At 43.1% G+C, this 576,716-nt stretch overlaps 3 protein-coding genes across 29 annotated transcripts in view; 1 reads left to right on the top strand and 2 right to left on the bottom strand.

Moving 5' to 3' along the window:
* Nucleotides 1-143,693, bottom strand: part of ARID2 (AT-rich interaction domain 2) — a 453,518-nt gene extending 309,825 nt beyond the window's left edge. For 2 of the 5 annotated variants that reach the window (XM_070755575.1, XM_070755576.1), the window contains exons 1-3: nucleotides 143,144-143,692; nucleotides 142,870-142,963; nucleotides 141,739-141,836 (exon numbers count right to left, since the gene is read on the bottom strand). In XM_070755575.1, coding sequence (XP_070611676.1) covers nucleotides 141,739-141,836; nucleotides 142,870-142,963; nucleotides 143,144-143,235 — 284 coding nt within the window. In that variant the 5' untranslated portion in view covers nucleotides 143,236-143,692. Of the gene's footprint in view, nucleotides 1-141,738; nucleotides 141,837-141,980; nucleotides 142,051-142,707; nucleotides 142,749-142,869; nucleotides 142,964-143,143 lie in introns of those variants that run through there. The other 3 variants (XM_070755580.1, XM_070755577.1, XM_070755581.1) reach the window with 3 other exon arrangements.
* A 153,213-nt stretch (nucleotides 143,694-296,906) lies between these two features.
* Nucleotides 296,907-450,240, bottom strand: PPHLN1 (periphilin 1). Of its 20 annotated transcripts, none has more exons than XM_070755553.1 (13): nucleotides 449,943-450,186; nucleotides 448,676-448,734; nucleotides 446,737-446,784; nucleotides 378,953-379,035; nucleotides 375,029-375,202; nucleotides 374,400-374,461; nucleotides 371,741-371,943; nucleotides 367,573-367,649; nucleotides 367,063-367,182; nucleotides 355,889-356,029; nucleotides 336,206-336,247; nucleotides 316,315-316,502; nucleotides 296,907-297,337 (listed from the first exon to the last, which is right to left on the bottom strand). In XM_070755553.1, coding segments are annotated over exons 3-13 (1,170 nt in total). In that variant the 5' UTR covers nucleotides 446,738-446,784; nucleotides 448,676-448,734; nucleotides 449,943-450,186; the 3' UTR covers nucleotides 296,907-297,258. The 20 variants fall into 20 exon arrangements, with proteins under 20 accessions (XP_070611654.1, XP_070611648.1, XP_070611649.1 ...); XM_070755547.1 differs by lacking the exon at nucleotides 296,907-297,337 and adding an exon at nucleotides 309,243-310,333 and having other exon boundaries at nucleotides 449,426-450,186; XM_070755548.1 differs by lacking the exon at nucleotides 296,907-297,337 and adding an exon at nucleotides 309,243-310,333 and having other exon boundaries at nucleotides 448,571-448,734.
* Nucleotides 450,118-574,363, top strand: ZCRB1 (zinc finger CCHC-type and RNA binding motif containing 1). Of its 4 annotated transcripts, XM_070755569.1 has the most exons (9): nucleotides 450,126-450,522; nucleotides 462,711-462,801; nucleotides 462,954-462,982; nucleotides 466,438-466,549; nucleotides 466,622-466,729; nucleotides 466,984-467,096; nucleotides 467,206-467,278; nucleotides 532,674-532,814; nucleotides 574,108-574,125. In XM_070755569.1, the coding sequence occupies exons 1-8, from the start codon at nucleotides 450,374-450,376 to the stop codon at nucleotides 532,800-532,802; spliced, it is 804 nt and encodes a 267-aa protein (XP_070611670.1). In that variant the 5' UTR covers nucleotides 450,126-450,373; the 3' UTR covers nucleotides 532,803-532,814; nucleotides 574,108-574,125. The 4 variants fall into 4 exon arrangements, with proteins under 4 accessions (XP_070611672.1, XP_070611671.1, XP_070611670.1 ...); XM_070755570.1 differs by lacking the exon at nucleotides 532,674-532,814 and having other exon boundaries at nucleotides 450,121-450,522; nucleotides 574,108-574,363; XM_070755568.1 differs by lacking the exon at nucleotides 574,108-574,125 and having other exon boundaries at nucleotides 450,127-450,522; nucleotides 532,674-534,155.
* The last annotated feature ends 2,353 nt before the right edge of the window (nucleotides 574,364-576,716 follow it).

The raw sequence follows: 576,716 nt of genomic DNA, 5'->3' as shown, positions 1-576,716 counted from the left end.
CAGCCATTGTGTATAATTTTTATAAAGATCTATATGCAAAAGATAATATTAACGAGGATGAAGTTTTTAATTACTTAGAACTTTCAAAATTATCACAAATAACAGAAGATCAACAGACTACTATGGATGGACCAATAACAATGGAAGAACTCCTAACAACAATTAAGAAACAGAAAAATAATAAGGCCACGGGCCCAGATGCTATACCGGCAGAATGGTATAAAATAGAAAATGAAGTAATAAGAAATAATATGTTAGAAACTTTTAATGAATGCAGACTCGAGGGTAAAATTCCTAAATCCTGGTCAGAATGAGCGTTGACTCACCTGATACGCTCTTTCTCTTGGTAGAGGAGTCGACAGTCAGGATGGGTTGTACTCGCTCGTTAGAGGCGTGTCCGAGTCATAGAAGTATAAAAAGGCTGGAACCGCTCACAGACCCAGTTTTGATGACGTAACTGAAAACAATGACTCGGAGTGGCAGCACAACTCAGACTCCTAGATTCAACTAATTCAAGAAAAAAAAACCTGAACTATATACAGGAAACTTCTTCAGCTCTACATTGAAGAAGGGAAAAAACAAGGAGAGAAGAAAAAGGTAGATAAGGGGAGGGAACTGACTGTCGACTCCTCTACCAAGAGAAAAAGCGTATCAGGTGAGTCAACGCTCATTCTCCTTGGAGGGAGGAGTCGACAGTCAGGATGGGACATGTCAAAGTTATTGTCCCGAGGGATGGGCAACTTCCACTACTTGTTGTAGGACCCTCCGCCCAAAGGCCGCCTGTGCTGAGGCAAATTTATCGATCTTATAGTGGCGGATAAAAGGAGTGAGAGAGGTCCAGGTAGCCGCCTTGCATAAGTCCTCCAGGGGGCATTGAGTGGCCCAGGCCGCCGAGGAAGCCGCACTCCTAGTGGAGTGCGCGGTTATACCTAGAGGCCTCTGGACGCCCTCCACGTCATAGGCTTTGGCAATGGCCCCATGGATCCATCGACCAATGGTGGACGAAGAAGCTTTGAGGCCGATCTTTTGAGGGGAGAAAAAAATAAACAGGGCCTCAGATTGCCTGATGGGCCGTGTTCTTTTCAAGTAAACACGAAGAGCTCTCCTCACGTCAAGCGTGTGCCATCTGCGTTCCGAAGGGTGAGAAGGTCGGGAGCAGAAGGTTGGTAGAATAATGTCCTGACTCCGGTGGAAAATCGAATTGATTTTGGGGAGAAAGGACGGGTCAAGGCGGAGGACTACTTTGTCTTGGTGAAAAAGGCATAGGTCCTCTCTGACAGATAATGCTGCTAACTCGGATATCCGTCTGGCCGTTGTGATGGCAATTAGGAAAGATACCTTGAAGGAGAGATATCGTAGAGAAGCCTCTTGTAGAGGCTCATAAGGAGGCTCTGTTAACGAATACAACACCTTTGGGAGGTCCCAAGTGGGGAAACGGTGGACCACAGGGGGGTGCGAGTTGGAAACGCCCCTGAGGAATCTGGACACCAAAGGAACATGAGCAAGGGATATCCAGGTGTCACAAGCGATGATGGAGGAAAGAGCTGCAGTTTACCGCTTAATGGTATTCGGAGAGAGACCCTTATCTAGGCTGTGTTTTAGAAATTTAAGGACCTTTGAGAGGGGAATGCGAATTGGAGACAATCCTTGGGACTCACACCAGGAGCAAAAGGTTTTCCAGGTTGAGGAGTAAATACGCTCCGTGGAAGGTTTGCGAGCCTTATGAATATAATCAATGACATCGTTGTCAAAATCCTGACTCCTCAGAACGCTCCGCTCAAAAGCCAGGCGGTCAAGCGGCACCTGCCTGGGTCCGGGTGTAGGAGGGACCCCTGGGAGAGCAGTTGAGGATTCACTGGTATTTGCCATGGCTCCACCACCGACAACATTTTTAAGTCCGCAAACCAGGGTTGCCTGGGCCATAAGGGAGCTATCAATATTACCTCCGCTTGCTCCTCCAATATCTTGTGGATGACTTGGGGAAGGATAGGTAATGGAGGAAAGGCGTACAGTAGTCCCCTGGGCCAGGGACAGTGGAGGGCATTGTAGTTCTCCGCCCCCTGGGACGGGAAGCGGGAGAAGAAGCGGGGAAGTTGGGTGTTGAGAGGGGAAACAAACAGATCTATTAATGGTTTGCCGAACCTCATTGAGATTTGCTGAAAAACTCTCGGATCTAATTTCCACTCCGTTTGCTTTACTGTTGCCCGGCTGAGGGCATCCGCCTGTATGTTGTCTGTCCCCGATATGTGTTCTGATCGGAGAGAGGACAAGTGTCTCTCTGTCCAGAGGCCGATCTTCTTGGCCTCTAGCATCAGAGTCCTGGACCTGGTGCCCCCTTGACGGTTGATATGCGCCTTGGTGGCCATATTGTCGGTCCTGATGAGGACGTCCTGTCCGGCAATCAGGTGGCTGAAGCTCTTGAGGGCCAGGAAAACTGTGTGTAACTCCAGCCAGTTGATGGGGCAGGAAGACTGGCTTGTGTCCCAAAGGCCCTGAGCCTGCTGCTGGCCGCAATGAGCTCCCCATCCCGACAGACTGGCGTCCGTGGTGATGGTTACGGTGGGGGAGGATCGGAACAGGGTACCGTCCTCGATGGCTCCGGACCTCCACCACGTTAGGGATCTTTGGACCTGTGGAGGAAGATGGGTTCGTCTTGCCAAGTGGGCCTGTCCAAGCTTTTGGAAGGGAAGTAAAAACCACTGGAGATCTCGAGAGTGAAGTCTAGCCCAGGGAACAATGGAAAAACAGGAAACCATCTTCCCTAACAAGGAAGAAAGGGAGGAGAGGGTGGGGAAAGGGTCGCCCTGGATTAGGGACGCCAACCCCCTAATGCTACTTATCCGTTCAGGGGAGAGACTTACTAGACCCACTGAGGAGTTGATAACTGTACCCAAATGAAGGATGGAGGTAGCAGGGGTGAGATGGCTTTTCTCAATATTAATAGAAAAACCGTGAGCTGTAAGGACCTCGACAGTGGTCTTCAAGTGGTCCTGAGCTAGGCTAAAGGACTTCGCTAATACCAGGACATCATCCAAATAGAATTGAAGACGAATGGGTATAGATCTAAGATGGGCAGCTAAAACTGATAAAATCTTGGTGAAAACCCGGGGGGCTGAGGATAGACCAAAAGGAAGGGCCCGGTACTGAAAATGCCTTCCGGCATAGGAGAAACGAAGGAACCTACGGTGTTCCTTAGCTATGAGGATATGTAAGTAGGCTTCAGTTAGGTCCAGAGATGCCATGAAGTCTCCCCTTCTGATGCAGGCTAAGATAGTTTTAAGAGAGTGCATCTTAAACTTGTGATATTTTATATACAGGTTAAGGCGTTTCAAATCCAGAATAGGTCTCCAGCCCCCCGAGGATTTGGGGACAAGGAAGAGAATAGAATAAAAACCTTGGCCCTGAAATTCAGGGGGGACGGGCTGAATGGCCCGAATGTCTAACAGGTGCTGTATGGCCTGGTCCATTAGAGCCCTCTTAGAGGGATCTTTGGGAATAGAACAGGCAATGAAGAAAGAGGGGGGAGGGGAAAGAAACTCCAAATGTAAACCCCTTGCCACTGTATTGAGAACCCAGGAATCTGAGGAAATAGCAGACCAATGGGAGGCAAACTTAGCAAGGCGGCCACCGATGGGAACTGAAAAGGGATCGGGGTGGGGGATATCACCACCTACCTCTTCGGCCCTGACGGCTTCCTGCAGATCCGCGAAAGGGCCGTTTGGTTCCTCTGCCTCTAGAGTTCTTGTCCTGGAAATTGTGAGGTTTGTAGCTCTGTTGAGCTGAGCTTCTGTAGTAGGAGAAAGATTGACCAGTCTGACGAAAAGATCGACGATAGTAAGGAGATGGACGTTGAGAAGATCTCTTCTGGCTTGAGGGTAGGATCTTCTTTTTGTCCTTAGAATCGATGAGGAAGGGCTCCAGGACATCACCAAAAAGGTTCTTACCCTTGTATTCTGCTGTAGCAAAACGCCACTTGTGTTTAATATCCACTTGCCACTTCTTCAGCCAGGTCATCCTCCTGGCCGCTATTGAGGAGGCCATGGTTTTGGCTGCAAACCGCGATGTATAAAGAGTAGTGTCCGCAAGTAGTTGACAGGTGGCAAACATCTTGTTCAGGCTTTGTTGGGCTGAAATGTCAGAAGCCGGAATCTGTTCCTGCAACTATCTGATATAGATGAGCATGGACCTGGCGAAAAAGGAAGAGGTTGTACCTCCTTTGATTGCCCAAGCAGCGGATTGATGACTCTTCTGCAGGAGCTGATCAATTTTACGGTCTTCTCCCTTTAGAAGATCCTCCTCCTTTCCCGGCAGGTTCTCTGAAGAATGCAGGACAAGAACTGAGAAGTCTATAGCGGGGGGCTCTAGGAAAGAGGCGAGCTCCGGAGCTACATTAAAAAATCTCTTCTCTAGATTAGAAGGAGCTGGACCTGCCGCCGGATTTAGGCATTGCTTAGTAATAGTCTCTACGAAGAGTGGCGGGGCCGGTATTATGTCTTGCTCCTCCGAGTAAGGATTCCACAGGGTCTCCACTTGGGAAGCGGAAGGTTGGGCTTGAGTGGGCGGAGCTGTGAGCCCCGCAGTTGAACGAGCCTTCAACAAAATGGTAGAAAATAACTCTGCTGGGAATAAGGCTGCTGATATAGGCAATGCTGGAGAAGCTTCTTCGTCCTCAGACAGGCCGGCATGACCCCCCTCTGGAGGATCCTTGTCGTAAGAATCCGAGTCCTCAGTCGAGGAATCAGACCAAGAATCTTGGTTAGGTCTGAGGATAGAGGCAGCAAGGGAAAGAGGGGCCACTGGTGGCGCAGGTACTGGTCTAGAAGGAATGGTAGTGGGTAAAGAGCTAAGCTTAAATTCAATGCTGCGTTGAACTGCTGAATCAATCCACCTCTGGATGGCTGATGTATCAAAGGTTGTTGAAGAGGAAGGGTGGGCTTCTGGAGGAGGCATCGCCTGAGGTATCTGTTGAGGAACCTCTGAGGAAGGGCCAGGTTGAACTGGAGGTACAATGAGAATCGAAGGAGAAAAAGGAACAGGGGGTCTAGAAGTGTCTGGATTTAAATTTTGATTTGGCAAACCAGCTGGGCCCCAAACGCTGGCAGCCAAAGTTCCAGCGGACCCAGAAGGGGTAATAGTAGCTGGAGCCTGATTAGGAATTCTGGGAGTAGGGGAAAGAGCCCTAGCTGCTTTCTCATGGAGGCGTTGTAGAGTAAGATCCCTACGCCTCTCTGCTTTCGAAGGTTGAGGGGTAGGGTCCCTGTTCTCTGGAATAGGGGAAATGAGATCAGAATCCACTTGTGGAGGCCTGACAGATTTTTTGGTTCTTTTCCCTCCTGCTTTAGCTAGGTCTGACATGGCAAGACAGCTAGAAAAAGGGAGAAGAGAATAAAAGGTAGAGGAAAAGTTAGTAAGACAAAGTCCCCTTGCAGGGGTCTGTGAGGGAACAAATAAAACAAAGGTGAATAAATAAAAATTGTTGAAAATGTCCCTTGCAAGGAAGATCTAAATGTATAGAAAATAACCTAGCCCCTATTTGCTCCTCCTTTACAGCCTGGTCTGAGTTAACTTCTCCAGAATATGGGAAGGTACTGAGACCGTTATAGAATTAAGCCAGCAGATGGCGCCAAAAGAGCTGGAGTTGCTTGGGACTGTTTGACTTCGAGCCCGCCGATAATTAAGGGGGGGGGAGAGAAAGGAAAAATCTCTCTAAGAGGGCTCACTTATCCAAAAAAACAAACAAAACCCCCGAACAAGGGATCAACAGGGGCTTGAAAAAAACTTCCCTGAGTTACTAGGAGAAGCAATTAACGCCTCGTAGCTGAGGCGTGGGAATTAAGTAAACAGACAATTTCTGCTGCGTCACAAGCTATCGGCCTTTTTTTTTTTTTTTACTCTCTCCCAAGCTTCCTGGAAAATCTGACACGGAGTCAGAAACCAGCTCTCTGGTAGGGAATCAAGGTAAAATGAATCACCACTAAAGCTGTAGCCAGCCCCAGGGGAAAGTGGTCACTCTGAGGTCTCGCACGTTCTGACTAGGGAGGAAACGTTGGCAAAGGGGACCAGACTGTAACCAGTCAGAATCCCTCACCAGGCTTATGGCTTGCCTGCGAGTGGCTCCAAGGCAGCCCTAACGGCAGAAGGAGACAAAAAAAAAGGAGCCAGGGGTGTGTGGAAGGCCTGGGGCCCTACCACCCAGCAGATAGAGCTGTACCAAGAGGTCACCGCACCCTACTGCTTCCTCAGGACCAATTTTAAACTGAATAAATTGGAATTACTAACCTAATAAGATCATTTACAAGGAGTCACAGACAAAATAGGTTGTGCTGCCACGTGTCTCTGTTAGAAGCGAGTCAGAAAAAACTGGGTCTGTGGGCGGTTCCAGCCTTTTTATACTTCTATGACTCGGACACGCCTCTAATGAGCGAGTACAACCCATCCTGACTGTCGACTCCTCCCTCCAAGGAGAATCATTAATAACTTTAATCCATAAGCCGGGTACAGAACCAGAAAAAATTAAAAATTACAGGCCTATATCATTATTAAATGTAGATTATAAGATATTTACTGCTATTTATGCAGATAGACTTAAAAGAGTCATAAATGGGATAATACATCAAGATCAAAATAGCTTTTTACCAGGTAGACAAATTAAAAATAACCTTAGAATAGTTATAAATACGTTAGAATACTATGAACAACATCCAGGTAAGCCATTATCTTTAATGTTCTTAGATGCCCAAAAGGCCTTTGACAACGTCAATTGGTTATTTATAAAAATGCAATTAAATAAAATGAAATTTGGCTCAAAATTTGTCAATTTAATAGACACTATCTATTCAAAACAAACAACGAAGATAATACTGAATAATAACCAACTACCAATACTTGAGATAAATAAGGGAGTTCGCCAAGGTTGTCCTATATCACCATTGTTATTTATTATGGCTTTGGAGACTTTATTAATCAAGATAAGAACAGATCCCAAAATAAAAGGTCTAACTGTAGGAGATGAAACTTATAAAACTCAAGCCTTTGCAGATGACTTAACGTTTATAATTGAGGAACCGATAACAACTGTCCCAATACTAATGCAGACAATAGAACAATATGGAAAGGTAGCAGGTTTAAAGATAAATAAAAGCAAAACACAATTTTTAACTAAAAATATGAGTAAAATACAAGAAACTAAATTAGAATGTATTTCCGGAATAAAGATTGTTAAAAAAGTAAAATATTTAGGAATATGTTTAACAGCTAAAACAATAACTTTAAAAAATGATAACTATATAAAATTACTAACAGAAATTTAAAAAGACTTAGAAATTTTGAATAATCTGAAAATATCTTTTTTGGGAAGAGTGGCAACAATTAAGATGAATATTCTACCTAAAATTTTATTTCTTTTTCAGGTAATCCCAATAAATCCAGGGGGTATTTTTTTCAAAAATTTAACAAATATAGTTTAAAAAAATTTATGGCAAGGGAAAAAAGCAAGGATAAAAATAAATTGTCTAGAAGATATTAAAGAAAGAGGAGGATTTGGTCTTCCAAATTGGAAATTATATTATCAGGCGGCTGCCTTAACATGGATTAAAGATTGGATAACTTTAGAAAACAAAACAATATTAAATTTAGAAGGGTACGATCTCATGCTTGGATGGCATGCCTTTATATGGTATGACAAGGAGAAAAATCACTCATATTTTAAAAGACATACATTAAGGAAATATTTATTAGACGTTTGGAAAGATATAAGGAAAAATCACTTTTTAAATATTCCAGAATAGCTTGCCCCCTTAGAAGCAATAATACACCCAAAGTCTATAAAAGATTTAAAATAAATTATAAGATATCAAGATTTATTAAATGACCAAATGAAATTAAAATCTAGGATTAAATTACAAGAGGAAGGGATAATAATAGATTGGTGGCACTATGCTCAGATTCGATCCAGATACCAGAAGGATAAAACACTCTATATTTTTAATAAAAGTAAAAATTTGTTAAGCAATTTAATTACTCTTAACCAAACAAAGACAATAGGGAAAATATATAAATTTCTCATCGCACACAAAAATATAGAATTGACCCTAAAAGACAATATGATAAGATGGTGCAGAAACATCGACAAGGAAATAGATATCGATACATGGGAGAAAGTTTGGATTAATAATTGGAAAATGACCAAATCAGTATCATTAAAAGAAAATCAAATTAAAATGTTCTATAGGTGGCACCTTCCTCCAAATAGGATAGCAAAAATGTTTCCTAAAACCTCTCCATTGTGTTGGAAATGTGAGAAAGAAATAGGAACCTACTACCATCAATGGTGGACTTGTGGTAAAGCTAAAATATATTGGAAGATGATAGAGAAAATAATAAAAGCAATAGTAAAGCAGGACATAGAAAATACCCCAGAATTCTATTTATTAGGAATTACCAATCAGACTTATAAGAAAGAAATTTTATATTTAATTATACACATATTAACTGCGGCTAGAATTACATATGCGCAAAATTGGAAGGGGGAGGGAATCCCCAAAGAAGAAGAAGTTATAGTAAAATTATTAGATTGCGCGGAAATGGATATGATGACAAGATGTTTAAATGATCAAGAAGATACTAAGTTTTATGAAGCATGGAACAATGTTTATAAATGGATAGATAAGAAAAAATAAGATATATAATCTATTTTTAGTTAACTTGTTGTACTTGTTTTTACTTGGGTAATAATAATACTAATATTAGTTTAAATTTATTGTTTAATGACTAAGGTAGAATTAGTTTATATATAAGAATTAGTTTATATACAAGTAATATAGTAAGAATTTTGGTTTTATATATATATTAGTAACAATGTGAAAAACCTTAACTCAAATTTAGTAAATTTTTTAACATTCAATATATATCTAACTATGTATTCTTTTTCTGTATTTGAACTTATACTTTCAAGATAAGCGGGGAAAATGTATCCCCATTTTGTGTTCAATGTTTGTGTGTCTGTCTATTTTAAGAAAATTAATAAAAATATTTTTTAAAAAAAATAACGAAGAGGAACAAGTCAAGCCTACAAATAAATCAGAGGATATAAAATATCCACCCAGAATCAAACACAAACACCTAAACTGCCTGTAAAAAAAAGCATAAAGCCTGGGGAACAAGCAGGACGAACTGGAATTATTAATATTCAAGGATGACTAAATCTAACTGGAATAACAGAAACCTGGTGGAATGAAACACACAACTGGAACACACAGATAAAGTGCTACAATCTCTTCAAGAAAAACAGGTCAAACAAGAAAGGAGGTGGACTTGCACTATACATAAAAGACCACTACACTGCCACAGAGCTACATCCAACCAAAGAAGATAACCACCTAAAAAGCATGTGGGTCAACGTAAAAGAAAAGAAGTGCAACACTACAATAGAAGTATATTACAGACCACCAAACCAAACTGATGCAATGGACAACCTCTTCACAAGCCAACTAACAAAAATATGCAATAAGCACAGCACAACAATAATGGGTGCTGTGGTTAGCTCTGACCCAGCTCCTGCCCCAAGGACTGTGGATGTGGGGAAGACATACACATGCTGCAGGCCTGTTTTGCCCCCAGTGGAATCTGCTGAAGAAGGCTCCTCTGACCAAGAAGACATGAGTGACAGGGAGGAGAGTGTGGCAGACAGCTCAGAAGGAGATCAATTATCTAGCTCCTCCTTGGATTCAGAACAAGAGTTAATGATACAGTCACGCATGCGGAGAGCGATGCATAGGCAACAACAACTGAGAGATTATTATCAAAGAAAATGAGACCACCTGTGGTTGGGTGGGGCTGTGGTAATTAGTGAGGTAGCTATAAATAGCAGCCTGTCAGTTTGGCCATTGTGGAGGATTATCTGATCATTGCGTTTCGTGACTGCTTTACTGACTTTGACCTTTTGTGTGCTGATTTTTCCACGCTTTGAAACTAAACCAGAGCAAAGGGTGTTTCATTTTATGAAAGAAGGAGGACTGTGAATTGCCTCACAGCTGCAAGCTAAGTATCACAGAACTGATAAGGGACTTGTACAAATTACTAGTTTGTTTGGAGACGAGTACTCTTTGCTATACCAAAAGAGGGCTTAGGTTAAGTGACTTTTCATTATAAAGAACATTGTTTTGAATTTTCAAACGTGTGTGTGTCTGAAATTTTTACCTGTGAATTTTTGGGAGGAGTCTATCAGAGAGCCCGACAGAACACTATAATCCTCCAGCTTAGACACACACTGTTCCAGAGGGAAGTGTTTGGGATTGTTTGCTTCTCTTTTTTCTGGCATTTATCTGATCCTGGCTGCTGGTATGGCAGACATCCAAGCAGTCTTCGAAGCTTTGCAGTTGGAGATACAAGGGCTGAGGCAGACAGTGCAACAATTACTGAATCAGGTGGAGTTATTATCTCAGCAGCCTGTCATTCCACCGGTGCAGCCAGCAGCTCCTGCCCCACAGCCCCTGCCAAGGAGGAAATGCTTTGTGGCTCTGCCTGAAAAATTCTGGGGTGACAGACGCATGTTTGCAGCTTTCCTCAGTCAGGTACAGTTGTTTATAAATGCACAACTGCCCCATTTTCCAAGAGATGCAGAGAAGGTGGCATTCCTCTGCAGTTTGTTGGCCGGCCCTGCTGCTTCCTGGGTGTCTCCATTGCTGGACAGAGATGATCCGATACTGCAGGATTACATCGCCTTTTGCACCCAGTTGCGCCGGCAGTTTTCGGATCCGGTGCGGGAGCAGACGGCCACGAGGGCACTGAAACAGCTGAAACAAGGATCGCACCCCCCGAGTGGAGTATTTAAGTGACTTTCGTAGCCTCAGTGCACAGATGCAGTGGAATGAGGCCGCCTTGATGGAAGTGTTTCAGGATGGCTTGTCAGAGACTATGCTTGATGAGCTGGTGCACGAGGCCCTGCCGGGCACCCTGGAGGAGCTGGAGCAGCATTGTTTGGCCATTGAGGCTCGGCTGCTGGCTTGAGAGGCGCACCGGGCTGGGCGGTCCTCGCCCCGTGTTTCAGACGTCACGCCAGTGCCTGCCCCACGGCGGGGGGTGTCTGCTATGCCCGTGCCGACCCCGGTTCCTGTACCCCGTCGCTTCCTGCCTGCCCTGCCTCCTCATCTAGTGGATCGTGCCCCTGTCGGAGAGCCCATGGAGGGGAACTTTGTGCGACCCCGTTTGTCCATGGAGGAGAGAGCGCAGAGACGTGCGACAGGCCGGTGCTTCTATTGTGGGGGGGGCAGCACATTTCGCGCATGCCTGTCCCAACAGACGAAGGAGCACGGTTGCTGCCACGGTGTCGACTCCTCCCAGTCCTCCTGTTGCCACGCAGACTCTTGCAGGACAGCTCCCAGAGTCCTCAACCCATGTTCCCACCATGGCTCCGGATCCCTTGATGGCTGCCCCCATGCCCCTGGTTTCCCCACCGGAAGTGCAGTCGGGAAACGAGGGCGGCCCGGCTTGGTGGCAACGCTAGGTCGGGCTGGCATTTCATCTGTTAAAGATTCTTTGGCTAACGACCCCGGAACATACCGTCACCTCATGATTAATGTCAAGCTCCTGGTGGATCGGCGTACTCAATCTATTTCTGCTCTTACCCTCGTGGATTCGGAGGCCACCAAGAATTTCCTGGATGAGGAGTTTGCACAGAGACATTCGTTGCCCTTGTGTCCTGTGGACCCTTCGTTGACTGTAGAAACCATTGATGGGCGGGTGTTGTTGTCTGGGCCCATCCGTTTTCAGACCTTGCCGGTGCAGATCAGCATCGGGACTCATGTGGAGGCATTACAATTTTATGTCATGCGGAGCCTCCATTTCCCTCATCTTGGGGTTGTCATGGTTACGGGCTCATGATCCTCAGGTGGTGTGGTCGCAAAACATCGTCATGTTTCCCAGTTTACAATGTGTAGACCACCATCGTCACATGTGTGCCGCGCAAGGGCCCGTTATCCCCGCAGCAGTGTTACCAAAGGGCCTCGCTGAGTTTGCAGATGTCTTTAATGAAAAAGAGGCAGACCGCATGCCGCCGCATCGCCTTTATGATTTTGCCATCGATCTGTTCCCTGATGCCAAGTTGCCGGCTGGTTGTTTGTACTCTATGTCAGAACCTGTACTTCTCCAGACCCGTCCCGAAGGGGGTACCTTGTTTCCGTGTGCCTACCACTCCAGAAAACTCCCGCCGTTAGAAAGGAACTACACGATCTGGGAAAAGCAACTTTTGGCAGTCAAGTCGGCATTCAAGATGTGGCGACATCATCTCGAGGGCGCCCGGCATCAGGTAGAGGTCAGGACCGACCATAAAAACCTGGAGTACCTGCAAACGGCCCGAAAGTTGAACCAACGACAGATACGTTAGTCATTCTTTTTCGCAAGGTTCAACTTTCCGATCCGGTACCCAGCTTCCAGAATCCCAGAGCGGATGCTTTGTCTAGGAAACCCGAGTTTCTGCATCCGAAAGAGCCGGCCCCATTAGAGACAATCTTGCCAGAAAGCAGCACTGGCTGCTACCCAGGACCCCGTTGACTTGCGGAGGCATACCCGTGAGATGCAGTGGGGGGATGGGTTTGTGACACAGCGAGTGAGGGAGATGGTGCCCAATTCTCCCTGGACATTTGCTGAGGGACTGCTCCGGTACTGGGGGCAGTTGTACGTCCCAGTAGGGCCGCTTCGCGGATTGATTCTGTCCCAATGCCATGACAATCCTGCGGCGGGTCATTTTGGCTTGTTTAAAACCTTGGACTTAGTGACTTGAACATTTTGGTGGCCGCAAATCCAAGATGACGTTCACTTGTATGTTGCCACATGTAAATGGTGTCGTGCAGCCAAGTCAGCCACAGGGGCCCCACCAGGATTAGTACAGCCATTGCCAATGCCCACGAGGCCATGGGGAGTTGTGTCCATGGACTTTATCATACACTTGCCCCCAGTCATCGCGGTTCACCACAGTCATGGTGGTGATGGACATGTTGACAAAAACGGTCCATTTCATCCCCTGTCATAAGGTACCCACATCCCATGACACCGCTAAATTGTTTTTGCAACATGTCTTCCGGATCCATGGACTTCCAGATCGAGTTGTGTCGGACCGAGGAACTCAGTTCACGGCACGGTTCTGGAAAGAGCTTATGTTTGCTTTGCAGGTTCAAGTGTGTCTTGCTTCGACCCAGCACCCTCAGACTGATGGGGGAACAGGAAAAAAAATTGGCATTCTGGAACAATACCTGTGGTGCTTTGTGTCCGACCGGCAGGCTGATTGGTCACGTTTCCTCCCGGTAGCGGAGTTCGCATTCAATAACTCCCGGCCTACGTCCATAAGACTCACTCCCTTTTATGCTAACTATGGCTTCCATCCCCGGTTTTTCACATTAACCCTGTTAGATTCCCCAGTCCCCGCAGCAGAGGACTTCTTATCAGAACTGCATGCGGTTCATGAGATGGTGAAGCGGTATTTAATTAAGGCCAAAGCGGATTACAAACGGGTGGCGGACCGGTCTCAGCGAGACGTCCCCCTGTTGGCTGTTGGTGACCAGGTGTGGTTATCCACCAAACACATCGCTTCGTAATTACCTCGACATAAACTGGATCCACGCTTCATGGGCCCTTTCCCGATTGAGAAGGTCATCAATCCGGTGGCCTATTGGCTTACATTGCCTGCCAACCTGCGGGTTCACCCCATTTTCCACCGTTCCCTTTTGGTACCCGTTTCTCCTGAGTGCCCTCTTCGTCCCAGTGTCCCTTTGTTGCCTGCCCCCTGCGTTCGGGATCATTTGCTTGAGGTCATGGTCCATGCCATCCGGGATTCCCGTTGGGTGGATGATTGTTTTCAATATCTTGTGCAATGGGTGGAGGGTGAGCCTGACGATTGTTCGTGGGTGGAGGCTGTCCTGGTTGATGGTCCTATCCTTATCCGAGCATTTCATGCCCAATTTCCCCAGAAACCTCGTCCCTTGCGCTGGAGCCAGGGGAGGGGCCTTTCAGGAGGGGATGGTGTGGTGGCTGTGGTGAACCCAGCTCCTGATGGTGTGGTGGCTGTGGTGAACCCAGCTCCTGCCCCAAGGACTGTGGATGTGGGGGAGACATCCACATGCTGCAGGCCTGTTTTGCCCCCGGTGGAATCTGCTGATGAAGGCTCCTCTGACCAAGAAGACATGAGTGACAGGGAGGAGGAGAGTGTGGCAGACGGCTGAGAAGATCAATTATCTAGCTCCTCCTTGGATTCAGAACAAGAGTTAATGATACAGCCACGCTTGCGGAGAGCGAGGTATAGGCAACAACAACTGAGAGATTATTGTCAAAGAAAATGAGACCACCTGTGGTTGGGTGGGGCTGTGGTAATTAGTGAGGCTGCTATAAATAGCAGCCTCTGGGTTTGGCCATTGTGGAGGATTATCTGATCGTTGTGTTTCATGACTGCTTTACTGACTTTGACCTTTTGTGTGATTTTCCCCCGCTTTGAAACTAAAGCAGAGAATAGAATAGAATAGAATAGAATAGAATTTTTATTGGCCAAGTGTGATTGGACACACAAGGAATTTGTCTTGGTGCATATGCTCTCAGCGTACATAAAATAAAATATACATTTGTCAAGAATCATGTGGTACAACACTTAATGATTGTCATAGGGGTCAAATAAGCAATGAAGAAGCAATATTAATAAAAATCTTAGGATATAAGCAACAAGTTACAGTCATACAGTCAACATGGGAGGAAATGTGTGATAGGAATGATGAGAAAAACTAGTAGAATAGAAGTGGAGATGTAGTAGAAAGTCTGACAGTGTTGAGGGAATTATTTGTTTAGTAGAGTGATGGCGTTCAGAAAAAAACTGTTCTTGTGTCTAGTTGTCTTGGTGTGCAGTGCTCTGTAGCGACGTTTTGAGGGTAGGAGTTGAAACAATTTGTGTCCAGGATGTGAGGGGTCAGTAAATATTTTCCCCACCCTCGTGCAATATACAGGTCCTCAATGGAAGGCAGGTTGGCAGCAATTGTTTTTTCTGCAGTTCTGATTATCCTCTGTAGTCTGTGTCGGTCCTGTTGGGTTGCGGCACCAAACCAGACAGTTGTAGAGGTGCAGATGACAGACTCACTGATTCCTCTGTAGAACTGTATCAGCAGCTCCTTGGGCAGTTTGAGCTTCCTGAGCTGGCGCACAAAGAACATTCTTTGTTGTGCTTTTTTGATGATGTTTTTGATGTTAGGTGACCATTTTAGGTCTTGAGATATGATAGAACCTAGAAATTTGAAGGTCTCTACTGTTGATACTGTGTTGTCTAGTATTGTGAGAGGTGGAAGGGAAGAAGGGTTTCTCTTAAAGTCTACCACCATTTCGACGGTTTTGAGTGTGTTCAGTTCTAGATTGTTCTGGTCACACCACAAGGATAGTTGTTCAACTTCCCGTCTGTATGCGAATTCATCATTGTCTCGAATGAGTCCAATCACTGTTGTATCATCTGCAAACTTCAGTAGTTTAACAGATGGATCATTTGAGATGCAGTCATTAGTGTATAGAGTGGTGAGAGTATAGAGTGGTGAGAGCCTTGGGGGGCACCTGTGCTAATTGTACATGTATCTGATGTGATTTTTCCTAGCTTCACCTGCTGCTTCCTGTCTGTTAGGAAGCTTGTGATCCACTTACAAGTGTGTTCAGGTACCGCTAGCTGATTTAGTTTGGTTAAGAGAATGTCCGGTACGATGGTATTGAATGCTGAACTGAAGTTCACAAAGAGGACCCTAGCGTAGGTCATTGGAGATTCAAGATGTTGAAGGATGTAGTGTAGAGCCATATTAACAGCATCATCTGTTGATCTATTTGCTCGGTATGCAAATTGCAGGTGGTCTAACAGTGGATCCGTGATGGTTTTCAAGTTAAACATCACTAGCCTTTCAAAGGTTTTCATAACTACAGATGTTAGAGCAACTGGTCTGTAGTCATTCAGTTCCTTGATGGAGGGCTTCTTCGGCACTGGGATGATAGTTGAGCATTGGAAGCAGGAGGGAACATAGCACAACTCTAGTGATTTGTTGAAGATTTGGGTCAGCACAGACTTTTAAGCAAGAAGGAGTTATCTTGTCTGGGCCTGGTGCTTTTCCAGGCTTCTGTCTGAGAAATAGATCTTTCACTTCCTTTTCTGTGATCACTAGGGGTTGTAAACACAATGGGATGGGTTCAGTTGTAGAAGATTTAGCTGTTGTTGGTGTGTCTGGGATGGAGGTTGTGCAGATAAGTGGTTGAGGTTTCTTTTCAAACCTGCAGTAGAACACATTCAGGTCATCTGCCAATTGCTGATCTCCTTCAGCTTGGGAAGGTGGTTTGCTGTAACAGGTGATGTTTTTGAGAATTTTCCACGTTTGCTGGTTCATTTGTTGAGAATTGATTCTTTAGCTTTTCAGAGTAGTTCCTTTTTGCTGCTCTGATCTCCCTTGTTAATATATTTCTGGCCTGATTGTACAGCATTCTATCACCTTTTCTGTAGGCTTCCTCTTTGGAATGACGTAACTGCTTGAGTTTGGCTGTGAACCAAGGTTTATTGTTACTATATATTTGCAAGTTCCTGGTTGGTACACATAGGTCTTCACAGAAGCTGACATATGATGTTACAGTATCTGTTAGTTCATCTAGGTCTGCAGAGGTGTCTTTAAAAATATTCCAGTCTGTGCAGTCAAAGCAAGCCTGTAGATTTAACTTTGCTTCCTCAGTCCAAGTCCTCACTGATTTAATTGTTGGTTTTGTGGCTTTAAATCTTTGTTTGTAAGAAGGTACAAGGTGAATCATGCAATGATCAGAGTGGCCCACAGCTGCTCTTGGTAGGGCCTGGTAAGTGTTTTTTTTACAGTTGTGTAACAATGGTCTAAAATATTATTGCCTCTGGTGGGACAATTTACATGTTGAAAGTATTTTGGTAGCTCATCTCTTGTTTGCCTTGTTAAAATCTCCCAAAATAATGGCTAATGAATCAGGGTATTTGGCTTCAGCCTCCATAATCTGATCAGCTAGGGTTTTTAGTGCCTTTTTTACAGATGCTTAGGGAGAAAGCAAGAGAGAAAGCGAGAGAGAAAAAGAAAGTAAGAGAGAGAGAAACAAAGAGACAGAGAGAGAGAAAAGGGGAGGAAGGGAGAGAGAAATGAGAGCAAAAGGGGGAGAAAAAAGAGAAATGAGAAAATGATAGAGGCAGAGAATGAGAGGAGAGAGAAACAAAAGAGAGAGAGAAGTGACTCTTGATTTAAAGCATGATAAAAAGCACCCAAAGAATAAGAGAGGAAAATCCCCCAGCCCTAACCTGTTTTTGAAATGGTTCAAGAATGTGTACACGTACACACACACACACACACACACACACACAAGGGGGGATGAGAGGGATGGAAAAAGAGAGGAGTGTCTTAGAGTGTCATTTTGTGTTATTTTGGTTGGTGGTGTGCCCCAGGATTTTGTAAATGTAAAAAAATGTGCCGCAGCTCAAAAAAGGTTGAAAATCACTGGCCTAGAGAAAAGGAGGGCCAGAGGGGACACGATAACAGTCTACAGGTATATGAGGGGTTGCCACATAGAGGAGGGGGTCACCAGGGGGCTGGGCGAGGAACAAGGGCTGGAAGCTGACCAAGGAGAGATTCAACCTGGAAATAAGGAAGAACTTCCTGACGCCGACAGTCAAAGCAATCAACCAGTGGTACAGCCTGTCTGTGGAGGTTGTGAACTCCCCAACTCTGGTCACTTTCAAGAGAAGACTGGTCTGCCATTTGGCTGGGGTTCTATAGGATTTCCTGCTCAGGCAGGGGTTTGGACTTGATGACCTGCATGGTCCCTTTCAGCTCTAACAATAGGTAGGTAGGTAGGTAAGTAGGTAGGTAGGTAGGTAGGTAGGAAGATAGATAGATAGATAGATAGATAGATAGATAGATAGATAGATAGATAGATAGACCAAATTATAGAAGAAAGAAATATGAACAAAGTCGACTTTTAAAATATAAACTATTTGTGGAATCAAGACGCAACCATTTACTGGCCCCTTCAGAGGAGTCAGAACCCAATAGACCAAGACAATTTACTTAGATGTGCAAAACCCAAGATAGAGAAGAAAATAAGTCTACTGGACATTTAAAACTCCCCAGTAGACTGGACTATGCCCTTTATATGCACCCAATGAATGGTATCCTAAGAGACAAAAAAGGAGAGAGAAAATAATGGTGGCCAGACATAAAAATAGTGACAGTGAATCAGAGGAAGAAATGAATCAAAGGCCACCCGAATATACTTCCTTAATACCACCAGGAGGCAGACCCCAAACGACTCCTCCCTTGCCCAAAGATAGAAAAGAACTCTCCTAAAGGAGAAAAGAGACAAAATGAATATACAAATTATCCGCCTATGCCCAAATTAACACCTGAACCTAAATACCTTCAACCACCAATTACTGAATTAAGAAGAAAGACTGAGAGAAAAGAGAAAAATCTAGTCCTGGAGGATGATGATGATGAAACGGAGGTAAAAAAAACCTGATGAAGCAAGGTACGGTCCCTGCGCTTTTCTAACCTAGAGGGATGGGAAGAGGAATCCCTGATCTCAGGAATGGAAGAAATTGTGTTAGGATTGTCATGTATAGATTTGATGGATTTCTTAGTTCTTTTCCCTCCCGCTTTGGAAGGCTCTGCCATAGTGGTTAGATCAGAGGAAAGGAAGGTTAGAGTAAAGAGCAGAGATAGATGCTGTAAATATGCCCCAACCACTAGAGGATTTAATCTCTCTTTGGCTGATTGTGGTAGAAATTAGTAGGACAATTTGGCTAGCCCTGAGCCAGGTGCTCAAATATAGATAACAGGTTTTCTTTCCTTCTTTAAGCCTGGGCTGAGGGTTCCCCAGGGGGACTGGGGAAGGCCTAGGGCCCTGGGTGCGGCTAGAGGCCTAAGCCTGAGGCGTTAGGCCAAGTCCGGTTGAGCAAAACCAAAATCCTGAGAGTAAGGGATTAAGGAAAGTAAAGGGGACTTGTACTTTGTCTCCCTGAGGGCCTCTTTCCCCCCACTCTGCAGAGCAATAAAGCGTAAAATGTCGACAGAGATGGGAATCAATCAGGTTGAATTTAATGCCTCGGCCACACTGGAGGATAGCTGCGTCACTAATTAGCAATTAGGCGTGAAGGCCTGGAAAACAGACGGAGCGTCCCTGGCTTGGTACCAAATGCCGATGTTGCTTTTCAGGAGTGTGGGTGGCAAGCGCGGTTGAGGAGAGGCCTGTTTAGCAGTCAGCTTATCAAGCCAATCGCACAAACCAAAAACCAGCAATCAGCTGGAAGAATGACCTCCTCTTGTTCTGTCGGAGGAGAATCCGCCGGAGCTGTAACCAGCCCCTGTGCTAGGCAGTCACTGTGAGGCTTGCACGCTGGGCTAGAGGGCGCTGGCAATGGGAATCCTCCGGTAACCAGCTAGGATCCCACAGTAGGCTTAAGGCTTGCCTGCGAGGAGCTTCGAGGCAATCCTAACGGCCGAAGGAGCAAGCAAAGCTTAGATGGGGAAGGCCTGGGGCCCTGCCGACCCGGCAGTGGAACTGGATGAGAGTCGCTGAGTCCCACTGCCCCTTCAGGACTGAATTATATAAATTTAGAATAAATTTAGAATGTTCAATTATCAATTAACAGATTTGGCAAGAATTAATTACTAACCTAAAGAGGAAGGAGTCACTAGTAAGGAATGGTTGTGCTGCCACGGAGTATCTCTGTTAGAGGCGAGTCAGAAAAACTGGGCCAATGGGCGGTTCCAGTGTTTTTATACTTTCCTGACTCAGACACGCCTCTGACAAGCGAGTACAACCCATCCTGACTGGTGACTCCTCCTCTCCATGGAGAATAACTTTGTGGATAATTTAGGAGGACTGAGGACTGAGACTTCTAGCAAATTATCAGAAGATCGGATCAGTAAGATTAAATCAAACTTGTAATGACTGTGCCTGACTGGTATGACTGTCCAAGATTTTGAGTAACGAGGAGTCCGGGCACGCTAAGAAAGAGGAGAGCTAATTCGGGTCTGAAGGAGTTGGTGAGTTACTGAACTATTGAGAAAGACTTGGACTTGGATTGGATTGGTTTGGAGACACGAGGGGTTTGGAGAGTTGTAGTCTTTGAAAAAAAATAAAAATTAAGGGAAAAAAAAGGACTCAACAACAGAAAGTGACGCCAAAGCCCCAGCTCGGCAGAAGAAGGCAGAGCAACTAAGAAGATAACGTAGAGCAACTGAAAATACAGAGACTTGAAGCCCTAGATAACGGACCAACTTCCGAGCTCCTTTTGGTTTCTTTTCTTTGTTCCTTCTGATTAGACAACTGGGTCTGTGAGCTGTAGACCAATTTAAAGTCGGTATATAGTTGGAGATCTCTAACAGAAACTGCCTTCTTATAAAAGTGGACAAATTTACTTTTTATCTTATTTTATTTAATTCTGTTTATATCTTTTCTCCTCTTTAACCATCATCTTTTAACATTTTCTCTTTTTCCTAATCTAACTAGCAAATTAACTATCTAACTGTAGTCAATAAGAATTAATTGGTAATTATATTTTGGTAATTCATTTTATTGTGCTTTATAGAAGCAAGTTAATTAATAATTATTATTTAACAATCAATATTAAGTAGATATAGGGTTATTGATTTGGTAACATAGCATATAAATTAATCAATTTAAAATTCAGAGAAAGGGAATTTTAGTACAATTATTTATACATAGATATTTGTATTTAATATATTATTAAGGAAACATAGTGTATATTCTATACACCTTAGGATTATTGAGTTACTGAGTTTATACACATATCTACAATAACGTTACTGTTTTCCCTTCTGTAAAATTTAAAAATTACAATAACTGTACTGTTTTTGATATATTAACAAATATATAGCCTTACCTTCTGAGCAATTAACTAATTTAAACAACAAACTGTGGAAACTATTCAATAGCTACCTTTCTATATGATTATCTGGGATAGAATTTATAAAATTCTAGAAAAACAAGATAAAATACTAAAAGGGATAGCAGGGAATCAACCCAGAGGAGGTAAAAAAAACAACAGCTGCATCTTCGGCCAATTCCACCTCTCTTGCGCCGTAGAGGCAGATAGATGAGATGCTGACAAAGAGAAAGACAAAGGGAACACATCATTGATGCAGAACATCAACAGTACTTTAAATATTATGCGAGAAACAATGCTCAAGCTATAAAAACTCATCACTAATAATCACATGGATCTAAAGACAGACATATCTAGACTGGAGAATAGGTTGGAATCAATTCAAGCGGACGCGCAAAAGAACGAGTTAAAAAATAGCAATGGTAAAAAGAAGATAGAACAGAATGAAAAGAGCATTGAGCAAGCAGATCAGAGAATAAAAGAATCCCACCAAGATTTGGAAAGCTCCCTGATCCATTTGGAAATGGAGCGATCCTCCTATTTCCTCAGATTCCAAAACATAGTTGAAACAGAAAATGAAAACCTGGGGGAGATCATGACGATTGTTGGAAGAATCCTCCAACTTAGCCGAGAAGAAGCGCTAACAGAAATCAATGAAACTTACAGAATACAAACCAACTACGCCCACAGACACCAGTTGGCGAGAGAAGTTCACCTGAGATTTTCCAGGAAAAGCACCAGAGATAAAGTGTATGTGGCTTCTAGGGAGGGTAAGCTTACCTATAAAGGTAGGAAAGTAAACAACCTGAAACAAATCCCTAGAAGAGTAGGGGAAAGGAGAAGGGATTACAAAACACTTGCAACCCTTCTAAATAAGAAAGACTGTTCAGATGGTCCATACTGGAAGGTATGGTGATAAATCTGGAAGGAAGGAAGGTCAAAGTTGATACTTTGGAAAGAGCACAAGAGATCTATGAAAAAAGTACGGGCTTAGAGTTGGAATCTGAAAGCGGAGAAAGGCTTGCATCAAGTAAAGAAGAAGAAACAGAATCAGATATACAAAATGAAAAAGGAAGAAAAGAAACAAAACTAGTAGAGGAGAGGAGAGATATGAGAAAAGAAGAGAGAACTAAGACCAGAACACAAACAGCAGCAGCTGCGAGCAATTAAATAAGAAAAAGGAGGTAGAGTAGAGGTAAAGATGTCATCTGAACCCAAATTAATATCGATAAATATTAAGGGTCTTAATAATAATAATAGATGAAAAAAACATTTGCGAAGCTATAAAGACAGAAGGCACAAATAATTTGTTTATTTATTTATTTATTCAATTTTTATGCTGCCCTTTTCCTTAGACTCAGGGCAGCTTACAAAGAGTTAGCAATAGCACTTTTTAACAGAGCCAGCCTATTGCCCCCACAATCCGGGTCCTCATTTTACCCACCTTGGAAGGATGGAAGGCTGAGTCAACCTTGAGCCGGTGATGAGATTTGAACCACTGACCTACAAATCTACAGTCAGCTTCAGTGGCCTGCAGTACAGCACTCTACCTGCTGCACCACCCTGCAGGTCCACATCAAACAACCACATATATAATACTTGGAATGTTATAAGATGAGGGAACTGTTTGTGTCATTGGATGGAAAAAAGAAAAGAGGGGTGGCCACATATGTGAAAAAACAACTCAAACCCAAAGCAATAGAGGCTGATGCAAGAGGCAGATATGTAATAATAGAAATTGAACTCAATGGAGAGAAGGTAATTATAGTGAATATTTACACCCCAAATCAAAATCAGAAACAATTCTACAAAAAGTTACATGAAACCCTTCTCAAAATTGACTTGAAAAATATTTGTATTATTGGGGATTTTAACAGCATAGTAGATCCAAAAATAGACTTTAAGACAGGAGGTATTTAAAAAACAAAGAGAACAACTCTACCTGTTTCATTTATTAACATGGCGGACGAATTAGATTTAATGGATGTTTGGAGAAGGACCATTGTACATACCTGAACGGTCTTCTCGCTGCACTGGAAGGAGAGTCCAACATGGGTAAATTACCAATCCTATTGGTAGAGACTGAGTTAATTTAAATAACAAGCAGGCACCGCCCCTTAGTAGCCCCCATGAGCTCAGTTTTAAAAACGAAGACAATTTAGGGATAACACAATTTATTGAAACTTTAACCACATATAACTTCATAAAACCCAAATACTTCAGCGACCTGGCCAGAACCATGCCGGGTGGGTTTGGACTCTCCTTCCAGTGCAGCGAGAAGACCGTTCAGGTATGTACAATGGTCCTTCTCCACTGCACTTGGAAGGAGAGTCCAACATGGGATATACCAAAGATCAAATCCCTTGTGTGGGAAAAGGCTGTGCCAAGGTCGTTGAGTGGAACACACTCGCTGCAACACACGCCTTCCAAAAGAAGCTTCCACTGAAGCTAAGGAGTCCAGTTTATAATGGCGAATGAAAGTTGAAGGAGACGCCCAAGTCGCTGCACGGCAAATGTCCTCAATAGACACCTGTGTTGTCCACCCTGCCAACGTGGCTGCACTCCTGGTCAAGTGCGCTGTCACCCCCATCGGTGGTGATTGAGAGCTTGCTTTGTATGCTTCCTCGATACAATCTCTAAGCCAGCGACTGATGGATTGTGACGAGACCCCAATTCCCATCTTTCTTTGGGCAAAGGAAACAAACAACTTTTCAGTCTTCCTGAACAGTTCTGTTCTCCTGATGTAAATTTTTAAAGCTCTCCTAACATCAATCTTGTGCCACCTGAGCTCCGAAGGATGATGGCCATGTGTACAAAAGTCTGGAAGCACAAGTTCCTGTTTCCTGTGGAACCCCGAATTCACTTTTGGCACAAACGAAGGGTCTAGCCTCAATACAACTCTGTCCGGGTGAAAGATACACAGATCTGGTCAAATAGACAGCGCAGATAGTTCAGATACTTGGTGAGCTGACGTTATCGCCACTAAGAAAGCTGTCTTAATTGAGAGCAACCGAGTCGGGATTGATCTCATTGGTTCGAAAGGAGGCGCTGTAAGTGCTCGTAGCACTAGGGATAGATCCTATGTTGGAAACCTGCGAATTGGAGGTGAATGCATGTTAATTGCTCCTCTAATAAAGTCTCTTACCCATGGGTGTTGAGCCAGAGAACGAGACTGAGGCACTTGAACGATGGTTGCAAGAGCAGCTACCTTTCTCTTTAGGGTATTTGGAGATAGTCCCTTCTCAATCCCTGTCTGCAGGAATTGCAATACTGATATTACTGAAGCCTCTTTTGGGTTAGACTGGTGGTCTGAACAGAACCTACAAAAGGCTGACCATTTAGCTTGGTATATCCTCACAGTCGATGGCCGACGAGCTGCCTGCATTGTAGTAATGACATTGTCTGGTATAAATTGGTGTCTTAGCCTGTTCCTCTCAAGTGCCAGGCGGTCAGCTTGAACCACTGAGGATTCGGATGACAAACTGACTCCTGGCTCAGAGAGATGTCTTGATCCAGAATCCTCCATGGGGAGGACACTGATAGGGCTATCATGTCTGCAAACCATGGGTGCCGTGGCCAGTGAGGAGCCACCATGATCACTTCTGCCCGTTCCTGAATTATCTTGTCCAGTACTCTCTGTATGAGACACGTTGGGGGAAAGGCATAAAGCAGACCCTGGGGCCAGAGTGACAATAGAGCATTGACCCCTTCTGCCCTTGGTGTTGGAAACCGGGAGTAGAATCTTACTAGTTGTGTGTTGTTGTGGGTCGCAAAGAGATCCACCAACGGGGACCCAAAACGGTGAACTATCTGTTTGAATAGTGCTGGGTCCAGCCGCCACTCCGATGGATCCAGAGTAGCCCTGCTTAACCAGTCCGCCTGGATGTTGCTGATCCCAGCAATGTGTTCCGCAGTCAGCGAAGCTAAATGATCCTCGGCCCAATCGAAAAGGGCCGTGGTTTCGACCATGAGGCGGTGCGACTTTGTGCCTCCCTGATGGTTCAGGTGGGCCCTGGTCGCCACATTGTCCGTCAATACCAGCACGTGCCTGCCCTGAACCCAATGTGTGAAGGTTTGTAGGGCAAGGAAGACTGCCTTGAGTTCGAGGTAGTTGATATTGACGGGGTTCAAGTCTTCCGGGGACCACAGGCCCTGGGCCATGTGAGAACCCATGTGAGCCCCCAAGCCGGACAGGCTTGCATCCGTCGTGAGAACCACGCGGTCCTGATTGTGAAAGGGGGAACCTCGAAGTAATGCTGGGGATGTCCACCATTTCAGTGACTCTCTGACCGCTGAAGGAATCTGTACCCTTCTGTGCGAATGGCTCACTTTGGCTTTCTGCGCTGGAAGGAGGAACCATTGTAGACCCCTGATGTGATGCCGAGCCCATGGCACAATGCCTATGAATGACACCAGTATCCCAAGCACCTTGGATAGCATGGCCAACGACACCCAATGTTGACGGAGATTGATGACCAATTGCCGAATGTTGGTTAACCTCTCCGGGGTTAAGGATACGGTGTCCGTGGTCGTATCTATGATGGACCCCAGGTGTTGAAGTCTGGTGGTAGGACGGAGATGGCTCTTCTCCTCGTTGACCGTAAATCCATGCAACTCTAGAGTGTGCCTCATGAGTGCCAGATCCTGCTGCGCCTGGGACAGGGACTTGGACAGAACGATGATATCGTCCAAGTATGCCATGAGACAGATGGACTGAGACCTGAGGTGGGCCGTTAAGATGTCCAGCAGTTTGGTAAATGTACGAGGTGCCGAAGAAAGGCCAAATGGCATGGCTCGGTATTGATAGTGGACCCCGTCCAGGCAAAACCAGAGAAATCGACTATGGGCCGGCAATATTGAAACATGTAGATAGGCTTCTTTTAAGTCGATAGATAGGCCAGAATAGTTTGGAGGGAATGCATTCGAAACCTTCGGTATCGAACGAAGGTATTCAGGTGCTTTAGGTTTAGGATCATTCTGAACCCTCCCAATGTCTTTGGCACGAGGAACACTATGGAGTAAAAGCCCGTGCCTTCTGCATGACTGGGCACCCTTTCTATTGCCTGTATGTCTAAGAGATGAGCTATCTCTTGTTGTAATTGTCGTCTCTTTTGAGGATCCCGAATCACCGGGCATTGCACAAAGCGGTTTGGTGGGAGCTGGAGGAACTCCAAACGCAAGCCTTGAGAGATTGTGGCTATCGCCCATTTGTCGGAGGATGTAGTCCGCCAGGAGGCACTGAAAAGTTAGAGCTTGCCTCCTATGGGCTGCAGTGAAGCTGAGTCATTTGGTGCGCTTGAAGCCCCTCTGGTTGCCTCTGAAGGGCCGTCTCGACTGTTGGTAGCCTCTCGGTCTATCTTGGAAGGCCGTGCGGTCACCTCTAAACGTGGCCTGATTATACTGGCTCTGTGGGTACGATCTTGTATTCTGTCCCACACCTGAAGAGGTGTCCCACCGAAAGGACTGCCGGCACGTGTAGGGGTTGGCTCGACGCTCCTGGCGTCTGTAGGCTCTGGGAAGTGTCTTCCTCTTGTCCTTGTCCTCTATGAGGACAGGATCTAATGCTTCCCCAAAGAGCTTGTCACCCTGGAATGGTGATGAGGCCAAGTTCCATTTTGATTTTAGATCAGGGACCCCAGGCTGTGTCGCTCCTCGCTTGGGGTGGTACCCGCTGAGGGAAGAGGCCCCCGAGGAGAAAAATGGTGGGGGCGGTGCCCACGGAGGGCAGAGACCCCTTCCAGGAATTTCCTTTAAACCTGCAGAAAAGAGAAAAAACAAACATTAAACAGGTATTTTATTCAATATACACATTATTATTTACTCAGAAGAAAACTCAACAGTCTCTACTCTTGGACTGAGTTTTTAAAACTGAGCTCATGGGGGCTACTAAGGGGCGGTGCCTGCTTGTTATTTAAATTAACTCAGTCTCTACCAATAGGGTTGTTAATTTACCCATGTTGGACTCTCCTTCCAAGTGCAGTGGAGAATTAAACACCCCAAAGAAAAGCAATTGGCGAGAATACCATTTAAAAGATAAACAATGTACTTTTTATTCTAACTGACATAAGACCTGGTCCAGGATTGACATGGCTTGGGCACCAGCCCACATAATGGAACAAATCAGTAAAATAGAAATAGAAACAAACACCTGGGCAGATCATAATCCTTTATTTATATATTGGAAAGGTAAAAGGAAAATAAATAATTGATCAATGAATAGAAATATAATAAAAGATCCAGATTATAAAAAATGGATAGAGAAAGAATTAGAGATCTTTTTCAAAATAAACAAAAATAGCGATACTACCCCTCAGAATTTATGGGACACAGCAAAGGCATATATATGTGGGCTAACAATATCTTTCATTGCAAAAAAAAACCCAAAGAAAAGAAAATACGTTATGAAAAATTGGTAGAAGAACTCAAAAAATTAGAATTGTTAATGCAAAAAGAGGATAATGATGACAAAGTTAAAAATCAGAGAGAGCTAATAAGACATAGATTGAGATTAATAGAACAAGAACCAATAGTAGAAAAGATAAAGAGAGCAAAACAAGAATACATTAAACATGCGAACAAACCAGGAAGATGGTTGTCATATAAACTAAGAAAACAGAGAGAAAATAAAATCATAAAAAACTTGATAGATTCTAAAGGTAAAATAAAGCATAGAACAGAAGAAAAAAAGGAAATAGTATTAGAATTTTATAGACAATTATATAAGAGAGAAGAAATAAATGAGGACTTAATTTTTGAATATTTGAAAAATATAGATCTACCAGTATTAACCGAAATACAACAACAAAGATTAAATAAACCTATCACAGAAATCGAATTAAAGCAATATATAAAAAAACAGAAAAACAACAAAGCGACGGGCCCAGATGTGATACCAGTAGAATTTTATAAGTTAGATATAGAAATACTTTTTTCAAATATGATTGAGATATATAACCAAATAATGACAGAAGCAGTGTTCCCTCTAATTTTTTTCCGGTGTGGGCGGAAAAGTATAGTGTCTGAGTGGCAGTCCCTTCGGGACTGGGCGGCATAAAACTCTAAATAAATAAATAAATAAAAAAGTGTGGGCTAACGCTATTACGCATGTGCGAGTTCTGACATCCATAATTCGCTACCCCTCCTCTCTCATCTCTCTTTCCTTTCTCTCCCTCCCTCTTTCTATCCATTCTATCACTCACTTTCTTTCTTTCTCTCCCTCCCTTTCTGTCTCTTTCCTTTCTCTCATTCCCTCTTTCTCTCTATCCTTTCTATCTCTCACTCTTTCCTTCTCTCCCTCCCTTTCTGTCTCTTTCCTTTCTCTCATTCCCTCTTTCTCTCTATCCTTTCTATCTCTCACTCTTTCCTTCTCTCCCTCCCTTTCTGTCTCTTTCCTTTCTCTCATTCCCTCTTTCTCTCTATCCTTTCTATCTCTCACTCTTTCCTTCTCTCCCTCCCTTTCTGTCTCTTTCCTTTCTCTCATTCCCTCTTTCTCTCTATCCTTTCTATCTCTCACTCTTTCTTTCTCTCCCTCCCTTTCTGTCTCTTTCCTTTCTCTCATTCCCTCTTTGTCTCCTGGGGCTACCTGCGCCTGCCCTGCACCCCCCACCGCGGAGGGAAAGCATTCGGCATCGGCACCGCCAACCCCCCCCCTCCACGAGCAGCAAAAACCTAAGCGGCGGGGCACCCTGTTTGCCTTTCGGCATCAGCGCTCTCCCCTCCACAAGCAGCAAAAGCCTCAGCGACGGAGCCGAAAGGCAAACGGCGCAATCCATCACTGAGGCTTTTGCTGCTCCTGGAGGGGGGGGGAGGATTTACTCCTCCCTGCCTCCCTGGCAGCCAAACGTTGCTGAGGCTTTCGGCATCGGCGCTCTCCCCTCCACGAGCAGCAAAAGCCTCAGCGACGGAGCCGAAAGGCAAACGGCGCAATCCGTCACTGAGGCTTTTGCTGCTCCTGGAGGGGGGGGAGAATTTACTCCTCCCTGCCCCCCCGGCAGCCAAACGTCGCTGAGGCTTTCGGCATTGGCGCTCTCCCCTCCACGAGCAGCAAAAGCCTCAGCGACGGAGCCGAAAGGCAAATGGCGTGATCCGTCACTGAGGCTTTTGCTGCTCCTGGAGGGGGGGGAGGATTTACTCCTCCCCGCCCCGCTGGCAGCCAAATGTCGCTGAGGCTTTCATCATCGGCGCTCTCCCCGCCACGATCAGCAAAAGCCTCAGCGACGGAGCCGAAAGGCAAACGGCGCGATCCGTCGCTGAGGCTTTTGCTGCTCGTGGAGGGGGGGCGCCGATGCCAAAAGGCAAACGGCGCGCTCCGTCGCTGAGGCTTTTGCTGCTCCTGGAGGGGTGGGCGCCGATGCCGAAAGCCTCAGCGACGTTTGGCTGCCGGGGGCGGGGAGGAGAAAATCTGCCCCCCCCCTCCAGAAGCAGCAAAAGCCTCAGTGACGGGGCGCGCCGTTTGCCTTTCGGCATCGGCGCCTTCCCCTCCACGAGCAGCAAAAGCCTCAGCGACGGAGCTGAAAGGCAAACGGCACGCCCCATCGCTGAGGCTTTTGCTGCTCGTGGAGGGGTGGCGCTGATGCCGAAAGGCAAACGGCGCGCCCCGCCGCTTAGGTTTAGGTTTATTGGATTTATATGCCGCCCCTCTCCGCAAACTCGGGGTGGCTCACAACAATAATAAAAAAACAGTACAGTACATAATACCAAATCCAATGCCCACCCATCTAGTTGCAATTTAAATTAATAATCTCATAAAAACAGTATATATAAAAAACAGGCACACAGTCAATCAATCAACAAAACAACATGGGCAAGGGGGAGGTGTTTTAGTTCCCCCATGCCTGACGGCAAAGGTGGGTCTTAAGGAGTTTACGAAAGGCAGGGAGGGTGGGGGCAATCCTAATCTCAGGGGGGAGCTGGTTCCAGAGGGTCGGGGCCCCCACAGAGAAGGCTCTTCCCCTGGGTCCGGCCAGACGACATTGTTTAGTCGACGGGACCCGGAGAAGGCCAACTCTGTGGGACCTAACCAGTCGCTGGGATTCGTGCAGCAGGAGGCGGTCCCGAAGATATTCTGGTCCGGTGCCATGAAGGGCTTTATAGGTCATAACCAACACTTTGAATTGTGACAGGAAACTGATCGGCAGCCAATGCAGACTGCGGAGTGTTGGAGTGATATGGGCATACTTGGAGAGGCCCATAATTGCTCTTGCAGCTGCATTCTACACGATCTGAAGTTTCCGAACACTTTTCAAAGGTAGCCCCATGTAGAGAGCGTTACAGTAGTCGAGCCTCGAGGTGATGAGGGCATGAGTGACTGTGAGCAATGACTCCCGGTCCACATAGGGCCGCAACTGGCGCACCAGGCGAACCTGGGCAAATGCCCCCCTCGCCACAGCTGAAAGGTTAGGCTTTTGCTGCTCCTGGAGGGTTGTGTGGATTTTCTCCTCCCCGCCCCCCCGGCAGCCAAACGTCGCTGAGGCTTTCGGCATCGGCGCCCACCACTCCAGGAGCAGCAAAAGCCTCAGCGACGGAGCGCGCCGTTTGCCTTTTGGCATCGGCGCCCCCCCTCCACGAGCAGCAAAAGCCTCAGTGACGGAGCACGCCGTTTGCCTTTCAGCATCAGCGCCCCCCCTCCACGGGCAGCAAGAGGCTAGGCTGCTTGCCTTTTGGCAGCCCGTGATCGCGCCCCACCCCCACGGAGGCTTAGAGGCCTAGTGCCGGCTGCGCCACTAGGCCTGTTAACTTTCCGCGGCCACCGGTCGTGGCCCCCAACCCCAGTGCCCCACCCCACGGATGGTTAGAGGAGAGGCCCGGCAGTGAGCTGCACTGCCAGGCCCAGCCCCCCCCAGACGATTTTCTTACCTTAGTCGCCGGCTGCTAAACGTTTGGCTGCCGGGGGGCGGAGAGGAGAAAATCTGGGATTTAAGGGGCGGGGAAGAAAGCAGGCCTGCAATTGGCCCCTTTGTTTCCCGCCTTTCCTTAAGGAACTGTTGCTGCCCTATGTTTGTAGAGCAGCAACACTTCTCATTTCAAATTCCAGCGCGGAGGTTGGTCCTCCGCGCTGAATTTGAAATTTCCCGGGCTGAGAGGTAAAAACCTCTGCGCCATAGCACACTGCGCAGCTTAAAGGGAACTATGGACAGAAGGTAAATTACCCAAAACATGGTCAGAAACTTTAATAACCTTAATACATAAAGTGGGAACAGAAAAAGAAAAAAATGAAAATTATATACCAATCTCATTGTTAAACATAGATTATAAAATTTTTATATCAATTTTTAGCAAATAGGTTTAAAAGTATTATAAACAATATGATACATAGTGACCAAAATGGATTTTTACCAGGAAGACAAATTAAAAATAATCTAAGAACAATAATAAACACATTAGAATATTATGAACAGCATCCAGAAAAACAAATGTCACTTATATTTTTAGATGTGAAAAAAGCATTTGATAATGTAGACTGGAATTTCATGAAAATACAATTAAATAAGATGGATGTCGGAACAAAGTTTTTAAATATAATAGATGCCATATATTCTGAACTATCAGCCAAAATCATAATAAATAGTGAGCAGACTGAAAAAGTAGCAATACAACGAGGAATAAGACAAGGTTGCCCAATATCACCATTATTCTGGAAGCATTGTTGATAAAAATAAGAGCAGATAGGGAAGTAAAAGGACTGAAGATTAAAAAAGAGACACGATGTGGTCTTTATTTTAGAAGACCCTACAAAATCTATTTCAAGGTTAATAAATTTAATTGAAGAATATGGGAATGTCGCAGGATTGAAAATAAATAAAGAAAAGACACAAATACTAACAAAAAATATGACAGAGACACAGAGAAAAGATTTAGAAGTTTGGAGTAACTTGCAATTATCACTAGTGGGAAGAATTTCTACAATTAAAATGAACATTCTCCCCAAAATTTTGTTCCTTTTTCAAGTTATCCCAATAAATCCTGGATCGAAATTTTTTATACAATTAAATAAGATAATTAAAAAATTTATATGGCAAGGTAAGAAACCAAGAATCAAACAAAACTCATTAGAAGATCGGAAAGAAAAAGGAGGCCTTGCCCTCCCAAATTGGAAATTATACTATCATGCCACCGCCCTAACATGGATAAAAGAGTGGTTGACCTTAGAAAATCAAAGGTTACTTAACTTAGAAGGTCATGACTTAATGGCGGGTTGGCATGCTTTCATATGGTATGAAAAATTAAAAACACAGCAAGCCCTTATAAAACAAAAAACTGGAAAATCTCCTGGCCCAGATGGCTTCCCAGGGGAATTTTATAAAAAAAATAATGAAACCTTCAAACCCATTATTAGAAATTTTCAATAAAATTCTAGAAGAGGCCAAAATCCCTGAGACTTGGAGGGAATCATACATAACTGTAATTCCAAAAGAAGGGCAAGAAAATGATAAAATTGAAAACTACAGGCCAATTTCGCCCTTAAATGTGGATTACAAAATCTTCATGTCGATACTTTAAAAAAAATTAAACAAAATTATTAACATAGATCAATGTGGCTTCCTTCCATATAGACAAATTAAACACTGCACCAGATTGACCTTTGACATATTGGAATTCTGTGAGGCCTATCCAGGAACGCAAGTCGCTCTAGCCTTCCTGGATGCACAGAAGGCCCTTGATAACGTAACCTGGCAATACTTATTGGAATTGACTAGGGAACTTAAATTTGGAAGCAGATTTGAGAATCTAGTCCAAAATATATACACCACCTAAGCGGCCAGGGTGATAATTAATAATGATTTAACAGAAGCATTTAAGATTGAGAAAGGAGTACGTCAGGATTGTCCGATGTCTCCTCTCTTGTTTATTCTTACACAAGAAATATTACTTAACAAAATACGAAATAATAAAGAAATAAAAGGAATTAAAGCTAAACAGGAAGAATTTAAATTATAGGCCTATGCAGACGATGTAGCGCTTTTTCTAGAGGACCCAATAAACTCAGGCAGAAAAGTTATAAAAGAATTAGAGACTTTTGGGGAATTTTCCAGCCTTAAAATTAATAAACAAAAAACCAAGTTATTGGTGAAAAAACAGGACCCCAAAACAGGTTAATGACTTGGAAAAAACCACAAATTTTCAAAAGGCTAAAAAGATTAAGTACCTTGGAATAAATATAACAAACAAGACTTCAACTATCAAGATCAACTATCTTATCAATTATGATAAGATCGCACAGGAAATTAAAACAAAATTGGAAAAATGGGGGGACCTACAAATATCGCTCCGAGGCAGAACAGCAGTAATCAAAATGAATATTCTTCTGAAATTATTATACCTCTTCCAAATGGCACCTATTAGAATAGACCAAAAATACTTTAAGGAAATGGATAGAACTATCTCAAAATTCATTTGGAACAAAAAAAAAACAGAATCAAATTCTCTTACCTTCAAGATAGCAGAAAAAGAGTTTTCTTCCGGTCTGGAGGAGACCGCAACGGGATCTCTTCGGCAGCGCTCTGCCCCGAGATTCCTTCTGCCCCGAGATTCCTTCTACCCCTCCGAAGGTCGCAAATTTGCGATTGGATCGGGCTCGGATGGCCCGATCCCAGAACAGGGGGCTCCCCTCTGTCCGAGGAGCCGTCGCTGAAGCTCCGGAGGCAGCGGTTCGCCCCGCAGCTTCGGAGAAGGGAGAACCGATCTTCCTTGCTTAGGAAGATTCGGCCAGTGCATTCTCCCCACACCCAGCGGGAAGCAAGAAAAAGTTCAAGAAAGCGAAACTATTGCAATTTATCTGACTGAAAAGGAATACAACAGATAAAAAGACCTAAGGTAAAAAACTCTTTTTTCGTTTCATGTTCAAAAACAGAAGATTTGATTGCAGTGAAAGTTTCAAGTTAAAGTTTTTTTTTTTCAATAAGGCGAAGGTGAAAGTTTTTCTTTTGGATTCATCCGCAAATAACAGCCGAACCTAATTTTTTTCACTTTCGTTTTTTCCATCTTGAACTTGAACTTTGGAACTTAAAAAATATTTTCCTTACTCTATGGATTAATAAAATAATTTAAATTCGATATGACTATATAGAAAATCTAAATTGCTAAAGGAAATTTGCAATGATGATTGGAATTCGTTTTTTTAAAATCGTTAAAATTATAGTGTTCCGGGCTTAAATTCTGACAGCGGAGGAACACAGTTTTGCTGCCTTTCTTCTCACCTTGCTGATTTTTTACAATAACGAAATAACGCAATAATTAGAAAATAAATGGAAAATAAAAGGAACTGAAACATTAGATTACAAAGAGTTTATTCAACCTTTTTTTTTGGATTATCTACTTTTGGATTAACGTATTTGGATTACTTGCTGACCGTTTTTGGATTATTTGCTGAGAATTTCCCAACATCTGCTTTGCTGTACGAAACTTAACCTGACTCCATCTTAGGATTTGCCTCTTTACTTCTGTCTTGAATTTGGAAAATAAACTTACTTTATTCTAAGCAAACGAAAACTTTTAACTTGACTTTGCCTTTGAATTTGAAATTGGAACTAAATATAACTCTATCCCTTGATACTTGGATTTACAACCTTTACTTCCCAGCACAACTATTCGACTTATAAGAAGAACATAAGTATATAATACTGATATTTTGTCTTTTAGAATAACTATTTTCCTCCCTGGTCTCTTTTAGATTCCTTTCTTTTCTTTTTTTGTGCACTGCTATTTTTAAAAGAAAACTGATTTGAAACATATGCATTGTTAATAAACCTTGGTTTCCTGCTCTTTTTTAGTGGAATTAAAATACCACCTCCTTTCTTTTTCTCTCCCCTAGAATAATTTCCTCCACTCTTTTTCCTAATTTTCTCTTCTTCCCTCTCTCCCTCTCCTTTTTCTTTCCCATAATTTTTTCTTTCTATTTTTTTTCATCTATTCTGTCCTTGTATCAGACTACTTCTTTTTAGCTCTTATTTCTTTCGTATTTTTAAAAGTTTTACACCTGGTTTTTTTTGGTATTGCATATCTAAAGTTTTAAAAATAACAATATATTTTGAATTTTGTTAGTAATTGGATTGATATATATAGCTATATTTGAAGGGAAACTGTTAACAAGATAAATTGAACAGGTTTGGAATTTATAGGAATTCTTTTCCTTTTACTACATATAAATTGAAAGTAATTTTAAATTTTAAATAGTGGATTCAAATTTGATAATGTCAAGTACCTCAACCTTTGTTAAAACGGTCAAAAAACAAACTACAGCAACAATTCCTTCCCCACAAGGGTCACCGCATCCTTCCCCGTCGCACCAGGTGTTAACTATGTCTACCAAGGAGAAAGACAAAGACAAAACAATGCAGTCCAACTTTGCAACAATACAAGAAACCCTAAATACTTTGAAAGACTTTATGTTTAAATCTCAAGAAGATGCAACCCAACAACGAGAGGCTATAAAAGAGGACGCAACACAACAAAGAGAAGCCATAAAATCAGAGTTGGCAGAATTTAAAAAGGAGATGGCTGAATTGAAAGTTGACATGGGAGAGATGAAAGACCAGATAAAGGAGATGCAACAAACATTACAAGAAAGTGATGACCAAGTTAAAAAAGTTGAAGAGAAGTTCGATAAAACCGACAAAAGAATGGACTACCTTGAAGGCAGAGCTGATGCAAGATATAGAAGATATGATGAATCAATCACTCAGTTGGAGATGCAACGTGCTTCGTATGGGCTAAGATTTCAGAATATAAAAGAGGAAAAAGATGAAGATTTAAAAATGACTATGGCTGAAACTATTGGAGGAATACTCCAAGAGGATCCCACAGCACTACTGAAAGAAATCGATGAAGTTTACAGAACTTCGAATAGCTACATTCGTCGCCACAATCTTCCGAGAGAGATACACATCAAGTTCACAAGAAAAGCTTTGCGAGATGACATACTCCACTGGTCAAGAAACTCCAAACTCCAACATCAAGGAATTGAAATAAAAATATTAAAACAAGTTCCAAGAAGTGTCAGGGAAAGCAGAAGAGACTATCATTTCCTAACTAGAATTTTGATTAAAGAAAATATAACTTTCCGTTGGCTTATTCCACAAGGCCTATCTCTGACTTGGCGTTCTACAAGATACAAATTGGAAAATATAGATCAAGCCATGTACTTCTTTGAAAATACTATCTATTCAAAACAAACAACTAATATAATATTGAACAATAACCAACTACCAATACTTGAGATAAATAAGGGAGTTTGTCAAGGTTGCCCTATATCACCATTGCTATTTATTATGATTCTTGAAACTCTATTAATTAAAATAAGAGCAGATCCTAAAATAAAAGGTTTAACTGTAGGAGATGAAACCTATAAAGTCCAAGCCTTTGCAGATGACTTAACGTTTATAATTGAAGAACCGATAACAACAGTTCCCACATTACTGCAAGCTATTGAACAATATGGAAAGGTAGCAGGTTTAAGGATAAACAAAAGTAAAACACATTTTTTAATTAAAAATATGAGCAAAACACAAGAAACCAAATTAGAAAGCATTTCTGGAATAAAGATTGTTAAAAAAGTAAAATACCTAGGAATAAATCTAACAGCGAAAACAATAACATTAAAAAATGATAACTATACAAAATTACTAACAGAAATTAAAAAAGATTTAGCAATGTGGAATAACCTGAAAATATCATTTCTAGGAAGAGTTGCAACAATTAAGATGAATATTTTACCCAAGGTCTTATTTCTCTTCCAGGTAATTCCAATAAACCCAGGGGGAATCTTTTTAAAAATTTTGATATATCTAGTTAAAAAATTTATATGGCAAGGGAAAAAAGCAAGGATAAAAATAAATTGTCTAGAAGATATCAAAGAAAGAGGAGGATTTGGCCTTCCAAATTGGAAATTATACTATCAGGCTGCCGCATTAACATGGGTTAGAGATTGGATAACTCTAGAGAACAAAAGAATATTAAATCTAGAAGGACATGATCTTATGCTTGGATGGCACGCATTTATATGGTACGGCAAGGAAAAAAACCACTCATATTTTAAAAGACATACATTAAGGAAATATCTATTAGAGGTTTGGAAAGACATAAGGAAAAATCACTTTCTAAATATCCCAGAATGGCTTGCCCCCCTAGAAGCAATAACACATCCGAAGTCTATAAAAGACAAGAAAATATCTTTTAGATATAAAGAATTACTAAATGACCAGATGAAGTTAAAATCTAGGATTAAATTACAAGAAGAAGGGATAACAATAGACTGGTGGCATTACGCCCAGATTCGATCTAGATACCAGAAGGATAAAACTCTTTATATTTTTAATAAAAGTAAAAATTTGCTAAGTAATCTAATTACTACCAATCCAACAAAAATGATAGGTAAAATATATAAATTCCTCATTGCTCATAAAAATATAGAGTTGACCTTAAAAGACACTATGATAAGATGGTGCAGAAATATTGGCAAGGAAATAGACATAGACACATGGGAGAAAGTTTGGATTAATAACTGATAAATGACCAAATCAGTCTCATTAAAAGAAAACCAAATTAAAATATTCTACAGGTGGCATCTCCCACCAAATAGGATAGCAAAAATGTTTCCCAAAACATCCCCACTATGTTGGAAATGCAAGAATGAAATAGGAACCTATTACCATCAATGGTGGACATGTGGTAAAGCTAAAATATACTGGAAGATGATAGAGAAAATAATAAAAGAAATAGTAAAGCAAGATATAGAAAATACCCCGGAATTTTACCTATTAGGAATTACCAACCAGACTTATAAGAAAGAAATTCTTTACTTAATTATACACATACTAACTGCGGCTAGAATAATATATGCGCAAAACTGGAAGGGGGAAGAAATCCCCAAGGAAGAAGAAGTTATAGCTAAAATATTAGATTGCGCTGAAATGGATATGATGACAAGACGATTAAATGATCAAGAAGATACTAAATTCTATGAAACATGGAACAATGTTTATAAATGGATAGACAAGAAAAAATAAGATATACAAATTTATTTTTAGTTAATCTTTTGTATTTGTTTTTACCTAGGTGATAACAATGTTAATATTAGTTTAAATGTATTTTTTGATGATTATGGTATAGTAGTTTATGTAAAAGCAACATATTAAGAATTTTGGTTTATATACGTATAGTAGTTAAAATTAGTTTAAATGTATTGTTTGATGATTATGGTATATTAGTTTATGTATAAGCAATATATAAAGAATTTTGGTTTATACACATATAGTAGTTAAAATTAGATTAAATGTATTGTTTGATGATTATGGTATATTAGTTTATGTATAAGCAACATATTAGACAGACAGACAGACAGACAGACAGACAGACAGACAGACAGATATAGAAAGATAGACAGATAGACAGACAGACAGACAGATAGAAAAAGATAGATAGATAGATAGATAGAAAAATAGATAGATAGAAAAATAGATAGATAGAAAGATAGACAGATAGAAAAAGAATTCCTGTCTAGCTCTGCCTCATAACACATTATTAGATCCTATCCAAGCAAGGACAGCAACTACCACAAAATACCATTTTTTAAACAGTTTAAATCCTTTCAAAGGAGGGGGAGGAGAATCTGACAGCAGGGGGCCTTTAGTTGCTGTAAACCTGTTGACAAATACACACAGGGAGAAAAAAAAAGCCTCTGGGTTTCAGCAAGAGGTAGCTGGCTTTTTTCACGGTGGGGGGGAGAGGGGGCATACACACACACACACACACACACACACACGACCTCACCGGCTTCCCATTGCTTTTTCCCCCTCTCGGTTGGAGCAAATAGCTGCCTCCTTTGCTTGAGCCAGGGAGAGGAACTACGGTGTGCGAGAGGGGACAAAAGCTGGTGCCTCCTCGCTCTGGCTCAAGCAATGGCGCCCTCGTGTGGTGACTTTGTCAATGACCCGAGTATAAGCCGAGGTTGTGTTTTTCAGCCCATTTTTTGGGCTGAAAAACTCGGCTTATACTCGAGTATATACGGTATGTATTCTTTTTCTGTATTTGAATCTATACTTTCAAGAGAAGCGGGGGAAATGCACCCCCACTTTATGTTTAATGTTTGTATGTGTGTCTGTTTATTTTAAGAAAAACTAATAAAAAAATTTAAAAAAAAAAAAACAAGATAGCAGAAAAAGAGGATGATTAGGACTCCCAGACCTAAAACTGTATTATAAGGCGGCCAGTCTAACTTGGATTAAGGAATGGATTAACCTTAAAAATAAAAGGATCCTAACATTAGAGGGCCATGACTTACAGCAGGGGTGGCATGTGTACCTATGGAAAGAAAACACTAAAGCACAAACCACCTTTAGCAACTACCTGATTAGAAAATCATTACTAAAAACCTGGGCTGACATTAAAAGGAGAAATTACATACAAATTCCCAGATGGTTGTCCACCGTGGAAGCAATTGTCTATCCCAATTTAATCGACCCTACCAAAACCCTATGCTACAAAGAAATTTTGCACCCTAATGGAGAATTGAAAACTAGACAAGAATTAGAACTACAGAATATAAAACTTGATTGGTAGATATACAGTAATACCTCGTCTTATGAACTTCATTGGTTCTGGGAGGAGGTTCGTAAGGTGAAAAGTTTGTATGACGAAACAATGTTTCCCATAGGAAACAATGTAAAAGCGATTAATGCGTGCAAGGGGAAAAAAATAGCAAAATGGCGCTCCGCTGGGCTGTCATGTTTTGAAACAGCCGGGGGGCTTCTCGGCATTCTCCCGAACCCGAACTTTTGCCGAACTTTTCAGGTTCGAGTTTGGGAGGCTGCTGAGAAACGCCGCTGCCTGGCACTCACCTTTTGAAACAGCTGGGGGCTTCTTGGCATTCTCCCGAACGCCGAAACCGGAAGTTCGGCAAAAGTTCGGGTTCGGGTTCCGGAGGCCTCCGAGAAGCGCCCGGCTGTTTCAGAAGGTTACAGCCGGGCGGCGGCGGCACACAGAGCGCCGTTTTTGCGATCGGCGGCATTTTCGGCCGATCTGGAGGCTCAAACGGAGGTGGGGAATCCCAATAAGGATTTCCATGGGCGGAGCTTTGACGTCATGAAGACGTCCTTCTTGGTCGGCCGAAACATGGAGCTTACGAAAGGCGAGGAGGGTGGGGGCAATTCTAATCTCTGGGGGGAGTTGGTTCCAAAGAGCCGGGGCCGCCACAGAGAAGGCTCTTCCCCTGGGCCCTGCCAAACGACATTGCTTTGTTGACAGGATCCGGAGAAGATCATTACTCAATTGCTCAGAGAGGAATACCATGTCGGGTGCATGCCCCCCTTCATGAGTCGGACCCTGCACTACTTGAGTCAGGTCCATGGCTGTCATGATGGCCATGAACTCCTGTGCTAGCCCAGAGGTTTCACTGAGCAATGGCAGGTTAAGGTCCCCCAAGACCATAAGTCTGGGGAACCCCACCACCAGCCCAGCTACTTCCTCCAGCAGCACAGGCAGGGCTGTTGACACGCAGCTGGGAGGCAGGTACGTGAGTAACACGCCCACCTGAACCACTAAGTCCAACTTCACCAGGAGGGACTCGCAACCCGCGATCTCTGTAGCAACGAGTCTACGCAGGCAAAGGCTCTCCCTGGCTATAATAGCCACTCCTCCCCCCCTTCCCTGGGGTCGAGGCAGGTGCCATATCCGAAACCCGGCTGGGCAAATTTCAGAGAGGAACTCCTCCCTCCGGGCCCAGCCAGGTTTCGGTCACACAAGCCAGGTCGGCCTCCTCATCCAGGATCAAATCCCAGATGAGGAGAGCTTTATTTACCACTGACCTGGCATTGAGTAACAACAGCTTGAGCCCAGGGCCAGAATTACACTCATCACCAGTGCCTTGAGTTAAGCTCATGGAGCCGGAAGAAGGGATCGCTACTAAGCAGCGATCCCACCTTCCCCTGGAACAGCTAGCTCCATGGCTTCCGCCATACCTGCCTCTCCCCAGCAAGACCGGGATATTTTGACCCTCTGCCACCCCAGAGATAAGTGTACCCCCTCCTGCCCTTCCAGCGTCAGGTGTGCCTGAAATTTCATTCATGTCATATTCATTCATTTCATATATATTATAATCCCACCCACCCACCCCATTCCATCTATCACCCCCTTCCCAATCAATTCCATTCACAATATTCCACTCATTCCAATAATTACTCAAATAATCCCATTCGCTCATACCATAAATACATTAACCCCCTAAAATAGTTAAAAAGTTAAAAATATATAATACGTACAACAAAAATATAAAAATAGCCTAAACGTAATTGATTTGCTAATAGTTCTTAAAAGAAGAGCATAAAACAGCAACAGCAGCAAGAGGGCGCCAAACTCCAAGCTTAGTAAGCTATTTAGTTCTCAGAGTTATAAAACTTCTAAGAAGTTAAATATAAATATCAGAGTCTCAGGATATAAATACAGAATGGTCTTTTTAGTGATGGTTGCAATCAGTGACCAATACTGTAAAAGTTCTGTCTCTTTATCTTGGTTGTAATTGACCCAGGTTCTTCCTCTATGGGAGCTCCAGCTTTCGCCAAATGTCCTGGACAGCCTCCAACAGTCCTCAATCCCATTCAGTAGTGGTTTTATCTCCATTGTCCTTTCGTAGCTCCACTCTGCCAACACAGCCATAAATCCCCTCTTGGTAACCTCTGGATGACACAATCTAGATGACATTTTGTTTTTTCCTTTTTTGCAGTAATGCGAGTAATGATCCTTCCAACACCTGGTGCCCCCACCTTTGGCGTCCTGGCGTCCTGGGATCGTGCAGCTCAATAAGCCAGAATTGATCAAACTGTCTGATTAAATCTAACTAAGTCCGCTGATCTTGTAAATAAGAGGTTATGATTTCTTTCTGGGGTTCTTCTTCTCCTGTGTATGGTCCGCAGCTTATACTTCTCTCGCAGATAATAGTAGCGATTTGGATGGTTCAAGTGTATAATTTTGATGGATAATTTCAGGTTGAGAGATACAACTCTCGCGGCAAACAGGCAAGTGACTCAGCTGTAATCCCAGTGTGATATTACAGTACAATAGTTTCAATAGTGGCCTCAGCAGATCCCCGTATCTTCCCAGCCACATTCCAGGGGCAGAGGCGGAGATGGAGATTGGGGCGGGGGGCGGCATTCGGGGCTAGCCGCCATCTTCCGCCCAACAGCTGATCTCGTTCAAACCCTCCTTCTTAACTATTGCTTCAACGCCACACATCTCAAACGGAGAGGAACCTCCGGTAACAAGGCTCACAACCAAATTCACCCCAAGCCTCACCCACTAATGCAATTATGGGATGCTGTGATAGGGTGTCTCAGAGACGGAGACGGGGACGAAGGCAAAGGTGGAAGTGAAGGCGGCGCCCAAGGACAGTCACCATCTTCCGCCGAACAGCTAATCTCACCTCTCCTCTTTGCTCCACCGCCACTCAGTCGCCTCAACAGAGCTTCCAATAGCTGCAAGCTCAGCTGTCAACTCTCACATACAAAGTAATGTTGAAATGTGCTGCTCTAAATTAGTTCAGACAGTCTAGACTTAGATGTTTCACCATAGTCCGGCAGAGCGGTGTCCTCCAGCTTTCTCCTGACCGCTCACTGGAACCGTTCAGTTATGTCCCCATTAATTGTGATTCTTGCGTATTGTTTTTTGTAGATAGCTTCAATCATTGTAGTAAATTTAGAGCCAAATTTCATTTGTTTTGTCAGTTCCTTCATAAATTTCCAATTCAAATTATCAAACGCTTTTTGAGCATCTAGGAAAATGAGGGCCATTTGTTTTTCGGAGTGGGTTTCGTAAAATTCTAGGACGTCCAAGATTGTCCTTATATTGTTTCTAATAAATCTACCGGGTAGGAAGCCATTTTGGTCCGTGTGTATCCTGTTGTTTAGGATTGGTTTTAATCTGTTTGCCATAATACTCATGAATATTTTGTAGTCTACATTCAGAAGGGATATGGGTCTGTAATTCTGTATTTTGTGTTTTTCTGTTTCGCTTTTTGGTATTAAGCTCATTGTTGCTTCTGTCCAGGAATTGGGGATTAGTCCTTTTTCTAATACCTCATTGTATACCATCAATAGAAGTTCTCCTAAAATAGTATTGAATTCTTTATAGAATTCACTGGGGATGCCGTCAGGTCCTGGAGATTTGTTGTTTTTCAGATTCCTTATTACATCTTCTAGTTCTATCATTGTAATTTCCTTATTAAGTATTCTTCTTTCCCTATGTGTTAATTCGCCTATATCCATTTTTGTTATATATGTTTTTTGATCTTCTATTGGTTTGACTTCTTTTTTATATAGCTCTTTATAGTAGCTGATAAATTCTGTATGGATGTTTCTTCGTTCCAATTGTCTTGAAAAAAATTTAATTCCTTTTTATGTGCTCAATATAATCTTTTTCTTTGAGTAGTGTCTGATTTAAAGACCATTTAAAAAAAATTTTTAAAGTACTTTTATTTTAATTATAATTGGATGGTGGTCTGCCCATATATTGGGTCCAATTTCGACTTCTTCTATAAAATTATCAAAGACATTATCACCCCAAGCCATGTGAATCCTTGACCACGATTTTTGTGGTGGTGAAAAGAAAGTATATTCCGTTTATTCCAAGTGTCTTTCTCTCCATATATCTAGTAGTTTGAATTCTTTAACCATTTCAAAAAAATTATTTGATAAGGTTTTCCTTTCTTGGGTTTTCTTATTAGCTGTTTTGTAGTCTTTTTGTGCATTGTGAATTGCGTTGAAGTCTCCTATAATACATATAATTTTCCTCCTAGTTGTGTTATTTGATCAGATATTTTTTGATAAAATTCTGTCTGATTTGAGTTTGGGACATATATCACCATCAAGACTGCCGATTTCTGTCCAATTTCAATTTTCAAATTGAGAATTTTTCCTTTAGGATCTGCATATATTAATTCAGGTTGTAATCTCTCTTTGGCATATATTGCTATGCCTCTTTTTTGTGTGTCTGCTAAAGCAGTAAATAGTTTCCCTAGTTTTTTATTTTGTAATAGAATTTGATCTTGATTCCTAATATGGATTTCCTGCAGACATATTATATCTGCCTCTTCTTTCTGTAGTTTATTCATTGTTTGTTTTCTTTTAATAATGGAGTTTAAACCGTTTATATTCACTGAAAAGATTTTAACGTTTTTCATTTTTTTCCCTCCTCTTCCTCCTTTAAATTATGTGTTTGTTTCTTTATTTATTTGCACATTATTGTTCTTTTTCCTTCTTATTATTTTTCTTTCTTATTCTTATTGTTTTTTTGCTGCCGCTCTTGTTGTTACTCTTTCTTCCTTTCTTGGACTGTTGTTTTTCGCTCTTTCGTCGTCTACTTGCCTTTCTTCTCTTTCTTCCTGTCTGGTCTGAGATCTTACTTCGGAACCGGTTTCATTCTCTCCTTCTAGGTACTGGAATATGAAGCTGTCCGCTTTTTCAAACGAGTCTATCTTGATTTTTTTGCCTTTCCAGGTTAACCACCTAAATGGTATCTCTCTTCTCATCAGGTTTGCTGTTAAGAAATGGAAATCCCTACATCTCTCTCTGATTTTTTTAGGTATTTGTTTTAGTGTGATTATCTCTTTGTCATTACATATTATCTGTTCATTTCTCGTACATCTGTAGATTTTGTCTTTAACTGTTTTTTTGGTAAAGCGTATGTGTACTTCTCTTGGGACTCTGTTTTTCTTTGCATAATTAGTTTGGATTCTGCAGACTTCATCTATATGGTTTCTCACTTCATCTTCATCTAGTTGTAAATTGTCTGTTAATATCTTCACCATTTTACTTGGTAGATCTTCTGCTTGTTCTGGTACATTTTGGAAATGGAGAAAATACAAGGATTTTTCCATTTCTAAAACCGCAATTGCACCCTCTAGCTCTTTGTATGCTGCTTTCAGTCTTCCTTCTGCGTGTTTGATCTTGTCATCAATTTTGACTGTGTTAGCTTCCATGTTTTTAATGCTTTGTTCATGATTATTAATCGCTTCTTGGACCCCTTCCATTCTAGCCTTTAATCCCTCGATCTTCCCCGCCATTTTATCAAAGTTCTTGTTAGTTTCTTCCTGGTTTTTTTCCATTGTTTCTTGGGTTATAGTTGTTGATTCTTGGCTTCTTGCCATAAATTCTTGTATGAGTTCTAGTGAGGCCTGTATCGAATGTAAGGTTGGTAACTGACTCTGTCTGTGGATGCCATCTCGGTGTTTAATTTAGAGCTTGAGACGTTTGGACTTCCTGCTGGAGTTCTTTTTTTTAGTGTTTTGGTAAAAGTTGTTGACATAATTAAAGAAATATTCCATGCTTTTCTTAGTGTCTTCTCCTTAATACTTAGTGTTTAGCGATATAGAGTAAGTAGAATGTATAACAGTTAAGTCTGTACTTGCTTAATTATCAGTTACTTAGGTATAGGTGTTTTGAGACAATTCTTTTGATGGTGTTTTTCTCCTATCCACCTAGCTGCGCAATGTTATCAGAAGTATAATTAATATTTGTAGTAATATTCGTGGTAATGAACTCCGGTATAAATAGTAAATAGTAAATAATATATAAATACGTGTTATCTATAAGTATAAATTATTATAAATATAATAAAATTATTAATGCAAATTATCATTTATTCTATCACTAAAATCACATAATATTCACAAATTCATCTAAATGTGTTTACTGTTAAATCTTAAATCTTAAGTATTAAATATATTTCTAAATTTACTTGGTTGCATTTAAATTTAAATTGTATATATCTATAAGTTTGGACCGTCCCTCAGTACTATCTCAGACCAGTTTTTCTTTCTATTTCCTCATATTATAGTGTCTAAAAGTATCAAGTATCCAATCTCAGATGTGACGATATACCATAGATAATGATAGCTATACGTTCTTACACTTCAAATGTTGATTTCACAGTCTATTGGTTCAAATCCTCAAATAATTCACTACTCAATAATCACTTTAACCGATAATCAGGTTCACCATTTATCAAAATTTCAATTCATCAAGTAATTAATGTCAGTTAAATAAATCAATTTATCAGATTATCAATATACATAAATATAAATAGATATAAATAGTTAAGTTATAAATAGTTAAGAAATACCCTTTATATATTATCTTCTTATCTAATTAAACAAAATAACACTAATAAATGCTGAAATGATATGGATATACTTATCAAATAATCAAATAGTCAGATACTCTAATAATAGGTTAACATGTAAAGGTATGTAGGAAATTAATGGTTTATAAATTAATTTAAATTAACTCTCTATTAGGCAATAAAGATAAGTTGTATTTGAGTTTATAAGAGTTTACAAGAGAAAAAAGAGACGAAATTTTCAACTTTCCACATGATGCTGGTGTCTCTGATCTTCCTGTATTCTTGCTGTTTTCTCGTCGTCACTCGCCTCCGTTCAATCAGCTCGTCATTGTCCCTCCTGGCTGGCTCCTCACACTTTCACACCCACCCGACCTTCTTTCCAATTCCCAAAAGACAAAACAAACTGGCAATTTCTTCTTCTTTCACACCGCTGCTTTCTTCTTTCTCTGGATCCCTTGTATCCTCCGACCGCCGCCCCAATCTCCGTCACTCCGTACCTCCATCACTCCATCTCCTTCCTTCTGGGCATGGTCGATGTTCCACCGGCTCCACTGATTCACACCTCAGGAAACACCTCAGGAAACACAGGGGATTTTCTGGCACTTGTCATTTGTTTTCTCGCCCTGCTCGCCGCTCACCTCTCTCCGCACTCTCCGCTTTCTTTCTTCTCTCGCTATCCACCGACTGCCATTCACTTCCGCTCACGAACTTCAACTTCCTTTTCCTTTCTCGTATCTTTGCTCTGCTCTCAACGCTCGCCGCTTCTTTGCACCTCAGGAGACTCACACCCCTCCAAAAAGATCGCCAAAATGACACCTACAATTTGGGTAAGTAGGTTATAGCTGTATTTGCCGTTTTCACTGATACTACCGTTTGTTCTTTTTTTGGACTTCCCCGATGTTCGCTCGACGTGCTGGGCCTTCGGGCTGATGAGGAACCTCAGCTTTTTTCTCCGTCTAGTCACAGAGATTGTGCCTCTTGCTGGGGGTGTTTGCTCGACCACCCACCACTCAAGACTTCCCCTCTGTTTAGTTCACGCTTCCTATTGTTAACCCCCATCAACGCTGACTCTTTGCTCTCCTTCATATAGTCAGCTAATGCATGCTTCTCTTCTTCTACTGTCTGCTTCACTTGCAAAAGTCCTATGCCTCCTATTTTCCTTGGTAAATACAGCCTGTCAACATCACTGCGGGGGTGTAGTGCATGATAGATCGTCATTCATTTTCTGGTTTTCCTGTCCAGATTGTCCAGCTCTGCTTGAGTCCAATTCACTATGCCAGCTGTGTATCTAATGACAGGTATGGCCCACGTATTTATAGCCTTGATAGTGTTGCCATCATTCAGTTTGCTCTTCAAAAATTTTCTGGTCCTCTGGATGTACTCTTTGCTGATCAGCTTTCACATGGCCATGCTTGATATTATCCAGTTGCAAGATGCCCAAGTATCTGTAGGCTTCTGGCTGGTGGCACTTGATGGTTTGACCATTTGGCATTTCAATGCCCTCACTTTCAGTGATTTTCCCATTTTTCAGGGCCACTGTGGCACATTTATCCAGGCCAAACTCCATACTGATGTCATTGCTGAAGATTCGCACAGTATTGGTTAGCGACTGTATCTTAGTTTCTGATATTATTATTATTATTATTATTATTATTATTATTATTATTATTATTATTTATATTTGTATGCCACCCCTCTCCGAGGACTCGGAGCGGCTCACAACAAGCAAAACAAAGTACAAATCCAATATTTAAAAAAACAATTTTAAAACCCTTATTAAAAACAATCATATAGCCCAAACAAATCATACATAAAATGGAAAAGCCAAGGGGGGTATATCAATTTCCCCATGCCTGAAGACATAGGAGGGTTTTCAGGAGTTTACGAAAGGCAAGGAGGGTGGGGGCAGTCCTAATTTCTGGGGGGGAGTTGATTCCAGAGGGACAGGGCCACCACAGAGAAGGCTCTTCCCCTGGGTCCCAACATTGTTTTGTCAACAGAACCCGGAGAAGGCCAACTCTGTGGGACCTAATCGGTCACTGGGATTCGTGTGGCAGAAGGCAGTCCCAGAGGTATTCTGATACGATGCCATGTAGGGCTTTATAGGTCATAACCAACACTTTGAATTGTGACTGGAAACTGATCGGCAGTCAGTGCAGGCTGCGGAGTATTGACGAAACATGGGCATATCTAGGAAAGTTTGCTCTCGCAGCCACATTCGGCATGATCTGAAGTTTCCGAACACTTTTCAAAGGTAGCCCCATGTAGAGAGCGTTGCAGTAGTTGAACCTCGAGGTGTTGAGGGCAGTGACTCCCGATCCAAATAGGGCCACAACTCACCACAGCTGAAAGATGGTGCTCTAATGTTAGCTGTGGATCGAGGAGGATGCCCAAGTTGCGGACCCTCTCCGAGGGGGTCAGTAGTTCCCCCCGCCAGGGTAATGGATGGACAGATGGAATTGTCCCTGGGAGGCAAAACGCACAGCAACTTCGTCTTGTCAGGGTTGAGTTTGAGCCTGTTGACACCCTAACAGCCTCCAGACACAGGCACATCACTTCCACTGCTTCGCTGACTGGACATGGGGTGGAGATGTACAACTGGGTATCATCAGCGTACAGATGATACCTCGCCCCATGCCCTTGGATGATCTCACCCAGCGGTTTCATGTAGATATTAAATAGCAGGGAGGAGAGGACCGGCCCCTGAGGCACCCCACAAGGGAGAGACCTAGAGGTTTACCTCTTACCCCCCCACTAACACCGACTGAGACCGACCGTAGAGGTAGGAGGAGAACCACTGAAGAACAGTGCCTCCCACTCCCAACCCCTCCAGCCGATGCAGAAGGATACCATGGTCAATGGTATCGAAAGGCATTGAGAGGTCAATAAGTACCAGGACAGAGGATAAACCCCTGTCCCGGGCCTGCCAGAGATCATCCATCAATGCAACCAAAGCAGTTTCCATGCTGTAGCCGGGCCTGAATCCTGACTGTTGAGGGCCTAGATAATTGGCTTCTTCCAAGGACTGTTGGAGCTGGAGCGACACCACCTTCTCGACAACCTTCCCCATAAAGGGAATGTTGTAGACTGGATGATAGTTGTTAAGTGTGGCTGGGTCCAGGGAACGCTTCTTGAGGAGGGGGTGTACAATTGCCTCATTGTAGAGAGCCGGAGAGGATCCCCTACTCAAAGAAGCATTGACAATCTCCTGGACCCAGCTCCGTGTCACCTCTCTGCTGGCCAAAACCAGCCAAGAGGGACACCGGATCCAGTAAACAGGTGGCGGAACTCACAGCTCTAATGGCCTTGTCCACTTCATCAGGTGTTAACAGGTCAAACTCTCCCCAGACAGATGGACAAGGACGGGCCCCAGTCACCTCAACTGACTCATTGTCAGTCGACTCTGCTATCCAATGGGAGTCAAGGTCCATTCTGATCCGAGCGATTTTATCAATGAAAAATTAGTTAAAATCCTCGGCACTGCTCTGTAAGGGCTCCCCAACTCCCCCCTGGTTAAGAAGGGAGCGATTCACCCTAAACAGAGCCGCCGGGCAAGATCCCACTGAATCGATCAAGGCGGCATGTTACGCGCATCTTGCCACCTTGAATGCCATTTTCTGAGCTCTTACAAGTGTTCAATCAGACTCGGATTTACTTTTCCTCCATCGCTTCTCTAGATGTCTCTTCTGGCATTTCAACTCCTGGACTTCCTCGGTATACCAAGGAGCTCTCCGTGGTCTAGTACCACAGAGAGGTTGCAACGGCACAATCTGGTCAAGAGCCTCTGTCGCAGCCTTGTTCCAGGCCACAGCAAGAGACTCTGCCGCACTGTGAATGAATGTATCTGGTATAACCCCAAGCGTCCTCTGAAAGCCCTCTGGGTTCATTAGGCATCTGGGGCAGAACCACCTAATCGGTTCCGCTTCCCTGCGGGGGAGGATTGGAGCCAAGAAGTCAAGCCGCAGTAGAAAATGGTCTGACCATGACAAAGGCAACACATCTAAGCCCCCTAGTCTCAGACCATTACTCAGCTGCTCCGAGAGGAATACCATGTCGGGTGAGTGCCCCTCCTCATGAGTCGGACCCTGAACTACTTGGGTCAGGTCTATGGCTGTCATGGTGGCCAAGAACTCCTGTGCTTACCGAGGATCCGGCGAGTCACGGCAGGTTGAAGTCCCCCAGAATAATGAGTCTGGGGAACTCAACCGCCAATCCGGCCACCTCCTCGAGCAGCACAGGCAGGGCTGTTGACACGCAGCTGGGAGGCAGGTACATGAGCAACAAGCCCACCTGAACCCCTAAGTCCAACCCCAACGTCCAGGAGGACAAGTGGGGGAGTTGTAGGAGGCCCATTTCCTCCTCCCTCTTTTCTCAAAAGCTGATTGGCACCCGTTCACAGCCTGAGGAGAGGGGTGACCCAGGGAGAGCGTGGGAAACGCGAAGCAAGTTGTCACCCCAGAGAGCGACACTGGTGAGGTTGTAAGTTGAGGACTTAACAGTTCACTTGAATGATGATGATCATTCAAGCCACTCCCACCTGGTCACATGGCTGGCAAGCCATGCCCACAAAATAAGCCAGACCCACAGTGTGGCAGTAAAAATTTTGGCTGCCCATTACCAATGTTCCCTCTAATTTTTTTTCGGTGTGGGCGCAAAGTATATTGTCTGGGCGGCAGTCCCCTTGGAACTGGGCAGCACAGAAGTATGTATGTATGTATGTATGTATGTATGTATGTATGTATGTATAAATAAATAAGAAAATATCCCTTCTTTTTTATTAAAATAAATTAATAATATAAAAAAACAAAATCCATTACTATTAAAACTAAAACAACCAGCAAAACCAAAAACATAACAATTAATAAAAACAGGTGAGGGCTGAGGGTTTTTTTCTCTGTTATTATTTAAGTGCTTTTACCATATGCTTTAAATCACCGGGTTAGCAGGTGGGAATGGGAGGTCTCTGCATAAGATATATAAACCTGCATTTCGCTTCTGTATGGTATGCATCCTCAGGGTGACACTGTGCTTGGGCCAATCACTTGGGGCAGTAGAGAGATTGCTGTGCCCAAATAAACCTTGTTTCCTTACTCCGAAGCCTTCTTTGTGTTCTGTCGGGCTCTCTGGCAGCAGCCTCCCGAAAATTCACGGGTACAAATTTCAGACACACGTTTGAAAATTCAAAACAATGTCCTTTATCACAAAATTCAAAAGAAACAAAGCACCCTTTTTATATTGCAAAGAGCACTCTTCCCCAAAACAACCTTGTTGGCTGTACAAGTCCCTTAATCAGTCCTTAAGTACTTAGCTAGTAGATGTGAAGAAATGTCACAGCCCTCCTTCCCACGAAGTGAAACACACACACACTTTACTCTACTTTGGTGTTAAAGGCGTGAAAAATCCACAAAGTTCAGACACAGCGAGGCACGATCCTGAAGAACTGCAATCAGATAATCTTCCACAACGGCCAAACTAGCACGCTGCTATTTATAGCAGCAGCTCTAATTACTGGAGCCCCACCCAAACACAGGTGGTCTCTCTTATCTCCTGTAATATTTCCTCAATTGGTCTCTTCGATGCATAAGTCTGCCCCTGCGTGGGTCTAACACTTCGTCATCTGAATCGACCGAAGATAATGGTGATTGGCTTCCTGGGCTGTGTGCCAAGCCCCTCTCTTCCAAGTCACCCCCACCTTCTTCTTTGTCCGAGGAAACTGCACTCCCTGACTCTGCCGGAAACAAAACAGGCCTAGGACATGTTGACGTTTCCCCTGCCTCCACTTCCACATTCCTTGGGGCAGGAGCTGGGCCAGAGCCAACCACAACACTTAGGTTGCTTATTTCTTTCAGAGATTTTCAGTGAACAAATTATCTAAGGCTTTCCAAATATTTTGATTACTTTCAAACATTTTTCATACCCATCAGGGAAGTATTTATTAAAATGAAGTCAATCTTATATATAATATATATTGACCCAGACCCCGATGGAGATGATTAAAGGTATAATAACTATTTTACAAGAGTTTAAGCAGGAATCGGGACTGTCGGTTAATATGGAAAAATCAGAGATTATGTGTTTAAATATAGATCCGAGAGAACAGATAGAAATTAGGAAAGAATCAGGGTTGAAATTAGGACTTAAAAAAATAAAATATTTGGGAATTTGGTTATTGAAAAACCCAGTGAAAATGGAAGAGATTAATTATAGATTAATATGGAGGAAAATGTTGAAACAGATGAGGAGCTGGAAAGATAAAAAGCTAAGGAGACTCTCTAAAATAAGAGCTTTAAAAATGATGATAGCTCCCAAGATGATGTACCTATTTCAGGTGCTGTCGGGGGGGTTATCGGTATGTAAGGTTAAAGAGTGGGACAAAAAATTAAATTATTGGATTGAAGAAGATAAGAGACCAAGAATAAGAAAAAAGTGGTTAATTGCGAATGAAAAAGAGGGGGGATGGGGAGTTCCATGTTTGGAGCTGTATAGGGAAGCTTTTCAAATGGAAAGGTTAATGGAGTTGCAATTAAGTGAAAATAAATGGGCGAAATTGGAAAAACAGATAAACGGGATGAACAATAGAGAATTAATTTTTAGGAAGTGGAATAGGAGTGATATAGGTAAATTAATAGGCCCAATGAAAGGGACTATGGAAATTTGGAAAAAATGGCAAGGGAAAATAGGATTATATAAATCTAAACTGTCATCGCTTTATGTAATAAATAGAGAAAATGAAATTAACTTAAATAGGGTTATAGGAGAGTTGAAGGGAAGAGGGATAACTAAGATAGAACAGTTATACGAGAAGGATGGCAGGCCAAGTAGAAATCGTATAGAATGGTGGTTAGGTAAGGGAAGGTGGCTACAAATAAATGCAATATGTAAATATCTAAATGAAAGGGAGAATAAAGAAGTATTATGGCGGGAGGAGACAGGGTTAGAGAAAATAATAAGAGAAAAAAGTGAGGGGATAAAGGCGCAAGCAACTAATATATACAAACTGCTAGTGCAGTCAGATGGGGATACGATTGATGGATTGACTAAATGGTGGCAAAATGAGATATTAGTAGAGGTACAAGAAATGGAAAATATAGTAGAAGATATAAGGAAAATTAAAAATACAAGAATTAGGGAAATGAGAAGGAAAATATTACATAAGTGGTATTTCACTCCCGTTCAATTTGCACATTTTCAGCAGAATGTCAGGGGGAATTGTTGGCATGGTTGTCAAGATAAAGGAGTGTTTATGCATATGTTTTGGGAATGCCCGATAGTGCAGGAATTTTGGCAAAAAGTGAAAGAGGATATCAATAGAATGTTAAATATACAATGGACAATCAATAAGGAAATGGCAGTACTAGTAAAAAGTAATGCGATGGGAGAATTTAGAGAAATAAAAAAAGCAGCAATAGAAAGCGCTCAGGCGGTAATAGTTTTGGGTTGGAAGGATGCGACAAAATGGACAATGCAAAATTGGTATAGGTACATGGTGGACCATATTCAATTTGAAATTATGGAAAAAAGGATAAATTTGGATAATGAAACTGAGCTGGGACAGCTGATGGGACGGTGGGACAAGGTAAGACGATATATGACGAGCAGAATCCGAGACCAAGCTACAAGAAATAAACTGGAATCACTCTATAATATGTAAACAGATATATTGCTCTTGGGTTAAGTGGACTATACAAGAAATACCCCCAATTTGGTGGTGGGGAATGTGTGTATGTCGGGGTGGTGGGCACAATTCACAATTCACTACGCACTGTTTTATGTTGTGTGATTTTAAATTGTTAAAAATCAATAAATATATATATTTTTTAAAAAAAATGAAGTCAAGCTTCAGAATACCATTCTGCCTTCTTTGCTTGTACAAAATATATTTTTTTAATTATTTATGAATTTTTATCATGGTTTAACATATATACAGCTAATCCACAGGCTAGCAGACTTCCCGTAACAAATGTTTGAAGTTATGCCATTAGTGACCCCCAGCATTTACAAACAAGTCCCAAAATTATGAACACAGCAGCACCGTAGCAGTTGTTTGCCCTTACGAAAAACCATAGAGGCTCCGCAACACAGGCACTTTGCCTGTGGAGACTCAGTTATCTTGCAAAGATCTCTCTGTCATGCTTTCTTTGCCCACTTCATTACTTCAGGCTTTCAGTGCATTCACGGAGAACAGAAGCCTAATGTACTGGGAGATCATGCAAAATCAGTAGTGCAAGATCTTGCGCTACTGATCTCAAGTGAACTCATACTTTAGGCCTCTATTCTCTGCAAATTGAGGCCTGGACATGTCTTCGGTTTTCAGGCCTTCCCATCATTTGTCATTTCCTTGTCGATGCCTGGAGGAAGATTGCATCCCTGTAGGCTTATGAGCTCCTTTCAAAGGCTTTTTGAAAAGGGTGCTGAAGCCTAAAGAGACACAATCCTCAAGTGTTTTGGCAACGAGAGAGGCATGGAGGGCTGCACATGGCCTTCCGTCCCTCCTGTCTTGACAGCAATCTGTTTGATGAGACCTCCAGTGATTAAAAAGGAGGCCCTTAAGGCTGTGTGCCTCCTTCCAGGGTTCCTTTCTTGCCAGCGATTGGCTTGATGAGCTCTCCAGTGATGTAAAAGGAGGGCTTCCTGACCTTTTTGTGTGCAGCTTACTCGGCTTTTTTTTTCAGCACTGGAGGCCTTATCAAGCCCTTTGCTAATGAGAAAGGAGGAAGCAGGCAAAGAAACAGGCTGCTTAGGAGTCAGATCTTCATAAAGTTAGTCACCTGGTGCAGCAGGATGTGGGGGGGAGCAACTGTGGGGATCTCAGGGGAAACTTCTCGGCTTCACAGGCTCCATGCTCCCCCGTTGCCCATGCTGTTACTGGCCTCATGGGGGTTCTTCCCCCTCCTGGCAGGCTGGGTGGAGGCCAGGGTAGGCCGAGCTTGACCCAATTGAGGCTCCCTGGGGTGGAGCCTGTAGCCTGGCACTTGCAAGGGTTGGGGGATGGGGTATGAAGCCCCTTACACAAGCCGGTCTATATATCAGATGGGCAGGAACTGAATGACAATTTCTACTGAATACTGCAAGCGTTGCAGATCTCATGCCAGCTGTGTATGGGGTAGCTCCAGTGGGAGATAGTGAAGGCTGCTGGGTAGCAACAGGGTTTGGTAGTGGCCTGGATCGGGCAGAAGTCGAGTCAGCTGCAGAGCCAGCACAGGTTACCAGGGGCAGCTCCACACTTGCCTTGTACATTGAGCATGAGAGCTGCAGCAGCCACCAGGGCCAGGGCCTGAAGAGCACTGGGTTCAGCATAGCTGTAGCCAGCGTCTGCAGCACCAATAGAGATGATGGCTGGCACTCAGCAACCCAAACCCTTTACAATACAGGCTGGCACCTCTTGGCCCCCAAGCACTTTTTACCCACTTCGTCTCTAGTCAAAAAGTACAGTACACAACAGTTCAAGCGATCAGTGTGTGTGTGTGTGTGTGTGAGAGAGAGAGAGAGAAAGAGAGAGAGAGACAGACAGACAGACAGCGAGCGCACTAAGGGGAGTAATGAGAATTGGAACCTTTGTAAATGTTAGGCACTAATAAAAAATTAAACTACTTGAACAAGCCTTTAAGTCATTATTACAAAGAATGAATAAAAAAACATTCACAGTTTTGATGCTGTTGTTCACACAAGACAAAATAAATGAAAAGTGCTGTCACTTTTCATGATTTGTTATAATTTGGCAGTTTGAGCTGCATATATGTGACACTACATAAATTTATTTTATACAAATTATTTGAAATGCTTAAAATTATACTGAATTAAAAATAATTTTAATTATTTTATATTTACAACTTTACAACTATAAATAAAGGCACAATACTTAATTCTATTAATATGAATAAGTTAATTCCCTACTTTTCTACTGCTTAGAAAAGGCTGCTTTCTTCTGGAAGATTGCTAGGTTGCTTATTTGATGAATTATTCAAAAAAACTATGAAAGTTTAATCTAAAGTGATTTTCAATTAAATTATTATTTAATAGACAACAAATGTGTTTCTTTGAATTATGAACCAGTAATCTCTTTTCTTTATTTTTTAAAAATACTATAAGTTTTGTGAGAGATCTTATTTATTTATTTATTTATTTATTTATTTATTTATTTATTTGGTCAAGTACATATTGGTAGTATACAAAGATATAACAATGTTAATATACATGATACTAGTAAGAGAGAAACATTAGGACAGGGGACGGAAGGCATGCTGGTGCACTTATGCATGCCCCTTACTTACCTCTTAAGTAAAGTCTAAGGGTAAAGTTTTGGGGGTTATGTGATTATACTGCAGAGTCAGGTAATGAGTTTCATGCATTAACTACTCGGTTGCTAAAGTCATATTTCCTGCAGTCGAGTTTGGAGCGGTTTACTTTAAATTTGTATCTGTTGTGTGCTCATGTGTTTGTTGTGGTTGAAGCTGAAGTAGCCATTGACAGGAAGGATGTTGATTTTATGGGCTATGCTTAGGTCGTGTTTAAGGCAACGTAGTTCTAAGCTTTATAAACCTAGGATTGTAACTCTAGTTGCAAAGGGTATTCTATTATGAGTAGAGGTGTGGAGGACTCTTCTAGTAAATTATCTCTGAACATTTTCTAAAATATTTATGTCTGAAATGTGGTGAAGGTTCCAGACAAATGAACTGTATTCAAGGATTGATCTGGTAAAAATTTTGTATGCTATGGTTAGTAGTGTGAGATTACTAGAGCAGAAGGTACGTAGGAATAGATTAACTCTAAGAAGCAAAAACTATCCTTCCAGTTAGCTTTTACTCTTATGTCAGCTTGCCAAGTACATTCTACTTGACAAAAAGATTTTAAATTTTTTTAAAAAAAAATGATAGACAATTCCTTTATTTTTCAAAGGTATCACAGAAATTGTAATTTTAAATTAAAGAAACGTTTTGTTTAAAATCTTATATTGTGTGATAACACACTCAATTAAAGGATATATTGTGCCAAAATCATGCAATATCGATTTAACATTGCAGGTAATAAGCTGCTGTTATAACTTTCCTTCTTATACTCTACTCTTGTAAAAGTATAAATATTTTCTTATATGACTAATATCACAATTATTTTCTACAAAAACAATGGATGTTAAGCAATGTTCCCTCTAATTTTTTTCCGGAGTGGACGGAAAAGTATAATGTCTGAGCGGCACATTTTCATGGATCGGCTAGAAACAAAAGGGAGTCATGTGACCTCAGGACACACAGCAACGGTCATAAATATGAAACGGCAGCCAAGATTTGATCCTGCGATCATCGAGCTGCTGCGAAGGTTCTAAGTGTGAAAAGGGGGCATAAGTCACTTTTTTCAGGGCCGTTGCGACTTTGAACGGTCAGTAAATGAACTGTTGTAAGTCAAGGACAACCTGCCTTCCCCCCTAGATGTTTTCTGTGGAGCTTCAAAATGGAGTCCTGATCTGCTGATCTCCTTCTAAAAGAGTGCACTGGTCAGACAGATAATCCTCGACTTCTGTTCTGACCCCAATGGAGGCCAATGTTTCTAACTCCTGAGTAAGACGGTTATTAAGTGAGTTCTGCCTCACTTTTTTTTAATAATGAACAAACAAAACAAGACATACAAACTTTCAAATATAAATAAACCACAAAATGAATGAGCTTAATACTATTTTAATACTTAATACAATTCTGTTTCCATTAATTCATTATTTTTCTTAAACGTTAGTTCAATTCTTTTTCTATGTATCAATGTTATATTGGCTTCTTGCCACGATAAGGGATACAGTGATCCCCCGGTTATTGCGTTCCCCGACCATTGCGAACAGGGTAATTTGCGATTTTTCAACCCAGAAGTCAAAACACCATCTGCGCATGCGTGCCCTTTTTTCTATGGGCACGCATGCGTAGATGGCGCCCGGCAGATCAGCTGCTGGGCGGCTTCCCTGGGTCTTCCCCCTCTTGCTGGCAGGAGGGCGAGCAGCGGGCATCAGCAAGGAGTTTCCCCACCGCCCACGCAAACTCCTCGCTGCCGCCCGCCCTTCGCCCGCCCACACCGTTCATTCTCGCCGCTTTGGAGCTGAGTCCTGAAGCGAATTCGCTTCAGGACTCAGCTCGAAAGCGGCGAGAGCGAGCGCGGACAAGCCGTTCGCTGGCGCTAGCTCTCGCCGCTTTGGAGCTGAGTCCTGAAGCGAATTCGCTTCAGGACTCAGCTCGAAAGCGGCGAGAGCGAGCGCGGACAAGCCGTTCGCTGGCGCTAGCTCTCGCCGCTTTGGAGCTGAGTCCTGAAGCGAATTCGCTTCAGGACTCAGCTCGAAAGCGGCGAGAGCGAGCGCGGACAAGCCGTTCGCTGGCGCTAGCTCTCGCCGCTTTGGAGCTGAGTCGTGAAGCGAATTCGCTTCAGGACTCAGCTCGAAAGCGGCGAGAGCGAGCGCGGACAAGCCGTTCGCTGGCGCTAGCTCTCGCCGCTTTGGAGCTGAGTCCTGAAGCGAATTCGCTTCAGGACTCAGCTCGAAAGCGGCGAGAGCGAGCGCCAGCGAACGGCTTGTCCGCCGCCTGCCTGCCCGCTAGCGAGGAGCCGACGATTGGGGGCGGCGCGGCTGTTTTAAAACGTCGCCACCGGCATGGGGGGCATGCCAGCACCCCCCGGACTCCAACCCGGGTTTGGGGGGCTGCTAGGAAGCCCCCCATGCTGGCGGCGACGTTTTAAAACAGCCGCGCCGCCCCCAATCTTCGGCTCCTCGCTAGCGCTGCGGAAGTTAAAAACACCATCTGCACATGCGCAGATGTTGTTTTTACTTCCGCAGCGCTACTTCGCGAAAACCCGCTCGTTGCGGGGGGTCCTGGAACGGAACCCTTGCAACAAGCGGGGGATCACTGTATACATTTTTTAACATATTATTGTAAATTTCTAATAGCGTTGCTTTATAAAATTCAATTGGGAATCCATCCGGTCCAGGGGTTTTGTTATTATTCTGTTTCATGACTATATGCTCTAACTCCTCCTTAGTTACACAGCAATGGTCATAAATATGAAACGGCAGCCATGTTTTGATCCTGCGATCATCGGGCTGCTGCAAAGGTCCTAAGTGTGAAAAAGGGGCATAAGTCACTTTTTTCAGGGCCGTTGCAACTTTGAACGGTCAATAAATGAACTGGTATAAGTCAAGGACAACCTGCCTTCTCCCCTAGATGTTTTCTCTTGAGCTTCAAAATGGACTCCTGATCTGGTGATCTGCTTCTAAAAGAGTGCACTGGTCAGACAGATAATCCTCGACTTCTGTTCTGACCCCAATGGAGGCCAACGTTTCTATCTCCTTAGTAAGACGGTTCTGCCTCATTTTACCACCTTTCTTGCCAGTCGTTAAGTGAATCCCTGCAGTTGCTTGTCAGATCCCAAAAGATGTTCACAAAACCCTGGGACATTGTCACCATCATAACTATGTTGTCAAGTGTCCAAAGTTTGATCCAATAACCCCTTTATTTTTCTAACAAAGTCCTTCCTTCCTAGAGGGAAGACTAGAAAAAATAAAATGGAAAAGGAGATTAAAAGGGGATACAAAAAAATAAAAAATAAGTGTTCGGTTCAAAGTTCTGCTCAGATTAAAGAAATTAGAGTTTGAGAAGGGTTGGTTAAGCTTGGAGTATTGTTTTCTTTGCTCTTTTTTAACTTTAATAATTTTTTTCTATTTAGATATATGAATTTAGGAATTGCTGATCTGTTTTAATAAAGTTAGAAGTATTGATTATAATAAGATTTGGATTAATGCATAAATGGAATTGAATTTAGAATTGTTGGGGAGATTAATGATATTAATGATTTTTAATTGATTGAAAATAGAGAATATTTAGAATTTTTTACCTTTTTTCCTTTTCTGAAATTGACTGAAATTTAAGATTAATAATTAAGTAAGAAATGTAGATAAGTATTAATTGGCTAAAAGTTAGATGGGCTGAAATAATTTTTAAATTTTGCATTAGGTAAATGTACTATTTAGAGGGGGGAAAGAAGTCTGAAATTTATATATGTTTATGTTTTGTTTTTAATTTTCTTTTGTTAACATCTGATTGGCTAAACAAGGTTTTATTGGTTTATAGAAAAATGTATAAAGAAAGAAGAAAGCACTTTGGCATAATGGTTAATAAGTTAGAAATATAATTGGTGGTGTACTTTTTGAAGGAATATTAAAGAGGGAATTCAATTAAAAGAAAAGTATGTAACCGGGTGACAAAATTAGAAAAAAAAACTTTTGCAACTTTTTTGATTATTGATATTTGTTACTAACAAAATACCGCATTTTATTCATGGAAAATTAGATGGTCCACTGTATTGTTTGAATGTATGTTGAGAGAAAAATTTAAAAAAATGTACACACACACCCCGAAAAAAGTCCTTCCTTTCTCCGTTTTTCCATTCATTTCATTCTTCCTTCCTCCCGCCCTTCCTTTTCCCTCCATTTCTCCTTCCTTCCTTCCCTCCTTCCTTCCTCTCCACTTCTCCCTTCCCTCTCCCTCTTTTTTCCTTCTCTCCCATGTTTCTTTTTCCTCTCCCTCGTTCTTTCCCTCCATCATTTTCTAATTTTTTTCTTTCTCTTTTTCTCTCTCTGACATTCTCTCCCCCTCTCACTCCCCCCTTCCCGTCCGTCTCTCTGCCTCCATCTCTGTCTGAGCCAATAGGGAGGGAGGGTGTGGTATTTCTCCCAAATTCCTGGCTCACCAAAAAAGTGGTGTGCTTCCCCCTCCTTAAGAGAGACTTCGGAGCTTGCTGGGCGCCCTTCTCCCGGTTGGACCCTTTGGCAACCGCCATCCCGCTTCTCTTCTCCCTCCGCCCCAGCAAGGTAACCGCTCCTGCCCCGGCGCATTCAACCAGCAACAAAGATCGGCAGCCCTTTGCAAAAGGCAACTGCTTTAACCCTTCCTGCCCCGGCGCCTCATTCAAGACAGCCTCGCTCACCCTGCAGAGCGTTTGGGTGCAAATCCAAGATGCCCGGCGCCCTCTTGGACCTGTTCCGGTGTGTGCTTTTCTACCCCCTCCCCCGGGCATGTACCCCAAAGGCGGCGATCTGAAGGGGTGGCTGCTCTGACTCTCATGCTCCCCAGCTCTGGTTGGTCGGCCAGCCCTCCCGGCCGCTTTTTGCAAAGGCGTCCCCCAACTCCAGACGCATCAATCCCAGCCGGCTGCTCCCCCCCACCTTTTTTTTAACCCCCGCACTCCAGACACGCTTGACTCCTCGGTGTGTTGTCGCTAGTCTCTGAGAGAGAGAGCAGCCTTCGGGCGGGAAGTAGTGGTGCCTGGCTCCTGCGCAGCATTCAAAAACTGCACGGGAGGCCATTGGTGATTATGCTAGCGCGCACCTGCGCACCTTGGGGGGCATAGCGATGTTAAGTACAAATTTCAAGATTTACTTCACTCATTTTCCAGGTAGAAATGAACTCCCAAGTATAGAACAAATCAGTTCCTGCCGTTATAGAATTGTGGTTCCTTGGGCTCATGGAATACTTTCTAATATACAATATGCTCGGATAGAGGTCCCCAACCCCAAGGCTGTGACCCATTACCAGCCCATAGCCCATTCAGAACAGGTTGTAGAAGCGGTGAGTGAGTGAGCAACACACAGCTCCTGCCACTTGCATGCTTTCCCACCACTCACGAAGAACCATTACTCTAACCCATCCCACCGATCCACAAAGCCAGAAAGGTTGGAGACTGCTGTGTTAGGAGAATCAACAGTTGAAATGTAAGAATTATATACTGAAGATCATTCCCCTCAGCCCTCCACATAAAATTCTACTCTACTCAGGAACATTTTGGATTAAAGTGTTTTAATTCTTTTGATTTTTCAACACCCAAGTGTAATAAGAACAAACTTTCTAGCAGCTAATTAGAAATTCAGAACAATTTGTAATCTAATTAATCCATTAAAATGCAAGAATAATGTGCAACATGTCGGGTTTGCATTCAACTGGTGAAAGAAAGAAAGGACATTATATTTTTACAAAGCTGGGAATTTCCTTGAAATAATTTGATTGTCAATACAGAATGGAGATGATCAATACTTTTCTTTGCCATTTTTCGGCTATGGCTATTGAGAGCTTTTTTAGGAAGTATGCACATAGACTATCAGGCCCAATTAATAGAAAAGATTTAAGGTCACATAGTGCTTTTCCAAAGTTATCTTCTGTGAAGTCTATTTATGTTAAGTTGATGTGAGTGTTTGAGGTGCAATTTTGGGGATGAGCTGTTGCTGTTTACAAAGACTGATCCAAAGAACGTGTTGAAGAGGTTAGCTTTGATTGATTTATCATAGCATTCTTTGTTGTTCTGTCCTTTTACTGGTGGGATGGGTCTTGAGTCCTTGAGTTTGACATTTACAAAGCTGTAGAAGGCATGGTTGGATTTCGTGCGCAGGAGGTTTTCCTCGTTTGCTGTGATAGTTGAAGCATTCTGTCTTTATTTGGTGGCATATATTTTTGTAGTGGATTTTGAAGTTGGCTACATGGCCTTTTTTTGTTTCTCCGCCAGGGGGGGGGGGGTTGGATTGTAGTTTTCTTATTGAGATGGGTAGGTTGTTTTTGTTGCTTATGGTAGTTATTAGTGGTACATATAGTCTGATAATTCTTTTGACTTCAAACAAAAATATGTTGTAGAGGTCATCAGCAGTGTTACTGCCAGAGAATAGAGTTTGACAGTCAAGAGTTGATAGAGGCATGGGGGATTTGAGACACCTTTCCCCCAGGATCTTTATATTTTATGTTTGGTATGTATGTGTTTTTAATATGATAGGGTTTTATATATTTCTTTTTAATATTAGATTTGTTTCACTATAATACAGTAATCCCTCACCTATCGCTGGTGTTACGTTCCAGACCCAGCTGCGATAGGTGAAATCCGCGATGGGGAATTTATCAACTGATAGTACTTATTTAAGTATTTATATTGTAATTGTTTGGTAAGTTTTCATTATTTTAAGTGTTTATAAACCCTTCCCACACAGTATTTATTTTAGATACAGTATTTAAATACAGTATTTACAATTTTAGATATTTTTTTTTAAAAAAATCCTGCCGATCGAGTTCGGCGGGCTGTTTAAATCTGCCGATCGACTTCCTCAGAAACCCGCGAACCAGCGAAGATCCGCGAATGATTTTTCTCATTAATATTTCTTGAAAGCCCGCGATGAAGTGAAGCCGCAGTAGGTGAAGCGCGGTATAGCGAGGGACTACTGTATTGTTTTTATCATTGTTGTGAGCCGCCCAGAGTCTTCGGAGAGGGGCGGCATACAAATCTAATAAATTGAATTGAATTGAATATGAGTTCAGAGTTGGCTTTTTAAAAGTGTACCTGGGTGTCGTATTATTAAGGTGATTCTTGGAGTGGCATAAGTTGAGGCTGAAGTTAATCATGCTGTGGTCACGTTGATAAATGGTTATATATTTTATATGTATTCCATAAATTGCGCTTTTGCTGTTGCAGAATATAAGGCCATGATGGCAAACCTATGAACCTATGGCATGCATCCCCATGCTGTCTCGCGTGCCCATGTCGCTGGGCATGTGAGACAGCAGCTCTGGAACTTCTGGGATCCTGGCATGCATGTGCAGTAACTAAAATCCACTAGCAGGCTTGTGAAGGGCTGTTTGCTGCTCCCTCCTTACTGGCTTAATAGTAAGTGGACTGGGGGGGGGGTTGCGGGGGCACATGAGGGGAGATGAGGTACAAGTGGGGGGTGGGGGGCACAATGGGGGGGGGAGCAGAAAAACCCTGGTTGGCCTCCACCTCCGTCGCTTCAGTCCCTTGCTGCTCCATCCACACGTGCTGCCACAATGTTTCCTGACCCTGGAGCCGAAGGGCCAGCAGGGGCACCAAGCACTTTCTTCTCCCACTGTCAAGCGGGGGAGAGCCTGGCAGAAAGGTGAGCAGGAGAGGTAGCTGGAGGCTGAGACCGATCGCCTCTGTTCTGCACTGAGTAGGAGAAGAAGGAGGAGGGAAGAGTCTCCGGCAGCATGGTGCCTCTGCTGCTGTTGCTTCCCCCCACCCCCCATGCAAAGGAATCGGGAGGCTGCCGTGCATATGTGTGTGGGGTGGGTGGGGGTTGTAGGTGCGCATGGAGGGCAGCAGTGGATGGGGGAGAAAAATTTCCTCAACTTTTCATGGAATCGGCAGCCACCTGATTTCATGCAAAGGACTCAGGAGGCTGCCGTTCCGTGTGTATGTGTGTGTTTGTGTGAAAGGTAACAGTGTCTGTGGGAGGAGGCAGAAAGATTTGCTCAACTTTTGAGGTGACTCCCCCCTTTGCTGTGCCACCAGGATTGACTGTGAGATGACTGCGAGAGCTATCATGGGGCTTCCCAGATCCGCCCACGTTTCACCAACACTCTTACACTGGCTGCCTATCAGTTTCTGGTCACAATTCAAAGTGTTGGTAATGACCTTTAAAGCCCTACATGGCATCGGACCAGAATACCTCCGGAACCGCCTTCTACCGCATGAATCACAGCGGCTGATAAGGTCCCACAGAGTTGGCCTTCTCCGGGTCCCGTCGACTAAACAATGTCATTTGGCGGGCCCCAGGGGAAGAGCCTTCTCTGTGGCGGCCCCAGCCCTTTGGAACCAACTCCCCCCCAGAGATTAGAACTACCCCCACCCTCCTTGTCTTTCGCAACCCACCTGTATTGCCAGGCATGGGGGAACTGAGACATCTCCCCCAGGCTTTTTTATATATATATATTTTATGTTTGGTATGCATGTGTTGCATGGTTTTAAATAATGGGGGGTTTAGATGTTTTTAATATTAGATTTGTTTTATTGTAATATTGCTATTATTATTGTTGTGAGCCGCCCTGAATCTTCGGAGAGGGGCGGCATACAAATCTAATAAATTATTATTAATTAAATTATTATTATTATATCTTAACATATTTGAATCTTGGTTCACTGATTCTGTTCTTGCATTATTGTGCTGCATTTTCTGGACCTCATTAATGATATTCTTACGGTCTAAATTAAAATGAAAAAAGATTTTAAAAGGATCGTTTTCATACAAGCTGGTCTCCCATCACCAACAACTCTTTTTTCTGTTTTTGCTGCAAAAGTATCAAATTGAAAAATAAGTCCAGTGTCTTTGTTGGTGGTGTTAGTTAAGGTGTCTTAACACAGCTATCTCCAGAACATTTATCAGTCTGGGAATGAACCATAACTGAGAATATTCTCCCAGATTTTAAAAATTATTTCAGCCTCAGACTTTGCAGATATGACATTACAAATAGCTTTTCCTTGTAGGAGGAAGAAATATGATTTGTTTGACACAAATGTCCTGCATTGATCCAAGATCAAATTCTAATGTCCTATCATGGGAGTAGTTGGCCCATCAGGAAAAGTAATGGGGGAAAATTTCTGAGAGATATTGAAAAGTGTTTTGCAGGATCTTAAAAAATGTTGCTTGATGATCTTTTCCAGGGAGTAAGTGATTCCAGGCAAGATATGATTTTGGCTGTTGAGTATTTTCATTTTCGTGCATCTTTTTTATGATGAGTAACATGATCTCAATACCTTTACCTCTCAGCATAATAAGAACTCTTGCCCAAGAATGAGATGAAGAAGTGTGTCATTATTTCTTTCCATTTCTTTCTCTTTCTTTTGGTGCATGCTTTTATGGGAGATGTTTTCTGTAAATAACTGATTTCCCACATTGCAGGTAACTGGGTTCAAAGTTTTCACAAACTCTGTACAGTATACAAAAAAAATTTGTATATTTAAAGGTTTCACTCATGTCCCCACTTTTCCCTTCTGTCTTCCAGGCTGCACATATTCAGTTCATCCAATCTCTCCTGATATGTTTTGTCCCTGAGACCTTGCACCACTTTTGTTCCCCTGTCTCTAACTTGTTCAATCTTACCAGTTTCTTTTTTTAAATGAGATTTCCATTAGTGGATACAGTATTCCTAATGGGGTCTGACCAAAGCTATTTGGGGAATCGATGGCCCTGTAGATTTTACTGAACCCAATATGCCATCAAGTAGCTGGGGCAGGAGGGAGTTGAAGTTCAGCAATTCCAGTGACATTCCAGCCTATGTATACCTGCTACCGATGCTGCAACAGTTACTTGTAGGATATTCTCTAAAATTGGAAATGAAAAGGGTTTAGTTCAACTGGCAACTTTTTATCAGTTTGCATCAGAAAATGACATGGGAAGCAAATCCCTTTCATCAAGTGTTCTCTGTTAAGCTCATCCTCTAGCCCCGGGATGGTGAATCTATCACACCCAGTTTTTGTGAAAACTGGGTGTGATAGATTCACCATCCCGGGGCTAGAGGATGAGCTTAACAGAGAAGGCTCAGGAAAGGTTTGTGCCTTTCCTGAGCCTTCAGAAGCACTCTGCAGACCTCCCAAACCTTCTGTGTGACCCATTTTTTTGAAAAAATGGCCCTGTTTTTCACCCATTTTTTGCAAAAGCTGTGCTCCAGGGGGGGTGGGGGGGCCGGGAGGACAAAACCTTTTTCTTACTTACATTTTCACAATATTGGTATATCTTATAGTCTGAAAAATACAGTAAATTGCCCTATTGGCACTCAGAGATAAATACGTAGGTTTTGGGTTGCGATTTGGGCACTTGTTCTCAAAAAGGTTCACCATCACTGATATAAAGTCTAAGTAGCTGTTGAGTGTAGTATTGTTTGTTACTAGTAGGCAGAGTCCCAGATTGGTAACAGCATTGTATAATGTTGTATGGATGGGTTCCATCGTGCATTTGTTTAGGGTCCAGTTAATGTGGGGTAGGTTGTGGTCACCAAAGAAGGGGGATGGGCAGAAGGCTGCCCACATTAGTAGTGAGGTTAATTTGTTTGCATGAGTGATGTCATTGTCTGGGGCTCTGTAATGAAGTAAGAAGCAAAGTGTGGCATTTAGGGATAGATCACATATCATGGTTTCAGGGAGGGTAAGATCATGTGCAATTTGGATGTTTTTTAGGTTTAGTAACTTTTTGTAGCTACTCTGCCTCTTCTGCAGGATTCATGGTCAGACCAGAAGACAAGGTACAGTGGTCCCTCGATCATCGCGGGGGTTCCGTTCCAGGACCCCTCGCGATGATCGATTTTTCGCGAAGTAGCGGTGCGGAAGTAAAAACACCATCTGCGCATGCGCAGATGGTGTTTTTACTTCCACCGCCGCCCGCCCTTCGCCCGCCCACCCCGTTGCTCGCGCCTGGGGTTTCCCCGCGCGCGTGCCGCCCGCCCGCCCACGCCGTTGCTGGGGCCGCTTCCCAGCTGGGAAGCGGAGCTGGGATGTCCCCAAGCGCGCGCTCGTTGCTGGGGCCGCTTCCCAGCTGGGAAGCGGAGCTGGGGTTTCCCCAAGCGCGCGCGCACCGCCCGCCCGCCCACGCCGTTGCTGGGGCCGCTTCCCAGCTGGGAAGCGGAGCTGGGATGTCCCCAAGCGCGCGCACGTTGCTGGGGCGGCTTCCCAGCTGGGAAGCGGAGCTGGGGTTTCCCCAAGTGCGTGCGCACCCACCGCCCGCCCACGCCGTTGCTGGGGCCGCTTCCCAGCTGGGAAGCGGAGCTGGGATGTCCCCAAGCGCGCGCGCGTTGCTGGGGCGGCTTCCCAGCTGGGAAGCAGAGCTGGGGTTTCCCCAAGCGCGCGCGCACCGCCCGCCCATGCCGTTGCTGGGGCCGCTTCCCAGCTGGGAAGCGGAGCTGGGATGTCCCCAAGCGCGTGCGCATTGCTGGGGCGGCTTCCCAGCTGGGAAGCGGAGCTGGGGTTTCCCCAAGCGCGCGCGCACCGCCCGCCCGCCCACGCCGTTGCTGGGGCCGCTTCCCAGCTGGGAAGCGGAGCTGGGATGTCCCCAAGCGCGCGCGCGTTGCTGGGGCGGCTTCCCAGCTGGGAAGCGGAGCTGGGGTTTCCCCAAGCGCGCGCGCACCGCCCGCCCGCCCATGCCGTTGCTGGGGCCGCTTCCCAGCTGGGAAGCGGAGCTGGGGTGTCCCCGCGCGTGCCGCCCGCCCACGCCGTTGCTCGCGCCGCCGCTGGGGTCTTACCGGGGCAAGAGGGGGAAGACCCAGGGAAGCCGCCCAGCAGCTTATCTGCCCAGCGGGAAACTCCACCATCTACGCATGCGTGGCCATAGCAAAAAAGGCACGCATGCGCAGATGGTGTTGTTTACTTCTGGGTTGAAAACTCGCGATATAGCGTTTCGCAATACTCGAGATCGCGAAACTCGAGGGATCACTGTAGTTTCTTTTTGTGATGATGGAGTTGGGGAGGGATGCTTTTAGCCAGGTTTCGCAGACAAAGATAATGTTGAAGGTGTCAGTGTTTAGGAGGAGGAATTCAGACACCTTGTTCATTATGCTTCTTGTATTGATTAGTTTGCATTTGAGATTGGTTTTGCATTTGAGATTAGTTTGGATTGGATTGAGGAAGTAAGGGGCGCACTTACCTATTCTTGGTTGGTTGTGCCTGGGATGTTGATTTGTTGTTGGGGGCTGGTGGATTGGAAGATGTAGGATGGATCTTGATTTTGATGCTTTCAACACGGTAATCTATGTATATGTTTGTTTCTCCAAGATCCAATCATCTCTTAAGTTCCGCATGGAGTTCACGGGAGCGGATACATTGTAGGAGAGATAGACCAGGTCTGGATTTAAGTTTATTTTAATTGGTATTATTTCTGTTTACTCTTTTCAAATTTGTTTACTCTTTTCAAATTTGGATACTGTCCTCTTTGTAAACAAATTATTAGTCTACACAGACAGCTTACCTACCTAAAATCTCCAATTTATATTCTCCCAGCAGAAATTAGGTGCCCAATTCAGCCATTCTACTCTATTGAAGTGCCGCACTATCAGCCCCCTCTACCACAAAGATCCTGCAGCAGAAGGGCAGTATGGACAACCATGGGATCTGGCAGGGTGAGAGCTGTAAACCATAAACACAAAGCTTTTGTTAAGTCTCAGCATAACGGATACAGTGCCCTTGCTGACTTTAACAGGAACACTAAAGTGACAGGTCAAGATAGTTGTCATAATGATAACTCAAATAAGCAAGGGATCGTGGTCCAAGATACAGAACTTACTTTGGAAAGGGGAAAGGGTGAATCAGATATTACATACCAGTCACACAAGAAGAGCAAGATATCCAAAAGGAGAAGCAACCTTCTGATTGGTGATTCAATTGTAAGGTATGTAAATTTAGGAAAGGATATGGAGGCTTTGAAAGAGGTCAGGTGTCTTCCAGGTGCTACTTCCAGCAGAGACAAGAGGCGTATTCTTAAGATAGTTAATAATGCCAGTAAGGACTGTGATGTTGATGTTATTATACATCTTGGTATAATGATTTATCCCAAAAGTATGTACTTTCTGTGCAGAATGATTTCCATAGCTTGAGGTATGAACTTAGTAGTATAGGTTGTAGACATATCTTTTCAAATATTTTACCAGTATATAAGGTACAAAAAGGGAAAGGCCAGCGTGTAGCGGAGTTCAATGTATGGCTAAAGGAGTGGTGTAAAAGGAAAGGCTTTGGTTTTATTAGTCATGATATCTGCAGCTGGTCCAATGAAAAAAAGAGATGGTTTGCATCCATCAAGAGACTGAGTTACTTGGCATTAAATTCACAGATTTTCTTGATAAACATTTAAACTGAACAGCAGGGACAGAGAATTAATTGATACAGAACATTTCTGTCTCCAGCAATCCACTGCAAAGTTAATAGGGTTATTAGTGCATGTAACACAGATATTTCTGGGGGGAAATTATCAATCTTGCTGTCAAGTAAAACCAAGCATTTAATAGTGAATGCCATACCAAGTGCACTAATCAAACATTTGGCAAAAAAGTAGGGGCAGTCAGGCACAACACCAGTTATATAAACAGTAAACATAGGGTCAATCAAAATGAACTCGCACCGGAGTGAACTGCCGACAAAGACTCTGCTTGATTCACCCAGTCTTTTGCACGATCATGGCCGTTTTAGGCAATGTTTCTTTGAGATATGAAGACTAGTGGAGAGGGGAAACTTTGGAGCACCGGAGGGAGAAGGGCGATCTCCTGTATGAGGCAAGAAGCACCCTCAGATCAAGTGCAAAAGAGACTGACACGTTAATGATCCATCAGAAGATGTGACAGCCAGCCTCAGCTAAGGGAAGTGAAGAACTGCAGAAATCATATCGGATCAGGGAAGATGGTAAAAACAGAAACGTCTATACAAAGGGAAAAATACAAAAGACCTAAGCACGAAAGCGAAACTGAGTATGTTGAGTTGAAACGCCAAGTGTAAATTGGCAGAGAAAGGAGCAAAGAAAGTAAGTTGGACGGACGGAGAAAGTGTATGATAAGAAGGTGGGAAGAGACCAATTGTACTTTTGACTTTGGTGGTTAAAACATTGGAAGAGATTGCGAGGAGGAGGAAGAAAGTGTGTTGGCTTATTGGAAATAAAGTGAGAAAAAATGATTACAAAGAATTTCTCCAAAAAGCAGATAGAAGAATTAGAAAGGGTAATGAATTAAGACAACTAAAAAAATTAAATACCAAGGGATTTGACTATCAGCAAAATGTTCTTCAATAAAAGAAGACAACTACCTAAAATTGTTACAAAATATACAAAAAGATATAGAGCCGGGGTGGCGCAGCGGGTAGAGTGCTGTGCTGCAGGCCACTGAAGCTGACTGTATATCTGTAGGTTAGCGGTTCAAATCTTATCACCGGCTCAAGGCTGACTCAGCCTTCCATCCTTCCGAGGTGGGTAAATTGAGGACCCGGATTGTGGGGGCAATATGCTGGCTCTGTTAAAAAAAGTACTATTGCTAACATGCTGTAAGCCGCCCTGAGTCTAAGGAGAAGGGCGGCATAAAAATTGAATAAATAAATAAATGTAACAACTTGGTCCAAATTACAAATATTGTTGATGGGAAAAATATCAGCCATTAAGATGAACATTTTACCTAAATGGCTTTATCTTTTCTAAACAGCACCAATAAAATTAGGGGAAAATTTTATAAGGAATTAGATAAAATAGTTTGAAATTTTGTTTGGAATGGTAAAAAACCCAGAATCAAACATAGTTTTCCAAGGTAAAACGAGACAGGGAGGAATGGATTTACTGGAGTGGAGGATATACCATCAAGCAGCAACTGTAATGTGGTTAAAAGACTGGGTAACAAATAAAAGAAAACTAACTACTGAAGGCATGACTTATAGCTGGGCTGGCATGAGTATCTCTTGAGTGAAGACAACAAAATACACAACTACACTGCTCAAAAAAATAAAGGAAATACTCAAATAACGCATCCTTTTTTCTTTTCCTTTTCTTTTTTTCTTTTTTCTTTTCCTTTTCTTTTTTTTATAATAAATATTTTTATTGAATATATACATTAAAAACAGGGTACAGAAGAGCAAAAGGGATATATATATTATACATTCTAACATTTATAATTTACTTGTATAGTACACATAGGTGGGGAGGGAGAAAAGAAGAAAGGTAGGGGGTTGGGGAAGAAGGGAAGGAGATATAAGGGGAAGAGGGATAGGAAATTGGAGCAAAAGAGGAGTGGTAAGAATAGAAGGCCAGCGTTAGAGCTGGGGCTTTCATGCTTTGCGGCCTGTGGTTTAAGCGTAGGTGGTGTAGATTTCCCTAAGGTTTTCTCCATATGCTTTTGATGTAATTGTTAGTGCCTATACATATCAGTGATTTAAGGGTTTGTTTTCCTTGTAATGTAAAGTTCGTGTAAATCGATGTTTACAGTTTGTCGTTTCAATTTAATGTTATGATTTGTGATGTAGGTTGCTAGTTTTTCAAGTTGTTTTTGTTAGATATTTTTCTTGATGAATAATTTTTAAGTAATTTCTTTTTTTTAACCAGAGGTACCATTTGTCCCATGCTTTGTAGAAATCTGTCTCATCCTTGTTTTGCAATTCCATTGTGAGCTTGGACATTTCTGCACATTCCATTATTTTAATCAGAAGTGATAGAACGGTTGGTTTTTTTTCTTGTTTCCAGAATTGTGCATATAAAATCCTTGCGGCTGTAATAATATGAATTATAATATATCTGTTTTCTTTGCTAAAGTTTTGTCTTATGATTCCTAATAAAAATAGTTCGGGTTTTGCATGGATGCTCTGGGAAGTAATTTGTTCTAGCATAGTTCTGATTTTATACCAATATTTTGGGTGGTTTCACATGTCCACCAGATGTGGTAGTATGTACCTGGTTTTTCCCTGCACTTCCAACATAGTGGTGATAGATTTGGATACATTTTTGCGAGCCTGGCAGGTGGCAAGTGCCATCTGTAGAACATTTTGTAATGATTTTCCTTATATGAAGTTGCCATTGTTAGTTTATAGTTAACAGTCCAAATTTTTTCCCATTCGTTTAAATAAATTGTGTACCCAAAATTTTGTGACCACGCTATCATAATTCCTTTAACTATTTCTTCTACAGTATCGTGTTGGAGGAGGATATTGTATATGTTTGATATTTGTTTTTTGGGGGGGCCAAAAATGAATGAAATATTGTCATTGAATACTTTGTTCTGTACAAAGTTGAATGTGCTGACAACAGAATCACACAAAATCATCAATGGAAATCAAATTTATTAACCAATGGAGGCCTGGATTTGGAGACACACACAAAATTAAAGTGGAAAAACACACTTCAGGCTGATCCAACTTTGATGTAATGTCCTTAAAATAAGTCAAAATGAGGCTCAGTATTGTGTGTGGCCTCCATGTGCTTGTATGACCTCCCTACAACATCTGGGCATGCTCCTGATGAGGTTGCGGATAGTCTCCTGAGTGATCTCCTCCCAGACCTGGACTAAAGCATCCACTAACTCCTGGACAATCTGTGGTGCAACGTGACATTGGTGGATGGAGTGAGACATGATGTCCCAGATGTGCTCAATGGGATTCAGGTCTGGGGAATGGGCAGGCTAGTCCATAGCTTCAATGCCTTCAACTTGTCATCTTGCAGGAACTGCTGACACACTCCAGTTACATGAGGTCTGGCATTGTCCTGCATTAGAAGAAATCAAGGGCCAACCATACCAGCATATAGTCTCAAAATGGTTCTGAGGATATCATCTCGGTACCTAATGGCAGTCAGGCTACCTCTGGCGAGCACATGGAGGGCTGTGCAGCCCTCCAAAAAAATGCCACCCCACACCACACAGCATTACTGACCCACTACCAAACTGGTCGTAGTGAAGGATGTTGCAGGCAGCAGATCGCTCTCCACAGCCTCTCCAGACTCTGTCATGTCTGTCACATGTGTTCAGTGTGAACCTGCTTTCATCTGTGAAGAGCACAGGCTGCCAGTGGTGAATTTGCCAATCCTGGTGTTCTGTGGCAAATGCCAAACATCCTGCATGGTGTTGGGCTGTGAGCATAACCCCCATCTGTGGATGTCGGGCCCTCACACAATCCTCATGAAGTCAGTTTCTAACCATTTGTGCAGACACATGCACATTTGTGGCCTGCTGGAGGTCATTTTGCAGGACTCTGGCAGTGCTCCTCCTGTTCCTCCTTGCACAAAGGCAGAGGTAGCGGTTCTGCTGTTGGGTTGTTGCCCTCCTACGGCCCCCTCCATGTCTCCTGGTGTACTGGCCTGTCTCCTGGTAACACCTCCAGACACTACACTGACAGACAAAGAAAACCTTCTTGCGACAGCTCGCATTGATGTGCCATCCTGGATGAGCTGCACTACCTGAGCCACTTGTGTGGGTAGTAGAGTCCGTCTCATGCTATCACGAGTGTGAAAGCACAACCAACATTCAAAAGTGACAAAAACATCAGCCAGAAAGCATTGGTACTGAGATGTGGTCTGTCGTCCTCACCTACAGAACCACTTCTTTATTGAGTGTGCCTTGATAATTGCCATTAATTTCCACCTGTTGTCTATTCCATTTACACAACAGCATGTGAAATTGTTAATCAGTGTTGCTTCCTAAGTGGACAGTTTGATTTCACAGAAATTTGATTTACTTGTAGTTATATTGTGTTGTTTAAGTGTTCCCTTTATTTTTTTGAGCAGTGTACTTTCAAAGACACCATGTAAGAGGACTGTTGATAGAGGATTGGTTGGATATGAGAAGAAAAATTTACACTCAAATTCCAAAGTGGTTATTTCCGATGAAAGCCATGATCTGGGAGGGCATTTTTGGCTTCCAGAGAGCCTCCGGGGGAGTGGGGGAGTGGATTTTAATTCTCCCCTGGCTCCAGGGAAACCCTTGGATTATGAATGTAGGCATTTGCACATGTGCGATAGCGTACGCCCAAGCTTTTTCATCATCCGAGGAAAAAAGGTTTGCCATCACTGTCCTAGAGCATTGGTAAACTTACTAGAGAGTCTCCTGAAAAGAGCTGATATAGTTCTGATTAGATCCAGGAAACTACAGACCTATCAGCCTGACCTCAATACGAGGGAAGATTCTGGAAAAGGTAATCAAGCAACAAATCAGCGAACACCTAAAAGCAGACAAAGTAAAAACCAAAAGCCAACATGGGTTTGTCAAAAGCAGATCATCCCAGACTAATCTTATTGCATTCTTTGACAAAGTGACAAAATTAGTGGACCACAGGAATACTGTTGATATAATTTTCTTAGACTTCATTAAGGCATTTGATAAACTAGATCATAATCTACTACTAGATAAAGTAGAAAAATTAGAGTTAGGCAGCAGCATCACCGGATGTATTTGTAACTGTTGAACAACCACACTCAACGTGTAGTCCTCAATGGAACTGCATCTACATGGAGGAAAGTATGCAGTGGAGTATCCCAAGGCTGTTTTAGGCCCAGTACTCTTCAACATCTTCATCAATGACTTGGATGAGGGGACAGATGGGGAACTCATCAAATTTGCAGATCACAAAATTGCCAGGAACAGACAACACTCCTGTAGATAGGCTTAGGATACAAAGGATCTTGAAAGACTTGAACATTGGGCGCCATCGAACAAAAAAATTCAATAGCAAAAAAAGTAAGGTTCTGCATTTAGGCAAGAAAAACAAAATGCACAGGCACAGTATGAGGTAACTTGTTCAATAGTAGTAAGTGTGAGAGGGATTCTTGGAGTCTCAATGGACAACCATTTAAATATGAGCCAGCAGATGCAAAAAAAGCCAACACAGTTCTAGGCTGCATAAACAGAGGGAAAGAATCAAGATACTGTGAAGTGTTAATACCACTTTATAAGGCCTTGGTAATGCCACACTTGGAATACTGCATCTAGTTTTGGTCGCCATGATACAAAAAGGATATTGAGACTCTAGAAAAAGTGCAGAGAAGAGCAAGAAGGATGATTAGTGGATTGGAGGCTAAAACATAGGAAGAACAGTTGCTGGAACTGGGTATGTCTAGTCTGCAGAAAAGAAGGACTAGGGTGACATGATACCAGTGTTTAAATATCTCAGGAGCTGCCAAAAAGAAGAGGGAGTCAAACTATTTTCCAAAGCACCTAAGGGTAGGTTAAGAAGCAGTGGGTGGAAACTAATCAAGGAGAGAAGTAACTTAGAACTAGGGAGAAATTTCCTGATGGTTAGAACAATTAATTGGTGGAACAAGTTTTCTCCAGAGGTTGTGAATGCTCCAACACTGGAAGTTTTTAATAGAAGATTGGATAACCATTTGTCTGAAGTGGTGTAGGGTTTTCTGCCTAAACAGGAGGGTGGACTAGGAGGCCTCCAAGGTCCATTCCAATTCTGTTATTTTATTTCTACATCCATCTTAATTTCTTATTATCTAGCTTACTATGAAATGTTAATATTACTAGGAGCTGCTTCTTAAAGTTTCTATTTATTTAATCAATAATTTTCTATCTCTATATTCTATACTAACCTGTATCAATGTTCTTGCCACTAAATTTTCCTACAATGATTAATTCCTAGTTGAGTCTTCCTTACTTAATTAGCTCTTGTAGCCAAACTCAGTCCATTTACATTTGAAAACTTTTCACTACTTTGCAATACAGTAATGGATTTTTATATGAAGTTTTTCTCTCCCTCAGCTGTGACACATCTTCCACAAATCCTGGAACAAAGGGGAACTATCTGAGGACTGGAAAAGAGCAGAAAATCATCCTCATCTACAAAAAAGGTTAAAAAAAACCAGACCCAGGAAACTACAGACCAATCAGCCTAACATCAATACCTGGGAAAATACTGGAAAAAATAATTAAAAAGCAGATCTCCCATCATCTAGAAACAAACCGAATAATAACCAACAGCCCACATGGATTTGTTAAGAACAAATCATGCCAAACCAACCTCATTTCATTATTCAACCCAGTGACTAAATGAGTAGATAAGCAAAATTCTGTGGACATAATATAGTTGGACTTCAACAAAGCATTTGACAAAGTAGACCACAACCTACTTCTCTGTAAGCTAGAAAAAAGTGGGACAGTCAGTTTTACCACCAGATGGATTCACAACTGGCTGACTAACCATACCCAGTGAGCAGTCCTCAATTTAGTTCTTTAATTTAGTTTTATTTAATTTAACTTAAGTTTAGTTTAGTTTAATTTAATTTAATTTGGTTTAATTCAATTTAGTTCAACTTTAGTTCAGCATTCAACACTATCATACTGGACATTCTTTTAATTAAACTAAATCAGCTGGCGGTACCTGAACACACTTGTAAGTGGATCAAAAGCTTCCTAACAAAAAGAAAACAGCAGGTGAAGCTAGGCAAAATCACATCAGATATCTTTACAATTAGCACAGGGGCCCAAGGCTGTGTACTCTCAACATTTCTCTTCTTTCAATATACCAATGACTACATCTCAAACTATCCATCTGTTAAACTACTAAAGTTTGCAGACAATACAACAGGTCTGGTCCTAACATCACTAAGGTTCTAGACTTCAAAAAAACAGACTTCAATTAAACTTAGAGATAACCTGGGAAAGATTCCCTGGATGGAAGTCCTAAAAGGTAAATCCACACAGGAAACTTGGGAGACCCTGAAAAACACAATCATAAAAGCCAAAAACAACACAATCCCTATGAAAAAGAAAAACAGGATATTTAACAAAAAAACAGCATGGCTAAACAACACTCTAAAAGAAAAAAAAGTCAAATACAAAAAATTGAAAGAGGGACACATAACCAAGGCGGAGTTCCAACAAACAGCAAGAATCTGTAAACAAAAAATAAGGACAGCAAAGGCCCAATATGAACCTGCAACAAAAGAAGCTTCTTCCAACACATAAACAACAAGAAAAAAAGTCAAAGAACAGTTGGTACACTAAAAAGAGAAGTTGGCAAAGAAATCATAGACAACAGAGCCAAAGCAGAGCTGCTCAATACGTATTTTGCATCAGACTTCACACCAAAAGAAACATACAAACAACAAACCAGTATCACAGCCTCAAAAGCCAGTTTTGGAACAGAACTCAACATAACTAAAATCATAGTAAGAGACCACCTGAGAGAAATCAATGAGTACAAATCGCCAGGACCAGATGGACTACATCCCAGAGTCCTAAAAGAACTGGCAGATATCATCACAGAACCATTACTCCTTATCTTCCAAAAATCATGGAACACAGGAGAACTACCGGAAGATTGGAACGAGCCGACATAGTCCCCACTTACAAAAAAGGGGAAAAAACAGAACCAGGCAACTACAGTCCAATCAGTCTGACATCTATACCTGGAAAAATACTAGAAAAAATAATCAAAAAACAGCTCTGCCACTACCTAGAAATGAATAAGATAATAACCAACAGCCAACATGGGTTTGTCAGAAATAAATCATGCCAAACCAATCTCATATCATTTTTCAACACCATAACCAAATCAGTAGACCAGCGTAATGCAATAGATCTAATATACTTGCAGTTTAGTAAAGCTTTTGATAAAGTAGACCACAACCTACTACTCATACAAATTGGGAAAAAATTGGGATAGACTACAACACATGTAGATGGATTAACAGTTGGCTGACCAAGCGCACCCAACGAGTAGTCCTCAGCGGTTCCAAATCCAAATGGTAAGCAGCGGGGTACCTCAGGGTTCAGTCCTGGGCCCAGAGCTCTTCAACATATTCATCAATGACCTAGACGAGGGAATAGAGGGGGAACTAATCAAATTTTCAGATGGCACCAAGCTGGTGGGGACGGCCAATACCCCAGAGGATAAGCTCAAAATACAGAAAGATCTAGATAGATTAATACTGTGGGCTCAAACTAACAAAATGAAATTTAATGTTGAAAAAAGCAAAATCTTACACCTAGATAAGAAAAACCTAAGACACACATACAAATTGGGAGAAACCACAATTAACAGCAGCGACAGTGAGAGAGATCTTGGAATTTTGGTGGATAACCAACTAAATATGAGCCAGCAATGTGCCGCCGCTGCTAAAAAAGCCAACACAATCTTAAGCTGCATCAACAGAGGGATACACTCCAAGACTAAGGAGGTATTAATACCACACTTTGATGACCCACAAGGTCCCTTTCAACTCTAATAATAAATAATAAATAAATAAAATTATTCTATCATTCTCCTTTGAGTCGACGGGAGAATCCAGGGTAGGTCACTCTAGCCATGTAACTCAATAAACTGAGTTGAAATTCTAAGAACATGCCTCCCTGATGATGTTTCTCAGTCTCAAGCTCTTCCAGACGTCTTTTTTGGAGCTATAAGAATGATGTGTATTCCAACGATAACTACTTACAAAATTGGGGTGGTCAATAACCCAATGTGTGTATAAATAAAAAAATATGTGTGTGTGTGTGTATCAATATCAAAAAAAAGACTAGTGTGTATTTCTGGATTTCTTCATCAACTTTAAGCCTAGATCTTAAAAGTTTCAGGAAGGCTGTTGGACACCGCAGCTGTGGTAAGAGGCAGGGAGTTCCTGGCTGCTTCAGTGGAAAGACTCCCTCCGCATGGATTGGCTGGAGCTATGTTTTGGCGAGATGCCATTTTGGGTGCCCTATGTCATCAATGGCACACCATGACTAGTCCATGGTAGTGGAGGGCACGTCTGGGGGTCCCTGGCAGCTTTGGTAGCCACACTCCATTGCTAAGGGGCTCCATTGCCGCTTTGCCCCAGTGAGGCCTATTCCACCATTGAGCTAAACCCCTGGACTTTCTGCTATAGCAGATTGGGGCAGGAAGTAACTAGAGGGCTCTGTGGCCATTCTGAACAACTGTGTGATGGCGCCCAACAGCTGAGCATATACTACCGATTGGTCCCTTATTATCACCAGATGCAGATCGGGGCAATGGAGCCCTGAACACGTAGAACAGCGGCACAGTATGTGCACTTAAGTCAATCTGCGCTCCCTAGGGATCGGTGCTTAGGCATGTGGTTTACAGAGGCCCAGGAGCAGAGTCATTGGAACAGTCATTGGTCACTTGGTTGGCCACACTCCTTGAGCTCCTATTCGCTGCGGCAGCTGCGAGCTGCTTAAATCTGCTACTGGATAGCAACAAGGCCAACATTTGTGGGCAAATCTAGGAGGATCCCAGATGTTCTGACCTTGGCTTTCTGATTACTGTATTTTTCATTGTATAAGACGCACCTTTTTCCTCCCTAAAATAGGCTGATAATTAGGGTACATCTTATACACTGAATGTAGCTTTTTTCCAACACTAACTAGCTGCTAACGATCTTCCCAGCTCTTACCTTGCAGGCTCTTTCATTGTTTCTCTCTGCGAAGAATGTTTTCCAAGCCCTAAGTCTTTGCAGGATTTAATTACTCTAACTTGTTTCTTTCTAGCCCTAACCAAGTGCTAACAATGTTCCCAGCTTTTGCCGCTTGCAAGCTTTCATTGTTAATCTCTGCCAAGAATGTATTCCAAAACCTGTCTTTGTAGGGGGGTTTTTTCATTGCTTTACTTGCTGGAGATATTTCTTTCCAGCCCTAACCAGGTGCTATTAATGTAGCCAAGCTCTTTCATTGTTACTCTCTGTAAAGAATGTTTTCAAGCCCTAAGTCTTTGCAGGGTTTGTTTCATTACCCTAACTTGCTCTGAGTAAGTTTCTTTCAGTTCTTTCACTTACTCTCTGCAAAGAATGTTTTCCAAGCCCTAAGTCTTTGCAGGGTTTTTTCCATTGCTCTACTTGTAATGTAAGGAAGATCTGAGGAAAGTTATACACCTGGGATCGGCTGGGGTGTGAGCTCAGATGGGGGCGGCTAGCTTTCCACCAGGTTCTTTTCTTTTAAAGAGAGAGAGAGGGGAAAGGGAGTGGGCCAATAACAAGCTTCTCTAGATAAAGAAATGTGTATCCTCCATCAATTGAAATGTAAAGACAGAAAGAAAGACAGAATTACACTGCAATTGATGGGAGATACACCTCTCTCTCTCTCTCTCTAAAAGAAAAGAACCTGGTGGAAAGCTAGCCACCCCCATCTGAACTCACACCCCAGCCAATCCCAGATAGGTAACCTTCCTCAGATTTTCCTCAGCTGGGCTTGGCTTCCCATTCACCACTGTTATGTCTTCAGAGCCTGGAGCTGTCATGCAGTTGCAGAGCGATGCCAGTTCTAAGTCCAGCTAAAGCAGAAGGGTGTGTGAATCTGAACCGCGGGGTGGGTGGGTATGGGGGGGGAGAGAACCAGGAGGAGAGCCGAGTCTGGCATGACTGGTGGAGGAATTCTGGGAATTGAAGTCCACATGTCTTGATGTTGTCAAGTTTGAAGTTTGTAAAAGGTGTACACGGTTTTAAAAAGTATACAGGGTTGGAAAAAGTATTCTGCTACACTGGTATTTTATTAAACAATATAATACTACATCATTTGGTTCAGAATGCTTTTTTCCTTGTTTTCCTCATCTAAAATCTAGGTGTGTCTTATACACTGTATAATATGGTAAATAAGACAGCACAAACGGCATCTCACAAACCTCTTTTATTTGTAACTGCTGCTAATTAATTTCATTAGCAGTCATCATAAGTTCAAATAAATTAAAACAAGTCTGACTAAAGTCTTTCAGGGAAAGGCAGACACCACACATGAACCTTGTTCTTCCTTGGCAAACTGCAACTAAACTGAGTCCCAGTTGCAATGACAAAATCTAGAGATGAATTGAGTTGCTTCCTACAATGAACCTTTTCATGTTCGCCACTTATATAGCCTATGGGAGGGCCCAATTATTTCTAAGCCTTACTCCCGAGTAGACCTTGTCTTGTGGAACAGTTCTTATTTATTTATTTATTAGATTTTTATGCAGCCCCTCTCCGAAGACTCGGAGCGGCTCACAACAGAACATAGTACAAATCCAATAGTTAAAAACAATTTAAAACCCCTAATATAAAAACAATCATTCATCTCATACATACATACATAAAGCGGAAACGGCCCAGGGGAGTCAATTTCCCCATGCCTGATGACAGAGGTGGGTTTTGAGGAGTTTGTGAAAGGCAAGGATGGTGGGGACAGTCCTAATCTCCGGGGGGAGTTGATTCCAGAGGGTCGGGGACACCACAGAGGAGGCTCTTCCCCTAGGTCCCCTCAGACAACATTGTTTCGTCGACGGGACACAGAGAAGGCCAACTCTGTGGGACCTAACCGGTCACTGGGATTCGTGTGGCAGAAAGCAGTCCCGGAGATATTCTGGTCCGATGCCATGAAGGGCTTTATAGGTCATAACCAATACTTTGAATTGTGATCGGAAACTGATCAGCAACCAATGCAGACTGCGGAGTATTGGTGAAACATGGGCATACCTGGGGAAGCCCATGATTCCTGTAGCAGCTGCATTCTGCACGATCTGAAGTTTCCGAACATTCTTCAAAGGTAGCCCCATATAGAGAGTGTTACAGTAGTCGAGCCTTGAGGTGATGAGGGCATGAGTGACTGTGAGCAGTGAGTCCCGTTCCAGGTAGGTCCGCAACTGGTGCACCAGGCGAACCTGGGCAAACACCCTCCTCGCCACAGCTGAAAGATGTTTCTTTAATGTAAGCTGTGGATCAAGGAGGATGCTCAAGTTGCGGATCCTCCCTGAGGGGGTCAGTAGTTTCCCCCCCAGGTTTATGGAAGAACAGATGGAATTGTCCTTGGGAGGCAGAACCCACAGCCACTCCGTTTTATCAGGGTTGAGTTTGAGTCTGTTGACACCCATCCAGACCCCAACAGCCTCCAGGCCCCGGCACATCACTTCCACTGCTTCGTTGACTGGACATGAGGTGGAGATGTACAGCTGGGTATCGTTAGCGTACTGATGATACCTTACCTCATGCCCCTGGATGATCTTGCCCAACGGTTTCATGTAAATATTGAATAGCAGGGGGGAGAGGACCGACCCTTGAGACACCCCACAAGGGAGGAACCTAGAAGTCGACTGCTGTGGGCCTAGATAATCGGCTTCTTCCAAGGACAGCTGGAGCGCCACCACCTTCTCAACAACCTTCCCCATAAAGGGAAGGTTGGAGACTGGACGATAGTTGTTAAGAATGGCTGGGTCCAGGGAAGGCTTCTTGAGGAGGGGGCACAAATGCCTCCTAGTAGACAGCCGGGAAGGACCCCCTCCCCAAAGAAGCGTTGACAATCTCCTGGACCCATCTTCGTGTCACCTCCCTGCTGGCCGAAACCAGCCAGGAGGGACACGGATCCAGCAAACAGGTGGCGGAACTCACAGCTCCAATGGCCTTGTCCATTTCATCAGGTGTCACCAGATCAAACTCTTCCCAGACAGATGGACAAGGACGGGCCCCAGTCACCTCGACTGACTCATTGTCAGTCTGTTATCCAATCGGAGTCGAGGTCCGCCCTGATCAGCACGATTTTATCAGCGAAAAATGTGTTAAAGTCCTCGGCACTGCCCTGCAAGGGCTCCCCAACTCCCCCCTGTTTAAGAAGGGAGCGGGTCACCCTAAACAGAGCGGCCGGGCGAGATTCCGCTGATGCAATCAAGGTGGCATGATATATGCATCTTGCCGCCTTGAGCGCCACTTGCCTTCTGGCAGCTATGTGCATGCGTGCATTGAGAACATGCTGAGGATGCTTTGAAGGCAGAGGAGCGTAAAGAGGAGATGGCTTTTTGTAGAGCGCATCAGGCAGACTCATGGACAATTTGCGCCTTCACTGCTGCTTCATTTTTCACCAGAACATCAGTGCAATGTCTCAGGAAGCTATAGCTGCGGATTCCATCTGAGGATGTATGCACTCATCAAGACATTTGCAAAATTCTTAAGGCAGCAGGATAGAAGGCACATGCTTCACTGAATGCAGCCAGGTTTTCTGCCAGAGCCATAGGTACGTTGGTGCTGTCCATCGTATGTTGTGGCTATGCCATTGGCATATGGTTTCTAAGAACAAGTGGAAATGTCCCTCTGCTCCATTCGGTGGAGGGAAGCTGTTTGGAGAAGCTCTGGATCCACTTTTGGTGGAAACCATGGACAGGAGGAAGGTGCTTCTATCTCTGGGCAGGTCAGATTTCCATCCCTCACCCTCCTTCCAGCAGGGGGGAACTGGGGCAGGCTTTCCCTGTCAACAGAGTCAAATGAAAGAGAATTAGCGTTGATTCACCTGATATGCTCCTTCTCATAGTCAAGGAGTCACCAGTCAGGATGTGTTGTATTCGCTTGTCAGAGCCGTGTCCGAGTCAGAGAAGTATAAAATTACTGGAACTGCCCATTGGCCCCAGTATTGATGACATACAGGGGGTGGACAAAAAAATGGAAACACCTTGAAAAATCATCAAAATATCTTTTAATATGATGTTGGTCCACCTTTTATGGCAAATACCACCTCAATTCTCTGAGGTATTGATTCATACAAATTGTGAATTTTTTCCAAGGGAATTTTAGCCCATTCTTCAGTTAAAGCACCCACCAGTTCTTTTAGAGACGATGGTGGTGGAAATCGACTTCTTACTTGAATCTCTAAAAAATAGACCATAAATGCTCAATAATGTTGAGGTCTGGTGATTGTGGTGATCAGATGAGATGCTGAACTTCATTAGAATGTTCCTCATGCAATTCTTTAACAATTCTTGCTCTATGGATTGGTGCATTATCATCTTGAAAGATGGCATCCCCCTCTGGAAACAGTTCTTGAACCATAGGATGAATTTGGTCGGCTAAAATTCCTAAATAGTGATGGCTGTTAATTCTCCCATGAAGGGAAATCATTGGCCCAGCAGATTTCCAAGAAATAGCACCCCGGATCATCACTGAACCCCTGCCATGTTCGACAGTTGGCAGAAGGCAGTCTGGATAAAATGATTCTTTTGGCTGTCTCCAAATGTAAACACAGCCGTAGGTTGAAAAAATGATAAATGATGATTCGTCAGAGAAAATCACATTTTGCCACTGTTCGAGGGACCATTTCTGGTGGTTTCTACACCACTCTAAATGCTTTGAAACATTTGTCTTTGAGAGCAGAGTTTTTCTAATTGCAGCTCTTCCGTGGAATCCAGATTTGTGAAGCTCCCTTCGAACAGTTTTTGTGGAAACTGGGTTTTGTACGTGTCTATTGAGCTCTGCAGTAATTTTAGGAGCTGTGGTCTTGCGATCCGCTCTAACAATTCGCTTTAGAGTCTGATGGTCTCTCTCAGACAACTTCGACTTTCAACCAGACCTGTGCTTGGCTGAGGATGTTTTCCCTTCTCTTTCAAAAGCAGTCATTACTTTTGAGACATTACCTCTTGAAACGCCAAACATTAGGGCACTTTGTTACACTAGCCCCTGCCATTCAAGCACCAACAATTTTGCCTCTTTGAAAGTCTGAGAGGTCTGCCATTTCTAGAAGGTTATAACCAATTTCCTTAAATTTCTGTAAAAACAAAAGGTAGTTTTAAAAAACATATCAAATAACAGAATTTTTTTAAAAAATCATTAAAATATGTCACGTTTTGATTGATTTGAACATGTTCAAACATTATGATGCCAAAAAGTCAAGTGTTTCCATTTTTTTGTTCACCCCCTGTATCTGAAAACATTGACTCGGGGTGGACAGAAAAACCTAGACTCCTAAATGTGTACACAGAGGTAACCTGAAAGGCCTGGAAGGGTGACGGGGAAGTCCATAGGAAAGAATGGAAAGGAGAACAGGTAAAAGAATAGGGAGGGACCTGACTAGTGACTCCTCGACCATGAGGAGCATATCAGGTGAGTCAATGCCCATTCTCCATGGAGAGGATGAGGCACCAGTCAGGATGGGACATGTCAAAGTTATTGTCCTGAGGGAGGGTCAGTACAGGATGTTCCACTATCCTTTGTAGGACTCGACGGCTGAAGGCTGCTTGGGCAGAGGCAAATTTGTCAATTCAGTAGTGGCGGATGAAGGGTAACGGGGAAGTCCAGGTGGCCACTCTGCATAATTCATCCAAGGGGCATTGGGTTGACCATGTCGCTGAGGTGGCCGTGCTCCTGGTGGAATGGGCGGTGATCTCCAAGGGTCTTTGGATGCCTTCCACGTCATAAGACTTGGCTATGGCTCCCCGGATCCATCGGCTGATGGAGGAAGAGGAAGCTTTGAGGCCAAGTTTACAAGGCGAAAAGTAAATGAATAGGGCCTCGGTTCTTCTGAGGGCTTGCATTCATTTGAGATAGATCCGAAGGGCTCTTTTAACGTAAAGCATGTGCCATCTGTGCTCCAAGGGATGAGATGGTCGGGCACAGAAGGATGGTAAAATAATATCCTGACCCCTATGGAAGGACGAATTGACCTTAGGGATAAAGGTCAGGTCGAGACGGAGGACCACCTTATCCTGATGGAAGGTACAAAGGTTCTCTCTGACTGAGAGAGCTGCCAATTCGGAGATTCATTTGGCCATGGTTATGGCAATGAGGAAGGCTACCTTGAGAGAGAGGTATCGGAGTAAAGTCTCTCGAAGATGTTCGTAGGGAGGTTGTTAGAGAGTGGAGCACTCTCGGGAGATCCCATGTAGGAAAATAGTGTATGACTGGAGGATGAGCGTTAGTGATACCTCTGAGGAATCTGGACACTAAGGGGATCTGGGCTAAGGAACCCCAGTTGTCGCAGGCTATGATGGAAGAAAGAGCCACGGTTTGTCTTCAAATGGTTTTAGGGGAGAACCCCTTCTCCAGACCCTGCTTTAGGAATCTGAGTACTCTAGAAAGTGGAATGTGAATGGGAGAAAAGTCCTGAGATTTGAACCAGGTGCAGAAGGTTCGCCATGTTGAGAAATAAATCCATTCGGTGGACGCTTTGCATGCTTTATGGATGTAGTCAATCACGTCGTTTTTGAACTCTTGATTTCTCAAGATGTTCCGCTCAAACGCCAAGCGGTCAAGCGGCACCAGCTCGGATCTGGGTGAAGTATGGGGCCCTGGGACAAGAGATGAGGAAAGACTGGAAACTGCCATGGTTCCCCTGTCAACAAGATTTTTAAGTCTGAAAACCAGGGTTGCCTGGGCCAGAAAGGAGCTATCAAGATGACCTCCTCTTGCTCCTCCAGGATCTTGTAAATGATCTGGGTTAGGATTGGTAGAGGAGGAAAGGAATAGAGTAGACCTTTCGGCCAGGGGCAATGGAGGGCATTTTTGTTCTCCACCCCCGGGGAGGGGAATCGGGAGAAGAAGCGAGGCAGCTGGCTGTTGTGAGGGGAGGCAAACAGGTCTACTGTTGGGTGACCGAACCTGTTCAAGATCTGTCTGAACATGGACAGATCTAACCTCCACTCGGCTTGATTCACTGTTTCCTGCTGAGGGCATCCACCTGAGCATTGTCTATTCCCAAGATGTGTTCTGATCGGAGAGAAGCCAAGTGCCTCTCTTCCCAGAGGCCGATCTTCTTGGCTTCTGACATGAGGGACTTGAAGCGGGTGCCCCCTTGCTGGTTGCCTTGGTGGTTGATATGTGCTTTGGTGGCCATATTGTCTGTCTGGATTAGAACATCCTGTCCCGCTATGAGGCTGTGGAAGCTCTTGAGGGCTAGAAATACGGTGTAGTTCCAGCCAATTGATGGGGCAAGACGCTTGGCCAGAGGTCCAGGTGCCCTGAGCTAGGTGGGAGCCGCAGTGGGCATCCCATCCCGACAGACTAGCATCGGTGGTAATCATTACAGTCGGGGATGCTCGGTAGAAGGTTCCCTCTTCGATGGCGCCTGATTTCCACCACGCTAGGGATCTTCTGACCTGCGGAGGAAGGTGAGCGTCTTGCCAGGTGGGCCTGGCCCAGTTTTTGGAAGGGGAGGAGAAACCAGTGGAGGTCTCGGGATTGTAGTCTAGCCCATGGTACTATGGAGAAACTGGAGACCATCTTCCCTAGTAAAGAGGAGAGGTCAGAGAGGGAAGGGAGGGGGTTCCCCTGAGTCTGGGAGACCAAGTCCCTGATGCTGCATATCCTTTCTGGAAAGAGGCTGACTAAGCCTTCTGAGGAGTTAATAACCATACCTAAATGGAGAATGGAGGTGAAAGGATCAAATTTGATTTTTTTGGAAGTTGATTGAGAACCCATAGGCCGTGAGCACGTCAATCATGGTTCTCAGATGAGCATGGGCTTGGGCAAAGAAATTGGCTAGGACGAGAATATTGTCTAAATAAAACTGGACTCGTATGGGATAGGACCTAAGGTGGGCTGCTATCACGGATAGAACCTTGGTGAAGACCCTGGGGGCCGAGGAGAGACCGAATGGGAGACCCCGGTATTGGTAGTGCCTTCCGGCATAGTAGAAGTGGAGGAACCTACAGTGTTCCCTAGCAATGGGGATATGAAGATAGGCTTCATGTCTAGAGAGACATGAAATCTCCTCTTCTGATGCACGCTAGAATGATATGAATCTTGAATTTATGGTATTTTAGAAAAAGGTTAAGTCGTTTAAGGTCTAGGATGGCCCTCACGCCCGCCCCCCCCCCCCGAGGACTTGGGGACGAGGAAAAAGATGGAGTAAATCTCCTATCCTAAGAACTCCGAGGGGACCGGCTGGATGGCTCTTATGTTCAACAGATGTTGAATGGCCTGTTCCATGAGAGCCCTTTTGGAGGGGTTCCTAGAAACTGAGCAGGAAATGAAGGAGCGGGGGTGGAGAGGAATTCTAGGTGTAATCCATGCCTAATGGTATTGAGGACCTAGGGGTCTGAGATTGAGCAAGCCCAGTGGGAAGCAAATTTGGCTAGCCGGCCTCCAATGGGGATTGATAGTGGTTCTGAAGGAGGGGAGTTACCATCTACCTCTACAGCCCTGGCGGCCTCCAGTGGCCTCGCGAAATGGTCGCTTGTTCCCTCTGCCTCTGGATCTCTTGTTTTGTGTGTTGCATGGTTTGTAGGTAGACTGGTTGGGTCCTTTGTAGTAGGGAAAGGTCTGGTCTGACTGGTGAAAAGGCCGACGAAAATAAGGGGATGGGCATTGAGCGGCTTTCTTTTGGCTTGAGGGCAAGATTTTCTTTTTATCCTTTGAATCGATAAGGAATGGGTCCAGGACTTCGCCGAAAAGTCTTTTCCCCGTGTCCTCCCCCAAGACGAATTGTCATTTGTGCTTGATGTCTACCGGCCATTTCTTAAGCCAGGTCATTCTTCTGGCTGCTACCGAGGAAGCCAGGGTCTTTGCTGAGAATCTATAAGGTAGTGTCAGCGAGCAGTTGACAAGTGGCAAAGAGTTTGTTTAAGGTTTGTTGGGCAGTGATGTCGGAAGCCGGGAGGTGTTCCTGAAGTTGCCTGATATATATGAGCATGGTTCTGGCAAAGAAGGAAGAGGTGGAGGCTCCCTTAATTGCCCAGGCAGCGGATTGATGTTTTTTTTGTAGGACCTGATCAATCTTCCGGTCCTCTGCTTTCAGGAGTTCATCTGCCTGACCTGATAGGTTCTCTGAAGAGTGCAGTGCTAGGGCTGGAATGTCCACTTCAGGAGGCTCGAGGAAGGTCGCAAGCTCCGATGCCACATTGAAGAATTTCTTCTCCAAGTTTGAGGGAGCTGGACCTGCGGCAGGGTTCAGGCACTGTTTTGTTACTGTTTCGACGAAAAAGGGATGAGCCGGAACCACGTCTTGCTCTTCTGTGACGGGCTGGAACAGTATCTCCACCTGCAAGGCTAAAGGTTGAACCTGAGCGGGAGGAGCTGTGAGGTCTGCCGCTGTGCAAGCCTTGAATAAGATGGTGGAGAAGAGCTCGGCTGGGAACAATGCCACTGACATCGAAGAGGCGGGAGTTGTTCCTTCGTCTTCTGAAAGGTGGCATGGCCCTCTTCTGGAGCCTCCTTGTCTGAAGAATCGGAGTCTTCATCCGAGGACTCAGACCAGTTCTCCCGGAAAGATCTGGAATTGGAGGGGGACGACAGGGGGTACCTGGGACGGCCTGGCGGGTGCAGTCGACGTCAAGGTGCTAAAGTTGGAGGTGATCCTATGTTGGATCTTTGGATGATTGATGGGTCAAAATTTGGTTGAGAAGTAAGAAGAGCCTCTGCAGGAAGAGCTGACTAATTGATCTGCTGTGTAGAAACTGTAGTGACGACAGGCTGAGCTGGTGGAGCAATTAGGATTGTGGGAGATAGAGGGACTAGAGGCCTAGAGGCACTGGTGCCTAGGTTTTGGTTGGGCAACCCGACTGGTCCCCAGATTCTGGCAGCAAGGGGTAGATTTGCGCCAGCGGTAGTAGAAGGGGATGAGGCCAACTCAGGATGCAGTCCAGGAGAAGGGGGATAATGCTCTGGCTGCCCTTTCGTGGATCCTTTGTAAAGTGCGATCCCTGCGCTTCTCTAATTTGGATGGTTGAGAGGAAGAGTCCTTAGGCTCAGAAATGGTGGAAATCGCATTGGGATCCTCCTGTATTCCTCCTGTTCTTTTCCCTCCCGCTTTGGAAGTGTCAACCATAGTGGTTAGAGGGGAAGGGAGAAATTAGGCAGAAGGCAGGCTAAGGAAACTGAGAAGGCCTAAAAATTCCTGTAGGAGAGGAAGCTGGTCTAAAGATATGAGTTGTAATTTGTTAGATTTCTTTTCAGCAAAAGGAATATTGGTTAGCCCTAATGGGTGGAGGCCCACAGGGACGCTCCTAGTTCAACTGGATTTCTCTCCTTCTTTAAGCCTGGGTCAAGGCTTCCCCAGGGGAGCCAGAGGAAGGCTTGGGACCCTGAAGGTGCCTGGTAGGCCGAGGGCTAGGAGGACAAGGCCAGATAGCTACTGCTATTCCCAGCCCCTGGAGGCTGAGGGGAGGGGGTGAAAGAGGGCAGGCATTGATTAATCTTCTTAATTCCACCCCACCCCCCACCCCCCGGACAGATAACAGTTAGAAGACAAAGCGGCAGCAGAGAAGTTATGCCAATTGGGCTTGCTGCGAACTTACGGCCATGTGAAGGACGGCTGCATCTCTAATTTTGGCTGCGTCACTAAAAGGGACGGATCGGCTTCTTAACAAGCCAATCAGGTAATTGGCGCAGCGCCAGGAGCTGGACAGGCTGTTCGGGTTATAAGGAGGCGATCAGCTTCTTATCAGGTCGATCGCAAGGAGTTTGACTAGCTGCCCAAACCTGACAGCCAGCTGGGAGGGCGGGGCGGAGAAACACCATCGGAGCTGTAACCAGCCCCAAGGCAAGGCAGTCACTGCGAGGGCTCGCACATCTGGGCTGGGAGGATGCTGGCAAAGAGGATCCTGCTGTAACCAGCAAGGGTCCTACACTAGGCCTATGGCTTGCCTGCGAGGGGCTTTGAGGCAGCCCTAATGGCCGAAGGAGTAATGCGAAGCCGGGGGTGGAGAAGGCCTAGGGCCCTGCCCACCCGGCAGTGAGACTGGACTGAGGTCACTGAGTCCCACTGCCCCCCCAGGACTGAATTTGGTAAGTTTAGAATAGCCAATTATTTAATTTACTAAATTTGGAAATAATCAAGGAACTAAGCTGATTAGGAGTCACTAGTTAGAAGTGGTTGTGCTGCCACGAGGTGTCTCTGTTAGAAGCGAGTCAGAAAAACTGGGGCCAATGGGCGGTTCCAGTAATTTTATACTTCTCTGACTCAGACACACCTCTGATGAGCGAGTACAACCCATCCTGACTGGTGAACTCCTCCTCTCCATGGAGAAGGGAGAAAGAAATGAGAGAAACATTGAGAGAGACAGGGGAAACAAATGAGAGAAGGGGAGAGAAAGAAAAGGGGAGTGAGAGAGAGGAAAGAGAGAGAAAAACAGAAATGAAAGTGAGAGAAATTAGAACAAAAGGAGAGAAACAAATGAGAAGGGGGGGAGAGGGAGAGGTACACAGAAATTAGAGACCTTGAGGGAGAGAATGAGAGGGGGGAAAGAGGGGAAAGAGAGAGGAAAGTGGAGAGAAAGAAAGAAAAGGGAATGAGGGAGGGAGGGAAAGAAAGAAAGAAATGAAGAGGAAGGAAGGAAAGAAAGAAGGAAGACATTTCCCACAGAAAACTTCGGAAGCCACGAAATTCATCCACTTGTGGCTGGAGAGGTTCATGTGACTGGGTGGGAGAAATGTTGGCCATGTCCATCCAGGTTCTGGGCTCCCGTGTTTTCTTTACTGTGGGAAAGGACAGGTCCAAAGGGCTCTTGGAGTGTTTTAGGGATCTCCAAGGTCCCTTCTAGCTCTTACTACTGGTGGAGTGCTATAGCTGCTGCTATTTGTGTGTTTCTTAAGCAGAAGCCAAGGCTACCTTTAAGCAATGTGGACAATGAAGATGTTAAGATCATCCTCTAGCCCCATGATGGTGAACCTATGGCACCCAGTTTTCACAAAAACTGAGGTGTTTGTGCCTTACCTGAGCCCTCAGAAGCACTCTAGAGATCTCCCAAACCCTCTGTGTGCCCCATTTTGTGCAAAAATGGGCCTGTTTTTCACCTGTTTTTGCAAAAAGGAGGGTGTACAGAGGGTCTGAGAGGCCTGCAAAGTGCTCCTGGGGAGGCAAGGGGGACAAAAGTTTTTCTCTTACTTGCCTCTTCGCAATCATGGTATCTCTTATAATTTGCTCTAGTGGCACTTGGATATAAATAAATCAATTCATTGCCATTAGATACCATGTTGAATTTCCAGTGACCAATCTGAGAAAGAGTGATAACTGGCGACAGGCCACCATTCCCAGCACTACCAGAATGGGCAGGGAGCATATGCTAAAGCCAAATCTCACATAGAAAGAGATTTCCACTTTTTTTTTTGCTTCTACGCATGCACAGAAGCAAAAAAGGCCGAAAATTAGCAAAAAAAAAGTTAAAGTCCAGCGCCGACGGTGGCCCTGGTGCTTGTTGCCCGCCCAGCTCTGGTGCTTGCAAGTCTGGCACTCGCAGCCCGCCCAGTCCCAGCGCTCATGGCCCCGGGACTTGCAGCCGGCCCAGCCCAGTGCTCGCAACCCCCGCGCTCGCAGCACACTCAGCCCTTATCTTTGGGGGAAGAGCCGAGGTTGCGTGCTTTCTCACTCCTTTGCGGCTTCAACCCTTTTGCAGCTGCAGCAGCAGCACTCTCTTCCTGCTTTGTTCTTGCCAGAGCAGGCTGGGTGGCCAGAGCTCAGCACCGCTGCTGTTGCTGCTGCCGGCATGGTGAAGGGCACTCTGCAACTTTAAGCACAACGGCGAGATTCGGCTGTTGCACATGTGCAGCAACTGAAATATCATGTGAACATCCCTCACGGAGTGAGATTTCAGTGAAAATTACTGTTTTCTTTGTTTCCGTGCAAAGATTTTCCAATTTTCACCGTCCAGCAGTGATGGAGATGTGCGCACAGCTCCATTTCTACTACCGGAATGGCATTCCCCTTGTTCTAGCTTCTGCCCACCCTTGGTGATAACACCAAATTTAAAACACTAGTTTCCCTTCATATCTGAGATTTTGTACTACTAATGAGTCACATGATACCAGGGAGGAAAACGGCTACTTAAGCCCCAGTTGGACATTATCACTTAGAGGTGTACTCACTTTTGTTACCAGCAGTTTAGATATTAATGGCTGTGTGTTGCATTATTTTGAGGGGACAGCACATTTACACTATTATTCAAGCTGTACACTCACTATTTTATGTTGTAGCCAAGTGTCATTTCTTCAGTGTTGTCACATGAAAAGTATAATTAAATATTTACAAAATGTGTGTGTGCATGTATGTACATGTGTGTATGTATGTATATGTATGCATGTATACACACATGAAAAAACCTACTTCCCAAAAGGGCAGGGCTAGATGAAAAAATAACACAACCCCCATTTCTATTTACCAAACATTTTCAATGGACTGAAATCCTCAAATAAATGCAATTATCCCTCTCCCTATTCCTATTTTAGGAGTAATAACCAAAAATTAGAATATAGCAGAATGAAGCTAAATTAAAAGAAAGGGATAGCTAAAAGAAGTGAGGAGAAAGAAGAGAATCAGATTGGATAAAGATGGAAAGATGCAAACATTGCATGGGTAAGAAATAAAAAAGAAAAAAGAACTCTTTAATTCATAAAGTAATAAAATATAATAAATACATATAACTAATATAAGAAGGGAAAAGAAGGGAAGGGAACAGAACAGAATAAATAAAATAAAATGCATTCCATCTCATCCAGATTTAATCTGTCTAATCTTTAATTACATTAGTACTTTCCAGAAACAATGTGAAGTTAAAGTTGAAGTAATTTTTTAATGTTTATTTTATTTATTTATTTATTTATTTATTTAATTTATTGGATTTGTATGCCGCCCCTGTCCGCAGACTCGTTAGTTTGAGATCTTTCACTACTCATCCAGGTAGTTTCTTCAATCAGACCAAGGCAGTTAGGCAGAGAGTTGCTGGAATGTACCAACTCATGCCACACCAACCTCAGAGGAGAGGGAAAGGACAGGAGAGGACAGGAAAGGATGCAACAATTCAATCTTCACACAATTTCACACAACCACCAGACAACTCTATCTGGATGATTGAGAATGTTCATCAAGGTATTTCCCAGAAGCAGGTTTATACAGTGCTCATTTGCATTTCTCTGGATTCAATTTAAGCCGAGGTGGTGCAGTGGATAGAGTGCAGTACTGCAGGTTGCTAAAGCTGACTGCTAGATCTGCAGATCAGTGAGCGGTTCAAATCTCATCACCGGCTCAAGGTTGACTCAGCCTTCCATCCTTCCAATGTGGGTAAAATAAGGACCTGGATTGTGGGGGTAATATGCTGGCTTTATTAAAAAGTGCTATTGCTAAAATATTGTAAGCCACCCTGAGTCTAAGGAGAAGGGCAGCATAAATAAAATTGAATAAATAAATAAATAATTCTATAATTATAAAATTATGAATTTTTTGTAATTATAAAAAGTAGCCCCTTTTGTCCACTTTAGTTATTTTTAAAGAGATTATAGGTAAACATTTGTAAATTTGGAATACTTTTTCATTAATCTATTAGAAATATTACTCTATTACAATGACTTACATAGCATTCCTTTCACCCATTTCCTCCCATGTTGACTGTATGACTGTAACTTGTTGCTGACATCCGAAGATTTTTATTAATATTGCTTCTTCATTGCTTATTTGACCGCTATGACAATCATTAAGTGTTGTACCACATGATTCTTGACAAATGTATATTTTATTTTATGTACGCTGAGAGTATATGCACCAAGACAAATTCCTTGTGTGTCCAATCACACTTGGCCAATAAAAATTCTATTCTATTCTATTCTATTCTATTCTATTCTATCTGACACTTACAAAATGCTGAACAAGCCACCAATTAATGTTAGTAAGCTACAGCTGCTCCGAGTCCACGGAGAGGGGTGGCATGCAAATCTAATAAATTATTATTATTATTATTATTATTATTATTATTATTATTATTATTATTATATTATACTATTATGTGTACAGTAGAACCTCTGGTCATGAATGCTTCTGACCACATTCAAATCGGATTCTAACCAAAAAATTCACTTTTTTTTTTTGCAGCCAATTTTCCTTTTCACACCATTTGTCAGCCTCCACATTGCCTGCTTGCTTCAGCTGCTATAGAAAAGGAGGAGGAGGGAGGTTAGGTATTTGGGAGTGGGGGGTGCGTTGCGCCAAAGACATCACTTCTTGTGTCTGATTAGGGGCCTAAGGAAGAAAGTTTTCATCACATATGGCCAGGCTGTTTGGACATGTTCACAGCCTACTCAAAGTCAACCGTTTCAGGAGAGGGGGCGTGGCCAGCATCACAGAGGTACAGGTGTCCTCCACAGGAATCCTGAATCCCGGCTGCTTGAAGACCTGGAATCAATCAATACCAGGTCTGATCCATCTTGGAGGGGCGGTGGAAACATCAGGGATCTGGGGGAGCTTGCAAACTCCCCTGGGAACCGGCACTAGTCTCTCGGCCAGCAGCTGAATAAGATGACTCTATCACCATTAACTGGGATGGTCACAAACGGACTGGTAAAAAGGAGAGATCATGGATTGCCTGTGTGACAAGATCTAGGCATTTGTGCTATAGAGACATGGAAAATACAGAAACTGGCGAGTGCTTGACCTATTTAAAGATTAAAAGAAGAAAATCCAAAATTAAAAGGAAACAAAAGAGGCTTTAAAAGGGAGTGAGCAGCTATCTAACAGTTGAAAATATGACAGAGAGACTCAAAGGAACAGGCTCAAAAGCCCTATTTTAAGGAGATTTGTATAATTTTGAGGAGATTTGATGGGAGTTAAAGAAAGTGAAAAGGAAAAGAATAAGATTTCGAAGAAAACATTATATAATTTACAAGTGGATTTAAAATATGGAGCTTCTTATCAATAAGGAAAAAGGGGGCGGGGAGAAAAAGAAGTCTTGGGAAGCTCTGTTGTTAAAATGTTGTCCCAACAAAAAAGTGAGAAACCTCAAACCTCAAAAAGAACATGCAAATTTCAACATAAAAGTGACCAAGGAACTGCTACAAGAGCTAACCTCTTGGAGGAAGAAAACAGATGGAAACATGTCACCACTGTTCCCTCTCGCCTGCGCTATGCAACTCCCACGCAGAGGTAGCCCTCCCGCCGCTGACCCACCGCCTAGGCCCAGCCGCTGGCCTGCTGCAGCCCTCCTGCCACCGACCCACTACCCAGGTCCAGCCACCGGCCTGCCACGGCCCACCCACCGCCGGCCCGCTGCGGCCCTCCCACTGCCGGCCTGCCACCCAGGCCCAGCTGCCAGCCAGCCGTGGCCCTCCCGCCGCCCAGGCCCAGCTGCCGGCCTGCCCTGGCCCGTCCGCAGCCCAGGCCCAGCCACCGGCCTGCCCTGGCTCTCTCGCCACCCAGGCCCAGCCGCCGGCCTGCCATGGCCCTCCCGCCGCCCAGGCCCAGCCGCTGGCCTGCCCTGGCTCTCGCCGCCCAGGCCCAGCCGCCGCCCTGCTGTGGCCCTCCTGCCACCCAGGCCCAGCCGCCGCCCTGCCATGACTTTCCCGTCACCGGCCCACTGCCCAGGCCCCGCTGCCCAGGCCCCGCCGCCACCCTGCTGCGCCCCTCCCTCTAGCCCCTTACCGCCTCCTGCTGCCGAATCCATAATCATGGGGGGCGTGGCCATGGAGCCCAAATCTGGTCGCCGGCCGCCGCAGCCCTCCCATCGCCCAGGCCCAGACCCTTGCTGCCTCTCCTTCTGCCTCTGCCATAGGGAGAGAGGGGGAGAGAAAGAAAGGAAAGAAAGAGAAAGGGGTAGGAGGAGAAAGAGAGAGAAGAGAGAAAGGAGAGAGAAAGAGAGGGAGAGAAAAAGAGAAGGGGGAGATAGAAAGGAAAGAGAGAAAGAGGGAGAGAGGGAGGGAAAAGAGAGGGAGAGATAGAAAGGAAGGAAAGCGGGAGGGAGAGAAAGAGAGGGAGAGAGAGAAAAAAGAGAGGGGGAGAGATAGAAAGGTAAGAGAATGAGCTTTGACTCACCTGATACGCTCTTTCTCTTGGTTGAGGAGTTGACAGTCAGGATGGGTTGTACTCGCTTGTCAGAGGCGTGTCCGAGTCAGAAGTATAAAAATGCTGGACCCGCCCATAGGCCCAGTTTTGATGACGTAAGTGAAAACATTGACTTGGAATGGCAGCACAAGCTTAAACTTCTAAGATTCAAAAAGGGCAAAAACATGAACTATATATAGGAACTATAATCGCTTAAAGTTCAGTGGGGGTAAAGCGAACATGCCAAAAGAACAGGTAATGGATAGAATAGGGAGGGACCGGACTGTCGACTCCTCAACCAAGAGAAAGAGCGTATCAGGTGAGTCAACACTCATTCTCCTTGGAGGGAGGAGTCGACAGTCAGGATGGGACATGTCAAAATTATTGTCCCGAGGGAGGGATTACCCCACATGTTCCACTACTCGTTGTAGGACCTTCCAACCAAAGGCCGCTTGAGCTGAAGCAAATTTGTCAATTCTATAATGGTGAATGAACGGAGTGAGGGAGGTTCAGGTAGCTGCCCTGCATAGCTCCTCCAAGGGGCATTGAGTGGCCCAGGCCGCTGATGCGGCTGCACTCCTAGTGGAGTAGGGGGTGATACCCAGAGGTCTCTGGATGCCTTCCACCTCATAGGCCTTAGCGATGGCCCCACGGATCCATAGTCCAATGGTGGAGGAGGATGCTTTCAGCCCCATTTTTTGAGGCGAGAAGAAAATGAACAGGGCCTCAGTTCGTCTGATAGGCTGTGTTCGTTTCAAATAGATACGGAGCGCTCTCCTCACGTCGAGTGTGTGCCATCTGCGTTCTGAAGGGTGAGATGGCTGAGAACAGAAGGTTGGTAAGACGATGTCCTGGCTTCTATGGAAGATGGAATTGATCTTAGGAATAAATGATGGATCAAGACAGAGAATTACCTTGTCTTGGTGGAAACAGCATAGGTCCTCCCTGACCGAAAGGGCTGCCAGTTCAGAGATTCGTTTGGCTGATGTAATTGCTATTAGGAAAGCTACCTTGAATGAGAGGTATCGGAGAGAGGCCTCTCACAGGGGCTCGTGGGGAGGCTCTGTTGAGAAGTATAATACTTTCGAGAGATCCCATGTGGAGAAACGATGAATGACAGGTGGGTGAGCATTGGAGACGCCCCTGAGGAATCTGGATACCAGAGGAATGTGAGTAAGGGAGACCCAGTTGTCACAAGCGATGATGGATGAGAGGGCTGACATCTGTCGTCGAATGGTGTTCAGGGATAACCACTTGTCTAGCCCATTTCAGGAATCTGAGGACTTTGGAGAGAGGAATGTGGATAGGGGACAATCCTTGCAAATTGCACCAGGAACAAAAGGTCTGCCATGTTGAGGAGTAGATACGCTCCGTGGAAGGTTTCCAAGCCTTATGGATGTAGTCAATGACATCATTGTCAAAATCCTGGCTCCTCAGGACGCTCTACTCAAAAGCCAAGTGGTCAAGCGGCACTTGCCCGGGTCCGGATGGAGCAGGGGCCCCTGGGAGAGAAGGTGGCAATCTATTGGTAGTTGCCATGGCTCTTCTACCGATAAAATTTTTTAAGTCGGCAAACCAAGGTTGTCTGGGCCAGAAAGGAGCTATCAGTATCACCTCCGCTTGTTCTTCCAGGATCTTGTGGATGACCTGGGGAAGGATTGGAAGCGGAGGGAAGGTATACAATAGGCCCTTCGGCCAGGGCCAGTGGAGAGCATCGTAATTCTCTGCTTCCCAGGAGGGGAAGCAGGAGAAGAAGCATGGGAGCTGGGTGTTGTGAGGGGAGGCAAACAAATACACTAGTGGGTAGCCGAACCTATTCGAGATTTGACGGAAAACTCTCGGTTCCAGCTTCCACTCTGCCTGGTTCACTGTTGTTCTGCTGAGGGCATCCGCTTGTATGTTGTCTATTCCCGAAATGTGTTCTGATCAGAGAGAGGACAAGTTCCTCTCCGCCCAAAGGCTGGTTTTCTTGGCCTCTGACATAAGAATCCTGGAACGGGTGCCCCCGTCAGTTGATATGAGCCTTGGTGGCCATATTGTTGGCTCTGACAAGAACATCCCAGCCGGCAATGAGGTGGTGGAAAGTCTTGAGGGCTAGAAAGACTGTGTGTAGTTCTAGCCAGTTGATGGAACAGGATACCTGGTTCGGATTCCAGAGGCCCTGAGCTTGTTGGTTGTTGCAGTGGGCACCCCATCCTGACAAGCAGGCATCTGTGGTGATGGTTACTGTTGGGGAGACTCGATAGAAGGTGCCCTCCTCGATGGCTTTGGACCTCCATCATGTCAGGGATCTTTGGACCTGTGGAGAGAGACGGGATCGTCTTGCCAGGTGGGCCTGACCCAAATTTTGAAAGGGGAGGAGGAACCACTGAAGGTCTCGGGAATGGAGTCTTGCCCAGGGAACTATGGAAAAGCTGGACACCATCTTCCCTAGCAAGGAGGAGAGGGAAAAGAGGGTGGGAGAAGGATCATCCTGGACCTGGGAGGCCAACTCCTTAATGTTGTTTATCCGCTCAGGGGAAAGGTGTTGATAATTGTGTCTGGATGAAGGATAGAGGTGGAAGGGGTGAGTTGGCTTTTCTGAAGGTTAATTGAAAAGCCGTGCGCTAATAGAACCTCAGCTGTGAATCTCAGGTGGGCCTGAGCTTGGTTGAAGGAGTTGGCCAATACCAAAATGTCATCTAAATAAAATTGAACTCGGATAGGGATAGACCTGAGGTGGGCTGCTAAAACAGACAATACCTTTGTGAAGACACAGGGCTCTGAAGAGAGGCCAAAGGGAAGGGTCCGGTATTGGAAATGTTTGCCCGCATAGGAGAAGCGGAGAAACCTGCGGTGTTCCCTGGCTATGGGGATGTGGAGGTATGCTTCTGTTAGGTCTAGGGAATACATGAAAGTCACCTTTCCTGATGGACGCTAGGATCGTCTTAAGGGTGTGCATCTTGAACTTGTGATACCTTAGGAAGAGGTTAAGTCGTTTTAGATCTAGGATTGCTCTCCACCCCCACCCCACCCCCGAAGACTTGGGGACAATGAAAAGGATAGAGTAGAAACCCTGTCCTTGGAACTCAGAGGGAACGGGCTGAATGGTCCAGATGTCCAAGAGGTGCTGAATGGCTTGATCCATTAGAGCCCTCTTGGAGGGGTTTCTGGAAACAGAACAGGCAATAAAGAAGCGGGCAGGGGAGAGAGAAATTCCAGGTGAAGACCTGATCTAACTGTATTGAGGACCCAGGGATCTGGAGAGGTGGAGGCCCATTGGGAGGCAAATTTGGCCAGGCGGCCACCAATGGGAATTGAAGACCAGTCAGGGGAAGGAAGATCACCACTTACCTCTTCGACCCTGGCTGCTTGTGGAAGAGCCTCGAAAAGGTTGCTTGGCCCCTCTGCTTCTCGAGTTCTTGTCCTGGAAATTGCGAGACTTGTAATTGGACTGTGTGGGATCCTTATAGTAGGAGAACGGTTGATCGGTTTGGCAAAAGGGCTGGTGAAAATAGGGAAAAGGGCGTTGGGTGGATTTCTTTTGGTTCGAAGGTCCTTGGAACCAATGAGAAAGGGCTCGAGGACATCACCAAAGAGACTCTTGCCCTTATATTCTGCCGAAGCGAATCGCTACTTATGTTTGGTGTCAACTTGCCATTTCTTGAGCCAGGTCATTCTCCTGGCTGCTACTGTGGAGGCCATGGTTTTGGCCGCAAATCTGGATTGTCACATGCTGTTTTTATCATTGTTATTAGCCACCCCGAGTCTATGGAGAGGCGGCATACAAATCCAATTAATTATTAATTATTATTATTATTAGTGTCGGAGATCAGTTGACAAGTGGCGAATAGTTTGTTCAGGGTCTGTTGAACCGAGAGGTTAGAGGCTGGAATTTGTTCTTGTTAGATAAGCATGGTTTGAGCAAAGAAGGAGGAAGTGGAAGCTCCCCTAATTGCCCAAGCAATGGATTTATGATTTTTTTGCAGGAGCTGATCGACCTTCCGGTCCTCAGTCTTTAGGAGTTCTTCCTCCTTTCCTGGAAGGTTCTCTGAAGAATTTAAGCCTAGGACTGGGAGTTCCACTGCGGGAGGTTCTAGACAGGAGGCAAGCTCCGAGGCCACATTGAAGAATTTCTTCTCCAAGCTAGAGGGAGCTTGGCCTGCGGCAGGATTTAAGCATTGCTTTGTGACAGTCTCAACAAAGAGGGGAGGAGCTGGAACCACATCTTGTTCCTCCGTGTAAGATTTCCACAGGGTTTCCACCTGGGAGGCGGAAGGTTGAACCTGAGCAGGAGGAGCAGTGAGCCCAGCAGCCGTTTGGGCCTTCAATAGTATAGTGGAGAAAAGGGTCAGCTGGATACAAGGCTGCTAACATAGATAGGGCTGGAGTGGCTCCTTCGTTATCTGAGAGACCTGTGTGACCCTCCTCCGGAGGTTCCTTGTCTGAAGAATCAGACCAGGAATCCTGGATAGGTCTGAGAATGGAGGAAGAGTGCAGAAAGGAAGCTGCCGGGGGAGCCGGCGCTGGTTTAAGAGGGACGTTTTTGGTTAGGGTGCTAAGTTTGGAATCAACACTGCGTTGGACCGCTGATTCAATCCACATCTGAATGGATGAGGGGTCGAATTGTGTGATCTGTTAAGAAGGCCCTGGAGGGGGCAGGTAAGATTGAAGGAGCAATCTGGATTGTGGGTGAGAGAAGAACTGGTGGTCTAGGCGTACCGGTCCTCAGGTTCTGGTTAGGCATCCCCAAATGCTGGCTGCAATAGGATTAGCTGTTGAATGTGTGGATGGAGATGAGGCGGGTTCAGGATTCACGCCCGGAGAAGGAGAAAGGGTTCTGGCCGCTCTTTCGTGAATCTTCTGTAGGGCTCGGTCCCTACTTTCTCTGCTCTGGTAGATAAGGAAGGAGCCTCCCTGGACTCAGAGATAACTGAGATAGAATCAGGATCTTCCTGTAGGGGTCTAGTAGTTTTCTTGGTTCTTTCCCCCCCATCTTATCTAGGACAAACAGAATGCCAGGGGAAAGGAAAAGAAAGGCTAATTAGGGGGGGGGGGGAAACCTTGTGAAAACCTGAAGGGTTGGAATGCCTGACAGTTATGAATGCCTGAGTTATGGTTAGAGAACTGCAGGCCTGTTAAAAGGGCAGTACAATGGCTGTAGGTAATTCAGAGGAGAGGATCCTTTGATATTGAAATTGATCTCCTTCTTAATAGCCTGGGCCTGGGGCTTTGCCGGGGATACTGGAATGCTAGGACTCAACACCAAATTGGAGGAAAAAAGGGAAGGGGGCACCCAGGACAAACCCCACAGGTCTGAGGGAGTGTGGGTGTAAGGCGTCTGGATGGAGCGTGCCAGGGGGCAGCAAACTTCTCAATTGCAGTCCCCCCCCCCGTATTTATTTTTATTTTATTGTTATTTTGTTCCTCTCTCCGCCACTCAAACTCTTGGAAAAAAAGCCGGCTTGGCTTTAAAAGGCTAAGGGGGGAAGAATGTGTGATGAAACAGCCCCTTAATGAGCTGATTGAAGAAAGCAGCCAATTTGCGCCTCCTCGAGGGGCCTGGAAGACAGCTAATAGAGCTGCGTCACTCCCGCCGGCTCAGCTCTTATCTGCCCGATCGCTGGCAGCTTGCCAGAAGCCGATGCCATGCGAGAGGAGAGACAGAAAAAAGGCCCAAGGAAAACGCCGCCGAAGCTGTAACCAGCTCTGGGGCAAAGTAGTCGCTGTGAGGGCTTGCCCGTCCAAACTAATAAAAGGGAGGGGGGTGGACGAAGGCAAAGAGGACCCTGCTTTAACCAGCAGAGGTCCTTTTCAAGCTTAGGGCTTGCCTTGCGAGAGCTCTGAGGCAGCCCTATTGGCCGAAGGAGAGAGCGGAGTCGGGGAAAGGGGAAGGCCTAGGGCCCTACCCCCTCAGCAGAGGGGCTGGACCGCGGAATCGCAACGCTCCAACTGCTCCCTCAGGACTGGGAATGAAGGTGAAAATCCAATTTTAAAATTTAGAAAAAGACCAATTACCTTAATTTATAAAAGGGAAATTCTCAGGAGGTAGAAGTCAATCAGTTAGGATGGTTGTGCTGCCATGAGTGTGTCTCTGTTAAAGCGAGTCAGAAAAACTGGGCCTATGGGCAGGTCCAGCATTTTTATACTTCTCTGACGAGCGAGTACAACCCATCCTGACTGTCGACTCCTCCCTCCAAGGAGAAAGAGGGAGGGAAAGAGAGAGGGGGAGATAGATTGATCTTAGCAAAGATAGAGTGGACAAAGACAAAGATGGAATGGTCATCATCAATGTGAGAGACAGAAGTGAGAAATTCTAAGGCGAGTCAGACTGTTTTGACTTATAATTAAATACATTTATGAATATATTGGATGTTGATAATAATGTTTTTGGTCTGAGACTGGCAGATTAAACTTGAAGTTCTCAAATACATATTGGTATTTCTAGAGGGAAAGATAATGGCTGTTGTAAGAGGCTAATCTTAGGAAGTTTGGGATGTTGAATGATTACTGTCTATTTGAAAATATAGTTGATGATGATCATGCTAATTTCAGTGGAATCTTTTTATGCTAGTGATGTCCATTATTAGATTAACAGAATAATACAATAACATAGTGGGAAAGGGCCTTATTCTGCCCCAGCACCAACTGAGCCCCAAATAATTATGCAATAATTGGGTAACACTGACATCTGTGAAAAAAAATAGGCCCTGAAAATTTATTTGTTTATTTATTTAAATGGCTTCTATGCTGCCCAGTCCCAAAGGACTCACCTAATGTGCCGCTCAGACACTATACTTTTCCACCCACACCAAAAAAAAATTAGAGGGAACATTGCATGTCCCCCATAGAAAAAAACACAAACCTAATACAAAACCACTGTCCAACCCAACCCACTTAGATGCAACTCCACTGGCGCTAAGCAATCAATAGGAGGGACTCCCCATAAAAGAAGACATACAGGAACACAGAAATGCAGCACCAACAGGTAACCGCAACAAAACAGCACCATCAAATGCTTCTGTGATAGATAAAACACCCCAAATATTCCCAGACAAAAATGATGAGTGCTGGTGAAAGGAGATTCAATTCTCAGAGAAACAGAACTTGCCGTCTGTAGAACAGACAATCCAGAGAAGAAAAAAAGCTATCAAGTCTAAACACATTTTAGCTATAATACACAACTACAACACAGAGATTGCAGAAAGAATGAATAGCAAATTAACAGTGAGTACCACAAAGAAGAGTTGCCATGTCATACTAAAATTCAACATACTGCAAACACAAACAATTGAACACAACAATATCAAAGTCTTAGATTTTAAAATGCTTGATTTTAATAAACTCAGAGAGAACCTGGACAAGATTCTTGAATGGAAGTCCTAAAAAGAAAAATAACTCAAGAAGCTTGGAAAATTCTGAAAAACATGATTATAAAAGCCCGGAACAGCACAATACCGATGAGAAAGATAAACAAAAAAGCTAAGAAGAAACCAGCATGGCTTCAAAGACCTCATTGACAAACTGAATGGGGGGAAAAGGGACAAACACAAAAAATGGCAACAGAATAAACAAAGACTTGCAACAAATAACAAAAATAATAAAAAAAACACATAAATAACAAGAAAAAAAATCAAGGAAACATCTGATTCACTAAAGACAGCAAAGAAGTAACAGACAACATAGAGAAAGCAGAACTGCTTAACTCATTCTTTGCTTCGGTCTTCACGCAAAAAGAAACTGCAGCCCAACTAATCAGAAATACAACTGCAAAGAACAGACTGGAAGCAAAAGTTAACATTAGCAAAAAAAAAAAAACCCACTAAAATAAGACATTACCTGTGTGAACTTGATAAATGCAAATCACCAGGACCAGATGGATTATCTCCGAGAGTCCTAAAGGAGCTGGCAGATGTCATCTCAGAACCACTGCACCACATCTTTCAAAAATCCTGGAACACAGAGGAACTACCCAAGGACTGGAAAAGAGTTAATGTGGTTCCCATCTTCAAAAAAGGGGAAAAAACAGACCCAGGAAACTACAGATCAATCAGCCAAATCAACCAGACTTACAATCCTGGGCCTAGAAAACTTAGAACTTAAGACACCTGAAACATGATCTAAGTATTGCCCACAAGATTATATGCTGCAATATCCTGCCTGTCAACGACTACTTCAGCTTCAACCACAACAACACAAGAGCACATAACAGATTCAAGCTCAATATTAACCGCTCCAAACTTGACTGTAAAAAATACAACTTTAGTAACAGAGTTGTTGAAGTGTGCAACTCATTACCAGACTCCGTAGTATCATCCCCTAACCCCCAACATTTTGCCCTTAGACTGTCCACGGTTGACCTCTCCAGATTCCTAAGAGGTCAGTAAGGGGCGTGCATAAGTGCACTAGAGTGCTTTCTGACCCCTGTCCTATTGTCTCTCATTTATTCATTTATTCATTTATTTGTATGCCGCCCCTCTCCGGGGACTTGGGGCGGCTAACAGCAACAATAAAGCAGTGTACAATAGTAGTCTGATGTTAGAAACAATTAAAAACCCATTAATATAAAAAACCAAACATACATACATACATACCATGCATAGAATTGTAAAGGCCTAGGGGGAAGAGGGTCTCAATTCCCCCATGCCTGACGGCAGAGGTGGGTTTTAAGCAGCTTACGAAAGGCAAGGAGGGTGGGGGCAATTCTAATCTTTGGGGGGAGTTGGTTCCAGAGGGCCGGGGCCGCCACAGAGAAGGCTCTTCCCCTGGGTCCCGCCAAGTGACATTCTATATCCCATATATCTTCTCTTCTATCCCTATATCTTTATCTATTCTCTCATTGATTATTTTATCTTATACTCTTTCTTGTATTCTTTCTCTAATTCTATTTCCTCAAAGGTGTCCTCTATTACCTTCATTGTGTATTATTGTGCATTGGAATGAATGAATGAATGAATGAATGAATGAATGAATGAATGAATGAATGAATGAAAATAAAATAAAATAAAATAAATATCAATACTTGAGAAAATACTGGAAAAGATCATTTAATTGTAATGCTCATAGAGAGGGCTACCTTTGAAGAGTGTTCGGAAACTTCAAATCGTCCAAAATGCGGTGGACTGCACTGGCTGCCGATTGGTTTCTGGACACAATTCAAACTGTTGATTATGATCTATAAAGTCCTACATGGCATAGGACCAGATTACCTCCGAGACCGTCTTCTGCCACACGAATTCCAGGGTCCGGTCAGGTCCCAGAGAGTTGGTCTCCTCGGGGTCCCATCAGCCAGACAATGCCAGCTGGTGGGACCTAGGGGAAGAGCCTTCTCTTTATGGGGGGGTGCGGTCCTCTGGAATCAGCTCCCCCCAGAGAGTCGCACTGCCCCCAACCTCCTTGCCTTCCAAAAAAGTTTAAAGACTCATCTTTGTCACCAGGCCTGGGGTCATTAGATCTTCCCCCTGACCGATGAGTGTTTTTAGTGTGCTTAATTGAGTGAATGATAATGAATGTTTTAAAGTGTTTTAGGATTTTTAAAGTTTTTAATTATATTAATTGGATTAGATGTATTACTATGTTTTTATATATGTTGTGAGCCACCCCGAGTCCTCGGAGGGGCAGCATACAAATCCAATAAATAAATAAATAAATAAATAAATAAATAAATAAATAAATAAATAAATAAATAAATAAATAAATAAATAAATAAAAACAGATCTGCCAACATGTAGAAACAAATAAAGTAATAATCAACAACCAATACGGATTTGTTAAGAACAAATCATGCCAAACCAATCAACCAATTTCATTCTTCAACACAGTGACTAAATTAGACGACCAGCAAAATGCTGTGGACATATTAGAGTTTGACTTCAGCAAAGCTAGACCACAACCTACTTCTCCGTAAGCTAGAAAAAAGTGAGATAGACAGCTTCACCACCAGATGGATTCACAACTGGCTGACTAACTGTACTCAACAAGTAGTCCACATGAAGAGAAGAGTGGGGTACCACAAGGTTCTATCTTAGGCCCAGTACTCTTTAATATCTTCATAAACAACCTAGATGAGGGAATAGAAGGGGAACTAATCAAATTTGCAAATACTAAGGTAGCAAGAAAGGCGCTCTTCTTCGGCGGCACCTTGGATGCAGGTGAGAGAGGCAGCTCAGGTGCCCACTACCGACAGAGAGAGAAGAGAGAGAGAGAGAGCGACAGACAGAGAGCAAGAGAGGGAGAGAGAAAGCAAGAGTGTGAGAGAGAACAACAGACAGAGAGCAAGAGAGAGAGGGAGAAAGAGAGAGAAAGAGAGAAAAAGAGAGAGGGAGAGCAAGAGGGGAGAGAGAGAGATAGCAAGAGAGAGAAGAGAAGAGAATTTTTTTGCTAATTTTTTTTGGCTAAACTTTTTTTTAGTGCCCCCCCTCCCCAAATGGTGTCCCTCTTTCTCAATCTTAAAATCTGGTCACTTTACTCAAGCCAGAAATTTGGGAGAAATACCACTATCCCCTTCCATTCCTATTGGCTCAGACAGAGATGGAGGAAGAGACAGAGGGGAAGAGGGGAGGAGTGAGAGGGGGAGCGAATGTTGAGAGAGAAAAAGAGAAACAGGAAAATGAGAAAATAATGGAGGTAAAGAACTAGGGAGAGGAAAAAGAAACAAATGAGAGAGAAGGGGAGAGAAGGAAAAAGGGAGAGGGAAGAGAGAAGTGGAGAGGAGGGAGGGAAGGAAGGAAGGAAGGAGAAATGGAGGGAATAAGGAAGAAAGGAAGAATGAAATGAATGAAGGGGCGGAGGAAGGACTTTTGGGGGGGGGTTAATTTTTTTTAAATTTTTCTCTCAGCATACATTCAAACAATACAGTGTACCATCTAATTTTCCATGAACAAAATGCGGTATTTTTTTAGTACCTAATATCAATCATCAAAAAAGTTGCAAAAGTTTTTTTCTCTAATGTTGTCATCCAGGTACATACTTTTCTTTTAATTAAATTCCCTCCTTAATGTTCCTTCAAAAAGTACACCACCAATTATATTTCTAACTTATTAACCTTTATGCCAAAGTGCTTCCTTCTTTCTTTATACATTTTTCTATAAACCAAGAAAACCTTGTATAGCCAACCTTGTATAGAAAATTAAAAACAAAACATAAAGATATACAAATTTCAGAGTTCTTCCCCCTCTCTAAATAGTACATTTACCTAATACAAAATTTAAAAATTATTTCAGCCCATCTAACATTTAGCCAACTAATACTTATCTACATTTCTTACTAAATTTTCTCTATTTTCAATCAATAAAAAATCATTAATATCATTAATCTCCCCAACAATTCTAAATTCAATTTCATTTATGCATTTATTCAAATCAGTATCATCTACTACATACAGTATATTATTATAATCAATACTTCTAACTTTATTAAAACAGATCAGCAATTCCTAAATTCATATATCTAAATAGAAAAAATAATTAGTTAAAAAAAGAGCAAACAAAACAATACTCCAAGTTTAATCAACCCTTCTCAAACTCCAATTTCTTTAATCTGAGCAGAACTTTGAACCGGACCCACATTCTTTTTTCATTCTTTTGTATCCCCTTTTAATCCCCCTTTCCATTTTATTGTTTCTATTCTTCCTTCTAGGAAGGAAAGGACTTCGTTAGAAAAATAAAGGGGTTATTGGATCAAACTTTGGACACTTGACAACGTAGTTATGATGGTGGCAATGTCCCAGGGTTATGTGAACATCTTTTGGGATCTTCTGACAAGCAACTGCAAGGATTCACTTAACAACTGTTGCAAGAAAGGTGGTAAAGTGAGGCAACCAGGATTACTAGGGGGCTGGAAACTATAACATATGAATAACAGTTACAAGACAAGGGCATGGCTAGTCTAGCGAAGAGAAGGACCAGGGAAGACTGGCTTTATTTATTTATTTATTCATTCGTTCATTCATTCATTCATTTATTCATTCATGTATTCATTTAGTTAAGGATATATTGGTAATATACATAGATATAATGTTGTTTATATACATGAATTGGGTACTGATAAGAGAGAACATAAGGACAAGGATGGTAGGCACGCTAGTGCATTTATACACGCTCCTTACTGATCTCTTAGGAATCGGGTAAGGTCAAAAGTAGACTATCTAAGGGTAAACCTTTGGGGGTTTGATGATGAAACTACAGAGTCAGGTAGTGAATTCCAGGCATTAACCACTAGGTTGCTAAAGTCGTATTTTCCACAGTTAAATTTGAAGCAGTTCATTTTGAGTTTATGGAAATTGGGAATTTTGAAATTAGACATTTATAAAGCTTTTGATAAAGTTAACCATAGCTATTTATACAAACTATGTAAGGAATTAAATATGGGGGACAAATTTTGTGGAATTATAAAAGGGATTTATAAAGAGAATGAAGCATATAGAAGGGTGAATGGACAAAGAATGCAGAGAATTAAAATACAAAATGGCACCAAGCAGGGATGACCTTTATCTCCAATGTTATTTGTAATAGTAATAGAGACATTAGCTAACAAGATAAGACAAGACGATACTTGGGTAGGATATAAAATAGGGGAATTAGAAATGAAACTAAACCTATTTGCAGATGATGCAATTATATTGACCCAGACCCCCATGGAGATGATTAAAGGAATAAGAAATATTTTGCAAGAGTTTAAACAGGAATCGGGATTGTCAATCAATATGGAAAAATCAGAGATTATGTGTTTAAATACAGGTCCGAGAAAGCAGATAGAAATTAGGAAAAAATCAGGGTTGAAGTTAGAATGAAAGAAAATTAAATATTTGGGAATTTGGTTATCGAGAAACCCAGCGAAAATCAAGGTGAATTATAGACAAATATGGAGGAAAATGTTGAAACAGATGAGGAGCTGGAAAGAGAAAAAGCTAAGGAGAATGGCTAAAATAAGAACATTAAAAATGATGATAGTTCCCAAAATGATGTACCTGTTTCAGGTATTGCCAGGGGGTTTATTAGCATCCAGGTTTAGAGAGTGGGATAAAAAACTTAATTATTGGGTTGAAGAAGATAAGAGACCGAGATTAAGAAAAAGTGGTTAATAGCGAATGAAAAAGAGGGTGGATGGGGAATTCCTTGTTTGGAGTTGTATAGCATTTCAAATTGAAAGATTAATGGAGCCGCAATTATTCGAAAATAAATGGGTGAAATTGGAAAAACAGATAAATGGGATGAAGCATAGAGAATTAATTTTTGTAAGGTGGAATAGGAGCGACTTAAATAAATTAATAGGTCCCATGAAAGGGACTATGGAAATTTGGAAAAAATGGCAGGGGAAAATAGGATTATAAAAATCAAAACTGTCATCGCTATATGTAATAAATAGAGATAACGAAACAAATCTACATAGGGTTATAGGAGAGTTGAAGGGAAGAGGGATAATTAAGATAGAACAGTTACATGAAAAGGATGGGAGGCCAAGTAGAAATCGTATAGAATGGTGGTAGGGTAAGGTGGTTGGCTACAAACAAATGCAATATGTAAATATCTGGATGAAAGGGCGAATAAAGAAGCACTATTTAGGGAGGAGATAGAGTTAGAGAAAATAAAAAGAGAAAAAAGTGAGGGTACCAAGGCGCAAGCAAGTAATATATATAAGATGTTAGTGCAGTCAGACGGGGATGTGATACAAGGATTGACTAAATGGTGGCAAAGTGAGATACAAGTAGAGGCACAAGAGATGAAAAATATAGTAGAGAATATAAGGAAAACTAAGAATAAAAGAGTTAGGGAAATGAGAAGGAAAATATTCCATAAGTGGTATTACACACCCGTTCAACTCGCATACTTTCAGCAGAATGTTAAGGGTATTTGTTGGCATGGGTGCCAAGATAAAGGAGTGTTTATGCATATGTTTTGGGAATGCCTGGTAGTGCAGAATTTTTGGCAAAAAGTGCAAGAGGATATTAATAGGATGTTAAATATATGATGGCTAATTACTAATGAAATGGCAGTATTAGTCAAAAGTAATGCAATGGGAGAATTTAGAGAAATAAAACAAGCAGAGATATAAAGCGCTCAGGCGGTAATAGTCTTGGGTTGGAAGGATGCGACAAAATTGACAATGCAAAATTGGTACCAGTACATGGTGGACCACATTCAATTTGAGATTATGGATAAAAGGATGATTTGGTTAATGATACTGACTTGCGATAATTGATGGGACGATGGGACAAGGTAAGACGATATATGGTGAGTAGAATCCGAGACCAAGCTACAAGAAACAAATTGGAATCACTGTATAATATGTAAATAGATACTTTGCTCTTGGTTTAAAATGGTTTATACAAGAAACACCCCCAATTTGGTGGTGGGGTATGAATGTTTGTCTGGTGGTGGGCATAATTCACAAAATACTTGTTTTATGTTGTGAGTCTATATTGTAAAAAATCAATAAAAATATTTTATTAAAAAACAGAGTTTATGTCTGCTGTATGCTCATATATTGTTGTAGTTGAAGCTGAAGTAGTCGTTGACAGGAAGGACGTTGTAGCAGATGATTTTATGAGCTATGCTTAGGTCGTACCGAAGGCGACATAGTTCTAAGCTTTCTAAGCCGAGGATTTCAAGTCTGGTTGCATAAGGTATTCCGTTGCAAGTAGGGGAGTGGAGGGCTCTTCTCATAAAGTATCTCTGGACACTTTCTAATGTATTTATTCCGATATGCAGTGTGGGTTCCAGACAGATGAGCTGTATTCAAGGATTGGTCTGGCGAATGTTTTGTATGCTCTGTTAGTAGTGAGATATTACCAGAGAAGAAGCTACGTATGATTAGGTTAACAACTCTGGAGGCCTTTTTGGTGATGTAGTTGCAGTGGACTTTGGCATTTAGGTTATTTAATATGAGTATTTCAAGGTCTTTGACAGAGTGAGGATCGTCTGCAAGATCTTGTCTATTCAGCTTGTATTTGGTGTTCTTATTCTTTTTGCCAATGTATAGGACAGAGCATTTGATAAGAGCTGGGGTGGCACAGCAGGTAGAGTGCTGTACTGCAGGCCACTGAAGCTGACTGTAGATCTGAAGGTCAGCGGTTCAAATCTCATCACCGGCTCAAGGTTGACTCAGCCTTCCATCCTTCCGAAGTGGGTAAAATGAGGACCCGGATTGTGGGGGCAATATGCTGGCTCTCTTAAAAAGTGCTATTGCTAACATGTTGTAAGCCACCCTGAGTCTAAGGAGAAGGGCGGCATAAAAATCGAATAAATAAATAAATTTGTTGGTTGAGATTTGGAGTTGCCAGATGTTTTACCATTCTGACAAAAAGTCAAGGTCTTTTTGGAGGATAGCAGTGTTATCCTCTAGTGTTAGGATAGAAATGTTATTTTTGGAGGATAGCAGTTTTGGAAGATAGCAGTGTTCTAATACTTGAGGGGATACCACAGAGAGGAGGGGGTCGGGCTATTTTCCCAAAAGCCAGAAAGTCAGACAAGGAATAATGGATGGAAACTGACCAAAGAGAGATTCAACCTGGAAATAAGAAGAAAATTTCTGACAGTGAGAGCAATCAACCAGTGGAACAGCTTGCCTTCGGACGTTGTGAGAGCTCCAACAATTGAGACTTCCAAAAGGAAATTGGGCTGCCTTTTGTCAGAAATTATATAGGGACTCCAGCTTGAGCGGGTGGGGGTGGAGGTTTAGATTAGATTAGATGACCTACAGGCTCCCTTCCCTCCAATAATACATGTTCAAAGTTAAAATTACTTTATTAAGTCCAATAGAAATATTTGCATATATGCACCACTGTAACAGAATACAGGACAACAAAGGACTTCACTTAGTCTTTGCATATTCTCATTAGTATTTAAACGTCTGTCTGAGCACATTCACAACTTGATATGCCATGCAGGAAGAAGCTGTATTTCTCATATTAAAACAGAGAAGAGACGGAAATCATGAAGCAAAGTTACTCTGTACAAGTTTGTACTAAAAAAAAATTGCATCTGCATATTGCTAAAATGTATCTGCTCATATCTGAACCATTCATAACTTTATTCTCAAATTTCAGTAAAAGTAAGCAAAAAGGCTCCACAAGAAAGCAAAACGGTAGACTCTACAATTGAAAATATCTTTTGCATCTTTTTTGTATCTTCTTACTCCCAGCAATATATGAAAACTATTTCAGATAATTGTATTACCGTATTTTTCAAAGTATAAGACGCACCCTTTTCCTCCCTAAAAGAGGCTGATAATTTGGGTGCATCTTATACTCTGAATGTAGCTTTCCCTCCCACCCCAGCCCTAACTAGCTGCTAACGATCTTCCCAGCCTGCAGGCCTTTTCATTGTTTCTCTCTGCCAATAATGTTTTCCAAACCCTGTCTTTGTAGGGGATTTTTTCATTGCTTTAGTTGCTCCAAATTCAATTCAATTCAATTCAATTTATTAGATTTGTATGCTGCCCCTCTCCAAAGACTCAGGGCGGCTCACAACAATAATAAAAACAATACTCCAGCAAAAACAAATCTAATATTAAAAAGCACATAAAACCCTATCATATTTAAAAAAGCAAACAACATATACATACCCAAACATAAATACAGTAATACCTCATGATACGAACTTAATTGGTGCAAGGAGGAGGTTCGTAAGACGAAAGGTTCGTAAGACGAAACATTGTTTCCCATAGGAAACAATGTAAAGTCTATTAATCCGTGCAACAACAAAAAAAAAAACCCCAAAAAAACCGCTGCCGCCCGGCTGTCACCTTTTAAAACAGCCGGGGAGGTGGGGGGGCAGCAGCTGCCACAGCCGCCGGCTTCCCCGCCGCTCGCCCGCCCAGGATGCTGACCTGCTGCCTCGCGGGGAAGCCGGGCAAGAGCGATCTTCTGCCCGCCATGGGCGAGCGGCGGGGAGTCGCCCATGGCCGGCAGAAGATCGCTCTTGCCCGGCTTCACCGCGAGGCATCAGGTCAGCAAGAGCGATCTTCTGCCGGCCATTGGCGACTCCCCGCCGCTCGCCCATGGCCGGCAGAAGATCGCTCTTGCCCGGCTTCCCCGCGAGGTTTCCCCCCCCCCCGCCGCCCGCTGGCTGCGAGCGCTCTGCCAGGCGGCCAAGAAGCATTCAGGGCGAAGTCACTTCGCCCTGAATGCTTCTTGGCCGCCTGGCAGAGCGCTCGCAGCCTGCTCAGCCTTGCCTCGGCCTTTGTGCGCGGCTTGTCCCGACAGGCCCCCACCCCAGCACTTTGAATCCCGCCGCTTCTGATGAAGACGGGCGGCGCGGAAGCCAGGGGCTGTGGCAGCTCGCCCCGCCCACCGCCCGTATCCAGCAGAAGCGGCAGGATTCAAAGTGCTGGGATGGGGGTGTCCCGACAGTCCCCATCCCAGCACTTTGAATCCAGCAGCTTCTGATGAAGACGGGCGGCGCGGAAGCCAGGGGCTGTGGCAGCTCGCCCCGCCCACCGCCCGTATCCAGCAGAAGCGGCAGGATTCAAAGTGCTGGGATGGGGGTGTCCCGACAGTCCCCATCCCAGCACTTTGAATCCAGCAGCTTCTGATGAAGACGGGCGGCACGGAAGCCAGGGGCTGTGGCAGCTCGCCCCGCCCACCGCCCGTCTTCATCAGAAGCTGCTGGATTCAAAGTGCTGGGATGGGGGTTTCCCGACAGTCCCCATCCCAGCACTTTGAATCCAGCAGCTTCTGATGAAGACGGGCGGCACGGAAGCCAGGGGCTGTGGCAGCTCGCCCCGCCCACCGCCCGTCTTCATCAGAAGCGGCAGGATTCAAAGTGCTGGGATGGGGGTGTCCCGACAGTCCCCATCCCAGCACTTTGAATCCAGCAGCTTCTGATGAAGACGGGCGGCACGGAAGCCAGGGGCTGTGGCAGCTCGCCCCGCCCACCGCCCGTCTTCATCAGAAGCTGCTGGATTCAAAGTGCTGGGATGGGGGTTTCCCGACAGTCCCCATCCCAGCACTTTGAATCCAGCAGCTTCTGATGAAGACGGGCGGCACGGAAGCCAGGGGCTGTGGCAGCTCGCCCCGCCCACCGCCCGTCTTCATCAGAAGCTGCTGGATTCAAAGTGCTGGGATGGGGACTGTCGTGACACCCCCATCCCAGCACTTTGAATCCCGCCGGCCAAGAGCACTCGGGCAGAAGCTTCCCCCTCATCGCCTGTGTCTGGCAGAAGCTTCTGCCCGAGTCCTCTTGGCTGGCGGGATTCAAAGTGCTGGGGTAGGAGGTGTCCCGACAGCCCCCCCCCACCCCAGTGCTTCGCCTCCCGCTGGGCAAGAGCGCTCGGGTGGCAGCCCCCGCTCCCCCGGCACAAAGCTAACCCCGCCCCCTGGGCAGCCAGAAGGCTCCTTTGGGAAGGCGGCCGCAGGGGTAGGAGGTGGAGAGGCAGGATAACTTTGCGCCGCTTCGGAGCCCGTTTCTTTCCTGCTGCCACTATCTCCTTGAAGGTTTTCCCAACGATGCGCTGCGCTGGGCTCCGAAGTGGTGCAAAGTTCTCCCTGCCTCCTCTGCGGTTGGGAGGCTCCTTGGGGAAGGTGGCTAGGCTTAGCAGATCAAGCCGCGCCTCCTGGATCAAGCCGCACCTCCCGGGCCTTCCGTCACTGAGCCTCGCCGGCCCGGAAAATCGCAACCCGTGTTGCCTGCGGCGTCGAGGGAAACCGAGCCAGGAGCCGCGGTGATGCTGCTCTCGGCTTGGCCTCCCTCGCCGCCGCAGGCAACACGGGCTGTGATTTTCCGGGCCGGCCAGGCTCAGCGGATCAAGCCGCGCCTCCTGTCACTGAGCCTCGCCAGCCCGGAAAATCGCAGCCCGTGTTGCCTGCGGCTGCGAGGGAAATCGAGCCAGGAGCCGCGGTGATGCTGCTCTCGGCTTGGCCTCCCTCGCCGCCGCAGGCAAAACGGGCTGCGATTTTCCAGGCCGGCCAGGCTCAGTGACGGAAGGCCCGGGAGGCGCGGCTTGATCCACTGAGTGGATCAAGCCGCGCCTCCCATCACTGAGCCTCGCCGCCCCGGAAAATCGCAGCCCGTGTTGCCTGCGGCATCGAGGGAAACCGAGCCAGGAGCTGCGGTGATGCTGCTCTCGGCTTGGCCTCCCTCCCCGCCGCAGGCAACATGGGCTGCGATTTTCCGGGCTGCTCAGCAGATCAAGCCGCGCCTTCCAGATCAAGCCGCGCCTCCTGTCACAGCCTCGCCGGCCCGGAAAATCGCAGCCCGTGTTGCCTGCGGCTGCGAGGGAAACCGAGCCAGGAGCCGCAGTGATGCTGCTCTCGGCTTGGCCTCCCCGCCGCAGGCAACACGGGCTGCGATTTTCCGGGCCGCTCAGCGGATCAAGCCGCGCCTCCCGTCACAGCCTCGCCGGCCCGGAAAATCGGAGCCCGTGTTGCCTGCGGCTGCGAGGGAAACCGAGCCAGGAGCCGCGGTGATGCTGCTCTCGGCTTGGCCTCCCTCCCCGCCGCAGGCAACACGGGCTGCAATTTTCCGGGCCACTCAGCGGATCAAGCCGCGCCTCCTGTCACAGCCTCGCCGGCCCGGAAAATCACAGCCCGTGTTGCCTGCGGCTGCGAGGGAAACCAAGCCAGGAGCCGCGGTGATGCTGCTCTCGGCTTGGCCTCCCTCCCCGCCGCAGGCAACACGGGCTGCGATTTTCCGGGCCGCTCAGCGGATCAAGCCGCGCCTCCCTGATCAAGCCGCGCCTCCTGTCACAGCCTCGCCGGCCCGGAAAATCACAGCCCGTGTTGCCTGCGGCTGCGGGGAAAACCGAGCCAGGAGCCGCGGTGATGCTGCTCTCGGTTTGGCCTCACTCGCCGCCGCAGGCAACACGAGCTGCAATTTTCCGGGCCGCTGAGTGGATCAAGCCGCGCCTCCCATCACTGAGCCTCGCCGGCTCAGTGACGGAAAGCCCAGGAGGCACGGCTTGATCCACTGAGCCTGGCCGGCCCGAAAGTTCGCAACGCACGTTGCCTGCGGCGGCGAGGGAAGCCAAGCAGTCGGACGCACCCTCGCCGCCGCGCCCAGCCGCTGCCCGCCCTGTCCTAGCCTGAGCCGGGCCCGTTCGGTCACGCCTCGCCCGCCGCCCGCCCGATCCTGCGCCTCCTGCTTCCCCCCCCCCAAGCCAAAAATACAAAGGCGGTCTGCTCCATGCTGCTCCGCCCTGCCTGTCATGCGGCAGCAGACCGTCTTTGTGTTTTTCACTGAGGGGGGAGCAGGAGGACCTTCCTGACTCCCTTCCCCAGCGCTGGACCTCCTGCCTTCCCTCCCAGCCAAAAATCCAAAGCGGCCTCCTGAACGTTTTCCGTCTTACCAACCTGCTGCCGCCGCCGCCGAGAAGCCCCGCAGCCCGGCTGTCACCTTTTAAAACAGCCGGGTGGCTTCCCAGCAGCCTCCCGAACGCCAAACCCGAACTTCCGGGTTCAGCTTCGGGAGGCTGCTGGGAAGCCCCCCGGCTGTTTTAAAAGGTGACAGCCGGGCTGCGGGGCTTCCCAGCAGCCTCCGGAATGCCGAACCCGGAAGTTCGGGTTTGGCGTTCGTAAGACGAAAAACGTTCGTAAGAAGAGGCCAAAATTTTCTGAACCCCGGGTTCGTATCACGGGTTGTTCGTAAGACGAGGGGTTCGTATCTTGAGGTACCACTGTATTAAAAAGCAGCAGCAGCAGCAGACAAATAGAAACAAACAAACAAAAGGAACTAAAAACAACCAAGAAGGAAAAGCCCTCTTTCTTTTATTCTTTTATTCTTGTTTATATATTCTCTTTCTACCCATTCAAAGCTAAATGCCACTGGGAACTAAACTAATTTCAATAAACATAAATGGTCTCAACAACAATCAGAAAAGAAAAAAGGTTTTCTCCAAACTCCTGAAACAGAAAGCACAGATAATATGTCTACAAGAAGTACATATCAAACTTGCACACAAAAAATATTTAGAATACACCAAATTGGGAGAGCTATACACTTCTCTAGATGAAAAAGAAAAGAAAAGAGGGGTAGCCACATATGTGAAAAAAGAATTAAACCCAAGAGAGATAAAAACTGACCCAAAAGGAAGATATATTATAGTAGAAGTAGAAATCAAAGGAGAGAAAATATTATTAGTAAATATATATGCACCAAATCATGAATTGAAACAATTTTATAAAAAAATACATGAAATATTATTACAATTTAACCAAACAAATATATGTATAATAGGAGACTATAACGGAATAGTGAACCAAAAACTGGACTACAAAATAGAAACCAAGAGTAAAATAAAAAGAGCCACACTACCAACCACATTTGAGAAAATGACGGATGAACTAGATCTGGTAGATATGTGGAGATTAATACATCCAAATGAAAAACAATTTACATTCTACTCTGCCCCACACAACTCTTTCTCTAGGATAGATATGGTATGGCTAAGTAAGAATATGCACAAAAAAATAAAATCTGTTGACATAGAACCAAATACGTGGGCTGACCATAACCCAATAACAATCACTTGGCAGGGGGAAAAGAAAGAATTTAGAAGATGGTCATTAAATACAAACCTACTTCGAGATGAAAAATATACAGAAATGCTAAACAAAGAAATAAAATTATTTCTAGAGGAAAATAAGAAACAACCCACCTCAACCCACCTCAACTCAAATACTATGGGACCCACTGAAAGCATATACTAGGGGAGTTACTATATCATATACAGCTAAAAAACAAAAAGAAGAGAAGGCAGAATATAATCACTACGTAAATAAAATAGCCAACCTGGAAAAAACTCTTCAACAAAACCCAACTAACAAACAGACACAAATATCACTAAGGGAAGCTAAATCCAAAATAAATATATTAGAACAGCAAGAATTTATTAGAAATTTAAAACAAACGAAACAAAAATACTTTGAAACAGCTAACAAACCAGGTAGATGGCTTGCACAGAAAATCAAAAAAATGAGAAGCGAAAAATTAATTTATCAATTAGAGGATAAAGACGGGACAATACAACACATGGAACAACAGAAAAAGGAAATAATACAAGATTATTACAACAACCTATATAAAGAAGAACCAATCGAAATGGTAAAAATTACTAAATACATACAAGAAAATAATACCATACAAATTGAAGAACTCGATAAACAAATTTTAAATTAAAAAATTACTTTACAAGAAATCCAATTACCATTAAAAAAACAAAAAAACAATAAAACCCCAGGGCCGGATGGACTCCCGGGGGAATTCTATAAAGGAAATAAAGATCTATTTGAACCCATATTACTGGAGACATACAATGAAATATTAGAACAAGCAAAAATTCCAGAATCCTGGAGAGAATCATACATAACGATGATACCAAAGGAGGGGTTAGACAAACAGAAAATAAAAAACTACAGACAAATTTCTCTGCTCAACGCGGATTATAAGATCTTTATGGTAATCTTAGCAGACAGAATAAAAGAAATATTAAATAAAATCATCAACACAGACCAAAATGGTTTTCTACCCTCCAGACAAATTTTCAACTGCACCAGGACAGTTTTAGACGTCTTAGAATATGGTGAAGCCCATCCAGGAAAACAAATAGCTCTTGTCTTCCTGGATGCCCAGAAGGCATTTGATAATGTTAATTGGCAATACTTAACCCTGCTGTTCTGTTCGAAAAAAGTTACAAATCTTATGTTCGGGTCACATACGACCCGGACCGAAAACTCTTCATTTGAAGTGCTTATGTTTGGTCAATTTGAAAACTTTTTTCACTTGGAAAGTAGTCTGAACATTTCTGCACACAATGATATGAAAATTGAAATGAAAAAATTAATCCTTATTGGTTTATTTTGCACATAAATGTGCCGCCCCCCCCCGTTTTTGTGATTTTTTTTCAATTTATGGATAGTTTTGCTTGCAAAATGCATTCTATTTTACTAAAGTTGGTGTGGGATTGGTAGCTTGAACATTACTGCACACAATGATATGAAAATTGAACTGAAAAAATTAATCCTTATTGGTTTATTTTGCACATAAATGTGCCTCCCCCCGTTTTTGTGAAATAGTCTTTACTTTATGGATAGTTTTGCTAGCAGAATGCATTCTATTTTGCTAAAGTTGGTGTGGGATTTGTAGCTTGAACATTTCTGAACATAATGATATGAAAATTGAACTGGAAAAATTGATGCATATTGGTTTATTTTGCATATAAATTTATTTCAATTTATATAAAAATTATGCTGTTAATTTCAAACTTACATACTTTTTTTTAGTAAAATGGATTTCTTTCATAAAATTAGTTATCTGGCTACAATGTGGTTGATTTTCAAAAGGATATTCCAAATATTTATAGACAAATATGTATAAACAGTGACAATAATGGCACACAGCAAGGCCGGGGGGGGTGGCCCTTTTGTGGCAAAAATAAACCAATAAGAACCATTTTTTTCAGTTCATTTATATTTTTCTCATGTTCAGAAATGTTCAATTTAGTATATCAAACCTTTTGGGGGAAATTTCCTTAGGGATTTGTAGCCTTAAAAAATATAAATTGACACGAAATTCAGAAAGGATGGGGGGAGGGAGGGGCTTTTTGATCAAAATAAAAATATAAGTCTCAATTTTTCCAGTTCAATTTTCATATCATTATGTTCATAAATGTTCAAACTAGTTTTCCAGTTGAAAAAGTTTTCAAAAAGATTAAATTCAAGTACCTAAAAAAAATATTTTTGGTCCTGTCATATACGAACAGAAACAGATTTGAAGTTATGATTTTTTTTTGCCCAGAAAACAATTAGCCACCACCCCAAAAATATTTTTTGATGACCAGCATTGTTAAATTGAGTAAATGAATGCCTAAGATTTTAAAGAATATTTCGGATTTGGAGCATAAAAAAATAAAAAGTGAAAATGATTGCAAGCAGCCGAGGGGGGGGGGGAGGCCTTATTTCTGATGTTAAAAAACCAGTAAGAATCATTTTTTTCAGTTCCTTTATATTTTTCTTATATTCAGAAATGTTCAAGCTACCAATCCCACACCAACTCCAGTAAAATAGAATGGATTTTGCAAGCAAAACTATCCATAAATTGAAAAAAAATCACAAAAACGGGGGGGGGCACATTTATGTGCAAAATAAACCAATAAGGATTAATTTTTTCATTTCAATTTTCATATCATTGTGTGCAGAAATGTTCAGACTACTTTCCAAGTGAAAAAAGTTTTCAAATTGACCAAACATAAGCACTTCAAATGAAGTGTTTTCGGTCCGGGTCGTATGTGACCCGAACATAAGATTTGTAACTTTTTTTGCTCAGCAAAAACTAAGCCCCCCACCCCCCCCAAAAAAATTCTCATAGAGAGAACCCCTGAAATGATGAAAAGTCATGAAATTTCAAGTTTCAGATATGCAGGGAAAATTTTTTACAGGGACTCAAACTTGGCTTCGGGTCACATACGACCCGAACAGAACAGCAGGGTTTTAAATGAGTTAATTAGAGAATTAAAATTAGGTAACAGATTTGAAAACATTATCAAAAATATATATACCACCCAAAAGGCCAGAGCAATAATAAATGGAGACACTACAAAACCAATTTTGATAGAAAAAGGAGTCCGCCAAGGCTGCCCAATGTCACCCTTATTATCTATACTGACACAGGAACTACTACTAAATAAAATAAGAAATAATAAAAATATACAAGGAATTAAAATTAAAAAAGAATATAAATTACAGGCATATGCGGACGACATGGTGTTCTTTTTAGAAGAACCAACCAGCTCTGGCCCAGAGCTAATCAAAGAAATTGAAATTTTTGGGGAATTTGCAGGTCTAAAAATAAATAAACAGAAAACAATGTTAATGACAAAAAACATGAGTATACGACAAATTAGGAAATTAGAAGAAACTACTAAACTCCAAACTACAAAAAAAATGAAGTACTTAGGATTAATATTAACAAACAAAACAATTACACTTAAAAAAGACAATTATGACAAATTATTGCAAGATACCAAAAAAAAATTAGAGAAATGGAAAGACCTACAAATATCAATGTTAGGCAGAATATCTGTAATAAAAATGGATATTCTTCCCAAATTTTTATATCTTTTTCAGACAGCTCCGATTAACTTGGAACCAAATTTTTTTAAAGAAATCAATAAAATCATCTCCAAATTCATCTGGCAAAACAAAAGGCCAAGAATAAAATATGTGTATCTCCAAGATAATAGAATTAGAGGAGGCCTGGGGCTCCCGGATCTAAAATTATACTACAAAGCGGCAAGCCTAATTTGGATAAAAGAGTGGATTAACTTAAAAAATAAGAGAATACTTGTATTAGAAGGTCATGACTTACAAACAGGCTGGCATGCGCATTTATGGAAAGATAAATTGCAAAAACAAACTATATTTGACAGGCACTTGATCCGTAAATCACTACTAAAAACCTGGTACGAAATTAAAAATAAACACTACGACAAAATTCCAAGATGGCTTTCCACTATGGAAGCCATCATCTACCCAAATTTGATCGACATAGCCAAAGCCATCCAGTACAGAGACATATTACACCCAAACGGGGAACTCAAATCTAGACAAGAACTGGAAAGATTAAATCATAAAATGGATTGGTGGACATACGCCCAAATAGAATCCAGATTTAAAAAAGACAATCAAACACCCGGTATTCAAAAATCTATGAACCCATTAGATAAGATTCTGATAGGAAATGAAAACAAACAAATAAGCAGAATATACCAAATACTTTTAGAACAGGAAAGAATAAAAGATACGACCAACACACCAATGATAGCGTGGGAAAAAAATCTGCAACACGCCATCCATATTGCCGACTGGGAAAGAACATGGACCACAATATCCAAAATAACCCTTTCGGCAGCATATAAGGAAAACTATTACAAATTATTCTACAGATGGTACCTCCCACCGGCGAGATTAGCAAAGATCCACCCAACATTATCAGACTCGTGTTGGAAGTGTAAAAAGGAAAGAGGTACGTTTTTCCATATGTGGTGGTCCTGCCCCATGATACAAAAAATTTGGACAATAACTCATACTTGGCTCACAGAGATTACGAAAGAGGAAATAGAACTCACACAGGAAGCTATGCTTTTAGGAGTTTGGAGAAAACATTATTCAAAACAAACAATGCTCCTCACAACACATATTAACACCGCCACGAGAATTGTGATAGCACAACTCTGGAAAAGTGATCAGATACCAACGGAAGATTTAATTATAGATAAGATATATGCATGTGTAGAGATGGACGAATTCACGAACTCAATTAAGGGAAATAAATTAATAGAATCAAAAAGAACATGGCAAAAATGGCACGAATGGGTTCAAAAGAGAACATAAAAGCAACATAATATGAAACAACAGTACAATTGAAACGACCTACAGTTACCGTGTATAATTAATGAACGTAATAGATTTTAGAATTTAAAAATATAAAATACAATGTATATAATGAAAGGAAACCGGTCAAAACTTACTGTCAGAATGTTAACTGAGAATATGTATAATCTGTAATTCAAAATAATATGTGATGGGAATGACATAAGAAAAATTAATAATGATGAAGTGGACAAGGCCATTGGAGCTGTGAGTTCCGCCACCTGTTTACTGGATCCGTGTCCCTCCTGGTTGGTTTCGGCCAGCAGGGAGGTGACACGGAGCTGGGCCCAGGAGATTACCAACGCTTCCTTGGGGAGGGGAGTTTTTCCATCACTCTATAAAGAAGCGCTTGTGCGCCCCCTCCTCAAGAAGCCCTCCCTGGACCCAGCCGTACTTAACAACTATCGTCCAGTCTCCAACCTTCCCTTTATGGGGAAGGTTGTCGAGAAGGTGGTGGCACTCCAGCTCCAGCGGTCCTTGGAAGAAGCCGATTATCTAGGTCCCCAGCAGTCGGGTTTCAGGGCCGGTTACAGCACGGAAACCGCTTTGGTCGCGTTGATGGATGATCTCTGGCGGGCCCGGGACAGGGGTTTATCCTCTGTCCTGGTGCTCCTTGACCTCTCAGCGGCTTTCGATACCATCGACCATGGTATCCTTCTGCACCGGCTGGAGGGGTTGGGAGTGGGAGGCACTGTCCTTCAGTGGTTCTCCTCCTACCTCTCTGGCCGGTCGCAGTCGGTGTTAGTGGGGGGCCAGAGGTCGACTCCTAGGTTTCTCCCTTGTGGGGTGCCTCAGGGGTCGGTCCTCTCCCCCCTGCTATTCAACATCTACATGAAACCGCTGGGCGAGATCATCCAAGGACATGGGGTGAGGTATCATCAATATGCGGATGATACCCAGCTTTACATCTCCACCCCATGCCCAGTCAACGAAGCGGTGGAAGTGATGTGCCGGTGCCTGGAGGCTGTTGGGGCCTGGATGGGTGTCAACAGACTCAAGCTCAACCCGGATAAGACGGAGTGGCTGTGGGTTCTGCCTCCCAAGGACAATCCCATCTGTCCGTCCATCACCCTGGGGGGGGAATTATTGACCCCCTCAGAGAGGGTCCGCAACTTGGGCGTCCTCCTCGATCCACAGCTCACATTAGAACAACATCTTTCAGCTGTGGCGAGGGGGGCGTTTGCCCAGGTTCGCCTGGTGCACCAGTTGCGGCCCTATCTGGACCGGGACTCATTGCTCACAGTCACTCATGCCCTCATCACCTCGAGGTTCGACTACTGTAATGCTCTCTACATGGGGCTACCTTTGAAAAGTGTTCGGAAACTTCAGATCGTGCAAAATGCAGCTGCGAGAGCAGTCATGGGCCTACCTAGGTATGCCCATGTTTCACCATCACTCCGCAGTCTGCATTGGTTGCCGATCAATTTCCGGTCACAATTCAAAGTGTTGGTTATGACCTTTAAAGCCCTTCATGGCATCGGACCAGAATATCTCCGAGACCGCCTCCTGCCGCACGAATCCCAGCGACCGATTAGGTCCCACAGAGTGGGCCTTCTCCGGGTCCCGTCAACTAAACAATGTCGGTTGGCGGGCCCCAGGGGAAGAGCCTTCTCTGTGGCGGCCCCGGCCCTCTGGAACCAACTCCCCCCGGAGATTAGAACTGCCCCTACTCTTCCTGCCTTCCGTAAACTCCTTAAAACCCACCTTTGCCGTCAGGCATGGGGGAACTGAAACATCTCCCCCTGGGCACGTTTAATTTATGCATGGTATGTCTGTGTGTGTGACTGTTAGCATATGGGGTTTTTTAAATATTTAAATATTTTAAATTTGTCTGATTGCTTATGATTTGTTTTTACATGTTGTGAGCCGCCCCGAGTCTTCGGAGAGGGGCGGCATACAAATCTAAGTAATAAATAATAATAAATAAATAAAGAGATTTTAAAAAAAAAAAAAAAGCCTGGGGGAAAGGTGTCTCAACTCCCCCATGCCTGGCGGTATAGATGGGTCTTGAGCAGGGGTCCCCAAACTTTTTACACAGGGGGCCAGTTCACTGTCCCTCAGACTATTGGAGGGCCGGACTATTAAAAAAACGTGTGAACAAATCCCTATGCACACTGCACATACATTATTTAAAGTAAAAAACAAAATGGGAACAAATACAATATTTAATATTTATTCTTCCTCTTTCTCTCTCTCTCCCTTTCTCTCTGTCCTCCTGTCTTTCTAGTTCTCTCTCTTTCTCTCTGTCCCCTCTCTCTTTCTTTCTCTCTTCTCTCTTTCTCTCACTCACTCTCTTTATATCTCTCCCTCTTTCTCTCTCCCTCTCTCTGTCTCCTCCTTTCTCTCTCTCTCCCTTTCTATCTCTCCTCTTCCTTTCTCTCTCCCTCTCTATCTTTCCCTCTTTCTCTCCCCCCTCTCTCTTTCTTTCTCTCTCCCTCTTTCTCTCTCCCTTTCTTTCTCTTTCTCTCTCTCCCTTTCTCTGTCCCTCTTTCTTTCTCTCTGTCCCTCTCTTTCTTTTTCTCTGTCCCTCTCTTTCTTTCTCTCTGTCCCTTTCTTTCTCTCTGTCCCTCTCTATCTTTCTCTCTGTCCCTCTTTCTTTCTCTCTGTCCCTCTCTTTCTTACTCTCTGTCCCTCTTTCTTTCTCTCTGTCCCTCTCTTTCTTTCTCTCTGTCCCTCTCTTTCTTTCTCTCTGTCCCTCTCTTTCTTTCTCTCTGTCCCTCTTTCTTTCTCTCTGTCCCTATCTTTCTTTCTCTCTCTTATCTCTGTGTGGGGGGGAGGCGGCTGCTTGAAAACCCCTGACCTCCATCGCCTCCCCCCCACGGCACAAGGCGAGCACACCTCGCCGCTGACACAGGCGGCGGGGACTGCCCTGTCCCTCTGTCCCCCCTGCGCAAAACTACGCAGCCCCAGATCGCTCGCTTCTCCAGCCAGCAAAGCCGACTGCCCGGCTTTGCTGGCTGATGCAGGAAAGGAAAGCGTCACATTTAAAAAGCACGCCACTTTCTGGGACTGCGGCGCCGTGGTGGCCTTCAAGCGCGGCCCTTCGCGGCGCCCCACCACCCATTCCTGCAGGAAGAGATCGGGCACTTTACCAGGAGGTGGAGGCAGCGTGGGGCCTGACGCTGGGTGCCGGAGAGGGCGAAGGAGTGGACGCGCCTCTCAGCTGCAGAGCGGAACGGGGGTGGAGATCAGTGGCGGAGTCCGGCGCTGGGGCCATGCGGGACTGCTCATCCAGGCGCGCGTGGACCGGCAAGCCTGGATGAGCGGTCCCGCATGGCCCCAGGCCCCCAACGCCGGACTCCGCTGCTGATCTCCACCCCCGTTCCGCTCTGCAGCTGAGAGGCGCGTCCACTCCTTCGCCCTCCCCGGCACCCAGCGTCCGGCCCCACGCCGCCTCCACCTCCCGGTAAAGTGCCCGATCTCTTCCTGCAGGAACGGGTGGTGGGGCGCCGCGAAGGGCCGCGCTTGAAGGCCACCACAGCGCCGCAGTCCCAGAAAGTGGCGTGCTTTTTAAATGTGACGCTTTCCTTTCCTGCATCAGCCAGCAAAGCCGGGCAGTCGGCTTTGCTGGCTGGAGAAGCGAGCGATCTAGGGCTGCGTAGTTTTGCGCAGGGGGGACAGGGGGACAGGGCAGTCCCCGCCGCCTGTGTCAGCGGCGAGGTGTGCTCGCCTTGTGCCGTGGGGGGGAGGCGATGGAGGTCAGGGGTTTTCAAGCAGCCGCCTCCCCCCCACACACAAACTTAGCCATGGTGCACTTAGCTGTGACTTTCAGTGGACAGTTTTTCAATTGCCAATCGCCTTTTCATGAATTTCGCATCCACTCACTGCGGAGGAGGAGGGGAGGAGGAGGTGGAGAGGCAAGGGGGCGGGGAGGAAAGCGGGCCTGCAATTGGCCAATTTCTTTCTCGCCTTTAGGGAGAGGAACTGTTGCTGCTCTGCCATAGGGCAGCAACAGTTTCTCTCCCTAAAGGCAACAAAGGAAGGGGCCAATTGCAGTCCCGCTTTCCTCCCCGCCCCCTTGCCTCTCCACCTTCTCCTCGCTGAGCAGCCGACCGCGGTGAGTTGACAGGAGATTCGAGAGCTTATTTTATCGACCAGTAAAATCTCGTGAGCTTGCCACGGGCCGGTTAAAAGACCTCGTTGGGCCGCATCCGGCCCGCGCGCCGTAGTTTGGGGACCGCTGGTCTTGAGTAATTTACGAAAGATAAGGAGTGTGGAGGCAGTTCTAATCTCCGGGGGGTGTTGATTCCAGAGGGCCGGGGCTGCCACAGAGAAGGCTCTTTCCCTGGGGCCCGCCAAACAACATTGTTTGGTCGACAGGACCCGGAGAAGGCCAACTCTGTGGGACCTTATCGGTCGCTGGGATTCGTGCGATAGCAAACGGTTCCGGAGGTAGATTTTTATGCAGCCCCTCTCCGGAGACTCGGAGCGGCTCACAACAAAACATAGTACAAACCCAATAGTTAAAAACAATTTAAAACCCCTAATATAAAAACAATCATTCATCTCATACATACATAAAGCGGAAACGGCCCAGGGGAGTCAATTTCTCCATGCCTGACGACAGAGGTGGGTTTTGAGGAGTTTGCGAAAGGCAAGGATGGTGGGGACAGTCCTAATCTCTGGGGGGAGTTGATGCCAGAGGGTCGGGGACACCACAGAGAAGGCTCCTCCCTTGGGTCCCCCCAGACGACATTGTTTCGTCGACGGGACCCGGAGAAGGCCAACTCTGTGGGACCTAACCGGTCGCTGGGATTCGTGTGGCAGAAGGCAGTCCCGGAGATATTCTGGTCCGATGCCATGAAGGGCTTTATAGGTCATAACCAATACTTTGAATTGTAATCAGAAACTGATCAGCAACCAATGCAGACTGCAGAGTGTTGGTGTAACATGGCATACCTGGGGAAGCCCATAATTCCTGTCGCAGCTGCATTCTGCACGATCTGAAGTTTCCGAACATTCTTCAAAGGTAGCCCCATATAGAGAGCATTACAGTAGTCGAGCCTCGAGGTGATGAGGGCATGAGTGACAGTGAGCAGTGAGACAAACGCCTTCCTCACCACAGCTGAAAGATGTTTCTTTAATGTAAGCTGTGGATCAAAGAGGACACCCAAGTTGCGGACCCTCTCTGAGGGAGTCAGTAGTCCCCCCCCCCAGGTTTATGGAGGAACAGATGGAATTGTCCTTGGGAGGCAAGACCCACAGCCACTCCGTGTTGTCTGGGTTGAGTTTGAGTTTGTTGACACCCATCCAGGCCCCAACAGGCTCCAGGCACCGGCACATCACTTTCACTGCTTCGTTGACTGGACATGGGGTGGAGATGTATAACTGGGTATCAACAGCGTATTGATGATACCTCACCCCATGCCCTTGGATGATCTCACCCAGCGGTTTCATGTAGATATTAAATAGCAGGGAGGAGAGGACCGACCCCTGAGGCACCCCACAAGGGAGAAACCTAGAAGTCGACCTCTGACACCCCACTAACACCGACTGCGACCGACCGGAGAGGTAGGAGGTGAACCACTGGAGAACAGTGCCTCCCACTCCCAACCACTCCAGCCGGCGCAGAAGGATACCATGGTCGATGGTATCGAAAGCCGCTGAGAGGTCAAGAAGAACCATGACAGAGGACAAGCCCCTGTCCCGGGCCCGCCAGAGATCATCCATCAACGTGACCAAAGCAGTTTCCATGCTGTAGCCGGGCCTGAATCCAGACTGCTGAGGACCTAGATAATCGGCTTCTTCCAAGAACCGCTGGAGTTGGAGTGCCACCACCTTCTCAACAACCTTCCCCATAAAGGGAAGGTTGGAGACTGGACGGTAGTTATTAAGCACGGCTGGGTCCAGGGAAGGCTTCTTGAGGAGGGGGTGCACAAGTGCATCCTTATAAGGAGCCGGAAAGGACTCCCTCCCCAAGGAGGCATAGACAATCTCCTGGACCCAGCTCCGTGTCACCTCTCGACTGGCCGAAACCAACCAAGAGGGACACGGATCCAGTAGACAGGTGGCGGAACTCACAGCTCCAATGGCCTTGTCCACTTCATCAGGTGTCACCAAGTCAAACTCCTCCCAGACAGATGGACAAAGACATTTAGCCCCAGTCACCTCAACTGACTCGTTGTCAGCCGATACTGCTATACAATTGGAGTCGAGGTCCGCCCGGATCCGAGCGACTTTATCAGCAAAAAACGAGTTAAATTCTTCAGCACTACCCTGCAAGGGCTCCCCAACTCCCCCCTGATTTAGAAGGGAGCGGGTCACCTTAAACAGAGCGGCCGGGCGGGATTCTGCTGATGCAATCAAGACGGCATGGTACGCGCATATTGCCACTTTGAGCGCCACTTTGTAGGTCTTAATAAAAGGTCTTACAAGTGTTCGATCAGATTCAGATTTACTCTTCCTCCATTGTTTCTCTAGATGTCTCTTCTGGCGTTTCAACTCCCGGAGCTCCTCGATGAACCATGGAGCTCTACGGGGTCTAGTGCCACAGATAGGTCGCAATGGTGCAATTCAGTCAGGAGCCTCTGCTGCCGCCTTGTTCCAGGCCTCAGGGAGAGACTCTGCCGAGCTGTGGATGAGTGAATCTGGTAAAACCCCAAGCGCCCTCTGAAAGCCCTCTGGGTCCATCAGGCGTCTGGGGCGGAACCTCCTAATCGGTTCCGCCTCCCTGCGGGGGAGGATTGGAGCCAGGAAATCAAGCTGCAGTAGAAAATGGTCTGACCATGACAAAGACAATGCTTCTAAGCCCCTTAGTCTCAGACCATTACTCAATTGCTCTGAGAGAAATACCATGTCGGGTGTGTGCCCCCTTCGTGAGTCAGACCCTGAGCTACTTGAGTTAGGTCATGAACTCCTGTGCCAGTCCAGAGGAACCGCCGAGTGACGGCAGGTTGAAGTCCCCCAGGACGATAAGTCCGGGGAGCTCCATCACCAACCCGGCCACCTCCTCGAGCAGCACAGGCAGGGCTGTTGACACGAAGCTGGGAGGCAGGTACGTGAGTAACAAGCCCACCTGAACTCCTAAGTCCAACTTCACAAGGAGCGACTCACAACCCGCAATCTCAGGGGCAGAGAGTCTACGCAGGCGAAGGTCTTCCCTGGCTACAATAGCCACTCCTCTCCCCCCCTTCCCTGGGGTCGAGGCTGATGACATATCTGAAACCCGGCTGGGCATATTTCTGAGAGAGGGACTCCTCCCTCTGGGCCCAACCAGGTTTGAGTCACACATGCCAGATCGGCCTCCTCATCCAGGATCAGATCCCGGATGAGGAGAGCTTTATTTACGACCGATCTAGCATTGAGCAGCAGCAACTTGAGCCCAGGGCCCGGATTGCAATCGTCACCAGGACCCCGGGTTGAGCTTACGGGGCCGGAACAAGGGATCGTTTTTAGGCAGCGATCTCTTTTTCCTCCAGTACGGCTCGCCCCGTGGCTCCTGCCATATCTACCTCTCCCCAGCACGACCGGAATGTTCTGGCCCTCTGTCACCCCGGAGATAGATATCCCCATCCATCCTGTCTCTCTACCGCCAGGTAGGCTAAAATCCACATTCATACTATCTCTATTATTCCCATACATATCATCCCACTCAGCCCACTCATTCATATCATAAGAATTACACCACCCACTCCAATCATCCATCATTAACCCCCCCCCCCACAAATTAGTTAAAAGTTAGTTCTAGAAAAATTAATAACAACCCTTAATATTTAGTACTAACAATATCAAAAAATGTTTCTTTCCAGCCCAACCAGGTGCTAACAATGTTCCCAGCTCTTACCGGCTTGCAAGATCTTTCACCGGCTTGCAAGATCTTTCACAATTTTTTTAAAGCCCTAACCAGGGGATAAAATAATGTGCTGAAGCTGACCAGACTAAGGATGAATACCTGCTAAGCAGATTCTTTTTCCTATTTTCCTCCCCCAAAACTAAGGTGCATCTTATACTCCGGAAAATACGGTAGTTAACTTCTTTTGATAGTCTCACTTAAATAATACAAGGTTAAGTACAATGCCATGCGCAAAAGTGATTTTGTGCCATTATATTTAGTTTTGGTTTTTTGGGATTACAGCCCAACTATCTGAAATTAAGCAGTGCACAATGCTATGCACAAAAGCGGTTTTGTGCCATTATATTTAGTTTTGTTTTTTTGGGAATACAGACCAACTATATGAAATTAAGCAGTTTTGCTTCAACTCTCAAAATAGAGAGGTCTTTTAGTCATTAGGCTCTATTTAGCAAAATGAGGCAAACATAAGTACACTGGTAAAGTATCACTGGTAGTTCTCAGGCTCTAATTCTCAAGTAATAATTGAGAATCTAAAGTTACAGATCTCTGTGTAATAGCTGATATAATTCATTCTTCTTACAATTTCAATATTAGTCTTACTGCAACAGAAGTGCAAAGTATGGAATTAATTTGTTGTTGTTTTTCTGTAGGGATTTTTTGGCTCTCTACAAGCAAACCTATAATAGATGCAGCAAACCTATAATGGTACTCTTCCTCCCCCATCTGGCCATGAAGAAAAGTCAGATATAAATAAAACTAGCAATAGTACCACAATTTTAACTGTTCCTCTGTGTGATTACTAATATTTATGTTGTAGCCGGGCTATATTATTGTGTAACTAATGATTATATAAGGTAATGCCTTATGCAGCAAAGTGTAGGAACAATGAGGTAAATGAACGAACTATTCTGCAAAAGCACAGAGGAATTATAGACGTAAGATATTCTTGAAATACGGTTCGACAATCTACTGATGCTTTTCAATTAAAAGTACTCCAGTTTCTTATATACAATCAACAGACAGATCTTTTCGTTGCACTATTTCTTTCAGACTTCTGCTCTCATAACTGAGAAGAGGATATCAAGATCATTCCAATTGCTAGGGCTGAATGTACAGTGGGGAAAAAAAGTATTTATTCAGACACCAATTGTGCAAGTTCCCCCACTTAAAAAAGATGAGGCCTGTAATTGACATCATAGGTAGACCTCAACTATGAGAGACAATATGAGAAAACACATCCAGAAAATCACATTGTCTGATTTTTAACAAACTTATTTGCAAATTATGGTGGAAAATAAGTACTGTATTTGGTCAATAACAAAAGTTCATCTCAATACTTTGTTATATATCCTTTGTTGGAAATGACAGAGGTCAAACGTTTTCTGTAAGTCTTCACAAGGTGGGCACACACTGTTGCTCTCATGCAGATCTCTTCAAGAGCAATGATGTTTTGGGGCTGTCGCTGGGCAACATGGACTTTCAACTTCCTCCAAAGGTTTTCTATAGAGTTGAGATCTGGAGACTGGCTAGGCCACTCCAGGACCTTGAAATGCTTCTTATGAAGCCACTCCTTCATTGCCATGACGGTGTGCTTGGGATCATTGTCATGCTGAAATACCCAGCCATGTTTCATCTTCAGTGCCCTTGCTGATGGAAAGAGGTTTGCACTCAAAATCTCATGATACACGGCCCCATTTATTCTTTCATATACACAGATCAATCGCCCTGGTCCCTTTGCAAAGAAACAGTCCCAAAGCATGATGTGTTGCCAACTCCCATGCTTCACAGTAGGTATAGTGTTTTTTGGGTGCAACTCAGCATTTTTTTCTCCTCCAAATACGATGAGTTGTGTTTCTACCAAACAGTTCCACTTTCGTTTCATCTAACCATAAGATATTCTCCCAACACTCTACTGGATCATCCAAATGCTCTCTAGCAAACTTCAGGCAGGCCCGGACATGTACTGGCTTAAGCAGGGGGACACATCTAGCAATGCAGGATCTGAGTCCCCGGCAGCGTAGTGTGTTACTGATAGCAGCCTTTGTTACATTGGTCCTAGCGCTCTGCAGGTCATTCACTAGGTTCCCCCGGTGGTTCTGGGACTTTTGCTCACCATTCTTGTGATCATTTTGATCCCACAGGGTGAGATCTTGTGTGGAGTCCAAGATCAAGGGAGATTATCAGTGGTCTTTTCTAATTATTGCTCCCACAAGAAATAGTGATTTCTTCACACCAAGCTGCTTGCTTATTGCAGATTAGGTCTTCCCAGTCTGGTGCAGGGCTACAATTTTGTTTCTGGTGTCCTTCGACAGCTCTTTGGTCTTTACCATAGTGGAGTTTGGAGTGTGACTGTTTGAGGTTGTGGACAGGTGTTAAAAAGTTCAAACAGGTGCCATTAGTACAGGTAATGAGTGGAGGGCAGAAGAGGCTCTTAAAAAAGAAGTTACAGGTCTGTGAGACCCAAAAATCTTGCTTGTTTGTAGGTGACCAAATACTTATTTTCCACTATAATTTGCAGATAAATTATTTAAAAATCAGGCAATGTGATTTTCTGGATGTGTTTTCTCATGTTGTCTCTCATAGTTGAGTCTATCTATGATGTCAATTACAGGCTTCTCTCAACTTTTAAGTGGGAGAACTTGCACAATTGGTGTCTGACTAAATACTATTTTCCCCCCACTGTATGTCACATCTATCAAAATAGTACATCTCTTTAACCTCATAGAGAGATATGGAGAATTTACATTATCTCATATTTGACTCATATTAGCTTTTACATGGTGTCCACCCTAGTTGAAGTGGACTGGAATTTGTCTACTTTTGCACTGTTATTCTAAGTTACATTGATCATTTGAGTAATGTATCTGTCACATCTACTCTCTTTTGCTACCCGATTTCCAATTAAATGTAAATGGACCATATTGTTCTTCCTTGACCATGCAGGAACATGCTTGGGTGATTTTTTTTCCTCTTGTCCTACAAATTGAACATTTAACTTTAAAGCCATCTGCATGTCCCATATAGTTGATATAACCCTCTACATTGTCAAGATTATGGATAGGCCTACCAAGTTGAAATGAGAAAGGGTATTCATTCTCCTGTTGAATACTGTATGCTGCTCTGCAGAATTTACAGTACAGTTTTAATCTTCACTATCTCTCTACCACAATATCTTAATATTTGATATTACTTTTACTTTTCAATGAGCATCACATATTGTATTATTTGCCTGAAACAAACAAACTCTTGTTTTTTATTTTTTGTGGTGACTTAATAGACTTCTGGAATCTGACTATGATTCCTAACTCCTCTTCTGCTTTTCTGTCAGGTGGTTCTGCTCCATCATTAATCTATGTCCTTATACCCAGGAAGCCTGAATACTAGTAGATCAACCTATTCTCCAAAGTACTTGAAGGCAGGCAAGAAGCAATGGATGGAAACTAATAAAATCAACCTAGATCTAAGGAGAAATTTCCTGAGAGTTAGAACAATTAATCAAATTGAACAGCTTGTTTTCAGAAGTTGTGGGTGCTCCAACACTAGAAGTTTTCAAGAAAAGACTGGACAAATGAATGAGCTGGGGTCTACTTATTTATTTTATTTATTTATTATTTGGATTTGTATGCCGCCCCTCTCCGAAGACTCGGGGCGGCTCACAACAACTGAAACAAATCATAAATAATCCGACTAAATTTAAAATATTTGAAAATTTTAAAACCCCCATATACTAACAGACACACACACAAGCATACCATGTATAAATTAGACATGCCCAGGGGGAGATGTTTCAGTTCCCCCATGCCTGACGGCAAAGGTAGGTTTTAAGGAGTTTAAGGAGACCTAGGAGCCGACCTCTGACCCCCCACTAACACCGACTGCGACCGGCCAGAGAGGTAGGAGGAGAACCACTGGAGCACAGTGCCTCCCACCCCCAACCCTTCCAGCCGGTGCAGAAGGATACCATGGTCGATGGTATCGAAAGCTGCTGAGAGGTCAAGGAGCACCAGGACAGAGGATAAACCCCTGTCCCGGGCCCGCCAGAGATCATCCATCAACGCGACCAAAGCGGTTTCCGTGCTGTAACCGGGCCTGAAACCCGACTGCTGGGGACCTAGATAATCGGCTTCTTCCAAGGACCGCTGCAGCTGGAGTGCCACCACCTTCTCAACAACCTTCCCCATAAAGGGAAGGTTGGAGACTGGACGATAGTTATTAAGTACGGCTGGGTCCAGGGAGGGCTTCTTGAGGAGAGGGCGCACAAGCGCTTCTTTATAGAGTGTTGGAAAAACTCCCCTCCCCAAAGAAGCATTGGTAATCTCCTGGGCCCAGCTCCGTGTCACCTCCCTGCTGGCCGAAACCAACCAGGAGGGACACGGATCCAGTAAACAGGTGGCGGAACTCACAGCTCCAATGGCCTTGTCCACTTCATCAGGTGTCACCAGATCAAACTCTTCCCAGACAGGTGGACAAGTACGTGCCCCAGTCACCTCGACTGACTCGTTGTCAGTCGACTCTGTTTTACAATTGCAGTCGAGGTCGGCCCGGATCTGAGCGACTTTACCAGCGAAAAACGTGTTAAAATCCTCGGCACTACTCTGCAAGGGCTCCCCAACTCCCCCCTGGTTAAGAAGGGAGCGGGTCACCCTAAACACAGCGGCCGGGCGGGATTCCGCTGATGCAATCAAGGCGGCATGGTACGCGCATCTTGCCGCCTTGAGCGCCACTTTGTAAGTCTTAATAAAAGCTCTTACAAGTGTTCGATCAGATTCAGACCTACTCTTCCTCAATCGCTTCTCTAGACGTCTCTTTTGGCGAAACCCCAATTCGGCTCCTCGCTGCTGCTGCGCTACCGAGCAGATCAGCTGCTGGGCGGCCGAAGGAACCTTCCCTGGGTCTTCCCAGCCGCCCACGCAAAGGGGAAACCCCGGCTCCTCGCTGATGCCCGGCGCTCGCCCGCCCGCCAGCAAGAGGGGGAAGACCCAGGGAAGGTTCCTTCGGCTGCCCAGCAGCTGATCTGCTCGGTAGCGCAGCAGCAGCGAGGAGCCGAATCGGGGTTTCCCCTTTGCGTGGGCGGCGGGGAATGCAAACTCCACCATCTATGCATGCGCGGCCATAGAAAAAAAAGGGCGCGCATGCGCAGATGGTGTTTTTACTTCCGCAACCCTACATCGCGAAAAATCGATTATCCCGGGGGGTCTTGGAACGGAACCCTCGCGATAATAGAGGGATCACTGTATTAAAATTTTTATTCTTTTAACTATTTGAAAAAATCAACTTTTTAAAAGACGCAACTATTTTTTGACAACAAACATAACTTTTTAATTAGTAACTATGGATGTAGAATTATATATAAACATCCCAAATATTACAGACAATAGGATATTAATTAATAGCATCCATAGAAATGTATTTCAGAAATTCCACATTTTTTCTACTTTAAATTGAAAGACATTGAATTTGTAAGTGCATAGCAGTATTATACATATTTAGATCCATGTGCATTAATTTAACTCCATCATTATACTACAGATGTTTCTGGTAATATATTACTCCTCTGAACCAATAATAAGGAATTAGTAATATTCCTAAATTTGGTTTCATTTATTCTATATAATACTCCCTAGTTGGTCTACATAAAAGGACAATTAACAATTATCTTCACATCATCAAGTATTATTCATAATACATCTACTCTCAAGTAATGATCAATATCTAGCTATTCAGAATGGCATAATAACTTTGACAAAAATTTGTACACAAGCATTTTTTATATTCAATTATTCAAGTAGATAAAATTCAACAGGCCACAATGATAATATAGGAACAATTTTTGCCTTAGAAAATATACATGGAACACAATAAAATTTTACTTTTTAACCTGTAAAACACAGAAATACTGCAACATCTTTTTATAAATTCATCTTTTTATAAATATCATTTTACAAAATTAATAGATGAAAGAATAATCAGGATCAACTAGCAATACTTGCTCATCTTAAAACTATTCCTCACTGACAACCAAAGTGCTTGCTCTGAGGCAACAAAGTGAAGAATCTGTAAAATCATTTTCTTAGCACTGAGAAGGTTGTTATTTAAGTTGCAATTTAATTTGAAATGCAGTTTAAAACAAAGTTCATGCTTGCAGAGACACTATAAACAGTAGCCCAATAAAATATAGGTAATAAGAAAAGTCTAATCCATATCATCCAGTATGACTAATGAAAGCAAACATTAACAGAAAATATGTAGAATGTTTCTGAAGCATATCTATGAGTATATGCATCTGATCAAAAAAAGAATCTTGTGACACTTTATAAAATAATGAATTAATTACTATATAAGTTTTATAAACAAAGTTCACTTCTTTAGACCAAATCCTGTTTGAGAAAAAGGATGTCAGTATCATTCTCACACACACGCATATCTCTCAACTAACCAAGAATATCAATCAAAATAATGATTGATACTTTAATTTGCTTTCTACCAAACATCTCAATATCCTATTCTAAGTAATTTAGTGGCAGATAAACTAGGAGTGACTGAAAAAACAACTATGATTATATGGATGTTTGGAGGCCCACATACTTCTGTCTAATTATACATTGTAAGATCCTTTCTTATAAACTCTAATCCAAAACATTATTTTGAGATGATTCTAGTGTATTCCCCATTAAAATTTAAAAATTACCCATATTGTTTGTATTGCTGTTACCTCCAAGTTTAATATCGAACAAGGACTATAGTATACAAAGGTTTTGTGATTTTAAACACTTGTAACATTTTGAGAGCCAATATTTGAGTTTGAAATACAGCGTTCCCTTGACTTTCGCGGGGAATATGTTCGAAGATTGCAGGTAAAAGTCAAATTTCAGCAAAGTAGAAATGCTCCCTTCCGTCCTTCCTTCCTCCCCCTCCCTCCTCCATTCCTGGTTTTACTTACCCCAGAACCCGCAGGGGCAACGGGGCAGCAAGCTGGGGCCTTTGCTGCGCTCGCTGCAGCAGGTGGCAGTAAGGCTCGGCTTCATGTGGGGCGTACCAACCCTCTGAGAATTAAAGGGAAGGGATCGGGAGGCTGGGGCAGAAGCGGAGCTTTTATTTAAAGAAGCAAGGCGGCGGGGGGGAGGAGAGTTAAAATGCACAGTATTGTACATCGGGCGGCCCCGGAAAACCCTGGGTGTGCAAAAAAACCACAAAGTATTTTTTTAATAATATTTTTTGAAAAACTGTGGTATAGACTTTTCACGAATGTCGGACCTGCGAAAGTCAAGGGAACACTGTACTTTAGAACTTTCCTCTGGATAGTAAGTGTTCAGATTAAACTTTTAATCAAAACATCAGACATCCTAAGACACACAAGTTAGCTTTTTCTCAAAATTTCTAAAATCTGGTTAGACTGCCTTATTATGTCAGGCGTAATTTTTTTTTCAATATTTGGTATGTTGTCTGTCACTTAGGCTAAAAAAGTACATTGGTTCCACTAGCACAGGTCTATCAAACTAGTGGCCCGTGGGTCAGATGCATCACTCACAGTCCAGACCCACTCCAGCTCCCCGAATGGGGAAATCTTCACATCATGTGACAGCAATATGATACAGCGAGTTGGACACCCGTGCACTAAAATCTCTAAACATATGTCTACATACATGCTATTTTAAAAAATATTAAAAGTATTTCTAAAGTAAAGATAAAAGGGGTGGTGCTCATCTCTGTTTCTTAGACAAGGGAGATAACATTGTCCAAATGCTGTTACCTTCTCTCCAGAGTGGGCATTTCCATTCACATTTACATGCTTTCTAACTTTTAGGTGGGCAGGAGCTAGCACAAGAAACTAGAGCTCACCCCACCCTCTCCAACCCGGGCTGTCAACTTTCCAGGTGGCAAGCTCAGCGTCTTACCCCTTGAAAAGTATTTTGGCCATATATATATCTATATATCTATATAACCAGAGTTGCGATGTTCAAAAACATAAAAATTAAAAAAAAAACACCTCCCAATGCAAAATAAAATACCTCCTGCCAAAACATAAAAGGAACAGACACTGCTAAATCACAATTAAGCTTTAAAAACCTGATTGAAAAAAAAGTTTTCATAGTTTTATAAAATGCAGCAATGATGGGGCTTGGCACCTTTCTGGGCTAATGTATTTCAAAGAATACTACCACAGCAAAGATCTGGCTTCTGATCCATGACCTCTTTAGCTCCCAAGGGGCGAAACCTTGAGCATTATTACTAATTAAATAACCTTCATTATTTATTTATTTTATTTATATGCCACTCAAATCCTTAAGGAAATTATATTTCAATTTGTTTTAGAACCAGCTGTAAAAATTCCTCATTGCCCACAAATTATTTCCCCAGCACTCCAGAATCAAGAATGTCTCTTCTTTATCAAAGCATAACATATAGACTGCTAAAGCCATTCACACATTTAAAAATACTCTATTCTATTATTTGGAATGGGAAATACAAATCAAGTAGAAATTAGATACTAGCCATTTTATCACTGCTTATTTGCTCATTTTGTAGAAACAGCATCCCTCAGGTTGCTAATAAACAGAAAACTCTCAATTATGTTGTCCCCTCATAAATGATCCCAGTTCCATAGCATGTCTTCTGCTTTCCGGCTAGTCTTCTGGTTGGTGGCACACAGGTGTGTGCGACGATCAGTTAACTGGCGGGCATGCTCACACCAGAAAACGGAAGACCACCTTCCAGTTTCCGGCACTGCTGCATGCACAAAGGCCAACTGATCATCACACACGCATACACACCAGAAACCCAGAAGAGGAATGGGCAACGCCACGTATGCCAGGCGACATGGCTCAATTAAATTGCACTGAGTTATTGAAGAAAGAGGACGTAAGTTTAAAAATAAATAAATTAAATCACATGAATATGTTCAATTTAAGATTAGGATGTTTATTTTTGAAATGCACTTTACAACCTCAAAGATCCTTTCTTAAAATAAAGCACAATTGTTTACCTGAGAATTGGGTAAAAAGAAGCAACTGTATATCTCTATAACTTGAAAAATAATTATATATATAAAGAATTATATAATACAGGTAAACCTCTAATCAATAAAATCAATAGGTATGTGATTAGAAATTGAGGTGGGAAAAGTAATCTTTAGAATCTAGGTTGATCACGACACAAGTATCAAATATAAAATTGATAATACTATAATTAGTCAAACACATGACAATGGAACATTGTTCAAGTTCTTCCTCAAAAGGTTTAAAAATATTGATAAATTTAGTAAATAAATTCATGAATAATATTTCTCCCTCTTTACATTCCATTCAGATTTCTCCATTCAGGAGTTTGGACATTTCCTTATATTCTTGCAAAGAACAATATTAAAACCTTTTTTATTTTCTAATATTGTTTTAATAGTATGCTTCACTATCATACCTATTAAAAAAACCCAAGAATTCAGGGGCTATGTCTACTTTGATTAAAGAAGATTCTGAAACAACAAAACTCATTCAAAAGTATTGTTAGAATATTACAACATTCAGATATGTTCTTGATATATTCCTAATATATAAAAACCACTCTGAGAATACTGGGACCAAATATCTTAAGCTAGATCTATTTAAAAACTACAGTACAAAACTTGATTTTCAAACTTTTTAGAGAGAAGGTACTAAATGATCATCCAGATTAAAGAAAAGACAAACAAGTGAACTCTCAGTCAAGGATGATTATTGTCTCAGTTTAGACAACTGGGTATAAAATTGCAATAGTAATTGCAATGGTAAAATTTCAATTTTATTCTAGATTAGAAACTGCTAAAAAGGCATCAGTATCTCTAATAGCATAAATCACATGTCTCAATGTATTTATCAGCACTAATTAATAAAAGATATTTTAAAAATTATGGATTAAGCTATTTAATCTTAATTAGACTGTTTACAAATAAAAGTATAAAACTGCAAAAAGCAAATACATAAAAACTATATATATGCACACCTAAGAAATTCTAAGTAAGAATTTCCAGACTTTCTGATAATTCAATAATTGTTTCTACACTAGGGCTGTGAACTCTGCAGCTTCCAGCTGGAAGTCAATCTAGGTAGGACAACTAATAATAACTGTACCAATAGAATTACATTTTCTCTATCAGAATGATAATTTTTCAGATTGATTTCAAATTATTACAACCTGCACATCATAAAAGACTGCAACTCGTTCTTAAATTGACAGGAGTGGGAGATAACATCTCATATTTATATTACAAACCTCCAAAACTATTTTTAACAAGTCACATTTGATAGAACTGGATTTCTAAAGTAAAGATCTTAAAATCTTCTACTTTAAACTACACCATATAATTTGAAAATGTATTTTTAATGTTTAAAAAACAAAAGAAAATCACTATGACAATTATTTTTTAAAAAAATATGAAGTGTTTGAAGAAAGGTACAAGACAAATTGTTTAGGATTGCAATTAAATATTTAAAAATCATTTCAGAAATCAAAAAATATTGTTTTTTCAATTATATTTATATGCAACTAAACCAACATTTGACCAGCAATACTCTTGATAACAATGTGTACAGTCTTTAAAATACTAGTATGTCAGTTTCCAAAGAGCAAGAATGCCATTTCCTTATTAAAATGAAGTTTTAAAAACTTCATTTATATTTTCTTAGGAAGGCAATTAAAATACGAATATTAATTAGTATTATTAATAGAAAGGTTATAACAGCTATTAGTGCCCCTGTGCCCCTGAACTTTAATTCTGGAAGAAATAGTAGGCAATTCAAACATAAAAGTCTTTTGGCTGTCAAGAAAATACTATTTTAATATGTTTTAGAAAGTGATGATATTTTGTACCTTCACATAAATTGAAATACCGTTCATAGCTTAATCCCACTGCTTCAAGAGACCTGATGGCACTTACCGCAAGTAATACTGTTTTAAAGCGAAGGCAGCATTAGAACAACTTCTGGGAAAGTTAAATGCTTCCACTATTTCTCCCCACTGATTCTTTTCAGATACCTGTCAAAAACAACACAGGGAAATGCACAAATCCACACACAACGTCGTTGATTGTCACTATCAAAAGGGCTAACATGAAAGAAATATGATAAAGGTTTTTTTAAAACGATAGGATCTGGATTTTCTATTCTCACTGACAGTCACCTGCGATATAATATTGCTCTTTGCCTTGTGTTTTACATTTCTTTTATAGAGGAAAGAGAAGGTGAAGGGAATTTTATTCTGTGGAGATGTTTGTTTTTGTCTTTGCTACCCGGACAATAACCAATCGGGAGTTCCTCTGTTGTCTGCTTTTAAATCCTCCCGCGGTCTGCTGAAGCCCAAAGAAGTTGAAAATGAGTCAAGGAAGTCTCGGTGGGGGCTGAGGGGGCAGGAAAACCGTCCCGCTGACTCTCCCCCCTCCGCAAGCTCTACAGATACAGAGAGGCCTTTCTTTTGAGGCCTACAGTTCTGTCCCTAGTCTTGAAGCCTAAAGATGGCTATTTGATTACACATCGTCTTGCCTGCCCCTTTTGTTAGTTCTTCCCAGAAGGGACTCCGAGAGCAGCGCCAATGCACCTCCACGGCAGCGAGGATCATTTCCTAGCCCCATGGTCCGTGCCGATTATCGATGTTAAAACATGCCCGCTAATTTTGAGTTCCAGTAAAACTGCACAGACTCTGCGCGAGCCGCGCGCCCACACACACACTCACACGCGGAAGAAACTGCTCCCAAACACAATCTCCTCCACTTGCCTTGTCCCCAGAAAAGGAGGGAACGAACCAAATATCGAGGGCAGAGAGAAAGGGGGCACGAGAAGCTGCCTTCAGCATCCCTGAATTCCCCCTGCCTTTTCGTCTCTTTCCCAACAAGGCCGAGCCGCCAACCTACCTTGCCTGCTTCCCTCTTCCACTTCCCTCCTTCCCAAGCCGGCTAGAAGAACGACCGATTCCGGACACCCCCTCCCCCCGGCCAACCGCCTTTTCCGCAGGGTCGGAAGAGTTTCGAGGGGAGGTTAATGGTAGGGAAAGCCAAAGGAAAACTTCCACTCACCTTCCCAAATCCGCCTAAAGTGGTGACTCGGGTGTAGAGAGCGTGAAGATCCAGCTCCTTTCCACCCACCACAGGGATCTTCTTAAAAGGAGACCTGGCGAGAGACGGACACAGAGAGAGAGAGAGAGAGAAACAACTTGTCAACTCTGCCCCCCTTTTCTCCCCTCGCAGGGGGCCACTTCGTCCTTCAGGGCAGGGACTGGAAGTTAAAAATCGGTCGGTTTAAACAACCTCCCCCCATCACCATCCTCTTCCATCTCCCCATTTTCCTTACCCTCTGCTGTGGTGAAACTGCCGCAGCTCGTCCAGAAAAGCGAGTCCTTTTCTCCGATGGTCTGGTTGGTTTTTTCCGGCCGAGTTTGCCATTTTGCCCCTCGGATTTAAAAGATTTGGGTTTTGTCTCCTTAAAAAAAATCCAATAGAAAAACAACAACAATCCGCGGTTCCTCCTTGCCTTTAAGAGACCCAGGTTCCTGTACTCGGCCGGGGATCGGCCATGGAGAGGGGCTTGATTTAAAAGAAAAAGTTTAAAAGGAATAAGACAAGCCGGAGAGTGGTAATTGCAAGTCCTGTCTCCACACAACGCACAGGGTGGGAGAGGGGCACCTCTCGGTAATTCTTGCTGCTGCTGCCGCCGCCGCCGCCGCCTGCCTGCTGCTCTCAACACCACAAGCCCAACCAAGCCAGCCTGCACATGAGACTCAACATGGTGCTGCTGGATCACACAATGAATTGGGTTAGTGTTGTGGTAGAGTGGGGGTTGGGGAGGCTACAGTGAGATACTGACAGTATATGTGTATTACAGACGCGAATCTATGAAATCTCCCTTCTCCCTCGCTCTCTCACATACAATCGCGCGCGCGCGCGCGCGCACACACACACACTATATATATATATATATATATATATATATATATATATATATATATATATATATATATATATATATATATATATATATATATACACACACACACACACTGTACGGCGGCAGCGGTAGCGGCAGCACAAGATTCGCTTCTCTCTCCAGACAAAAAGATCTGAGGCAGCCGTGCTGCTGCCTGGACGAGAGCGCAACACAGCGAACCCCGGCGGCCAGCTGAGGCACTGCAAAAAGCAGCTTCGAAATGGCAAAAGCCAGGCCTGCCAACGAGCAGTTCCTGGTGGGGAACAATAGGCTTTTCTCGCGGCTAAGGGCTCATCTGCAATGTGCCGCAAACTTCACACAAAGCCGGGCGGAAAGAGAAAAGGTAGGAGAAAGGAAAGGCTACTACCGGTTGTTCCAGGGTTAGGGTCAGAGGAAATGTTCCATTCTTCCAAACTTTAAACAGATGGAATATTTACTGAAAGATAAAAAAGGAGGGCAAGAGGAGGACTAGGTTTTTTTTTAATAAAGCCTCTGTGTTTCTTTAAATAGTTAATAAATATCCTTCTCTAACAGATTTTTAGAAAATGTAAAAGGTAAAATTTTAGTGAAGTTATTTATAATACATATTCTCATCAATTTCCACAAATCATCTAAAAAGTAATCATTAGATAGCTGACTCTTAGAATAAAGAGATTCATAAGAGATATGAAAAACTTTAATAAAATGTGGTTTCTTGAGACTCACTAAAATAATTTTACAATTAAAAAGTATAACAAAGAATATTCTTTCTGAGCCAACTCAGGAAGCTCAAACTGTCCAAGGATTTGCTGATACAGATGAATCATTGAGTCTGTCATCTGTACCTCTATAACTGTCTGGTTTGGTTCTGCAACCCAACAAGACTGACACAGACTTCAGAGGATAATCAGAATTGCAGGGGAAAAAACCACAATTGCTGCTAACCTGCCTTCCATTGAGGACCTGTATACTGCATGATTCAAAAAGAGGGCAGTGAAAATATTTACTGACCCCTCGCATCCTGGACATAAACTGTTTCAACTCCTACTACCCTCAAAACGTCGCTATAGAGCACTGCACACCAAGACAACTAGACACAAGAACAGTTTTTTCCCGAACGCCATCACTTTGCTAAACAAATCCCTCAACACTGTCAAACTATTTACTAAGTCTGCACTACTATTACTACTAGTTTTTTCTCATCATTCCTATCTCCCATTTCATCCCACTTAAGACTGTATGACTGTAACTTGTTGCTTGTATCCTTAACATTTTTATTAATATTGTTTCCTCATTGCTTATTTGATCCCTATGACAATAATTAAGTGTTTCTACCTCATGATTCTTGACAAATATATCTTTTTCTTTTATGTACACCGAGAGCATATGCACTAAAGACAAATGCCTTGTGTGTCCAATCACACTTGGCCAATAAAGAATTACAGTATATTCTATTCTTTATTATAAAATATATTTAGAAATTGCCTATACATTGTTGTGGTTGGCTCTGGCCCAGCTCCTGCCCCAAGGAAGATCCACACATGGGGAATGATGCATAGGAGAGAACACCTGAAGGATTATTACAGGAGATAAGTGAGGCCACCTGAGGTTGGGTGGGGCTGCTGTATAATTAGTACTACAGATAAAAGAGCAGTGTGCTGGTTTAGCCTCGTGGCAGTTTCGTCAAGATCGTGGTTTTTGCTGTTTCCCTGTTCAAGTTTGTGTGTGGACTTTCTGGACTTTAGAATTGGACTCAAATTCCCAGATATTCCCAGTTGTAAAGTGAGCGGTGCCCGATGAAAACGGAAGCTCCATCATTCCGGGAGAGTCGTCAACAGTCTTCGAATGACTCAAAACTAGGGGGTCTCCCTCTCACCAGTACTTGGCAGAGGTGAGTGAGGCAGTTTAAATTTTTGTGTGCTCTAGCGGCAGGAGCAGCCAAGGCAAGGATAGGCAAATTGCGTACAGCGCGGGTAGAAAGATTTCTGCGGCTCAGTACACCAATTGCGCGCGTCCTTTACGTAAGTGTCAGCTGGGGATTCCCTGGAGGAGGTCATTTTAATTCAACAATTCTAAAGACCCCAGAAGCCGTTCCAGCGCACCTGCCTTATTACTACGAGCATTCTCGGTCCGAGGAAGTTGCAGCGGCGGACCCCATGCCAAGGACCGCTTGAAGCGGCTATTCACAAAATGGCGGCGCCCACGGGAAGAGAGCCCCATTTTGTGCCTGTCAGCAGAGACGGGCTCTACTTAAGGGGGCGGGGGAGCAGAAGGCGGTGGCCAGTTGACTAAGCAAATGACGGAGGGAGGGATGAGAGGAGCTTCGTAAGCGCTCTCGCCCGGCCCTTCAACGGGGTTTTACGTAAAAGACTGACAGCCGAGGCAGGCGGAGCTAGCAAGCGTAAGCCACCCGGAGGATTTGCGAGCTTCAGTTGTTCTCCCGACGGTCTTAAATAGGACTTATTCTTAATTTGAAGTCATTTGGGTTGGCTGCTCATTTGTTTTCCTTTTCCCTTTGGATGCGTGCCTTTTTAAAATTTGCCTTGTGGAATTTTCTTAATCCGTCAGAAACTCGTCAGCCTCTCGACGAGCTTCCTACCCTTCCGCCGCTACGTAGGTCTTTACATGGTTGGGGGAATTGGATGCCGGTCACAACCGGGATGAAATAAGCGGTGTTATGCTATTTTCTGGTTTATTTTCTTTAATGCCTCGGGTTATTTCAGCTTCTTTTTAACTAGATCAGCCCGTGTAACTTTTCCTCCTAATTATCTTCCTTTGCAAAACTGCGTCTTAAAGGATGGATGGGTGGTTTTAGATTGTATCATTAATCATAATGTCACGTTTGGAATGAACCTCTGTTTCTGTGCGGTTTACTGCTCCTTTCTGAATATATCGCTTTGTTAGAATGATGCTTCTCAAGTTGTAATGTTGGTAAGCATTTAAGATGTAATTGCGGCTGTGTAAGAATCTCATTTCTCTTTATCAGTAGCATTTTTAACGGTTTATGTTTTTTTAAAAAGCAAAATTACAGCGCTAATCATTATCTGTCTACCATAACATAATTTGTAAAGGGTAAAAATAAATGGAAGTTGCTAAACTGTTGGAAAGTAGAGTCTGTCAAAAAGGTATGAAACCCATCTAATATCTTTTTCCTATAAAGATTTTTAATATCCTATAAAGATTAAAATGAAAGGTTATGAACGATCTTGGATTCTATGAGAGGATGTAAATTTTACTTGATTTGGTGTTAGTATGAAAATAAAAGCTAATTTGGAATATTGCTAAGAGATATATTGTTAATTTCTTACTAGTGTTATCCTTGTTATAATTTACAGAAATATATGGATCACAGATACTGTGCCTCCGTCCTATTTATTAGGTTTGTTTGTGTATAAATAATATGAAAGAAACCCACTCAGTCTGCTTTCCTAGTAAGAAATAGTATCTACTTTTCATTGTTTTATGAAAATATCTGCTACTTTCTGTTTGCAATTTATCTGTTTTAAGTGCCTCTTAATTTTATTCTGAGATATGGGCTGTTCAGAGTCTGCTTTTGAGTGTTTGGCGACTATTATTATTATTATTATTATTATTATTATTATTATTATTATTATTATTATTTAGACTTGTATGCCGCCCCTCTCCGCAGACTGCTTTTAAATATGTTGCTTTATTAATAATGAACCTATGAAGTTTGCTTCTATGTGGCTCCTATCAGGTATGCTGGCTTCAATACAGTTTACTCCAGGCGAAATATGCATAAGATTTGTTTTTAATAATATGCACCTTTTCTTAGAATTTTTATATGCATCTTAAAGATATCTTTTGGTTTTTATAGGTATTTTATTCAATTAGGTGGTAAAATGCCATCGATAAAGCATCTTTTTATACTAGCAGCGCATACACTACTTATGTAACCTTGTTAAAAACTTGAAAATGCTATCTTGGAGGACTTGGCTAGGAGTCAATATTGTATATAGGAGTTTATATTGTATAAACCTAAGTAATTAGGTTTCAGTAGATAAGTAAGCATTGGATTCCGGTGCTGCTGGGGAGAGGCAGATAGGGCAGGAGCCATGGGATAGGTCACTCTCGGGGAATGAGGGCTCGCTGTTTGAAAGCAATCACTTGTTCCAGCTCCATGACCTCAGCCCAGGGTACTGGTGACAAGCGAACTCTGGGCCCTAGGCTCAGGCTGCTGCTACTCAATGCCAGGTCAGTTGTAAATAACGCTCTCCTCATATGGGATTTGATCCTGGAGGAAGAAGCCGGTCTGGTATGTGTGACTGAGTCCTGGCTGAGCCCAGAGGGAGGAGTTCCTTTCTCTGAAATATGCCCAGCTGGGTTTCAGGTATGGTACCAGCCACAACCCCAGGGAAGGGGGGGGGGAGTGGCTATTATAGCCAAGGAGACGTTTAGCCTACGCAGCCATGGACCTGGCAGCCATGGACCTGACCCAAGTAGTTCAGGGTCTGACTCATGAGGGGAGGCACGCTCCTGACATGATATTCCTCTCAGAGCAACCGAATGATGGTCTGAAGTTAAGGGGCTTAGATGTTCTGCCCTTGTAATGGTCAGACCATTTTCTGCTATGGCTTGACTTCAAGGCTCCAATCCTCCCCCCAGGGAGGTAGAATCGATTAGGTGGTTCCACCCCAGATGCCTGATGGACCCAGAGGGCTTTCAGAGGGCACTTGGGGTTTTACCGGATTCACTCATACACAGTTTGGCAGAGTCCCTCACTGTGGCCTGGAGGAAAAGTAAATCTGAGTCTGATTGAACATTTTTAAGAACTCACATTAAGACTTACAAAGTGGCGCTCAAGGCAGCAAGATGCCTTGATTGCATCAGCGAAATCCCGCCCGGATGCCCTGTTTAGGGTGACCCATTCCCTTCTAAATCGAGGGGGTTGGGGAGCCTTTGCAGGATAAGGCTGAGGATTTTAATGCGTTTTTTGCTGATAATATCACTCGGATTCGGATGGACCTTGACTCCGATTGGAACGCATTGTCGGCTGACAACGAATCAGTTGAGCTGACAGGGGCCCATCTTGTCCATCTGTCTGGGAGGAGTTTGACCTGGTGACACCTGATGAAGTGGACAAGACCATTGGAGCTGTGAGTTCCGCCATCTGTTTCCTGGACCCGTGTCCCTCCTGGCTGGTTTTGGCCAGCAGGGAGGTGACACGCAGCTGGGTCACTGTTTCCTCTAACCTGCACTATGCGCTATAGTGCAAGAGATTTGAGGCCTCTGCGCAGGAATTTCCAATTCTAGCACAGAAGTCTGAAAACTTGGAAGCCATGAAGAAGGAAGCTCAGCTTCTCCATTGCATCTGGAAGGAGAGTCCAATATGGGTTATTCTCAATCCTATTGGTCGAGACTGAGTTTAAAATTAACATATTATTAGGCACCGCCCCTTGCCTGCCCCCAGTGAGCTCAGTTTTAATAACTCAGTTCATGTAACGAGACGTATGAGTTTAGTTGTAATAAAGAAATTGTTTATTTTAATTGTTTTATCTTGTTTTAACTTGTTTAACCTGTTTTCTCTTCTTGTTATTACTGTTTTTGCAGATGCTGCAGAAGACCAGGAGGGGTTTCTGTCCTCCGTGGGCAGCATCCCCCATCGAAATTCCCCCAGGAGACCTCTTCCCTCATACAGGGTACCGTCCCACAAAGGGGTGTCAGCCTGGGGTCACTGGCCTCTGTGGCCAAACTCGGCTGGGAGCCGAAGGTGGGGGGGTCCGCCCCCCCCCCACTGGGAGGCTTGGGGACATGGAGTCCCCCGAAAACAACATCAATTGCCTCAGCGTGGAACAGAGAGGCTGGGGCTCCTCCTATGTCGGCGGCTGTCCTCAAGCCGCACGCAACTGCCGCAGCCGCTGCTCGGAAAAGAAAGCGGCAGGCTTCAAAGATATTCGCCTCCCATATGTTCGGCGGCCAAGCCGCAGGCTTCATTGCCGCCGGTGTAGTCAGCAATTGCTTTCCGGCACTGGGAATTGCCGAGCCGATCTGACAGGAGATGCGGATGTGGATTGAAAGGAGACTGGCGATCTCCCATATGTTCGGCGGCCGCCCGGAACGCTGGGGAATGCGGAAGCATGATCCCCTTTTTGATCAAGGCCGGCGGAGGGGACAGTAAGGGCTCAGCACTCCTCCTCAGTCCCCTTATTGGAAACGGCTATGCACCGCGCCCGCCATTTTGGCGGTTGGCGGGAGCCTCTCCCCCCTCCTGTATTCTTCCTCAGTAACCGTTTTTTAAAAAGGCGCGAGGAATGGCTGGAAGGGCCTGGAGGCGCATGCGCACTACACAGTAGGCACGGGGGGCCATTTTGTGGATTGGTTGTCAGCAAACGAAGTGTCAGCAGAGCTCCGTGTCTGCTCCTTTCCTATTTCGTTGTGGTTGCTGATTACTTGTGAGTAATGTGGAAGCGAATGGCAGTGGAGAGCAAAGTCTCCCTCCTACCCCACTGCCCAAGCCCAAAGGTAAGGGGAAGATAAAGGCAAAATCATCACAGTCTTCCTCCTCAGCCATCAAGGAGGCCGAGAGGCGGATCCAAGCCCTTGAACAGAAGTTGGAAGCAGCCCTTAATACGGCTCCCTTAGCCAAGGCTGGACCATCGTTGGGTCTTGGGCAGGCTGCCGGCTTAACAACCCCAAGAGCTCATGGGGAGGCTGGAGCCAAGATAGATTGGTCTCCAGACCACCAAGCATTGCCCCTGTTACATGTTCCTAGAAGTAGACCAGGCTCAGCGGGCCAGGAGAGGTCAGTGTGGGGTTGCTCTCCTCAGCCCACAGTGGTTCCAACAGCTACCTTCACACCTACAGCTGCGGGACTCAGGGCTCAGCCAGATGCGTGGCAAGATATGTCACCAGCCCTTTAGGAGTTAATTACTAATGCCTACTCACAGGGCATAGCAGTTGGAGCACAACAAGGGCCTCAACAACCCAGACAAGCCACAAACCGGGATCTCTGGTCTGCACCGCCCCTTTCAGGTTTGGGTTCTGTGACTGAAGAGCCAGCGTTAATGGAGGATAGTGACAAGGACTATGATATGTCAGAGGATGAAACACCCCCAGAACAGCCGCTAGTGGCGGGTCTGTTTAAACAATCCTCGTTCAGGACACTACTGCATAAGGCAAAACAGACAATGGAGTTGAAGGATCCAGCTCAGCCTTCACAAGTCATACCATCCAGGTCCTCCACTCTGTTGAAGGAGCCTAAGCCTGAAACAGACCATGTCCCGGCATCGGAGATCTTTGTTCAAAGCATTAAAAGACCAGGGTAGTAACCGGCGGCAGCCCAGGGTCCATCAGTGGTAGAAAGGAAATTCTACACTTTTGACGATGAGGTAGATGCCTTGCTTCAGTTTCCTCCTATTGACCAGCCGGTGGTAACACTGGTTTCCAATGCTTTGGTCCCTGCTGAGATGGGAGACAATTTGAAGCCAGAGGACAAGAAGGCCGAGGTTCTTCTGAGGAAGACACATATGATGGCCGGATAGGGATTCCGCACAGCAGCAGCTGCATCCTTTTTTAATAGAGCCTCCATAGTATGGATTGAGGATATGCTGTCTCGCCTGGGGCCAGAGGAGGGGAGAATGCGCCAGGACCTTAGTAAGTTGTTGGCGGCGGCGGAATTTTCAGCCGATGCCACCTTACATGCTGCCAAATTCGCGGGGAGAGGGATGTCAGCCACCCTTGCATCACGTCGACTGCTGTGGCTGCGCAGCTGGCAAGCAGACACTAAATCGAAGTGGCGCCTGGCCTCTTCGCCGTTCCAGGGCTCTCAACTTTTTGGAGACATATTGGAAAAAGTCCTCATAGAGGACAAGGACAAATGGAAAATACTCCCGAGGTCCAAAAGGGGACAGGATCGCCGCCAGAACCCCTACAACTGGCACCAGTCCTTTCGCTGGGACACTTCATGGTCAAACCAATCATTTAGGCCCTTCTCTCAAGGCAATTTTACCCAAAATACCTACCGGAGTGACCAGGCGCCATTTCAAGACCGCACAAGGGGATATCAACAAGCTAGATGCCCATTTCGAGGTTCCAGCCAGAGGGGCTTTAAACGCCCCAAATGACTCTATCGTGACACAGCCAGTGGGAGGGAAACTCCACCTTTACAGCACCTCCTGGCGTGCCACATCCTCAGACAGATGGGCATTATCTACAGTAACACAGGGACTGCGGTTGGAGTTCGTTCAGCCCCCACCCAGCCGTTTCCTGCATTGCCCACGGCCCAGAAACCCTATCAAACGGAAGGAAGTACACCAAGAAGTAAGTCACCTCCTGGAGATCCAGGCCATAGAGCCCGTGCCGAAACACGCAGAGGGCACGGGATTTTACTCTATGGTGTTCATAGTCCCCAAGGCATCGGGGGGGGGGTCGCTTAATTCTGAATCTGAAACAATTGAATCAATACATTCTTTACCGAAGATTCAGGATGCACACTCTACATACTATCCTAGCGGCAGTGCTCCCTCAGGACTTCCTTACCTTCTTAGATCTGAAGGAGGCTTATCTGCATGTGCCGATATTTCCACCACATCGCAAGTATCTCCGATTCTGTATAGAGGGGACACATTATCAGTACAGGGCCATGCCATTTGGCCTATCATCGGCCCCTCGCACCTTCACGAAGTTGCTGGATGTGCTCACAGCGCATCTGCGCGCGCGGTCCGTCCGCCTGATGGCATACTTGGACGATATAATCATTTTGTCCAAGTCCCAGGCAGGGGCGCACCAAGACCTCCACCTTACAATGAAGGTTCTGGAGGAACACGGCTTTACAATCAATATTCCCAAGAGCCAACTGGAACCATCTACAAGGCTCCTGCATCTGGGGTCGGTAATAGACACAACTACGAGCATAGTGTCACTTTCACTGGACAGGCAGGACAACATCATAGCCTTGATAACCTCCATCCAGAGACAACGGAAAGTCTCCCTAGCCTTATTGTCCAGGCTGCTGGGGACCATGGTCTTGTGTATAGGGATCGTGCCATGGGCCAGACATCACATCCGCCCGTTGCAAGGGTTTCTGCTTCCGGCCCAGAGGGCAAAACTGGGTCAGTCATACAAGCAAATCAGGCTCCCACAGAGGGTCAGGACGTCTTTGGCCTGGTGGACTTCGCCAGCCCTGTTTCAGGGGTGTTCTTTCCAGACTCACGATCAGGTCGTCATGACTACAGACACCAGCTTGTCGGGTTGGGGCGCGCACATAGACCTCCAAGTGGCACAAGGACTTTGGACCAAGCCCTTTAAATATCATCCTTCTGGAGCTCAGGGCTGTGTTCTTAGCGCTCCAACACTTTGTGGCTTTGGTTCAAGGGAAACACGTGTTAGTTTTAACGGACAATGTGGCAACAAAGGCCTACCTCAACCACCAGGGAGGCACGAGATCACCACGCCTCATGAGGGAGACCATGGCTCTCTTCAATTGGGCCGAATACAACTTGGCTTCTCTATCTGCGGAGCACATAGCAGGCGTCAACAATGTCCAGGCCGACTGGCTGAGCCGAACCACCTTGGACCCCACGGAGTGGAGACTGGATCGGCAGTTGTTCCACAAGATCACTCTTTGATTCGGGACACCGCTGGTGGACTTGTTCGCCTCTCACACCAATGCACAGCTCCCCAGGTTCTATTCTCGGTTCCATTCACCCACGGCGGAGAAAATCAACGCCCTGAGGTCAAGCTGGCCACGCGGCCTCTTATACGCCTTCCCTCCAACAAATTTGATTCAAAGAGTGATAGACAAAATTCTACTGGAGGAGGCGGAATAGTTGCTTGTCGCACCACATTGGCCACGCCGCCCGTGGTTCTCGGACTTAGTAGCTCTGTCGATCTCCCCACCTTGGAGGATCCCGGACAAGATAATCACACTCAGCCAAGGGTCAGTCTATCACCCAGACCCGCAATGGTTTCAATTAGCCGTTTGGCATTTGAAAGGAACAAGCTGAGGGAGCAATGTTTACCGGACAGTATCATTGCCACAATGCAGGCTGCCCGCCGGCCATCCACGTCCAGGATTTACCAGGCAACGTGGTCGGCCTTTTGTAAGTTCTGCAACGGGAAAGATATGGAACCGGAAAGGGCTCAAATAGTTACTGTACTAGAATTTTTGCAATTGGGCCTCGAGAAAGGACTAACTCCGAACACCCTTAGGAGGCAGGTGGCGGCATTGGCAACCATTATTCGGTTACCAGAATACCGCTCTTTGGCTATTCACCCTTGGATACGGGACTTTCTCAGGGGTGCTATGAACAAACACCCTCCACCACTGCATAGATTCCCAACGTGGGACTTATCCCTAGTGTTGAAGGCTCTGACTGGTCCACCCTTTGAGCCTTTGAGATCAATTCAGCTCAAATTTCTTTCCATCAAGACGGCTTTTCTAGTGGCTATCACATCAGCCAGACGTGTATCGGATTTGTCTGCGTTATCCACCAGACCAGACCTTTGCATCTTTTATCCGGACCGGGTGGTCCTACGTTTGGACCCGACCTTTCTTCCTAAGGTCAACTCGTTATTCCACAGGAAACAAGAGCTGATCTTGCCGGACTTTTGCTCGCACGGGAGCCACCCTACAGAACTTAGGTGGCACAAACTAGATGTTAGACGAGCGGTTAAAATCTACATTAGAAGGGACTTCCGGTTGTGGTGCGGTGCTGTCGCTGTGTGTTTCCCGGTTCTCCGGGTTACATCTGGCCTTTTGCGTTGATTGATTGCCCTATCGGGCGACCGCGGACCCGTAGAGCCCAAGGTCTTTGAGGGGAAGTTTGCGTGCACCCGGGGGTGTTCGGCGGACCCCCCCCGGGGGACGGGAGATCCTCCAAATCATCAACCAAAGAGATCAGCTTTTTTTGCTGATCCGGAAGCGCTGCGCTCTGCTTTATTTTGGAAGCCGCGGTAACGACAAATACCTTTGGGGGTGTTATTGCTTGCTGCAGAAGGACTGAGGACGGTTTTTGGATTTGTGGCATACGTGTTGGATTACTCCTTGCGAAAGGGACATCCCGACTCCTTTTCTGAGTCTGAAGAGTGAGAGGCGGCGACTTCGATCTGTGAGTGTTATGAGCCCCCTGGCAAAGATGGCGACGATGACTCGGCGGATTTTACTTGAAGGTTTTTAGAATGAATTTTCGCCACGTCTATTTGTGATTTTGACTTGCCTTAGAACTATCAGCTACACTTTAAATTTTCGCAAGGAGAGAAGGTTTAAGTAACGTGTCTTGAAGGTAGGAGAAAGTTTAAACCCCCCGCAACAACATTTTTGCTATTTGTCTTTGAAATAACACCCTGATTAGTTGGGGAAAAAAAAAAAGAGTAAAGCAGATAAGAGTTAAAACAGCAACCGGAAAACTCCGACCCTATTTTTCTACCTACCATTTACCCTTCCTTTCCATACCCTTTTTTGCCTTAATTTTTACTTTCCTCGTTTAATAATAAATAAATAAAGTTTGTTTACTTTTGAATTTCATACATAGATATTTTTGCCTTTTTTAAATTTTCACTACTACTACCCTTTTTCTTTTGGACATTTTTGCACATATTGGATTACTTTTGGATACTTTTGGACACTTGGAAATTGAAATTGAACAATTTGGACACTTTGATACTAGGACACTTGAATATTGGACGTTTATTGACCCGGAACTTTGGACAACTTGTTAATCCTCTACTGTCTCCTTTTTTTTTCCCCTGGAACTGCGTCACTAAAATTTATTTCATTAACTACAAACAAAAGTCTCAACAAATCATTGACCTTACTCTTTGATAACAGAACCGAACTGTACCGAACTTGATCAATTTAATAACACCATATTGTTGAACCACGAACCCTTTGATTTGGATTGATTTGGATTGAATTTCTTCTAAGTTATTTAAATCTTATTTTGATATTTTTGGACTATATATATTGACAAAAACCCCTTACCCAATTGTGTAATTCATAAAATATTGTAATATTTACTCTAGCTATTGAACTATTTATATAGATTAAATTATATTATATTAGATTAAGATAGATTGTACTATATTTAGGTAGAACATACTGATAGATTACTTTGAGTTGATAGCTTTACTTTATATTAACATTAAACTTTAGACTTTAGACTTTATTATTATTCATCCTTAATTAACTTTAAATAGCAAATAGTAACTGGATTTCTTTTTGATTCTATAACTTATAGTAACTTATAGTAATTCAATGTTTTAAGATTTATCGGATTTAATCAACTTAACTGATTCAACTGATTTAAACCCTTAATAGAGTAACCCCCCGATTGATTGACTGTCTTTCCCCTTATATTGAATATCGAATAATTGTACTACTGAATTATTACTTTCTCCCACTCTCTCTCCCCTTCCTTTTCTTTTCCATACATTGAGATATTATTACTGGAATCATATTGATTCAAATGCTATTTTATTGATAATTTGAACCCTAAATATAAATTGTCTTTCTCTTGCTACTTCTCAAGTGTAACAAATTCTGATATTCTCTTAACAACTCTTTACTAATTGTATCTTTAAAAAAAAAAAAATACAATAACAAAAAAACCTTTACTACATATACTGCAACTTTCTATACCACTTTAATCACTTTAACCTCATCACTTTCGACAACATTACATACATATTACACATTACATACATACTACATATACATTACATACATTTCTTTACACTACATAAATCCTTTTACTACATCATACATACTATTTATATATTGTTCTAACGACCTCTCCTTAATATAAAAATGTCTGCTTCAAATCAACCAACCCTTATGAAATCTTGGAAGAAAAACCCCAACCAGCCTGCAACACCAAATCCAACCCAGCAACGTTCAACTGACTTGTCAGACAAAACATCTCTCCAACAACAAACACAGGAAATTCCCAATATATCACTAAACGCCTTACTGGAGAAGATGAACAAAATGCAAGACACATTAGATATTAATTTTGAATCTATTAAGGGAACGATGGGAGAAATGAAGCAGGACATCAAGAAGATTCAAGAACATGCGGGTCATCTTGAGGAGCGAACGACCAAATTGGAAGACCAAATGGATGTTGTTTGTGAAACAATTACCAAGAATACAGAAAAAATAAATAATATTGAAGAATTAACCAACAGGATGGACACCAAATTCCAGTTTTCAGAAGCGAAGGCAGAATATACCAACAAATCCCTGGAAGAGTCCCTTATGAACCTGGAGCTCGAGAAATCAGCCTTTTTTTTGCGTTTCCAAAATATTATAGAAACCGATCAACAAGACCTTCCTCACACGGTGGCGACAATAATAGCTAAAATCATTGATAAATCAACGGACGAAATTTTAGCACAAATGGATGAGGTATACCGGCTTACAACTTCATATGCTAGACGAAACAGACTCCCACGAGAGGTCCATGTACGTTTTCTCAAAAGAAAATTCAGAGACGAAATTTACAATGCCTCCAAGGATAATCCAGCTTCCCATCAAGGTCGAGATATAGTAATCCTATGCCAAATTCCAAAGCGAGTAAGGGAGAAACGCAAACCCTATCAAACGCTAGCCACCAAATTAAATAAAGAATCTATACAGTTTAGGTGGATGATACCAGAGGGAATGACGGTCACACTTCTGGATAAAAAATATAAAATTTCCACTCCTGAAGATGCAAGAGACTTCTACGCCCACATCTTGAAGATGGATCAGTCTGCCCTTAAGGAATTCGACACTAGAGACACTCCCCGAAATGAAGAATCTACCTTTGATGACAATCAGACAAACAATGATCAAGAATTACAAATTCAGAATGACGAGTCAAGCAAACATGGACCAGTTACCCGGGCAAGAGCTGAGGCAAGAAAGGAGAAATTTAAGGAACCAACACCACAACAATAAACAACCCCAAATCACACTATTCTCAACAAACATAAATGGTCTGAACTCATATAAAAAGAGACAAAAAATATTCCATAAACTATTTGAAAACAACTATGATGTAATTTCACTACAAGAAACCCACATTAAAAATGAAGATACCACTCTTTTAGTTATCCCCAACCTTAAAATCAAATCTGAGTTTGAATTCTTTTGTGCTTCCGCCCCCGAAAAAAAGAGAGGCATAGTTCTATATGTTAAAAAAATTTATTCTCCAACATTAATATATACCGATGAAAATGGTCAATTACTAATTGTGCAAATAACCTTACAAAATAAAAGAACAATAAATATAATATCAATATATGCACCATCTGTTAGATAATCTCCCTATTTTAAAAATTTACACAAAAAAAATATTAGAATTAGACCTAAACAATTTTGTGATAATTGGAGACTTTAATGCAATAGTTGATGTAAACAAGGATTATAAATGTAACTCCAAGTGTCGTACTCGTAACATCATTCCCTCTACCTTTCAACAAATAATTTATGAATATGCCTTAAAAGACATTTGGAGATACTTTCACCCTAAATCTACACAATATACCTTTTTTTCTCCCCCCCCATCGAACATGCTCACGTATTGACATGGCTTGGTCTAATATAGAAATCATAAATCAAATAATTGATGTTCAAATACTCAATGCAACTTGGGCAGACCACAATCCCCTCCTACTCACAATAAGAGACAATACTTACAATATTCCGCATAGATGGTCGATGTACTCAACAGTGATAAACCAAAAACAATTCCAACATAAAATACAGAATGATATCCCTCCTTTCATCCAAATTAACTTCAATGGCGAGATACCCAACGAAATAGCGTGGGACGCCACTAAAGCATACATACGGGGTATTTACATCTCATATACAGCAAATAAAAACAAAGAAAAATATGCGCAACTTCAAAAACTAAACATCTCTCTTCAAAAAGCAGAAAAGCTACTTTGCAATGATCCTAAAAATAACATAATTCTATTAGAAATAAATACGATCAAACATCAAATAAATTTAATAACACAACAACACATTGCTCAAAAGGTTAAAAATGCGAAACAAACATATTTTGAAGCGGCCAATAAACCAGGACGTTGGCTCTCTCTCAAACTAGCCCATCAAAAATCCGATAGAAACATAGATACTTTAGCTGACCCTTCTGGACAACTGAAAACGACCAATTCTGATAAAAAACAAATTATCCAAAACTTTTATCAACAACTCTATCAAGTCTCAAATTTGGATGCCGATTTAATATCAAAATATTTACAAACAAATGAACAAACAACTATGATAACAGATGACCAAAGAACTCTTCTAAACAAACCAATTTCTATTTCGGATATTGAGGCTGCAATAAACAAACAAAAAAACAATAAAACCCCAGGACCAGACGGAATCCCGTCTGAATTTTATAAATATCATATTGATATAATGGCACCCATACTCTTAGACATCTATAACAATGCGCTCTCACATGCAAAACTGCCCGCGTCCTGGTTTGAATCCTATATAACCCTTATCCCTAAGGACACTGAAAATAGACACCATTTGGAGAATTACAGACCGATTGCATTACTTAATACTGACTATAAAATATTTGTATCAATAATTGCGGACAGACTAAAAAATATATTAAATAAAATTATCCACTCTGATCAAAACGGATTCCTTCCGGGAAGAAACATTTCCTCGAACACAAGAACTATACTAAATGCCTTGGAGTACTATGACAAAAACTATGACAAAGCAGCTGCATTAGTATTTATGGATCTCAAAAAAGCTTTTGACAGTCTCCAATGGCACTATCTTATAAATCAAATCAAATTCATGAATTTCGGCTCCAAATTTTTCAATCTAATCAAAACTATTTATTCTACCCAATCGGTCAAAATTCTCTTTAACAATGATATCACCAATACAATTACTATCACCAAAGGTGTACGTCAAGGATGCCCTCTGTCCCCACTTATTTTTATTCTGGCCATCGAGACCTTTCTCAAAACTATAAGAAACAACTCACTAATTCACGGTATTATGATTAAAAAAGAACATTACAAATTGCAGGCCTTTGCGGATGACATTGTATTCATCCTACAAGATCCAATTCGAACAGCACCCATTTTACTTGACGAAATTTACAAATTTGGTGAAATATCTGGCCTGCAAATCAATAAAAATAAAACTCAAATTTTGACAAAAAATATGATACCAAAAGAAATACTTACCTTGGAAGAATTAATTAAAATAAAGACCACAAAAAAAATTAAATACTTAGGAATTTGGATGACTTCGAATTATGCTACGATCAAAAAAGACAACTACGAACGATTAACTAAAGAAATACAACAAGATCTTAACAGATGGTCAAAATTAAACTTATCTATTATGGGGAAAATAGCTGCCATAAAAACAAACATTCTTCCAAGGTTTCTTTATTTATTTCAAGTTGCTCCAATAAATTTGAATAAAACTTTTTTCAATACTCTTCACAAACAAGTAAAGAAGTTTATTTGGACCAAGAAGAAGGCCAGAATAAAATTGAAAAACCTTCAAGACCTTAGATCCAGGGGTGGACTTGGACTTCCAGATTTTTATATGTATTATCAAGCTACCATTTTAACCATGATTAAAAATTGGATTACGCTTCAAAACACAAGACTCTTAACTCTGGAAGGATTCGATCTTCTTGCTGGGTGGCACACTTTCTTGACAGCAGACTACCACAAAATACCAAAATACTTTAAAAATCATTACTTACGCAAAACACTAATAACAATATGGTTTACTATTAAAAAAAATTATTACACCTCAATACCAAAATGGATATCCCCCAATGAAATACTAACCTTTCCCAATCTTTTCTCGCACTCTAAAATTCTGAGGTACCAACAACTACTCGACGAATCAGATGCTCTTATCTCCAAACAACAACTGAACAATCAAGGAATTAATATAGACTGGTTAACATATTTACAAATTAAATTAAAATACGAGCAACACAAAAAGCAATTTGGATTTCAAAATAATAACGTAATAGACACGATTCTTTTCGGTCCTTCTACAAAAATGATCTCAAAATTGTACAACTACTTATTAATCCAAGAAAATCCCAAAGAGCAAGTGAAATGTTGTATGATAGCCTGGGCTCAGAAATTTGGATATACGATTAACCTAACTGAGTGGGAGAAAACATGGACATCAAATTATAAAATGACAACGGCAATGTCTTACAAGGAGAACCAAATTAAAATGTTTTATCGTTGGCATCTGCCCCCAGCAAGAATATCCAAAATGTTTCCCAACTTCTCACCGACCTGCTGGAAGTGCAAGACCAAATCTGGAACTTATTATCACACATGGTGGACATGCCCAATTGCACAAAAGTACTGGACAACAATACAATCCCTAATCGACCAAGTCATGTCAATCAAATTACCACTCAAACCCGAGCTCTATCTTTTAGGGATATTCAGACAAAATCTTACCAAGACACAAAAATATCTGATATTACAAATTATAACTGCAGCCAGAATATCATATGCCTCTCTCTGGAAATCTGATCAAGTACCCTCTTTCTTTACAATAATTACGAAAATTAATGAATGTGCTGAAATGTCTAAAATAGCAATGGAAGCACAAAACAAAAAAGACTCAGAATATTACGAAGCATGGGAAAATTGGCATAAATGGGTTTCTCAGAAAAAATACAAAAAACTTTTATTGTAAAATTTATACTCTATCCCACCTAAAAGTACCTTCAACACTTAAATTAATATTAAAATAAATTAGAAAAGAAGCACCAAAAACTAATCAAATTTGCAACAAGGAAATATATTAAATCTCTTTTTATCTGTCTTCTAACTAACTCAACACTTACTATAAACGTATTAACTACTTTTAAAATATCTAATCTTTATATACACCCTTTATATCACCTATATACTCCCCACACTACAACTAAACAAAAGTCGTCTATAAAAACGTCTGCATTAAATGCAGACTCTTCTCTCTCTCCCTTTCCTTATTTTTTTTTCTTTCCTCCTTCTTCTTAACTGTTAGAATTTAAATGCTTATATATACTAAGAAATACGACATTTGAGTTATTTCCAAATATAAATATTAAGACTAGGAAAGTAAGAGTTATTACATTCCCTTTAAGACACTTGTGTACTACAACTCACATGTATTACAACTTTATCATAAATGTTTTGTTTTTGAATTCTCCCTCCCCTCCCTACTCTACCCCACCCCCCAACCCTTCGTTCTGTTCCCCTTCCCCCCAATCCCTTTCCTTGTTTTTAATTATATTTGTAAATAAATAAAGTAAAAAAATAAATAAATAAATAAAATCTACATTAGAAGAACCGAGTCCTTTAGGAAGTCTGAGTCGTTGTTTATCTCTTTTGCAGAGCCAAAAATGGGCCTGGGCGTTTCTCCCAGTTCAATCAGTCGATGGATCCGGGACTGCATAGGGGAGGCGTATAAGGCTAGAGCTCAGAATCCCCCTCAAGGGGTCACGGCGCATTCTACTCGCAGTGCAGCCACGTCAGCAGCTTGGAGAACTCAAGCCTCGATCGAGGACATATGCCGGGCTGCAACTTGGACGACACCTTCTACGTTCACTAGACATTATAGACTGGATGCCTATGCTTCAGCTGAGGCGTCTTTTGGGAGATGGGTATTACAGAGGATGTGTTCCTCTCCAGCTGCCCTGACTTAACAATCTCCCTCCCATTTAAATTGGAACTTGGGTATATCCCATATTGGACTCTCCTTCCAGATGCAATGGAGAAGAACCGTTGTACCTACCTGAACGGTCTTCTCAGTGCACTGGAAGGAGAGTCCAAACCCACCCAGCATTGGATTTTTTCAGGGAAGCTGGGTTCGGTTGGTTTGGTTAATGTTATATATATAAATATATTTTGGTTCAATAAAATTGTGTTGGATTATATTACCTTTCGTTTTTAAAACTGAGCTCACTGGGGGCAGGCAAGGGGCGGTGCCTAATAATATGTTAATTTTAAACTCAGTCTCGACCAATAGGATTGAGAATAACCCATATTGGACTCTCCTTCCAGTGCACTGAGAAGACCGTTCAGGTAGGTACAACGGTTCTTCCGGTCTCACAACTTTTTGCTGAGGGTGTGAAGAAGCTTACAAAGTTGCCCTCAAAGCACCACAGAACATCTTTCTCAGGGTTCTGAATTTCTGGGATTTCTCCGCTAGGAAAGCGAGCCTAGACGGGAGAGGCGGCTGAAGGCAACCAAAGGAGACGTTATGCCACTCGGTGCTACTACCACCTCCTTTCTCCCCCTTCGCGAGACAACGAGCCATCAAGCCCAAACCTCCCACGCTGCTTTCTCGCTCCTGCAAGGGGGGAGCGGGAAGGCAGGAGCACGAGCGGCGGTGGATGGGTGAGTGGAGGAGGGCACAGCTGCGCTGAGGGGAGGAGCGGAGAGGTAGGAGAACCACTGAAGAACAGTGCCTCCCACTCCCAAACCCTCCAGCCGGTATACCATGGTCGATGGTATCGAAAGCCGCTGAGAGGTCAAGAAGCACCAGGACACCAGTCAAGAAGCACCAGGACAGAGGACAAGCCCCTGTCCCGGGCCCACCAGAGATCATCCATCAACGCGACCAAAGCAGTTTCTGTGCTGTAGCCGAGCCTGAATCCAGACTGCTGGGGGCTTCTTCCAAGGACCGCTGGAGTTGGAGTGCCACCACCTTCTCAACAACCTTCCCCATAAAGGGAAGGTTGGAGACTGGACAGTAGTTATTAAGCACAGCTGGGTCCAGGGAAATCTTCTTTAGAAGGGGGTGCACAAGTGCCTCCTTATAAGGAGCCAGAAAGGACCCCCTCCACAAAGAGGCGTTGACAATCTGCTGGACCCAGCTCCGTCTCACCTCAGCCGGCCGAGACCAACCAAGAGGGACATGGATCCAGCAAGCAGGTGGCGGAACTCACAGCTCCAATGGCCTTGTCCACTTCATCAGGTGTCACCAAGTCAAACTCCTCACAGACGGATGGACAAGGACGGGCCCCAGTCACCTCGACTGACTCGTTGTCAGCCGATACTGCTACACAATTGGAGTCGAGGTCCGCCCGGATCCGAGTGACTTTATCAGCGAAAAATGAGTTCAATTCATCAACACTGCCCTGCAAGGGCTCCCCAACTCCCCCCTGATTTAGAAGGGAGCGGGTCACCTTAAACAGAGTGGCCGGGCGGGATTCTGCTGATGCAATCAAGACGGCATGGTACGCGCATATTGCCACTTTGAGCGCCACTTTGTAGGTCTTAATAAAAGCTCTTACAAGTGTTCGATTGGATTCAGACTTACTCTTCATCGTTTCTCTAGATGTCTCTTTGGCATTTCAACTCCCGGAGCTCCTCGTTGAACCATGGAGCTCTACGGGGTCTAGTGCCACAGAGAGGTCGCAGTGGCGCAATTCAGTCAAGAGCCTCCGCTGCAGCCTTATTCCAGGCCTCAGCAAGAGACTCCGCTGAGCTGTGGATGAGTGAATCTAGTAAAACCCCAAGCGTCCTCTGAAAGCCCTCTAGGTCCATTAGTCATCTGGGGCGGAACCTCCTAATCAGTTCCGCCTCCCTGCGGGGGAGGATTGGAATCAGGAAATCAAGGAAATGGTCTGACCATGACAAAGGCAATGTTTCTAAGCCCCTTAATCTCAGACCATTACTCAATTGCTCTGAGAGAAATGCCAAGTCTGGGGGGTGTACCCCCTCGTGAGTCAAACTCTGCACTACTTGCGTCAGGTCCATGGTTGTCATGGTGGTCATGAACTCCTGTGCTGGTCCAGAGGAACTGCCGAGTGACGACAGATTGAAGTCCCCCAGGACAACAAGTCCAGGGAACTCCACGACTAACCCGGCCACCTCCTTGAGCAGCACAGGCAGGGCTGTTGACATGCAGCTGGGAGGCAGGTACGTGAGTAACAAACCCACCTGAACCCCTAAGTCCAACTTCACAAGGAGTGACTCACAACCCGCAATCTCAGGGGCAACGAGTCTACGCAGGCGAAGGTTCTCCTTGGCTACAATAGCCACTCCTCCCCCCCTTCCCTGGGGTCGAGGCTGATGCCATACCTAAAACCCAGCTGGGCATATTTCCAAGAGAGGAATCTTCCCTCTGGACCCAGCCAGATTTTAGTCACACATGCCAGATCGGCCTCCTCATCCAGGATCAAATGCCGGATGAGGAGAGCTTTTTTTACGACCGATCTGGCATTGAGTAGCAGCAGCTTGAGCCCAGGGCCCGGATTACACTCATCACCCGTACCCCGGGTAGAGCTCACGGGACCGGAACGGGATCGCTTTTAAGCAGCGATCCCTTCTTCCTCCAGAACGGCTAGCCCTGTGACTCTTACCATATCTACCTCTCCCCAGCAAGACCAGGATATTCTGGCCCTCCGCCACCCCAGAGATGGATACCCCCATCCCTCCTGTCTCTCTATCGCCAGGTGGCCTATTCTCATTCATACCATTTCCATTTGTCTCATACATAACATCCCACCCACCCCAATCATTCATTCCATATATACCTTCCCAGTTTTCCCAAAAATCCATCATTAAAAAACCCCAATAAATTAACTAAAATATTAATTACTAAAATCTTAAAAAATGCAGTTCTATTAATAATTAATACTAAATTACCAGTTACTCTTAATACTAAAATACCAATTGAGCTATACAGTATTACTTTCTAATTTTAAGTAGAATGATATATGAATTATTAAATATTATTAAAATATTCATTCATTCCATATATGCTCCTAAACCTATTCCAATTAGTCATCAAATTAAGAAACCCCCAATAATTTAGTTAAAAATATAAATTAATTATTAAGTACAAAATGGAGGAAAAACAGCAGCAAGAGGGAACCAAACTCCAGGCTGGTTGAGTTCTAAAAAAGGTCCAATGCCAATGTCTAAGTCTCAAAGTGCAATAATAGAATGGACTTCTCAGTGCTGGTCACTGCCACTGACCAGCACTCTGACGATCTGTCTCTTTGCCTTGTTTGGAATTATTCCAAGTTCTTTCCCTATGGCAGTCCCAATAATCGTTGGTCGCCTATTTACTCCAATAAACAAGGGATAATCACTAAAGATGTTATGTTTCATCATATATGCCTCTTTGCACTCTTGACCATTAACAAGATATTTTTTTCTTCTGTTGAATGATGTCTGATTCTTAAAAACTGCCTGGATAAGTCCCTGCAGATTTTGGGGGGAGGCTTTTCAGGAGTAATTGTCATTGCCTCTTCCCTAGGGTGGAGAGAAAGTGACTGGCCCACAGTCACTCAGCTGGCTTTGTACCTAAGGCAAGATTAGAACTTAATTGTCTCCTAGCCTGGTGTCCTACAACTACATAAAACCTGTTCCCCATTAATAGTATAGTTTGGGTTACAATAAAGTTTGCCTCAAAGTTCTTTAAATATATTTTTTACTTGAAATATGAGGTAGCTTTTAAAATCATGGATCAAAAGCCTAACAAAAACATGATTTTTTTTGTGAAACAACCTTTAGGACATTAGTTTTATTAAGGCATTAATTAGAAGTTCTATTAGCTCATTTTTTGCAAAGCAGTTGCAATAGTCTAGGTTGACAGCTACTGTTTTGTTAATAAGGGGAGATTTTATAATCCTGTGATGGTAAACCTATGACACACATGCCAGAGGTGGCATGCAAAACCATATCTGCTGACACACGAGTTGTTGCTCATGTAGAGGGTTTGGGAGGATGTTTTCTGCCTCCAGAGGGCCTCTAGGGGGCGGGGAGGGCGTTTTCGCCCTTCCCAGGCTCCAAGAAAGCCTCTGGAGTCTGGTGAGGGTGAAAAATGGGCCTACTGGACTCACTGGAAGTTGGGAAATGGAGCGGGGAGAGGAGGTCATGTGTATATGCATGGCGGTAGGGCAGCATGGGTGTCATGCATACATGCACAGGGGGCACTCGGGGCATTGCATTATTGGTGTGCTTTCGGCACCTGAGGGAAAAAAGGTACACAATCATTAGTATAGGGAAAATAAGATTGGCTTTGAAAATATGTGAAACATTAATTTCACTTTACATGACTGCTATGTTTTCCAGACAAAACATCCTATTTGGGACAACAGAAAAATAGGCAGGATAGCAAAATTATAAGTACAGTTACCTTTCACTAATCATATCCTAAGCCTAACTAGTCATTGCATCTCAATACTGAGAACTGATTTTTAATTTTTTCTTATTGTGTAATTATGAAAGGAAAAGATAACTTTGTTTTATTTTAGCCTGAAACATGATGGAAATATTCTGTCCATCTACTTTAAACAGACAGGCTTTCATCAATATGTCATAGAAATCCATATTGTAGATAACATCATCTGTCTCTACAGTATTGTTCCTTTTAAGGTGCGCCAATGTGCAGGGGCGCACACAACAATAAATTGCCGTGCAGTGTTTTTAACTGCCACACAGTGAATAGGAGCCCAAGGTTCAGCAAAGAGCACTCCCCTCCAGCAGACCGACAGAGCCCCCTTTTGCCACCTCCGTCTTCCTCGAGACACATTTAATGATCGTTATCTCGATTGGAGCAAAAACTGCAGTTCCACTCCACTCTTTCCAAAAATAAGGAAGTCCTGCCCCCGCCCCTCTCTCTTTCCGCCCCCCCCGTCCGATCCTCTCTCTCCAGAAGCAAGGAAGTCCCGCCCCCGCCTCCCCCTCTCTCTCTTTGCCCCCACCGGATCAGTGCTTTTTCTCTGGTAGAATTACAGTCAAAGAATTCCCATCGTATTTTTCTTAACTTTTCACATGAATATTTGAGCACTGGTATGTTTTAGGCAAGATTTAAAGGAGTAACCATGTTAGAATTTAACAAAAAGGTAATTCCAAATTTTAAAATACAAGGCAAGCATTTTTAAAATAAATTTATTAAGAAATAATCTAAGGGAATCAAATTAAATGCGTATGGTACTATTTTTAGGTAATTTTTTGGGGTATAAAGGGCACAATATATTGCAGCTTCTGCTTTATAGTGGCCAATTCTTGTGACAAGCAAAAAACCCTGAAGACCCAAGGGGCAATTTTCAATATTGGAACACAGAAGCAGTTTAAACAAACAACACAATAAGGGAGATTTGTTTAAAGGTAAAAGTTCTGTTTGAAATAAGAAAATATATTCTATATGCTGTTTAATAGATTTAGTAATGGTACAATGGTTATGATAACATGATAACAGTATGAATTTTGATGCTAATAATCTGATAACAAGTCTGCAGAGAGGGGTGGCATACAAATCCAATAAATTATTATTATTAAATCCAATAAAATTATTAAATTATTTATTTAATTAATATTAATGCTTTTTTGAGAGATTGGTTCTTCCTTGTACAAGGTGAATATTATTTTATAGAGGAAAGATTACACGATTAAGGATGGAGTAATTCCTATTTTGATATTTATTGAGTTAGTATCTGTTGTGGTTAGCTCTGGCCCAGCTCCTGCCCCAAGGAATGTGCAGGTGGATGTGGGGGAAACATCCACATGCCGCAGGCCTGTTTTGCTCCCGATGGAATCTGCTGATGAAGCCTCCTCTGACCAAGGAAGCGTGAGTGACAGAGAAGAGGGGAGTTTGGCAGACAGCTCAGGAGATCAATCATCTGTATCGATCCTAATTTATGAGATAATGTTTAAATGGAAAATGAGAAGACTTACCATATGAAAGTCTGAATTAATCAATTGGTTTGGAATGATGATTTTAATCTATGAGATAATGTTTAAATGGAAAATCTGAGGATTTACTATATGAAAGTTTGAACTAATTAATTGTTTTGGAATAAAAATATTACATGAACTCTTGATTATTAAGAAAATCTGATATTTATAATGAAAATGAATACAATATAATATGCCTGACTATATATCTAAAGATATGGAGGTTTTTGGTTATGATAAATGAAGGAATAAGAAAATAGACATTGAGGTAATGATCAAGGAGCAGAAGGAAGCAGCAGGCCTAAAAAGGAAAAGGTATGAGAAATAAACAGCTATTTTGGAATGATAAGCTATAGTGATTAACTGTAGGAGATAAATTGTTGGATTAATTTGATAGTGAATCCAGAAGACAAAACTAGTTTTTTTTATTATACTGGAGGTAGCTTTCTTATTATACTTAGTATAATAGATTTATTTTAAATTTTATGATTGAAATGTTATAAACAACAAGATTTCTCTTTTTTGAGGGGAGGGGGAGAGAATTTGGGATATTCCTTAAATTTGATTATATACACCAGTCTGCAAATATGAGATGGGAGGGATTCTGGAAAGGTTAAAGAGGATGGAAGATAAAATAGAAAGGAAGGAAGAGAAGGAGAAAGAGGTAGCGGAAGAGTGAAGAAGTAATTAGGTAGGAGGAAGATATGAAGAAAGAAGAAGGGGAGTCTGAGAAAGAATAAAAGAAGCAGATTGGGCTAAATTATGAAAAAAATAGATGAAGATGGGGATTCTGGAATAATGGATAAGAATGTGTATCTATATATGTTTTTTGTAACACTGCAAGGTATATATGTATAATTTGTTTTGTGAAGGTGGAGAAAAATAAAATACCTTTTGCTTAAAAAAAAGAGTACCAAAATCATCACCATCACAGTTACACATACACTTAGAAAACAATTTTAAAATGAACAGCTTTAAAATGGTAATCAACTGGGGGAATGATATTCCAAAGGGTGAGTATAATGATAGAAAAGGCTCTTGTCTAAAATCCCATCATGTTGTCACTTCATCCAAAATTCAATGAAGATGATCACAATGAAAAACTATTTCGTTATTGTCTTGGGTCATATCTGTGAAAAAAATTCAGGTGCTCAGGCATGAAAATGTGCTGCTCAAACGCTATACTTTTCCGCCCACACCAGAAAAAAAATTAGAGGGGACATTGTCTATAGTCTGTGTTAATTTTCCTATCCCTTTAGTTTCACTGTCTATAAGTTCAGTTATTATTGAGTTTCATGTGAATATCAGTGACTTGTTATGTATCAGTTAAATCAATTTGAAGTTCTTAATCTGTTTATTAAGATAAGAGATACATATTTTTAGTGCTTTTATCATCAAGTTGCTTGTAGAAATCTCTACAGAGCTGTGTTCCACCTCAGTTACTTAATGCCATTACTTATAAATCATTTACTAGACTCAGTAGTCAATAATTTTTTTTTCTAAACATCTTTAAGTTGGTAAAACTTTCAATAATGTATCATTTCCAACAATTTTTAATTGATGGATAATTGGGGTAGGTGGAACAGTATGTTTGGAATGAATGCTTGGAGGGGATTATTTATTTGTTTGTTTGTTTGTTTATTAGATTTGTATGCCGCCCCTCTCCATAGACTCGGGGTGGCTCACAAGACATAAAACAATTCACAACAAATCTAATAAATTAAAAAAATTAAAAATACCCATTATTAAACCAGACATACACACAGACATACCATAAATAAATTGTATAGGCCCGGGGGAGGGGGGAATGCCTCAATTCCCCCATGCCTGATGGCAGAGGTGAGTTTTAAGGAGTTTACGGAAGGCAATGAGGGTGGGGACAGTTCTAATCTCCGGGGGGGAGCTGGTTCCAGAGAGTGGGGCTGCCACAGAGAAGGCTCTTCCCCTGGGACCCGCCAGACGACATTGTTTAGTCGACGGGACCCGGAGAAGGCCAACTCTGTGGGACCTAATCGGTCGCTGGGATTCGTGCGGCAGAAGGCGGTCCCGGAGATATTCTGGTCCGATGCCATGAAGGGTTTTATAGGTCATAACCAACAATTTGAATTGTGACCGGAAATTGATCGGCAGCAATGGAGACTGCGGAGTGTTGGTGTAACATGGGCATACCTAGGGAAGCCCATGATTGCTCTCGCAGCTGCATTCTGCACGATCTGAAGTTTCCGAACACTTTTCAAAGGTAGCCCAATGTACAGAGCGTTACAGTAGTCGAATCTCGAGGTGATGAGAGCATGAGTGACTGTGAGCAGTGAGTCCCGGTCCAAATAGGGCCGCAACTGGTGCACCAGGCGAACCTGGGCAAACGTCCCCCTCGCCACAGCTGAAAGATGTTTCTCTAATGTGAGCTGTGGATCGAGGAGGACGCCCAAGTTGCGGACCCTCTCTGAGGGGGTCAATAATTCCCTCCCCAGGGTTATGGACGGACAGATGGAATTGGCCTTGGGAGGCAGAACCCACAGCCACTCCGTCTTATCCGGGTTGAGTTTGAGTCTGTTGACACCCATCCAGACCCCAACAGCCTCCAGGCACCGGCACATCACTTCCACTGCTTCGTTGACTGGACATGGGGTGAAGATGTACAGCTGGGTATCATCTGCATACTGATGATACCTCACCCCATGCCCTTGGATGATCTAACCCAACGGTTTCATGTAGATATTTAATAGGGGGGAGAGGACCGATCCCTGAGGCACCCCACAAGGGAGTAACCTCAAAGTTGACCTCTGACCCTCCCACTAACACCAACTGACCGACCAGAGAGGTAGGAGGAGAACCACTGAAGAACAGTGCCTCCCACTCCCAACCCCTCCAGCCAGCGCAGGATACCATGGTCGATGGTATGGATGAGGTGAATAGTATGTATGTATTATGTATTATGGTATGGATGAGGTGAATGTGAATGGTATGTATGACATTTGGCCCACCTGACGCTGGAGAGGCGGGAGGGGAGGAGGTACCTATCTCTGAGATGGCAGAGGGTCAGAATATCCCGGTGCTGCTGGGGTGAGGCAGATATAGCAGGAGCCACAGAGCTAGCCGTTCCAGGGGAAGGCGGGATCGCTGCTTAATAGCGATCCCATCTTCCGGCTCTGTGAGCTCAACCCAGGATACTAGTGACGAGTGTAATCCTGGCCCTGGGCTCAAGCTGTTGCTACTCAATGCCAGGTCGGTGGTAAATAAAGCTCTCCTCATCCGGGATTTGATCCTGGATGAAGAAGCCGACCTGACATGTGTGACTGAAACCTGGCTGGGCCCAGAGAGAGGAGTTCCTCTCTCGGAAATCTGCCCAGCCGGGTTTCAGATATGGCATCAGCCTCGACCCCAAGGAAGAGGGGGAGGAGTGGCTATTGTAGCCAGGGAGAGCCTTTGCTTACGTAGACTCATTGCTCCAGAGATTGTGGGTTGTGAGTCCCTCCTGGTGAAGTTCGACTTAGGGGTTCAGGTGGGCTTGTTGCTCATGTGCCTGCCTCCCAGCTGCGTGTCAACAGCCCTGCCTGTGCTGCTCGAGGAGGTAGCCGGGCTGGCAGTGGGATTCCCCAGTCCTATTGTCTTGGGGGATTTAACCTATCATTGCTCGGTGAAACTTCTGGGCTAGCGCAGGAGTTCATGACCACCATGACAGCCATGAACCTGACTCTCAAGTAGTACAGGGTCCGACTCACGAGGGGGGAAACACACCCGACATGGTATTCCTCTCTGAGCAATTGAGCAATGGTGTGAGACTAAGGGGCTTAGAAGTGTTGCCTTGCCCATGGTCAGACCATTTTCTACTGCGGCTTGCCTTCCTGGCTCCAATCCCTCCCCGCAGGGGGGCAGAACCGATTAAGATATTCTGCCCCAGGCGCCTGATGGACCCAGAGGGCTTTCAGAGGGCGCTTGAGATTTTACCAGATGCACCCGTCCACAGTTCAGCAGAGTCTCTTGCTGAGGCCTGAAACAAGCCTCCAAGCACCAGCACATCACTTCCACTGCTTCACTGACTGGACAAGGGGTGGAGATGTAAAGCTGGGTATCATCGGCATATTGATGATACCTCACCCCATGCCCTTGGATGATCTCACCCAGTGGTTTCATGTAGATATTAAATAGCAGGGGGGAGAGGACTGACCCCTGAGGTAGCCCACAAGGGAGAGACCTAGAGGTCGACCTCTGACCCCCCATTAACACCGACTGCGACCGACCGGAGAGGTAGGAGGAGAACCATTGAAGAACAGTGCCTCGCACTCCCAACCCCTCCAGCCAGCGCAGAAGAATACCATGGTCGATGGTATCGAAAGCCGCTGAGAGGTCAAGAAGCAACAGGACAGACGACAAGCCCCTGTCCCGGGCTCCCCAGAGATCATCCATCAGCGCAACCAAAGCAGGACCCCCCTCCCCAAAGAAGCGTTGACAATCTCCTGGACCCAGCTCTGTGTCAGCTCCCTACTGGCAGAGACACGGATCCAGTAAGCAGGTGGTGGAACTCACAGCTCCAATGGCCTTGTCCACTTCATCAGGTGTCACCAGATCAAACTCTTCCCAGACAGGTGAACAAGTATGGGCCCTAGTCACTTCAACTGAGTCGAGGTCTGCCCAGATCTGAGCGATTTTATCAGCGAAAAATGTGTTAAAATCCTCGGCACTACTCTGTAAGGGCGCCCCAACTCCCCCCTGGTTAAGAAGGGAGCTGGTTACCCTAAACAGAGCGGCCGGGCGGGATTCAGCTGATGCAATCAAAGCGGCATGATACGCGCATCTTGCCGCCTTGAGCGCCACTTTGTAAGTCTTAATATGAGCTCTTACAAGTGTTCGACCGGATTCGGACTTACTCTTCCTCCGTCGCTTCTCTAGACGTCTCTTGTGGCGTTTCAATTCCCGGAGCTCCTCGTTGAACCATAAGTCTGGGGAACCCCACCGCCAGCCCGGCTACCTCCTCGAGTAGCACAGGCAGGGCTTCTGCCACGCAGCTGGGAGGCAGGTACGTGAGTAACGTACGTGAACACTTGTAAGAGCTCATATTAAGACTTACAAAGTGGCGCTCAAGGCGGCAAGATGCGCGTATCATGCCGCCTTGATTGCACCAGCGGAATCCCGCCCGGCCGCTCTGTTTAGGGTAACCCGCTCCCTTCTTAATCAGAGGGGAGTTGGGGAGCCCTTGCAGAGTAGTGCCGAGGATTTTAACACGTTTTTCGCTGATAAAATCGCCCGGATCCGAGCAGACCTCGACTCCAATTGTGAAACAGAGTCGACTGACAATGAGTCAGTCGAGGTGACTGGGGCTAAACGTCTTTGTCCATCTGTCTGGGAGGAGTTTGACTTGGTGACACCTGATGAAGTGGACAAGGCCATTGGAGCTGTGAGTTCCGCCACCTGTTTACTGGATCCGTGTCCCTCTTGGCTGGTTTCGGCCAGTCGAGGGGTGACACGGAGCTGGGTCCAGGAGATTGTCAACGCCTCCTTGGGGAGGGGGTCCTTTCCGCCACTTTATAAGGAGGCGGTTGTGCGCCCCCTCCTCAAGAAGCCTTCCCTGGACCCAGCCGTGCTTAATAACTACCGTCCAGTCTCCAACCTTCCCTTCATGGGGAAGGTTGTCGAGAAGGTGGTGGCACTTCAACTCCAGCGGTCCTTGGATGAAGCCGATTATCTAGGTCCTCAGCAGTCTGGATTCAGGCCCGGCTACAGCACGGAAACTGCTTTGGTCGCGTTGATGGATGATCTCTGGCGGGCCCGGGACAGGGGCTTGTCCTCTGTCCTGGTGCTCCTTGACCTCTCAGCGGCTTTCGATACCATCGACCATGGTATCCTTCTGCGCCGACTGGAGGGGTTGGGAGTGGGAGGCACTGTTCTTCAGTGGTTCTCCTCCTACCTCTCCGGTCAGTCGCAGTCGGTGTTAGTGGGGGGTCAGAGGTCGACCCCGAGGTTTCTCCCTTGTGGGGTGCCTCAGGGGTCGGTCCTCTCCCCCCTGCTATTTAATATCTACATGAAACCGCTGGGTGAGATCATCCAAGGGCATGGGGTGAGGTATCATCAATATGCCGATGATACCCAGTTGTACATCTCCACCCCATGTCCAGTCAACGAAGCAGTGGAAGTGATGTGCCGGTGCCTGGAGGCTGTTGGGGCCTGGATGGGTGTCAACAAACTCAAACTCAACCCAGACAAGACGGAGTGGCTGTGGGTCTTGCCTCCCAAGGACAATTCTATCTGTCCGTCCATTACCCTGGGGGGGGAATTATTGACCCCCTCAGAGAGGGTCCGCAACTTGGGCGTCCTCCTCGATCCACAGCTCACATTAGAAAAACACCTTTCAGCTGTGGCGAGGGGGGCGTTTGCCCAGGTTCGCCTGGTGCGCCAGTTGCGGCCCTATTTGGACCGGGAGTCATTGCTCACAGTCACTCATGCCCTCATCACCTCGAGGCTCGACTACTGTAACGCTCTCTACATGGGGCTACCTTTGAAAAGTGTTCGGAAACTTCAGATCGTGCAGAATGCAGCTGCGAGAGCAATTATGGGCTTCTCCAAGTATGCCCATATCACTCCAACACTCCGCAGTCTGCATTGGCTGCCGATCAGTTTCCGGTCACAATTCAAAGTGTTGGTTATGACCTATAAAGCCCTTCATGGCACCGGACCAGAATATCTTCGGGACCGCCTCCTGCCGCACGAATCCCAGCGACCGGTTAGGTCCCACAGAGTTGGCCTTCTCCGGGTCCCGTCGACTAAACAATGTCGTCTGGCGGGACCCAGGGGAAGAGCCTTCTCTGTGGGGGCCCCGACCCTCTGGAACCAGCTCCCCCCTGAGATTAGGATTGCCCCCACCCTCCCTGCCTTTCGTAAACTCCTTAAGACCCACCTTTGCCATCAGGCATGGGGGAACTAAAACACCTCCCCCTTGCCCATGTTGTTTTGTTGATTGATTGACTGTGTGCCTGTTTTTTATATATACTGTTTTTTATGAGATTATTAATTTCAATTGGAACTGGATGGGTGGGCATTGGATTTGGTATTGTGTACTGTACTGTTTTTTATTATTGTTGTGAGCCGCCCCGAGTTTGCGGAGAGGGGCGGCATATAAATCCAATAAACCTAACCTAAACCTAACCTAACAAGCCCACCTGAACCCCTAAGTCCAACTTCACCAGGAGGGACTCACAACCCGCAATCTCTGGAGCAACGAGTCCACGTAGGCATAGGCTCTCCCTGGCTATAATAGCCACTCCTCCCCCCTTCCCTGGGGTCAAGGTAGTTGCCATATCTGAAACCCGGCTGGGCAGATTTCAGAGAGAGGAACTTCTCCCTCTGGGCCCAACCAGGTTTCAGTCACACATGCCAGATTGGCCTCCTCATCCAGGATCAAATCCCGGATGAGGAGAGCCTTATTTACCACCGACCTGGCATTGAGTAGCAGCAACCTGAGCCCAGGGCCAGAATTACAGTCATCATCAGTGCCCAGGGTTGAGCTCACAGAGCCAGAACAAGGGATTGTTATTAAGCAAGGATCCCTCGTTCCCCTGGAACGGCTAGCTCCATGGCTCCCGCCATACCTGCCTCTACCTAGCCACACCGGAATATCCTGACCCTCTGTCACCCCAGAGATAGGTGCTCTCCCCCCTCCTGCCTCTCCAGCGCCAGGTAAGCCAGATATATTATTTACGTCATTACCATTCATCTCACTCCCATTGTAATTCCACCCATCCCATCCATACCAGTCATTCATTCCATACATCCTACACCCACTCCAACTATCCATCATTTTTTTTAAAAAACCCAATAATTTAGTTAAAAAATAATTAATTAATAATAATTAAAAGTATTAAATTAAAACACCAATAAAACTGAATTAAAAAAAATATATAGAGAATACAAATATAGGTAATAGTGCAATAATTCAGTTCATTGAGATAAAGCAAGTAATAAAAGTGCTAAGTTCTCAAAAGTGCCAAGTTTCTTAAAGTGCCAAGTTCTCAGAGGGCAGAGTCAAAGGTTATTCAGAGTCAAGGATCATTCAATATCTCTCTCCCCCCCCAGAATAGGGAGGGGGTGTCCATGTCCAGGGTATACTGTTCATCCAACTGCATCACATGTCCATCATTCTCCCAGCAATATCCAGAGTAATATCCAAGACCTCCATGCAGCCACAGTATGGTCCATACTCAGCCGGCCGCTCTGGTTAGGGTGACCCGCTCCCTTCTCAACCAGGGGGGAGTTGGGGAGCCCTTGCAGAGTAGTGCCAAGGACTTTAACACATTTTTCACTGATAAAGTCCCTCGGATCCGGGCGGATCTTGACTCCGATTGGATAACAGAGTCGACTGACAACGAGTCAGTTGGGGTGACTGGGGCCCGTACTTGTCCAATAAGACCTATCTGTGTTGCCAGGCATGGGGCAACTAGTACATGCCCCCCCTTCTGACCATTAAAAGTTATGTGTGCTTATGAGTGTGTAATATCGATTGTTTTTAAGATAATGGGTTTTAGTCATAGTTTTAATTATTAGATTGGTAGGGATGCGGAACCGACTAGGTGGTTCCGCCCCAGACGCCTGATGGATCCAGAAGGTTTTCAGAGTGCGCTTGGGGTTTTACCGGATTCACTCATACATAGCTCGGCAGAGTCTCTTGCTGTGGCCTGGAAGAGGGCTGCAACGGAGGCTCTTGACCGAATTGCGCCATTGCATCCTCTCTGTGGCATTAGACCCCATAGAGCTCTGTGGTTCACCGCGGAGCTCTGGGTGTTGAAACGCCACAAGAGATGTCTAGAGAAGCGATGGAGGAATAATAAATCAGAATCTGACCGAACACTTGTAAGAGCTCATATTAAGACTTACAAAGTGGCGCTCAAGGTGGCAAGATGTGTGTACTTTGCCGCCTTGATTGCATCAGCAGAATCCCGCCCGGCCCCTCTGTTTAGGGTGACCTGCTCCCTTCTTAATCGGGGGGGGGCTGGGTAACCCTTACAGAGCAGTGCCGAGGACCTTAACTCATTTTTTGCTGATAAAGTTGCTCAGATCCGGACAGACCTCGACTCCGATTGGATAGCAGTGTCGACTGACAACGAGTCAGTTGAGGTGACTGGGGCCCGTCTTTGTACATCTGTCTGGGTGGAGTTTGACCTGGTGACACCTGATGAAGTGGACAAAGCCATTGGAACTGTGAGTTCCGCCACCTATTTACTGGATCCGTGTCCCTTTTGGCTGGTTTCGGCCAGCATGGAGGTGACACAGAGCTGGGTCCAGGAGATTGTCAACGCTTCTCTGGGGAGGGGATCCTTTCTGGCTCCTTACAAGGAGGCCCTTGTGCGCCCCCTCCTCAAGAAGCATTCCCTGGACCCAGCCATTCTTACCAACTATCGTCCAGTCTCCAACCTTCCCTTTATGGGGAAGGTTGTTGAGAAGGTGGTGGCGCTCCAACTCCAACGGTCCTTGGAAGAAGCTGATTATTATTATTATTATTATTATTATTATTATTATTATTATTATTATTATTAGCAGTCAGGATTCAGACCCGGCTACAGCACGAAAACTGCTTTGGTCGCGTTGATGGACGATCTCTGGGAGAGGGGTTTATCCTCTGTCCTGGTGCTTCTCGACCTGTCAGCGGCTTTCGATACCATCGACTATGGTATCCTTCTGTGCTGGCTGAAGGGGTTGGGAGTGTGAGGCACTGTCCTTCAGTGGTTCTCCTACCTCTCCGGTCGGTTGCAATCAGTGTTAGTGGGGGGTTCAGAGGTTGACCTCTAGGTCTCTCCCTTGTGGGGTACCTCAGGGGTCAGTCCTCTCCCCCCTGCTATTTAATATCTACATGAAACCGCTGGGTGAGATCATCCAAGGGCATGGGGTGAGGTATCATCAGTACGCCGATGATACCCAGCTGTACATCTCCACCCCATGTCCAGTCAATGAAGCAGTGGAAGTGATGTGCTGGTGCCTGGAAGCTGTTGGGGTCTGGATGGGTGTCAACAGACTCAAACTCAACCCTGACAAGGGGGAGTGGCTGTCGGTTTTGCCTCCCAAGGACAATCCTATCTGTCCGTCTATCACCCTGGGGGGGATTATTGACCCCCTCAGAGAGGGTTTGCAAATTGGACGTCCTCCTTGATCCACAGCTTACATTAGAAAATCATCTTTCAGCTGTGGCGAGGGGGGCTTTTGCCCAGGTTCGCCTGGTGCACCAGTTGCGGCCCTATTTGGACCGGGACTCACTGCTCATAGTCACTCATGCCCTCATCACCTCGAGGTTCGACTACTGTAACGCTCTCTACATGGGGCTACCTTTGAAGATAGTTCGGAAACTTCAGATTGTGCAAAATGTAGCTGCGAGAGTAATCATGAGCCTCCCTAGGTATGCCCATGTTACACCAACACTCCGCATTCTGCATTGGTTGCTGATCAGTTTCCGGTCACAATTCAAAGTGTTGGTCATGACCTATAAAGCCCTTAATGGCATTGGGCCAGAATATCTCTGAGACCGCCTTCTGTTGCACAAATCCCAGCAACCGGTTAGGTCACACTGAGTTGGCCTTCTCCAGGTCCCGTTGACTAAACAATGTCATCTGGCAGGACCCAGGGGAAGAGCCTTCTCTGTGGGGGCCCTGACCCTCTGAAACAATCTCCCCCCAGATATTTGAATTGCCCCCACCCTTCTTGTCTTTTGTAAACTTCTTAAAACCCACCTCTGCCACCAGGCATGGGGGAACTGAGACATCTCCTCCGGGCCTATACAGTTTATGCATGGTATGCTTGTGTGTATGTTTTCTTTTTAATAAGGGGTTTTTAATTACTTTTAATTACAGTGGTACCTCGACATACGAGTTTAATTCGTGCCAGAGCTGACCTCGTATGTCAATCATCTCATATCTCGAACAAATGCATTTAGATTTGGCTTTTGGTGCGGAGATAACTGGAAAAATGGAATTCTTGCGCCACCTAGTGGACGCTCGGCTCGTATCCCGAATTTGAGCTCAGGTGTCGAAGAGAAATTTTGCTCGCGTCGCAGCTCGTAGCTTGAAATACTTGCATGTGGAGCAGCTCGTATCTAGAGGTACTACTGTATTAGATTTGTTATATATTGTGTTATTATTGTTGTGAGCCGTCCCGAGTCTACGGAAAGGGGCGGCATACAAATCTAATAAATTGAATTTAATTGAATTGAATAGCCTCTTTCATAAGGCTGAGAGAGAATAACTGACCCAGTTATTAGTTTCCAGCCTGGTGTTCTGACTATTATATCAAACTAACACTTTTGGAGCTTTTGAATGATACTATGATTAGGTATTGAAGTCCTTTAAACCAAAACAATGCAAAGAGCTGAAGTGGTGCAGCAGGTAGAGTGCAGTACTGCAGGCCATTAAAGCTGACTGTAGATCTGTAGGTCAGCGGTTCAAATGTGCAGATCAGTGGGCCAGCAATGTGCAGCAGCGGCTAAAAAAGCCAACACAATCCTAAGCTGCATGAACAGGGGGATACACTCCAAGACTAGAGAGGTAATAATACCACTCTATAAGGCCCTGGTCAGACCACACCCGGAGTATTGCATCCAGTTCTGGTCACCACACTTCAAAAGAGATATAGAGATATATGGAAGATACTAAGTTTTTGTTAAGTAAATTGTGATGTAATTATAGCTCTAAAAATTAATGTCTGAATTAATTATTATTCACATTGAGTTAAAATTGTTAAACCTCTCTAGCATAGGGATCCCTACAGATAGTCCTAGATTTAAACTAATTCTTTAATAACCAAAATTACGGGGGACTTTTAAAAAGCTGCTTACCGCTCATCCTCAAAATTATGAGTCAAGGGATCACATTTTGAGCAGTTAGCAGCTTGTTTGCAATTATGACAGATTGCAGATTCTGTCATTAGAAAATGGCAAAGTCACCGAGCTGGACACGTGATATCTTGACTTGTGACTGCAATGTTCTATGACTAAAATTCTGGGCTCCATTGTGATTATAAGTGGAGGATTATCTGTATATTTTTATATTTTTGTAAGCTTACACATAATTGGAAATAGTACTCATAAAAATGTTCCCTCTGTGTAAATAGAAAAATTCTTCCAAAATGTTTAAGATGACACAAATCATACTTAATTTAAATTAACATATTCAGTTCACTGAATGTATTACAGTGGTACCTCAAGATACGAACCCCTCGTCTTACGAACAACTCGTGATACGAACCCGGGGTTCAGAAAAAAATTGCCTCTTCGTACGAACTTTTTTCGTGTTACGAACGCCAAACCCGAACTTCCGGGTTCAGCGTTCGGAGGCTGCTGGAAAGCCGCCAGGCTGTTTTAAAAGGTGACAGCTGGCGGCGGGGCTTCTTTCCGGGTTCGGGAGGCCACTTTGGGGTTTTGTCTGGGAGAGAGGGCAGGAGGTCCGGCGCTGGGGGAGGGAGTCAGGAAGGTCCTCCTGCTCTCCCCCCCCCCAGCGAAAAACACAAAGACAGTCTGAAAAACACAAAGACAGTCCTGTATAAGATAAAATACAGGAAATAGTAAAAGGGCAGACTAGATGGACCATGGGGTCTTTTTCTGCCGTCAGTCTTCTATGTTTCTATGTTTCTATGTTTCTGACAGGCAGGGCAGAGCAGCCTGGAGCAAAGGGAGTCTGAAACCGCCGCCGGCTTCAGCTTCCCATTGCTCCACAGGCGGCGGCTGACTGCCTTTGTATTTTTGGCTGGGGGGGGAAGCAGGAGGCGCAGGATCGGCGGGCGTGGGGCGAGGCAGCAGGTCTGCATCCTGGGTGGGCGGCGGGCGAGGAGGCGCGGCCGAGCGGGCCAGCGAGGGTGCATCCAACTTGAGGGGCTGGCGGGAGGAAAGCAAATGTCTCTCTTCGTTGCGCTGCCGCCAGCATGGCCTGGTTGGCAGCGGAAGATGTAACCGAGCCCACGGGGCCGGGCTCCGTGGCGGAGACCGCCGGCCGCTCAATCGGGCCGGCACGGAACAGAATGGAGCCTTCCGCGGCGGGGCTGGTAAGGGGGGGAGCCGAGGGGGGAGCCGAGCCCAGCCCCGTGACATTCGCTTTCCTCCCGCCTGCAGCCGACTGATCGTGGGCTCCTTCGCAACCTCGGAGAGCTTCCTGGGCATGAAAGCTCGCGAATCCAACACGGACGAAAACCAGGAAGCTCTCCGAGGTCGGGAAGGAGCCCACGATCAGTCGGCTGCGGGCGGGAGGACAGCGAATGCCACGGGGCTGGGCTCGGCTTTCTCCCTTACCAGCCCAGCAGGCAGCCGCCGCAGAAGGCTCCATTCTGTTCCCTGCCGGCACGATTGAGGGGCCGGTGGGAGGAAAGCAAATGTCTCTCTTCGTTGCGCTGCCGCCAGCATGGCCTGGTTGGCAGCGGAAGATGTAACCGAGCCCACGGGGCCGGGCTCCGTGGCGGAGACCGCCGGCCGCTCAATCGGGCCGGCAGGGAACAGAATGAAACCGGAAGGGGCAAGGTGGGGGGGGCGAACGGGAGGCTCAGCATTCCGTCAGTCGCAGCGCTGGCTGTCAACTTTTCTTTTTAGCACTGGGGAGGCAAGTCAGCTCCTGCCCAGTGCTAAAAAGAAAAGTTGACAGCCAGCGCTGCGGCTGACGGAATGCTGAGCTTCCCGTTCTCTCTCCGCCCCCTCGCCCCTTCGCCCCCCTGTGTTCCTAGGAGAAGTGCTGGTGAGGAGCAGAAGGTCTGTCTTGCCTCAATCCCCAGCACTTCTCCTAGGAACACAGGGAGGTGAAGGGGCGAGGGGGGGAGAGAGAACGGGAGGCTCAGGAAGGGAGCTCGGGAAGGAGCCCACGGTCAGTCGGCTGCGGGTGGGAGGAAGGCGATTGTTCCGCTGCTGCCAGCATGGCCTGGTTGGCAGCGGAAGATGTAACCGAGCCCATGGGGCCGGGCTCCGTGGCGGAGACCGCCGGCCGCTCAATCGGGCCGGCAGGGAACAGAATGAAACCGGAAGGGGCAAGGTGGGGGGGGGGAAGAACGGGAGGCTCAGCATTCCGTCAGTCGCAGCGCTGACTGTCAACTTTTCTTTTTAGCACTGGGCAGGAGCCGCTGGGTTCCCAGCTGTCTCCGAACGCCAAACACCAAAGCCGAACTTCCGCGTTCGGCTTCAGGAGACAGCTGGGAAGCGGCGCGGCTCTTTTAAAAGGTGACAGCCGGCCTGGGGGGCTTCCCAGCACCCCCCCGAACCCTGAACCCGGGTTCAGGGGGGTGCTGGGAAGCCCCCCAGGCCGGCTGTCACCTTTTAAAACAGCCGCGCGGCTTCCCAGCAGTTGCCGAAAGCCGGTTTTTTGCGGGGGGGGTTTTGGTTGCACGGATTAATTGACTTTACATTGTTTCCTATGGGAAACAATGTTTCGTCTTACAAACCTTTCGTCTTACGAACCTACCCCCGGCACCAATTAAGTTCGTATCTTAAGGTACCACTGTACTTCTAAGTGGGAAAATGTGCATTATTTACTTAATTGCTTGCTTGCTTGCTTGCTTGCTTGCTTGCCTGCCTGCCTGCCTGCCTGCCTGCCTGCCTGCCTGCCTGCCTGCCTGCCTGCCTGCCTGCCTGCCTACCTACCTACTTACTTACTTACTTACTTATTGGATTTGTATGCCGCCCCTCTCGGAGGACTTGGGGGCAGCTCACAACATATCAAAACAATAAACAATATACATATCTAAAAAATCCAATTAATATAGCTAAAAAACTTTTAAAACTCTAATAACATTTAAAATCATTCCCATTCACACAGCAAGTCATATTACTTTGTTATTTTGGCATATTTCTTTAATTCATTAATTACAATCACCTTGATTTAAATCAGTCCTCCCTGAGTAAGTGCAGAAAACAGAATATACAACTTCCCTATTAGGATGTTGAAGGAAGAGGAAAAAAAGGAAAAAAAGGTTTTAACTATGATGTAACTGCTGTTACCAGGAGCAAAGTGATACTTTTTCTTGGAAACATAGAAGACTGACGGAAAAAGATTCAAATCTGGATCCTCTTTCTGATTCATTCTGGTAGAATAGATAGGAAAGCCAGTAAATTGATGTGTACATTAGTGTTTTGAATAATTCCCTTATATATTTCAATTTTAATGCATGGAAATCTTACTGAGTTGGAAACCTAGTTTTGAAAATCAGTAAGAAAGTCTTACTGCTATGAAACTTTAAAAGACAGCTGAAGGCTAATTTGGTGTTGTGTATGTCAATTACTTGAGCATAACTCCCTTGGATTTGAGTAAACATATAGAAGCTAGTAAAGATTTTACCCTGCACTGAAGGAGAAGTTGGATTTTGTTACTTCTAGTTATACACTTGGCTGCTTATTTTCAATAATTAGGAAGATGCTGAAGCAATGTACTATACTTACAACTACTGTAAGTAGTGACATGGTACAAAAGTGCTAACAGATTCCATTTATCCAATAATCTGGTTGTTCGTTATAGGTCCTGGGAATATATTTGGAATAGTAAAATCAACTCTCTGATATTGTGAAATTATTTACTAAATATTAAATATAAATTGTACCCCTAGTCTTGCTATGATCTTCTTTTAAGTCTTCTTTTAAGTTTCTGATTGATTGATTGAAAGAAAGAAAGAAGGAAAGAAAGAAAGAAAGAAAGAAACAAGCATAGCAGATGTTCAATTAACAGAATACATTTTAAGTGTGCTGTGGCATATACAGTGTGAACAATCAGCCTGAACTTTCTTGAGAATCTTAAGAGTTATAAGGCAGCAATTCAATTGCTGTGATTGCTGTAAGAAGGCCAGTTCTGATCAATATGATTATTTTAAAATAGTTAAAACTATGCTTTATATCTGTAACATCTCACTATTTTTGAATGCTAATAGTAACTTGCCAAATTCAAATTTCTGTGATACCTGTACTAGTAATAATAGTAGAAGAGTAAAGCCTTATAAAAATAAATGAATAGCAAAGCAGTCTACAACTTTTGGAAAAAAAAAAAGTAAGGTAATTGTTTTTGATACTGGGATAGGCAATACTCACACTGTTCTAGGCTTAGTAGTTAACTTCCCCTTCAGTTGTTCATCAAGTCTGGCTTTCTATTTATTTTCACATTGAAGAGAATATTCTTTCTTACCCTTGGCAGGAATCCATTCATTTTATGTTACTGCTGGCTGACACACTGTGTGCCTTCCCTTCTTAACAGTCCCAACTGCCATGGAACAGTTTTAGTCCACCATTCCATTTTCCCTCCCAAAATGGCATTTTCAAACAAGCTTCTTTCTAGTCCTTTGAGTCCTTTGTATATATACTGTTTTGTAAAAATTATACCAACAACTGTTGCCTTGTAGCTATAAGCTGGTAAAATATGGTAGATTTATTTCTACAGCAGAGAGATTTTATTTTAATTCCAATAAAATAAGACAGTATACCATGCCAGAGAAAGTAATATACTGAGGTGTGTAACTACTCTGCTTTGTTTTCAATTATGAATTGGCTACATGCAAAATGAATTGATGTACACCTTGTTCTGCTGGAGCTAATATTACTTGAAAGTTTGTCTCTTTAGAATCTAAAGAGGTAACTATTGGGCTTGAAATATTTAGCCCTGGAAAGTCTTTTGAACAAAATTCATTTAATGGAAAATTGGGGTTATGTGCCCATTTTATACGTCATATTGCAGTAATATTGTTTTTCCAGAAACGAAAATTTCTTTTTTTCCTATAATTTTTTTTTCATTTTTTTATAAAGGCCTATGAAAGATACAAAAATATTGTTTGTATGCTATTTATGGGATATGAAGGGTGTCAAACAGATTTGTGTCTTCTAATGCTATAAAAGTTCAATAGATTCTAATGTCTTTTTAATTGGTATTTATAAAAATAGATACTAAATACATAATTGAAAGGCAGTGGTGACTTGGCATGTTTTGTAGACTACAACAACACTAATTAACAATGTTTGAGGCTCCCAGAAAAACAAGAGCCAGAACTTTGTATCTCCCTCAACATTTGAAGCAATAAAAGAGGATGAGAAGAAAGGAGGAGGAAGATAAAGAATAAAAAGAGGAAGATGATGAATAAGGTTTCTACAAGAGGCTTCTCTAAGTTTATGTGAGGTATGGAAATCTAGACCCGTTGGTGATGTCATGATGATGTTACAGAGACAGTTCAGTCAGTGCCGGCCCGATTAAAAAAAAAATTTTTTTTTTTATTTTTAAATTTTGGGATAATTTTTTTCAGTGTTGTTTTTTAATCCAGGGGTTTTTTTTCTTCAGTACATGCACAGAAACCAAGTTTCCACCACTGTGCATGCAATTTATTAATCAGATTTGTATGCCGCCCCTCTCCGCAGACTCGGGGCGGCTCACAGCAATAATAATACAATGTAAACAAATCTAATATTTAAGTTAATTTTAAAAACTCCAATTTAGAAACCAATCATACATACTAGCATACCATACATAAATTTAATAAGCCTAGGGCAAGGGAAAATATTAATTCCCCCATGCCTGATGACAGAGGTGGGTTTTAAGGAGCTTACGAAAGGCTAGGAGGGTGGGAGCAACTCTGATATCTGGGGGGAGTTGGTTCCAAAGGGTCGGGGCCGCCACAGAGAAGGCTCTTCCCCTGGGTCCCGCCAAACGACATTGAAAGTGCAATTTAAAATGACTTTCCCCTCCTTTTTATCCTTCCCAGTCTAGTCCTGCACCAGCCTAATCTGAGTGGTCTGTGCTTGAACACAAACTGCCCATAAAATTGTCCCTTACAACCAGTAATGTCTGCCCCACCTCTTTGAATGCAAAAAATACAAAATGTAAAAAGCACTACCTTCCTCTCTCCTTCTCTGTGATTTGAAAGTGCAATTTAAAATGGCTTTCCCCTCCTTTTTATCCTTCACAGTCTAGTCCTGCCCCAGCCTAATCTGAGTGGTCTGTGCTTGAACACAAACTGCCAATAAAATTGTCCCTTACAGCGAGTAATGTCTGCCCCACCTCCTTGAATTCAAAAAATACAAAATGTAAAAAGCACTACTTCCTCTCTCTCCTTCTCTGTCATCTGAAAGTGCAATTTAAAATGGTTTCCCCCTCCTTTTTATCCTTCCAGGTCTGGTCCTGGCCCAGCCTAATCTGAGTGGACTGTGCTTGAACACAAACTGCCAATAAAATTGTCCCTTACAGCCAGTAATGTCTGCCCCACCTCCTTGAATTCAAAAAATACAAAATGTAAAGAGCACTACCTTCCTCTCTCCTTCTCTGTGATCTGAAAATATTCTTACACATTTTAATTTTATTTTTCTTAAGAACATTTTAATTCTTAGAAGTGTTTAATTTCAATTTATATTATTCAATATTAATCAATGTAATTTCAATCAGATCAGACAGTTCAAATGTAATTTCAGTCAAATCAATCAGTCCAGTTTGGTCAAATCTATTCAAATCAGTTTAATTCAGTTCAAATAATTTCATCTTGAATATTATCTTCTTCCATGGGTTTAGCTGATTAGTCTTCCCTCGGCAAAAATACTGTCTTTAAATCTATGGGACATGTAATTTCAGTCAAATCAATCAGTCCAATTAAATCGAATCAATTCAAATCAATTAATTCAGTTCAAATAATTTCGTCCTGAGTGTTAAGTTCCTTAATGCATTGGCTGGTCATTCTTCTCTACAGTTCTGTATTTAAACCAGTAGCAAACTGCTATATTTCCTCCAGCCACACAATGTGAATAGCATTAAATGACTCTTTGGCTGTTACTTCCTGTTGCTGCCACTTCCTGTTTTATTCTGCTGTTGTTCTTTGTTTATAGAAGAAAGGAAAGATAACAATTCCAAAACAAAAGTTAAAAATTCCAAATTTCAAAAGGCAAAATTTCAAAAAGAACCAATTATGTAGTTGAAAATAATGCAAATGATGGGCAATTTCGCTATTTTAGAAGCTTTCGCTGAAACGCCACGTTGCACAGTTAGCTGCCTTCTTCAATCTCAGACTATTTTAACTCTGTCCAGCAACCAAGCGAGAAACAAAGGTCTAGAATTTCAGTCAGGCACTCTCTGTTTACCATCATAGACCAGAAACATTATCCTTCCCCTCTGCAAGTAAGTACTGTACCTCCAATTCTCTTCCGGATGGAATCATTCGACTATCCTCCTCGGCAATGGGTAGTCTCTGCAGTTGTGTCGGAACAGGCATGGCTGCCTGTCCAGCTACACCACAGCCGGTGCGAGAAAAACCAGTTCGCCCAGTGGGGCATGCTGGCTCCTGCCAGGCCCCTGGCAGCGTCCCAAGCGTCACTCTCCCTGCAGGAGAGATCCGGTCTGGTCCAAAAGGACCAGAACCCCTGGGCAATGGGACTTCGGAACATTTCCCAGGAGAGAGGGAAATATCCCAGTGCTGCAGTCATGAGACCCCGCCCCCTTCTTCCTCCATATTTTTAATGGCTGACATCGTATTGGTTTCTGTTTCCTGTATTTTTATTTCTAGGTTTTCACTCTTCTGTTCTATGTCTTGTATTTTTTGTACATTTTTAGAAAGTGTATCTTGGATGGGCTCAATTTTTTCATCCATTCTACCTACTCTATCCTCTACTCTTTGAATATCACCCCTCATATTTTCCATGTTTCCTGACAGCTTTTCATAATTTCGGTCAATTGATTCTTGCATCTTTAGCATCAACTCTTGTAGTGAGGCCAGCGTTATATTTGATGCTTGGGAAGTTGTTGTCATATTTTCTGTTCCTCTAGTATTTTGTGGAGTTGATAGTTGGGGTGTTATTGCTGACTTATTACCAGTTTTAGATTGGGATGTGGTCATTGGGAGTCTCGACATCTTGATTAGTCCCTAAATCTCCAATTCACCATAAATTTACTATAATTTACTGTAATTCGCTATAATTTGAGTCAATCTATTCCTTAATTAATAATTAATTAATAAGTTGGTAAATTAATAAATTGATATATTAAATTAAATTAATAAATTTATTGATTGGGATTAGTTGGAATTCTAATCAAACTGATGGACAGTGTTATCAATCTAACAGTTACAAAATAACAGTAATCAATAATAATATTAGTCAATAATACTAACAATTCAATAGGATAGGTAAGAGAAGGGGATAACAATGAAAATCAAATTAAGAGATCGATCAATAACAATTAGTAAAAGTTCATATATAATTCCTCACTTAATATATAAAGTATTAATCAATTGAACAGTTGATAACTAGATAGTCTGAGAGTATAGGTTTCCCTAGTCTGCTTTAAGTAACTTGAGTATCAAAATATCTAAGTATTATATATCTCAAATAAATCTATCTTAAATATTAAATATTATTTAAGTTTTAAATAATAAACATTAAATAAAATATTGTAACATATTAGATATAAAATATAGAATTGTAATATTGCTAAATGAGCAGAAAATACAGTAAATACTATTTCAGAGTGAGAAAAAAATATCAAAAGATTAATAGGTATATAGATATTTCATGTGTATAAGTATTTCAAGTCCTCAGGTGTCAGGTGTCGGTGTATAGCTTTTATACCTCCGTAGATTTTTCTGCAATCTTCTATCTCCTGTATAGATCAGATGTCACAATGTCTAGAATGTCCTGTATCCAGAGACCAATATCTAATATCTAACCTCATGGTGTTTACAGAATAATTTTAAAGTTTATTGAGAGTTATATAATTTGCAAGATCAGATGTCCCAGGTCCTGTTTAAGAGTTCACATGATCTTCTGAAGATTTCAAATAATTTTATCTGCCTTATACAATCTTGAGTTAATTAATTATATTAAATTATTTACCAGTTTCTCAAGTTTATCAGATTGCCAAATTATGTAAAGTTCTGAAGTAAATAAATCCAAATTAGTAAGTGCGCTGGGTTGGTGATATTCTCCTTATTCTTATTTATCCCCCACGCAGGCTTCCGATTTGCAAAGTCACCTCTAGGCCACTTCCTTTTTTTCCCCTCCAACTTCCGCAAACCACCATACACATTCAAAAGAAATACACCTTGCCCTTTGCTGCACAATCTGTTGTCCAATGTTGTAAACCAAACCAGTCCAAATCCGATGTTGATGTTAAGGGGAAAGGGTCTATGGTCTGTCTCCTATCGCCAATCTCCGATCTCCAAACTCCGATTCATTCATCCGCCAATACAACCCTTCCACCACGTTTAACAATCCTCATGCAATGGCCGCTGAGATATCCTTTGGAACTTCCAATAATATTCAACAGATTGTCCCAATCAGGCAGCAACAAGGACACTTCTCTCCAATTCTCTCTGCTGTTGCCAAAACACAATCTGTGCCCTTCCACCAATCCACAATCTCGGCAGTTACTGTCTCTTATCAAGCTTGATTTTAGCTGCTATTCTCGCTTCCCCTTATGTCCTGAGGGTATATCTGGCTCTCCAGGGAGTCGCCTTACCCCACAGATACACAGGAATTTCCTCTTCAAGCTGCAAGTCCCTCCAGTCTGCAACTGCCCTAACGGCGACCCAAAAAGCCTGAAAATGGAGAACAACGCGGGAGCTCCCCAGAGGCTGCTCCGCTGCGACGTGATGTCAAACCGGAAGTCCTAAAGCAATATTCTTTTATGTATGTATGTATGTATGTATGTATGTATGCATTTATTTATTTATTTATTTATTTATTTACTTATTTACTTATTTACTTATTTACTTATTTACTTATTTATTAGATTTGTATGCCGCCCCTCTCCATAGACTTTTGATAGGATGCCTTCCCATGTGGTGCTTGCGGCCCAACTGAGCAGCCCTGATCTGACTGCATTGGTAAGTAAGCCTGCAAGTTGCGGCCTAGCTAGCTGCCCCCGTCCCCGGCTTCCAGCTTGTATGACTTGCTGCAGCACCATGACTCTATCCCATGCGGCACTGCGGCCTAGCTATCTGCACCCCACTGTCCCTGGAGTTTGTCTGTCTTGCTTTGCCATTTGCCTTGGCCTTTTGCCCAGGACTCTCTGCCTGCTCACCATTCTCCTCAGCCAGGTCGGGGAATGCACCATTCCCCGACTCCAGCCACGGACAAGAAATCAACAGTTCCACCAGGTCTGCATACCAAAAGTGATGGGGCCAATGGAGAACAACAGATAGGACCTTCTATCAAGGTTCCAGGTAGCATCCAAACTAACACCTCCGCATTCTCTGCAATCAACTTCCAAATCACACGTGAAATGATGGGAAGTGGTGGGAAGGGGTGCAAGAGTCCTGCTGGCCAGGGACTGCAGAAGGCATTGACCCTTTCTGCCCACGGCATTGAAACTGGAGTAAAATCTCAGCAACTGAGTGTTGGCAGGAGTTACAAACAAGTCCGCTTGTGGATGGGCGAACATAGTGGATAGAGTCTGGAACAGTTCCAGATACATGCGCCACTTCACTGAGTCAATCGTGGTACAACTGAGCCAATCTGTAGATTTAATAATAATAATAATAATAATAATAATAATAATTTATTAGATTTGCATGCCGCCCCTCTCCGAAGACTCGCGGCGCCTCACAACAATAATAATAAAAAATATTATAGCTAAACAAATCTAATATTTAAAAAGAAGAATATAAAATCCTATCATATTTAAAAACCAAACAGCACATAAATACCAAACATAAAATATAAAGAGCCTGGGGGAAAGGTGTCTCAACTCCCCCATGCCTGGCAGTATAGGTGGGTCTTAAGTAGTTTAAAAAAGACAAGTAGGGTGGGAGCAGTTCTAATCTCCGGAGGGAGTTGATTCCAGAGGGCCGGGGCTGCTACAGAGAAGGTTCTTCCCCTGGGGCTTACCAAATGATATTGTTTAGTCAACAGGACCCGGAGAAGGCCAACTCTGTGGGACCTTATCGGTCGCTGGGATTCATGCGATAGTAGGCGGTTCCGGAGGTATTCTGGTCCAATGCCATGTAGGACTTTAAAGATCATAACCAACACTTTGAATTGTGACACAGAATGTTGTAGAAACGTAGGCAAATCTGGGAAGCCCCATGATGGCTCTCACGGCTGCGTTCTGCACGATCTGAAGTTTCCGAACACTTTTCAAAGATAGCCCCATGCAGAGAGCGTTGCAGTAATCGAACCTCGAGGTGATGAGGGCATGAGTGACTGTGAGCAATGACTCCCTATCCAAATAGGGCCGCAACTGGTGAACCAGGCGAACACGGGCAAACGCCCTCCTCGTCACAGCCGAAAGATGATGTTCCAAAGGATTGAGGAGGACGCCCAACTTGCAAACCCTCTCTGAGGGGTCAGTAGTTCCCCCCCAGGGTGATGGACGGACAGATGTAATTATCCTTGGGAGGCAACACCCACGGCCACTCCGTCCTGTCTTGGTTGAGTTTTAGTTTGTTCACACCCATCCAGGCCCCAACAGCCTCCAGGCACCGGCACATCACTTCCACTGCTTCGTTGACTGGACATGGGGTGGAGATGTATAACTGGGTATCATCGGCATATTGATGATACCTCACCCCATGCCCTTGGATTATCTCACCCAGCGGTTTCATGTGGATATTGAATAGCAGGGAGGAGAGGACCAACCACTGAGACACCCCACCTAGAGGTCGACCTCTGACCCTCCACTAACACCGACTGCGACCGACCGGAGAGGTAGGAGGAGAACCACTGGAGACCAGTGCCTCCCACTCCCAGCCCCTCCATCCGGCGCAGAAGGATACCATGGTTGATGGTATCGAAAGCTGCTGACAGGTCAAGAAGCACCAGGACAGAGGACAAGCCCTTGTCCCGGGCCCGCCAGAGATCATCCATCAATGCGACCAAAGCAGTTTCCGTGCTGTAGCCGGGCCTGAATCCAGACTGCTGGGGGCCTAGATAATCGGCTTCTTCCAAGGACCGCTGGAGTTGGAGCGCCACCACCTTCTCAGCAACCTTCCCCATAAAGGGAAGGTTGGAGACTGGACAGTAGTTATTAAGCATGGCTGGGTCCAGGGATGGCTTCTTGAGGAGGAGCCGCACATGCCTCCTTATAAGGGGCCGGAAAGGACCCCCTCCCCAAGGAGGTGTTGACAATCTCCTGGACCCAGCTCCGTGTCACCTCTCGTCTGGCTGAAACCAACCAAGAGGGACACGGATCCAGTAGACAGGTGGCGGAACTCATCACTCCAATGGCCTTGTCCTCTTCATCAGGTGTCACCAAGTCAGACTCCTCCCAAACAGATGGACAAAGACGTTTAGCCCCAGTCACCTCGATTCACTCATTGTCAGCTGATACTGCTATGCAGTTAGAGTTGAGGTCTGCCCGGATCTAAGCGACTTTATCAGCAGAAAATGAGTTAAATTTCTCGGCACTACCCTGCAAGGGCTCCCCACCTCCCCCCTGATTTAGAAGGGAGCGGGTCACCCTAAACAGAGCGGCCGCATGGGATTCCGCTGATGCAATCAAGGCAGCATGGTACATGCATCTTGCCGCCTTGAGCACCACTTTGTAGGTCTTAATAAAAGCTCTTACAAGTGTTCGATCAGATTTGGACTTGCTCTTCCTCCATCGCTTCTCTAGATGTCTCTTCTGGCGTTTCAACTCCCAGATCTCCTCGTTGAACCATGGAGCTCTACGCGGTCTAGTGCCATGGAAAGGTTGCAACGGTGCAATCCGTCCGCAGCCTGCGCTGCAGCCTTGTTCCAGGCCTCAGCAAGATACTCTGCCGAACTGTGGATGGGTGCATCTGGTAAAACCCCAAGCGCCCTCTGAAAGCCCTCTGGGTCCATCAGGTGCCTGGGGCAGAACATCTTAATCGGTTCCGCCCCCCTGCGGGGAGGGATTGGAGCCAGGAAGTCAAGCCGCAGTAGAAAATGGTCTGACCATGAGAAAGGCAACACTTCTAAGCCCCTTAGTCTCACACCATTGCTCAATTGCTCCGAGAGGAATACCATGTCGGGTGTGTGTCCACCCTCGTGAGTCGGACCCTGCACTACTTGAGTCAGGTCCATGGCTGTCATGGTGGCTATGAACTCCTGTGCTAATCCAGAGGAATCGCCGAGTGATGGCAGATTGAAGTCCCCCAAGACAATGAGTCCGAGGAACTCCACCACCAATCTGGCCACCTCCTCGAGCAGCACAGGCAGGGCTGTTGACACGCAGCTGGGAGGCAGGTACGTGAGTAACAAATCCACCTGAACCCCTAAGTCCAACTTCACAAGGAGTGACTCACAACCCGCAATCTCAGGGGCAAGGAGTCTACGCAGGCGAAGGTTCTCCTTGGCTACAATAGCCACTCCACACACCCCTTCCCTGGGATCGAGACTGATGCCATATCTGAAACCAGGCTGGGCATATTTCCGAGATTGGAACTCCTCCCTCTGGGCCCAGCCAGGTTTCAGTCACACATGCCAGATTGGCCTCCTCATCCAGGATCAGATCCCGAATGAGGAGAGCTTTGTTTACCACCGATCTGGCATTGAGCAGCAGCAGCTTGAGCCCAGGGCCCGGATTGCACTCATCACCAGGACCCCAGGTTGAGGTCACGGGGCCAGAACAATGGATCGCTTTTAGGCAGCGATCTCTTTTTCCTCCAGAATGGCTCGCCCCGTGACTCCCGCCATATTTTCCTCTCCCCAGCACGACTGGAATATTCTGGCCCTCTATCACCCCGGAGATAGATATCCCCATCCCTCCTGTCTCTCTACCACCAGGTAAGCTGAATTCTACATTCATACTATCTCCATTATTCCCATACATACCATCCCACCCAGCCCACTCATTCATATCATAAAAATTACACCACCCACTCCAATCATCCATCACTCATTGCACTCATCACCAGGACCCCAGGTTGAGCTCACGGGGCCAGAACAATGGATCACTTTAGGCAGCAATCTCTTTTTCCTCCAGAATGGCTCGCCCTGTGACTCCCGCCATATTTCCCTCTTCCCAGCACGACTGGAATATTCTGGCCCTCTGTCACCCTGGAGATAGATATCCCCATCCCTCCTGTCTCTCTACCACCAGGTAGGCTGAATTCTACATTCATACTATCTCCATTATTCCCATACATACCATCCCACCCAGCCCACTCATTCATATCATAAAAATTACACCACCCACTCCAATCATCCATCATTAAAAAAACCCATAAATTAGTTAAAAGTTAAATTCTAGAAAAATTAATAGCAACCCTTAATAATTAATACTAACGATATCAAAACCCCTTAGTTCCTTAAAATAGAGTAACTATAAAATGTAAAATACTAAATGTAAGTACAATAATAGAATACAATGTCCACAAGAACAACTGGATCGCCAGTTCACATACAAGGGGGCAATAGATTCTTCCGGGGTGTAAGGAAGAGATAGTCCACCCTTATAGGAGTCCATGGGGGGGGGTCATGGATGATATGAATAAGTTCTAATGAGGCATGGGTAAGGATCTCTATCCCAGATCTTCTTGTGATAGATTCTATGGAAACTTCTAGAAGTCCTCCCTCACCAGTTAAAGTACCAGCTGCAATAAATGTAAACAACATCATCCAGACAAGGTAGTCCACATAAGAAGGTCTCTGCAGCAATCGGGGTTCCGTGGACAAAAGGAGAGCAATAGTTAGAAAATAGTGGAAGGGTTCACTCACTTGGTTTCTCTCCTTGGTATGATCTTGCCAGAAATGACAAACTGACTTTAAGTCCAAGGAGCCAAGGTGCAGACAGATCTGCTTCTCGGTATTATAGCGGTCCCAACAAGATCTCCAACCATTCTGGCCGCTTCTCTGATGAGAATCACGCTGTTCCCAACGCCCAGAAAAATTCCCCAGCATCCACAGCGTAATTTCTGCCAGTTGCTGCTACTCTGATTGTTCTCTGTAGCAAAAAACACTTCACATGGCCATGGGATTTAAACTCCAGTCGCCCTCTCTGTTCAGATCTAATTCGAATGTGCTGTTAATTACTGTTAGTTTTACACATTTGCCACCTCCTGTTCGCTCTCACTCTCTCACAGCTTCTCTCACAGCTGGTTTTTCTGGAAACTCCGGTCTCATTCTCCTCAGCTCTCACAAATGCCAGTCGCCATCTTTCCTCCCCCCTCAGATCTCCAACACTGTCCTCCCGTTTAGCTCTCACCGCCTGTTTTCAGGTCTTCAAATAGATTAGAAAATGGTGTAATGCCAAGGACACAAAGCAGGCTTAAATTACATTAATTAACTTGTCAATTCTGCTGTTTGATGGAGAAAACCATCTTTCTCGGTAGCGGAGCTCTCCTCTCCTCCTGCTGCTTCCATGCCCCGGAAGCAGCAGGAGGAAGATTTGAGACCCCCGATATGTGTACCACTCAGAGCAAGAGCCCATGTGACTGCCACTGGCCAATTGTCTCTGCTTCCTGCATGAGACGTTTCAATCTTGTGCCACCCTGACAATTTATGTGGACACCAAGTAGAAGTTCAGAGAGAGCACAAAAACCTGGAGTTCCTGCAAACTGCGAGTAAACATAATCAGTGCCAGAACCGGTGGTCTTTCTTCTTTGCCAGATTCCACTTTAACGTCACCTACATTTCAAGTGGGCATAACCAACAGGCAGATGCCCTACCTCACAAACTGAAATATGCCTACATCTGCCATCTCAGACTATTCTGCCTATCGAGTCGATCGTAGCTGTCCACACCCCTGTGGATCTATGAGGACAAATTTGGGAGGTGCAGCGGCAGGATGGATTTGTGGAGCAACAGAAGTGAGAGATAGGGCCTGAGTCTCCTTGGACTTTTTCGAATGACCTTCTCCATTTTCAAGACAAGTTGCATATCCCAGCAGAACTGCTCCGAGGCCTGATTCTAAACCAGTGCCAGGATAACCCTGCAGTGGGACATTTTGGTCTCTTAAAAACCCTCCACCTAGTTTCCCAGACTTTTTGGTGACCTAGATTCCAGCATGACATCTTCTTGCGTCCGTTGTCGGCTTAGACTCCTATATCACTTCTTGTGTCCCTTGTCGGCAGGCCAAGCCAGCCATGGAAGCGCCTCTTGGTTTCTTACAGCCTTTGCAAACACCAAAGAGACCATCTCTATGGATTTCCTGATGAACGTGTCCCCGTCCACCGGTTTTATGACCGTGTTCATGGTGAGGAAATGCTGATGAAGATGGCGCATTTCATCCCCTGTTGAGGATTATCAATTGCTCATGCCGCTGTTCACATGTTTATCCAGCATGTCTTTCAATTACATGATCTGCTGGATAGTATCATGTCCACTTAGAGGCCCAGTTCACCGCCTAATTCTGGAAAGGGCTGATGGGGCTCTTGAAGTTCACGTCTGTTTATCATCAGCTCATCACCCAGAGACTGATGAAAGCATGGAGAAATTGATTGACATCCTTGAGCAGTACCTGCGTTGCTTTGTCAACCAATAGCAGAACAATTGGGCAGAGTATTTTGTAGTTGCTGAATTCGCTTTTAACAACTGCAATGCACCTCTATCCAGATCACTCCTTTCTTCGCCAATTTTAGGCTATTACCCATGATTCTTTCCACTCACGCTCCTTGATTCTCCAGTTCCAGTGGCAGAGGAGTTCTTGTCTGAACTCCAGACTGTTCATTAGTTGGTGAAGCGGTACCTTAACAAGGCCAAGAAAGATTATAAGAGGGTCACAGATGACTCTTGCCAAGCAACCCCATCCTTGGGGGGGGGGGGTCATTGCTGGGGTAGGTGTGTAGAATTATTATGTAACTAGATGAAAAAGAAAAATTTGTCCATCTCCCTAGTTTATTTGTATCTGTTAAAGTGAGAATAACAAACAACTCAAAGTATAAATAAACATTTCTGACATTTAAAAAAAACAGTGACCAATATCGCCACCCTTCTTTTCAATAACAGTCATAAGTCTTCCATTCATGGAGTCTGTCAGTTTCTTGATCTGTTGACAATCAACTTTTTGAGCAGCAGTAACCACAGCCTCCCAGTGACTTTGATGAATGTAAGGCAGGGGTGACATGCTACCAATTCATAACGGTTTGTGTAGCACTGGGTGTCGGTGGTTCGCTTAACTGGTAGTGATGGCTTGCTCACCCTACTTCACCCAGTCTCTGCTCTGCAGCTTTCCTGGTGAAGTGCTGCACCCTTGATCTGGCTACCTGGTAAGCCTGCAAAGTTGCAACCTACTTAGCTGCCCCTGCCCCCCACCGACTGTTCCAGCCTGCCTTTCCTAATCCATTGCCCATAGCCCCAACAAGCTTTCTTGACTTCCAAGTGGCCTTCCTAGCATCCCCTTGGCCAGCTTGTGAAGGCAGGCAACTGGAAGGCTACATGGAAGGCAGGCAAGCATGTTGGGGTGGCGAGGAACAGAGGTAGCAGCCTATTCTTTTCTCCGCCACCCTCCCATTCTTGATGACCTTCCACACAGCCTTACTGGCAGTCCCCCATACCCAGTTGCCTTCTGGGGTTGGCATCTATCCCATTCCATCCAGTGGGTAGACAGGCAGCCCTTGGTGGAAACGCAGAATCTGAGGGGTGGCACTGCTCCAGAATGATAAGCGGATATCCCAGCCCACTAGCTTCCCACTCACCCAACCACCTGCCAGCTCTCTTTGCAGATCAGCCCAGATGATCACCGGTTCCATTTTGCCCAGAATCGAAAAACTTTTTCTCTCTCAAAATGAAAAACGGATGGTAAAACAGAATTTGGGGTGGTAGTCTGATTCTGAAAATGTTATTGCTAGCTGTTTTGAACAATTTCATGTCCAATAACTTTTTTGGTGCCCAGGAAAAAAACCCTTGTAATACCATAGTCGAAAAACCTTTTCGGTCGCAAAATTAAAAACTGAGGCTAGAAGCTGATTAGATGTGGTGTTCCAAGTAAGAAAATGGTATTGCTAGCTGTTTTGAAAAATTTCATGTTTTGAAGAATTTCATGTATAAGAACTTTATTTATTTATTTATTTGTTGGATTTGTATGCCACCCCTCTTCATGGACTCGGGGCAGCTAACAGCAGTGGTAAAAACAGCATGTGACAATCCAGTACTAAAACAGCTAAAAACCCTTGTTATAAAACCAATCATACATACAAACATACCATGCATAAATTGTAGAAGCCTAGGGGGAAAGAATATCTCAGTTCCCCCATGCCTGATGGCAGAGGTGGGTTTTAAGGAGCTTACGAAAGGCAAGGAGGGTGGGGGCTGTTCTAATCTCTGGGGGGAGTTGGTTCCAGAGGGTCGGGGCTGCCACAAAAAAGGCTCTTCCCCTGGGTCCCGCCAAATGACATTGTTTAGTTGACGGGACCCAGAGAAGGCCCACTCTGTGGGACCTAACTGGTCACTGGGATTCGTGCGGCAGAAGGCAGTCCCGGAGATAATCTGGTCCAGTGCCATAAAGGGCTTTATAGGTCATAACCAACACTTTGAATTGTAACCGGAAACTGATCGGCAACCAATGCAGACTGTGGAGTGTTGGTGTGAGATGGGCATATTTAGGGAAGCCCATGATTGCTCTCACAGCTGCATTCTGCACAATCTGGAGTTTCCGAACACTTTTCAAAGGTAGAGAGCATTACAGTAGTCGAGCCTCGAGGTGATGAGGGCATGAGTGACTGTGAGCAGTGACTCCTGATCCAGATAGGGCCGCAACTGGGGCACCAGGCGAACCTGGGCAAACGCCCCCCTCGACACAGCTGCAAGATGTTTCTCTAATGTGAGCTATGGATCAATAAGGACGCCCAAGTTGCGGTCCCTCTCTGAAGGGGTTAGTAATTCCCATACCCCCCCCAGGGTAATGGAAGGTAGATGGAATTGTCCTTGGGAGGCAAAACCCACAGCCACTCCATCTTATCTGGGTTGAGTTTGAGTCTGTTAACATCCATCCAGACCCCAACAGCCTCCAAGCACCAGCACATCACTTCCACTGCTTCACTGACTGGACAAGGGGTGGAGATGTAAAGCTGGGTATCATCTGCATATTGATGATACCTCACCCTTGGATGATCTCACCTAGCGGTTTCATGTAGATATTAAATATTAAATAGTAGGGGGGAGAGGACCGACCCCTGAGGTACCCCACAAGGGAGTAACCTAGAGGTCGACCTCTGATCCCCCACTAACACCGACTGTGATTGACCGGAGAGGTAGGAGGAGAACCACTGAAGAACAGTGCCTCCCACTCCCAACCCCTCCAGCTGGTGCAGAAGGATATCATAGTCGATGGTATCGAAAGTCGCTGAGAGGTCAAGGAGCACCAGGACAGAGGATAAACCCCTGTCGCGGGCCCGCCAGAGATCATCCATCAGAGCAACCAAAGCAGTTTCCGTGTTGTAGCCGGGCCTGAATCCTGACTGTGAACGACCTAGATAATCAGCTTCTTCCAATGACCGCTGGAGCTGGAGTGCCACCACCTTCTCAACAACCTTCCCCATGAAGGCAAGGTTGGAAACTGGGCGATAGTTGTTAAGAATGGCTAGGTCCAGGGAAGGCTTCTTGAGTTCCTCCTTGTAGGGATCCGGGAAGGACCCCCTCCCCAGAGAAGCATTGACAATCTCCTGGACCCAGCTCCATGTCACCTCCCTGCTGGCCGAAACCAGCCAAGATGGACACAGATCCAGCCAACAGGTGGTGGAACTCACAGCTCCAATGCCCTTATACACTTCATCAGGTGTCACCAGATCAAACTCTTCCCAGACAGATGGACAAGTACGTGCCCCAGTCACCTTGACTGACTCGTTGTCAGTCAACTCTGTTTCTCATTTGGAGTCGAGGTCCGCCCAGATCCAAGTGATTTTATCAGCGAAAAATGCGTTAAAATCCTCGGCACTACTCTGCAAGGGCTCCCCAACTCCCCCCTGATTAAGAAGGGAGTGGGTCACCCTAAACAGAGCAGCCAGGCGGGATTCCACTGATGCAATCAAGGCGGAATGATATGCACATCGTGCCGCTTTGAGCGCCACTTTGTAAGTCTTAACGTGAGCTCTTACAAGTGTTCGATCAGATTCGGACTTACTCTTCCTTTTAACAATTTCATGTTTTGAACAATTTCATGTCTAAGAACTTTTTTGTTGCCCAAGGTAAAAACATTCTGATGCCATACTCAAAACAGTCCCAATATCAAAACCTGAGGCTAAAAACAAACGAACGGCTGATTAGAGGTGGTATTCCAAATACGAAAATGGTATTGTTAGCTGTTTTGAACAATTTCATATTTTGAACAAATGGATGGTACAACAGAATTAGGGGTGGTAGTCTGCTTCTGAAAATGGTATTGCTAGCTGTTTTGAATTTCATGTTTTGAAGCATTTATGTTTATGTTTATGTTTATTTAGATTTGTATGCCGCCCCTCTCCGCAGACTCGGGGCGGCTCACAACAAAGTGGAAACAACAGTATATAACAAATCTAAATTTCTACTAAAACATTTTAAAAACCCCATTTTCTAAACACACATACATACACACATAACATTCATAAATTGTATATGCCCGGGGGAGATGTCTCAGTTCCCCCATGCCTGACGACACAGGTGGGGCCGCCACAGAGAAGGCTCTTCCCCTGGGGCCCGCCAACCGACATTGTTTAGTTGACGGGACCCGGAGAAGGCCCACTCTGTGGGACCTAATCGGTCGCTGGGATTCGTGCGGCAGCAGGCGGTCTCGGAGATATTCTGGTCCAGTGCCATGAAGGGCTTTAAAGGTCATAACCAACACTTTGAATTGTGACCGGAAGTTGATCGGCAACCAATGCATTCTGCACGATCTGAAGTTTCCGAACACTTTTCAAAGATAGCCCCATGTAGAGAGCATTACAGTAGTCGAACCTCGAGGTGATGAGGGCATGAGTGACTGTGAGCAATGAGTCCCGGTCCAGATAGGGCCGCAACTGGTGCACCAGGCGAACCTGGGCAAACGCCCCCCTCGCCACAGCTGAAAGATGGTTCTCTAATGTGAGCTGTGGATCGAGGAGGACGCCCAAGTTGCGGACCCTCTCCGAGGGGGTCAATAATTCCCCCCCCCCAGGGTAATGGAAGGACAGATGGAATTGTCCTTGGGAGGCAAAACCCACAGCCACTCCGTCTTATCCGGGTTGAGGTTGAGTCTGTTGACACCCATCCAGGCCCCAACAGCCTCCAGACACCGGCACATCACTTCCACTGCTTCGTTGACTGGACATGGGGTGGAGATGTAAAGCTGGGTATCATCAGTGTACTGATGATACCTCACCCCATGCCCTTGGATGATCTCACCCAGCAGTTTCATGTAGATATTGAATAGCAGGGGGGAGAGGACCGACCCCTGAGGCACCCCACAAGGGAGAGACCTCGGAGTCGACCTCTGACCCCCCACTAACACGGACTGCGACCGACCGGAGAGGTAGGAGGAGAACCACTGGAGAACAGTGCCTCCCACCCCCAACCTCCCCATTTAATGTCTGAGAACCTTTTTGGTTCAGAGGGAAGAAACGTTCTGATGCCATAGTTGAAAAATCTTTTCAGTCCCAAAATTAAAAACCGAGGCTAGAAGCTGATTAGACGTGGTATTCCAATAACGTAAAGCGGTCCCTGACGAGTACCCCAAGCCGTATCAGAGAATTTGCCTCTGGAACTCAACATAACAGGAAAAGCTCACAGCAATGAAACAAAGGGCTGATTAGAGAGGTATTACGAATACGAACATGGTATTGCTAGCTGTTTTGAACAATTTCATGTGTTGAACAATTTTATGTCTCACTATTTTTGGTGCCCAGGGAAAAGAAGCATCTGATGCCATAGTTGAAAAACCTTTTCAATCCCAGAATCAAAAAACCTGATGCTAGAAACCAATTAGAGGTGGTATTCCGAATAGGTAATTGGTATTGGTAGCTGTTTTGAACTATTTCATGTTTTGAACAATTTCATGTCTAATAACTTTTTTGGTGCCCATGGAAAATACCAGAATTTTGCCCAGAATCGAAAAACCATTTTGCCCAGAATCGAAAAACTTGTTCTCTCTCAAAATGAAAAACGGATGGTATAACAGAATTAGGGGTGGTAGTCTGATTCTGAAAATGGTATTGATAGCTGTTTTGAAGAATTTCATGTTTTCAAGATTTTCATGTTTTGAAGATTTTCATGTTTGAGAAACTTTTTGGTGCCCAGGGAAGAAACCTTCTGATGCCATAGTTGAAAAACCTTTTCAGTTCTGAAATGAAAAACTGTGGCTAGAACCTGATTAGAGGTGGTATTCTGATAACGTAAAGCGGTCCCCAATGAGTACCCCAAGCTGTATCAGAGAATTTGCTTTTGGAACTGAACATAACAGGAAACGCTCACCGCAATGAAACAAACGGCTGACTAGAGGAGGTATTCCGAGTAGGTAAATGGTATTGCTAGCTGTTTTGAACAACATCATGTTTTGAACAATTTCGTGTCTAAGAACTTTTTTGGTACCCAGGGAAAAATACCAGAATTTTTCCCAGAATCGAAAAACCATTTTGCACAGAATCGAAAAACGTGTTCTCTCCCAAAATGAAAAATGGATGGTACAACAGAATTATGGGTGGTAGTCTAATTCTGAAATTGGCATTGCTAGCTGTCTGGAGGATTTCATGTTTTGAAGCATTTCATGTCTGAGAACCTTTTTGATGCCCAAGGAAAAAAACCTCCTGATGCCATAGTCGAAAAACCTTTTGTGTCCCAAAAATAAACACCGAATCTAGAAGCTGATTATAGGTGATATTCCAATTACGTAAAGCGGACCCCGACGAGTATCCAAAGCCGCATCAGAGAATTTGCCTCTGGGACTCAACGTAACAGGAAAAGCTAACACAGCAAAAAAAGGAACGGATGATTAGAGGTGGTATTCCGAATACAAAATAGCTGTTTTGAACAATTTCATGTTTTGAACAATTTCATGTCTAAGAACTATTTTTGGTGCCCAGGGAAGGAAGCATCTGATGCCATAGTCGAAAAACCTTTTCAGTTCTGAAATGAAAAACTGAGGCTAGAACCTGATTAGAGATGGTATTCTGATAACGTAAAGCAGTCCCCAATGAGTACCCCAAGCCGTATCAGAGAATTTGCTTTTGGAACTGAACATAACAGGAAACGCTCACCGCAATGAAACAAATGGCTGACTAGAGGAGGTATTCCGAGTAGGTAAATGGTATTGCTAGCTGTTTTGAACAACATCATGTTTTGAACAATTTCGTGTCTAAGAACTTTTTTGGTACCCAGGGAAAAATACCAGAATTTTTCCCAGAATCGAAAAACTATTTTGCACAGAATCGAAAAACGTGTTGTCTCCCAAAATGAAAAATGGATGGTACAACAGAATTATGGGTGGTAGTCTGATTCTGAAATTGGCATTGCTAGCTGTCTGGAGGATTTCATGTTTTGAAGCATTTCATGTCTGAGAACCTTTTTGATGCCCAAGGAAAAAAACCTCCTGATGCCATAGTCAAAAAACCTTTTGTGTCCCAAAAATAAACACCGAATCTAGAAGCTGATTAGAGGTGATATTCCAATTACGTAAAGCGGACCCCGACGAGTATCCAAAGCCGCATCAGAGAATTTGCCTCTGGGACTCAATGTAACAGGAAAAGCTAACACAGCAAAAAAACGAACGGATGATTAGAGGTGGTATTCCGAATACGAAATAGCTGTTTTGAACAATTTCATGTTTTGAACAATTTCATGTCTAAGAACTATTTTTGGTGCCCAGGGAAGGAAGCATCTGATGCCATAGTCGAAAAACCTTTTCAGTCCCAAAATCAAAACCTGACGCTAGAAACCGATTAGAGGTGGTATTCCGAGTAGGTAATTGGTATTGCTAGCTGTTTTGAACAATTTCATGTTTTGAACAATTTCATGTCTAAGAACTTTTTTGTTGCCCAGGGTAAAAACATTCTGATGCCATACTCGAAACTGTCCCAATATCAAAAACTGAGGCTAAAAACTGATTAGAGGTGGTAATCCAAGTACGTAAATGGTATTGCAAGCTGTTTTGAAAGCCGTATCAGAGAATTTGCCTCTGGAACTGAACATAAGACAGCAAACAAACGAACGGCTGATTAGAGGTAGTATTCCGAATACAAAAATGGTATTGCTAGCTGTTTTGAACAATTTCATGTCTAAGAACTATTTTTGCTGCCCAGAGAAAGAAGCTTCTGATGCCATACTCGAAAAACCTTTTCAGACCCAAAATCAAAACCTGATGCTAGAAACCGATTAGAGGTGGTATTCCAAGTAGGTAATTGGTAGTGGTAGCTGTTTTGAACAATTTCATGTGTAAGAACTTTTTTGGTGCCCAGGGAAAATACCAGAATTTTGCCCAGAATCGAAAAACCATTTTGCCCAGAATCGAAAAACTTGTTCTCTCTCAAATTGAAAAACGGATGGTACAACAGAATAAGGGGTGGTAGTCTGATTCTGAAAATGGCATTGCTAGCTGTCTGGAGGATTTCATGTTTTGAAGCATTTCATTTGTGAGAACCTTTTTGGTGCCCAGGGAAAAAAATCTCCTGATGCCATAGTCGAAAAACCTTTTGAATCAAGCTACCAACCAAATTTTGTTTTGAGAAAGAAAAAGGTTTTCGATTCTGAACAAAATTCTGGTACTTTCCCCATGCACCAAAAAAGTTCTCAGACATGAAGTTATTCAAAACATGAAATTGTTCAAAACCATTTTCAATACTATTTTCAGAATCAGACTACAACTGCAAATTCTGTTCTACCATCCGTTTTTCATTTTCAGAGAGAAAAAGGATTTCGGTTCTGGACAAAATGGTTTTTCGGTACTGGGCCAAATTCTGCTATTTTCCCTGGCCACCAAAAACGTTCATAGACATGAAATTCGCCAAAACCAAAAATTGTTGAAAACAGCACAATCCGAACCCCATCCCAAAACACAACCCCAACCCCAAGCCTAACCCTAACCCTAACCCTAAGCTAACCCTTACCCTAACATTAACCAAACCCTAACCCTTACTCTAACCCTAATCCAGCCCTAACCGTCGCCCTAACCCTAACAACCCTAACCCCAACGCCAAACCCATCCCTAACCCTAACTGTAACCCTTGCCCTCGACCTCGCCATACCCCTAACCCTAACCCTAACCCAGCCCTAACTGTAATCCTAACCCTACCTCTAACCCAATCCCTAACTCAAACCCAATCCCTAACCAAAACCCAACCCTAACCCCAAACCTAACCCTAACATTAACCCATCCCTAAACCTAACCCTTACTCTAACACCCAGCCCTAACTGTAACCTGAACGGTCGCCCTAACCCTAAGCTAAACCTAACCCCAACCTCATCCCCAACCCAAACCCCAACCTCATTCCAAAACACAACCCCTATCCTAACCCTACCCTAACCCTAACCCCTATCCTAATCCTAATCCCAACCCTAACCCTAACCATCGCCCTAACCCAAACCTTACACTAACCCTAACCCTAACCCTACCTCTAACCCAATCCCCACCCTAACTCAAACCCAATTCCTCACCAAAACCCAACCGCAACCCTAACCTTAACCCAGCCCTAACTGTTACCCTAGCCCTAATCCTAACCATTCCTCAAACCCAATCTCTTACCAAAACCCAACCCCAACGCTAACCCTAACCCTAACATTAACCCCAACCCCAACCCCATTCCAAAACAACCCCAAACCTAACCCTAACCCAATCCTAACCCTAACCCCTACCCTAACCCCAACCCCAACCCCATGCCAAAAAACAACCCCTTCCCCAACCCTAACCGTCGCCCTAACCCAAACCCTGTGATAGCCCTAACCCTACCTCTAACCAATCCCTAACCCTAACTCAAACCCAATCCCTCACCAAAACCCAACCCTAACCCTAACCATCGCCCTAACCCTAACATTAACCCATCCCTAACCGTAACAATTACTCTAACCCTAACCCAACTGTAACCCTAACCGTCACCCTAACACTTACCCTAAGCTAACCCTAACCCCAATGCCAAAGCCAACACCAACCCCATCCCAAAACCTAACCCTAACCATAACCCAGCCCTAACCCTAACCCTTGCCCTCGCCATACCCCTAACCCTATCCCTAACTGTAACCCTAACCGTCGCCCTAACCCTAAGCTAACCCTAACCTTAATCCTTGCCCTCGCCCTCGCCATACCCCTAACCCTATCCCTAACCCAATCCTAATCCTAACCCTAACCCTCTCCCCAAACACAACCTCATCCCAAAACACAACCGCAACCCCTACCCCAACCCCAACACTAACACTAAACCAGCCCTAACTGTAACACTAACTGTCACCCTAACCCTAACCCAGCTCTAACCCTAATCCTAACTGTAACCTTTGCTCTCGCCCTAACCCTAACCTTAACCCTAAGCTAACCCTAACCCCTACCCTAACCCCAACCCCATCCCAAAACACAACACATACCCCAACCATATCCCTTTCTTTAAACCTAATCCTAACCGTCAACCTAACCCTACCTCTAACCCAATCCCTAACCCTACCTCTAACCCAATCCCTAACCCTAACTCAAACCCATCCCTAACCAAAACCCAACCCGAACCCTAACCCTAATTGTAACCCTTACCGTCGCCCTAACCCTAACCTTAACCCTAAGCTAACCCTTACCCTAACCCTAACTCAAACCCATCCCTAACCAAAACCCAACCCGAACCCTAACCCTAATTGTAACCCTTACCGTCGCCCTAACCCTAACCTTAACCCTAAGCTAACCCTAACCCTAACCCTAACCCAGTCCTAACTGTAATCCTAACTGTCGCCCTAACCCTAACCCTTACCCGAAGCTAACCCTAACCCCAATGCCAACCCCATCCCTAATCCATTCCTAACCCTAACCGCAACCCCAACCCCATCCCAAAACACAACCAATCCCTAAACATAACTCAAACCAATCATTAACCAAAACACAACCCCAACCCCAACTCTAACCCTAACTGTAACCGTAACCATCGCCCTAACCCTAACCTTAACCCTAAGCTAACCCTAACCCTAACATAAACCCATCCCTAACCCTTACTCTAACCCTAACCCAGCCCTAACTGTAACCCTAACCATCGCCCTAACCCTAAGCTAACCCTAATCCCAACCCCATCCCTAACCCTCACCCCAACCCCAACCCCATTCCAAAACACAACCCCTACCCCAATCCCAACTCTAACCCTAACCCAATCCTAACCGTAACCCTAACCCGAACCACAACCCTAACCCTAATCCTAACTGTAACCCTAACCGTCGCCCTAACCCTAAACCTAAACATAACCCTAACATTAACCCATCCCTAACCCTATCCTTTACTCTAACCCTAACCCAGCCCTAACTGTAACTTAACCATCACCCTAACCCCAACCCCAAAGCCAATTCCTACCCTATCCCCAAGCCTAACCCTAACCCAGCCCTAACCCTTCCCTAACTGTAACCATAACCGTCACCCTAAACCTAAACATAACCCTAACATTAACCCATCCCTAACCCTATCCCTTACTCTAACCCTAACCGAGCCCTAACTGTAACTTAACCATCGCCCTAACCCCAACCCCAAAGCCAACCCCTACCCCATCCCCAAGCCTAACCCTAACCCAGCCCTAACCCTAACCCTAGCTGTAACCTTAACCCTTGCCCTCGCCATACCGTCACCCTAACCCAGCCCTAACTGTAACCCTAACCCTACCTCTAACCCAATCCCTAACCCTACCTCTAACCCAATCCCTAACCCTAACTCAAACCCATCCCTAACCAAAACCCAACCCCAACCGTTACCCTAACCTTAACCCTAAGCTAACCCTTACCCTAACCCTAACATTAACTCATCCCTAACCCTAACTTACTCTAAACCTAACACAGCCCTAACCCTTACCTTAAGCTAACCCTAACCCTAATCCCAACGCCAACCCCATCCCTAACCCTAATGCTAACCCTAACCCCAACCCTAACCCAATCCCAACCCCAACCCCAACCCCATTCCAAAACACAACCCCTTCCCTAACCCTAACCCAATCCTAACCCCTACCCTAACCCTAATCCTAACCCTAACTGTCACTCTTACCCAAACCCTATGCTAACCCTACCTCTAATCCAATCCCTAACCCTAACTCAAACCCAATCCCTCACCAAAACCCAACCCTAACCCTAACTGTAACCCTAACCATCAGCCTAACTTCAACCCTAAACCTAATATTAACCCATCCCTAAACATTGCTCTAACCCTAACCCAGCCCCAACTGTAACCCTAACCGTCGCCCTAACCGTATACTTTACCCTAAGCTAACTCTCCCGAACCCCAACGCCAAAGCAAACCCCAACCCTAACCCTAACCAAGCCCTAACACTAACACTAACTAACCCTCGCCCTTGCCATACCCCTAACCCTAACCCTAACTCTATCCCTAACTGTAACCCTAACCCTAACCCAGCCCTAACCTTAATCCTAACTGTAAACCTAACCCTTCCCCTCGCCCTACCCCTAAACCTAACCGTCGCCCTAACCCTAACCCTAACATTAACCCATCCCTAATCCTAACACTTACTCTAACACTAACCCAGCCCTTACTGTAACCCTAACCTTCACCCTAACCCTAAACTAACCCTAACCCCAGCCCTAACCCTAACCCTAACTGTAAACCTAACTGTCACCCTAACCCTAACCCTAAGCAAACCCTAACCACAAACCCAACTCCAACTCCAATCCTCACCCTAACCCTAACTGTAAACCTAACTGTCGCCCTAACCCTAACCCTAACCCTAAGCAAACCCTAACCCCAAATCCAACCCCAACCTCAACCCTCACCCTAACCCTAACTGTAACCCTAACCGTCGCCCTAACCCTAACCCTAAGCCAGGGGTCCCCAAACTTTTTACACAGGGGGCCAGTTCACTGTCCCTCAGACTGTTGGAGGGCCGGACTATAAAAAAAACTATGAACAAATCCCTATGCACACTGCACATACCTTATTTTAATGTAAAAAACAAAATGGGAACGTACTATTTGGGGGGGGGGGAAAGAAGTCTGAGATTCATATATGTTTATGTTTTGTTTTTAATTTTCTTTTGTTAACATCTGATTGGTTATACAAGGTTTTCTTGGTTTATAGAAAAATATATAAAAATATTTATAGAAAAATATATAAAGAAAGAAGAAAGCACTTTGGCATAATGGTTAAGTTAGAAATATAATTGGTGTTGTACTTTTAGAAGGAACATTAAGGAGGGAATTTAATTAAAAGAAAAGTATGTACCTGGATCACAACATTAGAAAAAAAAACTTTTGCAACTTTTTTCATGATTGATATTAGTTACTGACAAAATACTGCATTTTATTCAGGGAAAATTAGATGGTACATTGTATTGTTTGAATGTATGTTGAGAGAATTTTTTTTTAAAATTTACACCGCCCCCCCAAAAAAGTCCTTCCTTCCTCCACCCCTCAATTCATTTCATTCTTCCTTCCTTCCTTGTTCCCTCCATTTCTTCTTCTTTCCCTCCCTCCCTCCTTCCCTCCTTCCCACTTCTCTCTTCCCTCTCCCTTTTTTTCCTTCTGTCTCATTTGTTTTGTTTCCCTCTCCCTCGTTCTTTCCCTCCATCATTTTCTCATTTTTCTCTTTCTCTCTCTCACATTCCCTCCCCCTCTCACTTGTTTTCTCTCCCTCTCTCTCATGCTTTCCTTCTCTCTCTCTCCTTTTCTTCTCTCTTCCTTCCTCTCTTCTTTTTTTTTCTGCCCTGCAACGCGCCGCGAGCCAGTCGGCTGAAAGCAGAAGCTCCAAGACAGTGGCACCAACGTCGGGTCGCAGTACATTGCTGGCACTGCGCTGGGCCTGGGCTGGCACTGGCCCGCTGGCTGGGCCGGGACGGAGGTGCCAGCCCCATGTCCAGCACAGCGCCAGCAATGTACGTAACACATCAAGCGGCCGGCGCCGGTGCCTTGCAGCCAACCGCCCCACCGCCGCCTTACGGCTACTGCTTAGTGCCCCCCCCACTCGACCCACATTTGGCGGCGCCACCTTCGCGGCTTGCCCTGCTGCCCTGCGCCCGCCAGAGCTGCCCAGTGCAGCCGAAGCCCGGGACGGAGTAGGCGGCGGTGGCTGCTTCAGGCCCGCCCCCAAGCTGAGCTTCCTTTGGCTTCCTTCGATGCAAAGCTGCAAAGCTCACCTCCCGCCTCGAAGGAAGCCAAAGGAAGCTCAGCTCAGCTCAACGAGGACCGGGTGTTGGTCCCTTGAAGCTGCAGCCACCGCCGCCCACCAAGGAGATCCCTTCGCCCGAACGGAGGCGGCGGCGGCGAGCTCAAGGAACCAAGAGCCGGTCTTTCTCCGCGCTGAATTGTTGCAGCTTCTGAGGCCGCCTCCGCCTCCAGGCAAAGGGATCTCCTCGGTGGGCGGCCTCGGTCCGAAAAGGACCGGCTGTTGGTCCCTTGGCGGAGGCAGAGGCGGCCTCAGAGGCTGCAACAATTCAGCACCGAGAAAGACCGGCTGTTGGTCCCTTGGCGGAGGCAGAGGCGGCCTCAGAGGCAATTGTTGCAGCCTCTGAGGCCGCCTCTGCCTCCGCCAAGGGGCCAACAGCCGGTCTTTCTCGGTGCTGAATTGTTGCAGCCTCTGAGGCCGCCTCTGCCTCCGCCAAGGGACCAAGGCCGCCCACCGAGGAGATCCCTTCGCCTGGAGGCGGATGCGGCCTCAGAAGCTGCAACAATTCAGCGCGGAGAAAGACCGGCTCTTGGTTCCTTGAGCTCGCCGCCGCCGCCTCCGTTCGGTTTTTTTTGCACCGGTGAGGGAGAGAGAGAGCGGGAGAGTGCTGCTTTTTTGCTTCTTCGCTGCCCGCGGGGAGCCTGGAAGCCCTGCAAGAGCGTCTGGAGGGGGCAGTAAACAAGACCGCCGGTGGCGGGCTCAAGGGACCAAGAGCCGGTCTTGTTTACTGCCCCCTCCAGACGCTCTTGCAGGGCTTCCAGGCTCCCCGCGGGCAGCGAAGAAGCAAAAAAGCAGCACTCTCCCGCTCTCTCTCTCCCTCTCTTTCTTGCGTTATTTCTCTCTCACACTCCCTTTCTATGTCTCCCTCTTTCTTTCTCTCTCTCTCTCCCTCTCCGCAGCAGACCCCCCACACGCCAAAAGTGCCCAAGCGCGCGCAAACCTCACCGGTGCAAAAAAAGAAAGAAGCAAAAAAGCGGCACTGGAGGGACAAAGACGGTCTGCAGCTGAGCGTCTGGAGGAGGAGGAGGCGGAAAGCCAGGGGGCGGGGAGGAAAGCAATTGGCCAATTTCTTTCTCAGAGGAACTGTTGCTGCTCTGCCATAGGGTGCTTTCCTCCCCGCCCTCCTGGCTTTCCTCTTCCTTGCCGCCGCCAGACGCTCGGCAGCAGAGTGGAGATGACATTCGGAACTTAGTATATTATAGATGGTAAAATCTCGTGCGCTGCCACGGGCCGGGTAAATGACCTCAGCGGGCCGCATCCGGCCCGCGGGCCGTAGTTTGGGGACCGCTGCCCTAAGCTAACCCGAAAACCTAAACCTAACACTAACCCTAGCCCTAACACTAAACCAGCCATAACTATAACCCTGTCACCCTAACCCTAACCCAGCTGTAACCTGAACCCTCGCCCTCACCATACCCCTAACACTAAAACTAACACTAAGCCTAACCTTAACCCTAACATTAACCCTAACACTTACACTAACTAAACCAGCCCTAACTTTAACCCCAACTGTTGCCCTAATCCTAACCTTCACCCTAACCCAGCCCTAACCCTGACCCTAACATTAACCCATCCCTAATCCTTACACTTACTCTAACACTAACCCAGCCCTAACTGTAACCCTAACCGTCACCCTAACGCTAACCCTAACCCTAAACTAACCCCAACCCTAGCCCAGCCTAAGACTAACCCTAACCCTAACTGTAACCCTAACCCTTGTACTCGCCCTCGCCATACCCCTAACCCTAACCAAACCCCAACCCTCACCCTAACCATAACTGTAACCCTAACCGTCGCCCTAACCCTAACCCTAAGCTAACCCGAAAACCTAACCATAACCATAACCCTAAACCCAACCCTTACCCTTACCCTAACCCTAACCCAGCTCTAACTGTAAACCTAACCGTCGCCCTAACCCTAAGCCTAATCTAACCCCAACCCAAACACCAAACCTCACCCTAACACTAACTGTAACCCTAACCGTTGCCCTAACCCTAAGCTAACCCCAACCCTCACCCTAACTGTAACCCTAACCATAACTCTAACCCTAAGCTAACCCAAAAACCCAACCCTAACCCTAACCCAACCCTAACCCTAAACTAACCCTAACCCCAAACCCCAACCCTAACCCAAACTGTAAACCTAACTGTCGCCCTAACCCAAACCCTAAGCCTAATCTAACCCTAACCCCAAACCAAACCCCAACCGTCACCATAACCCTAACCCAAACTGTAAACCTAACTGTCGCCCTAAACCAAACCCTAAGCTACCCCGAAAACCTAACCCTAACCCTAAACCCAACCCTAACCCTTACTCTAACCCTAATCCAGCTCTAACTGTAACCCTATCCGTCGCCCTAACCCTAACTCTTACCCTAAGCTAACCCGAAAACCTAACCCTAACCGTAACCCTAACTCTAAACCTAAACCCAACCACAACCACAACCCTAACCCCAACCCTAACGCTAACCCCAACCCCACCCTAACCCTAACCCAGCCTAAGACTAACACTCCCTAACTGTAACCCTAACCCTTGCCCCTTGCCCTTCCCCTAACATTAACCCTAACCAAGCCCTAACTGTAACCCTAACCATTGCCGTAACCCTAACCCCAACCCCATCCCAAAACACAACCCCAACCCCTTCCCCAATCCCAACCCCAACCAAAAAAGTTCTTAGACATGAAATTCTTCAAAACATGAAAGTGTTCAAATCCATTTTGAATACTATTATCAGAATCAGACTACAACCGCAAATTCTGTTCTACCATCCATTTTTCATTTTGAGAGAGAAAAAGGTTTTCGATTCTAGGCAAATTGGTTTTTCCATTCTGGGAAAAATTCTGCTATTTTCCCTGGGCACCAAAAATGTTCTTAGACATGAAATTTGTCAAAACCCAAAATTGTTGAAAACGGGGCAATACCATTTTTTTTACTCTGAATACCATCTCTAATCAGATTCTACCCTCAATTTTGATTTTGGGACTGAAAAGGTTTTTTTCCCATGGCACCAAAAACGTTCTGAGACATGAAATTTGTCAAAACCAAAAAATTTTGAAAATAGCTATCAATACCATTTTTAGAAGTTCTTAGACATGATGAAAAATTAATTGGTAAAATATATAAATTTTTGATTCGTTATGAAACAGAAGTGGAAATTGTAAAAGAGAATTGGGGAATGAATTTTGGCTACACAATTGAACTGGAAAAATGGGAAAAATTATGGATTAACTATTGGCAGATGACAAGATCAACCACATTCAAGGAAAAAGTGTAATTCTTTGATCAAATATCCAAAAAAAAAGTGGGGAAACTTTCATTTCCCAAATGTTGTATATATATGTTTTTATGTGTTTTTTCTTTTCTCTTGTATGCCACATTTGTAAAATAAAATAAAAAAAGAAGTTCTTAGACATGAAGTTATTCAAAGCATGAAAGTGTTCAATACCATTTTCAATACTATTTTCAGAATCAGACTACAACCGCAAATTCTGTTCTACCATCTGTTTCTCATTTTGAGAGAGAAAAGGAGGTTTGATTCCGGACAAAATGGTTTTCGGTTCTGGGCAAAATTCTGCTACTTTCCCTGGGCACCAAAAACATGAAATTGTTCAACACCATTTTCAATACTATTTTCAGAATCAGACTACATCTGTAAATTCAATTCTACCATCCATTTTTCATTTTGAAAGAGAAAAAGGTTTTCGATTCTAGGCAAAATGGTTTTTTGATTCTGGGCAAAATTGTGATATTTTCACCATGCACCAAAAAAGTTCTTAGACATGAAGTTCTTCAAAACATGAAACCTTAACATTAACCTATTCCTAACCCTAACCCTAACTGTAAACCTAATCGTCGCCCTAACCCTAAGCAAACCCTAACCCCAACCTCACCCTAACCCAGCCCTAACCTTAACCCTTGCCCTCACCCTCCTCCTTGCCATACCACTTAACTGTAACCCTAACCATCGCCCTAACCCTAACCCTAAGCTAACCCTCTCCCCCACCCCAACCCCATCCCAAAACACAACCCTAACCCCAACTAACCCTAAACCTAACCCTAATCCCAACCCTCACCCTAACCCAGCCCTAACCCTTGCCCTCCCCCTCCCCCTTGCCATACCCCTTAACTGTAACCCTAACCGTCACCCTAACCCTAACCCTAAGCTAACCCAAAAACCTAACCCTAACCCAATCCTAACCCTAATTTAATCCTAACCCTAACTCTCTCCCCCACCCCAACCCCAACCCCATCCCAAAACACAACCCCAACCCTAACCCTAACTGTAAACTAACCCTAACGATAAGGTAACCCAAAACCTAACCATAACCCTAACCCTAAACCCAACCCTAACCCTAACCCAATCCTAACCCTAACACTAACCCTAACTGTAAACCTAACCATCACCCTAACCCTAACCCTATCTGTAATCCTAACCGTCGCCCTAACCCTAACCCTAACCTAACCCGAAAACCTAACCCTAAACATAACCCTAACCCCAAACCCAACTCCAACCCTCACACTAACCCTAACTGTAACTCTAACCATCACCCTAACCCTAACCCTAAGCTAACCCGAAAACCTAACCCTAACCCTTACCCTAACCCAGCCCTAAGCCTAAGCCTAACCCTCTCCCCAGCCCCATCCCAAAACACAACCCCAACCCCTACCCTAACCCTAACCCCAAACCAAGCCCCAACCCCAACCATAACCCTAACGCTAACCCAACCTGTAAACCTAACCGTCACCCTAAACCTAACCCTAACCCTAAGCTAAACCGAAAACCGAGTTGCCCCAAGTCTGCGGAGAGGGGCGGCATACAAATCTGATTAAACTCAAACTGAAACTCAACCTAACCATAACCCTCACCCTAAACCCAACCCCAACCCTATCCCTAACCCCAACCCATCCCTAACCCTCACCCTAACAGTAACCCTAACTGTAAACATAACCGTCGCCCTAACCCTAAGATAACCCTAAACCAAACCCAAACTCCAACCCTAACCCTAAACCAACCCCAACCCTAACCCCAAACCAAGCCCCAACCCCAACCATAACCCTAACGCTAACCCAAAGTGTAAACCTAACCGTCACCCTAAACCTAACCCTAACCTAACCCGAAAACCTAACCATAACCCTAACGCTAAACCCAACCATAACCCTTACTCTAACGCTAACCCAGCTCTAGCTGTAAACCTAACCGTCGCCCTAACCCTACCCTAACCCAAACCCCAACCCTCACCCCAACCCTAACCCTATCTGTAATCCTAACCGTCGCCCTCACCCTAACCCTAACCTAACCTAACCCAAAAACATAACCCTAAACATAACCCTAACCCCAAACCCAACTCTAACCCTAACCCTAACCCTTAGCTAACCCGAAAACCCAACCCTAACTTACCCTAACCCAGCCCTAACCCTAACCCTTGCCCTCGCCCTCCCCCTCGCCCTCCCCCTAACCCCAACCCTAACCCAATCACCCTGTCCCTCTCCCCAACCGCAACTCCACTTTAATCCAGCTCTAAGTGTAACCCAATCCGTCACCCTAACCCTAACCCTTACCTTAAGCTAACCTGAAAACCTAACCCAGCTCTAACCCTAAACCCAACCACAACCCAAACCACAACCCTAACCCCAACCCCAGATGACAGAGATGGACAGGCTATGCAAAAGATTAGAGGGAAAAGAAGAATCAGATTACTATAAAACGTGGGCAAAATTTTATGATTGGCTAAAAGAAATAAATAAATAAAAATTTATGCAAAGCAACACGTCAAATAAAAGAATTCAAAAATTAATATGTAAAAGAAGTGTAATTCTCTGATCAAATATTAAAAAAAACAAAGTGGGGAAACTTTCATTTCCCAAATGTTATATATATATGTTTTTATATATGTTTTTTCTTTTGTCTTGTATGTCACATTTGTAAAATAAATAAAAAAGTTATTAGACATGAAGTTCTTCAAAACATGAAATTGTTCAAAACCACTTTCAATACTGTTTTCAGAATCAGACTACAACTGCAAATTCTATTCTACCATCCGATTTTCATTTTGAGAGAAGAAAATTTTTCGAATCTAGGCAAATTGGTTTTTTGATTCTGGGCAAAATTCTGCTATTTTCACCATGCACCAAAAACGTTCTTAGACGTGAAGTTATTCAAAACATGAAAGTGTTCAAAACCATTTTCAATACTATTTTCAGAATCAGACTACGACCGCAAATTCTGTTCTACCATCCGTTTTTCATTTTGAGAGAGAAAAAGGGTTTTGATTCTGGACAAAATGGTTTTCCAGTTCTGAGCAAAATTCTGCTACTTTCCCTGGGCACCAAAAACGTTCATAGACATGAAATTCGTCAAAACCAAAATTGTTGAAAACAGCTATCAATACCATTTTTAGAAGATCTTAGACATAAAGTTCTTCAAAACATGGAATTGTTCAAAAACACTTTCAATACTGTTTTCAGAATCAGACTACAACCACAAATTCTTTTATACCATCCGATTTTCATTTTGAGAGAGAAAAAGTTTTTCCAATCTAGGCAAATTGGTTTTTTGATTCTGGGCAAAACTCTGGTATTTCCCCCAGGCATCAAAAACGTTCTTAGACATGAAATTTGTCAAAACCCAAAATTGTTAAAAACAGCTAATACCATTTTTAGAAGTTCTTAGACATGAAGTTCTTCAAAACATGAAATAGTTCAAAACCATGTACAATACTATTTTCCGAATCTGACTAACCCTAAGCTCACCCTAACCCTAACCCTAACCCTAACTGTCGCCCTAACCCTAAGCTAACCCGAAAGCCTAACCCTAACCCTTACTCTAACCCAGTCCCAACCTTAACCCTTGCCCCTGCCCTCCCCCTCGCCATATCCCTAACCCTAACCCCAACCATAATCCTAACCCAATCCTAACCCTAACCCTCTCCCCAATCCCAACCCCTTCCCAAAACAACCCCAAGCCTCACGCTAACCCTAACTGTAACCCTAACCATCACCCTAACCCTAAGCTAACACGAAAACCTAACCCTTACCCTAACCCAGCCCTAACCCTAAGCTAACCCTAACCCCAAACCAAACCCTAACCCTAACTGTAAACCTAACCATCGCCCTATCCCTAACCCTAAGCTAACCCAAAAACCTAACCCTAACCCTTACCCTAACCCAGCCCTAAGCCTAACCCTCTCCCCAGCCCCATCCCAAAACACAACCCCAACCCCTACCCGAACCCTAACCCTAACCCCAAACCAAGCCCCAACCCCAACCATAACCCTAACGCTAACCCAAACTGTAAACCTAACCGTCACCCTAAACCTAACACTAACCCTAAGCTAAACCGAAAACCGAGCCGCCCCAAGTCTGCGGAGAGGGGCGGCATACAAATCTGATTAAACTCAAACTGAAACTCAACCTAACCCTAACCATAACCCTCACCCTAAACCCTATCCCTAACCCCAACCCATCCCTAACCCTCACCCTAACAGTAACCCTAACTGTAAACATAACCGTCGCCCTAACACTAAGATAACCCTAAACCAAACCCAAACTCCAACCCTAACCCTAAACCAACCCTAACCCCAACCCAAGCCCCAACCATAACCCTAACCCTAACCCAAACTGTAAACCTAACCGTCGCCCTAAACCTAACCCTAACTGTAAACCTAACCATCGCCCTAACCCTAACCCTAAGCTAACCCGAAAACCTAACCCTAACCCCAACCAACCCTAACCTAGCACTAACCCTAGCCCTCACCCTCACCATACCCCTAACCGTAACCGTAACCCCAACTCTAACCCTAACCCAATCCTAAGCCGAACCCTAACCCTCTCCCCAACCCCATCCCAAAACAACCGCTACCCCAACCCTCACCCTAACCCTAACTGTAACCCTAACCCTAACAATAAGGTAACTCAAAACCTAACCGTAACCCTAACCCTAACGGTAAACGTAACCATCACCGTAACCGTAACCCAATCCAAACCCTAACCCTCACCCTAACTGTAAACCTAACTGTCGCCCTAACCCTAACCCTAACCCTAACCCTAAGCTAACCCTAACCCCAAACCAAACCCCAACCCTAACCCAAACCCTAAACCTAACCGTTGCCCTAACACTAACCGTAAGCTAACCCGAAAACCTAACCCTAACCATAACCCTAAACACAAGCCCAACCCTAACCTTAACCCCAACCCATCCCTAACCCTAACCCTTACTCTAACCCTAATCCAGCTCTAACTGTAACCCTATCCGTCACCCTAACCCTAACCCTTAACCTAAGCTAACCCGAAAACCTAACCCAGCCCTAACCCTAAGATAACCCAAACCCAAACTCCAACCCTCACCCTAACCCTAACCCTAACTCTAACCGTCGCCCTAACCCTAACCTTAAGCTAACCCGAAAACCTATCCATAACCATAATGCTAACCCCAACCCTAACCCTAACCCTTACTCTAATGCTAACCCTAACCCCAACCCAAACCCCAGACCCCAAACCTCACCCTAACCCTAACCCTATCTGTAATACTAACCGTCGCCCTAACCCGAAAACCTAACCCGAAAACCTAACCCTAAACAACCCTAACCCCAAACCGAACTCCAACTCCAACCCTAACCCTAATTCTAACTCTAACTCTAACCGTAACCCTTAGCTAACATGAAACCCTAACCCTTACCCTAACCCAGCCCTAACCCTTGCCCTCGCCCTTGCCCTCCCCCTCGCCATATCCCTAACCCTCACCCTATCCCTCTCCCCAACCGCAACCCCATCCCAAAACACAACCCCAATACCAACCCTCACCCTAACCCTAACTGTAACCCTAACCATCACCCGAACCCTAACCCTACCTGTAATACTAACCGTCGCCCTAACCCTAACCTAACCCGAAAACCTAACCCTAAACAACCCTAACCCCAAACCCAACTCCAACTCCAACCCTAATTCTAACTCTAACTCTAACCCTAACCCTTAGCTAACATGAAACCCTAACCCTTACCCTAACCCAGCCGTAACCCTAACGCTAACCCTAACCCTCAGCTAACCCTAACCCCAAACCCCAACCCTCACCCCAACCCTAACCCAAAACCCAAACCTAACCCAAACCCTAGCCCTAACACTAACCGTAAGCTAACCAGAAAACCTAACCCTAACCATAACCCTAAACCCAACCCTAACCTTAATCCCAACCCATCCCTAACCCTAACCCTTACTCTAACCCTAATCCATCACCTTAAACCTTAACCTAAGCTAACCCGAAAACCTAACCCTTACCCTAACCCAGCCCTAACCCTTGCCCTCGCCCTTGCCCTTGCCCTCGCCATATCCCTAACCCTCACCCTATCCCTCTCCCCAACCGCAACCCCATCCCAAAACACAACCCCAATACCAACCCTCACCCTAACCCTCTGTAACCCTAACCATCACCCTAACCCTAACCATAAGCTAACCTGAAAACCTAACCCTTACCCTAACCCAGCCCTAACCCTAACCCTAAGCTAACCCTAACCCCAAACCAAACCCCAACACCAACCCTGACCCTAACCCTAACCCAAACTGTAAACCTAACCGTCGCCCTAACCCTAACCCTAAGCTAACCCGAAAACCTAACCCTAACTAAACCCAACCCAAACCAACCCTAACCCCAACCCATCTCTAACCCTAACCCCTACTCTAACTAATCCAGCTCTAAGTATAACCCAATCCGTCACCCTAACCCTAACCCTTACATTAAGCTAACCCGAAAACCTAACCCTAACTCTAACCCTAAACCCAACCACAACCGCCACCACAACCTTAATCCCAACCCCAACCCTAAACTTAACCCAGCTCTAACCCTAACTCCCAACCACAATCACAACCACAGAGATGGACAGGCTATGCAAAAGATTAGAGGGAAAAGAAGAATCAGATTACTATAAAACATGGGCAAAATTTTATGATTGGCTAAAATAAATAAATAAATACAAATTTATGCAAAGCAAAACGTCAAATAAAAGAATTCAAAAATTATGTTTTTATATATGTTTTTTCTTTTGTCTTGTATGTCACATTTGTAAAATTAAAAAAAAGTTTAGACATGAAGGTTAGACATGGTTTTCTGGTTCTGAGCAAAATTCTGCTACTTTCCCTGGGCACAAAAAACGTTCTTAGACATGAAATTCGTCAAAACCCCAAATTGTTGAAAACAATACCATTTTTAGAAGATCTTAGACATGAAGTTCTTCAAAACATGAAATTGTTCAAAACCACTTTCAATACTGTTTTCAGAATCAGACTACAACAGCAAATTCTATTCTACCATCTGATTTTCATTATGAGAGAAGAAAAGTTTTTCGAATCTAGGCAAATTGGTTTTTCGATTCTGGACAAAATTCTGCTATTTTCACCATGCACCTTAGACATGAAGTTCTTCAAAACATGAAATTATCCAAAACCACTTTCAATACTGTTTTCAGAATCAGACTACAACTGCAAATTCTATTCTACCATCCGATTTTCATTTTGAGAGAAGAAAAGTTTTCCAATCTAGGCAAATTGGTTTTTTGATTCTGGCCAAAATTCTGGTATTTCCCTCATGCACCAAAAACGTTCTTAGACATGAAATTTGTCAAAACTCAAAATTGTTAAAAACAGCTAATACCATTTTTAGAAGTTCTTAGACATGAAGTTCTTCAAAACATGAAATGGTTCAAAACCATGTACAATACTATTTTCAGAATCAGAGTATAACTGCAAATTCTTTTCTACCATCCGATTTTCATTTTGAGAGAAAAGGGTTTTTGATTCTTGCCCAAAATTGTGCTATTTTCCCTGGGCACCAAAAACATTCATAGACATGAAATTCGTCAAAATATGAATTGTTCAAAACACGAAGCAATACGATTTTCTTACTCTCAATTCCATCTCTAATCATGCTCTAGCCTCAATTTTGATTTTGGAACTGAAAAGGTTTTTCCTTTGGCACCAAAATCGTTGATAGACATGAAATTAGTCAAAACCCAAAACATCAAACTACCACCCCAAATTTTGTTTGGACAGAGAAAAAGCTTTTCGATTCTGAACAAAATTCTGATACTTTCCCTGGGCATCAAAAAAGTTGTTACACATAAAGTTCCTCAAAACATGAAATTTTTCAAAACCATGTACAATACTATTTTTAGAATCAGATTACAACCTCAAATTCTTTTATACCATCTGATTTTCATTTTGCAGGGGAGAAAGTTTTTCCAATCTAGTCAAATTGGTTTTTTTGATTCTGGGCAAAATTCTGGTATTTCTCCCATGCACCAAAAGCGTTCTTAGACATGAAATTTGTCAAATCATGAATTGTTCAAAACACGAAGCAATACGATTTTCTTACTCTCAATTCCATCTCTAATCATGGTCTAGCCTCAATTTTGATTTTGGAACTGAAAAGGTTTCTTCCTTTGGCACCAAAATCGTTGATAGACATGAAATTTGTCAAAACCCAAAATGGTTAAAAACAGCTAATACCAGTTTTAGAACTTCTCAGACATGAAGTTCTTCAAAACACGAAATTGTTTAAAACCATGTACAATAATATTTTCAGTATCAGGCTACAACTGCAAATTCTTTTATACCATCTGATTTTCATTTTGCAGGGGAGAAAGTTTTTCAAATCTAGGCAAATTGGTTTTTTTTATTCTGGGCAAAATTCTGGTATTTCTCCCATGCACCAAAAGCGTTCTTAGACATGAAATTTGTCAAAACCCAAAATGGTTAAAAACAGCTAATACCATTTTTAGAAGTTCTTAGCCATGAGGTTCTTCAAAAGATGAAATTGTTCAAAACCATGTACAATACTATTTTCAGAATCAGACTGCAACCGCAAATTCTTTGACACCATCCGATTTTCATTTTGAGAGATAAAAAGTTTTTCCAATTTAGGTGAGAATGAGTTTTTCCAATCTAGGGAAATTGGTTTTTTGATACTGGCCAAAATTCTGATATTTCTCCCATGCACCAAAAACGTTCTTAGACATGAAATTTGTCAAAACATGAATTGTTCAAAACACGAAGCAATACGATTTTCCTACTCTCAATTCCATCTCTAGTCATGCTCTAGCCTCAATTTTGATTTTGTAACGGAAAAGGTTTTTTCCTTTGGCACCAAAATCGTTCATAGACATGAAATTAGTCAAACTACCACCCCAAATTTTATTTTGACAGAGTAAAAGCTTTTCGATTCTGAACAAAATTCTGATACTTTTCCTGGGCACCAAAAAAGTCGTTACACATAAAGTTCTTCAAAACATGATTGTTCAAAACCATGTACAATACTATTTTCAGAACCAGACTACAACCGCAAATTCTTTTATACCATCTGATTTTCATTTTGCAGGTGAGAATGAGTTTTTCCAATCTAGGGAAATTGGTTTTTTGATTCTGGGCAAAATTCTGGTATTTCTCCCATGCACCAAAAACGTTCTTAGACATGAAATTTGCCAAAACCAAAAATCGTTTAAAAAAGCTAATACGTTTTAGAAGTTCTTAGACATGAAGTACTTCAAAACATGAAATTGTTCAAAACCATTTACAAAAGTATTTTCAGTATCAGGCTACAACCGCAAATTCTTTTATACCATATCATTTTCATTTTGCAGGGGAGAAAGAGTTTTTTCAATCTAGGCAAATTGGGTTTTTGATTCTGGGCAAAATTCTGGTATTTCTCCCATGCAGCAAAAACGTTCTTAGACATGAAATTTGTCAAAACCCAAAATGGATAAAAACAGCTAATACGTTTTAGAAGTTCTTAGAAATGAAGTTCTTCACAACATGAAATTGTTTAAAACCATGTACAATAATATTTTCAGTATCAGGCTACAACTGCAAATTCTTTTATACCATCTGATTTTCATTTTGCAGGGGAGAAAGTTTTTCAAATCTAGGCAAATTGGTTTTTTTGATTCTGGGCAAAATTCTGGTATTTCTCCCATTCACCAAAAGCGTTCTTAGACATGAAATTTGTCAAAACCCAAATGGTTAAAACAGCTAATACCAGTTTTAGAAGTTCTTAGACATGAAATTTGTCAAAACCCAAAATGGGTAAAAACAGCTAATACCATTTTTAGAAGTTCTTAGCCATGAGGTTCTTCAAAAGATGAAATTGTTCAAAACCATGTACAATACTATTTTCAGAATCAGACTACAACCGCAAATTCTTTGACACCATCCGATTATCATTTTGAGAGATAAAAAGTTTTTCCAATTTAGGCAAATTGGTTTTTTGATATTGGCCAAAATTCTGATATTTCTCTCATGCACCAAAAACGGTCTTAGACATGAAATTTGTCAAAACATGAGTTGTTCAAAACACGAAGCAATACGATTTTCCTACTCTCAATTCCATCTCTAGTCATGCTCTAGCCTCAATTTTGACTTTGGAACGGAAAAGGTTTTTTCATTTGGCACCAAAATCGTTCATAGACATGAAATTAGTCAAACTACCACCCCAAATTTTATTTTGACAGAGTAAAAGCTTTTCGATTCTGCATTTCCTGGGCACCAAAAAAGTCGTTACACATAAAGTTCTTCAAAACATGATTGTTCAAAACCATGTACAATACTATTTTCAGAACCAGACTACAACCGCAAATTCTTTTATACCATCTGATTTCATTTTGCAGGTGAGAATGAGTTTTTCCAATCTAGGCAAATTGGTTTTTTGATTCTGGGCAAAATTCTGGTATTTCTCCCATGCACCAAAAACGTTCTTAGAAATGAAATTTGCCAAAACCCAAAATCGTTTAAAAAAGCTAATACGTTTTAGAAGTTCTTAGACATGAAGTTCTTCACAACATGAAATTGTTCAAAACCATGTACAATACTATTTTCAGAATCAGACGAAAACCGCAAATTCTTTTATATCATCCGATTTTCATTTTGAGAAAAAGGTTTTCCAATCTAGGCAAATTGGTTTTTTGATTCTGGGCAATATTCTGGTATTTCCCCCATGGAGCAAAAACGTTCTTAGACATGAAATTTGTCAAAACCCAAAATGGTTAAAAACAGCTAATACCAGTTTTAGAAGCTCTCAGACATGAAGTTCTTCAAAACACGAAATTGTTTAAAACCATGTACAATAATATTTTCAGTATCAGGCTACAACTGCAAATTCTTTTATACCATCTGATTTTCATTTTGCAGGGGAGAAAGTTTTTCAAATCTAGGCAAATTGGATTTTTTGATTCTGGGCAAAATTCTGGTATTTCTCCCATTCACCAAAAGCGTTCTTAGACATGAAATTTGTCAAAACCCAAATGGTTAAACAGCTAATACCAGTTTTAGAAGTTCTTAGACATGAAATTTGTCAAAACCCAAAATGGGTAAAAACAGCTAATAACAGTTTTATAAGTTCTTAGACATGAAGTTCTTCAAAACATGAAATTGTTCAAAACCATGTACAATACTATTTTCAGAATCAGATTCCAACCCCAAATTCTTTTATACCATCCGATTTTCATTTTTCGAGAGAAAAAGTTTTTCCAATCTAGGCAAATTGGTTTTTTTTTATTCTGGGCAAAATTCTGGTATTTCTCCCATGCACCAAAAGCGTTCTTAGACATGAAATTTGTCAAAACCCAAAATGGTTAAAACAGCTAATACCAGTTTTAGAAGTTCTTAGACATGAAATTTGTCAAAACCCAAAATGGGTAAAAACAGCTAATAACAGTTTTAGAAGTTCTTAGCCATGAAGTTCTTCAAAACATGAAATTGTTCAAAACCATGTACAATACTATTTTCAGAATCAGATTCCAACCCCAAATTCTTTTATACCATCCGATTTTCATTTTTCGAGAGAAAAAGTTTTTCCAATCTAGGCAAATTGGTTTTTTTGATTCTGGGCAAAATTCTGGTATTTCTCCCATGCACCAAAAGCGTTCTTAGACATGAAATTTGTCAAAACCCAAAATGGTTAAAAACAGCTAATACCATTTTTAGAAGTTCTTAGCCATGAGGTTCTTCAAAAGATGAAATTGTTCAAAACCATGTACAATACTATTTTCAGAATCAGACTACAACCGCAAATTCTTTAACACAATCCGATTTTCATTTTGAGAGATAAAAAGTTTTTCCAATTTAGGCAAATTAGGTTTTGATATTGGCCAAAATTCTGATATTTCTCCCATGCACCAAAAACGTTCTTAGACATGAAATTTGTCAAAACATGAATTGTTCAAAACACGAAGCAATACGATTTTCCTACTCTCAATTCCATCTCTAGTCATGCTCTAGCCTCAATTTTGATTTTGTAACGGAAAAGGTTTTTTCCTTTGGCACCAAAATCGTTCATAGACATGAAAATAGTCAAACTACCACCCCAAATTTTATTTTGACAGAGTAAAAGCTTTTCGATTCTGAACAAAATTCTGATACTTTTCCTGGGCACCAAAAAAGTCGTTACACATAAAGTTCTTCAAAACATGATTGTTCAAAACCATGTACAATACTATTTTCAGAACCAGACTACAACCGCAAATTCTTTTATACCATCTGATTTTCATTTTGCAGGTGAGAATGAGTTTTTCCAATCTAGGGATATTGGTTTTTTGATTCTGGGCAAAATTCTGGTATTTCTCCCATGCACCAAAAACGTTCTTAGACATGAAATTTGCCAAAACCAAAAATCGTTTAAAAAAGCTAATACGTTTTAGAAGTTCTTAGACATGAAGTACTTCAAAACATGAAATGGTTCAAAACCATGTACAAAAGTATTTTCAGTATCAGGCTACAACCGCAAATTCTTTTATACCATATCATTTTCATTTTGCAGGGGAGAAAGAGTTTTTTCAATCTAGGCAAATTGGGTTTTTGATTCTGGGCAAAATTCTGGTATTTCTCCCATGCAGCAAAAACGTTCTTAGACATGAAATTTGTCAAAACCCAAAATGGATAAAAACAGCTAATACGTTTTAGAAGTTCTTAGAAATGAAGTTCTTCACAACATGAAATTGTTCAAAACCATGTACAATACTATTTTCAGAATCAGACGAAAACCGCAAATTCTTTTATATCATCCGATTTTCATTTTGAGAAAAAGGTTTTCCAATCTAGGCAAATTGGTTTTTTGATTCTGGGCAAAATTCTGGTATTTCCCCCATGGAGCAAAAACGTTCTTAGACATGAAATTTGTCAAAACCCAAAATGGATAAAAACAGCTAATACCAGTTTTAGAAGCTCTCAGACATGAAGTTCTTCAAAACACGAAATTGTTTAAAACCATGTACAATAATATTTTCAGTATCAGGCTACAACTGCAAATTCTTTTATACCATCTGATTTTCATTTTGCAGGGGAGAAAGTTTTTCAAATCTAGGCAAATTGGATTTTTTGATTCTGGGCAAAATTCTGGTATTTCTCCCATTCACCAAAAGCGTTCTTAGACATGAAATTTGTCAAAACCCAAAATGGTTAAAACAGCTAATACCAGTTTTAGAAGTTCTTAGACATGAAATTTGTCAAAACCCAAAATGGGTAAAAACAGCTAATAACAGTTTTATAAGTTCTTAGACATGAAGTTCTTCAAAACATGAAATTGTTCAAAACCATGTACAATACTATTTCCAGAATCAGATTCCAACCCCAAATTCTTTTATACCATCCGATTTTCATTTTTCGAGAGAAAAAGTTTTTCCAATCTAGGCAAATTGGTTTTTTTGATTCTGGGCAAAATTCTGGTATTTCTCCCATGCACCAAAAGCGTTCTTAGACATGAAATTTGTCAAAACCCAAAATGGTTAAAACAGCTAATACCAGTTTTAGAAGTTCTTAGACATGAAATTTGTCAAAACCCAAAATGGGTAAAAACAGCTAATAACAGTTTTATAAGTTCTTAGACATGAAGTTCTTCAAAACACGAAATTGTTCAAAACCATGTACAATACTATTTTCAGAATCAGATTCCAACCCCAAATTCTTTTATACCATCCGATTTTCATTTTGCAGGGGAGAGTTTTTCCAATCTAGGGAAATTGGTTTTTTTGATTCTGGGCAAAATTCTGGTATTTCTCCCATGCACCAAAAGCGTTCTTAGACATGAAATTTGTCAAAACCCAAAATGGTTAAAACAGCTAATACCAGTTTTAGAAGTTCTTAGACATGAAATTTGCCAAAACCAAAAATCGTTTAAGAAAGCTAAAACGTTTTAGAAGTTCTTAGACATGAAGTACTTCAAAACATGAAATTGTTCAAAACCATGTACAATACTATTTTCAGAATCAGACGAAAACCGCAAATTCTTTTATATCACCGATTTTCATTTTGCAGGGGAGAAAGTTTTTCAAATCTAGGCAAATTGGATTTTTTGATTCTGGGCAAAATTCTGGTATTTCTCCCATTACCAAAAGCGTTCTTAGACATGAAATTTGTCAAAACCCAAAATGGTTAAACAGCTAATACCAGTTTTAGAAGTTCTTAGACATGAAATTTGTCAAAACCCAAAATGGGTAAAAACAGCTAATAACAGTTTTATAAGTTCTTAGACATGAAGTTCTTCAAAACATGAAATTGTTCAAAACCATGTACAATACTATTTTCAGAATCAGATTCCAACCCCAAATTCTTTTATACCATCCGATTTTCATTTTTCGAGAGAAAAAGTTTTTCCAATCTAGGCAAATTGGTTTTTTTGATTCTGGGCAAAATTCTGGTATTTCTCCCATGCACCAAAAGCGTTCTGAGACATGAAATTTGTCAAAACCCAAAATGGTTAAAACAGCTAATACCAGTTTTAGAAGTTCTTAGACATGAAAATTGTCAAAACCCAAAATGGGTAAAAACAGCTAATAACAGTTTTATAAGTTCTTAGACATGAAGTTCTTCAAAACATGAAATTGTTCAAAACCATGTACAATACTATTTTCAGAATCAGATTCCAACCCCAAATTCTTTTATACCATCCGATTTTCATTTTTCGAGAGAAAAAGTTTTTCCAATCTAGGCAAATTGGTTTTTTTGATTCTGGGCAAAATTCTGGTATTTCTCCCATGCACTAAAAGCGTTCTTAGACATGAAATTTGTCAAAACCCAAAATGGTTAAAAACAGCTAATACCATTTTTAGAAGTTCTTAGCCATGAAGTTCTTCAAAACATGAAATTGTTCAAAACCATGTACAATACTATTTTCAGAATCAGATTCCAACCCCAAATTCTTTTATACCATCCGATTTTCATTTTTCGAGAGAAAAAGTTTTTCCAATCTAGGCAAATTGGTTTTTTTGATTCTGGGCAAAATTCTGGTATTTCTCCCATGCACTAAAAGCGTTCTTAGACATGAAATTTGTCAAAACCCAAAATGGTTAAAAACAGCTAATACCATTTTTAGAAGTTCTTAGCCATGAGGTTCTTCAAAAGATGAAATTGTTCAAAACCATGTACAATACTATTTTCAGAATCAGACTACAACCGCAAATTCTTTAACACAATCCGATTTTCATTTTGAGAGATAAAAAGTTTTTCCAATTTAGGCAAATTGGTTTTTTGATATTGGCCAAAATTCTGATATTTCTCCCATGCACCAAAAACGTTCTTAGACATGAAATTTGTCAAAACATGAATTGTTCAAAACACGAAGCAATACGATTTTCCTACTCTCAATTCCATCTCTAGTCATGCTCTAGCCTCAATTTTGATTTTGTAACGGAAAAGGTTTTTTCCTTTGGCACCAAAATCGTTCATAGACATGAAATTAGTCAAACTACCACCCCAAATTTTATTTTGACAGAGTAAAAGCTTTTCGATTCTGAACAAAATTCTGATACTTTTCCTGGGCACCAAAAAAGTCGTTACACATAAAGTTCTTCAAAACATGATTGTTCAAAACCATGTACAATACTATTTTCAGAACCAGACTACAACCGCAAATTCTTTTATACCATCTGATTTTCATTTTGCAGGTGAGAATGAGTTTTTCCAATCTAGGGAAATTGGTTTTTTGATTCTGGGCAAAATTCTGGTATTTCCCCCATGCACAAAAAACGTTCTTAGACATGAAATTTGTCAAAACCCAAAATTGTTACAAATTCCATTTTTAGAAGTTCTTACACATGAGGTTCTTCAAAAGACGAAATTGTTCAAAACCATGTACAATACTATTTTCAGAATCAGGCTACAACCGCAAATTCTTTTATACCATCTGATTTTCATTTTGCAGGGGAGAAAGAGTTTTTCCAATCTAGGCAAATTGGTTTTTTCATTCTGGGCAAAATTCTGGTATTTCTCCTATGCACCAAAAAAGTTATTAGACATGAAATTTGCCAAAACCAAAAATCGTTTAAGAAAGCTAAAACGTTTTAGAAGTTCTTAGACATGAAGTACTTCAAAACATGAAATTGTTCAAAACCATGTACAATACTATTTTCAGAATCAGACGAAAACCGCAAATTCTTTTATATCATCCGATTTTCATTTTGAGAGAGATAAAGTTTTTCCAATCTAGGCAAATAGGTTTTTTGATTCTGGGCAAAATTCTGGTACTTCTCCGAACTACCAAAAACGTTCTTAGACTTGAAATTTGTCAAAAACCAAAGTGGTTAAAACAGCTAATACCAGTTTTATAAGTTCTTACACATGAAGTTCCTCAAAACATGAAATTGTTCAAAACCATGTACAAGAATCAGACTACAACCGCAAATTTTTTTATACCATCCGACTTTCATTTTGAGATAGAATAGGTATTTCCAATCTAGGCAAATTGGTTTTTTTGATTCTGGGCAAAATTCTGGTATTTCTCCCATTCACCAAAAGCGTTCTTAGACATGAAATTTGTCAAAACCCAAAATGGTTAAAACAGCTAATACCAGTTTTAGAAGTTCTTAGACATGAAATTTGTCAAAACCCAAAATGGGTAAAAACAGCTAATAACAGTTTTATAAGTTCTTAGACATGAAGTTCTTCAAAACATGAAATTGTTCAAAACCATGTACAATACTATTTTCAGAATCAGATTCCAACCCCAAATTCTTTTATACCATCCGATTTTCATTTTTCGAGAGAAAAAGTTTTTCCAATCTAGGCAAATTGGTTTTTTTGATTCTGGGCAAAATTCTGGTATTTCTCCCATGCACCAAAAACGTTCTTAGATGTGAAATTTGTCAAAACATGAATTGTTCAAAACACGAAGCAATACGATTTTCCTACTCTCAATTCCATCTCTAGTCATGCTCTATCCTCAATTTTGATTTTGGAACGGAAAAGGTTTTTTTCCTTTGGCACCAAAATCGTTCATAATGAAATTAGTCAAACTACCACCTCAAATTTTGTTTTCACAGAGTAAAAGCTTTTCGATTCTGAACAAAATTCTGAAACTTTTCCTGGGCACCAAAAAAGTCGTTACACATAAGGTTCTTCAAAACATGAGATTGTTCAAAACCATGTACAATACTATTTTCAGAACCAGACTACAACCGCAAATTCTTTTATACCATATCATTTTCATTTTGCAGGGGAGAGTTTTTTCAATCTAGGCAAATTGGGTTTTTGATTCTGGGCAAAATTCTGGTATTTCTCCCATGCAGCAAAAACGTTCTTAGACATGAAATTTGTCAAAACCCAAAATGGATAAAAACAGCTAATACCATCTTTAGAAGTTCTTAGACCTAAAGTTCTTCAAAACATGAAATTGTTCAACACCATGTACAATACTATTTTCAGAAACATATTACAACCGCAAATTTTTTACATAATCCGATTTTCATTTTGCAGGGGAGAGTTTTTCCAATCTAGGGAAATTGGTTTTTTGATTCTGGGCAAAATTCTGGTATTTCTCCCATGCACCAAAAACGTTCTTAGACATGAAATTTGCCAAAACCAAAAATCGTTTAAGAAAGCTAAAACGTTTTAGAAGTTCTTAGACATGAAGTACTTCAAAACATGAAATTGTTCAAAACCATGTACAATACTATTTTCAGAATCAGACGAAAACCGCAAATTCTTTTATATCACCGATTTTCATTTTGAGAGAGATAAAGTTTTTCCAATCTAGGCAAATTGGTTTTTTGATTCTGGGCAAAATTCTGGTATTTCCCCCATGCACAAAAAACGTTCTTAGACATGAAATTTGTCAAAACCCAAAATTGTTAAAAATTGCATTTTTAGAAGTTCTTACACATGAGGTTCTTCAAAAGATGAAATTGTTCAAAACCATGTACAATACTATTTTCAGAATCAGGCTACAACCGCAGTTTCTTTTATACCATCTGATTTTCATTTTGCAGGGGAGAAAGAGTTTTTCCAATCTAGGCAAATTGGGTTTTTTGATATTGGAAAAAATTCTGATATTTCTCCCATGCACCAAAAACGTTCTTAGACATGAAATTTGTCAAAACATGAATTGTTCAAAACACGAAGCAATACGATTTTCCTACTCTCAATTCCATCTCTAGTCATGCTTTAGCCTCAATTTTGATTTTGGAACGGAAAAGGTTTTTTCCTTTGGCACCAAAATCGTTCATAGGCATGAAATTAGTCAAACTACCACCCCAAATTTTATTTTGACAGAGTAAAAGCTTTTCGATTCTGAACAAAATTCTGATACTTTTCCTGGGCACCAAAAAAGTCGTTACACATAAAGTTCTTCAAAACATGAGATTGTTCAAAACCATGTACAATACTATTTTCAGAACCAGACTACAACCGCAAATTCTTTTATACCATCTGATTTTTATTTTGCAGGTGAGAAAGAGTTTTTCCCATCTAGGGAAATTGTTTTTTAATCCTGGGCAAAATTCTGGTATTTCTCCCATGCACCAAAAACGTTCTTAGATGTGAAATTTGTCAAAACATGAATTGTTCAAAACACGAAGCAATACGATTTTCCTACTCTCAATTCCATCTCTAGTCATGCTCTATCCTCAATTTTGATTTTGGAACGTCATGCTCTAGCCTCAATTTTGATTTTGGAACGGAAAAGGTTTTTTCCTTTGGCACCAAAATCGTTCATAGACATGAAATTAGTCAAACTACCACCCCAAATTTTATTTTGACAGAGTAAAAGCTTTTCGATTCTGAACAAAATTCTTACTTTTCCTGGGCACCAAAAAAGTCGTTACACATAAAGTTCTTCAAAACATGAGATTGTTCAAAACCATGTACAATACTATTTTCAGAACCAGACTACAACCGCAAATTCTTTTATACCATCTGATTTTCATTTTGCAGGTGAGAATGAGTTTTTCCAATCTAGGGAAATTGTTTTTTGATTCTGGGCAAAATTCTGGTATTTGTCCCATGCACCAAAAACGTTCTTAGATGTGAAATTTGTCAAAACATGAATTGTTCAAAACACGAAGCAATACGATTTTCCTACTCTCAATTCCATCTCTAGTCATGCTCTATCCTCAATTTTGATTTTGGAACGGAAAAGGTTTTTTTCCTTTGGCACCAAAATCGTTCATAATGAAATTAGTCAAACTACCACCTCAAATTTTGTTTTCACAGAGTAAAAGCTTTTCGATTCTGAACAAAATTCTGAAACTTTTCCTGGGCACCAAAAAAGTCGTTACACATAAGGTTCTTCAAAACATGAGATTGTTCAAAACCATGTACAATACTATTTTCAGAACCAGACTACAACCGCAAATTCTTTTATACCATATCATTTTCATTTTGCAGGGGAGAAAGAGTTTTTTCAATCTAGGCAAATTGGGTTTTTGATTCTGGGCAAAATTCTGGTATTTCTCCCATGCAGCAAAAACGTTCTTAGACATGAAATTTGTCAAAACATGAATTGTTCAAAACACGAAGCAATACGATTTTCCTACTCTCAATTCCATCTCTAGTCATGCTCTAGCCTCAATTTTGATTTTGGAACGGAAAAGGTTTTTTCCATTGGCACCAAAATCGTTCATAGGCATGAAATTAGTGAAACTACCACCCAAATTTTATTTTGACAGAGTAAAAGCTTTTCGATTCTGAACAAAATTCTGATACTTTTCCTGGGCACCAAAAAAGTCGTTACACATAAAGTTCTTCAAAACATGAGATTGTTCAAAACCATGTACAATACTATTTTCAGAAACAGACTACAACCGCAAATTCTTTTATACCATCTGATTTTCATTTTGCAGGTGAGAATGAGTTTTTCCAATCTAGGGAAATTGGGTTTTTGATTCTGGGCAAAATTCTGGTATTTCTCCCATGCAGCAAAAACGTTCTTAGACATGAAATTTGTCAAAACATGAATTGTTCAAAACACGAAGCAATACGATTTTCCTACTCTCAATTCCATCTCTAGTCATGCTCTAGCCTCAATTTTGATTTTGGAACCAAAAATCGTTTAACCCTGCTGTTCTGTTCGAAAAGACTTCCTAATGTTATGTTCGGGTCACATACGACCCGGACCAAAAACTCTTCATTTGAAGTGCTTATGTTTGGTCAATTTGAAAACTTTTTTCACTTGGAAAGTAGTCTGAACATTTCTGCACACAATGATATGAAAATTGAAATGAAAAAAGTAAATCTTATTGGTTTATTTTGCGGATATATTGCAGGCCCCCCCGTTTTTTTGATTTATTTCAATTTATGGATAGTTTTGCTTGCAAAATCCATTCTATTTTATTAAAGTTGGTGTGGGATTGGTAGCTTGAACATTTCTGAACATAATGATATGAAAATTGAACTGGAAAAATTGATGCATATTGGTTTATTTTGTTGATGAAATGCATGCCCCTCCGTTTTTTTTGAAATAGTCTTGAACATTTCTGAACATAATGATATGAAAATTGAACTGGAAAAATTGAAAAAATTGAACTTGAAAAATTGAAAAAAAATCACAAAAACGGGGGGGGGGGGGGCATGCATTATATCCACGAAATAAACCAATAAGATTTACTTTTTTCATTTCAATTTTCATATCATTGTGTGCAGAAATGTTCAACCGCAAATTTTTTTATACCATCCGATTTTCATTTTGAGATAGAATAGGTATTTCCAATCTAGGCAAATTGGTTTTTTTGATTCTGGGCAAAATTCTAGTGTTTCCTACATGCACCAAAAATGTTCTTAGACATGAAATTTGTCAAAACATGAATTGTTCAAAACACGAAGCAATACGATTTTCCTACTCTCAATTGCATCTCTAGTCATGCTCTAGCCTCAATTTTGATTTTGGAACGGAAAAGGTTTTTTCCTTTGGCACCAAAATCGTTCATAGGCATGAAATTAGTGAAACTACCACCCCAAATCTTATTTTGACAGAGTAAAAGCTTTTCGATTCTGAACAAAATTCTGATACTTTTCCTGGGCACCAAAAAAGTCGTTACACATAAAGTTCTTCAAAACATGAGATTGTTCAAAACCATGTACAATACTATTTTCAGAAACAGACTACAACCGCAAATTCTTTTATATTCTGATTTTCATTTTGCAGGTGAGAATGAGTTTTTCCAATCTAGGGAAATTGGGTTTTTGATTCTGGGCAAAATTCTGGTATTTCTCCCATGCAGCAAAAACGTTCTTAGACATGAAATTTGTCAAAACATGAATTGTTCAAAACACGAAGCAATACGATTTTCCTACTCTCAATTCCATCTCTAGTCATGCTCTAGCCTCAATTTTTATTTTGGAACCAAAAATCGTTTAACCCTGCTGTTCTGTTCGAAAAGACTTCCTAATGTTATGTTCGGGTCACATACGACCCGGACCAAAAACTCTTCATTTGAAGTGCTTATGTTTGGTCAATTTGAAAACTTTTTTCACTTGGAAAGTAGTCTGAACATTTCTGCACACAATGATATGAAAATTGAAATGAAAAAAGTAAATCTTATTGGTTTATTTTGCGGATATATTGCAGGCCCCCCCGTTTTTTTTATTTATTTCAATTTATGGATAGTTTTGCTTGCAAAATCCATTCTATTTTATTAAAGTTGGTGTGGGATTGGTAGCTTGAACATTTCTGAACATAATGATATGAAAATTGAACTGGAAAAATTGATGCATATTGGTTTATTTTGTTGATGAAATGCATGCCCCTCCGTTTTTTTTGAAATAGTCTTGAACATTTCTGAACATAATGATATGAAAATTGAACTGGAAAAATTGAAAAAATTGAACTTGAAAAATTGAAATAAATTCACAAAAACGGGGGGGGGGCATGCATTATATCCACGAAATAAACCAATAAGATTTACTTTTTTCATTTCAATTTTCATATCATTGTGTGCAGAAATGTTCAACCGCAAATTTTTTTATACCATCCGATTTTCATTTTGAGATAGAATAGGTATTTCCAATCTAGGCAAATTGGTTTTTTTGATTCTGGGCAAAATTCTAGTGTTTCCTACATGCACCAAAAAAGTTCTTAAACATGAAATTTGTCAAAACCAAAAATCGTTAAAAACAGCTAATTCGTTTTAGAAGTTCTTAGACATGAAGTTCTTCAAATATGACATTGTTCAAAACCATGTACAATACTATTTTCAGAATCAGACTACAACCGCAAATTCTTTTATACCATCCGATTTTCATTTTGAGAGAGAATAGGTATTTCCAATCTAGGCAAATTGGTTTTTTGATTCTGGGCAAGATTCTGGTATTTCCCCCATGCACTAAAAACGTCTCCCTCTCGGGGGACTCTGGTTGTCCTCCCACTCCCTCAGCCTGAGATTCCTCCTCCCCGTCTGCCTGAACCTCCTGTTCCTCATCGTCCCCCTCTGAGCAGGAAGCCGGCAGAGGATCAGCCGTTCCTTGAGGGGCCTCAGACGGAATCACAACACAATCTAGGCAAATTGGTTTTTTGATTCTGGGCAAAATTCTGGTATTTCTCCGATGCACCAAAAACGTTCTTAACTTGAAATTTGTCAAAACCCAAAGTGGTTAAAAACACCTAATACCAGTTTTAGAAGTTCTTAGACATGAAGTTCTTCAAAACATGAAATTGTTCAAAACCATGTACAATACTATTTTCAGAAACAGACTGCAACCGAAAATTCTTTTATACCATCCGATTTTCAATTTGAAAGAGAATAGGTATTTCCAATCTAGGCAAATTGGTTTTTTGATTCTGGGCAAAATTCTGGTTTTTTCCTATGGTACCAAAATCGTTCATAGACATGAAATAAGTCAAAACCCAAAACATCAAACTACCACCCCAATTTTTGTTTTGACAGAGAAAAAGCTTTTCAATTCTGAACAAAATTCTGATACTTTCCCTGGGCACCAAAAAAGTCGTAACACATAAAGTTCTTCAAAACATGAAATTGTTCAAAACCATGTACAATACTATTTTCAGAACCAGACGAAAACCGCAAATTCTTTTATACCATCTGATTTTCATTTTGCAGGGGAGAAAGAGTTTTTCCAATCTAGGCAAATTGGTTTTTTCATTCTGGGCAAAATTCTGGTATTTCCCCCATGCACAAAAAACGTTCTTAGACATGAAATTTGTCAAAACCCAAAATTGTTACAAATTCCATTTTTAGAAGTTCTTACACAAGAGGTTCTTCAAAAGATGAAATTGTTCAAAACCATGTACAATACTATTTTCAGAATCAGGCTACTACCACAAATTCTTTTTTACCATCTGATTTTCATTTTGCAGGGGAGAAAGAGTTTTTCCAATCTAGGCAAATAGGTTTTTTGATTCTGGGCAAAATTCTGGTACTTCTCCGATATACCAAAAACGTTCTTAGACTTGAAATTTGTCAAAACCCAAAGTGGTTAAAACAGCTAATACCAGTTTTAGAAGTTCTTAGACATGAAGTTCCTCAAAACATGAAATTGTTCAAAACCATGTACAAGAATCAAACTACAACCGCAAATTTTTTATACCATCCGATTTTCATTTTGAGATAGAATAGGTATTTCCAATCTAGGCAAATTGGTTTTTTTGATTCTAGGCAAAATTCTAGTCTTTCCTCCATGCACCAAAAAAGTTTCTTAGACATGAAATTTGTCAAAACCAAAAATCGTTAAAAACAGCTAATTCGTTTTAGAAGTTCTTAGACATGAAGTACTTCAAAACATGAAATTGTTCAAAACCATGTACAATACTATTTTCAGAATCAGACGAAAACCGCAAATTCTTTTATACAATCTGATTTTCATTTTGCAGGGGAGAAAGAGTTTTTCCAATCTAGGCAAATTGGTTTTTTCATTCTGGGCAAAATTCTGGTATTTCTCCCATGCACCAAAAACGTTCTTAGACAGGAAATTTGTCAAAACATGAATTGTTCAAAACACGAAGCAATACGATTTTCCTACTCTCAATTCCATCTCTAGTCATGCTTTAGCCTCAATTTTGATTTTGGAACGGAAAAGGTTTTTTCCTTTGGCACCAAAATCGTTCATAGGCATGAAATTAGTCAAACTACCACCCCAAATTTTATTTTGACAGAGTAAAAGCTTTTCGATTCTGAACAAAATTCTGATACTTTCCCTGGGCACCAAAAAAGTCGTAACACATAAAGTACTTCAAAACATGAAATTGTTCAAAACCATGTACAATACTATTTTCATAATCAGGCTACTACCACAAATTCTTTTTTACCATCTGATTTTCATTTTGCAGGGGAGAAAGAGTTTTTCCAATCTAGGCAAATAGGTTTTTTGATTCTGGGCAAAATTCTGGTACTTCTCCGATATACCAAAAACGTTCTTAGACTTGAAATTTGTCAAAACCCAAAGTGGTTAAAACAGCTAATACCAGTTTTAGAAGTTCTTAGACATGAAGTTCCTCAAAACATGAAATTGTTCAAAACCATGTACAAGAATCAGACTACAACCGCAAATTTTTTATACCATCCGATTTTCATTTTGAGATAGAATAGGTATTTCCAATCTAGGCAAATTGGTTTTTTTGATTCTGGGCAAAATTCTAGTCTTTCCTCCATGCACCAAAAAAGTTTCTTAGACATGAAATTTGTCAAAACCAAAAATCGTTAAAAACAGCTAATTCGTTTTAGAAGTTCTTAGACATGAAGTACTTCAAAACATGAAATTGTTCAAAACCATGTACAATACTATTTTCAGAATCAGACGAAAACCGCAAATTCTTTTATATCATCCGATTTTCATTTTGAGAGAGATAGTTTTTCCAATCTAGGCAAATTGGTTTTTTGATTCTGGGCAAAATTCTGGTATTTCCGCCATGCACAAAAAACGTTCTTAGACATGAAATTTGTCAAAACCCAAAATTGTTAAAAATTCCATTTTTAGAAGTTCTTACACATGAGGTTCTTCAAAAGATGAAATTGTTCAAAACCTCCTGTTCCTCATCGTCCCCCTCTGAGCAGGAAGCCGGCAGAGGATCAGCCGTTCCTTGAGGGGCCTCAGACGGAATCACAACACAATCTAGGCAAATTGGTTTTTTGATTCTGGGCAAAATTCTGGTATTTCTCCGATGCACCAAAAACGTTCTTAGACTTGAAATTTGTCAAAGCCCAAAGTGGTTAAAACAGCTAATACCAGTTTTAGAAGTTCTTAGACATGAAGTTCCTCAAAACATGAAATTGTTCAAAACCAAGTACAATACTATTTTCAGAATCAAACTACAACCGCAAATTTTTTTATACCATCCGATTTTCATTTTGAGATAGAATAGGTATTTCCAATCTAGGCAAATTGGTTTTTTTGATTCTGGGCAAAATTCTAGTCTTTCCTACATGCACCAAAAAAGTTCTTAGACATGAAATTTGTCAAAACCAAAAATCGTTAAAAACAGCTAATTCGTTTTAGAAGTTCTTAGACATGAAGTTCTTCAAAATATGACATTGTTCAAAACCATGTACAATACTATTTTCAGAATCAGACTACAACCGCAAATTCTTTTATACCATCCGATTTTCATTTTGAGAGAGAATAGGTATTTCCAATCTAGGCAAATTGGTTTTTTGATTCTGGGCAAGATTCTGGTATTTCCCCCATGCACTAAAAACGTCTCCCTCTCGGGGGACTCTGGCTGTCCTCCCTCAGCCTGAGATTCCTCCTCCCCGTCTGCCTGAACCTCCTGTTCCTCATCGTCCCCCTCTTAGCAGGAAGCCGGCAGAGGATCAGCCGTTCCTTGAGGGGCCTCAGACGGAATCACAACACTGCAACCGAAAATTCTTTTATACCATCCGATTTTCAATTTGAGAGAGAATAGGTATTTCCAATCTAGGCAAATTGGTTTTTTGATTCTGGGCAAAATTCTGGTTTTTTCCTATGGTACCAAAATCGTTCATAGACATGAAATAAGTCAAAACCCAAAACATCAAACTACCACCCCAATTTTTGTTTTGACAGAGAAAAAGCTTTTCAATTCTGAACAAAATTCTGATACTTTCCCTGGGCACCAAAAAAGTCGTAACACATAAAGTTCTTCAAAACATGAAATTGTTCAAAACCATGTACAATACTATTTTCAGAACCAGACTACAACCTCAAATTCTTTGACACCATCTGAGTTTCATTTTGCAGGGGAGAAACAGTTTTTCCAATCTAGGCAAATTGGTTTTTTGATTCTGGGCAAAATTCTGGTATATCTCCCATGCACCAAAAGCGTTCTTAGACATGAAATTTGTCAAAACCAAAGATCGTTAAACATAGCTAATACCAGTTTTAGAAGTTCTTAGATATGAAGTTTTTCAAAACATAAAATTATTCAAAACAATGTACAATACTATTTTCAGAATCAGACTACAACTGCAAATTCTTTTCTACCATCCGATTTTCATTTTGAGAGAAAAAGGTTTTTGATTCTTGGCCAAAATTGGGCACCAAAAACATTCATAGAATCGTCAAATCATGAATTGTTCAAAACACGAAGCAATACGATTTTCTTACTCTCAATTCCATCTCTAATCATGGTCTAGCCTCAACTTTGATTTTGGAACTGAAAAGGTTTCTTCCTTTGACACCAAAATCGTTGATAGACATGATATTTGTCAAAATGGTTAAAAACAGCTAATACCAGTTTTAGAAGTTCTTAGACATGAAGTTCTTCAAAACACGAAATTGTTTAAAACCATGTACAATAATATTGTCAGTATCAGGCTACAACTGCAAATTCTTTTATACCATCTGATTTTCATTTTGCAGGGGAGAAAGTTTTTCAAATCTAGGCAAATTGGTTTTTTTGATTCTGGGCAAAATTCTGGTATTTCTCCCATTCACCAAAAGCGTTCTTAGACATGAAATTTGTCAAAACCCAAAATGGTTAAAAACAGCTAATACCATTTTTAGAAGTTCTTAGCCATGAGGTTCTTCAAAAGATGAAATTGTTCAAAACCATGTACAATACTATTTTCAGAATCAGACTACAACCGCAAATTCTTTGACACCATCCGATTTTCATTTTGAGAGATAAAAAGTTTTTCCAATCTAGGCAAATTGGTTTTTTGATATTGGCCAAAATTCTGATATTTCTCCCATTCACCAAAAACGTTCTTATACATGAAATTTGTCAAAACATGAATTGTTCAAAACACGAAGCAATACGATTTTCCTACTCTCAATTCCATCTCTATTCATGCTCTAGCCTCAATTTTGATTTTGGAACGGAAAAGGTTTTTTCCTTTGGCACCAAAATCGTAACATTCGTAAATTCTATTCTACCATCCATTTTTCATTTTGAAAGAGAAAAAGGTTTTCAATTCTAGGCAAAATGGTTTTTGGATTCTGTGCAAAATTGTGGTATTTTCACCTTGCACCAAAAAAGTTCTTAGACATGAAGTTCTTCAAAACATGAAACCTTAACATTAACCTATTCCTAACCCTAACCCTAAACCTAACTGTAAACCTAATGATTGCCCTAACCCGAACCCTAAGCAAAGCCTAAGCCTAACCCCAACCCCAACACTCACCGTAACCCTAACGGTAACCCTAACGATAATGATAAGGTAACCCAAAACCTAACACATAACAGTAACCGTAACCCTAACCCTAAGCTAACACGAAAACCTAACCCTAACCCTTACCCTAACCCAGCCCTAACCCTAACCCTTGCCCTCCCCCTCGCCATACCCCTAATCCTAACCCTAACCCCAACCCTAACCCTGACCCAATCCTAACCCTAACCCTAATCCGAACCCTAACCCGAACCCTAACACTAACCATAACTGTAAACCTAACCGTCGCCCTAACCTAACCCTAAGCTAACCCTAACCCTAACCCTAACCCAAATCCCAACCCCAACCCTCACCCTCACCCTAACCCTAACCCTAACCACAACCACAACCACAACCCGCACTCTAACCCTAACCCTAACCTTAACCCTAACCCTAAACCCAACCCCAAACACAACTCCAACCCCAACCCCAACCCTAACCCTAACTGTAACCTTAACCGTCATCCTATCCCTAACCCTAACCCTAACCGTAAACCTAAACCTAAACTTAACCTAACCTAACCATCTCCCCAACCCCAACCCATCCCCAAACACAACCCCAACTCCTACCCCAACCCAACCCAATCCTAACCCTAACCCTCACCCTTGTCACACTGAGAATTGCCAGCCAACAGAGACATTCAGTAGTTAAAGAGTTAATGTGTGTTTTCCCCTCTAATCATACCCCCTCATACATCACTCCCACAATTCATATCTTTCCTACATGTCACATCCGCCTGCTTACATAGCATGCATTCCAATCTATTCTCCACTCTGTTCAGCCATGTTCCGGCTACTTGATCAAGTGCTGCTTTCTGGCACAATGTACTCCTTTTTACTTTCTAAATAAACTTTGATTCCTGTCTGCCGAGACTCATTAAAATTCCATCCATCGCAACATGGCAGCAGAGACGATGGTTGTTTATTTTTTAATTAAATCAGGCGAAAAGCCTGCACCGTAAAGCAAAAATAACTTCTCTGCTTTTGAAGAAAAAAAAGTGGATACCTCGGCAGATGCACACGCTGCTACAGAAAGTTTTATGGCACAAGAATTTCCTTCTCAAAGAATCTTATCTCTGATTCCTGATAAACAAGCGCTACAAAATGTGAGTAACGATGACTCTTCTACAAAAATGTATTGCTTGCCAGAATTAAAATACAGTCAGACTGATGTTCCTAACTCTTCTGCAAAGCAAAAAGCATTTCTCTGTGAAAAACAAGGTCCTCTAAAGAATCATGCAAGCAATATTAGTCCAGTAGCAATGCAGACAGAAAAATGTTGTAATAAACAATGTGTCCCTGGACAACTCTGAAATGAAAATAAATGTTTTGAATCTTGAGCGAAGCGAGCAAACTAATTTAGAATGCAGTATTGAAGTTACAGAAACTGCTACAAACCCTTATCAACATGAAAATATGCAAAATATCCTCTCAGCTAAGCTACAGCTCCCCCTTAATGAAAAACAGATGTTAATAGTGAATTCTGAGCAAGCTCCAGAAGAATGTCAATCCTCCTTACAATGTATTGATATGCAGACTGCAAACGTTTTAGCAAATGATTTAAAGCTTGAAATTAATGATACACAAAAATGTTTATTACAATTGAAGCTAGACAAGAGTGCACATGATTTAACACAGCCTAAGAAGAAACTGGTTGATTTCTGTTGTGCAAAATTAATGAGAAAACAGATTATACTTGATAAGATAACAAGCTTGCAGTTAATGTTTTGCCAAGAAGAAATATGTAGTTTACCAGAACAAAGGAAGAAAATGGAGTCTGTCCAAAGACAGCCCAATGACATCATGCATTCCTTTGCACTCAAGGAACTAGGTGCGGCACCACCCAGTGGCCAAATTGAGAAAATACCCAGTTCAAATTATCCTCAGGAATTTGGCTCAGTTCAAAGCCAGATCCAAAATGCACCACCTGGTGGCCAAATTAAGCAATTGCACCAACTGCACCAAAATGTTATTTTATTGCCAGAAGGCTCAGAAACGTCATCCAGTGACCATTTTAAGCAATGCAGGTCACCAGAAAATTTAGATGGCCAGAAAAATGTTGATTTGCACCAGAAGGATTTCTTTTTAGATTTCCAAATGAACAAAGAAGCTTCAGCAGAACAATTCTATTCTGCAAACAAAGAAAGGTTTGTACCTCAACAGACATTTTCGCAACAAGTACCCCAACCAAGTCAAGGGGTGCAATTATCACAGGTACAACCGCCACAAGTTCCTGCTACACCTGTGCAACCGGTGCAAATCCCACTTCAGTCAGCTCAGCCATTATTAGCACCACGTCCTCAACTACAGAAACAGATGCCGGCTGCAACTCAAGAGCAATTTTCTGCCTTACCGCCATCAAAATAAGAAGTCATTAATTTGGAATGCAGGAGTCCCATTAACTCCAAACCAGCTGAAAGAAGTTCCGGAAGCGAATCACAATAAAAAATCAATACCGTGCTTCTAAAAAATGCTCCTGATTCAAATTGTGAGTACAGCACAAAACATTTATGGACTGTAGATAGCGGAGCTGCTTTTCACATTACTCACCAAAAAGAACTTTTTACTGAATTACATGAATCTGACATAAAGGAGGTGTATGGATTCTCAAAAAACCTATCCCAAGTCAAAGGAGAAGGAACTATCTACATTGATGAACTGGACCAGATGATTCCACGCGTTCTCTACATTCCAGAATCTGAAAGCAACATACTCAGCCTTCACCGCCTAAACCAATACTTAGGCTACAAAGCTATGCTCCTGAACTATGATATCCATATTATTAGAAATGGAACTGTTGTCGCACATGCCACTCCGATTGGTGGTGTTTTCTACCTGAAGCCAAATTTTCGTTCACTGGTAGATGTAAGTATGAGCATTCCAAATCATGAAAGCGCAGGCCCAGAGAGAAAACCTGCTGCTATTATAAAATCAGAGGCTCATAAAGCCAATGAATCTCAAGGTGTTCCACATAATGTTGCAAATGCTAAACCTGTACTAACAAATTCCAGGTGCATCCACCGTTGGCATCGACGCTTGGGCCATGCTTCATATGATGTTTTATCTAAGATGCCCGAGTGTGTGAACGGTTTCAAAGTCGATAGTAATTGTCCTATTAATCTTGACTGTTTTGTTTGCAACAAATCTAAATCAAAGGCTTCCCCCATTGCTAAGCATGCCCTTCGTTTGTCTTCACGCATTTTCGATTTGGTTCATACCGACATTGTCGGTCCATTTCGGCCTACTAGGGGTAACAATAGGTATTTCTTAATGATTGTTGATAGTTTTTCTAGATATGGTTTTGTGTATCTAATGAAACAGAAATCCGAGATGTTTCAGATCTTTACAGACTTTGCTGCAAAGGTCGACACTCAATTCGGTGTCCGTATCAGAAGAATCCAAAGTGATCGTGGCGGTGAGTTCATGTCTCAGCGATTCCAGAACTGGATGAGACGCAAAGGAATACGGCACCAAGCTCCAGCCCCTTACACTCCAGTCCACAACGGGATTGCTGAGAGATGCCAAGGTGTTTTACAGACTACATATCGCTGTCTCCTAGAAGACGCTGATCTCGACAATGCTTACTGGGGCAAAGCACTATGGTATGCAAACTACCTTGTTAATCGTACTTGGAGCAGTGTTTTAAAACAAACTCCGTACTACATGTTCTATGGGAAGAAACCCGACATTCAAAACCTTCACATTTTTGGCTCGTATGCCATGGTTAACATTCCACTGGCTCAAAGAAAGAAGGGCGGTCCAGTGGCAGAAAGACTGAGATTTATAGGTTTTGATGATAGTTCCAAGTACTACAAATTTACTGACTCTAACTACAGAGGTGTTATTTCCAATTCAGCAAAATTTGAGGAAGATACAAATTGGTCCAGAATACACAGTAATGATACTTCAGTTTATTTTCCTAAATATGTTCAAGGTACAGCGCAACCTGATTCTCAGATAGCTGTTCCAGATGTTCCAGATATTCCAGTTGTTCCAGATGTTCCAGATGTTCCTGATGTACAGTCTTCACCAGTCGCAGATGATGTTACTAGTGATGTAAATGAAGACGGAGATGACCAAAATGAATGGACCACGGTTCTAAGACTTCCAAGAGAACCACAAAAGGAGTTCCTCCTCAGAGATATCAAGCGTAAGTAGCTCAAAAACTGTTTCCTGTTATTTGCAACAATGTTTTACTTCCTCCCGATAACTTTAATCAAATAAGACATTAACTGAACCTGAAAAAGAAAAATGGTATGATGCCATGCAAGCTGAACTTGACAGTTTTAAAGAAACTTAAGGTGTACAAACACATTGACCCTCCAGACGACAAAAGAGTTATTGGTACACGATGGGTCTACAGAATTAAGCGAAAGCCAAACGGTGAGGAACTATACAAAGCAAGATTAGTAGCACAAGGCTTCTCTCAGACTTTTCCAGATGATTACACCGATACTTATTCACCTAGTCAGAAATGAAAGTGTCAAAATCGCCTTAACAACTGCCGCTGCCCTGAATTTAGAAGTTTTCCAGTTCGATGTCGAAACTGCCTATCTGAATGCTGATCTAGATAAAGAAATCTACGTGAACGGCGCACCCAGATTCCAGGACCAGGAAGGACGTGTCTGGCCCCTGCAAAAGAGTCTGTACGGATTGAAACAATCTGGTTTAATGTGGCATAGATGTCTAATTGACAAGCTAAATTCAATGGGCTTTATTAAGTCCGACTCTGATCAATGCGTGTTTACAAAAGGGCAAGGTAATGTTTATGAAATTGTTCTTGTTTATGTTAATGATATTGTTTACATTGGTCCAAATCAACGTATGAGTGAGATTTTTGCAAAAGGTTTAGAAAAACATTTCACACTGAAAAGCTTAGGACACATTCATGATTACTTAGGAGTTCAGATTCAGAAAACTCAGAAGGGGTTTAGCCTCTCACAAGCAAACAAAATTGATCAACTTTTGCAACAATGCAACATGGCTGATGCACGCCCATGTCGGTCTCCAATGCAGACAGACTTTTATAAGTTGACATACCAAAACAGTCCTTTGTTTAAGGACCAAATACTTTATCGCTCAGTCATTGGGTCTCCCTAAGCTAACCCGAAAACCTAACCATAACCCTAACTCTAAACCCAACCCCAACCCTAACCCTAACCCTAACCCCAACCCATACCTAACCCTAACCCTTACTCTAACCCTAACCCAGCTCTAACTTTAAACCTAACCATCGCCCTAACCCTAACCACGACCCTAAGATAACCCTAACCCTAACCGCAACCCAAACCCAAACCACAACCCTCACCCTAACCATAATCATAAATGTAAATCTAACCATCGCACTAACACAAACACTAATCCTAAACTAACCCGAAAACCTAACCCTAACCATAACCCTAACCCTAACCCTAAACCCAACCCCAAACACAACTCCAACCCCAACCCCAACCCTAACCCTAACTGTAACCCTAACCCTAACCCTAACCCTAAACCCAACTCCAACCCCAACCCCAACCCTTACCCAGCCCTAACCCTAACCCTAACTGTAAGAAAAACTCCCCAGACCATGAGAATAAAAGCTAAACTTCTTTATTAACCACATTATATATATATATCATAGAAACATATATCAAACATAACATATATCAAACATAACATAACATAACATAACATAACCAGCATGATAATACCGTATCATACCAGGACCAATTGAAGACACTCAAAAGGTGTACTCAAAAGTTAAAGTACCTAACTTCAAGAACCATCTTTTATAGTATTTTAATGTCCGGTTTACACCCCCTTCCTCCTGTCCATATATGGGGGTGTCTTGCATCCAATTTCATCATAGTTCCTTGGAACTCTCTAGATTAATCCATCAAGCCTTTATGAATGTTTCTTGGCCTAAAAAATAGGATTTCTACATCTTGATACAGGATGTAAACATGTTTTTGTACTGTTTGTTTTTCTGGCAAGGACTGCTGTCCAAAAGGTCGGAAGTTTAGTACTCCAATAAGAGTGTTCCATATCTATCTAGGCCTTAGATGCCTAGATTCTATAGATTATTTTCTCAATCCCTCCTCTTTCTTTCTTCTAAGGATTGTTCAAATCCTTAGAACATCTTTATGTCCTGCATCATAATACAGACCTCCCTATTTGTCGGGATATTCATCCTTATGCCAGCAGGCCTTCCATCAGATAATGCAAACTAAAGTACATTCGATACAGATACAGGTTACAGAACATAATACATAACTTAATACAATGCATATGATAACTCCTACAAATGAGTCTGGCAACCAAGAGTCTGAGTGTTCCATATGTCACTAGATGTAGCATTGTATGATTCTACTCCTAACTACGGTTTCTTGTGCCGTATCTCTACTTGAATAACTCATCTCCCATGTCTATATCTATACGTCTTTATGGCCATTCTATTTTATATTATAGATTCATTACCTCCTTTTCTAATGCACATGTTCAATGCCCCATTCGCCTAAGTTGCGTTCTATAAGGCACACCAGGCACATATACTCAACAAATTGCCTTATATGTTTGTATAATAGTACTACCACCTTACTACTCCATGTATCTTATCCATGAGTGTGGGATATGTCACCAATTATATTCTATTCTCTAGGCTTTGATCAAACAACATTTGTAAATATAGGCCACTAAATAAACCATTATCTTGGTATATGCTCATTAATGGGGTACATATACCATTTCTCCACCTTCTGGGACGTTTATGTATTGTTCCTTTTCACCTCACCTTTCTCTATTGTAATGCCTACTAATACATGACTTACATGTTATAGTGTAGAATGATTTTTCTTCTCAGTTACCCTTTCACAAATGACCCATTTGTTTACAAAAAAATGTTACCTCCATAAATGTTAGGTTTGTCTATTGTGCAGGGCTCATCTAATCCAGGTACAAGAATGCATAAACATGAACATATAAGTCACCAAATAAAAAAAACCCTTGTCCTAGGGCTTTAGCTTTTTTCCTTTTCCAGCAACTCTATGCATAATTGTGTTCACACCTCTCGCCTATATATTACATACTCATAGGCTGGTAACATATATTTCCCTGCAATTTCCAGGCATATTTTACTCTGTCCATTTAGGGCACCCCAAGTAAATTACCCTTGCAAGTTAGATTTTATAATAATCTCGACTTCTTCAAACAATAAGGGACATATATGCATCATATCTGGATATGTTAATTCCCCTTTTCTTAATGTGTCTCCCTTTCCCTTGTTTAACTGAGTCTCTGTTCTTTCACATAACTTATTGTACAGTTTTGCTAAGGCTACATTGTATAAAAATATCAGTTTTTGTTCCATGATATAGCAATAATAAGTCTTCTTCTATACTTCTACACTTCTTATATAAAGGTGTGTAAGCTATACTTTTAAAAATATTACTTATAAATAACTTCCACTTCATAGCTTCATCCCAATCCTTTTTCTTCCACATTTGTACTATGAAGTTTTTCCCTACTGGCATTTCACTACTGAAAGTGAATCTGAGGCATATTCCAGTTTTCAAATCTGGATCAATTCATGCTAGTGATGATGTTTGTATATACCAATGATCCTGTCCGGTATAGAAACAGAGATGCTATCCTATCACCAGGTGATTAGATAACACAGCCTCTGATCCCATCCCTTTGTGTACAGTATAACATTCCACAAAACAATCACCAACTTTATTATCACATTCATGCTGCTATGTATTATGTGTACTAGCCCCCCCCAGCGTACAGTTGCATGTCATGTGTATATGTGACAGTATTGTATACACTAACACTCTGAATTCAGGGGCCACAGATTCCCACAACATAAATGTGACCTATTCAGATATACAGTGATCCCTCGAGTTTCGCGATCTCGATCTCCGCGAAACGCTATATCGCGATTAAAAAAAAATTAATTTAAAAAAAACCACTTCCGCGTTTGGCTTCAGGACTCGTCTGGGAAGCGGCGCGGCTGTTTTAAAAGGTCGCAGCCAGCCTGGGGGGCTTCCCAGCACCCCCCCTAACCCCCAACCCGGGTTCGGGGGGGTGCTGGGAAGCCCCCCAGGCCGGCTGTGACCTTTTAACACAGCCGCGCCGCTTCCCAGATGAGTCCTGAAGCCAAACGCCAAAGGCGAACTTCCGCGTTTGGCTTCAGGACTCATCTGGGAAGCGGCGTGGCTGTTTTAAAAGGTCACAGCCAGCCTGGGGGGCTTCCCAGCATCCCCCCTAACCCCCAACCCGGGTTCGGGGGGGTGCTGGGAAGCCCCCCAGGCCGGCTGCGACCTTTTAACACAGCCGCGCGGCTTCCCAGCTGAGTCCTGAAGCCAAACGCGGAAGTTCGCCTTTGGCGTTTGGCTTCAGGACTCATCTGGGAAGCGGCGCGGCTGTTTTAAAAGGTCGCAGCCGGCCTGGGGGGCTTCCCAGCACCCCCCCGAACCCCCAACCTGGGTCTTCCCGGCCGCCCACGCAAAGGGGAAACCCCGGCTCCTCGCTAATGCCCGCCGCTCGCCCGCCCGCCAGCAAGAGGGGAAGACCCAGGGAAGGTTCCTTCGGCCGCCCAGCAGCTGACCTGCTCGGTAGCGCAGCAGCAGCAGCGAGGAGCCGAATCGGGTTTCCCCTTTGCGTGGGCGGCGGGGAACGCAAACTCCACCATCTACGCATGCGCGGCCATAGAAAAAAAGGGTGCGCATGCGCAGATGGTGTTTTTACTTCCGCAACCCTACATTACGAAAAATCGATTATCGCGAGGGGTCTTGGAACGGAACCCTCGCGATAATAGAGGGATCACTGTATCCTCTTCTCTATGAGAATGACAATGGCAAAGTAAATCATTCCTACCCAGATTCACAAATCCACCCTCCAAAATTCCATTTATTTAAAAACCATTAAAAGGTTTATAGTCCTTCTTCTCTCATTTTGCTTTCGGGAGACACTGATGAATTAACAAAGTCCATTCCTTCATGCATCAGACCCTTCATATGCCCATGGCGTGCACAGTCATCTCAATCATTATCAGTCTTTTCAATGGACATTCCCAAATAAACTTCCAGTTGTGTCCAGTTAGGTTTTCACTCAGGAATCAGTCCTCAATCTTAAAAATATGCACTTGTAAATAAGCCACCAGCCCGTCAGACCTTAAACGAGAAAAAACTGGGACAAGTTTCTTTTAGTTGTTTCAGAGACAATTTAGCATCTCAGTGCATCTCGTTCCAGTATTACACACTTAAATATACATTGCACAATCATTTATACACATACAAATGCTAAAGGCAAACGTTTCAAAGTTGTTATAACTTTATGCTGCTTCTGAGATTCAATTTTCTCCCCAGCCTTTGCCAAATATACTCAGACAGAAGGGAATCCTTTTCAGTTCCCTATTCTACTAAATAGACCATAAAACGTGTACCTATATCATTATTAATACACATTATTAATATACATATACTTTTCCATACCAAGGCATATTTGTTTCACTATTATATTCACTCTCATCTTAAGTATTTATCATTACAAATAAAAATGCTTTCACCCATCCACTTAAAGGATTCAATTCTTACCCAAATACATAGCTCAACTGCTGGCATTTCACTCAATTCACTGAAATGGCCAGCCAACACGTTACCTACTACAATTAGTCCTCTCATTCCTTTGAATTCAAACAGTACGCTGAGATCCAGAAATACCTTTCTCTCCAGATTTTCCAAGTTCATCATTAAAGACCCTTTGGTCCTGGGAATTCAATATTACCAGGTTCACCTTGTGGACCAGCTGGATCAGCTGGACCAGGGCAACCATCAGGTCCAGTTGAACCAGGAAGACCTAGACCCGGGCTTCCAAATTGTCCTAGAAGACCTCATAGACCCATCAGACCAGGTTCCCCAGTGGGGACTAATAGCACCACCTAAACCTTGTATCACCATATTTGCCATAAGACCCTGGATCACAAGATCCAGATTCTCCAAAAAGAACCTATTGAACCACAAAAACCTTGAGGCCCTGTTTAACCAGGTTCACCAGGCTCGCCTGGAGGTTCCTGGTTAACAGGCAAACCAAGTAATTCCAAAAAAAACCAAAACCAAACCCCCAGCAACACCACTAGGGCCAGCAGGGCCGACTACTACTAGCATCAGCTTGTCCTGGGGTACCTTCTTCACCAGGTACACCAGATTTACTTTTGTTATCAACAGTATCAAGTTATTCATCCCAACCACTGTATTCCCTTATTTATGTTATTCCAATATCCATGATTTAGTATATACACTCATTCACACTCAATCAAAAACAAACTTTCTTTTACAATGAATGGAAAACAGTTATGCATCCTTTCATGCACATGTCCAACATATTTCTCACACTATTTTAAATTATTAGTTGTCCTTCTTCCCTACTGCCTCTTTTACAGCACCTCATCTTTACTCAATAATCCATATCTTATACAGGCATTTCTTATAATCAATCACACTGATCATTCAGCTTTTTTTCAGACAGCATGTAAGAAACCCCACTTATCACACAAATTGCTTACTACCACTGCTTGTTAAATCTCTTCTATCCAATTTTGTTACATTTGTAAAGCACTCCCCTTTAACAAAACCTTTCCCGTTTTACTTACTAGCAGCTAAACAAAATTATACTATAAACAGACACCCTACGGGTTTATCCTAATCCATTCAAATGCCTTCAGCCTCTAACACCTTCCTTCACCACAGGAAATCATCAATCCAAAACTATCAAAACTACCTGTCTTCTAAATCACAACATGTTTATCTAATGTAGCTACACACTTATTATTACATTCTGTAGCCAAACCCAACATTTACTGCCACAAACAACCCAAATACCAACACTACTATTATAACAGCCAGAGTTGGAAGGGACCTCAAAGGTCATCTAATCCCACCCCCTTCCTCAGCAAACATCTCTCTACCAACTCATAAAAATGACAATCTCCTTTTACAACAGGCAAACCGCTCCACTTATGTAATCGCTGGCTGCACTCCAGCATCCTCACATTTTCACATAGGAGTATTTCTTCATCAATAAACAATATAAAACACGGAACCACAATCTCAAACATATGTATAAACACCACTTATACCATGCTGTACAAAACAACTACACTTCCTTGCATTCCCTCAGATTACAAACCACAGAGAGAAAATAATGTATAAAAGGAAAATAAAATGTTGCACAATCAACATTCATACACTCATAAACAACTTTTTCTTCCCTTAAAACAGAACCAAATCCAGAAATACATCACCATATAGTGCAAATATCTATTGTCACAGGACCGATTTATCTAAATCTACACGAGCTTCTCAATGCCACAGATTTAATCCAGAAAGCAAATGTCTATCATTGAATTCTACTCAATTGTGAAAGTTTTTCCTAAAATGTTTAGCTCCCTTATGAGCATTTGTAAAATCTAGCAACAATTGTCACAGCAGCAATTAAACATTTTCATTTCATAACAGCACAAGACTCCCTACCAGTACTTTATTTCATTTATCAGATTGGTGTACAATTCATAATTCATAATCAAAGCTTTTTTAAAATAAAATATGATTCCCCTCATCTGGAACCTCAAGATATCCCCCAAAATATCCCAGCTAGCAATTTCTTATGGGCATACAATAAGAGACTATTACCTCCAACAAATATACAAGGCAATTGTTAAAGAAAATCTAATTCCTGCTATGTATCTTGACTAGGTTGTTTTAGAGATACAGTGTTAGCTTTTCCTTTAACTTAATAAGTAATTACTAGTAACTTAGTAGGCTTGACATTCCATCTCAGTTCTCTGATTCAAACCAAGATAAACACATAACAAAAAACATGAAAATAGTCAGTTATTTTCCTCAATACTGGACTCCAGTTCATCATATGTAAAACATACACATTTCTATACATGAAAGAAACCTCTTTCATACCCACATCTATACACTAATTTTGGATTCACCAACACGGAATTCCCTCCAACGCCACATAAAGCCATAAAAAAAACCCTTTATAACTCTTTCTCATCCTCAACCTCTTAATATACATAACAAATAAACCTAACAACTCAGCCACAGAACTGCAAACCTTTCGCCTGTGTATTAAACACATGCCATCTATCCCAATACAATATTAAAATTCTCTACTCTCTCACATAACAAATATCCACAAATCCCCCCATCTCCAGCTGTTTATAAACCAAGCCTGCTGTAATACAGTAATTCTCCTCCAAATCTACTGCACCAAAAAAAAATCCCAGGAACAACAATAGCCCCTCAACAATTATAAACTTACCTCCTCAAAAAGAAAACACAGCCTGTCAACCCACTTAACTTCAAGACAGCCTCATATTCTCACATTCCTTGTTTTAAACAAGCAATGCTATAAACCCTACACATACAGTCCCAACTCCAATTCATCAGACAAACAAAAAAAACCTTAGTACTTACCATCTGCTCACCCGAAACATCTATCTTCGATTATTAATCACATTTATCAAAAGCTCTATTTCTCAAGAATTGAAAATTTTCAGTTAGACTTCCCTACACCGCCTGCAATAATCTTTTGGCTCTACCAGCAATCTATTACACCTTCTTAAATCATACCAGCAAAAGGACAAAATATTACATAGCACAGCTGCTATCTCCCCATAAAGGCACCGTTCTGCTCCTCAACGTACACCTTACAAGCAGCCTACATCCCTTGTCAGAGAGGGGGAAAGAAAAAGAAAGAAGAAAAACAAAACAAAACACAAACTTCCACCACAGCATCCGCTGTCAGTTTTAATTTAGACGAAACCCATTCCTAGCATACGCTATGCCCTAAGTTTAAAGTAAATACCCATATTTTTGTTCCATAATAAAACCCCTGCCTAGATTCTATAGATTATTCTCTCACTAACCCTAACCCTAACCCTAACCCAAACTGTAAATCTAACTGTCGCCCTAACCCTAACCCTAAGCTAAACCGAAAATATAACCCTAACGATAACCCTAAGCCCAACCCATCCCTAACCCTTACTCTAACCCTAACCCAGCTCTAACTTTAAACCTAATCATCGCCCTAACCCTAACCATGACCCTAAGATAATCCTAACCCTAACCCTAACCCTTACCCTAACCCAGCCCTAACCCTAACCCTAACCCTAAACCCAACCCCAAACACAACTCCAACCCCAACCCCAACCCTAACCCTAACTGTAACCCTAACCCTAAGCTATCGAGAAAACCTAACCCTAACCCTAACCCAAACTGTAAATCTAACTGTCGCCCTAACCCTAAGCTAAGCCAAAAATATAACTCTAACGATAACCCTAAACCCAACCCATCCCTAACCCTTACTCTAACCCTAACCCAGCTCTAACTTTAAACCTAACCATCGCCCTAACCCTAACCATGACCCTAAGATAACCCTAACCCTAACCCCAACCCAAACCCTCACCCTAACCCTAATCCTAACCCTCACCCTCACCCTAACCATAATCATAAATGTAAATCTAACCGTCGCACTAACACAAACACTAATCCTAAGCTAACCCGAAAACCTAACCCTAACCACAACCATAACCCTAACCCTAAACCCAACCCCAAACACAACTCCAACCCCAACCCCAACCCCAACCCTAACCCTAACTGTAACCCTAACCCTAAGCTATCGAGAAAACCTAACCCTAACCCTAACCCTTACCCTAACCCAGCCCTAACACTAACCCTAACCCTAACCGTAAACCCAACCCCAAACACAACTCCAACCCCAACCCCAACCCTAACCCTAACTGTAACCCTAACCTTAAGCTAAGCCGAAAATATAACCCTAACGATAACCCTAAGCCCAACCCATCCCTAACCCTTACTCTAACCCTAATCCAGCTCTAACTGTTACCCTGTCCGACACCCTAAACCTAACCCTTACCTTAAGCTAAACTGTAAACCTAACCCTAACCCTAACCCTAACCCAAACTGTACATCTAACTGTCGCCCTAACCCTAACCCTAAGCTAAGCCGAAAATATAACTCTAACGATAACCCTAAACCCAACCCATCCCTAACCCTTACTCTAACCCTAACCCAGCTCTAACTTTAAACCTAACCATCGCCCTAACCCTAACCATGACCCTAAGATAACCCTAACCCTAACCCTAACCCTAACCCCAACCCAACCGCCAACCCAAACCCCAACCCCAACCCCAACCCTCACCCTAACCCTAATCCTAATCCTAACCCTAACCCTAACCCTAACCCTAACCCTAACCATGACCCTAAGATAACCCTAACCCTAACCCCAACCCAAACCCCAACCCCAACCCAAACCCCAACCCTCACCCTAACCCTAATCCTAACCCTCACCCTCACCCTCACCCTAACCATAATCATAAATGTAAATCTAACCGTCGCACTAACACAATAATCTTAAGCTAACCCGAAAACCTAACCATAACCATAACCATAACCCTAAACCCAACCCCAAACCCAACTCCAACCCCAACCGCAACCCTAACCCTAACTGTAACCCTAACCCTAAGCTATCGAGAAAACCTAACCCTAACCCTTACCCTAACCCAGCCCTAACCCTAACCCTAACCCTAACTGTAAACCCAACCCCAAACACAACTCCAACCCCAACCCCAACCCTAACCCTAACTGTAACCCTAACCCTAAGCTAAGCCAAAAATATAACCCTAACGATAACCCTGAGCCCAACCCATCCCTAACCCTTACTCTAACCCTAATCCAGCTGTAACTGTTACCCTATCCGACACACTAAACCTAACCCTTACCTTAAGCTAAACTGTAAACCTAAACCTAACTGTAACCCTAACCCTAACCCTAACCCAATCCTAACCCTAACCCCAACTCCTTCCCCAACCCCAACCCCAACCCCAACCCAAAAGTTTTTAGACATGAAATTCTTCAAAATATGAAAGTGTTCAAATCCATTTTCAATACTCTTATCAGAATCAGACTACAACTGCAAATTCTGTTCTACCATCCATTTTTCATTTTGAGAGAGAAAAAGGTTTTCGATTCTAGGCAAATTGGTTTTTCCGTTCTAGGCAAAATTCTGCTATTTTCATCATGCACCAAAAACATACTTAGACATGAAGTTCTTTAAAAAATGAAATTTTTCAAAACCATTTTCAATACCATTTTCAGAATCAGACTACAACCGCAAATTCTGTTCTACCATCTGATTTTCATTTTGAGAGAGAGAAAGGTTTTCAATTCTGGACAAAATGGTTTTTCAGTTCAGTGCAAATTTCTGGTATTTTTCCCATGCACCAAAAAAGTTCTTAGACATGAAATTGTTCAAAACATGAAATTTTTCAAAACTGGTAGCAATACCATTTTCTTACTCTGAATACCATCTCTAATCAGATTCTAGCCTCAATTTTGATGTTGGGACTGAAAAGGATTTTTCCCTTGCCACAAAAAACGTTCTTAGACATGAAATTCGTCAAAACCAAAAATTGTTGAAAACAGCTATCCATGACATTTATAGAATCAAACTACAACCCCAAATTTTGTTTTGACAGAGAAAAAGGTTTTCGATTCAGAACAAAATTCTGGTACTTTCCCTGAGCACCAAAAAAGTTCTTATACATGAAGTTCTTCAAAACATGAAATTGTTCAAAACCATTTTCAATACTATTTTCAGAATCAGACTACATCCGTAAATTCTATTCTACCATCCATTTTTCAATTTGATTCTAGGCAAAATGGTTTTTTGATTCTGGGCAAAATTGTGCTATTGTCACAATGCACCAAAAAAATTCTTAGACATGAAGTTCTTCAAAACATGAAACCTTCACATTAACCTATTCCTAACCCTAACCCTAACTGTAAACTTAATCGTCGCCTAACACTAAGCAAACCCTAACCCCAACCCCAACCCCAACAACAACCCGCACTCTAACCCTAACCCTAACCCTAACCCTAACAGTAACCCTAACCCTAACCCTAACCCTAACCCTAACCATAACCATAACCATAACCATAACCATAACCATATCTGTAAATCTAACCGTCGCCCTGTTCTGTCTGGGTGCCCCCAGACTTCAACACCAACTGGAAAAAGCAGCCAGACACGCTGGTAAAAGCAAAAGCACTTTATAGTTTGAAAAATAAACCCAGAGAAAAACCTGTTCTTCCCAACAGGCAGGCTATGAGACTTCACAGCAGAGTCCTGATGGCCAGACAATACAGCAGACTTCTTGCTGGCACACCCACCACTGTAGAGAATAAGACCCACACCTTTTTCCCCCAAGGTTTCAGTATTCAAAGTCACAAACCAGAATTCCAAGACGTCAAAGATCACAGCCAGGTCCCAGGACTCCCAAAGATAATACTCCACAAGCCAGGAAGGGTGGATCTGCCTTTTCAGCCTTTCCAGAGAGCACCACACCCAAACCCAGCTGTTGCCTCTTTAGTGCTAATTGTCCCCTTCGTTGTGTTGCTCTTCTCTGCCGGAGATCGATGATTGCTTGTGCATTTTCATCTAAGGAATCCAGGCTGCTTGCTGGGGAGAGCTCCCTCTCGGGGGACTCTGGCTGTCCTCCCTCTCCCTCAGCCTGAGATTCCTCCTCCCCGTCTGCCTGAACCTCCTGTTCCTCATCCTCCCCCTCTGAGCAGGAAGCCGGCAGAGGATCAGCCGTTCCCTGAGGGGCCTCACACGGAATCACAACACGCCCTAACCCAAACACTAACCCTAAGCTAACCCGAAAACCGAACCCTAACCCTAATCCTAAACCCAACCCCAAACCCAACTCCAACCCCAACCCCAGCCCTCACCCTAACCCTAACCCTAAGCTATCCCGAAAACCTAACAATTAACCTTACCCTAACCCTAACCCTAACCCTAACACTTACTCTAATCCTAACCCTAAACCTAACCCTAACCCAAACTGTAAACCCAACCGTCGCCCTAACCCTAAACCTAAGCTAACCCAAAAATATAACCCTAACCATAACCATAACCCTAACCTTAAACCTAACCCCAACCCCAACCCTAACCCTAACCCCAACCCATCCCTAACCCTAATCCTTACTCTAACCCTAATCCAGCTCTAACTGTTACCATATCTGACACCTTAACCCTAACCCTTACCCTAAGCTAACCCGTAAACCTAACCCTAACCTAACCCTAACCCTAACCCTAACCCCAACCTTCACCCTAACCCTAACCCTAACCTTAACCCTAACCCAATCCTAACCCTAACCCTAACCCTTACTCTAACCCTAACCCAGCTCTAACTTTAAACCTAACCATCGCCCTAACCCTAACCCTAACCCTAACGATAAGGTAACCCAAAACCTAACTGTAACCCTAACCCGAAACCCAACCCCAACCCTAACCCTAACCCAATCCTAACCCTAACCCTCACCCTCACCCTCACCCTCACCCTAACCCTAACGCTAACCCTAACCCTAACTGTAAACCTAACCATCACCCTAACACTAACCCTAACCCAATCCAAACCATAACCCTCACCCTAACACTAACCCTTACTGTAAACCTAACTGTCACCCTAACCCTAACCGTAAGGTAACCGGAAAACCTAACCATAACCCTAACCCCAACCCCAACCCTCACCCTAACCCTAACCCTAAGTGTAACCCTAACCATAACGATAGGGTAACCCAAAACCTAACCGTAACCGTAACCCTAACCCTAAGCTAACCCGATAAACTAACCCTAACCCTTACCCTAACCCAGCCCTAACCCTAACCCTTGCCCTTGCCCTCCCACTCGCCGTACCCCTAATCCTAACCGTAACCCTAACCCCAACCCTAACCCTGACCCAATCCTAACCCTAACCCTCACCCTAACACTAACCCTAACTGTAAACCTAACCATCACCCTAACACTAACCCAATCCAAACCCTAACCCTTACCCTAACATTAACCCTTACTGTAAACCTAACTGTCGCCCTAACCCTAACCCTAAGCTAACCCAAAAACCTAACCATAACCGTAACCCTAACCCCAACCCCAACCCTAACCCTTACCCTAAGCTAACCCATAAACCTAAACCTAACCGTAACCCTACCCGTAACCCTAACCTTAATCCTAACCCAATCCTAACTCTAACCCCAACTCCTTCCCCAACCCCAACCCTAATCCCAACCCCAACAAAAAATGTTTTTAGACATGAAATTCTTCAAAATATGAAAGTGTTCAAATCCATTTTCAATACTCTTATCAGAATCAGACTACAACTGCAAATTCTGTTCTACCATACATTTTTCATTTTGAGAGAGAAAAAGGGTTTTGATTGTAGGCAAATTGGTTTTCCCGTTCTGGGCAAAATTCTTCTATTTTCCCTGGGCACCAAAAACGTTCTTATACATGAAACTCATGAAAACCCAAAATTATTCAAAACAGGTAGCAATACCATTTTCTTACTCTGAATACCATCTCTAATCAGATTCGACCCTCAATTTTGATGTTGGGACTGAAAAGGTTTTTTCCCATGGCACCAAAAGCTAACCCCAAAACCTAACCCTAACCCCAACCCCAACCCCAACCCCAACCCCAACCCTAACCCAATCCGAACCCTAACCCTAACCGTCACCCTAAAACTAACCCTACCCAAAGCTAACCCAAAAACCTAACCCTAACCCCAACCCCAACCCTAACCCAAATCCCAACCCTAACCCTAACCCAATCCGAACCCTAACCCTCACCTGAAAACTAACCCTAACTGTAAACCTAACCATCGCCCTAACCCAAACCCTAAGTTAACCCTAACCCTAACCCTAACCCAAATCCCAACCCCAACCCTAACCCTAACCCTCACTGTAACCCTAACCATCGCCCTAACCCTAAGCTAACCCGAAAACCTAACCATAACCCTAACCCTAAACCCAACCCCAACCCCAACCCTAACCCTAACCCAATCCGAACCCTAACCCTAACCCTAACCCTAACCTTCACCCTAAAACTAACCTTAACTGTAAACCTAACCGTCACCCTAACCGTCACCCTAACTCTAACCCTAAATTAATCCTAACCCTAACCCAAATCCCAACCCCAACCCCAACCCTAACCCTAACTGTAACCCTAACCCTAACCCAATCCGAACCCTAACCCTAACCCTAACCCTCACCCTAAAACTAACCCTAACTGTAAACCTAACCATTGCCCTAACCCTAACCCTAACCCTAAGTTAATCCTAACCCTAACCCAAATCCCAACCCCAACCCTAACTCTAACCCTAACCCTAACCCGAAAACCTAACCCTAACCCTAACCCTAAACCCAACCCTAACCCTAACCCTAACCCTTACTGTAACCCTAACCCAGCTCTAACTGTAAACCTAACCGTCGCCCTTAACCTAACGCTGACCCTAAGCTAACCCTAACCCTAACCCCCTCCCCAACCCCAACCCTCACCCTAAACATAACCCTAACCCTAACCATAAGCTAAACCGAAAACCTAACCCTAACCCTTACCCTAACCCAGCCCTAACCCTAACCCTTACCCTAACCCAGCCCTAACCCTAACCCTAAGCTAACCCTAACCCCAAACCAAACCCCAAGCCCAAGCCCAACCCTAACCCTAACTCTAACCCAAACTGTAAACCTAACCGTCAACCTAACCCTAACCCTAAGCTAACCCAAAAACCTAATCCTAACCATAACCCTAACCCTAAACCCAACCCTAACCCTAACCCTTACTCTAACCCTAATCCAGCTCTCTGTAACCCTGTCCGTCACCCTAACCCTAACCCTTACCCTAAGCTAACCCGTAAACCTAACCCTAACCGTAACCCTAACCCTAACTCTAACCCTAAACCAAACCCCAACCACAACCACAACCACAACCACAACCCTAACCGCAACCAATTGAGTAATGGTCAGAGACTGAGGGGCTTAGAAGCATTGCCTTTGTCATGGTCGGACCATTTTCTACTATGGCTTGACTTCCTGGCTCCAATCCTTCCCCGCAGGGAGGCGGAACCGATTAAGTTGTTCCGCCCCAGATGCCTGATGGACCCAGAGGGCTTTCAGACGGCGCTTGGGGTTATTCCAGATGCACTCGTCCACAGTTCGGCGGAGTCCCTTGCGGAGGCCTAGAACAAGGCTGCAGCAGAGGCTCTTGATCAGATTGCGCCATTGCGACCTCTCCATGGCGCTAGACCCCATAGAGCTCCATGGTTCAACGAGGAGCTCCGGGAGTTGAAGTGCCAGAAGAGACGTCTAGAGAAGCGATGGAGGAAGAGTAAGTCTGAATCCGATCAAACACTTGTAAGAGATTTAATTAAGACTTACAAAGTGGCACTCAAGGCGGCAAGATGCGCGTAAGTGGAATCTCGCCCAGCCACTCTGTTTAGGGTGACCCACTCCCTTCTTAACCAGGGGGGAGTTGGGGAGCCCTTACAGTGTAGTGCCGAGGATTTTAACACATTTTTCGCTGATAAAATCGCTTGGATCTGTGCGGACCTCGACTCTAATTGTAAAACAGAGTCAACTGACAATGAGTCAGTCGAGGTGACTTGTCCACCTGTCTGGGAAGAGTTTGATCTGGTGACACCTGATGAAGTGGACAAGGCCATTGGAGCTGTGAGTTTCGCCACCTGCTTACTGGATCCGTGTCCCTCCTGGCTGGTTTCGGCCAGCAGGGAGGTGACACGGAACTGGGCCCAGGAGATTGTCAACGCTTCCTTGGGGAGGGGGTCCTTTCCAACACCCTATAAAGAGGTGCTTGTGCGCCCCTCCTCAAGAAGCCTTCCCTGAACCCAGTCGTACTTAATAACTATCATCCAGTCTCCAACCTTCCCTTTATGGGGAAGGTTGTTGAGAAGGTGGCGGCGCTCCAGCTCCAGCGGTCCTTGGAAGAAGCCGATTATCTATGTCCCCAGCAGTCAGGCTTCAGGCCTGGTTACAGCATGGAAACTGCTTTGGTCGTGTTGATGGATGATCTCTGGTGGGCCCAGGACAGGGGTTTATCCTCTGTCCTGGTGCTTCTTGACCTCTCAGTGGCTTTAGATACCATCGACCATGGTATCCTTCTGCGCCGGCTGGAGGGGCTGGGAGTGGGAGGCACTGTTCTTCAGTAGTTCTCCATCTACCTCTCCGGTCAGTCACAGTCGGTGTTAGTGGGGGGGCCAGAGATCAACCCCGAGGTCTCTCCCTTGTGGGGTGCCTCAGGGGTCAGTCCTCTCCCCCCTGCTATTCAATATCTACATGAAACCACTGGATGAGATCATCCAAGGGCATGGGGTGAGGTATCATCAGTACGCTGATGATACCCAGCTTTACATCTCCACCCCATGTCCAATCAACGAAGCAGTGGAAGTGAGGTGCCGGTGTCTGGAGTCTGTTGGGGCCTGGATGGTTGTCAACAGACTCAAACTCAACCCTGATAAGATGGAGTGGCTTTGGGTTTTGCCTCCCAAGGACAATTCCATCTGTCCATCCATCACCATGGGGGGAATTATTGACCCCCTCGGAGAGGGTCCGCAACTTGGGCATCCTCCTCGATCCACAGCTCACATTAGAGAACCATCTTTCAGCTGTGGCGAGGGGGGCGTTTGCCCAGGTTCACCTGCTGCACCAATTGCGGCCCTATTTGGACCGGGACTCACTGCTCACAGTCACTCATGCCCTCATCACCTCGAGGTTCTACTACTGTAATGCTCTCTACATGGGGCTACCTTTGAAAAGTGTTCGGAAACTTCAGATCGTGCAGAATGCAGCTGCGAGAGCAGTCATGGGCTTCCCTAGATATGCCCATGTTACACCAACACTCCGCAGTCTGCATTGGTTGCCGATCAGTTTCCGGTCACAATTCAAAGTGTTGGTTATGACCTATAAAGCCCTTCATGGCATCGGGCGAGAATATCTCCAGGACCGCCTTTTGCAGCACGAATCGCAGTGACCGATTAGGTCCCACAGAGTTGGCCTTCTCTGGGTCCCATCAACTAAACAATGCCGTTTGGCGGGACCCAGGGGAAGAGCCTTCTCTATGGTGGCCCCGACCCTCTGGAACCAGCTCCCCCCAGAGATTAGAACTGCCCCCACCCTCCTCGCCTTTCGTAAACTCCTTAAAACCCACCTTTGCCATCAGGCATGGGGGAATTGAAACATCTCCCCCGGGCTTATATAGTTATGTATGGTATGCTTGTATGTATGTTTGCTTTAAATAATGGGGCTTTTAGTGTTTCTTTTAAATTATTGGATTTGTTATATATTGTTTATTATTGCTGTGAGCCACCCCGTGTCTGCAGAGAGCGGCGGCATACAAATCTAATAAATAAATAAAAATAAATGAATAAACCGCAACCCTAACCCTATCCCTAACCCTAAACCTAACCCAGCTCTAACCCTAACTCTAACCCAATCCTAACCCTAACCCTCACCAGAACACTAACCCTAACTATAAACCTAACCGTTGCCCTAACCCTAACCCTAAGCTAACCCTAACCCCAACCCCAACCCTAACCATAACTGTTGCCAAACCCTAACCCTAAGCTAACCCGAAAACCTAACCATAACCATAACCATTACCCTAACCGTAACCCTAACCCTAACCCTAAGCTAACCCTAACCCTCACCCTAACCCTAAGCTAACCCAAAAACCTAACCCCAACAATAACCCTAACCCTAAACCTAACCCCAACCCCAACTCAAACCCCAACCCTCAGCCTAACTGTAACCCTAACCCTAACCCTAAGCTAACCCAAAAACCCAACCATAACCCTTACCCTAACCCAGCCCTAACCCTAACCCTAACCTAACCCTAACCACAAACCAAACCCCAATCCCAATCTTCACCCTAACCCTAACCCTAACCCAAACTGTAAACCTAACCGTCACCCTAACCCTAACCCTAACCCAAACTGTAAACCTAACCGTCGCCCTAACCCTAACCCTAAGCTAACCTGAAAACCTAACCCTAACCCTAACCCTAACCCCAACCCATCCCTAACCCCAACCCTAACCCCAACCCCAACCCTAAACCTAACTCAGCTCTAACCCTAATCCAGCTCTAACTGTAACCCTATCCATCACCCTAACCCTAACCCTTACCCTAAGCTAACCCGAAAACCTAAACCTAACCGTAACCCTAACCCTAAACCCAACCCCAACCCCAACCCCAACCCTAAACCTAACTCAGCTCTAACCCTAACCCTAACCCAACCATAACCACAACCTCAACCCCAACCCTAAACCTAACCCAGCTCTAACCCTAACCATAACCATAACCCTAAACCCAAACCCAACTCAAACCACAACCCCAACCCTAACCCTAACTGTAATCCTAACCATCACCCTAACCCTAAGCCTCAGCTAAACCGAAAATCTAACCCTAACCCTTACCCTAAACCAGCCCTAACCCTAACCCTAAGCTAACCCTAACCCCAAACCTAACCCCAACCCCAACCCTAACACTAACCCAAACTGTAAACCTAACCATCACCCTAACATTAACCATAACTCTAACCTAACCCAAAAACCTAACCCTAACCATAACCTTAACCTTAAACCTAACCCCAACCACAACCCCAACTCTAACCCTAACCCCAACCCATCCCTAACCCTAACCCTTACCCTAAGCTAACCCATAAACCTAAACCTAACCCTAACCCTAACCGTAACCCTAACTCTAACCCTAACCCTAACCCCAACCCCAACCCCAACCGCAACCCTAACCGCAACCGTAATCCTAACCCTAACTCTAACCCTAACCCTAAACCTAACCCAGCTCTAACCCTAATCCTAACCCTAACCCTAACCCTAAACCCAACCCCAACCCTAACTCTAATCCAATCCTAACCCTCACCAGAACACTAACCCTAACTGTAAACCTAACCATCACCCTAACCCCAACCCTAACCCTCACCCTAACCCAATCCGAACCCTAAGCCTCACCCTAACACTAAACCTAACTGTAAACCTAACCATCGCCCTAACCCTAACCCTAACCCTAACCCTAAGCTAACCCTAACCCTAACCCTAAGCTAACCCTAACCCTAACCCTAACCCTAACCCTAACCCTAAGCTAACCCAAAAACCTAACCCTAACAATAACCCTAACCCTAAACCTAACCCCAACCCCAACTCAAACCCGAACCCCAACCCTCACCCTAACTGTAACCCTAACCATCACCCTAACCCTAACCCTAAGCTAACCCAAAAACCCAACCATAACCCTTACCCTAACCCAGCCCTAACCCTAACCCTAAGCTAACCCTAACCCCAAACCAAACCCCAATCCCAATCTTCACCCTAACCCTAACCCAAACTGTAAACCTAACCGTCGCCCTAACCCTAACCCTAACCCTAAGCTAACCTGAAAACCTAACCCTAACCCTAACCCCAACCCATCCATAACCCTAACCCTTACTCTAACCCTAATCCAGCTCTAACTGTAACCCTATCCGTCACCCTAACCCTAACCCTTACCCTAAGCTAACCCGAAAACCTAAACCTAACCGTAACCCTAACCCTAAACCCAACCCCAACCCCAACCACAACCCTAACCCCAACCCCAACCACAACCACAACCCTAACCCTAAACCTAACCCAGCTCTAACCCTAACCCTAAGCTAACCCTAACCCCAACCCAAACCCCAATCCCAATCTTCACCCTAACCCTAACCCAAACTGTAAACCTAACCGTCGCCCTAACCCTAACCCTAACCCTAAGCTAACCTGAAAACCTAACCCTAACCCTAACCCTAACCCCAACCCATCCCTAACCCTAACCCTTACTCTAACCCTAATCCAGCTCTAACTGTAACCCTATCCGTCACCCTAACCCTAACCCTTACCCTAAGCTAACCCGAAAACCTAAACCTAACCGTAACCCTAACCCTAACCCTAAACCCAACCCCAACCACAACCACAACCACAACCCTAATCCCAACCCCAACCCCAACCACAACCCTAACCCTAAACCTAACCCAGCTCTAACCCTAACCCAACCACAACCACAACCTCAGCCCCAACCCTAAACCTAACCCAGCTCTAACCCTAACCCTAACCATAACCCTAACCCCAAACCCAACTCAAACCGCAACCCCAACCCAAACCCTAACCCTAACTGTAATCCTAACCATCACCCTAACCCTAAGCCTAAGCTAAACCGAAAACCTAACCCTAACCCTAACCCTAACCCTAACCCTTACCCTAAACCAGCCCTAACCCTAACCCTAAGCTAACCCTAACCCCAAACCTAACCCCAAGCCCAACCCCAACCCTAACTCTAACCCAAACTGTAAACCTAACCATCGCCCTAACCCTAACTCTAACTCTAAGCTAACCCGAAAACCTAACCATAACCATAACCCTAACCTTAAACCTAACCCCAACCCCAACCCTAACCCTAACCCCAACCCATCCCTAGCCCTAACCCTTACTTTAACCCTAATCCAGTTCTAACTGTAACCCTATCCGTCACCCTAACCCTAACCCTTACCCTAAGCTAACCCATAAACCTAACCCTAACCGTAACCCTAACTCTAACCCTAACCCTAAGCCTAACCCCAACCACAACCCTAACCGCAACCGTAATCCTAACCCTAACCCTAACCCAGCTCTAACCCTAACCCTAACCCTAACCCTAACCCAGCTCTAACCCTAACCCTAACCCTAACCCTAAACCCAACCCCAACCCCAACCCCAACTCTAATTCAATCCTAACCCTAACCCTCACCAGAACACTAACCCTAACTGTAAACCTAACCATCACCCTAACCCCAACCCTAACCCGAACCCTAACCCAATCCAAAACCTAAGCCTCACCCTAACACTAAACCTAACTGTAAACCTAACCATCGCCCTAACCCTAACCCTAAGCTAACCCTAACCCAAACCCCAACCCTGACACTAACCGTCGCCCTAACCCTAACCCTAAGCTAACCCGAAAACCTAACCATAACCCTAACCCAGCTCTAACTGTACACCTAACCGTTGCCCTAACCCTAAGCTAACCCTAACCCCAACCCCAACCCTCACCCACACCCACATCCTAACCCTAACAGTAACCCTAAGCATCGCCCTAACCCTAACCCTAAGCTAACCCAAAAACCTAACAATAACCCTAACTCTAACCCGAAACCCAACCCCAACCCCAACCCCAACCCCAACTCCAACCCCAAACCCAACCCACACCCTAACCCTAACCCTAACTGTAACCCTAACCATCACCCTAACCCTAACCCTAAGCTAACCCGAAAACCCAACCCTAACCCTTACCCTAACCCAGCCCTAACCCTAACCCTAAGCTAACCCTAACCCCAAACCAAACCCCAACCCCAACCTTCACCGTAACCCTAACCCAAACTGTAAACCTAACCGTCCCCCTAACCCTAATCCTAAGATAACCCAACCCCAACCCTAACTCTAACCCTAACCCTAACCCCAATCCATCCCTAACCCTAAACCTTGCTCTAACACTAATCCAGCTCTAACTGTAACCCTATCCGTCGCCCTAAACCTTACCCTAAGCTAACCCGAAAACCTAACCCTAACCGTAACCGTAACCATAACCATAACCCTAACTCTAACCCTAACCCCAACCACAACCACAACCACAACCACAACCCTAACCCCAACCCCAATCGCAACCCCAACCCTAACCCTAACCCAGATCTAACCCTAACCCTAACTCTAACCCTCAACCAAACCACAAGCAGAACCCCAAACACAACCACAACCACAACCCCAAACCTAATCCTAACCCTAACACTAACCCTAACCCTAAACCCAACCCCAACCCCAACCCAATCCTAACCCTCACCCTCACCCTAACCCAACTGTAACCCTAACCGTCGCTGTAACCCTAACCCTAACCCAACCCTAACCCTAACCCCAACCCCAACCCCATCCCAAAACACAACCCCAAACCCTTCCCCAACCCCAACCAAAAAAGTTCTTAGACATGAAATTCTTCAAAACATGAAAGTGTTCAAATCCATTTTGAATACTATTATCAGAATCAGACTACAACCGCAAATTCTGTTCTACCATCCATTTTTCATTTTGAGAGACAAAAAGGTTTTCGATTCTAGGCATATTGGTTTTTCTGTTCTGGGCAAAATTCTGTTTTTTCCCTGGGCACCAAAAACGTTCTTAGACATGAAACTCGTGAAAACCCAACATTTTTGAAAACAGCTATCAATACCATTTTTAGAAGTTCTTCGACATGACGAAAAATTAATCGGTAAAATATATAAATTTTTGATTCGTTATGAGACAGAAGTGGAAATAGTAAAAGAGAATATGATAAGCTGGGGAATGAATTTTGGCTACACAATTGAACTGGAAAAATTATGGATTAACAATTGGCAGATGACAAGATCAACCGCATTCAAGGAAAACCAATTAAAAATGTTCTACAGGTGGCACCTATTGCCAGAAAGACTAGCAAAAATGTTCCCAAAAATCTCTGCAATATGTTGGAAGTGTAAAAAAGAAAGAGGCACGTTCTACCACCAATGGTGGACATGCACACAGGCAAAAAAGTTTTGGAATAAAATAACAAATTGGCTAAAAGAAGTAGCAAATGAAGAAATTGAAAAAAAACCCAGAATTATATTTATTGGGTATTTTTAATTAAAAAAAATAGAAAAAGAGGTAAGATACCTACTTATAAATATACTAATAGCTGCCAGAATAGTATATGCCCAACAGTGGAAAACAGATAAAATATCGGAAGAAAACATAATAATTTAAAAAATACCAGACTGTGCAGAGATGGACAGGCGATCCAAAAAATTAGAGGGAAAAGAAGAATCAGATTACAGTGATCCCCCGGGTATCACGATCCCGATCATTGCGAACGGGCTAAATCGCGATTTTTCAACCCGGAAGTCAAAACACCATCTGCGCATGCGCGCCCTTTTTTTCTATGGGCACGCATGCGTAGATGGCACCGGGCAGATCAGCTGCTGGGCGGCTTCCCTGGGTCTTCCCCCTCTTGCTGGCGCACACCGTTTGCTCGCCCGCCCACACCGTTTGCTCGCGCCGCTTCCCAGCTGAGTCCTGAAGCAAATTGGCTTCAGGACTCAGCTGGGAAGCGGCGCGAGTGAGCGGCGCGAGTGAACGGCTTGTCCACCGCCTGCCTGCCCGCGCGCCCGCGGCTCGCCCGCCCTTCGCCCGCCCACGCCGTTCGCTCGCGCCGCTTCCCAGCTGAGTCCTGAAGCGAATTGGCCATGCACCAAAAAAGTTCTTAGACATAAAGTTCTTCAAAATATGAAACCTTAGCATTAACCTATTCCTAACCCTAACCCTAACCCTAACTGTAAACCTAACTGTCGCCCTAACCATAACCCTAAGCAAACCCTAACCCTAACCCTAACCGTAACCTTAACCGCCGCCCTAACCCTAACCCTAAGCTAACCCGAAAACCTAACTGTAACCCTAATCCTAATCCTAACCCCAACCCTAACCCCAATCCTAACCCTAAAATCTAACCCCAACCCAACCCTAACCCTAAAACCTAACCCTAACCCCAACCCTAACACTAAAACCTAACCCTAACCCTAACCTATCCCTAACCCTAACCCTTACTCTAACACTAAACCCAGCTCTAACTGTAACCCGCAACCATTGCCCTAACCCTTACCCTAACCCTAACTCTAACCCAGCCCTCAGCCTAACCCTAACCCTAACCCTAACCCTTGCCCTTGCCCTCGCCATATCCTAACCCTAACCCTAACCCTAACCCAATCCTAACCCTAACCCTCTCCCCAACCCCAACCCCATCCCAAAACATAAACCTAACCCTGGCCAAAATGGTTTTTCGATTCTGGGCAAAATTCTGGTATTTTCACTGGGCACCAAAAAAGTTCTTACATACGAAATGCTTCATTTCATTGCTGTGAGCTTTTCCTATAATGTTCTGTTGTACCATCCATTTTTCATTTTGAGAGAGAAAAAAGTTTTTGATTCTGGACAAAATGGTTTTTCGATTCTGGGCAAAATTCTGGTATTTTCACTGGGCACCAAAAACGTTCTTAGACGTGAAATTCTTCAAAACATGAAATTGTTCAAAACAGAATGCAATACCATTTTCTTACTCTGAATACCATCTCTAATCAGACTCTAGCCTCAATTTTGATTTTAGGAATGAAAAGGTTTTTTCCCTTGGCACCAAAAACGTTCATAGACATGAAATTCGTCGAAACTGAAAATTGTTGAAAACAGCTATCAATAGCATTTGTAGAAACAAACTACCACCCCAAATTTTGTTTTGACATAAAAAAAGGTTTTCGATTCTGAACAAAACTCTGGTACTTTCCCTGGGCACCAAAAAAGTTCTTAGACATTAAATTCTTCAAAACATGAAAGTGTTCAAAACCATTTTCAATACTATTTTCAGAATCAGAATACAACCGCAAATTCTGTTCAACCATCCATTTTTCATTTTGAGAGTGAAAAAGGGTTTCGATTCTGGACAAAATGGTTTTTCGGTTCTGGGCAAAATTGTGCTATTTTCCCTGGGCACCAAAAAAGTTCTTAGACATGAAATATAGTATTTAAAATTGTTCAAAACAGGTAGCAATACCATTTTCTTACTCTGAATACCATTTTCTTACGCTAATCCAGCTCTAACTGTAACCCTATCCATCACCCTAACCCTAACCCTTACCCTAAGCTAACCCAAAAACCTAACTCTAACCGTAACCCTAACCCTTGTTGCGATGGATGGAATTTTAATGAGTCTCGGCAGGCAGGAATCAAAGTAAAAACAAACTGTATTTAGAAAGTAAAAAGAAATACATTGTGCCAGGAGCGGCACTTTATCAAGCAGCCTAACGGAACATGGCTGAAACAGAAAAGAATATAGATTGGAATGATTTGCCTACGTAAGCAGGCGGATGTGACATGTAGGAAAGATATGAATTGTTGGAGTGATGTATGAGGGGGTGTTATCAGAGGGGAAAACACACATTAACTCTTTAACTACTGAATGTCTCTGTTGGCTGGCAATTCTCAGCGTGACACCCCTTCTTTGGTAGTCATCAGGGACATTGGTTCACATAAGGCACATTTTCTCGGAGAGGTATTCGTGTTGGTCAGCTGGCAGGGGTTTATTCAGCACGTCAGCGATCTGTTCATTTGTAGGCACATATTGTAGTTTCACGAATACTTGTTGCACATATTTTCTTGCATTCTTATATCTTAAGTCGATGTGCCGTGAACGGGCCTCCACATATTCAGCTTCAGCAATGAATTTTACTGAAGTATTGTCCTCCATAATAACAATTGGCTTCATTGGATCAGCCCAGCTACTATTAATGAGAGCAGAAACATTGATTAAATCATTACAACCGTCAGAAACACAAGCATATTCGGACTCAGTGGAGGAACAAGAAATAAATTTCTGCTTTCTAACTTTCCAATAAATTGGACAACCATTCAAAAACATTATAAAACCAGAAGTACTTTGACGAGTTTCAATGTCACTCGCTCAATCGGAATCTGCATAGCAAATCAATTCAGGATACTTGTTGTGTTCTGGTTCCAGGAACAACTTCATGTCCATCATGTGCTTCATGTATCTGAGCAATCTCTTTATGCATGTCCAATGAAATGTAGTTGCGTTGCCTACGTGTCATGACAACAAATTCACACTAAGTGAAATGTCGGGTCTTGTCCAACTGCTAATGTATAACACTGACCCAATGACTGAGCGATAAAGTGTTTGGTCCTTAAACAAAGGACTGTTTTGGTATGTCAACTTGTAAAAGTCTGTCTGCATTGGAGACTGACATGGGCGTGCATCAGCCATGTTGCATTGTTGCAAAAGTTGATCAATCTTGTTTGCTTGTGAGAGGCTAAACCCCTTCTGAGTTTTCTGAATCTGAACTCCTAAGTAATCATGAATGTGTCCTAAGCTTTTCAGTGTAGAGTGTTTTTCTAAACCTTTTGCAAAAATCTCACTCATACATTGATTTGGACCAATGTAAACAATATCATCAACATAAACAAAAACAATTTCATAAACATTACCTTGCCCTTTTGTAAACACGCATTGATCAGAGTCGGACTTAATAAAGCCCATTGAATTTAGCTTGTCAATTAGACATCTATGCCACATTAAACCAGATTGTTTCAATCCGTACAGACTCTTTTGCAGGCGCCAGACACGTCCTTCCTGGTCCTGGAATCCGGGTGCGCCTTTCACGTAGATTTCTTCATCTAGATCAGCATTCAGATAAGCAGTTTCGACATCGAACTGGAAAACTTCTAAATTCAGGGTAGCGGCAGTTGTTAAGGCGATTTTGACACTTTCATTTCTGACAGTAGGTGAATAAGTATCAGTGTAATCATCAGGAAAAGTCTGAGCGAAGCCTTGTGCTACTAATCTTGCTTTGTATAGTTCCTCACCGTTTGGCTTTCACTTAATTCTGTAGACCCATCGTGTACCAATAACTCTTTTGTCGTCTGGAGGGTCAACGTGTTTGTACACCTTAAGTTTCTTTAAACTGTCAAGTTCAGCTTGCATGGCATCATACCATTTTTCTTGTTCAGGTTCAGGTAAATGTCTTATTGGATGAAAATTATCAGGAGGGAGTAAAACATTGTTGCAAATAACAAGAAACAGTTTTTGAGCTACTTGCGCTTGATATCTCTGAGGAGGAACTCCTTTTGTGGTTCTCTTGGAACGTCTGAGAACCGTGGTCCATTCATTTTGGTCATCTCCGTCTTCATTTACATCGCTAGTAACATCATCTGCGACTGGTGAAGACTGTACATCAGGAACATCTGGAACATCTGGAACAGCTATCTGAGAATCAGGTTGCGCTGTACCTTGGACATCTTTAGGAAAATAAACTGAAGTATCATTACTGTGTATTCTAGACCAATTTGTATCTTCCTCAAATTTTGCTGAATTGGAAATAACATCTCTGTAGTTAGAGTCAGTAAATTTGTAGTACTTGGAACTATCATCAAAACCTATAAATCTCAATCTTTCTGCCACTGGACCGCCCTTCTTTCTTTGAGCCAGTGGAATGTTAACCATGGCATACGAGCCAAAAATGTGAAGGTTTTGAATGTCGGAGTTTGTTTTAAAACACTGCTCCAAGTACGATTAACAAGGTAGTTTGCATACCTTAGTGCTTCGCCCCAGTAAGCATTGTCGAGATCAGCGTCTTCTAGGAGACAGCGATATGTAGTCTGTAAAACACTTTGGCGTCTCTCAACAATCCCGTTGTGCTGAGGAGTGTAAGGGGCTGAAGCTTGGTGCCGTATTCCTTTGCGTCTCATCCAGTTCTGGAATCGCTGAGACATGAACTCACCGCCACGATCACTTTGGATTCTTCTGATACGGACACCGAATTGAGTGTCGACCTTTGCAGCAAAGTCTGTAAAGATCTGAAACGTCTCTGATTTCTGTTTCATTAGATACACAAAACCATATCTAGAAAAACTATCAACAATAGTTAAGAAATACTTATTGTTACCCCTAGTAGGCCGAAATGGACCGACAATGTCGGTATGAACCAAATCAAAAATGCATGAAGACAAATGAAGGGCATGCTTAGCAATGGGGGCAGCCTTTGATTTAGATTTGTTGCAAACAAAACAGTCGAGATAAATAGGACAATTACTATCGACTTTGAAACCATTCACACACTCGGGCATCTTGGATAAAACATCATATGAAGCATGGCCCAAGCGACGATGCCAACGGTGGATGCACCTGGAATGAAAAGGTTTATTTGTTAGTACAGGTTTAGCATTTGCAACATCATGAGATTCATTGGCTTTATGAGCCTCTGATTTTATAATAGCAGCAGGTTTTCTCTCTGGGCCTGCGCTTTCATGGTTTGGAATGCTTATACTTACATCTACCAGTGAACGAAAAATCAGCTTCAGGTAGAAAACACCACCAATCGGAATGGCATGTGCGACAACAGTTCCATTTCTAATAATATGGATATCATAGTTCAGGAGCATAGCTTTGTAGCCTAAGTCTTTGTTTAGGCGATGAAGGCTGAGTATGTTGCTTTCAGATTTTGGAATGTAGAGAACGCGTGGAATCATCTGGTCCAGTTCATCTATGTAGATAGTTCCTTCTCCTTCGACTCGGGATAGGTTATTTGAAAATCCATACACCTCCTTTATGTCAGACCCATGTAATTCAGTAAAAAGTTCTCTTTGGTGAGTAATGTGAAAAGCAGCTCCACTATCTAAAGTCCATAAATGTTTTGTGCTGTACTCACAATTTGAATCAGGAACATTTTTAAGAAGCACGGTATTGATTGTAGAGTGTGATTCGCCTTCGGAATCTCGTTGAGCTGATTTGGAGTTACTGGGACTCCTGCGTTCCAAATTAATGACTTCTTTTAATGGCGGCAAGGCAGAAAATTGCACTTGAGTTGCAGCCGGCATCTGTTGCTGTAGTTGAGGACGTGGTGCCAATAATGGCTGAGCCGACTGAAGTAGAATTTGCACCGGTTGCACGGGCGTAGCAGGAACTTGAGGCGGTTGTACCTGTGAGAATTGCACCCCTTGACTTGGTTGGGGTACTTGTTGCGAAAATGTCTGTTGAGGTACAAACCTTTCTTTGTCTGCAGAGTAGAATTGTCCTAACCCTTGCCCTCACCCTCCCCCAACCTTAACCCTAACCAAGCCCTAACTGTAATCCTAACCGTCGCCCTAACCCTAAGCCAATCCTAACCGTAACCCCAACCCCATCCCAAAACACAACCCCAACCCCTTCCCCAACCCCAACCAACAAAGTTTTTAGACATGAAATTCTTCAAAACATGAAAGTGTTCAAAACAGGAAGCAATACCATTTTCTTACTCTGAATACCATCTCTATCAATACCATTTTTAGAAGTTCTTAGACATGACGTTCTTCAAAACATGAAAGTGTTCAAAACCGTTTTCATGTTTTGAAGAATTTATGTCTAAGAACTTTTTTGGTGCATGGGGAAAATACCCAAATTTTGGCCATAACTGAAAATTTTTTTTCTCCAGAATCGAAAATCTTTTTCTTTCTCAAAATGAAAAATGGATGGTAGAACAGAATTTGCGGTTTTAGTCTGATTCTGAATATAGTATTTAAAATGTTTTTGAACAATTTCATGTTTTGAAGAAATTCATGTCTAAGAACTTTTTTGTTGCCCAGGGAAAAAACCTTTTCAGTCCCAAAATCAAAATTGAGACTAGCATCTGATTAGAGATGGTATTCAGAGTAAGAAAATGGTAATGCCATACTCGAAACTGTCCCAATATCAAAAACTGAGGCTAAAAACTGATTAGAGGTGGTATTCCGAGTATGTAAATGGTATTGCTAGCTGTTTTGAAAGCCGTATCAGAGACAACAAATAAACAAACGGCTGATTAGAGGTAGTATTCCGAATACAAAAATGGTATTGCTAGCTGTTTTGAACGATTTCATGTTTTGAACAATTTCATGATCTATTTTTGGTGCCCAGAGAAAGAAGCTTCTGATGCCATACTTGAAAAACCTTTTCAGTCTCAAAATCAAAACTGACGCTAGAAACCGATTAGAGGTGGTATTAATTGATATTGGTAGCTGTTTTGAACAATTTCATGTTTTGAAGAACTCCATGTGTAAGAACTTTTTTGGTGCCCAGGGAAAGTACCAGAATTTTGTTCAGAATCGAAAACCTTTTTCTCTGTAAAAACAAAATTTGGGGTGATGGTTTGATTCTACAACTGGTATGATAGCTGTTTTCAACAATTTTTGGTTTTGACGAATTTCATGTCAAAGAACGTTTTTGGTGCCAAGGGAAAATACCAGAATTTATTCCAGAATCGAAAAACCATTTTGCCCAGAATCGAAAAACGTGTTCTCTCTCAAAATGAAAATCGGATGGTACAACAGAATTAGGGGTGATAGTCTGATTCTGAAAATGGTATTGCTAGCTGTTTGGAGAATTTCATGCTTTGAAGCATTTCATGTCTGAGAACCTTTTTGGTGCCCAGGGAAAGAACCTTCTGATGCCATACTCGAAAAACCTTTTCAGTCCCAAAATGAAAACCTGAGGCTATAAACTGATTAGAGGTGGCATTCCGAGTAGGTAATTGGCATTGGTGGCTGTTTTGAACAGTTTCATGTTTTGAACAATTTCATGTCTAAGAACCTTTTGGGTGCCCAGGGAAATTACCAGACTTTTGCCCAGAATTGAAAAACCATTTTGGCTAGGATCGAAAAACTTGTTCTCTCTCAAAATGAAAAACAGATGGTACAACAGAATTAGGGGTGGTTGTCTTATTCTGAAAAAGGTATTGCTAGCAGTTGGGAGAATTTAATGTTTTGAAGCATGTCATGTCTAACCTTTTTGGTGCCCAGGGAAAAAATCCTCCTGATGCCATAGTCGAAAAACCTTTTGTTTCCCCAAAATAAACACCGAATCTACGTAAAGCAGTCCCTGACGAGTATCCATTCTGATGCCATACTCGAAAAACCTTTTCAGTCCCAAAATGAAAACCTAAGGCTATAAACTGATTAGAGGTGCCATTCTGAGTAGGTAATTGGTATTGGTAGCTGTTTTGAACAATTTCATGTTTTGAAGCATTTCATGTCCGAGAACCTTTTTGGTGCCCAGGGAAGAAACCTGATGCCATAGTTGAAAAACCTTTTCAGTCCCAAAATTAAAAACTGAGGCTAGAAGATGATTAGAGGTGGTATTCCGAGTAGGTTAAAGCAGTCCCCGATGAGTATCCAAAGCCGCACCACAGAATTTGCCTTTGGGACTCAATGTCACAGGAAGAGCTAACACAGCAAAGAAACTAACGGCTGACTAGAGATGGTATTCCAAATACGAAAAAGGTATCGCTGTTTTGAACAATTTCATGCTCTTCTTTGACATGACCCAATATCAAAAACAGGCTAAAAATTGATTAGAGGTGGTATGGCATCAGAATATTCTTTCCCTGGGCACCAAAAATAGTTCTTAGACATGAAATTCTTCAAAACATGAAATTGTTGAAAACAGCTAGCAATACCATTTACCTACTCGGAATACCACCTGTAAGCCATTCCTATGATTGCTTTGAGCTTTTCCTGTTATGTTGAGTCCCAGAGGTATATTACAACTTTGGTTAACTCGTCGGGGACCACTTTACTTACTCGGAGTACCACCTCTAATCAGCTTCTACCATCGGTGTTTATTTTTGGGACTGAAAAGGTTTTTCGAGTATGGCATCAGAAAGGGCACCAAAAAGGTACTCAGACATGAAATTCTTCAAAACAGCTAGCAATACAATTTTCAGAATCAGACTACCACCCCTAATTCTGTTGTACCACCCGTTTTTCATTTTGAGGGGAGACCAAGTTCTTCGATTCTGTGCAAAATGGTTTTACGATTCTGGGCAAATTTCTGGTAATTTCCCTGGGCACCAAAAAAGTTCTTAGAATTTAAATTCTTCAAAACATGAAATTGTTCAAAACAGCTAGCATTACCACTTACATACTCACAATACCATCTCTAATCAGCCGTTTGTTTGTTGGCCCTGTTAGCTTTTCCTGTTACGTTCAGTCCTAGAGGCAAACTCTCTTATGTCTTTGGTTAACTCATCGGGGACTGCTTTACATACTCGGAATACCACCTCTAATCAGCTTCTAGCCTCGGTTTTTAATTTTGGGACTGAATAGGTTTTTCAACTATGGTATCTGAAGGTTTCTTCCCTGGGCACCAAAAAGTTTCTCAGACCTGAAATTCTTTAAAACATAAAATTATTCAAAACAGTTAGCAATTCCATTTTCAGAATCAGTCTACCACCCCTAAGTCTGTTGTACCATCCATTTTTCATTTTGGGAGAGAACACGTTTTTCGATTCTGGGGAAAATGCTTTTTTGATTCTGGGCAAAATTCTGGTATATTCCATGGGCACCAAAAAAGTTCTTAGACATGAAATTGTTCAAAACATGATGTTCTTCAAAACAACTAACAATACCATTTATCTACTAGTCAGCCGTTCATTTCATTGCTGTGAGCGTTTCCTGTTATGTTCAGTTCCAAAGGCAAATTCTCTGATACAGCTTTGGGTACTCATCGGGAACCGCTTTACGTCATCGGAATACCACCTCTAATCAGGTTCTAGCCTGTTTTTCATTTCGGGACTGAAAAGGTTTTTCAACTATGGCATCAGAAGGTTTCTTCCCTGGGCACGAAGGAGGTTCTCAGACATGAAATTCTTCAAAACATGAAATGATTCAAAACATGAAATTCTTCAAAACAGCCATCAATATCATTTTCAGAATCAGACTACCACCCCTAATTCTGTTGTACCATCCGTTTTTCATTTTGAGAGAGAACAAGCTTTTTGATTCTGGCCAAAATGTTTTTTTTGATTCTGGTATTTTCCCTGGGCACCAAAAAAGTTCTTAGACATGAAATTGTTGAAAACATGAAATTCTTCAAAACAGCAATACTATTTTCAGAATCAGACTACCACCCCTAATTCTGTTGTACCATCCATGTGTTCAAAATATGAAATTGTTCAAAACAGCTAGCAATACCATTTTCGTATTTGGAATACCACCTCTAATCAGCCGTTCATTTGTTTGCTGTCTTATGTTCAGTTCCAGAGGCAAATTCTCTGATACGGCTTTCAAAACAGCTAGCAATACCATTTACGTACTCGGAAGACCACCTCTAATCAGTTTTTAGCCTCAGTTTTTGATATTGGGACTGTTTCGAGTATGGCATCAGAATGTTTCTATCTTGGGGAACAAAAAAGTTCTTAGACATGAAATTGTTCAAAACAGCTACCAATACCATTTACCTACTTGGAATACCACTTCTTATCGGTTTCTAGCCACAGGTTTTGATTTTGGGACTGAAAAGGTTTTTCGAGTATGGCATCAGAAGCTTCTTTTCCTGGGCACCAAAAATAGTTTAGACATGAAATTGTTCAAAACAGCTAGCAATACCATTTTTGTATTCGTAATACCACCTCTAATCAGCCGTTCATTTTTTTGCTGTCTTATGTTCAGTTCCAGAGGTAAATTCTCTGATACGGCTTTCAAAACAGCTACCAATACAAATTACCTACTCGGAATACCACCTCTAATTGGTTTCTAGCGTCAGGTTTTGATTTCTCTGGACACCAAAAATAGTTCTTAGACATGAAATTGTTCAAAAAATGAAATTGTTCAAAACAGCTAGCAATACCATTTTCGTATTTGGAATTCTACCTCTAATCAGCCGTTCGTTTGTTTGCTGTCTTATGTTCAGTTCCAGAGGCAAATTCTCTGATACGGCTTTCAAAACAGCTAGCAATACCATTTACGGAATACCGCCTCTAATCAGTTTTTAGCCTCAATTTTTTATATTGGGACTGTTTCGAGTATGACATCAGAATATTTTTACCCTGGGTAACAAAAAAGTTCTTAGACTTGAAATTGTGCCACCTCTAATCGGTTTCTAGCGTCAGGCTTTGATTTTGGGATTGAAAAGGTTTTTCGACTATGGGATCAGAAGCTTCTTTCTCTGGGCACCAATGACATGAAATTCTTCAAAACCACTTTACATTCTCCGAATACCACCCATAATCAGCTTCTAGCCTGAGTTTTTATTTTTGGGACTCAAAAGTTTTTTCGACTATGGCATCAGAAGGGTTTTTTCCCTGGGCACCAAAAAGGTTCTCACACCTGAAATGCTTCAAAACATGAAATTCTCCAAACAGCTAGCAATTCCATTTTCAGAATCAGACTACCACCCCTAATTCTGTTGTACCCTCCATTTTTCATTTTGGGAGAGAACACGTTTTTCGATTCTTGGCAACAAGAAGTTGTTCAAAACAGCTAGCAATACCATATACCTACTCGGAATACCTCCTCTAGACAGCCGTTCGTTTCATTGCTGTGAGCGTTTCCTGTTATGATCAGTTCCAGAGGCAAATTCTCTGATACGGCTTTGCGTAGGTGATAGTGTCTTATGAAGGTCGTGGGGGCCGACCAAGTTGCGGCCCGACAAATGTCCTCGATTGGAGCTTGTGTGGTCCAGGAAGCAGTAGTGGCTGCACTCCTGGTAGAGTGGGCTGTGACCCGATCTGGTAAAGGTGTAGAACATGTCTTATATGCTTCTATGATGCAAGAGCGGATCCATCTACTGATTGTCTTGGTGGATACCTTGTTACCCATGGATCCTCCAATTTCCTGAAGGTGTTTGTACGCTGTACGTATATCTTCAATGCCCTACGAATGTCTACTTTATGCCAGCGGAGCTCTGATGGGTGAGATCCATGGGTGCAAAAATCAGGCAGAACTATGTCCTGAGACCTGTGAAATCTAGTGTTGATCTTAGTCAAGAAACTGGGATCCAATCGTAGAGTTACCCTGTCCAGATGGAAAACACAGAGGTCCGGACGAACTGACAATGCCGATAATTCTGATACTCTGCGCGCTGATGTTATGGCCACCAGGAAGGCCACCTTAACTGATAGAAGGTGAACTGTGACCTCCCTTAGTGGTTTGAACGGAGGTCCTGTAAGAGCCTGTAGGACCAAAGGCAAATCCCAGGATGGAAAACGATGGATGACTGGTGGGGAAAGGTTTGAGGCCCCCCGGAGAAAATCCTTTACCCATGGGTATGTGAAATTGGGCAGAGAGGGTCTGGTCTTAAGATGGTGGCTATAGCTGCCACTTGTCTGCGTAGAGTATTGGCGGTCAATCCTTTGTCGAGTCCCTTCTGTAGGAAGTCTAGAAGGTGAAGAATGGAAGACGAGCGAGGTGGGACTCCCTGAGTCCTGCAGAACCTACAGTAAGCTGTCCAGGTTGCTTGGTATATGCGAGTTGTTGATGGCCGCCGAGCAGTATGAATGACTTTTTCCAGAAGATGTTCCTTCCTCAAGTGGTCCCCTTCAATTGCCACATGGTAATTCTCCACCACTGAGGATCTGGGTGAACTATTGACCCTTGTGTGAGGGAGAGCCTGCTGTATGGGATCCTCCATGGAGGGGAGATTGACAGGTCCATCAGGTCCATGAACCATGGTCATCTGGGCCAGAACGGAGCAAATAGGAGCACCTCCACTCGTTCTGAGAGGATCTTGGAGATTACTCTGGGTATCAAGCAGATTGGAGGAAAGGCATATAGCAGCCATGGCGAGAGGAGTGCGTTGACTTGGTCGGCTCCCGGGGATGGAAACCGGGAATAGAATCGAGGCACCTAGTTGTTGTAGTGTGTGGCGAATAAGTCCACCTTGTCATGCTGTGTATTGCCAGCCCCAGAGACATTCAGAGACATTCAGTAATTAAATAGTTAACTCTGTGTATGTTAATCTAGCTCCACCCATTATGATGTAAATCCTGTCTAGATAGCCAGCATCACTTCCCTTCTTCTCCGAATAAAAAGCAGAATCTCCATCTTTCCTCTAACTCTCTAGCAATGTAGACATACAGTCAGAGCCTGGGACCAGGCAAAGCTGTTTATTGTTTTTATTAATAAAAGTAACTTCGTTTTGAAGCCGTTTCTGTAACTTTATCCGTCGCCTCCAGATTTGATTCATCATAGCTCATGTGGGCTGTGATTTATCCACAAAAATCTGACATGGTAGGCAGAGTTTGGCTGACTATAAATAATAGCTACTGTGCTCATTGTAATGCCAGCCAAGCGGAAGAAGAAACTCTTCTCCCAATCCTTCATAGATGGGATCTCAAATGAACAATTTGCAGACCTGAAGCATCTCATCCACACTTCTCAAGAGAAAAACTTCGTTATGGAAGAGCAAAAATCTCTTCGAACAGCCCCTCAAGAAACCGTAAGTTCTCAAAGTTATTTACTGCAAGAGGGGGAGGAAGCCTTATTTGGTCAAACGGCCGAAAAGATTTCAGAGCATGCTAGCCATAAATCTAGTGAAGAATGTGACATAGAGGAAGCTACCCTTGTCCGTTCTGAATCTCCTAGTACCAGCTTTTCTCAAAGTGGTCAGCTTCCCTTAAAGGCAAAGGCCAAAACTAAGCACTTTGATGATAAAAAATCTCAAAGCTCCATTCGGAGCAGAGAATCACTTTCTGATTAAGATAGAGTCAGTGCTACTATTGCTCACTGTGAACAAAGCATCCAGGACATACAATTGTATTGTACCTATCTCGATAGTCTTGAAGATTCAATAACATTAAAGCAGAAACAGGTACATGATAAATGAATGGATTACTTATATGCCTATAGACAGCAATTAAGGGAACTCAAAGAACTTCAAATGAATGTTTTAAAAAGTGAGTTCGGACATTTCTTCATCAAACAAAAAGAGTATGCGCAGGAATGTGAAGGCTACCAAGAGGCCATGTCTACAGGAAAAAGGATGTCTGTGTCTGGTGATATAGACATCCAATATTAGCATGCGCTGGGAGAGAGTTATCATCCCATGTCTCAGAACAAAGAGATTCCTCAAGAGGCCCTAAAAAGGGGGGTTCATCCCGCCCAAGTTCTTCAGGAAAAAGAAACTCTCAAAAATTATCCTGCAGTGGCCTCTAGTGGATTGCATGATTTTAAATTTAAGCCTACAGCTGAACTGAAGGATTTTCTTCAGAGATTTCAAAATGAAAAGAAACGCATGAGAGATATTGTATTTAATCAATCTGCTGTTCAACCACAAGCATCACAGGCAACTCAAGCTGCACAGATGCAAAGGGACCAGCGCCCACAAATTCCAGCTCGTCCTGCACAGCAACAGAGGCAACCACCCTTGCCGGTTCAACCACCATTGCCAGTTCAGCTACCACTGCCAGTCCAGGCACCTCAGCCAGTACAATTGCCACCAGTTCCTGTACCACACGTACAGCAACCAGCAGCCCTGCCAGCTGCATCTACAAGACAAGCAATTGCTTTAGCAACGCTGAAAGGTGAGTCAAAATTGAAAAGCAATGGACATAATTATAAAACCTGGCTACATGAGATGAGATTGATTTTAATCATTCAACAAGTGGATCATATGGCTTTTGATCCTCCAATTAGACAATGTACTGAGGAAGAAAGGTAATCAAACATTAGGGCAACTCTCCTCATTCTTGTCTTTGGATTCAGATTTATCAGTAAGATTCCCACATGATATTACTGCAGGAGAATTATTAGAGTCCCTCAACGAACTTTTTAGACCAGTTTCAGAAGAAGGAACATTCCTGTTAATCTCTGATCTTTATTCAGCAAAATTAAAGCCTGGAGAGAAAATTGTTCCACATTTATCTAAGATGTTAGCAATGCACAAAGACTTAACAGGGCGTGGCTATAACATCGATTCAATGCAATTAAACACTGCTATCATAAATTCCCTCAGTCATGAATGGAAAGAAGCTGTTTTTAAATTTAACAGCATGCCATTAGCCCATAGAACTACTCAGAGACTCTGTAAGCTGCTAACTGAAGAAGGGCTTATGCACACTAAACTCAGACCTATGTCGTCTGTATACAAACCTACATTGACTAAAAGCTATCAACAATAGGGCTACACTTCGAGATATTCATGCCAGAAACAACCTAAGAGAGATGACGCTCAACGCTCTCAATCCAACGATCCCCAAAGTTCTCAATCTGGTGATTCTGAATCTCCTTCATATCCTACTCCGCCCAGAGGAACACGTTCAAGAGGATCCAGAGGCCGAGGCTCCAGTAATTCCAGATCAGCTCAACGAGACTCAAAAGGTGAGAAACGTGTTTATGTCAACACTCTCCTACTTAACAGTGTTCCAGACAAGAGTCCACAGTATGACATTCATCACTTATGGACATTGGACAGCAGAGCAGCCGTTCACAAATTCCAGAAGGAATTTTTCACAGAATTTCACAAGACTGACGTCAAAGAAGTGGTTGCTGTAGCAGCTCATCTGTGTAAAGTTGGAGAAGGAACTGTCTACGTAAAAGAATTGGACAAATTCATCTCGCATGTTTTCTACGTTCCAAGTGCCAAAGGCAACATACTCAGCGTGTACCGCCTGAATGAAGATTTTGGGACTAAGGTGACTCATACACTAACAGAAGCTTACATCGTGAAAGATGTCAAAATCCTCATTAATGGTATCCCTATTAGGGGTGTTTATTACTTAAAGCCAAATCCTCCTCCAAAGGTTGATGTAAGTATAAAAGTTCCAAAGAGCGAAGGCACAGGTCCTGCTGCCACCATAGATACAAAGGCTCTTAAAGCCAATGAAGTCCAAGAGGTTCCCAATGATGTTTTAAATGTTAAACCTGCATTAACAAACAAATCTTTTCATTCCAGGTGTGTTCATAGATGGCATCGTCGTTTGGGCCACGCATCTTATCCAGTTTTAGCAAAGATGCCTGAATTTGTAAATGGTTTTAAAGTTGATAGTGATTGCAAAGTTCATTTAGATTGTAAAATTTGCAAATCTGCAAAGTCCAAGGCAGCTCTGGTTGCCAAACATACCCTATGTTTGTCTACACGCATTTTTTATTTGGTCCACACCAACATTGTCGATCCATTTCGGCCTACTAAAGGTAACTGTAAGTATTTCTTGACTATTGTCGATAGTTATTCTAGAAATGGTTTTGTTTCTAATGAAACAAAAATCTGAGGCTTTTCAGATCTTTAAAGACTTTGCTGCAGAAGTACTTACGCAATATGATGTCTGGATCAGAAGAATCCAGAGCACCGTTCCCTGTAACCTGCGCACGTGCGCACATGCGCACTCCAAAATACCCCCATGCACCCTTTTCCTTGGGCGTGCGCTCCCCATACCCCTGCCAGCCCGCGGGGGGGGCAGGCGGGGAGGCGCTGGCAGTAGAAGGGAGCCGCGGCCGCCCCTGCCTCTCCATGGTGCCTCCGGTCCCCTCGTGCTCCTGGCCTCTCGGTCCTGCCCCCTGCCCACCGATCCGCCCCTCTCCTCCTCCGCCGCCTCCTGCCTTGGGCGAGACTTCTCCCTCGGTGGTCGCTGCAGCTTCTTCTCCTCGTCCTCATCCGTGCTCCTGGCAAGAGGGATGCAATTGGCCAGGACGTGGCAGCCCCACTCTTTGAGAGGGCGGGGCTGGAACAGAGAGGCAGCTGCGATGGGGCTGGCTCGGCAAAAGTGCTCCCAACGAAGGGGCTGTGAGAGGGTTTTCTCCACGTGCTTCAGGAAGGCCCACCCCACCCCTCTCGCAGCCCCCTCGCTGGGAGCACTTTCGTCCCGGACTTTCAGCAAGGGGGCTGCAGTAGAGGCAGGGCAGGCGTTCCCAAAGCGCTCGGAGAAAGCGCTCTCGCAGCCCCCTCGCTGACAGAGAGAGGGGGGGAGAAAGTAACTAAGAGAGAGAGGGAGAAAGAGGGGAGAGAGAGTTAGCAAGAGAGAGAAGAGAAAGAAAGCAAGAGAAATAGAAAGAGTGAGAAAGAAAGCAATAGAAAGAAAACAAGAGAGAGAAAGAGGGGGAGAGAGAAAGAGAGAAAAAGAGAGAGAGAGCAAGAGGGGGAGAAATGACTCTTGATTTAAAGCATATGGTAAAAAGCACCCAAATAATAACAGAGAAAAAAAACCCCAGCCTTGTGTGTGTGTGTGTGTGAACTCTTGAACCATTTCCAATAGCTCACCTGTTGGAAATGGTTCAAGAGTTCACACACACACACAGACAGACACACAGAGAGACACACACACAGAGAAGGGGGGAGGAGACAGGGATGGAAAAAGGGAAGATAGTAATAATAATAGATTTTGGTTTTGTTTTATTATTAATTTCTTCTAATTAAAAAAGGGATTTTTTTCTTATTTATTTATTTATTTATTTATTTATTTATACTTCTATGCCGCCCAGTCCCAAAGGGACTGCCGCTCAGACACTATACTTTTCTGCCCACACCGAAAAAAAATTAGAGGGAACATTGATCCAGAGTGATCGTGGTGGAGAATTCATGTCCTAGCAGTTCCAAGGATGGATGAAAAGAAATGGAATCCGTCAACAAACGTTCCCATCTCATTCGCCCACTCAGAATGGGATCGCAGAGAGACGCCAGGGGGTCCTACAGACTATGTTTCGTTGCCTTCTAGAGGATGCTGACATGGACAATCAATACTGGGGCGAAGCACTAAGGTATGCTAATTACATTGTTAATCGAACATGGTGTAGTGTCATACAAGAGACTCCTTACCACTTGCTTCATGCAAAGAAGCCTGACATTCAAAACCTCCACATTTTTGGCTCATATGCCACTGTTAACATTCCACTTGATCAAAGAAGAAAAGGAGGTCCAGTGTCACAGAGAATGAGGTTCATCGGTTTTGATGAAAGCTCTAAGTATTACAAATTTGCTGACACTTATCACAGAGCTGTTGTTTCTAATTCAGCTAAATTTGAAGATACAAATTGGTCCAGAATACACAGTAATGATACTTCAGTTTCTTTTCCTAAAGATGATGTTCAAGGTGCAGTGAAACCTGACCCTCAGGTAGCTGTTCCAGATGATCCAGATGATTCAGATGATGGACAGTCTTCAACAGTTGCAGATGATGTTCCTGGTGATGCAATTGGAGACGGAGATGATCATGATGAAGGATGGACCAAAGTTCCAAGGCGTTCACAGAGAACCACCAAAGGAACTCCTTCAAAGAGATATCAACAGCAAGTATTACACAAACCTTTTTCTTTCTTATGTAACAATGTTACACTTCCTCCTGAGAATTTTTCTCAAATAAGACATTTACCTGAATCTGAACAAGAAAAATGGTATGAGGCTATGGAAAATGAACTGGATAGTTTAAAGAAACTTAAAGTGTTTCAACAAGTTGAGCCTCCAACAAACAAGAAGATTATTGGCACACGTTGGGTGTACAAGGTTAAACAAAAACCAAATGATGAAAAGATATATAAACCAAGACTAGTAGCACAAGGGTACTCACAGGTGTATCCTGAAGACTACACAGATACGTTTTCACCCACTGTTAAAAAATGAAAGTGTCAAAATTGCCCTAACTACAGCTATTGCTTTGAACTTAGAAGTTTTTCAGTTTGACGTCGAGACTGCCTATTTGAATGCTGATCTAAATGAAGAAATCTACGTGAAGAGCGCACCCGGGTTCCAGGATCGAGAAGGGGATGTCTGGTACCTGCAGAAAAGCCTTTACGGATTAAAGCAGTCTGCTCTCATGTGGCACCGATGTCTCATTGAGAAATTAAATTCAATGGGCTTTATTAAGTCTGGCTCTGATGAATGCGTGTTTACAAAAGGGCAAGGTAAAGTTTATGAAATTATTCTTGTTTATGGTGATGATATTGTTTACATTGGTCCAAACAAACGTATGAGTGAAACTTTTGCCAAAGGTCTAGAAAGACATTTCACTTTGAAAAGCTTATGGCATATTAATGATTATCTAGGAGTTCAGATTGAAAAAAACTGAGAAGGGGTTCTGCCTCTCACAAGAAAGCAAAGTTGACCAAAATTTGCATAATTGTAACATGTCTGATGCACATACTTGTCGTTCTCCTATGCAAACTGATTTTTACAGGTTAACTCAGCAAGAGTATCCTCCATTTGAAAACCAAACACTTTATCGGTCAGTAATTGGGTCATTACTATATATCAGCAGTTGGACAAGACCTGACATTTCACTGAGTGTGAATCTTTTGTCATGGTATGTTGGCAAAGCAACTACCATTGGACATGCATAATGAGACTTCTGAGATACATGAAGTATACAAAGGACATGAAGTTGTTCCTAGAGCCGAAACATGATAAGTATCCTGAACTTATTTGTTATGCAGATGCTGACTGGGCAGGTGATGTAGAAACACGCAAAAGTACTTCTGGTTATATAATGTTTTTGAATGGTTGTCCAATTTACTGGAAAGTTAGAAAACAGAAGTTTATTTCTTGCTCTTCAACTGAAGCCGAATATGCATGTGTTTCTGATTGTTGTAATGCTTTAACCTCTGTTTCTGCTCTCATTGATAGTATTTGGGAAAATCCCATGAAACCAATTGTTATTATGGAGGATAATGTTTCAGTCACGTTCATAGCTGAAACTGAATATGTTGGAGCTCGTTCACGGCACATCGACATAAGATATAAAAATACAAGAGAATACGTAAAACAAGGATTCGTGAAAATACAATATGTGCCTACTACTGAACAAATTGCTGACCTGCTGAATAAGCCATTGCCAGCTGATCAACACGAATACCTATCCAAGAAAATGTGCCTTATGTGAACCAATGTCCCTGATGACTGCCAAAGAAGGGGTGTCACGCTGTGTATTGCCAGCCCCAGAGACATTCAGAGACATTCAGTAATTAAATAGTTAACTCTGTGTATGTTAATCTAGCTCCACCCATTATGATGTAAATCCTGTCTAGATAGCCAGCATCACTTCCCTTCTTCTCCAAAGAAAACGAAGAATCTCCATCTTTCCTCTAACTCTCTAACAATGTAAACGTACAGTAAGAGCCTGGGACCAGGCAAAGCTGTTTATTGTTTTTATTAATAAAAGTAACTTTGTTTTGAAGCCGTTTCTGTAACTTTATCCGTCGCCTCCAGATTTGATTCATCATAGCTCATGCGGGCTGTGATTTATCCACAAAAATCTGACACACCTCTGGTTCACCGTATCGGTAAACAATGTCCTGGAAGACCTCTGGGTTCAGGGACCATTCCCCTGGGTCAATAGTTGTGCGGCTTAACCAATCCGCCTGAGTGTTGTCTGATCCTGAGATGTGCTCTGCCTGAATCGAGGCTAGGTGCGTTTCTGCCCATGACATCAAGGCGTGGGCTTCCTGCATCAGGCGACCCGACTTCGTGCCTCCCTGATGATTTATATGAGCCCTTGTTGCCACATTGTCTGTTAAGATAAGGATATGTTGTCCTTCTATCCTGTCCGTAAAGGTGTGCAGCGCTCTGAAAACTGCTCACAGCTCCAGCAGGTTGATGTTGGGGTCCATCAAATCCTTTCTCGACCACAGGCCCTGGGCAACCTGAGATCCGCAATGTGCTCTCCAGCCGGAGAGACTCGCATCTGTGGTGATAGTCACCTCTCGATGATGGAGGAAGGGGGAGCCTCTGGTTAGGGCCGGAGATGTCCACCAAGGGAGGGAGCAACGAACTGGTGTCGTTAGGCGCACTTGGTGTTTGGAGTGGCTCAGCCGCGTCCTCTGGAAGAGGAGGAGAAGCCACTGTAGTGGGCAAGCGTGCAGACGAGCCCATGGTACAATGTTTATGCATGAAATGAACACTCCTAGAAGTTGCGATAGGAAGGCTAAGGGAACCTTGGTGCGGTGTTGTATTGAGGCTATCATTGTCCTTATTTTCTGTTGTCTCTCTGATGAGAGGTAAACAATGCCGGTTGATGAGTCTATCATAGTGCCTAGATGTAGTAGGCATCTGGTTGGTTGTAGGTGGCTTTTGTCGTAATTGATTGTGAACCCGCATTTTTCCAAAGACTGTATTGTCTGTGCAAGGTCCCGCTTGGCTTGTTGTGGACTTCTGGATAAAATAATTATGTCATCCAGATAGGCAAGAAGGCGTATGGAGCGCGTTCTGAGGTCGGCTGCCAAGACGTCCAAGAGTTTGGTGAAAGTTTTGGGGGCCGAGGACAATCCGAAGGGCATGACCCTGTATTGGAAGTGTTGGTCTTGGATGCAAAAACGAAGAAAGCGTCAATGATGTGGGTGGACTGGTACATGTAGATACGCCTCCTTGAGGTCTATGGAGTCATCCAGTCCTGATGTCGAATAGATGCTAGGATAGTGTGTAAGGAGTGCATCTTGAACCTTTGATAACGGATGTAAATGTTTAGCTGTTTGAGGTTCAGAATTAGCCGACATCCGCCAGACGCCTTGGGAACTACAAAGACGATGGAGTAGAATCCTTGTCCCTGCTCCGTTGTCGGTACTGGTTCTATTGCCCCAATGTCCAAAAGATGTTGGACCCCTTGGACAAGAAGAGACTGCTTTCGTGGCTGTGTCAGTGTTGGGCATTGCATGAATCTGTCTGGTGGGATTTGTAAAAAGTTTATCTGTAGGCCGTGTGCCACGGTCTCTAATGCCCATGTGTCGGTGGATATAGTTCCTCAAGATTCAGTGAAGAACTGCACCGATGGGCGTCCTGTGGGTGCTCCCACTCCGGAAGGGTCTGCGTGGTTGTTGGAATTGGCGGTTTCTATCCCCGTTATTGGTTCTGTCTGACTTATAAGGTGGTTGGGTGTAGGACCCTTGTCCATAGGTCCTGGCGACCGGGGACACAGATGCGGATGTTTCCAACCGAAAGGACTGTCTTCGGAAGTATGGAGCTCCACGTCTGTCCTGCCTCCTTGCTGACCTCGGTAATACCTTCTTCTTTGTCCTCAATCAGGACAGAGTCCAATGACTCCCCGAAGAGCTTGGAGCCCTGATAAGGAGCAGTGTCCAGGCGCCACTTTGATTTTGCGTCTGCCTGCCACGAACGGAGCCACAGTAGACGTTGAGTAGAAAGATTGGTTACCATCGCTCGGGATGAAAACCTTGCTGCCGCTAAGGTGGCAGTCAAAAAACTGAGGACTATTCTATCAACTCCCTTCCCCCCCCTTCCCCTCCTTCCCCTCTTGATCTATGTGTATCATTGCTGAAAGACTATGCCCCTTGCGGACTGTGGATGAATTGAAGAACTCTGCCCCCTTGTGGACTGATTTAAAAAGACACCTAGAAAGAGAGAAAATTAAGATCAAGACTTTTTAAATTAGACTAAGACCTAAGACCTTTGAAGACTGGAAGAACATCATGCCTGGACTGACTGATTACTGATGATTGAAGAATATTTTAAGATCTGTTTTATACCATCAACGAAATTAATTTATAATAACGTATAATTGTAGCGTATATTTTATATATTTATATTTTAATGTTTTTAGTGTTTTTTAACTGCCATTTTATACTATTATTAATTTAATTGATTTTTAACGTAATTGGGGTTCTAAGTAATGGATGACTGGGATAAATATACTTGTGGTTATGAATGGAATGACTGGTATGATTGGGTGGGTGTGGGTGGCGGGGGTTATGGTATGGATGAGTTTATTGATAGTAGTGTGAATGATAGGTTTGGCCCACCTGACGCCCGGGAGACAGGAGAGGAGGGGGCACCGATCTCTGGGGGGGCAAGGGGTCGGAATATCCCTGTGTTGCTGGGGAGAGGCAGATATGGCAGGGGCCACAGAGCCATTCCAGGGGTACGAGGGATCGTTGCTTAATAACGGTCCCTTGTTCTGGCTCTGTGAGCCCAATCTTGGGTACTGGTGGTGAGTGTAACTCTGGCCCTGGGCTCAGGTTGCTGCTGCTGAATGCCAGGTCGGTAGTAAATAAAGCTCTCCTCATCCGGGATTTGATCCTGGATGAGGAGGCTGACCTGGCATGTATTACTGAAACCTGGCTGGGCCCGGAGGGAGGTGTTCCTCTCTCTGAAATCTGCCCAGCCGGGTTTCAGATATGGCATCAACCTCGACCCCAGGGAAGGGGGGGAGGAGTGGATATTGTAGCCAGAGAGAGCCTTTGCCTGCGTAGACTCATTGCTCCGGAAATTGCAGGTTGCGAGTCTCTCTTGATGAAGTTGGACTTAGGGGTTCAGGTGGGCTTTTTTCTCACGTACCTGCCTCCCAGCTGCGTGTCAAAAGCCCTGCCTGTGCTACTCGAGGAGGTAGCCGGGTTGGCGGTGGAGTTCCCCGGACTCATTGTCCTGGGGGACTTCAACCTGCCGTCACTCGGCGAAACCTCTGGGTTGGCACAGGAGTTCATGGCTACCATGACAGCCGTGGACCTGACTCAAGACTCCTCGAGTCTTCGGAGAGGGGCGGCATACAAATCTAAGTAATAAATAAATAAATAAATAAAGTAGTACAGGGTCCGACTCACGAGGGAGGGCACGCACCTGACATGGTATTCCTTTCCGAGCAATTGAGTAATGGTCTGAGACTAAGGGGCTTAGAAGTATTGCCTTTGTCATGGTCAGACCATTTTCTACTACAGCTTGACTTCCTGGCTCCAATCCTCCCCCGCAGGGAGGCGGAACCAATGAAGATGTTCCGCCCCAGACGCTTGATGGACCCAGAGGGCTTTCAGACGGCGCTTGGGGTTATTCCAGAGGCACTCGTCCACAGTTCGGCGGAGTCTCTCGCGGAGGCCTGGAACAGGGCTGCGGCGGGAGCTCTTGACCGGATTGCGCCTTTGCGACCTCTCCGTGGCGTTAGATCCCGTAGAGCCCCATGGTTCAACGAGGAGCTCCGGGAGTTGAAACGCCAAAAGAGACGTCTAGAGAAGCGATGGAGGAAAAGTAGGTCTGAATCCGATCGAACACTTGTAAGAGCTTTTATTAAGACTTACAAAGTGGCGCTCAAGGCGGCAAGATGCACGTACCATGCCGCCTTGATTGCATCAGCGGAATCCCGCCCGGCCGCTCTGTTTAGGGTGACCCGCTCCCTTCTTAACCAGGGGGGAGTTGGGGAGCCCTTGCAGAGTAGTGCCGAGGATTTTAATGCGTTTTTCGCTGATAAAGTCGCTCAGATCCGGGCCGACCTTGACTCCAATTGTAAAACAGAGTCGACTGACAACGAGTCAGTCGAGGTGACTGGGGCACGTACTTGTCCACCTGTCTGGGAAGAGTTTGATCTGGTGACACCTGATGAAGTGGACAAGGCCATTGGAGCTGTGAGTTCCGCCACCTGTTTACTGGATCCGTGTCCCTCCTGGTTGGTTTCGGCCAGCAGGGAGGTGACACGGAGCTGGGCCCAGGAGATTACCAACGCTTCCTTGGGGAGGGGAGTTTTTCCATCACTCTATAAAGAAGCACTCGTGCGCCCCCTCCTCAAGAAGCCCTCCCTGGACCCAGCCGTGCTTAACAACTATCGTCCAGTCTCCAACCTTCCCTTTATGGGGAAGGTTGTCGAGAAGGTGGTGGCACTCCAGCTCCAGCGGTCCTTGGAAGAAGCCGATTATCTAGGTCCCCAGCAGTCGGGTTTCAGGCCCGGTTACAGCACGGAAACTGCTTTGGTCGCGTTGATGGATGATCTCTGGAGGGCCCGGGACAGGGGTTTATCCTCTGTCCTGGTGCTCCTTGACCTCTCAGCGGCTTTCGATACCATCGACCATGGTATCCTTCTGCACCGGCTGGAGGGGTTGGGGGTGGGAGGCACTGTTCTTCAGTGGTTCTCCTCCTACCTCTCCGGTCGGTCGCAGTCGGTGTTAGTGGGGGGTCAGAGGTCGACTCCTAGGTTTCTCCCTTGTGGGGTGCCTCAGGGGTCGGTCCTCTCCCCCCTGCTATTCAACATCTACATGAAACCGCTGGGCGAGATCATCCACGGACATGGGGTGAGGTATCATCAATATGCGGATGATACCCAGCTTTACATCTCCACCCCATGCCCAGTCAACGAAGCGGCGGAAGTGATGTGCCGGTGCCTGGAGGCTGTTGGGGCCTGGATGGGTGTCAACAGACTCAAGCTCAACCCGGATAAGACGGAGTGGCTGTGGGTTTTGCCTCCCAAGGACAATCCCATCTGTCCGTCCATCACCCTGGGGGGGGAATTATTGACCCCCTCAGAGAGGGTCCGCAACTTGGGCGTCCTCCTCGATCCACAGCTCACATTAGAAAAACATCTCTCAGCTGTGGCGAGGGGGGCGTTTGCCCAGGTTCGCCTAGTGCACCAGTTGCGGCCCTATCTGGACCGGGACTCATTACTCACAGTCACTCATGCCCTCATCACCTCGAGGTTCGACTACTGTAATGCTCTCTACATGGGGCTACCTTTGAAAAGTGTTCGGAAACTTCAGATCGTGCAGAATGCAGCTGCGAGAGCAGTCATGGGCTTACCTAGGTATGCCCATGTTTCACCATCACTCCGCAGTCTGCATTGGCTGCCGATCAGTTTCCGGTCACAATTCAAAGTGTTGGTTATGACCTTTAAAGCCCTTCATGGCATTGGACCAGAATATCTCCGAGACCGCCTCCTGCCGCACGAATCCCAGCGACCGATTAGGTCCCACAGAGTGGGCCTTCTCCGGGTCCCGTCAACTAAACAATGTTGGTTGGCGGGCCCCAGGGGAAGAGCCTTCTCTGTGGCGGCACCGGCCCTCTGGAACCAACTCCCCCCGGAGATTAGAACTGCCCCTACTCTTCCTGCCTTCCGTAAACTCCTTAAAACCCACCTTTGCCGTCAGGCATGGGGGAATTGAAACATCTCCCCCTGGGCATGTTTAATTTATATATGGTATGCTTGTGTGTATGTCTGTTAGTATATGGGGTCTTTTTTAAATCTTTAAATATTTTAAATTTGTCAGATTATTTATGATTTGTTTCCACGTGTTGTGAGCCACCCCGAGTCTTTGGAGAGGGGCGGCATACAAATCTAAGTAATAAATAAATAAATAAATAAATCCGCGGAAAACTCAGTGGAGGCAATGAGTTTGTTGATGTCCTGGCGGAGGCGAGTGTCTTCCGGGCCAAGCCTAGGGAGGATTTCCTGGAGCCATAGGATTGAGACTCTATTAAAAAGTGATGCAGCCGTTGCTGCTCTTAAGGACCAGGCGGATAGCTTTTTTTTTTTTTTAATATTTTATTTATTGATTTTTAACAATTTAAAATCACACAACATAAAACAGTGCATAGTGAAATGTGAATTGTGCCCATCACCCCGACATACACACATTCCCCACCACCAAATTGGGGGTATTTCTTTTTTAATCCACTTAACCCAAGAGCAATATATCTGTCTACATATTATAGAGTGATTCTAGTTTATTTCTTGTAGCTTGGTCTCGGATTCTGCTCGTCATATATCGTCTTACCTTGTCCCACCGTCCCATCAGCTGTCCCAAATCAGTTTCATTATCCAAATTTATCCTTTTTTCCATAATTTCAAATTGAATATGATCCACCATGTACCTATACCAATTTTGCATTGTCCATTTTGTCGCATCCTTCCAACCCAAAACTATTACTGCCTGAGCACTTTCTATTGCTGCTTTTTTTATTTCCCTAAATTCTCCCATCGCATTGCTTTTTACTAGTACTGCCATTTCCTTAGTGATTGTCCATTGTATATTTAACATTCCATTGATATCCTCTTTCACTTTTTGCCAAAATTCCTGCACTATCGGGCATTCCCAAAACATATGCATAAACACTCCTTTATCTTGACAACCATGCCAACAATTCCCCCTAACATTCTGCTGAAAATGTGCAAATTGAACGGGAGTAAAATACCACTTATGTAATATTTTCCTTCTCATTTCCCTAATTCTTGTATTTTTAATTTTCCTTATATCTTCTACTATATTTTCCATTTCTTGTACCTCTACTAATATCTCATTTTGCCACCATTTAGTCAATCCATCAATCGTGTCCCCATCTGACTGCACTAGCAGTTTGTATATATTAGTTGCTTGCGCCTTTATCCCCTCACTTTTTTCTCTTATTATTTTCTCTAACCCTGTCTCCTCCCGCCATAATACTTCTTTATTCTCCCTTTCATTTAGATATTTACATATTGCATTTATTTGTAGCCACCTTCCCTTACCTAACCACCATTCTATGCGATTTCTACTTGGCCTGCCATCCTTCTCGTATAACTGTTCTATCTTAGTTATCCCTCTTCCCTTCAACTCTCCTATAACCCTATTTAAGTTAATTTCGTTTTCTCTATTTATTACATAAAGCGATGACAGTTTAGATTTATATAATCCTATTTTCCCTTGCCATTTTTTCCAAATTTCCATAGTCCCTTTCATTGGGCCTATTAATTTTCCTATATCTCTCCTATTCCACTTCCTAAAAATTAATTCTCTATTATTCATCCCGTTTATCTGTTTTTCCAATTTCGCCCATTTATTTTCACTTAATTGCAACTCCATTAACCTTTCCATTTGAAAAGCTTCCCTATACAGCTCCAAACATGGAACACCCCATCCCCCCTCTTTTTCATTCGCAATTAACCACTTTTTTCTTATTCTTGGTCTCTTATCTTCTTCAATCCAATAATTTAATTTTTTGTCCCACTCTTTAACCTTACATACCGATAACCCCCCCGACAGCACCTGAAATAGGTACATCATCTTGGGAGCTATCATCATTTTTAAAGCTCTTATTTTAGAGAGTCTCCTTAGCTTTTTATCTTTCCAGCTCCTCATCTGTTTCAACATTTTCCTCCATGTTATTCTATAATTAATCTCTTCCATTTTCACTGGGTTTTTTAATAACCAAATTCCCAAATATTTTATTTTTTTAAGTCCTAATTTCAACCCTGATTCTTTCCTAATTTCTATCTGTTCTCTCGGATCTGTATTTAAACACATAATCTCTGATTTTTCCATATTAACCGACAGTCCCGATTCCTGCTTAAACTCTTGTAAAATATTTATTATACCTTTAATCATCTCCATCGGGGTCTGGGTCAATATAATTGCATCATCTGCAAATAAATTTATTTTCATTTCTAATTCCCCTATTCTATATCCTGCCCAAGTGTTATCTTGTCTTATCTTATTAGCTAAGATCTCTATTGCTATTACGAATAATTTTGGAGACAGAGGGCATCCCTGCTTGGTGCCGTTTAATATTTTAATACTCTGCGTTCTTTGTCCATTCACTCTTATATATGCTTCATTCCCTTTATAAATCTCTTTTATAGTTTCACAAAATTTTTCCCCCATATTTAATTTGTTACATAATTTATATAAGTAACTATGGTTAACTTTATCGAATGCTTTATAAACATCTAATTTCAAAATTCCCAATTTCCTTTTAGTAGCGGTAGCATGGTGCATCACATTCATTACATTTCTAATTGGTTCACTTATTTTCCTTCCCTTCACGAATCCATATTGATCCTCTTCAATTATTTTTGGTAAAATATTTTCTAATCTATTTGCCAGTATTTTCATAAATATTTTATAATCCTGATTTGGGACCAGGCGGATAGCTGATGCATTTTTCGAATCAGATTTTCCGCTTTCCTGTTGTCGGGCCTCAAGCCATACGCCATATCCGATGGAACTAAGGCGTTGGATATTAATGATGTGACCGGGATATCCACTGAGAGGTACTGAAGCAGATCCTCTACCTCTGGATCAAAGGAATAAAATTTCTTGTCCAATGCTGAGGGACCCAGGGCTGCTGCTGGTTGTTGCCAGGGCCTTTTTATATTTTCTGAAAAAATAGGAGCAGAAGGGATATGTTCAGATTCCCTTTGAGGCTCATTAATAAGTCTAGCCACCAGCAAGATGCCCACCTCCTGGCCTGCCAGCTTTTCTGTGTTTGCCAAAGTCAGTGTGGCCTTTGCTTTGTTCAATAGGACTCTAAAAAGAGATAATTTGAATAGTCCCGCAAGGGCGGGCTGTTCAGGTAAATTGGTCTCATCCTCAGAGATTTCATCCTCTGGATCTGTGGGCACCTCTCTTAAACCATGATCCTCATGGAAGGAATCATTTAAGGACGGGGCAGATGCAGGTGCTGCCCAAAGGTCCTGTCTACTGGTACGAGGTGATAACGGGGATTGGCGTTGTTGAGTGCCTACTGCGATGCCCTGCGAGTATGCCGACGCTATCATATCTTGTAATGATGGTGACATGTTTTGCCAGTTGTCCATGGGCCCCCTGAGTCCTGCTGCAGTTGGGGTAAAGGTAGCTGCTGCAGGTTGAGGTGGTTGAAGCCATGGTTGGGAAGCTGGTCTGATCCACTCTGACTTTTGGATCCCTTCAGATGGTGGGGGGGCGCTCAGTGGGCGGTCTGGTGACAGATCCCCCACTCCAGTTAGGGCAGGCCCTTCGAAGGTAACTGTTGGGAAAGTAGTTGAGGCCAAAGGGCTTTGCTGATGAGGTGGGATAACACTGGCTGATGGGCTAGGCCCTTGCCTTGGTCTGGCCATTTCCAGCTGGGCCTCAAGGGCTATGATTTTTTTCTCAGTCTCCTTTAGGGCAGTTGAGGCCTGAGAACTTTTCTCTTTAGATTTGGAGCTAGGGCCTTTATCTTTCCCTTTAGTTTTTCAGGAAGCCGCAGGGTCGCTGAGGTTGGCCTGCGGTGGTTGAGACATAATTAGTGAAATAGTAACACTCACAGTACTGCTGCTACGAGAGAAGGCTCCTGCCCGATGCAAGGCAAAATGGCAAAATGAGTGAGACTCGTGCCCCCTGAATAACGTGTCATCGATCTCTCACCTTGTGAGTGGCTGAGGACCAGGCAGAGGCCTATTCTGGCTTCTGTTGCCTTGGTAACGCCCCCTTTCAAAATGGCGGCCGTGAGGTGGCTACAATTAGCCTACTCATTCCCCCTTCAATCAGCCCTTTCAAAATGGCGGCCATGATGTAAGGCGGGAAAAACTGGCCCCCAAAAGGACGGAGGTAGTCTAGGAGGCTCAGGCCGCGCCGCAAAATGGCGGGAGCAACCTCGGGTGGCGGGCGATCCTTGCATTGCCCCCCCCAAATCCTTGTCCCTCGTTGTCAGTCTGATCGGCCTCTCTTGCTGCTGACCGCGGAGGGTGAGCCGCCAAATAGCTGATTCCCTCTTCGGGGAATGTTTTGAATGCTGCGGGCTCCTCTTGATCGGTAAGCTCCGATACTGAATCACTTGTTGCGCTGGATAACAGGATGGCCGAGATCGGCGGGGGGGGGTATCTGATCGCGGGCGTCAGGGACCCCAATCCAGCGATCCCTGTCGTCAAGGCAATACTCCGGAGAGCAGTGGCCTCTCAGGGATTGAAGAGTTGGAGAGCAATACCCCGGAGGGCAGTGGCTCTCATAATTCATGAAATCTCTTCCTCTTCCTGTAGAGAAAAGGGAAAAAAATCATTAGTTGGAGAAAAAATAGACAAATTCTCTCTCTCTCTACAGAAGAAAATTCATAGTCCCTACACTATGACTAAGTTTTTAAGATTGACCTGATGGGGCAGTGGTGGGCGGGACATAATAAATATGTTAATTTTTAATTCAGTCCCTGCCAATGAGGCTGAAGAATAACCCACATTGGACTCTCCGAGCATTGCAGGGGAGAGCAAGTTTTTCGAATCTGGCCAAAATGGTTTTTCGATTCTGGCCAAAATTCTGGTATTTTCCCTGGGCACCAAAAAAGTTCTTAGACATGAAATTGTTGAAAACATGATTGTTCAAAACAGCTAGCATTACCAATTACCTACTCGGAATATCACCTGTAATCAGTTTATAGCCTCAGGTTTTGATTTTGGCACTGAAAAGGTTTTTCGAGTATGGCATCAGAAGCTTATTTCCTGGGAACCAAAAAGGTCCTTAGACACGAAGTGCTTCAAAACATGAAATTCTTCAAAACAGCTAGCAATACCATTTTCAGAATCAGACTACCACCCCTAATTCTGTTGTACCATCCATTTGTTCAAAATATGAAATAGTTCAAAACAGCTAGCAATATCATTTTTGTATTCAGAATACCACCTCTAATCAGCCGTTTGTTTGTTTGCTGTCTTATGTTCAGTTCCAGAGGCAAATTCTCTGATACGGCTTTTAAAACAGCTAGCAATACCATTTACGTACTCGGAATACCACCCCTAATCAGTTTTTAGCCTCAGTTTTTGACATGATCGTTTGTTTGCTGTGTTAGCTTTTCCTCTTACTTTGAGTCCCAGAGGCAAATTCTCTGATGCAGCTTTGGATACTCGTCGCGGACCGCTTTATGTACTCGGAATACCACCTGATCAGCTTCTAGCTTCGGTGTTTATTTTTGGGACTCAAAAGGTTTTTCGACTATGGCATCAGGAGGTTTTTCCCTGGGCACCAAAAATGTTCTCAGACATAAAATGCTTCAAAACATGAAATCCTCCAGACAACTAGCAATGCCATTTTCAGAATCAGACTACCACCCCTAATTGTTGTACCCTCAGTTTTTCATTTTGAGAGAGAACAAATTTTTCGATTCTGGGCAAAATGGTTTTTCGATTCTGGGCCAAATTCTGGTATTTTCCCTGGGCACCAAAAAAGTTCTTAGATACAAAATGCTTCAAAACATGAAGTAGTTCAAAACAGCTACCAATACCAATTACCTACTCGGAATACCACCTCTAATCGGTTTCTAGCGTCAGGTTTTGATTTTGGGACTGAAAAGGTTTTTCGACTATGGCATCAGAGGCTTCTTTCCTGGGAACCAAAAAGGTCCTTAGACACGAAGTGTTTCAAAACATGAAATTCTTCAAAACAGCTAGCAATACCATTTTCAGAATCAGACTACCACCCCTAATTCTGTTGTACCATCCATTTGTTCAAAATATGAAATTGTTCAAAACAGCTAGCAATACCATTTTCGTATTCGGAATACCACCTCTAATCAGCCGTTCGTTTGTTTGCTGTGTTAGCTTTTCCTCTTACGTTGAGTCCCAGAGGCAAATTCTCTGATGCGGCTTTGGATACTCGTCACGGACCGCTTTATGTTCTCGGAATACCACCTGATCAGCTTCTAGCTTCGGTGTTTATTTTTGGGACTCAAAAGGTTTTTCGACTATGGCATCAGGAGGTTTTTCCCTGGGCACCAAAAATGTTCTCAGACATAAAATGCTTCAAAACATGAAATCCTCCAGACAACTAGCAATGCCATTTTCAGAATCAGACTACCACCCCTAATTGTTGTACCCTCAGTTTTTCATTTTGAGAGAGAACAAATTTTTCGATTCTGGGCAAAATGGTTTTTTGATTCTGGGCCAAATTCTGGTATTTTCCCTGGGCACCAAAAAAGTTCTTAGATACAAAATGCTTCAAAACATGAAATAGTTCAAAACAGCTACCAATACCAATTACCTACTCGGAATACCACCTCTAATCGGTTTCTAGCATCAGGTTTTGATTTTGGGACTGAAAAGGTTTTTCGACTATGGCATCAGAGGCTTCTTTCCTGGGAACCAAAAAGGTCCTTAGACACGAAGTGTTTCAAAACATGAAATTCTTCAAAACAGCTAGCAATACCATTTTCAGAATCAGACTACCACCCCTAATTCTGTTGTACCATCCATTTGTTCAAAATATGAAATTGTTCAAAACAGCTAGCAATACCATTTTCGTATTCGGAATACCACCTCTAATCAGCCGTTCGTTTGTTTGCTGTGTTAGCTTTTCCTCTTACGTTGAGTCCCAGAGGCAAATTCTCTGATGCGGCTTTGGATACTCGTCACGGACCGCTTTATGTTCTCGGAATACCACCTGATCAGCTTCTAGCTTCGGTGTTTATTTTTGGGACTCAAAAGGTTTTTCGACTATGGCATCAGGAGGTTTTTCCCTGGGCACCAAAAATGTTCTCAGACATAAAATGCTTCAAAACATGAAATCCTCCAGACAACTAGCAATGCCATTTTCAGAATCAGACTACCACCCCTAATTGTTGTACCCTCAGTTTTTCATTTTGAGAGAGAACAAATTTTTCGATTCTGGGCAAAATGGTTTTTTGATTCTGGGCCAAATTCTGGTATTTTCCCTGGGCACCAAAAAAGTTCTTAGATACAAAATGCTTCAAAACATGAAATAGTTCAAAACAGCTACCAATACCAATTACCTACTCGGAATACCACCTCTAATCGGTTTCTAGCGTCAGGTTTTGATTTTGGGACTGAAAAGGTTTTTCGACTATGGCATCAGAGGCTTCTTTCCTGGGAACCAAAAAGGTCCTTAGACACGAAGTGTTTCAAAACATGAAATTCTTCAAAACAGCTAGCAATACCATTTTCAGAATCAGACTACCACCCCTAATTCTGTTGTACCATCCATTTGTTCAAAATATGAAATAGTTCAAAACAGCTAGCAATATCATTTTTGTATTCAGAATACCACCTCTAATCAGCCGTTTGTTTGTTTGCTGTCTTATGTTCAGTTCCAGAGGCAAATTCTCTGATACGGCTTTTAAAACAGCTAGCAATACCATTCACGTACTCAGAATACCACCCCTAATGAGTTTTTAGCCTCAGTTTTTGATATTGGGAAAGTTTAGAGTATGGCATCAGAATGTTTTTACCCTGGGCAACAAAAATGATCTTAGACATGAAATTGTTCAAAACATGAAATTGTTCAAAACAGCTAACAATACCAATTACCTACTCGGAATACCACCTCTAATCGGTTTCTAGCATCAGGTTTTGATTTTGGGACTGAAAAGATTTTTCGACTATGGCATCAGAGGCTTTTTTCCCTGGGAACCAAAAATAGTTCTTAGACATGAAATTGTTCAAAACGTGAAATTGTTCAAAACAGCTAGCAATATCATTTTCATATTCGTAATACCACCTCTAATCAGCCATTCGTTTCATTGCTGTTAGCTTTTCCTGTTATGATCAGTTCCAGAGGCAAATTCTCTGATACGACTTTGGGTACTCGTCGGGAACCACTTTACGTTATCAGAATACATCCTCTAATCAGCTTCTAGCCTTGGTTTTTAATTTCGGTACTGAAAAGGTTTTTCAACTATGGCATCAGAACGTTTCTTCCCTGGGCACCAAAAAGGTTCTCAGACATGAAATTCTTCAAAACAGCTATCAATACCATTTTCAGAATCAGACTACCACCCCTAATTCTGTTCTACCATCCATTTTTCATTTTGAGAGAGAACAAGGTTTTCGATTCTGGGCAAAATGGTTTTTCGATTCTGGGCCAAATTCTGGTATTTTCCCTGGCCACCAAAAAAGTTCTTAGGCATGAAATTGTTCAAAACATGATTGTTCAAAAAAGCTAGCATTACCAATTACCTACTCAGAATACCACCTCTAATCAGTTTATAGCCTCAGGTTTTGATTTTGGGACTGAAAAGGTTTTTCGAGTATAGCATCTGAAGGTTTTTTCCCTGGGCACCAAAAAGGTTCTTAGACATGAAGTGCTTCAAATCATGAAATTTTCCAAACAGCTAGCAATACCATTTTCAGAATCAGACTACCACCCCTAATTCTGTTGTACCATCCGTTTTTCATTTTAAGAAAGAACAAGTTTTTCGATTTTGGGCAAAATTCTGATATTTTCCCTGGCCACCAAAAAAGCTTAAACATAAAATTGTTAAAAATATGAAATTCTTCAAAACAGCTAGCAATCCCATTTACCTACTCGGAATAACACCTCTAATCAGTTTCTAGACTCAGTTTTTGATTTTGGGACTGAAAAGATTTTTCGAGTATGGCATCAGAAGGTTCTTTCCCTGGGCATCAAAAAAGTTCTTAGACATGAAATTGTTCAAAACAGTTAGCAACACCATTTTCATACTCGGATTACCACCTCTAATCAGCCGTTCGTTTGATTGCTGTGTTCAGCTTTTCCTGTTATGTTCAGTCCCAGAGGTAAGTTATCTTTTGCGGCTTTGGTTAATTCCTCGGGGACTGCTCGGATCGCGAAGGACAGTCTGATTATGACTGGCCCCACCCGTTAAACCCAAAGGTGTCACCGCTTTTCATTTCTGAGCCCTCCGTACAGACAGCTGTTGTCGTTCGTTTGATTGCTATGTTACTTTTTCCTGTTACATTGAGTCCCAGAGGCAAACTCCCTTTTACATATTTGGTTAACTCCTCGGGAACCACTTTACATACTCGGAATACCATCTCTAATCAGCTTCTAGCCTCAGTTTTTAATTTTGGGACTGAAAAGGTTTTTCGGATATGGCATCAGAAGGTTTCTTCCAGGGCACCAAAAAGGTTCTTAGACATGAAATTTTTCAAAACATGAAATTGTTCAAAACAATTAGCAACATCATTTTCTGTTCTGCTGGTGTGTTTCAACCGCATATAATTATAGGGTAATTAGTCCAGGAAGACACACACAGCACGATAAAAGGAAAACCCAAAAGTTTTTATAAACAGAAAAACAGAAACAGCTCCCTTTTTAAATGTCAAAGTGATGTTCTGGTACACACAAGGCACAGGTTAAATGCAATCCAATTGCTCACCCAATAAGTGGGAAATTGAGTCCAATTCTAAAGTCTAGAGGGTCCACACACAATCTTGAACAGCACAAAAACTACGATCTTGACGAAACAATGAATCAGATAAACTGCCATGAGGCTAAAACACCAAGCTGCACTTTTATCTTAACACTAATTACAGCAGCCCCACCCAACCACAGGTGGCCTCATTTTCTCTTGTAATAATCCTTCAGTTGTTGTCTCCTATGCTTCACTCTAGGCATGCGTGGATGTGTCATTAATTCTTGTTCAGAATCCAGGGATGATACAGATGATTGATCTCCTCCTGGGCTGCTGTCTGCCAAACTCCCCTCTTCCCTGTCACTCATGCTTCCTTGGTCAGAGGAGGCTTCATCGTCAGATTCCATCGGGAGCAAAACAGGCCTGCGGCATGTGGATGTCTCCCCCACATCCATTGGGGCAGGAGCTGGGCCACAGCTAACCACAACAACCATCAGAAAGTTTTTTGATATCTAATCTAAATCTACTCCCTTACAGTTTCATTCCATTGTTTCTAGTCCTTCCATGTGCTAATGAGAACAATGCTAGACCCTCTGCTCTGTGACAGCCCTTCAGATATTTGTAGACAGCTATCAAATCTCCTCTGTCTTCTCCTTTGCAGACTAAACATCCCTAGATCTTTTAACCGTTCCTCATAGGACATGGTTTTCAGGCTACTCACGATCTCTTTTGAACTTTCTCTAGTTTATCAATGTCCTTTTTAAATTGGGGCCCCCAGAACTGAACACAGTATTCCAAGTGTGGCCATACCAAAATACTGTAGAAAAGAATAATTACTTCACGCGAGTGTGATTCTATGCTCCTCTTGATACATCCCAGGATTGTGTTTGCCTTTTTTGCAGCTGCTTCACACTGTTGACTCATGTTTAATGAGATCTACCAATACACCCAGGTCCTTCTCACCTGTGTTGCTGCTCAGACATATTCCTCCCATTCTATATGTTTTCATTATTTTTGCCCAGATGCATTTCTCTGTTAAATACCATTCTGTTAGTTTCAGTCCATTGTTCAAGCTGTCTAGATCTTTTTGAATTCTATTTCTATCTTGTTTAGTATTAGCAACACTGCCTAGCTTTGATATCATCACACATACTCTTTGGGACAAAAATGATTCCCCATAAGCCGTAGGGAGTTGGGCGGCATAGAAATTTAAATAAACAAATAAAAACTGAATTTCACATATTTTGTTATGCATTGCTTTCTAGTAAAAGTAATAATTAAATTGAAAAAATGTTACTTGCAAGAATATGTTGGGTTGCGTATGCCAGATAATGTTATGTGAGTTTTTCCCATCTTCCCTTTTTTATTTTAATTTAAAAATGAAAGAAAATAAAGAAGAGGAAAGAGTTAAAATGGTAGAATATCAGTAGGTAGACAAAAAAGTAGAAATAGTACACTAATGATCAAGTGTACTGTTAATATATTCTACTTGTATTAATTTCCACTGTTATTTTCAAAAGGATTTTAAATATCCTTTGGAATCTCTGAACTGAATACCTTATTTACAGAAAATCCTTGAATTATGACTATAATGGAGCATGTAGTAAGTCATAATGATTGCAAAATGGGTCATCACATGACCAGCCTGGTTTTGCAAATTTTTTGAAGTGGTTTACGTGAATATAGTGGTCATAAAACAAATGCTATGACCATTAAGCAAATGCTGTGGTAATTAAGTAAACCCATTAATCAGTATGGCACATTATGACCAAAATCTGGAATTAAATACCATTTTGCAGGGGCGGGCCACCATTCCTGTTCCTACCGGAATGGGCTGGGGGTACATGCGCGTGCCCGTGCGTGGGATTCAGCTTCTGTGCATGCGCAGAAGTTGAATCTCGTGTAAGGACGTGTATGTGCGAGATTTCCGGGTTTTTTCGCTTCTGCGCCTGTGCAGAAGGGAAAAAACCCGAAAATAGACAAAAATAAGGTAAATGGCTGCTTGCCACTGCCGTTCGCCCCATGCACCCCCATTCACCCCCAGCACGTCACTTGTGACCGCTCCCCTCCCCTTTATAAGTCATTACCCCCCCCCTGCAAAAGAGTGAGAAATAAGAGAAACTCCTAAAAACTAAACTATTTCCTCCCCACCTACCCTAGATCATTTTTGATGATGAATGTAGAGGCAGAATGTAACCATTGGCACATAAAACATTTCTCTGGCTGAGTGTGACAGGAGGACAGAGGTATATTATGAAGTAGGGATGCCCATTTTGCTGTGGCTGCTTTGAATCTCGTTATGCAGAATATTGTGAGACTTGTGAGGAACATATAGGTAAGTGTGAGATCCGTGTATCTGCCATTCTTCAAGGGAAGGGGGGAATTTGGAATTGTTTCATTACTTATTGCTTTCACCCTTATGTATCCTATATTCTGCATTAACCATTAGCCTGATTGATAACCGTTACCCTGGAAATTTCTCAACTTTTGGGGAACGTAAGGGGAGGGTGGGTTATGTGGGTTGCATCGCCAGAAAGACAGCAGAAGATGATCCTGAGAAAGTTCTCTTATCACTTTCTCAGACCAATAGAATAACATCTTCACACCTGCAGATTGGCTGAATCCACACTGGACTGCTGAAAGGGGTTTCTAATTTTTTTTATTATTCTATATTGCTTGAGGGCCCTCGGAGCCTGCTTTGATTTCATCCTGCTATCACCCCTTTTCAATAAAAGGTTCCTTTTGAAATGCCAAGTTTTTTGCAAAAACGTTCTTGTCCATAGTACCAACATACTGGAAATGTAAGCGAGATGTAGGATCCTATTACCACCTATGGTGGACATGCCTGAAATTGAAAGCTTTTTGGTTAAAAATTCAAAAATATCTGGAGCAAATTATCCGAAAGCTGATCCCCCTCAAACCAGAACTCTTTCTTTTAGGCATATTTAGACACCAAACAGATAAGATACACAGTATTTGATAACAAACATATTAACAGTGGCAAGATCATAACCCCTACTACATTACATTTTATCAGTAAGACAATGCTGAATTGACAAAAATGACCCCGGAACTGCAAGACAAAGAAGAAACACAATTCTATAAATCTTGGGAAAGATAGTACATTTGGTTAGACAAAACAAAACAACCTTGACTGAACTACAAAAGAAGTTACTATTGAAAATTTCACTCCATAAATCCACTGAAAACAACAATTTAAGGTTGGCAAATCTATTTATTTATTTATTAGGTTTGAATGCTGCCCCTGTGCGAGGATTATTTATATTTATGATGTTGAAACCGAAGGCTTGTATTGTAATAGAATATAACACTGGAACAGATTTTTATACTTAACTTTGAAGTCAAAATTAATAAAATGACTACTAGTTAAAACTTTAGTAAATACTAGAAATATAAAAAGATAAGAAGCTGTGTGACAAGACAGCCAACCAGGGTGGGGTGGGGTGTGTCACATGTCTTTGAACTAGACGAATATATATATGTATAGATTTTTCCATTTCTCTTTTTGTCTTTATGTGTTTTCTTTTTCATTTTTAATTTTTATTAGACACTTAATATCTATTATGTAAGAGGTTTAAGCAAAAGCTAGATACAGTGGTACCTCAGTACTCGACCACAATTCGTTCCAGAAGTGTGGTCGAGAACCGATTTGGTCGAGTACCGAATTTATTTATCCCATAGGAAATAATGGAAATGGATTTAATTGGTTCCCAGCCCCTGTTAACTCGCTGGGAACCAATTAAATGTATTTTCTTTATTTCCAATGGGATAAATAAATTCGCTACTCCAAGCTGCAGGAAAGGTGGGGGCTGCTGCAATCCCGGCAGCTTTGGGGGGCTCTTTTCCTCATTGCTTCCTTTTATTACCTGTAAGCAGCTTCAAAAACTTTCTCGTTCCCTGTGGCTGCAACAGCGGCGATTTCCCTTCCAGTAGCAAGAGCGCCGGGAACGTCACGTGATGAAGGGAAGCTGCTGGAGCCAAAGCAGCTTCCCTTCATTACGTGACGTTCCCGGCGCTCTTACTACTGGAAGGGAAATCGCCGCTGTTGCAGCCACAGGGAAGGAGAAAGTTTTGGAAGCTGCTTACAGGTAATAAAAGGAAGCAATGAGGAAAGGAGCCCCCAGAAGCTGCCAAGATTGCAGCAGCCCCCACCCTTCCTGCAGCTTGGAGCTCTTAGAGAGCTCCTCAGCCCCCTGAAGCTGCCGCGATGGCAGCTTCTGGGGGCTCCTTTCCTCATTGCTTCCTTTTATTACCTGTAAGCAGCTTCAAAAACTTTCTCGTTCCCTGTGGCTGCAACAGCGGCGATTTCCCTTCCAGTAGCAAGAGCGCCGGGAACGTCACGTAATGAAGGGAAGCTGCTTTGGCTCCAGCAGCTTCCCTTCATCACGTGACGTTCCCGGCGCTCTTGCTACTGGAAGGGAAATCGCCGCTGTTGCAGCCACAGGGAACGAGAAAGTTTTGGAAGCTGCTTACAGGTAATAAAAGGAAGCAATGAGGAAAGGAGCCCCCAGAAGCTGCCAAGATTGCAGCAGCCCCCACCTTTCCTGCAGCTTGGAGCTCTTAGAGAGCTCCTCAGCCCCCTGAAGTTGCCGGGATTACATTTCGGATAATAAACAAAATTTTCTCTGGCTGTTCGGTATCTGAATTTTTGTTCAGATACCGAAGCAAATTTTTGCCAAAAATTTTGTTCGTTATCCGAAATGTACGAGAAAGGAAGCGTTCGAGTACCGAGGTACCACTGTATTGTATTTGTTCACATGTTCCTCTTCCTCAAAATTGTTCTTGTTGTCTTTTTATGTATACATATATTTCTTTGTGTTTTTTCTCTCTCAATAAAGATTTATATATACAGTATATAAAAGAAATGCCAAGTTTTAAGAATCTTAACTTTCTTGAATAAGGGGGAGAGCCCAGACCCTTACAATAAGCTTGCATTTTGACTGGCAAAAATACTTGATGAACAAATTAAATGGACTCCTTCTGAATCACTTATCAAGTGATAATTGGCTTTTACTTATGCCTATTATTTTAAAATTATTATCCAGGTGAGAACATCATTTCAAGCCCACAGTTGTTTCCAGTTGATGCCAGCATTATCATACTTCAACAAAAAACAAGGAAAGTGACTAGTTCTGTAAATGCAAGCTATCAGCAAATTGTTTTAATAGACATTTTAGTATGATGGTATAGGTTTTTATATTTTTTATTCTTGCTGTTGTTTATAATTATTGTGGGTAGCATAATCATGATAGGTGATTAGCTATACAAATTGAATGAATGAATAAATAAAAATTATTTATTTTATCAATTCCATTCCAATTAGACAGTCTATTTTTAGCCATGCTAATGTAATTTGACTAATAATTCTGGTTCATGTCTATTCTCAGAACTATTTATTAGATTGTCTTTTATCTACTTCTCTCTGGATATTAGATATCTAAGGCTAAACATTAATCTTTTATTTTACTGTATTTTAAAAACAAAATGATAGATGAATATCTGTAGACTACTTATTCATAACAGAAATAGAGCTTATGCAATAACACATAGTTTGGTTTACAATTTTTGCGCCAATGTAAATAGACTTAATCTCAAGTCTTAGTAAATAATATATTAACTAAATTAAATAACATATTAAAGTTTGTTATTATTTTATTTTATCTAATGAGAAAGAAAAGTATCAAAAGAATCTTAGCAAACAAATTTATACACATACTGTATCTTGTCTTTACAGGGGTTGATCAAGCTCAAATGACTTACAATAGACAACACTGGCATGCTACAGAAACTTGCTTTTCTTGTGCTCAATGCAAAGTTTCACTACTTTGTTGCCCTTTTCTTCCCAAGCAAGGACAGATTTTTTGCTCTAAATCATGCAGTCTGGGAGAGGATGTTCATGCTTCAGATTTTTCTGATTCTGCTTTCCAGTCTGCTCGCTTGAAGAAGCATTCATATAGGAAAAAGCAGTCAATCAGCAGATCCGTGCAGGCAATCTCTCCTGTTGTCTCCAGCAATGAATTACAAATTCCCTGATAATACTCTTTCGAGGAAACTGGATGATTGATTGATTGATTGATTGATTTGAGTTGAGTTGAAAGAGACCTTGCAGGTCATCAAGTCCAACCCCCTGCTTAAGCAGAAAATCCTACAGCACTCCAGCCAAATGACAGTCCAATCTCCTCTTGAAAATGTCCAAAGTTGGGGCGTTCACAACCTCTGCTAGCAGGCCGTTCCACTAGTCGCTCTTTCAAGGCAAGAAGTAAATTTTGTTGACAAAGAACTCTGGAAAGTAGAGAGAGATGAAATGCCTGATGATCCAGAAGAATGGGCTAAACATGAAGATTATATGTCTCAGTTGCTCCTCAAATTTGTTGATAAAAATATATTTCAGCAGCCAGTGAAAGCCAATGCTGGATCAAATGATCAGTGGATTTGTGAAAATGTGGCTAAAGGGAGATCAGAATTGAAGAAAAATAATCAAAGCTTAGCAAGTAAGAAATACCAGGCAAATATGTATTGGGCACAATCCCAACATGGCCTAGGTGATTCTGCATATGGTAGCCACCCAGGACCTGCTAGTAGTAGGAAAATCCAAGAATTAGACATGAAACGTGGCACAAGAGATAAACATAACCAAAAGCAAAGTTATAATGATTCATTGGAATGGTTGTCAAAGTTGAAAGAAGAGCAGTGTGTTCGAGACTCAATGGATTTCCTTGCTTTATCTAACCTCACAGGTAAAGCGGCTAAAAACTATGATTTATGTTTCATTCACTAAGCATTTGTGATACATGCATAATTCATTTTCATACCATGAAGCTTAAGTCTTACCAATGTTCTGGGTTTATATATTAACTTTTACTTGCTTTTATGCATGCCCCTCCTGAAATACTCCATAACTTTATAATGGAATTTAAGTGCTTACGAATGTATTTTTTGCTAATTTATTACCTTGTATAAGTTCTTGACAGGATCGTTGGTGACCTTCAAAATTACAATATCAGTAAAAAAAAAAAAGTAACTGACACTCAGTCCCTGCATTTATCAACCATTGCAGTGTCCTGGCGTTGTGATTAAAATTTGAGCACGTGGCAACCAGCATGTATTTGCTACGGTTGCAGCATCCTGAGGTCATGTAAGCATTTACAGCCTTCTCAGGGGCTTATGACAAAGTCAGTGGAGGAAATTGGATTATTTGCATCACTTAATGATGTGGTTGTCAATTAAGAACTACATGTAAAAGAACCACTTAAGAAAGAGCCACTTAAGAAATTTGATAATTACATACATTAACAAAATCACGTTCTCCAACAGGGATCAGAGTAAGATTGCAATGGAGTAGAAGCTTCCCTCTTGAACCTCTTATCAATTAATATATTTAGCTGGACACTTTATGGATATAATCACTTTGAATTGGAAGTCAGAGGGTCAGAATCCAAGAGTAACGTTTTGTGCAGTTATCTGGAAGTCTTCTTTTAATCTATACCAGGTGTATCAAATCGATTTCATTGAGGGCCACATCAGGGTTTTGTTTGACCTTGAGAGGCCAGGTTGGAGGTGGGCGTGGCCAGCTTAACATCACTGGCATAGGGGCGACTGAGCACTCTGCCAGTAAAAACTCCTTTTTTGGCTGTGACCGCTCCTGCAACCCTCTGTTAGTGAAAGCAGAGCTTGGGAGAGCCACGGGTGGCCCTCCCAAGCTCTGTTTTCATAGACAGAGGCATACTGGGCCAGTCCGTTGCTGTTTCCAGGTGGCTCCACAGACCAGATCTAAGCATGCTGTGGGCCGGATCTGGCCCCCAGGCCTTGAGTTTGACACCCCCGACTTATATTGTCAAGAAAATGGACAGCGTCCTTTGTTAATTCTGCTACTTGGAAGCTATTGCTTTTCAGTGTTGGTTCAGGTTGTCAGGGAAGGAATAAGCAACTGTAGCCTAACGATACAGTGTTTCCCTGAAAATAAGATTGTCCTATATTTTTTTTGAACCCTGAAATAAGCCATGCACTCAAAAGCTCGATTGTGCTTATTATCAAGTGATATCTTATTTTGGGAGAAACAAGGTAGTCAACATCTGATTGTGGAAGGAAAATCATGCCTATGTTGAAAGAAGTGCAGTTTTCTTAAGAGACATGCTTTGAAACCAGCAATTTCAAATATCACTAATAATCAAGTTATTTCAACATTTATTCTCAATTTGTTTATCGTCTATAGCTACTGGAAAGACAACTCTTTTTATTCTGAAATATGCATACGGTTGATTGTATCACCAAGTTAGTTATAACTGAGATAATTCAGAAATCTGATACTGTACATTATACTGTTGGTTTTTTTCCCTTGCAGTGTTTGAAGAAGAAAAATTTGAATAGATTAATTCACACATTCGACATTCAAAATCCAAATGTGGCTTTTAAATATAAACTTAATTACATTTTTAGAATTTAACTGGATGAAATAAATTTTTGAACCAAAATTACTTTTTTCTTTTCAATCTTAGGTGCTTCAATTAATGAAATCAAACCAAAACCTTCTCTGTACTCCTTTGAAAGCTACCAGGATCTAGAGATGGATAATTGTGGGAAAATGAGCACATGGGAACTTTGAATTCATCAAAGTTTCATAGAAGCATCGAGTCTTTGAAAAGTGTAAGTTCTGAATTATATCAGGCTGAGACACTGCCAGAAGAAAAATCAATGTATATGCCAGTACTGAGAAAATCCAAATGACAAACTAGGCCTCAGCAAGCAAAATGTTCAGATGTCATTGATAAAGGAAACTATGACAATCTTGATATTCATCAACCTTCTATTCGTGAAAGGAATCACAGATGTGTTTATCAGTTTAAAGACCATGGAAGGAGCAGAAAGTCTCAATCTGACAATACACTTCATCTGGTTGCAGAAAGAAAACCTTTTCCAAAAGAAAGGGTTACTTTTTATTCCATTTAGGATTATGATGCATTTATTCAAAATAAAAATCCTCAGGCAATTCCAGTACAGTCATACCTCGTCTTACGAACCTAATTGGTTTCAGGGGGAGGTTTGTAAGACGAAGGGTTCGTAAGACGAAACATTGTTTCCCATAGGAAATAATGTAAAGTCAATTAATCTGTGCAACCAAAAAAAACCCTCTTCCACTTCTGGGTTCGGGGTTCGGGAGGCTGCTGGGAAGCTCCCCAGCCCGGCTGTCACCTTTTAAAACAGCCGGGCGGCTTCCCAGCAGCCTCCCGAAGCCGAACGCCAAACCCGAACTTCCGAGTTTGGCGTTCGGAGGCTGCTGGGAAGCCACCTGGCTGTTTTAAAAGGTGACAGCCAGGCTGGGGGGCTTCCCAGCAGCCTCCCGAACCCCGAACCCGGAAGTTTGGCAAAAGTTCGGGGTTCGGGAGGCTGCTGGGAAGCTCCCCAGCCTGGCTGTCACCTTTTAAAATAGCCGGGCGGCTTCCCAGCAGCCTCCCGAAGCCGAACGCCAAACCCGAACTTCCGAGTTCGGCGTTCGGAGGCTGCTGGGAAGCTCCCCGGCTGTTTTAAAAGGTGACAGCCGGGCTGGGGGGCTTCCCAGCAGCCTCCTGAAACTCGAACTCGGACGTTCGGCAAAAGGTCAGGGCTCGGGAGGCTGCTGGGAAGCTCCCCAGCCCGGCTGTCACCTTTTAAAACAGCCGGGGGGCTTCCCAGCAGCCTCCCAAACGCCAAACCCGGAAGTTCGGGTTTGGCGTTCGTAACACGAAAAAAGTTCGTAAGAGGCAAAAATTTTCCAGGTTCATATCTCGAGTTGTTCGTAAGACGAGGGGTTCTTATCTTGAGGTACCACTGTATATATTCCCACTTTTTTCACCCAATATAATCATATTGCATCTATCAATGGGGATAACAAGAGATCAGTTTTTTGGATTTTTGGGTGAGGAGAAAGAAGCTTGGTGTTCATCATCATCATCATCATCTTCAGCTTCTGAAGAGGAAGGATATTTCTTAGGACAACCCATTCCATAGCCAAGATCTGTGAGATATCGCTGCTATGCAGATTTTTTTTCTAGTCCAGGTGCTGAAAATCTACTACCCAATTTAGACAGATAAAATCTGAAAAAAAGAAAGTGCACAAAGGCAAAACCTGTATAATTTTCTAAAATTAATTTCCCATCTTGATTATTGCAACATGCTCTACATGGGGCTACCCTTGAAGAGTGTTCGGAAACTCCAAATTGTCCAGAATGCAGCCGTGAGAGCTGTCATAGGTGTACCTCGGTGCACCCATACAACACCTATGTTCTGTGAGCTACACTGGCTTCCTCTTAGGCTCCGGGCACAATTCAAGGTGTTGGTTACTACCTATAAAGCCCTATATGGCTCAGGGCCAGACTACTTACAGGACCGTCTGTTGTCACATATATCCCAGAGACCTATAAGAGCACACAGAGTTGGCCTCCTCCATGTCCTGTGGTGGGGTCATGGTGGAGGGCCTTCTCTGTTGCCGCCCTGGCTCTATGGAATCAACTCCCCCTCCGAGGTCCATACTGTTCCCACCCCAATGGCTTTCCATAAGGCCACGAAGACCTGGCTTTGCCGACAGGCCTGGAAACCATGAATTAACAACTATCGTGGCCAAAAGTATGAATGCTGATCTACAGTCAGCTTTAGTGGCCTGCAGTACTGTACTCTACCTGCTGTGCCACCTTGTCTCTAGATATTCTTCTAACAACCAAAAAAGTAAAAATTTTCACAATCAGCCAAATGTTATTTCTTAGATCAACTAAATAAAAGTATACCATGCTTTCTACTAAAAATCTACATTCTTTGCTTATGGATTTGGTTATTGAACCTATCTTAAGTAGTCTCAGTTTCCATCAGCATGCAAGTGATATAATTTTCTATTGGTTTTTGCTGAATTTTATTTTCTACTTAGTCAGTGAGATCAATTATTTAACTCAGTTTCTAATAACTGATGTTCTGTAGTAATTTTTCATAATTTATAAATTTGGTTTATTTCCATTTTTAAAAAATATCTGGTGCAAGTTAGAACACTGAAATGTAATACAGTACATTCTAGCTGCTTTCAGGTAGGACGTTCATAGTCCCCTTCACTGGTCATAGTAGCCAAGGAAAACTGAGGGACAGATTGAAGTGTTCAGAAGCATACCTGTATGTTTATTCATTTTTATGGGTTTAAACAACAAACATACACCACATTTCACTCCATTCCTATGAGTACAAGTAGTATTGCTTCCAAATCATCCATCAACAGAGGAAATTGTTACTGTTCGTTACTTTAGGATTAAATAATCTTACCCCTAACCATGGGTAAACAATACAATTTACAGGACCAAAAATGTTCTGTAAATTATATGTACAAAATGCACTTGAACAGTGACAACTGTAATAAATGATCCTGTTGCCCATGAGACAGTTAAATTGTTTTATCAAGTATGATATATGAATGTAACCAACACTGTTGCAATTTTGGAAAGAATCCTTTCAAGTAGCATACTCTCTAATTGTAATAGATGAATATAACAAAGCAATGTTGGATAAAACTTAGCTATTGAACTGCAATTATGTGCTTACATACTCTTCTACCGCACAATTATGGGAAGTGAATAGTCAGAATTAGTTTACCATTTGTGAAATGATGAATTACACACTTCTCATACATTGAAAACACTTGTGCTGCCTTCACTAGACCCATTTCTAAAAATAATATACCAGAGTGTGAGGAAATTACAGAAATTGCAGAAGAGAATAAGAATATATATTTTCCATTACTATTAAAGTCAAATATTGTTTACACAACTGTACAAAGCTTAAAAAAAATGCAAATTTTGATACTAATTCTGAAGGAGTTTAATTATACAAGTTATTTGAACTTAGAAAATCACCAAGCTTAAACAAACAGCTTAATGGAATTATTTCCAATCAAATTTATATAGCTACTCTAATTAAAGGCAACACATATGTAAAATTTACATAAAGACAGATGCACATTTATTTTATATACATTTATCAATATCAATAAAATTACAAAATGGTATATCATGGCAACCTGTTTCAACAATTGGGAGCAGCTTTTGTTAAAGCTTTTCAAAATATGGCTGACATGAACTGAACTCTATATATTCAATATATTTTCCAAATGGAATCAGCTAAGTAAATGATATTGTTGTTTTGAAATTAATTCAAATTTATGAAGAGATCAAATGCAAGATGAACAAATTTAGAAGATTAACATCCATGAATCAGGTAGCCTTTATATATAGTTAACCCATAATTTTTCTTACGTTTTTTCAAACTCTTGACTCGTAGAATCATATTCTGCAATGAAGTGTTTAAGTTCTTCAACACATCGCTCACCAATCTCATGCAAATTTTGTCTTAAAGAAAACTGAACAGGTTTTTCTAATGCAGGGTCTTTTTCAATCAGCATCTTCACCACAGCCCCAAAAGTTTCACAATCTTGTCGGTATACCTAAAAATATTAGTTTTAGAAATGCATGCAATGAAATACATCACAGTATCTACCCCACACTGAATTAAAGCTAGATGTATAGATCTTATAAAAATGGTATAAGACCCCCCTATGTATTTTGAGTACACCCCATCATATTTTGTAAATATTTAAGTATACCTTTTCATGTGATAAAACTGATGAAATGACACTTGCCTACAATGTAAAGTAGTGAGTATACAACTTGCATGACAGGGTAAATGTGCTGTCCCCTCAAAATAATGCAACACACAGCCATTAATGTCTAAACCGCTGGCAATAAAAGTGCACCCCTAAGTGATAATTTTCAAATGGGGTCCAAGTAGCTCTTCTCCCCCGATGTCATGTGACTCATGAAGGGGGAGCAGGTGTGTTATATTTTGTGTTATTGATGTTACTCTCTTATGCTGGTCCCTGGAAGTTCAACATTTATATCTCATAGTAATGAACTCTCTGAGGATCTGAAAAACCAAACTGTTGCTATACATAAAGATGGTTTAGGCCAGTGATTCCCAACCAGTGTGCCGTGGCACACTAATGTGCCGAGAGACATGGTCAGGTGTGCTGCGAAGAAGGAAGCTCAGCTTCTGGTCTTGCAACTTTTTGCTGAGAGTGCGAAGAGCAAAAAGATGTGAGACTGGAAGCTGAGCTTCCTTCTTTGCGCCTTCCAAGTTTTCTGGCGGCTGCAGCGCCCTGCCCGGCTGAAGCTTCCCTGGCGGTGGCAGCAGGTGAGCTTTGGGGCCCGGCGGGAGGGCAGCGGCAGTGGGAGGGTGGCAGCAGCAGCAGCACCGGGCAGTAGCTGTTGAGCGGCGGCAGGGTGGTCGGCTGCGAGCCAGAATTCCAGGACAGAGGCTCCGACGCCGGCGGCTGGACATGTTGCTGTATGCCGTACATGCTGGCATTGCGTGGCTGACACTTGCCTGCTGGCTGGGCCGGAACGGAAGCTCCAGCCTCACACCCATGCCCAGCGCAACACCAGCATGTATGGCGTCTAGCAACACGTCCAGCCGCCATCGTCGGTGCCTCCGTTCCGGAGCTCCTCTTCACAGCTGACCACCCTGCCACCACCCCACGGCTACTGCCCAATACCACTGCTGCGGCATGGTGTACGAGAAAGAGACAGAGAAAGAGATAGCAAGGGAGGGAGAGAGAGAAAGAGAGAGGGAGAGAGGGAGAAAGATAGAGAAAGCAAAAAAAGAGAGAGAGAGAAAGAGAGAAAGAAAGAGAGGGAGAGAGGGGAGAGGGAAAGAGAAAGACAGCAAGAGAGAGAGAGAAAGCAAGAGAGAGAGAGAAAGAGGGGGGAAGGTGGGTGAGGGAAAGACATAAAGGGAGGGAAGGAGGGAGAGAGAAAGAGCAAAAAAGTGGAAGGGAGAAACAAAGAGGGATGGAGAGAGAGGGGGAAAGAAAGAGGAAGGAAGGGAGAGAAAGAGGGAGAGAGAGAGAAGTTTCAAGTTTCAAGTTTAATCAGATTTGTATGCCGCCCCTAGAGTGAAAGGGAGGAAGAGATATTTTTTTTGGCCAAACTTTTTTTAGCCCCCCCCCTCAATGTTCCACAGGATTTTGTAAATGTGAATAATGTGCCGCGGCTCAAAAAAGGTTGGGAAACGCTGGTTTAGGCTATAAGAAGATTGCCAAGGACTTCCGGTGGCCACTTGAGGCACAACAGCTGTAGGAGGGAGACCTCTGCCACGAGGCTGCTTTTTTCCTTTGTTTTCCAAGATCTTTCAAGACACAGATTGTCTGAAGGGTGACGTGGGTGAAGAGGGGATATTCAGGCATCGAGGGGTTAAAGGCATTTGCCTCCCAATGTGAAGGGCACCCTCCATATTGGGACTCAAAAGCGTTCGTTGTTGCCGTTCAGCCTTTGACAGCCACAAAAGGAGGAAGCAATTCAGATTGACAGATCAGCCTGTCCACTGTAAGCTATTAGCTGAGTTCCTATTTCTGGGATCCTTACAACCATTAAATGATCTAATAACTAAAAAGAAAAGAACTGTACTGAAATATAATAGACTATAATTGACTGAAAACAATTGCTAATACCAGACGGATTCAGGGGAAAAAATCTGAGTAGATGAGTCTGGAGAGACTTAAATATTATCAAGGCGGCAACAGCGATAACGTGGAGATTGGTAAAGATTACATATTGGATTGTTTAGAGAGGACTTAAGTAGTGAACCTGGTCTGGAGATTTTGGTGATTTGTGTTTGCAGAATCCGGAAACAAATTTATTTATTTATTTCAATCATTGGATTTGGCTGTTGTGGAGCTCTCGGAGAACTGAGGTGTCGCTTTGGCGATTGGTGTGGCTCTGATTGAATTGTTGGACTGATTGTTTGCAAATCGTTCCTCCCTTGGCATCTATCATCAAACGAACTGTTAGCTGATTCTTACAGACGATCGGATTCCCCCCCAGGTTCCCTCCCTGAACTTAGGAAACTGCCGACCGACCCTCCCCTCCTCCACCATCCTAGACTGTGGGCAGTATCAGTTGGACCACAGAGGTGGTGTGGAGAAAGGAAAAGAACCAGCTGAAGTGTTTGTCGTGGTTGTGAAGAACTGAGAGAGGAGAGCAGCTTATGAGGGAACAGTTGGAGGGGTTATTAAGGATTGCATGTGCCTTTCAAACTACAGCTCCCGGCTGCCCTTGACTTCCTGCTTTGCCATTCTCTGTTCCCTTACTCAGAAGGGAATAGGAAATGACTTCACAGGAGAACTGTGCTAAGGAACCATAGAGAAACCATAGAGTAACCATAGAGCTTGCAAGACATAGAAATAAAAGACCATAGATATTTAAGACAACAGAGACCGATTGCAAGAGAAAGACTAATTTAATGTTATACAGGCAAGCCTCTTCAGACCTTTCACCATAGCAACAGACAGATAAAAGAACTCAATTGATCTAACTCTTAAAATAACTTTGGAAAAGATAAAAGTCAATGAAATCTAACATAACCTACACTGGGTACAAAAACAAGAGAATGCTGTTACTCCTTTTACTCTTCTAAATTCTATTTTACTACTTTACTGCTATTTTATATTTATATTTGAATATAATTACATTATAATTCTATTTTTTCTATTTTTTTTTTCTATTTTTATTTTATATCATGTACCATTCTATAGCAAAATTAATAGCATTAGGAAATTTTGAAACTTAACATTTATATTTACATTTTGATTATATTTGCATTTTATTTCTACTCTTTCTATTCTTATTCCTATTTCTACTTTTGATCATATTATAATATTGTGTAGCAAAGTTAATAGCTTTAGGAAACTTTGAAACTCAACGTACTATATAAGACTTATAACTTAAATTTTGTATTTATATTAAGATTTAATAGTTAGTATTTAATATTTAGTATTTTGTATTTAGTATCACACATTTAGAATTTTTATATTCTTTTACAGTTTTGATAATCATTACTATAATAAATCATATAGAGTTTGAATGTGCTAAATTATAACATAATAATCTAATTATTGCCTTCCTTTCCTTTATTCTCTCCTTCTCTTCTCCTCACTTTGAACCATATCTGATATATAATATAAATCTACATTAACCTCACAAACCTAAGGAAAAAACTAGATATTTAGAAATTATTTTAGAAATTTAATTCTGTATGTATAATCATTAATGGGTAACTATTAATTAATTGTAATCCAAAACCAATATATTGATACTAGTTAATAGTCTATATCTTATTGTTATTACATGGTCATTTGGAACAGAATTTTAAAAATTCCTTAAAAACAAAACCAGATCATAAAAGAGATGGCCAGCTACCAACCAAAAGGCAGCAAAAAGCAAGCGATTGCAGCCACAACAAGTATCTCTTCTCTGGCGGCACGTCAAATTGACGAGGTGCTAGTGGCTGCAAAAGAAAAGGGTTATAGGAACCTCATGCAAAACATGAATAAAACCTTGAACTTAATGTAGGAGATGATGGTGAAAATATACGACTCAATTACTGATAATCACACTGAACTGAAATCAGACATTGCTAGCCTTGAAAACAGATTGGAAATGACGCAGATTGCCACACAAAAAATGAGCAACAGATTATAAAAGTAGAGAAAAGGACTGAGCAGAATGAGAAAAAAATAGACTATGTAGAACAAAGACTCACCAATACCAACAAAAACCTCGAAGACTCTTTGATCCATCTTGAAATGGAGAGGTCCGCCTACTTTCTGAGATTCCAAAATATAGTGGAATCAGAAGAGGAAAATAAAGGCAAAATCATGCTGATAATTGTTGCAGGTATTTTGCAAAAAAATAGTGAAGAGGTGGTCAACAAAATTGACGAAGTATACAGAATTCAAACTAATTATGCCAGAAAACACCATTTCCCTGGAGAGGTTCACTTAAGATTCTCAAGGAAAAATACAAGAGATAAAGTCTATGTAGATTTACATACAAGGGCACAGAACTGAACATCCTGAAACAAATCTCTAGGAGAGTCTGGGAAAGACGAAGAGAGTACAAATCTCTGGAAAAACTGTAAAATAAAAAAGGAATAAATTTTAGATAGATCATACCCGAGGGGATGACAATCACCTCGGAAGGAAGAAGGATCAAAGTAGAGAAGTACTGTTGTACCTACCTGAATGGTCTTCTCGATGCACTGGAAGGAGAGTCCAACATGGGTAATTCTCCAATCTCATTGGTAGGGACTAAGTTTAGATTAGCATATCAATTTAGTACCGCCCCCTAACTGCCCCAATAGCTCAGTTTTAAAAAACAAAAGACAATAGTGAAGGTAAACTAAGTAAATTTTATTCAACAACAGTAATGTGCAACTAGAACTGAACTTTAACGGAGAGCACCCCTGGGCCCAATGGCCGGGAGGGTTTGGACTCTCCTTCCAGTGCATCGAGAAGACGGTACTTCTCCACTGCACTGGAAGGAGAGTCCAACATGGGATATACCCAAGTTTAAGTTCCATGGGAGGGAGAAGGCTGGTCCAGGGGCGCGTGAGAAGTGCACACCTTCTGAAGAACTTGCCTCCTGAATGATGCTTCAGCTGAAGCAAACGAATCAAGCTTATAATGACGTATGAACGTTGATGGTGCTGACCAAGTGGCTGCTCTGCAAATGTCCTCAATAGACGCCTGTGTCGTCCATGCCGTCAATGTGGCTGCGCTTCGGGTAGAATGAGCTGTAATCCCCACTGGTGGAGGGCAAGCACTTGTTTTGTAAGCTTCCACAATACAGCTCTGAAGCCATCGGCTCAGTGTCTGTGCTGATACTTTGAGGCCCATCTTGGATTGAGAAAAGGAAACAAACAGGGCCTCGGATTTCCTAAAATGTTCAGTCCATCTAACCAATTTTTTCACGCCCTCCGGGCATCTACCTTATGCCACCTAAGTTCAAAAGGGTTGGCACCGTGTATACAAAATTCCGGTATCACCAGGTCTTGTCTTCTATGGAAAATCGAATTGACTTGGAATGAAAGCTGGGTCCAGACGTAGAATGACTCTGTCTAAATGAAAGGTACAAAGATCCAAGCACACTGAAAGAGCTGATAACTTGGATACTTGACGAGCTGACGTTATTGCGACAAGAAAAACGGTCTTGTTAAAAAACGGAGAGATATTGTTCAAAGAGGTTCAAATAGCAGTCCAGTAAGGGCTCGTAGAACAAGTGAGAGGTCCCAAGTTGGAAACCGGTGAACTGGTGGAGGGTGTTTGTTGGAAGCTCCCTTAAGGAAGTCTCTAATCCATGGATGGTGAGATAGAGAGTGGCCATCTTCCGTTTTCAAAACTGTCAAGATAGCTGCTACCTGTCTTCTCAAGGTATTCGGAGCCAACCCTTTTTCAAGTCCAGATTGGAGAAACTCCAGGACTGGGATCAGGGGCGAACCTTGAAGTCCTACCTGGTGTTCGGTACAGAATTTACAGAAGGCCGACCATGTTGTTTGGTAAATTCTTGTAGTAGACGGGAGACATGCGGCCTGCATAGTAGAGATGACCTTGTCTGGAAGCTGGTGACTCCTCAGTCTATCCCCTTCAAGTGCCAGACGGTTAACTGGAACCATTGGGGTTCTGGATGTAGTACAAACCCCTGGCTCAGGGAGATCAGGTAATCCGGGATCCTCCATGGTGGAGAGATTGACAATTCCATGAGGTCGGAGAACCAAGAACGTAATCTCCCAGGAGGCGCTGAAATATTGGAGTTTGCCTCCTAAGGGGAGAGCTCTGCCTGAGTCACTTGTTACGCCTGAAGCCCCTTTTGTTGGAACCCCTGAAGGGTCGTCTTGACTGTTGGAAGTTCCTAGATCTGTCCTGGAACCCAGATCTGTCACCTTTGAAGGACGACTGATTATACTGGCCCTGAGTGTACGACCTCGGCGGCTAGACCACGCCCGAGGAAGAGTCCCAACGAAAAGGCTGTCTCCGATAATATGGGGCAGTGCGACGTTCCTGTCATTTGTAGGCTCTGGGGAGGATTTTCCGTTTATCTATGTCCTCTATGAGAACAGATTCCAGTACCTCTCAAAAAAACTTGGAGCCTTGGAAAGGTGAAGAGGCCAGGCGCCACTTTGACTTTGTGTCCGCCTGCCAATTACATAGCCACAAAAAACGTCATGAGGACAATGTGGCTGCCATGCTTCTGGAGGAGAATTTTGCCGCATTGGATCCACATGATCAACGTCCTATTAAAAAAGGACGCCGCTGAGGCCACGCATAAGCTCCAACCGGCCATCTGGTGCGTCTTTCGCAGCAAGATTTCCACCTTCCTATCATCCAGCTCAAGGCTGTCTGCTGTCTCAGATGGTACCAGAGCTTTGGAAACCAAGGTTGCCACTGGTTTGTCGATGGAAGGGAACTGCAGCAACGCCTCCATTTCATCATCGAAGGTATAAAACTTCCTTTCTAGCATGGAGGGGCCATGGGCCACTGCTGGGTGTTGCCAAGGGCATTTAATGTTTTCCACAAAATTTTCCGAGGACGGAATGTTGTCAGACTCCTTCGTAGGCTCCTTGAGTAGGGTTGCTGAAGGCCTGGGTGCCTGTGCTGTAGCAGTGGGCGTGGTGGATCCTGCCAGGTCTATAATCTGCATTGCTTTGTGAAGCAAGATCCTGAACAACGATGGTTTAAATAGACCTGTCAAGGATGGTGAAAATATAGGACTCATCTTCGGATAACTCATTGTCTCGGTCACTGCCATCATCCATTAGGAACAGTTCCTCAGCTAGGGACCCCAGTGGTGGTGGTGCAGACCATAGGTCCCTCTGCTGAGGTTGGCGGGGTTGGTAATTGTATTGCTGTACTCCTGCCGCCATGCCTTGGGAGTAAGCTTTTGCCACAATATCCTGGAGTGATGAAGGAAGGCCCTGCCAGGTATCTGTTTGGGCCCGAAGCCTCGTAGCCGTAGGGGTGAAGGTTGCAGATGGGGCATGTATGCCCAGCGGTAAGTTAGCAGGCATAGACAAGTATTGGCTGGAAGATCCTGGCCTCTCTGGTCTGAACCCTGGAGATGGCGCTACCTGGGGGGGGTGCAATGGTGCCCCCTGGCGGTCAGGGGACCAGTCTCTCTCCGTTGCTAGACCCAACTGGGTGGGTAGGATCTGAGGAGAGGATGGGGCCATGGACTGAGTCATCTGCTGAAAAGGAGGTACAATGGTACCTCATCTTACGAACGCCTCTTCTAACGTACTTTTCAAGATACGAACCCGGTGTTTAAGATTTTTTTGCCTCTTCTTCCGAACTATTTTCACCTTATAAACACAAGCCGCTGCTGCTGGGATGAAGGGGTTTCTTTTTCCCCCCTTTTTTGAAGAAAGAAAAGGGAGGGGCGGCTTGGAGGGGGAAATCGTGAGTACAATGGCAGATCAAGAGGAGGCAGGAGACAGGTCAGGCCCCTTCCTCATGGCTTCCAAAGCTAAGGAGAAGTCATACTCGGGCAAAGCAAAGGCAAAATCTGCCCAGGCCTCATCTTACCTTAAGGAAGCCGAAAGGAAAATAAGGGCCTTAGAGCAGCAACTTGAGGCAGCTTTAAACCCTAGCACCTCTGCTACCATGAGCTCAATTCCACCTATACAGTGGTACCTCATGATACGAACTTAATTGGTTCCAGGAGGAGGTTCGTAAGGTGAAAAGTTCGTAAGACGAAACAATGTTTCCCATAGGAATCAATGTAAAAGCAAATAATGCATGCAAATCCTTCAGGAAAATCCCAAACTTTAGAAGGGAGGCGAACAGAGGGCAGGGAGGAGCAGCTATAGGGGGCGGGTGGAAGAAGCAAGGCTAGGCTAAAGGGTGAGTGGGAAGGAAGAAAGGCAAGGGGGCGCCCCTCCCTTTTCTTTCTTCAAAAGACACCCTTTCAGTGCCTGCAAGCACGCTGTTCTCCTACTTTTGTTAATGCAAAGACTTTCCCCCTCCAAGCCGCCCCTCCCTTTTCTTTCTTCAAAAGACACTCTTTCAGTGCCTCTGCAAGCACACAGTTCTCTGCAAAGTCTTTCCCCCTCCAAGCCGCCCCTCCCTTTTCTTTCTTCAAAAGACACCTTTTCAGTGCCTGCAAGCACGCTGTTCTACTTTTGTTAATGCGCCCCCCTTGCCTTTCTTCCTTCCCACTCACCCTTTAGCCTAGCCTTGCTTCTTCCACCCGCCCCCTTTAGCTGCTCCTCCCTGCCCTCTGTTCGCCTCCCTTCTAAAGTTTGGGATTTTCCTGAAGGATTTGCATGCATTATTTGCTTTTACATTGATTCCTATGGGAAACATTGTTTCGTCTTACGAACGTTTCACCTTACGAACCTCCTCCTGGAACCAATTAAGTTCGTATCATGAGGTACCACTGTATAGGTGGAATTGAGCTCATGGTAGCAGAGGTGCTAGGGTTTAAAGCTGCCTCAAGTTGCTGCTCTAAGGCCCTTATTTTCCTTTCGGCTTCCTTAAGGGAAGATGAGGCCTGGGCAGATTTTGCCTTTGCTTTGCCCGAGTGTGACTTCTCCTTAGCTTTGGAAGCCATGGGGGAGGGGTCTGACCTGTCTTCTGCCTCCTCTTGATCTGCCATTGTACTCACGATTACTATAAATAATTAGAGCAAACTGCTTGAGTTCCAGATCTCCAGTTGACTTTTTTGTTGTAAATAGTCATCAAAATGGCGGAACGGGTCAGGGGGCCACTGCGCAGGTGCGCCTGATCCTGCAAGGCTTTCACGCCAAGCAGCTGATAGGCTGCCGGCAATCTGCTGCCTTTCCTCCTTACAATTAGCGGCAGCTCCGCCCCCACCCAAAATGGCGGATCACCCCTTTCCCGCCTGGGTATCAGCTGGGGCGTGGTTTCCGACTCTTGTCTTCTTCCCCAATCGGTGTTTTTTCATGCCGATCCTGACCGGAGATGTGGCGCCCGCTGAGTCCTGGGCTCAGCTGAGAAGCAGCCCTTTCAATTCCCAGCAATTGTGTCCAACCGCAGCTCCTTTTTCCTGCGGTTTTCTTGCTTCGGCGATGCCGGCGATCGCCTTGCTGGCAGACAAACAGCTGGTAAGGCTCCCTGAAAGCCGGTCTCAGTCTAGCCTCCCAGTGGGGGTGGGGGCAGACCCCCACCTTAGGCTGGCAGCCAGGTTTGGCCTCGGAGGTCAGTGACCAGGGACTGCAATCTCCTTCTTGAGGGTAGTTCTCTCTGGGAGAAGAGGCCCTATAAGGATAAGTTGTAGGGGGTAGTGCCCGTGGAGGGCAGAGACCCCATCCTTGCAAAAAAACCTGCAAGACAAAAGCAAAAAAAATTAATAGGAAATTACAAGAAATACTATATGCTACACACACCTTACAGGATTTTCCTGGAGGAAAACTCATCATGTCCCTACACTAGACTGAGTTTTTAAAAACTGAGCTATTGAGGCAGCTAGGGGGCGGTATTAAATTGATATGCTAATCTAAACTCAGTCCCTACCAATGAGACTAGAGAATTACCCATGTTGGACTCTCCTTCCAGTGCAGTGAAGAACACAGAACAAGCTCAAGAAGTTTTGGAGCAAACTGCAAGATTAGAACTAGAATCGGAAAGCGGAGATAGAATAGAATCAAGTAAGGACGAAGACTATTACTCAAGACAAATAAATGAGGAGATGGAGAGGGAGAGTAGAGTCGGAGAAGGAAACAAATAAATAAATAAATAATAAAGAAGGAACAAGAACCAGATCTCGGACAGCGGCAGCAATAAACAAGTAAAGAAGCAACAACAAATCTCTAACTCTTTATAATAGAAATGCAACATGAAATAAAGTTATTTTCAATAAATATCAATGGATTAAATAGCCCCTATAAAAGAAGGAAAGTCTTTTCAAAATTATTATTATTGTTTTGGTTCGCTGCCAAACTCCAGGCGTGGGGCCAAGTTGATAAGATAATGTGCCACACAGTTGTTTCTCAGCCAAAGTCTACTTTACAAGAAAATAATCCTATAAATGTCCATTAATGTATCAAGGTTTGTCAGGCAAAAACATTCTTCAAAGGCTCTTCTCCGGAGGCATGAACATTGGCTTCTTGCAAAGAGCATCTTCCAACTCCTCCCCCTTATATACTCTCTGGGAGTGTAGACTATGCACAGCTGAGCTCACTTTCTCTTTCTGAGCTTTCTTAACTGCTACTGCCTTCTTCTTCCCAAACATTCAGGATTGGGTCCCTTATCTCCTCTTCCTCCTCTTCAGACCCTGGCAAAGCCCCATTTGGTGGCTGCAAATCCCCAGTTGGGGGTTTTATAGCCTCTGTAGGTTCCTCACATCCACTCTCCCTCCTCCTCCGGCTCCGACAGCCACACAAGCCGACCGTGCCCAGATGGCTCCAGTTTATCAAGCTCAAAGTCCGTTGCCAGAGGACCTGGCTGCAAGCCAACCACAACACTATCCCCCCAGAAGGCCCTTCCCTTGGGTCCTGCACAGAGGGCCGGGTTTGGACAGATGGTGTAAATGAAAAGCCCAGATCAGGTCAGGGCATCGACAAAATCCACCCATGCTGGCCTGAGCGCCAGCACACACAATGGAAAAGATCAGAGACATTGAGATAGAAACTAATAGCTGGGCAGACCACAACCCATTAGTTATATACTGGAAAGGTAAGAGAAAATCTAATAATTGGTCTATGAATAGAAATATATTATGTGACCCTGAATATAAAGAATGGATAGGGAAAGAATTGGAGTTTTGTTTTGTTTTTAAATGAAAACAATGATACCACCCCACAAAATCTTTGGGACACAACAAAGGCATATATATATATATATATGTGGGCTAACAGTTTCTTACATGGCAAAAAGAATAAAGAGAAGAAGTTACAATACCAAGGGTTAGAGGATGAATTTAAAACATTAGAATCAGAAATGCAACAAAATGAATATGATGATAAAGATAAAAATCAGAGAGAAGTATTAAAGCATAACATAAGGCTGATAGAACAAGAATCAACGGTAGAACAAATAAAAAGAGCAAAACAAGAATATTTTGAACATGCAAATAAACCAGGAAGATGGCTGGCATATAAACTCAGGAAAGAAAGAGAAAATAAAATTATTAAAAAATTAATAGATAGTAAAGGCGTAATAAGACATAGAATAGATGAAAAGAAGGAAATAGCGTTAGAATTCTACACTAAATTATATGAAAAAGAAGATTTAATTTTTGATTATTTAAGCTCTATAGATTTACCTGTATTAACTGAAGATCAACAACAAAAATTAAACAAACCCTTTACAGAAATAGTATTACAGCAATCCATTAAAAACCAGAAAAACAACAAAGCCACTGGTCCAGATGCGATACCAACAGAATTTTATAAGTTAGATATTGAAATACTCTCTTCAAATATGTTAGAGATATTCAACCAAATAATAGTAGATGGTAAATTACCAAAAACATGGACAGAAACTTTAATAACATTAATACATAAAGCGGGAACTGAGAAGGAAAAAATCAAAAATTACAGACCTATCTCACTATTAAACGTAGATTACAAAATTTTTATATCAATATTTGCTACTAGGTTTAAAAACATTATAAATGGAATAATACATGAAGACCAGAATGGATTCTTACCAGGTAGACAAATTAAAAATAATTTAAGAACAATTATAAATACCCTAGAATATTATGAACAACACCCTGAAAAACAAATGTCACTTATATTTTTAGATGCCAAAAAAACATTTGATAATGTAGATTGGACCTTTATGAAAATACAATTAAATAAGATGAATGTGGGAACTAAATTTTTTAATATAATTGATGCCATTTATTCTAATCAATCAGCAAAAATTATAATAAATAGAGAGCAAACAGGAAAATTAGAGATACAAAGAGGAGTGAGACAAGATTGCCCAATTTCACCATTACTATTTATTTTAACATTAGAAGCTTTACTAATAAAAATAAGAGCAGAAAAGGAAATAAAAGGGTTGAAGATTAAAAAAGAAACATATAAAGCTCAAGCCTTTGCTAATGATGTAGTTTTTATAATAGAGGATCCCTTAACATCAATTTTAAAGTTAATAGATTTAATAGATGAATATGGGAAAGTTGCAGGTTTGAAAATAAACAAGGAAAAGACACAAATACTTACGAAAAATATGACAGATTTACAAAGTATCTTGAAAATTTAACAAATATGAAAATAACAAAAAAGGTTAAATACTTAGGTATATGGATTACTTCTAAAGCTATATCTTTAAAAAATGATAATTATACAAAATTGTTAGGACAAATAAAAATGATTTGGAAATATGAAATAATTTACAGTTATCTTTAGTTGGAAGAATTTCCACAATTAAAATGAATATCTTCCCTAAAGTATTATTTTTATTCCAAGTTATCCCAATTAACCCTGGACCAAATTTCTTTAAAGAATTAAATAGAATTACAAACAAATTTATATGGCAGGGCAAGAAACCAAGAACAAAACAAAGTTCGTTAGAAGACCGGAAAGAGAGAGGAGGACTTGCCTTCCCCAATTGGAAGTTATATTACCAAACGACGGCATTAACGTGGATAAAAGAATGGCTAACCCTGGAGAATCGAAGATTACTTAATCTAGAGGGTCATGATTTAATGCTAGGCTGGCATGCCTTCGTATGGTATGAAAAATTTAAAACTCACTCATACTTTAAAAGTAATATTATAAGGAAAGCACTAATAGATGTTTGGAACGAGATAAGGAAAATCACTTTTTAGTCATGCCAGAATGGATTTCACCGATAGAAGCTATTTTGCACCCAAATCTGTTAAAAGAAAGTAAAATATGGAAATATAGAGCAGTGTTCCCTCTAATTTTTTTTCGGGGTGGGCGGAAAAGTATAGTGTCTGAGCGGCAGTCCCTTTGGGACTGGGCGGCATATAAGAATAAATAAATAAATAAATAAATTTTTTTAAAAACCCAAATAAAGTAAGTGTGGGTGTGCGCTATCACACATGAGCGAGTTCTTGCATCCATAATTCTATCCTTTCTATGTCTCCCTTTCCTCCCTCCCTCTTTCCTTTCTATCTCTCCCTCCCTCCCTTTCCTCCATCCCTCTTTCCTTTCTATCTCTCCCTCCCTTTCCTCCCTCCCTCTTTCCTTTCTATCTCTCCCTCCCTCTTTCCTTTCTATCTCTCCCTCCCTTTCCTCCCTCTTTCCTTTCTATCTCTCCCTGCCTCTTTCCACCCTCCCTCTTTCCTTTGTATCTCTCCCTGCCTCTTTCCTCCCTCCCTCTTTTCTTTCTATCTCTCCCTCCTTCTTTCCTTTCTCTCTCTTTCCTTTCTATCTCTCCCTCCCTCCCTCTTTCCTTTCTATCTCTTCCTCCCTCTTTCCTTTCTATCTTTCCCCGCCTTTCTCCAAGCCCTTCCTTTTCCCTCCCCCTATCCTACTATCCCCCTCTCCCTCCTTTCTATCTCTCCCTCCCCCTTTCTCTCTGTCTCCCTTCATCTTTCTTTCCCCCTCTCTCTCCATCCCTCTTCCTTTCTCTCTTCCTTCCTTCCTTTTTTGCTCTTTCTCCCTCCCTCCTTCCCTCTGTCTTTCCCTCCTTCCCCCCTCTTTCTCTCTCCACCCTCTTCCTACCTGTTTAACGGTGGCCGGCTACGTCTTGATGTGGGCTGCCACCATCTTGTACTGGGATTGAGTGGCAGAGGGGACCCGGTGGTGGCGGGGAAGCCCCTGGCGCGGCGGCGGGAGACAAAGCGAAGCTTGTGCTTCGGGCACACTGGGGCAGAGTGGGCCGAGGCCGGGCCTGTCACCCCCGGGGGCAGGAGGCAGCCCCAGCGTGGCAGCGGGGGAGGAGAAGGCAAAGCCGGCTGCCCGGGTAAATGACGCATTTGAAAGCGCGCCCAGGGAAGTCTTTTACTGGGATTGGGTGGCGGAGGGGACCCACCGGCGGATAGCCCCCAGCGCGGCGGCGGGAGAGGAAGCAAAGCTTGTGCTTCGGCTACACCAGGGCGCGCTTTTCCTGCACCTCTTTCCTGGGCAGGGGGGGAGACGGCCACCTTCTCGCCCCCCCCCCCCCCGCCCAGGAAAGCAGCGAATTTGAAAAACACGCTGCTTTCCCGGAATGTCCGTCCATGTGGGGTTGGGCCGAATCCGCCGGCCATGCCGGCAGCCTGGTGTCTGTCCATGCGGGGGGGGGGGGGCAAACCCATCGGCCACACCGCCAGCTCGATGAGAAAGAGGGAATGAAGGAGGGAGAGAAAGAAAGAGAGCCCCCCCCCCGCACGGACAGACATCAGGCTGGCGGTGTGGCTGGCGGATTCATCCCCCCCGCACAGACGGACATCAGGCTAGCGGCGTGGCTGGCGGATTCATCCCCCCCCCCCCGCACAGACGGACATCAGGCTGGCGGTGTGGCTGGCGGATTCATCCCCCCCCCCCCCGCACAGACGGACATCAGGCTAGCGGCGTGGCTGGCGGATTCGCCCCCCCCGCATGGACGGACATCAGGCTGGCGGATTCGCCCCCCACACACACACGGATGGACATCGGGCTGGCGGGCAGCCAGCTTTGCTGACCAGCATGCCTTCCCCTTGGCTCTGCCTCCCGCCGCTGCTGCGCAGCTCACCTCAGAAGCCTTGACACTTTGCTGGCCTGCACGATGCGGTGGCGGGAGACAAAGTGAAGCTTGTGCTTCAGGCACACTGGGGCAGAGTGGGCCGAGGCCGGGCCTGTTGCCCCCGGGGGCAGGAGGCAGCCCCAGCATGGCAGCGGGGGAGGAGAAGGCGAAGCCGGCTGCCCGGGTAAATGACGCGTTTGAAAGCATGCCCAAGGAAGTCTTTTACTGGGATTGGGTGGCAGAGGGGACCCACCGGCGGGCAGCCCCCAGCGCGGCGGCGGGAGAGGAAGCAAAGCTTGTGCTTTGGCTACATCAGGGCGCGCTTTTCCTGCACCTCTTTCCTGGGCAGGGGGGGGAGGCGGCCACCTTCTTGCCCCCCCCCTGCCCAGGAAAGCAGCGAATTTGAAAAGCGCGCTGCTTTCCCGGAATGTCCGTCCGTGTGGGGTTGGGGCGAATCCGCCGGCCATGCCCGCAGCCTGATGTCCGTCCGTGCGGGGGGGGTGAATCCATCTGCCAAACCGCCAGCTCGATGAGAAAGAGGGAATGAAGGAGGGAGAGAAAGAAAGAGAGCCCCCCCACACGGACAGACATCAGGCTGGCAGCGTGGCTGGCGGATTCGTCCCCCCCCCCCGCACGGACGGATATCAGGCTGGTGGTGTGGCTGGCGGATTCATCTCCCCCGCACGGACGGATATCAGGCTGGCAGCATGGCTGGTGGATTCGCCCCCCCCCCACACACATGGACGGGCATCAGGCTGGTGGGCAGCCAGCTTTGCTGACCGGCATGCCCTCCCCTTGGCTCTGCCTCCCGCTGCCGCCACGCAGCTCACCTCAGAAGCCTTGACGCTTTGCTGGCCTGCACGGCGCGGGGGAGGAGGCGGAGTAGGCCGATTCCGGGCCCGTCGCCCCCGATTCCAGGGGGCAGCTCCCAGCACAGCGGCTGGGGAGGAAGCCAACGCCTCCTCCGACGCCGAGGGGAAGCGGAAGGGCGTGGGAGGAGATGGGCGCGGCTGACGGCAGAGCCCAGGAAGCCGGGGTTTTCTCTCCCACCAACAGCTTGGGAGGGGCGGATCAGCTGTCTGTCGGGGAGAAACCCGCTCCGCGCCAGCTTGGAAAACTCTGGGCTGTCGTTAAAATTTGCCTGCGCTATAGCGCGCTGCGCAGCTTACAGGGAACTATGCTATAGAGACCTACTGGATAATCAACTAAAATTGAAAACAAAACAAGAACTGCATGAGATAGGCGGCGACATTGATTGGTATGCCCAGATTAATTCTAGATACCAAAAAGATGTCAGAACTTTTATTTTTTTAAAAGATAATAACATACTTGGGAAATTATTAATTCAAAATCAAGGGAAATTAATTGGGAAGTTATATAAACATTTAATAAACTATAAAATGATAGGTTGGATACTGAAAGATAATATGATCAGTTGGTGTAAAAATTTTGGAAAAGAAATACATTTAGATACATGGGAAAAGGTATGGGTATACAATTGGAAAACAACTAAATCAATTTCTTTTAAAGAAAATCAAATTAAGATGTTTTATAGATGGCACCTTCCACCATATAGGATTTCAAAGATGTTCCCAAATACCTCTCCTGTTTGTTGGAAATGTAAAAAAGAAATTGGTACATATTTTCATATATGGTGGACCTGCCCCAAAGCTAAGATCTATTGGAATAAGGTAGAAAAATGGTTAAAGGAAATAACGAATAAGGAGATTAAAAAGACCCCGGAATTCTTCCTACTAGGCATCACTGATACCAAATACAAAAAAGAAATATATTATTTAATAATTCATATATTAGTAGCGGCAAGAATTACATTTGCAGAAAAATGGAAAGAAAAGGAAATTCCAAAAGACGAAGATGTTTTAAAGAAAATCATGGAATGTGCAGAATTAGATATAATGATGAGACGGTTAAATAATCAAATGGAAACAGAGTTTTATAAAACTTGGGAGAAAGTATATAATTGGTGGAATGTGAAAAAGGATTATTAACAATATATTAAAAAATTCTAGAAAATTTAAATTTATTAAATTGAATAAATGATATATTGAAATTTTATGGATAAGTTTTTAATCTTATTAATTGATTTCAATTATCTTAACCACAATGTTATAACACAAATGTTGAAGTAGATATTATATTATAGTAGTATATTAAGAAATTTTATGGATAAGTTTTTAGTTTTATTAATTGATTTGAATTATCTTAATCACAACGTTAAAATGGAAATACTGAAGTAGATGTTATACCCTCCTTGCCTTTCGTAAGCTGCTTAAAACCCACCTCTGCCGTCAGGCATGGGGGAATTGAGACCCTCTTCCCCCTAGGCCTTTACAATTCTATGCATGGTATGTATGTATGTATGTTTGGTTTTTTATATTAATGGGTTTTTAATTGTTTCTAACATCAGACTACTATTGTACACTGCTTTATTGTTGCTGTTAGCCGCCCCGAGTCTCCGGAGAGGGGCGGCATACAAATCAAATCAAATCAAATCAAATCAAATCAAATCAAATAAATAAATAAATAGTATATTAAGAATTATTTTTCTGTTTTGATCTGAATCACAATTAGCCTTCTTTTTTATATTTATTTATTAGATTTATTTATTAGATTTGTATGCCACCCCTCTCCGTAGACTCTATGCTTAGTGGAGCAATGGTAGCTCCTTTAAATGTTAAATGTTGTCTGTAAAGTATAATGTCTGAGCGGCATTTTCATGCCTCGGCGTGGATCGGTTAGAAACAAAAGGGAGTCATGTGACCTCAGGACACACAGCAACAGGCCTAAATATAAAACAGCAGCAAAGTTTTGATCCTGGGATCATCAGGCTGCTGCAGAGGACCTAAGTGTGAAAAAGGGGCATAAATCACTTTTTTCAGGGCTGTTGCGACTTTGAACGGTCAGTAAATGAACCATTGTAAGGACCTTAAGGGTCCAACCTGCCTTCCTCCCTAGATGTTTTCTGTGGAGCTTCAAAATGGAATCCTGATCTGCTGATCTGCTTCTAAAAGAGTGCACTGGACAGACAGATAATCCTTGACTTCTGTTCTGACCCCAATGGAGACCAATGTTTCTATCTAAGATGGTTATTGAGTTCTGCCTCACTTTACCACCTTTCTTGTCACAGTCGTTAAGTGAATCCCTGCAGTTGCTTGTCAGAAGATCCTAAAAGATGGTCACATAACCCAGGGACATTACCACCATCTTAACTACGTTGTCAAATGTCCAAAGTTTGATCCAATAACCCCTTTATTTTTCTAACAAAGTCCTTCCTAGAAGGAAGAATAGAAAGAATAAAATGGAAAAGGGGATTAAAAGGGGATACAAAAAAGAAGTCTGAAATTTGTATATGTTTATGTTTTGTTTTTAATTTTCTTTTCTTAACATCTGATTGGTTATACAAGGTTTTCTTGGTTTATAGAAAAATGTATAAAGAAAGAAGGAAGCACTTTGGCATAATGGTTAACAAGTTAGAAATATAATTGGTGTTGTACTTTTTGAAGGAACATTAAGGAGGGAATTTAATTAAAGGAAAAGTATGTACATGGATGACAACATTAGACAAAAAACTTTTGCAACTTTTTTGATGATTGATATTAGTTACAAACAAAATACCACATTTTATTAATGGAAAATTAGATGGTACACAATGACCGTCTGGGGGGTGGGGAATGCTGAATGTATGTTTAGAGAAAACTTTAAAAAAATTTACCCCCCCAAAAGTGTTTCATTCCTCCGTCACTCCATTCATTTCATTCTTCCTTCCTTCCTTGTTCCCTCCATTTCTTTTTCCTTCCTTCCTTCCTTTTCCCTCCATTTTGCCTTCCTTCCCTCCATCCTCTCCTTTTCTTTTTCTCTCTCTTGCTTTCTTTCTCTCTCCCCTCTTTCTCTTTTTCTCACCCTTTCTCTCTCACTCTTTCTTTCTCTCGCTCTCGGTCTGTTGCTCTCTCTCGCTTTCCTTTGCTCTCTCTTTCTCCCCCTCTTTCCCCCTTTCTTTCTCTTTCTTTCTCTCTCTCTCTCCCCCTTTCTTTCTCTCTTGCTTTCTCTCTACTGCCCCCCCAGACTGTCATCATGCTGGCGCCTGCAGCACGCGGGGCGTGGATCTGCACCCCCTTGGCGGACTGGCAGGGGAATGGGGAGTGCACGCGCACGTGCGTGCAACATTCAGAACAGGGGAAATCTTCGCTGGCCTCCGCACTTTCGTCACTCCCTGCCCCCAACTCCAATGCCCAGCTGTTGTGCGCGGCCTTAGAAAACGCTGTGCGGGAGGTTGTTTTTGACTGAGAGCCCGGGAGCGTGAGCGGGAAAAAGTGAGGGTGGTAGCCATAATTTGTGAAGAATGGGGTGGTCTGCATGGATGTATGCTGCGCGTTGCAAACTCGACCACTGGGAGATACTCCGACCAGTCCTGCCGATTGTTCACAAAGCACCGCAAGTATTGCTGCAGAATGCCGCCTCAGTCTGGAATTGCTGTGTCGATGCCAGGCAGATCTGGATGTTAATGGCTGTATGTTGTGTTATTTTGAGGGGACAGAACTGTTATACAAGTTGTATACTCACTACTTTACATTGTAGCCAAGTATCATTTCATCAGTGTTGTCACATGAAAAGATATACTTAAATATATACAATGTGTGAGGGGGTGTACTCACTTCTGTGACATACTGTATTTCCATATTCTGGAATGGTAGAACCTGGGGATGAAAATAAAGGAATAACCTAAATTCCCCACATAACCACAAGCAGACTAAGTCCAACACTCCTTTGAATTCTGTTGAACATAACCAACTCCAAGGAAGTACTAACCATTAGTAGAGAAGATTCCTGTTCATAGGCCATTTAATAATCAACCATTTTATGACCTTCATGTGTGGACCTGGTTTTTGTGCCTCATACAGAACTGGGTTCCTACCTGAATGGTGGGGGAGGGTACACTGGTAGTGGAAATGGAGCTCCAGGTGACTGGTGGGCAAATATGCATGTTGGAGCAAGATTTGGCTTCTGCGCATGCGCAAGAAGCAAAATCTTGTGAGAGGATGTGCACTCGTGAGATTTCAACAATTTTCAGTCATCAAAATCTCGTGTGGCCACACGTCTTCTAGCGAGATTTGCTTCCTGCGCATGCACAGAAGCCAAATTTCACTCTGACACACACACATGCCCACCGATCACCTGGAGCTGCGCACACATCAGCACCGATAGTGGCAGTAAGTTGGAACCCCTGCCTGTTTTCATTATACATGTTTCTAAGATTTCAAACAAGTGTTAAGATATTTAAAATTTAACATTGGGAGTAGTGAAGGATTGGACAATGAGTAAGAACACACTACTAATTGGTTAAAGAGAGTTGGTCACTGCATGAGAGAATATCAGTTGTAATTAACTGCTTGTGAGTAAGGGGGAAGTCTCGCCTTTTGCCCTGTTTACCATGTTAATTTACCTAATGATGCTGCTGTTTGCCTCTTTTTACTGTAAATATATTTATCTACCATATTTTTCGCACTATAAGATGCACTGAACCATAAGACACATATCAACTTTAGAGAACGAAAACAAGAAAAAAACCACCTGTCTCTGCCCCCAGCATCTTCTATGTCTTGTGGACATCAACTCTCGGAATTCCTGAGCCAATTATGCTAGCTCATTCTGGGAGTTGAAGTTCACATATCATAGAAGAGCCAACTTTGTATACCCCTGCCCTAGAGGAAATCTCATCTAGAATGACTACAACCAGGTGCCAAAAAAGGGGAGCAGCATGGGAAGAGGAGGACAGGGGAGATCTCCTGCTGACCCAAGCTTTTCAACTGCTGAAGGAAGCTTTAGTGAATCAAAGAATCTGTGAAAGGTATGCATCGCTGGCTGGGGGGGGGGGGAAGCTGAAGAGTTTGGGGAGGAGGCCGACCCAGAAGGTCTTTTGGAAACACAGACACACCCAGTAGGGGAAACCGGGACCGCAGCAGCAACAGCAACTCAAGGAGCCCCTATCGGGGGCAGGGTGAGGACCATGGAGGCATCAAATTCCAAAGGTTCCTCTGCTGGGAATAAAATACAATGGGGATCCCAAAGCTTTGGGATTTTTATTGACCCACATGCAAGAGTATGGGGAGGATTTCCTAAATGAGACATCCAAGGTGCGGTGCATTACCATGGCACTGGAAAGTACCATGGCTGAGTGGATGGTGGACTTCCATAATGAGGATACCCCAGTGATGAGGGATTGTGATGCTTTTATGGCTGCCCCCTGGGTGAGCTTTGATTACTTGATTGATTGATTGATTTTCAAATTTATAGTCCGTCCTTCTCATAGCGCAGTGTTTTTCAACCATTGTGCCATGGCACACTAGTGTGCCGTGAGATATGATCAAGTGAGCCATGGGGAAATTAAACATAGGTCCCCAAAATACAGACCACATGCCGGATATGGCCCGCAGAGGCCGTTTATCTGGCCCGCCTCCATCCACCTCGATCTGAACATAAACATTCCCCTCATGATACCTCCAGCTATTAGCGACAGGAAGAGTGGAGGCACAGGGAACACTCACTGACCAATCACCTACTAGGATTAATTATTATTATTATTATTATTATTATTATTATTATTATTATTATTATTATTTATTACTTATTAGATTTGTATGCCGCCCCTCTCCATAGACTCGGGGCGGCTTACAGCAATGATAAAAACAATATATAATGACAAATCTAATAGTTAGAATCTAAAATAACAATAATACATTTGAAAAGTCTAAAAAACAAGAAACCCCAATATATATATATATATATATATATATAAAACCATACATACAGTCATATCATACACAAAGAACTACATAGGCAGGAGGAGATGTTTCAGTTCCCCCACGCCTGCCAACAGAGGTGGGTTTTAAGGAGTTTACGAAAGGCAAGGAGGGTGGGGGCAGTTCTAATCTCTGGAGGGAGCTGATTCCAGAGGGTTGGAGCTGCCACAGAGAAGGCTCTTCCTCTGGGTCCCGCCAAACGACATTGTTTAGTTGACGGGACCTGGAGGAGACCAACTCTGTGGGACCTTACCGGTTGCTGGGATTCGTGCAGCAGAAGACGGTCTCGTAGATATCCTGGTCTGGTGCCATGAAGGGCTTTATAGGTGATGACCAACACTTTGAATTGTGACCGGAAACTGATTGGCAACCAATGCAGACTGCGGAGTGTTGGAGTAACATGGTCATATTTTGGAAAGACCATGATTGCTCTCGCAGCTGCATTCTGCATGATCTGAAGTTTCCGAACACTCTTCAAAGGTAGCCCCATGTAGAGAGTGTTACAGTAGTCGAGCCTCGAGGTGATGAGGGCATGAGTGACTGTGAGCAGTGACTCCCGGTCCAAATAGGGCCGCAACTGGTGCACCAGGCAAACCTGGCCAAACGCCCCCCTCGCTACAGCTGAAAGATGTTTCTCTAATGTGAGCTGTGGATCGAGGAGGACGCCCAAGTTGCGGACCCTCTCCGAGGGGGTCAATAATTTCTCCCCCCAGGGTGATGGACGGACAGATGGAATTGTCCTTGGGAGGCAAAACCCACAGCCACTCCGTCTTGTCAAGGTTGAGTTTGAGTCTGTTGACACTCATCCAGGCCCCAACAGCCTCCAGACATCGGCACATCACTTCCACTGCTTCGTTGACTGGACATGGGGTGGAGATGTAAAGCTGACCAGTAGCGATGAACCAGTAGCAGACCACCTCTCACCCAGGAAGGTCCCCGCTCGGGCTGCCACGCACTTGTCATTGTATGGCCGCGGCAAGAAGTTGAAGCTGCTATTCCTCCCCATGTTCCCGATTTCTAATCCTGGTCAGGACTGGAGGTAAATGTTGCCACCACTAGATGAAGCCTCAGCCGGTTATGAAACTATATTATTAACTATATGTATAATATGTACTGTGTTAGAGTGCCATTTTGTGTCGTTTTGGTTGGTGGTGTGCCCCAGGATTTTGTAAATGTAAAAAATGTGCCACGGCTCAAAAGAGGTTGAAAATCACTGTCGAAGCGGACTCAGGCAGCTTAAAACAATAAAATTAAAACACAGTACAAACAGCATACAATCATCACTCATTCATACTACAGGCCAGAATGAAAGAGAGCCCCAGGCATAAGTGTGTTTTCAGAGCCTTTCGGAAGGCTAGGAGAGTGGGGGCGGTACAAAACTCTGGGGGAGTTGGTTCTAGAGGACCAGAGCAACAGAAAAGGCTATTCCTCATGGTCCTTGCCAGCAAGCATTGCTTGGCCAACAGTACCCAGAGAAGGCCAACTCTGCGCGATATAACTGGTCACTGGGACATGCGAAGAAAGTCCAGTAAATAATCTGGTCCGAAGCCATGTAGGGCTTAATAGGTAATGTCCAACACCTTAAATTACGTTCAAAGACCAATCAGCAGCCAGTACAGCTCATGGAGTGCTGGACTAATATGGGGATACTAATATGTATCTAGGTACACCCATAATGGCTCGCACAGCTGCATGCTGGACTAGTTGAAGTCTCTGAACATTCTTTAAGGGTAGCCCCAATAAAAGCGCATTGCAGCAATCGAGCCTCGAGATGATGAGGGCATGAGTGACTGTGAGAAGAGACTCCCTATCCAAATAGGGCTGCAACTGCTGCACCAGGCAGACCTGTGCAAAAGCTCCCTAGCCACAGCTGAGAGATGTTGCTCTAACCTCAGCTTTGGATCTATGAGTACTCCTAAGTTGCAGACCTGCTCTGAGGGAGTCAAAGTTTCCCCTGCCTCAGAGTGTTGGATGGGCAGATGGAATTGTCCCTGGGAGGAAGAACCCATAGCCACTCTGTCTTGTCAGGGTTGAGCTTTAGTCTGCTGATATCCATCCAGGCACTCCCAGCACCGGCACATCACTTCAACTGCTTTACTGAATTGGCACAGGGGGCAAACAATGTTCCCTCTAATTTTTTTTCGGTGCAGGCGGAAAAGTATGATGTCTGAGCGGCACATTTTCATGCCTGGGAGTGGATCGATTAGAAACAAAAGGAGGTTACGTGACCTCAGGACACACAGCAACGGTTATAAATATGAAATGGCAGCAAAGTTTTGATCCTACGATCATTGGGCTGCTGCGAAGGTCCTAAGTGTGAAAAGGGTGCATAAGTCACTTTTTTCAGGGCCGTTGCGACTTTGAACGGTCAGTAAATTAACCATTGTAAGTCGAGGACAACCCGCCTTCCCCCCTAGATGTTTTCTGTGGAGCTTCAAAATGTACTCCTGATCTGCTGATCTGCTTCTAAAAGTGTCCGCTGGTCAGACAGATAATCCTCGACTTCTGTTCTGACCCCAATGGAGGCCAACGTTTTTATCTCCTGAGTAAGATAGTTATTAAGTGAGTTCTGCCTCACTTTACCACCTTTCTTGCCACAGTCGTTAAGTGACTCCCTGCAGTTGCTTGTCAGAAGATCCCAAAAGATGTTCACAAAACCCAGGGACATTACCACCATCATAACTACGTTGTCAAGTGTCCAAAGTTTGATCCAATAACCCCTTAATTTTTCTAACAGTCCTTCCTAGAAGGAAGAATATAAAGAATAAAATGGAAAAGGGGATTAAAAGGGGATACAAAAAAGAAACAAGAAAAGGGTTTGGTTCAAAGTCCTGCTCAGATTAAAGAAATTGGAGTTTGAGAAGTGTTGATTAAGCTTGGAGTATTGTTTTGTTTGTTCTTTTTTTAACTTTAATTATTTTTTCTGTTTAAATATATAAAATTAGGAATTGCTGATCTGTTTTAATAAATTTAGAAGTATTGATTATAATAAGATATGTAGTAGGTGATAGTGATTTGGATTAATGCATAAATGGAATTGAATTTAGAATTGTTGGGGAGATTAATGATATTACTTTTAATTGATTGAAAATAGAAAATACTTAGATTTCCCCCCCTTTTTTTTCTTTTCTCAAATTGACTTAAATTTAAGATTAATAATTAAGTAAGAATGTAGATAAGTATTAATTGGCTAAATGTTGGATGGACTGAAATAATTTTTAAATTTGGGATTAGATAAATGTGCTGGGGGAGGAAGAAGTCTGAAATTCCTATATGTTTATGTTTTGTATTTAATTTTCTTTTGTTAACATCTGATTGGCTATACAAGGTTTTCTTTGTTTATAGAAAAATGTACATAGAAAGAAGGAAGCACTTTGAATGTATATTGAGATAATTTTTTTAAAAAAAATTAAAAAAAAAATTAACCCCCCAAAAAGTCCTTCCTTTCTCCGTCCCTCTATTCATTTCATTCTTCCTTCCTTTATTCCTTGTTCCGTCCATTTCTTCTTCCTTTCTTTCCTTCTTTATTCCTTCTTTCCTTCCTTCCTTTTCCCTCCATTTCTCTTTCCTTCCTTCCCTCCCCCTTCCTTCCTCTCCACTTCTCTCCTCCCTCTCTCTCATTCTCTTTCTCTCTCTCTTTCTCTCTCTCCCCCTTTCTTTCTCTCTCTCTTTCCCTTTATCCCTTTTTCTATCTCTTTTCTCTCTCTCCCTCTCCCCCTCTTCTTTCTCTCTCCCTCTCTTTCTTTTCCTCTTTCTTTCTCTCTCTTTCTCTCCCTCCCTCTTTTTTCTGTCTCTCCCTCTTTCTCTCCCCCCTCTCTCTTCTTTCTCTCTCCCTTTCTCTCTCTCCCCCTTTCTCTTTTCTCTCTTTCTCTCCCTCCCTCCTTCTCTTTCCTTTCTTTCTCCAGCGGATCTGCCCCCTCACTCCCGCAGATGGCCATCAGGCTGGCGGCGGATCGCCCCCCACCCCGCAGATGGCAATTGGTGGGCCGGCAGGTCCGCCCCCCCATGGACGGACATCGGCGGGTCGGTGGATCCACCCCCCCACCCTCGCAGATGGCCATCGGGCTGGCGGTGGATCACTCCCCCGGCCCCCGCACAGATGGACATTGGCAGGCCGGCGGATCCATCCCCCTACGGATGGCCACCGGTGGGCCGGCGGATCCGCCCCCTCCCCCCGCAGATGGCCATTGGGCTGGCGGCGGATCGTCCCCCCCACAATCTGTGAGGTACCCCACAAAAGAGGGCTCTAGGAACTGATCCCGACACCCCAACACTGACGGCGACTGAACGGAAAGTTAGGAGGAGAACCACTGCAGAATGGTGCCTCCCACTCCCAACCCCTCCAATCAGTGCAGAAGGATACCGTGGTTGATGGTATTAAAAAGCCACTGAGAGATCAAGAAGCATCAGGATATAGGAGTGACCACTATCCTGGACCCACCAGAGATCATTCATCAGTACAACCAAAGCCGCTGAGAGGATATATACATATACACTACTCAAACCCCCGCCGCCACCGCCCCTAGTAAAAAAAAAAGAACTAACAATTTAACTAAAACAAGGAACAGGTAAAATATATTGTCCACTCCTGCAAATAAGGAGAGCAATAAAGTTCTAAATAAGATCTTATTGATTTAAAAGTCTTTTTATTAGGGTCAATTTGTAGGGAGACGGTGGCCCAAATAAATGTTGTTGTGGACTCAGCATAGTTCACATACACCTTGTTGCTTCTTTCCCTAGTCCGGTCATGAATAGCTGCAGCCTTGAGATTCAAGAATAAACAAGCAGAGATCGCTGACATACTGGTAGAAAAACAAGCATCCTCTACATTCAGTTGCACGCTTAAGATAGTGTTGGGTGTTTGTAATATCTTGGGTTCCTCTCCAGCCATAATCCTTTCCCTCTCCTAGATGTTCCATGTGGTGATGACCCTCTAGCTAGAAGCAGGATGAAAACCCTGACCCAGGGGTGGAAATTGAGTTTTGCAAGCTAGTAATTTATTTGCTTGGGTATTCAGTTGAAGCTCTGATGGATTGTTACAAAGATGGCCTGATTGCAGGGCAGGCTACTTCCAGTGGAGCTGCCGTTCACGGCAGAGCAGGATAGCAGGCCATGAGTGGCAGAGGTTAGTTTTGTCAATTTTCAGTGTTTTTGATTCTATGCTTGTGCAGGGGCAGAATCACACACCAGGTGTACACACTTGCTTGGCCTGTTTCGGTAGTGTCAAGAATGGTGTCCAGAGGGTGGACTGGACCGATATGGCGTTGATGTTTTTGGATGCAGAAAAGGATTTGATAATGTAAATTGGCAGTTTTTGAACCGACAATTACAGTATATGGTTGTTAGGACAAGATTCCTTCATGTAATAGAAGGAATTTATAGCAAACAAACAGCAATAATAATAATAAATGGAGAAATGACTGATAAAGTAGATATTACTAAAGGAACAAGACAAGGATCCCCATTATCACCATTGTTATTTATTTTGACATTAAAAGTATTAAATAAAAATATAAAAGAGGATAAGGAAATCACAGGACTTAAAATTAGAAAAGAATAATATAAATTACAAGCATTTGCAGATGATTTAGTGTTTATACTAGAACAGGGGGTCCCCAACCACCGGGCCGTGGACCAGTACCGGGCCGCGGGGCATGTTGCACCGGTCCATGGAGTCAGCAGCTGCCAGTCCTCCTGCCGCCGCCCCCTCCCTCCAGTGCTTCATCTCCCGCTGGGAAAGAGGCCTTGGGAGGCAGGTTCTGCCGGCCACAGGGCGATAGACGGGACAGAGGGGCGGGAAGGGGCGGGAGGCTCAAGCCTCTTTTGGCTTCTGCCGTGGCACGCCTTTGCGTTTTTGGCTGGGGGGGGGGAGGCAGGAGGGCCGGCCTGACCCCCTCCCTCCAGCGCTTCACCTGCCGCCGGGCAAGAGGGTTTGGGAGGCAGGTTCTGCCGGCCACAGGGCGATGGCGGGAAAGAGGGGCGGGAAGGACCAGCACCCCCATGCTTAATCCCGCCCCCAACCACACCCCTTTCCGCCCCCACCGGGCCATAGAAAAATTGCCTTGCTGAAACTGGTCCCTGGTGGAAAAAACGTTGGGGACCACTGTACTAGAAGATCTACTTCAAGTATAAACTTGAAGTATACTTGAAGATCCACTTAACTGAGGACCAAAACTTCTATATCAAATTGACGGAGAAGTGGTTGGACTTAAAATAAAGAAATAAAGAAAAGAAAAAATGATTGTAAAAAATATGACAAAATAAAAAAATGGAATTGACAGATCTTTTGGACACACGGACTGCAAAAAAGTAAAATCTTAAAGATCTTCAAGTAAGATCTTGAAGGTCATAAGCATAAAACGTATCAGGAAAGACTTAATGAACTAAATTTGTATAGTCTGGATGACAGAAGGAAAGGGGGGACATGATCGAAACATATAATACTAATACTACTACTAATAATTTATTAGATTTGTATGCCACCCCTCTCCGCAGACTAGTGGCTGCTCACAACAATAATAATAACAATATGACAATGTAACAAATCTAATATTTTTAAAAAATCTAAAAAACCCATTTAAAACCATACAACACAAGCATACCAAACATTAAACTATATAAACCTGGGGGAGATATCTCAATTCCCTCATGCCTGGCAATACAGATGGGTCTTAAGCAATTTATGAAAGACAAGGAGGGTGGGGGCAGCTCTGATATCTGGAGGGAGTTGATTCCAGAGGGCCGGGGCCACCACAGAGAAGGCTCTTTCCCTGGGGCCCACCAGACAACATTGTTTAGTTGACGGGACCTGGAGGAGGCCAACTCTGTGGGACCTTATCGGCCACTGGGATTCATGCGGTAGAAGACGGTTCCAGAGATTAAAGGGTTAAATAAGGTTCAGGAGAGAAGTGTTTTTAATAGAAAAGTGAACACAAGAACAAGGGGGCCCAACCTGAGTTTAGTTGGGGGAAAGATCAGAAGCAACGTGAGAAAATATTATTTTACTGAAAGAGTAGTAGATGCTTGGAACAAACTTCCAGCAGACGTGGGTGGTAAATCCACAGTAACTGGACATGCCTGGGATAAACATATATCCATCCTAAGATAAAATGCAAGAAATAGTATAAGGGCAGACTAGATGGGCCATGACGTCTTTTCTGCCGTCAATCTTCTATGTTTCTAAGATATTTGGGGATCCAACTATCGGCAAGATGTTCAACACTTAAGAAAGATAATTACTTAAAACATAAAAAACAGATTGAGAAACATTTAGAAAAATGGAAAACTCTTCAATTATCATTGATTGGCAGAATTGCATTAATTAAGATGAACATACTACCACGTTTACTCTTTTTATTTTCAACGATATCAATAAAAACAAAATCTTTTTAAGAAGATTAACAAAATAATAATGAAATTCATTTGGCAAGGGAAAAGCCACTCTGTCTTGTTGGGGTTGATCCTAAGCCTGTTAACACCCATCCAGACCCTCACAGCCTCCAGGCACCAGCACGTGTCCCCCCCGCTTCACTGAATTGACCCCCTTCTAACACCAACTGCGACTGACAGGAGAGGTAAGAGGAGAACCATAACACGGTGCCTCCCTCTCCTAACACCTCCAGCTGGCACAGAAAGATACCATGGTCGATGTTATTGAAAGCCAGAGAGAGGTCAAGGCGCATCAGGATAGAGGAGTGACCCATATCCCGTGCTCACCAGATTTCATCCATCAGTGCGACTAAAGCAGTTCTGGTGCTGTAGCCGGGCCTGAAACTGGACTAATTGGCTTCATCCAAGGACCGTTGGAGCTGGAGCACCACCACCTTCTCAACAACCTTCCCTAAAAAGGGAAGGTTGGAGACAGGACAATAGTTGCTTAAAATAGCCAGATCCAGGGAAGGCTTCTTGAGGAGGGGATGCACCACGGCCTCCTTTAACGGAGACGGGAAGTACCCTCCATCAATGAAGCATTGATGACCTCCTGGATCCAGCATTCTGTCACTTCCTTACTGGTCGAGACCAGCTAGGAGGGACACGGGTCCAATAAACAGGTGTAGGAGCTCACTGCTCCAAAGGCCTTGTCCAGTTCATCAGGCTGTGGGTTTTGCCTCCCAAGGACAATTCCATGTTCGTCCATTACCCGGGGGTGGGTGGGATTTTTGACCCCCTCAGAGAGGGTCTGCAACTTGGCAGTCCTCCTTGATTTGCAGGTGAAGCTAGAACAACATCTCTCAGATGTGGCAAGGGGTGCGTTTGCACAGGTTTGCCTGGTGCAACAGTTGCAGCCCTATTTGGACAGGGAGTCCCTTTTCCCAGTTACTCATGCCCTCATCGCCTCGAGGTTCAATAACTGCAGAGTGATTGCTTTGAGATGAATCAGTTGAATGGCTGTATGTATTGGGTTTTAAGATTGGTTTTTAAATAGGGTTTCTGATAAGATGGTTGGGTTTTTTATAATTATGTTTGCATTGTTTCTTACCTTGTAAACTGCCCTGAGTCTACAGAGAAGAACGGCCTAGGAATCCAATAAATAAAATGATGAATAAATAAAATAATAAGGGAAAAGACCGAGGATTAGCTTGAAAATGTTACAAGATGCAAGAATAAGGGGTGGTTTCCTACCAACCGCCAATTGGGAGTTGTATTACAAAGCAACAGCAATGACATGAATTAAGTAATGGATTTTGCTTAGAAATAGAAGACTTTTAACACTAGAGGGGTACGATTTATAAATTGGATGGCACACATTTGTTTGGTATGAAGGACATAAAATACATAGCAACTTCCAGAGACAGCTGTATCAGCTGGTGCAAAATGTACCGGCGTGTGCAATTACGGTTGTACATAGGTATGCCCTTATTACTCCATCTCAACGCGAGCTACATTAGTTGCCAGTCGCTCTCCAAATGCAATTCAATTCATGTGTCCATCAATTGTTCAGAGAGGGGGGAAACTTTAACCCTCTCAGATAGGGTCCGTAACTTAGAAGTCCTCCTAGATCCACAGCTGAGCCTTGACTACCATCTCTTGGCTGTGGCCAGGGGGACCTTTGCCCGGGTTTGTGGTATACCAATTGAGACCCTACTTGGACCAGGAGGCTCTGCACATGGTCAATCAGGCCATTATGATCTCCTGTCTAGATTATTGCAATGCGCTCTACATGGGGCTACCCTTGAAGAATGTTCAAAGACTACAAGTAGTCCAGAATGCAGCATTCTGCGTGTTGCACTGGCTACCACTTCCTGACATATACCTCCCAGAGACAATTCAGATCACAAGGAGTTGGCCTCCTCCAATGCAGGTTGACGGGTCCATGGGGGAGAGCCTTCTCTGTGGCTGTCCTGATGTTATGGAACCAACTACCCCCTGATTTCTGTACTGCTTTCACCCTACTGTCCTTCTGAAAGGCTGTGAAGACCTGGCTTTGCCGGCAAGCCTGGGGGCCGTGAATGTAACATTTTATTTCATCCGATTTGTAGTTGTTCTGTATGTATGTGAGTTTGATTGGATAGTTCATTAGAGTTTATTATGGGTTTTAGTGTTCTTAATACCAATTATTTGACTTTGTTTATTGTATGTACTATTTACTGTTGTAAGCCACCCTGAGTCCCATTGGGATTGGGCAGCATATAAGTCAAATTAATTAAATTAAATTAAAAAACTGGATTGAGCAGCTCCAGTTGATCTGGCCTGTGACTCGCAAAGCCCTCAACGATGCTCACCAGGCCCATAAGAAACAGGCTGACAAGAGTCAACCCAAAGTAATACCAGAAAACAAAGTTTTCCTGTCTACTAAATTACCTAGACTACACAGAAATCTAAGAAACTGGGTGTCAAATACGTAGGTCCTTTTGTGAAAATGGTGAAACTGATGGCAGTGGAGTTGGATCTCCCAAAAACCCTTAGAAGAATTCACTTGGTTTTCCATGTCAGCCTTTTAAAGCCTAAATGTACCTCTTCCCTTCGTCCCACCCTGGCCACTCCGCCTGTCCCTTTACACATTGAAGGTGTTCTATCCCAGGCCTACGCAGCTTGAAAACAAAGGAGGGATCCATTTGATATTTCAAATCAATGTTTTTATATATAAAAGTCTCATATGCATGTGAATTCATTTTTGGCAGCTTCTCAGTGAAAGCCATTAAAAGATAACAGTCTTGCGGTTAGGCTGCTAGAAAACAGAGGTAATTTGCAATATCTATTGGCCTAGAAACATTTCTCCTCCTTGCTTTCTGAATGGGTAAATTTTGAATGGGTAAATGTTAGAGCCACTAAAGCAATTGAACTGTTCCATTCTAAGTACCCTGATAAACATGAAGGTCTATCCTTGTATATATCTCATGCTGATTTTGCTTGTTGCTATGTGTTTATGTTTTTTTTCTTTCTTAGGACTAGCATCCCTGTTGCATGGGGGTCGAATGTCAGCTTCCGCTTTGATGCTTTGCCTGTTTGTCTTGGCTGTCATAGTCTTCAGAGAGGGGCGGCATACAAATCTAATACATTGAATTGAATTAATGGGCGTGTGTGTAGATATTTGGGAGGAGGGGAACGTGGTGACAGTTGTCCTCTCTGTAGTTAAATAAATTGCTAGGGAGGAATTTTCTCATTGCTGTCTGCAGCCAGGCTTTACTTTGAGATATTCTTAGCTGTGTGCGGCTGTGTGCGGTTTGTTATCTTTTGCTACTTTGTGTTGTATATATGTAAATAATACTTTGTTAAATACTAAGTCTGTGTCTTTTACTGGCTGGATCACACAACTACGCCACTGCTTTAATTCTGCTGTGTGTATGTCAATGGCTTTGCACAACACTGCACCGAGACATACTAACATTGGTTATGGGCCCAGTAGCGGTAGAGTGGACTGCAGTTTGTCAATGCGTGGTTTAATTTAGCCAGCATTGTATTACAGTTAGTATTTGTTGTAACAGTATTATTAAGATGGCAACGTTTCAGTCCATTGCTCAGTTGGATGGAAGCAACGTCAATGCATGGTCTACTGAATGTGCTATATTGCTGAAATAATGAGGGACTGTGGGACATGTTGCTACCCCCCCCCCCCCCCCCGATTTGCGATTTGACTGCCTTGGATCCTGATGTGGAGGAGGATGCCAAGAAGAAAAGAGACTTTGACCGGGACAATGATAAGGTTCGCAGCTTTATTGGACTTACACTTGCTGACCAGCAACTAACTCACATTCATGTTGAGAGTTCGGCTGCCAAGTGTTGGGACATTTTGCGGAGTATATATGTGCGGGACAGTGTTGGAGTACATATACAGTTAACAAGGAAACTTTTTTGTACCCGCTTAGCCCGGAATGAAAACATGTTAGCTCATGACTGTGATGAAGAAGATTTTGGCAGAGCTGCATGAAAAAGAGCTTATTTTCTCAGAGATTCATCAAGAGTACATTATCTTATCCTCGCTTGATGACAGCTACAATGCCTATGTATCATCGTTAGGAGTGTTGACCAGAGATGAACTTACTTTAATCGAGGTTACTGGGCGTCTGCTTGAGGAATCAAGTATGCGGTGAGACCGTTTGCTGTTAAGAGGGGAAAAGCCTCGGCAAGAAAGTAACTTTGTGTCTAGAAATATTTCTGTAAGAAAATGCTACAATTGCAAAAAGCAAGGACAATTAGCAAAGTTTTGTCAACAGAAATAAGTGCCTGGTAATATTTTTGTTGCTACCAAGAATGTAAAACAAACCAGGAAAGTGAAATGTGTTTTGTGGGTTGTTGATAGTGGGTTGATACATTGTTTAATTAATGATAAGAAATATTTTGAAAAACTACGGTAAATGCCAGTAAGGAAAGTATCTGTTTAGCTAACGGCTGGAAAATTAATGCTGCTGGGGAGGGTAACACATAGTTTGTTTCTTAAAGAGACAATGTTCTCATTATATCTTACTCAGGCGAAGTATAACCTGCTGTCTGTCGATGTATTAACTAAGACAGATTATACAGTATTGTTTAAGAATGACAACTGCATTATTGAGAAAAAGGGATGTAAAATTGTTGCAGAGCTTAAAGATGGTTTATATGTAATTAATGTAAAGAAACATTAAGCTAAAACAAATGCCATGTTTAGTAATATAAAACCTCATGATAATTGTATCCATCTAATACATACCCTGTTTCCCCGAGAGTAAGACACCCCCGATTGTAAGACGTATCGGGGGTTTCAGGGGGGTCGGCTAATATAAGCCGTACCCCAAAAGTAAGACATATGTCTTACTTTCGGGGAAACATGGGGGTATTGCCGGGGGGGTAGCCCGATGACGTCGCTTCCAAGCTCCCCGCGCGCCCCTCGCCTTCGCCTCGCCGCGGCGCCACCGCCTCTTCCCCGGCTTGGCAAAGCGAAGGACGGCGCTGGTCCGAAGCGAGCCGAGCGGGCGGTGGCTTGCAGCGAAAGCGCTCGTCCCAGCAACCGAGTCTTGCCGAGGCTCGGCTGCAAGCGGCCAGCGAGGCCGACCAGCTCCGAGGCGAGCGGCCGGAGCTGCGCCCTCCTTCGCCCGCCTCCTTTCCGGCAGGCAGGTGGGGCTGCCCAACTGCGCAGAGCGGCTCCTCCCCTCCAGACACACGCTTCCCCGACACGCGTCTGCGGCTCCACGCGTGCACGCCGCTTGGAGCCCTGAGATTGAACTTGGAAAAGGGCTCACGAGGCTCCTGTCCCGCGGCTGCCCTTCTGGACTCCGGGGAGATGCCTTCGGGAACGCAACCCTTTCAATTTTTTTCCAATGTAAGACATACCCCGAAAGTAAGACATAGTGGGGCTTTTGGGGGTAAAAAGAAAGTAAGACACTGTCTTACTTTCGGGGAAACACGGTAGGAGAATGGGGTGTTTGAATTTTCAATTGGTGAAAAAGACAATTGGGCTTGTTAATGGCATAAACCTTAAACCATGTTCTAGATATGTAGATTGCAACATTTGCCATGAAGAGAAAAGCAAGGTTACCCCTGCAAATTGTTATGAAGGTTTTAAGAGTAAGGATATATTGAAGTTAGTGTTTATGGATGTGATAGGTCCAATGAGCAAAACTATCCATGATGGTTCACAATATATTATGAGCATTGTGGATCATTTCTTAAGGTTTGGCTTTGTTTATGCAATGAAGATGAAGGCAGATACTTATAGGCTGTTTTGTAACTGGCTAAGATTTGTAGAAAGAAAGATGAATAAGGAAGGTTGTTAGCGTGGTCACTGATAATGGGACAGAATTTACAAACAAGAGGTTTGTTGATTTGTTAAAGAATTGTAGTATAGAGCATAGGCTGTCTGTGCCTTATAGGCCACACCATAATGCATTTGTTGAGAGAAGAGGTCAAACGCTACAAGCCATGATGAGAACCATGATAAGAGATTCTGGATTGTTGGTTCAGTTATGTGTGTGCAAATGTAGTCTTAAATAATGTAGTTCACTCAGATACTGGAGAGATACCATTCATGAGGTGGTATGGTAGGAAGCCTGACTTGAGCTATCTTCATGTGTTCGGAGCACCAGCATGGGTGCACATTCCATCACAGGTTAGGAAAAAAGGTCACCATAGAGCAAAGTTGCTGTATTTCGTTGGATATCACAATAACCACAGATCTTTTAAGTTACGGGATAAGAACACCGGCTATAGCGCAAGCACCAAGTTTCTGGAAAACACTGGATGGAATAGGGTAGAAATCCTGAAGGGACAAGTAAGGAAGTTGTCATTCAGACTTCATTATTTAAGGAGAAGAAGGATAGCTGCCAGAGACTGCATAGCAGTGCTGGAAGTGAGTCAAAAGCATCTGTTGATGAGGAGTTGTCAGATGAGGAAACTCCAGGTACTAGTGAGAGTGCTCCAGTAGTAGATATCAAGAGTGAAGTGAAGGAAGAGCCAATGCCAAGCGTTAGCGATGCAGTTGTTCCCAGAAGAGGCTCCAGGATTAGGAGGGAATCTGATAGGTACCAAGCTAATGTAGCTTGTAATGCAATTGTGGAACCACTGCATTATAGCGAAATTAAGATGTATTCAGAAAGAGAAAAGAAGGACAAGGCTAGATTTGTAGCACAAGGTTTCTCCCAGATGGAGGGTGACTATGATGAGGTATTTGCTCCAAGTTTGAAAGCTGCAACTCTTAGGACAGCGTTGGTTTGGGCTGCAAAACATAAGTGTTGTGTTCATCACATTGATGTGGAAACTGCCTATTTGCATGTGTCATTGCAATATAGGATATTTATGAGGATTCCGCCTGGTGTTACACATGACAAAGGTAAATGTTGGAAGCTAAAGAAAAGCTTATACGGATTGAAGCAATCTGGATTCGAGTGGAATTAATTGATTGTCAAAGAGTTGGAGAAAATGGGATTTCATGCAAGTAAGGCTGATCCCTGTATGTTCACTAGAAGGAGGAAAGATTCCAAGGAAGTTTTGCTGCTTTCCAGACGATACAGCAATTATTGCTCAGTCTGTAACAAAAGAGTAAAAGACTTAGAGAAGAAGTTTAGGATACGGAATCTGAGTGAGATTAGCCAATATTTGGGCATTGACATTGTGAAGATTCCGGGTTCGGCATTCGGGAGGCCGCTGGGAAGCCCCACCGCCCGGCTGTCACCTTTTAAAACAGCCGGGGGGCTTCTCAGCGGCCTCCCGAATGCCGAACCCGGAAGTTCAGGTTTGGTGTTCGGGTTCAGGAGGACGCTGGGAAGCCCCCCGGCTCTTTTAAAAAGTGACAGCCGGGCGGCGGGGCTTCTCAGTGGCCTCCTGAACCCGAACTTTTGCTGAACTTCCGGGTTTGGCGTTCGGGAGGCCGCCGAGAAGCCCCACCACCCGGTTGTCACCTTTTAAAACAGCCAGGGGGCTTCCCGGCGGCCTCTCCGAATGCCGAACCCGGAAGTTCGGGTTTGGCGTTCGGGTTCAGGACTCTGAGAAGCCCCCCGGCTGTTTTAAAAGGTGACAGCCGGGTGGCAGGGCTTCTCGGTGGCGGCGGCGGCAGCAGGTTCGTAAGAAGGAAAAAGTTCGTAAGAAGAGGCAAAAAATTTCTGAACCCCAGGTTCGTATCTCGGGTTGTTCGTAAGACGAGGGGTTTGTATCATGAGGTACCACTGTATATGCAACCCTTTTAATAGAATAGTAAAACTCTAGCAATATATTCATGTAAGCATTTCTATCTCAATAAATTGGTCACTGGATTTCCACAACATTTAAAGGATCTGCTCCTCCTTATATAAGCCAAAATATATATATAATGGCAGAAATCATAGTTAGACATGACTCTTTCAATTTAAAATGTCTTTACTGATTGTAAAATATAAAAAGGCAAAAATAAACATTTAAAAATACAACAAAGAATAATTCACTTTTCATTATAGGAAAGCCCCTCCATCCAGTAATTATAATAAAAATAACAAACTATCTGAAAACTGTTTCCTAAATCTCTTCCATACTAAAACTGTGCAGCCCTGGAAATATATCCCATTTTTTTTACTGGAGACAAAAAGGGATATTTTAAAAGATTCATTCCAAAATTCTAATAAAATTCTACAAACTGCATTTTCTTCCAGGAAAAAAAAACGGTTGTGGTTGACTCTGGGCCAGCTCCTGCTCTGAGGACTGTGGATGTTGGTTTGGGAGAATCCTCAAATTCTCAGAGACTGGTTTTACTGCCAACAGCTTCAGACAGTGAAGATTCTGTGTCAAGGGCAGACTCTGGGAGTGAAGCAGGATCAGATGGTGAGGTAGATGCAGGCAGTCCATTAGCTAATGACCCCATTAGCGTGTCATCAGACTCAGAGGAAGAGAGATTAATAGATGTTCACAGGCGCAGGTTTATAACGAGAAGGGAACAACTGCGCAAGTATCATAGATGATAAGGGAGGATACCTGTGACTGGGACAATTAGGCTAATTGGGCTGCTGATAAATTGCCAGCGTGGCTGAGAGCGTGCGTGGGAGATTATCCATTTGGATAAGGACGTCGTGCTTGAACTTTATTCCTGATTATTCACAGACTCTTGGGGAGATTTCACAGTTAAGTGAAAACTTGTGGAGTGACTAAAAGAGGTTTTGGCTGTGACGTTTTTCACAGCTGCTCCTATCTGCTTTGATTTGTTTTATTCTCACAGCTGGCAACGTCTGTTATCTGCGTTTGAGCTCATTTGCTCAGTTTAAAGTGTGTGTGCACCGTATTTTTCTTTAATAAACTGTTCTGCTGTTTAATCTACATCAGCGTGTGTGTATTTGAATTTACATTCCTGACTTCTCTGGGGCTTGTAACGTGAGCCCGGCATAACAAAATCCTATGTGGCAAAGCAATTCAACTATCAGACTAACAAAAAAGGGAAAATAAAATACAAATTAATAGTTATTCAAAATTTGTCATGGATTAAGCTATATTTCTTAACTTTACACAATTGCAAAGATGTAATTTATATTGAGAAAAAGGTGGCAAAACTGACAGGTATATATTTGACACATTATAAAAAACAACAAAATGTAAAAACAACATGAAATAATTATATACTGTGTTTTCCCGAAAACAAGACCCTGTCTTATATTTTTTTGAACCTTGAAATAAGCGCTTGGCCTGATTGGGCTTATTATCAGAGGATGTCTTATTTTGGGAGAAACAGGGTATCAATTATTAATTGATGGCACCGGGCCAGAATACCTATGGGACCGCCTTCCAATGCCTGAATCACAGAGTTGGCCTTCTCCAGGTTCCGCCAACTAGACAATGTCAGTTGGCGGGCCCTAGGGGAAGAACCTTCTCTGTGGAGACCCCGGCCCTCTGGAATCAACTCCCCTGGAGATTCGTATTGCCCCTACCTTCCTTGCCTTCTTAAGACTCATTTATGCCGCCTGGCTTGGGGCTATTAGATTCTTGCACCCTGGCCGATGAATGTGCTGAAAGTTGATTGAATGGAAATGACTGCTTTTTATGGCTTGGGTGTTTTAGATTTTATATTTAATTAATTGGATCTAAAATGTCATACATTGTTTTACTATGTTGTAAGCCACCACAAGTCCTCAGAGGGGGGCGGCGTAAAAGTCAAACAAATAAACAAACAAATAAATAATGAAACTTTTCAAAGGCCTATTTTTAAATAACTAAAAGCAATTTGTTATTTTGCTAATGATTTATGTGTATGGGATGCAAGATAGTCATTACAAATAGCTTGATCTTACTTGGAAGAATTAATACAGTATATTCCTTCTTACAATTTCCTTACTGCTAACATTATATACACAAACTTTTTAGAGTTATTTAATTTAACTAGCTAGTTATGATTCATGCTCCATCTCTAAATCAGAATTAGGAAATTTCCACATAATGGAAGGCTATAGTTTGTTCAATTCTATGGTTTATCCAAACAAGAAGAGAAAAGAGAATGTAAAAAGAAAGTGAAGATTAAAAAGACTGTTTTAGCTCAATAAATTTGCTATTTATTTCATCTTAAACTATGTTGTGCAATATTAGTTAAAAATTTTAGTCAAATTGTACAGCAAAGTTAATTTGGGGAAACCTGCCCCTCTTCACAAATATCCATAAAAGCAAAGTGCGGCTTACCTGTTCAATTTCCTTTGTCTTTTGAGCAATTGCCTTTGAGCGACTAACATGATGGTTGTCTTCAAATAATTGATTGCTCTCTGTTATACTAGCACCTGCTTCTTCATGATGTTCTATATATAATGGATCTGAGGATGTGGCCTTTAAAAATGAAGAATAGTTGTATGTGGCTGAAATATTGTTGTTAAATAATTGCCATTAGTTGCAATTGCAATCTTGTATTTCAAGCAAAAAATTCACAACTTACATTAGAAAAACAATCAAATTTATTCTATCTATGAAATATGTATATATACTTACATTAAACCAGATATCAAAATATCTAGTTAATCAAATCATTGGGTAAACAATACATATTTCAGATCTGCTGATAGCAACCAGATGTATTACACTGGAAAATTTGGCTAGTGATTAAACACCAGTCTAGAAACTGGAGGACCAAGAGTTCTAGTCCCACCTTAACCACAAAAGTTAACTGGATGACCTTGGACTAGTCACTCTTTTTCAGCCCAACTGAGGGTTGCTCTTGTGGAGAAAACAGAAGGAAAAAGTATTAGTTGTGTTTGCTGTCATTAGTTATTTACAAAAATAATAAAGATGGGATATAAATAAATACATAAATTTTAAGATATTACCTTTCAGATTTTAAACATGCAAAAAGCAGAGAGTGAAATTTGATTAAGTGAAATCAAGTACATACAGTTTTAATGATATAGTTACTGTGGAAGAAGAATGAGAAATTTGAAAAGAACACAAGATCCATATTTTCAGATCTTTTCAACAAAGGCTATGCAATACTCATTGTCTAAACTTCAAGAACATTTTTTCCTCTTTGGAGAACAGCTTTGCATTTTGATGACAAGCTTGATCTTGAACTAGCTATGACCTTTTTAAAAATTTTCTACGAATCAAATATTAAATAAATGCCTGAAGCCTAATCATACACTAAATAAACATTTTACTTAGATAATTAAGCAAGATTCTTTAAGAAAAGAATAGTAGGCGATCATGTTTGATATGTAAAGGTAAGAATATCAGATCTGAAAAGCTAGGCATCTGTATTACACTGGGATGAAAATAAAAAAGTACATTCATCATCAAAGACACCATTCCGTCTTCTGTTTCTCATTAAAACATATTCTAAAACAATACATAGCCCAGCCATAACTGGGATTGGAATCTGTCATAAATCAGTTTGTTCATAAAACAAGATGTCATGTGATTGCAGCAACTTATGATGGTAATCATGTTGTTCTCCTCTGTAACCATTAACCAAGATCATGGGTCATAAAATCAGTATCTACTCAGTAAGGTAAGGGATTGCTTCCAATTTTCCCATCTGCTAATCTCCCTCTACATCTGAACTTTGGCAAATCTGCATCCTGCCTTGTGGGTCACCAAGCAACCCCAGGATTGTACTGCTTGCCCAGCGACCTTCTCTCCCAGTTCCCTGCACTAATCTTTCAGTTTTGCACCCAGCTACCAAAGCACAAATGGCTCACTGCCTTTGCTATCTTTTTTTTAGACTCTTTGCTGCCTCCTGTTTGGACCCAACTTTTCCTACAGTTGTCTTTTGCACTATACAGTGATACCTCTACTTACGAACGCCTCTACTGATGAACTTTTCGAGATACGAACCCAATGTTTAAGATTTTTTTGCCTCTACTTCTGAACCATTTTCTACTTACGAACCCACGCCCAGGTGCCTGTCCTCTCCTACTGCGCATGTGCTCTCTTATGCTGCCAGGATTTCCCATTTGGTTGCCGCCCCCACCAGGATTTCTCCTTTGGTTGCCGCCCCCGAATGTTGCCAGCCGAAGCACCTGGAATTTTCCCTTTACTTGGGGCGGCAGTCTGGAGGTGGAATCCTACCAGGTTGAGGGTCGGGTGGGGGGAGAGATAAAGAAAGGCAGATTGAAAGAAAAGAAAGCCTGGCTTCAATTCCTATCAGGTATCAGAGCCGTCACGAACGCGCAGCTCCCTTGCTTAGTCTCTCTTGGAAAGTGTGTGTGTGGGGTGTTTAAAGCTGGCCCGAAGCTTTATTTTCTTTCGCTCTGCCTTTCTTTATATCTCCCACCACCACCACCACTTTCCAAATAAGACTAAGCAAGGGAATTTGGAAAGCTTGGAGCGAGGAGCCCTAATCTTACCAGGCAGGGAGGGGACAGAGATAAAGGAAGGCAGAGGGAAAGAAAATAAAGCCTGGCTTCAATTCCTTTCAAGTATCAGAGCCATCACGAACACGCAGCTCCCTTGCTTAGTTTCGTTTGGAAAGCATGTGTATGAGGGGGTTTAAAGCTGTCCTGAAGCTTTATTTTCTTTCGCTCTGCCTTCCTTTATCTCTCTCCCTCTCCCCACCAGGTAGGATTAGGACTCTCTGTCATTCTCCTCGCTCCAAGCTTTCCAAGTTCCCTTGCTTAGACTTGTTTGGAAAGTGTGTGTATGAGGGGGTTTAAACCTGCTGTTCTGTTTCGGGTCTATTTGACCCGAAGCCAAGTTTGAGTCCCTGTAAAAAATTTTCCCTGCATATCTGAAACTTGAAATTTCATGACTGTTCATCATTTCAGGGGTTCTCTCTATGAGAATTTTTTTTGGGGGGGTGGGGGGCTTAGTTTTTGCTGGGCAAAAAAAGTTACAAATCTTCTGTTCCCGGGTCACCCTGACCCGGACCGAAAACTCTTCATTTGCAGTGCTTATGTTTGGTCTTTTTGAAAGCTTTTTTCACTTGGAAAGTAGTCTGAACATTTCTGCACACAATGATATGAAAATTGAAATGAAAAAAGTAATTCTTATTGGTTTATTTTGCTGATATAATGCACGCCCCCCCTGTTTTTGTGAAAGTTTTTTCAATTTATGGATAGTTTTGCTTGCAAAATGCATTCTATTTTACTGGAGTTGGTGTGGGATTGGTAGCTTGAACATTTCTGAATATAAGAAAAATATAAAGGAACTGAAAAAAATGATTCTTACTGGTTTTTTAACATCAGAAATAAGCCCCCCCCCCCTCAGCTGCTTGCAACCATTTTCACTTTTTATTTTTTTATGCTCCAAATCCGAAATATTCTTTAAAATCTTAGGCATTCATTTACTCAATTTAACAATGCTGATCATCAAAAAATATTTTTGGGGTGGTGGCTAATTGTTTTCTGGGCAAAAAAAAAATCATCACTTCGAGTCTGTTTCTGTTTGTATGTGACCGGACCAAAAATAATTTTTTTAGGTACTTGAATTTGATCTTTTTGAAAACTTTTTCAACTGGAAAACTAGTTTGAACATTTATGAACATAATGATATGAAAATTGAACTGGAAAAATTGAGACTTATATTTTTATTTTGATCAAGAAGCCCCTCCCCCCATCCTTTCTGAATTTCGTGTCAATTTCTATTTTTTAAGGCTACAAATCCCTAAGGAATTTCCCCCCAAAAGATTTGATATACTAAATTGAACATTTCTGAATATAAGAAAATATAAATGAACTGGAAAAAATGGTTCTTATTGGTTTATTTTTGCCACAAAACGGCCACCCCCCCTCGGCCTTGCTGTGTGCCATTATTGTCACTTTTTATACATATTTGGCTAGAAATATTTGGAATATCCTTTTGAAAATCAACCACATTGTAGCCAGAGAACTAATTTTATGAAACAAATCCATTTTACTAAAAAAAAGTATGTAAGTTTGAAATTAACAGCATAATTTTTATATACAGTGAACCCTCGATCATCGCGAGGGTTCCGTTCCAGGACCCCACGCGATGATCGATTTTTAGCGAAGTAGCGGTGCGGAAGTAAAAACACCATCTGCGCGTGCGCAGATGGTGTTTTTGCTTCCACTGCCGCCCGCCCTTCGCCCGCCCACCCTGTTGCTCGCGCCTGGGGTGCGCGCGCGGTGGGGACTCCCTAGATCCGCTTCCCAGCTGGGGAGCAAAGCTGGGATGTCCCCAAGCGCGCGCGCTTTCCCCAGCAACGCGCGCGGGGTGGGGACTCCCTAGATCCGCTTCCCAGCTGGGGAGCAAAGCTGGGAAGTCCCCAAGCGCGCGCGCTTTCCCCAGCAACGCGCGCGTGGTGGGGACTCCCTAGATCCGCTTCCCAGCTGGGGAGCGAAGCTGGGATGTCCCCAAGCGCGCACGCTTTCCCCAGCAACGCGCGCGCGCGGTGGGGACTCCCTAGATCCGCTTCCCAGCTGGGAAGCGGAGCTAGGCTGCCCCAAGCTCGCGCGCACTGCCCGCCCGCCCACGCTGTTGCTGGCTCCGCTTCCCAGCTGGGAAGCGGAGCTAGGCTGCCCCAAGCTCGCGCCGCCCGCCCGCCCACGCTGTTGCCGGCTCCGCTTCCCAGCTGGGAAGCGGAGCTAGGCTGCCCCAAGCTCGCGCTCCAGCCCACCGCCGCTGGGGTCTTACGGGGCAAGAGGGGGAAGACCCAGGGAAGCCTCTGCCCGGCGGGGAAACTCCACCATCTACGCATGCGTGGAAGGGCACGCATGCGCAGATGGTGGAGTTTACTTCCGGGTTGAAAACTAGCGAAATAGCCCTTTCGCGATCCTTGAGGACGCGAAACTCGAGGGTTCACTGTAAATTGAAATAATTGAACACAGGGGGAGGCATACATTTATGTGCAAAATAAACCAATATGCATCAATTTTTCCAGTTCAATTTTCATATCATTATGTTCAGAAATGTTCAAGCTACCAATCCCACACCAACTTTAGTAAAATAGAATGTATTTTGCTAGCAAAACTATCCATAAAGTGAAGACTATTTAAAAAAACGGGGTGGCGTGCATTTCATCAACAAAATAAACCAATATGCATCAATTTTTCCAGTTCAATTTTCATATCATTATGTTCAAAAATGTTCAAGCTACCAATCCCACACCAACTTTAGTAAAATAGAATGCATTTTGCAGGCATAATTATCAATAAACCTAAAAAAAAATCACAAAAACGGGGGGGGGGAGGCATATTTATGTGCAAAATAAACCAATAAGGATTAATTTCTTCAGTTCAATTTTCATATCATTGTGTGCAGAAATGTTCAGACTACTTTCCAAGTGAAAAAAGTATTCAAATTGACCAAACATAAGCACTGCAAATGAAGAGTTTTCGGTCCGGGTCAGGGTGACCCGGGAACAGAAGATTTGTAACTTTTTTTAAACAGAACAGCACACACACAAACCCACTTTCCAAGCGAGAATAAGCAAGGGAGCTTGAGAAGCTTGGAGCTTGTGCGTGTGTGGGTTTAAAGCTGGACTGAGGAGAATGACAGAGAGCCCTAATCCTACCAGAACAAAAGGCAGAGCCTCTTCCTCCAGGGAGACCCTATTCTATAAAAGGACAGCACGCTGAGGGGGAAACACACTGCCTGCGTGGCAGGGACTCGTTTAGCTACCTAGGCTGGAGCACATTAACTCTAACTATGGAAGAAATGAAGTCACTTCCACTCTCCAGCGCCGCCAATGGCATTAAGAGTCCCCCCCTCCACCGTTAGGATTTTGAAATGCGGTAGTGGCCGGTGAAGGTGGGGAAACGAAAGAGAAGGGGTGCGCAGGATCATGTGGAAGTGGCTTCGGAGGGGTCTTGCCGTGTCGCCCCTCCACTGTCCTCACCCTTGCCAGGCAGAACTCGGAAACTTTGCCTCATAATGGCATTGGCTCTCTCGGAAGACTGGGCAAAACTCCACCCCAGCAGAGAGGAACTCAGGAAGCTCCACGTCGGGGACACGCGAGAAAGGGAAGCCAGTTGGGGAAAGTGGAGGGTGTTTGAATGCAAATCTTCTCCGATCTACCACATGGTTCCTGTTTCTCCCACCGCCCAAATTCCGAGCTTTTACTTCTTTCCTAATGGGTTTGCACGCATTATTTGCTTTTACATTGATTCCTATGGGAAAAATTGCTTCTACTTACAAACTTTTCTACTTAGAAACCTGGTCATGGAATTGAATTAAGTTCGTAAGTAGAGGTATCATTGTATTTGAGTTTGAATTGCTCCTGTAGTTGTAAATGTAGTGAGTTGGCAAAGATCCAAAATTCTACGTGGCCTGTGGTCATGTGATCAAAACCTGGAAGCTTGGAAACTTGTTTATACTTACAAACGGTTGCAGTACCCAGTGAGCACCCCTTGCAACCTTCCCTGCTCGACTTCTCCAGAAGAGTCAATGGGGAAGCTGGCAAGAAAGTCTGAAGATTATTAGGGTAAGTCTCTTCCACTGCCCCAGCCATTCTACACTCATGTCACACCAACCACACATAATTTTGTGCACTCTCCCTGGCTTGCACTGCACCTATACATCCCTCCGAACTCTAACCACTTGTGCATTTCCTTAGATTGCCTGCATTCCCTCTTTTGCACTCACCTTGCCCTTCATTGTGCCTTTCCTATACTTGCACACACGCTCTTGTTCCCTTTTGTATTTAGCAGCAGCCACTTACCTGCCTTATGACCTGGCATTTGCAACTTTTTGTTAGCTTCCCCAGCAATTTTGATTATAGGAAGCTGGCAGGAAGTTGCCTTACCTAATTGTCAGATTTGGAATTCGGAAGTGCAAGGACCGCCATTGCTAAGTAATTACATTTTATGACATTGCTTAGCCAATAGAAATTATGGTCCCAACTGCCATTGTATGTTAAGTACTACCTGTATGTTTTAAGCAAACTTGCATGGTTGATTAACTTGGAAAAATTGTATTATCCAACTGACTAAAAACTAGGAATTTCAAATCTGCCCTCTCGGTTGTGTGGGAATAGAAGTTTGTTCAGCTCATGCATGACAGTTTATCGCAGTACGGTTGGTACAAGAATTAACCAATTACTAATACAGTAATACCTCGTATTTCGAACTTAATTGGTTCCGGGACGAGGTTCGTAAGGTGAAAACATCTTATGATATACAGGACCTGTATACTGCACAAGTCAAAAAGAGGGTGGGTAAAATATTTACTGACCCCTCACATCCTGGACACAAATTGTTTCAACTCCTACCCTCAAAACGTCGCTACAGAGCACTTCACACCAAGACAACTGGACACAAGAACAGTTTTTCCCCGAATGCCATCACTCTACTAAACAAATAATTCCCTCAACACTGTCAGACTTTCTACTAAATCTGCACTTCTATTCTACTAGTTTTTCTCATCATTCCTATCACCCATTTCCTCCCATGTTGACTGTATGACTGTAACTTGTTGCGTATATCCTAAGATTTTTATTAATATTGCTTCTTCATTGCTTATTTGACCCCTATGACAATCATTAAGTGTTGTACCACATGATTCTTGACAAATGTATATTTTATTTTATGTACGTTGAGAGCATATGCACCAAGACAAATTCCTTGTGTGTCCAATCACACTTGGCCAATAAAAATTCTATTCTATTCTATTCTATTCAATGTTTCCAATAGGAATTAATGGAAAAGCGAATAATGCGTGCAAGCCCAAAACTTTTGCCTTACTACCACCGGCATTCGGATCCTTGTTCAGGGGTGGGTGGAGGGTGGGGGAAGACAGCGCAGGCTGCCCAGAGGGAGCCTCTTGGGTGGATTGACACGCGCAGGAAGCTGCCTGGTGGCATGTCAACCAGAGGGGCTTCCACCCTCCTTGAAAGTTTTTGGTGATGGCAAAGGAGACTCCCGGCACTAGGGCTTCAGACAAGGCTCCTTTGACAAGATGTCGCCCTTGCTCCTCCCCCTCCGGAGCCCTTTTGTCTCCCCGGCCAAAGAAGCAATGACCAATTGAAGTAGCGATCCGGAGTCCTAATATGGCCGCTGCTTTTCCTCCCTCTGTTTGATCCTGCACAGCCCCGTCCAGGAGAAACCGCTCCGAGTCCTCTTTGCCCCTCCCGCCCATTGGAAAGAGGAGAAAGAGAGGAAGGGAAAGAGGGAAAGAGAGAGGGGGGAGTGTGCGTATGTGCGTGTGTGTGTGTGTGTGTGAGAGAGAGAGGCTGACTGCCTCTCCTTTGCAATGACACCTGAGGACGAGAGAGCAGCTGAGGGACGGGCGAACGTGGGTTTCTTTCTTTATTTCTCCCTCCTCGTCATTTCAACCTTCTCCTCAGAAGCTTCCTCCCAAATGTGCCTCAGGCAGCTTCGCAGCCTCATGTTTCCGTGGAGGGGTGTGTGTGTGGATGGGGAGGGGCCTTCCCCGTCTTTCCCAGAGCTGTTGCCTCCCCTCCTCTGACTAAGCGTGTTTTCATGGTGTGCTGGGCTGGCAATGGGCTGGCCCTACCGAAATCCGGGTGGGGGATATCTATCTATCTATCTATCTATCTATCTATCTATCTATCTATCTATCTATCCATCCATCCCTCATCTACATACCTATCTATCTATCCATCCATCCATCTATCCTCTATCTATCCATCCATACATCTATCCATCATCTATCAATCTATCAATCTATCTATCAACCTACCGACCTACCTATCCATTATCTATCTATCTATCTATCTATCTATCTATCTATCTATCTATCTATCTATCTATCTATCCATGTATCTGTCCATCCACCCATCCACCCACCTACCTACCTATCCATGCATCTACCCATCATCTACCTACCTACCTACCTACCTACCTACTCATCCATCCATCCATTCATCCATCCATATATCATTATCTACCTACCTACCTACCTACCTATCCATTATCTATCTATCTATCTATCTATCTATCTATCTATCTATCTATCTATCTATCTATCTATTATCTATCTGTCTGTCTCTCTATCTATCTATCCATCGATCCATCCATCCATCCATCTAAAGGCTTGCATGAGAAGGGAATGGAAACAGTTGCCAGTCCTGGATACGTAACGAAAGTTGGGGGGGGGGGGCTTTCACTTGGGATAGGGACGAAGCAGCCAGGCAGCTTCAGGTAACATTGCAAAGGCATGTATGGGAGGACGCTTCTGACAAGATTGAAACGATGAGGGGGGAGAAATAAAGAAAGAAACCCGCGTTTGCCTGTCCCTCAGCTGTTCTCTCGTCCTTGGGCAAAGCTGCCGGGCGCGTCCAGGGGGCAAGCCCAGCACAGCAGACAGGCAGCTTCTGGTGTCATTGCAAAGGAGAGGCAGTCAGCCTCTCTCTCTCTCTCTCTCTCTCTCTCTCACACACACACACACACACACACACACACTCCCCCCTCTCTTTCCCTTCTACTCTTTCTCCTTTTCTTTCTCTTTCTCTTTCTGAGGGGCAAGAGGGGAGAGGAGGACTCTGAGCGTTTTCTCCTCGCCGGGGCTGCCGAGGATCAAAGGGAGGGAGGAGAAGCAGCGGCCAGATTAGGACTCCGGGCCACTACTTCAACTGGCCGCTGCTTCTTTGGCTGGGGAGAAAAAGGGGAGCACGTGACTGTCCCCGGAGGAGGGGGGAGGATCTCACCCAGCTGCTGGAAAGCAAAGGGAAAACGCCAGGTGCTTCAGCTGGCAACAGTCCGGAGCGGCAAACAAATGGCAGTGGCAATCACATGGCAGGGAAATCCCTGCGACATTAAGAGTGCGCACGCGCAGTAAGAGAGCCCCTGCACCCGGGCTTGGGTTCGTAAGGTGAAAATGGTTCTTAAGACAAGGCAAACAAATCTTAAACTCTGGGTTAGTATCATAAAAAGTTCGTATGAAGAGACGTTCGTAACACGAGGTATCACTGTACCACTATGGTGAATGGCTACTTTCTTACTTTTAACTTTATATAACATTGTTACAGTCTATGCTAGTTAACATTTCTTCATTAGTATCTTAACTAAGGTTAGTATCAACTAACTAACTAAATTTGATAAATCTCATAAACTGAATTTTATTAAATTTTTAGGAATATATAACTTTTTTGAATTTTGTGGATCACACCATGATGCACTTCCTGAAAAAAAGAATAATATTTCTTTCTTTAAAAGTTGAAATGGAAAAAACTCTGGATAAGTGTAATCAATAAATATTGGTTTTACAGAAGTAATAAAAAATTCTGGAATTTAGAATCTAGAAGAAATAGTAAAACCCAATATGATAGCGTGGATGACCAACTTTGGCTACCCCACCCAGTTAAATGATTGGGAAAGATTATGGAAAATTTACTATAAAATGACCCTTTCGGTGCCTTATAAAGAAAATCTACATATGATGTTTTACCAGTGGCATTATGCCCTGGCACGTTTAGCCAAAATACGTCCGAATAAAAGCAATAAATGCTGGAAATATAAATCCGCTATTGGTACATATTATCATATTTGGTGGATTTGTTCGGAAACAACAAAATTCTGGTCTATGATTAAAAACTGGCTGAAAGAAATTTTAAATTATGAAATGGAATTGAAACCGGAAACTGGAAACGAAATAGGAATTATTAGAGGACAACATAGAAAAGATTATTATTTAATAGCATATATACTGACAGCGGCAAGGTTGGTTTTCGCACAAAACTGGAAAAAAGAAAACATACCAAGTGAAGAGGTGGCGATTAGGAAAATGTTAGTGTGCCAAATTAAGCAAACTTACTTTAGAATTATAAAATAAACAAGATAATGAATATTATACCATATGGGGGAAACTATACAGTTGGATAGAAAAGAAAAAAAAAAGATTTAATTTTTTTTAAAGGGATATCGTAGAGACAGAAATATAAATGTAAAATTCATATTAAATTGGTAGATTTTGTGGTTATTATGGTTTGTTAGTTTATGTTTTATGTTCTGTATTTTATGTTTTCAATAAAAATTTAATTTTTTTTAAAAAAAGTCTGTATTATTAAACTACCAATTCATACTACAGGAGGGGTGGTAATTAATTTTTCCAAAGCACCACATGAAAAATTGGGACTATTATGGAGGGCCACCAGCGCCCTGCACCGCCCCTCCTGCCACCCTAGCCTGCACTACTGATCCCCACCCCCACTGGCTGTAGTGGGATCACTTGCAGGGCAGGTATTACCCACAGAATATAAAATGCCCTGGTATGGACTTGCACAAGTTAAGTTGGTAACTATAGAATTATCAAATTTATTAATATTGTGAGGTTAACAATTAGGAAACATCATTCATTCAACATATATTGCTCATTGTTTTTCTGTTCAACCTATTCCACATGATTGCAAGCCCAGTACTGAAAAAACTGAGCTTCAGGAGGAAAGGCAGAATATAAATGAGTGAATAAAATAAATGACCATGTATAAATGTTTATTAGTGTTATTTTTTACTCACGTCATACTCTGAAATTTCAGGTACACTGCTTGCCCCTACTTTCTCTATCTTTTCAGCTGCCCATCGGCTTGCAACTTCTGCAAGCTCCTTTTCCGATAATCTGCTGCTTTTGTCTAAAGTCTGATGAAAAAAAATCCCAATGTGTAAATGAAGTCGTATACTATAAGAAACATTTTAGTGAACAGTTTAAGAATCCTGAATTAGACTCAAATGTATTACTGCAGCAAAAGCTATGTACTGAATAAAGAATATTTAAATTATTCCAGCAGAACTCTCCCAACAATAAACTGCCTGTAGAAAACTGAGAAACTTTCCAAAATAAACTAAGGACACAGGTGCACCAAGACACAGAAGAGACTAATTGATAACCCCATTTCACTCTAGTTTAATGTAACACTTTAAAATATATGCACAAAATCAAAATCAAGAGAAAAACATGCAGCAAAAACATTCTCCATTCAAATTATTTTTACTGCTAAAGATTTAGAACAATTTAGATAATAAGCTTACTTCTGCAGGTGATAGTGCTGTAGCTCCTGAAGGAGATACGTCTCTTGAAGTCTTCAAACTCTGAGTTGAAGATCTCTCTTTATGTAAAGAGAATTAAAAAATATGAGGAGAAAAACATTTTATCTTTTAGTACTAAGTCTATGGTTAGACTGAAAACATGTTACAAAACTACTAAGACTGTATGTTGAATATGGATTAGACTAGTGGTTCTCAAAACATTTTGGTCTGAGAAGCTCTTCAACATTCTTAAAAATGATTGAGGTTCATCTTTTAAGTGATTGAAAGAGCATGTGTTTACATGGATTATATCTATCAATAACTGCTGCATTAGAATTTTTTTTAAAATGTTAAAAATATTTGACTTTTTGTGGACCCCTCTGTGGACCCCTTTGTGGATTCCCTATAACACACTTTGGGAAGCACTGGGTTAGACCAATATTTTTCAACCTATAGTATGCATACCAGTGGTATGATGCAGAAATAAAAGGGTTTTTATTTTTTATTTTCCTAGTATAATTACTGGGAAATTGGAACTTTCCTGATAATTAAGATTTGTTTCCTTTTCTCTTTGTGACCAGCATGAAGTTTGATACATCTGGCACTTTATATACTTCATTCACTAAACAACTTGAAGAACTTCTGCCTTTTTATTGAAACTAGTATAATAATTAGACAAGGGGTGTCAGACTGGCGGCCTGTGGACCGGATGCGTCACACACAGGCCACACCCATCTCAGCTCTGCAGAAAAGCATTGTGAAACATCCATGATGGCAATGTGACGCCAAGAGTTTTACACCTGGCTAAGAGTTTTACACCCGTTATCTAGGGTGAAGAAGTATTGCCCACAGAAAGTCAGATACTTTATTGAAGGGGATTCTTTGCAAACTACAGTACTGTATTTCCCTAATTTTCCCAAATTCTTATCTTCACTTTCCTAGATGTGTATTTCATGTTTTTCTATAAAATCTTTGCTGCTTTGTGAAGAAACACACACACACACACACACACAAGTTGTTCTCATTTTCTCTCAGCACTACCAGGTTCCTTCCCTTCATATTTTCCTCAAGTATATATTTCACAGAGCATATTATGATTCATGATATTATGTTATTCCTTTTATTGAACTGCTTTGGACTTTTATCAGTTTGTGCAAACAACTAAAAGAAACAAAAGCTTTCCTCCAAAGCAGCAAAAACAAATAAGAAGTCATTGGCAGATCAGTAATTTTTCTTCAGTTTTAGAATGCTTATATTTAATTCTTTTTCATCCCCCACTCAATGGCTATACATAGCCTTTTACCCTTTTTTTACTTTGCAACTAGAAGCAAAGAAAGCAAGAAGCTAGAATAAGCTTTGGTCATACAGTAGTTGTTTAGCCCACTGTTTTAGCCATATTTTGATTCTTTGCCTATGGGTAGAAATGGGAGAAAACGGATACATATTTAAACAGTAATTTTAACAAAGCTGTTTGCTCAATTTGAACCATACACCATTTTTTTTTGTTATGATAGGTATATTGTTTAATAATTAAGATGGAATATTGTTTAACAATTTAGATGGAATTCATAAAGGTTTAGATATAACCATGATGAAGAATAACACATAAAGTTCAGAGTTCTTCTCAGAAAAAGTTAGGAAAGGATGTTTGTAGTATGATGGGATTCATGTTCCTGACACAATTGAGTTGTGGGGCATTCTATTCAGAGAAATATTGTTCTGGAGAAAGGAATTGAATACACTGTCCAACTACATGAGTGGAATACAAAATTTTAAAAAATATTCTGTTAACCTAGAAAAATACTTACTTTTAAAATGATATTTATATTTTTAATGTTCTTGAATTAGCCAATTAGGTTACAATTATATACAATTATGCAACATACTGACTATGTACAAACCCAATTCAAATAAAGTTCTAATGTATCTTTGACTTGAATTAGATTGCTTCATTGCTTATCTTTAGTATTTTCCTAAACAAAATCAAGTGACTACATTGTATTACAGTGATCCCCCGCTCGTTGCGAGGGTTCCGTTCCAGGAGCCCCCGCAACGAGCGGGTTTTCGCGAAGTAGCGATGCGGAAGTAAAAACACCGTCTGCGCATGTGCAGACGGTGTTTTTACTCCCACAGCGCTAGCGAGGAGCCGAAGATTGGGGGCGGGGCGGCTGTTTGCCGCCGGCATGGAGGGCTTCCTAGCAGCCCCCCAAACCCGGGTTGGGGGTCCGGGGGGCGCTGGCTCTCGGCGCTTTTGAGCTGAGTCCGGAAGCGAATTCGCTTCCGGACTCAGCTCAAAAGCGCCGATAGCAAGCGGCAAGGAACGGCTTGTCTCGGCGCTTTCGAGCTGACCGGACTCAGCTCGAAAGCGCCGAGACAAGCCGTTCCTTGCCGCTTGCTATCGGCGGTTTTGAGCTGAGTCCGGAAGCGAATTCGCTTCCGGACTCAGCTCAAAACCGGCGATACCAAGCGGCAAGGAACGGCTTGTCTCGGCGCTTTCGAGCTGACAGCTCGAAAGCGCCGAGACAAGCCGTTCCTTGCCGCTTGCTATCGGCGCTTTTGAGCTGAGTCCGGGAGCGAATTCGCTCCCGGACTCAGCTCAAAAGCGGCGAGAATGAACGGCGTGGGCGGGCGAAGGGCGGGCGGCAGCGAGGAGTTTGCGTGGGCGGTGGGGAAACTCCTCGCTGACGCCAGCAAGAGGGGGAAGACCCAGGGAAGCCGCTGCCATCTACGCATGCGTGCCCGGCACGCATGCGTAGATGGTATTTTTGACTTCCGGGTTGAAAAATAGCGAAGTACCCTGTTCGCAATGGTTGGGGACGCAATAAACGGGGGATCACTGTACTTCTAGGAGCAATTTCACTGCAGATCATAAAAACACGTTCACGTAATTCTTATATTACTAACTTAAGACAGATACTGCTTGAGTTTACTGAGATACTGCTTGAGATAATGCTTATTATATTACTAGCTCAAGACAGATACTACTACTGTATCCAGGGACAGAACTACTTCTCAAGGGATGTTACACTTTTCATTAATTAATGGTTCCTTCTATTTTCCCAGAATCATCTCCATCATCCAGATGACTTTCTGCATTTTGTTAGAAGTAGTTTTGGAGACCAAGAAATGGCCGGGGGTAAAGAAGAATGTATAAATGGAAAGAATTTTGGAAAGACGATCAAAGGCCTGGAGACTAAATCATATGAAGAACAGTTGCAGGTTTTGGGTCTGGCTAGTCTAAAGAAAAGAAGAATTAGGGGTGACACGATAGCAGTAATCCAGTATTTGAGAGGCTGCCACAAAGGGAGGGTGTCAAATTATCCTCCAAAGCAGCAGAGGGCAGGACAAGAAATAATGGTTGGAAACTAAACAAAGAGAGAAGCAATTTGGAATTAAGGAGAAACTTCCTCATGGTGAGGACAATTAACCAGTGGAACAGCTTGGCTGGAGGTTTTAAGAAAAGGCTGCAGTGTCTGAGATGGTATAGGTTCTCCTGCTTGAGCAGGGGGCTGTACTAGAAGACTTCCAAGGCCCCTTCCTACTCTACTCTCTTCTCTATGCTTCCGTGTTCAGATAGACAAGGACTCTTTGGATCTCTAATCTATCTAATAAATAAAATCTCATCAACATTCTTTTAGGGATAGCCTTAAATTATTAAACCTGTGGCTTCAGTAGCATAACAAAATATGTAGTGACATACATAAGGGAATGTGAAATGCTGTGTTAGATACATTTGTAAAGCAGAACTTATTTAATTTGTAAACAAAGATATAATATAAAAAAATATCAATGAAATGAGAATTCACAATAAAATATTACATACCAACAAAATGTGTGTGCTGAAATGATGTATGGACGATAAATAATGAAACAACTTGCTTTGCCTCTCCTTCTCACTCCCTTTGTATCTTCCTTTCCTATCTGCCTTGTGTACTTTAAGATTCTTATTTGTTTGCTCATTACTATGCAAAATTGCTACTTGAAATATTCTTTCACTTGAGAAAATGTAAATCTATATGGTGCCAAGGATTGAAAATTTCCAATTTTGAGTACTTTAGATTTTGTTTGCAAGGATAACCCTTCCAGCTCATGGCTTTGGGTTTTCATTTTTGAATTGTTAATCCTACATTACCTTGCAGGAAAATATTTCTTTTATGTAAAAATGACATACTTCTGCTATGCTGGGACTGATGGAAGGTGTAGGCTTTGCTTCTATCAGGCGAATAACTTCTGCTGCTTACACTGGAGCCAGATCTGCTGTGAGGAGATTCTCTCCGGCCAATTGGTGATTCTCTGAAGTAAGGTGAATCCCTTTTATGTGGGGAGCGATCTCTTGTATACGGAGGATACAGAGGTTTCCGTCGTATGCCATCTCTTTAAAAATCATTGCAACAAATAGATTAAAACATTCCTTTATTCAGCAAGAACGGCAAGTAAAGACTAATCTTTTTTGGATTCTTTTCCTTAGAAAAAGGTTCTCAATTTTCTAATGGATAATGAAGGAATACAATGAAAATCAGGATTTTTTAAATTAAAAAACCCAAATTACTTAATCATTCAAGCAGGAAAAAAAATCAACAAAGTGTTTAGCGTAAAGCGTTACAGATTAAGGAGACAAGTTCAAATTTTGAACTGTCTCAAAAATAAGTACAGTACTACTTCTTTGCTAATTCATTTTAGGAGTCGGGAAGATTTTTTACATTTTAAAATATTTTCCCATTAAGAAAAATGGACTTTATACATATACAGACTGAAAATCTTTTTTATATTTTCTTGGATTGTAGAAACAACTGTCTTTTATATAATGACCAATTTAAATCCAATGAAAACAAAATTCTACTCACTAGAAAACTAAATGGCCAAAGTTAACATTGCATCTGGCCATTAAATCAAAGCACAATATACATAAGGAGAATAAACAAAACTTCAAACCTAGAGATACTCATAAAATTAATGTGTGCAAACCCACATTAAGTAGATCCAGATTAGGGCTGTCCATTACAGCTAGGAAATAGTGAAGGAGTACTTTTCAATGTATTGAAAGTTCTCACATCCGCTCTAGGCTTTTACAGCCATTTTATTGCATGCAATAAAAAGGATCTATCTAAAGCAACCTGAAACCCAAGTTATTTAATGCTTATTTCTGTCTTTTTCAAGTATATGTTGTTAAGTGTATGACTTCCAGTGAGTAACACAGATTCAGCCATTGAATTAAAGGTAAATAGAGCAAAAATGATCTGTAGTGTACACTAAGGCTCTTCAGCATTGAAACAAACATAATTTGCATGAAGCTTTTACTTTGTGGTAGCTAACAATAAAACAATCACAGTACTCGCATCAACTTAGCAAGATAGATTCCGAAAGTAATATAACCAAATACTTGACCCCAATAACAACCAAAGAAGTACAAATATGTAATCTTCATTTTAATTAAATGTAGAGTATAATTCAACAGCCGCAGAACAAATAGTCTGAGGCTGCCAGGGAACCTGAAGATACTCTGTGAGAGTGGAAGCAATGATCACAGCAATAAGAGAAGACTGTTTGGAACTCATCTCCAGATCAGGAGAGAACAAGAATCACTCATAGAGTCTGCCCACAAATACTGATTCCCAGCTGGTTTGAGAACTCTGGGAACCACTTGTGTAAGCCGTGGCTGAGCATCTTCAGATAGCAAATTCGCCTACTTCCTCTCTTAATTTCTTTAGGAATTGCTTATTACTGATTTTCTGGATGTTAAGAATCGTCTCAAAGACAAGTTCACTCATGCCAGGAAAGTTTTTTTCTATCCTGGATAAAATAGGTTTAATGTAAATTTAAGGATTAAAAAGAAAAAATGTTGGGGAAAACAGCAAAAGGTAATTGAAGGTTGATTTTGGAAGAGCTGAATGGATCCCTTGGGGCAGAAATAACTGCAATTAAGCATTTCCAATAACCATGGATCAGAGCTGTACACACTGGCTTGGAGAATTTTATCCCATCATTTCTTACAAAACAAAACAAAACAAGCTTACATTTATTATAATATTTTAACACCTCTCCATGTCCTATGTTATTAGATGGCGTAACAATCATTAAAAAAATCAATCATAATAAAATAATAAATATCACATCAAAGGCATAAGCACTATCCAATGTAAAAGATTACAAGTAATTCCCATTTAATGACTCTAAGCAGGACCAGAATTTCCTTTGTTAAGAAATGTGGTTGTAAAGTGATTGCACTTTACAATCCTAGCAGTTCCTGATTGCCATAGTAAAGCAAGTCAAAAATGGGCTTGTTATCACAAGTCATTACACAAGGCTTTCCTATTGACTTTGCTTGTGAAAAACTGCAGAAGGTCAGAAATTGTGATCATGTAACATGTGGACAGTGTGATAGTTTTAATTCCAGATTTGTTAAATTTACAGATTGTGATCATGGGACTGTAGGGGTACTGTAATTGTTATATCTTCATAGATTGCTTACAATTATCACTCATTCAGAACTGTCATAAGTTCGAACAGCCACTGAACAAAAGCCCATTAAGTGAGGAACACTCATATCCCAAAATGTATACTTTCATTGCATAAAGTCAACATTTCATTGCCTTAAATTTTGTATGTTTTGGTATCTTACTTAAAACTGAAATTAAACCAGTAAGCAAACATAGCCCGGCAATCATCTGTCACTGAAGATTTCAATTTGCTGGATTCTCCTGGGTGCCTATATAGTGGTGTCCATAAACTGACCTCCAGACATCAGTTTGTTTAAATGTACACAAAATGTGTTTCCATTTTTTATTCTAGAGAAAGCAAAACCTTATGTAGCTAAACTGAAAAAACAATACCTATAATCAGGTGGTCGATTATCAGAATGGTCTTCTCTTGACCATCTATATCCTGGATCATCCTACAATAGAATATTTCAGCATAAAGAAAAAAATAGTTTCAAGATGCTAATAGCAATAAGATAATGAGAAATACCATTGAACATTTAAAAATAACAATATCTTCAAAAATTATTGGTTAAAATAAATTTAACATGCTGCTAAAATATATTTAATATATTTTTAAAAGAAAAAGAAATATTCATTGAAAAAATATTAAATGCAAAAATAATAGGCTAATTTATCATATTGCTGTACAAGAAATAGACAATATATTATTAAAACAGACTGGTGATTGCTCTGCATCCAAAGTTGTTATTTGCCTTCAGACAATATTTGTGAATGAATGTTCTTCCTCTTCTGAAGCCCAATGTTCTTTCTCATGTTTTTTCCAGAGAAATGGAAGCTTCAAGCATTCATCTTCAAGATTTCAAAAATACAGTTGCTTTAGTACATTATGTTCATAAGTTATAGTATAAAGTTTAAATATTCATATTATTTTTATGTGCTATTAATGTGACACAGAGCTGTACCTAAGTTGTGGAACATTTAGCTTCCAGCCACATATTCATCAGAAGAGGGAAACTTACAATTCTATGTGGAAGTCCACTTCTTCGTTCATGGGCAAAACCTTGACCTTCACCATAGTCTCTATAGCCTACATGAGCATGGCCATATTCATATCTACTATAGCCTCCTTCACCAGGTCTTTCTGAAAGTGGTGGTTTCTTGGATGCAAAACTGACTACTCGATGGTAGTCATCCTAAAATTACACACAATACCAGTAATTAAAAATAATAATAAAAATCTCAAAGATTGCCATATTTTTGGTGTATAATATGCACCAGAGTATAAGATACACCTTAGTTTTTAGGGAAGAAAATAGGTAAAAAATAATTAGCCTACAAAGTATTCATCTAGCTAGTCCTTAGTCTGGCCAGCTTCAACATATTAGTTTGCTGGTTTTGAGCATGCATGCTTGCTTTTTATCCCCTGGTTGGAAATAAAAAACTGTTTCTAAAACACTTCATTTCTCTCTGTTCAGAGAGAAAAACAAAGGGAAAAGCAGGCAAAGGGAAGATTGCTTTGCTAGCAAAGCACGGCTGAAAAAATAGGCAGAAGATTGCTTGCTAGCAAAGCAGGGAAGATCACTTCACTGGCATTAGGGCTGAAAAAAGGCTTCTAAAGTACAGAAGCCGATAGAGACGAGGGAGACGCTGTGAAAAAAACAGGCAGAGGGAAGATCTCTTAGATCAGTGATTTTCAACCTTTTTTTGAGCCGCGGCACATTTTTTACATATACAAAATCCTGGGGCACATTGAGCGGAGGGGGGGGGGGCTAAAAAAAGTTTGGACAAAAAAATTCTCTCTCTCTCTTCTTCCCTTTCGCTCTATTTCTCCCTCTTCCTTCCTTCCTCTTTCTTTCTCTCTCTCCATCCCTCTTTCTTTCTCTCTCCCATCCTTTCTTTTTTGTTCTCTTTCTATCTCTCCCTCCTTCCCTCTCTCTTTCCCCCGTTTCTCTCTTTCTTTCTCTCTCTCTTGCTTTCTTCCTCTTTCTTTCTCTCTTTCTTTCTTTCCCTCTTTCTCTCTCTTTCTCTCTCTCTCTCTTTCTTCCTTTCTCTCTCTCTTTCTTTCTCTCTCTTGGTCTCTTTCTCTCTCTCTTTCTTTCTCTCTTACCCTCTCTCTCTTGCTTTCTCTCTCTCTCTTTCTCTGTCTCTCTTGCTATCTCTCTTTTTCTCCCTCGTACACCATGCCGGCAACAACGGCATCAGGCAGTAGCAATGGGGTGGCAGCAGAACGGTCGACTGCGAGCGGGAGCCTTGACGGCGGCAGCTAGACGTGTTGCTGGACTCCATACATGTTGGTGCTGTGCTGAACATGGGCGCGGGGCTGGCACCTCCATCCAGGCCCAGCCAGCGGGTCAGTGCCAGCCCCGCAGCGCCAGAATGTACGGCGTCCAGCAACATGCTAGCTTCTGCTTGCAGCCACCGCCCCCGACTACTGCCCATTGCTGCTGCTGCCAGCGCCCTCCTGCTCCCACTGCTGGTGCCCTCCTGCCAGGCCCCAATGGTCACTTGATGCCGACACCGCCAGGGAAGCTCCAGCCGGGCGGGGCGCTGCTGGTGCCTCCACCCTGGACCTCCCGCTCGCAGCCACTACCGCCCGGCTACTGCCTGGTGCCACTGCTGCCGACGCCCTCCTGCTCTTGCTGCCGGTGCCCTCCCGCCGGGCCCTAAAAGTCACCTGCTGCGAAGAAGGAAGGTGCGAAAAAGAAGGCACAAAGAAGGAAGCTCAACTTTGTAGCACACCTGACCATGTCTCATGGCACACTAGTGTGCTGCGGCACACTGGTTGAAAAACACTGGCTTAGATAACAAAGAATGGAAGATTGCTTCACTTGTTAGCACCTCGTTAGGGCTGGAAAAAAGCTTAGTAAAAGCTACAGTGCATTCGGATAAGATATAAGATACACTTAAATTTTCAGCCTCTTTTAGGGAGGAAAAGATGCATCTTATAGTCTGAAAAATATGGTAATATGGATATTGGCATTTCAATAAAGTCACTAAATACATTAGAAATCTTGTTTCAGTTCATGCTTCTTGTTAAAGAGCAGATGAAGTAGCCCGAATGTAACAGGATTGAAAATGTGTATTTAACTGAACAATAGATTATACTAGGCTTATTATAAAAAACTTGTTTTTCTACAAGTTTAGTATCAACTACCATATTTAGTATCAACTTTTAGTATCAACTAGAGCCGGAGACGACTAGCACGCATGTGCAGGGGAATCTTTACCTTTACCATATTATACTGCTCAAAAAAATAAAGGGAACACTCAAATAACACATCCTAGATCTGAATGAATGAAATATTCTCATTGAATACTTTGTTTTGTACAAAGTTGAATATGCACAACAGCATGTGAAATTGATTGCCAATCAGTGTTGCTTCCTAAGTGGACAGTTTGATTTCACAAAAGTTTGATTTACTTGAAGTTATATTGTGCTGTTCAAGTGTTCCCTTTATTTTTTTTTAGAAGTGTACATAAAATATTTGCCATTATTTGAAAATTGTTTAGAAAATTTTAAATTACCTAGCTGTAACTGTTTAATCCAAAATATGATTTAAAAAAATAATAGCATATATGGGAAAAATAATAGCACATAAAGCAAAAAATCTTTTTCTGTACATCATCCTGAATAAACAGACTTTCTAATGCAATATAAAAATGATTGTACTGCTCCCTAAGCTATTCAATGAAATAAGAAAATCTGCATTTAAAAAGAGAAATGATTAGTTTATGCTATTAAAAAAACCAAACCAAAAAGTACAGGTCTAGGCTTGTAACAACCACCTCCCTATTTTCCTCTTCTGCTCCAGACCCTTAGGGAACCTATCATTTACACTGGTAAAATAGATTACAGTGTGCAATAGTATTTTAAAGCCGCTGAAAATAGTGCCTTGGAGAAAGGAAGCTTGTTGTTCACTTTTTAAAAAAGCAAAGCAAAGCAAAGAAAGCCAAACTCAGCTCATCTACATTAAAATCCAACAAATATCATGGATAGGCAAGAGACCGTAATTAATAATTTTTTGGCAGGAACAATTAGGTCAGTTTTTAAGGAAACTTTCAAGTCCCACCTTAGCTATTAAAGCCAACCGGGTGATTTTGGGCCAGTCACTCTCAGTCCAACCCACCTCACCTTGTTGTTATGGGGAAAATAGGAGGAAGCTGTATGTTAGATATGTCCGCTGCCTTAAGTTATTTGTAATAATAAAGGCGGATACAAATAAACAAATAATTACCACAGTGGATGAGATCATGGGTGGAGTTAGGATTTCTGTTTCTTCTCAATTTTTTTTTAGAATAGAATAGAATTTTTTATTGATCAAGAGTGATTGGACACACAAGGAATTTGTCTTTGGTACATATGCTCTCAGTGTACATAAAAGAAAAGATACATTTGTCAAGAATCATGAGGTACAACACTTGATGATTGTCATAGGGTACAAATAAGCAATCAGAACAATCAATATCAATAATATTTATATTATTAATATTGATAATTTAAAAGGAACTTTTTGTCTATGCATAAGAAGCAGAGGGAGAGGGCAATGCTATACTGATTTTTATCCTCTGATATGGAAGGGAATGCTGTGAACTGGAAAAAAAACGCTTTGGGAGAAAAAAGGTGGCCACAGATTGGCAATAAAGGATTTGTTTTTTTCTTCTTGCTTGTCCATTCTCGGATAAGTAAGACTCACATAATCAAGATAAAAGCTCTATTAAAAACATTTTTACAAAGCCCAACATAGGTATTTAAGGAGGACATATTAGGAATGAAATTGAGTTTTATAAAACACAGCATTGTGAACCATTGAAGGCCTCCTAATTGAATGTCAGTTCATGTGTGCACTGTATCCCCATAAGTTTGAGATCATAAATTTAAATTCCTAATCAACAGCATAAAAAGATTAAAAAGAGAAACCCTTAACTATTAGCAATCTACTTACATCAGGACGTGGAGGAAGTCTTTCTCGTGGTAATCTTTCATAATCATACCGCTCAGGCCACATTTCATCTCTTCTATAGGACACTAAAAATAAACATGTTATCAGATAGATATACAAATAACTATTTATTAACATGAACAAAACAAAATACTCCCATGTATTAATATGCAAAACTTACAATAGCTATTTTCACATATACCAAGGCTAAGATATTTAGAAACGTATTTATCATTAAAAATAGAGAAATACACTGGTACCTCTACCTATGAACGCCTCTACTTATGAACTTTTTGAGATGCAAACTGTGTGTTCAAGATTTTTTTGCCTCTACTCACGAACCATTTTCAACTTGCGAACTTTCCTCCATCTCGGATTGGCTTCAAAGAGGTTGGGAGGAGTGGGCGGAAGCCAGCAGTGAGTGGTGCAACCCGCCCAGTCCTGGCACCTCTCCCTGTCCCAAGTGCCTCAGGGACATTGTGAACAGCTTGCTCAAGCCAGCACCTGGGAAGCTGACTCGAGCAGCGAGTTGGGGAAGCGGACGGTCGGCGGGAGGCAGGAAAAGCATGAGGAAGAGGCCGAGGAGGCCAAGAGGGGCATCTGTGTGCGGATTCCGACGACCCTGGCTCGGCAATCAAGACTTCATCAAAGGCTCTGTGATGAACTGGAGCCCAGAGAAACCCACCTGGGAATTACGGAAGCAACGCTCATAATAGGGAGACGGGCCAGCTTAGGACAGGGCGCCCTTCCTGGGTCAGGACCGTCTTTGCAGGTGAGCAAAGGAAACAGGTGAAGGGACGAATGAGCCCAGGCACCGTTCAGTCCCCCCCCCCCGCTGCTCAACTGACAAACCGCAGCCGAACCTCTTTGCAAAACGGAGCTGGCCTTGAACTCGGGATGCGCCCCTCACCTCCAAAGAACAGCCAAGCGGGGCGCTCCGGAACCGGGCCAGCTGTGGAGCAGGGCACGATCTCTGGTATAATTTTTTTAAATTTTCTCCACCATGACATAAAACAATATATGGTTATAAACACAACAATGCTTAAAATCATTCATATACAAACTTTTCTTTTCTCATTACTTGCTCCATGGAGGGTCTTATCTCTCTTCCCATATAAAATTTTCTGTTAGTTTTATACATTAATTAGCAATTCTTAAAACTTTAAATTAATTTTTTTCCGTCACCGTCTTACTACTAAAGGTTACAACAATGTAAAGAATAATAAAATCTCTTTTATCTAAATTTAATCTTATATCATATAGTTGATTAAAAATTCTCTCTCTATATATGTATCTTTAGTAAAAGAAACTATTCATAATATGCAACCTACATTGTAAAATAAAGTTCTATATGTTTAAATCTAAACAATAAGTAAATTTTATGTTATATCATTATATAGTGCTACCACCATTTCTCATCTTTGCCATCTGGCTTGCAAAGCTTGAATCAAATTCACTTGTTTCTATTTTTCCAAAATTAACCAATTACTAATACATACATAATTTATCTCTTAATTTTCTATTCAATCGTAAAACTTCCCCCAAATTTTATAATAATCAGAGTCTTGTTTATCTTTAAGTTTCAAAGTCAATCTACTCATCTCTGCACAATCCATAATTTTTCTCAAAACTTTCCTTTCCGTTGGCATCCTATTTAATTTCCAACATTGTGCATATACAATCCTAGCTGCAGTAATTATATGTATAATTAAATATGTCTCTTCTTTATCAAAATTATCTGGTAAAATACCCAGAAGATATATCTCGTGTCTAAAATCAATAGCCTTTCTTAAAATCTTCTGAATCCAATGTTGAATTCGTGTCCAAAATTTTCGTGCTTCCAGATAAGTCCACATGTGACAGAATGAGCCAGGTAATTCGCTGCATTTCCAACAGTTCATCGACAAATTCTGAAACATTTTAGCTAGCTTTTGTGGTGATATATGCCATCTATAAAACATCTTATACATATTTTCCTTGAATGCAGTTGACAGTGTCATTTTATAATTTCTCTCATAATTCCTGCCAACAATCTCTGTCTATTGTATATCCTATATTTCTCATCCATTTTATCATTATGTCCTTAACCTGCTAGAATTCTAATTCAATCTTTAAAAAGTATTTGTAAATTTTTTTTATCAAGTTAACATCCTAACCCAATAAGATTTGATCTAATTCTGTTTTTTGTAAGTTAATACCTTCTGTTTCAATGTCTTTCTCAAATCTTGATTGTAACTGTAAATACATAAACCAATCCAGTTTTATGCCTTGTTTTTCTAATTCTTGAAGTGGTTTTAACTTCAATGATTGTGTCAGTATATCCTTATATCTTAAAATATTAGACCAGTTTAGTCTATTGGGGTGCATAAATACTTCTATTATGGATATCCAAAATGGTACATTTGAGTAGTGTTTCGCTTTCATCTTTTCCCAAATTGCCATCAACGAACTACTTATAATATGTCTCTGAAAGTAACTACCGTATATACTCGAGTATAAGCTGACCCGAGTATAAGCCGAGGCACCAATTTTTGCCACAAAAACTGGGAAAACGTATTGACCCGAGTATAAGCCGAGGTTAGAAAATGCAGTGGCTACTGGTAACTTATAAAAATGGAAAACAATAAAATTACATTAATTGAGACATGTTTTAGAATATTTATTTTAAAGAAAACCAGTAAACTAGCTCTGTAAATTTAAAAGAGGGTAAACAAATTAACAATATTAACAATAAATTAAAAAGTAAAAAAAGTAGCTCGATCAGGAACAAAGCTAAAACCTAACAGTTAAAATCCTTCAAAACTGGATTCCTTCTCATCATTAATTGGATTTACATTATTGTTCTGTTTTTATATATGCTGTGAGCCACCCTGAGTCCTTGGAGAGGGATTGCATACAAATCCAATTAAATAAATAAACAAACAAACAAACAAACAAATAAATAAGTGTATCCAAAGAAGAGCTTCAGCATTAGCTGCTGTGAGGTTATCAGCATAGAAAACCAGATAGATAGATAGATAGATAGATAGATAGATAGATAGATAGATAGAAAGATAGATAGACAGACAGACAGACAGACAGAAAAATAGATAGATAGATAGATAGATAGATAGATAGATAGATAGATAGAAATAGATACAGATAGATAGATAGATAGATATAGATAGAAAGATAGATAGACAGATAGACAGACACACAGACAGATAGAAAAATAGATAGATAGATAGAAATAGATACAGATAGATAGATAGATAGATAGATAGAAAGAAAAATAGATAGATAGAAAAATAGATAGATAGAAAAATAGATAGATAGAAAGATAGAAAAATAGATAGATAGAAATAGATACAGAGAAGATAGATAGATGATAGATAGATAGATAGACAGATAGATATAGATAGAAAGATAGATAGACAGACAGACAGACAGATAGAAAAATAGATAGATAGATAGATAGATAGAAATAGATACAGATAGATAGATAGATAGATAGATAGATAGATAGATAGATAGAAAAATAGATAGATAGAAAAATAGATAGATAGAAAAATAGACAGATAGAAAAAGAATTCCTGTCTAGCTCTGCCTCATAACACATTATTAGATCCTATCCAAGCAAGGACAGCAACTACCACAAAATACCATTTTTTAAACAGTTTAAATCCTTTCAAAGGAGGGGGAGGAGAATCTGACAGCAGGGGGCCTTTTTAATCCGACTAAGGACAATGCAGACAGAGCAAAGAATAGTTACTCACCATTGCTTTTTCCCTCTCTCGGTTGGAGCAAATGGCTGCCTCATTTGCTTGAGGCAGGGAGAGGAACTACGGCGTGCCAGAGGGGACAAAAGCTGGTGCCTCCTCGCTCTGGCTCAAGCAATGGCGCCCTCGTGTGGTGACTTTGTCAATGACCCGAGTATAAGCCGAGGCTGTGTTTTTCAGCCCATTTTTTGGGCTAAAAAACTCGGCTTATACTCGAGTATATACGGTATATATGTTCTTCTTCTCATACCACATAAATGCGTGCCAACCAATTTGCAAATCATGTCCTTCTAACACCGATAGTCTTTTATTACTAAGTAAAATTTATTTATTTATTTATTTGATTTTAATGCCGCCCTTCTCTTTAGACTCAGGGCAGCTTACAACATGTTAGCAATAGCACGTCTTAACAGAGCCAGCCTATTGCCCCTACAATCCGGGTCTTCATTTTACCCACCTCGGAAGGATGGAAGGCGGAGTCAACCTTGAGCTGGTGATGAGATTTAAACCGCTGACCTTCAGATCTACAGTCAGCTTCAGTGGCCTGTAGTACAGCACTCTACCTGCTGCGCCACCCCGGCTCATCCAGTCCTTTACCCATGTCATTGCCACCGCTTGGTAATAGAGCTCCCAATGTGGTAGCCCAAGTCCTCTTCTTTCTCTCGTATCTTGTAAATTTTTTAAACTGATTCTTGGTCTTTGCCCTTGCCATACAAATTTTGTTGTCATTTTATTTAGCTCATTGAAAAAAGTCTTTTTAAGTTTAATTGGAATAGTGGAAAATAGGAACAATAATCTTGGTAAAATATTCATCTTAATTAGGGCAATTCTGCCCAATAGAGATGTCTGAAGATTCTTCCATTTTTGAAGGTCTTTATCTACTTTTTAAGCTTTACATAATTATTTTCTTTGAGTGATGAACATCTTGCTGTTAAATGGATTCCCAAGTATTTTACTTCTTTCACCATTTGAACATCCATACATCTTTTAAGCTGTAATTTCTGATTTCCGGTCATATTCTTTGTGATTAGTTTTGTTTTGTCTTTATTGATCTTTAGTCTTGCTACCTCTCCATATTTTTCAATTTGTGATAAGAGTTTCAGGCCTGAAGTTATTGGATTTTCAAGTACAAAAACTAAATCATCAGCAAAAGCCTGTAACTTATATTCTTGGTTTCTAATCTTTAATCCTGAGATCTGAGAGTCAGATCTAAAATTTCTGTTTAAAACTTCCAATGACAAAATAAATAACAATGGAGACATTGTCATTTCTCCATTAATCAGTATCTTAGCTGATTGTTTTTTATATATTGCCTCGATGACATGAGGAAATCTTGCACCAAAGTTCATATATTGTAGTTGTCTCTTCATGAATTGCCAATTTACATTACCAAATGCTTTTTGCGCATCTAAAAACATCAGCGCCATTTGTTTTTCAGGATGTTGTTCATAATATTCAATATTTAAAATTATATGCATGTTGTCTTTTATTTGTCTTTTAGGAAGAAATCCATTCTGATCTGTATGAATACATTCATTTAAGAATCTTTTGAGCCTGTTTGCTATTATAGATGCAAATATTTTGTAATCCACATTTAAAAATGATATGGGTCTGTAGTTTTTCGCGTTCAAAGTATGAGCTCCCTCTTTCGGTATCAGTGAAATATAAGCCTCTGTCCAAGAGACTGGTATTTTAGCATCCCACATAACTTCATTAAATATGTCCAACATTAGAAGCCTGAAGACTTCCTCAAAAGTTTTATAGACTTCTGCTGGTGGCCCATCTGGACCCGGGACTTTTTCGTTCTTTTGTTTCTTTATAGCTTCCGATAATTCCATCATAGTTATTCTAGCATCAAGATTTCCCCTGCTTTCTGGTATTTTAGGTAGATTTGCTTCTTCCAAATATTGACAATTTTTTTTGGTATCTATAAATTCTTGTTTATATAAGTCTCTATAATAGCTCCAGACAATTTGTTTTTTCTCCTCCTCTCTATAGTGCAATTCACCTTTCTCGTCTTGCAATTGTTTTATCCATCTTTGTTCTTTATCTTGCCTTATTTTGTAAGCCAACCATCTTCCAGGCTTATTTGCCTGTTGAAAGAAATTTTGTTTTACTAATTTCATCTTCCTGGCTACTTCTTCATCCTCTATTAAATTTAATTTGTGTTTAGTTAAATCCAACATCCCTTGAATTTTTAGATCCTGGAATCAACTCCCCCAGAGATTAGAATTGCCCCCACCCTCCTTGTCTTTTGTAAACTTCTTAAAAACCACCTCTGCCGCCAGGCATGGGGGAATTGAGACATTCTCCCCCGGGCCTACAGTTTATGCATGGTATGTTTGTGTGTATGTTGCTTTTTAATAAGGGTTTTTTAAGTGAGTTTTAATTATTAGATTTGTCTTACATTGTTTTTATTATTGCTGTGAGCCGCCCCGAGTCTACAGAGAGGGGTAGCATACAAATGTAATAAATAATAATAATAAAAAATAATATATTGCTACCAGCAGTATTTTTTTATTATTAAGTTTTAAATCAACCATCAGTATTCTGCCTTCTTCATCCGAATAAATATGATTGGAGTCAATTTTCTTCTGTATATACAAAGTAACTCCTCTTTTAGCCTGGTCTATTAATGAAGTATATAGTTCTCCAAATGACTTATTTTCTAAAAATTTCTTATGTTGATTTTTAATATGAACTTCCTGAAGACAAATTATATCCAAATTTAGTTTTTTAAGTTTGTTAAAAATTCTATTTCTCTTATTTGATGAATTAAGTCCATTAACATTTACTGAAATACATTTAAGCTCTTTATCCATTTTAAATTTGTATTTGTTTTTCTATATTAAGGCTTTTGCCTCTCCTTTGCTGCTCTCGTCATCACCCTTTCTCTTTGTTCCTTACTATCAATCAGAAAAAGTTGTTCTATACTTGTTGTCGCTTCTTGGTCTTGAGGTGAGATATCTGTTCCTCTCACTGCCACATCTAGTAAGTATTCTTCACTTAAAACTTTTAGTCCCTCTTCTATGGGAGCTGATTCTTTTGCCCTCACAACTACTTGCATCTCCTTCGCTCTTTCCTTGGTCTGTCCAAACTTCTTATGGAAAAACAATTCAGCTTTATTAACTGAATCCAGTCTATATCTTTGACCTTGCCATACCAGGAATATGCCCTCTGGGATCAGCCATCTAAAATTGATTCCTCTTTGGTGAAGCTTTCCTGTTAAAAATTGGTATTCTCTTCGTAGATCTCTTATCTTCCTTGGGACCTGCTTTAGGACTATAATTTCCTTCTCTCTGTACTTGATAGTTGCCATTCTCAGCTTTTGAAGTAAATCTAGCTACAAGAATGGTGGAAGGTCTTAAGCATAAAACGTATCAGGAAAGACTTAATGAACTCAATCTGTATAGTCTGGAGGACAGAAGGAAAAGGGGGGACATGATCGAAACATTTAAATATATTAAAGGGTTAAATAAGGTCCAGGAGGGAAGTGTTTTTAATAGAAAAGTGAACACAAGAACAAGGGGACACAATCTGAAGTTAGTTGGGGGAAAGATCAAAAGCAACATGAGAAAATATTATTTTACTGAAAGAGTAGTAGATCCTTGGAACAAACTTCCAGCAGATGTGGTAGATAAATCCACAGTAACTGAATTTAAACATGCCTGGGATAAACATATATCCATCCTAAGATAAAATACAGAAAATAGTATAAGGGCAGACTAGATGGACCATGAGGTCTTTTTCTGCCGTCAGACTTCTATGTTTCTATGTTTCTAGCGTGAACTTCTCTTGGTAAAATGTTTCTGGCCACATACCTAGTACTCACTCTGAAAGCTTCATCAATATCCATCATTATTTTTTCTTTGTCTTCTTCCATTGTTTCTGCCAAAATATCACCTAAAATCTCTTGAAGATTCTCACCTTTATCTTCCGGAATGTTCTGAAAACGCATATAAAATTCTGCGTGGTCTGCCTCAAGAATTAGTGAAATTCTTTCTCTTTTTTTCTCTTCTGTCATCAATTCCTCTATTTTTGTATCATGGGTCTGCACCTTTTCTTCGACCTTTTATATTCGTTGCTCATTTTTAGCAATAATTTCCTTCATTCCTTTCATTTCAACATTAACAGAATTTAAATTTTTAATCACTTGGTTCAGATTTTCTTTAACTAAATTGAATTTTTGATTAGCACTTTCTCCACTCAATTTTACTTCTTCTCTTAAAGCTTGAATTGCACTCTTAATTTCAGCAAATTCCAATTTCTCTGTGATGCTTGATGACTGTGGAGGAGTGCTTGTAGAATGGGGTGGTTTCTTTGCTGCCATTTTATAATCCAATTAGTCTGGAGTATTCCAATCAGGTAATAATCCAAATGGTGGTATACAAACCCGGTGTTAAAAACACCCAATAAAATCAAAAACTAATTTCAAAAAATTTAAAAATTATCCAAAAAATCAAATATAATCCAATGAATAAATAGAAAAATCCCTTAATCAAAAAAACCACAAGGTAATAAACCAAAGGGTGGGCATACAAACCCAGTGTTAAAAACACCCGATAAAATAAAGAACTAGTTTTTTGAAAAAATAAAAATAAATCCAAAAAAATCAAATATAATCCAATGAATGGAAAAATCCAGTGATTGAAACCCCCCAAAAAATTAACTAGTCAGACCCAACACTTAAATTAGGATCTGATAAAAAGAGTAATATAAAAGCCAATTCTCTGGAAGAAGCTATCAAAATCAAAATCTAGTAAAAATAATCAGGTAATAAAGAATGAAAAAAGTGAAGTATAATAAAGGCCTAAAAAAGTAAAAATAAGGATTTAAAGATTAAAAAATTAAAAATCAAATATAAAAATTAATTAGTTTTTTTTAAAAAAAAAACTTGAATTATGGATAAAATAAAATCAAGGTTTAAATCGAAAAAGTAGCTGGGTATAAAAATTGTAGTGTCTAAAATACGGTATATATACACTATGTTTATTGAGTATAGGATTATAAGTATAACCCTTAAGGGTCTTTTAGCTGAATTATCATACAGAAGCCTCAAACCAAGCACAGTTATTGTACTTTTCAAAAGAGAAGAAAAAAACCCTGTTTATCACTTTGTAGGAATAACACACTGAGTCAGCAAGCTGCAACTGGCTTTGTTATTAAATCTAGCAAAATGTCAAGGCCACTTTTCCATGCTGCAGCCTGTACTTTTTCTTTTTAACTTCTTACCACTAGATGGCAGTATAAGCTTTTTATAGATGGCTTTTTATAAGCTTTTTAAGGCAAAAAAAAATCTTTCGGAAGTATTTTAAATATCTTAAAACGTGAAACTATGAAAGAAAAACAGTAAAAGATGCTGAAAATCCAGCCCAAACATGCAGTAATAATTTTCTCTTTAAAATATCAGTTTCTTTAGAGTTGTAGCACTTTACAAAAACGCTGTTAACATATTGTTCTGACACTTTAAATGCAGCATTCAGGAGAGACACCAATGCAGAAAGCTTTCCCCGCCGCTGAGCCGGAAATCAAAGTTCCAGTGTTTTCACGTCTCTCCCTCGCCAAAAAAACAGTTTCAAATCAGATTTTAAGAAACCTCCAATATATCTCTTCTCTCCAAAGTCCAGATTTTAAAATCCCAAAACAATTCTCTCACCAGATGGCTTTATGGGTGGTAACAATCCCCTCAGCTTCCATTTCTGAAACTTCAGGTAACAGGTTTCTTCCAGCAGGCTGATGGTCAGGGGACTGGCTTTCTGCAGGATTTTGCAATATCCTGCGGTTCCCCAGATGTTCCCCTCTCTCACCTGACCCTGCAGTCAGGCTGCTTCCCATGGCTGCAAAGAGGAAGAGCACCCCTCGGCTTCTCTCTACAGGAGGCGGTGGAGGCAGAGGCAGGCAGAGGGCTCCAGCTTCACAGAGCCAGGAAGAAGGAAGTGGAGCTGGTCCCAAATCCTCGTGCGTGCCACAGCAGGGCAGCTCTGATTGGCCAGGCTGCTGCTGCTCCCCCCCCCCCGGAACTCACGATGCATGGCCGGAGAAGGCTCGTCTCTCTCTCTCTCTCCCAGCTGCTACAATGACACAGCGGGGAGAAGCTCCTGACATCGCACCTCCCTCACTGCCACAGCAGCCTCCGCCGGTTGGGAAGCAGCACTGCAGAGAAGCCTCCATGTCGCAAGCAGCCACCAGGAGGGCTGGGTGCCGGCCAAGCCAAGCGGCAGGCGAAGGGGGACTTTGAATGGGAGATGGGGCAAATTGCTTCTACTTATGAATAGTGTTGGGCGAACCGAACTTGCATAGTTCGGGTCCGTGCAGAACTTTGCGGTGTTCGGCATACTGAACCCGAACCCAGACTTTTAAAAAAGTCTGTGTTCAGGTTCGGTGTTTGATTGAACACCGCGGTGGGTGGGAGGTGGAGGTGGGGAGGGCTCTGACTCAGCGAAGCTGGCTGAGGAACTCTGGGAGTTGAAGTCCACAAGTCTTAAAACACAGAACCCGCCCCCCTCTCCTTTCCAAAGAGCTCTGGGGTGAGCTAAGGCTGCCCCAGGCAATGGGCACAATGGGGGGAGAGCCGTGCTGCCTCCGAGCCCAAAATACCCACCTGGTGCACGCAGCAGCTCCCCCATCGTGGATGGCCTCCGCTTTTGTTACCCGCCTCCACCCCCAGCAAGAAGGTGGGCTCCCAGGGTTGATGGGATTTTCCCACCTTGGGAATGACGCTGCAAGCAAAAGGAGGTGGGGAATCCCACTTGCTTGCTGCCCATGCTGAGATTCCCGGGGCGGGGCTTTGATGTCATGGCAAGCAAATAGAAGAACCCATAAGAATCCAGCTTGTGGTCTATTGCCTGTTACCGGGGGGGGGGGATTATCAATCAATACTAATAAGGTCAGTCTCTCTGGAAAAAAATGCATTTGAGACATACAGTATCTGTTTCAACTTTTAACTGGGCGTTTAGTGTTCCTTTGATTTGCAGGAATATTGTTTGTATGATTTCTTGTGGGTCTTTCTTTGTGAAGATTCCTGTGCTCCATATAGAATTTGCACCAATGTTTTGGCCTCAAAAAGTTTTAAGGCAGCAGGTACTAATTGACCTCTGCCTGTGGTACAAGAAATGTTTAATGGCATTTGAGGATCTATGGGCTGGTTGCAACATATAATCCAGTTGAGCTTTTCATGTACCTTGTGAATGGAAAACTACTCCAAGGTAGTCATACCTCGTCTTACGAACCTAATTGGTTCCAGGGGGAGGTTCGTAAGACGAAAGGTTCGTAAGACGAAACATTGTTTCCCATAGGAAACAATGTAAAGTCAATTAATCCGTGCAACCAAAAAAAAAAAAACCCGCAAAAAAACGCTGCCGCCCGGCTGTCACCTTTTAAAACAGCCTGGGGGCTTCTCAGCGACCTCCCGAACGCCGAACGCCAAACCCGAACTTCCGGGCTTGGCGTTCGGGAGGCCACCGAGAAGCCCCCAGGCTGTTTTAAAAGGTGACAGCCGGGCGGCGGGGCTTCCCAGCAGCCTCCGAACGCCGAAGTTCGGGTTTGGCGTTCGGCTTCGGGAGACGGCTGGGAAGCCGCCCGGCTGTTTTAAAAGGTCACAGCCAGGCTGGGGGGCTCCCCAGCAATCTCCCGAACCCCGAACTTTTGCCGAACTTCCGGGTTCGGGGTTCGGGAGGTTGCTGGGAAGCCTCCCAGCCCGGCTGTCACCTTTTAAAACAGCCACGCGGCTTTCCAGCAGCCTCCGAACGCCGAACGCGGAAGTTCGGGTTTGGCGTTCGGCTTCGGGAAGCTGCTGTATTTCAATGTCCTAACCCAGTGATGGCGAACCTATGACACGGATGCCACAGGTGGCACGCGGAGCCATATCGGCTGTTGTCCTAGTTCAACTCCAACATGCATGTGTGTGCTGGCCAGCTGACTTTTGGCTCACATAGAGGCTCTGGAAGGGTGTTTTTGGCTTCCAGAGAGCCTCCAGGGGGATGGGGAAGGGTGTTTTTATACCTCTCCTGACTCCAGGGAATCCTTTGGAGCCTGGGGACAGCGAAACACGAGCCTCCTGGGCCCATGAGAAGTTGGGAAACAGGCCATTTCCAGCCCCCAGAGGGCCTCTGGGAAATGGTGGAAGCTGTTTGCGCCCTCCCCAAGCATTGACTTATGGGTGTGGGCACTCGCACATGTGCAATAACGTGCACCCAGCTCTATCGGCACGTGAGAAAAAAAAGGTTCACCATCACTGTCTTAACCTATTGTAAATTATGTCCTTCTATTCTCCAGGAGTATTGAATAGGTCTTTTAACAAAAAGGAAGATTTTCAGTTCGTCAAAATTAAAAACCAACTTATTCTTATACAATCATAAAATGCAGTATACCATCTATTTTCATTACAATAAAAGGCAGTATCTTGTTAGTATAACATATATAATCAAAAAGAAAAATTCTAAGTTCCTACTTATTTAACTTCAGAATATATCATTTATCCAAACTGCCAAAAAATGTTTTCTAGTTTTGTCATTTAGATAACCCAATTTTCTTACGTTTTAATTTAATTACTAATATTCCTTCAAGTAATACAAATAATATATCATATTTATCTTCAATACTAAGCCATAGTACTTCCCTCCTCTATTTATAGATTTTTTAAAAATAAAAAAACTCTTATGTAGCCTAAATATTATTAAACTCTAAAAATAAACAAATAACCATCATTAACACTTATCAATATATCAATTTATCAAACTCATTAATAAATTTCATTTGTATTACACATGCATATATATGTTTGATAGATTTTATCAAGCTTAATACCATTGCTAATACTAAGCTCAAATTCAATACTATTTCTAACAGGAAATTGTTATCCAAAAAATAATCAAAAATCAACTATTCCTTTTCAAGCTGCTGATCCTCTTAACTAAAATCAAAAGCTTTCTTTCTTATACAGATCAAACCTTACACATTCATATTGCTTAATTAGATCTACTCAAAAAACATTAGTATATTTTCACTTGTAAAATTAACAAAATTAATATATCTTCTACTCCTAAATTAACTAAATATAAATGAAATAGAGAAAAAAAGAAACAGCTATTATAAAATATTCAAAATTCAACCAACCTTTTTCAAATCTCCTTTTCTCTTGTCTAGACCCAATATCTTTCTTCCTCATTTTTGTAATATTTTTATTTTCTTTCTTTTTCTTCTTCCTTCTTCTTCTCTTTAAATATCCAGTCTTTACAAATCTCATCCCTTTAATTCCCTTTTTTTCCTTAATCTCAGTTTTAATTTTTTTTCACTCTGCCAAATCCAGTGTTTCTGCTCACATCTCCATTTGTTATTAGTGCTTATTTTACTATAATCATCATATAAAACATAAACATTGACACTTTTATTAACCAAACTCAGTCCACAATCTTCTATTTTTAATCTCCAAACTCCTCTTGCTTCACTCACTATTTAACAATACACCATCCACAAAATATGTTATATCCCTTGATTTGCCATTTTTCAATGTCATTGTTTTTATTTCCATGTTCTATAAACTTCTCTTTCTGTGCCTCTTGTTCCTCTTGTTTTGCTGCATCTTCTTCTTGAAATCCATTTTTAACAATATTATTAGAGTAATTATTAAGAGTCTCCTTATCGTCCAGAGTTTCCTTTGATCCTTTTCTCCAATTCCAATTTCTTATTGCCTCATGCAGTTCCTTCAAGTCTTTGCAAAGCTCATTGTACAAATTTCTTATTTCCTCTATCTCTTAAATGGCTTTTGTAATCCAGCTACCTGAAAAACTTCCAATAGCCCAACAGCCTAAGAGAATCAGAGTTTCAAAGTCTATCAAGGTTCTTACCCCCCCCCCCCCAGTCAAAATATTGATTGATTGGGTTTCTTTTTTATTATTATTAATTTTTTAATTGATTTTTAAAAATATGAATACACACACAACATAAAACAGGTGCTCTGTGAGTAGTGCCCACCACCAGATAAACATTCACACCTCATCACCAAATTGGGGGTGTTTCTTGTATATACCATTTTAACTCAAGAGCAAAATATGTGTTTACATATTATAAAGTGATTCCAATTTATTCCTTGTAGCTTGGTCTCGGATTTGTTGTGGTTGGCTCTGGTCCAGCTCCTGCCCCAGGGAATGTGGAGGTGGATGCAGGGGAAACTTCAACATGTCACAGCCCTGTGTTATTGCCGACAGAGTCAGTTCAGAGTTTAGTTTCCTCGGACGAAGAAGAAGGTGGGAGTGACTTGGAAGAGGGGGGCTTGGCACACAGCCCAGGCAGTCAATCTCCATTATCTTCCATTGATTCGGATGAAGATGTCTTGGACCCATGCAAGCACAGAATTATGCGTAGAAGAGACCAAGTAAGGACATATTACAGGAGATAAGAGAGGCCACCTGTGTTTGGGTGGGGCTCCAGTAATTAGGGCTGCTGCTATAAATAGCAGCGTGTGGATTTGGCTGTTGTGGAAGAGTATCTGATCGCAGTTCTTCAGGAATCGTGTGTTGCTGTTTTCTGGGCTTTGTTTGTTGATTTTTCACGCCTTTGAAACCAAAACAGAGCAAAGTGTGTGTGTGTGTGTTTCACTTTGTGGAAGAAGGGCTGTGATGTTTCTTCACAGCTGCAAGTTAAGTATTTAAGGACTGATAAGGGACTTATACAAACTACCAGGTTGTTTGGGGATGAGTGCTCTTTTCAATACAAAAAGAGTGCTTTTATTTTGAATGTTGTGATAAAGAACATTGTTTTGAATTTTCAAACGTGTGTGTGTCTGAAATTTGTACCCTTGAATTTTTGGGAGGCTCCTCCAGCAGAACAGGATTCTACTCGCCATATAGCATCTTACCTTGTCCCATCGTCCCATCAGTTGTCACAAATCAGTTTCATTAACCAAATTCATCCTTTTATCCATAATCTCAAATTGAATATGATCCACCATGTACCGGTACCAATTTTGCATTGTCCATTTTGTCTCATCCTTCCAACCCAAGACTATTACCGCCTGAGCACTTTCTATCGCTGCTTGTTTTATTTCTCTAAATTCTCCCATCGCATTGCTTTTAACTAATACTTCCATTTCCTTAGTAATTATCCATCGTGTATTTAACATCCTATTAATATCCTCTTGCACTTTTTGCCAAAAGTTCTGCGCTACCGAACATTCCCAAAGCATATGCATGAACACTCCTTTATCTTGACACCCAAGCCAACAGATAGTTTTAATATTCTGCTGAAAATATGCAAGTTGGTGTGAAATTATTATTATTATTATTATTATTATTATTATTAGATTTGTATGCCGCTTATGTAATATTTTTCTTCTCATTTCCCTAACCCTTGTATTCTTAGTTTTCCTTATATTCTCCACTATATTTTTCATCTCTTGCACAGCTACTTGTATTTCACTCTGCCACCATTTAGTCAGACCTTGGATCACATCCCCATCACTTTTTTCTCTTATTATTTTCTCTAGCTCTATCTCCTCCCTAAATAGTGCTTCTTTATTCTCCCTTTCATTCAGATATTTACATATTGCATTTATTTGTAGCCATCTTCCCTTACCCAACCACTATTCTATACGATTTCTACTTGGCCTCCCATCCTTCTCATATAACTGTTCTATCTTAGTTATCCCTCTCCCCTTCAACTCTCCTATAACCCTATTTAGATTTGTTTCATTATCTCTATTTATTACATATGACCATTTTGATTTATATAATCCTATTTTCCCCTGCCATTTTTTCCAGATTTCCATAATCCCTTTCATGGGACCTATTAATTTATCTAGATCGCTCCTATTCCACATTATAAAAATTAATTCTCTATTCTCTATTGCTATTACAAATAATATTGGAGATAAAGGGCATATGTGCTTGGTACCATTTTGAATTTTAATTCTCTGCGTTCTTTGTCTGTTCACCCTTATATATGCTTCATTCCTTTTACAAATCTTTTATAATTCTGCAAAATTTGTCCCCCATATTTAATTCCTTACATAATTTATATAAATAGCTATTATTAACTTTAGCAAAACCTTTATAGACATCTAATTTCAAAATTCCCAATTTCCTTTTAGTAACAGTAGCATGGTGCATCACATTTATTACATTTCTAATTGGTTTGCTTATCTTCCTGCCCCTTCAAACCCATATTGATCGATCCTCTTCAATTGTTTTTGGTAAGATATTTTCAAATCTATTTGCCAATATCTTCATAAATATTTTATAATCTTTATTTGCCAAACTAATAGGACGGTAGGACCCTGGCTCTCTTAAATCTCGATTGATCTTCAGGATGGTAACAATCTCTGAAATCTTCCATGTATGCGGGATATCATGAGTTAACAATATACAGTGGTACCTCATCTTACAAACGCCTCTTCTAACGAATTTTTCGAGATACGAACCCGGTGTTTAAGATTTTTTTGCCTCTTCTTCCGAACTATTTTCACCTTATAAACACAAGCCGCTGCTGCTGGGATGAAGGGTTTTTTTTTTCTTTTTTGAAGAAAGAAAAGGGAGGGGCGGCTTGGAGAGAGCGAAAGAGTTTGCATTAAGAAAGCAAGGAGAACTGGAGTGCTTGCAGAGGTAATGAAGGATGTATTTTGAAGAAAGAAAAGGGAGGGGAGCCCCCCTTGCCTTCCTTCCTTCCCACTCACCCTTTCCCCTAGCCTTGCTTCTTCTATCCGCCCCCTTTCGCTGCTCCTCCCTGTCCTCCGTTCGCCTCCCTTCTAAAGTTTGGGATTTTCCTGAAGGATCTGCACACATTATTCGCTTTTACATACTATGGGAAACATTGTTTCGTCTTACGAACTTTTCACCTTACGAACCTCATCCTGGAACCAATTAAGTTCGTAAGACAAGGTATCACTGTATTATTAAACAATTTCCCCAAATGCGGCAACAATTTATTCATATAAGTTTTATAAAATTCTCCTGTAAACCCATCCGGACTCAGTGCTTTGGCTTGTTTTAACCCTTTAATTACTCTAGCAATTTCATCTTGTGTAATTTCTGCATTCAATATTTGTTTATCTTCTTCACTTACTATTTTCCCAACATTAAGGACTTCTATATTTACCTGCTCCTCTTTATACAAATCCTCATAATATTTTCTCATTATCTTCTCTAGCTGCTCTTTACCATATCTAACCTCTCCACTAGGGTCTCTCAATGCTAATATACATGATTTTTCTTTCCTCTTCTTCAAATATTTTGCCATTTGTTGCATTGATTTGGTTCCCCCAGCTCAATATTTTTTGTTGCATTGTCATTCTCCACTGCACTGCTTCGGAGAGTCCAATGTGGGTGATTCTTCAGCCTCATTGGTAGGGACTGAGTTAAAAATTAACATAATTAAGCAGGCCCCGCCCCTAGCTGCCCCCAGCCAGTCAGTCTTAAAAACTCAGTCATAGTGGAGGGACTTAAGAGTTTATTCTCTTCTTTGGCTGTGACATTATTTTAACATTATTTTTCTTTTGTTTCCTTTTCAGGATGAAATTAGAAGTGGAACATTCTCCTAAGGATTCAGGTGCCTGCCCTGTGGGGTAATACCTGCAACTTTTTCCCAGTCAGGGCTCTCTACTTTGAGACAGTTCTACCCCCAAGAGAGGGAGTCACTGTTGGGTGGGATCCCTCACCTGCATGGCCAGATCCCTATACCCTGTGACCTACGGCCATGAGAAGGAAAAACAAGAAACAGATCCTTAAACTCACCAAGAAACATCCTCGTTGCCATAAGAACCCACTGGAGATCGTAAACAGAAGCATCTGAGATAACGGTGCTGAAGGAAGCGACATCTCTGCTTCCCAGCTGATAGGCGCGAAGCCAACGGCCTCAGAGGAGCCCGGCAAGGCGCGTAATGAGAAAGATGCCGCTTCCCAGCTGATTAAAACAAGGCCGGTGATCCGAGGAGCTTTGGCATGCCGCGATCTCACAAAGCCGCCTCCCAGCTGATCGGGGCAAGCCGGCAATCTCGGAGGAGCCTGGCAAGCCTCAGAGAAGTCTCCAGGAGGGAAAAGATCTTTTGGGCAGACTTCCACCCGCCATCTTCGTTCCTTTTGAGCAAGTGTTCCCGCCATTACAGGGGGTGTCCTTTCCACATTGAAGGCTCCACCCCTCTTTGTGAATCACTGGCAGGGAAACAGCCAACTATAACCCTCAATACTGAGCTGGTACAAACCCAGCCAACAAAGTCAGGCCTTGTTATTCTGGGTAGTCCCCAGACAAGTGCCTGGTGGGTTATAGCTGAAAGCAAAACTAAGTAGCATCATGAGTCAGCATTTGCTGGTAAGGAGGAAATTTCTCAACGAGATACTCTGTTACCCCCTTAGCAAATTGGTTGCAACTGGGGTTTTCTCTTGCTCACTATTACTTCCTCAACATGGCTGAGCTTCCTAAGTCTATGCCCCCAGAGCCAGCCAGCTTTGCAGCTTCCAACACAAAAACCAAGGAGAAATCTCACTCCTCCAAGAATAGGTCCAAGAGCACAGTCCTCTACTGCTCTAAAAGAAGCAGAAAAACGAATTAAAGCTCTGGAAGGTCAGTTGGAAGCAGCTCAGAGGCAGAACACACAGACTTCTCCCTTCCAGTCTCCCTCTACTGTTCCAGCCGGACAAGTTCTGGGCTTGAGGGCCTCTCCCATTCCACAAACTCTTCCAGAAGCATTGGGTGCGGCCCCAGATAGGGACTGGACTCCCGTCGACTACACAATGTCGTCTGGCGGGCCCCAGGGGAAGAGCCTTTTCTTTGGCGGCCCCGGCCCTCTGGAATCAACTCCCCCCCAGAGATCAGAACTGCCCCCACCCTCCTTGTCTTTCGTAAATTGCTTAAGACCCACCTATATCGCCAGGCATGGGGGAATTGAGACATCTCCCCCAGGCTTATAGAGTTTATGTATAGTATGTTTGTGTTGCATGCTTTTTTTTTTTAATGATGGGTTTTTAGATACTTCCTTTTAATATTAGATTTGTTACATTGTATATTGGTATTATTATTGTTGTGAACCGCCCCAAATCTGTGGAGAGGGACAGCATAGAAATCAAATAAACAAATAAACAAATAAATAAACAAACAAATAAACAAATAAAATAAATAATTAAATAAATGGTGGAAGTCAGCAACCTTACAGAGGGGTTCACCGTTCCTGACACATCATGAAGTTGCCATCACAACAGACATCAGTCTGTCCGGCTGGGGTGCCCACTCCAGCTCCCTTGTGGCACAAGGCCTTTGTTCAACAGAGGATCTCGAGCAGGTCAACATCAACTTCCTAGAACTTCGAGCTGTTTTCTTGGCTCTACAGAGTTTCTCTCAACTGGTTCAAGGATAACATGTCCTCATTTTAATGGACAACCATTAGGTCGCGCGATCAGGTCGGCTCATGCGAGAGTTCCAAGCCCTTTTCAACTGGGCAGAATCACATCTAGCTTCAATCCGAGTTGAACACATCTCAGGTGTTCTCAACACCCAGGCGGACTGGCTAAGTTGAATGACAATCGACCCCACCGAAAGGAGTTTGAGCCCCTTGTTGTTCCAGGAGGTGGTCTCCAGATACCGGAACTCCGGAAGTGGATCTGTTCGCGACCCACAGGAACAATCAGGTACGGAGATTCTTCTCCTGCTTCCCCTCACCGGGAGCAGAACAGATCAACGCGCTACTCTACCCTTGGCCAGAGGGCCTACTCTACGTGTTTCCCCCAACTCGCCTGATCCCAAAAGTAGTAGCCAAAATTATACAGGAGGAAGCAGAAGTTCTTCTGTACTGGCCCAGACATCCTTGGTTTGCGGACCTTTTACAACTGTCCATAATTCCCCCCGGCGCATACCACAACATTGATTCTCCATGTGGTAGGGGTCAGTGTCACACCCAGATCCACACTGGTGTAAACTTGCCATGTGGCACTTGAGTGGGAGCACATGAGGAGAGCACAATTGCCAAACAGAGTCATTAACACCATTCAAGCGTCACAATGAGCTTCAACAAGGATTTATCAATCCACCTGGGTAGCCTACTGCAATTTTTGCAGAGCCTAAGGCCTAGATCCTCAGTCACCCGAGGTAGTCAACGTACTATCCTTCCTACAGTTGGGTTTAAACAAGGGTCTTGCCCCAAACACGCTTCGCAGACAGGTGGCAGCCATAGCCACTATACTAAAAATGGACTATTTTCGATCCATTTCTCACCATCCTTGGATCAGGGACTTCATAAGAGGGCTGTCTAACCTGCGCCCCCCAACGATACTCCGTTTCCCTTCCTGGGAGCTACCAATAGTGCTGCAGGTACTCACAAACCCACTGTTCAAACCTCTACGGGAAGTCCCACTACGACTGCTGTCTCTCAAAACCATCTTTTTAGTAGCAATCACCTCGGCCAGAGAAATATCAGAACTGTCAGCACTATCAGTGAGACCTGACTTGTGCAATTTCTATCCAAACAGTCATACTTCGTGTCGATCCGAGCTTCTTAACCAAGATCAACACGACTTTTCATCGCTCACAAGAGCTCATTTTACCAGACTTTGGCACGCAAGGCGACCATCCGCAGGAGTTACAGTGGCACATGTTAGACATATGCAGAGCACTGGAAATTTACATCACACGCACTCAGTCCTTTAGGAAAACAGTCTCTTTTTGTATCTTACTTCCCAGCTGCCATGAGTTCCAAGGTATCGCCTAAGACTCTTAGTAGGTGGATATGAGACTGCATTATAACAGCATACATGTCAAGTTCCAACCCGCTCCCCGCTGGCATCATGGTCCACTCCACCAGGAGCGCAGCCACCTCAGCAGCTTGGGCATCTCAAACATCTGTAGAGGACATTTGCCATGCAGCAACCTGGTCCACACCTATGACCTTTATCAAACACTACCAACACTACCAATAGTCTACGCCTCAGCAGAAGCGAACTTTGGGCGTAGAGTATTACAAAGAGTATGTGAAACATCGGCGACCCTGGGCCAGGTTGCAACCCCCCCTAGTTTTAAGCTTTGGCATATCCCACATTGGACTCTCCAAAGCAGTGCAATGGAGAACAACAGCTGAAACTTACCTGAACGGTCTTCTCGATGCACTGCAAGGAGAGTCCAAACCCTCCCAAGGTCGAGCCCAGGAACGCTTGGGTAATGTTTGAAGTTTGGGTTAAAGGTTGTTAATTAGAGTTTTAGATAATATATGGTTAATACAGTTGGGTTATTTGCACTATTCCTTTGTTTTTATTGACTGACCGGCTGAGGGCAGTTAGGGGCGGGGCCTGCTTAATTATGTTAATTTTTAACTCAGTCCCTACCAATGAGGCTGAAGAATCACCCACATTGGACTCTCCTTGCAGTACATTGAGAAGACCGTTCAGGTAAGTTTCAACTGTTCTTCTCCCCACGCCAAAGAGGGGGAGGACAAGAAATACCCTTGTCCAATCATGAGGCACCTCTGCTGATTATGTTCCGACGTCACTGAGCTCCACTTGCAACCACTTTTTAATATATTTTGGGGGGGAAACCCCTCCCACTCTCCTTTATTTAACCATTGAATAATACCTTCTTTTACTTTTTTTCCCATCTCCCCCCCATAAGAGAATAAAAATTAACAATAATTTCTGGAAACATCTCCAAAAGGAGGCAACAGAGTCAGTTTCAACTCTTCACTTCTTTGCTTTCCTCTCGTGCTGGGCTCTGGTTTTCTCTTCTGCTCCTTTCTAATGGCCTCCACCTGCCCCAGCAACTCCTTCAACTGCTCCTCCCTTTGCCTTTCCTCCTCATCTGGGGTACCACGACCGCTGGAATAATCTTTTTCTCCTTCTGCTTCTTGTGGCCCTCCATCTGCTCCGCTTTCTCCGAACTCAATACCCAGTTGGTTCAATAGTACCTTCCCCCCCTGCAATGATCGTGCTTTGAACATCTTATTTTCCTGGAATACCAAAATAGCAGTGGGGAAATTCCAGGTAAACTTTACTCCACTTTGATATAAACAGCTTGAGATTGCTCATAAAGCAGCTCTCTCTTTCAAAGTTTCCCAGGAGAGATCTCTGAGAACTCTTATCTCGTTTCCATCTTGATTCAGGCCAGCACAACTTTTCAAATACTTGTAAATCATTTCAGCTTTCTTCTCACTGGCCAAGGCCATAACAATGTCTCTTTGCCTCTCTGGGTTTCTACGTGGAACGCCCAATGAACACATTCTATGTCATCAAAAACAATTTGAACACCGTTCACTTTCATCCAATCAAAAAGTGCTTCAGTTAATTTCAAGCCTGGAGCAAAATCTGGTCTAAAACCACACAAACGTAAATTTCTTTTCCTTTGACGATCCTCCAGATTGGTAAGCCTATAATTGTATTTCTTATAATCCTCGGCTTGGCTTTTAACTTGTTGCTCTAATTTCCAAATTTCTCCAGCTGACTCATCTGCTCCTTTTTTAACTATTTTAATGTCTTGTGAAAGGTTTTCAAGCACCCTCTCCACTCCTTGAAATCTTTCTTCAAAGCATTTAACAATTTAAAGTAATTTATCTAATTTTGTTTCAATTTTTCCGAGGCTAGGATCGCCTCCTTCCACCATTTTTTTTCTATGTTAAGATTTATTGTACTCACTTTGTTATAGCGAAAAAAGGTCCGTCTTCCCTTAAAGACACAAATCTTAAGATTCTCTTTGAAGGTCTATAATTGCTATACAACTCTGCTTATCTTCAAGGGAGATTTATGATGTTTTGGGGGATGTTTTTCACTTTTTTCAATTTCTCATATTGGAGCTGTCGTAGGAGCGTCTACAGCTATCTGTGACACATGTGTAATCCCCAATTGGATTTCTATGCCGCCCCTCTCCAGAGACTTGGACTACAAAATATAACTCTTCTTTATCACGTTTTTCACTTCAAGAAGAAAAAACAAATCCACTTAGACCAAATACCTTATTTCAGTCACTTTCTCTGAATATCCTCCACCATCAGGTGGCAACACCTCATAGTCCTCAAATTTCTTTTGCTTTTACTTCCTTTTTCCAAATAGTTCTTGTTTAAGTCCAAATACAATTAAAATCAGAAAACTTTCAATTTTTAAAGTTAGAGCTTTCAAATCCAACAATATTTCTCCTAGCAAGGGTTTTAGTTACAGCTTTCAAGTTCCATTCATCGCAAATTAAACAGTTCCAATAACAATTTAGCTGCTTCTTACAACTTCTTTATATCCTTTCACAATTAAACAAAAAGCAGTTTTTAAAAGGTTTTCCCTCCGGTGAAAATGCGCACCATACCCAACCATTCTCTGTCTTTTTAACCTTCAGCACAGTGCTTATATTCCTTTTCCTTCTAGATGACTTCCATCTCTTCGTTTTAATCTCCCCATAATGTAGTCGCTGTGGCTATGGGCAGCTAGCTGCTTTCACACCACTGCCAGTGGAGGCTCTTGGCCGTCTATCTGTGGGTGTGCCAACCCCAAAAATGTTTTCCGACTGGGTCAGCACCCTCAGACAGTGGGGATTCGACTCCCTCAAGATCTTCAGGACCATCTTCTGTCGCATGAATCCCAGTGGCCGATAAGGTCTCCGGGTCCCGTCGACTAAACAATGTCGTCTGGTGGCCTCCAGGGGAAGAGCCTTAGAACCGTCCCCACCCTCCTTGCCTTTCGTAAGTTACTCAAAACCCACTTTTGTCGCCAGGCATAGGGTAACTGAGCTACCCCTAGACTATTATAGTTTTGTATATGGTATAGTTTTAATGTTATAGGTTTTAGATGTTGTTTTAATGTATTGGATTTGTTATATTGTGAGTTGCCCAGAGTCCTCGGAGAGGGGCGGCATACAAATCTAATGAATAAATAAATAAAAATAAAGAGCGCAAAGATCATCATGTTGCCGCGGCTATGACCATGCCCCTTCCCCTAGAACAGTGATGGTGAACCTTTTTTGGTTCGCGTGTCAAAAGGGGGTGTGGGGGGCTGCTAGCATGCCCACACCTATTCCCTCCCCCCACGCATGTGCAACCCCCTCCCCGCTGTCCCCCTGCTTACACAGACCTTTCTGAAGCCTGATAGATGAAAAATTCCTTCCCCCACCCACCAAGAAGAGACAAAGAGAAAGAAAGAAGATTAAACTCCTTCCCGAAGCTGTCAGCTCCGCGGACAGCCGCTTTGCTTCTTTCCAATCTTTCTTTCTCTCTTCTTGGCAACGGGAGAAGGAAGAAATTAAAGAGAAGCTTTAATTCTGCTTCTCTTCATGGAGAGACTTTCCCCTCTTTCCTCTCCCACTCCGTTCTCCAGCTGCAGTGATTTTAAAACTAGCAACCAACCCGCCCTCCTACAGGGATTTTCCTCCCCCCCTGATTTCAAGCCCTCAGACAAAAGTGCAAAGCAAATATTCCCCACGCCTGCCTTCTGCGACCTGCTACAAAACGCGTGGCTTGCAAGAGTGGTTGCTGGTAAAAAAAGAAGGTGCCATTCAAGGAAGAAGAGGTGTTTCTAATAGCACTCTTCCCGCCCTTCTTCAGCCAAAAGGAGGGTGGGACGAGGAAGAGGTGATCCCCCAAAAGTTCTTTCCAAAAGTTTTTGCTATTTGAAAAAGTGAGCGGGTGAATGCGTTACTTTAAACAAGTGTGCTCACCAGAGATTTTTTTGCCTTGTTTTGTATTTAAAGGAGCTGCCATCCTGCCACCGATCCCAAAGTCAGTGCTGGGCATGGTGGGCTTTGGCAGCGTTTCTTGCCACCTTGGGAGGGATCCTGAGTAGTGAACTCATCTTTTAGGCTCCCCTCCTACTGAGTGGTAGTGGCACGGGGGGAAGAAGAAAGGCAGAAAGCTTTCTCTTGCTTCCTGCTTTCTGGTCACATCGCCTTTAGTCTGGGGCGGAATTTTCATTGAAGCTGACCCCAAACCCAAGCAGGAAAAAGGAAGAAAAGGAGCTTGTCCACTTTTTACCCTTTTGCACTTTGGATGCTTTCTGACATCAGTTCATACTTTAATCCAATAAGGAAGCCTAAAACGTTGCAGTGCTGTTAGCAAAGATCGTCGGTTAACAAGCATAGGAAAAAAAACTTTCTGGAGCACCAAAGGATGATGTTTGTGTGTGTGTGTGTGTGTGTGTGTTTGTCTGCCATGGTGGGCTTTGTGTTGAAAAACGGGACTCTTTCTTTCCCGTCTCCTCCCCATTTTCTATCTCGCTTTTGAAAACAGGTCTCCCTTTTCTCTTCCTCCCCTGTTGAAAGCAAGACTCTTTCCCCCTTCCCATTTGCCTCTCTTTCCCTCTTTTGAAAACGGGACTCCCTTCTCTCTTACTCCCCTGTTGAAAATAGGACTCTCTCTTTCTGCCCTCCTCCCCATTTGCCTCTCATTTTTTCTTCCCCTCCCTTCCTGTTTCCAACCTGAGACAAAACGGAGTGGGGAAAATACTTGGGACAATCAGAAGCCACAAGCATTTGCAAGCATTTCTGTCCCATTGCTACTATCCACTGGCCAGCTATTCGGCCGTCCCTTGCCCCTTGGCAGGTTGGGAACAGGCGGTTGCTCTTCCCATCCCCAACTCGAGAAAGTGGGAAGGAGGGGGGGAGCTGAGGAAAGGAGATGAACTTCACATGCTCCCCCAACTCCTGCTCTCGGACTTTCACTGCAGGCGACTTTGCCCCAACTCCTGTTCTCAGCAGCTTCTCAATTGTTCTCATGGGTGTGCATGTGTGTGGCAAGTGCCAGCTGCACGTTTGAAGCAAGGGAAGGGTCGGCAGAAGCTATCTCTGTTTCTATGGCTGCTAAGGGAGGAGGAAATGGATGGTTCCTGCCATCCATTTGGCAATTTTTTTGCCTCTGGGGTTCAGGAAAACTTCCCTGAACCTTTCAGAGTGCAAAAAAAACCCAGCACAAAAAGCAAAACGGAAGTGTGTTTTTCCGAACTTCCAGTTTGTCCGTTGGGTGATCTTTTTGCCTCCAGGGCTTCAGGGACGCTTCCTTGAAGAGTCCGAGGGCGAAATGGGCTTTCCAAAGGCTGAAAACCAGCTGGTCAGCACGCGCATGCCAGCTGGAGCTGGAATAGGGCTAGCCTCATGTGCCCTCTGATATGGCTCCGCAATCCATCTGTGGCATGCATGCCATAGGTTCACCATCAAGGCCCTAGAACCAAATTATCTTGTCTGCAGTATCCTGGTGTTGCAGTAATTGATCTCTTCAGTCCAATGGGAGTTTGTGAAATAGCATTGTCGGCATATAGGAGTATCGCAATCATTGTTCCTTGTAGGCTGCGCGCGTGAGCGCGCGCGCACCCCAAAATACCGCCCCGTGCGACCTTTTCCATGGGAGCGCAGTCCCCATCCCCCTGCCAGCCCGCCAGGGGGTGGGGGCGGGGAGGCGCTGGCAGTAGAAGGCGCTGCCCCCGCCCGATCCGCTCCCTCTCCTCCTCTTCCAACAAAAGAAACGCGCGGAAGCTGCTTGCTTTCCGTGAAAGCAGTGTGCCTTTTAAATACGCGGTTTTCCTGCACCTCTTTCCTGGGGGGGGGGAGTGCCCTCCCCCCCGCCCAGGAGTTGCAATAAAGCAGTGTGTTTAAAAGGCGCGCTGCTTTCACGGAAAGCAAACCCGGCTTTCCTGGCCGGCACAGGGCTTTCCTGCCGCTCTCGCCCGGAAACACAACGGAGGTCCAGGATGACAGGCGAAGCGAGGTGGAGCAATGCGAGGCTCAACCTGGTGGCGGAAGATCTCCGTTGTGTTTTCAGCTGGGGGGGGCAGGAGGACCTTCCTGGCTTTCCCGGGCAGCTGGCTCTAGCCTTGTGCCGGTCAGCAAAGCCGGAGACGTGGAGAGAAAGAAGGGAAAGAGAGGGAGGGAAAGAGGAGAGGAAAGAAGGAGGGAGGGAGGGAAGGGAGAGAAAAGTGAACGAGAGGGAGAGAGAAAGGGAGGAAGAGAGGAAGGAAGGAAGAGATAAATATAAAGGGAGAGAGGGAAAGAAAGAAAGAGTGAGAGAGGAGAGAGGAAGGAAGAGTGAGAGAGAGGAAGAAAGCAAAAGAGAGAGAGGAGTGGAAGGACGAGAGAGGGAGAGAGAAATGATAGAAAAAAGGGGGAAGAGAAATGAGAAAATGATTGAGGCAGAGAATGACAGGAAAGAGAGAGAAATAGAGAGAGAAGTGATTCTTGATTTAAAGCATATGGTAAAAGCACTTAAATAACAACAGAGAAAAAACCCCCCAGCCCTCACCTGTTTTTATGTTTTTGGATTTGCTGGTTATTTTAGTTTTAATAGTAATAGAGTTTTGTTTTGTTTTATTATTAATTTATTTTAATAAAAAAGTAGGGATTTTATTATTTATTTATTTATTTATTTATTTATTTATTTATTTATTTGTACTTCTATGCCGCCCAGTCCCAAGGGGACTGCCGCTCAGACACTATACTTTTCTGCCCACCCCGAAAAAATTTTTGAGGGAACACTGATCGCAATGTTACGTTATGCTAAGTTAGGTGAATGTAGATCAGGGTTCTGCAAAAGACAGATCAGGGAGGTGATATAAAAATTAAAAAGTGAGAGGCATAGAATACAATCCTACTGTACCACTTTTGTTAGTGTTGTGTTTTTCAGAAGCTGCCCAATCAAAATAGCCCAACTAGGATACTTGGATCTGAAGTTTTTGCAAATAATTGAAAACAAACAGAGCAAAAGATTCTTTAAGAAAATATTTACTTCTTCTTAGAAAAACAATTCTATATACAGTATTTACACTATTTCATTAAATGACTCTACTATACACTACAACCATAACTACTTCAAGCCAAACTAACCTTCAAGCAACAATTTCTTCAAGCCACACCTATCTTTAAGCCACACCTATGCAAAGGTGTATAATGTTATATACATTAGTCAACCAATCAGGTTATAGCTCATTCTGTAGACTCACTGTGACTAAGCATTCTTTCTTTCAGTGTTATATTCATTATGGTAATTACATTCTTTCTTTCTGCAATTGGAATATTATATCAGACTTGGCCTAGTCCTCACACCTTTTTGTACCCTTCCACTAAAAGTCCCTCAAGGATTACACTTCATTTTCAAGATGGTGTTAGCATAGAATTTTTGTATGAGAAAAAGGATGAGTTTATTAATAATAGTTTTAATTTCTCCCAGAAGGTATTTGTGAATATTGAGTCAGAGGCCTGTTTAAAATCTAAGAAGGCTATGAAAAGAGGATTTTTTAAAATGTGTATTTTTGAACCAGATGATGAAATACTAAGATATGATCCACTGTTGATCTTCTGTCTGTAAATCCACCTTGTTTGTCTTTGATTATCCCCCCTGAAATTAGCCAATCCTGGAATTTATAATTTAGGTGATTGGCATATAATTTACTGACAACACTCAGAAGACTAATAGGTCTATAACTGCCTAGGTCATTTCTATTAACTTTTTTGTAAATTGGTATGATTTCTAATTGTCAATCTCCTGGCATAAGGTTTGTTTTATCTATAAGAGATGCTAATACAGGTGCCCACCAACTGGTGTTCCTTTTAATTATTTCCGGCAGGACATTGTCAAGCATTTGGTGTCTTATTGGCCTTGAGGGATCAATCTACTGGGATATCTCTTCTGGTGTGACAGAGGGCCAGTAAGGAGTTTGGTCAAAGTAATTTGGCTCTCATTAGTTACATTGTTGGGGTCTGTATAAAGCTCTCCAAGATATTTTTCTCAAGCTGAATTGGTACCTGATTAGTTGGGAATATAAGCAGAGGACTTTCCCAATCCTCTGCTAATATACCATAAAGGGAATGTATTATTTTGTCTTAACTGATGCAATTGCCTCCCTCTTGCCTACAAGCAGTTCAGCCCCAGCATGCCTGAGAAGACACTGGGCGTCAGCTCATTGAAGTGCTCTAAATTGTGGCCAATTTTACCTTTGTATTTGCATCTTCTCAAGCACGTTGGGGCTGAACTGCTTATAGGCGAGAGAGATGAGCTTCCTGGGCAGGCGGCGACGGTTGTCCACCATCCGATCCGGTCCGCAGTCATGCACCTCTGGCACCAACTGGAGCAGTGCTCAGCCACTGAGGAGGAGCAGCCGCGCCGCCTTCATGGCTCTCTGAGGGGATCTGCAAGGAGCTTCAGTGGGACTTGCTCCAAGAGGAACAGTTGCAGCGGCGGCAGCGCTGATGGCCAGGCTGCCCTGGGAAGGGAGCAGCAGACGCGGCCATGCGGCAAGGGGGGCAGGTGAGCTGATCGGCCCGCTTTGAGCCAGCCCGCTGTGGCTGCTGCCAATAAATAGCGAAGGCTCAGTTTGTTTTGGCTTCCATGGTTAAAAGTGTCACCATTGCCACACTCTAGCTGTCAGCGCTGCCAAGCTACTGTGTACAGAATTGTTGTATGCTACTTCTGCGAAAGGCAACAATTCAGCCCAATTGTTCTGTTGGTATCTCACATAACATTTGAGGTATTGTTCCACTAGGGCATTAGCTCTCTCTGCTGCTCCATTAGTGGAAGGGTGGAACGCAGAACTAAGTCCTTGGATGGAACCAATGGTGAGGACAAATTCTCTCCAGAATCTGGCAGTGAATTGGACCACCACCACCACCACCCCTGATCTGATATGATTCTACGGGAGACTCTATGCAACCTGTAAATGTGTTTTAGGAATAACTTAGCCAGATGTCTGGCTGTGGGTAGCCCCGAACAAGTGATGAAATGGACATGTTTGGAAAATAAATTGCTGAAAGTCCAAATAATTGTGTTGCCCTTGCTCTCGGGGAGTTCCACTATAAAATCCATCACTATTTCTTCACAGGGCCTAGTAGGGCTGGCTATTTGAAGCAGAAATCCAGTGGGGGGGGGGGGTGTTTCCGGGCCTATGCTTCCTGGTGGCACAACTTTTCACAAACTCTTCGACTTCCGGTCTCAACTACCTCTGCGCCAGGTGCAATGTTTTCAGGAACCCGAAGTGGCCCCTTAGTCTGGAGTCATGACTCCATTGGAGAATATCTAACCGCAAGCTGGCAGGCACATAAAGTTTGGTTCCCTTCCAAGCCAACCCTTGCCTCAGTGTTAGCATTTCTCTATGGTTGTTGAACCATGGGTCAGTGGGCAAAATTGACTTCAATTTGTTCTCCCATTCCCCCTTTCCTTGTGGAAACGGTCTCCTGGTCTGGTCTTGGGTGAGGACAGATCTAGCTTTCTCCATACTTTCAGGATGCGGGGAAAGACATGGGATGATTGGATATACTTCTTCCTCTCTCTTGATATTGTACTGTGGCCTCCCCCCCGCCCAGGAAAGAGTTGCAGGAAAGCAGCGCATTTGAAAAGTGCGCTGCTTTGCCGGAAAGCCGGCTTTCCTGGCCAGCACAGGGCTTTCCTGCCGCTCCCCCCCCGAAAACAGAATGGAGACAGGCAGGGCGAAGCGGCATGGAGCAACGGGAGGCTAAAGCATACCTCCATTGTGTTTTCGGCTGGGGGGGGGGCAGGAGGACCTTCCTGGCTTTCTCAGGCAGCTGGCTTGAGCCTTGTGCCGGTCAGCAAAGCTGGCTGCCCACCAGAGACGTGGAGAGAAAGAAGGGAAAGAGAGGGAGGGAAAGAGGAAAGAAGGAGGAGGGAGGGAAGGGAGAGAAAAGTGAACGAGAGGGAGAGAGAAAGGGAGGAAGAGAGGAAGGAAGGAAGAGATAAATATAAAGGGAGAGAGGGAGAAAGAGAGGGAGAGGGAGGGGAAGAGGGGAAGGAAGGAAAAGAGAGAGAGCAAGAGAAAAAAGTGGAAGGAAGAGAGAAGGAAAGAAAGGAAGGAAGGGAGAGACAGAGAAAGAGAGAGAAGATAGGAAGTAAGAGAGAGAGTGAGAGAGAACAAGAAAGAAAGAGTGAGAGAGGAGAGAGGAAGGAAGAGAGTGAGAGAGAGTGAGAGGAAGAAAGCAAGAGAGAGAGAGGAGTGGAAGGAAGAGAGAGGGAGAGAGAAATGATAGAAAAAAGGGGAGAAAAAAGAGAAATGAGAAAATGATTGAGGCATAGAATGATAGGAAAGAGAAAGAAACAGAGAGAGAAGTGACTTTTGATTTAAAGCATATGGTAAAAGCATTTAAATAATAACAGAGAAAAAAACCCCCAGCCCTCACCTATTTTTATTAATAGTTATGTTTTTGGACTTGCTGGTTGTTTTAGTTTTAATAGTAATAGAGTTTTGTTTTGTTTTATTATTAATTTATTTTAATAAAAAGGGGATTATTTATTTATTTATTTATTTATTTATACATACATACATACATACATACATACATACATACATACTTCTATGTCGCCCAGTCCCAAGGGGACTGCCGCTCAGACACTATACTTTTCCGCCCACCCCGAAAAAAAATTAGAGGGAACATTGCTTCCTACCATACCAAACGGTATCTCTCCAGTAGCTGAGTGAACATCATTAAAGACCACATTTGCACATAGCAATGCCTCAGACGATAACTGACCCAACAATCCAGAATCTCTTATCATTGTTCTCATCATGGCTTGTAGCGTTTGGCCTCTTCTCTCAACAAATGCTTTATGCTGTGGCCTAAAAGGCGTAGACAGCCTATGCTCTTTACCACAATTCTTTTACAAGTCAACAAACGTCTTGTTTGTAAATTCTGTACCATTGTCAGTGACCACGCTAACAACCTTTTTATTCATCTTTCTCTCAACATATCTTAGCCAGTTAAAAAACAACCTATAAGTATCTGCTTTCATCTTCATTGAATAAACAAAGCCAAACCTTGAGAAATGATCCACAATGCTCAGAATGTAATGTGAACCATCATAGCTAGTTTTCCTCATTGGACCATCATAGCTAGTTTTCCTCATCTATAAACACTAGCTCCAATATATCCTAAGTTTTAAAACCTTCATAACGGTTTGCACGGATAACCTTGTTATCTCTTCATGGCAATTGTTGCAATCTACAAATCTAGAACATGGTTTAAGGTTTATGCCATGAACAAGCCGAATTGTCTCTTTCACCAATTGAAAACTCAAATGTCCCATCCTTTTGTGCATGAGATGAATACAATTATCATGAGGTTTTACATGGCATTTGTTTTAGCTTGATGTTTCTTTACATTAATAACATATAAACCATCTTTAAGCTCTGCAACAATTTTACATCCATTTTTCTCAATAATGCAATTGTCAATCTTAAACAATACTGTATAACCCATCTTAGTTAATACATTGACAGACAGGTTATACTTCGCCTGAGGAATATATGAGAACATTGTCTCTTTAAGAAACAAATAGTTTGCGTTCCCCTCCCCAGCAGCATTAATTTCCCAACCATTAGCTAAACAAATACTTGCATTTAGCTTTTCAAACCATTTATTATCATTAATCAAACAATGTGTCAACCCATTATCAACAACCCACAAACCAAATTTCACATTCCTGGTTTGTTTTACATTCTTGGCAGCAACAAAAATATCACTTTCTGTCGACAAAACTTTGCTAAATGTCCTTGCTTTTTGCAATTGTAGCATTTTCTCACAGAAATATTTCTAGACACAAAGTTCCTTTCTTGCTGAGGCTGTTCTCCTCTTAACAGCAAACGGTCTCTCCGCATACTTGATTCCTCGAGGAGACGCCCAGTAACCTCGGTTAAACTAAGTTCATCTTTGGTCAACACTCCTAACAATGATACATAGGCGTCATAGCCACTGTCACCATTCCCTGAAAGCTGCGCGCACCCCAAAATACCTCCGCGCGAACCTTTTTTCACGGCCGCGCGCTCCCCATCTCCCTGCCAGCCCGCGGGGGTGGGCGGGGGCGTGGAGGTGCCGGCAGCAGAAGGGAAGGGAGCAGCGGCCGCTTGGAATGGTCTGCGGAACTCGCCCAGGAAAGCCTCCAGGAAGCGGCGGTAGGAGCGCTCCTCCGCCAGGCTGCAGGGGCCGCCCGCGGCCATCGCAGCTCCCTCTGCTCGCTCGCCCGACCCGCCGCAGCCCCAGCCGCCCAGCCAGTCCCGAGAGCACGCCCCTGCCCAGGATCCCCGCGCCCCACCTCTGCCCCCTGCACGCGCCCGAGAAGCAGGGAGGGCGGGGCAGGGAGGAGGGAGCAGGCACGCACCCCCGCTTTGCTTTCCACCGACACCGGGAGTTTCTTTTCCTTCCCTTTGCCAGCGGGAAGTGGGTGTGCAATGCCCATCTCCCTCGCTCTCTCCGTTTTCTGCAAAAAGGGAGTGAGACACACACACCCTTTTAAGATGGGGCGAAGAGGATGCAATCCCCCTCCTCTCTTCCCGGATTTTGGAAAAAGGAAAGAGACCCCCCGTTCCTTTAAGAAGGGGCGAGGGGGGGCATGGGTGCAATCCCCCTCCCTTCCCGGATTCTGCAAAAAGGGAAAGACCCCTCCCCCCTCCTTTAACAAGGGCTAGGGTGGCTTGAATGCAATCCTTCTTCTCCCCCACCCCCTGGATTCTGTTAAAAAAAATGGGGAGGGGCGTGCGACCCCCCTTCACTTCCCTCTGTCCTCCCGGACTCTGAAAATGGGAGATTCCCCCTTTTTCCCAGCCCGGGAAAGGGCGTGCAATCCCTCTCCTCCCTCCTGGGACTCCAAAGAGAGAGACTGCCGCCTATCCAAGCGTGGGGAGGGGGAGAGGCATGCAATCCCCCTCCCTCCCCACGGAGAGGGACACCCCCCTTTTTTTTCAAACAACGTGGGGACGTTGAACTCCCCTCTTCTACTCTAGAAGCAAGCGGAGAAAGAGAGCTTAGAGCGCCCGTGCACGCGCACACAGCCACACAATCGCACAAACCCCCGAAGGGCAGTTTGGGGGACTCCGATTCCCATCATCCGCGGGCCACAGCAACGTTTCCTTCTCATCCTTGGCAAGGGCGCAGGTTTGGAGAAACGGATGATGGCTTAAGTCTGGATGCCGGCGAAGGCTTTTCTTATTTTGAATATTCCGAGTGGGCTAGCAGGGGGATAGGGAGCGCGCGCAACCACCCGCGTGCCCCCGACATTGAATATCACCTTTGCCAGCCTCCGCTGAGAAGAACGGAGAGAGAATGAGAGTGAGTGAGAGCAACAGACAGCAAGATAGAGAGAAAGTGAGAAAGAGAGAGAGAGAGAATGGGGGGAGAGAAAGAGATAGCAAGAGAGAGAAAGAGTGTGAGAAAGAAAACAAGAGAGAAAGAGTGAGAGAGAGAGAAAGCAAGAGAAAGAAAACAAGAGAGAGAAAGTGAGAAAAAGAGAGAGAAAGAGGGGGAGAGAGAGAGAAAGAGAGAGAGAGAAAGCAAGAGAGAGATGAGAGAGGAAAGAGAGTGAGAGGAAGAAAGCAAGAGAGAGAGAGACAGAGAAAGCAAGAGAGAGAGAGAAGAGTGGAAGGAAGAGATAGAGAGAAATGATAGAAAAAAGGGGAGAAAAGAGAAATGAGAAAATGATTGAGGCAGAAAATGACAGGAAAGAGAGAGAAACAGAGAGAGAAGTGACTCTTGATTTAAAGCATATGGTAAAAGCACTTAAATAATAACAGAGAAAAAAAAAACCAGCCCTCACCTATTTTTATTAATAGTTATGTTTTTGGTTTTGCTGGTTGATTTAGTTTTAATAGTAATGGATTTCGTTTTTTTTTAATTATTAATTTCTTTTAATAAAAAAGAAGCGATTTTTTTCTTATTTATTTATTTATTTATTTATTCTTCTATGCTGCCCTGTCCCAAAAGGACTGTCGCTCAGACACTATACTTTTCCGCCCACACCGAAAAAAAATTAGAGGGTACATTGGCCACTGTAGCGTGTGCAAACAAAAACCAAATGCATGCAGGGTTTTCAAACCCTGTGCGGTGGAGCCGGCACTGTTTCTCCCCATCCGACAGCTGATCTGCCCCTCCCAAGCTGTCGGCGGGGAGAAATCCCCCTGGGCTCTCTGCCTCAGGGTGAACCTCTGCGCCTCCGCCATGTGCTGGGGGGAAGGAAGCTGAGCGCTCTGCAGCGAGCTTTAAAAAGAAAGGTGGAGGGAGGGCAAGGCAAGAGCTCCAGTTTGGGCAGCGCCGCAGGAGTGTGTGTGTTTGTGTGTGTGTGTGTATCCTGTGGGGGAAAAAGGGGCGGTCGTTCCCGTTGCTCAGGTGACGGCACTGCCCAAACCGGAGCTCTTGCCTCACCCTCCCTCTGCCTTTCCTTTTAAAACTTGCGCTCAGCCTCTCCCCCCAGAGGCACATGGCCCCTCCCCGAAGAAAATGGCTCTTTGCCTGTCAGGGACGCGCGCTCTGCTGCTGCCACCACAAAGAGCCTGCCTACTGGAAGAGAGCCTGCCTCTTCCTGCGCCTCCCTCGGGTCCTGCAGCCCCTGCTTCTGGATTATGACGAGAGAAAGAAAGGGGGAGAGGAAAGAGAGAGAAAAAGAAAGAGGGAAAGAATGAGAGAGAGGAAAAAGAGAAAGAAAGAAAGAAAGAAAGAAAGGGGAAAGAGAGGGAGGAAAGAGAAGTGGAGAGGAAGGGAGGGAAGGAAAGAAGGAAGGGAGGAGAAATGGAGGGAAGAATGAATGAAGGAAGGAAGAAGGAAGAATGAAATGAATGGAGGGACAGAGGAAGGAAGGACTTTTTGGGGGGCTATAATTTTTTCTCTCTCTCAACATACATTCAAACAATACAGTGTGTCATCTAATTTTTCATGAATAAAATGTGGTATTTTGTTAGTAACTAATATCAATCATCAAAAGAGTTGCAAGGTTTTTTTCTAATTTTGTCATCCAGTTACATTTTCTTTTAATTTCATTCCCTCCTTAATGTTCCTTCAAAAAGTACACCACCAATAATATTTCTAACTTGTTAACCATTATGCCAAAGTGCTTCCTTCTTTATACATTTTTCTATAAACCAAGAAAACCTTGTACAGTGGTACCTCAAGATACGAACCCCTCGTCTTACGAACAACCCGAGATACGAACCCGGGGTTCAGAAAATTTTTGCCTCTTCTTACGAACTTTTTTCGTCTTACGAACACCAAACCCGAACTTCCGGGTTCGGCATTCCGGAGGCTGCTGGGATATCTGCCTGGCTGTCACCTTTTAAAACAGCTGGGGGACTTCCCAGCAGCCTCCCGAAGCCGAACCCAGAAGTTCGGGTTTGGCGTTCGGCTTTGGGAGGCTGCTGGGAAGCCACCCGGCTGTTTTAAAAGGTGACAGCCGGGCGGCGGGGCTTCGCCGCGGTGGCGGCGGCAGGTTGGTAAGACGGAAAACGTTCGGGAGGCCGCTTTGGCTTTTTGGCTGGGAGGGAGGGCAGGAGGTCCGGCGCTGGGGGAGGGAGTCAGGAAGGTCCTCCTGCTCCCCCCCTCAGCGAAAAACACAAAGACGGTCTGCCGCTGCATGACAGGCAGGGCGAAGCAGCGTGGAGCAAAGGGGGCTTCAGCTTCCCATTGCTCCGCGGGCGGCGGCATACCGCCTTTGTATTTTTGGCTGAGGGGGGAAGCAGGAGGCGCAGGATCGGGCCGGCGGCGGGCGCGGGGAGAGGCAGCAGGTCTGCATCCTGGGCGGGCGGCGGGCGAGGAGGCGCGACCGAGCGGGCCCGGCTCAGGCTCCGGCTAGGACGGGGCAGGCAGCGGCTGGGCGCGGCGGCGAGGGTGCGTCCGACTGGGGGCTGGCAGCGCCCGACGCAGCGGGGAACATCAGCATGGGAGGCAGGAGAGGACCAGGCAACCGGAGCAGCGTCGCCGCCGCTCCCGGCTTGGCTTCCCTGGCCGCCGCAGGCAACGCGCGCTGCGATCTTCCGGGCCGGCCAGGCTCAGTGACGGAAGGCGGTGCCTGGCCCGGGAGGCTCGGACGAAAGGGGCCGGGGCTTGATCCGCTGAGCCTCGCCGGCCCGGAAGATCGCAGCACGCGTTGCCTGCGCCAGTGAGGGAAACTGAGCCAGGAGCAGCTGCGATGTTGCTCCCGGCTTGGCTTCCCTCGCCGGCGCAGGCAACGTGTGCTGCGATCTTCCGGGCCAGCCAGGCTCAGCGGATCAAGCCCGGCCTGGCAGCAGCCTTCCGTCACTGAGCCTCGCCGGCCCGGAAGATTGCAGCGCGCGTTGCCTGCGGCGGCGAGGGAAACCAAGCCAGGAGCGGCGGCGACGTTGCTCCCGGCTTGGCTTCCCTCGCCGGCGCAGGCAACGCGTGCTGCGATCTTCCGGGCCGGCCAGGCTCAGTGGATCAAGCCTGGCCCCTTTCAGCCGAGCGGTGGCGACGTTGCTCCCGTCTTGGCTTCCCTCGCCGGCGCAGGCAACACACGCTGCAATCTTCCGGGCTGGCCAGGCTCAGCGGATCAAGCCTGGCCCGGCAGCTGCCTTCCGTCACTGAGCCTTGCCGGCCCGGAAGATCGCAGCGCGCGTTGCCTGCGGCGTGAGGGAAACCGAGGCAGGAGCGGCGGCGACGTTGCTCCGGCTTGGCTTCCCTCACCGGCGCAGGCAACGCGCGCTGCGATCTTCCGGGCCTGCCAGGCTCAGTGGATCAAGCCTGGCCCCTTTCGGCCGAGCGGCGGCGACGTTGCTCCCGTCTTGGCTTCCCTCGCCGGCGCAGGCAACACGCGCTGCAATCTTCCGGGCTGGCCAGGCTCAGCGGATCAAGCCCGACCCGGCAGCTGTCTTCCGTCACTGAGCCTTGCCGGCCCGGAAGATCGCAGTGCGTGTTGCCTGTGGCGGCGAGGGAAGCCGAGCCGGGAGCGGCGGCAACGCCGCTCTGGTTGCCTGGTCCTCTTCTGCCTCCCACGCTGATGTTCCCGGCCCGCTCGGTCGCGCCTCGTTGCCCACCGCCAGCCCGCCCAGGATGCAGACCTGAAAAACGTGGAGGCTGGTGAACAAAGGCCAGAACTTTCGGCTTCTGGGTGGATGGGAGGAGCTAAGCGGCCGGAGGAATCAATGCCGCTGGGATGGTAACATCTCCCCAATGTAAAAAGCCGCTGGGCTGGTTTAGCTCCTCCTGTCCAGCCTGAAGCCGAAAGAAAAACGTGGAGGCTGGTGAACAAAGGCCAGAACTTTCGGCTTATGGATGGATGGGAGGAGCTAAGCGGCCGGAGGAATCAATGCCGCTGGGCTGGTAACATCTCCCCAATGTAAAAAGCTGCTGGGCTGGCTTAGCTCCTCCTGTCCAGCCCGAAGCCGAAAGAAAAATGCGGAAGCTGCAGGAGTCGGGATGTGTGGAAGAGGTCCGCGGGAGAACTGGGGGGACCCCAGCCCACGCCTCCTGCTTGCTCTCCCGGAAAGACCCCAGCCCACACCTTCGGGAGCTTCCCAGCCGGGTCCCTTCCACGGGGCAGTGGCCACGGCTCCCCCCAGTTCTCCCACTGACCCTTTCCACACACGCACACCATCCCCAGCCTCCGCGCCGCCGGTTGGCTGTCATCTTCTAAAGAAGCAAGAAGAGGAGGAGGAGCTGGGCGCCGGTGGTGTTGGAGGAAGGCGCCCAGCTCCTCCTTCTCTTCTTGCTTCTTTAGAAGATGACAGCCGGCCGGCGGCGCGGAGAATGTGGCCCGGAGGGAGTCGGAATACAGGAGGAGGAGGAGGAGGGAGGCCAGGAGGGAGAGGGGGAAGGAGGGAGGGAGGAAATCAGAGAAGATGCACGTACAAACCGCCCGTGCGTTTCCCTCCCTTCCCTTCCAGTCATTGCAAGCCAGACAGTAACTGTTGACTTTTCCGTTAATCCACCCACGAGGCTCCCTCCGGGCAGCCTGCGCTGTCTCCCCCGTCTCCCCCCCCTCCACCCACACCCGAACAAAATCCGAATGTCGGCAGAAATGAGGCAAAAGGGGTGAATTTTGGGCTTGCACGCATTAATCGCTTTTCCATTGATTCCTATGGGAAACTTTGTTTCGTCTTACGAACTTTTCACCTTACGAACCTCCTCCTTGCACCAATTAAGTTCATATCATGAGGTATTACTGTATAGCCAATCAGATGTTAACCAAAAAAATTAAAAACAAAACATAAACATATACAAATTTCAGACTTCTTCCCTCTCTAAATAGCACATTTACCTAATCCCAAATTTAAAAATTATTTCAACCCATCTAACATTTAGCCAATTAATACTTATCTACATTTCTTGCTTAATTATTAATCTTAAAGTTCAGTCAATTTGAGAAGAAAAAAACCTAAATATTCTCTATTTTCAATCAATTAAAAATCATTAACATCATTCATCTCCCCAACAGTTCTAAATTCAATTCCATTTATGCATTAATCCAAATCAGTATCACCTACTACAGTGATTTTCAACCTTTTTTGAGCCGCGGCACATTTTTTACATTTACAAAATCCTGGGACACACCACCAACCAAAATGACACTCTAAGACACTCTCTTCTCTTTTTCCACCCCTGTCTCCTCCCCCCCCCTTTGTATTTGGGGTTTTTGGTTTTGGAACCATTTCTAAAAACAGATGATGGCTAGGTTTTTTTCTCTCTTACTCTTTGGGTCAAATGCTTTAAATCAAGAGTCACTTCTCTCTCTCTTTTGTTTCTCTCTTTTTCCTCTCATTCTCTGCCTCAATCATTTTCTCAATTCTCTTTTTTCTCCCCTTTTTTTTCTCTCATCTCTCTCTCTCTCCCTTCCTCTCCTTTTCTTTCTCTCTCTTGCTTTGTTTCTATGTATCTCACTCTTGCTTGCTTTCTCTCTTTCTCTCTCTTGCTTTCTCTCTCTTTCTCTCTTCCTTTCTTTCTCTCAATTGCTTTCTTTCTTTCTCTCTCTTGCTTTATTTCTCTTTATCTCTGCCCCTCTTTTTCTCTTTCTCTCTTGTTCTCTGTCTCTCTTTCTATCTATCTCTCCCCCCCCTCTTTTTCTCTCTCCCTCTTGCTCTCTCTCTTTCTCTCTCGTACACCACACCGGCAACAGTAGCGTCAGGCAGTAGCCATGAGGCAGCGGCAGGGCAGTCAGCTGAGAGCAGGAGCTCCAGGGCGGACGCACTGACAATGGCGGCTAGACGTGTTGCTGGACACGGTACATGCTGGCGCTGCGCTGGGCATGGGTGTGGGGCTGGCACCTCCGTCCCGTCCCAGCCAGCAGGCCATGCCAGCCCCGCAGCACCAGCATGTACCACGTCCAGCAACATATCCAGCCGCCGCTGTCGGTGCTGCCATCGGTGCCTCTGCCCTGGAGCTCACGCTCGCAGCCAACCGCCCTGCTGCCACTCCATGGCTACTGCCTGATGCTGCTGTTGCCCGAGTGGTGTTCACTGTTGCCGACCACTTGCAGCCACCGCCCCGCAGCTACTGCCCGGTGCCACTGCTGCCGGCGCGCTCCCACTACCGGCACTGTCCCCCCAAAGCTCACCTGCCGCTGCTGCCAGGAAAGCTCCAGCCGGGCAGGGCGCTGCAGCTGCCGGAAAACTTGGAAGGCACGAAGAAGGAAGTTGCGAGACCAGAACTTGAGATTCCTTCTTCGTGGCACACCTGACCATGTATCACGGCACACTAGTGTTCCGCGGCACACTGGTTGAAAAACACTGGTCTAGGTAATATATTCATTTTAATCAATGCAATTCTACCCATCAGAGATATTTGAAGATCTTTCCATTTATCCAAATCTTTCTCTATTTGTTTCTTTAACTTTATATAATTGTCTTCCTTAATTGTTATACATCTTGCAGATAATTGGATCTCCAGATATCTAACTCTCTAAACAATTTGTATGTTTAGTAATCCAACTTTTTTTTGTCATATTTTTAACTAACAGTTTAGTTTTGTCTTTATTAATTTTTAAGCCAGCCCACTCATCTCTCTATCTGTTGTAGCAGTTTAGGGGTTGTCTCAATCAGATCTTCCAAAATAAATATTAAGTCATCAGAAAAAGCTTGTAATTTTTATTCTTTTAAACTTTTAATTCCCTTTATCTCTTTATTTTGTCTTATACTTCGAATGAAAACTTCTAAAGTCAATAGAAATAGTAGAGGCGATAATGGGCCTCCTTGTCTCATTCCCATCATAATATCCTTTTTTTCCCCAGTTATATCACACACTGGACCTAAGGGATATGAGAATAACTACATCAGCTAAGGCCTTAAAATAAATTAGTCACTATGAATGAAGAGATTAAAATGATTTCAATGAACATAAATGGACTGAATTCAACTACAAAAAGGAAGATAATATTTAATAAACTAAAAAAAAGATATTATCTACTTACAAGAAGTACATATTGTACTTCTCCTTGTCCACCTCAGGTCATGTCAAATTCTGAGGAGGATGAGCCAGCCCCTCTGGATACCCTGGGCCACAGGGGTTGCCAGCTGATGCATAATTAAAGTGAAGAAGAAAATGACATGAGTGAACCTGAGGAAACATTAGAGGGGGCCGATATGACAATGGGGGAGTGGTCCTAGTCAGAGGATGAGGAAGACATTAGAGTGAAAAGTCAGTGGATAGACCCTTGCTATAGAAGATTTCTGAGAAAGCAAGAGGAGTTGCAGAGTAAAGGGTATTAGTTTACAGCCTTAGCCGTCACTTAGATGTCACTTCCAGGCAGTATAAAGGCAAAGGCTTTTAGGTAATTGGGTGTGGGGTTTCAATGGAAGAGATGTTAAACTGGGGGTGTAATTGAACAAGGCTTTAAAACCATGATTTCTGCCTCAATAAAAGACATTCTCCGCTGGATGATTTTTGCCTAGAACTTCAGTGAGCTAACTCATATGTTTAAATGATAAATTATTATTATTATTATTATTATTATTATTATTTATTAGATTTGTATGCCGCCCCTCTCCGCAGACTCGGGGTGGCTCACAACAGTGATAAAACAATATACAATAACAAATCTCATATTAAAAGTCTAAAATAAGAATTCAACATTAAAAGCCTAAAAACCCCATTATTTAAAAAACATACATACAAACATACTATATATAAAACTACATAGGCAAGGGGAGATGTCTCAGTTCCCCCATGCCTGACGGCAGAGGTGGGTTTTAAGAAGTTTACGAAAGGCAAGGAGGGTGGGGGCAATCCTAATTTCTGGAGGGAGCTGGTTCCAGAGGGCCGGGGCCGCCACAGAGAAGGCTCTTCCCCTGGGTCCCACCAACCGACATTGTTTAGTCGACGGGACCCGGAGAAGGCCAACTCTGTGGGACCTAACCGGCTGCTGGGATTCATGAGGCAGAAGGCGGTCTCGCAAATATTCTGGTCCGGTGCCATGAAGGGCTTTATAGGTCATAACCAACACTTTCAATTGTGACCGGAAACTGATCGGCAACCAATGCAGACTGCAGAGTGTTGGTGTAACATGGGCATACCTAGGGAAGCCCATGATTGCTCTCGCAGCTGCATTCTGCACGATTTGAAGTTTCCGAACTCTTCAAAGGTAGCCCCATGTAGAGAGTGTTACAGTAGTCGAATCTCGAGGTGATGAGGGCATGAGTGACTGTGGACTTGTTATCTAAGGAATGCTGATTAGGCTGATTTTGGTGCCTTACTCAGACATTGTTTATGTTTAGCTCCAAAGAGAAAAATATTTTTTTTTCCTTGCTGTTTTAAAATCTGCTTTTCGTTACATCTTCAAAATCTCAAAATCTTCAATCAAAGGATCCAAGCAGCAATCCCTGCTTTATATGCAGACACTATAAATGATTTTGATAAATACACCAAATGTCAAATCTGCAAAAATTCAGCACACCACTCTTTCCTAAACATAACCAACGATATAGCCACCTTTCTCCATGGAAACTCTCATTCTTCTACCTGTGCCTCAAAATTCGAGAACTCCAATAGCCTTTCTGAAGATATCAATACATTGATATCTTGAAAACTCCAAAACTCATCAAACATTCATTGAAAACATAGAACCATGCCTACTATCCAAATATCGAGGCACTATTAAACGCTAAACCTCCAAACCCAATTCCCTCTACCACTCCACCTCCACCTGTCTACACCCGATCAAGTCCACTCAACCACCAACCATAACACAAAGACAGTTCAACTCTTCTCTAGACATCCCTACTCTAGTTAAAGATGCAATGGAGCGTGAACAAAAACGCCGGAATGCCATCCTCTTCGGCCTTGAAGACAATGATGCACCTGATATAACAAAAAATATAGAATATTATCTGCCAACAACATTTTCTCTCCCAATCAATCAAGAAATGGACCAGAGCATAAGTTTAGTGATGGCTCGGTGGCACCATGCTTCTGCAGAGTGGTCTGCAAAAATGAACCTGCAAAACAGCTTTTCATCAAGACTATTAACCACATAGCCATAAACAACATCAGTCACAACAAACTTAGATCCAGACCAGACCTTTCACTCCTTCAATATATCTGCTCCCGCGAACTAAGGGCGGAACTAAAGAGACACTTTGACCTGGGTGAAACAAACTTATACATAGATTATCACATAGAATGCATCAAATCCAGGACCCACAACCCTCCCTACATCTTCCAAATTAGCATCTCTCATCAACCACCCTACATCTTCCAACCAACCATCTCACAACCACAAATCAACACCTACCAACCATCACTACTACAACAACAAAATGTCATCCCTAACACCCCGAATAAAGACTAGGAAAGTGTGCCCATTACTACCTCTAACCAACCCAAAACCTACTCCCAACACAAAATCAATCTCAAATTCAAATTATTAAATGCCAGAAGTATAGTTAATAAGATGTCAGAATTCCTCCTTCTTGACTCCTCCGTCTTTGATATTATCTTTGTCTGTGAAACATGGCTCAATGCATCCTACCCAAACTCCATCATTACAAGGAACTATCTTGTCTCTCGTTATGACCGTGAATCCCACAGAAGATATATTCTACAAAAATCTCTAAATCTAAAAAACATCAAACTTGTGCAGGATCTATCACTCCCTGAAACTATTGTCTGTGATCTATCCCTAAATGTCACAATTCGCTTCTTACTCTGCTATAGAGCTCCGGACTATGACATTGCACATGCAAACAAATTATTAGCACTACTAACGTGGGCTACCCACTGCCTGCACCCCGTCATCGTCCTCGGAGACCTCAACCTACCACACATTAACTGGACCTTAAATAAATGTAGCATGGAACCTATCCACTATACTATATATAACACTGTCACCAGTCTGGGACTCGACCAACCAGTAACTAACAATACTAGTTTAGATAACTGTCTGGATCTCATTTTCTGCAGCAGCAAAAGTGCAATATATGGCTTACAAATAAAAGAACCATTTTCCAACAGTGACCACTGCATGATAAACTTCAGTCTCAACCTAAGCCACACTAAGATCCACCCAAATAATGAGACAGCGAAATTCAACATCAAAAAAGTGAACTATGAACTCATTGATATCCATCTCTCAACATTAAACAGGCAAACTCTATTCTCTAACTGCAACTCTACTGATGACTCCTACAACACATTCTTGCTAGAGATGAAAATAATCATCAGACTTTACGTACCATTAACATCTACCTCAATCAAGAAAAATAACCTCCCCATCTCAATAAGAAAATTACAAACAAGAAAAAAAATCCCTCTGGCATAAAAACAGGACAAGTAGCAAACTTCAAAAGCCATTATAAAAGCAAATGCAACCAAATAAAAGCAGAATGTCTCCACTACCACAGCATACAAGAAGAAAACCTCCTACGCACCAAATCCAATCGAACCGTCTACAAATTTGTCAACAACAAACTCAAAGACTCTAGACTTATCCCACCTCTCAAAGGACCCAAAGAACAAAGAATACCATGATGATTCATCCAAAGCTAACCTCCTCAACTCATTCTTTGGCTCTGTCTTTGTCAACGGGCAACAGCTCATCACTTTATTTTTACTTACTTACTTACTTACTTACTTACTTACTTACTTATTTATTTATTTATTTATTATTTAGATTTGTATGCCGCCCCTCTCCACAGACTCGGGGCGGCTCACAACAGAATACAACAATTCATGACAAATTATAGTTTAAAATATTTTTAAAAACCCATTTACTAAGCAATCATACACACAAATATACCATGCATAAATTGTATATGCCCGGGGGAGATGTCTCAGTTCCCCCATGCCTGACGACAAAGGTGGGTTTTAAGGAGCTTACGAAAGATAGAAACATAGAAACATAGAAGTCTGACGGCAGAAAAAGACCTCATGGTCCATCTAGTCTGCCCTTATACTATTTTCTGTATTTTATCTTAGGATGGATATATGTTTATCCCAGGCATGTTTAAATTCAGTTACTGTGGATTTATCTACCACGTCTGCTGGAAGTTTGTTCCAAGGATCTACTACTGTTTCAGTAAAATAATATTTTCTCATGTTGCTTTTGATCTTTCCCCCAACTAACTTCAGATTGTGTCCCCTTGTTCTTGTGGTCACTTTCCTATTAAAAACACTTCCCTCCTCAACCTTATTTAACCCTTTAATACAGGGGTCCCCAAACTTTTTACACAGGGGGCCAGTTCACTGTCCCTCAGACTGTTGGAGGGCCGGACTATTAAAAAAACGTGTGAACAAATCCCTATGCACACTGCACATACATTATTTAAAGTAAAAAACAAAATGGGAACAAATACAATATTTAATATTTATTCTTCCTCTTTCTCTCTCTCTCCCTTTCTTTCTGTCCTTCTGTCTTTCTAGTTCTCTCTCTTTCTCTCTGTCCTCTCTCTCTTTCTTTCTCTCTCTTCTCTCTTTCTCTCTCTCTCTTTATATCTCTCCCTCTCTCTGTCTCCTCCTTTCTCTCTCTCTCCCTTTCTATCTCTCCTCTTCCTTTATCTCTCCCTCTCTATCTTTCCCTCTTTCTCTCCCCCTCTCTCTTTCTTTCTCTCTCTCTTCTCTTTCTCTCACTCACTCTCTTTCTCTCTCCCTCTTTCTCTCTACCTTTCTTTCTCTTTCTCTCTCTCCCTTTCTCTGTCCCTCTTTCTTTCTCTCTGTCCCTCTCTTTCTTTCTCTCTGTCTCTCTCTTTCTTTTTCTCTGTCCCTCTCTTTCTTTTTCTCTGTCCCTCTTTCTTTCTCTCTGTCCCTCTCTATCTTTCTCTCTGTCCCTCTTTCTTTCTCTCTGTCCCTCTCTTTCTTTCTCTCTGTCCCTCTTTCTTTCTGTCTCTTTCTTTCTCTCTGTCCCTCTCTTTCTTTCTTTCTCTCTGTCCCTCTCTTTCTTTCTCTCTGTCCCTCTTTCTTTCTCTCTGTCCCTCTCTTTCTTACTCTCTGTCCCTCTTTCTTTCTCTCTGTCTCTTTCTTTCTCTCTGTCCCTCTCTTTCTTTCTCTCTGTCCCTCTTTCTTTCTCTCTGTCCCTCTCTTTCTTTCTCTCTGTCCCTCTTTCTTTCTCTCTGTCCCTCTCTTTTTTTCTCTCTCTTATCTCTGTGTGGGGGGGAGGCGGCTGCTTGAAAACCCCTGACCTCCATCTCCTCCCCCCCCCACGGCACAAGGCGAGCACACCTCGCCGCTGACACAGGCGGCGGGGACTGCCCTGTCCCCCTGTCCCCCCTGCGCAAAACTACGCAGCCCCAGATCGCTCGCTTCTCCAGCCAGCAAAGCCGACTGCCCGGCTTTGCTGGCTGATGCAGGAAAGGAAAGCGTCACATTTAAAAAGCACGCCACTTTCTGGGACTGCGGCGCCGTGGTGGCCTTCAAGCGCGGCCCTTCGCGGCGCCCCACCACCCGTTCCTGCAGGAAGAGATCGGGCACTTTACCGGGAGGTGGAGGCGGCTGGGTGCCGGGGAGGGCGAAGGAATGGACGCGCCTCTCAGCTGCAGAGCGGAACGGGGGTGGAGATCAGCGGCGGAGTCCGGCGCTGGGGCCATGCGGGACCGCTCATCCAGGCGCGCGTGGACCGGCAAGCCTGGATGAGCGGTCCCGCATGGCCCCAGGCCCCCAACGCCGGACTCCGCCGCTGATCTCCACCCCCGTTCCGCTCTGCAGCTGAGAGGCGCGTCCACTCCTTCGCCCTCCCCGGCACCCAGCGTCCGGCCCCACGCCGCCTCCACCTCCCGGTAAAGTGCCCGATCTCTTCCTGCAGGAACGGGTGGTGGGGCGCCGCGAATGGCCGCGCTTGAAGGCCACCATGGCGCTGCAGTCCCAGAAAGTGGCGTGCTTTTTAAATGTGACGCTTTCCTTTCCTGCATCAGCCAGCAAAGCCGGGCAGTCGGCTTTGCTGGCTGGAGAAGCGAGCGATCTGGGGCTGCGTAGTTTTGCGCAGGGAGGACAGGGGGACAGGGCAGTCCCTGCCGCCTGTGTCAGCGGCGAGGTGTGCTCGCCTTGTGCCGTGGGGGGGAGGAGATGGAGGTCAGGGGTTTTCAAGCAGCCGCCTCCCCCCCCACACACAAACTTCGCCATGGTGCACTTAGCTGTGACTTTCAGTGGACAGTTTTTCAATTGCCAATCGCCTTTTCATGAATTTCGCGTCCACTCACTGCGGAGGTGGAGGGGAGGAGGAGGTGGAGAGGCAAGGGGGCGGGGAGGAAAGCGGGCCTGCAATTGGCCAATTTCTTTCTCGCCTTTAGGGAGAGAAACTGTTGCTGCTCTGCCATAGGGCAGCAACAGTTTCTCTCCCTAAAGGCGACAAAGGAAGGGGCCAATTGCAGTCCCGCTTTCCTCCCCGCCCCCTTGCCTCTCCACCTTCTCCTCGCTGAGCAGCCGACCGCGGTGAGTTGACAGGAGATTCGGGAGCTTATTTTATCGACCAGTAAAATCTCGTGAGCTTGCCACGGGCCGGTTAAAAGACCTCGTTGGGCCGCATCCGGCCCGCGGGCCGTAGTTTGGGGACCGCTGCTTTAATATATTTAAATGTTTCGATCATGTCCCCCCTTTTCCTTCTGTCCTCCAGACTATACAGATTGAGTTCATTAAGTCTTTCCTGATACGTTTTATGCTTAAGACCTTCCACCATTCTTGTAGCCCGTCTTTGGACCCGTTCAATTTTGTCAATATCTTTTTCTAGGTGAGGTCTCCAGAACTGAACACAGTATTCCAAATGTGGTCTCACCAGCATTCTATATAGCGGGATCATAATCTCCCTCTTCCTGCTTGTTATACCTCTAGCTATGCAGCCAAGCATCCTACTTGCTTTCCCTACCGCCTGACTGCACTGTTCACCCATTTTGAGACTGTCAGAAATCATTACCCCTAAATCCTTTTCTTTTGAAGTATTTGCTAACACAGAACTGTCAATACAATACTCAGATTGAGGATTCCTTTTCCCCAAGTGCATTATTTTACATTTGGAAACATTAAACTGCAGTTTCCATTGCTTTGACCATTTATCTAGTAAAGCTAAATCATTTACCATATTACAGACCCCTCCAGGAATATCAACCCTATTGCACACTTTAGAGTCATCGGCAAACAGGCAAACTTTCCCTACCAAACTTTCCCCTATGTCACTCACAAACATATTAAAAAGAATAGGACCCAGAACAGACCCTTGTGGCACACCACTTGTAACCTGACTCTGCTCAGAATACTCGCCATTAACAATAACTCTCTGATGTCTATGCTTCAGCCAGCTGCAAATCCATTGAACTATCCAGGGATTAAGTCCAATCTTCACTAATTTATCTATCAGCCCTTTATGTGGAACCATATCAAAGGCTTTGCTGAAGTCCAGGTAGGCAATATCCACGGCACCACCTTCATCCAACACCTTTGTGACATAGTCAAAGAAATCAATGAGATTAGTCTGACATGATTTGCCTTCAGTAAAGCCATGCTGATTTGGGTCCAATAAGTTATTGTTTTTTAGGTGCTGATTTATCCTCTTTTTGAGTAGAGTCTCCATCATTTTAACTACAACTGATGTCAAGCTAACTGGCCTGTAGTTACCAGCTTCTTCTCTACTGCCCTTCTTGTGAATAGGCACAACACTGGCCATTCTCCAATCGTCAGGAACTTCTCCTGTTAACAAGGATTGTTTAAACAAATCAGTCAGGGGGGTAGTAATGACAGATCTGAGTTCTTTAAGAACTCTGGGGTGGATGCCATCTGGACCCATTGCCTTATTTATCTTTAATCGTTCAAGTTCTTCTAAGACATCGGCTTCTAAGATCACTGGAGCTGAATCCGTACAGCTGGAAGCAATGCTATATCCCTCTATAGTATTATTTTGTACGGTGTCTTTTGAGAAAACTGAACAGAAGTAGCTATTGAAATGGTCAGCGATCTCCTTATTCCCATTAATGCATGTATTATTCCCGGTACTAAGTTTCGTGATGCCGCAGTTTTTCTTCTTCTTATCACTAATATATCTGAAGAAGGTTTTATCCCCCTTCTTTACAGATTTGGCAATTTCTTCCTCTTTTGAGGCTTTAGCAGCATATATTATCTGTTTCGCCTCCTTCTGTCTCATTTTATACACCTCCCTATCAGCTATACTTCCAGACTCTTTATACCTCCTATAGGCAGCCTTTTTTTCATTGACTACAGCCCTTACATCATTGCTAAACCATAGCGGTTTCTTCTTCCTTTTACCTTTAGTTATTTGTCTTACATACAGTCCAGTGGCTTTTAAGATGGTCTTTTTTAATACAGTCCACTGGGTGCTCGCTCCTGCCATTTTATCCCTCCCCTTTAATTCATTTTCTAAATATTCCCCCATTGCATTAAAATTTGTTTTTCTGAAATCCAATACTTTGGTTGCATTATAGGATTGCTCACAATTAGTTTTTACATCAAACCACAAACATAGATGGTCACTGCATCCTAAATTTTCTCCCACCTTGACATCTGAAACCCAATTCCCATTCGTAAAAACTAAATCTAGAATATTCTCCCCGCTAGTTGGTGTCTTAACCAGCTGTGCCAGAGCTGCTCCTGTAAAGGCCTCTACTATATTCTTACTTTTGCATGTAAGGGCACTGGGGATATTCCAGTCAACATCAGGCATGTTGAAATCACCCATAACCACAATATCTCCCTTTACTGCCATTTGGGTAATTTCATCCACCATCTTGTTGTCATATTCCTTGGATTGCCCTGGAGGCCTATAGATCACCCCAATTCTAATGACAGAACCTTCTTTATTTTGCATGCAAATCCAGAGAGTCTCTAGATCTTGACATGTATTGTGAATTAGTGTTGTTTTTAGACTTTCTTTAATATAAATGGCTACTCCACCTCCCCTTCTCTCTATTCTATCCTTCCTATACAGTGTATATCCTGGTATGGATATTTCCCATTCATTAGAATCCTTAAACCATGTCTCAGTTATGGCAACCAGGTCCAAATTATCTCTATATATTATGGCCATTAATTCACAGAGCTTGTTGCTCAAGCTTCGAGCATTCGTGCACATTACCCGAAGAACATTATTTTCATTATTAGTTTGCCCCTTATCATCAACAACTACATCTATTTCATTTGCAGCTCCCTTTTCATAAGCTTCCAAAAACTGCTTTATCCTCATTGGTCGGGGACAGAAATCACCCACATCAGTTACATCTCTGTCCCCTTTACCTAGTTTAAATGCCTGTCCAAAAAAGTTCTGAATTCCTCACCGAGCACCTGGGTACCTCTGTATGATGGATGCAAACCATCCCTCTTAAACAACTCCCTATTAGACCACCTACTGACATCATGACTTACATAGCCAAAACCTTCAGCATTACACCACTGCCTTAACAACACATTAAACTCTCTGATATACATTGTTTTATCCTCTTGGCCACAAACCGGTAACACCTCTGAGAAAGTCACTGAATCAGTTATTTTACCCAGCTCCACACTTAGACATTGAAAATCTCTTTTTACTACATTAACATTTCTCTGGGACAAATCATTTGTGCCAAGATGCACCACCACATCAACGTTATTACCTTTACTCACAGCCTCAACAATGTTTGTAATCCGCCTCCTGTCCCTGCTGGCAGTGGCCCCTGGGAGACACCTCAGCACCTTCACCACATCCTTGCTCTGTCCCAAATCAACACCTCTTACAGTCGAATCACCCACAAGAAAATGTGCAAGGAGAGTAGGGGCAGTTCTAATCTCTGGGGGGAGTTGGTTCCAGAGTCGGGGTCACCACAGAGAAGGCTCTTCCCCTGGGGCCCGCCAACCGACATTGTTTAGTTGACAGGACCCGGAGAAGGCACACTCTGTGGGACCTAATCGGTCGCTGGGATTCGTGCGGCAGAAGGCGGTCTCGGAAATATTCTGGTCCAGTGCCATGAAGGGCTTTAAAGGTCATAACCAACACTTTGAATTGTGACCGGAAATTGATCGGCAACCAATGCAGACTGCGGAGTGTTGGTGAAACATGGGCATACCTAGGTAAGCCCATGACTGCTCTCGCAGCTGCATTCTGCACGATCTGAAGTTTCCGAACACTTTTCAAAGGTAGCCCCATGTAGAGAGCATTACAGTAGTCGAACCTCGAGGTGATGAGGGCATGAGTGACTGTGAGCAATGAGTCCCGGTCCAGATAGGGCTGCAACTGGTGCACCAGACGAACCTGGGCAAACGCCCCCCTCGCCACAGCTGAAAGATGGTTCTCTAATGTGACCTGTGGATCGAGGAAGACGCCCAAGTTGCGGACCCTCTCTGAGGGGGTCAATAATTCCCCACCCAGGGTGATGGACGGACAGATGGGATTGTCCTTGGGAGGCAAAACCCACAGCCACTCCGTCTTATCCAGGTTGAGTTTGAGTCTGTTGACACCCATCCAGGCCCCAACAGCCTCCAGACACCGGCACATCACTTCCACTGCTTCGTTGACTGGACATGGGGTGGAGATGTAAAGCTGGGTATCATCACCGTACTGATGATACCTCACCCCATGCCCTTGGATGATCTCACCCAGCGGTTTCATGTAAATATTAAATAGCAGGGAGGAGAGGACCGACCCCTGAGGCACCCCACAAGGGAGAGACCTTGGGTCAACCTCTGACCCCCCACTAACACCGACTGCGACCGACCGGAGAGGTAGGAGGAGAACCACTGGAGAACAGTGCCTCCTACCCCCAAACCCCTCCAGCCGGTGCAGAAGGATACCATGGTCGATGGTATCGAAAGCCGCTGAGAGGTGAAGAAGCACCAGGACAGAGGATAAACCCCTGTCCCGGGCCCGCCAGAGATCACCAATCAACGCGACCAAAGCAATTTCCGTGGTGTAACCGGGCCTGAAACCCGACTGCTGGGGACCTAGATAATCGGCTTCTTCCAAGGACCATTGGAGCTGGAGTGCCACCACCTTCTCAACAACCTTCCCCATAAAGGGAAGGTTGGAGACTGGACGATAGTTATTAAGTACGGCTGGGTCCAGGGAAGGCTTCTTGAGGAGGGGGTGCACGAGCGCCTCTTTATAGGGTGTTGGAAAGAATCCCCTCCCCAAGGAAGCGTTGACAATCTCCTGGACCCAACTCCGTGTCACCTCCCTGCTGGCCGAGACCAGCCAGAAGGGACACGGATCCAGTAAACAGGTGGCGGAACTCACAGCTCCAATGGCCTTGTCCGCTTCATCAGGTGTCACCAGATCAAACTCTTCCCAGACAGGTGGACAAGTACGGGCCCCAGTCACCTCGACTGACTCGTTGTCAGTCGACTCTGTTTTCCAATTGGAGTCGAGATCTGAGCGATTTTATCAGCGAAAAACGTGTTAAAATCCTCGGCACTGCTCTGTAAGGGCTCCCCAACTCCCCCCTGATTAAGAAGGGAGCGTGTCACCCTAAACAGAGCGGCCGGGCGGGATTCCGCTGATGCAATCAAGGCGGCATGATACGCGCATCTTGCCGCCTTGAGCGCCACTTTGTAAGTCTTAATAAAAGCTCTTACAAGTGTTCGATCGGATTCAGACTTACTCTTCCTCCATCGCTTCTCTAGATGTCTCTTCTGGCGTTTCAACTCCTGGAGCTCCTCGTTGAACCATGGAGCTCTACGGGGTCTGGCGCCACGGAGAGGTCGCAAAGGCGCAATCCGGTCAAGAGCCTCTGCTGCAGCCTTGTTCCAGGCCTCCGCAAGAGACTCCCCCAAACTGTGGACGAGTGCATCTGGAATAACCCCAAGCGCCGTCTGAAAGCCCTCTGGGTCCATCAGGTGTCTGGGGCGGAACATCTTAATTGGTTCCGCCTCCATGCGGGGAAGGATTGGAGCCAGGAAGTCAAGCCGTAGTAGAAAATGGTCTGACCATGACAAAGGCAATGCTTCTAAGCCCCTTAGTCTCAGACCATTACTCAATTGCTCGGAGAGGAATACCATGTCGGGTGCGTGTCCTCCCTCATGAGTCGGACCCTGTATTACTTGAGTCAGGTCCATGGCTGTCATGGTGGCCATGAACTCCTGTGCCAGTCCAGAGGCTTCGCCGAGTGACGGCAGATTGAAGTCCCCCAAGACAATACGTCCGGGGAACTCCACCGCCAACCCGGCTACCTCCTCGAGCAGCACAGGCAGGGCTTTTGACATGCAGCTGGGAGGCAAGTACGTGAGAAACAAGCCCACCTGAACCCCTAAGTCCAACTTCATCAAGAGAGACTCGCAACCCGCAATCTCTGGAGCAATAAGTCCACGTAGGCAAAGGCACTCCCTGGCTATAATAGCCACTCCTCCCCCCCTTCCCTGGGGTCGAGGTTGATGCCATATCTGAAACCCGGCTGGGCAAATTTCAGAGAGAGGAACTCCTCCCTCTGGGCCCAGCCAGGTTTCAGTAATACATGCCAGGTCGGCCTCCCCATCCAGGATTAAATCCCGGATGAGGAGAGCTTTATTTACCACCGACCTGGCATTGAGCAGCAGCAACCTGAGCCCAGGGCCAGAATTACACTCATCACCAGTACCCAAGATTGAGGTCACGGAGCCAGAACAAGGGATCGTTATTAAGCAACGATCCCTCGTTCCCCTGGAACGGCTAACTCCGTGGCCCCCGCCATATCTGCCTCTCCCAGCAACACCGGGATATTCCGACCCTCTTCCACCCCAGAGATAGATGCCCCCTCCCCTCCTGCCTCTCCAGCGTCAGGTAGGCCAACTATATCAGTCATATGATTTCCATTTCACTTCATCCATGCAATATTCCCCCCCAGCCCATCCATCCCATCCATACCAGTCATTCATTCCATATATGTTCCCAAACTCACCCCAATTATTCATTAATTAACCCCTCCCCCAATAATTTAATTAAAATATAGATTGAATTGATTATTAAAACACAAAATAGAAAAAAAACATAAATATCTAAAAACTCTATCTAAAATCTTATTAATAATTAATATAAACATCAAATTAGCTTAAAACTAGAATACCAAATTACACTAAATTATTCTTAAGGTCTTAAAAGAATAACATTATCAAAAATTAATAAATTTATAAAGTGCAGGATTATAAAGTGCTGAAAATATAGGAAATAATTAAAATCAATTGTCCATCAAGTCAGCAATACAGCACCAGATCGAAAAGGTGAGTTCTGGGAAAAGGGGATCAATGTTCAGGGAGAAGTCCTAGCATATTGATCTTCAGGGTCTTTAGTGCCAGCCCCTGCCACTGGCTGGCACTCTCAGGTCTTTCTATGGGTCCAGAATCACTTTCACTCCTCTGCTCTTACAGTATTTCCAAGTCTCCAGTCCCTCTGCAGTCTTATATGATTTTAATGCAAGCTCCATGTGGTCTCAATAGGGCGAGCCTCAATCTCCGTCCTGGCCCCCTCCTTCCTCTTTCTTCTCCTTCCTCTCACTAGTTTATTGTTCCACAGGCCCTCCGGTGCTGAGTGCTCCCACCATACAGCTCCTCGGCGTCTCGGGTCCATGTAGTGGGGGCAGGGCAATCTCGGCCGTCGTTCTTCTCTCGCCCCTCTCCTTCGTTGTTCCTCTCTCGCCTCTCTCCCCCGGCACACACTTTCTCCTCCCGACATCTGTCCTTTGTCGTACGCTCGAGGCTTCTCCAGGGGGTCCTCAATTAAAGGAGACCTCCTCCAAAAACCTCCCCCGAAATCTAGGTCATGGGTCGGTTGTTTTTGGCTACTTGGCTGGCTACCTCTCCCTGGCTGTCATGGTCTTTCATTCTTCCATTCTCCGACTCACCCCCGGCAGCACAACTCAGCTGTGAATGACGGCCGCCATTCTACCACTTGCACCTCAAACTCTCTCAATGACCTAACCTTATAGACTTCACTGAAGACCAAGTTGAAAAAGCATTACGTGACCTTAAACCTTCTCTATCAGTCGGACCAGACGGTCTATGTGCATACTTCCTAAAAAAAGTTCTCTTCTACTATAGCTGAACCACTTAGCCTAATTTTTGAAAAATTCTTCAGCACCAGTACACTTCCTAAGTTATGATCAAAAGCAGTCATCAGTCACTCCGCGCCTGAGCCGAGCCAGCGGCGCCCGGGAAGTCTCCCGTCCGTCCGCCCTTCTTTCTCTGCCTCGCAGACGGAGTCGCCGGCTTGACTTACCCCAGTGACTCCCGGCCATGTCTTCTCACAGCGGGCGGAGAGGCCGGGAGCGGCCGGATCCCGTGGCGGCGGGGGAGGAAGATCTGCCCGTCTACCTGGCGCGCCCGGGCACCGCCGACCAAGTGCCCCGCCAGAAGTATGGCGGGATGTTCTGCAACGTGGAGGGCGCCTTCGAGAGCAAGACGTTGGACTTCGCGGCGCTCAGCGTGGGGCAGCGCGGAGCCCGCCGCGCCCCATCTCGGGACCACCAGGAGCCCCAGCAACAGCACTCTCCGGCGGAGGCAACCCCGAAGGAGCCCCCGGCCGGCGGCGTGGAAATCCGGCCCCCCTCAGGCAAACAGCGCCTGCAAAACCTCGGCCACGAGGATTACAAGGTCAGAGAAGTTGGCTGGCAACTTTGCTGCGTCACTCGGAGCCCCCTTTTACTTCCCACTTGGAGCTCCTGTCGGCCTTCCCTTCCCCGGGTCCAGCAAAGTTTCCAGCTTGTACAATTACTGCACTAATTCCCTGATTAGATTTTGAGGTAAGTTCTCTCTCTGCTTTTTTTCAAAGTCTCCTTTCTATAGAACTTTGATAAAGTTCCCCCCTCCCTCAAGAGACACAGACAGCGAGACAGAGAGAGAGAGAGAGAGAGAGAAGGAAGAAGGGTAGAAGAAAAAGAAAAAGGAATTGAGTACTTTTTAAGGGCTTTGTTGGATTCATTCTGTAGATTTGTTATGGTACAAGTAATATACAATCGAACTAATTTTAGCCTGCCAGTAGATTGTAAAAATAAGATACATTATGCTGCTTTCTTCTACTCCAGAGATTCATGAATACTTAAGATGTTTAGCATTTCTGTACTCACTTAGCATTAAGTTTTAGTGTTAAATAATATTAATATTTACCTCTTGGATTTAAATCTATTGTTATTTCTGTGTGGATTTACCTCAGAATAAGTCTCAGTTTTTTGGGAACTTGCTGATAGATATGCTTAAAACTGCAGTCCATCTGTGCAGTTGCCTGTAAGTAAGTCCTATTGCAATCTGTAAGGCTTAACTCAGAATAAAGAGTTGATTTAATATGCAATCCTGTACATAAATTTACTCAGTAATTAACTTGGCTGCATGGCTTGGGGTAGTTTGGTAGAATGTTATGCAATTTTTATGTCTCTGAAAATCTTTTATTCTTAGATGGGAAAAAGAATTTTGTGAAATTATTGTGCAATTTGAATTTGAAAAAATATTGTTTTGTTCTTCTCTCTACTTTATCATTGGATTATAGAGAGAAAAATTAAGTCTCTAAAATACTGTTTTGAGGGATTTTGACTCATAGGTTTTAGCTTGGTTGCTGATTGAACTACTTTTTTTACTTTTTAATTTATTTAATTTTATTTAATTTATTGTAAATATCAGATTGCTTTTATTTACCCACTTTGAAATAAATATTGTTTACCCTCTTTAAAATAAATATTCTAAAACATTTAATCTACCGATGTCTCATTTAATGTAATTTTATTGGTTTCCATTTTTATAAGTTACCAGTAACCACTGCATTTTCTAACCTCGGCTTATACTCGGGTCAATAAGTTTTCCCAGTTTTTGTGCCAAAAAATGGTGCCTCGGCTTATACTCGGGTCGGCTTATACTCGAGTATATACGGTACTCCTAAAACTCAAATCCTATGGCATCTCAGGATCCCTCCACTGCTGGATTACAGCATTCCTATCAAACAGACAAGTGGTTAAAATAGGAAGCACCATATCCACCCCTGTCCCTGTTAAAAGCGGTGTCCCCCAAGGTAGCGTACTGGGACCAACGCTCTTCATTCTCTACATCAATGACCTTTGCAATCTCATCACAAGCAACTGTGTCCTCTTCGCAGATGATGTTAAACTTTTCAACACCACCAATAACACAACTACTCTCCAAAAAGACCTAGACTCTGTTTTTGAGTGGTCTAACACATGGCAACACCAAATCTCAATCAGCAAATGCTCTGTTCTTCACATCGGTAAAAAGAATCAGAACTACAAATACAAACTGAATAAACGAACTATCACAGATAACCCCCACTCGGTTAATGACCTCCGAGTACTAATAACAAAAGACTTAAGCTCCAAAGCCCACTGCAACAACATCACCAAGGCTTCAAGAGTTGTTAATCTAATCCGCTTCCACTCTGGCAATCTCACACTACTTACCAGAATTTACAAAACATCCTAGAATCCTAGAATACAGTTCATCTGTCTGGAACCCATACTGCATCTCGGACATTAACACCCTCGAAAATGTCCAAAGATACTTCACCAGAAGAGCCCTTCACTCCTCCACCCAAAACTATGAAACTAGACTTACTATACTGGACTTACTATACTTTAGAAAGCTTACAACTACGAAGCCTTAAACATGATCTAAATATAGCCCACAAGATCATATGCTGCAACATCCTGCCTGTCATTGACTACTTCAGCTTCAACCACAACAACACAAGAGCACACAACATATACAAGCTAATATTAACTGCTCCAAATTGGACTGTAAAAAATACGACTTTAGTAATCAAGTTGTTGAAGCATAGAACTCATTACCGGACTCCGTAGTATCTTCCTCCAACCCCCAACATTTTACCCTTAGACTATCCATGGTTGACCTCCCGTCCCCTGTCCTATTGTCTCTCCTATATCTCATATATCGTATCTACTATCCCTATATCTTTTCTTCTATTCTCTTACTGATATATCTTATTCCTATATTTTCACTTCTATTCTTTCTCCAATATATTTACTCAACTATATCCTCTATATCTTCATTGTGTATTATTGTGCATTGGACAAAATAAATAAATAAATAAAAATAAATAAATATGTGTTTTTATCAATAAAGTTTTGTCAATAAACCCAATAGAGTTGGGTTCGCTCCAAGGGCCATGCACAGAACACATATTAGAAAACAACACAAGAAATTTCTAGAATGTGAGAGATTGGGAGAAATATATTGCAGTGTAAAAGAAGAGTTGCACTATATATACAAAAAAAAAACCCTTCGAGAAATATTTACAGTGATGAAGATGGTAGGGTTGAAATACTGATGAACAAAGTATTAGTAGCAATTTATGCACCTAATGATAATCAAGAAAAAAATTATTCTGATCTACATTAGAAGTTAATTGAGATGAACTATGAAAATGTATATCTCTCGGGAGATTTTAATGTGATTGCCCAAGTAGATATGGATTACAAAACTTCAAAAAAGAATAAGACCCAAAGGAAGAAACTACCTAAATCCTTCTTTACCATGGTTGAGGAGCTGAGAATATTTGATGCGTGGAGAAGAATTGGTCTTTTGATGGGACAGTCCAACCCATTATATTCCAGGTTATAAGGAAAAGAGGATCATCATTTGCAGCTCATCAGAAAATATGATTTACATTGGATTGAGATGTTGTCATGAACGGAATTGGCATTCTCTAAAAGGAATGGCATCTCATCAAAGTCCTGTGTAGACTCCTGAAGAAGTTGTTCAGAGTAAGTGACTTTAACACCAGTTAACAGAGCTTGCCTTTCAGTGCCTCTTCTCAAGGTGTAAGGCAAGGAGTTATTAAGCCATGCTGCATTTGATTTTGAAATGGTGGCATTGACATGTGTCCTCTCTCAATCTCTTGGTTTAGTGTTGAAGGTATCATAGAAGATTCATGTAAGGATGATAGCATCTCCATCTTTACCGTGGCCTGGCTCGGTAGAGATAGAGCCTTTGTTTTCCATGATCTCATATTTATGCAATCTCTTGCCCGGGGAAGGGTAAGAGGCTCAATTATTGGGGAGACCAGATCTATAAGCAGCTCAGCTGTGTAGACTGTGATCAACAAGATTTCTTTAAATTTTCTAACTTTAATGGTATGTTGTTTTGTTCTTTACTTGGTAGAAAGACAAAAAAATTAATGAGGCCATCTTCTGTGTTGTTAAATACAAGTTCACCGAATAAGTCTGATTGACTCTCCCTTTCTTTCTCTCACTTTCCCAAGGTTGAAAATGAGGAAGAGACAGCAATCTTGGGAGCTCGCATGTTAACAGTTAAAGGTTTAACCATTTTTTTCCACAGAAAATTCTGATGGGAAAAATTTGAAAGGAGGCTAGGTGTGCCTTCATCTTAAATAGCATCAGAGGACTGGTAGGCTGCTTGAAAGACAAGAGTATCTGCTTCCAATTTGGGGGCCTCAGGGAACCATTCCACAGCATCAAGATCAATTCTTTGTTGTTTTGCAGTTTTCACAGGCAGGAGAGATCCAGGACTGGTACCATGTCATTTCTTTCTTTTTCCATGTCTTTATCAGTCCCAGACAAAAACCAAAACCACAACAACCTATTTATGTTGTGGTCTTCACTGCTACCTCATCCAAGAAACATTAGTTAAATTATTATTACTATTACACACACACACACCCTTATTCTTATCCCCATTGAAAGATCTTGTGACTCGGCTGTTTTTAAGGACAATATTTATTTAAATTCTGGCTTGGATTAATGAACTTTTAGGTTAATGAATTTTAATTTAATTGATTTAGCTATATTAATTGTATTAATTGTTTTAATTGTATTTTTAATGTTTCTAATTTTTTTTAATGTTTTTTATTGCTGGATTTTTAAATTAACCTATTGGTGGGTTATTTTAAAGATGGATGACTGGGATTGGAGGGAGAGTATATATGATATGAATGGGATCAATGTCATGAATATAAGGGTCAGTCTACCTGGTGATATAGAGCAGTGTTTCCCAACCTTTTTTGAGCCGCGGCACATTATTCATATTTTCAAAATTCTGGGGAACACTGAGGGAGGGGCGGGGGGGGGGGCTAAAGAAAAGTTTGGACAAAAAAATATCTTCCTCCATTTCACTCTATTTCTCCCTCCCTCTTTCTCTCCCTTCCTTCCCTTCTTTCTCTCTCTCCATCCCTCTTTCTTTCTTTCTTCCTCTCTTTTTTGCTCTTTCCCTCTCCCTCCTTCCCTCCCTCTATGTCTTTCCCTCTCCCTCCTTCCCCCCTCTCTTTCTCTCTCTCTCTTGCTTTCTTTCTCTCTCATTCTCTCTCCCCTCCTTTTTCTCTCTCTCTCTTTCTCTCTTGTTCACCACGCCAGCAACAGAGAGAAAAAGAAAGTGAGAGAACCGGAGAGAGTGGAGGGAGAGAGCCGGCGGCTGTTTTCTTCACCTCCGCCAGCCGGCTCTGCAGCTAAGAGGCAGCAGCGATCAGCCCCCTCGCCCTCCCAGACGTCCCCAGCGCCCAGCCATGCGCCGCCTCCCGTTAGCCCAGCTGACTTTTCCCTGCTGCCGTTTTCTCTTCATGGCGCAAAGCCACAGTCCTGGACTCCCGGATCACTCGCTTCTCCAGCCAGCAAGCCGGCTGCCGGAAAAGCATCGCACTTTTTCAATGCGCGGCGCTTTCCTGGGCAGATGGCTTTGCTGACCGGAGAAGCGAGCGATCCGGGAGTCCGGGACTGTGTGGCTTTGTGCCATGAAGAGAAAACGGCTCAGGCAGCAGGGAAAAGTCGGCCGTTTTCTTTTTATGGCGCAAAGCCACACAGTCCCGGACTCCCGGATCGCTCGCCCCAAGGCAGGAAGCGGCGGTGGAGGAGAGGGGGAAGATCGTGCCCCAAGACAGGAGGCGGCGGTGGCGGTGAAGGAGGAGAGGGGGCAGCTTACGGGAAACGGTGCTCGCAGCTGTCCCCCGGCTACTGCCAGATGCCGCTGTTTCCAGCGCTTTCCTTCTGGGCCCCAAAGAAGGAAGGTGGGAAAAAGGAGGCGCGAATAATGAAGCTCTCCTTTTTCCCGCCTTCCTTCTTTGGGGCCCAGCAGGAGAGCGCCGGAAACAGCTGCTTCGGGCAGTAGCCGGGGGACAGCTGCGAGTGGGAGCTCCAGGTCCGAGGCACCGGCGGTCCGGCACCGGCAGCGCCCCGCCCAGCTGGAGCTTCCCTAGGCTTCGCGGCACACCGGTTGGGAAACGCTGATATAGAGGCTGGAGCGATGGGTGGCAAAGGGCCGGAATATTCCAGTCCTGTTGGGGAGAGGCAGATATGGTGGGAGACATGGATTAGGCCGCTCCCGGGGAACGAGAGCTCGCTGTCTGAAGGCGATCCCTTGTTATGCCCCCATGAGCTCAAGCTGGGGTACTGGTGATGAGCAAAACCTGGACCCTGGCTGTTGCTACTCAATGCCAGGTAAGTTGTAATTAAAACTCTTCTCATCCTGGATGAGGAGGCCGACCTGGTATTATTATCATTATTATTTATTAGATTTGTATGCCGCCCCTCTCCGGTCACAAGACCCAGCCAGGTCTTGTGACTGAGACCTGGCTGGGCCCAGAGGGAGGTGTTCCTCTCTCTGAAATGTGCCCAGCTGGGTTTCAGGTATGGCACCAGCCACGACCCCAGGGAAGGGGTGGAGGAGTGGCTATTATAGCCAAGAAGACCTTCAGCCTACGCAGACTCGCTGCTCCTGAGATTGTGGGTTGTGAGTCTCTCTTTGTGAAGGGTTCAGGTGGGCTTTCTGCTCATGTACCTGTCTCCCAGCTGCGTGTCAACTACCCTGCCTGCACTGTTCGAGGAGGTAGCCAGGCTGGCGGTGGAGTTCCCCAGACTTAGTCTTGGGAGATTTTAATCTACTGTCACTCAGTGAATCCTCTGGGTTAGGGCAGGAATTCATGGCCGCCATGGTAGCCATGGATTTGACTCAAGTAGTTCAGAGTCCAACTCATGAGGGGGGGGCACACTCCAGACATGGTATTCCTCTCGGAGCAGCTGAGTAATGGTCTGAGATTAAGGGGATTAGATATCTTGCCTTTGTCATGGTCAGACCATTTTCTGCTACCGCTTGATTTTAAGGTTTCAATCCTCCCCCGCAGGGAGGCGGAACCGACTAGGTGGTTCCGCCCCAGATACCTAATGGATCCAGAGGGCTTTCAGAGGGCGCTTGGGGTTCTACTGGATTTGCTGATACACAGTTCGGCAGAGTCCCTCGCTAAGGCCTGGAATATGGCGACAGTGGGAGCTCTTGACTGAATTGCGCTGTTGCAACCTCTCTGTGGCAGCAGACCCCGGAGAGCTCCTTGGTTCACCAAGGAACTCTAGGAGATGAAGCGCCAGAAGAGATGTCTAAAGAAGCGATGAAGGAAAAGCAAATCTGAATCTGATCGAACACTTTTAAGAGCTCATATTAAGACTTATAAAGTGGTGCTCAAGGGGGCAAGATGCGCTTATCATGCTGCCTTGATTGCATCAGCGGAATCCTGCCTGGCCACCCTGTTTAGGGTGATTCGCTCCCTTCTTAATCAGAGGAGGGTTGATGAACTCTTGCAGGGTAGTGCCAAGGACTATAGTGAGTTTTTCACTGATAAAATCACTCAGATTCAGACAGACCTTGACTCCAATTGGAATGCAGTGTCGGCTGACAACGAATCCGTCGAGATGATAGGGGCCCGTCTTAGTCCATCTGTGTGGGGTGAGTTTGACCTGGTGACACCTGATGAAGTAGACAAGGCCATTGCAGCTGTGAATTCTGCCACCTGTATGTTGGACCCGTGTCTCTCCTGGCTTGTTTTGGCCAGCAGTGAGGTGACATGGGGCTGGGTCCATGAGATTACCAACGCTTATTTGCGGGAGGGGTCCTTCCCAGCTCTCTACAAGAAGGAACTTGTATGCCCCCTTCTCAAGAAGCCTTCCCTGGACCCAGCTGTACTTATTAACTAGCATCCGGTCTCCAACCTTCCCTTTATGGGAAAGGTTGTCGAAAAGGTGGTGTCGCTCTAGCTCCAGCGGTCCTTGGATGAAGCCGATTATCTAGGCCCTCAGCAGTCAGGATTCAGTCCTGGCTACAGCCGGAAACCACTTTGGTTGTGCTGATGGATGATCTCTGGCGGGCCCGGTATAGGGGTTTATGCTCTATCCCGGTGCTTTTCGACCTCTCAACGGCTTACAATACCATTGACCATGGCATCCTTCTGCGACGATTGGAGGAGAGGCACCATTTTACGGTGGTTCTCCTCCTACCTCTCTGGTCAGACGCAGTTGGTGTTAGTGAGGGGACCAGAGGTCGACTCCTAGGTTCCTCCCTTGTGGGGTTCTTCAGGGGTCGGTCCTGTCACCCCTGCTGTTTAATATCTACATGAAACTGCTGGGTGAGATATCCAGCGAGGGGGGTGAGTTGTCATCAGTACGCTAATGACACCCAGTTGTACATCTCCACCCCATGTCTACTTGGTGAAGCAGTGGAACTGATGTGCTGGTGCCTGGAGGCTGTAAGGGTCTTGATGGGTGCCAACAGACTCAAACTTAACCCCGACAAGACAGAGTGGCTGTGGGTTTTACCTCCAAGGGACAATTCCATCTGTCTGTCCATTACCCTGGGGGGGGGGGATTATTGACCCCCTCAGAGAGGGTCCGCAACTTGGGCGTCCTCGATCCACAGCTTACATTAGAGAACCATCTTTCAACTGTGGCGAGGGGGGCGTTTGCCCAGGTTCGCCTGGTGCACCAGTTGCGGCTCTATCTGGACCGGGACTCACTACTCACAGTCACTCATGCCCTCATCACCTCGAGGTTCGACTATTGTAATGCTCTCTACATGGGGCTACCTCTGAAGAGTTTTCGGAAACTTCAGATCGAACAGAATGCAGCTGCGAGAGCAATCATGGGCTTCCCTAGGTATGCCCATGTTACACCAACACTCCGCAGTCTGCATTGGTTCCCGATCAGTTTCCAGTCACAATTCAAATTATTGGTTATGACCTATAAAGCCCTTCATGGCATCGGACCAGAATATCTCCGGGACCACCTTCTGCCGCACGAATCCCAGCGACCGGTTAGGTCCCACAGAGTTGGCCTTCTCTGGGTCCCCTCGACAAAACATTGTCGTCTGGCGGGACCCAGGGGAGGAGCCTTCTCTGTGGCAGCCCCGACCCTCTGGAATCAACTCCCCCTGGAGATTAGGACTGCCCCCACCGTCTTTGCCTTTCGCAAACTCCTCAAAACCCAGCACTGCTGTCAGGCATGGGAAAATTGATTCGCTTGGGCCGTTTCCACTTTATGTATGGTCTACATGAGATGTATGATTGTTTTTATGTTAAGGGTTTTAAACTGTTTTTTAAATATTGGATTTGTACTGTTTTTTCTTGTTGTGCATACAAATCTAATAAATAAATAAAATAAATAAATAAATAATGTTAGGGGGAATGTATTTCGGTTGGAGAACTGCATGGTTTGAGGAAAGGGGGATTAATTAATTTGAACAAAGATATTTAGGTTGTATATGATGTTAAAATAAGAGGTTTATGAGATATAAAGAAGTATTTCTTGGGTAAAATGCAAAATTAAAACTTAAAGCATAAACTTTGAAATATGGAAATAATGAAGACAGAGATGGGTTATGGCTTGTTTTGGGGGTTTTTTAATTAGGAAGATTGATATTAATGATAAATATATTGATCTATACGGAGAAGAGAAGTCGAGTAAAGCTAGCACCGAGAAAATAATCTTAGGGAAGGTCGGCTATAGTTAATAGGTTTTTTTACCAGCTATAAACAGCATGGAATAAGCATAGAAAATGGAACTAAAAATGCAATAAATTTAGATGGATAACTAAGGAATTGTTTCTTGATGCAAAGTATTTTGAAATAGAATTAAGATATCCAACTTATTGATTTAAAAATGTAAAAATCTTTATATTAGGAGATAAGGAAGAGTATACTTGATGCATTTTTTGAAGATGATACTTATATAATATACAGACTATTGATAATATATTTTAGGGACCACTAGAATATTCAGATTAAAATTTTTGAAAAATGTACTAATTTATAAAAAGTTATAATTCAATTTGGATCTAAGTGGGGGAAGCTTTTTTTAAATCTATTGGGATCATTATAATTAGAATAGGGCATGAGAATTCCACTGGGTATGCAGCGATAAAATTAGAGTAGGGTACAAAGATTCAGCTGGTTATGTAGCGTTTTATATATATACAGTCATACCTCGTCTTACGAACCTAATTGGTTCCAGGGGGAGGTTCGTAAGACGAAAGGTTCGTAAGACGAAACATTGTTTCCCATAGGAAACAATGTAAAGTCAATTAATCCGTGCAACCAAAAAACCCCCCCCGCAAAAAAAAGCTGCCGCCCGGCTGTCACCTTTTAAAACAGCCTGGGCGCTTCTCAGCGACCTCCCGAACGCCGAACCCGAACTTCCGGGTTCGGTGTTCCGGAGGCCGCCGAGAAGCCCCCAGGCTGTTTTAAAAGGTGACAGCCGGGCTGGGGGGCTTCCCAGCAGCCTCCGAACCCCGAACCCGGAAGTTCGGCAAAAGTTCGGGGTTCGGGAGGCTGCTGGGAAGCCCCCCAGCCCGGCTGTCACCTTTTAAGACAGCCGGGCAGCTTCCCAGCAGCCTCCCGAATGCCGAACCCAGAAGTTCGGGTTTGGCATTCGTAACACGAAAAAAGTTCGTAAGAAGAGGCAAATTTTTTCTGAACCCCGGGTTCGTATCTCGAGTTGTTTGTAAGACGAGGGGTTCATATCTTGAGGTACCACTGTAATTTGATTCCAGTGGGTTTATAGAGAAGTTTCTTTATTGCTGACTAAAATATTATATTATAAAATAAATATTATAAAATATGATTACTTTATACTAAAGTATAAGGTAAGTGAAATTATTATAGAAGTAATAATTGATTATAGAAATTATTAAATTATAGAAAATATAGACTATAATTTTAGAAAGGTTATAATTTCTGCAAAATTCCACTGGGCTGGAAAATGGTTATAATTTGAATTAGGATTAAAGAAAGGGAATTTCTTCTTTTTATGTACTGGGATCAATTCATTTAGGCTAGGGCATGATGATTCTGCTGGGTATGCAGCATTATACTTTGAAGTTGATTCCAGTGGGTTAATGGGGGACCTTTCTTTTCTTTCTTCTCCCCCCTTATTTTCTTTTTTAATTTCTTTTTTTATATATACTAGATTTATAGATACATGGTTTAAAGTGGGTTGGATGATATTAGGGGCTTATGGTTTAGCTTTAAGGTTTTGTTAAATTCATTGGCTTTATATGAAGTTAACATGTGAAGTGGGTAAGAAGAAGAGGAAGATTTCTTGCTTATCTCTTCCTCTTTTTCTTTCTTTTTTGGTTTGTACTCTTCTTTTCCTCTTTTATTGTTTTTCTTTCTTTCCTTTTCGTTTCCTTCTCTCTTTAAACTTTTTTCTTTTTGTTCTATCTTCTTACTTTTTAAACTATGTGTTTTTTAATTTTTGTGTGTGTGTTCATAATTCCTATATAAAGGAATTTTTAAATAGGTTTTGTAATTTGGCTAAGTGGGCGTTATTATGAAATATCATTTTTCCCACCTTGAATCTGTCATTGGAAGTTTTTGGGTATTTTTTTTTAGAGTTTTCTTATTAATGGGCAGTTATTATCAAAAAAGGTTATTTAAATATACATGAAAATTGACATAGAAGAGATATGGAGTAATTTGAAATTTTACAACCTAATCATCTTGAGATATTTAAAATGTGGAATAGCTTAAAGGATGCCTTTGTTAATAGCATATTGGTATAACATAAGAAAAAAAAGAGCATCTATTTCTATACAGATGTCAAAAGTCAAGGAAGTAGCATTGATTTTTGCATACCATAATTTGTAAAATTGACCTATTGTAAAGCAACCTGATGTTGTTGGTATTTTTTTATTGTATTGTAATTGGAGAGAAAAATAAAAAAAATCTTTGCCGTAATAATACCTACAGCTAAACATTTTATTCATATTCAAATCTACATTCTTAGCTCACTTTCAGTCACTTGCACATTAACAGTTTCAACAGATGAAAGCATGTAATGTATATATAATACCCAATACAAACTGAAGGGTATTGTGTATACTATCAAGTACACTGAGTAGTATTATAAATAATATTTATCTCAATCATAAAGGAGTACTTTCATTTAGATAAATCATTAAGATGCAGATAGATAATCTATGAATTGCAAAAACATTGTATCAAGGGATGTCATAAAATATTGAAAAGCCAATCCTTTTCAGAATATTTGTTTCAACTGACTATCTAGTAAGGTTTCCTAATAGAAATATTATAGAGGAGAAACCTGGTAACTCACTATAAAGATTAAAAACAAGCATGCAGTTATTTTTACATGAGTGAAGTTTTTCATTTACATTTTAGTATCATACACATTACAATTTGTCAGCAAATTAGAGAGGCTCAAAGACATGTCTAATGATTTACATGGAAGAGATTAGGCACCCTAGTTTAGGAAATTACAGCAAGTCCTTGTTCAGCCATTTCCTTGTTTAGTGGCCATTCAACATTATGACAAGAATGAAAACAGTATTTTTATGACAAATCCTTGTATTTACAACTTTAGGAAGTCGGTAAAGCAAAAGTGAAGTAACAATGTAAGCATAATAGTTTCACTTAGCAACTACTTTGCTTAACAACCAATTTGCCAATCCTAATTATGGTGCTAAACAATAATCTGTATTGGAAACAAAATATTTCTGAATGACATTTTCAGTATTCAGAAATGAAAGTTATTTTCCTACTCCTTCTTATAATTCTCATCTCTGCCATCCTGAATTAAAAGATTCACTTGAATAGAATTCAATTAATAATTCTTTCTCAGCTCTTATCCTAACCACAAGCTATCATTAACAAGCAATAATCAAACCATAAAGCTAGAATTTAGAAAAATAAAAATTAACTCCAACAGAATAATTTACTTCTATACTAGAAGTCATTCGACTTCCATTGTCAAAAAAAGACATTTTAAAAAATCTACTTACTTCTGTGCTTCTTTTAACTATGCTTTATAATTCCAATCCAACTAGTTCCTGCATATTAAAAAAAAAACATGTTAGAAAAAAGGTCAATAATTACAACTTCCAAATGAATAATCAAATAAACTTAACTGGGATAAACAGAAGAGACCTTGTGCTGCAACCAAATCAACCATATTTTCCAGTCAGAAGTTGAATACCTTTTTCTTTTTTAAAAAAATATTTTTTATTAAACTTATATATTTAAAAAGACACCTCATCATGACTTTATTGCGTTATAACCATCAATTTGTCTACATTTAAAGACATACAAAAAGACATAAAAAGAAAAAGAAAAACAACATTTTTCCTCCCCTGCTGTCTCCCTCGGCAGCATATTCTTCTCTTAAATAGTCTACGGTGCATGACGTCAACGGTTCACATTCAGTTTTATATATAACCTACATTTTCAGTTACTTTTTAAATTAATTCTTACAATCCCATATTTATCTTCCTATTTACTTATAACAATATCTTTTATTTTCCTTATCATAAAGTTCTATAGCTATTTAACATATTTACAGTTCCTTTATATAGCTTCCTTTCCTCCTTTATATCCACTCGTAAAAACACTCCATACCTCATAGTATTTCGACTATGTATTACCTTTTTCAACTGATTCATGGAGCAGAATATGGGGAATACTCCATGGCTTTCTATTCCACACATTCATTTCCTATTCAAACAACTATTGTATAATCACAGCTTCTTAGCATGTTTTAAAAGTGGGTTATTTTGCTAAAGCTCAGAACTTTGGTCACCACACTACAAAAAAGACGTAGAGACTCTATACAAAGTACAGAGGAGAGCAGCTAGGATGATTAGAAGACTGGAGACTAAAACGTATGAAGAACGGTTACAGAACCAGGCATGGCTTGTCTAGCGAAGAGAAGGACCAGTGGAGACACGATAGCAGTGTTCTGATACTTGGGGGGCTATTTTCCAAGGCACCAAAAAGTCAGACAAGGAATAAAAATGGATGGAAACTGACCAAGGAAAAATTCAACCTGGAAATGAGAAGAAAATTTCTGAGTGAGAGCTATCAACCACTGGAACAGCTTGCTCTCCATAGGTTGAGAAAGCTCCAAAAATTGACACTTTCAAGAGGATATTGGACTGCCATTTGTCGGAAATGGTGTAGGGACTCTTGCTTGAGCGCGGGGTTGGATTATATGACCTACAAGGTCACTTCCAACTCTTGTTTCTCTGTTACTTAACCACTTCCCTACAGTAATTCAAATCTACTCATACAATCCAAAATGCTTTTGCAGCTTGTGATTTCCTGTCAGCTTCCCCCTTGACTTTGCTTATGAAGACATGGCTGTGAAAATAAATGATGATTGTGAGTCATTGTGACCATTGTAAATGTATGTTGGTCTTGAGGCAACTAAATCACATGATTAGAAGGATGCCATAATTTCAGTAACCAACCATAATTCTCCTTTTTAGTATGATTGTTATTTTAGTGCGATTGTCAATTTAGGCCTCACTAAGCCTCCCCCGCATCCCATTTTTATGAAAAATTGACCTATTTTTCACAAAAACTGGTGTAAACAGGGCACACAGAGGGTTTGAAAGATCTGCAGAGTGCCTCTGGGGGCTGGAGAAAGGCAAAAATGCCCCCATTTTTGCAAAAAACAATGGGCCTTGTTTTGAAAGGGGATTTTTGCCTTCCCCCAGAAACCCTCTGTATGCCCCATTTTTCTGTTTTTGTGAAAAATGGAGCATGCAGAGGGTTTGTGAGGCCTACAGAGTGCTCCTGGGGGTCAGGAAGGACAAAACCTTTTTTTTTCTTACTTACCTCTTCAACATCTTGGTGCGTCTTATAGTCCGAAAAATGTGGTAGTCACCATATTTGCTGCCCTAGATTCAAATCCACAGAAAACAGTGAACTGTAGATACTTACATCTAGGTTGTGCATCTGATTTTACCTTTGATTCTTGATGTATGTAGATTCGTTAGTAGCTTAGGACCAGGAAAATGGTGAGAAATAAAGAATTAGAATCTGTACTCTTGTTCATTTTCCCATTATAATTTATTTCTTAAATCAAAATACTGATATTAAATGTTTAGCTGTATATAAAACCACTATTAATTATCTAAAGGCTTTGTGGGCTGGGTTTTTGCTCCTGGGTTTATCTCGTAATATAAGCCAGGCTGGAAAACTTTGGCAAGAGAAAGTGAGGCCTAAATGGGGGCAACCTGGTCACCCCACTCTGATTGGAGATCTCTGAGAAGCCAAGTTGTCAACCCATCTGAAGTTGGGAGTTCCTGGTCCATGTCTCTCAGCCAGTCCTTAGCAGATCTTCCTGACTATTTTGGATGCCTAACTGTAAGTGGAATGCTCCCTAAGCATGGCTCCTGGGCCTATGGGTCTTGCAACAATAAAACAATAATAAAAATGATAAAACACCTATTGTAATACAGTGGTTTAAAGTGTTGGACTTGGGACATCTATTCAAGTCCATCTTGAAATATGACAGCTCCCTGGATGACTTTGGGACAGACATTATCTCACAGCCAATATACCAGAGACTTGTTGTGGGAATGGGTTAGAGAGCACAGAATTTATGGTTGCTACTTTAGCTTCCGAAAAAGAATGATGGATAGAAATCTAGTACTGTAACAAAAATATATTTTTTAAAAAAGATTTTACCTGCTTGACAGCATGTGATAGGATGAGAAAATAACAATAGTTGGGGCAATCCATTTACTGGCTTTGACCAAAAAATTCCAAACTGAGCACAACATTAATTAGTCAATGAGAGTAATGAGTTAGTTTTAACCACTTTTAGGGGGAAGCTCAATATGTCGGTGACAAACATTGAATATTACGCCACGAGGTTTGGTCTACCCTATTCAATTACCTCATTAGCGAAGAAAATATGTACAGTACTACGGGCAGAAGAAATAAAAGAACCATCTATTACACACGCGGTAGGAACTTACGATTCAAACATGTAGGGAACTAGCCTACATGTTTGAATCGTTAATTCTCAACAAGAAAAGTTGCGCGAAGCAGCTTTCTTGAAGTCCGATGAAGGGCAAAAGCGGGACAGAGCTCCAAATCCTAAGTAGAGCTCCAAGTGAAAGCCAATACGATTGAGCGAGTCGACATTCCTTTCAAACGAAGGAGCGCAGGTCAACCTCTTCCGGATCAACACGACTCTTACCCCTCTAGTTTATTCACCAAGCTAACAAAGCAGGAGGAAGCCCATGCATGAGCGGGAAAAGAAGCCTCCGGAGGTCACGCTGAGCCGCGGTCAAGCGCTAAGGGGGCGTCACAGCACGTCGCTCGAGATTAAAGCAGAAACAAGCTTTCCCCAAAAGCCAGGACCGCACGCTTAGGCCAGTCCGAAGCCGAACCAAGTCACCCGCCGCAAATCTGTCTCGGCTGCACAGAAGTGTGACCCGGAGCTTCCGGCGCGCCGCTTACGTCAAAGCGACAGCATCCCTTTATTTTCTTCCTCCGGAGTACCGCCCCCAGTCGGAGGCACAAGTACTGCCGGACAAGTGGGCGTTGTCTTTGCTGGCGCTGCAGTAGCAGCAGATAGGAGGACAGCTAAACCTCGCCGGTGCATAGTTCCTTCCCCTCCGCGTGTAAATGAGGAAGGGAGCGCTGCTTCCTTTACCTGCGCTTTCCCGACAGCACAGAGCGTGGAGCTGGGCTGTTTTGGTGAAGGTCCAGCGGAATAAAAAAAGGGAGAGCGATGGTCCTCTTCGGCCCCGACTGAATGATGTCCTTCTAGCACGGTTAGCTTTTCATTTTTTGTCACATGGCCTCATCCTACTGGGAAATAAGTGGTCGGATTCCCTTAGGCCTTCAAATTTGGCAACTTTAAGACTTGTGGGCTTCCATCTACCAGAATTCTCCAGCCAGCTATGGCGAATTCTGGACGTTGAGTCCACAAGTCTTCAAGTTGCCAAGTTTGGAGACCCCTGCTTTAGGCTAACTCCTAGGTCAACGAGCGCCTTCCAATTTTGTTACGGATCTCGCGTTGCCTGTGCTTGCTTTTTATCGATGATGTGTATTATTTTTATTATTGATGAGCAGAAATAAGTATCTCAAAAGAATTAAGCATGATTCAAAATCTGCAGTTCTGCGCATTCATTTCTCGAGCTACTTTTCTCTCAAAATGTTGGGGGAAGGGATATTGTAAGGTTGCTTTGATTTTTATTTTGTTTGCCCTCATTCTCCCCTTCAAAATAATTAATATTGTTATTGGAACATTTAAAATCCTTTTGTAATTAGTATTGAATTTTATTAAATTTGAATTTACTGTTGCCCTTGCTAACAGTATTGTTTCCCTAATGAACTAGGAATAAAGGAAAGATGGCATGGAGGCACCTTCACGGTAAAAGTGTGGCAATGCAGTTTCTTCCTCTTTCATGCAAGACTGAGATGTTGCAGCACATGTACAAAAGGGCTAGGGCCAGTGGTGGGATTCAGCCAGTTCACACCACTTTGGTAGAACTATTAGCTTTTTCTTTTGCTGAGTTTGGAAAATCAATTAGACATCTTCTGGAAAATCTGTGTTTTCTGGAACATGTATTGTTTTTGTTTTAACTTCTTTTTTGGGGGCTCCCCAAAGGTCCAACAGAGAAGCAACAGAAACCTTTTGTCACTAGAGTTAAAACTTTTACTTTACAGCAGGCAGCAGGGACAGGATGAGGTCTGCTCATAAGGCAGAAGCCTTAGGATAGAGAAGGGCCAAGAAAAAAAGTGCTTGGAGGGAGGGAAGCAGTCAAAATTAGCCTGCCTTGCTAACTAGGAATGCTTGGAGAGAAGGAAGGGAGAGGGAGGATGGACAGGAGGAGCTAAGCGGCCATAGACGCTGCCAACCCACTGGCGAGGGTGGCCGCAGCTGAACCAAGCCAGGAGTGGAAGGGTAAAACAGCCCTTCCTGGAGACATGCACAAAGCCAGAAGCCAATGCTCCGCCAAGGGACGCCCAGTCGGTCGGCAGCTATCTGTCAGCCTAAGCTTTCGTCACCTGCAAAGAAGCCGCGGAATAGAACAAATGCCTTCAGGAGAGCGGAGGGCGAAGCTCTCCCTCCCCGCAGGGAGCAGCCCTTGTTGAATTGTTTGCTCTGTTCCGTGGCTTCTTCGCAGTCGACGAAAGCTTAGACTCACAGGTAGCTGCCGGGAAACCTCTGGGCTCCACCTAAGCCCCTGCCGCTTCCGTGAAGACTCCGTGTTGCTCAGGAGGCCATAGTGGCAGCGCACTTTCTCTTCCAGGTGCCCGAAGGCCTTGTCGCGCAGAAGCGAAAAGCTAGATTCTGCTCTAGGATGCCCTCCGGGGGCAATAGCTGCCCTCCTGCCCTGCCCCGGGGATGGCACGCTCTTCCACACAGCCTGACTCCCCCAGCCGCCGCGCTTTTACATTGATTCCTTTTACATTGAAGGTCTCTGGCTGCTTAGCTCCTCCTGTCCATTCAGAAGCCGAAAGAAAAGTGCGGAGGCTGGGGGAGTCAGGCTGTGTGGAAGAGGTCCACGGGAGAACCGGGGGGAACCACGGTGGCTAGACACCCGCCTGCAGCAAAGCCACCCCGCAACCACCATCTTTGCCCCGAGGAGAAAAACCCCAGCCAACGCCTGCTGCTTGCTTTCCTGGGGGGGCGCAAAATCACCTTCGGGAGCTTCACAGCCGGGTCCCTTCCACGGGACGATGGCCGTGGCTCCCCCCGGTTCTCCTGCGGACCTCTTCCACACACTTGACTCCCCCAGCCTCCGCGCCGCTGCCCGGCTGTCATCATGTAAAGAAGTGAGAAGAGGAGGAGGAGCCGGGAGCCAGTGGCGGCGGAGGAAGATGAACGCCAGGGAGCTGTCGGACGGGCGGGAGGCGGGAGGCAGGAGGAGGAGGGAGGGAGGTTGGGAAAAGGCGCGCCCGGCCTGGCCACAGGGGAGGAGAAATGCGGGCAGGACCTGAATAATAATAATAATAATAATAATAATAATAATAATAATTTATTGGATTTGTATGCCGCCCCTCTCCACAGACTCGGGGCGTCTAACAACAATGATAGAAACAGCATGTGACAATCCAATAATAAAACAACTAAAAACCCTTGTTATAAAACCAAACATACACACAGACATACCATGCATAACTTGTAATGGCCTAGGCCCTAGGGGGAAGGAATATCTCAACTCCCCCATGCCTGGCGGTATAAATGAGTCTTGAGTAGTTTACGAAAGACAGGGAGGGTGGGGGCAATTCTAATCTCCGGGGGGAGTTGGTTCCAGAGTGCCAGGGCCGCCACAGAGAAGGCTCTTCCCCTGGGGCTCGCCAAATGACATTGTTTAGTCGACGGAACCCGGAGAAGGCCAACTCTGGGACCTTATCAGTCGCTGGGATTCGTGCGGTAGCAGGCGGTTCCGGAGGTAGTCTGGTCCAAAGCCATGTAGGGCTTTAAAGGTCATGACCAACACTTTGAATTGTGACCGGAAACTGATCGGCAGCCAATGCAAGCCACGGAGTGTTGAGGAAACATGGGCAAATCTTGGAAGCCCCACAATGGCTCTCGCGGCTGCGTTCTGCACGATCTGAAGTTTCCGAATACTTTTCAAAGGTAGCCCCATGTAGAGAGCGTTGCAGTAATCGAACCTCGAGGTGATGAGGGCATGAGTGACTGTCAGCAGTGACTCCCTGTCCAAATAGGGCCACAACTGGTGCATCAAGCGAACCTGGGCAAACGCCCTCCTCGCCACAGCCGAAAGATGATGTTCCAATGTCAGCTGTGGATCGAGGAGGACGCCCAAGTTGGGAACCCTCTCTGAGGGGGTCAGTAGTTCCCCCCCCCCCCAGGGTAATGGACGGACAGATGGAATTGTCCTTGGGAGGCAAGACCCACAGCCACTCCATCTTGTCTGGGTTGAGTTTGAGTTTGTTGACACCCATCCAGGCCCCAACAGCCTCCAGGCACTGGTACATCACTTCCACTGCTTCGTTGACTGGACATGGGGTACAGATGTATAGCTGGGTATCATTGGCGTATTGATGATACCTCACCCAATGCCCTTGGATGATCTCACCCAGCGGTTTCATGTAGATATTAAATAGCAGGGGGGAGAGGACCGACCCCTGAGGCACCCCACAAGGGAGAGACCTAGAGGTTGACCTCTGACCCCCCACTAACACTGACTGCAACCGACCAGAGAGGTAGGAGGAGAACCACTGAAGAACAGTGCCTCCCACTCCCAACCCCTCCAGCCGGTGCAGAAGGATACCATGGTCGATGGTATCGAAAGCCACTGAGAGGTCAAGAAGCACCAGGACAGAGGACAAGCCCCTGTCCCGGGCCCGCCAGAGATCATCTATCAACGCGAACAAAGCAGTTTCCGTGCTGTAACTGGGCCTGAATCCAGACTGCTGAGGACCTAGATAATTGGCTTCTTCCAAGGACCGCTGGAGTTGGAGCGCCACCACCTTCTCAACAACCTTCCCTATAAAGGGAAGGTTGGAGACTGGATGGTAGTTATTAAACACGGCTGGGCCCAGGGAAGGCTTCTTGAGTAGGGGGCGCACAAGTGCCTCCTTATAAAGGGCTGGAAAGGACCCCCTCCCCAAGGTGGCGTTGACAGTCTCCTGGGCCCAGCTCCGTGTCACCCCTCGGCCGGCCAAAACCAACCAAGAGGGACACGGATCCAGTAGACAGGTGGCGGAACTCACAGCTCCAATGGCCTTTTCCACTTCATCAGGTGTCACCAAGTCAAACTCCTCCCAGATGGATGGACAAAGACGTTTAGCCCCAGTCACCTCGACTGACTCATTGTCAGCCGATACTGCTATGCAATTGAAATCAGTCTGGATCCGAGCGACTTTATCAGCGAAAAATGAGTTAAATTCCTTGGTACTACGGTTTAGGTTTAGGTTTATTGGATTTATATGCCGCCCCTCTCCGCAAACTCGGGGCGGCTCACAACAATAATAAAAAAACAGTACAGTACACAATACCAAATCCAATGCCCACCCATCCAGATTCCAATTGAAATTAATAATCTCATAAAAAAAACAAAAACAAAACAGTATATATAAAAAACAGGCACACAGTCAATCAATCAACAAAACAACATGGGCAAGGGGGAGGTGTTTTAGTTCCCCCATGCCTGACGGCAAAGGTGGGTCTTAAGGAGTTTACGAAAGGCAGGGAGGGTGGGGGCAATCCTAATCTCAGGGGGGAGCTGGTTCCAGAGGGTCGGGGCCCCCACAGAGAAGGCTCTTCCCCTGGGTCCCGCCAGACGACATTGTTTAGTCGACGGGACCCGGAGAAGGCCAACTCTGTGGGACCTAACCGGTCGCTGGGATTCGTGCGGCAGGAGGCGGTCCCGAAGATATTCTGGTCCGGTGCCATGAAGGGCTTTATAGGTCATAACCAACACTTTGAATTGTGACCGGAAACTGATCGGCAGCCAATGCAGACTGCGGAGTGTTGGAGTGATATGGGCATACTTGGAGAAGCCCATAATTGCTCTCGCAGCTGCATTCTGCACGGTCTGAAGTTTCCGAACACTTTTCAAAGGTAGCCCCATGTAGAGAGCGTTACAGTAGTCGAGCCTCGAGGTGATGAGGGCATGAGTGACTGTGAGCAATGACTCCCGGTCCAAATAGGGCCGCAACTGGCGCACCAGGCGAACCTGGGCAAACGCCCCCCTCGCCACAGCTGAAAGGTGTTTTTCTAATGTGAGCTGTGGATCGAGGAGGACGCCCAAGTTGCGGACCCTCTCTGAGGGGGTCAATAATTCCCCCCCCAGGGTAATGGACGGACAGATAGAATTGTCCTTGGGAGGCAAGACCCACAGCCACTCCGTCTTGTCTGGGTTGAGTTTGAGTTTGTTGACACCCATCCAGGCCCCAACAGCCTCCAGGCACCGGCACATCACTTCCACTGCTTCGTTGACTGGACATGGGGTGGAGATGTACAACTGGGTATCATCGGCATATTGATGATACCTCACCCCATGCCCTTGGATGATCTCACCCAGCGGTTTCATGTAGATATTAAATAGCAGGGGGGAGAGGACCGACCCCTGAGGCACCCCACAAGGGAGAAACCTCGGGGTCGACCTCTGACCCCCCACTAACACCGACTGCGACCGACCGGAGAGGTAGGAGGAGAACCACTGAAGAACAGTGCCTCCCACTCCCAACCCCTCCAGCCGGCGCAGAAGGATACCATGGTCGATGGTATCGAAAGCCGCTGAGAGGTCAAGGAGCACCAGGACAGAGGACAAGCCCCTGTCCCGGGCCCGCCAGAGATCATCCATCAACGCGACCAAAGCAGTTTCCGTGCTGTAGCCGGGCCTGAATCCAGACTGCTGAGGACCTAGATAATCGGCTTCATCCAAGGACCGCTGGAGTTGAAGTGCCACCACCTTCTCGACAACCTTCCCCATGAAGGGAAGGTTGGAGACTGGACGGTAGTTATTAAGCACGGCTGGGTCCAGGGAAGGCTTCTTGAGGAGGGGGCGCACAACCGCCTCCTTATAAAGTGGCGGAAAGGACCCCCTCCCCAAGGAGGCGTTGACAATCTCCTGGACCCAGCTCCGTGTCACCCCTCGACTGGCCGAAACCAGCCAAGAGGGACACGGATCCAGTAAACAGGTGGCGGAACTCACAGCTCCAATGGCCTTGTCCACTTCATCAGGTGTCACCAAGTCAAACTCCCCCCAGACAGATGGACAAAGACGTTTAGCCCCAGTCACCTCGACTGACTCATTGTCAGTCGACTCTGTTTCACAATTGGAGTCGAGGTCGGCCCGGATCCGAGCGATTTTATCAGCGAAAAACGTGTTAAAATCCTCGGCACTACTCTGCAAGGGCTCCCCAACTCCCCTCTGATTAAGAAGGGAGCGGGTTACCCTAAACAGAGCGGCCGGGCGGGATTCCGCTGATGCAATCAAGGCGGCATGATACGCGCATCTTGCCGCCTTGAGCGCCACTTTGTAAGTCTTAATATGAGCTCTTACAAGTGTTCGATCGGATTCGGACCCTGCAAGGGCTCCCCAACTCCCCCCTGATTTAGAAGTGAGCGGGTCACCCTAAACAGAGCGGCCGGGCGGGATTCCTCTGATGCAATCAAGGCGGCATGGTACGCGCATCTTGCCGCCTTGAGCGCCACTTTGTAGGTCTTAATAAAAGCTTTTACAAGTGTTCGGTTGGATTCAGACTTACTCTTCCTCCATCGCTTCTCTAGATGTCTCTTCTGGCGTTTCAACTCCCGGAGCTCCTCGTTGAACCATGGAGCTCTACGGGGTCTAGTGCCACGGAGAGGTCGCAATGGCGCAATTCGGTCGAGAGCCTCCGCTGCAGCCTTGTTCCAGGCCTCAGCAAGAGACTCTGCCGAGCTGTGGATGAGTGAATCTGGTAAAACCCCAAGCGCCCTCTGAAAGCCTTCAGGGTCCATCAGGCGTCTGGGGCCGAACCTCCTAATCGGTTCCGCCTCCCTGCGGGGGAGGATTGGAGCCAGGAAATCAAGCCGCAGTAGAAAATGGTCTGCACATGACAAAGGCAATGCTTCATTGGCAGTTCGGCAGCTCAGTTCCCACTGTCCACTCTGGAAGTGAGGGGAGAGGAGGGGGGGATTCCATTGTTCACTCTCCCCCAACTCTGCCCTCTCTGTTCTTTCAGTCCAATCCCAGCCAACACTCCACTCCACAGGGCAGCTCCAACTCGCCTCAGCCTCTTTCCTGCATGTTCCAGCCATCGTAAATGCCTTAAAACCCACCTTTGTCATCAGGCATGGGGGAACTGAGACATCTCCCCCGGGCATATACAATTTATGCATGGTAAGTTTGTGTGTATGTTTGCTTAGTAAATGGTTTTTTTAAAATATTTTAAACTATAATTTAGATTTGTCATGAATTGTTGTATTCTGTTGTGAGCCGCCCCGAGTCTGCGGAGAGGGGCGGCATACAAATCTAAATAATAAATAAATAATAAATAAATCTGTCTCCTTCGTCCCTCTCAGCACCAGCAGCTCTCACCCACTTGCATCGTACAGGGGACTGGGTTGCTGCTCCTGCCCCACCAGCCGGCAACCCCAGCTCCTCCGCTCTCCGCAAACGACCTCCGGCGCCGCCGAGAGCCGACCGCTCCCACCAGCCTGCACCCTCGGCGTCCTCAGTCTCACACAGCACCAGTTACTCTCATTTCCTGGTGTCTCGCTAAGAGGGTCGGTTTGTTCCCCGGGTTCTCTGCTCATTTATCTCCAGTTCACCTCTCTCTACCTCAGTGTTCAGTGTCTGGGAGCAGCCGCCATCTTCCGCTCCTCAGCTGATCCATCAGGCAATTTCTTGGGGCTATTGTCCCTGGCGCCACATAAAGCAACACAGCAGCATTCGATATTAATCCCCCAAACACAGAGGGTTGCAAAGCCAGAAGGAATCAGACAATATCTGGATTGACTCATTTCTGATGATCTTTGCCGTTGTCTCAGAGGAGCGGCAAATCCTCCGCTCACACTGGAACCGGAAGACAAGCACTTACTTCATTTCTGCGCCTCCTCTTCCTCCTCCTCCTCTTCCTCCACCGCCTCCCGGTTGAAGAGCCTTCCCAAGCTAGGCGCAGGAGTATTGAATGGCCCAGGGAGACTCCAAATCCCCTACGGAGGGTCTATTAAGAGGAGGGGGAGAGAGGCAGGGAGAGGAAAGGAGAGAGGGAGGGAGAGAGAGAGGTTTCTGCTTGAAGTTATGAATAGGGGTGGTGGCGGCAGCGTGAATCCGGCAAGGGCTTCCCCAACCTTTGGAAATAGCTGCTCCAACACTTGGGCGTTTTTGCCTGCTTTGGATCGCCGCTATTTAGAACTCTAGGTAGAGTTTGCTGCATCCCGGGCGCGGATGGAATTGGAGCAGCGCCTGCTGGCCGATCTGTGGCCCGGCTGCAAAACTGCAGAATATGATCTGCGGGTCATTTCCACAGCCTTTGATTTAAACCCCCCCCCCCCCCATCATTTGCAGGACACGGCAAGGCTTCCTGGCCTCACTTCTGGGCGCCGGCCTCCCACTCTGCCCTACTAGAGGGGGGAAATCGGACCAAATCTGAAGCCGCTGCCGGACTCCCGCAAAGCGATCCTAGAACCCCAGTAGGGCCTTCCAGACACAAAAAATCGGAGAATATGCACATACAAATGGCCTGTGCGTTTCCCTTCCTTCCCTTCTGGTCATTGCAGCCGGACAGTAACTGTGGACTTTTCGGTCTTTGTGGAAGGCCAGGCAGCTTCCCCCGCATGTTACTCTATCCACGAGACTCCTTCCAGGCAGCCTGTGCGGTTTCCCTCCCCTGTCTCCCCCTCTCCTCTACCCGCCCCTGAACAAGGATCTGAATGCTGGCGGTAATGAGGAAAAAGGGGTGAGTTTTGGGCTTGCACGCATTATTCACTTTTCCATTGATTCCTGTGGGGAACATTGTTTCATCTTATGAACTTTTCACCTTACGAACCTCATCCCGGAACCAATTAAGTTCTTAAGAGGAGGTTTTACTGTATGTTTTTACCCATAAACGCTTTAATCATTTTAATCATTATCTAGAACTGAACTTTTTAAGCAATTAAAGAAAACCGAGCTACTTGCATATTCTGTTACCATACTGAACCTTGTTGATTCAGTACAAATTCTTAAAATGTTACTGTGCTCCTCAACAAATAATGCTGTCTGTCATTTGTCCTTTTTGTGGCTATTTAAATATTGTGAATTAATCAACTGAAAAAGAGTCCAAGCATCTATCTGAAAACTTATCTTGGTTGGTAAGCTACTACCACCAAGTCAGATGACCTTTAAGCACCCCCACGCACATGTTTGCCAAGCTACTCCCACCTGGTCAAATGGCTGTCAAGTTACACTCACACAGTAAGCCATGTATCACTTCCCCGAGTCTGTGGAGAGGGGCAGCATACAAATCTAATGAATAATAATAATAATAATAATAATAATAATAATAATAATAATAATTATTATTATTATTATTATTATTATGTAAAGGCAAAAGGGGGGCGCTTCGCCCTGTCCGGATCAACTCTGCTTCAGCCAAACCGAGGAGTCAAGGATACAAAGCAAGCGAGCAAGAGGAAAGGGGAGCCCTTCAGCATGGGAAGAAAGAGGAAGCAGGTAGCAGCAGCAGCAGCTGCTGCCTTTTGGTCAAAGCAGCAGGAGATTCCCACCTCTCTCTGGTGCAGTGTATGGGAGGCAGCCTCACGCCAGGTGTATGGGAGGCACATGCTCCTCCTCACCACCTCAAAGTCCCTCTTTTTTTAAAAAAAACTTAAAAGTTTTGGATTTTTTTGATTCCCCTCACCTTCTTCCTTCGGCAGCGACTGTCCTCCTCCTCCTCTTCTTCCTCCTCCTACTCCCATCCAAATTCTGAGCTTTTATTTCTTTCCCAATGGGTTTGCACACATTATAGAATAGAATAGAATAGAATTTTTATTGGCCAAGTGTGATTGGACACACAAGGAATTTGTCTTGGTGCATATGCTCTCAACGTACATAAAATAAAATATATATTTGTCAAGAATCATGTGATACAACACTTAATGATTGTCATAGGGGTCAAATAAGCAATGAAGAAGCAATATTAATAAAAATCTTAGGATATACGCAACAAGTTACAGTCATACAGTCAACATGGGAGGAAATGGGTGATAGGAATGATGAGAAAAACTAGTAGAATAGAAGTGCAGATTTAGTAGAAAGTCTGACAGTTTTGAGGGAATTATTTGTTTAGTAGAGTGATGGCGTTCGGGAAAAAACTGTTCTTGTGTCTAGTTGTCTTGGTGTGCAGTACTCTGTAGCGACGTTTTGAGGGTAGGAGTTGAAACAATTTGTGTCCAGGATGCGAGGGGTCAGTAAATATTTTACCCGCCCTCTTTTTGACTCGTGCAGTATACAGGTCCTCAGTGGAAGGCAGATTGGCAGCAATTGTTTTTTCTGCAATTCTGATTATCCTCTGAAGTCTGTGTCGGTCCTGTTGGGTTGCAGCACCAAACCAGACAGTTATAGAGGTGCAGATGACAGACTCAATGATTCCTCTGTAGAACTGAATTAGCAGCTCCTTGGGCAGTTTGAGCTTCCTGAGCTGGCGCAGAAAGAACATTCTTTGTTGTGCTTTTTTGATGATGTTTTTGATGTTAGGTGACCATTTTAGGTCTTGAGATATGATAGAACTTAGAAATTTGAAGGTCTCTACTGTTGATACTGTGTTGTCTAGTATTGTGAGAGGTGGAAGGGTGGAAGGGTTTCTCTTAAAGTCTACCACCATTTCTACAGTTTTGAGTGTGTTCAGTTCTAGATTGTTCTGGTCACACCACAAGGATAGTTGTTCAACTTCCCGTCTGTATGCGGATTCATCATTGTCTCGAATGAGTCCGATCACTGTTGTATCATCTGCAAACTTCAGTAGTTTAACAGATGGATCGTATGAGATGCAGTCATTAGTGTATAGAGAGAAGAGAAGTGGTGAGAGTACACAGCCTTGGGGGGCACCTGTGCTAATTGTACATATATCTGATGTGATTTTTCCTAGCTTCACCTGCTGCTTCCTGTCTGTTAGGAAGCTTGTGATCCACTTACAAGTGTGTTCAGGTACCGCTAGCTGATTTAGTTTGGTTAAGAGAATGTCCGGTACAATGGTATTGAATGCTGAACTGAAGTCCACAAAGAGGACCCTGGCGTAGGTCATTGGAGATTCAAGATGTTGAAGGATGTAGTGTAGAGCCATATTAACAGCATCATCTGTTGATCTATTTGCTCGGTATGCAAATTGCAGGGGGTCTAACAGTGGATCCGTGATGGCTCTCAAATGGAACATCACTAGCCTTTCAAAGGTTTTCATAACTACAGATGTTAGAGCAACTGGTCTGTAGTTATTCAGTTTCTTGATGGAGGGCTTCTTTGGCACTGGGATGATAGTCGAGCGTTTGAAGCAGGAAGGAACATAGCACAACTCTAGTGATTTGTTGAAGATTTGGGTGAAGACGGGGGCCAATTGGTCAGCACAGACTTTTAAGCAAGAAGGAGTTATCTTGTCTGGGCCTGGTGCTTTTCCAGGCTTCTGTCTGAGAAATAGATCTTTCACTTCCTTTTCTGTGATCACTAGGGGTTGTAAACACAATGGGATGGGTTCAGTTGTAGAAGATTTAGCTGTTGTTGGTGTGTCTGGGATGGAGGTTGTGCACATAAGTGGTTGAGGTTTCTTTTCAAACCTGCAGTATTATTTGCTTTTACATTGATTCCTATGGGAAAAATTGCTTCTCCTTACAAACTTTTCTACTTAAGAACCTACTCACGGAACGAATTAAGTTCTTAAGTAGAGATACCACTGTAGTAAAAAAATTTGCAGCCCTTCACTGGACACAGACTGATAGCTTCCATGCCACGCCACATTGAGACACTAATTGCTGCAAAAGGGGATCAAGACAAGTACTGAATACATGTGCATACTTAAACTTTTCAGAGGTCCAATACTGTTCTATGTACAATCATTGTTTTATTGATTGCATGTAATATTCTAATTTTCTGACATGCGTGATTTGGGGGTTTTATGAGCTACCCCATAATCATCACAATTATGACAAATCACGGCTTGAACTCTTGCCTTGCATATAATGAGTCTCATATATTACATTTCACCTTTTAAGTTGCATTATTGAAATAAATGAACTTTTGCATGATATTCTAATTTTTCGAGTTTCACCTGTAAGTGAATAGGATTATTTCCTTGCATAAATTGAACGGAATGTAGAAAGTAGGAAGGAAATTTGTTCCCCAAAGTTAAACATTGGAAAAAAGTAACAAGTGGCACATAGCTTAACCATATTTTTTCTGTGATGATAATTTTCATTGTTAAACATTTGTTCAGGATAAGTAAGATTGTTGGGAAATTACCCTGTATATTTTACATACATTTGTGGCTTCCTTTCATGTGACATTTTCTTTTCTGTTTCTAGAAAAAAAATGAGTGGAGGATTAGCACCAAGCAAAAGCACAGTTTATGTATCTAATTTGCCATTTTCATTGACAAACAATGACTTGTATAGGGTAAGTATACTTTAAACTTAAACATTGGAACTTGAATCTATCTGTGTGAATTATCATAGAACTTTTGTATTTATTTATGTGTTTTGTGAAGAATTTACTTTCATGTTTGTATACTTAACCTAGGTGATTATATATTTTTTCTATCTTTTCAGATTTTTTCAAAATATGGGAAGGTAGTTAAGTAAGTATAAATATTGAATTATATGTAATTTATTCTTTAAAGTTGTGTTTAATAATACCAACAGACTCAATTTAACAAAATATTTTCACATGTGTAATTTTTGTAAGAGGATACCAAGACAGATGCTTATTTGTAACGTTACTACCACACCTGGTATGAACTTTCTATAAAAATATTCTATTCACAGGTTGTGATTTTCTAGGAGTGGAGGGAAATTCAGAGTATAAGACGCACCAGAGTGCGTATATACCTTAGTTTTTGGGGAGGAAAATAGGGAAAAGAATCTGCTTAGTGTCTTTAGTGTGGTCAGCTTCAGCACCTTATTTTATCCCCTGGTTAGGGTTTTAAAAATCTTTAATAGGAGAGAGTAACAATGAAAAAGCTTGCAAGCCAGTAAGAGCTGGGGACAATGTTTTTTTTTTAATAAATATATTGATTTTTTTTCTAATTTTAAAAACAATACATAATCTTATTTACAGGTGAATCAGCATCTTGTATTTTTATCTATGTAGTCTTTAACTATCTTTATGTATCTTCATGTTTTATTCCGGCGTTTGTTTTGAGTTCCTTTTTTTAGTCCATAAATACCATTTTGTCCAAATTGTATAGTAGTCCAAATCTTTTTTGTTGTTTAGTTCCATGGTCAGTCTGTCCATCTCCGCACACTCATATATTTTCCTGATGATCTCTTTGTCCTAAGGATTCTTCCATTTCTGTGCAAATACGATCCTTGCCGCTGTTATTATATGCAGGATTAAATATTTAACATTTTGGGCATAAGACCCTCTCATAATACCAAGTAAAAAAAATCCCAGTGTATATTCTACTGTTATATTTGTTATTTGTTGCAACCAGTTACTCAGTTTTTTCCAAGATTTTTTTGTCTCTGGACATGACCATCATAAATGAAAAAATGTGCCTTGTGTTTTATTACATTTCCGACATATTGAATTATTGTTTTTATGTATTTTAGCTAATCTTTTTGGTGGAAGGTGCCAACAGTATAGCACTTTGTATTGATTTTCTTTACATGTTGTAGATTTGGTCAATTTGATATTTCTCATACAAATTTGTTCCCATTCTTCTAAATGTATATTGTAGCCAAAAAAAATTGCCCAAGCAATCATTGTACCTTTAACTATCTCTTCTGGTCTCTCGTGTTCCATCAAATATTTATAAACCTTAGATATTATTTTTTCCTCTGGGCCTGTCAGTAATTTATCTAATGGTTGGGTAACTTTTTCTATTCCTGTTTGTTCCATATCTTTTTTATATCTTGATTGAATTTGAACTCCACCAATCCATGGTTATATTTTGTGTAGTTAATTCTTCTCTACTTTTTAGTTTTAGTTTAGTTTAGTTTTTAGTTTAGTTGCATCTAATATTTATTTATATTTAATTTTTTTTTGCATTTCTATTGTATTTGGGTATATGAGAGCTTCCATTGTGGATATGGAAGCCGCTCCGAGTCCTTGGAGAGGGACAGCATACAAATCTAATAAATAAATAAATATCCAATTTGGAATTTTTATATAGTGTTTCTGCCTAATTTCTTTCCATATTTTCAATAAAGATTGTGTAATTAGATGTCTGTTGAAGTATTTTGGTATTTTATTACCTGTGTCCCAGAGATAAGCATGCCAGCCTTTCTCCAGATCATGGTCTTCCAATTGTAAAATACGTTTATTGTCTAGATTGACAATAAACGTATTTTACAGTTGGAAGGCCATGATCTAGACAAAGTTTTATTTGCCTACACACTTCCTAAAAAGCACAATGCATGTATCAAAAAAGTCTTGTTTCAGATTCTTCTGCTACGTTCCTAAATAGAAACAAAACACGAAAGATTAGAGGTCCTAACTAATTTTACAAATATAATGAGAGGTATCTTTTATCTTGGGAATTCTGCAGCTGGCACCCTCTACTCTGAATGCCCGACCCCCTCGCCCATCCCCGGGGCCGAGCTACTGGCCTCCAGCCAAGGAAGACTGCTGCTGCCGCTGCTGACCACCGCCCAAACCTCCCATGTAACATTCAGTGTATTAGACACACCCAGTTTTTGACACACTTTTTTTCGTGATTATATTCAGTTTTATACACCGAAAAATACGGTCATATTTAAAGATCTGTGTTCTGACAGATTAATGAAGAGTAATATTGAGAGTTGCACTTCACCAATATCTGTACGTCAAACATTCCCTATGGCTTGGCTTTGGATATTTAGGAACAATTGTTCTTATCTCTAAACTATTTTTTGGTTCCTGAAATAAGCTTAGAAAAGATTGTTGCCCAATTCTTCTACACTATTGAAGAAGCATTTGGTAGATCCATCCTTTTAGAGGTTTTGAGGGGAAATGATGAGTGATTATGCCCAATATAAATTGTATTTTGTTTCATCCACATAAATTCTAAATCCAAATCCAGATAATAGATTATTCCATGTCTGCTACCCATGACTTTAAATAGCCTGTCATAGCAGCAATCACATCCTGAACTACATTGAATGAGGTGTGCATGCTGAGGTTTCCCTAGTCCAAAATACTTGGGAGTGCCAAGGGTCTTCAAGGACAGAGGTATTACATCAGGCAGGAAACAGGCTGATTTTTATATCAATAGAATCTCAGTGCTATTACATTCCAGCAATGGTAGGTTGAAATATCTGGAATAAGAATCTTTTAAACAAATTTAGAATTTTAATAAGCAGTAGCTTTATGGATTTTTATTTTAATCTTGTTTGAGAGGCAAAACTGAAATAGCATGTTTTTATGAGAAAGGATAATGGCACATACTGCTCTCACATTATATTATTATTATTATTATTATTATTATTATTATTATTATTAATATTAATATCATTGTTGTTGTTATTATTATTATTATTATTATTATTATTATTATTATTATTTAGACTTCTATTGCCGCCTTTCTCAATCGACTCAGGATGTGTACAACATAATAAATGTACAATACAATGTGTAGCAATCTAATTTAAAGAATACTCCAAACCTATAAAACCCCATCTATCCTAACATACTCATCCACATTCATCCAATCCAGTCACTCACAGCATTGGCTGGAGCCAATCTCAATGCTCAGGGCCCCAATGCCCGCCGGCAGAGATAGGTCTTCACAGCTTTGTGAAAGACCAGGTGGGAGGGGGCGGTACGTATCTCTGGAGGGAGTTCATTCCAAAGGACTGGGGCCACCACAGAGAAGGCTCTTCCCCTAGGTTCTGCCAGACAACATTGTCTGGCCAACAGGACCTAGAGAAGGCCGACTCTGCGGGACCTAACTGGCCGCTTGGTCCTTGGATGTTCTCATGCTGTGTTTAATTTGATAGCTGCCCTTTTGCTGGAATTTGAAATGAATGAGAGTAATATAGGCAACCTGAATACCTGTAAGGCTTGCCACTGTGTTGTAATAGTATATGAATATATCAGTATTTTTTTTCCTAGAGTTACAATTATGAAGGACAAAGACACACGAAGAAGTAAAGGAGTTGCATTTATTTTGTTCTTGGATAAAGAGTCAGCACAGAACTGTTCTCGGACACTTAATAATAAACAAGTAAGAGACAAGGGTACATTATAAAGTAATTTTTGAGAAATTCTGAAAGCTAAAATTGTTTTTTTTTTAAAGCTATTTGGAAGAGTAATAAAAGCAAGTATCGCTATTGATAATGGAAGAGCTGCAGAATTCATCCGGAGAAGAAATTACTATGACAAGTCAAAATGCTATGAATGTGGAGTGAGTAAATGTTGATGTCCTAACAAGATTCTTGTTTTTGTCATATTCTTATGCTAATGCCATCCACTGAAAATATACACACTTGGATTATCAGTTGGTACAGTCAGTTCAGATAACTTTTTAAACTACATAAAATGCTACATTTTCTAAGAGTAATTATAAATGAGTACAAATCTACTATTTAAAAGGTAAATTTATGAAGAAGGTAAAGTAATATTCTTCAGGTTGTTTAATAGTATTTCCTTTGTCTAAAGGAAATAGGACATTTAAGCTATGCATGTCCAAAAAACATGCTAGGAGAGCGTGAACCTCCCAAAAAGAAAGACAAAAAGAAAAGGAAGAAAGTAATTGAACCAGAAGAAGAAATGTGAGTAAAATATGTACAACACATATACCTATTCTCATTTATTGATTTAATTGCTTGTTCTATATAATTCAATATATGTGGGTTTTTCTGTTTCCTTTGTGGTGTTCAGAGAAGAAGAAGAAAGTGAAGATGAGGGTGAAGATCCTGCTCTTGACAGTCTCAGTCAAGCTATAGCTTTCCAGGTACTAAAATAAATATTTAATGCATTATTCCCTTCTTTTTAAAGCAATTTAAGGACTTGCAATTAATGATTGTTCTAATTTCTTCTTTCCATATAAGAATTGCTAAGATTCTTTTACTCATTTGCTAAGAGGTTTTACTCATTCAGCTGAATGTTTCTCTGCATGTGCTATATATCTTTTTTTAAAATATACTTTATTAATTTTTCATAAAATTGACAAACAGACATACATACATTTAACATATAGTTGGGGTTACAATTACCCCACTTATCTTAGAAGTCTATTTTAACACAGAAAAAGAATATACTAATAATTCATAAAATCAACATACAGTGGTACCTCGTGATACAAACCCCTCATCATACGAACTTTTCGAGATACGAACCCAGGGTTTGGAATTTTTTTGCCTCTTCTTACAAACTTTTTTCACATTACGAACCTGCCCGCTGGGATGCCCCACCTCCAGACTTTCATTGCAAGCCATGCTCCAGTTTTTGCGATCCTGGGATCCCCTGAGGCTCCCCTCCATGGGAAACCCCACCTCCTGACTTCCGCAAAAACATGATGCTGTAGGGAAATCCCAGGAGGGGAATCCCAGGATCGCAAAAACGGGCAGAGTAGGGGGGACAAAAACAGGAAGAAAAGACTCATGGAGCTCAAGGGAAGAGAAAGGTGTGGGGGAGATGAGGAGAGTGGGGTGGGACAAAACGGGAAGAAAAGACTCATGGAGCTCAAGGAAGGAGAAAGGTGTGGGGGAGATGAGCAGAGTGGGGTGGGACAAAACGGGAAGAAAAGACTCATGGAGCTCAAGGAAGGAGAAAGGTGTGGGGGAGATGAGCAGAGTGGGGTGGGAAAAAACAGGAAGAAAAGACTCATGGAGCTCAAGGGAGGAGAAAGGTGTGGGGGATCTGAGCAGAGTGGGGTGGGAAAAAGCGGGAAGAAAAGACTCATGGAGCTCAAGAGAGGAGAAAGGTGTGGGGAAGATGAGCAGAGTGTGGTGGGAAAAAGCGGGAAGAAAAGACTCATGGAGCTCAAGAGAGGAGAAAGGTGTGGGGAAGATGAGCAGAGTGTGGTGGGAAAAAACAGGAAGAAAAGACTCATGGAGCTCAAGGGAGGAGAAAGGTGTGGGGGAGATGAGCAAAGTGGTGGGGGACAAAAATGGGAGGCAGGGATTCATGGAGCTCAAGAGAGGCTCTTTTCACCTTGCTTCATTGGGACTCCCTCCCCCCCACTCTGTTCCCCTCAGCTTTGTCTGGCCACCGCTTTTTTTTTTAAAGCTTTAATATTTTGGATTCTCCTAATGGGCTTGCACGCATTATTGGCTTTTCCATTGATTCCTATGGGAAACATTGTTTCATCTTACGAACTTTTCACCTTACGAACCTTGTCCTGGAACCAATTAAGTTCGTATCACGAGGTACCACTGTACTAGTTTAAATGAAAAGAAGAATTTTGTTTTATGTAATTTAAATACTATAAAAAGAAAAAAAAGAAATAATTGTTCTAAAATATTTAAACATTTCCATATCATTTAAATTTTATTTTTCTTTTTATTTATCCATATATAAACTTTGTTCCAAATAGTATAAAATTCTGATTCTTCTTGATTGTTCAACCGTCTTGTCATCATATCCATTTCAGCACAATCTAAGATTTTCCTTATTACCTCGTCTTCCTTGGGAGTATCTTCTTTCCAATTTTGTGCATAAGCTATCCTGGCCACTGTCAAAATATGAATAATTAAATAAAAAGTATATTTCTTATATTTCTGCTTCATTATACTTAATAAAAGAAATTCTGGAGTTTTTTCTATATCCTGTAGTATGATTTATTTTATCCATTTTTCTATCATTTTCCAATGTAACTTAGCTTTATAAAAGTCAACCATTGGTGATAATAGGAACGTATTTCTTGTTTGCATTTCCAACACTTTGGGGACATATTGGGAAACATCTTGGCAATTCTATTTGGTGGGAGATGCCACCTATAAAACATTTTAATTTGATTTTCTTTTAGTGAAACTGATTTTGTCATTTTCCAATTATATATCCAAACTTTCTCCCAAGTTTCTAAATCAATTTCCCTACCTATATTTTTACACCAACTTATCATGTTGTCTTTTAAAGTCAAATCTATATTTTTATATCCAATTATGTATTTATATGCTTTCCCTATTAATTTACTTTGATTTGTAGTTAGCAGGTTACCTAGGAAATTTTTACTCTTCTTAAATATATACATTTTAATATCTCTTTGGAATCTAGACTATATCGGAATATATTGCCACCAATCTATTTTTATCCCCTCTTCCTGTAATTTATGTCTTGGTTTTAGTTTCATTTGATCATCTATTAATTCTTTATATTTTAATATCTTCCTTTCCTGCATCAAATTGGGGTGGCAAATTGCATCTAATGGAGAGATCCAATCAGGGATGGTTAAAAAATTGTCTTTCTTTATATCTTTCCAAACTTCTAGTAGGTGCTTTCTTATTATATGTTTTTTAAAATAAGAATGTGTTTTATCCTTACCATACCAAATAAAGGCGTGCCAGCCAAGCATAAGAGCGTGACCATCTAAGTTTAATATTCTTCTGTTTTCTAATGTTATCCAATCTTTAATCCAAGTTAAGTTAGGTAGTGTAAAACCTCCTCTTTCTTTTATATCTTCTAATATACAGTAGAACCTCGACATACGAGCTGCTCTATATACGAGCATTTCAAGATGCGAGCTAGGAGGGGAGAGATATTTTGATTCTACTTACGAGCCCAAATTCGGGGTACGAGTGTTTCTTCCGCCGCCGCCAGGCTCCGCCCGGCTGTCATTCTGTAGAGAAGCAAGAAGCGGAGGAAGAGCTGGATGCTGGTGGCGGCGGAGGAAGGCAAATGCGGCTTGGAAGCTGGGAGGGGGGCGGAATATGGGAGGAGAGAGGCAGCCTCCACGCTTTCCTTTCGGAGGAAGAGCTAAGTGGCCAAAGACGTTCCGCCCCCCTCCCAGCTTCCAAGCCGCATTCGCCTTCCTCCGCCGCCGCCAGCCGGAGCGAGCTGCTGGGCTGCGCGTGGTGGGAGAAGCCCGGACAACGCCGGAGCGCTGGGCAGCACTACCGCCGCCGCCGCCGCCGCGGGGAGAGGCGGGCATGTGGGCTGGCAGCATTGGGCTTGGTGGAAAGTCCGGGGGCAGCTCCAGCGACTCCCCTCCCGTGGCTGCTGTTGAGGCGGCAGCGGCGTCCGCCTCCGGCGCGCGGCTCTCTCTCCATTCTTCTTTCCCCCTCTCGGGCTCCGAATGCTGCGGCGGGAAGAGGAAACGAGGCGCAAGGCAGCGTGTCTGCAGGAACGGGTGGTGGGAAATCGCTTGCTTCCCCGGCCAGCAAGCCGGCTGCCTGGGAAAGCAACGCATTTGAAAAACGCTTTCCCAGGCAGCCGGCTTGCTGGCCGGGGAAGCAAGCGATCCGGGACTGTGTGGCTTTGCGCCGTGAGGACGACAACGGCGCCCCACCACCCGTTCCTGCAGACGCGCTGCCTTGCGCCTCGTTTCCTCTTCCCGCCGCCACATTCGGAGCCCGAGAGGGGGAAAGAGAAGAATGGAGAGGCGCGCGCCGGAGGCGGACGCCGCTGCCACCTCAACAGCAGCCACGGGAGGGGAGTCGTTGGAGCTGCCCCCGGACTTTCCACCAAGCCCAATGCCGCCAGCCCACATGCCCGCCTCTCCCCGCGGCGGCGGCGGTAGTGCTGCCCATTTTTTTGAAGGGAAAAGACGTCGGCTGAGGGGTGCCCGGTGCTTCCCGGCGAGGAGGAGGAGGAGCTGGGCTCCGGAGGGGCGCACGGGGAAGGGCTTGAGCCGCTGCCTTCTCCTTTCCTGCTGCGTCGGTGGCTTCCCTCGCGAAAGGCTGCGCCCGGTGCTGGCTGTTTGCCCCGCGGCTCTCTCGCCTCAGCGAGGGATAAGCAGCACGCGAGGCTGCGGCGAGAAACAACAGCAGCAGGAAAGGAGAAGGCGGTGGCTCAAGCCCTTCCCCGTGCGCCCCTCCGGAGCCCAGCTCCTCCTCCTCCTCGCTGGGAAGCACCGGGCACCCCTCAGCCGACGTCTTTTCCCCTCAAAAAAATGAGGCTTTCCGCCTTACGCCCTGCCTGATCCCACACTTTCCACCCGCAAAGATCAGCCTAGAGGCTTCGCCCTTCCCGCCCGCTCCCCCGGGAAAGAAAAAGCAGCCTGGCTCCCTTTTCCCTGGCCCTTACCTTCACAGCTCAGGCAGCGCTGGACTCCCCTCAGCCGCCACTACCGCCGCCTCCGCCCTCGGGCTTGCACGCATTAATCGCTTTTCCATTGTTTCCTATGGGAAACAATGTTTCATCATACGAGCTTTTCGACGTACGAGCCTCCTTCCGGCACCAATTAATCTCGTAAGTCGGGGTTCTACTGTACTTAATTTTATTCTCGCCTTCTTACCTTGCCAAAGAAATTTCCTAACTATTGTTGTTAAATCCTTTAAAAATTTCCCCCCTTGATTTATAGGTAAAACCTGAAATAGAAACAGTATCTTAGGTAAAACATTCATCTTAATTGTTGAAATTCTCCAAATGAAGGATAATTTCAAATTATCCCATATTTCTAAATCTTTTTTAATTTCGTCAATCAGTTTTATATAATTATCATTTTTAAGGATATTGTTTTAGATGTGATCCATATTCCTAAGTACAGTAATACCTCGTCTTACGAACTTAATTGGTGCCGGGAGGAGGTTCGTAAGGTGAAAAGTTCGTAAGACGAAACATTGTTTCCCATAGGAATCAATGGAAAAGCGATTAATGCGTGCAAGCCCGAAACCAGAAGCCGGCAGCCACCACCGAAGGAGGCTTGAGCCTCCCAATCCTCCCCGCCCCTTTGCCATGCATGTCATCCTGGGTAAAGCGCTGGGGGGAGGGAGTTAGGAGGGTCTTCCTGCTCCCATCCCCAGCCAAAAATAAAAAGGCGGTCTGCCGCTGCCCGCGGAGCAATGGGAAGCTGAAGCTGCCGGCGGTTTCAGCCTCCCGTTGCTGAACGCTGCTTCGCCCTTGCTTGTCATCCTGGCTCAAGCGGGCAGCGGCAGACTGTCTTTGTGTTTTTGGCTGGGGGGGAGCAGGAAGACCTTCCTAACTCTCTCCCCCCCAGCACTTCGCCCAGGACAACAGGCAGGCGAAGCAGTGTGTGGCAAAACCGCCCACGGAGCAATGGGAAGCTGAAGCCACCGGCGGTTACACTCTCCCTTTGCTCCACGTTGCTTCACCCTGCCTGTTGTCCTGGGCGAAGTGCTTGGGGGAGAGAGTTAGGAAGGTCTTCCTGCTCCCCCACGCAGCCAAAGGCGGTCTGCAGCCACCCGCGGAGCAATGGGAAGCTGAAGCCGCCGGCGGTTTCAGCCTCCCTTTGCTGAACGCTGCTTCACCCTTGCCTGTCATCCTGGCTCAAGCGGTCGGCAGCAGACCGTCTTTGTGTTTTTGACTGCGTGGGGGGAGCAGGAAGACCTTCCTAACTCTCTCCCCCCAGCACTTCGCCCAGGACAACAGGCAGAGCGAAGCAGTGTGGGGCAAAACTGCCCGCGGAGCAATGGGAAGCTGAAGCTGCTGGCGGTTTGAGCCTCCCTTTGCCCCACGCTGCTTCAGAGGGGGGAGAAGTTTTCGGTGACGGCAAAGGAGAATCCCGGCGCTTCAGCTTCAGACAAGGCTCCCTTGACGTTAAGAAAATTGGGGGGGACGGGTCTTTCAACTGGGATAGGGACGAAGCAGGGAAGGGGGGGGAGGAGTGGCTATTATAGCCAGAGAGAGCCTGTGCCTGCGTAGACTCACTGCTCCAGAGATTGCGGGTTGCGAGTCCCTCCTGGTGAAGTTGGACCTAGGGGTTCAGGTGGGCTTGTTACTCACGTACCTGCCTCCCAGCTGCGTGTCAACAGCCCTGCCTGTGCTGCTGGAGGAGGTGGCCGGGCTGGCGGTGAGGTTCCCTAGGCTTATGGTCTTGGGGGACCTCAACCTGCCGTCGCTCGGCAGATCCTCTGGGCTGGCACAGGAGTTCATGGCCACCATGTCAGCCATGGACCTGACTCAAGTAGTGCAGGGTCCAACTCATAAGGGAGGGCACGCACCTGACATGGTATTCCTCTCTGAGCAACTGAGTAATGGTCTGAGATTAAGGGGCTTAGAAGTATTGCCTTTGCCTTGGTCAGACCATTTTCTACTGCGGCTTGACTTCCTGGCTCCAATCCTCCCTCGCAGGGAGGCGGAACCGATTAAGTTGTTCCGCCCCAGGCGCCTGATGGATCCAGAAGGCTTTCAGAAGGCGCTTGGGGATCTTCCAGATGCACTCGTCCACAATTCGGCAGAGTCTCTGGCTGAGGCCTGGAACAAGGCTGCAGCGGAGGCCCTTGACCGAATTGCACCGCTGCGACCTCTCCGCGGCACTAGACCCCGTAGAGCTCCATGGTTCAACGAGGAGCTCCGGGAGTTGAAACGCCAGAAGAGACGTCTAGAGAAGCGATGGAGGAAGAGTAAGTCCGAATCCGATCGAACACTTGTAAGAGCTCATATTATGACTTACAAAGTGGCACTCAAGGCAGCAAGATGCGCGTATCATGCCACCTTGATTGCATCAGCGGAATCCCACCCGGCCGCTCTGTTTAGGGTAACCCGCTCCCTTCTTAACCAGGGGGGAGTTAGGGAGCCCTTGCAGAGTAGTGCCGAGGATTTTAACACGTTTTTCGCTGATAAAATTGCTCGGATTCGAGCGGATCTCGACTCCAATTGTAAAACAGAGTCAACTGACAACGAGTCAGTCGAGGTGACTGGGCTAAACGTCTTTGTCCATCTGTCTGGGAGAAGTTTGACTTAGTGACACCTAAGGAAGTGGACAAGGCCATTGGAGCTGTGTGTTCCTCCACCTGTCTACTGGATCCGTGTCCCTCTTGGTTGGTTTCGGTCAGTCGAGAGGTGACACGGAGCTGGGTCCGGGAGATTGTCAACGCCTCCTTGGGGAGTGGGTCCTTTCCGGCTCCTTATAAGGAGGCACTTGTGCGCCCCCTCCTCAAGAAGCCTTCCCTGGACCCAGCCATACTCAATAACTACCGTCCAGTCTCCAACCTTCCCTTTATGGGGAAGGTTGTTGAGAAGGTGGTGGCACTTCAGCTCCAGCGGTCCTTGGAAGAAGCCGATTATCTAGGTCCTCAACAGTCTGGATTCAGGCCCGGCTACAGCACGGAAACTGCTTTGGTCGCGTTGATGGATGATCTCTGGCGGGCCCAGGACAGGGGCTTGTCCTCTGTCCTGGTGCTTCTTGACCTCTCAGCGGCTTTCGATACCATCGACCATGGTATCCTTCTGCACCGACTAGAGGGGTTGGGAGTGGGAGGCACTGTTCTTCAGTGGTTCTCCTCATACCTCTCTGGTCGGTCGCAGTCGGTGTTAGTAGGGGATCAGAGGTCGACCTCTAGGTCTCTCCCTTGTGGAGTGCCTCAGGGGTCGGTCCTCTCCCCTCTGCTATTTAATATCTACATGAAACCGCTAGGTGAGATCATCCAAGGGCATGGGGTGAGGTATCATCAATACGCCGATGATACCCAGTTATACATCTCCACCCCATGTCCAGCCAACGAAGCAGTGGAAGTGATGGGCCGGTGCCTGGAGGATGTTAGTGCCTGGATGAGTGTCAACAAGCTCAAACTCAACCCAGACAAGACGGAGTGGCTGTGGATCTTACCTCCCAAGGACAACTCCATCTGTCCGTCCATTACCCTGGGGGGAGAATCACTGGCCCCCTCAGAGAAGGTTCGCAACTTGGGCGTCCTCCTCGATCCACAGCTCACATTAGAGAAACATCTTTCAGCTGTGGCGAGGGGGACGTTTGCCCAGGTTCGCCTGGTGCACCAGTTGCGACCCTACTTGGACCGGGAGTCACTGCTCACGGTCACTCATGCCCTCATCACCTCGAGGCTTGACTACTGTAACGCTCTCTACATGGGGCTACCTCTGAAAAATGTTCGGAAACTTCAGATCGTGCAGAATGCAGCTGCGAGAGCAATCATGGGCTTTCCCAAATATGCCCATGTTACACCAACACTCCGCAATCTGCATTGGTTGCCGATCAGTTTCCGGTCACAATTCAAAGTGTTGGTTATGACCTATAAAGCCCTTCATGGCACCGGACCAGATTACCTCAGGGGCCGCCTTCTGCTGCACGAATCCCAGCGACCAGTTAGGTCCCACAGAGTGGATCTTCTCCGGGTCCCGTCAACTAAGCAATGTCGCCTGGCGGGACCCAGGGGAAGAGCCTTCTCTGTGGCGGCCCCGGCCCTCTGGAACCAACTCCCCCCAGAGATTAGAACTGCCCCCACCCTCCTTGCCTTTCGTAAACAACTTAAAACCCACCTCTGCCGCCAGGCATGGGGGAATTGAGACCCTCTTTCCCCCTAGGCCTTTACAATTCTATGCATGGTATGTATGTATGTATGTTTGGTTTTTATATTAATTGATTCTTAATCATCAATACCAAATTACTATTGTACACTGTTTTATTGTCGCTGTTAGCCGCCCCGAGTCTCTGGAAAGGGGCGGCATACAAATCTAATAAATAAATAAATAAATAAATAGGGACGAAGCAGCTAGGCAGCTTCGGGTATCATTGCAAAGGAGGGGCAGTCAGCCTCTCTCTCTCTCTCTCTCTCTCTCTCTCACACACACACACACACACCTCTCTTTTCCTTCCTCTCTTTCCCCTTCTCTTTGTCTTTCTGATGGGCAAGAGGGGTGAGGAGGACCGTGTAGAAGACGCTTAGACTCGTCCGGCTGCCAAGGATCAAAGTGTTACTATTCCGTTCTAAGGCAAACCTCTAGATGGATGGATGGATGGTGGGTAGGTGGGTGGATAGATAGGTAGGTGATGGATAGATGGGCAGGAGGGGCGAAGAGGAGTCAGAGCTGTTTTTCCTTTGCTTTCCAGAGGCTGGGCGAGATCCCCCCTCCTCCTCGTCCTCCGGGGACAGACGTGCGCTCCCCTTTGTGTCCACGGCCAAAGAAGCGGCGGCCAGTTGAAGTAGCAGCTGCTTCTCCTCCCTCTAATCCTGAGCAGTCCGTCCTGGAAGGAAAAGAGAGGTGTGTGTGTGTGTGTGAGAGAGAGAGAGAGGCTGACTGCCCCTCCTGTGCAATGATACCCGAAGCTGCCTAGCTGCTTCGTCCCTATCCCAGTTGAAAGATCCGTCCCCCGCCCCAATTTTCTTAACATATCCAGGACTGGCAACTGTTTCAGTTTTCTTCTTAGGCAAGCCTCTAGATGGATGGATGGATAAATGGGTGGGTGGGTGGGTGGATGGATGGATAGATAGATTAATAGATATCCATCTATCCATTATCTATCTATATATCCATCCATCCATTATCTATCTATCTATCCATCCATCCATCCATCTATCCATTATCTATCTATCTATCTATCTATCTATCTATCTATCTATCCATACATACATACATACATCTATCCATTATCTATCTTTCTATCCATCCATCCATTATCTATCTATCTATCTATCTATCTATCTATCTATCTATCTATCTATCTATCTATCTATCTATCCATTATCTATCCATCTATCCATTATCTATCTATCCATCCATCCATTATCTATCTATCTACCTATCTATCTATCTATCCATCCATCCATCCATTATCTATCCGTCCTGGACAGGGCTGGTCAGGATTAGAGGGAGGAGAAGCAGCTGCTACTTCAACTGGCCGCCGCTTCTCTGGCCGTGGACACAAAGGGGAGCACACGTCTGTCCCCGGAGGAGGACGAGGAAGAGAGGGGATCTCGCCCAGCCTCTGGAAAGCAAAGGAAAAACTCCAGGCGCTTCGGCCGGCAACAATCCGGAGAAAACGCTCTTGCAGCCGCTTCGGGGTGGCTGCAGCGGCAGTGGCAGCTGCGGCTTCTCCTCCGAGCAGGGCGGCTCCTAAGCGGGCTCCAGGTTCAGGCGCAGCTCTCCCCCCCCATCCCACCAGGGGTTGTAATCAAATGGGAAATCCCGGCCGTGAGAGTCATAAGGCAGGGGAATCCCTTCAGCAGTCAGAGAGCGCAAGCACAGTAAGAGAGCCCACGGACCCGGGCTCAGGTTCGTAAGTTGAAAAAAGTTCGTAAAAAGAGGCAAAAAATTTCCAAACCCCGGGTTCGTATCTTGAAATGTTCGTATCACGGGGGGTTCGTATGATGAGGTACCACTGTACTTTACTTTCTTACCTATCTTCATATCTGTAATTTATTTATTATTATTTATTATTTGGATTTGTATGCCACCCCTCTCCGAAGACTCGGGGCGGCTCACAACAAGTGAAAAAACAATCCAATACATAATCCAATTAATTAAAATATTAAAAGTTTTTTAAAAAACCCTATACTAACATACACACACACAAGCATACCATGTATAAATTCAGCGGGCCCAGGGGGAGATGTTTAGTTTCCCCATGCCTGACGGCAAAGGTGGGTTTTGAGAAGTTTACGGAAGGCAGGAAGAGTAGGGGCAGTTCTGATCTCCGGGGGGAGTTGGTTCCAGAGAGTCGGTGTCGCCACAGAGAAGGCTCTCCCCCTGGGGCCCGCCAACCGACATTGTTTAGTTGACGGGACCCGGAGGAGGCCCACTGTGTGGGACCTAATCGGTCACTGGGATTCGTGCGGCAGAAGGCGGTCTCGGAGATATTCTGGTCCGATGCCATGAAGGGCTTTAAAGGTCATAACCAACACTTTGAATTGTGACCGGAAACTGATCGGCAGCCAATGCAGACTGCGGAGTGATGGTGAAAAATGTGCATACCTGGGTAAGCCCATGACTGCTCTCGCAGCTGCATTCTGCACGATCTGAAGTTTCCGAACACTTTTCAAAGGTAGCCCCATGTAGAGAGCATTACAGTAGTCGAACCTCGAGGTGATGAGGGCATGAGTGACTGTGAGCAATGAGTCCCGGTCCAGATAGGGCCGCAACTGGTGCACCAGGCGAACCTGGGCAAACGCCTCCCTCGCCACAGCTGAGAGATGGTTTTCTAATGTGAGCTGTAGATCGAGGAGGACGCCCAAGTTGCGGACCCTCTCTGAGGGGGTCAATAATTCCCCCCCCAGGGTAATGGACGGACAGATGGAATTGTCCTTGGGAGGCAAAACCCACAGCCACTCCGTCTTATCCGGGTTGAGCTTGAGTCTGTTGACACCCATCCAGGCCCCAACAGCCTCCAGGCACCGGCACATCACTTCCACCGCTTCGTTGACTGGGCATGGGGTGGAGATGTAAAGCTGGGTATCATCCGCATATTGATGATACCTCACCCCATGTCCTTGGATGATCTCGCCCAGCGGTTTCATGTAGATGTTGAATAGCAGGGGGGAGAGGACCGACCCCTGAGGCACCCCACGAGGGAGAAACCTAGGAGCCGACCTCTGACCCCCCACTAACACCGACTGCGACCGGCCAGAGAGGTAGGAGGAGAACCACTGGAGAACAGTGCCTCCCACCCCCAACCCCTCCAGCCGGTGCAGAAGGATACCATGGTCGAGCCGCTGAGAGGTCAAGGAGCACCAGGACAGAGGATAAACCCCTGTCCCGGGCCCGCCAGAGATCATCCATCAACGCGACCAAAGCGGTTTCCGTGCTGTAACCGGGCCTGAAACCCGACTGTTGGGGACCTAGATAATCGGCTTCTTCCAAGGACCGCTGGAGCTGGAGTTCTAATTGTTTTTTCTGTGATTCTGTCATATTTTTAACTACTAATTGTGTCTTATTCCTGTTTATTTTTAAGCCTGCAACTTTACCGTATTCTATCATTTCAATCAAATTAGGTATTGTTGTTATAGGATTTTCAGTTATAAAAGTCAAATCATCTGCAAAAGCTTGTACTTTATATGTTTCTTTCCCTATAGTTAATCCCTGAATTTTATTATTTATTCTTATCTTTATCAACAAAACTTCCAAAGATAAAATAAACAGTAAGGGTGAGATCGGACAGCCCTGTCTCACTCCTTTAAAAATTTCAAATTTTTCCAATTGTTCATTATTTAGTATAATTTTTGATGTTTGTTTCGAGTACATAGCATCAATTACATTAACAAATGTTGTTCCGAATCTCATTTTATTTAATTGCATTTTGATAAATATCCAATCTACGTTGTCAAAAGCTTTTTTTGCATCTAGAAACATTAATGACATTTGTCTTCCTGGGTGTTGTTCATAATATTCTAGTGTGTTGATAATCGTTCTGAGGTTATTTTTTATTTGTCTGCCTGGTAGAAAACCATTCTGATCTTCATGTATCTTCTCACCTAAAATCTTTTTAAGTCTTGCTGCATAGATAGAGGTAAATGGATCCGTGTCTTGGCCAGCAGGGAGGTGACACGGAGCTGGGTCCAGGAGATTGTCAACGCCTCCTTGGGGAGGGGGTCCTTTCCGGCTCCTTATAAGGAGGCACTTGTGTGCCCCCTCCTCAAGAAGCCTTCCCTGGATCCAGCCATGCTTAATAACTACCGTCCAGTCTCCAACCTTCCCTTTATGAGGAAGGTTGTCGAGAAGATGGTGGCGCTCCCAACTCCAGCGGTCCTTGGAAGAAGCAGATTATCTAGGTTTCCAGCAGTCTGGATTCAGGCCCGGCTACTGCACGGAAACTGCTTTGGTCGCGTTGATGGATGATCTCTGGCAGGCCCGGGACAGGGGCTTGTCCTCTGTCCTGGTGCTTCTTGACCTCTCAGCGGCTTTCGATACCATTGACCATGGTATCCTTCTGCGCCGGCTGGAGGGGTTGGGAGTGGAAGGCACTGTTCTCCAGTGGTTCTCCTCCTACCTCTCCGGTCTGTTGCAGTCGGTGTTAGTGGGGGATCAGAGGTCGACCTCGAGGTTACTCCCTTGTGGGGTGCCTCAGGGGTCGGTCCTCTCCCCACTGCTACTCAATATCTACATGAAACTGCTGGGTGAGATCATCCAGGGGCATGGGGTGAGGTAAGCAGTATGCGGATGATACCCTGTTATACATCTCCACCCCATGTCCAGTCAACAAAGCAGTGGAAGTGATGTGCCAGGGCTTGGAAACTGTTGGGGTCTGGATAGGTGTCAACAGACTCAAGCTCAGCCCGGATAAGACGGAGTGGCTGTGGGTTCTGCCTCCCCAGGACAATTCCATCTGTCCGTCCATAACCCTGGGGGGGGGGAATTATTGACCCCCTCAGAGAGGGTCCGCAACTTGGGCATCCTCCTCGATCCACAGCTCACATTAGAGAAACATCTTTCAGCTGTGGCGAGGGGGGCGTTTGCCCAGGTTCGCCTGATGCACCAGTTGCAGCCCTATCTGGACCGGGACTCACTGCTCACAGTCACTCATGCCCTCATCACCTCGAGGTTCGACTACTGTTATGCTCTCTACATGGGGCTACCTTTGAAAAGTGTTCGGAAACTTCAGATCGTGCAGAATGCAGCTGCGAGAGCAATCATGGGCTTCCCCAAATATGCCCATGTTACACCAACACTCCGCAGTCTGTATTGGTTGCCGATCAGTTTCCGGTCACAATTCAAAGTGTTGGTTATGACCTATAAAGCCCTTCATGGCATCGGACCAGAATATCTCTGGGCCCGCCTTCTGCTGCACGAATCCCAGCAACCAGTTAGGTCCCACAGAGTTGGCCTTCTCCGGGTCCCGTCGACTAAACAATGTCGTTTGGCGGGACCCAGGACAAGAGCCTTCTCTGTGGTGGCCCCGACCCTCTGGAACCAGCTCCCCCCAAATATCAGAGTTGCCCCCACCCTCCTTGCCTTTCGCAAGCTCCTTAAAACCCACCTCTGTCGTCAGGCATGGGGGAATTGAAATTTTTCCCTTCCCCCTAGGCTTATAGAATTTATACATGGTATGCTTGTTTGTATGATTGGTTTCTTAAATTGGGGTTTTTTAGATTATTTTTAATATTAGATTTTTTACATTGTCTTCTTTATTGTTGTTAGCCACCCCGAGTTTTCGGAGAGGGGCGGCATACAAATCTAATAAATAAATAAATAAATAAATATTTTATAGTTAACATTTAATAAGGATATAGGTCTATAATTTTGTATCTTAACTTTGTCTGAACCCGATTTGTGTATTAATGTTATTAGGGACTCTGACCAGGATTTAGGAAATTTACAGTATATTATTTATTTATTTATTTATTTATTTATTCATTCAATTTTTATGCCGCCCCTCTCCGAAAATAATAATCTATAATTTATAATCTCGTTAAAGGTTTCTAACATATTGTTCATTATAACATTGCTTTCTATTTTATACCATTCTGCCAGTATGGCATCAGGCCCAGTAGCATTATTGTTTTTTTTATTTTAAAGTGTTGTTTGTAATTCAGTTATTGTGATTGGACTATCTAACCTTGTCTGTTGTTCTTCTGATAATTGAGGTAAATCTAAAGAATCTAAATATTTAAAGATCTCGTCTTCTTTTATTTCCTCTTTTTTATATAATTCTTTATAAAATTCCTGTACTATTTTTGCTTTTTTATCAGTCTTAAATTTTATCATACCTTTGTTATCTACTAGTTTTTCAATTATTTTTGATTGTCTATGTTTTCTTAGTTTATATGCAAGCCATCTTCCTGGTTTATTAGCATGTTCAAAGTATTGCTGTTTGGCTCTTTTAATTTTCTCAGCTATTTGATTTTGCTCTATAAGTTTTATTTTATGCTTAACTAGTTCCATTTTTCTTTTAATCTCGCTGTCTTTCAAATTGTGTTGTGATACTAGCTCTAGTTGATTTAATTCTCTCACTTAGTTGTTCATATTGTATCTTTTTTTTCTTTATTTTTCTTAGCAGTATAAGAGATCATTAAACCTCTGATGTATGCCTTAGCAGTGTCCCATAAGTTTTGAGAAGAAGTTTCTGAATTTTTGTTAATTTTTTAAAAAACTTCTAGTTCTTTTTCTATCCATTCCTTATATTGTTGATCTCTTATCATATTTCTATTCATCTGCCAGTTTAATTGTTTCTTATAATTTTTCCAATATATCACTAAAGGGCTGTAGTCAGCCCATGTATTTGTATCAATCTCAATTTCTTTAATTTGTTCTATAGTTGTTTTCGGGGCCCAGGCCATATCTATTCTTGTCCAAATTTTGTGGGGATTAGAATTAAAAGTATACTGTTTGGTTAAAGCATGTCTTTCCCTCCAAATATCATTTAATAATAACTCTGACCTCATTTTCTGAAAGGTAGTTGGCAAAATATTTTTCTTTTTCTTTTTTTACCAGAGTGGTCTAATAATCTGTTTGAAATTGCATTAAAGTCGCCAACTATAATCATATTTTCAATATTTAATTCATTTATCTTTTGATGTAATTGTTTGTAAAATGCCATTTGGTTATCATTTGGTGCATAAATAGAGACAATGACAAGAGGTTTCGGGTCTATATTTACTTGTACTATTAATACTCTACCATCCTGGTCAGCATATAATTGTTTGGAGTTAACGGAATTTTTTTTTTTTTTAATGAAAAAGATTTTCTTTAAAAAATATATATATATTTTTATTGTTTTTCAAAAAGACAAACAAAGACATACAACATTGAACATTTAAGGAGCTGCCATTGCTCCGCTTGTCGTAGAAGTCTAACTAATAGAAAAATATAAAACCCTAACTGTTATCAGATCAAACAGAGATACCACATGTGTAAATTACATTCTTATTAAATTTAACTCTATATTTTTAATATTAAGCCTATTAATTAAATTTCTTTATCTATTAAGATATTGTATACTTATATAAAAAGAAAAAAAAAGTATTATCGGTGCAGAAAAAAGAAAAAAAATTAACACTTCTAACTTTATTATACTATATACTATTTCACTCTACCTTATAATTCTTCAAATAGTTATATATTCTTGTTTATTTAATTTTTAACGCTATTTTTAAAATTTCACCAATCATATACTTTGTCCCATATTTTGTAAAATTCTGTTTCAGTTTGATTATTCAAACGTTTTGTCATTATATCTAATTCTGCAAATTCTATGATTTTTTTAAATACTTCAACATCTTTTGGTATTGTCTTTTCTTTCCATTTCTGAACGAATGCAATTCGGGCCGCAATGAATATATGTATTATTAAATAATAGATTTCTTTTTTGTACTTTGTATTTGAAATGCCCAATAAAAAAAATTCGGGAAATTTTTTAATCTTCTCCTTTGTTATTTCATTTATCCAATTCTCTACTTTGTTCCAAAATATTTTAGTCTCAGGACATGCCCACCATGTATGATAATATGTGCCAATTTCTTTTTTACATTTCCAGCCAATAGGCGACACAGACGGAAACATTTTGGAGATTCTATATGGTGGAAGGTGCCATCTATAAAACATCTTGATTTGGTTTTCTTTAAAGGAAATTGATTTTGTTATTTTCCAGTTATATACCCATATCTTTTCCCATGTATCTAAATTTATCTCTTTGCCAAAAATTTTGCACCAACTGATCATGTTGTCTTTCAAAATCCAACCTATCGTTCTGTGATTTAATAAATATTTATATATATTTCCAATTAACTTTACTTGGTTTTGAAATAATAGTTTACTTAATACATTATTTTCTTTTCTAAAAATATAAGTCTTTACATCCATTTGATATCTAGAACTGATCTGCATATATTGCCACCAATCTAAGTCAATACCCAATTCTTGTAACTCTTTTGTTCTTAATTTTAATTGATTATCTAACAAATCTTTATATTTCCAAATCTTGCCTTTTTCTTTAACATTCGGATGTATGGTAGCTTCAATGGGTGAAACCCATTGTGGCATTACTAAGAAATTGTTTTTCTTTATTTCATTCCATATTTCTATCAATGCTTTTCTAATGATATTATTTTTAAAATATGAATGTGTTTTTAATTTATCATACCATATAAATGCATGCCAACCCACCATCAAATTGTGACCTTCTAGGTTAAGCAACCTTTGATTTTCTAAGGTCAGCCATTCTTTTATCCATGTCAAGGCAGTGGCATGGTAATATGGTTTCCAGTTTGGGAGCCCAAGGCCTCCTCTTTCTTTACGATCTTCTAATGAATTTTGTTTTATTCTTGATTTTTTACCTTGCCAAATAAATTTTTTTTATTATCTTATTTAATTAAGCAAAAACTTTCAGTCCTGGGTTTATTGGGGTGACTTGAAAGAGGAACAGGATTTTAGGGAGAATATTCATTTTAATTGTAGAAATTCTTCCTACCAATGATAATTGTAAATTACTCCATACTTCTAAATCTTTTTTAACCTGACTTAATAATTTTAAGTAATTATCATTTTTTAAAGATACAGCTTTGGAAGTCATCCATATCCCTAAGTATTTCACTTTTTTTATAATTTTCATATTTGATAAATCTAAATACTTTCTCTGTGTCTCAGTCATATTTTTTTTAATATCTGCGTCTTTTCTTTATTTATTTTCAATCCTGTGACTTTCCCATATTCTTCAATTGAATTTATTAACTTTAAGATGGATTCTGTTGGGTCATCTAAAACAAATACCATGTCATCAGCGAATGCTTGTGTTTTATAGATTTCTTTTTTAATCTTCAGTCTTTTTATTTCCTTGTCTGCTCTTATCTTTATCAACAATGCTTCTAATGTTAAAATAAATAATAATGGTGATATTGGACAACCTTGTCTTACTCCTCGTTGTATTGCTACTTTTTCAGTTTGTTCACTGTTTATTATAATTTTAGCTGATTGTTCAGAATATATAGCATCTATTACGTTAAAAAACTTTGTTCCAACCTCCATCTTATTTAATTGTATTTTCATAAAATTCCAATCTACATTATCAAATGCTTTTTTCGCATCTAAAAATATAAGTGCCATTTGTTTTTCTGGGTGTTGCTCATAACATTCTAATGTATTTACTATTATTCTTAAATTATTTTTAATTTGTCTTCCTGGCAGAAATCTGTTTTGATCACTATGTATCATATTGTTTATAATACTTTTAAACCTATTAGCAAATATTGATATAAAAATTTTATAATCTACATTTAACAGTGAAATTGGTCTATAATTTTCAATTTTTTTTCTTTTACCGTTTCTGCCTTATGTATTAAAGTTATTAAAGTTTCCAACCATGTTTTTGGTAATTTACCTTCTGTCATTATTTGGTTATATATCTCGAGCATATTTGAAAAAAAGTATTTCTATATCCAATTTATAAAATTCTACTGGTATCGCATCTGGGCCAGTTGCTTTGTTGTTTTTCTGATTCTTTATAGATTGCTTTAATTCCATTTCTGTAATTGGTTCATTTAATCTTTGCTGTTGTGTTTCAGTTAATACTGGTAAATCTATTTTTTCCAAATATTCAAAAATCAAATCCTCGCTTATTTCTTCTTTCTTATATAATTGTCTATAAAATTCCAATACAATTTCCTTTTTATCTTCTGTTTTGTTATAGCTTTTGAATCTATCAAATTTTTTATAATTTTATTTTCTCTTTTCTTAATTTGTATGATAACCTGGTTTATTCGCATGGTCAAAATATTCTTGTTTTGCTCTCTTTATCTTTTCTACAATTGGTTCTTGTTCTATTAGTCTCAATCTGTGTCTTATTAATTCTCTCTGATTTTTAAGTTTATAATCATCCTCCTTTTGCATTAACATTTCTAATTTTTTAAGTTCTACTAATTTTTCATAGCATATTTTCTTTTCTTTTTCTTTTTTTGTTTGCTATAAATGATATTGTTAACCCACGTATATATGCCTTAGTTGTGTCCCACAAATTTTGGAAAGTAGTATCAGTATTTTTGTTTATTTTAAAAAAAGATCTCTAGTTCTTTCTCTATCCATTTTTTGTACTCTGGATCTTTTATTATATTTCTATTCATTGACCAATTGTTTTCCTTTTACCTTTCCAATATATACATAATATATACATAAGGGATTATGATCCGCCCAAGTATTTGTCTCTATTTCTATTTTACTAATTTGTTCCATTATATGGGCGGGAGCCCAGGCCATATTAATTCTGGACCAAGTCTTGTGTGGGTTAGAATAAAAAGTGTATTGTTTATCTTTTAAATGGTATTCTCGCCAGACATCTTTTAATTATAGTTCTGTACTCATTTTCCAAAACGTCACAGGTAAGATTACCTTTTTTTCTTTTCTTTTCCCAGTATAATCCATTTTATCATCTGAGATTGCATTAAAATCTCCTATTATTATCATGTTTTCAATTGATAATTCGTTTATTTTTTCATGCAAATCTTTATAAAATTGTTTTTGATTATCATTTGGTGCATAAATTGAAACAATTACAAAAGGTTTTGTTTCTAAGTCTAATTGTACTATCAACATCCTTCCATCGCTATCATTATATATTTCTTTGGATTCATCGATATAGATTGCTACTCCTCTTTTCTTTTGATTTGCCAAACTAGTATATAATTTCCCCAGTTTTGAGTTGTTAAAAAGACTTCGTTTTGATTTTTTGATATGAACTTCTTGTAAGATATTTGTGCTTTTTGTTTCGTGAGTTTAGTTAATACTTGGTTTCTTTTCCTTGGGTTATTCAATCCATTTACATTGACTGAAAAGATTTTCAAATCATGTGTCATCTTTATTTATAGTACCTTTTAGCTTCTTTTGGTTCTCGAAGTCGCGTTTCCAAGATTAATTCTTGTGAAGCCTGTGGTTGTTTCTGCTTTACTGCCTGTATTTCTTCCCCTCCACCGCCTGTGGCCCCCATCATGTCGTCACTACTCTTTGGTTCAATCCGAATTTGTTCAATGCTGTCCAATCCGCTACGTGCTAAGAAGGACCTTGGTTGTTCCACACTTTCTATTTTCACTTTCGTTGATTGCCAAGTTAGAGTCAAACCTTCTGGTACCAGCCATCTAAAAACAATATTCTTTTTAATTAAAATGCTTGTGAGAAAATAATATTATCTTCTACTCTCTCGTACTCTCTTCGGGACTTGTTTCAAAATTGTGATTTCTTTTCCATTACGTTGGAAAGTCTCATTTCTTGTCAATCTCAGTATTTCATCTTTAATAATTCTTCTTGAAAACTTAATATGGACTTCTCTTGGTAGATTATGGCATCTTACATATCCAGTCTGGACTCAATAGACTTTCTCTTATCAATTCTGCTGAATCCGCCTGCATGATGCCTCCTATAACTTCTGCCATTTTTGCCGATAGATCTTCATCTCTTTCTTCTTCGATATTTTGAAATCTCAAACCATGTGACGCGGATTGAAGTTCAAGGTTAGTTATTGCTATGTCAAAGCCTCTACGGGCCGCATAGTTGCAGTCTTCATATTCTTCCACTTTTTTTCCCATAGCTTGAATTTTTTCTTCTGTCACTTGCATTCTTTTTTCGCTGTCTTGTACGTTTTGTTGCATAACTTTTATATTTCCATCCATTTCCCTTCTGTTAATTCAGTTTTGAGTTCAGCAATTTCTTTTTTAATCTCATCTTTCATCTCCTTCATTTCTTGCCTCATTTCTTGCTTCATTTCTTGTAGATACATTTTCATTTCTTCTTTATTAGTGTCCAGTTGAGTTTTTGTCTGAGCTTGTGTTTTCTGCACAAGCTCTTGGATGCCTGCTAGTGCATCTTGAATACTCTGGAAGTTTGAGTCCATAGGTGGCTTTTCTTTTTCTTTCTCTTTGGCCAACATTGTAATTATGGTCCTTTGTTGTAGTGATGAGGATGTTGGAGAAACTTTAGGTGTAGGAGTTGAATTCAAAGTTGGAGTGGTTGTTTGTTTTCGCGTTGTTGTTGTTGTCACCGAAGTCACACTTTGTGCCCTGTAAGAACCTTTCATATTCCAAAATTTCTACTTTATTTAACAATTACTTAAATCTTATTTATTCTCAGTTAAAGAAAAAGAAAATTTAAATCTATAATACTGGTAAGAAAGAAAACAGAAGATATCAATTCAGTTCTATTAATACAGTAATTAATTAAAAAGAAAGGAAAATGAAAAGAAAAAAGAAAGAAAAATAGTTCAATATTTTAAAATGCAAAGCTCATGGGGGGAGACCAGGTGGGGAAGAAAAGATAATAAAGCTTCTAACACATAATTAATTAATAATAAGGAAAAAAAGGAAAGATTATAATTCTAGTGGGGAAAGGTAAGAAAAGAAGAGAAAGGGGGGGAAAGCTATTAAGAATTATTTATAGGAGAAAGAAAAAAGTTATTAAAAAGTTATTTCTAATATTCTGAAAGAATAAAAAGGTAAAAAATAATAATGATCACACCAAAAATTAAAAAAGAAGGAAAAAAGAAAAAATATCAAAATCTAAAAAGGAGTCTAAAAAGGGTCTGATAAGTCCAAATAAGCCAGGTATGAGTTGTACTTTAATACAAATGTCTAGAAAGTAAAACTCCAAAAACAAATATCCAATATGATATCCAAATTAAAATGAATATAAAAGTAAAATCCACATCTTCTTATTGTATAAAAAGAAAAAAGTACAAGGAAGAAGAAAAAAAAAGAAATTATCCTTCCGCCTCTAATGTCAGGTTAGAAAAAATAGTCCCACAAAAACCGAAAAAAAGAAAGAAAAATAAAAAGGAAATAGATAAAAGGAAAAATGGAAAAATAAAGTAAACAGTCCAAAATTTATTCCAAGTAGTTAAAATTTTAGTAAAATTTCATTCAAATGGAGTGATTTCAATTCAGTTCATATATTCATATATATTCATATATTCAATTCATTTAATTATTCCTACTTCATCCAGTTAGCTAATTGTCAATTCAGTCTTTGATTATTCTTTAAAAAAAGAAAAATATAATTATAAAAAAATGAATAGCAAAAAGAAAAAACCACACTACTGTATAGTCTTAAAATTTGAAAAAAAGAATTATACCATTAAAATTAACAAATTTTAGAAGAACCATTAGAGTCAGGGCAACATCTAATTGGAAAAATAGAAGAATATGGAGAAATAGCAGGCCTAAAAATTAACAAACAAAAAACAAAATTCATGACCCAAAATATGACAAATAAGCAAACCAAGGAATTAGAAACCGAATTGGGATTCACTAGTACGAAAAAAATTAAATATTTAGGAATAAATTTAGCTACTAGATGTTCAATAGTAAAAGAAGATAACTATACAAAACTAGCAAACCAAACCAAGGTAGAATTAGAAAAATGGAGTAAGCTACAATTATCACTGATGGGAAGAATAGCATCAATTAAAATGAGTATACTTCCGAAATTTCTATACCTATTTCAAACCATACCAATAAAATTGAACTCTAAATTTTTTACGGAATTAAATAAAATAATATCGAAATTCATATGGCAAGGTAAAAATCAAGAGTAAAGATAGCAGATTTACAAGATATTAAAAATAGAGGGGGATTCGGAATGCCAGATTGGAAAATGCATTATAAAGCAGCTTCATTGATGTGGATAAAAGAATGGATCAATCTTGATAATAAACGAATTTTACAATTGGAAGGTCATGATTTGGATAAAGGTTGGCATGCCTACTTATGGGACATAGGAGATAAAATACCAAAATATTTTAATAGGCATCTAATCAGACAGTCTTTACTCAAAACATGGAAAGAGATAAGACATAACTCCCCCCAGAGATTAGAACTGCCCCCACCCTCCTTGCCTTTCGTAAACAACTTAAAACCCACCTCTGCCGCCAGGCATGAGGGAATTGAGATCCTCTTTCCCCCTAGGCCTTTATAATTCTATGCATGGTATGTATGTATGTATGTTTGGTTTTTATATTAATTGATTTTTAATCATCAATACCAAATTACTATTGTACACTGTTTTATTGTCGCTGTTAGCCGCCCCGAGTCTCTGGAAAGGGGCGGCATACAAATCCAATAAATAAATAAATAAATAAATAAACATTATATAAAAATACCAAATTGGCTATCCACAATGGAAGCTCTAATATACCCAAATACAATAGAACTGACAAAAAAAATTAAATATAAAGAAATATTAGATACAAACTGTAAACTCAAAAGTAGGGAAGAATTAATAATACAAAATATAAATATAGATTGGTGGACATACCTACAAATTCAATCTAGATATAAAAAGGATATGGAACAATCAGGTATAGAAAGAATTACCCAACCACTAGATAAACTATTGACAGGCCCGGAAGAAAAAGCAATATCTAAAATATATAAATATCTGATGGAATATGAAAGACCAGAGGAGATAGTTAAAGGTACAATGATTGCCTGGGCGAAAAACGTTGGCCATAATATATATAGAGAGGAATGGGAACAGATTTGGAAGAGAAATATTAAATTAACAAAATCCACAATATATAAAGAAAACCAATATAAAGTGCTATACCGTTGGCATCTTCCACCCAAAAGACTAGCTAGAATGCATAAAAATTACAGCCCAATGTGTTGGAAATGTAAAAACACTCAAGGCACCTTCTTTCACCTATGGTGGTTATGTCCAGAGACAAGAAAATACTGGAAAAAAATAAATAATTGGTTGTGTCAAATAACAAATACAAAAATAGAATATACGCCAGAATTTTTTCTATTGGGTATTATGAGAGGTAACTATTCTAAAAATGTAAAATATTTAAGTTTGCATATTACAACAGCTGCAAGGATTGTATTTGCACAGAACTGGAAAAATCCGCAAATACCTGAAGACAATAAGATCATCAAGAAAATATACAACTGTGCAGAGATGGACAGATTGACAATGGAACTTAATAATTGAAAAGAATCGGACTATTATGAAACCTGGACAAAATGGTACCAATGGACAAAAAAAAGAAACTTAAAAGAAGCATTGGAATAAAACATCAAGAAATCTAAAAGTAATTAGAAGACAATGTCGATAGGAATGTATATACGATGTAGATTCATCTGTAAATATGACTGTACTTTTTTTTTTAAAAAGGAAAAAATTAATAAATATATATTTTTTAAAAAAATTAACAAAGACAAGTAGTTCCGGCCGTTCTTCTTCTCAGAGTATGGATATCACTTACAGGACTTCCAGCAGGAGCTCGACCGCATCGGGGGTGCGGAGACACAGCTCTGTCTCCGTATCCTACCTTTCTGCGCTGCAGGATGCTATTTTGCGTTGTGCCGACACCTGAAGGGGTCGGCCCAGGACAGGGGGTCTCCTGGACCCCCCGGGATGGATCGCAGCAGCCCTGGGGGTTAGGGATAGCCCCGCAGCTGCAGCAATGGAGAGCTGCGTCCAGGCGGCTGCCTGGGCGCAGCCATAGCGGTCGCCGACAGAAGGAAGTTTTAAAACAGAATAAAGAAGTCTACAAAAAAGCAGATCAATGGCTAAAGAAGACTGACAGCACCACGAGAAAACCTTTTGGTATTTAAACGATAAAGCTTGAGAAGAGAAGATCTTAGATTGAAAGGCGAACATAAATAAAGAAAAAAAAGGAGTTTATTGAATTTTCAATATACATTGCAATGCCTCTTTTTTTTTGGTTCGCCAAACTAGTATACATGTTTCCAATTTTGGGGTTAAATAATAATTTTCTATTGGTCTTTTTAATATGAATTTCTTGTAATGTCACTATCTGTGCTTTTTGTTTTCTGAGTTTAGAAAATATTTGATTTCTTTTTCTTGGTTCATTTAGTCCATTTACGTTTACAGAAAATATTTTCATATCTCCTGACATATTTATTTGTAATATTTCTTGGTATCTTTGGATTCGCGCTGAGGTTGTTTTCTCCTTGCACCTGAGTCTTCTTCCTTCCCCTGGCTGGTGTCGCCCGACTCATCTTCTTTCCTTGCGGATACTTCCTTTATTGGTTGCTCAAATTTGCGTATAACACTTGTTTCATAAAATTCTCTAGCATCTTCAATGTTTTCTAATTTTACTCTTTGTGATTGCCAATATAGGGAGAGTCCTTCTGGTATAAGCCAACGGGTTATATTTTCTTTAATTAAAATCTTAGTCAGGAAATAATAATCCCTCCTGCTTTCTTGTACTCTTCTTGGAACTTGTTTCAGTATGTATTTATTTATTTATTTATTTATTTATTGGATTTGTATGCCGCCCCTCTCCAGAGACTCGGGGCGGCTAACAGCGACAATAAAACAGTGTACAATAGTAATTTGGTATTGATGATTAAAAATCAATTAATATAAAAACCAAACATACATACACACATACCATGCATAGAATTGTAAAGGCCTAGGGGGAAAGAGTATCTCAATTCCCCCATGCCTGGCGGCAGAGGTGGGTTTTAAGTTGTTTACGAAAGGCAAGGAGGGTGGGGGCAGTTCTAATCTCTGGGGGGAGTTGGTTCCAGAGGGCTGGGGCCGCCACAGAGAAGGCTCTTCTCCTGGGTCCCGCCAGGCGACATTGCTTAGTTGACGGGACCCGGAGAAGATCCACTCTGTGGGACCTAACTGGTCGCTGGGATTCATGCAGCAGAAGGCGGTCCCTGAGGTAATCTGGTCCGGTGCCATGAAGGGCTTTATAGGTCATAACCAACACTTTGAATTGTGACCGGAAATTGATCGGCAACCAATGCAGACTGCGGAGTGTTGGTGTAACATGGGCATATTTGGGAAAGCCCATGATTGCTCTCGCAGCTGCATTCTGCACGATCTGAAGTTTCCGAACATTTTTCAAAGGTAGCCCCATGTAGAGAGCGTTACAGTAGTCAAGCCTCGAGGTGATGAGGGCATGAGTGACTGTGAGCAGTGACTCCCGGTCCAAGTAGGGTCGCAACTGGTGCACAAGGCGAACCTGGGCAAACGTCCCCCTCGCCACAGCTGAAAGATGTTTCTCTAATGTCAGCTGTGGATCGAGGAGGACGCCCAAGTTGCGAACCTTCTCTGAGGGGGCCAGTGATTCTCCACCCAGGGTAATGGATGGACAGATGGAGTTGTCCTTGGGAGGTAAGATCCACAGCCACTCCGTCTTGTCTGGGTTGAGTTTGAGCTTGTTGACACTCATCCAGGCCCTAACATCCCCCAGGCACCGGCCCATCACTTCCACTGCTTCGTTGGCTGGACATGGGGTGGAGATGTATAACTGGGTATCATCGGCGTATTGATGATACCTCACCCCATGCCCTTGGATGATCTCACCTAGCGGTTTCATGTAGATATTAAATAGCAGGGGGGAGAGGACCGACCCCTGAGGCACCCCACAAGGGAGAGACCTAGAGGTCGACCTCTGATCCCCTACTAACACCGACTGCGACCGACCAGAGAGGTATGAGGAGAACCACTGAAGAACAGTGCCTCCCACTCCCAACCCCTCTAGTCGGTGCAGAAGGATACCATGGTCGATGGTATCGAAAGCTGCTGAGAGGTCAAGAAGCACCAGGACAGAGGACAAGCCCCTGTCCTGGGCCCGCCAGAGATCATCCATCAACGCGACCAAAGCAGTTTCCGTGCTGTAGCCGGGCCTGAATCCAGACTGCTGAGGACCTAGATAATCGGCTTCTTCCAAGGACCGCTGGAGCTGAAGTGCCACTATCTTCTCAACAACCTTCCCCATAAAGGGAAGGTTGGAGACTGGACGGTAGTTATTGAGTATGGCTGGGTCCAGGGAAGGCTTCTTGAGGAGGGGGCGCACAAGTGCCTCCTTATAAGGAGCCGGAAAGGACCCACTCCCCAAAGAGGCGTTGACAATCTCCCGGACCCAGCTCCGCGTCACCTCTCGACTGGCTGAAACCAACCAAGAGGGACACGGATCCAGTAGACAGGTGGCGGAACACACAGCTCCAATGGCCTTGTCCAATTCCTTAGGTGTCACCAAGTCAAACCTCTCCCAGACAGATGGACAAAGACGTTTAGCCCCAGTCACCTCGACTGACTCGTTGTCAGTTGACTCTGTTTTACAATTGGAGTCGAGGTCCGCTCGAATCCGAGCAATTTTATCAGCGAAAAATGTGTTAAAATCCTCGGCACTACTCTGCAAGGGCTCCCCAACTCCCCCCTGGTTAAGAAGGGAGCGGGTTACCCTGAACAGAGCAGCCTGGTGGGATTCCACTGATGCAATCAAGGTGGCATGCTACGCGCATCTTGCTGCCTTGAGTGCCACTTTGTAAGTCATAATATGAGCTCTTACAAGTGTTCTTTTCCTTTATCTTGTAGTTTTTCATTTCTTGTCCAGTTCAGAATATCGTCACTTATAGTTTTCCTCACAAATTTGATGTGAACCTCTCTGGGTAGATTGTGTCTTCGTACATAGCTTGTTTGCACTCTGTAAAGTTCATCAATTTCTTTTATTAGTTCCAGGGGATCAACCTGGAGGATTCCTCCTATTATTTCTGCAATTTTTGCTTGTAGATCTTCATCCTTTTCTTCTGTTATATTCTGGAATCTCAGGCCGTAAGATGCATGTTGTAATTCTAGGTGTGTAATTGATTTGTCGTATCCTTTGTTTGGGAAATCAGATCTATCTTCAAAGTCATCCATTCTTTGTTCAACTTTATCTATTTTGCCTTCTACCGTCTTGATTCTTTATTCATTCTCTTTCAAGGTCTGTTGTATTTCCACAACTTTTTCATCAACTTCCTTCATTTTCACCTTCATTTCTCCGGTATCTACTTTCAGTTCCCCTATTTCCGCTTTTAACCCTTCATGTTGTTGATTTGCTTCATTTTGAGATTTTAACATAAAATCTTGCATTAAATTCAATGTTTCCTGAATTGTTTGGAGCATAGGCTGTGGTTGCACTTTCTCTTTCTCTTTGTCCTTAGCTAACATACTTGTAGCTATACTTTGATGCACAGGCGAAGGCTGAGGTGACACTTGTGGAGATGTAGAAGAGGTTAAAGTTTGTTTTTTGATTGTCTTTGTGAAGGTGGATGTACTCGACATCCTGTGTATATCTTGAAATAATACTTTATTTAAGATGATTCTAATTCTCTCTCTCTTCTTCAGTATCTAATATTGCTTTTAATATAATTAATGTATTGTTATGAAAAAAGTAGTCCTTCCACTTCTTCTAAATTTCCCTTACTCTCTATTATAATGTCAATTAATCCAAATAAACTCCAAACCAGTTAAAAATTACAGCTTTAAGTCTAGTTTAAAACTCTAATTTAAAATGAGAAAAAACTTCTTATATAATTGTATATCAATATTTTTAAAGGAAACTTATTTCTTTATATATCACTCTTTAAAAGTCAATTATATCACTTTAACAGAAATATAAACTTAATTATAATTATGTAGTCTATAATGATAAACACATAAGAATAGTGGGAAAAAGGAAAAAAAGGAAAGAAGAAAAGGAAGAGGGGGGGGAAAGCTTTAAATCAATACTATTGAAAAAAGAAAGCTTAATTAAGTTATACTTAAAATATCTTGTATAATATTATATCCTTTAGTAGTTAAATTTCTAGAAGTTATGCAACATAATACTATAAAATCATAAAAGTCATAAAAATTTGAAATCCAAAAGGGGATTTTTCCCTTTCTTTAAAAATATAAGGATGAATTATACTTCTATTTAAGAAAGTTCAACAAATGAATAAATTTTAATTCTAACTTTCCCACTTTCTTAAAAGTTAAAAATTAAAAAACACCACACCAGGGGAAGGGGGAAGTTTAAAATTAACAATTCATTATGCCATTGATTTTATAAAATATCTCAGAAAAAACAACCAATATAAAAAAGGGGGAAAAAAGGCAAAAGAAAGAAGACACCAATATAATATTAAATATATACTTATAGTTTTCAAACCAAATATATGATACAATTTTTAAGGAAAAGAGAGGGGAAAAAAGAAAATTAAAAAAAACCTTTTTAATAAACCCAATAGATTTCACAAATACTTAATTTATACTTCTTCTTTTCTTCTCTTCTTCTTTTCTTCAATGGTCTGTTTAAAAAGTCTTTTTTGTTGATTGAAGATTTCAAATGTTAAGTTACCTTCCAAAGTCCATTTCGTCTTTACTTAAGTATGATCCAAAGTATGGCCAGTTATAATCCAAATTTAGTTATAATCCAATAGTAATTCCAAGGCAAATCACGAAACCAAAATACAGTTATATTCCAAAAGGATTCCAAAACCAATGATACCAAACCGAATTTCAAGTTTTATTCTATATCAAATTCTTTGTAATCCAATTTGTCGTTAAAAGCCACAAAAAGTAATTGTAATCGAATAATTTAAAAATCAATTGTAATCCAATTCCAAATTTAATTCCTTGCAACAGTTATAGTTTTTAATGTTTTTTCCAGACAATGTAAAAAAGAAATTTTTCCTGTAGTTTTGCAGAAAAAAAGGTATGTCCCAATTTCCAATACTAGGGAAAATAATCTATCGATGAGTCTCTTCTATTTTTCATTCATCTCTTTCATTTCACAATTTTTGTTCTTTCTTTCCTTATTTTTATTTTTCAAAAAAGACACAAAAAGTAATCCTTCCGCAGGTAGCGTAAGAAAGAAGAACCCGAAGTCTGCAGTCGATTTAAATTTCCTTCTTTCAACAATTTTTTTAGGATTTTTAGTCTTAATTAGCTCTCATCCCCTAGAATCCTCTTCAGGGATGTGAGTTTTATATCAAATCGCTATCTTTTACAGTCTTTAATTCAATTCTTGTAAATTTAGATGTTTTGTTTAATAAGAAAAAAACTTCCGGCCGCAAGTTCACTTTGGCCCAAGGATATGATTTTTTCTCTTACTGCTTTCTTTTTCGCCTTTTATTTTAAAAAGTTAATACTTCTAATTATTTTAAAAACTATCAAAATAGAGCTTATACCTTTAATTTCTTCTTTTCTTCTTGTCTTCTTTTTCTGCTTTGCTAAATTAGATTCGGAGTTCTGCTTCTTCTTCTGATTTTCTTCGCTTCCCACTTGTATGGTCGGACTGCAATGGCTGGGTCCTCGAGGAAACGAGGCTCGGTTCTCCCGTCTCTAAAGCTGTGGAGTGGACCCTTCCCTTCGGAGCTTCGGCGTTAGCTCCTTGGGATCAGGGAAAACCCCTGTTCTACGATTGGACCATCTGGGTCCGATCCAATCACAAATAGTGACCTTTAGAGGGGTGAAAGGAGTCTTGGGGACAGAGCCCTGCCCCGGAGCCTCCACTGCATCCCCGGTCTAAACCGGAAGTCTGCATGTGCTGTATATCATGATTGATAACATATTGGTTTCTAAAAAAATGGGTGCCCTTTTATAAATACGACATCTCAGGCCACCAATCGGCATACATCGTTATTTGCTTCTATTTACAGCTGAATTCAGCATATTGAGTTTTCCCCTTTGGTTTTACACAATGGCAATTAAATAAAAAATGGCACGTTTTAATTAGGGGTTTTGGAATATGATTCCACATAGTGTTTTGAGAAATATAGGTAGGCCTTGAGTTATGAATGGAATGGAGCCTGCCCATTCCATTCATAACTCAAAGATTTGTGGGAGTGAATCTTGTACCTTGAATGGGATCTCACCCAGGCATTTGCTAATCAAATTTGAGACTCATTAAGGGCACATGAGGTATTTCAGGGTGGGGAAGGCCATGGGGGGAACCCTTAGGTAGGCCACCTCCCTAAGACCACCCAAGGCCTCCCCAACCCACTAAAATACCTCATGCTCCCCACAGTTGCTTCCCCCCCCACAACGAACCTGATGCACCAGTCACTTGTGTTGTGAAAATCTAGCAAAGCAGTCTCCTGCAGCCTTTCAGCTGCATGCATCCCTCTGCAGTTCCATTTGGGCCTCCATAGACCTTGCCTTTGCAGGTTGCAGATCGAAATGGAGCTTCCAAGGGATGGATTCAGCTCTCCAATGCTCTGTTTGGGCCTTTATGGGCCTCCCCATGACCCATTGCAGAAAAACATGGAGCTTCCAAATGGCATATCCGGCCCTCCTATTTGGGTTCTGTGGACCTGGCCCCAGCCCTTGCAGGCCGAAATAGAGTTTCTGGGGGGCAGAATAATCATGAATTATGGCAGAACGTTTGTTTCTTACTTTCTGAGTATCTTAATATGCAAGCTAATTTAATTACCAAGTAATAGAGTCATGGTTTCATATACAGATTTGATTCATATATCTCAGGAACATATGAATGCATTACGCATGAACAGTATATATGAATATATATGAAAATATCCTATACACTATCCATGTGTGGGATTAAGAACTGGGTGTGTGATTAATGAATAAGCACATATAAATATATATCACAAAGATACGTCTACATACACCACAAGGAACCATATTGGTAGTTCATTGGTTTTTGGGGTTTTTTTAAATAAATATTTTAATTAATTTTTATAATATCAATAACAATAGAACATACACACAACATATAACAATATGCTCAGTGTTTAAATGCCCGCCACCAGACAACATTCATAACCCTCCACCAAAATGGGGGCATATTTTGTATATACCATTTTAACTCGAGCAGTACAGTGATCCCTCGTTTATCGCAGGTGTTACGTTCCAGGACCACCCATGATAAACAAAAATCTGCGAAGTAGAGCTGCAGACGGAGATTCTAAGGCACAGCTATCAACAATCAAGGAAGCTGCAGCAGGGTTAAAAAGGGCAGGGCTTGCAGAAGGCGGTGTGGGAAATTATCATTTGGATTTGAGAGAGACAAAGACATTGACACTTTGTGGTTTAGTTTTTCCTTTGGACAACTTTGGAATTCTGACACTCAAGCCAAGTAAGCCAGAGAGACTTTTGTTGCCAGCTTGAGTCGTTAACCCTAACCCTTGGATTCATAAACCAGCATTCCTTTTGCAGTTGCTGTTGCTCTTATCCAATTTTGTACATAAAGAAACCTTTGCCTTTTGCAAGCTTCTGTGTGTGTGTGTGTGTGTGTGTGTGTGTGTGTGTTTGTATACTGCCTTTTTGGGTGGCCAGCTGGCCAGGCAGAACAGTGCAATAGTGGGTTGAAGGGTCAGACTTTTTTGCTTTTTAATAAAGTTGAACGGGTATCCATTTTGTTGAAAGATTAATAGGCAATCTTTCCTTTTTTAGTATTGTTGGAGTGCATTTGTACTCATTTGAATATTTTTCACAGTTCCTGTTGTTAGGTTTGGTTCCCTCGTACTTGCTCCCTCCCTCCTACTTGCCCGTGGCTACAACAGCTTCCCAGAGTATACACACTTTCACCTGGATGAAGAAATTATGATGACCGGAAGCTTTTGTCTACTTGTAAATGTGGTGCTTTGAAACAGTGTGATTAGCTAATTGTTCCATTTCAAAGCATCCTTTTGCAAGCAGCGAAAGCTTCCAGTTTCCCTCTGGGCAAAAAGTGTGTGGTGAAGCCAGAGGCACCGGGGAGGGGTATGGGGGGGGGGGAGGCAGGCGATCCCACGCGCCATCAACTATGTCCCACCATTTCTTGGCTTGGCCACATTGGGGCAGGCCCCAATGCGGGGCATTAAAATTGCCTGCTTCCCCTGTGCCTCTGCCACCACACAAGCCTGCCATAATCCAGGCAGCGGTAGAGGACATACAGATCACCTGTCTCTCTCCCCACCCACCTCTGCTTCTGTGCTCAGATGTATCTGCACTGTATCATGGGACTGATGAGCTGCAGCTGCTGCCAGACACCATCAGTACTCATTGTCTCTTCTGCTGGCCACACCCATCCCCCAGGCTTATTTTTGAGGTAAGGCTTATATTAGGTCCACCCCAAAAATATGAGGCTAAGGCAGTGGTTCCCAAACTTTTTCAGTCCACCATCCCCTTGATGCTACAAACTCATCCTCACTGCCCCCACTCACCCCCCCTTCAGCTGGGCATGGCTTGATGGTCAGGTGACTGGATGGGCATGGCCAATTTGTAAATGTGAAACTCATTTAATAAGGCTCTTAGCAACCAAAATTTTGGGCTCAATTGTGATCATAAGTCTTTTTGTTCCCTTTCCCTTTTTATTCTTTCTTTCTTTTCTTTAAATATTTAATCTTTATAAATCTCAAGTTTTTATATTTTTTTCTCTTCGTAATTTCTAATTCAGTTTTAATTTTAAGATCTTTTTAATTTGCCAAATCCAGTGCCTCTGCTCACATATTTTCCATTTCTTGTTCGTGCTAGTTTCAATATACTCATGATGAAATATGTGACCATCAGTCCATTCATTGCCCAGACAATTCCTAGATCTTTTATAGTATCATTAGGTAAAGCTATGCAATCAGCAAATTTAATAGCATATCTTTTAATCTGTCCATTTTCAATCTTAATGTTGTTTTCATCTCCATGGCCTCCTAGTGTCTCCTCCATCTGTTCATCCTGTTCTGCACCATCTTCTTCTCCAAGTGTCCAAGTGATTTCAGTTGTAGGTTCAATACAGTCACTCATTGATTCTTTAAATTCATTAAAGCTCCCAAGATCATTGTACAATTCCCTTATCTCCTGGATCTCCATCTTTTCTATATCTACAGAAGTAACTTTTATATTTCCAGCTGTCTAAAAAATCTTTTCAATAGGCTAATACATCGCTTTCCCCACTTTCATCAATAAAAATCATTTAGTATTTTTAGTATATAATGTAGCTTTCTTTCTCTTTTTTTCAGAAGTTCATTCAAAGTTCAAACTGAAACTATAAGCTTACAATGTTTCCTTTCATTTCTTCATCAGCTTTTTTAAAAATGTCAACACTCCAGCTAGGGTTTTTTTCACCAAGGTCAGCGCTGAACAGATGGCAGCTGAATAAACATGTATTCTCCCATCAACAAATCTTCCACCAACAGATGGCACTACCATTTATTCTCGGCCACGCATCCCCACCACCAATCTTTTGTAAAACCACCCACTCCATTTCTGCAAAGGAAGAGCCCTGCAGGGCAATCTAAAGAGGGGAGGGGGATGCTGTAGAAAAGGCCGCCATCAACCCCTGCCTCCTGTGCCAGCTCTGCAGGACTTAGGGCTGTGAAGCAGCACACTGACTTCCAACCTGGCACCATGGTACGAGTTCCCAGAGTGGTGCTGGAGGTCAGCTGGGCTGATCCACAAAGACAGCAGGCAAGTAGCTAGTTGAGAAGCCAGTGGGCTGCTTTGGAGCCACAAGCACCGCGGAGCGGGAGCGAGTGGAAGGCAGCCTTTTCTGCAGAATCCCCCTCCCCTCTTTGAATTGGCCTGCAAAGAGGGGGGTCTGTCTTTGCAAAAACAGGGCAGTTGCATGTGTAGCAGCCCCTTTCAGCCTCTGCATTTCCAAGGGCTGTCCGCCTACCCACTGACCAGCTTGGGCTAGACGCCAATGCCAGAAAGAAAACAGGCTTGGGGGACTGCTGAGAAGGCTGTGTGGAAGGCCACCAAACATGATGGGGCCATGTGGAATAGAGTAGGAAAGGCAGGTTAGGACAGTGGGGAGTTGTAGGGGCAGCTTAGTAGGCCCACAATTTCGCAGGCTTACTTGGCAGGCAGATCAGGGGCGCAGCACTTCAGGCAGGCAAGCTGCAGAGCAGAGACTGGGTGGAGCAGGGCAAGCAAGCAGCGACCCGGGGGTTGGTGAGGCAAGGCATAAGCGAGGCGAGGTATCAGAGAAGTGAGTGCTTGTGTTGCAAAGGGGTGGGGTGGGGTGGGTGGGCTAGTAGGAAAAGTGGTGAGCAGGCAATTGGATGTACATGAGCAACGGAGGTGCAAGGATAGGACTGGTTTGGGGGCATGGCAAACCATCTGCGCCCCCTGACACCTCTTAGCACCCCCCTGCTGTCATCCTTGCCTCTTAGTGCCTCTAGGTTATCCCACCGGACCCTAGAGGGCCATACCGCCCACTTTGAGAACCACTGGGCTAGGGCTTATTTTGGGAATGGGTCTTATTTTCAGGGAAATACCATAGTAACGTGGTTGTTAAATGAATCTGTTTTCCCTATTGACTTTGCTTGTCAGAAGGTTGAAAAAGGTGATCACATGACCAAGGACACTGCAACTGCTGTAAATGTGGGTCAGTTATCAAGTATCCAAATATAAATCACATGACCAGGGGATGCTGCAACGGTCATAACTGAAAAATTATCATAAGTCACTTTTCCAGTGTCATCATGACTTTTAATAGTAAGTAAATGAACTGTTGTAAGTTGAGGACTACTTGTACTAAAGTGAATGTGTTCTGGCCTTTCTGTTTCCTTCTTAGATTTTTTTTTAATGATACGTAAATGTGGTTTATCCCTATGTATGCATTGATGGCATATTTGTCTGAGTGTCAAGGCTCCAGGAATTCCCTTGTGGTTTTGGATTTAGCTTGGTCTAGGATGCAGTTTTCTGGCTGAAGGTATAGTTGAATCTGTCCACGTGTTGTGAGATTAAGGAGCATTGTGTATATTCATTGTGTATATTCATAGTACAGGTAGATGTACACACAATCATACACAGACACATCTATTTTTAAGTATGTGTAATTAGTAAAGAGATTACGGATTAGTAAAGCGATTATGGATTAATGTGAGAGGCAATGAAGCAGAAAATAATACTGTATCAAGGAAATACTGAAATAAACAAGCAAACACTCAAGTAGGAAACAATACCTTAATTAAGGAAGTATTAAAAAGAAAAACTACACCCCCACCATCAATAGCAGGCCAAGCAAATCCCATCCATCACTCAGGCAGTACTGATGGTATTATCTAACCTGGTAAGGAAATGAATGCAAGCAAACAACCAAGAGAGCATTTAAGATTCTGCAGTTCAACCCTGAATTACCTATGGTATTTTTCGGAGTATAAGATGCAATCTCCCCTCCCCCCGAAGAGGGTGTAAATTTGGGTGCATCTCATACACTGAATATAGCCAAAAAGGCGAGGCAGGGAGGCAGCCATGGTCTTGGCAATCTCTTCAGCCTGGAACATCTGATTGGGGTATTCCAGTCCACCTGCCAATCAGCTGCTTGTGCTGAATCAGGCTGCAATGATATGCTAAAGCTGATCTGGCTATTCGCTATTTGCTGCAAGGACTAGAGTTTTCAGCAGCAACCACATCCAGAATGCACACACGTAACTGATTCTCCTTGGAGGGAGGAATCGACAGTCAGGATGGGTTGTACTTGCTCGCCAGAGATGTGTCCGAGTCATAGAAGTATAAAAATGCTGGAACTGCCCACAGGCCCAGTTTTTCTGACTCGCCTCTAACAGAGACACGTTCGTGGCAGCACAACCATCCTGTCTGTGATTCCTATCACTTGCAAGTATTCTGATTGTTTTTTAGTGAGGTTTCTGAATTAATTGAATTTTAATTTTCCATTTTATCCCAGTCCTGAGGGAGCAGTCGGGGCGTTGCGGCCCTCGGGTCCAGTCCTACTGCTGGGAGGAGTAAGGCCCTGGGTCTTCCCCGTCCTCTGGCTCTGCTTTATCCTTCGGCCACTAGGGCTGCCTCGGAGCTCTCGCCAAGCAACCTCTAAGCCTAGAGAGGGATCTTCACTGGTTACAGTGGGATCCCCTTTGCCTCTATGTCCTGGACGTGCAAGCCTTTCCAGTGACTCTTCGCCCCGGGGCTGGTTCAGTTCTGGCGGTGTCCTCCCAGCCTCCCCTTCCTCGGGTCGACGCAGCTCCTGGCAGTGTGCCAATCCCAGCAATCGACTTGCTAAGAAGCCAATTGCAGAAGAAAAACTCTTGCAACCCTGCCTTCTGGTCGGCTCCGTTCCCTGCGGACCGCCACTCCTCCAGCGATCGGCTTGATAAGAAGTCGATCGCATTTCTGTAACTCCGTTTCCTTGCTGGCTTCTCGAGACGGTGCAGTTTTTTGGCAAGCCGCCAAGCCCCACAACGATTGGCTTGATAAGGAGACGATCGCTGCCGCCTCGGACAAAGCTAGCTGCCTTGCGATCGGCCCCTTAAGAGCCGGCCGACTTAACCCTTTCTGTGCTGGTCAAGGTAGCTGGGAGGTAGGGGAACCTCATTAAGGCATTTGGTCCTCATTGGCGCCTGCCCGCCTTCGTCTTAATGGGTCTGAGGCAGTTGCTAAATTCTTGGCACCAAAAGGAACCTTCCTGTTAACCATTTACTGGCCTTAGCCGGCTTTCAGGTCTTGGAAGCTCCTATTGCCTAGGCTATAAAGAAGGAGATAATTGGCTTCAGCAAGAAATTCCCCTCTACTGGAGGGTTTTTTCCCCAAAATTAGCTGACAGACTTCTGAAACTCCTGTCAAATTCAAAGGCAATTTTCTATAGAGATAGATAAATAAATAAATAAATAAATATTTTTTAAAAGAAGAAGAAGAAGAAAGATCCTTGCAATATATTATCTGGCAGTTCTTTCACTATCTTTCCTATTTCAACAGATATACCAGGGAGCCTGCCTTTTCTATTGATTTCTGCCTACCTCCATCCTCTTGACCTCATGGCAGATCTCTCTAAGGCGGGAGGGAAAAGGACCAAAAAGACCGCTAGGTCCCATCAGGATGACCCTGACGCCATTTTCTCTATTCTGGAGAACAGGGATCCACCTTCCCAACCTTCTAGAGCAGTGTTTTTCAACCAGTGTGCCGTGGCACACTAGTGTGCCGCGAGACATGGTCAGGTGTGCCGCGAAGCTCAGAGAGAAAGAAAGCAAGAGAGAGAAAGCAAGAGAGAGAGAGAGAGAAAGAAAGAAAGAGAGAAAGAGCGAGAGAGAGAGAAAGAGAACAAGAGAGAGAGAAAGAAAGCAAGAGAGAGAGAGAAAACAAGAAAGAGAGAGAGAGAGCAAGAGAGAGAAAGAAAGCAAGAGAGAGAGAGAAAGAGGGAGGGAAGGAGAGAGAGAGAAAGACATAGAGGGAGGTAGGGAGGGAGAGAGAAAGAGAGCAAAAAAGAGGAAGGAAGGAAGAGAAAGGGATGGAAAGAGAGAGAAAGAAAGAGGAAGGAAGGGAGAGAAAGAGGGAGGGAGAAAGAAATAGAGTGAAGGGGAGGGAGAGAGATAATTTTTTTGTCCAAACTTTTTTTAGCTCCCCCCCCCGCTCAATGTGCCCCAGGGTTTCGTAAATGTAAAAAATGTGCCGCAGCTCAAAAAAGGTTGAAAATCACTGTTCTAGAGCAGAGAAACGTAGGGATCGAACCCTGCAATGTTTACATGAAAAGGCGGCCCGGTCTCTTTCCCCTTCACCCTTGAATCCTGCTCCTGCTCCACCTACCACTGCCCCATCTGGGTCTGTTACCCCTCTTGTTGCCAGCATCTGGAGTCCAGTGGGCTTACCCAATCAAAATTTGAACCCGAGAGCCACCAGACCTCCAGTCCCTCTGTCTCCCATGATCCTCATTGTTCCCCCACTACCTCCTGGCCCTTCTCCAGAAGCCACTCAACAGATTCCCCCTTCAACGGGCCTCGATACCTCAGCCATCCAAAGGTGGATAGAGTCAGAGGTTCAATGCAGCGTTGATTCCAGACTTGGCACCTCATCAACGCCCTTGCCTCCTAGACCTGAACAGGTTCCACCTACAGCTCTCCACTCTTCTTCCACCTTCAGACCTACTGAAGATTCCTGGTCTGACTCTTTGAATGAGGAATCAGACTCATCAGACAGGGAGCCCTTGGAGGGGGGACACGCAGGTCTGTCTGATGACGAGGGAACTTCCCCAGCCTTGTCAATGTCAGTGGCCTTATTCCCAGCCAAACTGTTCTCTACCATCTTATTGAAGGCTCGTACAGCGGCCAGGCTTATGGCTCCTCCTGCTCAGGCTCAACCCTCCTCTTCCCAGGTGGAAACCCTGTGGAAACCTTATACGGAGGAACAAGATGTGATACCAGCTCCCCCTCTATTCGTAGAGATTGTCACAAAACAATGCTTGAATCCCGCTCCGGGCCCGGCTCCCACTAACCTAGAGAAAAGATTCTTTAATGTGGCTCCAGAGTTCGCTACCTTTCTAGAACCTCCCACGATGGACTTCTCCTTCCTTGCCTTGCACTCCTCAGAGAACCTCCCGGGAAAGGAGGAAAAGCTCCTAAAGGCAGGAGACTGGAAGGTTGATCAACTTCTACAGAAGAGCCATCAATCTGCTGCTTGGGCAATCAAGGGATCTTCCATCTCTTCCTTCTTCGCCAGAACCATGCTCATCTATATCAGGCAGCTACAAGAACAGATTCCAGCCTCTGACATCTCGGTCCAACAGACACTGAACAAGCTATTTGCCACTTGCCAACTGCTTTCGGACACTACCTTATATACCTCCCAATTCGCAGCCAAGGCCATGGCCTCCTTGGTAGCAGCCAAGAGAATGACCTGGCTCAGGAAGTGGCAGGTAGGTACAGAAGTGGCACAGAATATAAGGGCAAGAATCTCTTCGGCGACGTCCTTGAGCTGTTTCTCATCGACTCTAAGGACAAGAAGAAAATCTTACCCTCAAGCCAAAAGAAAGCCTGTTAACGTCCCTCTCCTTACTTTCACGGGCCCTTTCGTCAAAATGACCAATCCTTCTTCTATTATAAAGGACCTACTCAGATGAGCTACAAGCCTCGCAACTTCCAGGACAGCACATCAAGAGGCAGAGGGTCAAAGCGTACCTTTCGTGGGTCCACCGGAAATCATCAGGGCCGAAGAGGTAGGTGGTGATCTCCTCTGTCCAGACATCTCTTCAGTTCCCATTGGCGGCCGCCTGGCCAAATTTGCCTCCCAATGGGCTGCCACTTCCTCAGACCCCTGGATCCTCGATACAGTTTCAAATGGGTTACATTTAGAGTTTCTTTCCCCTACCCCCACCCTTTTTTATTACTTGCACCATTTCCAGAAATCCCTCTAAGAGGGCACTAATGGATCAGGCCATCCAGCACCTGCTAGACATTCGGGCTATGCAGCCCTTCCCCTCCAAGTTCCAAGCACAGGGTTTTTACTCTATCCTTTTTATTGTCCCCAAATCCTCGGGGGACTGGAGAGCTATATTAGATGTGAAGCGACTTAACTTTTATTTAAAATATCATATATTCAAGATGCATACCCTGCATCAGAAAAGGTGACTTCATGTCCTCCCTAGACCTGACAGAAGCCTACCTTCATATCCCCATAGCTAGGGAACACAACAGGTTTCTCCGCTTTTCCTATGCGGGCAAGCATTTCCAATACCGGACCCTTCCCTTTGGCCTTTCCTCAGCTCCCCATGTCTTCACAAAGATACTATCCATTTTAGTGGCCCACCTCAGGTCTATCCCCATTCGAGTCCAATTCTATTTAGATGACATTTTAGTATTAGCTAACTCATTTAACCAAGCCCAGAATCACTTGGAAATACAGTCGAAGTTCTCTCAGCTCATGATTTTTCTATTAACCTCCAGAAAAGCCATCTCACCCCCTCCACCACTTAGGTACAATTATCAACTCCTCCGCGAGCCTAGTGAGTCTCTCCCCTGAGCGGATAGTCAGCATTAGGGAGTTGGTCTCCCAGATCCAGGACGACCCCTCCCTCTCTTCTCTCTCTTCCTTACTAGGGAAGATGGTTTCCTGCTTCTCCATTGTCCCCTGGGCTAGGCTTCACTCTCGAGACCTCCAGTGGTTTCTCCTGCCCTTCCAAAATCTGGGCCAGGCCCACCTAGCAAGATAAACTCATCTCCCTCCACAGGTCCAAAGATCCCTAACGTGGTGGAAGTCTGGAGCCATCGAGGAAGGCACCCTGTACCGAGCCTCCCCAACCATAACCATCACCATAGACACCAGCTTGTCGGGATGGGGAGCTCACTGCAACAACCAGCAAGCCCAGGGCCTTTGGAACGCAAACCAGGCTTCCTGTTCCATCAACAGGCTAGAGTTACACACAGTTCTTTTAGCCCTCAGAAGATTCAACCATCTGATTGCAGGCCAAGATGTTCTCGTCAGAACCGACAATATGGCCACCAAGGCCCATATCAACCGACAGGGGGGCACCAGGTCCAAAACCCTTATGCTAGAGGCCAATAAGATTGGTCTCTGGTTGGAGAGGCACTTGGCCTCTCTCCGATCAGAGCACATCTCGGGAACAGACAACATACAGGCAGATGCTCTCAGCAGAGCAATAGTCAACCAAGCAGAGTGGAAGCTAGACCCGAGTGTTCCGTCAACTCTCGAACAGGTTTGGCAAACCAATAGTGGACCTGTTTGCCTCCTCACACAACAACCAACTTCCACGCTTCTTGTCCTGCTTCCCCTCTTGGGAGGCGGGGAATCACGATGCCCTCCACTGCCCCTGGCCCAGGGGCCTACTGTATGCCTTCCCCCCATTGCCAATTCTTCCCCAAGTCATCCACAAGATTCTGGAGGAACGAGCAGAGGTCATCCTGATAGCTCCTTTCTGGGACAGGCAACACTGGTTTGCAGACTTAAAAATCTTGTCGGTAGCGGAGCCATGTCAAATACCAGTAGACTCTCATCTTCTCTCAAGGGCACCTGATCCACCCAGACCTGAACAGGTGCTGCTTGACCGCCTGGCTTTTGAGCGGAGCATCCATGAGGAGTCAGGACTTCGACAGCGATGTCATCGATTACATCCATAAGGCTCGCTAGCCCTTGACTGAGCGTATTTACTTCTCAACTTGGAGGACCTTCTGCTTCTGGTGTAAGTCACAAGAATTGTCTCCAATCCACATCCCTCTCTCCAAGATCCTCAGGTTCCTGAAACAGGGCCTGGACAGTGGACTAGCCCCGAACACCATTCGGTGACAAACATCAGCGCTCTCCTCCATCATCGCCTGTGACAACTGGATCTCTCTTGCTCACATTCCCCTGGTGTCCAGATTCCTCAGGGGCGTTTCCAACTCTCACCCCCCAGTTGTTCACCGTTTCCCCACTTGGGACCTTCCGAAGGTGCTACACTTGTTAACAGAGCCTCCTTACGAGCCCCTGCGAGAGGCCTCCCTTCGATACCTTTCCCTCAAGGTATCCTAATTGCTATTACTACAGCCAAGCGGATCTCCGAGCTAGCAGCCTTGTAAGTCAGGGAGGACCTGTGTTGCTTCCACCAGGACAAAGTAGTCCTCCGTCTTGACCCGTCCTTTATTCCCAAAATCAACTCCATTTTCCATCGGAGTCAGGACATTGTTCTGCCCACCTTCTGTTCCCGGACTTCTCACCCATCAGAACATAGATGGCATACACTCGACGTCAGGAGAGCCCTCCGTATCTACTTGGGGAGATTACGGCCCATCAGACGAACTGAGGCCCTCTTTATTTTCTTCTCACCTCAAAGGATCGGCCTCAAAGTCTCTTCCTCCACCATTGGACAATGGATCCGTGGGGCCATAGCTAAAGCGTATGACATGGAGGGTGTCCAGAGACCTCTGGGCATCACCGCCCACTCCACTAGGAGTGCGGCCACACCAGTGGCCTGGGCCACGCAATGCCCACTGGAGGATCTATGCAGGGCCAGCTACCTGGACCTCCCTCACTCCATTTATCTGACACTATAAAATCGACAAATTTGCTTCAGTGCAGGCGGCCTTTGGCCGGAGAGTCCTACAACAAGTAGTGGAGGCTACCCATCCCTCGGGATAATAACTTTGACATGTCCCATCCTGACTGTCGACTCCTCCCTCCAAGGAGAATGAGCATTGACTCACCTGATACGCTCTTTCTCTTGGTGAGGAGTCGACAGTCAGGTCCCTCCCTATTTCGTTTCCTCCTACCTGTCTCCTTTCTTCGTATTTTCAATTTCTCCCCACTCATTCTGAACAAATATAGTTTCTGTACATAGTTTAGGCTATGTACAGTTCCTCGATTGAACTGTTAGGAGTCTAAAGTTGTGCTGCCACTCCGAGTCAATGTTTTCAGATACGTCATCAAAACTGGGCCTGTGGGCGGTTCCAGCATTTTTATACTTCTTTGACTCGGATACGCCTCTGACGAGCGAGTACAACCCATAACTTCTCTTTATATATAACACATGAAGTAAATATAGAATACCAAAAGCAGGTTTTCCAACGTGCAAAACACAAGCAGAGGACAGAAGTTTCTTTCAGTTTCAGTTTTGAGATGCAGACTAATTTAAAGCTCAGCAGAGACTCAGAGCTACAAACCTAAGCCATGCCCAAACTTCAAACTACCTCCTTCCTTGCTGCTCACACAGCAAATAATGTTTCAGTTTCCAAGCAGCCTTCAATACACTTGTAACAAGACACTAGCCAGATGAATACTGATGGATGCTGGTAGGCAGAGGCAGATTACTTTTCTTATTTTCTTCCCCAAAAACTAAGGTGTGTCTTATTCTCTAGAACATGTTATACTCTGAAAAATATGATATAATATCTTCTTTTAATATCATATATCACATGAGATATGAAGAGCACATCTTGCTTCCCCTATCCTTACCACTTTCTATAGAGGGATTTATTTATTTATTTATTTATTTATTTATTTATTTATTTATTTATTTATTTATTTATTTATTTGAGTTGGAAGGGACCTTGCTGGTCATCAAGTCGACCCCCTGCTCAAGCAGGAAACCCTACACCACCCTAAACAGATGGCAGTCCAATTTTCTTTTGAATGTGACAAGTAATGGGGCGTTCACAACTTCTGCTGGCAGGCTGTTCCACTGGTTGATCGCTCTCACAGTCAGAAAGTTCTTCCTTATTTCCAGGTTGAATCTCTCCTTGGTCAGTTTCCATCCGTTGCTCCTGGTTTGGCCCTCTGGTGTCCTGGAAAATAGTGTGATTCCCTCCTTTCTGTGGCAACTATGTTCCCTCTAATTTTTTTTTTTGGGGGGGGGGCGGAAAAGTAGTGTCTGAGTGGCACATTTTCATGCCTGGGCACCTGAAGTTTTTTCACAGATGTTACCCAAGATAACAATGAAATCAGAGTTATTTGATACTTTTAATCTCAGATTTAAAATTTAAATTCCAGTTATTCATGTTTGTTTTTATTTCTAAAAGATCAGTTTTGTTGTTTTGAAAACAGCAATATAATTTTTTTTATTAATTTGTCTTGTGTCCCTAGTAGAACTTTGTCAAGGGGTTTATCTATCTCAATACCAGTTGATTTTTTATCTTTAGCTATTCTAGACTGAATTTGCAAGTATTCCCACCATTCTGTGTTGAAACCCTCTTCTGCCATTTCTTGTATTGTTTTTATTTCTCCGTTTTATTTAATTATATTTTTATATCTAATCATACTACTTTTTTTTAATTCGGGTGGACAAGAGCCTCTAGTGGTGCATACCAAGTTGGTATGCCCTTGTAGAATTGATTTTTGATTTTTAGCCAGGTTGTAAGCAGAGATTTTCTTATAAGATGGTTTTTAAAATATTTATGAATTGGTGATTTACTTTCCCATAAGTAGAAGTACCAACCATGTTGGAGGTCATGTCCCTCTAAAGTAAGTAAACGGTTATTAGATAATTGTATCCAGTCTTGTACCCAAGCAATAGAAGAGGCATAGTAATAGTCATCCCAGTTTGGTATTGCCAATCCTCCATCCTCTTTTTTTATCTAACATGTATTTTAGGCATATCCTGGGGCATTTGTTTTGCCAAATAAATTTGTTTGTTAAATTTTTATTTTTTTTTAAGAAATACTTTGTTAAATAGATGGGTATGGTTTGGAAAAGGAAGTTTATTTTTGGAAGAATGTTCATTTTAATTGTTGCAATTCTTCCGAGAAACGAAATTTGTAGTTTCTCTAAATCTTTTTAAATTTTTATTATCAAGTTATCATAATTATCCTCTTTCAGGGTTGAAACCCTCGCCGTTATGTTAATTCCTAAATATTTTATTTTTTTAGTTGTTTGTAAGTTTAATTTTTTGGCAAGGGTTGTTTTTTGCGAATTGGTCAATTTTTTTACTATCATTTTTGTTTTAGTTTTGTTAATTTTTAAACCTGTCACTTTGCCAAATTCTTCCAGTACTTTTAAAAGGTTTGGTCCTGATTCTATCGGATCTTCTAATATAAACACTAGATCGTCGGCGAAGGCCTTGAAGTTTATAAATTTCATTTTTACATCTTAATCCAATTATTTCTTCTTTATTTCTAATTATTCTGGTTAAGACTTCTAAAGTCAAGATAAAGAGGAGAGGTGATAATGGACAACCTTGTCTTGTGTCTTTTTGAATCTAATTTTTGTCAAAGCATCGTTGTTTATGATAATATGTGCAAATTGTTCTGAATAGATTGCTTTAATTGCCTTCTGTGCATCTAAAAAAATTTGGGCTATTTGTTTTTCACTGTGCAGTTCATAGTATTCCAGGATATTTAGGATAATTCTTATATTGTTTTTTAATTGTCTACCAGGGAGAAATCGGTTCAGGTCCGCATGAATAAATTGATTTAAATAAATTTTAAGCCTGCTAGCAAGGATAGAACTGAAAATTTTGTAGTCCAAATTTAAAAGAGAGATGGGACGGTAGTTACCAATATCAGTTGGATCAGTATCTTTTTTGGCTATTAATGCTAGATTAGCGTCTTTCCATGAAGGTGGAATTTTCTCTTCCTCCAGAACTTCATTAAAAAGCTCTAGCAGAGATTCTATGGCTTCTTTTGGAAGAATTTTGTACAATTCATTCGGGAGACCATCAGGACCAGGGGCTTAATTATTCTTTAGCCTTTTAATTGATTCTTCTAATTCTGTCATGGTAATCTTGTTATTTAAAAATATTTTAGTTTCCGTCAGGATTTTTGGTAGATTTGCTTGTGTAAATATGTCATGAATCATTAGGTCATGCGTCTCATCTTTTAAGTCTTGGTTTTCATATAATTTGGTATAAAAATCATTTGCAATCTGTTTTTTTTCCTCTAAATCATGGCAAATCTCTCCTTCTTCCGATTTAAGGCAGTTAATCAATTTTTTTCTTTTTGGCGTTTAAGCATATTTGCTAGCCATTTGCTAGGTTTATTTGCGTTATTAAAATAGTATTGTTTACTATTTTTAATTTGTTGGGCTAGTTTTTCATTTTCAATTAGATTTAGCTTGTGTTTAATTAAAAGCATCTGATGCTTTAATTCAGAGTTTTGTGGCTGTTTTTGGAGTTCCTCTTCAGTTTTCTTATTATCTTCTTCCAATTTTTCTGTTTCTATGTTCTTCTTTTTGTATTCTTTAGCCATATATGATATTGCTATACCTCTGATTACTGCTTTGGATGTATCCCATACATTTTGAAGATTAGTATGTTCTTTAATATTTTCTTGGAAATAAAATTTTAGTTCTTTTCTTAAATTTTGTATAAAATATTCTTGATTTAAAATTGATTTTTTACATGTCCATCTAGTTAGCTACTTTTTACCTTTCCAGACTAGTTTTAGGGCGTTGTGGTCTGTGGCTAAATTTGTTTCCATCTCTACATTTGCTATTTGAGTATTTATTTCTGTTGTGGACCAGAACATATGTAACCTTGACCAAGATTTTTGACTGTTTGAGTAATGTAAATTTTTTAGTTTGGGGATTCCTCTCTCTCCAGGTGTCTTTTAGTTTAAATTCTTTAATTAATTCAAAAAAGGCTTTTGGTAAATTTTGTTTTGTTTTTGAAGACCTCCATTTTTGTAATCGTATTCTCTGTTAACTATTCCATTAAAATCTCCCATGAGACATAAATTTTCATTTGAGAATTCCCTAATTTTATTGTGAAGTTTTTTATAGAATTTTTCTTGGGCTTCATTAGGGGCGTATACATTTACTAAAGTTATTCCCTCTTGATTTTTTTGGATTTCTACAATTAATATCCTTCCCTCTATGTCTTTATATTTAAGACTTGCCTTAATATTCGTATTTATATAAAAAATTACTCCTCTTTTTTTTCATCTGCAAGTGAAGCAAATAGGTTGCCTAGCTTTTCTTTATTTAGAAGGTGTTTAAATTTTTCTTTGAAGTGAACCTCTTGAAGCACAATAATATCCAAATTGTTTTTAGTTAATTTATTAAGAAATTTGTTACTATTTTGGGGGGCATTTAATCTGTTAACATTTACCAAATATATTTCCATTCCGTAGATGGTATCTACGGGGAGGTTTACTTGTACTTAGGCCTAGTTGCTCTAGTATTACTGTGTGGTTTGGATGTATTACTGTCACAGACAGGAAGGTTGTGTAGAGAGTCGTGAGGATGGCAGAAAAGATTATTGGATGCTTGCTTACTTCTATTAAGGACATGGCATATACCGTATTTTTTGGAGTAAAAACGCACTGGTATATAAGACGCAACTAGGTTTTAGAGATGGAAAACAAGGAAAAAAGTACAGTGGTACCTCGAGATACGAGTTTAATTCGTTCCGGACCTGGGCTCTTAAGTCGAGCAGCTCTTATCTCGAACGACTTTTCCCCATAGGAATTAATGTAAATAATTTTAATTGGTTCCAGCCCTCAAAAAACTCACAGTTAGTCTAAATTATGCAGAAAGACATGTTTTTAATGAAGAAATGTACATGTACATATAAATGAATAATGAAGTTTCTTTCACTTAACTTGTAAAGTTTCTTAAACTTTTAAATTTACATATGTTCAACTTCTCTGCCACCCAATCCTGTAGGACAGAGGTCCCCAACCCTTTTTGCACCAGGGACCGGCTTTAAGCGATCAAGAGAGGAATGGGTGAATGAATGGACGGAGGGTGGGAAGGAAGGAAGGAAAGAGGGAAGGGACAGGAACAGAGGAAGGAAGCAAGGAAACTTATGAAAGGGGAGAGTAAGAGAGGAATGAGTGAAGGGAGGGAGGGAGGGAAGAAGGTGGGAAGGAGAAAGAAAAGAAGAAATAGAGGAAGGGAAGGTAAAAGAGAGAAAGAAAAAGAGCAAGAAAGAAAGAAAGAAAGAAAGAAAGAAAGGGGGAAGGGACAGGAACAGAGGAAGGAAGCAAGGAAACTTATGAAAGGGGAGAGTAAGAGAGGAATGAGTGAAGGGAGGGAGGGAGGGAAGAAGGTGGGAAGGAGAAAGAAAAGAAGAAATAGAGGAAGGGAAGGTAAAAGAGAGAAAGAAAAAGAGCAAGAAAGAAAGCTGCAAGCACCCCCCCGAGCCCCCCAGGCCGGCTGCAACCTTTTAAAACACGCGTGCCGCTTCGCAGCTGTCTCCTGAAGCCGAACGCGGAAGTTAGCGTTTGGCTTCAGGAGACAGCTCCTTGGCGCTTGTATCTCGAATTTGGGCTTGTAAGTAGAACAAAAATATCTCTCCCCTCCCAGCTCTTATCTCGAGTTGCTCTTAAGTAGAGCAGCTCTTATGTCGGGGTTCCACTGTATTCTGAATCAAATGGTGCAGTAATATATTATTTAATAAAATATCAGTGTAGCATAATACTTTTTAAAAACAGATACTTTTTACAACCATGGACACGTTTTACAAACTTCAAACTTGGCATGTTTAAAACTTGTGGACTTCAATTCCCAGAATCCTCCTCCAGTCATACTAGCTCAGGAATGGGAGTTGAAGTTCACTACTCTTAAAGATGTCAAGTTTTAAAACCCTTGGATTAGGGATTAGGGGTGGAAGGGTCTCCAAACCTGGCAACTTTAAGACTTGTGGACTTCAACTCCCATTCCTGAGCTAGCGTAACTGGAGGAGGAATTCTGGGAGTTGAAGTCCACTAGTCTTAAATTTGCCAAGTTTGAAAACCTCTGGGATAGAGATTAGGGTTGTACTGCAAGGATGCTCAAACTTCCTGAACTAGTCCTCCACTAATTTGTTCTTTAAACTTCCCAGCTCTATTTACAAAGAGCCTTAAAGATTATCATTGGACATTCAGGAAGGGAAGTGCGAGGGACAAAGTTGCAGTCTTTGAGGGAGAGAGGGAAAGAGGAGCTGCCTATCTCCCCACCCCTCCCTGCAGAAAAGGAAAAGGTCAAAAATGATCTAACTCTAACAAGAAGTGAAAAGTATCTCCTTCTGTAGTCAGGGCAAGGCTGGAGGTTGCTTTAGTCCGATCTCACCCTGGGACAGAGAGACTGGAATACAGATTGCTTCAATACCAGAGAGATTAGTGAAAGAAATCGTGTTGAACTCGGGTTTCTTTCAGTGTGATAACTGGAAAAGGAGGTGAAGTTTCTGTGCACGTGTTGTGTGTCTCTTTTCATTCTGCCTTGGGCAGCTAGAGAGGTGGGTGGGGGAAGGTTAGTTGGTGATAGAAATGAAGAGGGAAACGCTGGAAGGGGAACATTTCCCCAAAGCCTTTCATTGCAGTTTAGCATTTGGCCTTTGAGGCTGGCCTGCTTTTCTTCTCCACTTCGGAGATCATTTCCCACCTCACTGCTCCTCCGTGTTGCTGTCAGCAGAGGCTGATCGGAGCATACTAACTTCCAACCCAGGCACTGAAAATTGAGCCTTGTGTTTTCTCCATTTCTGCCATTTTGATCACTTCTGTTCTGCCGAATCCAATAGGCGAGACAAGTACTGTAACTTGGCTATCTCCCCCTTTGTTCTTCCTTTCTGATGGCGGTTGGATCAATCTCCTGGAATACTGCCAATCAGCTGTCTGTTGCCACCAATTAAGGTTATTACCAGCTGTCAGGACAACTCTCCCCCCCCCCCCCCCGGATAAGTCTGATGTAGTATTCGCTATATAAGATGCACCCAGTTTTTGACCATCTTTTTGGGTGTAAAAAAGTGCGTCTTATACTCAAAAATATGGTAAGAGCTGCTTGACCAGTTCCATGACCAATTTTCTTTGTTACTTTCATGAAGGAGGCTTCATGGTATCCAAGGCAGAGCAACTGGATTCTGTAATAACATTGTGTGGTGCACACACACACACGTGCACACATGTGCATTTATATGCATATATTATTATTATTATTATTATTATTATTATTATTATGTCAATACAACACAGCAAACGAGATCACTATTCGTATTTCATCACCAGTCGGGTGCTTCCCAAGCACCTAGGACTGCATGATGTAGCGGAGAATTATGTTTGCCGATCCCAGTAAAATGGCCTTTTGCAATTGACAGATGGAGATTTTGCCAATTCCGATGGTTTTCAAATGTCCGCTGAGATCCTTTGGCACTGCACCCAGTGTGCAAAGTACCACTGGGAGCACTTTCACTGGCTTATGCCAGAGTCGTTGCAGCTCGATTTTTAGATCTTCGTATTTTACTAATTTCTCTAGCTGCTTCTCCTCAATTCTGCTGTCCCCTGGGATTGCGATGTCGATGATCCATACTTTCTTTTTCTCCACAATCAGGATGTCTGGCTTCAAGAATTCTCTCAGTTGGAAGTCCCACAGTAGTTTTGCTTGCTCATTTTCGACCACTTTTTCGGGCTTATGGTCCCACCAATTCTTTGCTGTTATTTTCACCTCTGGCTTTTCAATTTTCTTATCTGTTTGCTGATGCAGGTTCTGGTAGAACTGCCTCTGGTTGGATTGAAATGTTTGGTTCTGCCTGTACTGGGTGATCCTAGCTTCATATAGCTCAATTTTCTTTGCTGTCTCTGTTATCTGCTGCTTTACAATTTCCAGAGCTTCCTCGATCTTTCTTGTACTAAGTCAGTACTTTTTTGTCAAATAGTCTTTGATCTTCTGATTGTTCAGTTTCTGCTCCCTAATGGGAGGACAGGCATCACTGACTCTAAAGAGCTCCTCCAAAAGTAAACAGGTTCTCTTTTTTAACTCATTTATATTTTTAAATTTTAAACTTAATTTTAATTTATTTTAAACTTTTAACTCCATTTTTACATTTTAACATTTTAACAAAATATTTTATACTTTTAATTCATTTTTTTTAAAAAACTTTTTAAAATCTATACCGGGTGGAATGTGTCCGCAGCAGTTCCTCTTGGCTTTATTATAATTTATTATAAATTATACAAAAAAAAAAAGAGGCCAAGAAGCAAGACAGAGAAAAGGAGAGCTGGACACCGGAGGTTTTCACAATTAACCAACATGGGAAAAAGCAAGAAGAGGCAACGCACATACTTTACCAAAGCCCTTGAAACAACAGAAGGTCGACAGCTATCTGAGAAGCAGGCAGCCACTCCCTGTGAGTAACCTAATACCTTTCAACTCTTCAAGAGAACAGGAGGCATTGGAGTGGGACGAACAAGCAGAGTTCGAAAGCCAACATCTCATAGATCTCGCTTCTTCTGCAGAGGAGGAGGACACCTCCTTCACCTCTGAACAGATTCCTGTCCTCTGCCCAGCTGCAGAGCTTTCGAAAGAGGTGGGTGAGAAGCCAAACTTGCCAAATTTGAATAATGAGAGTATAATTGACTTCTTATCAAGACAAAGCCTGTTAACAGCACAAACCGTACTCTCTATTTTTGAGCTGCTGACCACGGTTAAAGCAAAGGTTGATTCGTTAAAAGAGGCCCTCGTGAAGTTTATTGAAAATCAACTTGATGAGCAGAGACTGCAGACCATGAAGGTGGCTAAGGGTGAGAAGAAGGCGCTTAGAGGTCACACAGACAAGGAGGGGAGGCATTCGAACCTCAACTATTATTTACAACCCAAGCAAATCACCCTACAAATATCAAATAATAGTATAAACAGAGGACACTGGGGAACAAAAAAAGCAATCATCCTATCCCTAAGTCAGTTACTCCGTTGTGAAAGGAGGCTGATTGATCTGGAGAAGGCTGAATGGCTCCCACCCAGTAGAGATTGCAAGTTAATTTTACTTACCTTTAGGCAACCCACAATCTCTAGTATGCTGTTTAGAATGAGACCCTTTCTCCATCATTTTTCAATCTTCCCAAAGCGTGTGTTCCACTCAGAGGAACTCAGACCACTCCTAAGCCAAACAAGCCCAGAGAGCACTGTCACTTTAAAGAATAAAAGAGTCAATTCAGCCCCAGACAATCACAAGGGTATTTTATCAACAATGCCCTTGGGAGTTGTTGGTCCAGATACAGAGGACCCATTGGAAGGAAACCTGACCAAAACATTTGGTACCTTGACAGATTTGGAGCAAATGGATATTATTAGAAGATTAGATGCCTTGAGAGAGACCCTAGTGGCAACACAAAATACAGTCAATCCACTAATTGACCTAGTGTCACCAACTACTCCAGGTAATTGCAACTGTCCTGAGAAAGATCCTGCTGGTATTAATGTCCCTTCCCCTGCTAGGATGAATTCAGGCATGCAGACCATGTTAGATATTGCTGGCAGACAAGAGGAAGGCTCTGATTGCTTAATACCCTGGGCCTCAAAATCAGAGTCTGCCGGTGGGCTACAACAGGAATATGAGATGGACACCTATAGCCTAGCTCACTTAAACAGTGATGCCCCTTCCAATGACTCAGGCACATGTAAGCCTCTACTCAGCGTTTCTGGCCTCATTCACCAGCAAGAGAATGGTAAAGGAAGACCAAATTTTAATCAATGTGTCTTTTTAAATACTGAAGGAATGCAGATTGACTATATGAGCCACATCATTCAACTATGAACCCCAACACAATGCTAGTCACCCCTCTAGATAAAAAACAAGGAAGTTCTATTCGGATATTGTCATGGAATATATCCGGTTGGAAGAACAGAATGTCCGATGGAGACCTATTGGACTTCCTCTCCAAATTTGACATTATAGCACTCCAAGAGACATGGTTAACCACCAGTGATGAAGAAGCCCAGTTAACAGGCTTTAGATCCTGGTCTACACCTGCACGTAAATTTAAGTCAAAAGGGCAGGCCTGTGGGGGATTACTGTATGTGTATTTGCTAAGGCAGAGATGGGCTGGCAAGGGCACCAATTGGCCCTTAGAGAAGACCCCTACTACTTTCAAGCTATTCAATTCAAATACAAATCAACTGAAGTAATGCTGCTAAACGCATATTTACCCCCATCTTCATCCCCATGTTTTTCCCCTGACATCTGGGTGCAATTAGAAAAGACAATTGTGGAGATAAATATAAAATATCACAAAGCCATTGTGATCTTATTGGGAGACTTTAACGCTAGGGTGGGTGCCTCATTGCAAGACTATGTACACTTGGGCATTATCCCGGAGACCTATTTGACAAAGGACCCACGCTGGCACTCCAGAGACTCTAAAAGGAACGCGGCAGGCTCCAATCTTATCTCCTTGACATACACATGTAACCTTCACATACTAGGAGGCAAAAGCAGCTGCTTTATATATCCCTTCACCTTCCACGCTGGGAAGTCTAGAAGTGTCTTGGATTATATGTGTCTCAATGGAAAAATCAAACTTCTTTTCAGATATCCAAATCTATACAAGGGAAGATAGTGATCATCAACCAATTGCAGTTAATTTTTATGTCAAATCTGATTTAAGACAACCCACAGCACATGACAAGAAACTACTTTCTAACTTTGAAGTGAGGCAAGCCAGGAGGCTCAATTTGTGCAAGGTGGATACAAAGGCAATTTTTAGTTTTATGAACTCTGAGAGGGCCCAATCCTGGGTGAAAATGGTTGCTACACCCACTCAAGACCCAAACAGAATCCTTATTGGATATTCTAACTTGTGTAGCACACTAAGAAACTTTTTAATACAGAACTTGCCAGTCAGGAATCGACAGTCAGTTAGATCACATTGGTACGATCTTGAGTGTTCTCGTTCAAAAAAGTCACTAAGAGCAGTCATGCGTTTGGTCCAAAGAAATCCTACACCAAGTAAATATGCAAAGATGTTAAAGCTCAGATGCAACTACAATAAACTAATAGCTAATAAGAAAGCTCAATATACAGCTGCAGTCTGATCTAAGCTTGAAAAGTCAGCAAAAGGGCCCAACCCAGCTATATTTTGGAATCTTGCATCTGGCTTGTTGAACGAGCGCAGGCTCCTACTTGATATTCCCATCCCAGCCTCAATTTGGGAGAATTTCTATACCACCTTATTTGCTACCCCTGAGCAAGATAACTCAGGAAAGATGATGACTCAGCCCCAGATCCTTGATAATCTTCCTACCTGGCAACCAGTTACAGAAATTAAACGCATTATACAGTCACTGAAACCCAGTAAGGCACCAGGTGAAGACTTCCTGCCTCCTGAACTTTTTAAGACACACAGTGACTGGTGGGCTCCACTATTGGCAAGCCTGTTTACGTACATAGACAAGACCGGCCACATTCCAGCAGGATGGGAACTTTCCATTGTAGTTCCCATACATAAAAAAGGAGACAAGGAAGATCCAAAAAGCTATAGACCCATAAGCCTGATCGATATAACAGCTAAGATGTATGCAAAACATCTCTTGAGGAAAATAGAGGACTGGGCAATTGAGAAAAATATAATTGGGGAAGAACAGGCCGGGTTCAGACATGAACATTCTACAATATATAACTGCTTTGTGTTACATCATCTTATTACCAAATATACAACTGATGGCAAACATTTATTTACTTCTTTCATAGACCTTAGCGCAGCATTTGACTCTATAAACAGAGATATCTTATGGAAGAAGCTGGCCAAGTTAAACATGGAACCCAGATTACTATTTCTGATAAAGGCCCTCTACACAAACACATGTCTGAAAGTCTGTACTGGAGTCAGTGGCTCTCTTACTCAGAGCATCCCCACCTACAAAGGAGTATCTTGGCCCCAATGTTATTTAACCTTTATGTCAATGACATTCCAGGATTTCTCCATTCCACAGACCTTCACATGCCAAAGATCCTCAATAGACATATTAACGTCCTTCTGTATGCTGACAACATGGTTCTGATGGCACATTCTCAAGTAGACTTTAGAAGACTGATGAGGAAATTTAGTGATTATTGTGCTCTTAACTACTTGAACATTAATAAGCACAAATCCAAAGTGGTGGTTTTTGGGAAAAGGCGAGTTAAATATAACTGGTATTTAGATGGGGAGCCTATAGAACAAATAGACAGATTCACCTACTTAGGGGTGGTTTTTACAGATACAGGGCCCTGGGCCAATTATTTTAAACAAAGTTCTATGAAGGCCACAGCAAGCTCTAAAACGTAATTAACTACTTAGTTATAATCACCCAAGCTCCCTGCTCCCAATTCTAAAGGTCTATAAAGCAAAAACCACACCTGTGCTAACATGGTGCGGAATTGTGGGGCCTGTTAAAGGCTGCACCACTAGAACAAAATCAAGCATGCTTTCTAAGAACCATCTTGGGGACCAATAGAAATACATCTGCAGCAGCAGTAAGAGCTGAAACTGGCATCCACTCCATCTACAGTTTAACAGTTATTAAAGTCTTCAACTATTGGTGGAGGATTCTCCCAATGGAACCTGACAGACTCCCAAAAATGTGCTTAGAAGAACAGATGGGCACACCCAAACCCACTACATGGGTCAACCAACTTTCTCAAACCACCCTATATTTCGGTTTCTCAATGCAACACCTGCTTTCAGCCAGACATCAGGCCAAGGCAATATTTAAACAAAGAGTTTTAGATGTCAATGCACAAACTGATATTGAGGCACTTTCTAAGTGCCCGTCACTGAAATGGTTAGCCAAGAACAAAACAGCCTTTCAACTAGAAAAATACCTGACAATGGGTTTGACCCAATACTATAGAACAGCACTCACCAGGGCAAGATTTGAGCAGTTAGATTCTATGGTCAAATATGGACGATTCCACCAAGTACCATATTTTGAGAGAACATGCATTTGCGGTGCACCAGAAATAGAAGACATTGCACATGTGCTACTCAATTGTAAACTATACTCCTCAGTAAGACCTCAGTATTTACAGCCCCTACTTGACAAAATCATACACTGGGACTGTAATAAACAATTATCATATTTTCTTCAGGGCACAAATATATATGTAGTTTCTAGAACCACTAAGTTTATAGTCAGGGCTGTTCAGATGAGAATTCGTTTTATAGAACATATTGGGGTGGCATGCAAAGGAGATGAACTCACTTAAGAATATTTTATATCAGTATCTTAGATATGTTTAATATAATCCTTTGCACAAGTTATATTCTCATGTTTTACTACTCAATTTTAGCATATTATACTGCATTTTAACTTATTATTTATTCAAATTCCCTCTATTTTAGCCAATTTTATTGTATTTTAACCAGTCACAGTTTTATGATGACCGATGTGGTCCTTTTCCTCGCTTTGATATGGTCGATTGACTAATCAAATAAAGTTGATATTGGGAAAAAATAAAAATTGTTCCTTAATGTTCCTCAAGTTACTTGCATCTGATCTCAAGCTTTTGATTTTCAGTTCTAGTCGGATTTTCCATTTTGGTTTTCCAGTTGGTTTTCCGATTGGTTTCTGTTGCAGTAACCCTAGTTCTTCAGTTACTATCACAGCTGTACTGTAGGCAAGGTGATTCAATTCTTCAATTGAAGTTACATTGACAGTTGCAAGTTCAGAGGTAATATCTTCCATCAGTGGGACAAGTTGTTTCTTGCTTATGTTTTTTAAGGCTGGCAGTCTCTTTTGCTCTGCCTTGGACCCTGCATGAGCAAGTATTTGGTCCTTCAGTTCTTGCCGCCTTTGAGTTATAGTGCCAAGTGTCTTATCTGCAGCTTCTTGCTCTTTCCAAGTTTCCATCAGGTTCCAGTTGTGCAGTGACTCCAGATCTTTTTGGAGCTTCTACTGGTGCCAGATCAAATTTTGGTGTTTCTATTTTGCAAATTTTCTGTATTTCTTCTAATTCGACTTCACTGAACATTTGGTTCCTGATTATGAGTCGTCGCTGATCGGCCAGTCGAAGTTCTGTTATTTTTGAGTCTGCATATTCTTGTTTCCATAATTGGTACATCCGTCTTTGATATCCACGTTTTTCAGGCTCCGAGTTGTAATAACACTTCATGATTTTACGATTCTCTGACATTGGGAATTTCTGCCGCTTTTTGATTTGTAAGCTTTACTTGTTTTGTTACTGTAGCTCATTTGTCGATGGCTGCCCAGGTTCCACAGCAGCCACCACAGCCTTTTTATCCTGGGCGACGACCGAACCAGTATTGACTTCTTTTTGTTTTGTCTCTCCATTAATTTAAATGGGTTAGGCATGTTTAGTCTGGCTCCTCTGCTTTGACCACTCTGGCAAGGTTAGACCTACCAGTAGTTTATACTACCACTGGCACAGCTCTCAGCTTCATTGAAGCACATAAGCCCCACTACCACGACAAGGCGTACCCATCACTGGTTATTATTATTATTATTATTATTATTATTATTATTATTATTATTATTATTATTAACAATTGGGCAGAAAAACAAGAAAACTCATGACCATTCATTATTCACTTTACCATCATAATGATGTTGAGAGACTATCTGCCCAGAAAACCTGGTGGCAGAGGACTTTTACAAGTAAAACAAACAGTAGAAGAAGAAAAACATGCATTGGCAGAATACTGCATTAATTGAAGTAAATAACTGGAAGCTTTTGAAAGCACAGCAAAGAATCAATATAGAAAAACTACAATGCAAACCATAGCTGACAGCTGGCACAATAAAGCTTTGGATGGGCAGTTCCTGAAAAGATTGAAGGAAAAGTTAATAAGGAGAAGACCTGATTATGGCTCACTAATGGAACACTGAAGGAGACAGAAGGTTTGGTTCTTGCAGCCCACGAGCAAGCAATCAGAACAAATGCAATCAAGGGAAGTAACGAAAAATCAGCTGATGACCCAAAATGCAGACTTTGCAAAGAAGCTGATGAAACAATTGATCATATCCTCAGCAGGTGCAAGAAAATGACCCAGACCGAGGCACAACGTCATGGCCCAGATGCTCCATTGGAATCTGTGCCACAACTAAATCCAATAGGTAGGTAGGTAGATAGATTAGATAGATTAGATGGATGGATAGAGGTGGGATCATAAACCTGACTTTCAAATTGAAACTTACAAGATTTTAAAACACTATACACCAGACCTCACAATTGTGGAAAAGAAAAAAGTGTGGATCATTGATGTCGCCATACCAGGTGACCGTCAAATTGATGAAAAACAACAAGAAAAACTTAGCCAATCTCAAAAATCAAACTACAATGACTCTGGCATAAACCAGTACAGGTGGTCCAGTAGTAATCGGCATATTGGGTACTGTGCCAAAAGACCTCAGCCAGCATCTGAAAACAATAAACATTGACAAAATCATAATTTGTCAGTTGCAAAAGGCCACTGTACAGTACTTGGATCTGTGCACATCATACGAAAATACATCACACAGTCCTAAATGCTTGGAAAGTGTTTGATTTGTGATATTGTGATACAAAATCCAGCATGTCAATCTTGTTTGCTGTGTATTACTGTTTTTGTGAATAAAATATTAATAACAACAACAGAGTTGGAGGTCTTCTACTTCAACCCCCTGCTTAGGCAGGAAACTATACCACTACCTCAGACAAATGGTTATCCAACATCTTCCAGTGTTGGAGTATTCACAACTTCTGGGGGCAAACTATTCCACTGGTTAATTGTTCTAACTGTCAGGAAATTTTTCCTTACTTCTAAGTTACTTCTCTCTACATCTCACCAAATTTCTGTAATGTCCACTATATCATATCTTCCCTGGTTTGCTAGAATTTCTAATTCACCCTGTTTATTCCTCACACACCCCTTTTATTCCTCATGCATCGGAATATAGACATTTAAATCCATTTTGGTTGACTCTGTATTTACTGTCTACATAACCTTTGTTGTGCCTGACTGCCCCTACTTTCTTGCCACCTGTTTGATTATTGCACATAGAATGGCACTCACTAGTAAATGCTTGGCTTTGCTTGATAGCAGGACTGATAAACTTACCCACACACTTACTGTATCTATGTTGTGTGCACTGTTAACCCTATTAATTTTAGATTTTTGGGGACAGAAAGGATCTGTATCAATTAATTCTGTGTCCCCGCTGTTCAGTTTAAATGTTTATCCAGGAAATCTATGAATTTAATACCAAGTAGCTTAGTCCCTTTCTTTGATGGATGCAAACCATCTCTTTTGTACAGTTTTTCATTGGACCAGCTGCAGATATCATGACTAATAAAACCAAAGACTTCCCTTTTACACCACTCTTTTAGCCACACATTAAACTCTGCTACACGTTGATCTTTTTGTTCCTTATAATATCTCTGAAAAGATAAGCCTGCAACCTATACTACTAATTTAATTCCCCAAGCTCTGAAAGTCATTCTGCACAGAAAGTACAGTGGTACCTCGAGATACGAGTTTAATTCGTTCCGGACCTGGGCTCTTAAGTCGAGCAGCTCTTATCTCGAACGACTTTTCCCCATAGGAATTAATGTAAATAATTTTAATTGGTTCCAGCCCTCAAAAAACTCACAAAGTTAGTCTAAATTATGCAGAAAGACATGTTTTTAATGAAGAAATGTACATGTACATATAAATGAATAATGAAGTTTCTTTCACTTAACTTGTAAACTTTCTTAAACTTTTAAATTTACATATGTTCAACTTCTCTGCCACCCAATCCTGTAGGACAGAGGTCCCCAACCCTTTTTGCACCAGGGACCGGCTTTAAGCGATCAAGAGAGGAATGGGTGAATGAATGGACGGAGGGTGGGAAGGAAGGAAGGAAAGAGGGAAGGGACAGGAACAGAGGAAGGAAGCAAGGAAACTTATGAAAGGGGAGAGTAAGAGAGGAATGAGTGAAGGGAGGGAGGGAGGGAAGAAGGTGGGAAGGAGAAAGAAAAGAAGAAATAGAGGAAGGGAAGGTAAAAGAGAGAAAGAAAAAGAGCAAGAAAGAAAGAAAGAAAGAAAGGGGGAAGGGACAGGAACAGAGGAAGGAAGCAAGGAAACTTATGAAAGGGGAGAGTAAGAGAGGAATGAGTGAAGGGAGGGAGGGAGGGAAGAAGGTGGGAAGGAGAAAGAAAAGAAGAAATAGAGGGAGGGAAGGTAAAAGAGAGAAAGAAAAAGAGCAAGAAAGAAAGAAAGGGGGAAGGGACAGGAACAGTGGAAGGAAGCAAGGAAACTTATGAAAGGGGAGAGTAAGAGAGGAAGGACTGAAGGAAGGGAGGGAGGGAAGAAGGTAGGAAGGAGAAAGAAAAGAAGAAATAGAGGAAGGGAAGGTAAAAGAGAGAAAGAAAAAGAGCAAGAAAGAAAGAAAGGGGGAAGGGACAGGAACAGAGGAAGGAAGCAAGGAAACTTATGAAAGGGGAGAGTAAGAGGGGAAGGACTGAAGGAAGGGAGGGAGGGAAGAAGGTAGGAAGGAGAAAGAAAAGAAGAAATAGAGGAAGGGAAGGTAAAAGAGAGAAAGAAAAAGAGCAAGAAAGAAAGCAAGAAAGAGAATGAAAGAGAAATAAAAAGCCTCCCCTTAAAACCTTAAGACGAGACAGTCTTGGGGGGGGGGGCGAAACGCCTCTGCAGTCCTGGAATAGGTCACTCGCTTCATACCGGTCCCTCCGTCCCACCCCATCCCGAACTCCGGCGGGTGTAAGAAGCCGGGAGGTAATCGCCCCGTTAGCCAGATGCATTTGGAGAGGGCAGAGGGCTTCATCTATCAATCTATCAAATTAAACCCAATCAGAGGTGCCTATTCGAGAATCCTAACTACGCTCTCCCTCCCTCCTCATAGATTCAAAGCCTTCCCAGACCTTTTTCCATCACGTGCGGCCGGCCACCCTCGCGCAAGCTAACCCAGTTCTGAAAATGCGCCGTAGCCTCGGATTGCAAAACACGCACACGATCGGGGGAGGGGGGGATCCAGATCTCTCCCTCTCTTTCTCCTTCACGATCGATCCCTGGAACTTATGAAAGGGGAGAGTAAGAGAGGAATGAGTGAAGGGAGGGAGGGAGGGTAGAAGGTGGGAAGGAGAAAGAAAAGAAGAAATAGAGGAAGGGAAGGTAAAAGAGAAAGAAAAAGAGCAAGAAAGCAAGCAAGAAAGAAAGGCAACTTCAAAGAAAGGCTCACTGAGCATCTCTCACTCTCTCTTTCTATCCCTCTCTTTCTCTCTCTCCCCCCTCTCTCTTTCTCTTTCTCTCCCCCTCCTGGACTCCCGGATCGCTCGCTTCTCCGACCAGCAAGCCGGCTGCCCGGAAAAGCATCGCATCGTCAGAGGGGCGCGTGAGCGGCTTCCGAAGCACAGGGAAGGGCTTAAGCCGCCGCCTTTTCCCTTCCCCGTGGGAGCAAACATGCTTTCCACCTTCCTAACTCCCTCCCCCCCAGCCAAACCCCCAAAGCATGTTTGCTGCCACACGATTTAGCCAGGACAGGAGCGTTCGGAGCCCGAGAGGGGGAAAGAGAAGAATGGAGAGAGAGCCGCGCACCGGAACCAGATGCCGCTGCCGCCTCAACAGCAGCCATGGGAGGGGAGTCGCGCGTGTGTGTCGGTGTGATTGCGATTCCCCTCCCGTGGCTGCTGTTGAGGCGGCAGCGGCGTCCGGCTCTGGCGCGCGGCTCTCTCTCCATTCTTCTCTTTCCCCCTCTCGGGCTCCGAATGCGGCGGGCGGCGGGAAGAGGAAACGAGGCAGTCCCGGATCGCTTGCTTCCCCGGCCAGAAAGCCGGCTGCTTGGGAAAGAAGCAAGCGATCCGGGACTGCCTCGTTTCCTCTTCCCGCCGCCGCATTCAGAGCCCGAGAGGGGGAAAGAGAAGAATGGAGAGAGAGCCGCGCATGTGTCGGTGTGTCGCGGCTCTCTCTCCATTCTTCTCTTTCCCCCTCTCGGGCTCGAATGCGGCGGCGGGAAGAGGAAACGAGGCAGTCCCGGATCGCTTGCTTCCCCGGCCAGAAAGCCGGCTGCTTGGGAAAGAAGCAAGCGATCTGGGACTGCCTCGTTTCCTCTTCCCGCCACCGCATTCAGAGCCCGAGAGGGGGAAAGAGAAGAATGGAGAGAGAGCCGCGCGTGTGTCGGTGTGTCGCGGCTCTCTCTCCATTCTTCTCTTTCCCCCTCTCGGGCTCGAATGCGGCGGCGGGAAGAGGAAACGAGGCAGTCCCGGATCGCTTGCTTCCCCGGCCAGAAAGCCGGCTGAGCCCGAGAGGGGGAAAGAGAAGAATGGAGAGAGAGCCGTGCGCCGGAGGCGGCCGCCGCCGCTTCCGCCTCAACAGCAGCCACGGGAGGGGAGTCGCACGCATGTGTCGGTGTGATTGCTACTCCCCTCCCGTGGCTGCTGTTGAGGCGGCAGCGGCGGCATCCGCCTCCGGTGCGCGGCTCTCTCTCCATTCTTCTCTTTCCCCCTCTCGGGCTCAGCCGGCTTTCTGGCCGGGGAAGCAAGCGATCTGGGACTGCCTCGTTTCCTCTTCCCGCCGCCGCATTCAGAGCCCGAGAGGGGGAAGAGAAGAATGGAGAGAGAGCCGTGACACACCGACACAAGCCGGCTGGCGGCGGCGGAGGAAGGCGAATGCGGCTTGGAAGCTGGGAGGGGGGCGAACGTCTTTGGCCACTTAGCTCTGGAGGCTGCCTCTCTCCTCCCATATTCCGCCCCCCTCCCAGCTTCCCAGCGTCTTTGGCCACTGTCCTCCGCTGCCGCCAGCATCCAGCTCTTCCTCCGCTTCTCGCTTCTCTAAAAAATGACAGCCGGGCGGAGGCTGGCGGCGGCGGAGGAAGGCAAATGCGGCTTGGAAGCTGGGAGGGGGGCGGAATATGGGAGGAGAGAGGCAGCCCCCAGAGCTAAGTGGCCAAAGACGTTCGCCCCCCTCCCAGCCGCCGCCAGCCTCCGCCCGGCTGTCATTTTTTAGAGAAGCGAGAAGCGGAGGAAGAGCTGGAAGCTGGGAGGGGGGTGGAATATGGGATGAGAGAGGCAGCCTCCAGAGCTAAGTGGCCAAAGACGTTCGCCTTCCTCCGCCGCCGCCCGGCTGTCATTTTTTAGAGAAGTGAGAAGCGGAGGAAGAGCTGGATGCTGGCGGCAGCGGAGGAAGGCGAATGCGGCTTGGAAGCTGGGAGGGGGGCGGAACGTCTTTGGCCACTTAGCTCTGGAGGCTGCCTCTCTCCTCCCATATTCCGCCCCCCTCCCAGCTTCCAAGCCGCATTTGCCTTCCTCCGCTGCCGCCAGCATCCAGCTCTTCCTCCGCTTCTTGCTTCTCTAAAAAATGACAGCCGGGCGGAGGCTGGCGGCGGCGGAGGAAGGCAAATGCGGCTTGGAAGCTGGGAGGGGGGCGGAATATGGGAGGAGAGAGGCAGCCCCCAGAGCTAAGTGGCCAAAGACGTTCGCCCCCCCTCCCAGCCGCCGCCAGCCTCCGCCCGGCTGTCATTTTTTAGAGAAGCGAGAAGCGGAGGAAGAGCTGGAAGCTGGGAGGGGGGTGGAATATGGGATGAGAGAGGCAGCCTCCAGAGCTAAGTGGCCAAAGACGTTCGCCTTCCTCCGCCGCCGCCCGGCTGTCATTTTTTAGAGACGTGAGAAGCGGAGGAAGAGCTGGATGCTGGCGGCAGCGGAGGAAGGCGAATGCGGCTTGGAAGCTGGGAGGGGGGCGGAACGTCTTTGGCCACTTAGCTCTGGAGGCTGCCTCTCTCCTCCCATATTCCGCCCCCCTCCCAGCTTCCAAGCCGCATTTGCCTTCCTCCGCTGCCGCCAGCATCCAGCTCTTCCTCCGCTTCTTGCTTCTCTAAAAAATGACAGCTGGGCGGAGCCTGGCGGCGGTGGAAAAAAACACTCGTACCCCAAATTTGGGCTCGTAAGTAGAATCAAAATATCTCTCCCCTCCCAGCTCTTATCTCGAGTTGCTCGCAAGTAGAGCAGCTCGTATGTCGGGGTTCCACTGTACATCTTTTTGGGACAGATCATTTGGGCCAAGATGTATAATAGCAACAACATCACAGTCCTTACTGGCATTCTTGACTATTTTAAGAATACGCTTCTTCACTCTGTTGGCAGTAGCACCTGGCAGACTACAAAACTTCAATATACTTTCCTAAATTTACATCCCTTACAATTGAATCACCAACCAGAAGGGGGCTTCCCTTTTTGGATACCTTGCTCCTCTTTTGTGACTGATGTGTAATATGTGATTGACACTTTCCACTTTCTAAGATAAGTAACGAAAAATCTTGGACTATGATCCCCTGCTTTTTTGAGTTATCATTATCACAACTTCCTTGACCTGTCACTTTAGTGTCCCTATTAAGATCAGCAAGGGCACTATATCTGTTATGCTGGGACACAGCAAAAGCTTTGTGTTTGTGGTTCAAAGCTCTCATCCTGCCAGATCCAACAGTTGTCCATAGTGGCAGGATCAAAGCTGTGAAGAGTTGGTAATGCGGCAGATCTAATGAGTGGAATATATATGTATATATAGTAATACCTCATCTTACGAACTTAATTGGTTCTGGGAAGAGGTTCGTAAGGCGAAAAGTTCGTAAGATGAAACGATGTTTCCCATAGGAAACAATGTAAAATCAATTAATGTGTGCAAGCAAAAAAATGAAAAAACGACGCTCCGCTGTGTGCCGCCGCCCGGCTGTCACCTTTTGAAACAGCCGGGGAGGCTTCTCGGCGTGAACCCGAACCTTTGCCAAACTTCTGGGTTTGGCATTCGGGAGGCTGCCGAGAAGCCCCGCCGCCCGGCTGTCACCTTTTGAAACAGCCGGGGGGCTTCTCGGCATTCTCCCGAACGCCGAACCCAGAAGTTTGGCAAAAGTTCGGGCTTGGCATTCGGATTCAGGAGAATGCCGAGAAGCCCCACTGCCCAGTTGTCACCTTGCCAGAAGACCCGCGGAGCTGTTGGCCCGTTGGGAGGCTCAAACGGAGGTGGGGAATCCCAATAGGGAATTCCATGGGCAGAGCTTTGACGTCAGAGAGACGTCCTTCCTGGAGTCTACGTTTCGGCCGGCCAGGAAGAACGTCGTCGTGATGTCAAAGCTCCACCCATGGAATTCCCTATTGGGATTCTCCACCTCTGTTTGAGCCTCCCGACCGGCCGACAGCTCCGTGGCTCTTCTGGAAAGGTGACAGCCGGGCGGCCTCCCAAAGGCCGAACCCGAATTTTTGCCGAACGTCCGGGTTCGGCGTTCAGGAGAACACCGAGGAGCCCCCCGGCTGTTTCAAAAGGCGACAGCCGGGTGGCGGGGCTTTTCGGCGGCCTCCTGAATGCTGAACCCGAAAGTTTGGCAAAAGTTCGGGTTCGGCGTTCAGGGAATGTCGAGAAGCTCCTCGCCTGTTTCAAACGGCGACAGTCAGGCGGCGGCGCTTCTCGGCGGCCTTATGAACCCAAACGCTGGACCTGAATTTTTTGCCGAACTTCCGGGTTCGGTGTTCAGGTGGCGGGTTCGTAAGGCGAAAAAAGTTCGTAAGAGACAAAAATGTTCCGAACCCCGGTTTCGTATCTCAAAAAGTTTGTATCACGAGGGGTTCGTATCACAAGGTACTACTGTATTGCATATGTTTATGTCTGTGCATGTATTTGTATAGGTATACATTTATTTTCTTTTGAGAGCATCAGAATTTCATTTTTTTAATGTGTTTCAATGTGCTCACAGAAAAAAGTGACAATAAAAATTCTGTTTCAACCCATCCTATCTTATTGTGGTATGAATTATGTGCAACCATTGTGGTTTGGCTTAAGTTATCTGTGAATATTCCACAAGCACTATGATAAATCAGTTAAAACACAATATTTTCTTATGGAAAATTATATGATGTCTTAAGGAAAGAAGGCACCATTGTTTTATCTTTCCTTTAATAATTAATTTGTAATTTAATCCATAGATCAAATTAATAGAAATTACAGGGCTGAAGCAAACAACTGGACCTATCTATTTTGAAGAATGTGTGTTTAACATAATATAATTTTATTTTGTTTAATATCATTTTGTTTGTGTTTTATGCAATTACCTTGCAGCAAGCCAAGATTGAAGAAGAACAGCAAAGTTCAACTCAAAATGCTGGTGAGCCCTCCACATCTGATTCAAGACGACCACGCATTAAAAAAAGTACATATTTCAGTGATGAGGAAGAACTTAGTGACTGATATAAATATTATGTAAATATATTTTATGAAATAAGATTACTGTTGATAACCATGATCTCACTCTTGTAATTAAAATATAACTTAAAAGCATCAAACTTGAATAGTATTATGTTTATTTCAGTTATTTCAGTTTTTTGTTATGTTTTTAAAATTTATATAATTTAAATAGCATTCCATCTGATGGACTGCAGATAACGTAATTTTGAAAAATTAAAACAGCATGGAAAAAAACCAATTGTAAATAGAATGTGGATGTCCTTCAGCTATCGTACAATTGAAGATTCAGCTAAAATGGAAGTTATGTTAGGATAGGAGCCAGTTGTTCTTTTGGTGGTAATGTATTCCACAATTTGGAATCTAGAGAGATTTGCTCAGGTAAGTATGTACTGGATTTTATTTTTTCTGTGTAGAAAAAACTGAGATAGGGTTATGTTGCTCAGAAAAAGAAAAAAATATCTTGCCTTGAATGTGAATGAATTCTTCTTCACCAAAAGAAAGGGGCCAGTTGAATCAAGTTTTATTTTCAAACCCCTGAAAATTACAATAAGTTCCTGTTGATTTCGTTGTATTATATGTTCCTTAAATTCAAAATTATGAAAAGTGATGAATGCTGTGCTCTTAAGTCCATTTGGAGATATTTGGATCCTTCTTTGAATCGTTGGCTTAATTAATACAGTGATACCTCTACCTAAGAATGCCTCTACTTACGAACTTTTCTAGATAAGAACTGGGTGTTCAAGATTTTTTTGCCTCTTTTCAAGAACCATTTTCTACTTACAAACCTAAGCCTCCGAAATTGTAACCGGAAAAGGTGGGGACAACCCTCTGTGGGGTCTCTCTAGGAATCTCCTGGGAGGAAACAGGGCTGGAAAAGGTGGGGAGAAGCCTCCATGGGGCCTCTCTAGGAATCTCCTGGGAGGAAACAGGGCCTCTACCCTCCCTGTGGTTTCCCCAATTGCATGCATTATTTGCTTTTACATTGATTCCTATGGGAAAAATTGCTTCTTCTTACAAACTTTTCTACTTAAGAACCTGGTCACAGAACGAATTAAGTTCATAAGTAGAGGTACCACTGTACTTATATTTTGTTAATAGTGAAATCAGTGCCTGCACATATTTTAGTTGTGAAAGATCAGAAGAACTGCACTATTCAGAAACCAGTGCATTTCATATAAGGTTAAAAATGTGTTTAATAGGAAAAAGCTTTGGATGGTTGTCCATTACCTTTCTTTTAGTAGATATTTTTAAAGATTTGATGTTTTTGTCATTGCTTTAAAAAAAGTGAACACTTTATGAAAATTGAAAGTGCAAAGTGTTATACATATTTCAGAATAAAGAAGGATTGCAGGGAAATGTGAGTTTGGATTCTGTATATTTATCATTATCAATAGTTCATATTTGGCCGGAAAATTTAATTATGACTTTGAGCGCTATCTTAATAGATGAACATCATGATTTTACATTGCAGATTCTGCTATCATTTATTTATTTGTTTGTTTGATTGATTGATTGATTTTTATGCCGCCCTTCTCCTTAGACTCAGGGCGGCTTACAACATGTTAGCAATAGCACTTTTTAACAGAGCCAGCATATTGCCCCCACAATCTGGGTCCTCATTTTACCCATCTCAGAAGGATGGAAGGCTGAGTCAACCTCGAGCCGGTGATGAGATTTGAACCGCTGACCTACAGATCTACAGTCAGCTTCAGTGGCCTGCAGTACAGCACTCTACCTGCTGCGCCACCCTGGCTGTCTTAGACTATAACATATTATCAGAATATTCATTATTTTTTCACTGTAACCTTATATTGCCAAATTTGAATAATTAAATATTAGGATAGAAAACCTCTTATATTCAGTTTGTTCCTTATTTACTTAATTGCTGAATTTGAAAATGGGACAAATGGGGAACCTTATTGTGGTGTTGAGATTATCATTTTTAATTTCATTTTGATGGGTTTATTTGTAGGGGTAATTTTATATGATATTTGTAATTGTTAGCTACTGAAAACCTTCAGGAATGAATGGCATAAATAAAAAACCAAAACAGGAATCTGAAGAAAAACAATGATCTATAATACTGATCAGTGATTGTGAATGCTTTCATCTCTGATCTTGGTATATCAATAGATATGTAGGCATTATTTCATAGAGCTTTATGGTTAGTGCCATATATAAAATCCTATTTTGTAAATGCTACTTGGAGTATTTTAGTACTTCAGTAGCATATGAAGCTTTGGTGAGGGGAAAAAAATAAATAGTAGGGTATACAGGGTGCGTTCCAAAAGTAATGCAATTTTTAAAAAAGTAATTTATTGAACAGATTTGCACAAACACTTAAAATTCTCCAAAGTACTGTCCTTAGGCCTCTACACATTTTTCCAGCAACTCTGCCATGACCAGTACACGCCCTGGAAGGCGTCTTCGGGGACCTTTTGCAAGGTCTTCGTCACGGCTGATTGGATCTCTTCTATGGACAAAAAACAGGTTCCTTTCAGGGCTGGGAACAAAAAGAAGTCTGCTGGGGCGACTTCAGGACTATAGGCGGGTGGTAGTAGTTCATAAATATTGGCAGTGGGGCAGTGGGGAAAAACTCATTAAATTGAAGTTGCTCTCGTGTCATACCTAATGTTTAACAACAGGGAAATTGTGAGCATCCTAGGCCAAGCCAAGTCCAAAAACTAGAGAAAATATTGGCCATCAACAGGTACCTAGAGATAAACAATATGTACACATCATTCAAAAGAGACATTCAAACAGCCAAAAAGGAAAGGAAAGACCACAATACCTCCTCACCAGCTATCAACACAAGCAAAGATTAATAATAAGATCAACATTAGATCAACAATCAAGAAGCAAATACCCCAATTAAGGAAATACAAGGTAACAGTAAACAGCTAATGAAGGAACCACCAACACTGACTAGTACAGTGATTTTCAACCTTTTTTGAGCCGCGGCACATTTTTTACATTTACGAAACCCTGGGGCACATTGAGCGGGGGGGGGGAGCTAAAAAAAGTTTGGACAAAAAAATTCTCTCTCTCCCTCCCCTTCACTCTATTTCTTTCTCCCTCCCTCTTTCTCTCCCTTCCTTCCTCTTTCTTTCTCTCTCTCTCCATCCCTTTCTCTTCCTTCCTTCCTCTTTTTTGCTCTCTTTCTCTCTCCCTCCCTACCTCCCTCTATGTCTTTCTCTCTCTCTCCTTCCCTCCCTCTTTCTCTCTCTCTCTTGCTTTCTTTCTCTCTCTTGCTCTCTCTCTCTCTCTTTCTCTTGTTTTCTCTCTCTCTCTCTTGCTTTCTTTCTCTCTCTCTCTTGTTCTCTTTCTCTCTCGCTCGCTCTTTCTCTCTCTTTCTTTCTTTCTCTCTCTCTCTCTTGCTTTCTTTCTCTCTGAGCTTCGCGGCACACCTGACCATGTCTCGCGGCACACTAGTGTGCCATGGCACACTGGTTGAAAAACACTGGACTAATATATAAAGCGAGAACAACCCCCACTGCATACTAACATGATGTTACCTATTTTGGTAATGAAACAAGAAAACAGTCAAGCTCAGAGTGCATCAAGGACCATTGTAGGGTTCAATTCTGAACTACAACTATACTTTCAGGGATACAATTCCCACAATCTTTGACTGTGCTGGCAGTGAATTGGCAAATGATCCTACAAAAAGAAGTAGTTTGAGGAAACTTGTCCAAGTTTATAGAAGAAGCTCATTCTAGAACCTCAGCATACTTTTCTGTACTGGATTAATTGAAGAGCAATTTTTCAAAAGTTTTATACATATACAGTAATAGAATTAATACATGTGAGACACTTTAGATTCCCCAAAGATAATATGAATATTTTTGAAAAATATTTCTGTGATATGAGAACATTACAAACAGATTGATATCAAATGTCTGAATTTTTATCATGTAGAGTGGGGGGGGGGGGGAGTATTTAGTCAGACACCAATTGTGCACGTTTTCTCACTTAAAAAGATGAGAGAGGCCTGTAATTGACATCATAGGTCAACTGTGAGAGACAACATGAGAAAACATATCCAGAAAATCACATTGTCTGATTTTTAACGAATTTATTTGCAAATTAAGGTGGAAAATAAGTATTTGGTCATCTACAAGCAAGCAAGATTTCTGGCTCTCACAGATCTGTAACTTCTTCTTTAAGAGGCTCCTCTGAACTCCACTCATTACCTGTAGTAATGACACCTGTTTGAACTCGTTATCAATATAAAAAGATATCTGTCCACAACCTGAAACAGTCACACTCCAAACTCCACTATGGTGAAGACCAAAGAGCTGTCGCAGGATACCAGAAACAAAACTGTAGCCCTGCACCAGACTGGGAAGACTGAATCTGCAATAGGTAAGCAGCTTGGTGTGAAGAAATCAACTCTGGGAGCAATGGAAGATATACAAGACCACTGATAATCTCCCTCGGTCTAGGGCTCTACGCACTATCTCGCCCCGTGGGGTCAAAATGATCACAAGAACGGTGAGCAAAAATCGCAGAACCACACAGGGGAACCTAGTGAATGACCTGCAGAGAGTTGGGGCCAACGTAATAAAGGCTACCATCAGTAACACACTATGCCGACAGAGACTCAAATCCTGCAGTGCCTGACGTTCCTCCTGCTTAAGCCAGTACCTATCCGGGCCCGTCTGAAACTTGCTAGAGAGCATTTGGATGATTCAGAAGAGTCTTGGGAGAATGTCATATGGTCAGATGAAACCAAAGTAGAACTGTTTGGTAGAAACACAACTCGTCATGTTTGGAGGAGAAAGAATGCTGAGTTGTATCCAAAGAACACCATACCTACTGTGAAGCATGAGGGTGAGCCCAGTAAGTTTGTGTTTCTAGCTCTCCAGTAAAAACATCCTCCCCCATTCCCCTGGAGGCTCTCTGGAAGCCAAAAACGCCCTCCCAGAGCCTCTGTGAGCCAAAAATCAGTTGGCTGGCATACACATGCACATTGGAGCTAAGCTAGGGCAACAGTTTCCATTCCAGAAGATATGGCTCTGTGTGCCACCTGTGGCACCCATGCTCTAGTATATTAATAATCATTCTTAAGTTATTTTTTATTTGGTGTTTCTCCCAAAATGTCAGAAGATTTTCTGTTAGAGCTTCAGTCTGTGTATAAAGTTGTCAAACAGCAACTAGAGCGGGCCAAGGCAGACTACAAAAGATTAGGGAACCGATCCCGGTGAGATGTATTACTGTTGGCGGTAGATCATGTCTGGTTATCGACAAAGTATCTGCCCACTGACAGACCAATGTGTAAGCTGGATCACCAGTTCCTGGGCCAATTTCCTATACAAGCTGTCATCAATCCTGTATCCTACCAATTAACCTTGCCCCGCACGCATCGAGTTCACCCTGTCTTCCAACTGAAGAAGATAAAAGACTGAGAGTAAGGAAAAAGTAGTTAATAGCTAAGGAAAAAGAGGGTGAATGCAGAAGTCAGTTTGGAACTATAGAGATGCATTTCAAATTGAAAGTTTAATGGAGTTGCAATTATTTGAAAATAAATGGGTGAAAATGGAAAAAGAGATAAATGGGATAAAGAATAGAGAATTAATTTTTATAAGGTGGAATAAGAGCGATCTAGATAAATTAATAGGTCCCTTGAAAGGGACTGTGGAAATTTAGGAAAAAATGGCAGAGGAAAATAGGATTATATAAATCAAAATTGTCATTGCTATATGTAATAGAGATAATGAAACAAATCTAAATAGGGTTATAGGATAGTTGAAGGGAAGAGGGATAACTAAGATAGAACAGTTATACGAGAAGGATGGGAGGACAAGTAGAAATCATATAGAATGGTGACTGGATAAGGGAAGATGGTTACAAATAAATGCAATATGCAAATACCTGAATGAAAGGGAGAATAAAAAAACACTACTTAGGGAGGAGATAGAGGTAGAGAAAATAATAAGAGAAAAAAGTGAGGGCACCAAGGCGCAAGCAAGTAATATATATAAGATATTAGTGCAGGCAGACGGGTGTGCGATCCAAGGTCTGACTAAATTGTGGCAAAGTGAATTACAAGTAGATGTTCAAGAGATGAGGAATATAGTGGAGAATATAAGGAAAATTAAGAATACAAGGGTCAGGGAAATGAGAAGGAAAATATTACATAAGTAGTATCAAACCAGTTCAACTTGTATATTTTCAGCACGATGTTAAGAATACCTGTTGGCATGGGTGTCAAGATGTATTCTTTATATTCTCCTGCCTAATGTATTCTCCTGCCTAATGTACCATTAATTAATTAATTAATTAAATTAATTAAATCAATTGTCTTTTCTTGTTGAAAGCCAGCTTCGAAGTTTGCAAATCCCAATCATACGAGTGCAAGATTCTGCAATCTTTTTTAAATACAAGCTAATTGTCAAGCATCCAAATTGTAATCATGGGATCACAGGAATGCTGTGACAGTTGTAACTTCAAGGACGGATTGTAAGTCATTTTTTCCAAGGCTATTCTATGAAGTTTTAAATGACCTAAGTAAAGGATTAACTAGACCAGTGATGGCGAAACTTTTCTTCCTCTGGTGCATGCACGAGTGCCCACACCTATAATCCAATGCCTGTGGTGGGTGAAACAGCTCCCCCCCAAGAGGCCAGAAACAGTTTGTTTCCCAACTTCTGGTGGGCAGAGTAGGCTCGTGTTTCGCCCTACACAGGCTCCAAAGGCTTCCTTGGAGCCAGGGGAGGATAAAAATGCCCTCCCCAACCCCCACCCCGGAGGCTCTCTGGAAGCCAAAAACACCCTCCCAGAGCCTCTGTCTGAGCCAAAAATCAGCTGGCTGCCACACACATGCACGTTGCAGCTGAGCTAGGGCAATGGCTTGCGTGCCAGTAGATACGGCTCCGCATGCCAACTGTGGCACCCATGCCATAGGTTCGCCATCACTAGCGTAGAGTATAATTATAATTATATAATTATAATAATCATATATAACATACATACATATATATATACTGTATGTATATATATACATACGTACATACATACATACATACATACATAACATGTTTTTGCTAAATTTGAGAATTAAGGGAGACTAGGATAGCAGCGTTAGGGATAGAGAGAGAGAGAGAGAATTGTGCAGAGTCCTAGGTGATTGAACAAGTGAAGAAGCCAGCACTCCATTCCCCAGATTGGTCTACGTGTTTGCACTTGTGGGTGTGGGTTTGTGATAATGAACTTTAACCTAGTTAGAAAATGGAAGTGAATCTCAATTGCTGGTATGACCGCCACAAATCCAAAATGGCTTTGTTAATAAATTGAACCTTCTGTGTAGAGCACAGCAGTGGATTGTGATTTATTTCTCAGATGCTAGTTGGTTCGCTGACATCAGATACCAGTAATCACACACACCCTGCAAACCTCTTCAAAAGAATGGAAAGGAAAGTGTTAACCCAAAGCCTGAATGTGGAAGAGCTTGGAGTTTTCTACCCCCCTCTCCTGGAAGATCCAGCCGGAATCCAGCAAATCAAAGGTACAGGGAGGAGTCCCCAGTATGGAAAACAGGAGGTCGGGGCTGAGTTGAGGACGTCAGATGCAATTTATTTTCCAGAGTTTGGTTGGACAAAGTGCCAAAAATTCCCCTCCCTATGGGCCCCCAAAGTTACCTTTTTACACAGTAGCAGCGTCTCACTCTCTAAGCGCATTTAGGAAGAGAAAAAGCTTTGTCACAATGAATGAATTTCCTTGTGAAGAAATTTCCAAATTTTGTTGATTTATTCTCCAAACAAGCCCATTTCATCGCTTGTTCGGGGTTACCTACTGCCAGACACTTGGCTACATTATTCCTAAAACACGTTTACAGGTTGCATGGTGTCCCCCGCCGGATCATATCAGATCGGGGGGTCCAATTCACTGCCAGATTCTGGAATTTGTTTGCACTAATGGTTCCATGCAAGGACTTTGTTCCCTTCCACAAATGGAGCAGCAGAGAGAGCTAACGCTCTAGTGGAACAATACCTTAGATCAGCGTTTCCCAACCTGGCCACACATGGCCAGGCGTGCCGCGAGAAGCTCCAGCTGGGTGGGGCGCTGCCGGCGCCCCTGCCTGAGTGTCGTCCTGTGGTCTTGGGCTTCACAGTCGCTTCCTGGTTCCCTCTCCTCCTACCACCTGTATCTCCCGCCGTCACCTCCCACCAAGCCGTCGCCCGTTGCCGTGGGTTCCTTGAGTGGGAGCTGCCACTTCCCTCCGTCCAGCTCAGCCACGCTGCCGTAGAAAGCACAGAGGTTATTGCCACCGCTTCTGCCTCCACTCAGGGAGCCACCGTGGTCACCGCGCCTTTTCCTCTCGCTCAGCTCAACCACGATGGCTCCCTGAGTGGAGGCAGAGGTGGCGGCAATAACCTCTGCACTTTCTACAGCAGCGTGGCTGGGCTGCCGGGAAGGAAGCGGCAGCTCCGAGGAATGAGGCGCTGGCGGTAGACACAGGCGGAGGGAGGAGAGGGAACCAGGAAGCAACCGTAAAGCCCAAGACCAGCCACAGGACGACCTTCAGCCAGGGGCACCGGGACCGCGCGCAGCCATGGTGGGAGCAGCATGAGAAAGAGAGGATTCTATCCCACGAGGAGACGCCCACCGAGCTGCAGGTCCCGCTGCCGTCGCCTTCTTTCCCTCCGCCTCTTTCTCCTCATGCAGCCTGAGCCCGTCTTTGCGAGTCCGCCCTGGCTTTCGCTTCGCCCCATGATTTCCCCACAATTTCATCCAGGCCACCTCTTGCCTCCTTTTGAACTGCGGGGAAATCTGCGGGCGAAGCAAAAGACAGGGCGGGAGAGAAGCGCGGGGGTGGGGAAGGAGGAGAGCCCGTCAGCGCTTCCCCTCCGCCAAGCTGCCTGCTTGTCCTCGCGCCTCATTGCTACCTCCTGCCTTTTTCCAGGGGCCTTTGGAAGGTACCCAGGGAAGGGGGGGGGATTGGGGGTGGCTGCAGCGGCTTCTCATCCTCCTCATCAGGCTGCTAACGCCCGCCTGGCCCCTCTTGCATGCAGTCCCTTCACCGAGCACTTTTTTCTTCTCACAGCTGAGGCAGGATTTGGAATGTCGGGGGTGTGTGCGTGCAGGCTCCGCATCCCCCTGCCACCCGGAACATTTAAAATAAGAAAAACCTTCGCCGGCCTCCGCAGAGAAGCAAGGAAGAGAGAGAAAGAGAGAGAGAGAAAGAGAGACATAGCAAGAGAGGCAGAGAGAGAGAGAGAGCAAGAGAGACATAGCAAGAGAGGCAGAGAGAGAGAGACAGAGAAAGAGAAAGAGAGAAAGAAAGAGAGCTAGCAAGAGAGAGAGAGAGACAGAAAGAGAGACAGAGAGAGAGAGAAAGATAGCAAGAGAGAGAGAAAGAGAGAAAGAAAGAGAGAGAATGAAAGAGAGATAGCAAGAGAGGCAGAGAAAGAAAGGGAGAGAAAGACATAGGGAGGGAAGGAGGGAGAGAGAAAGAGAGCAAAAAAGAGAGGAAGAAAGAAAGGGATGGAGAGAGAGAAAGAAGGGAAGGAAGGGAGAGAAAGAGGGAGGGAGAAATAGAGCGAAATGGAGGAAGATTTTTTTTGTCAAAATTTTTCTTTAGCCACCCCCCCACCCCCACCCCCCGTTCAGTGTTCCCCAGGATTTTGAAAATATGAATAATGTGCCACGGCTCAAAAAAGGTTGGGAAACACTGCCTTAGATGTTATGTGAGTTACCAGCAGAATGATTGGGCTGAATTGTTACCTTTCGCAGAAGTAGCTTACAACAATTCTGTACACAGTAGCATGGGACTAACTCCTTTCCAGTTTACCAGTGGTTGAGATTTCATTCCCATGCCGGAACTACCTACAGAACTTCCCTCGTCCATCACATTGGTGGAGTGGATGGAGAAACTGAAGAGAGGATGGGAGGACACCAAGAAGGCGCTGGCGGAAGCAGCGCAAGCCTACAAGAAACAAGCAGATAAACACCGATCTCCCCAACCACCTTTTAGAGTGGGAGATAAGGTTTTCCTATCTACTAAATACATTTGGTTGAGACTACCTAGTAAAAATCTGGGTCCAAAATTCCTGGGGCCTTTCCCAATTGTGAAAGTAATCAACACAGTCATGGTGCAGCTTGTGTTGCCCAGAATCCTAGGAAGGATCCATCCTGTATTTCACTGCAGCCTGCTTAAGACGGTAATCGGGTCCAACGTTAGGCCACAAGTACAGCTGCCCCCTTCCCCTGTAGTGACTCAGGGGGAATTCTACTACAAAGTGAAAAAAATCTTGGATTCCTGCATTTTTAGGGGAAATTTACAGTACCTAATTCATTGGAAAGGGTACCCTCTGTTGGAGGCTACCTGGGTAAAGAGTTGGGATGTCAAGGCTGATTGTTCCATGAGAATTACCCAAACAAGCCTAAGGTTCCTGGAGGGGGAGGTAGGATGTTTTGGTAGCGGAATCACCCTGATGCTTTACTCTATCGTTCCAGGAGATGGAGTTTGGTGGAAGGGGGGCTGCCTGTCAGGCCACCTGACACAGTAGCAGCATTAGGGAGAGAGAGAGAGAGTGTGTGTGTGTTGTGCAGAGTCCTAGGTGATTGAACAAGTGAAGAAACCAGCACTCTATTCCCCAGATTGGTCCACCTGTTTGCACTTGTGGGTGTGGGTTTGTGATAATGAACTTTAACCTAGGTAGTTAGAAAACAGAAGTGAATATCAATTGCTGGTATGACTGCCACAAATCCAACTGTGGCGAGGGGGGCGTTTGCCCAGGTTCGCCTGGTGCGCCAGTTGCGGCCCTATTTGGACCGGGAGTCATTGCTCACAGTCACTCATGCCCTCATCACCTCGAGGCTCGACTACTGTAACGCTCTCTACATGGGGCTACCTTTGAAAAGTGTTCGGAAACTTCAGACCGTGCAGAATGCAGCTGCGAGAGCAATTATGGGCTTCTCCAAGTATGCCCATATCACTCCAACACTCCGCAGTCTGCATTGGCTGCCGATCAGTTTCCGGTCACAATTCAAAGTGTTGGTTATGACCTATAAAGCCCTTCATGGCACCGGACCAGAATATCTTCGGGACCGCCTCCTGCCGCACGAATCCCAGCGACCGGTTAGGTCCCACAGAGTTGGCCTTCTCCGGGTCCCGTCGACTAAACAATGTCGTCTGGCGGGACCCAGGGGAAGAGCCTTCTCTGTGGGGGCCCCGACCCTCTGGAACCAGCTCCCCCCTGAGATTAGGATTGCCCCCACCCTCCCTGCCTTTCGTAAACTCCTTAAGACCCACCTTTGCCGTCAGGCATGGGGGAACTAAAACACCTCCCCCTTGCCCATGTTGTTTTGTTGATTGATTGACTGTGTGCCTGTTTTTTATATATACTGTTTTGTTTTTGTTTTTTTTATGAGATTATTAATTTCAATTGGAATCTGGATGGGTGGGCATTGGATTTGGTATTGTGTACTGTACTGTTTTTTTATTATTGTTGTGAGCCGCCCCGAGTTTGCGGAGAGGGGCGGCATATAAATCCAATAAACCTAAACCTAAACCTAATAAATCAAATCTTCTGTGTAGACAGAGCACAGCAGTGGATTGTGATTTATTTCTCAGATGCTAGTTGGTTCGCTGACATATACCCCCACTGGGATTTGAACTTGCAGTCTTTGTCTTGTGAGGCAGAGAATTAACCTCTAGGCTAAAGGGTCTCATCCTTTCAACTTTGTACCAGGGAAGTGTTATATATATATATTTTTGTTGAATCACTCTGGTACAGTCTTCCCTCGTTTATCGTGAGTGTTACGTTCCAGGACCACCCACAATAAATGAAAATCCACAAAGTAGAGACATATTCTGGGCAGGGGGTTGCCCGCTTCCTCCAAAAGTCCCAGGTGGGCCGGGCTTCGGCTCCTACCATTCCAAGCCCCAAAGGAGGGGCTCATGGGAGTTGGAGTCTGGCACATCTGAGGCAATGAACGGGAGACCATGGGCTTACGCAGCTGCCTCCTTGAAAGCACTCAGGGATTCCCCTCGTCCTGTCCAGAGCAGAACAGCAGCCAAGGCAGAGGACTCAAATAGGTGAGTGGATGTGGGGAACAAGAGAAAAAGAATGGGGAGAGTGCGGGGGGAAATGCAGTGCATGGAGGGTGGGTGCCCCCTTCTCACTGCGGGGAAAAAAGCTGCTGCAGCACCTCTTAGCAGGAGGAGGAGGCAGGGTGGACAAGCGGTCGAGGTAGGGCTGGAGACAGAGAATGCCGTTAGGCTGAGGCCGCTCTGGCATATGGCAAATTCTAGTGAGCGAGTTGCAGAGGCGTCGGTGCCCCTGGCATATGGCAATGCGGGCGCGTGCTGAAGGAAAAGGCAGCGGTGGGAAGAGCGTGCACCCCTTTCTCTCCCCCCTGAGGATGGTGAGCCTTTCGCTTCCACCTCGGCTGCACCACAGCCTCCCAACACCCGGCAGACCTAGAATCCTGGCTGCCAAGGCCTCCACCCCAAGCCACTCACCTGTAGGGACAAGACAGGCACGCTGCTGAGTTAATCCCGGCAGAGACAGTGGCGGGGCCCTGGGGGCCTAGATATGACATTCCCGACGCTGCTGCTTTTCGAATGGAAGCTGCTAGAGCCGCCTCAGCAATTTCCGCCGCCTCCACCTCCAGAAGGTAGTGGCAGCAACTGCTGAGGCAGCTCTGGCAGCTTCCCTTCGAGGAGCAGCAACACCGGTAATATCACATCCACGCCCCAGGCCCCCGCCGCCACCACTTTCTCCACCGGGATCAGCTAATTCAGCAGTGTGCCTGCCTTGTCCCTGCCACCCTTTGCTGCTGGGTGCGGAGCGGAGCCTCCACGAGCCCCTGGCAAGGATTCCCTGAAAGAGAGAGACAAGAGGTAAAAAGAGAGGGTGGAAGTGGGCTCACCAGGGGTTCCCGGAGGCTCCACTCTGCACTAGTTTAAGCCCCAGCAGCAACCCACGATGCACTAAAGCCACAAAAGGTGAAACGCGAAGTGGTGAGCGATCAATGTATACTGAAATATGGAAGAAGCTTAATGCTTCCTTTTGCCTCTCGGCCCAACCCAGGGCCATTTCCAAGGCAGTTAATTAATTTATTCATATCTGACACCCTATTCTGTATGTGTAATATGTTTTTGCTGACAGAAAACACACACACACATAATATAATCATATTTAATATATAATCAATAGGAAATGGGGGAAATGACATTGCCATATGTCTATTCCAATGATGGCAAACCTATGGCACGGGTGCCATAGATGGCAGGCGGAGCTATATTTGCTAGCACGGGAACTGTTCCCCTAGCTCAGCTCCAGTGTGCATGTATGTCCTGGCCAACTGAGCTTTGGCTCACACAGAGGCTCTGGGAGGACGTTTTTGGCTTCCAGAGGGCATTTTTGCCCTCCCCTGGCTCCAGGAAAGCATTTGAAGCCTGGAGAAGGTGAAACATGAGCCTACTGGGCCCATCACAAATTGGGAAACAGGCCGTTTCTGGCCTCCAGAAGGCCTCCAGGGAGTGGGGGAAGCTTTTTCCGTGTTCCCCAGGCATTGAATTATGGGTGAGGGCACTCGCACATGCATAATAGCGTGCAAGTACAGTAGTACCTCTAGATACAGTAGAACCTCGACATACGAGCTGCTCTATATACGAGCATTTCGAGATGCGAGCTAGGAGGGGAGAGATATTTTTGTTCTACTTACGAGCCCAAATTCGGGATACGAGTGTTTCTTCCGCCGCCGCCAGGCTCCACCCAGCTGTCATTTTGTAGAGAAGCAAGAAGCGGAGGAAGAGCTGGATGCTGGCGGCGGCGGAGGAAGGCAAATGCGGCTTGGAAGCTGGGAGGGGGGCGGAATATGGGAGGAGAGAGGCAGCCTCCACGCTTTCCTTTCGGAGGAAGAGCTAAGTGGCCAAAGACGTTCCGCCCCCCTCCCAGCTTCCAAGCCGCATTCACCTTCCTCTGCCGCCGCCAGCCGGAGCGAGCTGCTGGGCTCCGCGTGGTGGGAGAAGCCCGGACAACGCCGGAGCGCTGGGCAGCACTACCGCCGCCGCCACCACGGGGAGAGGCGGGCATGTGAGCTGGCGGCATTGGGCTTGTGGAAAGTCCGGGAGCAGCTCCAGCGACTCCCCTCCCGTGGCTGTTGTTGAGGCGGCAGTGAGAAGCCCGGACAATGCCGGAGCGCTACCGCCGCCGCCGCGGGGAGAGGCGGGCATTCACTCGCCCGGACAACGCCGGAGCGCTACCGCCGCTGCCGCCGCTGCGGGGACAGGCGGGCATTCACCCGCCCGGACAACGCCGGAGCGCTACCGCCGCCACCGCCGCGGGGAGAGGCGGGCATTCACCCGCCCGGACAACGCCAGAGCGCTACCGCCGCCGCGGGGAGAGGCGGGCATTCACCCGCCCGGACAACGCCGGAGCGCTACCGCCGCCGCCGCCGCTGCGGGGAGAGGCGGGCATTCACCCGCCCGGACAACGCCGGAGCGCTACCGCCGCCGCCGCCGCTGCGGGGAGAGGTGGGCATTCACCCGCCCGGACAACGCCGGAGCGCTACCGCCGCCGCCGCCGCTGCGGGGAGAGGCGGGCATTCACCCGCCCGGACAACGCCGGAGCGCTGCCGCCGCCGCCGCTACAGGGAGAGGCGGGCATTCACCCGCCCGGACAACGCCGGAGCGCTACCGCCGCCGCCGCCGCCGCTGCGGGGAGAGGCGGGCATTCACCCGCCCGGACAACGCCGGAGCGCTACCGCCACCGCCGCGGAGCGCTACCACCGCCAGAGGGGCTCCTCCGGAGGGGCGCACGGGGAAGGGCTTGAGCTGCCGCCTTCTCCTTTCCCCGTGGGAGCACCTGAGTCAGAGGCAGGTCTTGCCGGGCCGATTGCCGAGCGGGGCCGGGGCGCGGAAGGAGGCGAAGGCGCTGCCGCGCCGGCCCCCTCAGGCCGCTCCGTCCCTCTCCGAAGACACCCTTGGCCATTACAGATCTGGCAGCCCCGGTCAAAGGGAAAGTTCCTCCGTTCCGCTCCAGAGCCGCCGACCCGGGCCCTCCAAGGCGCAGCGGGTGTGCGGGGGAAGCTGAGGGAATCCACCGGACTCTGCCTCCGGCTGCAGCTTCCTCTCCAATTGGTCCCCCCTGCGCAAACCAAACGGGAGATCCGGTCCAGGTTTCCGAGCGGGGCGCCTTTTGCCAGCCTCCCGCCCGAAGTCAGGTGCGTCCTCAGGGCGCTAAAGGGGCTCCGGCTGACTGCGCTGCAGGGGATCCTGGAACGTAAAGAATACGGGTGGCTGAAAGAATAAAAGGCAGGGAATCCTGGAACGTGAGGAATAAGTTTCTTTCTTTATTTCTCCACCCTTCAACCTTCTCCTCAGAGGCTTCCTCCCATATGTGCCTCACGCAGCTTCGCAGCCTCGTTTTTCCTTCGAGGGGTTTGTGTGTGCCTTTCATTCTTTCAGCCACCCTTATTCCTCACGTTCCAGGATTCCCTGCCTTTTATTCTTTCAGCCACCCGTATTCTTTACGTTCCAGGATTCCCTGCCTTTTATTCTTTCAGCCACCCGTATTCATTGCGTTCCAGGATTCCCTGCCTTTTATTCTTTCAGCCACCCGTATTCTTTACGTTCCAGGATTCCCTGCCTTTTATTCTTTCAGCCACCCGTATTCTTTACGTTCCAGGATCCCCTGCAGCGCAGTCAGCCGGAGCCCCTTTAGCGCCCTGAGGACGCACCTGACTTCGGGCGGGAGGCTGGCAAAAGGCGCCCCGCTCGGAAACCTGGACCGGATCTCCCGTTTGGTTTGCGCAGGGGGGACCAATTGGAGAGGAAGCTGCAGCCGGAGGCAGAGTCCGGTGGATTCCCTCAGCTTCCCCCGCACACCCGCACACCCACTGCGCCTTGGAGGGCCCGGGTCGGCGGCTCTGGAGCGGAACGGAGGAACTTTCCCTTCGACCGGGGCTGCCAGATCTGTAATGGCCAAGGGTGTCTTCGGAGGGGGACGGAGCGGCCTGAGAGGACCGGTGCGGCAGCGCCTTCGCCTCCTTCCGCGCCCCGCCCCCGCTCGGCAATCGGCCCGGCAAGACCTGCCTCTGACTCAGGTGCTCCCACGGGGAAAGGAGAAGGCGGCAGCTCAAGCCCTTCCCCGTGCGCCCCTCCGGAGGAGCCCCTCTGGCGGTTGTCCGGGCGGGTGAATGCCCGCCTCTCCCCACAGCGGCGGCGGCGGCGGTAGCGCTCCGGCGTTGTCCGGGCGGGTGAATGCCCGCCTCTCCCCGCAGCGGCGGCGGCGGCGGTAGCGCTCCGGCGTTGTCCGGGCTTCTCACTGCCGCCTCAACAACAGCCACGGGAGGGGAGTCGCTGGAGCTGCCCCCGGACTTTCCACAAGCCCAATGCCGCCAGCTCACATGCCCACCTCTCCCCGCGGCAGCGGCGGCGGCGGTGGCGGTAGTGCTGCCCGGCGAGGAGGAGGAGGAGCTGGGCTCCGGAGGGGCGCACGGGGAAGGGCTTGAGCCGCCGCCTTCTCCTTTCCTGCTGCTGTTGTTTCTCGCCGCAGCCTCGCGTGCTGCTTATCCCTCGCTGAGGCGAGAGAGCCGCGGGGCAAACAGCCGGCACCGGGCACAGCCTTTTGCGAGGGAAGCCACCGACGCAGCAGGAAAGGAGAAGGCGGCGGCTCAAGCCCTTCCCCGTGCGCCCCTCCGGAGCCCAGCTCCTCCTCCTCCTCGCCGGGAAGCACCGGGCACCCCTCAGCCGACGTCTTTTCCCCTCAAAAAAATGAGGCTTTCCGCCTTACGCCCTGCCTGATCCCACACTTTCCACCCGCAAAGATCAGCCTAGAGGCTTCGCACTTCCCGCCCGCTCCCCCGGGAAGGAAAAAGCAGCCTGGCTCCCTTTTCCCTGGCCCTTACCTTCACAGCTCAGGCAGCGCTGGACTCCCCGCAGCCGCAGCCGCCGCTACAACCCTCGGGCTTGCACGCATTAATCGCTTTTCCATTGTTTCCTATGGGAAACAATGTTTCGACATACGAGCTTTTCGACGTACGAGCCTCCTTCCGGCACCAATTAATCTCGTAAGTCGGGGTTCTACTGTACGAGCTGTTCCACATGCGAGTATTCCAAGTTACGAGCCACGACAGGAGCGAAATTTCTGTTCGACACCTGAGCTCAAATTCAGGATACGAGCCGAGCTTCCACTAGGTGGCGGAAGAATCCTTGCTTCTGGTTATCTCGGCGGGGGAAAAACAAAGTCTAAAGGCATTCGTTCGAGATCCGAGTTGATCCGACATACAAGCTCAGTTCTGGAACGAATTAAACTCGTATCTAGAGGTACTACTGTACGCTCTTTTGGTACTCGAGGAAAAAAGGTTTCCCATCACTGTGTTGTGGTTAGCTCTGGCCTAGCTCCTGCCCCAAGGAATGTGCAGGTGGATGTGCGGGAGACATCCACATGCAGCAGGCCTGTTTTGCTCCCGATGGAATCTGCTGATGAAGCCTCCTCTGACCAAGGAAGCATGAGTGACAGGGAAGAGGGGAGTTTGGCAGACAGCCCAGGAGGATGTCAGTCATCTGTATCATCCTTGGATTCTGAACAAGAATTAATGACATATCCACGCCTGTGTAGAGTGATGCATAGGAGACAACAACTGAAGGATTATTACAAGAGAAAATGAGGCCACCTGTGGTTGGGTGGGGCTCCAGAAACTGGGCTGCTGCTACAAATAGCAGTGTGTGGGTTTGGCCGTTGTGAAAGAGATCTGATCGCAGTTCTTCAGGAATTGTGTGTTGCTGTTTTCTGGACTTTGTTGATTTTTCACTCCTTTGAAACCAAAGCAGAGCAACGTGTGTGTGTGTCTCACTTCGTTGGAAGAAGAAGGGGTGTGAAGTTTCTTCACAGCTGCTAGCTAAGTACTTAATGACTGCTTAAGGGAAATTGTACAAACTACCTGTTTGTTTTGGGACGAGTGCTCTTTCCAATACAAAAAGAGTGCTTAGTTTATTTTGAATTTTGTGATAAAGAACATTTGTTTTGAATTTTCAAACGTGTGTGTCTGCAATTTGTCCCCTTGACTTTTTGGGAGGCTCCTACCAGATAGCCCGGCAGAACATCACTGGTCTATACTATTGACCACCCAACCAAACAGAGGAACTAGATGAACTAAGCTAACTAACTTAGCTAATTAAAGTATGTAGGAAGCACATCACAATAGTAATGGGGGATTTTAATTACCCTGACATCAACTGGGAGACAAACCAGTTGTCTCTGCACCAAGTGGAAAATCCAACAGGTCCCTAAGAAATCTAGCAGACAACTTTGTTACCCAAAAAATAGAGAAGGGAACAAGGGGATCAGCCATATTGGACTTAATTGTCACTAACAGAGATGAAATGATAGAAGGTATTTATTAATTGGATTTGTATGCTGCCCCTCTCCAGGGATTCCAGGCTTCAAACAAGTGTTGAAGCTACAGGAACCTTGGGGGCAAGCAATCATGCAATATTGGAATTCAACATTATGCAAATAAAGTCAAATTAGAGTCTTGGACTTTAAGAGAGCTAATTTCAATAAATTTAGAGAGAATTTGGGAAAAGTTCCATGGATGAGAATCCTCAAGGGGAAAACAACTCAAGAAGCTTGGGAAATTTTGAAAAGTGAGATTATAAAAGCCCAGACTAGTTGAATACCAATGAAGAAAAAAAATAATAAGTCACAAAAGAAACCAGCAGGGTTGCATAAAGAACTCTGACAAATTGAAAGACAGAAAGGACAAGTATAAAAAGTGGAAAGAAAGGGAAATAACTAAGACAGAATACCAGCAAATAGGCCAAACCTGTAAAGATGAAGTGAGGAAAGCTATAGCTCACAATGAACAAAGGCTTGCAACAAGAGTAAAACGTAACAAAAAAAGTTTCTTCCAACATATTAAAAACAAGAAAAAAGTCAAGGAAACAATTGGTCCACTGCAGGGACAAAGTGGCAAGGTGACAAGCAAAAGGGGGCAAGCAGAGCTACTCAACACAGTTTTTTGCATCTGTCTATACACAAAGGGAAAAAACAGTCCAACTTATCAAAAAACAGTATCACAAATAACATATTAGGAACACAAGTTAAAATAGGGGAAAATTGTAAAGGAACACCTCTCTACCCTAGAAGAATTCAAATTACCAGGACCAGGATTACACCCCAAGGTTCTGAAGGAACTGGCAGATGAGAACCATTGAACTACAGTATATCTTTCAAAGATCTTGGAGCACCGGGGAACTGCCATCTTCAAGAAAGGGAAAAAAACAGATCCAGGAAACTACAAACCTATCAGCCTGACCTCAATAGCAGGGAAGATTTAAGAAAAGATAAGCAATGAATCAATGGACACCTAGAAACAAACAAAGTAACAACCAAAAGCCAACATGGGTTTATCAAAAACAGATCATGCCAGACTAATCTTATAGCATTCTTTGACAAAGTAACAAAATTAGTGGACCAGGGGCAATGTTCCCTCTAATGATTTTTTTGGTGTGTGTGGATAATTATAGTGTCTGAGCAGCACATTTTTATGCCTGAGCACCTAATTTTTTTTTCACAGATGTCACCCATGACAACAATGAAATCAGTGTTATTGATTTCACAAAACCTCCTTTGCAGAATGTATTCAGCAGAACAGCTGTGTGAGTTTGAGATTGTTTTTATTTTGGTGTGTACTTCACACATAAAAAATGAATGAATTAATAAATGAATAACATATTTTTGCTGATAATGAAAAAATGGGAGATTAATATATATTTTGAGTTCTTTTGCTCTCTGCATTTAGCCATACCGGGATTTGAACCTGTGGGGTTTGCTTTGCAAGGCAGCAGCTTTAACCTGTCTAGACCACAGGATTTTATCCCTTCATCTTGTCCAGGGAAGAGCCATATGCTTTTTTTTCTGTTGAATCATCCTGGTATACCCAAATATGGCAGGGAGCACACAGCTTCCTTTCTGCCTATCGGCCCCTCTAGGGGTCTTTAAAAAAAGTAAAGTGTAAAGAAATTTCCACTGTCTTTTTTTCTTTCTCAACCAGTATCCTTCTGGTATCCCAAATTAATATGATTTTTTTTTTTCAATTTCCACACACCCCTCCAATAAGAATTAACATGGCACTGGAACTCCGCTTGGAACTCTGCTCTGATTGGTCCAAATTCGCTCAGGAAGTTTCAATGCCCTCCCTTACTTTCTCTTCCTTGCTTGCTCCATGGTGACCAACAGCAGACAGCCTGGGGTAAAAGTGTCTCGGCAGCACTGGGCAGCAGAGCCCTGCAGGCTTTCTAAGCTTCCTCCCCCTCCTCCCCTCCCTCTCCTGTCACTGCCATTGCCTGCGAGCTGGAGGAGTTGAGCGAGGCAGGCGGTAGAATTAGAAGAGCAGGGCTAGAAACGGCTGTGCAAAGCTCAACTGCTGGGAAAAATGAAGTGAGTCATCTATGCGGCACTTGAAAGTCTTGTGCTGAACTTCCGGTTGTGGTGTGGCGCTGTTGTGTGTTTCCCGGTTCTCCGGGTTACATCTGGCTTTTTGTGTTGAACGATAGCCGTATCGGGCGACCGCGGACCCGTAGAGCCCATGGTCTTTGAGGGGAAGTTCTTGCGCACCCGGGGGTGCTCAGCGGACCTCCCCGGGAGCGGGATATCCTCCAAATCGTCGACCAAAGAGATCAGCTTTCTTTGCTGATCCAGAAGCGCCGCGCTCTGCTTTACTTTGGAAGCCGCGGAAACGACAAATACTTTTGGGGGTGCTATTGCTTGCTGCAGAAGGATCAAGGACGGTTTTTGGAATTTGTGGCTTGTGTGTGGAATTTCCCCTTGCGAAGATCGTCATCCCGACTCATTTCGAGTCTGAAATTCTTCAGGATGCGGCGACTTCGATCTGTCATTATATTTACATCTGGCGATGATGGCGGCGATGACTTTGCGGAAATTACTCGAGGGTTTATAGAACGATATTTCCGCTTAGCCTGTTCGTGATTCCAACTCGCCCCAGCTTTATTGACTTCACTTTGAAACTTGAAGGGAGAAGGTTAAAGTAACGTGTTTGAAGGTAGGAGAAAGTTTAAACCCCTCAAAAAAAAACACACAACTTCTATTTGTCTCTGAGATAACATCCTGACTATTTGGAAAGAAGTAAAGTAATTGAGAACTGAAAGAACATCCGGAAGACCCCAATCCCATTTCCCCCATTTACCATTTATCCTCGCTTTCCATACCTTTTTCCCCATCTTTTTTGCCAATTTCCCCCCTCCCTTTTCTTTTTACTCTTACTAAATAAATAAATAAATAAAATTTACTTTATATATATATATATATATATATATTGCTCTTTTTGCTCTTATCTGTGGATTAATTTTTTTCTCCAATTTTATACTTGTGGATTAATTTTTTCTTCTTTTTTTTCACCCATTTTTGGATATTTGGATATTTCTGGACATTTGGATATTAAAACCTTTGAAGAATTTGCTAATTTCCTTACTTTTTCTCTTTCTCATCTTGGAACCTTGTAACACCTGCAATTTCTATTTCACCAAGACTAAGGTTTGATTCCATCTCCTTGACTTTATACCCCTCCACTAAAGACTTACTAGAACTGAACTGAACTGAAATCATTGGAAACCAATACTACTTACTTCACCTGACATTCTATAGAAATACTGCCCTAACCTCTACTGATTTTTGGGATTAATGAATTGAATTCTTGAATTGTACTTTTGATTTTTGAACCCCTGATTCTGACTCTTGGTTCCTTTTTACTTTAATATATTATTGAAATATTATACTATATATATTGATAAAACATATATATCTAATTGTGCAACGCCTAAGATATTCTAATATTTACTTTAATTATTGAATTATTTAGATAGACTATATTGTGATTTGATAGGTTTATTCTATATCAGCTTTAGATTCTAGACCTTATTATTAATTATCTTTAATTAATTTCATATAACACCTAGACCTATTTAACTGATTCTATAAACTGTGAGATATAGCAACTTAATGTCCTAAGATTTAATTGATTTAAAGGGTTTAATTGATTAATTGATTGATTGTTTTTCTCTTATATTGAATATTGAATTATTGAATTATTACTTTTTTCTTTTTTTTTCTTTTTTCGTACATTGAATTATTATAGAAGACATCACTATTTGGATTATACTAAATTAACTATCAATTCTTTGATTGTTTGAAACTTTAATATAAGTTTTCTTTTTTTCCCACCTCTTAAGTGTAACAAACTTTGATATTTCCTTAATAATACTTCATTAACTTTATCCTTAAAACCCTAATATATATACTATAATTTTCAATTCTACCTGAACTATCCCAAATTAATTACTTTTGATTACACTATATACATCCTTTTATTACACCATATACATACCTTACTATCTATACATTTTATATAACTATCATAACGATTTTCGTCTAACACAAAAATGTCTACTTCAAACCAACCGACTTTAATGAAATCATGGAAGAAAAATTCTAATCAACCAGCAACTCCAACTTCAACCCAACAACGCCCTCCAGAACCGTCAGACAAAACATCTCTCCAACAATCATCACAGGCGACTCCAACTATAACATTAAACTCCTTATTTGAGATGATGATTAAGATGCAAGACTCATTAGACACTAACTTTGAATCCTTAAAAGGAACGATGGGAGAAATGAAGGAGGACATTAGGAAAATTCAAGACCATGCGGGTCATCTTGAAGAACGTACGACCAAGCTAGAAGATCAAATGGAAGTCGTCCACGAAACAGTCACAAAAAATACAGAAAGAATAACTACCATTGAAGATCTAACTAATAGGATGGATACTAGATTTCAATTCTCAGAAGCTAGAGCAGAACATATTAACAAATCCCTGGAAGAGTCCCTCATAAATTTGGAACTTGAAAAATCAGCCTTCTTTCTACGCTTCCAAAACATAACTGAAACTGACCAACAAGACCTCCCCGCTATAATAGCAACAATAATAGCCAAAATTACTGGCAAACCTGCCGAAGAAATCCTTGCGCAAATGGACGAGGTGTATCGACTCTCCACCTCATATACCAGACGAAATAGGCTCCCCAGAGAGGTGCATGTATGTTTCCTTAAAAGGAAAATGAGAGATGAAATCTATAATGCCTCCAAAGACAATCCAGTCACTCATCAAGGCCGGGACATCGTAGTTCTTCGCCAAATCCCAAGACGGATAAGGGAGAAGCGCAAACCATATCAAACATTAGCAACTAAGCTAAATAAAGAAGGCATACAATTCAGGTGGCTGATACCAGAAGGTATGACAATCACACTTCTGGACAAAAAATACAAAATCTCTTCACCCGAGGACGCAAGAGATTTCTACGCCCACATTTTGAAAACGGACCAGACTACCCTGAAAGAATTTGATACCAGAGATACTCTTCCAAACGAAGAAAGCACTTCTGACGACAACCTTCCAGACAAGGACCAAGAACCTCAAAACCAGAATGGCGAATCAATTAGACAAGGACCAACTACTCGGGCAAGAACAGAAGCAAGAAGAGAAAAACCCAAGGAAGTTACACTGCAACAATAAACAAACCAAAATTACATTATTCTCAACCAATATAAATGGTCTGAATTCACATAAAAAGAGACAAAAAATATTCCACAAACTATTTGAAAATAATTATGATATAATTTCATTACAAGAAACCCATATTAAAAACGAAGAGATTACTCTATTAGCTATCCCTAAATTTGAATTCTTTTGTGCTTCCGCTGCTGAAAAAAAGAGAGGCATAGTCTTATATGTTAAAAAAACCTACTGTCCCAAATTAATACATACTGATGACAACGGCCAACTACTAATTGTTCAAATAACATTACAAAACAAGAAAACAATAAATATAATAACAATATATGCACCATCCGTTAAGCAATCTACTTACTTTAAGAATTTGCACACAAAAAAAATTAGAATTAGACTTAAGTAACTTTGTAATAATTGGAGATTTCAATGCAATAGTAGACATAAACAAAGATTACAAAGGCAATTCTAAACATCATACCCGCAATATTATTCCTTCAACCTTCAAACAAATAATCTATGAATTTGCCTTAAAAGATATTTGGAGATATTTTTACCCAGAATCTACACAGTTCACCTTTTTTTCTCCTCCCCACTGAACCTGTTCACATGGCTTGGTCCAATATAGAAATCATAAATCAAATTATTGACATTCAAATACTTAACGCAACTTGGGCAGACCATAATCCCCTACTACTGACAATAAGAGACATTACTCACAACACTCCCCATAGATGGTCGATGTATCCAACGGTTATTAATCAAAAACAATTCCAACACAAAATACAAAATGATATCCCCCCTTTTATTAAAATCAACTTCAATGGCGAGATACCTAATGAAATAGCGTGGGACGCCACTAAAGCCTATATACGCGGCATTTACATCTCCTACACCGCAAATAAGAATAAAGAAAAACATGCTCAACTTCACAAATTAAATACATCTCTCCAAGAAGCCGAAAAAGCACTCCACAACGACCCTAAAAATAATACAATTCTACTAGAAACAAAAACGATTAAACACGAAATAAATTTAATAACACAACAACACATCGCCCAAAAAATTAAGATTGCAAAACAAACATACTTTGAATTCGCCAACAAGCCAGGCCGCTGGCTATCACTCAAGCTAGCCCACCAAAAATCTGATAGAAATATAGATGCCTTAGCTGACCCCTCCGGACACTTAAAAACGACTAACTCTGACAAAAAACAAATTATCCAAGATTTTTACCAACAACTTTATAAAGCTTCAAATCTGGATGCCGATTTACTATTGAAATACTTACAAACAAATGAACAAAAAACCATGATAACAGATGATCAAAGAACACTCCTAAATAAGTCAATCTCCATCTCAGATATTGAAGCTGCAATAAACAAACAAAAAAACAATAAAACCCCAGGGCCAGACGGAATCCCATCCGAATTCTACAAATACCACATTGAAACAATGGCACCTATACTTTTAGATATTTATAATAACACACTCTCACATGCAAAATTACCTATGTCCTGGTCCGAAGCCTACATAACTCTTATCCCCAAGGACACCCAAAATAGACACCTTCTGGAGAATTATAGACCAATCGCACTACTCAATACCGACTATAAAATATTCACATCGATAATTGCGGACAGGCTAAAAAATATACTAAACAAAATTATTCACCCAGACCAAAACGGATTCTTACCAGCAAGAAACATTTCCACAAACACAAGAATGATACTGAATACCATGGAATATTACGATAAAAACTATGATAAAACAATTGCACTAATATTTATGGATCTAAAAAAAGCTTTCGACAGTCTTCAGTGGCACTACCTTATAAATCAAATTTAACATATGAATTTCGGCTCCAAATTTCTCAATTTAATTAAAACCATTTATACTACCCAATCGGTTAAAATCCTCTTCAATAACGATATTACAGACACAATTTCTATAACCAAAGGCGTGCGCCAAGGATGCCCTTTGGCCCCACTCATTTTTATTCTGGCTATAGAAACATTCCTGAAAACCATAAGAAACAATACACAAATTCAGGGCATCACGATTAAGAAAGAACATTACAAATTACAGGCCTTTGCGGACGACATTGTATTTATCTTACAAGATCCCATACAAACAGCACCCATTCTATTCGATGAAATACACAAATTTGGTGAAATATCTGGTCTGCAAATTAACAGGAATAAAACCCAAATTTTGACCAAAAATATGATACCAAAAGATATACTCTCCTTGGAAGAACTAATTAGAATTAAAACCACTAAAAAAATTAAATATTTAGGAATATGGATGACCTCAAATTATACTACGATTAAAAAAGATAATTATGAACGACTCCTTAAAGAAATACAACAGGATTTCAATAGATGGTCGAAACTAAATCTATCCATTATGGGGAAAATGTTTGCTATAAAATCGAACATTCTTCCAAGGTTTCTCTATCTATTTCAAGTTGCCCCAATAAATTTGAAGAAATCTTTCTTTAACACTCTGCACAAACAAATAAAAAAATTCATTTGGACAAAGAAAAAGGCCAGAATAAAACTGAAAAACCTTCAAGATCATAGATCCAAGGGCGGACTTGGACTTCTGGATTTCTACATTTACTACCAAGCCACAATTCTAACAATGATAAAAGATTGGATCACTCTCAAAAATACAAAACTCCTAACCCTAGAAGGTTTCGATCTTCTTGCTGGGTGGCACGCTTTTTTAAGAACAGATTACCACAAAATACCTAAATACTTCAAAAATCACTATTTACGTAAAACTTTAATAACAATTTGGTTTACTATCAAGAAAAATTACTATACTTCAATACCAAAATGGACATCTCCCAACGAACTACTAATTTTTCCCAACCTTTTCTCCCACACCAAAATTTTGAGATACCAACAATTACTTGATAAATCAGATGCTCTCATATCCAAACAACAATTGAACGATCAAGGAACTAACATAGATTGGCTAACATATTTACAAATTAAATTAAAATACGAACAACACAAAAAACAATTTGGATTCCAAAATGACAATGTGATAGATACGATTCTTTTCGGGGGGCCCACAAAAATGATTTCGAAATTATATAATTACTTACTAACACAAGAAAATTGTGAAGAACAAGTGAAAGGCTGCATGATAGCCTGGGCTCAGAATTTTGGGTATACGATCAACTTAATCGAATGGGAGAAAACCTGGACACTAAACTACAAAATGACAACAGCGATGTCTTATAAAGAGAATCAAATAAAAATGTTTTATCGATGGCATTTGCCCCCAGCAAGAATATCCAAAATGTTCCCCAACTTTTCACCTACCTGCTGGAAATGTAAAATAAAACCGGGAACATATTACCACACATGGTGGACATGCCCACTTGCGGAAAAATATTGGACAATTATCCAAAATTTAATTGACCAAGTCATGTCAATTAAATTGCCACTTAAACCCGAGCTTTACCTTCTAGGTATATTTAGGCAAAACCTTACTAAACCACAAAAATATCTCATTCTACAAATTATAACAGCAGCTAGAATATCGTACGCCCTCTTTTGGAAACGAGACCAAATACCTTCTTTATTCGTAATAATCACAAAAATCATAGAGTATGCCGAAATGTCAAAAACAGCAATGGAAACACAAAACAAAAAAGATTCAGAATATTATGAAATATGGGAAAATTGGTATAAATGGGTTTCTCAAAAAAAAAAATCAAAATCCCTTATTGTAAAACCACTATCTTATTAAACCACCAAATATACAGTGGTACCTCGAGATACGAGTTTAATTCGTTCCGGACCTGGGCTCTTAAGTCGAGCAGCTCTTATCTCGAACGACTTTTCCCCATAGGAATTAATGTAAATAATTTTAATTGGTTCCAGCCCTCAAAAAACTCACAAAGTTAGTCTAAATTATGCAGAAAGACATGTTTTTAATGAAGAAATGTACATGTACATATAAATGAATAATGAAGTTTCTTTCACTTAACTTGTAAAGTTTCTTAAACTTTTAAATTTACATATGTTCAACTTCTCTGCCACCCAATCCTGTAGGACAGAGGTCCCCAACCCTTTTTGCACCAGGGACCGGCTTTAAGCGATCAAGAGAGGAATGGGTGAATGAATGGACGGAGGGTGGGAAGGAAGGAAGGAAAGAGGGAAGGGACAGGAACAGAGGAAGGAAGCAAGGAAACTTATGAAAGGGGAGAGTAAGAGAGGAATGAGTGAAGGGAGGGAGGGAGGGAAGAAGGTGGGAAGGAGAAAGAAAAGAAGAAATAGAGGAAGGGAAGGTAAAAGAGAGAAAGAAAAAGAGCAAGAAAGAAGGAAAGAAAGAAAGAAAGAAAGAAAGAAAGAAAGAAAGGGGGAAGGGACAGGAACAGAGGAAGGAAGCAAGGAAACTTATGAAAGGGGAGAGTAAGAGAGGAATGAGTGAAGGGAGGGAGGGAGGGAAGAAGGTGGGAAGGAGAAAGAAAAGAAGAAATAGAGGAAGGGAAGGTAAAAGAGAGAAAGAAAAAGAGCAAGAAAGAAAGCTGCAAGCACCCCCCCGAGCCCCCCAGGCCGGCTGCAACCTTTTAAAACACGCGCGCCGCTTCGCAGCTGTCTCCTGAAGCCGAACGCGGAAGTTAGCGTTTGGCTTCAGGAGACAGCTCCTTGGCGCTTGTATCTCGAATTTGGGCTTGTAAGTAGAACAAAAATATCTCTCCCCTCCCAGCTCTTATCTCGAGTTGCTCTTAAGTAGAGCAGCTCTTATGTCGGGGTTCCACTGTACCTTCGAACACTCAAATCAACTTCAAACCAATTAAAAAATTGAGCACTAAAAACCAATTAAATTTGCAATAAAATTCATACCATATCTCTTTTTATCTGTCTTTCAATGAACTCAACACACATTATAATACTAACAACTTCCATCAACACAACTAACACATATAACTTACTTACCCTACTATTTATATACTCCCCATACTACTTCCAGACAAAAGTCGTCCCTGAAAACTTCTGCGCCAAACGCAGATTTTTCTTTTCTCCCTTTTCTTCTCCTTTTCCTTCTCTTTTTTTCTCTCTCCTCCCCCCCTTTCCCCCCCCTCTTTCATCTATTTTCTTCCCCTATCTCTCTTTTTATCCCTTCAACTTAGAAATATTTCTAATAACTCGTTATTAGCTAATACATATCAAAAGAAGTACAACATTTACTATTATAACTTTAGAGAACTTTTCATTTTCTTTATTTACTCCCTATTCATTCTTTGTCTATAATGTTTAAGAAATATAATATTTCCGTCAAAAAGTTGATTTAATGTATACTTACAACGATTAAGAAATATAGTATTCCTTCCAAGAAATATATGTATAATAATCTATATGTATCACAATGTATAACTATATGCTTCCTCCTAATTGTTTGACTTTGTACCCCTTCCCTCTTCTCCCTTCTGCCCTCCCCCGTATTCCCTTTCTCTACTCTCTTTCCCTTTTTTCCTTTTTCTTTTTCATTATATTTATAAATAAAGTATATTTAAAAAAATAAAATAAAAAAAAAAGTCTTGTGCTGAAGTTTGGTTTTCTGTGTGTGGCCATGCAGCAACACAGCTTACAGGGAACAATGACCAGGGGAATATTGTTGATGTGGTTTACTTGGAGTTCAGTAAGGATTTTGACAAAGTAGACTATAACGTACTACTAAATAAAGTAGAAAAATGTGGGATGGACAGCAACACCACCAGATGGATTCAAAACTGGCTAACCAACCACATTCAATGGAAGTACATCTACATCAGTGGTTCTCAACCTGTGGGTCGGGACCCCTTTAGGGGTCGAATGACCGTTTCATAGGGGGTTACCTAAAACCATGGGAAAAGACAAACTTTCCCATGGTATTAGGAACTAAAGCTTCTATTCTGGCACCTTGGAAGATATTTTTACAATCTGACCAGTCAAGCGTTTATAGTGGGGGTGTCCCTCTGATCTTCCTGCCAATGAGCTTAAAGCTCTGTTGGGAGAATTAGTGCTAGAGTTATGGTTAGGGGAGTACCCCAAGGCTCTGATTTAGGCCCAATACTCTTCAACATCTTCATCAATGACTTGGATGAAGGGATAGATGGGGAACCTATCAAATTTGCAGATGACACCAAACTGGCGGGAATAGCTAACTCTCCAGAAGATAGGCGCAAAATACAGAAGGATCTTGACAAACTTGAACAATGGGTGTTATCTAACAAAATGAAATTCAGTGATGAAAAAAGTAAGATTCTAAATTTAGGCAAGAAAAACAAAATGCACAGGTACAGGATATGTGGTACATTGCTCAATAATAGCAACTGTGAGAGGGATCTTGGCGTCCTAGTGGACAATTCTATCAGTCCGTCCATTACCCTGGAGGGGGAATTATTGACGCCCTTGGAGAGGGTCCACAACTTGGACGTCCTTCTCAATCCAGAGCTAACATTAGAGCACCATCTTTCAGCTGTGGCGAGGAGGGCGTTTGCCCAGGTTCGCCTGATGTACCAGTTGAGGCCTTATTTGGACAGGGAGTCATTGCTCATAGTCACTCATGCCCTCATCACCGCGAGTTTCAACTACTGCAACACTCTACATGGGGCTACCTTTGAAAAGTGTTTGGAAACATCAGATCGTGCAGAATGCGGCTGCGAGAGCAATCATGGGCTTCCCTAGGTATGCCCATGTCTTGTCAACACTCCGCAGCTTGCACTGGCTGCCGATCAGTTTCCGGTCACAATTCAAAGTGTTGGTTATGACCTATAAAGCATTACATGGCATTGGACCAGACTACCCCCGGGACCGCCTTCTGCCGCATGAATCCCAGTGACCGATTAGGTCCCACAGAGTTGGCCTTCTCTGGGTCCTGTCGACTAAGCAATGCCGTCTGGCGGGACCCAGGGGAAGAGCCTTCTCTGTCATGGCCTCGGCCCTTTGGAATCAATTCCCCCCGGAGATTAGGACTGCCCCCACCCTCCTGGCCTTTCGTAAGCTCCTGAAAACCAACCTATGTCGCCAGGCATGGGGAAATTGATATACCCCTCAGCTATTATGATTTATGTATGATTTATTTGGGTTGTATAATTGTTTTTTTATTATAAGGGGTTTAAATACTGTTTTTAATATTGGATTTGTTCTCTGTATATTGTTTGTTGTGAGCTGCTCCAAGTCTTTGGAGAGGGACAGCATATAAATCTAATAATAATAATAACCATTTACATATGAGTCAGCCGTGTGCGGCAAAGATATAGAATCAAGATCACATGAAGTGTTAATAATACTTTATAAGGCCTTGGTAAGCCCACATTTGGAATACTGCATTCAGTTTTGGTTGCCACGATGCAGAAAGGATATTGAGAGTCTAGAAAAAGTGCAGAGAAGAGAGTCAAAGATGATTAGGGGACTAGAGGCTACAACATATGAAGAATGGTTTCATAGCTAGTTTAATGAAAAGAAGGAGCAGGGGAGACATGATAGCAGTCTTCCAATACCTCAGGGGCTGCTACAAAGGAGTCAACCTATTCTCCAAAGTCCCTGAGGGCAGAATAAGAACCAGTGGGTGGAAGCTGAACGAAGAGAGAAGCAACTTAAGGAGAAATTTCCTAACAGTTAAAACAATTAATCAGTGGAACAGCTTGCCTCCAGAAGTTGTGAAAGCTCCAACACTGGAAATTCTAAAGATGTTGGATAACTATCTGTCTGAAGTAGTGTAGGTTTCCTGCCTAAGCAGGGGGTTGGACTAGAAGACCTCCAAGGTCCCTTCCAACTCTGTTGCAGTGTTCCCTCTAAGGCTGGAGCGCGCTGGTTTTTCCCTCTCAGTGCGGGAATTTTGAATTCCCGTGCAGAGGACCTCCACTCCTACCCGCTTTGGTGTCGGCAGCCAGGGCCGAGGCTGCCCCGGCTCTGATACACACCCGCGCGGCATCGGAGGAGGTGTTGGCCTCTTCCCCTGCTGCCGCGCTGGAGGCTGTCCACTGGAGCCGGGGGCGACAGGCCCGGCCTCGGCCCTGAGCTGTGCCTCCTCCCCAGCCGCTGCACTGGGAGCTGCCCCCTGGAGCAGGGAGTGACGGGCCTGGGCTCGGGCCTGAGCTCCGCCTCCTCCCCCACCGCAGCGCTGGGAGCTGTCCCCTGGAGCCGGGGGTGACGGGCCCAGGCTCGGCCTACTCCTCTCCCGCCGCCATGCTGGCCAGCAAAGCATGAAGGCTTCTGAAGTGAGCTGTGTGGCGGTGGCGGGAGGCAGAGCCAAGGGGAGGGCGCAGAGCCAAGGGGAGGGTGCGCCAGCCAGCAAAGCCAGCTTTCCGGGAAAGCGGCACGCTTTTCAAACACGCTGCTTTCTTGCACCTCTTTCCTGGGAGGCGGCCACCTCTCTCCCCCCCCCCCACGGCACCAGGCTGAAGCCCTGTGCGGGTCAGCGAAGCTGGCTGCCTGCCGGAGAAGTGGAGAGAAAGAAAGAGAAGAGAAAGAGAGGGAGTGAAAGAGAAGTGGAGAGGAAGGAAGGAGGGAGGGGAGGGAGGTAAGGAAGGAAGAGAGAGAAAAGGGAGGGAGAGGGAGAGAGAAAGGGAGAACGAGAGGAAGGAAGGAAGAGAGAAATATAAAGGGAGGGAGGGAGGGAGAAAGAGAGGGAGCGGGAGGGGAAGAGGGGAAGGAAGAGAGAGAGAGAAAGAGAAAAAAGTGGAAGGAAGAGAGAAGGAAAGAAAGGGAGAGAGAGAGAGAGAGAAATCAAAGTCTAGTTTGAAACTAACTCAACTATTTAAGTGGCATTTTGATACTTAGCAGAATTGCCCCATTCTGAGGTCACTGTTACAGACACACAGAATTTTATTTTTAAATTCTCTGAGACAAAATATGGTGGGTTTTTTAAAAAACAAAATATCTTTACTGCAGATTAAGATCAGCAAAACAATATCAATAATCCAATTTCTTAATATGCTTTAATTTTCATGTCTCTCAGCTGCGTAAAAACCTTTGGTAACTTATAATTAAAAATAAAAATAACAAATATCAAAAGAAAAATGCAGGCTACTGGAAAACAACATGGTTTCTTCCCTTTGGCAAGAGTGGTAGAAATTTGAGGATGATTGATTATTAAATATGGATTGACTATGGAATGATGGTAAAAGATATATTTAGATGTTGTTTAATATTAAAATGTATTAATTCGTAAAATTGGATTAGAATTTTAGAACTATATAGAATTACATAGGTAAAATTAATGAAAGATACATAGGATAAATAAGGGGTTTGTGATATGTACTGTATGATTTTATGATGTTGCATTATGAATTTAAAATATACTTGGAAATGTAGAAGATTGATGAAAGTTAATAATAGTAAATGCTAAGTGCCTGAAAATTAATTGAGCTTGGAAATATTGAATGAAATTATAGAAAAGTAAATATGGAAATATATTAATTGATGCATTGATGTTCAGATAGATTTTCATAGTATTATTAGATTACTATAATACTATGATAAATATTTAAGAAATGAAGATTTTAAAGCATGGATTTATTAATAGTTGTTTTTGGTTTTGCTGGTTGTTTTAGTTTTAATAGTAATAGATTTTGGTTTGGTTTTATTATTAATTTCTTTTAATAAAAAAAGGGAATTTTTTCCCTTATTTATTTGTTTGTTTATTTATTTATTATTTATTTATTTATTTATTTTGACTTCTATGCCGCCCAGTCCCAAAAAAACTTCCCCCCCCAAAAAACAACTGCTGCTGTTATTATTATTATTATTATTACTATTATTACTATTATTACTATTATGTCAATACAACACAGCAAACGAGATCACTATGCTGGATTTCATATTTCATCACCAGTTGGGTGCTTCCCAAGCATCTAGGACTGCTTGATGTAGCGGCGAATTATGTGTGCCAATCCCTGTAAAGCAGCCTTCTGCAATTGACAGATGGAGATTTTGTCAATTCCAATGATTTTCAAATGTCCACTGAGATCCTTTGGCACTGCGCCCAGTGTGCCAAGTACCACTGGGACCACTTTCGCTGTCTTATACCAGAGTTGTTGCAGCTCAATTTTTAGATCTTCGTATTTCACTAATTTCTCTAGCTGTTTCTAGCTGCTTCTCCTCAATTCTGCTGTCCACTGGGATTGCGATGTCGATGATCCATACTTTCTTTTTCTCCACAATCAGGGTATCTGGTGTGTTATGCTTCAGAATTCAGTCAGTCTGAAGTCGGAAGTCCCACAGTAGTTTTGCTTGCTCATTTTCGACCACTTTTTCGGGCTTATGATGCTACCAGTTCTTTGCCACTGGTAGATGGTAGTTCTGGCACAGGTTCCAGTGGATCATCTGTGCCACAGCATCATATCTATGCTTGTAGTTAGTTCTGTGTGATCTTTTTGCAGCAGCTGAGTATGTGATTGATTGTTTTATCTGATTCTTTACAGAGTCTGCACTTTGGATTGTCTGTTGATTTTTCAGTTCTGGCTTTGACAGCATTTGCTCTAATGGCCTGTTCTTGTGCCACCAGTATTAGTCCTTCTGTCTCCTTTTTGAGTGTTCCACTTGTAAACCATGACCAGGTCTTTTCTTTATCCACATTGCCTGCAATCTTCTCCAAGAACTGGCCATGCAATGCTTTGTTCCGCCAACTGTCCATACAACATTGAGTTACAGTTTTTCTGTACTGGTCCTTAGTTTGTGTCACCTTGAGAAGCTTCCTATTGTTGACCTGCATCAACGCTGACTCTTTGCTCTCCTTCACATAGTCAGCTAATGCATGCTTCTCTTCTTCCACTGTCTGTTTCACTTGCAAAAGTCCTCTTCCACCTATTTTCCTTGGTAAATACAGCCTGTCAACATCACTGCGGAGGTGTAGTGCATGATGGATCGTCATTAATTTTTCTGGTTTTCCTGTCCAAGTTGTCCAGCTCTGCTTGAGTCCAGTTCACTATGCCAGCTGTGTATCTAATTACAGGTATGGCCCAAGTATTTATAGCCTTGATAGTGTTGCCACCATTCAGTTTGCTCTTCAAAATTTTTCTGGTCCTCTGGATGTACTCTTTGCTGATCACAGTTTTCACATGACCATGCTTGATATTATCTAGTTGCAAGATGCCCAAGTATCTGTAGGCTTCTGGCTGCTGGCACTTGATGGTTTGACCATTTGGCATTTCAATGCCCTCACTTTCAGTGATTTTACCCTTTTTCAGTGCCACTGTGGTACATTTATCCAGGCCAAACTCCATGCTGATGTCATTGCTAAAGATTCGCACAGAGTGACTGTATCTCAGTTTCTGATTTTCCATACAACTTCAGGTCATCCATATACAGCAGGTGTGAAATTTTTGGTGAATTCCTAGCAGTTTGGTAGCCTAGGTTTGTTTTCTGTAGGATGAGTGACAGTGGGATTATAGCGACGATGAATAGCAATGGGGACAAAGAATCCCCCTGGAAGATGCCCCTTCTGATGTTGATCAGTTTATAGCTTTCATTCCCAACAAAAAGCTCAGTCTTCCAATATTTCATCGCCTTTTCTATGAATTGCCTGATGTTTTCATTGACTCCAATGACTTCCAGGCATTTTATGATCCAACTGTGTGGCAATGAGTCAAAGGCTTTCTTGTAGTCAATCCAGGTCATGTATAGGTTTGTTTTCCTGTTCTTACAGTTCTCCGAAATCATTTTATCAATTAGGAGCTGGCCTTTCGTATCTCTGCTTCATCTTTTATTGCCCTTTTGCTCCACTGGCATGATGTCATTTTCTTCTAGGTAGTCCTGAATTCTGTCAGCTATGATACCTGTCAGCAGTTTGAGCATGGTCGGCAAACATGTTATTGGCCTGTAGTTTCCTGGTATGGCTCCTTTTGCTGCATCTTTCTGTATTAAATATGTTCTGCCAGTTGTAAGCCATTCACTGATACTTCCTGTCTGCAGCATTTTGTCAAACAATTTGGCTATTTTTGCATGCAGGCTGGTCAGGTATTTCAGCCAAAAACCATGCACCTGATCAGTGCCAGGGGATGTCCAGTTCTTTCTTCACTCTTTTTGCAATCATTTCAGGTGTTATTTCCAGCTGCTGCATATTGCTCTTTGAGATTTTTTTCTCAAACTCCTTTGTCCACCCAGCAGTCCTGTTATAGTCCTTTTCGATCTCCCAGAGATCTTTCCAGAATTTTGTTGTTATTTTCACCTCCGGCTTTTCAATATTCTTATCTGTTTGCTGATGCAGGTTCTGATAGAACTGCCTCTGGTTGGATTGAAATGTTTGATTCTGCCTGTACTGGGTGATCCTAGCTTCATATCGCTTAATTTTCCTGGCTGTCGCTGTTATCTGCTGCTTTACAATTTCCAGAGCCTCCTCGATCTTTCTTGTACTAAGCCAGTACTTTTTTGTCAAATAGTCTTTGATCTTCTGATTGTTCAGTTTCTGCTCCTTAATGTTCTTCAAGTTACTTGCATCTGATCTCAAGATTTTGATTTTCAGTTCTAGTCGGATTTTCCATTTTGGTTTTCCAGTTGGTTTTCCGATTGGTTTCTGTTGCAGTAACCCTAGTTCTTCAGTTACTATCACAGCTGTACTGTAGGCAAGCTGATTCAATTCTTCAATTGAAGTTATATTGACAGTTGCAAGTTCAGAGGTAATATCTTCCATCAGTGGGACAAGTTGTTTCTTGCTTATGTTTTTTAAGGCTGGCAGTCTCTTTTGTTCTGTCTTGGACCCTGCATAAGCAAGTATTTGGTCCAGTTCTTGCTGCCTTTGAGTCATAGTGCCAAGTGTCTCATCTGCAGCTTCTTGCTGTCTTTCCAAGTTTTCATCAGGTTCCGGTTGTGCAGTGACTCCAGATCTTATTGGAGCTTCTACTGGTGCCAGATCAGATTTTGGTGTTTCTATTTTGCGAAAATTTTCTGTATTTCTTCTAATTCGACTTCACTGAACATTTGGTTCCTGATTATGAGTCGTCGCTGATCGGCCAAGTCAAAGTTCCATTAGTTTTGAGTCTGCATGTCCTTGTTTCCATAATTGGTACATCTGTCTTTGATATCCATGTTTTTCAGGCTCCGAGTTGTAATAACACTTCATGATTGTGCGATTCTCTGACATTGAGAATTTCTGCCGCTTTTTGATTTGTAAGCTTTGTTTGTTTTGTTCCTGTAGCTCATTTGTCGATGGCTGCCCAGGTTCCACAGCAGCCACCGCGGTCCTTTTTATCCTGGGCGACGACCGAGCCAGTATGGGCTTCTTTTTGTTTTGTCACTCCATTAGTTTAAATGGGTTAGGTACGTTTAGTCTGGCTCCTCTGCTTTGACCACTTTGGTTGACCAAAGAAGTTGAGTGCCTGTTCTCAGCATCATATCCAGAGGTTGGCTTTGGAAAATAGATGTAAGAGTGCTGTCAGCATTGCTGCAGAGGTTGAAGGGGTGGGGACTCAGCCTGTCAATGCTCAGAACATATGCCGCATGCTGCATGAAATTGGTCTGCAGGGCTGTGGTCCAAGAAGGAAGCTTCTTGTAAAGATGATGCACAAGAAAGCCCGCAAATGGTTTGCTGCAGGCAAGGAGACTAAGGACATGGATTTCTGGAACCATGTCCTGTGGTCCAATGAGACCATGATAAACCTATTTGGTTCAGATTGTGTCAAGTGTGTGTGGCGGCAACCAGATGAGGAGTACAAAGACAAGTGTGTCTTGTCTACAGTCAAGCATTGTAGTAGGAATGTCATGGCCTGGGGCTGCATGGGTGCTGCCGGCACTGGGGAGCTACAGTTCATAGAACTATGAATGCCAACATGTACTGTGACATACTGAAGCAGAGCATACTTCTGTGACATACTGTAGGTATAAGTTAGCCAGAGTTAGTTTCTTAAGTAGAGAGCAGACCAGTGCCTCTTTCAAATTTACTTCTCTTTCCCTCAAATAGGTGTTATCACCTGCATGCTCAATCTATCATTTAGGCCTAACCTTACAAATACAATATTTTTTTACAACAAACAAGATCTTGCAATGCACAATTGCCTTCAACTTTGCTGCTTTCAGGTTGTGAATGACCTGTAACTCAACCAGGTAGATCATATTGAGATACCTTGTATTTGTTGTCCAGTCAGGTTTTGGTGATACATGTCAGCACTGCTCTCTTGTCTACAATTTAATTTACAATTGTTTTATTATAAATAAATCTGGTGATCAAAATATTAGTCTGAGCCCGACTTCCGGTTGTGACGTTGCGCTGGTGTCGGACGATTCCCGGTTCCTCTGGGATTGTTTCGGCCTTTTGAGTGTTTCAACTGCTGATGCGGGTTACCGCGGACCTGTAGAGCCCATGGTTTTGAAGAGGAATCTTCAGCGAACCAGCCGGCGGGCCCCGCCCCAGGCAGTGGGGAAACCCTCTTGGTCGACACTCAAAGAGATTGGTCTTTTGACAGATCCGGAAGCGCGACGTTCCTGACTCATTTATGGAAGCCGCGGTAATGATGAAAGCATTTCGGGACTTAGAATATGAAAGATTGTGAGTGATTTCAATATTTTGGACTGTAATAGAACATTTTCCCTTTGTAGTGTGGATCAGTGACTCTTTTTTTGGATTGGATTGTGCCAGCACTTTTAAAAAGCGGCAAAATGGCGGCAGTGATTAAGCACTAATCAGCCAGAATAGGCGAAAGTATTATATTAGAACAGTGTAAACCAATTTTCGCTGGACTCTGGCTTTAGAACTATAACATCAGAAGAGAAGGAATAATATTGGACATTAACTACAAAGGGTGAAAAGAAATTTGGAACGTGTTGAAGGCAAGAGAAGGGTTTAAGAGAAGATTAAGAGTGTTCATGTTGTTTGGATTATAACTCAAACTGAAGTGAGTGGATTGAGTCAGACTTTACCGAATTTAATAAAACCAGAAGTTATTTTATAGTTCCTCCCTTCCCTTCGTCTCCACAATCCCTAAACTTTTATCGCGCATTTTCTTTTCTTTTCTTTTTTTCTCGTTTCTGGAATCTGTGGATTTTATTTTTCCTGGTGGATTTATCCTCTCTCTGTTTTTGAGGATTTACTCCCTTTGCAGACCTTTGTAGAGTTACTTCTTTGGACAATTGGAATAACTAGAACTCATTAACTCAATTGGTGGTGTATCCAATAATAATAATAACAACAACAACATTAGACTGACCGAACATAGACTGAACTCAGTTGATGGTTTCTTTCCCCCCATATATTTGACTTTGTAAATTACGACTGCTAAAACACTCTGAAGCAATTCAGTATTTCAAAATACAAGATACACGGATACTACTTGAACTACTTGAATTCCATAAGTATACAAGAGGAAATTTAATGAACTTTTTTCTATTCTATTTATCATTAGATACTTATTAGATTATTCATTATATTTATACTAAAATACAAACACTAAAATATAATTACTAGAATATGATGCGTTTTATATATTACATACTTAACTCTTGATACATTTGTTGCTATACTTCTATTCGTGAATCTGAATTTAGAATTTGAAAATTACTAGTTGCAATTGTTACATTGGTCGTACAGTGATACCTTGTCTTACGAACCCCTCTTCATACGAACTTTTCGTGATACGAACCCGTTGTTCTCGATTGAATTTGCAGGTATTCCCACCATTCTGTATTGAAGCCTTCAGCTGCCATTTCTTGCCTTGTTTTTATTTCTCCCTTAGTTTTAATCATATCTTTATATCTGATTATGCTACTATTTTTTTAAGTTTGGGTGAACGAGGGCCTCTAATGGTGCATACCAAATTGGTATACCTTTATAAAATTGTTTTTTAATTTTCAGCCAAGTTGTGAGCAGAGATTTTCTTATAAAATGGTTTATAAAATATTTATGAATTTTGGGTTTGTTTTCCCATAGATAAAAATACCAGCCAAATTGGAGGTCATGACCTTCTAGAGTAAGTAGACATGTATTAGATAGTTGTATCCAATCTTGGACCCAGGCAAGGGATGGTGTGTGATAATATTCTTCCCAATTTGGTAACGCCAATCCTCCATCCTCTTTTTTTATCTAACATATATCCTGGGGCATTTATTTTGCCAGATAAATTTGTTTGTTATATTATTATTTTTTTAAAAAAAATCTTGTGTTAAATAAATAGGGATTGTTTGGAAGAGGAAGTTTATTTTTGGTAGAATGTACATTTTAATTGTTACTATCCTTCCAAGAAAAGATAGTTGCAATTTATCCCATTTCTCTATATCTTTTTAAATTCTGATCACCAATTTGTCGTAATTGTCCTCTTTCAAGCTTGAGACCTTCCCCATTATGTTGATCACTAAATATTTAATCTTTTTAGTTATTTGTATATTTAATATTTTGGCGAGAATTGCTTTTTGTATATTGGACACCATTGTCTTGTGCCTTTTTGGATGTTAATTTTTGTAGAGGCATCGTCATTTATTATAATATGTTCGTATTGTTCCAAATAAATTGCTTTGATTGCATTTATAAATTTTGTGTCGAATTCCATAAACTCAAATTGTTTCACCATAAATTTCCAAGAGATATTGTCGAACGCCTTCTGTGCGTCTAAAAATATTAAGGCTGTTTGTTTTTTGTTGTGAAATTCATAATATTCCAAAATATTTAGAATAATTCTTATATTGTTTTTTAATTGTCTACCTGGGAGGAAGCCATTCTGATCAGAATGTATGAATTGGTTTAGGTAGTTTTTAAGTCTGTTAGCGAGAATAGAACTAAAAATTTTGTAATCCACATTTAGGAGGGAAATGGGACGATAATTGGCAATATTGGTTGGATCGGTATCCTTTTTGGCTATTAATGCTAAATTAGCACGTTTCCAGGAAGATGGAATTTTCCCTTCATCCAGAACTTCATTATAAAGCTCTAGAAGTGATTCTACTGCTTCTTTTGGAAGATCTTTATATAATTCGTTTGGAAGGCCATTTGGGCCAGGTGCCTTATTATTTTTTAGTCTTTTAATAGATTCTTCTAATTCAGTCATTGTAATCTTATTATTTAATAGCACTTTTGTTTCTGTTGAGATTTTGGGGAGGTTTGCTCAAGTGAATATATCCTGTATCATTAAATCCTAATTTAATGATACAGGATATATTCACTTGAGCAAACCTCCCCAAAATCTCAACAGAAACAAAAGTGCTATTAAATAATAAGATTACAATGACTGAATTAGAAGAATCTATTAATCCTGAGTCTCATCATTTGAGTCTTGATTTTCATATAATTTAGTATAAAAATCGCTAGCAATCTTTTTTTTCTAGCTCGTGGCATATTTCTCCATCTTCCGTTTTATGACAGTTAATCAGTTTTTTTCTTTTTGTCTTTTAAGTTTATTTGCTAGCCACTTGCTGGGTTTATTAGCATTTTCAAAATAGTATTGTTCACTGTTTTTGATCTGTTGTGCTAATTTTTCATTTTCAATCAAGTTTAGCTTATGTTTAATTAGAAGCATCTGGTGTTTTAGTTCAGAATTATGAGGTTGTTTTTGAAGTTCTCCCTCTATTTTCTTGTATTCATCTTCCAGTTTATCGGTTTCTATGTTCTTCTTTTTATATTCTTTAGCCATGTAGGATATTGCTATACCTCTAATTACCGCTTTTGTTGTGTCCCATAAGTTTTGTACGTTAGTATGTTTTTTAATGTTTTCTTGGAAATAGAATTCTAGTTCTTTTTCTAATTTTTGTTTGAAGGCTTCTTGTTTTAAAATTGACTTTTTGCATGTCCATCTACCTATTGATTTTTTACCCGTTATACTGCTCCTGGTTTTAGGTGCACGATCTTCTCTCAAGAAATTCCTGATCTGCCATCTCAGGCCGCCACCCGAAAAAAGAAATGGCTAACACGTCAGATACCTCCCCATGTAATCTGAGGTCAAAGAAAGACCAATCAAGCACCTCAAAAGTGGTGGTATATCCGGAGCTCCGCTCCCCACCAGACAAATTGAATTTTGATAATAACTATAACTGGCTAAAGAAAATTTACATAGTTCCGGAATAATTTATAGACTGATCCTGTACTTGCCTATATTTTAATATGTATTTTTGATGTACTGTTTTTTCTTTATTTCTTTTTTATATATACATTTTCTTTTCTTTTCTTTCTGTGTATTATATTTATATTTGTAAATAAAAAAATTATTAAAATAATTTTTTTTAATAATAAATAAACTGGAAAACTCTATTCTCTGAATGCTACACTACTGATGACCTCTACAACACATCCCTACTCGAAATGAAAATTATCATCAGACTTCATGTACCTCTAACATGTACCATAAACAAAAAAAATAACCTCCCCATCTCAATAAGAAAATTACAAACAAGAAAAAAAATCTCTGGAGGAAAACCAAAAAAGGACAAATTTCCAACTTCAAAAGCAGATATAAAAGCATTTGCAATCGGACTTCCGGGTGTGGGGCCAGGCTAAAGCGACGTGCAAGCTAGTAGCTCCTGGCTTGTACTCGAGATTTCTCGTTTAAAAGACCACTTTTGTGGTGTTAATTCTTCCCGGTGAGAAGATTTATAGTAAGGGGAAGCACTCTGCTGCGGGGGGGGGTCGCAACCCCTCCCCTAGCGGGTGGTAAAACCCCATATTTGAGTGGGGGGAAAAGCCGGGGTTTGTCCTCAGCCCGAAGGCCTGGTTCACTGAGCTGTCACCAAGGAAGCCAAAAAAAAGCGGCGGTAGCAGCGGTTTGTAAAGTATTATTACTTATCATCTACTTACCCAGAAATATCTAGAGGTGGAAAACACGGTTTTGTGAGAATTTATGTAGTCTCCTGTGACAAACGAGCGGTGATTGAAGAAAGCGGAGCTTTTTTTTTTTAAAGGAAAAAGTAAGTTGCTGATGGTGTATGGAAGCTCGCAGCTGGCAACTGACTGCGGGTTACTCACGAATTCAATGTAAGAGAAAAAACCTCGGACAAGAATCTTAAAAACAACTTTTTCTCTTTGGTGAGGCAACCTAGATTAAATCCAGGATGACCCTTTTATTGTAAGCAAACAAAGAAAGGCAGGCTTCTGTGATGCTACATTTTACATGGGTCTGTTACACCAATTCAAACTTATAACGTATTAAGCGTACAAAATATAACCAATAAAAATCACACAACTTGTGCTACATTTCAAGGTGCTGATTCATGAGAAAAATAAAGCAAGAGCGAGAGAAGGGCCCCATCAGCCCACCTCATGATATATAATGTTGCACTTTTCTTAGGCTAGCAGCAAGGAAAGCAAGATAAGAGTGCAGGGAAGGAGAATGTTGCTAGAGAAACTGGGTCATCATACGTGTCATGCTCAAGGTCTATGCTTTTCGCACGCACATTCCAAGAAACTAGTTCCCGCGTTCCCACAATGGTGGGCGGAAGTAGTCGCAGCCGATTGGAAAGTTAAACAAGGAAGTTCTGTGTGGGGAGTAAACGACAACTTGACGAAGTTCTGTGTGGGGAGTAAACGACAACTTGACGGAGGAACTAGAAGGATTTGGAGCTGTGTGGTTGGTGAGAAAGAGAAAGAAAGAGAAAGAACAGAGGCGAAAAGCGTGTACAGTGAACATTACATCGTGACTATAGAAGAACGTTCGGACGGAGAGCGGAGACCGGGGAGCGGAGTTGTGGAGGGTACCCTGCAGTCGAACACCTACCTGGAGGAGACAAAGAGAGACCAATGGAGGAAGATTGAAAGCGGAAAATTTGAGACAACCGTCGCTTGTTTTTTGTCTTTTTGTGTTCCCTCCCTCCTCCTCCATCGAAATCAGTATTAATCGAGTGTGGTCGTAGTGAAAGAGAAGCACGGCGGAGAAGAAAAAGCCCGGCTGGAAGACGGTAGGAGAGGAAGCGAAGGAAGGTTAAAGGTTTGATGCTTTTAGAATGGTCTGTGGGGGTTTTGTAATTTAACGTGATCAAAGGAGAGAAGAAAGAAGAACTGAAGGAGAGAAGACGCCTTTTTCTTTTGTCTGCTTGTAAGGAGAGCTTAGAAGCTGTTACTGACATCCACGATAAACCAGGATACCTCTACCATCGGTGAACAACATTGACTGAACTGCTGATTCTCATTTAAAGTGATCGCTGCAAAATTTTTAGCTGATTGGAAATGTGTTACAATAGTAAAAGCTAATTGTTTATTTTTTACTTTTGTGTGAGTTTAAGGTTAAAATCATTGTCCTCCCTACTTTATTAGTTTCCCCTCTCTCCTCTTCCCCCTCTCTCTTTCCCTCTTCCCTTTTCTAATTAAGATTAAGAAATCCCTTGCAAATATATCTTTTTACTTTACTTATTTTCTCTCTCTTTCTTTGTAAGATGAAAAGTGATTAATTGATTGTTGTAGTAATTGTTATATTAAGACTCTTAAATTAATTGATAACTGACAACTGATATTAATTA

The sequence above is a fragment of the Erythrolamprus reginae genome, chromosome 6, assembly GCF_031021105.1.
Source record: "Erythrolamprus reginae isolate rEryReg1 chromosome 6, rEryReg1.hap1, whole genome shotgun sequence".
Taxonomy (NCBI): Eukaryota; Metazoa; Chordata; class Lepidosauria; order Squamata; family Dipsadidae; genus Erythrolamprus; species Erythrolamprus reginae.
Note: the sequence above shows the minus strand (reverse complement) of the source record. Positions and strands in the feature narration are given on the sequence as shown.

What these genes read in the sequence shown, in the direction of transcription:
- PPHLN1 (XM_070755547.1), bottom strand. An exon ending in GTGGACTTCCACATAGAATT is followed by an intron (nt 374,462 to 375,028) that starts GTAAGTTTCCCT and finishes ATTCTATTGTAG; the next exon opens with GATGATCCAGGATATAGATG. An exon ending in AGTCAAGAGTTTGAAAAAAC is followed by an intron (nt 310,334 to 316,314) that starts GTAAGAAAAATT and finishes TCTACTTTCCAG; the next exon opens with AGTTCTTTGTCAACAAAATT.
- ZCRB1 (XM_070755569.1), top strand. Translation starts at nt 450,374, where the DNA reads ATGAGGAAGGGAGCGCTGCTTCCTTTACCTGCGCTTTCCCGACAGCAC. An exon ending in CAAACAATGACTTGTATAGG is followed by an intron (nt 462,802 to 462,953) that starts GTAAGTATACTT and finishes CTATCTTTTCAG; the next exon opens with ATTTTTTCAAAATATGGGAA. An exon ending in GTCAAGCTATAGCTTTCCAG is followed by an intron (nt 467,279 to 532,673) that starts GTACTAAAATAA and finishes ATTACCTTGCAG; the next exon opens with CAAGCCAAGATTGAAGAAGA.